General features: G+C 41.3%; 6 protein-coding genes, 2 long non-coding RNA genes, 2 other non-coding genes and 1 pseudogene across 37 annotated transcripts in view; 6 read left to right on the forward strand and 5 right to left on the reverse strand.

Annotated features, from left to right (window-relative positions):
* Positions 1–22288: 22288 nt before the first annotated feature.
* PIK3C2A (phosphatidylinositol-4-phosphate 3-kinase catalytic subunit type 2 alpha) lies at positions 22289–137788 on the forward strand. Of its 5 annotated transcripts, none has more exons than XM_041729966.1 (33): positions 22289–22463; positions 49281–50406; positions 74574–74677; positions 82861–83018; positions 84913–85033; positions 85738–85849; positions 88517–88596; positions 88727–88790; positions 92033–92176; positions 93643–93691; positions 93790–94000; positions 95929–96051; positions 97086–97253; positions 104369–104480; positions 104892–105037; positions 107266–107454; positions 108347–108440; positions 108922–109016; positions 109370–109550; positions 114130–114234; positions 115439–115531; positions 117652–117781; positions 119775–119911; positions 122451–122620; positions 123777–123933; positions 124768–124877; positions 127532–127739; positions 128993–129117; positions 131267–131384; positions 131465–131537; positions 132461–132570; positions 132658–132783; positions 134575–137788. In XM_041729966.1, exons 2-33 carry the CDS (start codon positions 49336–49338, stop codon positions 134755–134757), a joined length of 5067 nt encoding a protein of 1688 aa, XP_041585900.1. In that variant the 5' UTR covers positions 22289–22463; positions 49281–49335; the 3' UTR covers positions 134758–137788. The 5 variants fall into 5 exon arrangements, with proteins under 5 accessions (XP_041585900.1, XP_041585897.1, XP_041585901.1 ...); XM_041729963.1 differs by lacking the exon at positions 22289–22463 and adding an exon at positions 22716–22847; XM_041729964.1 differs by lacking the exon at positions 22289–22463 and adding an exon at positions 22723–22857.
* On the reverse strand, positions 33972–35016 carry LOC121476234 (annotated as a pseudogene).
* On the reverse strand, positions 111857–112792 carry LOC121476235 (peptidyl-prolyl cis-trans isomerase NIMA-interacting 4-like). The gene has a single exon (XM_041729968.1). It carries the CDS (start codon positions 112756–112758, stop codon positions 112420–112422), a length of 339 nt encoding a protein of 112 aa, XP_041585902.1. The 5' UTR covers positions 112759–112792; the 3' UTR covers positions 111857–112419.
* Positions 137789–142383: 4595 nt separating the features above from the next.
* On the forward strand, positions 142384–142519 carry LOC121476701. The gene has a single exon (XR_005983992.1). It is a non-coding gene; the product is annotated as a U4 spliceosomal RNA (small nuclear RNA).
* Positions 142520–143887: 1368 nt separating this feature from the next.
* Positions 143888–147366, forward strand: RPS13 (ribosomal protein S13). Its single transcript, XM_041730704.1, has 6 exons — positions 143888–143995; positions 144149–144197; positions 144364–144442; positions 146025–146194; positions 146599–146699; positions 147293–147366. Exons 1-6 carry the CDS (start codon positions 143973–143975, stop codon positions 147324–147326), a joined length of 456 nt encoding a protein of 151 aa, XP_041586638.1. The 5' UTR covers positions 143888–143972; the 3' UTR covers positions 147327–147366.
* Positions 147367–154034: 6668 nt separating this feature from the next.
* Positions 154035–189546, reverse strand: LOC121476439. Of its 3 annotated transcripts, none has more exons than XR_005983950.1 (5): positions 189335–189546; positions 169304–169522; positions 162920–163075; positions 162646–162708; positions 154035–154086 (listed from the first exon to the last, which is right to left on the reverse strand). It is a non-coding gene; the product is annotated as an uncharacterized LOC121476439 (long non-coding RNA). The 3 variants fall into 3 exon arrangements; XR_005983949.1 differs by having other exon boundaries at positions 154038–154086; positions 162635–162708; XR_005983951.1 differs by lacking the exons at positions 154035–154086; positions 162646–162708; positions 162920–163075 and adding an exon at positions 165244–165742.
* LOC121476722 lies at positions 174220–174323 on the reverse strand. Its single transcript, XR_005984011.1, has one exon. It is a non-coding gene; the product is annotated as a U6 spliceosomal RNA (small nuclear RNA).
* On the forward strand, positions 189073–412342 carry PLEKHA7 (pleckstrin homology domain containing A7). 13 transcript variants are annotated; one of them, XM_041730449.1, is made up of 30 exons: positions 189074–189386; positions 189478–189554; positions 189642–189699; positions 316400–316483; positions 329708–329819; positions 330566–330670; positions 332497–332569; positions 333986–334086; positions 342059–342234; positions 356219–356689; positions 364600–365122; positions 365628–365714; positions 366294–366413; positions 368568–368621; positions 375543–375623; positions 379442–379510; positions 379710–379790; positions 380648–380797; positions 381416–381517; positions 387776–387884; positions 388051–388277; positions 391725–391913; positions 392009–392126; positions 394164–394267; positions 394975–395175; positions 398037–398195; positions 400403–400536; positions 401259–401401; positions 402914–403024; positions 404973–412342. In XM_041730449.1, the coding sequence occupies exons 1-29, from the start codon at positions 189151–189153 to the stop codon at positions 403012–403014; spliced, it is 4245 nt and encodes a 1414-aa protein (XP_041586383.1). In that variant the 5' UTR covers positions 189074–189150; the 3' UTR covers positions 403015–403024; positions 404973–412342. The 13 variants fall into 13 exon arrangements, with proteins under 13 accessions (XP_041586395.1, XP_041586383.1, XP_041586384.1 ...); XM_041730450.1 differs by having other exon boundaries at positions 394164–394255; XM_041730451.1 differs by lacking the exon at positions 402914–403024 and having other exon boundaries at positions 189075–189386.
* Positions 412343–420638: 8296 nt separating this feature from the next.
* On the reverse strand, positions 420639–436214 carry C15H11orf58 (chromosome 15 C11orf58 homolog). The gene is made up of 5 exons (XM_041730415.1): positions 436001–436214; positions 430713–430796; positions 427118–427178; positions 424783–424892; positions 420639–424075 (listed from the first exon to the last, which is right to left on the reverse strand). Exons 1-5 carry the CDS (start codon positions 436061–436063, stop codon positions 423845–423847), a joined length of 549 nt encoding a protein of 182 aa, XP_041586349.1. The 5' UTR covers positions 436064–436214; the 3' UTR covers positions 420639–423844.
* Positions 436215–436407: 193 nt separating this feature from the next.
* Positions 436408–453274, forward strand: LOC121476457. Its single transcript, XR_005983952.1, has 3 exons — positions 436408–436561; positions 438144–438279; positions 453140–453274. It is a non-coding gene; the product is annotated as an uncharacterized LOC121476457 (long non-coding RNA).
* A 60639-nt stretch (positions 453275–513913) lies between these two features.
* Positions 513914–576716, forward strand: part of SOX6 (SRY-box transcription factor 6) — a 585747-nt gene continuing 522944 nt past the window's right edge. For 2 of the 10 annotated variants that reach the window (XM_041730063.1, XM_041730059.1), the window contains exon 1: positions 519684–520351. The gene's annotated coding sequence lies outside the window, so the exon portion shown is untranslated. Of the gene's footprint in view, positions 513939–518069; positions 518745–519412; positions 519611–519683; positions 520352–521456; positions 521633–521664; positions 522391–576716 lie in introns of those variants that run through there. The other 8 variants (XM_041730061.1, XM_041730067.1, XM_041730048.1 and 5 more) reach the window with 7 other exon arrangements.

Genomic DNA, 576716 nt, shown 5'->3' on the forward strand with positions numbered 1-576716 from the left:
GAGACCAATTTGACAACTTCTGTCAAAATTATAGATTCAGGAGACACCTGGGTGGCTCAGTGGTTGAGCATCTGCCTTTGGCTCAGGATGTGGTCCTAGAGTCCTGGGATCGAGTCCCACATTGAGCTCCCCTCGAGAAGCTTGCTTCTCCCTTTGCCTATGTCTCTGCCTCTCTCTGTGTGTCTCTCATGAATAAATAAGTAAAATCTTAAAAAAAAAAAAAGGAAATTAAAAAAATTATAGATTTGGGTATTAAAAAAACATTTTATTTATTTATTTGACAGCGCATAAGCACACAAGCAGGGTGAGTGGCAGGCAGAGGGAGAGGGAGAAGCATGCTCCAGGAAGCCTAATGTGAGAGATGTGGGGCTCCATCCCAGAACCCTGGGATCATGACCCAAGCCAAAGGCAGATGCTCAACTGACTGAACCACCCAGGCGTCCCTAGGATCAACCATCAAATACATTCTTTGGAATCTATCCTGCAGCTAGGCTCACACCTGTAGGAAATGACATTTATTTTATTAATTGGCCTTCATTTATTGCCGTTCATTGTTTCTAACAGCAAAAGACTGTAAACCACCTAACAGTAAGGGACTGGTTAAGCAAGATATAGTACATCCATACACAGAAATACTGTATAGGCTTTCCAAAGATATTATCACTAGGATTTAAAGATTTATTTACTTGAGAGAGAGAGAGCAACGGGAGGGGCGGAGGGAGGAAGTAGACTCCTCACTGAGCACAGAGCCCCACGTGGGACTTGAAGGGGGTTCAGTCCTGACTCCGAGACCATGATCTCAGCGTAAAATCAAGAGTCAGACGCTTAACCCGCTGAACGACCCGGGCGCCTCTATCATTAGGTTTTAAATGCAAATGCAGAACAGCTTGTGTGATAGGACAGGGGAAATAACATTTTTTTGTGCAGAGAAGGGCATAATGATAGCAAATAGCAAATGGGCATAATGATAGCACAGTGACTTCAGAAAGCTGCTCTTGAGAATTAAAGGAGAGAATGCAGATCCATTATTTAAATCAGGTGCACACTCTGAAGCCTGGCTGCCAGGGCTCCAAGGCTGGCTCCACCCCTCTCAAGTTGTGTGACCTTGGACAAGTTGTTCAACCTCATTTTCCCTCAGGTTATTCATTTGGAAATGATGATAATAAACAGATTGTGTGAGGATTAAATGAGTTAATACTTGTAAAGTGCTTACAACTGCATTTGGAACAGCAAGTAAGTGTGGAATATTAGATACCTATTTAACATGAATATTAGTTATTACTAATATTAGCTATTATTACTATTATTGGCTTTTATCCAACATTGTTGAAATAAACCCCACTTAGATTACTTTTCCAGAATTATCTTACCTACCCTTAACCATGCTCCTCCTTTACTATCTATAATTCTACAAATATGCTGCATCTGTTATTTGCTGATATTGCTCCCAGAGTCTAGAGTGCCAATCCAACCATGACGGGCTAAGGAATGCTGACTGTGCTCTAAGATCCAATTCAAAGATCTCTTCCTCCCTGAAGGTAGCTGCTCTCTCCTACTTGCTGCCATCACCAGTCACTAGTCTGACCCTTTCCTGCTCTGGCTGTCTCCTCTCCTGCTCCAGACCAGCAGGCAGAGTAAGCAATACTACCTAAATTGAAAAGAACTCAAAAAAGTGAAAGTTTTCTTTTGTGACATGTTTAAACTTTATTTTTATGTCCTAAGTTCTCAAAGAGGAAAGAAAGAACTGTTTAGGGACACTAAAGGAAGGTGGAAATAGAATACTTTGGAAATTAGAAGGTATTTTCTAAGGAAATGGGGGGGGGGGGGTGTTTTTAATCAACAAGGATCTGGCTCCCCCTGCTGGATCTAAAGTAAAATGCTGCTTAAAAATCATTTCCTTTATGTAATCAAAAACAGTGATACTGGCACAAAAATAGATCCATCAATGGAACAGAGTAGAGGGTCCAGAAATAAAGCCACACTTATATGGTCAATTAATCTAAGACAAAAGATACATGAATACTTACAATGGAAAAAAGACAGTATCTTCATATGCTGGGAAAACTAGACAGTTATATGCAAATAATTGAAACTGGACCATTTTCACCAGACACATAATAAATACAATCTAAAAAAATTTTTAAATATATATATATATATATTAAAATGGGCAGAGGACCTGAGTAGACATTTTTCTAAAGAAGACATACAGATGGTCAACAGATACATGAAAAGATGCTCAACATCACTCACCATCAAGGACATGAAATTAAAACCACAGTGACATATTTCTTTACACAATGGCTAAAATCAAAACATAAAAAATAATAAGGGTTGGTGAAGATGTGGAGAAAAAGGAACCTTGATCCACTACTGGTGGGAACACAAGCTGGTGCAGCCACTGTGAAAAACAGTGGAAGTTTCCTCAAAAAATTAAAAATAGAACTGCCATATGATCCAGCAATCCCCCTAGGGGGTATTTACCCAAAGTAAATGAAAACACAAATTCAAAAAGATATATGCAGCCCTATGTATACTGAAGCATTATTTATAATACCCAAGATATGGAAGCAACCCAAGCATTCATCGACAGATAAATGGATAAAGAATACGTGGTATGTATATATAGATGCAGTATATATATCATAAAATATTGCTCAGGTATAAAAAATAATGAAATCTCCCATTTGCAACAACATAGATAGACCTATAGGTTATAATGCTAAGTGAAATAAATCAGTCAGAGAAAGACAAATACCATATGATTTCACTCATATGTGAAATTTATGAGACAAAACAAATGAACAAAGGAAAAAAAGAAACAAACAAAAAAATAAGATCTTAAATGCAGGAACAAACTGGTGGTTACCAGAGGGGAGGTGAAGGGAGGGGATGAGTAAAATAGATCAAGGGGATTAAAAGTACACTTACTTATCTTGATGAGCACTGAGTGATATATAGAATTGTTTAATCATTATATTGTACACCCGAAACTAATATAACACTGTACATTAATTATCCTTCAATAGGGACGCCTGGGTGGCTCAGTGGGTGAGCCTCTGCCTTTGGCTCAGGGCGTGATCCCAGGGTCCCTGGGAGTCCCACATCGGGCTCCCAGCATGGAACCTGCTTCTCCCTCTCCCTGTGTCTCTGCCTCCCTCTCTCTCTCTCTCTCTGTCTCTCTGTATCTCATGAATAAATAAATAAAATATTTAAAAAGATTATCCTTCAATAAAAAATGATAGAAATAATAGAAAACACTTGTGGAAAAAGGCTTTGAATATGATTGAAAGCAAACTTTAGTAAAAAAGTAAATAAATAAAAATAAAGCAAACTTTATTAGGGGTACCTATTCTATCCCAGGCAAAGTATCCTATTGTATTTATTCACTATTCCTTTGACTTAAAATCAAATGTAGAAGATTTGAAAACACTGATATCCTACTATGTAAAAATAGCCACTATCAATCATAGGATATTTTCCTTCCAGTTTATCCTCCTTATGCAATGTGTGTGTGTCCACTGAGTCATTGGTGTCCATACGAGCATGAGCCATCTAACAAGTGGAAATTCATGACAGAGAACGGGCGTGAACACGGACACCCTCTTACCCAACTGTGCAGATTTGCAACAAAGGGATGGACACCATGTTAACATCTGGTTTTACTTTGAATTCCTCTTTACCACTGTTCCTTGGATGTATGCCTACAGGAGTTGAGCTTTTCTAAGGCTTATGGTAGTATTATCAAATGCAATAAAATATCTCCTTGTTTCTTAAAAAAATTAATTTATGTAAAGGTAGGGGAAACAAAACTTGTGGCATATTTAAAATAGTGTCTAGAGTTTCTATCAAGGTTCTTATTACAGGTGGCATAGTTGTAGCTGTAACATTTTAGCATCCCTATAATGACTGGCTATGTAGCAATTACAGTTACCTCACATATTTGGAAGAAGAGGTATCACTTTGAAATCTAAGCCAAGGACTAGAGGTTAAGAAGCCCCAAGTATAAATCCAGCTTTGATGACAACTGTAAAAAGTGGCCTCTGGCAAATAATTTAGCTTGTTTTCTTGTGTTATTCTTTTTTTTTTTTTAAGATTTTATTTTTAAATAATCTCTACAGCCAACATGGGGCTCAAATTTATAATTCCAAGATCAAGAGTCACACGCTCTATTGACTGAGCCAGCCAGGGGCCCCATTTTTTGTATTATTCTTAATTTTTATTTTACCATCTGTGTAATGAGCACAAGAATGCTACTAGCATCTCATTACCACCGAAGAACTTGGATGATATAATAATCAATTGAGTACCAAATGTCTCCTATGTGCACAGCAACACTTGGTGCCCCAGGGAACCCAAGAGCACTACAGTGTTCCTCCCCTCAAGTATCTACAGGTCTTAAGGGACCATGGAGGCTGTGTATGGTGCTTTGAATGGTGCCTGACAAACAGTAAGCCCTCAACAAATGTTCACTCATTTCTGGGGAGCCTGGTGGTTCTGTTGGTTAAGTGTCTGCCTACAGCTCAGGTCATGATTCCAGGGACCTGGGATCAAGCCCTGCATGGGGCTCCCTGCTTCTGCCTCTCTCTGCTATTCCCCCTGCTTGTGCTGTCTCTGTCAAATAAATCAATTAAATCTTTTTTTAAAAAAATGTTCACTCATTTCCTTCTCATACCTCCTGAATCTAGCTTCTGCCCAGGGCTAGAATCCCTGATTCCAGGCCTGATAGAACATTTTCTGAAATAGATTCCTCCCAGCCTCCACTAGACTGTCAATACTGTGAGAACAGGGTCCAGGTCTTATTCACACTACATCTCTAGTGCCCAAGACTATGCCTACCATGTGAAATGTGCTCAATACATTTTGTTAAGTGAATCACTCTTCCAAGGAAACTAATTTTTTTTTTCCTTTTTTAAAAGATTTATTTGAGAGAGAGTGAGAAAGAGAAAGCCCATGAGCAATGAGGAAGGGCAGAGGGAGACAGAGAAGCAGGCTCCCCAAAGAGCAGGGAGCCTGATTCCAGGACCCTGGGATTATGACCTCAGCCAGAGGCAGCCCCTTGACCAACTGAGCCACCCAGGTGCCCCAAGGAAACTCATTCTATTTTTGACTTACCCTTATTGTTAAAGAAGTGAGCTGAAATCTGCCTTGCAACCACTTACATTCACTGGTTGTCTTGCCTAATTTAAGCAGTTCTTAATCAATGTAAGCTCCCTTTCTACCTCCCCTTCTTGCCTTTCTGACACCATTGACCTCAGGAATATCATAAGAGACTATTTAAATCCTTGACTGAAATCCATTTACTACTGGCTATATCTTCAGTGTTCCTCTAATCCATTAGTCAAATTATTAAAAACTCACAATGTAATTGAGAAAATCCATACTGAAACAGAAAACAAAGAGGAATCAAAGCCTTGAAATGTGATGAGTAATTGCGGTCAGACAGGAGTAAATTCAGTAGTTCAGAAAAAGGAACTATCTTTAGGGTATAGAAGAGTCAGCAGAGAGTTTCTGCAGTTCTTGGGCTGGATCATTTATTCATTCATTCATCTTTTTTTTTTTTTTTAATCTACAATAGTCACACAGAGAGAGAGAGAGGCAGAGACACAGGCAGAAGGAGAAGCAGGCCCCATGCACTGGGAGCCTGACGTGGGATTCCATCCCGGGTCTCCAGGATCCCGGGTCTCCAGGATCGCGCCCTGGGCCAAAGGCAGGCGCCAAACCGCTGCGCCACCCAGGGATCCCCTCGTTCATTCATCTTAAGACCTAGATGAAGCAAACAACAATACTTTCCCTCATGAGTTCACAATCTAGTGGAGGAGACATAACTAGGAAGTGAATTAATAAAATGAAGACAGTGTGATGCTATGAAGGAAAACACAAACACAAGGTACTATGAAGGAGAGCAATGATGTGGGATAGGTAGGGGACAAACCAGCTTTAGAGAGAAGGGGGTTAGGAAGCCTCTCTGAGGAGACATGATGAAGGAGCCCATAACAGAAGAACATTCCAGAGGCACCTGGATGGCTCAGCAGCTGAGCGTCTGCCTTTAACTCAAGTCACGATCCTAGGGTCCTAGGATGGAGTCCCACATCAGGCTTCTTGCAGGGAGCCTGCTTCTCTCTCTGCCTATGTCTCTGCCTCTCTCTGTGTGTCTCTCATGAATAAATAAATAAATAATAAAATCTTAAAAAACAAAAACAGAAGAACATTCCAGACTGAGAGAGCAGCAAGTTCTGAGGCCTCCGAGGAAGATTTGGCAAGGAGGAGCAGAAGAGGTAGGGAAGAGCTTAAGGAAAAAGCAAGGGTGGGAGGGGTTTGTGGCATGGTTTGGGGGACAAATGTTAGAAACAGTAGAGTGGGGGATCCCTGAGTGGCTCAGCGGTTTAGCGCCTGCCTTTGGCCCAGGGCGTGATCCTGGAGTCCCAGGATCGAGTCCCAGGATCGAGTCCCAGGATTGAGTCCCAGGATGGAGTCCCAGGATCGAGTCCTGCATAGGGCTCCCGGCATGGAGCCTGCTTCTCCCTCCGCCCGTGTCTCTGCCTCTCTCTCTCTCTCTCTCTCTATGTCTATAAATAAATAAATAAATAAATAAATAAATAAATAAATAAATCTTAAAAAAAAAAAAAAAGGTAGAGTGTCGAGAAAGGAACAAAAATCCTAATCCAGGGCAGCCCCGGTGGCTTAGAGGTTTGGCGCTGCCTTCGGCCCAGGGTGTGATCCTGGAGACCCTGGATGGAGTCCCACGTCGAGCTGCCTGCATGGAGCCTGCCTCTCCCTCTGCCTGTGTCTTTACCTCTCTGTGTGTGTGTGTCTCTCATGAATAAATAAAATCTTTTTTAAAAAAAAATCCTAATCCAAAACTTGTTTTTATGAAAACTATTCAATAATAGTATTTAAGCAGACATCTAGCTCAACATCTTTTGTGTGCTATTACAAATACTTGAGCATTACTTTATAGACATACACATGTAAATACACTCTCGAATATGTAAATATTTTGTATGTTCCTGAGAGGATTCAAAGCAACTTACAGAAATACAACAGGAAATAAATGAGTTCAATAACTGGAGTGGAGGTGAGGAGTTAAAGGCAAACAGGAGAAGGAAAATATACTAAAGTCAACCTTTACGGTTTGACATACAAAAGTGCACGTTATACAGTTCTAAACAATAGCTAGATCTGGGCTTAATCTTTGATTCTGAGCTTCCAGGAACAAAGCAATAAGAAAACGTGAACTAGTAAGAAATTCAGTATCCCTATGATAGAAAATGAAGTAGTTCTTTTAGGAAAATATGTAGGTGTAGCTTCCTTGTATTAAGCTCTGAGAAAAATGTTCTTTCATTATGAATCACTCTATGACATAATGGTCAAAGTCCTCAGCAATATCCCCACAATAAATACCACAGCAAGATTTCTAGGGTCATTGCTTATAACCAACTTTTGAGTGTGTAAAGCCAAAGTGAAACTCTGTGAAAAGCAATTCTATAAGGGACCAGAGGCAGTTTAGCTATAAACTATTTTGGCAGCTATAAATCAGGGATAACATTTAGAATGTCTGGAGAAATGGATGGATTACTTATCCTTCAATCCTGAATGAATATTATTACTTCTTTCACTTGAGTCTTTGATGAATAATGAATAATGTACAGTAGAGTTTAAAGTTAGATCTCTAACTAGAATGGAAATGGTCTTTGCAGTTAATTAATAATTGTTTCAACAATTAATAAAGCTGAAGGTAGGACTGACATTCTTCCAGAGAAGTAAGAAGTCTAACAGTATGATAGAGTGAAAGGGAAACTATCCTACTGCCATTTGGAAGTAAGACTGTTCTCAAAAGATAGATCTGGACCCACTTAAACACACAGACAGATAATGACTCAGGCCCTAAAGTTCTTTCACACATGTGTGGTCAAGATCATTCTAGCCTCTACTAGTTAAGAGAATACCTTAGTTAATAAGTTAAGAAGTTAACTTCCAGATAACTGCATAGTTTATGTTTTGTACAATTTTTTTGGCAATAAATCAGTTAAATGTTGGAAGATAGCTACCGAAAACAATATTTGAACGTAAGAGGAGCTGATCTCAAGCCTAATTATACAGAAAGATTCAGAGCCTGCTGAGCGGTAATAACACCATGTCGTCAGTATAGAGGCAGATAATTACCTTTCCCTTAAGAAAAAAACATGCACATATCTCATTTTTAAAAAAGATTTTATTTATTTCTTCATGAGAGACACGCACACAGAGAGAAGCAGAGACATAGGCAGAGGGAGAAGCAGGCTTCCTGCAAGGAGCCCAATGCAGGACTCGATCCCGGATCTCAGGATTAGGACCTGACCTGAAGGCAGATGCTCAACCACTGGGCCATCCAGGCGTCCCACAAATCTCATTTAAAGTGGTTTTAGTTCATTAATGAGCACATTTTGAAAAATAAAAGGGGAACTTTCTGCTTGAACCAAGAGAGTTATCTGGTTTGTTGGCATGACGGAGACCATATAGCTGGTTACTAAATCGGTTTCCCAATGTATCTCTAGACCCACAGTTCAACTACATTTCCTAGCCTCCCTTGCAGTTAAGTGTGGGTAAGTGAATTCTAGCCCGTGGGATTGGATATACTTCACTTTAATGTAGTGCAAGAAACCTTGGGTGTGATGTATTGAAGATGGTAGATGTTTCCATCAGTCTAGGTTCCTCAACACCCCACTCAAATTGACCTATGCAGGGGAAAAATAACTGTCTATTGTGTTAAGCCACCCATATTTCAAAGTTTATTGTTAGAGCAGCTAGTGTATAGTTAATATGGCATTTAATTAGACTCAAGAATATACTTCTACCTCTCTGTATCTCCATCTCCTCAACTTTATTTTCTTTTTATTTATTTTTTCTTTTTATTTTTTTCTCTCCTCAACTTTAAATGAAGATAATCAGCCCAAGGCACTCATTTATACCAAAGCTATAGATCCGCAAGATCCCAAAGAAAAGACTCCTATTTGTATTTGATTTTTTCCCCCAAATTTGCTTTAGTTTAAAAAATTCAGATAATAATTAACTATATCTCAGGAAATGTTAGAAACGTAATTAAGGAATTATTCTCAGATATCACAGAACAAGTTTCAATTCATTTAATTTTGCATTGTCAATCAACAGGCTTATAGGAAGCAGTGATTAGTCTACATTGCTAAATCCAGAAATTCCTGGTCAGTTGCCCGCTTTCTTCTTTACCCACTTCTTGTCCATACACTGGATTACCACAGCTCCTAATTTTGGCTGACAGTGATTCCTAACCTGAGATCCAGAGACCTCCTCTCCCTTAAGTAACCCCCAAGAAATCCATGGACAGAACTTGGAAAGTCTGTGATCTTGGATGGGGTAAAAATCCAAATCCATCCTGGAGCATCTAGTGAAGACCCTCCTGTGCCTAGCCCATCAGGGCTCACAGACAGCATAGGGTGGTAGCGGCCTAGGTGGTGCCCTTGCACCCACGGAAGCCCAGACCTCATGGAGGCTACCATTCCAGTCCCCTGCCCCACATGGCACTTGGCAGCAGCGCCCACCCACTCACCATTGGCCCTCTGACTCCACCTTTGGCTCTGAAGAGCACTGAGTGTTCATACACTGGACCATCCTAGGAAACCTGCCTATGGGCTAGGAAGGGCTGGTTCATGTGCATTTTGTTTAATTACCACACCTCCTGCCTTGTCTTTCTACCACATCTAGTCCCTACCAGCAGCCCCAGTGAGCCCTTAAGAGTCCAAACCTTGGGACCAATCCAAGGGAACCTGCCTGTGGTTTTAGACTTAACAGGAAGAGACTCACCTTGCACATGAATATTACTACTTTACTACCCCAGCAGAAGGAAGAAAACAGCCCAGCAGAACAACCCAGCCAATGAGAGATGGTCACACCCCAGACAATGAAAAGCCACTATACTTAAAACTCCCACTTTACACCAGCAGACCTATTGTTTATGACAGCCCTCCCTACTCCCCCCTTTCCTCTATGAAACATTTTTTTTAAATTTTTTAAACTTATTTATGATAGTCACACAGAGAGAGAGGCAGAGACACAGGCAGAGGAGAAGCAGGCTCCATGCACCAGGAGCCCGACGTGGGATTCGATCCCGGGTCTCCAGGATCGCGCCCTGGGCCAAAGGCAGGCGCCAAACCGCTGCACCACCCAGGGATCCTTCCCTTTCCTCTATGAAAGAGCAGTCCTCTCTTTGCCTTTCCAGTCATGCCAATGGTTTTGCTGTAGCTTATCTAGATTTCAAATCTCTATTCCTGAAAAAAAAAATTTACTTATAACACTGTTTTATTTTTAAGCTTGATATGACATGGTGATCAGAAGGGATTCAGAGAAGACCCCCAACAACCCTGAAGCTAGTGAGCAAATAGGTGCCAGTACCCACAAAGCAATTGGGCTCACTGCTCTCTCACCAACCTTAGAGTTTGAGGGTAACTCTTCTGGCTTTCAAGATCCACTCTTTTTGTGCTTTTTTTTTTTCTTTTTGTATTTGAGCTCTCCAGGTTTTATTTGGGATCTGTTTTAAGGCCTTTCTTTCTTTCTTTCTCTTTCTTTCTTCTTTCTTTCTTTCTTTCTTTCTTTCTTTCTTTCTTTCTTTCTTTCTTTCTTTTTCTTTCTTTCTCTTTCTTTTCTTCTTTCTTTCTTCTTTTTTTCCTGAGAGTACTCATTTGGCATTTATTCTGACTCCTTTACCCAATCTGGCTGTTGCTGTTGGAACTGTGCTGGCTTTCTTCACTTCTTATTTGGAGCCAGACCCTTTCTATTTAAACTATGCTACCCTTTGGTCTGATTCTTTCATAGATGGGCTGTTCCTACTGAAACTGTGCTGGCCTTTGGTCTGGTTCCTTCTGGATCCAGACTGTTTTTGTTGAAACTGTGCTCTTCTGGAATTTTTCTCTTTGCTCTAGAGAAAAACTTCTAGGAATTGGAGTGTTAGCTATCAAAATGCTTTGAGGGTAGCATCTACTTACCAACTGGGACTCTGGCCAGTTTTATCTTTAAAAACTATGATCCCTGGGGCATCTGGGTGGCTCAGTTGGCTGAGCGTCCAACTCTTGTTTTCAGCTCAGGTCATGATCTCAGGGTCCTAGGATTGAGTCCCTCATTGGGCTCTTAGCTGGGTGTCTCCTGGAGATTCTCCCTCTCTCTCCCTACTCATGCACTCTGTCTCTAAAATAAATAAGGGACGCCTGGGTGGCTCAGCGGTTGAGCGTCTGCCTTGGGCTCAGGGTGTGATTCTGGGGTCCTGGGATCAAGTCCCACATTGGGCTCCCTGCAGGGAGCCTGCCTCTCTCTCTGTGTCTCTCATGAGTAAATAAATGAAATCTTTAAAAATAAATAAATAAAATAAGTAGATCTTAAAAAAAATTAAAAATATGATCCCTTAGCATAATACTGGCTAGATTCATCCATGTCATTACAAATGGCAAGATTCCATTCCTTTTTTGGCTGAGTAATATTCCTATATATATATATATATATATATATATATATATACATATGTATTTGGACTAATGTTTTTACATGCAAAGCTAAAGTACTTGGGAACCAAGTACTGGGAGAGGCAGGTTTATATATATATATATATATATATATATATATATATATATATATGCCACATCTTCTTTATCTATTTGTCAGTTGATGGACATTTGGGCTGTTTCCATAGTTTTACTATTGTAGATAATGCTAGTATAAACATTGGAGCTAGAGAGTATTATGCTAAGCAAAATAAGTTAGTCAGAGAAAGACATACACCATATAATTTCACTAATATGTGAACTTTAAGAAACAAAACAAATGAGCAAATGGAAAAACAAGAGGGAGATAAACCAAGAAACAGACTCTTAAATATAGAGAACAAACTGATGGTTCCAGGGGTGGGAGTATGCAGGAGGAGGTAGGGAGGATGGGTTAAATAGGTGACTGAGATTAAGGAGTGTGCTTGTTGTGATGAGCCTCCCCCCCCCCCAGGGTTGTATGAAAACATGGAATGGAATCACTATATTATACACCTGAAACTAATGTTATACTGTATGTTAACTAACTAGAATTTAAATGAAAACTTAAGAAAAAATAACATCTTTATTTTTATAAATCTTTAACAGAAATTTATCAATTCCTTCCATTACTAATGTAGGCAACAAGTCACAGTAGTTAATAGTATCTGTGACTTTGTCACCAATAGATATCCCAAGAAATATTTCTATGTCACACTATAGCAGTTAAAAGTATCTTGAAATATCATTTATTCTCATACTATGAAATTATGGTAGTCACTAGACCTGGTATTAGATCTTACTTAGTACGTTAATAAGGAAGCATGTATATTATTATAGCTGACTATATATGCTGACTTAATATTTTGAGAACTATATTTCAAAGTACTTGGTTCCCAATTGTACTTTAGCTTTGCAAGTAAAAACATTAGTCCAAAAAAGAGTCTATAGACTTCATCTGACTGCCAAAGGATCCATGGTTCAAAAAAGAAAAGCCTATGGATTATTTGGTTTGACACTTCCCTCCATACTCTCATGTATTTTTCCTTGCCATCCTCCATAATCTTTTTTTTTTTCATCCTCCATAATCTTAAAGAGGATGACAGTGGTGACAGACATTCATGTACATTGAAATGCCATCCCTTAGAAGAGCATGGTAGATGATTAAGAGCTTGGGCACTGGGGTCAGCTTGCCCTGCTCTACCACTTACAGTATGACCCAGGCAAGTTACTTAACTTCTCTGTGCCTCAAATCTGTAAAATGGAATTTTTCCCTCTTCATAGGGTTGTTGTGAAGAATAAATGAGTTAATCCACTAATCCATTAGACTTTTAGAGTCTACCACCCAGTGAGCTCTCAGAAAATGTTAGCTGCTCTCTCAAGTGCCTGTCATAGCTGTTTCTTTATGATATTTATAGGGAGAAGAGAGGAGGAGAGAAAAGAGTAGGTTGTCTATTCCTCTTGTGAGTCATTGCCTACACATATAACTTTTATGATGCACAAAATTGATATCCTTTTTGAAGCACATGAAGGAAACAGTTGATAGTTCTTCCTTGAAAAGTTTCCAACTTAATTTTATGTTTTATATAGTAACTCTCAACTGAATCTTTTTTAAAGCTTCAGTGGCAGTATAAATGCTCTCCTCCCTTGGTTTATAAAGTAAGACTTTCATTTAAATGATATTTTCTTTCATAATTCACATTCACTTCTAGGTCCTTTAAGACGTTGGTCTTAACTGTCATTTTAACTGGGAGGGGGGAGATATTAAACATAAATAGAAGTAGATTCATTCATCCATTCAATAATTATTAAATTCCTACTCTGTGCCAGGCACTACTCTAAATGTATTGGAATTTGTGGTGAACAAATCAGTCTCCACTGTCACGGAGCTTACCTTCTAGTGTAGAAGACAAACAATGAACTAAAATAAAATTTTTAAAAGTATCAGGAAGTGGGCAGCCCTGGTGGCTCAGCAGTTTAGTGCCGCCTTCAGCCCGGGCATGATCCTGGAGACCCAGGATCCAGTCCCACGTCGGGCTCCCTGCATGGAGCCTGCTCCTCCCTCAGCCTGTGTCTCTGCCTCTCTCTCTCTCTCTCATGAATAAATAAATAATATCTTTTAAAAAACGGAATTTCTAAAAAAAAAAAAAGAAAAGTATCAGGAAGTGATTGATGCTTCACAGAGCATTAAAATAAAGTGATGTTATGTACCTGAGGACCAGGTGACTATTTTAGATTGGACAGTCAGGGAAGTTATCTCTAAGCAGGTGACTTTTTAAAAAAAGATTTTTAAAAATTTATTTATAAGAGACATACAAAGAGAGACAGAGACATAGGCAGAGGCAGAAGCATGCTCCCTGTGGGGAAGGGGATGCAGGACTTGGTCCCAGGACCCTGGGATCACGACCTGATCCAAAGGCAGACACTAAACCACTGAGCCCCTTTTTAAAATATTTTATTTACTTATCTTAGAGGGAGAGTGTGTGCAGAAGAAGGGGGAGCGGCTGAGGGAGAGAGAGAGAATCTCAAACAGATTCCACCCTGGGCACAGGGCCCTATGCAGGGCTGACCCTGAGATCGTGACCTGTGCTGAATGCTTAACCAATTGAACCAGCACGCTGCCCTTAAGCAGGTAACATTTAAGCAGAGATCTGAATGACACAAAGGAGCCAGTCAAACCCAAAGGACAGCATTCCAGGCAAAGGGAATAGCTAGTGTAAAGTCATTAGAGCAGGACTGAACTTACCTGTGCTTATCTATGTAGGAATAGAAAGGCCAGTATTGCTGAAACATAGTGAGCAAGGTGCAGAGCCACTCAGGAGAGGTAAACAGGGATCAGATAGTGCAAGGCTTCGTAAGTCAAGGCAAGGTTCATTCTCAGTAAGCTTCTCAATGAGAAGCTACTACAGCTTTAGTCAGGAGTAAGGTGATCTGATTTACTTTTTTTTTTTTTTTAAATAAATACATCTTTTTGTTTGTTTTTAAAGAATGAGAGACACACACAGAGAGGCAGAAACACAGGCGGAGGGAGAAGCAGGCTCCATGCAGGGAGTCTGATGTGGGACTCGATCCTGGCATTCCAGGATCACACCCTGGGCCGAACGCAGGCGCCAAACCACTGAGCCACCCGGGCTGCCCTGATTTACCATTTAAAATCACTCCAATTACTGCCTGGAGAACAAACTTAACAGAGCAAGACTGGATAAGAGAAGGCCCACTAAGACTAGTAGCTTGCAACAAATTGCAGCAGTGAGACAGCAAGGAGGGTCAGTTTAGGCAGTAGGGTATATTTTGGAGGTAGAGCAAGTAGAACTCATTGACTGAAATGTGAGGAAATGAGAGGCATCAAGGATAACTCTTAACTTTTTGGCCTACGTACCTGGGCTGATGGTGCCAATTATGGAGATGGATGAGAGGATGGGGAAGTGGGGAACAGATGTGGAGTAATAATTGAGAGTTCTTAATCTGTGCTTATCTTAATTTTGAATTGTCCATCCAACATCCAAATGGAGATATCGTGTAGATGGCTACACAAATCTACTTCAGGGGAGAAGTCAGGGACTGGATATATTAATTTAAGAATCATTGGCCTAGGGATGCTGGGGTGGCTCAGCGGTTTAGCGTCTGCCCTCAGCCCAGGAACGTGATCCTGAGGTCCCGGGATCGAGTCCTGCATCGGGCTCCTTGAGATCACCTCGTTAGTATAAGTGAAGAAAAAAAAAAGACTTGTAGACTAAGTCCTGGTGCACTGCTACCTTTGGAAATCTGATGAAAAAGAAGGAGCTGATAAGAGACTGAGAAGCAGGCAGGAAGTTTGAAGGAAAACAAAGAGGACCTGGCATCATGAAAGTCTAAAGCACAAAGTGCTTCTAGGAAGGAGTGATCACTAGGATCAAAAACTTTTGCTGAGTGGTCCAGAAGGATGAGAGTTGACCTGAATTTGGCAAGGAGCAGGAAAACAGTGATTTGATCAGAGACATTTCAGTATATGGAGGGGATTAAAGCCCCGTGTGGTGAGAAAGCCAGCAAGTATAGACAGTTCTGAGTTTTGTTATAGTGGGAAGCAAAGCCATAATTAAAAATCAGGACCCATCATATGGGACAATGGGTTAAAAAAAATCTGTTAATATATCCATGTGAAAAATTTATAAAGCTCTACAGATTTAAAAAATCTTTCAAAAAAATAAATAAATAAAAAATAAAAATAAAAATCTTTCAGCCACTGACTTGAACAGTTGCCTTTATTGGAAATATTTAAATTCCATGTAGTCCCAAATACCCTGAGCCATTTTGAGGTCTCTGTACCAGTGCTCATGCTTCTCCCTCAGCCCCAAGAATCATTTAATACCCTTACCTAATGATGCCTACTCATTCTTCGGAGCACTTCCTCTTCTCTGGTGGGGCTGGATGCTCCGCCTTTGGCACCAGTGTGCAATTTTACCATAATTTTTACCACAGTGTACTGACAGTTTCTTTTTTTCTTTTTTCTTTTTTTAAAGATTTACTCATTTATTTATGATAGACACATATATAGAGAGAGGCAGAGACACAGGAGGAGGGAGAAGCAGGCTCCATGCTGGGAGCCCGACGCGGGACTCGATTCCGGGACTCCAGGATCGCGCCCTGGGCCAAAGGCAGGCGCTAAACCGCTGAGCCACCCAGGGATCCCCATGTATTGACAGTTTCTTTCTTTCTTTCTTTCTTTTTTTTTTTTGTATTGACAGTTTCTATTTGTGTACCTTTTGTGTGTTTTTTCTTTTCTGCTTTTGGGCCTACTAGACAGTAGGCTTTCCAAGGGCAGGGTCATATTGTATTCATCAATGTTTCCCTTGTATACTGCTTGGCTTCCAGCTGATCTCAGTTAACATTTATTGAACCCAACTGAACCAATATTAGGAGTATGCTAGAAAATCCTGGACTAGAAAAATCCTTGAAGGACTGATAACTTAAAACACCCCCCCACAACCTTAAAACAAGTTTATAACATAAGAACTTAAACCGCTGAGACACCCAGGCATCCCTAGTCCATCTTTTTAATTGCTGCATAGTATTCCACTTTCCATTTCATGACATACCATAGCCTATTTAACCCATTCCCTATTGTTGGAAATTTAGGTTGCTTTTACTCTTTTCCTGATATGTAATTATCATGGGTTGAATTGTGTTATCTTCTCCAAAATTCGTATGTTGAAATCCGAACCCTTAATATCTCCTAATACAACCTTATTTAGAGATTGGTTCCTTATGATCAAGTTCAAATGAAGTCCTTTAGGTTGGGACTTTTTTTTTTTTTAAGATTTTATTTATTCAAGAGAGACACACAGAGAGAGAGAGAGAGGGCAGAGACACAGGCAGAGGGAGAAGTAGGCTCCATGCAGGGAGCCTGATGTGGGACTCAATCCCGGGACTCCAGGATCATGCCCTGGGCTGCAAGCAGGCGCTAAGCTGCTAAGACACCTAGGGATCCCATAGGGTGGGACTTAATACAATCTGACTGGCATCCTTGTGAGAAGAGTAAAATTGGACAGGATATTTTTAAGAGGAAAGATAAGAAGACACAGGGAGAAAACAGCCACCTATAAGCTGAGGAGAGGGCCTAGAACAGATACTTCCCTTATGCCTACATGTTGATCTCAGACTTCCAGCCTCCAGTACTGTGAGACAATAAATTTATTGTTTAAGCTGCTCAGTTTGTGGTACTTTGTTACGGCAGCCCTAGCAAACTAATATGATAACACTTCAATGAATATCCCTATATATCTTTTTTTCCACAAAGATGCAAGCATATTGGTAGCAATCATAGAAGTAAATTTATAGAAAGATACCGCAGTATATTTCACATACCCTTTTTTTAATGTCCTTTCTCCTGAGATGCCCCCTGGGAAACTCCAATATAACCACTTCAAGTGTTACCTCTTCTGGGAGACCTGCTGTAGTAGTCAGCTCCTAGGATGGCTCCCAGTAACCCCCCACCTCCTAGTATTCAAGTCTTTGTATATGCCTCACTTTTGCATATTCCCCGCTTCATGAAGACTTATTGACTCTTTTCTAATGAATAGAGAATGGCAGAAGTGATGGGACCTCACTTTGAAGATTAGGTTAGAGACCATGGCTTCTGTTCAGGATGTTTTCTCTCACACAATCTTGTACGCTCTTGCTCTTTCTTGGTTATTCATGTTGGAGAAGCCAGCTGCCATGTTGTGAGGTAGCCCTGTGAAAAGACCTATGTTTCAAGAGATTAAGACCTTCTAATAACTACGTAAGTAAAAATGGAAGTGGATCTCTCTTCATTCAAGCCTTTAAATGAGACTGGCAGCTGATAGCTTGACTGTAACTTGATCAGAAACTTTGAGGAAGAATCACCTAAGCCATACCTGGATTCCTGACCAAAGAAACTGTGAGTTAATTTTTGTTGCTTTAAGCTACTGAGTTTTGGGGTAACTTGATATGCAGCAATAGATAACTAGTTACTTTCCATCCTCCCCTCTTCTTTCCCGAGCTTTCAAACTTCCAAAATTACTTACATATATCTCTAATAATGCTCACTACATCATTCTTGCTTCTAAATCTCTCTCCTCTACTTGACTGTCTCCAAGGACAAAAGCCCTGGCTCAGCTTTATATTTACTGTCTTACGCAAAGTTCAAGCCACCATCATCACTTCCCTAGATTGTTGCAATAACCTTCAAACTGGGCTGTCTAAATCCTCTGTAGCCTTGCTCAGATATATGCTCTATCCAACCCTAAGAAATCTTTTTAAGATGTAACTTGGATCATTTGAGAACTGAAACCCCTTCTCCTCATTTTTAAGATAAAGACGTAAATTTTTAATATAGTCTCCTAGACATGGCATGATCTGCTTGCCTCACTACCAAATCTAAAGCCACTTCCCTCTTATTCCCAGTACAACAGCAACACTGGCCTCTCAGTTCCTTAGCTGAACTATGCTCCTTCCTCCTTCAGTGTCTTTGCACACACTGTCCCTCTGCCTTGGATGCTTTCTACTGCATCCTCACTCATTTCTATTCATCCTTTAGGTCTCAGCTCAATGCCACTTCCCAGGGAAGGTCTTTCTGCCTTCCATTATAAAGCAAAGAAGCCTGTGATTTTCCTTCACACCACTTACCACAATTTAGATAAATAATTAATTAGGGGTTTAATGTTTGTCTCCCCTGTTGGATTTGGACTCTAAGCTCTGTGAGGGCAGGGACACCTCATCTTGTTCTCTACTATATCCTAGCACAGAGAATAGTGCCTGATATATTGAAAACAGGGACTCAATACTTTTTTTTTTTTTTAATTTTTTATTTTTTTATTTTTATTTTTTTATTTATGATAGTCATACAGAAAGAGAGAGAGAGAGGGGCAGAGACACAGGCAGAGGGAGAAGCAGGCTCCATGCACCGGGAGCCTGATGTGGGATTCGATCCTGGGTCTCCAGGATCGCGCCCTGGGCCAAAGGCAGGCGCCAAACCGCTGCGCCACCCAGGGATCCCTCAATACTTTTTTTTTTTTTGGCTGAATCACAAGGCAAACATTTCCTATTCCTTCTACAAACTTCACATCCTTTCATTATCTACCCATTTGTTTTTTTAAAAAATTTAAATTCTAGTTAAACACAGTTCAATATTGGTTTCAGATGAAGAGTTCAGTGGTTCCTCATTTACATGTAACACCCAGTGCTCATCATCACAAGTGCCCTTCTTAATACCCATCCCCCATCTAGTCCATCCCCCACCTACCTCCTTCCATCAACCCTCAGTTGTTAGGCGTCTCATGATTTGTTTTCCTCTCTTTTCCCCCACCCCCCCATCCTGTATATTCATCTTTTTTTTTAATTTAAATTCAATTTGCCAACATATATTGTTTTTTAAATTCCACATGTGAGTAAAGTCATATGGTATTTGTCTTTTTCTCTGACTTATTTCACTTAGCATTATACACTCTAGCTCTATCCATGTCCTTGCAAATGGCAAGATTTCAGTTGTTTTGTTGGCTGAGTAGTATTCCATTATCTATCTATCAACCACATCTTTGTCCATTCATCAATTGATGGACATTTAGACTCTTTATACAGTTTGGCTATTAAACATTTAATGTTTTTTTTTAAACATTTAATGTTCTTAATGTCATTTATGACAGTGTTATCTGCCTTAGATAGTCATCTCTAAGAAGTAGAAACTATAGGTTTTACATTGTGTGGTATAGGACCCAGCAGAGTTGGGGATTCAGCATTGGAAAAGGAAAGTGAAGACTAGGTTTACTGATAAATGGCCTTTAGTCGCTATTTTATTGCTGTTAAACTCTGCATGGGCTTTTGGGGAGCAGTGTGAAGGTAATAAAGGATGGGTTAGTTAGACCTGAGTTTGGATCCCAGTTATACCATTTAGTATCTGTGCGACTATGGGCAAATTCGTTATCCTCTCTGTTCTTCAATTTCTTAGCTACAGAATGAGGATAGAATAATGGCACTTCTGTTTGAGGTTGTTAGAGGAACTCAATGACTTGTAAAACACTAAGAGGGCCTGACCTTAGCAAATGCTCTAAATATCATTCTCTCTTTTTTAACCTGTGGTAAAACAAGGTTGCCCAATTCTCATTGGGTACTAGAAGTTTGGGAATATTTGTGGTGCTGTTCTCTGTGGGAGGTTAGGATTGGAACACTTAAAAATATAATGCCTCCTCCTCAATTCTTTTCTCTACCTTCAAATCTTAATATTGAAGCTAGTAGGAGAGTGAGAAATGGCTGCCAGCTATGTTCTCTTTTGGTTCCAAATGAGAGCAGCACCAGTTTGTCCTGGAAATTTGTGTTTCTATTGCTGACACATCCATCTTCATACACCCGTTGCCAGAGAGATGAGCTGCTAAGGGAGGGGTACTCTGATTCTTGACACCAGGCAATTTGTGAATGCTGGTTTTTTAGTATCTGGAAAACTATCAAACTCCCTTTCTTTCTCTTCTTATTGGAACCCTTCTGGTCAATCAGAGCCTACTAAATATAGGCCATTTAGAGGCATAATAAAATAATGAAGTTAGAATTACAACAAGAAATTCACCCAAGCAAGGGCTCTCTGCTGCTGGGACGGAGAAAGAATATTTCTCATAAGAAAAAATACAAAAAAGATTGAAAAAAAGTCAAATAGTTAATCTTCCCTCAAGACACAGTGTTCTGTCAAGGCCTCTTCCTTCTTTCTGAAGGCACACTCAGTTCTGGAGCAGAAGCAAGGAAACCAGCTGAGATAAATCGTTTTCCCCTCCCCCTTTAATCTTGGGTAAGAGCTGCCAATTCTACAAATTCCTCCTTTGATGAGAAGATAAAGCAGAACAATGCTGTGGAACTAAACAGATTCCTAAGGGACATTCTTCTAGGGTGTGTAAAGTTGGCCTGGAAGTGGGGGTGGGGAGGGGAGGAAGGGATGGAAAGCTTGGAGTAGGAAAGGTGGGTGGACAAGAGTCAGTAGCCACCTCAAGGAGTGCAGTTGCTTCCTTGAGCAGTTCCTTCCATAGACTCAGAACTCCCAGTCTCATCTCCGGGGAGTTGTAGGCATGTTTATTAGAGTAATTAGAGGGGCTTCATCCACTTCACATCCACTCTACCAAAAAAAAAAAAAAAAAAAGGGGGCGGGGGGGGGAATGGGGAAGAGAGAAGAGAGAAAAAAGATTTCTTTCCCATTATTTGTTGAAAGGAAGTTTCTACTTAGTCTTCTCACAACTTAAAAAAAAAAAGTTGTCGTTGTTGTTGTGGTTGTTGTTTTACTGAGAACTGCAGCCCAAGTCAGTCTACCACATTAGATTGTAAGCCTTTGGAAGGAGTGTGTCCCCTTCTCTCACTGTTTAAGGGACATATTAATGTGATTTTTTTCCTTGTTTGCTTTGGTCTGCGTCCAACATGGAAAGCTTCCAAGAGTTCCCTAACAAGTCCTAAATATGTAAATCGTCATTGTTTGGGGGGGAAGAAACCTGTTTTTGTTAGCTTACAATATTATGAAATGTCACTCCAGAAAAATCTGTTGGGCTTCTGTTGCTTTGTTTTCTTCTTTTCTCCTTGTGTTAAGTTGATTTTTCTTCTTTTACTTGAAAAATTAAAAAAAAGTGTTTTACTTGAAAAAAAAAAGTTTTATTTCGAATCTGGTCCATATTTACAATCGAGTTCAGAGCCAAGCCTTAAATTGTACAGAATTTCCACTGTAATTAAACTATTCAGTGTTCAGGCTTCAAAAAGATATATTCTCCATTACACTGTCAACTGCATCACACAGAGCAGGGTAAATGTATGTTTCTGCATAGCGAAATAAAAATGGTAAATGCAAAACAAATAAAAATAAAAATACAAAAAACTGGAGAATGCTACAGATTGTGGAGTCAGAATTGGAGTTTGAATCCTGCTCCCGGCGTCACCATCTGTGAAATGGGGAGAATTTTCCTATCTGCTCGACATGGTTATGTAATTCTTAAATCGGATATTTAAGGGCTAACCTTTACCAGCGTAATCTCAGTCACTTGTCGGGAGGCAGGTATTCTGGAGATTGCCTTGTGAAGACCCTCTGTGGCGCAGACAGGAGCCGTCTCCGCCTAGCCGGGGGCTGTCATCGGGCCATCTTCCTTACCTGACCGCTGAGCACTACGTGAGACACCCGAGTGAAGGAGCTTCACGCAGTCCACGTGACGGGCTGCTAATTAGACGCTCCGCAGCACCTGATCCACCGTGAGCCGCCGCTAAGTGCAGCTCGGCGTGCAGGACTCCGTATCTTGCCTGTGCCTTTCAAGTTTTCCAGCCGCAAACTAACCTCACCGCGGCCTGGGGCCCAAACCAGGAATCCGGGAACCACGGCCAGGCTGGAGCAGACTTGCTGAGGTCCCTGGAGAGGGCACGGGAACAAGAGTACTTCGCTGGTTGGCGGACGCCCGGCCGGACAGTGGCCGGCTGGGGTCCCAGGAGGTACATCCCCCGCCCCCCGTCCCTTCCTCACCATCCCCCATCCCCGCCGCGGGCTGGTGCTGCCGGGAGAGACGTCCCGAGCCGACTCGGCATTTCCCAGGGGAAGCCGCAGCCCGGCCCCCACCGCCCGAGCTCCAGCCTCGCGGGACGCGCCCGGGCCCCGCCCACCACCTCAGGTAGGCCGTCGGGGCCAGCCAATCCCGCCGAAGCCTGGGCGCGGAAGGCGGGGCTTCCCTGGCCGGAAGTGACGTGCTGTGCTTGGCTGGCCGCGGAGTCCGCCGAGGCTCTTGGCGGCGGCTGAGGCGGCCGGGAGGGAAATGGCTCGGACCGCGGCTGCTGCGGCGGCTCGGGTTGTGGTGGAGGCAGAGGCTCGGGCGCCGTGAGGTGAGGAGCGGTAGGTGCAACGAGGGCCGGTGCCTGGGGACCCGCTGTGCAGGGGCCGCGAGGGGCCCGGGGGCGCCCAGGATGGGAGGGTCCCCTGCCGCGGCCCCCAGTCCCGGGCGCCCGCCTCTGACCCTCTCTCTGGTACTCTTGGCGTCGCCTCAGCCCGACTCACCTCCCCCGGGCCTTGCTTCCACCCAGGCGGTGTCCGGCCGCCCCGCCTGAGGGGCGAGGGGCCCGCGCCCCCCTTAGGCCCCTCTTGGCGGGGCCCCTGGGAGTTAGTTTCGCCCGCAGGCGGAGGGCAGAGCCCCCCCTTGTCCTTCGGTACCGGGTCGGAGTCCCTGAGGCCGGTCCTGCCCTCTTGTTGAATCGTTCGCTTCTGGCGAAGTGTGTGGCACGTCTGGGTCGTCTCCCCGCACCCCCTCCACCTCCTTGTCCCATCTCCAGCTTTGGGGATAATGTCTTTTTGTTTTTTTGTTTTGTTTTCTGTTTGTTTTTCTTCTTCACACTTCTTCCCATTTGCTGCCTTTTTTTTTTCTCCTTTTTTTTTTTTTTTTTTTTTTTTTTTTGCCGCGAATCCACTTGCTTCGGGAGAACAGTATTATTTAAGTGTGTGTTTAGTGCATCATCTTTCCGGGAGTGCGGTCAGATGAAAAATATTTGCTTCACTCTTCCTGAGTGACGGAGGAACAATACAGAATCGAAGAAGGGGAGAAAAAAAAAAAGCACATACTTCTTTTTCCTCACTAAATGGTTTGGCTTTAAAAAGGAGATTCTCTAGTTGTGGAAATTTCTTCGGGGGGGTGGGGCGGGGAGCAGGGCTTCACGAGGGAAATGAGGAAGAAAACTAAGGGAGGAAGAAAGTGTGGGGATAAAGCATGTGGAAGAGTAAGTAGTTCCTTCCCTTCTGTTAATCTGGACAGTGGGTGCCGTAGGGAAGGAGGTCTTCATCTTTGAACAACATTACTTATTATTATTTTTTTAAAAGATTTTATTTATTCATGAGAGACACACAGAGAGGGAGAGGCAGGCTCCATGCAGGGAGCCCGACGTGGGACTCGATTCGGGGTCTCCAGGGTCAGGCCCTGGGCTGAAGGCGGCGCTAAACCGCTGAGCCGCCCGGGCTGCCCAACAACATTACCTATTAAAGAAGTACCCTGAAATTGTTCCAGGTGGGTGTCGGACCACCCTAAAGCTCTGCTGGGAAAATTGTTTAATATGTTGTGTCAAAGCCACAGATTATAAGAGAGGCAGAAAAAAGAAAGGTATCAGAAGAGCCGCAGACATTAGTATAGACGGGGGAAGCCTGTTTGGAGGTCCAGAACACTGATTCCAGAAGAGACTTTGTACCTTTGCCTCCTTGGCTTGTGATTAAGTCTCCACAGGAGACTCCTTTGAGCGTTGTGCCACACTCGGTGTTAGTACCTACTCTTATTCACCACGGCAAATTAGACTGAAGTGCTCTAACTGAGGTCTATGCAGTTGAAGATAGTTGCTTGTTTCATATTAAGACCATTTTTTGAATACCGAAAAGCATTATGACTGAGAATAGAGAGATTTTGTTATTTAGCTCAAATTAATTCAAAAGTAGATATGTAGATATCAAGCATATATATATGTATAACTACTTCTACAAGTAATTTTGCCTGAATTTATTTTTTTTACTTATTTTTTATTGGTGTTCAATTTGCCAACATATAGAATAACACCCAGTGCTCATCCCATCAAGTGCCCCCCTCAGTGCCCGTCACCCAGTCACTCCCACCCCACCCCCGCCCAATTTTGCCTGAATTTAAAGATTCTGAAGCATTTTTTTTTCTTACAAAAATCTGTTTTGTATGCATGTTGCTTGCATTGTTTCTTGGCAAGCAATGTATTTTAATGTTTTCATCCATAGGTTTCACAACCTTTCCTGTTTCATGGAACATAAAAGTTTTCGCGACTGCACTTACAGGAGTTAGTAACTAGAAGTTTAGATAATTAGCTGTGTATTAAGCATTTGATTCTGTTTCTCCCTTCTGCCATGAACGGTTCTAAAATTTTCAGTTGAAGATTGTTACATCAGTTCCATGTCCAGGAATCTTTCTTTAATCTAGCACAATGTTTTTGCACTTGTAAGCACATTGAATAAGTGAACTTACACCTAACAAGGGTGTTGAATTTCTCAAGAGTTCAGAGTTCTTATCAGAGCATCAGACCAAACTATTCAGAGCAGCAGTGCAAAGGACTTTTTTTCTTTTTTTTTTTTTCAATGCTTTGTAACTTGTTACTTACTTTGATAATGTAAATTATCCATTTTATTATATTTGCCATGTTAATGCAGGTAAATGATAAAGGTGAATGTTTCAGTACATTTGATTTGTTGTAGGAGGGCTAAGCATTAACCTTCTGAAAGATTTTGTTTTCAGAGGGCCTGCAAGGATGCCTGGCACTACAGTGGTTTGAGGGATAGAAAAAAATGAGACACACAGATTATGACAGTATGGTTATAAGGGCAGCAGTAGTTCCAAAGTATTGAAAAGAATGTGATCACATGGGCTGGAGAAGGGGAATGAGTGGATCTGAGGAAGGGTGATGCTCAAGTTGAGTCTTAAAGGATTAATTTCTTCCTTAATGAGAGTGGAATAAAGGTGATCAAGTTCTGGGGCACCTGGGTGGCAGTCAGTTCTGCATCAGTCAGTTCTGCATCTGCCTTTGGCTTAAGGCAGGATCCTGGGGTAGAACCCTGTGTTGGGCTCCCCACGTAGGGGGGAATCTGTTTCCCCCTGTACCCCTCCCCTTCACTGGTACTCCCTCTCACTTTCTCTCAAATGAATAAATAGAATCTTAAAAAAAAAAAAAAAAAGATGACAGAGGTTCCAGACCTTGTTGTGATACTACCAAGCAGTGAGACACTAAGCAAGAGGCTTACTCTGGTATCCATTTTTTTTATTTGAGAGTTTATATCTAAATGCTGTCCAGTAGAAATACTAAATGAGAACCACATATGTTAAGATATTTTACTTTTTTTTTTTTTTGATAAGTCTTTGAAATCTGATGTCCATCTTACACTTAAAACATCACACTTTGGACTAGCCACATTTCAAGCACTCAGTAGCTGCTTGTGGTTAGTAGCTAACATATGGAACAATGCAGATAGGCCGTATAAAAGCTCTGCTTTCCTATGGTGGATTCCTGCTTAAAAAGGAAAAGCAACTCCTGTAAGAAATATATTACCAGTAATTTGTAATTTCTCATCATTTTGATAATAGTCATACTGAATCTTTTATTGGAATTATGGTCATACTTGGGAATGATATTGTTATGGGATATCTTTCAGGTTGTTCACAGGGTTAAGTTTGAGACTAGAAGAAAATTTGTTTTTCCTGTTCTCTGCTGGAGTCACAGTTTTGGTAACTCGGTGCATTTATATATGTGTTGTAGCCTTTTTGTCTACAATCTGTTATTTATAACTGATGGAGCATGCACATTGATAATTTAGGCAGTTAGCAAGGAGGTTTATACAATTTTAAACTGCATTTTGGGGTTCTTAAAATTTTTAATTTAGCTATTTGGGTACAAAAGCGAGTGGGATTTTTTTTTCCTTCTTCTTCTTTTTTTTTTTTTTTTTATTATTTATTTATGATAGTCACAGAGAGAGAGAGAGGGCAGAGACATAGGCAGAGGGAGAAGCAGGCTCCATGCACCGGGAGCCCGATGTGGGATTCGATCCCGGGTCTCCAGGATCGCGCCCTGGGCCAAAGGCAGGCGCCGAACTGCTGCGCCACCCAGGGATCCCCTTTCCTTCTTCTTTTAAATAGGTTTATGGTCCTCACTTTCCAGATGAAGAATTCTAGTCTCAGGAAGACTAAGTAGCTGGATCATGACTACAGTTAGTGAATGGCAGAACCAGGTTTTGAGCCCTGATATGGTGGGGTTCAAGCCTCTTGTTTTGCTTCCCTGTTCCATCCACACTGGCTGACTGCATATGGGATTTTTAAACACTCTTGATTTTAATAGATTCGAAAGCAATTATTATTGGCTTAACAATATTTATCTTTTTTTTTTTTTTTCAATTCTTTACATCCAACGTAAGATAACCAAGAGTTGCATGCTTTTCCCCACTGTGCCAGCCGGGTGCCCCCTCAGTAAAGAGTTTAGATCTTAAGCTGTTAATGTAGGAAGAAGGGGATGAGGTTTCAGGGACAGTTATTTCAATGCATATGGAACAACTTGGGGGAAAAACTTAGAGAAAATAAGATAGAGGTTTATGGAAGGATTTGCAGGTTTGTTTGAAAAGATAAGGACAGACTGAGGTGAAGTAAGAGATGAGAATAAGTTGACCTCTGCAATAAAGAACTTACAGGCCAGTGGACAGAACTTTTATATTATTTGAGTAATTTAGGAAATCTTAGCACAGACTATGAACTTGTTGCTTATGTAGTGTGATTAAATTGGCTAATTTGAATTTCTCCACATCCTTATCAACACTTATTTTCCATTTTAAAAATTTTAGCCATTCTAGTAGGGCATCTCATTGTGGTTTTGGTTTGCATTTCCTTAATGCGTAATGGTATTGAACATCTTTTCATGTGATTATTGGTGATAAGCTGCCTTTTTAAGAAAAAGATTTATTTAGAAAGTAAGTGAGCGTAAGTGGGAGAGTAAAGAGGACTGAAGGAGAAGTTCATGACTGTAAACGAGCAGCAGAGTAATGCTAGTGAAATGAGTATAGATTTGATAAGGAGTTTGAGTATGAGAAAGGAATAGACAATGATAAGAAAATTGGTTAAAAAATTTGCAGTATGGGAAACTTAGTTGAAACAAACTATTTAAAAAATTTTTCCTATAAAAACAGAAATTGGCAACTTATCTTTTGAAAATATGTCAGTGGAGCCAGGAAGGCATTAAGTATTAAGGTTCTGTTATGGGGGCATAAGACGACAGAGTGTATGACTCTTGATTTTGGGGTTGTGAGTTCCATCCCCATGTTGGATGTGGAACCTACTTTAAAAAAAAAACACTAATAAAGTTCTGTGGCTGTGGAGAGAGAGGGGAAAAGCAAAGACAATAGCCTCTTTCAAGATAAAAGGGTAGGGACAATGAGAGAAGACAATGGAGGGAAATGAGTGCAGATACTTTGCCTTCTGGTGAGGTGGGAAAAGAATGTGGATGTTGAAGTGATAGACACAGAAAAAATACCTTTCTAATTAGGAAACAGGAAAACATTTTTTCAAATGTTTTATTTGTAGTTAGGGAATTATGGGAAGCATGTATTTTCCCCCAAGATAAGCTCTGAAGGAGACCTAACTATTATCTATAAACAAAACCATAGTGCTGTGAGTATCCATAACCAGGTTGATTTATGAAGTCACTGTATATGTGTTCATAACATAATTTATAACTGTTCTAACCTTTCTTTTTAGTTTAGGCTAAATACGTTAGACTACAGTGCTGAGTTGGGAAAAGGTGGTCTTTGGCTTCCAGAATGTAGCCTGGATCTCATGACATTTATCAGATAGGAATTCTACTTGTATTGAAATATATAACATGACCCTGTAACTATTTAGAGATTTAAAAAAAATCAGATTTATTGAGGTATAATTTACTTATAGTAAAATTCATTTGTTTTAGGTAGCAACCTTCGAAATTAAGAGAGAGTGACAGCATTTAACTGCCACCACCACAATTAAGAAACAGAATATTTCTATTGCTCCAAAAAGTATCCTTATTCTCCTTTGTAATCAGTCCCTTTCACTTACCCTCTAGACAACTGATATTTTTTTTTAACTTTTTAAAAAAGATTTTATTTATTTATTCATGAGAAACACACAGAGAGAGAGAGAGAGAAGAGAGGGGCAGAGACACAGGCAAAGGGAGAAGCAGGCTCCATGTGGGGAGCCAGACGTGGGATTTGATCCCAGGACTCCAGGATCATGCCCTGGGCTGAAGTCGGCGCTAAACCCCTGAGCCACCCAGGCTGCCCAACAACTGATATTTTTTATTCCTATTTATTTTTTGCTTTTCCTGAATGTCCTGTATATATTCAGCCTTTTAAAAAATGGTCATCTGCAACTCAGAGGAAGTCATCCCTCCCCCAAAATTTGTTTTTAGTTTCTTTATTTAGTAATCTACACTCAACGTGGGGCTTGAACTCACGACCCCAAGATCAAGAGTCACACACTCTTCTGACTGAACCAGCCAGGCACCCCAGCCTTTTGAGTCTGACTTTTACTTGGCATAATGCTTTTCAGTGAAACACCACATTTTGTGTATCCATTTTTGATAGACAGTTGCATTGTTGCTAACTTAGCTATTGTGAATACTGCTATGAGCATTAGTGTACACGCTAATAGACACTTTTGGATGTATTTATCTAGGAGTGGAATTGCTGGATCATATGGAAATTCTATGTTTAATTTATTGGGGAAACACTAAAGTGTTTCCAAAGTGGCGGCACCAATTTACATTCCCATCAACAAAGTATTAGGGTTTCAAGTTCTCTGCATCCTTAACAACACTTATTTTCCATTTTTAAAATTTTAGCCATTCTGGTAGATAATGAAGTGGTATCTCATTTGTGGTTTTGGCGTGTATTTCCTTAATGAGTGAACATCTTTTCATGTGATTATTGGTGACAAGCTGCCACATTTTTTTTCTTTTTAAGATTTATTTATTTTAGAGAGAGAGTGAGCATAAGCAGGAGGGGCACAGGGAGAGGGAGAGAGAATTTTAAGCAGACTCCATGCTCAACATAGGGCTCAATCTTAGGACCCTGAGATCACAGCGTGAGCTGAAACCAGGAATCAGACATTCAACTGCCTGTGCCACTCAAGTGCCCCAGTAAGCTGTCTTTTTTTTTTTTTTTTTTAAAGATTTTATTTGTTTATTCATGAGAGACACAGAGAGAGAGAGGCAGGGACACAGGCAGAGGGAGAAGCAGGCTCCACGCAGGGAGCCGGATGCAGGACTCGACCCCAGGTCTCCAGGATCACGCCCTGGACTGAAGGCGGCGCTAAACCACTGAGCCACTGGGGCTGCCCATTAGCTGCCTTTTTTTTAATGGTATGAGTATACTGATTTCCAATACTTGGAAAGATGTAATACATATGTGTATTATTAGCTGCCTGTTATAAACTAGGCATAAATATATTATTTGGTTTATTATTTTTTAAAGATTTATTTATTTATTTATTTATTTATTTATGAGAGAGGGGGGGGGGCAGAGACACAGGCAGAGGGAGAAGCAGGCTCCATACCTGGAGTCTGATGTGGGACTTGATCCCGGGGCTCCAGGATCTCACCCTGGGCCAAAGGCAGGCGCCAAACCGCTGAGCCACCCAGGGATCCCCCTATTATTTGGTTTAATCCTGACAACACAAATACGATCTTTTAAGATAAGAAAACTAAGACAAAAAAAAAAAAAAAAAACCAAAAACCTAAGGCAAAGGGAGATTAAGTAGTTTGCCTAAGATTACACAGTTAAAGAGTTCTGATATTTGAGCCTCAAGTCTTGTTGCTGCATCATTTTCTTTTCCTTATTATCACTGTTCTGTAAAACTACCAGTTTAATGCAGTTAGTATCATTTGAAAACAAGATTTTCTTAGCCATAGAAATTATGGAATTTTGGAGGGAAATTCTAGAATAATGTCAGTTTTTCATTATTATTCCCTGTTTGGGGGTTCTCTGTTGTAATTCAGTTTTATGTTTTCCTGTCTTAAGCTATGTTGGAAATGGAGGCATATATCATAACATTTAGCACAAAAGCTTACTGTTATTTGTCATGTTGGAATTGGGGTAATGTCAGAGTATATTTAATGATTCATGTTAAATGAATGGACAATAAAGTAGTTCAAAGTTCAGTAATTATCTTGACAAAGCAGTACTACTGTTGGGATTTTGAGTTAAATTGAAAACTGCTTTGTCAGTAAACTATCTTTTAACAGGAATCTCCTGCTGTAACTGTATTTCCCATCCCATGCCCCCTCCCAAACAATGATACAGATATGCAGATATAGAATGCATTCTTGATGAATGCCCTGTTGAGAATCTTTTATGTGAAGATTCTATTTGTAGAATATTCCTCCTAAGAGCTGAGGGTAATATAATGACTGTCAGGGAGAATCAAGCCCTTTATTAATTGCTTGTAGTACTTGGGCAAAGCATAATTATAAAGTGTGTTATGGAGGTTAAAGAATGTGGGAGCTGGCTAGGCTTATCCATCTTTAAATTTGGGAAGCTTAAGAAGGCTCTTGGCTTTTCCCATGACTCACCCCTTATGTACAGGTTATCATTCCAATTTCATCTTTTCCTTGACTACACCATTAAAAATAGTATCCCCTCCCCCCAATTAAATCATTCTTTATGACATCACTGTTATTTCCCTCATTTCTTTTACTGTCTAAGCTTAACGTCTTTGCTTGTTTAAAGGAAACCATTCTTCATATCTCCGTTGCTGCCAACCTCGTTCAAGTCATTTCTAGTTGTTTTCTAGATTATTTCAGTTATTTATTAATTGGTCTCCTGGTTTCTGTTTGGGTTTTCCTTATGTCTTTTTTCTGCAAAGCAAATGGAGATCTTTGAATGTTGTAAAGCTCACATGAATGTCTCTTACACACCTTTTTTTTTTTTCCTATCACACCTAATAATTGAGTGTACAGTGTTTTTCCTTCTTGGAAATACAGTGCTTAATTATAGAAAGTTCATATCAATAAATGTAGATTTTAGAATATTTTTTGAGAGAATATTTTTGATTTTTGCTAATTGAGTTTGGTGATTTAGCTTATTTTTATCAGAAAACATTCCAACTGAAAAGAAAAAAGTTTCACTAAAAATCCAGAGTAAAATTAGGTTTAAATAAAAAAGCTTGATTGTGTCATACCCTAAACTAGAAATACAGGTGTATATCTAACATATCTAAATTTGGAGTAAAGATTTAAATTCTACTAGTCATTATAGAAACTTACCTGTTTTTTTTTTTTTTTAAGAAAAAAAAAAGACACCTGTATTTTTCTGTATATTAGATTGATTTGACCCTAACTCCACAATTACCAGTAAGAATTGAAGCCACTTCTTTCCAAGTAGTCGCTTAATCTACATTACTCTGTGATCATTCACTAATATATTTTTATCCTTCTTGGGCTTCACTAAACTTCTTAGATTTGTTTGGTTGATGTCTTTCTTCACTTGCAGAAAGTTCTTCAAATATTTTTTCTGTTTCATTCTTTTTTTTTCTCTCCTGGGACTCCAGTTATGTTAGACCATTTGAAATTGTCCCACAGACATGCTGTTTTCTCTCCCCTCTTTTTTTCCTCATAGTTTGGATGTTTCCTCTTGATTCGTCTTCGGGTTTGCCAATCTTTTCTAATGCTGTTCAGTCTAATTCTTCATTTCTGATTTATTTTTCTAGTATTTCTATTTGATTCTTTTTTGTTGTTGTTATTTGTGTCATTCTGCTGAAACTGCCACCCCCTCCCTTCGTGCATCTTCATTTTTTGTACTACATTTAGTATTTTCATCCTAATTATTTTAAAGTTCCTCTTTGATAATTCCAACATTTGGGCCATCTCTGTATCTGCTTATTTTTACTGTTTCTTTGACCATGGATCACATTTTCTTAGTCTCATAATCTTTGATTATATATTAGCACAACCTAAGTTTCTTTTATTCTGGCAGGCCACTAAGTTGAGAAAGTCTGATTTGCAAGTAAGATGGGTCTGTACTTTGTTGTGACTTTAATTTGATTCAGTTTACCACTGGGTTGAAGTACTTTGGATGACACTGATGACTTTCTCTTCAGGAGTATTTGGGATCTGAACACTGATTTGATTCTAGAGATTTGTTTTACAGCCTAGCTGCTAGTTTTTTGTTTGTTTGTTTTTAGGTTGCTGGAAAGTCTCTTTGTTCTCTATTTTGTTCTTGGTTTTCTGTGTCTCAGAGATCTCTACCTTGCTGCCCTTAGCCCAGCCTCTGGAGGGCATCTATCTTTCATAAAGGGCTAGAATACTTTGGAGCGCTTTTTTCTCAGCTCTCCTGCCCCATCTCCAGCTATTGGTAGCCAAAAGTTTGGACTGCCTCTGGTGGATCTTTCCCTCCTTACCTGCCAGTCCTCCTCTGGAGGGTGACTGCCTTATTCTTCAGGTAGGCTCACATGCTTCAGGGGGAGCTCTTTCAGCTCTTTTGCCCTGTCTCCATCTTTCAGGGAGGTGCCTGAAAGTTATTGTCATGACTTCAGGTCTTTAGTTTTACATAGGTAACGCCTCAAGATTCATCTTCAGTGAAATTGCTCTGTCGAGCCCAGGGCCCATATTTCTAAGCAATAAGCAGACATGAATTATATTGTCCAAAAGTACTTCAAAATAGTAATGTGTTTTGGTCTGACGGAGAGGACCATGTGGCTCTGAAAAGCAATTCTTAGAGTAATACATAATTTTATTCCCTCAAAGAAAGAAGTTAATGGTTTATAATTTGGCACATTTAAGATGACTTCCAAATACTTTAAATGAAAATGATGCAGTAAGAGTAGCTTAGAGGGCAGCCCAGGTGGCTCAGCGGTTTAGCCCAGCCTTCGGCCCCGGGGCGTGATCCTGGAGACCCGGGATCAAGTCCTGAGTTGGGCTCCTTGCATGGAGCCTGCTTCTCCCTCTGCCTGGTCTCTGTGCCTTTCTCTCTCTCTCTCTCTCTCTCTCTCTCTCTCTCTCTCTCTCATGAATAAATAAATAAATAATCTTTTCTTTTTTTTCTTTTCTTTTTTAAAAAGAGTAGCTTAAAAATCTATGGTATTTCTTTTTTTTTTTTTTTTTTTTTTTAAAAAGACACATTTATTCAGCGTCATGATCAGACTATTACATTTAGCAATCAACAGCATGGGTGCAAAAAAAAAAATCTACATTAAAACCCTTTGTTGGAATGCTTTACACTTTCCACAGAACAGAAACTAAAATAACCTGTTATACAATTAGTCACAAATACAGTCCTCGAGTTTTTTTGCCCATACACATGAGTATTGTCTAAAACATGTCTTCTTTGTAGCAGCTAGGCCCTGCCACCACTGTGCTTGGCTGAGTTCACAAATCTGTTGTAACCTGTAGCTTCCCTGTCACTTCTCTGGCTCTCCTCTCCTGCTAAGCTTTGTTTCCTGGCAGTAATTAAAACCTTCTGCCACTGCCATAGCTGCTGCTGCTGCTGGAACCGCCATAGCCACCTTGGTTTCGTGGTTTGGCAAAGTATTGGCCTCCACCACCATAGGGGCCAGAGCTTCTGCCTCCAAAATTTCCTCCTTTCATGGGTCCAAAATTTGAGGATTGATTGTTGTAATTGCCAAAATCGTTATAGCTTCCGCCACCTCCAAAGTTGCTTCCGTCGTTACCAAATCCGTTATAGCCATCCCCACTGCCACCGTATCTACCACCACCTCGACTGCCACCGAAGCCACCTCGACCACTGAAGTTCCCTCCACGACCAAAGTTGTCATTCCCACCAAAACCACCTCCACGACCACCACCAAAGTTTCCAGAACCACTTCGGCCTCTTTGGCTGGATGAAGCACTAGCCATCTCTTGCTTTGATAGGGCTTTCCTTACTTCACAGTTGTGGCCATTCACAGTATGGTATTTTTGAATGACAATCTTGTCTACAGAGTCGTGGTCGTCAAAGGTCACAAAAGCAAAACCTCTCTTTTTGCCACTGCCTCGGACAGTCATGATCTCAATCACTTCAATTTTCCCATACTGTTCAAAATAATCTCTTAGATGATGTTCTTCAGTGTCTTCTTTAATGCCACCGACAAAAATCTTTTTCACAGTTCAGTGGGCACCGGGTCTTTGAGAATCCTCTCGGGAGACAGCCCTCTTTGGTTCCACGACTCTTCCGTCCACCTTGTGCGGCCGGGCGTTCATGGCCGCGTCCACCTCCTCCACGGTGGCGTACGTGACGAACCCAAAGCCTCTGGAGCGCTTGGTGTTGGGGTCTCTCATTACCACACAGTCTGTAAGCGTCCCCCATTGCTCAAAATGGCTCCTCAGACTCTCATCGGTCGTTTCGAAGCTCAAACCTCCGATGAAGAGCTTCCGCAGCTGCTCGGGCTCTTTGGGAGACTCTGACTTAGACATGACGGCGGTGGGAGGGGAGACTTTAACGATGCTTACTCGGCGGCGTCCAGGGGCAGCAAAAATCTATGGTATTTCTTAGTTTAGAAATACTCATTTTTGGTAAGATATTTTTATGTACTTTTAAGTATCTTACAGAATACTTGAGGCACTCTACAATAAAGAATTGCTTCCTAATCTGGTGCATATTAGATTAAATTTCATTTATTTGTTTAACAAACATTTGAGGGTTTCCCTGGGTGGCGCAGCGGTTTGGCGCCTGCCTTTGGCCCAGGGCGCGATCCTGGAGACCCGGGATCGAATCCCACATCAGGCTCCCGGTGCATGGAGCCTGCTTCTCCCTCCGCCTGTGTCTCTGCCTCTCTCTCTCTCTCTGTGACTATCATAAATAAATAAAAAAAATTAAAAAAAAAATTTTAAAAATAACAAACATTTGAATGAAAGCTTGCTTGTTCTAGGGTTGTTCTAGGTGCTGGGAGGATATAGGATGAGCCTAACAGATAAATCCTACCTTCATAAAATTTATAGCCTAGAGGGGGAAAGCTAGACAATAAAATATATCTGTAAAATCTATAGTACATATAGCCTAGAGGGGGAAAGCTAGACAATAAAATATATATGTAAAATCTATAGTACATTGGATTGTAGTAAATGCTAAGGAGATGGTGAGTAAAGTGCATAGGCAGTGGAGTTAGGAAAAGTTGCAGTTTTAACTTGATTATCAAGGAGGACTTTACTCCAAAGTCACCTTCTCAATGAAGATGTGAAGGTGAGAGCACGCCATTCAGCTATCCAGGGAAGAAGAGCAGTCCAGAGGGAACAGAAGAGCAAAGGCTCTGAGTGAGAAGTATGTACTTGAGGGAACAAGGAGGCTAGTAGTTGGACAGTAGCAGAGAAGAGAGTTATAGGAGAGAAGTAATAGGGGACCAGGTATTAGAGTGCCTGGTGGACTGTTGTAAAGATTTTGCCTTTCCTTTGAGTAAGATAGGGAACTGTTGAAAGTTCTGAGAGGAGGGGTAAGAAGATCTAAGGTTTTCAATATCACTCTGGCTGCAGTGTTAAGAGTGGTCTGAGGATGGAGGGTGGAAGTTTGGCAGAAACAGATTGGACAGCTATTCAGTAATCCAAGCAACAGATAATGGCTGGTCTAGGATGGTAGCAGGAATATAAAGAAAAAATGCTCAGATTCAAGAAATATTTGAAGGTGGAGCCTATAAAATTTTATGTACATATCAATAACTATTTGATAGTTACCATCAAACTTTGGCTGCCTTCCTGACAAGCTATAATTGGATTAAGATTTTCTAATCCAATTCAAATAAAATAAATTTGCTGGATATACCATACATTGGTGATAGTGTGCAGTCATCTCTTGCCGATAGAACTATGTATTTTTAAATGTTGTATTTTATTTTTTTAAAGATTTGTTTATTCATGAGAGACACAGAGAGGCAGAGACATAGGCAGAGAGAGAGGCAGGGTACCTGCAGAAGTTCGATGTGGGGCTCAATCTTGGGACTCCGGGATCACGCCCCCAGCTGAAGGCAGATGCTCAATGGCTGAGCCACCCAGGTGACCCTTAAATGTTGTATTTTAAAATGCAATGATTTTTTTTTTTTTTACATAAGTCATGTTATGTACAATGCCCATTAGGTGATTCACAGATCGTGAAAATCTGAGAAATCATAATTTTTGTTGTTTTATTTTGCAGTCTTACCCTTTCTCTATATCCATTAATGAGTAAGAGCAGTGTCCTTAATTTAGCTGATATATTGGCAAATGAAAAGGGACAATATTGCTCTTATTTATATTTTTATGACATTATTTAAAAGTTGAGCTTTTTATGTTCATATAATTTGCCACATGTGAATTTAAAAAAAACCCCACAGATCTATTAATTGTAGGTGTTGTTAATTTTCACATCCCATGTATAATATAGTTATGAAAATATGTAAAATATTTAAATTTAAAACATAGGGAGTGGATTCTTTTTTTATTGTGAAATAACCCACAGAAAAGTGCATAAAGCATATATGATTATTTAACAAGTAATTGTAAAACAAAGACTTGTGTAGGGATGCCTGGATGGCTCAGCAGTTGAACATCTGCCTTCGGCCCAGGGTGTGATCCTGGAGTCCCAGGATGAAGTCCCACATCAGGCTCCCTGCATGGAGCCTGCTTCTCCCTCTGCCTGTGTCTGTGTCTCCCTCTCTCTCTCTCTGCCTCTCATGAATAAATAAATAAAATCTTTTTTAAAAAATAGACTTGTAAACAATCAATAAGTTATGAATCAGAACATTGTATTTCATAAGTCCCAATGTACTTATCCTTGATCAGGAATCTCTCTATCCCTCCATGAATAACCACCATGCTAACTTTTGAGAATCCTTTCCTTTTCTTCACAGTTTTACCATTATGTAAATATTCTTTTTTTCTTTTTTTAAGATTTTATTTATTTATTCATGAGAGACACAGAAAGAGAGGCAGACACACCGGCAGAGGGAGAAGCAGGCTCCATGCGGGGAGCCTGACGTGGGACTGGATCCCTGGTCTCCAGGATCACACCCTGGGCGGAAGGCAGGCGCTCAACCGCTGAGCCATACAGGCGTCCCTGCTGTTTTTTTCTTAGAGTTCTAGTTTGTTCATTGGTATTACTATATAGAATTCCACTGAATGAACTGTGATGTAAGAAAAAACAAATATTTGGTCTTTGTGCCTGGTTCCTGTCATGCAACTCCTAAAGCCCTTGGAATTTCCAGTTTCTTTTGTATGCTAATGAAATTAATAGTGTTTGGGATCCCTAGATAGCAGGATGTAGCTAGTCGCCAGAAAGACTGAGGCATGTTTAGAGAATTGGAACTTTCAGTTTCATCCTCTGACCTCTGGAGATGAGAGAGGAAGTGGAGCTTGAGCTAATGACCACTTCCAGGTTAGTTCCTATATGGGACTGTTGTGAGCAATGTTATTTGAAGGTTCTTATGATTATCTTTCTTTTTAATTTGTAAAAATTATTTATCTAGGATTTGAGTCCTTTTGGTTATGTGTTAAATATATCTTTCTGTGGCTTGTTTTATCTTTGGTGTCTTTTGATAAATAAAAGTTCTGGATTATAGTCAAATTTACTTTTCTCTTATGGTTAGTGCTTTCCATCTTGTTTTAGAAATTTTTCCCTTTTCTGATTCTGGGTTTTCTTTTCACAGTTAGACGTTTGGTTTGCCTTGAGTTGATTTTTGCTTATGGGGAGAAGTAGGAATCCATTTTCTTTTCCCTCCATTTGTTCTAGCTTCATTTATTGAAAAGGCAGTTCTTTCTCTGTGTTCTGATATGCCACTTGTCTTAAATCAGGTGTCTCTGTATGTGTGTTTCTGTTTTTGACCTCAGCCTGTTACTAGATTTCTCTTCCTGCATAAATATCATATTATCTTAAATAAAATTAGTTTTATAAGTCTTTATTGGGTAGAGCAAATCTTCCTTTGTTCTTTTTTTTTTTTTTTTTAAGATTTTATTTATTTACTCATGAGAGACAGAGAGGCAGAGGCAGAGGGAGAAGCAGGCTCCATGCAAGAAGCCCCATGTGGGACCTGATCCCAGGACCACGGTGTCACGCTCTGAGCTGAAGGCAAATGCTCAACTGCTGAGCCACCCAGGCATCCCTACCTTGTTCTTTTTCAAGAGGGTTTAGTTATTTTGGCCCTTTTGGTTACTGAATACACTTTAGAATCACCTTGTCAATTTCTATTTCAAAAGCCATTGAATTTTGCTTGGGATTTCATTGAGCCTATAGATTTCAGGAGAGGTGACATCTGTATAAAATTAAGTTTTCAAGTTTGTAAACATGGAAAAATATCACTTACATTCAGATACTCCTAGTATTTGTCAGTAAAGTTTTATAATTTCCCCCACAACTTCTTGTTACATGTATTGCTAGTTAGGGGGTTTTATGTGTATTACTGTAAAGACTATATTTTTGAACATTGCCTTTTTAAACCATTTGTTGTAGGTTTATAGAAATACAATTGATTTTTGTATATTGGCATCATTTCCAATAATTTGCTAAAATCTAGCATTGCTATTATCTATATATTCTTTTGAGTTTTTATCTGCACACAATACTTTATTTCGTCCTATTTAACCCTAAATTTTCTTTTTCTTTTCTGTGCTGTCTAGGAGTCTATAAAAGTGTTGAATAGAAGTGGTGGTGGGCATCCTGGTTTTTGTTCATGGTTAAACAGGGAAGTTTTCAGGATTTTATTATTAGATAAGATTTTTTTGTTGCTATTCATGGTCAAATAAGGAACTTCTGTTCATAATTGGCTAAGACTATGTATTGAGATCACCATATGCTTTTTCTATTTTGATTCTTTATGTGGTAATTTGCATTTTTTAAAAAGATTTTATTTATTCATGAGAGATGCAGAGAGAGAGGCAGAGACAGGCAGAGGGAGAAGCAGCCTTTTTTTTTTTTTTTTTTTTTGAGAAGCAGCCTTTTAACTAAGGTCTGTCCTACCATTCTTGGTACATTTTTAAAGTATATCATTTCTAATTGTTCTACAATTGGAAAACAATATTTCATAGATAAATGTGTTTATAATCGGCCAAATAGGATTACAAAATTACAAAAAGATTAACTATTTAAGTGTAAAAAAAAAATAGAATCATAAAGCCAAAATAACCCATGGAATTTCTAGTTAACCTCAGCATAAAGGCTATGATTCGAAGCCATGAAAGAATATTTAAATACATATTCATTAAAAAAAACCTTTTTGGTAAACAAGCACCACATAATTCCTTCATTTCTTCAATAAATATTTATTATTGGGTGTATACTAGATGCTGAAAAACAAAATAAAAATAACCATTAGGGGTGCCTAGCTGGCTAAGTCAGAGGAGCATATATCTCTTGATCTCATGGTCCTGAGCTTGAACAACAGACTGGGTGTAGAGATTACTTAAATAAACAAACTTAAAAAAAAAAATTAACCACTAAAAATGCCGGTGGAGGCACAGTTGGGTTAAGGATATGCCTTCAGCTCAGGTCATGACTCCCAGGATTGAGTCCACCATCAGGCTCCCCACTCAGCGAAGAGTCAGCTTCTCCCTCTGACCTTCCCCCTCTTGTGCATTCTCTCAAATAAATAAATAAATAAATAAATAAATAAATAAAATCTTTTTAAAATATGAATGAAAAAACAATAAACCTACAGGCACATGGGTGGCTCAGTTAAGTGTCTAGCTCTTGATCTCAGCTCAGGTCTTGACCTCAGGGTTGTGAGTTTAAGCCCTGAGTTGAGCTCCATGCTGAGAATGGAGCCTATTAAAGGAAAACAATAAATCCAGAAAAAAATGTTTGCTGTGCATTTAACAGATAATTTTACTAATACATAACGATTCATAAAGAAAAATCCTATGAGAAAATGGACAGAGCCCCAGTGGCTCAGCGGTTTAGCACCACCTTTAGCCTGGGGCCTGATCCTGGGGACCCGGGATCCAGTCCCGCATCAGGCTCCCCGCCTCAGTCTCCCCGCATGGAGCCTGCTTCTCCCTCTGCCTGTGTCTCTGCCTCTCTCTGTGTGTGTCTCATGAATAAATAAATAAAATCTTAAAAAAAAGGAAAGCTGTATGTTACCTATGGGACTTAAATTTTTTCTTCCCCATGAGACTCCTGGGTGGCTCAGTGGTTGAGCGGCTGCCTTTGGCATAGGGTGTGATCCTCGGGTCTGGCATTGAATCCCACTTTGGGCTCCCTCCAAGGAGCCAGCTTTTCCCTCTACCTATGTCTCTGCCTCTCTCTGTGTGTGTCTCTTACGAATAAACAAAAAAAATCTTAAAGAATTTTTTTTCTTCCCCTAAAAATTAACTAATAGACATTGGAAATATTTTATTTTATTGACTTGAGGGAAAGGATGATATTCTGGAAGATACATTTTTCCTTATCATCCAGAAATTAATGATGCTTGTTCACCATGCTTTTTGTTCCTTTCCTTATTAATTCTAGCTGTAAGTTGTCCAATAGCCACCTTTGGCTTTTGAACACTTGAAATATGGCTACTCAAAGTTGAAATGTTTAAGTGTGAAATATATACCATGTTTTGAAGACTTAATATAAAAAAAGAAGGTAGTGTCCCATTCATATATTTATATTGGTTACCTAGGCAGCCCGGGTGGGGCTCAGCGGTTTAGCGCCACCTTCAGCCCAGGGTGTGATCCTGGAGACCCAGGATCAAGTCCTACATTGGGCTCCCTGCATGGAGCCTGCTTCTCCCTCTGCCTGTGTCTCTGCCTCTCACTCTCTCTCTCTCTCGCTCTCGCTCTCGCTCTCACTCTCACTCTGTGTGTGTGTGTGTGTCTTTCATGAATAAGTAAATAAAATCTTTAAAATATATGTGTATATATACATATATATATAAATATATATATAGGGATCCCTGGGTGGCGCAGCGGTTTGGCACCTGCCTTTGGCCCAGGGCATGATCCTGGAGACCCGGGATCGAATCCCACATCAGACTCCCGGTGCATGGAGCCTGCTTCTCCCTCTGCCTATGTCTCTGCCTCTCTCTCTCTTTGACTATCATAAAAAATAAATAAATAAATAAATAAATAAATAAATAAATAAATAAATAAATAAAATAAAAAAAAATATAGGTTACCTATTGAAGCAACAGTCTTTTGAATATATTGGATTAAAGTATATTGAAGTACATCATTAATAATTTCATCTGTTTCTTTTAATATAGTTGTAAAAGATTTTAAATTTGGTATGTGACTTACATTCTGTTCCTATTTAATAGTGTTACTTTAACCTATCGTCACTCAACAAACACCTGAACATTCTTCCATTTTTTTCTTTTTGACACAGTTATATAGTGCTTAATACCAAAGTACTTGGTTACTTTTGGCAGATGAATTCTTTCCTTCCATGAATCAGAGATAGGAGAATGTTGTCTACTGGAGTTTTTCCTTTATTTATTTATTTTTTAAAATTTTTATTTATTTATGATAGGCACACAGTGAGAGAGAGAGAGAGGCAGAGACACAGGCAGAGGGAGAAGCAGGCTCCATGCACCGGGAGCCCGACGTGGGATTCGATCCCGGGTCTCCAGGATCGCGCCCCGGGCCAAAGGCAGGCACCAAACCGCTGCGCCACCCAGGGATCCCTGGAGTTTTTCCTTTTAGAACAGATGAAACTACTCTCTCCTATTTTTATTTAAGATTTTTACTTTTTATTTATTTATTTATTTTTAATCCTTTTTTTTAAGATTTTATTTATTTATTCATGAGAGACTCAGAGAGACACAGGCAGAGGGAGAAGCAGGCTCCATGCAGGGAATCCCACGTGGGACTCGATCCCAGGACTCCAGGATCACACCCTGGGCCAAAGGCAGGTGCCAAACCACTGAGCCACCCAGGCGTCCCAGATTTTTACTTTTTAAAATACTCTACACCCAGTGTGAGGCTCAAACTCACAATCCTGAGATAAAGAGTTGCAAGCTCCACTGGTTGAGCCAGCCAGGCATCCCACCTCTCCTGTTTTTAGTTTTCTTTTGCCATCTCCCTCCTAGTTTCCAAGATAATTTTTTCTGCAGCCACTTGTTTATTCTAAACACAACCACACTGACACCTGGCTGGCTCAGTGGTTGAGCATCTGCCTTCGGCTCAGGGTGTGATCCCAGGGTCCTTGGATCGAGTCCCACATTGGGGTCACTGTGAGGAGCCTGCTCCTCCCCCTGCCTATGTCTCTGCCACTCTCTCTGTCTCTCTCATGAATAAATAAATAAAATCTTTAAAAACATAAATAAACTCAAACGTGATTTTTCTGTTTTAGTTGACTTATTAATAAATAAGCTCCTTTTTTTTTTTTTTTAAGATTTTATTAATGTATTCCTGAGAGACACAGAGAGAGGCAGAGACACAGGCAGAGGGAGAAGCAGGCTTCATGCAGGGAGCCCATAGCGAGACTCGATCCCGGGACAACAGGATCACACCCTGGGCCGAAGGCAGGGGACAAACCATTGAGCCACCCAGGGATCCCCTAAATAAGCTCTCTTAGTGTGTTTTTTTGTGTTGCAGAATTTGAACTTCTCTTTGGTTTAAAAAAAAAAAAAATGATGTTTTAGGTTCCCTAATTGTTGAGGCATTCAACAACTATAGTAGAAGTTAGAGAGTAGAAGATAAATAAGAATTCATGCCCTTGGGCAGCCCCCATGGCTCAGCGGTTTAGCGCCGCCTTCAGTCCAGGGTGTAATCCTGGAGACTCTGGGACTGGGATGAGTCCCACATTGGGCTCCCTGCGTGGAGCCTGCTTCTCCCTCTGCCTGTGTCTCTGACTCTCTCTCTCTCTGTATCTCTCATGAATAAATAAATAAAATCTTAAAAAAAAAAAAAAAGAATTCATGCCCTTGATGAAACAAATTTGCTAGTCATGTGGTGATAATAAATCAATAAGTTGGCACATGTTATAACCAAATAGTATTAATTGCTTGGATTTAAGTTCTGATCTTACCACTTGCTAGCTACTGTGAACTTGGGCATATTATATAATTGTATGAAGTCTTTTTATTTGTATACTAGAGATAATAGTAGCTACTTCATATAAGTTATAAGGATTAAATTAATACATTGCTTTAAGTTGTGTCTGGCATTTAGTGTCTATATATCTCTACATAAAGTTTATATAGGTGAATGCCTATACGTGTATGTACAAATAGATATATAGGTTCTTGCCATAGTTTTACGAGTATTTTCCATGGTTACTACATTGTTAATTTTTTTCTTTTTAAAAATTTTATTTATTTAATCATGAGAAACAGAGAAAGAGAGGTAGAGACACAGGCAGAGGGTGAAGCAGGCTCCATGCAGGGAGCCCAGTGTGAGACTTGATACTGGGTCTCCAAGATCATGCCCTGGGCCGAAGGCGGCACTAAACTGCTGAGCCACCCCAACTCCCCCTGTTAATTTATTTTTAATGGTGGCATAGTATTTAGTTCCATGGGGTGCCATTATTTATTTTTCTGAGTTTCATTTTCATTTTAGAGGAGAAATATTTGCATTGTTGAACTCAAGTCATTATTTCTCTATTTTTTTATTTTTAATTTTAATATATGAAAGTATTTAGATGGGTGGCAGGACTGGCTTGGTTTTTTTCTTTTTTCCCTGAGATTTAAATTTAAATTATAAATGAATGTCTACCACAGAAGGAGCCAAGAGCTTTTAAATTAATTCTTTTGGGTCTGCAAATGGTATCCCAAAGTTCAACTGAATAGTTTAATTGCCCTCTTTTGAAGAATTTAAAGTAGCTACAGCCTTGTGATCATCACTGGGTAGCTCTATGTTGGGAAATTTTGGCAGATGGTATACAGTCATCATTCAAAAACTAGTTATATTGTCTTTTCCAGCTGAATTAGGAGAACATTAGCACTGAAGTTTTGCATTTTGAATGAGCATGTGTGAAATTGTTTCCTGCTAAATGTTTGTCATCAAATGATGTTTTATTTTAAAAAAATTAATGGAGCATGTCAGTCAGTGTAGCAGTCTCAGAAAAATAGTTTAAGCACTGGGTTACTTTTGGACAGCCTTTTAAGTCCTTTATTACCATTTGAGTACGCATAATACTCTTTTCGGAAAGCTAAAATATGGTAATTCAACTGTTAACCAAGAGCTCACTTTTTACTATTTAGAGTTGAATTTTCTTACTTTAGCATATACTGCTTTGGGTTGCTACTAGGGATAGAGCAAACAAACGAATTGATGATGTGAAAAAATGCCACATTCACTGTTAAAATATTTTTCAAACTATTTTATACTTTTGTCAGTGAATAAGAGGTAACATTAATTTGAAATATTTGGCGGGGCACCTGGGTGACTCAGTTGGGTCAGCATCTGCCTTTGGTTTGGGTCATGATGCAAATCCCCTGCATCAGGCTTCTTGCTCAGTGAGGAGTCTACCTCTCATGCTCTTTCTCATTCTCTTTCTCTCTCAAATAAATAAATAAAATCTTTTTTTTTAAAATTCGGAATGTGTTCTCTATTGAATAAACTATCTCAAACTCTCTTTAAAAAATTCAGACTTGCCTCTTTTTTTTTTTTTTAAAGATATTTATTTATTCATGAGAGGCAGAGAGAGAGAGAGAGAGAGAGAGAGAGAGAGAATCACAGGCAGAAGGAGAAGCAGGCTCCATATAGGGAGCCCGACATGGGATTCAATACCGGGTCTCCAGAATCACTCCCTGGGCTGAAGGCAGGCACTAAACCACTGAGCTACCCAGGCATCCCCAGATTCCCCTGTTTCAAAACAATGTCGTATCATTACCAAATATGGTAGCCAGGAAAATAAATAAATTGGCATTATGCTTACGGAAGATGAATTGCAGTTCAGTATCTTCTCTTTGCAAAATGTTTTGTTCTAATCCTTCTGATTTTCTGAAAAATAGACTGTGTTGTGTTCGTTAACAGGCTGTTAAACTTAATTTCTCCCATCATATATTCCAGTCATGTGCCATGTGAAATCTCTTCTTCAGAACTGTCCAATAGCTCTTATTCCCTTTTTGAAAACACATTTTCATTAAATTAAGCTCCATATATATTAAGCAGAGTGCTTTTAAATGTTGTAGGGAAGAAAGAAAGTAGGTGTCTGTACCTAAGAAGTTTATTCTAGTCTGTTGGGTAGACATACAGGTTACAGATTTTGTGTTCAGAGGTTTTTAGTTATTATAGGAGAAAGTAACTTTAAACCAGCTTAAAGAGAGGAGTTTTTTGGCTTACATAAATGAAAAGACTGTCCTTGGACATGGGTTGGATCCAGACACTTAATGTAATACCCAGAATTGATTTCATTTTATCATAGCTCTGCTCTCTTCTGGCTTGGATCCATTCTCAGCATTTCCTTCAGTAGTGGCAAAGATGGTTACAGCAATGCCAGGCTTATATCCCGTCAGTTTTATCACCTTAAGTGATAGGCTTCCTTTCCAAATCGTTTCAGAAGTCTTGGGATTAACTCTTAATTGGCCAGACTTGGATCCTTTGGTGTGGTTGAGGGTGTGAGGATAGAGAGTAAGGATGTTCCAGCCCTATTTGAACTAGATGGAACAAAAGGGAGATGACTGGGATCCAAAAAGGAAGTTACAGATTCTACTACCAGAAAAAAGGATATTGATGAGGCAAAAACAGCATAAAGTCTATGAAAGTTAAAAGTTTTATTTGAGCTAAAAAGGTAGTTTCTAATAGGAGTTGTTTAAGAAAAGCTTCAGACAGGTGGCTATTTTTGAATTGGGCCCTGAAGGACAATTATAATTTTTCCAAGGCGGAGTGAGTAAAGAAAGGACTTTCTAGGTCACTCATTTGAGAAGTTTGGCAGTGAACGGAGAATATTAAAATGGAAGCTACTGGAGTCTGAAGAGGAATGCTACGATTTTTTTTTTCCACCTCAGTATGGAGAAAATTTGAGCATTTTTATGATAGAGGAACAGAAGCAAGTAAGAGAAAATAATGCAGAGGAGGCAGTCACTAAGAAAGAAGTAAGGGAATTCAATGGGATTAAGGATGTAAGTGGAAGGGGGCAGAATAAGGAAGGAAAAGGGAACTGTTTATTCTTTGAGGACACTTGAAGGAACGTGGTAGTGGTGGCTATGGAAGTTAAAACAGAAATTTGCTGTTAAATTGGTAAGAGGCTTCAGTTTTGCTTTCTAAAAGTAAGAAGAAAAGATTGATCAGTTATCTACTACTGTGTAACTATTCCTAAATGATTTTGTTGGTTAGCAATTTGGTTTGTACTCGGGCTAAGTGGTTTCTTCTGCTGGCCTTTCTTTGGGTCACTAATGTAGGTGTGGTCATTTGGACTATGGATGAATGAATGGTTTAAGGTGGTGACTTCGCTTGTATTTGGTGGTTGGTGATGACTCTTGGCTGGTGGGCCTTTTTCTTCTTGTGTTCTTTCTTCCTTCTATGAGAATTCACATGGCAGTGGCTCTACTCAAAAGAGGAAAAGCTAAAGCAGTCAGGCTCTTAAGAACTTAGAACTCCCCACAGTGTCACTTCTTCCATATTGTATTGGTCAGTGCAAGTCACAAAGCCAGCTCAGATCAAGTGGAGAAATAGACCCCACCTCTTTATGGGAGAAGAAATAAAGTAACTATAAAGAGGAAGTGTGTACTGGAATAGGAGGAATTTGTACCTCTTCTTCCTCATTCAACATTTTATGAAAATATTCAGTCATGCAGCCAAATTGAAAGGATTTCTTTCCTCTTTCTTTCTTTCTTTCTTTCTTTCTTTCTTTCTTTCTTTCTTTCTAGATTTATTTATTCATAATGAATATATATATATATATATATAGAGAGAGAGAGAGAGAGAGAGAGAGGCAGAGACATAGGAGGAGGGAGAAGCAGGCTCCATGCCGGGAGCCTGATGCAGGACTCGATCCCGGGACTCCAGGATCGCGCCCTGGGCCAAAGGCAGGCGCCAAACCGCTGAGCCACCCAGGGATCCCCTGAAAGGATTTATTTCAAAGTGAAAACCACATACCTACCAATTAGATTAGATTGTTTTATTAATATTTTCTTGTACTTTATCATGTTTTATCCATCTATCCCTCTATCAAATAATCAACTTATATTATTTTTTTTATGCATTTCAGAGTAAATTGTAGACATCAGTACTTTCCTCTAGGTACTTGGTATATATTTAGTAATAGTCAATATTTGCTTATAGTTTTTTTCTTGAGATGAAATGTTTACATATAATGAAGTATACATATTTTAAGTGTACATTGTGTCTGGTTTTGCAGTCTACCACAGAAAGGAAAAATTTGGAAAAGCTTTTCTTTGAAATGCCTCAGGAGTTCAGCTGTAGTTGTATAAAAGATTTGCAAAGGATGTCTTCCTTGAATATCTCTTCATGTCCTCATCACTAATATTTTTTTTCATTTAGTATTACCTCAACACTTAGGATTTTCTTTTTTTTTTTTTTTTTTTTTTTTTTAGGATTTTCATTTGTATTATATTTGAATTCACATTGGGGTTTCCCTACCTCCTGTCATTAAATTTTTTATTTCACATATACTGTAGAAGCTCTCTTGATTTCTAGGTGTTCAAAATAGGTGAATCTCCAATCAATTTAGGTTAATAATAGATGTCATTTATTTAATGCTTATGCTCAAGGCCAATGTAAGCACTTTTTAGTTGCATTGTTCCACCTAATCCTTGTAATTTAGGAGATAGAGACTTTTTCACTTTAAAAGTTAGAAAACTAAGTCACGTGGAAAAGTTTTCACTTGCCCAAGCTCTTACAGCTTCATAAATCAAGCTGATGTGACTCCAGAACCCAAAATTAATCCCTGTGTCATATTGATTAGAAGCAAGAAATGTGCCTTGTTACACAGTAGCTAACTAATCCTTTAATTGGTCATCTCGCTTCATAGGGTAATTTTGATCTGAATTGTGTTTATCTTAAATAAGATTATAAATTTTTATCAACTGATCAATGAGAAAGTTTAATAAACTATTTCTTCTAGTTTACAAATATTTTAGCAATTTAAAAAAGGAGAAATTTTAGTATTAGTTCTATTTTCTTAAACTCTGTGCCTAATATGAGCTTCGAACTCATAACCCCAAGATCAAGAGTCAGCTCCACCAACTGAGCCAGTCAGGTACCCCTGACTGGGGGTAGTTAACTAATGATTTAAGTACAAATAATCCAATAGAAGCATGATCAAAACTATATGACAAATTAAGCTGTAGTTTAACTTTTAAGTGGAGTATTGCAGCTTCTTATAGCTTTAACATTCTTATTATTCTAATCTGTTACATTGTACATAAATAGTTGTAGACTATAATAAACCCTTAATCAGTTTTTCATATGATGTTTTGTTAATAGTTTCTTGGTTTTATTAATTAGATATTGAGTACTTTTATTGCTAAATTGTCTTAGGAGTAAATTAACAAATAGCAAAAGACTGAAACCATTTTGACTTGCATTTACATAATGGTAAACCCTGTTCAAACTTTTGAAAATATGTGACTAGCCCTTAAGTTGTTCTGTGCCAGGAATCCTGCCAAAAGTGCCATTGGTTAACAGCAGTCATTGTTATATCTATGATGAAAGGTTCTTGAGTTCATTTACAGTGCTAGCTTTCCTCTTAGGGAGTGAAGTAAAGTCATGTATGTCTAAACATATCTCTTAACCCAGCAGTGTGTAAGATTTTTAAAAATAAGCTTCACCCAGATTTCCCCCAACTGTTTATTTGGTTGTTTATTTGTAAGTGGCTTTAAATCCTAAATCATATTAGGTGTGTTACAAACAAAATAAATGTATTTGAGTTTTAAAAATCTAATTGAGTGTTATGTTTATTTTTATGTGTAGGTCTTGCTATTTTGGAAGCTACAAGAATAGGGAAGGTTTGGTCTTGTAAGTGGACATGGCTCAGATATCCAGCAATAATGGATTTAAGCAATGTTCATCACATCTGGAACCAACAAGAACAAAAGAAGTAGACAAAGAAGAAGCATTACAGATGGAAGCAGAGGCTTTAGCAAAACTACAAAAGGATAGACGAGTGACTGATAATCAGAGAGGCTTTGAGTTGTCAAGCAACACCAGACAAAAAGCACAGGTTTATAACAAACAGGATTATGATCTCATGGTGTTTCCTGAATCTGATACCCAAAAAAGAACAGTAGATATTGATGTAGAAAAGCTCACCCAAGCTGAACTTGAGAAACTATTGCTGGATGACAGTTTCGAGACTAGGAAAACACCTGTCTTGCCAGTTACTCCTGTTCTGAGCCCTTCATTTTCAGCACAGGTCTATCTTAGACCTACTATTCAGAGAGGACAGTGGCCACCTGGATTACCTGGGCCTTCCACTTATACTTTACCTTCTATTTATCAGTCAACTTACAGCAGTAAACAGACTGCATTCCAAAATGGCTTCAATCCAAGAATGCCTGCTTTTCCATCCACAGAACCTATATATTTAAGTTTTCCAGGACAGTCTCCATATTTTTCATATCCTTTGACACCTGCCACACCCTTTCTTCCACAAGGAAGCTTACCTATCTATCGTCCAGTAGTCAGTCCTGACATGGCAAAGCTGTTTGACAAAATAGCTAGTACATCAGAATTTTTAAAAAATGGAAAAGCGAGGACTGATTTGGAGATCACAAATTCAAAAGCAACAGTCAGCAATGTACAGGTATCTCCAAAGTCTGAAGATATAAGTAAATTTGACTGGTTAGACTTGGATCCCCTAAGTAAACCTAAAGTGGACAATGTGGAGGTATTAAACCACGAAGAAGAGAAAAATATTCCAGGTTTACTAGCAGAAGATCCTTGGGATGCCGTTCTTCTTGAAGAACGATCACCAGCAAGTTGTCATCTTGAAAGAAAGGTGAATGGAAAATCTCCTTCTGGGGCAACGGTAACAAGAAGCCAGTCTTTAAATATTCGAACAACGCAGTTTACAAAAGCCCAGGGCCAAATATCTCAGGTATAGTCTTTTCTTAACCAAATTCTTAATGCTATAATGAAGAATATATGTTTGAATACATAATTTATTAGGTAAAACAACTAGTTTTCATTTTGAATCTTGTTTTCTTTATTCTTAAATGTGCTGTGAATCTTAGATTGTGTGGTAGGGCATTAAATGTTTAGGTTAAATGAACAATTAGCTGCTGTTAATATTTTTTTTCTAGGATTATAAATTTGAAAAACTTCTAAGCAAGGATATGCCTGGAGCTGATAGGCATTTAAATAATTTTTTAAGATAATTTTTATGTGTTTCTCCATGTCTTCTTATTGTATATGGTCCTACTTTCTCTTCATTAGCTCTTTAATTTTTCAGAGTAAACAAGGAATTTTTTTTTTTAATTAACCCCATTATGGAAATTTTCCCATATATTGTTTTCTTGTTTTTAACCATGAATGAATGGAAGAAAGGGAAACCCCATAAAAAGCCATTAAAGGACTCTCTTTTTAAGACTGGCTGGGAGAGGATGTCTTTCCTTAGAAGAGAGGCAATAGGATTTAGACTTTTCCTTTCCAACTACAGTATATCAATGCAGATTTCCATTTTGCTCTTGTAATAACTGTGGATCTTGGGAATGTTTAAGCCTCATTCTCCCCTAAATGTGAATTATAGCATTCAGCACTTAGCCACTCTTTAGGCACTGGGAATCAACTAGCCTTTAGGGAAAAGAAGGGAATTTTGCCTGATTTTGGATGGGTGTGTCTTGAATTGTGACTTTGAAAAGCCATTTTGGAGAAGGAAGCAGGTAGTAAGAAGGTTTAGAAAAAAAAATGAGGATTTTTTTGCATGACATCAGAAAAGTGGAAAATCTTAATAGTGTCTTATGTGCATTTTGACTATAGCTTACACTAAGAATGTGTTATTTTAAACTTTTCAATATTTAAAAATTTAGTCACATAATCTCTTAATACTTTCAATTTAAAAGTCACAAGTTAAGTATACATTTTAAATTGGAATCCTAAATGTCAAATTATTTTCTCTTAATATCTCTGTCAAAAAAAAATCTCTGTCATCTTGTTGTGGTTTTTGTTTTTTTACAAAATAACAATCCTTTCCTAAAGTATTTAAAAGGAGAAGGGGAAACTTTAAGCCATGAGTCCTCAAAATATCCCCCAAAAACAAAAAATAAAACCAGGGGTGAGGGAATATACCTAGAAGAGGAATTGCTGGTAATTCTATGGTTAGCTTTTTGAGGCACTACCAAACTGCTTTCCATAGTGGCTGCACCATTTTACATCCCACCAGCAATGTATAAGAGTCCCAGCTTTTCTACATCCTTGTCTGTGCTTGTTACTTACTTTCCATTTTTTTATAGCCATCCTGATGGGTATGAAGCAGTATTATTGTGGTTTTGATTTACATTTCCTGATGACTAATGATGTTGAGTATCTTTTCATGTGCTTAATTGGCCATTTGTGTGTCTTTTTTGGAGAAATGTCTATTTAAGTCATTTGCTCATTCTAAAAATTGGATTGTACATAGCAATTTTATTCATAATAGACCCAAAGTGGAAACAATCCAATGCATATAGTGGAATATTACCTACAAAAATTAGTGAAGTCCTGATACATGTTATAACATGGATAAACCTTAAAAACATAAATGAAAGAAGCCAGATACAAAAGACCATGTGTTGTATGAGTCATTTTATATCATATGTCCAGAAAAGGCAAATCCATAGACAAAGAAAGCAGATCAGTATTTTCCAGGGGTGGGAGAAGGTGGGAATAAGGATGATTGCTTAACGGATACAGGTTTTTTTGGGGGGCGGGTGTAATGAAAATGTTCTAGAATTAGACCATTTCAGTGTTCTTACCATAGTGGTGATGACCACACAACATTGCAAATATACTGAAATCCAGTGAATTATAAAATTTTTAGATGGTTAAAACAGGGATGGATGCCTGGGTGGCTCAGTGGTTGAGCTCTTTAAAAAAAAAAAAAAAGTTAAAACAGCAAGTTTTATGTTCTGTGAATTGTACCTCAATTTAAAAAAAATTAAAAGCACTAGTCCACCTAATCCTCCCATCCAGTGCAGGTCAGGTCACTGCTGGATTCATATTTGGGTCAGTGTTCCAGTGGAGCAATCCTTCCCCAACTGTGGGTCTCCTCTTTATGGGTGAAGCGTGACAGCATAAAGGCATGGTGCCTGACACCATGTAGTCTGGTTTAGGAATATCAGCTATTTTCAGGAGTTGTTTGGGAAGAGTAGCTGCCTAAAATTTGGAGATTTCAATAACTTTGGAAAGTTGCAGTCTCTGCAATCAGAGAAAAGGAAGTCCTGGTCCTGTAGGGAGCTAAGTGTAGGCTCAGTCCTCCCATTGCCCTGGTTGTTCATGCAACTCAGAATGAGCATCCGGGTCACTTTCAAATAATCCTGTTCCTTGCATCACCTCTTTGTATGTATGTATTCACATCTCTACAATATATGCATTGTGACTACAATACATAGATTATCTTGAATTTAATAAAATATTTATAAATGACTGGTTATTTCATTATCTGTGTCTCAAATTCTAACTTTCTCAGGATTGGAAAGTCATTTATCTATTCAGGGAGACATTCCAGGTAAGCTGAGTTTACCATTCTAGGTGAATTGTGGTTATCATCTTAAATTAAGGTTTCTGGATCACAGGAATTCTTTACTGTCCAGTGATCCAAGATCAGAACTCAGAATCCAAGAGCTACATTCTTTCTGTGTAGATGTTCACGCTACACTTTTTAAATTTTTATTTATTATTTATTTATAATATAAGGATTTTATTTTTTTTAAAGATTTATTTATTTATTTATTCATGAGAGATACACACAGAGAGAGAGAGAGAGAATGAGGCAGAGACCTAGGCAGAGGGAGAAGCACGCTCTACACAGGGAGCCTGATGGTGGGACTTGATCCTGGGACTCCGGGATCACGCCCTGAGCCAAAGGCAGACACTAAACCACTGAGCCACCCAGGTGTCCCTACACTTTTTTTTGTTTGTTTGTTAATAGCTGCAGAGACATAGAGAGTTCCTAAGAATCCTATGGGGACAGAGAGCAATTTTTAAAAACCTGTTTTACAATTGAAGAAATGTAAAGACATTGAGGAATTACTAATTCTTTCATGAAATAATGGTATTGTAGTCAAATGAGCTCTTATATTTTAGAGCTGTATATTGAATAATTTGCAAATGAAATGTAATAAATTCCTTTATAGTTTTAATAGAATAAGAAATTAGGAATAGGGTGCTTATAGATGCAACAGGATTGGCTATATGTAGATAATTATTGAAGCTGGTGATGGATATGTGAGTGTTTATTCTCTCTTTTGTATGTCTAAAAATTTCTATAATACATTAGAGATTAAGAAGAAGGCCATAGAACTATTTGTAAGAAGAAAGAAAAGCTGCTTTTCTGACCCATGTAACTCTAAAATCACATCCCCACCCTTTATTTATTTATTTTTTTCCCCACCCTTTATTGATAGAACATGCTATTTTGGAATTAATAAGTTCCCTGTTACAGGAGATAGTCAAACATGAGTGAGTTAGTCAGCTTCCTAAATTTGTATGTCACAGTGCCCTGCAGAGGGGTTTAGGCTTACTTATTCCTGATTTTGTGTTAGTGGGTGAGAGGAGGAGGTGAGATTTTGGAATTTGAGGGGGAAGATAATGATTTTTTCAAAAAGTTCCTTCCCTAAGTGATTCTGTTGCAGCTAACCTATTCCTCTGGACTGGCATTTGGAGCCTGTTGATTAGGTAACTTTAGTTTCTTCATGCCTCAGGAGCCTATGAAATTGGGAAGATGACAAATAGCAAAACATAAAAAAAAAAAACCCTGGAAATGGTTTCTTTGCAACTTAAATTTTTAATGCTTTTGCTACAAAATCTTGCTTCCTTTCCCCTTTTCCCTCTTCAGTCTAGACTGTTCTCTTATAATTCAACTCCTGTTTTCTTTACCCTTTCCTTTGGTGGGGACAGGGCTATGATACCCATGTACCTTTCATTGTCTCCCTGGATACATCTTTTCCTCCTTATTTTTAATATTTGTCATAGTACCATCTTGATATTTTCCACATTTGGGAATATTTGCTTTCAGAAAATATCTTGCAGGAATAATGAGGATAGGTGGTTTCCTAAAGATAGAAGTTTCCCTCATAAGATCTGGGAAATCTGATCACATGCAAGTTGCAGTGAAGTGCTAGTTGCTCAGAATTCTAGGAATTGACTAGGCTTCTAGGCATCAGTTTTAGATGTTAGATTTTGCTTTTTAAGTATGGTGGGGGTGGGGAGCACCTGGGCGGCTCAGTCAGTTGAGCGTCTTACCCTTGATCTAAGCTTAGGTCTTGATCTCAGGGCTGTGAGTTTGAGCCCTGCATTGAGTTCCATGCTGGGTTTGGAGCTAAAAGAAAAAGGGGCAGCCCGGTTAGCTCAGCAATTTAGCGCCACCTTCAGCCCAGGGCGTGATCCTGGAGACCTGGGATCAAGTTCCACATCGGGCTCCCTGCATGGAGCCTGCTTCTCCCTCTGCCTGTGTCTCTGCACCCCCCCCCCCATCTCTCATGAATAAATAAGTAAAATCTTAAAAAAAAAGTTTAAATATGGGGGGGACAAGGATTAAAGAGTAAGCAAATTGTTTATGAGAAACATGAGTATGCAAAGCTAGGTAAGCAAGAATAACATGACTGGGTCAGCTGATTGGACAGATTGGAGCTTGATTACATCAACAGCTGTACTAAATGGCACAATTTCTGAATTGAGGTGGCTTAGGCTACCTGCCCAGTCTTAAAAGAGTCCAACTGCAGCCTGGCTGAGGAATGCAGTGGTTAATCATTCCATTATACTCTGCTCTATTAAAATCCCATCTAATAATTTTGTCTGAGCACCACATTTTTTTTAAAGGTTTTATTTATTCTTTTGAGGCAGAGATACAGAGAGAGCAAGCCCGGGAACATGAGCAGGAGGAGAGGCAGAGGGATAGGGAGAAGCAGACTCTTTGCTGAGCTGGGAGCGAACATGGGGGTTCGATCCCAGGACCCAGAGATCATGACCTTAGCTGAGGGCAGACACTTAACTATCTGAGCCACCCAGGTGCGTCTGAGCACCACATTATAAGAGGGGTCACTGGCAAACTAGTGTGTGTCTTGATGAGATGACTACATAGTTTTCAGGATCTAGAAGCTATGTCATTTAAGAAACTGTTGAAAAGATTAGAAATGTTTTGCCTGAAGAGAATTTTTTTTAAGAGTCTCTTCTTTAAGAGACTATTATTGGAAATAAGTCCCTCCCTGGATCTGAGTTTCTTTATGAAACAAAGATGGTTATGTTGTGGGATCATTGAGTTTAACAGTCAAGAAAGAATTCCTGATGTTTCATAGTGCAACTTTAATTTATTAACTTTATTTAATTAGCACGGGGACAGGACCCACAGACAAAAAGAGCTTAACTTCTTGTTAATGAAACTGCTGGTTATATGCTTAATGTTCAAGGGGGAGGAGATGTGCAGGGGTATTAGATCATGAATGCCTTTAAATTTCTCATAAAACTACTTTGCAAGATTTCTCTGGTGCTTATCATTCAGTTTGATATTAATTATAGGTGAGATTTATAGGCAGTCATGAGACTTTTAAGAATGTAGCAATTAGCACATATTTGATCCTTATCGAATTTATGCAGATTCCTAGCCTTCTGGGCTAAAGGTGAACATTTTTTGCTTTTATTCATCGTCATTTTGTCTTTACCAATGTTTGGTCTTTAAATCTTTAAGGTTGTTGAAGGGCAAAGGGCATATTTTCTGTAACTTCTTCACATGGACAGGGGGCATAGAGATATCTTTACCTGTGGACTGAAACTGGTAACTATGTGTTGGTACCAGTAACTGTTATGGAAGGCCATTGCTGAACATTGAGGTGAATTTGTTTCCAGTAGTAAGGACCATCTGTCTACTTGGTGAAGGAGTCAGGAACTGCTTGTGTGTGTCTTGAAGATAGGAGAGAACAAAGCAAGAGACAACACATTAGGATTATTAGAATAAAAATAAGAGCAATGAGAAGACCCTTTAGGGACACCTGGGTGGCTCAATTGGTTAAGTGTCTGACTCTTGATTTCAGCTCAGGTCATGTTTTTGGGGGTCCTGAGAGAGAACTCCACATTGAACTCTGCAATCAACACAGAGACTACTTGTCCCTCACCCTCCTACCTGCTCTCACTCTCTCTCAAATAAGGAAAATTAAAAAAAAAAAAAAAAAAAAAAGGAGACAACGACACTTTAGCACAGACCACAGTCCACCTCCTGACCAGGAATGTAACCAATCATTAAGTGAAGTATAGAGTCTTTAAGAGCACAATTTGATTATTCATATCAGTAAGTAATCCTGTTATATTTTTGTTATGATTTGGAGTGTAGACACAGCATTTTGCCTTAACAATGGTGCATGTTCCTTCTTGTGCTGCTGAGACAACTGATGCTGTTTTGTTTTGTAGGGCTGCTTTAACATTCTTGTCATTTCAGTGTTTAATGATGTAATATTTTGAGAGTCACTTAAGGCCTTAATTGTGTATTTATCAAGGGCCTCCATGTGCCATATAACATTTTTTTGCCCTACTGATGGAAGAAAAATCGAGTCAGATGGTAATATCCATGGAACATGGATCTTGTCCATGGTTGTTTTAAATATGGAAGACTAGCTGGATTTGTGATAGTTTTAGCGCTACAGCTGTGCATCTAGGCATAATCTATAGTACATCTTTCTCTCCAGCCTGGTGGAAGCCATGACCATAAATTGGGTCCACCTAACCATTGTGTTCCATTAGGTGCTAGCCATCTGATATCAGGTCACCTTGTCTAGTCAAAATCAAACCAATTGATTGCCTATAACATAATGGTATGGTCACAGGCTTCTAGGGGTAACCATTCTTTTAAGTTTTATTTATTTAAGTAATCTCTACACTCAGTGTGGGGCTTGAATTCACAACTCTGAGATCAAGAGTTGCCTGCTCTTCCAACTGAGCCAGCCAGGTGCCCTGAAACATTTTTTTTAGTAATAGAAATATCCCTATATGTGCTGGTATTGGGGTGATGTTATCATATCAGCTATGTATTGATGTAAATAATGCCAATCTGTACCTTGTAATGGAGAAAACCAGCAAGGGAGGCCTGAAGTGCTTGATGTCGGTAGTAAGCCACAAAGCCAGCAGAAAGATTGGTTTTGTAGCTCAGTGTAATGTACTCATAAAAAAAAAAAAATGATATCAAAGGTGCCTTGGGTGACTTAGTTAAGTGTCTGCCTTTGGCTCAGGCCATGACATCAGGGTCCTGGGATCAAGCCCAGCGTTGGGCTCCCTGCAGGAAGCCCCAGCCTTGACCCCCTCTAGCTTGTGCTCTCTCTCTTAAATAAATAAGATCTTTAAAAATATAATAAAAAATATAAAGTTACCATTTAGGTATGGTGGGTAGATGGCAAGTAAAAGTGAAAAAAAAAAGCGCCTTCATTTTTTCCTATCTCATTGTTTGAAGAGAAATTTGAGATCTTCTGTTGGTTCATTGGAATATGAGGGCATGTTGTACAGTTGTCATCCTGTGTTAAAGGGGGTGTAGGTTTAATTCTCGAAATGAGTCTATGTTGAGTGGCCTTCTAATTTTTACCACATTGGGAGTGCTTAATATAACCCTGTAAGGTCCTTTCTATTTAGGAATTAGTTCTCCAAAGTTGTTTGCTTTCCAGTCTTCTAAATAGACTAGTTTTCCAGGGTTTACTTGCAAAGAATTTTGAGTTTCATTAGGATCTTGTTTTGGCAGTGGAGTTATGGATTAATCCATAAAACTCATCGAGAGTTTTATGGATTAATCCAGCTTCTGATGAAATGTGTAATACTTTGGGGTACCTGGGTGGTTCAGTGGTTGAGCGTCTGTCTCTCTTTGGCTCGGGTCATGATTCCTGGGTCCGGGGATCAAGTCCCACATCAGGCTCCCTGTGGGAAGCCTGCTTCTTCCTCCTCCTGTGTCTCTACCTCTCTCTCTGTGCCTCATGAATAAATAAAATCTTTAAATAAAAGAAAAGGAAGGGAAAGAAAAGAAAGAAAAGTAGAACACTTTATTATAACACTTTATGATAATCTGGGTCCAAGGATAAGTCCATGGTAAGGAAAAGTCTATCATATATTAATGCAAAAGAGCTTAACCCCAATTTTCCCATGGGATGGTTCTTATTCTTAAAAGACCTGTTGGTAAAAGAGTTAATCCAGTTTTCTTGCCATTCTATGCTCATCTTAATGAAGTGTCTTTTTAAATTATAGTTAGCCTTTTCAATTTTGCCTGATGATTAAAGAAAGATGCTAGGCGGTATGTAAAATATATTTAATTTTAAGGGCTTGGGCTGATTTCTCTTAAAAACAGTCTTTGTTACTTCAGTAGCCCTTCTGCCTTACATGGGAAGGCTTCCGATCATCCAGTAACAGCATCTATATAGACTAATAACTTTATATCCCTTACAAGGTGGCACTTGTGTGAAATCAGTTTGCCAACCTTCCCTGGGATATATATGCTCCATGTCTTTGGACAGGTGTTAAAGGGTAGTGATGGCTATAGTGCACCTCTAGGTTAACTTGGGCACATACTGCACAAGATTTGTATGCCTTTTGTAAGATGTCTCTTAATCCTATTCCCATCAAGCAAGGGTTAGGTGAAATTCCATAGAGCTTCTTTTCCCTTATGAATAGCCTGGTGCAGGCCTGTTGCCAATTTCCATTGTCCTTGATGAAGATTTTTCCTTTATCATTCTTTTTTTTTTTTTTTTTTAAGATTTTATTTATTTATTCATGAGAGACACACAGAGAGAGGGAGGCAGAGATACAGGAAGAGGGAGGAGAAACAGGCTCCCTGTGGGACTTGATCTCAGGACCCCAGGATCACGACCCGAGTCAAGGGCAGATGCTCAACCACTGAGCCACCCAGGCACCCCTCCTTTATCATTCTTATCCCATCCCTCGGCAGTTTTAGTTTATCCTTCTTCAAATGCTCCATTCTCTTCTATAGTATAAGTGGTTGTAACAACAGTGCTTAAGGGATTAGAGACTAATATAGGACTCATAACTAGTTTAGTTTGAACTGCCAGTTTGTCTGATTGGCTAAATTATTTCCTTTAGATTCTAAATTTTTTTCCCTTTTGCTGTCCTCTAAATTGTACTACAGCAACTTCTTTAGGATGAACTGCCTTTTATGGAGTTACAATTTTGAGTCCATATTTCATAGGGCAATTATGACTAGTTAATAATCCCCTCTCCTTCCAGCATAGCGTATTTTGAATCTGTATATATATTGACTCTTAGGCCTTTAGCTACCTGAAGAACTCCAGTGAGAGCTATCAATTCTGCCTTTTGAGCTAAGTTTTTTTTTTTTTTTTTAAGATTTTATTTATTTATTGAGAGAGAGTGCATGAGACAGAGCACGAGCAAGGGGGAGGGGAGGGGTAGAGGGAGAAGCAGACTCCCTGCTGAGCAGAGAGCTCAATGTGGGACTTGATCCCAGGATCCTGGGGTTATGACCTGAGCTGAAGGTAGAGGCTTAACCGACTAAGCCACCCAGGAGTCTTTGAGCTGAAGTGTTGATTGGTAATAGCCTCAATAGTTTGTGTTAAACTAACAATTCCGTTTCCAGCCTTTTTTTCTTTGTTCTATAAAACTACTGTATGTAAACCAACTATCACGAGCATTACTACAGCTTGTTGTTTTAGATCTGGATGCCTGGAATAGATTTGTTCTATTTATTACTGTCATTCAGACATAATAGTAGTATGGTCTGGTCCATGCATGAGGGATCCTGGATTTAGAGTTTGACACATTTTGAGAACAATATCAGGAGAGTCTAAAAGTCTAAAAGCTTGGGGATCCCTGGGTGGCTCAGCGGTTTGGCACCTGTCTTCACCCCAGGGCGTGATCCTGGAGTCCTGGGATTGTCGGACCCCCTGCATGGAGCCTGCTTCTCCCTCTGCCTGTGTCTCTGCCCCCCCCCCCTTTCTGTGTCTCTCATGAATAAATAAATAAAATCTTTTAAAAAATCAAAGTATAGCTTGATATTTACTTAGTCATCCCCCTGTCTTCCATTGATGTCCTTTAGTTTCCAAAACTGCTTGAACCTGATGAGCATCACAGTCAATGGCTTTCCCATTGAAAGTTTAAATGCTTCTTCTGCTAGTAGTGCACTAGCTGCTACTGCTCATAGAGGCATGCTGGCCATCCTTGGGCTACATTGTCAATGGCTTGGAAAAATATCTTACAGGTTTCAATTAATGCTCTAGTTTTTCTGTTAGTACTCCTAAGGCTTGGGCCTGTTTTTCAGCAAGGAACAGTTTTCTTCTAAGTTTCATAGAGCTAGAGCCAGGCAGAAGACAGTTTGTTTTAGTTGTTGAAAGGCCCCCTGTTTTCTTTATCTTATTTTGAAGTCTTTTTATCTGTCCTTCCAGTGGCCTCATATAGAGGTTTGGCTAAGATTCCAAACCCTGGAATCCATAGGTGTCAAAATCTAGCCACTCCTTAAAAGATTCAGAGTTCATTTTTTTTGTGGCAGGAGGTCCCAATTCTATTAAAGTTCTTTTTCTCTTGTCAGGGAATGATGTCTAATCGTTAATTCATATCCTAGTATTGCACCTTCTGTTTAGAAAGTTGAGCCTTTTTGTTTGTGGGACTTGTAGCCCAATGCTGGGCTTGAACTCACAATGCTGAGATCAAGAGTCAGACACTCAACTGATTGAAGTACCCAGGTGCCCTGAATTTGAGCCTTTTTAGATGATCTTTGTTATCTTCTCTCTCCAAGAAAGTGTAGTACAACAGTAGAATTATACTCTGAGGCCTCTTTTGTGGGACTACCAATCACATATTGTACTATTGCTCCCTGAGGCAACGTAAGGTCTCTAAGTTCTACCCAGTATATTGCCAAACAAATGGGAACTATCTCAATCCCTGTGGTAGGACTGTCCACGTAAACTGGCATGATAGGACTGTTCACATAAGCTGGCGTACTTGATGTTCTCCTCATGAAGTCCATTCAAAGGTAAGTAGAACCTAGGCCTCTTCACCTACGGGAATACAAAAGAAGGCACCCTTTAAACCAAGCACTGTAAACCGTTCTGTATTGCCTAGAATTTGAGTTGGTACAGTATAAGGATCTGGCACTATAGGGTAAATGGGGACAATAGCTTCATTTATTAGTCTAAGATCTTGTACCATTCTGTACTCTCCATTAGGCTTCTTCTTCTTTTTTTAAGATTTTATTTTTAAGTAATCTCTTTACCCAACATGGGGCTCATACTTTAAAACTCAAAGACCAAGAGTCTCACACTCCACTGTCTGAACCAGCCAGATACTCTTCTCCATTAGGCTTGTTAACAGGCAAAATGGGAGTGCTATAAGGGGATGGGCAAGGTTATTTATTTATTCATTTATTTATTTATTTATTTAAGACACACACACATACACACACACGGGCGGTGGGGGGCAGAGACACAGGCAGAGGGAGAAGCACGCTCCCTGCAGGGAGCCTGACGTGGGACTCGATCCCAGGTCTCCAGGATCACGCCCTGAGCTAAAGGCAGACGCTTAACAAATTGAGCCACCCAGGCACCCCAAGAGGATATTGGTTTTTGTGTGAAATAATAACAAGATCCCTTAGAGCTATTTTGATGGGATAGGCTCATATTACCTTCTCTGGGATAGAAGAGTTCCAAACTTGTGGTTCTACTTATTATACCCAAATGTTTGGGGATAGATTTCTAGTTTTTCTCAACCCTTAGAGAGGAAACCATCCTCTTGTCTGGCTTCCCAACTTAAACATGAGGTCCCTTTCCAGTAGGGGAGTGGAACAGAAAGGGAGAACCAGAAAACAATGGGTAATTAGTTGGTCTCTATATTTACAGGGAAAAGGAAAAGATAATTTAGGATCTCCTTCTGTTCCAATAATTTTATGTTTAGGAAGACAGGTTGGACAGGAGTGCTAAACAAAGGCAGAGTTCATGGTTGTTGTGCTAATAAGAAAATAAATGAACTTTACTCCCACATCTAGGGTAACTTAGGCTTGGCCGTCTTGACATTCAGAAGAGCTGGACCAGCCTGAGGGTCTGTCATGCAACAACTACCGTCTCTTCAAGTTGTTGCTCCACTGGGTTGAAGTTTGAGTGCCTAGGGCCATTTTTGCCAGCATGAGGTGAATGTCTGGTGCTGGCTGCCCCATAAAATTGTTTTTTAAGGTAGCCATCCCTCCGATGTGGTTGGGTCTAAATTGTATATTTATAAGTTGTTTCTATTAAACACCCATGAAGTAAGGCTGGGTTTTTCTCATTTGCCTGAGTTACTTCCTTAATTTTTCCAAAATTGACAGATTTTGAAAATCTTCTTTTCATTGCCTCCAATAAACACATGACCATATGGTCTCATCTTTCTTTGTCAGGTCTGTCCTATTGGTGGTTCCAGTGAGGCGTGGCATTAAGAACAGCGTCTCCTCCTACTGAATAATGATTTCTATCCCTAGTTGCCAACTCATCTGCAAATTCTTGTGCCCTAGCCCAAATTTGAGCCTTTTCTTCTGGAGTACAACAGTATATTAAAATAATACAGGTATCTTGCCCAGTTAAATCACACATTAGAGACACCTGGTGAAATCCATCTACAAACTTGGATGGATCCTCTGAGTATCATCCTAGTTGCTTTATTTGAGCCAGATCTGACATGGAAAATGGGACAGGGACTTTAATTGTGCCCATTTCCCCATTTGCTACTTCCTGAAGTGGATATAAACCCGCTCTAGTCTAAATGTTTGGTATGATAGGTATGATGTTCCATTTTTAGTATGTCCTTCGAGATCAAGAGCAGAAGGCTCCAAAAGTTCATACGGATAGGGTGTTACTAAGGGACCTGGGCTCCCTTGTGCGCTTATTTTGATGTTTTTCTTCTGCTGATTGATTTGTCTGACTCAGCTGGTTTCTTCTATTGGAGTTGTCTATTTAAACAATCATAGGTTGTTTAAACACCTATGGGTTGGCGGGCGGGGTGGGGTTGGGGGGTGGGTGGGTAGTGTGCCTGGAATCTTACCAGACATATGCTACAGGTTTCTCTTAGATTAATATCCTGACTCAGTGCCATAAAGAACTGGATGTAGGGCTCTTTGGTCCATTTTCCATGATGCCTGCAAAAAAGGTCTAATTGATAAATAGTATTGAAGATTAAGGGCCTGTTTATGGGCGATTTTTCATCATCCTCCAGAGAATATTGAGGCCAGGTATTATTTCAGAAGAGGATGAGGTGGTGCTTTAAATCCTTTTGTCCATATTGACTCCAGTGTGCTAGGAGACAGCCCAAAGGGGAATCCTTTGGGATTAAAGAAGTTGATCCCATAGTTAATTCCTATGAAATGAAGAAAATACATTAACTAACTAGGAGTGCATTACCAAAATCTCCCTTGGCTTCCGAATTGCATCCCATCAGGAATATTGCCAAAGGTTCCTTAGGGTTCAGAGTGGCAGGAAGTGTCCCTCATTCTCAACCACTCTTGACACCTTTGTGTCACTTGAGAAGGGTTGTCGGACCTCCCTTCTCTTCCCTGCTGCATCCTAGGGTACAGTAGGTGATGCTGAATGGACTGAAGTGCTACAGAGATTGGGGCTGCCTCTTTCCATTTTGAGGGAATTGATGTATTTGGCAACCAGTAATAATACCCTTTGTTAGCCTCTAGGTCTAGTATCAACAGATAGGATAGGGGTCCTGGCCTTTGTTAAGAAGGAGCAGCTATTTTATATCGCAGTATGTGTCCTATTTCTAACCTAGAAGCTTTCAATCTGAAGGCAGGACCAAGAACACCAAACAGCCCACGAGGAAGGACAAATGTGTGATGTGAGAAAATGAAAGTATGAAACTCCTATTTAATCCAGGAAACTTTCTTGTGAACTTTATCCATGCTCCATTCCCAAGGGAGTGGTCGCCATTGGATGGGTAACCAAACTGGGTAAAACCTCTGACTGATCCCTTTCTAGAAGAACAGTCAGACCTATCTTGGATTTTATGCTTATTGGGAGATTACAGCAAGTTATTTATGAGGATTCTTTACATGGCAGTCTTGAGATGAGCAGCTGTTTTAATGGTATGACTGTCCCATACCTAAGAAGAATATAAGTATTAAAAGAACAGATAAAACAGAGCCTGATTTTTGAGCCCAATGGCAGCCAATATACTGGTGTCTAGCTGGGTGGCAGGAGTTTGTCCTTTCCCATTAGTGTAGCCACAGGCAAGAGATTCTCCCCTGAACACTTCGGCAAGACACGTTCTGAAGGCTCATACTCTTTAGGACATTTCTGAAAAAGAACAGGTAAGAAATAAAGACTGGAGGTGAAGACTTCCCAGGTCACACTCATGCTCTTGGATTTACTCTGTTGTCCTTGTACAGGCCACCAAAATGTTGGAAGATCCTTGTACATAGCAAAGAATTCATGAGATGTTTCATGATGTAACTTAGTTTATTTAATTGGCGTGAGGACAGGACACATGGGTAGGAAACGCTGCACTTTTTGTTGTGTGAACCTGATGATTATATGCTTAGTGCTCAAGGGGAAGGGGATGTGCAGGGAGAATTAGAATCAGATGTGTGAATTTCTACTCATAAAACTACTTTGACAAGATTTCTCAAGTGCTTATCATTTGGTTTGATATTAGTTATGGGTGAGATTTATGGGCAGTCATGAGACCCTTTAAGAATGTAGCAACGAGTACATATTTGATCCTTATCGAAACTGTGCAGGCTATATAGGTCAGCTTTCTGGGCTAAAGGTGAACATTTTTCTGCTTCCATCCCTTATCAGACTGGATAATTTCTGGGATCCCTTTCAGGAGTAATATTTAAAGTTTGGCAAGTTTCCATGTAAGAAGAAGTGAACTTTTTTTTGTTTTAAAGTTTCAAATTTTGGGGATCCCTGGGTGGCGCAGCGGTTTGGCGCCTGCCTTTGGCCCAGGGCGCGATCCTGGAGACCTGGGATCGAATCCCACGTCAGGCTCCCGGTGCATGGAGCCTGCTTCTCCCTCTGCCTGTGTCTCTGCCTCTCTCTCTCTCTCTCTCTCTGTATGACTCTCATAAATAAATAATTAAAAAAAAATTTAAAGTTTCAAATTTTGGACATAGTTTCTCAAATCAATTCAGGGAGTAGAAAACTGAAAATCATGGTATTCTTGTAAAAAATAAAATAGTGATGTGTTGAATTTCACAACATACTAAGTATGTTACCTTTGTGCTACAGTAAGTACCATTTTGTGCTGGATTATAAGAGACAAGTGGTAGAAGGTGCTGATAGTTTTAAAGAAAGGTTTTATAGAGGGACACCGGGGTGGCTTAGTGGTTGAGCGCCTGCCTTCAGCTCAGGGCATTATCCTGGAGTACCAGTACTGCATTGGGCTCCCCACAGGGAGCCTCTCTATCTCTGCATCTCTCTATCTCTATCCGCCTCTCTATCTCTGCATCTCTCATGAATAAAATCTTTAAAAAAAAAATAAAAGGAAAAAGAAAGAGAGGTTTTATAGAAAGGTTAAAATTAGGCAAAACCTGTTTATATATATATTTTAAGATTTTATTTATTTATTATTGAGAGAGAGAGAGAGGCAGAGACACAGGCAGAGGGAGGAGCAGGCTCCCTGCATGGAGCCTGACATGGGACTGGATCCCGGGTCTCCAGGATCAGGCCCTGGGCTGAAGGCAGGTGCTAAACCGCTGAGCCACCCAGGCTGCCCCCTGTTTATATTTTTCAGTGTGAATTGAGAAATTCAATTTAGTAACTTAATTTAAAAATATGTTCCAGAAAGTAGAACAGGAACCAAAGAGGAAGAAAATTCAAGGAGGCAGATATTATAGATTTAACTTGTCAATATTTAAATTGACAGTGGAACTTACAAATAGTTGTTTAATAATGATGATTCCTGTCAGGTTCTCAATTTAGTGCACTATTATTTGAAGTCTTCGATCAGAGGTTTGGTGTGCACTTGTTACGAGTAAGGATTTTTTGTTCAAAAGAAAGTTCTAAGCCTATTTATTAATACTAAGATTTCATCATTTTGTTTGTGTACATGAAGATAAAATTTGATTTGATTTAGGCCAAAAAGGGGCAGATAAACACAGCACTACTAATAGGCTTACTTTGGTACAAAATGGTCTGTAGTACAAATAGGCATGGAGCTTTTAATTTTTCACACACCATTCATCTTTATTTAAAAACTTTCCCTGAGAGTCATATTTTTTGTTGGGAAATAAGATTGCAGTGCCTATTTATAATTACATGCTTAAGTATTCATTTCCTGTAGGAATTTTATGCTTTGTGGTAAAATCTCAAAAGAGTGTTTTTCTTCTCACTCAGCAAACTTACTTCCTGTTTCCTAGTGTCTTTTGTTAATAATAATCTAAAAGCTTTAGTTCAAATTTTTGGAACCAATACCAGGAAAAGGCAGCATAGAACTTAAAACTCTCTTAATGGCAACTTAAGTTTATTTTATTTTATTTTATTTTTTTATGATAGTCACAGAGAGAGAGAGAGAGAGAGAGAGAGAGAGAGGCAGAGACACAGGCAGAGAGAGAAGCAGGCTCCATGCACCGGGAGCCCGATGTGGGATTCGATCCCAGGTCTCCAGGATCGCGCCCTGGGCCAAAGGCAGGCGCCAAACCGCTGCGCCACCCAGGGATCCCGGCAACTTAAGTTTAAATCAGACTTTTAGTTAATAGCTATAAGTTGAGTTACTTTGAGCAGGTTGCATAGATTTTAGTAATGAATCAAATTATATTCATAGAGTTGGTTTTACAAAGTTCTGTGGGTAATCGTTCTTTCTAAAAGTTAGCTGTATTAACATTATATCCCTATTGTCAGAATGTCTATCATTAATTTTAAATGAGGGAATTGGGTGGCTTTTTTTTTTTTTTTAAGATTTTATTTATTGAGGGGGGAGGGGCAGAAGAAGAGGAAAATCCCCAAAAGACCCCATGCTGAGCTTGGAGCATGTCTCTGGGCTTGAGATCATGACCTAATCCAAAATCAAGAATCAGATGCTCAACTGACTGAGCCATCCAGGCACCCCTAAACAAGAGGGAATCTTAAACAAAATGATTTTCATTGTCTAGCTAAACATAATATACTATTTGGGTTTTTTTTGGGTTTTTTTGTTTTTTTTTATTATTTATTTATGATGGTCATACAGAGAGAGAGTGGCAGAGACAAGGCAGAGACATAGGCAGAGGGAGAAGCAGGCTCCAGGCACCGGGAGCCTGATGTGGGATTCGATCCCGGGTCTCCAGGATTGCGCCCTGGGCCAAAGGCAGGCACCAAACCGCTGCGCCACCCAGGGATCCCCTATATACTATTTGAATAGCTTACTGAAGTCTCTTTGTAAAACTGTTTAAAAAATCAAATAAGGAAGTGATTAACTTTGCTCCAAGTAGTAACTGATATATACGTGTGTGTGTGTCCGTGTGTATATATATATCTTAACACTTAAAGTACATTTATTGAAAACTTGGTGTTGTGTTCAGTCTAATTTCTGGGACAATATGGCATGAATCTTGCATTTGTGTAGGTGTAAAGCTGTCCCATATTCTTAAAGCTGCTTTACAACATATGTACTGATAGAGTTTTGTGCATTATTTCACACTTTCATCACTTTCCTTAATCCACCCTTTCCACCTCCTCTGATAGATGACTTTCCCACCTTTTTTTAATACTGAGATTAAGACCACTTTTTGTATGCACTTGTCCACCTCAGATTTGCTTCTTTCGGGTTTTGATGGAAGAGCTATTCCTTCCTTTTTCTGAAACTTAACTCTGTCACCTCTTTTCTTGTTGCTATCTCCCCAGAGTATTTTCTACCATTATTTTTTTTAAAGATTTTATTTATTTATTTATTTGACAGAGAGAGAGAAAGAGAGCACAAGCAGTGGGAGGGAGCCAATAAAGGGAGAGGGAGAAGCAGACTCCCCACTGGGCGGGGAGCCCAATATCAGGCTCAATCCCATGGTCCTGGGACCATGATCTGAGCAAAGGCAGATGTTTAAGCGACTGAGCCCAGGTGCCCCCTACCATTACTCTTTAAAGAAGAATTTATAGTTAACTACCTTTCCCAGTCTCTCATCATCCTCTCTTGTTTTCATCGTGTTGCAGAAACTCATTTCTGGTAATATGAATATTAATTGCCAATCTAATGACCATATTCACTGTCCAGCACTTTTGCTTCATTTGCAACAGATGACTACATCCTTTCCTTGAAATTTTTCTTCTCTTGCCCTTGTTAAGTCTACTTCCTAGTTTTCCTCCTATAATCTTTGACTCCTTTTCCTTTGTCTAGCTTATAAACATAGGTAGTTCTCCAAGGTTTTGCTCTAGTTGTCTTTAATATCTCTTACCTATACTCTCTTGGTCGGTGCTTAATTTTATGGCTCCAAGATAGTTTGAAAGCTACTGATCTGTGCTCTTGGATTGTTGAGACTCCTTGATTCTCTGTGGTTGAGATGCTGTGATGGTTAATTTTATGTGTCCATTTGATTGGGCCATGGGGTGGCCAGACATTTGGTCAAACATTGATCTATGTTTGTCTATAAGAGTGTTTCTGGATGAGATTAATATTTGAATCAATAGACTGAGTAAAGGCAGATTGCCCACCCTAATGAGGGTGGACCTCATCCAACCAGTTAAAGGCCTGAATAGAACAAAGCAGCTGACCCTACTGCTAATGAGGTGAAATTCCTCCAGCCTGACTGTGTTTGAGCTGGAACATAGGTTTTTTCCTGCCTTTGGACTCCAACTGAAACATCAGCTCTTCCTGGGTCTTGAGCCTGCTGGACTAAGATGGGAACTATACCATTGTCTATGGGGTCTCCAGCTTGCCAACTGTAGATCTTGAGACCTGTCAGCCTCTGTAATCACAGAAACCAGTGTCTTTTTTTTTTTTTTTAAGATTTTTATTAATTTATTCATGAGAGACAGAGAGACAGAGAGAGAGGCAGAGATGTAGGCAGAGGGAGAGACAGGCTCCCTGCAGGGAGCCTCATGTGGGACTTGATCCCCAGGACTCCAGGGATCACTCCTTGAGCCAAAGGCAGATTCTCAACCACTGAGCCACCCAGGCATCCCTACAGTAACCAATGTTTTATAGTAAATTGCTTTACATATGTATATATGGATATTGTTCTCTCATTGATCTGGATGGATGCCTACAGCCGTTAGCAGAGAGATTTCCCAGTAGAAAATTGCAGGAATTAAATGATCCTCTAATTTATGCCTTTAGCTCTGGAATAGAATACTTCTAGATGGTAACCAAACAACTATACGAATTTACAAACCTAACATATTTTACTAGAGAACTCCTTATCTTCCCACACACAGACCTTTTCTTTGTTCTATGTATTAGATAATAGCACTAGCAATGTTTTCTTATATTTGAGAATGCAGTGTTTGGGTTACAGACTTATCATTCACAGACCTAATCCTTAAAGAACTTGGTTTAGAAAGGAGAGACAATGTGTGTGAATATAACTGCAGTACAGAATAAAAAGCCTTGAATGCTAGCTACATAAAAGTTTGTGTGAGACCCATGGCGAAAAGAGATGATTTGATGGCTAGGTTGTTTGAATGGAGTTTAGGGGGAGGGATTAGGGACAAGAGTTGAGGGAATAGGTGTAAAATGTAAAAATAATTTTTGTTCCAGAAAGAATGGAGAAAAACAAAAAAAAATCTGATGTTGATGTAAGAGATAACAGGCTGGCAACTCAACCTTTTTTTACTTTGTAATAGACAAAGTAAAAACAGAACATTTTGAATTAACTTTTCAGGTGTTGTTTTTATCTTGATATATGACTAGAGAGTTAATTATAGTCTATTTCTGTCACTGTCAGTTGAAATTTGTAACCTTCTTGAAAGACCTAATTCAAAAAAAAAAAAAAGAAAGAAAGAAAGCAAGCAAGAAAGAAAGAAAGACCTAATTCATGAAAGGCACTCTAAATAATACAGTTTTTTTTTTTTTTTGGTTAAAAAAATTATAAATGCCACTAAGGAGATTTAAAATATGTTAATAAGGGATCCCTGGGTGGCGCAGCGGTTTGGCGCCTGCCTTTGGCCCAGGGCGCGATCCTGGAGGCCCGGGATCGAATCCCACGTCGGGCTCCTGGTGCATGGAGCCTGCTTCTCCCTCTGCCTGTGTCTCTGCCTCTCTCTCTCTCTCTCTCTGTATGACTATCATAAATAAATAATTTTAAAAAATTAAAAAAAATATGTTAATAAGTAAAACATGAAAAAGAATTAAAGGAGGAAAGATGATTATTGGGTCAAGCAAAATACAGATTTTCTATAGCATTGCTCCTGCAAAAGGTCATAATGTTCCTTTTTTTAATTGTGTTTCTTAAGGGTTTTTTAGGGAGAATTTTTTGAGAGGGAGAATGACAGAGTGATTAAGCATGTGATTCTGAAGCTAGGCTGCCTGGTTTGAAATCATAACTCTGATTATATTAGCTGTATGACCTTGTATTAGTTAATTAACTTTTTTGTGCCTCATTTTTAAATCTGTAAAATGGGGATTATAGTATTGCCCACCTACTAGAGCTTTGTGAGAAATAAATAAAACATACATACTTGTAAATTTTTTTATAGAAAGACTTGACATGTAATAAATGCTCAGTAATTGCTAGATTTTTTTTGTGGTAAAATACACATAACCAAATTTATCATCTTAACCATTTTTAAGTGTACAGTTCAGTGGTATTAAATACACTCACATTCTTGTACAACCATCCATCTCCAAAACTCTTTTCATCCTATAAATCTGAAACTAATTAAACAATAACTCTATTCTCCCTTTCCCAAATTGAACCAATGGTTCAGTGCCTTCTGAACTGGATATAAAGTCCTACAAGGTTATAGCATTCAATAAATTTAGATTTTTATCTTTAAAGTGCTTTCACATTATGGCAAATATAAAATAGGATGTGATGATATGGTGTTTGGTTCAGACTAAGTACTTAGAAGTGGTAGGAAGGGAGAATTGTTTCATGTTGAGTAATCATAAAGAGCACTGTAGATGAAGTAGCATTTTGTTGGGCCTTAAAAAGATAATAGATTTTGACTTGGATTGTGAGGGCAGGTTAGGAGGAAGGCATTGAAGACTAAAACAGAAAGATTGAGAGGCAGGATAGTTCAGTTTGTGTTTTATAGGAACAGGATATGATTCAAGCTAATTGGAACATAGAAATCATTTGGGAAGTTCTGGGAAATACGATTGAATTAGATTATGGCAAACTTGATCTATCAGACCAGAAGATTTATGGAAATTTCAAATCCCATTTTCAGGGTTGTATAGGTTTATTTGCTACAATGCTTACTTGTCTCATACTAACTTATTGGTAAATATCGGTTTGATGTTAGTAAAGTGGGGAGGTGGCTTTAGTTCAAACCCAATCTTCCAGCATGTTAACATTTGAAAACATAAGAACAAACTTTCTCATGATTAAGAGAAAGCTTTAGTAATATGAGAAAATATGAAGGGAAACATTGAAACTCCTGTAGAAGTGTTGGCTTCTGAATGGTTCTGTATTCCACCATACTTGGTGAAGCAGTAAGTACAGAAAAAGAAGCTATGAAGACCTTTCTCTTTGCATAAGAACTGCAAAGGATGTCTACATCCTAAATTTTATTTTTAACTTCACTGAAATTGGTCTTGACTGAAGCAATGCCCTCAAGAATCCATATCACAAACGAGAAAGCAGGAGTTCAGGGCTTTAAAGGATCAAAGACCATAATGCTAGGTGCAAATTCAAGTGGAGATTTAACTGCACACATTTTTATAAGGACTTGTTATTTTAGTTAAGGCTTTGATTACAAAGTTAAACTGATTTTGAATAGTTTGCCTTCATTCTGTTTTTCCCACAAGCTGTTATTTTTAGTTGTGATTTTCTAGAACTCAGGGCTTATTTTGTTTGTTTGTTTTTCCCGTTAAATGTGCATACCACATTCTAGGAGAAAGGGCTCTTACACATTTTAAAAGAAAGAAGTTCATTGGGCAGCCTGGGTGGCTCAGCGGTTTAGCGCTGCCTTCTGCCCAGGGTATGATCCTGGAGACCCAGGATCCAGTCCCACGTCGGGCTCCCTGCATGGAGCCTGCTCCTCCCTCAGCCTGTGTCTCTGCCTCTCTCTCTGTGTCTCTCGTGAATAAATAAATAAAATATTTTTTTTAAAAAGAAGTTCATAAAGGAGTTGGTTGCCCTGAATTTTCAGTAATTTTTCTGACAAGGTCTTTTTGTATGCCATGGTCATTGAACTCCATGACAATTCATGAAATGTGTGTACAGTATTCTCATTCACTTAATTTTGGATTGAGGATATTCCAATTTTAACTAATTTCAATTAAATTTTTAAAAAAGATTTTATTTATTCATTCATGAGAGATGGGAGGGGGAGGGAGGGAGGGAGAGGGGCAGAGACACAGGCAGAGGGAGAAGCAGGCTCCATGCAGAGAGCCCCACATGGGACTCCATCCCCGGTCTCCAGGATCACACCCTGGGCTGAAGGTGGCGCTAGTTTACACTGAGCCATCCTGGCTGCCCAATTTCAATTAATTTAAATTTTTTAAAGATTTTTAAAATATATATATATATATTTTTAATTTTTATTTATTTATGATAGTCACAGGGAGAGAGGCAGAGACACAGGCAGAGGGAGAAGCAGGCTCCCTGCGGGGAGCTTGACCTGGGATTCAGTCCCAGGACCCCAGGATCATGCCCTGAGCCAAAGGCGCACGCTTAACCACTGAGCCACCCAGGTCTCCCCCAAATTAAATATTTTTATGTAGTAAGTCAAAACACCTCCAAATGGTGCCTACATGGCTCAGTCCATTAAGCATTTATTTGACTCTTGGTTTTACCTTGAGTCACGGTCTTGGGGTCATGAAACTGAGCCCTGGTTGGACTCTGCTCAGCATGGAGTCTGTTTAACATTCTTTTCCCTCCCTCTCCTCTGCTCCTCCCTCCCATGCATACTCTCTCTCAAATAAATAAATAAATAAATAACATCTTAAACACACACACTTCTAAATGGATTCGATTGTTTGGCTGTGCTTGGGTAGTGAATTTATCTCATTAAAATATTGTACACAAAGTTTGTTCACACATAAACTTAACTTTTGAAGGTCTGTCAGGATGTTTGCATAAGTTTGTCAACATAGGGACGCCTAGGTGGCTCAGCATTTTGAGCATCTGCCTTCAGGTCAGGGCATGATCCTGGAGTCCTGGGATCGAGTCCCACGTCAGGCTCCCTGCATGGAGCCTGCTTCTCCCTCTGCTTGTGTCTCTGCCTCTCTGTGTGTGCCTCTCTAAATAAAATCTTTTTAAAAAAGTTTATTAACATGGAAAATACCTGCTAACTCCTAACACTCATTCTCTTACATGAAGACCCAGCTGCTTCCTTGGAATTTGGGGTCAAAGTTGAAAACGTAATATTCCTGGTTACTAGAGGAGTCCCAAATGGGCTTGATCTCTTCACTTTTTTATTTTTTATTTATTTATTTATTTATTTATTTATTTATTTATTTATTTATTAAGATTTTATTTATTTATTCCTGAGAGACACAGAGAGGGAGGCAGAGACACAGGCAGAGGGAGAAGCAGGCTCCATGCAGGGAACCTGACATGGGACTCAATCCCAGGTCTCCAGGATCACACCCTGGGCTGAAGGTGGCGCTAAACCACTGCCACCATGGCTGCCCTCTTCTTCACTTTTTTAAAACAGAGAGTAGTCCTTTAATTTTATTTGGCTGTTAACTTTCCAAAGTTTTTGTGATTTCTTTTTTCTTCTTTTCCAGAGTTTTTGTGATTTCCAAAATCAGAAAGATTTTGAATGGAAATATTTTTAGCATTCTCTTCTTATTGATTGATACAAAGTACAGCCTATTTTTGAGCAAGTAAAACTAATGAACTTCAAGCCTTAGCTTGTATTACTTTCACAAAGATAGAAATCTATAATTTAGAACTTTGTTACTGATATGATTTATTTTCCTTCCATATCTTTGTACATACTTTTGTAAAAATATGTTTGTACTATGCAGCTATTTAACATTTGGAGATCTTTTACTTTTAAAATAAAAACATTTTTTTGATTACAGAAAGACCCAAATGGGACCAGTAGTTTGTCAACTGGAAGTTCTCTTCTACAAGAAATTGAAGTACAGAATGAGGAGGTGGCAGCTTTTTGTCAGTCCATTACAAAGTAAGGAATTTTTCTTTATAAATTAAAGATTATTTTTTATTAAATACTTGCTTTTAAAAAGTTAACTTGAAAACAAGCTTAGTACTAATAATTCTAAAAATTTTTAAATTTTAGTGATTTTTCTCCCTGTGGCTAATATTTTGAGACTTAACTAGTGCATTAACGCCATCTGCAGTTGAACTTGTATTCCTGTTTAGTTTGTGAGTATTTAGAAGAAAAAATTGAAGTCAGACAGTTAATTTCCCTGTTAACCATTAAAAATATGGCTTAAACATATATAAGTTTTGGTTTACTTAGAAAATACCTGTTTTTGTTTTAGGGAGACTTAATTTGTTGTAAACTTTCTGGCATTCAAAATACTGTCTTGGTTATTTAAGAGATGCTATTAAAGCAGGCAAGATTACAGGGCCAATATATTTTTAGAAATATTAGAAATATTCTTTTAGAATATTTGAAATAAAAATATTTTTTATCTTAAATGTGTCTAATACTTTTTTTTTTTTTAAGATTTTATTTATTTATTCATGAGAGAGGCAGAGACATCGGCAGAAAAGCAGAGGAGCCCAGTGTGGGACCCCAGGATCATGACCTGAGCCAAAGGCAGACGCCCAACCGCTGAGCCACCCAAGTGCCCTAATATTTCTTATAGATGACTGAATCGAGGGGATGCCTGAGTGGCTCAGTGGTTGAGCGTCTGCCTTCAGCTCAGGGTGTGATCCCGGGGTCCTGGGATGGAGTTCCACATTGGGCTCCCCAGTGAGCCTGCTTCTTCCTCTACCTATGTGACTCTCTCTCTGTCTCTCATGAATAAGTAAATAAAATCTTTAGTTAGGGGGGAACCGAGAGAAGTTATCTACTAAAATTTACTTAGCCAACAGCAGAGCCAGGTCTCCTTTGCTTCTGATTCAGTGTGTTTTCTCTTCATTATATCACTGTATTCATTCAGGACTTCTGTTGTAAGTGCTAGAAACCCATCTTAAACTAGCTGAAATTAAGAATAGTTATGTTTTGACTCTCAAACCTCTATAGCCAAAGGAGGAAGGATGGAGCAGAACTCAGTGACAGGAAGATCTAGGAATTCACATATTTTAGTTGACCTCTCCTCCCTTTAGACTTCCCTTTCCCATTTTCATCCTTTCCTTCTTCCTGCCCTTTCTCCATGCATGTTGGCTTCATTTTTTATTACTGCAGATGGGGTTTCGAAGGCAGAGAATATAGCCACTGATAGCTTAGACTTCATATTCTAATGGTCTAGGTCAGTTTCCCTACTCTAGTGGTTATCACATTCGCCTCACATATTTTAATCGTCTTGCTATCAGAGAGGAAAGGGAGTCCTCTTGGCCAGCACCAGATAGGAAAATACCATGGAAAGAAAGAGTAGAACAACCATTGTGGCCAAGAGATTGAAGTCTGTTCTCAAAAGAAAGTATATCACCACTGAGGGATTTATTCTGAATTCAGTATTTTCTTTCCCCAGTGTTGTCTGCTTTAATCAAAGCAGAGTTTGGAGTTCTTAGATCATTTTTAAAGTATATATGTCATTTTTATATATAAGGGGCTTATTAACTAGGTTTTCTAGACTATTGGTAATATTTCATTAAAATTCTTTGTTACCTTTTTTAAAAAAAATATTTTATTTATTTATTCATGAGAGACACACAGAGAGAGGCACAGACAGAGGGAGAGGGAGAGGCAGGCCCCATGCAAGGAGCCTGATGTGGGACTCCATCCCGGGCCTCCAGGATCAGGCCCTGGACTGAAGGTGGCGCTAAACCGCTGAGCCACCTGGGCTGCCCTGTTACCTTTTTTTTTTTTTTTTAAGATTTTATTTATTTATTCATGACACACACACACACACACACACACACACACACACACACACACAGCAGAGACACAGGCAGAGGCAGAGGGAGAAGCAAGCTCCATGCAGAGAGCCTCACGTGGAACTCCATCCCGGGTCTCCAGGATCACACCCTGAGCTGAAGGCGGCGCTAAACCGCTGAGCCACCCGGGCTGCCCTCTTTGTTACCTTTTAGCCAGCATTTCTTTTCTTCAGAATGCCTTAGGGGAGAAAAAGGAGAAAAATGTCAGTAGATCACTTTTCTTTCCTGCAAAGGTTACTCTTAATTGTTTTTTTTTTTTAAGATTTTATTTATTTATTTATTTGTACATGACAGATACAAAGGGGGGGAGGGGGCAGAGACACAGGCAGAGGGAGAAGCAGACTCCATGCAGGGAGCCCGACGTGGGACTCGATCCTAAGTCTCCAGGATCACTTCCTGGGCTGAAGGTGGGCCAAACCGCTGAGCCACCCGGGCTGCCCTTAACTGGATTTTTAAGATCTGTATTTCAGTAGTCATTTAAGATAGAAGAGACATTTAGATGTTTTAGTATGCAAATTACATGTATTAGAAATTACTGATGCCTTTATGTCATTATACCATATGTGTGTGTGGGAAATAATTTGCCATGTGTTTATCTAGTTCCTTCAGTTTTCTCTCTAAACAAGCCCTGTATGCTTTCTCTTAGACTGTGTTGAGTGACTATTGCATTTAAGCTTTGCAAGTTGAGAAATTAAGCTAAGATCTACCTTTTCTCCCCCATTTGAGTCGTAGAGTTATTTATACGGATTCTGCCACTAAGCTAAAATGATTATTTTTAGTTATGTACATTTGTGCATGCACACATACACACAAAATAGTTTATGTAATCTGAAACCCCAGATGAACTAAAGAGAGAAATGACTTTTTATAATTTTATTTCCGTTAGTAGAGGGTGACTGCAACAAATATTTCAGAGAAGTAAAAAGCAGAGCTGTTTTTGAAGCTATATATATATTTTTTTTTTTTTTTGAAGCCATATTTTAGACTCCTCTCCTTTCTCTGTGACTTTGGAGATTGGGGTCAGGAGATGTCCCTTGAAGAAATTAATGGCTCTGTTTTTTCCAGTATGTTCATTTCTGCACTGGAATTTTTTTTTTTTAAGATTTTATTTATTTATTCATGAGAGACACAGAGACAGAAGCACGCTTCCCGGGGGAGCCCAATGCGGGACTCGATCCCAGGACCCTGGGATCATGCCATGCGCTGAAGGCAGATGCTCAACCACTGAGCCACCCAGGCATCCCTCTGCACTGGAATTTTTAAACAAGTATTTATACTCTTAGATAGCCAACTCTTTACTTTTTGAAATCTCCTGAGGTGATTCATTTAATCATTTTAACTCAGCTTTGAAAGATTTGCCAGGATATTTGTTTACAATTAAAATTACTTGTATAACAGACTGATATATTGCTGATTCTAAGCCTTTTTTGTTTGTGAAATTAGGGAGTTGGACTAGGGATATCAAGAGTCTCTTTTAGTTTAAAGGACTATAATGCTGTGATTCAGGACATTTCATTATGACTGCATTTTTCAGGTTTTTAATTCTTATTTTCTTTCCTTTCCCACTTACCATAATTGACAAAGCTTGCTCTATCTGCTAGTTAATATAGTTCCAGAGAAAGTTCTTAGAAGAATATTAGTTGCCAACATTTTTGCTGGTTTCTTAGGAGGATAGGATGACAAACTATACTTTACCCTAGCTGTTCTAAATAGCCTTCTAGTTTCTTTTTTTCCTATATAGTTCAGTTCTACTGTTTATATGCTACAATAGTGTCATTTTTTTAAAGATTTTATTTTTTTATTCATGAGAGACACAGAGAGAGAGGCAAAGACATAGGTAGAGGGAGAAGCAGGCTCCATGTAGGAAGCCTGATGTGGGACTGGATCCCTGAGCCAAAGGGAGTCAACTGCTGAGCCACCCAGGCGTCCCTACAGTAGTGTCTTGATCCCTAGGACTCTATGTAAGTTTTCAAGGATTTCACCTCTGCATTTAGTTAATTTTGTTCTAAACAATACTGATTTTACTTCTCTAATTTTTATTTTTACCTTTTAAAACTCTCATTTTTGTCTCTTTTCCTGTCCTTCTGACTCTATCTGTACCTTACTTTAACTATATTGAACACACAGGAGGAAAACCAACTGTGAAGGATTTAAATTTCCTGAACTGTAGAGTCACATTAAACAAGCAAACAAAGGGACGTCTGATTGGGTCAGGCATTGACTCTTGATTTGGCATTAGGTAATGATCTGATGGGTTTTGGGATTGAGCCCTGCCTAAGGCTATGTGCTCAGCTGGGAGTCTGCTTGGGATTCTCTCTTCTGCCCCTCCCTTACTCATGTAGTTCTCTAAATAAATAAATAAATAAATAAATAAATAAATCTGAAAAAGAAAAAAAAACAAGCAAACAAAGGCTTTTTTTGTGATGACAGGAAAGTGGAAATTTTAGAGAAAATGAATTAGAGTTCAAAAAAAATCTTTATAGGTAATTACTTAAGAACATCAAGCTCCGGGATCCCTGGGTGTTGCAGCGGTTTAGCGCCTGCCTTTGGCCCAGGGCGCGATCCTGGAGACCCAGGATCGAATCCCACATTGGGCTCCCAGTGCATGGAGCCTGCTTCTCCCTCTGCCTCTGTCTCTGCCTCTCTCTCTCTCTCTCTCTCTGTGTGTGACTATCATAAATAAAAAAAAAAAAAAAAACAAAAAAAACATCAAGCTCCATTGTATAACTTGGAGTGTCCATAAAAATACCTCATATGGTCTGTTATATTTAAAATAAATAATTTAGCAGTTTTCAATTTAGTAACTTAATTTACTTTTATATGTTTAAAAGTTTAGTTATGAACAAAACAAAAAAAACCTTTAAAGAATCTATTACTATCTTAGTTTTTCCCCAATTTTGATAAAGTAAACAAAACCATAAGAATAAAGAGATGTCAGTTTTATAGAAACAAATTACTGGATGTTTTTTTCCTGGATTATCATCTGTTCTGTCAAGCAGAGATAGAACTCATTTAAAAAAATTTTTTTTGATAAAACATACAAAATGTGAAATTTACTATTTTAACCAGTTTTACATATACAATCTGTGATACTAAGTACATTCACATTGCTGTATAAAAAAAAGGGACTCATTTTCTTAAAGTTTTAATTTAAATTCCAGTTAGTTAACCTACAGTATAATATTAGTTGCAGGTGTAGAATATAGTGATTCAGTACTTCCATAAATACCTAGTAAGAAGACTCACTTTAAGGAAAGGAAATGAAGGATTCCCCACCTCCCCCAAGTCAAGTTCATTGAATACAACTTTTATCACTGGCAATGTTGTCTAATAAATTCCTGTTTTCTGAGCTATTAGGAATTTGATTGTCCTTTCATCATTCTTTTTTTGTTTTGTTTTAAAGATTTTATCTATCTTAGAGAGAGACAAAGAGCATGAGCAGGGAGGAAGGGGAGAAGCAGAGGGAGAAGCAGACTCCACAGTAACCCCAGGATTATAACCTGAGCTGAAGGCAGATGCTTAACTGACTGAACCACCCAGGCGTGCCTCCTTTCATCATGCTTAAGGATTTCTGAAACTCGAAGCCTTGCTTGGTTATAGACAAAATTCTGTACTATTTCATGTATTAGTTAATACATGATTTTCTGTGAGCATCTATTTTAGAATACCTAGTAAATAAGTGAGAAGCAAGAATCTTAGGCAAAGTCTTATGAAGGTCTTGGCATTATATTGTGGAGGGGTAAGCTTGACAACAGTCAAATATCTGAAGATATAATGGTGCATTTCTAATATCGATAGAAGTTTAATAATTGTACTAGTTTTTAAAAATTACCTTTTTTTTTTTTTTTAAGATTTTATTTATTTATTTGAGAGAGGGACAGGGGAAGAGAGGCAGAGACATAGGCAGAGGGAGAAGCAGGCTCCATGCAGGGAACCCGATGCAGATCTCAATCCCAGGACTCCAGGATCTTGCCCTGAGCCAAAGGCAGAGGCCCAACCGCTGAGCCACCCAGGTGTCCCTTTCATTTCTTCTTTTTAATATTGGATCTTTTGTGGTACTTAAGACCACAGTACAGAACTCAGGTTTTTTAATTCATTTATTCATTTATTTGACAAGATGCTTATAACACCTCTGTTACTAGGCACTTACTCTGAAGGCTTTGTAGAGTTAGTTCACATAATTCTTACAACAACCCTATGAAGTTAGTAGTGGTAGTATCCTCAATTTATAGAAGAGGAAGCTGGAAGCAACAAGGAGATTCAATAACTTGCCTATAGTCACAAGGCTAGTAAGTAGTAAAATTAGGATTTAAACTTAGGTTATCTCTTTGTGCACAGTTATATTTGCTGCCTCTCCTGAACAACAACCTCCCCCCCTTTCTTTCTTTCGTTCTTTCTTTCTCTCTTTCTCTTTCTTTTCTTTCTTTCTTTCTTTCTTTCTTTCTTTCTTTCTTTCTTTCTTTCTTTTTTTCTTTCTTTCTTTCTTTTTCTTTCTCTCTTTCTCTCTTTCTTTCAATATTTTGTTTATTTTAGAAAGAGAGCACAAGCAAGCAGGGAGAAGGGTAGAAGGGGAGGCAGAGGAAGAGGGGCAGAATCTCAAGCAGACTCCATGCTGAATGTGGAGTCAGTCAGTTAGGGGGCTCAGTCTTAGGACCCTGAGATCAGGACCTGAGCCAAAACCAAGAATCAGACACTTAAGCAACTGAGCCCCCCAGGGAGCCCTTCTCCCGAATCTTTTCTTTTTGTCAATTCAAACTATTTTATTGTATTCCTATGACTTGATGATTTTAATCTCTATAGAAGCAAATACACAGTACTTAAAGTGTTCATTCCATTCATATTCCATTCATATTCCTATGAAAATCAGACAGGTGGATTGCGTCTTGTTTTCTAACCTCCAGAAAAACTCAGTTAAAGGAAGGCTACAAGTTGAAGGCATCAGATTTTCCTTTGTCGTCGTCTTTTTTTTTTTTTTTTAAGATTTTATTTATTTATTCATGAGAGAGAAAGAGGGAGGCAGAAACATGGGTAGAGCAAGAAGCAGGCTCCATGCAGGGAGCCCGATGCAGGACTCTATCTCAGGACCCCAGGATCACGACCTGAGCCAAAGGCAGATGCTCAACCACTGAGCCACCCAGGCGCCCTCCCTTTGTCTTCTGGTAACAAAAGTGCTGTCTGAAGAAGAGCCATATATACTGTACTCATGTATTTCAGTTTAAACTATGTTATTCAGACTGCCCGGTGGCTTAATAGGTTGAGCATCTACCTTCAGCTTGGGTCATGATCCTGGAGTCCTGTGTCAGGCTCCCTGCTCAGTGGGGAGCCTACTTCTCCATCTCTCTGCCCCTCCCCCTACTAAAGTTTGCTCTTTCGCTCGCACTGTCTCTCTCTCTCTCTCTCAAATACATAAATTTAAAAATAAATAAACTATGTTGTTCTGGGGATCCCTGGGTAGCTCAGCGGTTTTAGTGCCCGTCTTCGGCCCAGGGCATGATCCTGGAGACCCAGGATTGAGTCCCACGTCGGGCTCCCTGCATGGAGCCTGCTTCTCCCTCTGCCTATATCTCTGCCCCCTGCCCCCCTCCTCTCTCTCTGTCTCTCATGAATGAATAAATAAAATCTTAAAAAAAAAAAAAAAAAACTATGTTGTTCCTGTGAGTACCTTCACAAGGAATTCTTGTCATTCCCTAAGCTTTAGAATCACTGAGAGAATAAAGGCCATAGCACTGTAAAAATTGATAATGGTTCTTTTAAATTGTTGTCTAACAACCCTCCCCCCTAAATATAGGAAAAAGGCTCTAAGAAAAAGATTTTTATTTTTTAATTTTTTATATTTATTTGAAATCAATTTGCCAACATGTAGCATAATACTCAGGAGAAAAAGGTCTTTAAAAGACAACAAACTTTTTAGCCCTCTGGCAATTGCGGGTTACTTTCCCTGTATTCTCAGTGGATTTATTAAAAGTGTACATTTTGTATAATTATGTTGTATAGCAAAAAAAATCTGATGCAGAAAACCTCATTTAATGCCATGTATTCAGTGTGTGCCTGGCTAATGTTGATAATGTTACCAAAGATATCCTGGCAATACTTAATCTCTTTTCTTGGATTCCTTTTATCTAAGAGGCAAATGCTGGTGTTTGGAGTTTAACTGGGCTCCATTCATTATGGTTCTCATGAGCTGCTCTAGAATTGAACAAAGACACAGAATTGAATGGCTGTAAGCATGCAAAGCTTTGTTTAGGGCTCTCAGATGCAGCTTTTAAAACAAAAATTTGATTTCTTCTTTCTTGTGAACAGATTGAAGACCAAGTTTCCATATACCAATCACTGCACAAATCCAGGCTATTTGTTAAGTCCAGTTACAGTACAAAGAAACATATGTGGAGAACATGCTAGCGTGAAGGTCTCCATTGAAATTGAAGGATTTCAACTACCAGTTACTTTTACATGTGATGGTAGGTTTATAGTCCCCCAACCATCTTGTTTTGCTCTGATTAGGGAGAAATGCTTCATATGTTAATTTTAATCCTTCTTGACCCTGTTATCATTAGATATCCTTTAAAAAATTTTTTCTCTGTGTGTAGTAAAATACTTAACATTCATTAGTTATCCTTTTCAAAAAATCGGCATTCATTTGGATAAATTTCTGGTTAGGACTAGTGCGAAAACAGTTTACATTTATTACTACATATTTCTTTGAAAATGCTGAGTAATTTTGGTTAATTGGTGGCTCTTGGCCAAGGTCCCAAAGCATGAGATTGAAAGGCTAATTATAATCCAATTCTATTTTTTTTATTCTTCTTTTCATTTTATGGCAAGAAGAATGCTTATTTATAAAGAGCTGTCAGTGAAATTGAAATTGAAGGTATCTTGCTAATAAGCTCCTCTAAAGAGAAGATAATTCTCCGTTGGTTCTAACTCTGTCTTCCAAATTTGATGCGGATATCCTTTCTAGAAATGTATCTTAATGTCTACAGGAAATTTTTTGTCATAGTTCATTGATTCTCTTAATGTATATTGTTTTAATAGGATTCCAAAAGTAGAATAAGAGCCTATATTTCTATAATAGTTTGACCTAAAAATGATGCCCTTTTTTTTCCATAATGGTTTTAACTAGGAATATGTCTAGTATTTGGATACTTTTCTTTGTTTGCACTTTTCAGTGCTCTTTGAAAAAATATAAATCTGAAACAAAACTGTTAGCCAACTATAACAATCATTCTTTTAGTTTCTAAAGGAAGAATTGTTCTTTATTCTTATGAAACATACTTTAAATGTTTATCTGGGGAATTATTTAAAACCCACACACTTTAAGAATTAATATTAAAACTGAAGGACAGAAAGGTCAGTAGGCTCCTTGATAAAAATAGTAAGCATCGATATGTGGCAAATGTTTTAATTTGTATCAAATTTTGACTTAATATATCAAGATATGATTACTTTTTGAGAAAATACCTCAAATGCTTATCCTTTGGTTCTTCATAAATGTGCACATTTATAATATACATCTCTGTTAAGAAACTTAACCATTTTATGGTAGATATGTGTCCAAATGATGAATGTTACCATATATTTGACTATTCAGAAATTTACCCATTGCATTAGATATTTTATTGCCTTTTCTACCAAGCTGTTGATTTTTGTGAAGTCTGAACTGAATAATTGTCTTCTGAATTGAACATTGGAGCTCTTAGAAGTAGATTACTTTAAAAGTTTATTTTAATTTTTAATCTGTTATAATCTTAGTATCTAGCTGTTTTCAAGAACAGTAATTGAACAATACTTCTTACTTGTTATATTTTTATTCATCATTGGAAAATATTTACCGGGAACATGTCAAACATTTAAAATGATGATACATATTTTTTTCCTTATGATTTAAGTCATTGTTAGACACTGCTACATATCATCCTTTTTGGAGAAGTCTGTAATAGGGAAGTGACTTTCTTGGGTTACATCTGCCCTATCTAAGATAGTAACCCTTAGCCCCATGTGGCTATTGAATACTTGAAGTGTGGCTAATATAGAATGAGATGTGCTATAGGTGTAAAATACATTGTGGATTTCAAAGACCCAATTTGAAAAGAAATAAGATGTCTCATTTGTAATTTTAAAATGCTGGTTATATGTTACAATGATATTCTGGATTTGTTAGGATAAATAAAACATGTTGAAATTAGCTTCACCTGTTTCTTTTTACTTTTTTCAATCTGACTAGTAGAAAATCATAAATTTTGTATATGACCTACATTATATTTCTATTGTATAGTGCTTTCTTAGATGATAAGAATTACATTTTCAACTATATAGAGTGAAATGAGCAAAATTAAAATGATGTCTCTTTTACAGTGAGTTCTACTGTAGAAATCATTATAATGCAAGCCCTTTGCTGGGTACATGATGACTTGAATCAAGTAGATGTTGGCAGCTATGTACTGAAAGTTTGTGGACAAGAGGAAGTGCTGCAAAAGTAAGTATTCATTTAGCTATTGGGCAATATCTTTGGAAATTTCATTTTTAAGGGGTTAAATTGGAAAAATCTCAAGTTAAGTTTGTAATCCTAAGAATACCTTCCTACTTAATTGATTCATTGGATCAATAAGCTTATATTGAGATATACTCTGTCTTAAGACATGTCTAAGACAGTGGAGGTTTTCAGAGTTAAGCTTGCCCGTAAGCGTATAGTCTTAAATGGGAAAATGGTGGGTAATTGGTTGATAAGTGAATTTAATGGATTTTTCTTTCTGCTAAGAGTCAATAGTCACATCATTATAGACTCCATTTTCCTTTTGTAGCGTGCAGTATTTTCACACAGTGGTCAGCTGTGACTTCCTTTTAATTGTCTGAAATAATCATTATAATGAATTTTTTTCTGAACCAGGTAATTTTTGTCTAGCTTTTAGTCTAGTTATTTTATAGATTTTTGTTACTTTAGGCTACTTTAAATGCCCTGTCCTTCTTTTTCTTTTTCTTTTTTCATCTTCATCTTCTTTGCTGTGACTCTTCTCACATAGAATATATTCTTTTATTTAAATGCCCCACTTGGTTAAAAAACCATCTCTACATTTTACCATTCTCTTCATTTTTGAAGCAGATACAAGTTACATTTTACTCTTACCTCTATAATTTCTTGTTTGAGAATAACACTGATTGATAATTAATATATTTTAATAGTAATCATTGCCTTGGAAGTCATGAACATATTCAAAACTGCCGAAAATGGGACACGGAGATTAAACTACAACTTTTGACCTTCAGTGCAATGTGCCAAAATTTGGCCCGAACAGTAAGTATGTACCTTATAACTGAATTGCATCTAGTTGAATCTGAGTAATTCTGCTAATTAGCCAATTTGCATTTGGTACATTCTCCAAGATTTCTGGGTTGGACTGGTGAATGGATTAATGATTAGAATGAACTAATGCTATTCACAAGGGTTTTCAGCAGATGGGAGGAGCTTTTCAATCATGGAATCTTAGGTAGCATACTCCTCAGAGCTGGAAGCATATTTGAAAATCAAAGTGGAGGAAATAAAAATTTGATTTGTAATGGTTTTGCACAAGAATGAAAATATTACAGTCAGTCAAAGAGAAATGAAGGAGGAAAGACCTTGAATAATAAGTATGGTTTGGGGGGAAAAAAGATCCATACTGACTTTTTACATCAAACTGAGAAAAATACATTATTCTGCACCAAATGTATTTTTTTATTCATTAGAAGCACAGAGAGAGAGAGAGAGAGGCAGAGACACACAGGCAGAGGGAGAAAAGCAGGCTCCATGCAGGGAGCCCATTGTGGGACTCGATCTCAGGACTCCAGGATCACACCCTGGGCCAAAGGCAGGCGCTCAACCACTGGGCCACCCAGGCATCCCAAATTTTAATCTTTAAAGAAAATTATTCTTTATTTGATAGAACTTTGGATGGAAAAGTCATTTCTTTCTCTTTATTTTTTTAGGTTTTGCTCTTAGGTTTCATAGAATTTATTTCACTTGGGTGAAAACTATTTCACAAAATTCAGTACATTTTAGCAATCAGTAGTAACTTCTCTTTTCAGTTTCTTAGGAAATGATGTTTTCGAGTATATTTGCATAGTAAAGACTTACAGTAGAAGAGACCGGTACCTTGTTTTTTGAGGGTAAGGTTGGGGGAAATTTGATTATCATTAGAAAAATAATGCAGGGATCCCTGGGTGGCGCAGCGGTTTGGCGCCTGCCTTTGGCCCAGGGCGCGATCCTGGAGACCCGGGATCGAATCCCACATCGGGCTCCAGGCTCCTGGTGCATGGAGCCTGTTTCTCCCTCTGCCTATGTCTCTGCCTCTCTCTCTCTCTCTGTGACTATCATAAATAAATTTAAAAAAATTAAAAAAAAAAAGAAAAATAATGCAGACATTGAGATGATCTCTTTGCTATCTGATCCAATCCCACCTTCATTTTTTTTAAAGATTTTTTATTTATATATTTGAGAGTGAGGGGGAGGGAGAACACAAGTGGGCAGAGTGGCAGAGAGAGAGGGAGAAGCAGGTTCCCTGCTGAGTAAGGAGCCCAATGTGGGGCTCAATCCTGGGACCCTGGGATCATGATCTGAGCTGAAGGCAGATGCCACCCAGGTGCCTCCCACCTTCATTTTCATATGGTTATCAGCCATCTTTAAAAGTGTTTTGTGGGCAGCCCAGGTGGCTCAGCGGTTTAGCGCCACCTTCAGCCCTGGGTGTGATCCTCCCTGCATGGAGCCTGCTTCTCCCTCTGCCTCTGTCTCTGCTCCCCCCCTCTCTCCATGTTTCTCATGAATAAATAAATAAAGTCTTTAAAAAAAATAGTGTTTTGTTTTGGGGTGCCTGATGTCTCAGTCAAGCATCTGTGTCTGGCTTAGTCATGATCTTGGGAGTCCTGGGATCGAGCCCTGAGTTGTCTCCCTGCTTAGCAGGGAGTCTGCTTCTCCCTCTCCCTCTGCCTCTCTCCTCGTTTGTGCTTGCTCTCTCTCTCTCTTTCTTGCTCATTCTCTCTCAAATAAATAAACAAAATCTTAAAATATAAAAAGTTGTTTTGTATTTTAAAGTTCTCTATTCTTTCCTTATAGAACAGAAATAACTACACTTAAAAACATTTATGTTTTGGGGAGCCTGGGTGGCTCAGTTGGTTAAGTGTCTGCCTTTGGCTCAGATCATGATCCCAAAATCCTGGGATCAAGCTCTATGTCAGGTTCCCTGCTCAGTGGGGAGCCTGCTTCTCCCTCTCCCTTTTACCCTCTCCCTGCTCAGTCTCTCTCTCTGACTCACTTTCTCTCTCAAATAAAAAAATAAAATATCTTAAAAAGGGAAAAAAAGCATTATTTTTTTATTTATAAAACAAAATTTTCAGAATACTGATTTACTTTTTTCTTGACTCAGTTATAAATAGTATTTAATTCCAATAATATATTAGCCTCTATTATGAAAATCACTTTAGTTTCAAGAATTTATCATACAGTTAACTTGTATGAAAGACCAAAAAGTGGGGGCACCTGGGTGGCTCAGTTGGTCATCTGCCTTCAGCTCAGGTCATGATCCTAGGGTCCTGGGATCAAGCCCCGAGTCAGGCTTTCTGCTTGGCAGGGAGCTTGCTTCTCCCTCTCCCTCTGCCTGCCGCTCCCATCTGCTTTGCTCACTCCCTCTCTCATTCTCTGTCAAATAAACACATTTTTTAAGATTTTAAAAAATTTATTCATGAGAGACCCAGAGGGAGAGAGATATAGGCAGAGGGAGAAGGAGACTCCCTGTGGGGAGCTTGACGAGGGACTTTATCCCAGGACCCCAGGATCGTGACCTGAGCCAAAGGCAGATGCTCAACCACTGAGCCACCCAGGTACCCCAATAAATGAAATCTTAAAAAAAAAAAAAAAAAAAAAGACTGACCAAAGAATGGATTTTTTTTGGTAAACGTGTGTATATATATATATATATATATTTTTTAGGCAGAAGATGATAAAACACCTGTGGATTTAAACAAACACCTGCATCAAATGGAAAAACCTTATAAAGAAGTCATAACAAGGTGTGGCATCTAAAGTATTAATTCCAGGTTTTCAAACTTTGCTTTTGGATGTGAATACCTTTATTTTGGTGAACAAAACAGTCATTTTTGTGTAGTATCCTTCAGTCACAGTAACTGCTCTTTATTTCAGATACCCTGTTGAAGAACTTTTAGATTCTTATCACAACCAAGTGGAACTGGCTCTTCAAATTGAAGTAAGTCTTAATTCACATTTTTGCATGATGACTTAAGGCTTCTTGTCTTGTTCTATCTTAAATATTAGTGTGGTGTTGGATGAAATATTTTAGGACAATTTAAACTATATTCTTTTTTTTTAACTATATTCTTGATGTTGATGTTTGATGACTTGTTTTCTGACCCATCTTGTTAACAGAAATTCTCAATATTCCATGAATCAGCGCTTCACCTCACTTCTGCTTTATTAGTAAGAGGAGCCTTCAGTTCAGTTAAAAAAGCATTAATTGAATGTTAATGATATGCTAGATGCTGGAGTTATGAAATGAATGACCTAGTGCCCACCTACAAGAAACTAAAAACTAGTGCTGGATTTAAACAAAATTTCGATATAATGTATAGTAAATGTAGTCTAGTGGTATGCATTGAGTTCTTTGGGAGATCAAAGAAGAGCACCTCTTCCAACTTTGGAGTTCATGGAAACCTCTAAGAAGGGAGGTTGCCTGAGCAAAGTCAACAGTATGGGTTAGCTAAAAGATAGTTGGGAAGGGTATGTGGGGAAAAGTACACAGGTGTGATACATATATGGAAATATATGTACTACTGTAATAGAGTACAGAGTATGATCGGAAGGTTGAAAAAGGTCACTAGAGATACCCGGACATAAGTTACCACCTTTTCTTTCTTTTTTTTTTTTTTTTTTTAAAGATTTTATTTATTTATTCATAGAGACAGAGAGAGAGGCAGAGACACAGGCAGAGGGAGAACAGGCATCATACAGAGAGCCTGACGCGGGACTCTATCCAGGGTCTCCAGGATCACGCCCTGAGCCGCAGGCAGCGCTAAATCACTGCGCCACCAGGGCTGCTCAAGTTACCACCTTTTAATCCGTGTTAAATTTTACCCTGTCCTCCAGATTAGAGGACCAACCAAGAATGAGTAAAAGTAAAGTTAGCATGCAGATTTCTGCTGAAACTGGGGAATGTTGAATCTGTATAGTTTTGAGATTTTCTTTAAAGGTATTTAGCTACCTGGTAGAAGAGAGAACAGAAGTCTGTGAGCTCAAAAATTTAATTTTAGTCAGAATGAATGTGTGAGAGTAAAGGAGATTGTGACCACAGTATGATATTGTAGTTAAGATTCTGATAGGTTATAGTTTTGCAGTTGAAGATGCTTCGAACTTTCCACATGAACATTTATATAACTGAGGCTTATTATAAGATATAGGGTAGAAAGTCAAGTGAATATCCAGAATAAAAATATGGCATACAGTGGGGGAAATGACCACATGTCAATTGCAAGGCAGATCGGGCCATCAGAGGCCAAGTTAGAAGACAGAAAATATAGTAGTTATTTGGAGAGGGAAATTTAAAGAATCATTAATTAGTAAAAGGTAGTTAATTATTATAAAGTATAAAAGAGGATTCTAAAACAAGGTTTGACATTATGGCTTGTGTGCTAAATCTTAAATCTGGCCTATTGCCTAATAGTTTTATTGGAACACTGCCAAACTCATTTATTCATCTGTTTTCTGTATCTGTTTTCACACCATAATAGTGGAGCTAAATTGTGACAGAGACTGTATGGTCCACAAAGCCTAACACATGTACTTTCTGGCCTTTAAAAAGTTTGCCAGTCATGCTCTAAGGGATCCAGAGGTAATAAGTGTAAAAAAGCAGCTGTCAACTCTAGGTTGAGGAATAATATATAGAAAGAATTCTAAGGACTTAAGATAGAACCTCCTGTCCAACCTTAGGCTGAAATCCAGCCTCTTCTAAGAGGGTTTGGCTATCACAGGAACACATAGGTAGCTTACAGCGAAGAAACTTGGTAGAAATGTCAGATTGGGAGACCATGCCCTGGGGATATAAGTCAACTGCTCAACTGCTTTTTGAGGACCACTGGGATGCCTTGCTGAAGTAAAAAATGGAGGACTAGAACGCTGCGGAAGGGTCTTCATTCTGCTGTTGTGTGAGTGTCCCTTTAGTGCCCTCTGTTGACAAAACTTAACATTGTATTGGCTGGCAAAGAAGAAATGTTTATAGGTCCATCTTCAGTATCACAGAGTAGGGCAAAGAAGTGTAGTTTTGGAGCTGATAGACAAGAAATTGATAACTAGCACATAAATGATGGGGAATAGTATAGGAGAATGACTCGAGCCTCAAAATTGGAAAATTTTTTGCATGAAGGTGTAGGAGTAAAAGCAGAGATAGGAGTTATGTAAGCAGAAATGGGGAGCTGGAAAACAGACTCTCAGGCCCTGAAGACTGGAGGGTCCTGGGGTGTTTGAGAAGATGAGATGGTTTCATTTAAGCATGAAGGTAGAAAGACCATTTAGTTTATGGTTGCCAGGCCTCAAGGGTGGAAAATTTTAAATTTTTAAGGGATGGTACAGTACTAAGTTTCAGCCCATTCTAACGGTAGTTGGCATGTAAGTCTGGCGTAAATGTTTGATGAGTTAATTCATTATGTAAGAATGTTTCTTAATGAGATATGTACTTTAAAATGATGTTGGAGAGGGAGTTTTAAATAATTCTATCAGGTAAATGATTTTATAATCATTTGTGCATGTATACTTGTGAATCATGATGGAATCAACTGTGGTTGAATACTATGGAGGGATTGTCCTCAAGGAAGTTTTTTCATCAGACAAAACTTAAAAAGTGATGGTCATACAGATGTAAATGATGCTTAAAAGTTGACTCAGATCTCATAACTATTGCCCAATGGTGTTAATATGTGGCCAACCTCTGAAGAACTTGGTTTTGGATACCAGATTTTTGGCAGGCAGGATTGGTATTTTTAATGTGGAGCTTAATCCCAAATAAGAATAAAAAATAACTCCAGTTTTTTAAATGACTTAGTAATTTGTTAATAGTTTATTAGTTATTTTAATATGAAATTAATGGCATTTGTATATGAATAATTTTGTCTCAAGCAAAGTGAAAATCAGACCCAATTTTTCCTATTCAAAATAAACTAGAGCAAAGGATATCTGTTCTTTTATTTATTAATTTTTTTAAAGGTTTTATTTATTTATTCATGAGAGACACAGAGAGAGAGAAAGAGAGACAGAGACACAGGCAGAGAGTGGGATCATACCCTGAGCCGAAGGCAGGCGCTAAACTGCTGAGTCACCCGGGGATCCCCAAGGATATCTGTTCTTAAGCAAATCTAAAATGTCTAAGTTTCTGACTTCATCTCTGAAACAGATCCTTTAGATTCTTCATACCTATGTTTGTTTTACTTTTTATTTTTAAAGAACCAGCACCGAGCAGTTGATCAAGTGATTAAAGCTGTAAGAAAAATCTGTAGCGCTTTAGATGGCGTAGAGACTCTTGCCATTACAGAATCCATAAAGAAGCTAAAGAGAGCAGTTAATCTGCCGAGGAGTAACAGTGCTGATGTGAGTATTTTTTTAGTAGTTAGCATCTTATTAAATATAAATATGTATTTAGGTGAGTATCTTATCACTTAAGCTGGGAGATTTTTGCTTCTTCTCAACAGTGTTATAATTTTAACCTTGGCTATCACTTTTGAGTTGATTTGATAACTTACTTGGTAAGGTTGGGAATTTTTTTTTTTTAAGATTTTATTTATTTATTCATGAGAGACTCAGAGAGAAGCAGAGACATAGGCAGAGGGAGAAGTAGGCTCCTCACAGGAAGCCTGATGTGGGACTCAGTCCCCAGACCGGGATCACACCCTGAGCCAAAGGCAGAAGCTCAACCACTAAGCCACCCAGCATCCCTAAAGTTGGGAATTCTTAAGAGGGGCTGCCTTGGAAAAGCTTCATGAGAGTTGATATTGAAAACATGGATGTCAAACTTTTATGTGTGGAAGAGGAATTGTGGCATAAACAAGTTGGTTGGAGGGTTCAGGGTGGATACCGAGCTTCAGAACCTGGGTGGTAGTAGTTACCATTTGTCCTTCTGATGGACATCTCCATGATTGCCCAGAGGGGAAGCTCTACTTTGGTGATACCTCTTCCTATTGAAAATAATTCAGAAGCCTCATCATAGTGACTTATTACCTCAGGAACAATCAAGTGACTTATTACCTCAGAAACAATCAAGTTGGGAGTCCTTTCTTGATCTCATACTGTTGCTTTTAGTGAAAGCTCTCCCTGTATTTCCATGGGGATTTTTGTTTTTGTTTGTTTGTTTTAAAGATTTTATTCATGAGAGACACAGAAAGAGAGAGAGAGGCACAGACACAGGCAGAGGGAGAAGCAGACTCCATGCAGGGAGCCCGATGTGGGACTCGATCCCGGGACTCCAGGATCACGCCTGGGCCAAAGGCAGACGCCAAACTGCCGAGCCACCCAGGGATCCCTCTTTCTTTCCTTTACTTACTTTACTTACTTATAGGCAGAGGAGGGACAGAGGCAGACAGGATTCCAGCAGACTGCACTGAGTGCAGAGCCCAACTTGGGGTTTGGTCTCACGACCCTAAGATCACAACATGAGCCAAAACCAAGAGTTGGATACTCAACCAGCTGTACCCCCCAGGCACTCCACATTAAGGATATTCTTTATTATACCAATAATAAAGCAACTAAATGGAATATAAAGTATCATAATAGTGTATTTTCAAATCTTAATTACTAGATTGATTTAATGAGGCAGATTTTGTTGAGTTTCTGTATTTTGCACTAATTTTCAGTTATTCTGATTTTCTTGATACTAAAAATCATGTGTTTATTTGGTTTGGGGTTTTCACTTTTTGCATTTTGTTTTTTGTTTTTTTTTTTTTGGATATATTCTGCAGAAACTTTCGGGAGGTTTCCTGATACAGCATTTAATTTAGTTTTTACCTTTAATTTCTATACATCATGGGGTTTTTCCGACTAATTTGTATGTATGTATGCAGGTGACTTCACTGTCTGGAGAAGAAGACATGAGTAAGAGTTCATCTAGGGGTAGGTCTTTAAGTTCTATAAGTTTTTAGCAATAAATGTTGGTTTTTCAGAGTTATATTAACAATTTCTTTAAAAAAAAACAATTTCTTTAAATCTAGGATCACTGAATTTGGAAAATACTGTTCAAGTAAGCCTGGACCAATTAACTGCAGCAATTTATGATCTTCTCAGACTCCATGCAAATTCTGGTAGGAGTTTTGCAAACTGTGCCCAAAGTAATAGGAACATCAAGGAAGCGTGGACGACAACAGAACAGCTCCAGTTTACAATTTTTGCTGCACATGGAATTTCAAGTAATTGGGTATCAAAGTAAGTAACTCTTTAAAACAAAACATACAACTTTACCCAGAAGTTGTTATAATCCTCTAAGATGCCAGCCAGCCACTGTTCTTTTAATATTTAAATGGGTAATACAAGAATCACCAGATACCTGTGGTTTTCATAAAAATTAGAGATACCTGAAGTTCCAATAAAAAATATCATTCCCACTATATGCAAAAAAAGGCAGGAAAATATATGTTTAAACCTAAAAAGGCAAATACTAATTAATAAATTAGTCAATTTATGACTACTGTTTTTTTAGCCTTTCCTTTAGAACCAGAGTAATTTGAAACAGTGTGATGGGAATAGGCTTTAAGCACATTTTTTTTCTTCAATAGCAGTTTATAGTTTAGTGATTGCTAGGCTTTGAAGTCTATAAAAATGTATTTCTTCTATTGAATTTTTAATATGGGGTTTTCCTTTTTGATTTTTTTTTTGCAAATGTCATAAGTTGCCAACTTACATTTACAAAATGACTAATGTAAACTGAAAAGTCTGAATTGAATATTTTTAATGAAACAGTTTCATAGTGAAGAGATACCAAACATAAATCCTGCTTAAATTGAGCAATTGAGCTTCATATATATATATATTTTTTTTTTTTTTTAAGATTTTATTTATTTATTCATGAGAGACCGAGAGAGGGGCAGAGACACAGGCAGAGGGAGAAGCAGGCTCTATGCAGGCACCCTGATGTGGGACTCAATCCCGGGACTTCAGGATCATGCCCTGAGGCGAAGGCGGACGCTTACCCACTGAGCCACCCAGGCATCCCGTTAAATTGAGCTTTAGATTAATGTAATATAATACATAATTACTTAAAAGTGTTATATTAACTCATTCAATAAATAATTACTAAGAACCATCTTTGGGCAATGTTCTTCATACTAGGGATTCAGCAGTAAACAAGGCAACAAAAAAATGTCTGCCCTCTTGGAACTTACCTTTAAAGGGGTACTACTGCTATGTGAAGGTATTTGATTCTTTTAAATGTCACAGGGTAATGCCTTCCATATCCTCCAAACAGATTCATACATACAAATTTGGAGATACTAATGAGGAGAACAAATACTCAGTAGAAGACACAGAAAACTGCAGTGATAATAAGGATGGAAAGAAAGTAAAATGCTGAAGAGGAACAAATAGACTGAGTTTGAGAAAAGTAGTCAAGAGTAGTCAAGTTGTTAGATAGAAGTGTTTTGTTAACACATGAGATTAGATTTGAAGTATATTTTGAATGATTAATAGATTGTATATATGAACAGAGTGTTTAATGTATAAGCCTAGCAGTAAGTGAGAATCTAGGAGAGTACAGTTTTATTGAGCCTAAGGTTCCTAGTCTGTAAGATTGCTTGATAGTATCTAAGCAGCTCTATACTTGCAGCTATTAGGGGCTAAATCATTGCTCTCTAATGAGACAACAACAGTGTGTATTCCGTGGATGGATGGAAGCCTTCTAATAGGTTAGAAAGACTGGTGCAGTGCAAGTCAGGCCCATGTACCATTAATATGCTTAACTGATTCTAGTTCAGTTACTTAGCAAAGCAAAATAGCACCTAGGGAAGGTAATGTTTGTACTTTTTCTTCTAAGAATTTGCCTAGAAATAAATAAATATTCAATGCCATTCAACTAAAATCTAAAGCTAGTAACTAACTGAGTATGAAACTGTGGTAGAGTGGTCCCTTAGACTGGCACCTAGGGATATACGTTTCCTTTTGTACTCCCTTTGCTATACTTTTTATTTATTTTTGTAGAATTTGCAATAGTTTGGTTTCAGATGTTTTCCAAAAATTCAAATGAATAGTGACCAAAAAATTTCAGATAATAGTCCCTTTTAGAGAACAGTGGCTAATGATATGTATTTGTATTAGTTAACAAATTCGTATTATCAAATTAAAAATCTTTCTTTTCTCAGTTACGAAAAATACTACTTGATATGTTCCCTGTCTCACAATGGAAAGGATCTTTTTAAACCTATTCAATCAAAGAAGGTTGGCACTTATAAGAATTTCTTCTATCTTATTAAATGGGATGAACTGTAAGTGAAAGTTTTGGCTTTTTATTTTTTCAGTTTGCCCTCTTTACTTTTTTCCATGTATGCATCCTAATTTTCATTTTTACCACAATTTCCATTTAAATCCATTAAATTCTTACATCTTAAGGTCTCTTCTAGATATTATTCTATAGAAGAGACAAATTCTCATTTAAAAATCTGAAATACTGTTCTGAAAAATTCTGTTGAATTACAGAAGTATTCCATTAATTGTTCTTAGACTTTTGTCAAGTTAAAACTAAATTTACATATAATTATACATATAAACCATAAAAATGTTTTCATAGTATTCCTTAGTTTAGTATTTATTCTGTAATACTATATATATGAAGCCTACTTGTTGGTTAACATTAAAAAATTAATTTAAATCCACGTACAAGATATTTTGCACTGTTAATGTTTTTAAAATTCTTAAGCAAGTAGGCAGTTGCAGAACTTTTCATTCTGCATTTATTAATGGCTTCTTATTTTTCTTTTATTTTTTTAAATTATAAAAATAACACATCTTTGAAAACCTTAAACAAAAATATGTATTAGTAAAAAGCATCATTTTATTTCTAACACCATCTTATGGCTCCTCAGAGTGACCATTTTTTACCTAATGTAGTCTTTCAGACTTAAAAAAATAAATGTAAAAAGGTTAACATATGTCTGCTTGTGTGTATATATGTACACATATATCTGAATCAGAAATACTCATGAATATTCATCTAGTTTTTCCTAAAGGAAATAAAAATGACTACTATTATTTTGCCTAGAAATTGACATCAGCAAGTCTTGAGTAAAGGCACTAAGAAATTTTTAAAGAAATGTTACATATTTGAAATTTTAATGAAATCTATTTAAGATTTTTTTATAGTACATATTGACCAAGCTTGTACTTAAGTAAAAGTTACGCAGGGTTAAAAATTTTTCGATAAGTCAAATAAAATACCTAAAATTGTCATTCTCATTAAATGGTTAAATTTCATATTTGATCTAATTTGTTTTTTCTGTTAATACATTTTTCCCCCCCTTAGAATTATTTTTCCCATCCAGATATCACAATTGCCATTAGAATCACTTCTTCACCTTACTCTTTTTGGAATTTTAAATCAGAGCAGTGGAAGTTCCCCTGATTCTAATAAGCAGAGAAAAGGGCCAGAAGCTTTGGGCAAAGTCTCTTTACCTCTTTTTGACTTTAAACGGTAAGTGTTACTGAGTTATGATGATGAGTTACTGTGGACACATCTGCAGCATCAGAATTGGCTAGAGAGAATAGGTTGGGGGAACAATGGTATATATGAGATAATGAGCTACCTCAGTTTTTCCAGTGTGATAAAAGGAGGTTATTTTAGAGACAGAGATCAGAAGAAACCATAAAGTTTTTCTGCTATAGTTTGAATGTATCTATCTGGGTATTTAGAAGTTTTCTGCCATTCACTATTCCAGGAGAAAAGCAAGCAGTCATTTCATACTCTCGTCATTTATGCAAAGCATCGTGTTATTTGATAAAATAGCCATGGTCTTAGACATTTCCTTGATACTGATAAAACAGCTTCCATTTTTCCTCTTCCATACTTTTCCCATTCTCCAGTTTCAGAGAGTCTACAACTGCACATTATTCCCATCTCTTTACCTGACTGATCTGCCCTTACTGCTGTGAGCCCCTGGCCTTTAAAAAGACCAAAAGTCTCACATATGTCCAAAAACTTATAGGTCCTTAGGGGTAAGGAATTCCTTTTGATCCTTGTGTCTATCTAATAGCCACTGAGGTAGTGTAATCTATCTGGCCCCCCCCCCTTTTTTTTTTTAAGATTCTATTTATTTATTTGACAGAGAGAGCACAAGCAGAGGGAGCAGCAGGCAGAGGGTGCAGGAGAAGGGAGGACCCTGGGATCATGACCTGAGCCGAAGGCAGATGCACAACCAACTGAGCCACCCAGGGGCCCCTCTATCTGGCCTTTCAACTATTTTAATTATGTTTTAAGTAGTAGTATGAGACTATCAAGTGTCTATCTAAATGGGAAGAAAAAAATTAATTGAATAAGATCCAGATATGTTTCATATAGTACATGGTAACATTTTGGCAAGTGATAGCACATTAGCATATTAAAATATCTAAAGTTCTGCCTATTGTGTTTATTTTTATTTTTAAAAGATGTTATTTATTTATTCATGAGAGACACAGGAAGAGGGAGAAGCCAGCTCCTGGCAAGGAGCCTGATGTGGGTCTCAATCTCAGATCCTGGGATCACACCCTGAGCTGAAGGCAGATGCTTAAATCGCTGAGCCACCCAGGCATCCCTGCCTATTGTGTTTAATAACAGTATTACTGTAATTACAAACATTTATCATTTACTATGATAGGTATTAGTATGAGTGCTGTATGTATATCCTTAGATTACACCAGCCCTATGAAGGGAGGTGTTACTATTCTTTTTTGCAGAAGGGGGAATCAAAGTACAGTGAGCTTAAGTGACTTGCCCTAGGGCATTTAGCTAAATGGTAGAATTGGGATTTGAATCTAGGCAGCCTGGCCTCTGGGTCTGTGTGCTTAACTATTATCCTTAAATTGCCATTCTCAAATTTATTTGATTATCAATTATCAATTATCATGGTAATTTTTTTTGTTCTGGAATATATGTTTTGAAACCGTGTATTCTGTGGGACAGTTAGAGAAGTGATTTAATAACTGACCTATTTATTCTACAGTAAAAAAAAAAAAAATTAAGAATGAAAAAAATTCTACTCTGTTCTACTTTTTTCTTTTTTTTTTTTTTTTTTAAGATTTTATTTATTTATGATGAGAGACACAGAGAGAGAGAGGCAGAGACACAGGCAGATGGGGAAGCAGGCTCCAAGCAGGGAGCCCAATGTGTGACTTGATTCTAGGACCCCAAGATTACGACCTGAGCCAAAAGCAGATGCTTTAACTGCTGAGCCACCCAGGCATCTCTCTGTTTAACTGCTGAGCCACCAGGCATCTCTCTACTTTTTCCCTCTTAAATGGCAAATACACTTTGGTTTCCTAGTAATCATTTATTAAAATCATATTATATTTAAAACACTGGCTTCACAAATTTTGTTTTTTTTTTTTTTCCACAAATTTTTTGGTTTTTTTTTAATTTTTATTTATTTATGATAGTCACAGAGAGAGAGAGAGAGAGAGGCAGAGACACAGGCAGAGGGAGAAGCAGGCTCCATGCACTGGGAGCCCGACGTGGGATTCGATCCCGGGTCTCCAGGATCGCGCCCTGGGCCAAAGGCAGGCGCCAAACCGCTGCGCCACCCAGGGATCCCCCCTTTTTCCACAAATTTTGTTCTTGAAATGTTTTTTTCTTATGTATTTAAACATAGCATTTATTCCTTTATTTTTCTCTTTTACTTTCCTCACATTAGATGAGGCACTATAAGATTTTTTAATTTTCTACCTTTTGATAGGCTCATTTTATTCGATATCTGAATTAATTCTGAACCACCAAAGGCTAGAGAAAAGCAGTTGAACTTATTGTTATTAAGGATGAGTATTTAGAACCATTTTTGCTAAACATAATCCATAATTACTCTAAAACAGAATATTGGCCACATGAAGGAAGAAAATTCTGTTCTCAATTGTAATAAGTTAGTGTCCAGGAACAGTTACAAATTAAATGTAATTGCATCATTATCATTATTTTTTATAAATCAGTTCATGAGCACCTGGGTGGCTCAGTTAATTGTCTATCTTCAGGGACGCCTGGGTGCCTCAGTGGTTTAGCACCTGTTTTCAGCTCAGGGCATGATCCTGGAGACCCCAGATTGACTCCCATATCGGACTCCCTGTGTGGAGCCTGCTCTTTCTCCCTGTGTCTCTGCCTCTCTATGTGTGTTTCTCATGAATAAATAAATAGAATCTTTTAAACAAACAAAAAGTCTACCTTCAGCTCAGGTCATGATCCCAGAGTCCTGGGATCAAACCTCACGTCTGGCTCCCTGCTCAACAGGGAGTCTACTGCTCCCTCTCCCTCTGCTCCTCTCCCTGTTCTTTCTCTCTCTCTTGCTCACTCTCTCTCAAATAAATAATTAAAATATCTCAAAAAATAAGTCAGTCCTGAAAACCTTGCTCTTGAGAGCACCAGGGATTTTTGCTTCATTAGGAAAGTACCATCACTTTCTGCTGCTTTTATTGAATAGTAATAAGTGATTTGTTTTTTTCTTTAGACGAATGCTATAACATTCTTTAAAAATTCAAGACAAAAAAAAAAAAAATTCAAGACAGTAAGGTGAAGAGCAGTTGACTTTTGTTAGACAATTAAATAATTTGTATCCAACCCTCTGCTGTTAAAACAGTGAGCAGAAGGCATTGAGCTTGAGACTTAGCCAAACAGTGCAGTTGATCCAGGTAGGTAATATTAGGTCTTAGCATTCAAGAAATACTCAAAGAGAAGATGATATATACATTAATACAAAGCATTAATGAATTTAATTTCAGTTAACTTACTGTGCTATAGTGATCAGAAATCCTAGTCTTGAAATTCTTTTGAAAAATAATTAATGTTTAAGGTACAGCCTACATACAACCTGATGAAGTCAGGGAAGCCAAAAAACAGAAACATTTCATTCAGCCTCAATAACAAATGAGTTCTTAACTTATTTTTAAATAAACAGAATCAAGCATTTAATCTGCCTTTCCTTTACAGTTGTATTTCAGGGCTATCAAATAATTAATGTGAGAAAGTTAATAGAAAAATTCCAGCTAATAGATGCTCAAGAAATGATAGAATATCATGATTTTGTAATCCCTACTGAAATAATAGACTTAGGCTAGGGTTTCTCAGTCTTAGCACTATTGATATTCTGGGCCAGATCATTTTTTGCTGTGGGAGATTGTCCTGTGCACCGTACGTTTGGCAGCATCCCTGTCTTCTGCCCACTGTTTGTCAATAATACACCCTAGTTACCAACCAAAAATGTCTCCAGACCTTGCCACGTGTCCACTGGGGGCAAAATCACTCTCACTCTTGTTGGAAACCATTGAGTTAAGTAAGCCATGATTACCAATGCTTGCTAAACCATTAAGTTATTAACTTTTCTGGAACTTTATAATAGGTAGTTTAGACTAACTGGGCCCAAACAAACTGATTAGCTTAAGTTCACAGAAACAGAGAGAGAGAGAGAGAGAGAGAGAAACCCAACAGTGCATCTCTTTATTTGATATAATAGGAAGTAGTATTCAATTCTACCCTTATTAAGTATTCCTGCCAGATAACTAGACCTGAATCAGATCAAGCTTCTACATCTAAGTACTACTTTATGAAAATATAGGAGATAAAGGGACATCCTAAATGACACCAGAGGAATGCAATCAGTAAAATCCAGAATATAGAAAATTCTCAGAACAAAAGACCTGGTTTCTTCATCAAATGGTGGGGGATAGAAAAAGAGAAAAAATGTATAAATAAAAGGAGTCAGCAAACTTTTACTCTAAAGAGGACCAGATAGAAGTAGTTTAGGCTTTGCAAGTCATAATACAGTTGGTGCTTGAACAATGTGGGGGTTAGCAGTGCCTTCCCTTTGCCCCCATGTGGTCAAAAGCCTGCATAAAAACTTTGACTCCCCAAAAAGTCAACTAGTAGCCTGCTGTTGACCAGAAGCCTTACTGATAACAAATAGTTGACTAACATTTTTATATAGTAATATGTATTACGAGTATTTTCTTATAATAAAGTGAGATAGAGAAAAGAAAATGAAAATACATTTATAGTACTATATATATTGGAAAAATCCTTGTATAAGTGGACCTGCCTAGTTCAAGGGTGTTATTCAAGAGTTAACTGTAATCTCTGTTACAAAATTCAAAAGCAAAGGCAGAAAGCAATAGTTCGTATGTAAATAAATGAATGTGGGTTTGTTCTGATAAAAGTTTATAAAACCAGGTGACAGGCTGGAATTAGACTTAAATTAAAATATACTTACAAAGACATCAACCAAATGCAATGTTGGACCTTGCTTGGATCCTTATTTGAACAACAAACTGTAAAAACTTGTGAGACAATCAGGGAAATTTGAATACTGACTAGATAGCTGACGATTTTAAGTAAGTGTCGTTCATTCTTTTAGGAGTGATAATGGTGTACTTTTTTTTTTTTTAAGATTTTATTCATTTATTCATGAGAGACACAGAGAGAAAGAGGCAGGGACACAGGCAGAAGGAGAAGCAGGCTCCATGCAGGGAGCCTGATGTGGGAGTCGATCCCGGGACCCCAGGATTATGCCCTGGGCCGAAGGCAGGCGCTAAAGTGCTGAGCCACCTAGGGATCCCTGTATTGTACTTATTTTAAAATAAAACAGTGTTTATTGTTTGAAGAGACATAAAAGTATTTACAGGTGAAATAATATGATCAGCATTTGCCTTAATATAATCTAGTTGGGGATGAAGGTGGATCTAAAAAAGAATGTAATGTGTTAAGGATTTATTTATTTATTTATTTTTAATTTATTTATGATAGTCACAGAGAGAGAGAGAGAGGTAGAGACACAGGCAGAGGGAGAAGCAGGCTCCATGCACCGGGAGCCCGATGTGGGATTCGATCCCGGGTCTCCAGGATCGCGCCCTGGGCCAAAGGCAGGCGCCAAACCGCTGCGCCACCCAGGGATCCCTGTGTTAAGGATTTAAAAGCTAACATGCAAGAGAAAATGTTAAGACTAGAGTCTAGTTTTGGAAAGGATATTTGTTTTTTGAATAAAATGAATAAAGTTTGATGAAATTTATAGTTTCCTACTTTTATATATCTCATGTTATTTTTCAGAAATTTATTCTGTGTAAAGACATATCAATGTCTTATTGATAAATGTTTTTAATTTAAATAGGCCATAAATTGGTAGTCTAGGGTAAGGGTCAGCATATTCCAGTGCACTGCCTGGTTTTTATTTTAAAAATAGAACACAGAACACATCTATTTATATATCATTCATAGCTACTTTTTGTAGTATAACAGCAGAGTTCATGGGACGCCCAGGTGGTGCAGTCTGCTAAATGTCTGGCTCTTGTTTCGGCTCAGGTCGTGATCTCAGGCTCATGGGATCAAGCCTCCCATCCAGCTCTGTACTCAGTGTGGAGTCTGCTTTAGATTCTGTCTCCCTCTACCCCTCCCACTCGTGTTCTCTCTCAAATAAATAGATAAATCTAAAAAACTAAAAACCAGCAGAGTTAAATTTGCAATAGAGATTATATGACCCAAAAAGCCCAAAATATTTGCCATCTGACCCTTTACAGAAAGGTTTTCTGACTCCTGGTCTAAAGCATAGATCATCTGAAATTATTATTGTTTTTGCTACAAAGTAGATATTGGTTCTCTTGGCATGTGGTTTTTTTTTTTTTTTTTTTTCATGTGGTTTGTTTTTAAGGTGAAAGTGAACAGTTGTGTAATCCAAACTATTACCTTGAGATATATTCCATTATTATTATTTTTTTAAGATTTTATGTATTTATTCATGAGAGACACAGGCAGAGGGAGAAGCAGGCTTCCTGCAGGGAGCCCGATGCGGGACTCAATCCCAGGACTCTGCGATCATGCCCTGGGCCGAAGGCAGGCGCTAAACTGCTGAGCCACCCAGGCATCTCAAAAGATATATTCCATTATAGATGATCTTCAAAGACTGTTCTCCTTTCTGTTTACTAAACGTTGCTTTGAGGGGAGTGCCTGGCTGGCTCAGTCAGAAGAGCATTCTTGATCTTGGGGTTGTGAGTTCAAGCCCCATGTTGAGTGTAGAGATTTCTTAAATACATTTTTTTAAAAGTTGCTTTGGAGGGACGCCTGGGTGGCTCAGTAGTTGAGTGAGCACTCCAGGGCGTGATCCTGGAGTCCTGGGATCGAGTTCCACCTTGGGCTCCCTGCATGGTGCCTGCTTCTCCCTCTGCCTGTGTCTCTGCCTCTCTCTCTCTCTGTGTCTCATAAGTAAATAAAATCTTTAAAAACAAAAAAAAAGGTGCTTTGGGGACAAATGACTGGGTCTTTACCCTTTTGTGTTCTATCCTCAACCCCTTTCCTCCCAAGATACATTGTTTTATTCTCCTCTCCTTTTGTTCCAATCTCCCACTCTTCAACACATTTACCTAAAGTATTCATACGCTATGAAGAGTGACTCTGGTATGTTCTTAAGGATGATATTCTTTTTATCTAATGGATGCTTAAATAATGTTTGGATGCTAACATTTCAAATTCATTACCATGTGATGTGAGTTTTTTGTTGTGTGTATGTGATGTGAGTATTGAAGCAGTTTTTAAAATGAAAACTACAAAAATAAAGCTACAGTATTCTTCTGTCTCCATTCATAAAGGTTTTTAACATGTGGAACTAAGCTTCTCTATCTTTGGACTTCCTCACATACAAATCCTGTTCCTGGAACAGTACCCAGAAAAGGGTATGTGATGGAAAGAATAGTGTTACAGGTAATGTTACTTCTTGATACATGGAAAGGTTGAAATTTCTTATTAAGATGTATATGCATCCCATGATTTGGATTGTTAACTAATTAACTAAAGAAGCCTAATTGAACTTGTTTGATCATAGGACCTGTCTTCAATTTAAATGTTAATAAACCATGTCCTATGTCTGAGAAACACTGAAAAAAAAAAAAAAAACACACACACACACACACTTTTCCCCATTCCAAGCAGTGTGTACTTTTGAGAATTACCAATGATGATGATCACTTTTAGCAAAAGGGTAAGAAGCATTAATTCAGTATTCAGTCTAATAATAACCCTGATGGCTAAGAACCAGTTTTCTCAGACAAGTTAATGTGACAGATATGTGGACTATTTAGCTGCAATCTGATCAACTTCTGTTACATTTTTAAGGTTGATTTTCCTTCTTCTACATTTGATGTCGTTTATACTACTCCTCAAGTTGACAGAAGCATTATACAGCAACACAATTTAGAAACATTGGAGAATGATACAAAAGGAAAACTTCTTGGTATTCTTCATAGAGACTCATCACTGGGGTAAGCTCCTTTGATTTATGTTTTTCCTGGGTATTTCTTAGATTTGTAAATCTCAAGTTAATGGTTTATTAAATGCTGTGATTTAGTTCCTGATTCAATAACCTTGGTATAGGAAGTTTTCTATTTGTTTTTAATTCTATAGAAAAACGATGTGAAAAAAAAAAAAAAAAGAAAAACGATGTGACTACATAAAGCTTTAGAAATTTGTACAAGTCAAACTTTTACATGATCAGAAGGCAAACAACATTGAAAACTAAATTTACAATTAATATCAATAGATTAATTTTTTAAGAATGCCTCAGTCGGTTAAGCATCTGCCTTCGGCTCAGTTATGATCCTGGGGTCCTGCACCGCATCAGGTTCCCTGCTCGGCAGGGAGTCTGCATCTCCCCCTGTCCCTCCCCGTGCTTGTGTGTGCACGCATGCATGCTCTCTCTCTCTCTCTTTCAAATAATACAGTTGTTTAAAAAATAGACTAATTTTTGGGATGCCTGGGTGGCTCAGCGGTTAAGTGCCTGCCTTTGGCTCAGGGCGTGATCCTGGAGTCCCAGGATCGAGTCCCACATCGGGCTCTCTGCATGGAGCCTGCTTCTCCCTCTGCCTATGTCTCTGCCTCTCTCTCTCTCTCTCTCTGTGTCTCTCATCAATAAATAAATAAAATCTTTAAAAAAAAATAGACTAATTCTTAGAAATACACAAAGAATCTTGTTATATCAATAGAAAAACCAACAACTTAGTAAACAGATAAAGAATATGACTAGAAAAAAAATATGACTAGATAATTTTTTGGAAAAGAAATACAATGACTTTTAAATATTTGAAAAGATATTTGACCCCTCAGTAATCAAGAAAAGGAAAATTAATACAAGATAACACTGTACATACATGACTTAGTTGAAAATTAAAATGTCTCATCATATAAAGTGTTGATGAGGATATAAAAAATGGGAATTATACTGTTTTTTTGGGAATTATACTGTTAAAGAGATTTTTGGAGAGCAATTTGGCAAAATATATCAAGGTCACAATGTACATAGTCTATAATCTAGTAATATTTCTAGTTAACTATCTTAGAGAAAACTTTATATTTGCTTATGGAGTCAAGAATATTCATTGCAGTATTTGTATTATAAAAGTGACAGGGAATGTCCATCAATAAAGGTTAAATTATGGTACATTTATCCGATGGAGTATTATATAATGATTATGAATGAACTTATAGCTATTATTTACTAATATGTAAGATGTCAAATGAAGAAGGCAAGTAGTGTATATGGTGTGCTACTATTTATATAAAGAAAAAAAAGAATCTGCTTATATCCACGTCTCTGCTTCTATACAAATACGCTATCTCTGAAAGGATATGCCAGCTTACTAGGCAATTGTCACTGAAAGGGGAACTGGAAGGAGTGACTTCATTGTGCACCTTTTTGCAATATTTGAATTTTTTTCAGTACTTCACGTAACACAAATACATTAGTGCACATATATACACAAAAATGGTTGGGTAGTAAAATAGTGAATATTTCATTCGCATAAACATTTGTTATTAAGACTAAATTAGAATCTCTAAAACAAATACTTGTTATTTTGAATGTTCCTCATTTGAGCTATATCTTCTAAAATCATCTTCTAGGGATCCCTGGGTGGCGCAGCGGTTTAGCGCCTGCCTTTGGCCCAGGGCGCGATCCTGGAGACCCCGGATCGAATCCCACATCGGGCTCCCGGTGCATGGAGCCTGCTTCTCCCTCTGCCTATGTCTCTGCCTCTCTCTCTCTCACTGTGTGCCTATCATTAAAAAATAATAATAATAAAATCATCTTCTAAAATGTAATAGCATTTTTTTTTTCATGACATTTGATTTTGCTTGTATAAAATGGAGGAAATCCTGGCTATCTCATAGGGTGGGTTCTTGCTTATTCAACTCTGATTTCTAGTGCTTGGCATCTGGTTAGAGCTCAATAATTTTTTATTATACTGAATTATCCTTCATTTTCATAACTAAGACTCTTTTATCAAGGCAAAATGATTTCTTTCTATCCCTCAAATTAGAGTGAATTAGTAGTGTTTTCTGTACATTGCATTTTTCTATTCCAAATTAGTATTAATGATTGTACCAAGAAGTGGCTGTCCTAAAATGAATAAATTTCTTCTTTGTATTTTTAATCATTGAGATTATAGCTATCATTATATCATTGAGAAGTAATTTAATTCTGTTATATATGCAGACTTTCTAAAGAAGATAAAACCTTTTTGTGGGAAAAACGTTATTATTGCCTCAAATACCCAAATTGTCTTCCTAAAGTACTAGCAAGTGCCCCAAACTGGAAATGGGTTAATCTTGCCAAAACTTACTCACTGCTTCAGCAGTGGCCTCCATTGCACCCACTGACTGCGCTGGAACTACTTGATTCAAAGTAAGTTAGCCATGACTGAGTATACTTGCTCTATTTTATTGTTTTTGGGTTTTTTTCCTCTATTTTATTGTTGTCAGTTTTTCCAGTCAGGTGTATTATGTTGCAGGAGAACTTCCCTTTGTTTTAACATGAAAGCAATTTAGTGCAATAGAAATGTATAAACATATATTTTTGCAAACATGCTTTTTGTGCTAAGTTTATTAAAAAGAGATGTCATGGGGCAAACATACTTTTTGTCCTAAGTTTATTAAAAAGAGATGTCTATGGCTGAGTCCATAGAACATGGGACTCTTGATCTTGGGGAGGTCATGAGTTTAAGCCCCACGTTGGGTGTAGAGTTTACTTTTAAAAACAAATTAGAGGGATCCCTGGGTGGCTCAGCGGTTTGGCGCCAGCCTTTGGCCCAGGGCGCGATCCTGGAGTCCCGGGATCGAGTTCCATGTCGGGCTCCTAGCATGGGGCCTGCTTCTCCCTCTGCCTGTGTCTCTGCCTCTCTCTCTCTCCCTGTCTATCATGAATAAATAAATAAGTAAATCTTAAAAAATAAATAAGTAAATAAAAACAAATTAGAAAAAGAATAGAGATGTCATACCATCTAAAACTAACCAGAAGAGAGAATTAAATTCTAAATTTTGAACGATTTGTTATTTTATGATGTGGGTCAAAATTTTCATAAGCTCAAGGTTTCTGAACAGTCCTGAAGTTGAATTTGTATAGTACAGCAAGATTTTCTTCCTGAAAAAAAAAAAAAAGAAGAAGAAACACATTGCTTTTGAATAAAGAGCTATTTAAATATTCTTTGTCAGGTAAAATTAAGATTGTGTTTTCAGGAAATATAACATCGCTAGCAAGAAATCACCATCAAATCTTGATTTTTGTGGTACTTCTCTAGATTTGCTGATCAAGAAGTGAGGTCCATAGCTGTGACCTGGATTGAGGCTATAAGTGATGATGAGCTAACTGATCTTCTTCCGCAGTTTGTACAGGTGAGTTTTTTACTAAGTTACCCCTTCATCTTACTCTGTACCTATTTCTTATGAGTAGGGAACTTACTAAAGAAAGGATCCTCCGTTTGTTTTGATTAAAAGTATTTTTATGGAAATGTTGAGGGTACATTATATTTGGATATAGTATAAATTTTTTGCCACTATTGTTAGCTGCTCCACTTGAATATCATATATGTGTACCTGGATTTTTAATTCTCATATTTTTAGATTCTCAGAACAAACCGGACTTGAGCTTTTCTTTGATTTTTCTTTGTTAGCTACATAAACATAACTAATGAATATTATTCCAAAATCTACGCTTTTCTGCTTGATTTCATTAATTTAGCCTAAATTAACTCTTCTGTTTCATTTTTATCAGTATTAGCTTACATTTTGCTTTATATAGTGTCTTTTGATAATTTTATCATAATAATGAAGTATGGGTTTGACCACTATAATTCTTATTTTCTTTTGTGTGAAGGCTTTGAAATATGAAATTTACTTGAACAGTTCATTAGTGCACTTCCTTCTGTCCAGAGCATTGGGAAATATACACATTGCACACAACTTATATTGGTAAGATTTAAAATTTTTAATTTATTTCCATTCCTAGTATTTATAGAGACGATATGCTCTGAAAGTCTAAATAGTATGCTTAGGCTACTTATTGTCAATACCAGATGTTTTATTAAGGGCATTATTATAAAGAGGCTAGATTTTTATGTCCTTAGAAATAAAACCAAAAATAACAAAACTCTTTATTACAAAGATATTTGGCATGTTAGAGCGCCATAATAATGAATGAGTTTTCACTTGCTTTATATAGCTTCATTAAATTCCTGGATACCAAAAAATGAACCTAAGTTGAAATTCAGGAGGCATTCATCCAGTTCTCAGAAGTGGCTGACATAAATATTTTACTGTATTAGGCTCCTCAAGGATGCTCTGCATGATGCACAGTTTGGTGCTCGATATGAACATGTTTTGGGTGCTCTCCTCTCAGTAGGAGGAAAAGGACTCAGAGAAGAACTTTTGAAGCAGACAAAACTTGTACAGCTTTTAGGAGGAGTAGCAGAAAAAGTAAGGCAGGCTAGTGGATCAGCCAGACAGGTATGTATCCAAAAGAAAAAACATAAATATTTTGATGTTAAAGGATCTCTATAGTTCTGATGAGTTATTCTTTATCAGTAGACATCCAATATAACTATACATACTATGCTGTTTTGAGCAGATGAATTCAAAGGTTGTTTCAAACCATAGGAAAAGATTTTACAACCTAACTCTTAAAGGTATTTTTTTTTTCTTAAAGGTATTTTAATTCCAGTGCTTATGAATTCCTTTCTGGCCACAATTGTTTTCTTGAGTTTCTTTTTTATTATTTTGTTTTTTAACTTTTTTTGTAACTTTAAAAGTAATGCAAGGGATCCCTGGGTGGCGCAGCGGTTTGACGCCTGCCTTTGGCCCAGGGCGCGATCCTGCAGACCCGGGATCGAATCTCACGTCGGGCTCCCGGTGCATGGAGCCTGCTTCTCCCTCTGCCTGTGTCTCTGCCTCTCTCTCTGTGACTATCATAAATAAATAAATTAATTTAAAAAAATAAAATAATAAAATAAAAGTAATGCAAGTATGAATTGATACTAACGTTTAAAAAAAGGGATCCTGGGTGGCTCAGTGGTTTAACGCCTGCCTTCGGCTCAGTGTGATCCTGGAGACCTGGGATCAAGTCCCACATCACGCTCCCTGCATGGAGCCTGCTTCTCCCTCTGCCTGTGTCTCTGCCTTTCTGTCTCTCAGTGTCTCTCATGAATAAATACAATCTTTTAAAAAAAATCTAAATAATAAGGAAATTTATAGAAAAAAATTTTAATTACACTTTTAAAGATTTATTTATTCATGAGAGATACAGAGAAAGAGGCAGAAACATAGGCAGAAGGAGGAGCAGGTTCCCTGTGAGGAGCCTGATGTGGGACTCAATCCCAGGATCCCCACTGGGGCACCTGGGTGCCTCAGTGCTGAGGGTCTGCCTTTGGCACAGGTCTTGATCCCAGGGTCCTGGGATCGAGCCCTGAGTCAGGCTCCCTGCTCAGAGGGGAGCCTGCTTCTCCCTTTCCCTCTACTGCTCCCCCTGCTTGTACTCGCTCTCTCTGTCAAATAATAAAATCTTGGGGCAGCCCGGGTGGCTCAGCGGTTTACCACCGCCTTCAACCCAGGGCCTGATCCTGGAGACCCAGGATTGAGACCTGCGTAGGGCTCCCTGCATGAAGCCTGCTTCTCCCTCTGCCTGTGTCTCTGCGCCTCTCTCATGAATAAAGAAATAAAATCTTAAATAAATAAATAATCTCTTTAAAAAATAAAAATTTTAGATTAATTTAAAAATTAAAAATTTTCCAGTTTTCATTTTCTCCCTGTTATGTATCTATTATTCATGGTTTGCTTTATGTCTTTTCTGGTCTTTTATATGACTTTATACATATTTACACTTAAGTATATATACAAATGTTTGGAATTTTTAAAAAAATATGTAGAAATGCAGATAGACACACACATACATATATATTGTTGTTGAGATAAAATTCCCCTATTTAATTCATTGTCTTTTAGTATATTCACAATATTATGCAGCCACCACTAATTCCAGAACATTTTCATCACACCAAAAAGAAAGCCTGTACCCACTAACTTTTCCTTATTCCCTCCTTCTCTTAGGCCCTGGTAAGCATTAATTTGCTTTCTATTCTGTGGATGTATCTCTTCTAGACATTTAAATGGAATTATGCAATATGTGGCCTCCCTGTCTGGTTTCTTTCACTTTACCTAATAATTTCAAAGTTCATCCATATTCTAACATGTATGAGTACTTCACTCCTTTTTATGGCTGAATAATGCTCCATTGTGTGGATAATACCACAGTTTGTTTATCCATTCATCAGTTGATGGACCTTTGGCTTGTTTCCACTATTTGGCTATTATGAATGATGCTGCTATAAACATTTGTGTGTAAATTTTTGTTTGAACATCTCTTTTCACTTTACCTAGGAGTGGAATTACTAGGTCATAAAGCAAGCCTATGTTTAACTTTTTGAGGAACCACCAAATTATTATCTAAAGCAGCTTCATCATTTTATATTCCTACTAGAAATGTATGAGGATTCCAACTTCTCCACATCCTCACATTTGTTTTTTTCTACCTTAAAAAAAAAATTGTAGTCATCTTAGTGGGTATGAAGTAGTATCTCCTTGTGGTTTTGACTTGCATTTCCCTAATGAGTAATGATTTTTTAAAAAGATTTTATTTATTCATCAGAGGCACAGAGAGGGAGAACAGGCCCCACACAGGGAGCCTCATGTGGGACTCAATCCCAGGACCCCAGGATCAGTCCCTGAGCCAAAGGCAGACACTCAACCACTGAGCCACCCAGGTGTTGCTGATTAATGATTTTGAACTCATTTTTATGTTTTTGTTACTGCCTTTTGTATATTTTCTTTGGAGAAGTTTCTCTTCTAAGTTTTTTGGGGTTTTTTGTTTGTTTTGTTTTGTTTTTTTGGTTGGTTTTTTATTGTTGTTGAATTGTTCTTTATATATTTGGAATATTAGACCCTTATCAAAGATACTATTTGTAAGTATTTTCTCCCATTCTTTGAATTATCTTTTTATTTCCTCAAGTGTCCTTTGATGCACAAATTACTAATTTTTTGAAGTTTATTTTTCCTTTTGTTGCTTGTGCATTTGATGTCTAAGAATTTATTGTCAAATCCAAGGTCACAAAGATAAACACCTATGTTTTCTTCTAGGAGTTTTATAGTTTTGCTCTTATATAAGTCTTTGATCCATTTTGAGTATTTTTTTTTATATGCTTTGAGGTAAGGATTCAGCTTCATTCTTTTACATATGATTATTAAGTTGTCTTAGCACCATTTGTTTTGCCAGTTTTTCGTACAATTTCCTCCCTTCATTTTGATAAAGTAGCCAAAATTTGTCTTAACTGGAGGATCTGTAAACACAAGGCTTATCTAGCCCACTTACAGGCAAGGCAAATGCTGCTTCATGAAATGGTCCCACTGTGGAACCTCTGGTCATCCAACCCAAGTCACCCCCTTGCCTGGCTTTATCTTCACTATAATGTGCAGCCACTGTATTTAATCTCATTCTATACTTTAACTTCTCCATAGCTTCCATGATTTTCCCATATTTTTCATACAGAATGTATCGGCCACCACTTTTGGAACCCTGAGACTTCTTGTCAGAACTGTCACTCCCAGAGGCAACTCCACACTTTCCCCCTCCTTTACCGGAACTGCTTTTTCCTTTGAGCAGCATCTTCAAAACATCTCAGCACTATTTTTTGAAGAGACTATTCTTTCCCATGAATGATCTTGGCACCTTTGATGAAAATCAGTTGATCATAGACATGTAGGTTTATTTTTGGACTCTGAATTCTCTTCCATTGATTTATAAGATTATGTAAGCCATATTGTTTTCATTATTGTAGTTTTGTAGTAAGTTTTGAAATCAAAGTATGAGTCCTCCAACTTTGTTCTTTTTCAAGAGGTTTTTTTTGGGCTATTCAAAAGTCCTTTGCAATTTCGTGTGAGTTTTAGGACCATCTTACACATTTCTGCAAAAAGGAAGTTGGAACTTTGATAAGAATTATGTTTAAAAAAAAAAAAAAAGAATTATGTTGAGTCTGTGGGGTGCCTGAGTGGGATGGCTCAGGTCAGGGATGACTCAGGTACTAGGATCAAGCCCCGAGTTGGGCTCCCTGCTCAGTGGGGATCCTGCTTCTCTCTCTCCCTCTGCCGCTCCCCCTGCTTGTGCTCTCTCACTCTCTCTCTCTCTGTCAAACAAACAAATAAATAAATAAATAAGGTCTTAAAAAAAAAAAATGCATTGAACCTGTAGATAAATTTGGAAAATACTGCAATCTTAATAATATTAAGTCTTCTAATTCATGGACACGGTGTCTTTTCACCTAGATCTTTAATTTCTTTCAGCAATTTTATTTATATTTTTATATATATAAAATTTTTACTTCATCTTAGAGAATTTGTATCAAGACATACAATTACACTCCATATTTCTTAATGGGTACATAATATTACCAGGTATTGTAGAATAAATTGTGAACCATTACCTCCGTGTAGGTTGTTTAGACATTTTTTTTTTTCCAGTCCTACAGTGAACTATAGTGTATAAGTATGGCCCCTTTGCTAGTATTTCCTCATAGGATATTCCTATAGGTGAAATAGCTGAGTCAAGAACTGTATGTATTTTTAATTATATCTTTTTCTTTACCAATAGGTTATGAAAGTATTTTTTCCTGCCCTGTTGCTAGGACTGGGTGTTACCTTTAATTTTTAATCTGTTAGATGAAAAATTGCATCTCATTTCTGTTTAATTTCTATTTATTTGACTATTAGAGAGTTTTATTTTTTTATTTGAGTATTAGAGAGTTTTCATTAATATGTTAAGTAGGCCATATGTACTCACCCTCCCATGTGTGTAAGCCTTTGCCCATTCTAATTCTATTTTTATAGTAAAAATTAACTGTTTAGCAACAACTTGTTTTTATTTTTATTTTAAAAATTTGTTACATTTTAAAAATTGGGTTGGTCCACATCATAATTTTTTTGTCTTAAAAACAGGTCTTCATTTTCATTATGTACCTACAGTATCACTCTCTTTTCCTAGGTCGTCCTCCAAAGAAGTATGGAACGAGTACAGTCGTTTTTTCTGAGAAATAAATGCCGTCTTCCTCTCAATCCAAGTCTTGTTGCAAAAGAATTAAATATTAAGGTGACATATAAAATACTAATAAATTCATATTATATTTCAAAATGATTTATAGGAAAAATTTGTAGGAAGAAAGGAGATGGGCTGATACACCTACAGCAGATGAGGATAACATCTGCATAGGTTGGTTATAAGTATTTATGGATGTCTATGTAAGATCCATATTTACCTCAGTATATTTTTACTTAATCATAGTTTCTGAAAGAGAAAGCAATATAAAGTTATTTGGTGTCTCAAAATAAATTATTTTTTACTATTGTTAAAATAGCTACCTTGGTGGCTTATGTTGTGATTCCAGGCACAGATAGCATTTTCTTTTCCTCCTATGCAAACAGTTGGAGAGATTCTTTATAGGTTTATAACACTTTCTAGAGCATCAAAAAAGAGTTGAATAATCATCAGCACTGAGTAATTATACTTCAAACTGGGGCCAGTAGTTATATACATAGTGGATTTTCTCTTAATGAATTCAGAAAAAGCAACCAATTAATTCATGCATTAGTGTTCGTGGTTTTGAAAGGGTAGGATACAAGTATCCATAAAGTTATGAGTCTCAGGTTTGATTTCTTTTGAAGTTGACATATGGCTACTCTTCACTGAAATTTAATAGTGGGTACCTGAGTTATGGGTCATTGGTGGGGGCTGGGGCCGTCACATTTTCTCCTTGGATTTGTTTGTTGTTTCCCTTTATTGGTCTGTCTGAAATTAGTTTTTTGAACTAGTTTCATTTTAAAATAAGATTTGATCTTTGCTAATGAAATTTTAAAATTTAGCGTCACTATGTTATTGCATGGCTAATTATTAATTATAAGAGTATCATAAAGTACTCTTATAAGTAGAGATCTCATCCTAGATCATACTCCTTTAGAGGAAAAGTAAGATTATACAAAGTTTTGTGCTGTGACGAGGAATTATAGTAACACTTTTAAAGCTCAAACTTTTAAAATTTTTGTCTCAAGTTTTTAAGGATTTGCTTCTGTCTAGAGAGTAATAGATGATATTTTACTCATGCTATGTTTAAGTTTCAAAAAGTATTTTTAAATATCTCTTATCTGCTAGATGATCTAAAAAGCAGTTTCACACATGTTATTTCATTTGCCATAATTCAGATGAACAAGTGATAGAAGAAATACTTAGGACAGAAAAGTCTTAAAGCCATTTTTATTCCAGTATTATCTTTCTAATGCATAACATGTTGTATTTGTAGTCCTGTTCCTTCTTCAGTTCTAATGCTGTGCCCCTAAAAGTAACAATGGTGAATGCTGATCCAATGGGGGAAGAAATTAATGTCATGTTTAAGGTGAGCAAAATAAGGTTACTTTCTTTTTATTTATTTTTTAAGATTTTATTTATTTGAGGAAGAGAAGGTATGGAGAGAGCATGAGTGGGATGTGGAGGTAGAGGGAGAGACAGAGGATGAGGGACAAGTGGACTCTGCTGAGCAGGGAGCCCAATGTGGGGCTCGATTCCAGGGATTATGACCTGAGCTGAAGGCAGACACTTCACTGACTGAGCCACCCAGTCATCCCAAGATTACTTTGCTTTTAAAGGGTAATTCAAAAATTCTTTCTTTGGGGACACCTGGGTGTCTCAGGGCGTGATCCTAGGATCCAGGATTGAGTCCCACATCAGGCTCCTTGCAGGGAGCCTGCTTCTCCCACTTCCTATGTCTCTGCCCCTCTCTGTGTGTCTCTCATGAATAAATAAATAAAATCTTTTTAAAAAAATTCTTTTCTCAAATTGCAAATATAATTTTATATAATATTTAATTAAATTCAATAATTATGTGGAAAATTATTGCTGACATAAACTATTGCCAAACAGATATTGGAACAAATGCATTTCTGGGCTAGGGCTACTACATATGGCCATGCTGATTACGCATATCATAACTGCAGGCAGTGTGCCTTTCATATAGATTATGATGTGAATGGTACCCCCCTAGAGTTGTGCAGTGTGACATAGCAAAACCATCGGCAATGGCACTGGTTTTTGGAAACATAGAACTTACCTGTGGGAAGCAGCAGGCATGGAGTACTACAGAGTAATCTATTACCAAAGTTCTGTATGTGGTGTCATGATTTGTGTATTTTGAAGAAAGAATGGAGAGTTTTAGTTAATTCAATGAGTTCAATTAGTGGAGGTTCACATATATATGTATATAAAAGATGGCTCAAGAGAAGCTATCTTTATGAACATATATATGTGTGTGTGTGTGTGTGTGTGTATATATATATATATATATATATATATAAAGTTCTCATAATTCACATCTGGTTTAGGACTTTATTTTACTAATGTATTTGCCTTTTCCTGTAGCAGTACCATCTGCTTGAATACAGAAATTTTATTTTATTTATTTTTTTAAAGGATTTATTCATGAGAGACACAGAAAAAAGGCAGAGGCATAGGAAGTGGGAGAAGCAGGCTCCTCGCAGGGAGCCCGATATGAGACTCAATCCCAGAACCCCGGCATCACGCCCTGAGCTGAAGGCAGACGCTGAACTGCTTAGCTACCAAGGCATCCCGAATACAGAAATTTTATATATGTCAAGTTTTAATATTTGTTAAGGCTAATCTCCCCTAATTCTTTGGGTAATTTTCTTGACTAATCTCAAAAAATGTACTCATCATTATGAGTTTTAAAGTTATTTTATCCAATTTAAAAAAAAATAAAATGAAAACTACATATGATTCCAGTTAGAATTAATTTATTTTGGGAGGACTAACTTTTTAATTTTTATTTTTTGGGATCCCTGGGTGGCTCAGCGGTTTAGCGCCTGTCTTTGGCCCAGGGTGTGATCCCGGAGTCCCAGGATCAAGTCCCGCATCAGGCTCCTTGCATGGATCCTGCTTCTCCCTCTGCCTTTGTCTGTGCTTCTGTGTGTGTGTGTGTGTGTGTGTGTGTGTGTGTGTGTCTCATGAATAAATAAATAAAATCTTTTAAAAAAAATTTTTTTTTAATTTTTAAGTAAACTTTTAGTTTGATATAATTGTAGATTCATAGTCTGTTGCAAGAAATTAAACAGAGATCCTGGGTATCCTTTACCCAGTTTCCCTCAATGTAACATCTTGCAAAATTAGCAAACAACATCATAATCAGTGTATTGGCATCAATATAGTCAAGGTATGGAATATTTTGATCATGACAAAGATCCTCCATTTTGCCCCTTTGAAAAATAGAATATGATTCACAAACCATTAAATCTAACCTTTTAAAAAGCATATAGTTCAAGAAACTGAGACATGAATAAGTTAAATAATTTCCTCTGGAATGCTACAGAAAAATAAAAGGCACTTGTGTTTCATCTTACTCTTCACTCTTTTCCACCATTTCTCCCGCCCCCTGCCTTTTACAATATGTAATGTAGTAAATATTTTGGAAAGGTACAGGTTCCATTTTGTTTCCTTAATTTCAAGGTTGGTGAAGATCTTCGGCAAGATATGTTAGCTTTACAGATGATAAAGATTATGGACAAGATCTGGCTTAAAGAAGGACTAGATCTGAGGATGGTAATTTTCAAATGCCTCTCTACTGGCAGAGATCGAGGTAAGTCTGTCAGTTCTGTCTTGGTGTCTTATTATTTCTTTTCTGTGAACTTAGCTCAGAATATACCTCTCCTGAGCGAGTCCTAATGCTGGTACACTGTGATCACAGTTGTTTCTTACCTTTAGTGTGACTTTATTGATTTATTCACAATTAAATAACTCATTGAGTAGCCCTAATAAATGCTTTGCAGTAACCAGAGGTGCCCATTAATTGACTGAATGAGGACTTTATGGTCTTTAGCTTTTGATTTAAAATTAAGGCCATGTCTAAGTTAAACCAACTTTGCTTTTATTTCTGCAATATAAAATAATGGTTTAAAATTTTTTTTCTACTTTAGCACAGGCTTCATCTTACTATTTTATCAAATTTTCTTCCTTACCACATATGTTTAGTGTGAATAATAAAAGCAGTACATCCAGAAATATTGTGATAATTAGAGGTAATGAATGTAAAATATCCCAGTATATGATATGTATTAGGTGCTCAATAAATTGTAACCTTTATCATTACTTTTATTCAACAAATGTTTGTAGTTGATCTGCCATCTACAAAATGTTAATAACACTAGTGTTTATATTTAGAGGGAAGCAATTAAAGACATATGAAGTAATTTGAAAATGCTTTAATAAGCTAAAAGCTCTAAGAGAATTAAGAAGGCAGTGCTGTTTGGTTTTAAAGGAGGGAAACCTCATTTATAGTTGGTAGAAATGAGAAATGCTTTTCAGATTCTAATTGTAGATACTAGAAAGTCATCTGAAAAATTACCTAATCAGGGCAGCCCCGGTGGCGCAGCAATTTGGCGCTGCCTGCAGCCCGGGGCGTGATCCTGGAGACCCGGGATCGAGTCCCATGTCAGGCTACCTGCATAGAGCCTGCTTCTCCCTCTGCCTGTGTCTCTGCCTCTCTCTGTCTCTCTCTCTGTGTTGCTCATGAATAAATAAAATATTTTAAAAATGTTTTTTAAAAAAATTACCTAATCATCCTTCCAATATTTGGCATTCACTTCATGCCTCAATGCCTGTGCTAAAGGAAAGGTAGTCTGTCCTATCTTACATAGCTCTGATGGTTGTAGAGTTTTTTTCTTGTATTCTGGTGAATGGGAACTGACTCCTAGTGTCTTCTACCCATCGGTTCCAGTTCAGTTTATAGACTATCATATAATTAAGTCAAATCTTTCTTTGTGATGATGAATATTGTGGCTTCAGATCCTGATTTCCAAATTCTTCAGCCATCTGTCATATATGATTTTTAGATTACCTTATTATCTGATTGTCCTATTGTAAAGGGCTCAGGTGATCCAGTCTCTGAGAATGGCACCTGGATTTTGTAGAATGCAAAGTAGGCAAAGTTGGGACGCCTGGTGGCTCAGCGGTTGAGCATCTGCCTTTGACTCAGGGTGTGATCCTGGAGTCCCGGGATTGAGTCCCACATCGGGCTTTCTGCATGGAGCCTGCTTCTCCCTCTGCTTCTCTCTCTGCCTCCCTCTCTCTCTGTGTGTCTCTCATGAATAAATTAATAAAATCTTTAAAAAAAAAAAAGTAGGGAAAATAAAAAATTATTTGCACAGCCAGGCATTTACAAAACACATACTTTAGATATACACATATTACAAGGACAGTCTTAATTTGTTCTTCCGTTTGAAAGAGCTTAGTGTACTTTGAAACACTCCGTAATTGCCCAAATACATGATCAGAGTAAGTTTGTTGACTAAGCATCATCTAGTTTGTAATTAAAATTGTTATTCTTTGGGGGTGTATAGCACATGGTTGTACAGACTATGGAACCTCAAAGTCAAATTCAGCAGTTATATTTTGGGTACTTCTGAAAATAAATAATTTTGATTGCTCAAATTTTCTAGCATGGGCTGCCAGACTTGATTTTTTAAAATAATTCCTAAATGATGTCTTATGTCAAAGGTTGAAAAGTATAAATTTTTTAAGGGCTTAACTTCTAGGAAGATATTTTCACATAGCTTAATGTTTTGTTGTTAAAGGTATGGTGGAGCTAGTTCCTGCTTCGGATACCCTCAGGAAAATCCAAGTGGAATATGGTGTGACTGGATCCTTTAAAGATAAACCACTTGCAGAGTGGTTGAGGAAATACAATCCTTCTGAAGAAGAATATGAAAAGGTGATTAGCAAGTCTCCTTATTCTAGATAACTTTGTCAAAAATGTATTACCTAAGTCATAAGTGCTTTCATTTTCCAACTCTGGTGACTAGCCATGTAACCTAAGTTGTGAAAACTGTCTTTCTCTAACTAAAGTAAATAAATAAAATAAAATAAAAATTCTGTCTATCTATCTATCTATCTATCTATCTATCTATCTATCTATCTATCTATCTATCTAAACAGTGCATTTAATGACAGGAATCTGAGTGAAACCAATGCTAAACTACCCCTCAAATATTCCAGACATGAATTTAGAGGCCAGCAAAACAGGTATTTTTATGACCCAGAATATTTCACAAAGATCTTGGAAGAAGTTATGGAAATGGGTGAGAGTGGTGCATTGTGTGGAGTTGAGAAGATTATGGGCCAGACAGAGCATGAACTTAGGTTCCAGGTCAGCAGCTGTTGAGCTTTGGGCAAATTATTAACCTCTTTTGTGCCTCAGTGACCTATGATATAAAATAGTATACATTATGGTATTGTAGTACATAATATGGCTGTAAAACATAATAGTACCATAAGGTTATCGTGAGAATTAGAGGAGTTTATATAGAAAACCCGACACAGAGTAAATTCTGTAGTTAGTAGCTGTTACTATTAGAGGTGTCAATTTTTTTGTTTTGACATACTTTTGAATTCTGTGATAGGAAAGGGAAATTTTGGGGTACCTGGGTGGCTCAGTTGGTCATGTGTGACTCTTTTTATTTTTTTAAGATTTACTTATTTTAGAGAGAGAGTGCATGTGAGGGAAGGGACAGAGAGAGAAGGAGAGAGAGAATCTTCAAGCATACTCCCCACTGAGCATGAAGCTCAGTGCAGGGCTCCATCCCACCCACCACCCATGAGATCATGACCTAAGACAAAACCAAGAGTTAGATGCTTAACCAACTGAGCCAGTCAGGTGCCCCATGACTTTGGGGTTGTGAATTTGAGCCCCACATGAGGGGGAGGAGAGTAGAGCTTACTTAAGGAAAAGAAAATAGGAAGAAAAAGGAAAAGAGAAATCTCTTATGCTATATGTTGGCAAATCGAACTCTAATAAAAAAAAATATACAAAAAAAAAGAGAAATCTCTTAGGATGTAAGGCCTCTAATGATCCGAAAGTGGCCTAAGAAATACTTAAGAACAGTTTTTTTTTTTCAAGAACACTTTTAAAATGGCACTGTAAAGAGATCTCAGTTTTAATATCATTTTCCTGTTCATTTTATGTCAAGTCATTAATGTATCACATTTATAGATACATACAAATGCTATCTGTTGACCTAAAAAGGTAGAAGAATTTTGTCCTTTATTGATCTTTTAAACTATTTAAGATCACTCCCTTTTCTTCCTTGTGGTGTGGGGGTAAAGCAAGAAGCCAATACTTGTTTAAGGTCATGTTGGCTCTTTTGTGGTTCTGGGAAAGTGGTTTGACACAAAATAATTGTTGAATAACATAGATTGAGTGCCTTTTGTGCTTTTGACTCTTAATGTCCTTCACTAAGAAAGAGAATAACATAGAGGAGTCCCATTGCTTGGGGGTGACTCTTGGGTCTGCCACTTAACAATTGTGTGATCCTGGGCAAAGAACTTCTATGTTTCAGTTTCCCTCAAACATAAAATGATAATCATAATAATATCTATGTCATAAAGTGTGTGTGTGTGTATGTGTGTGTGTGTGTGTGTGTGTGTGTGTGTGTGTGTAGAAAGAGTAATGTAGTGCCTGGTTTGTGTTAAGTGCTGTGTAAACCTATGCTCTAATCATTAGTGATGATTTCTGGGGAGTTATGAAATAACCACATGGACATGCAGAGCCATATGACTGCTCCATTCAGAAATATAGTATCTTGAAAATAAACTAAATGCACATGCTTTAGATAAAAATATTCATTATATAAGTCTTGCTGTTTCCGTCTATATGATACTATGTTAGTAATTTAATCCCCAGGGCAGGCAAGACCAAAGTGAAAGAAGATCTCTAGCTTTGAGAAACTTGCAAATAACACATAAAGAGTCAACAAAACACATTAATTATTGTATGTTTAAAGATACAAGCTGACTTTCTTCATACATGCCCTCCCTATAAGTCAAAAAAAATCTTTGTCACCATGGGACCACTTGTACTAAAGAGCAGAGTCTGTGAGGAGCAGATTCCACAGATTAATCTTTGTCACCATGGGACCACTTGTACTAAAGAGCAGAGTCTGTGAGGAGTAGAGTTCCACCAAGATGATTCTTAAAAGATGTTGAAAAGCAGCAGGTACCCTAAGTAGGGAACAGCAGGATCTCTGCCTGTTAGAAGACAAAAGCTAGCGAGATGGGGCAGTAACCACCCTTAGAAAGATGTTTTTGTTTTTTAAATACAAAAGACTGGCTTTTGTTACAATAGCCTAGTTTATAAGCCTTTGAAAACTGGATTACAATAGTGTCTTCAAAGGGTGATGAATTACTTTAATCTTTATAACCTGCCTCCTTTGAAACGAATTTTTTCCTAAAATAATTTTATATCTTTATTATAGGCGTCTGAAAATTTTATTTATTCTTGTGCTGGATGCTGTGTAGCCACGTATGTTCTAGGCATCTGTGATCGACACAATGATAATATAATGCTTCGAAGCACAGGACACATGTTTCACATTGACTTTGGAAAGTTTTTGGGCCATGCACAGATGTTTGGTAGCTTCAAAAGGTACTAATATTGTTACTGTTGTTGCTAGAGAGGAGAGCACTTTTTTTTTTTTTTAAACTGAAGTACCCCGGGGGCACCTGGCTAGCTCAATCAGTAGGGCATGCAACTCTTGATCTCAGGATTGTGAGTTCAAGCCCCATTTTGCCATGGAGCTTACTTTTAAAACACAAAAACAAGTACTTCAAGTAATTCTGAAGCAGATTTCCATACGGAATCACTTTCCAAAAGGTATTAATAAGATTATCTGTATCTATTCATCTATCATGTGTGTGTATATCTGGAAGAGTTTCCACAATAATTTTTACTTGAAAAAGAAATTGACCTCCTTTACCACATAATGGTTAAGTTTTTGACGGTTTTAATGTCAGCTCTTTACAAGCTTAGCATCCCTCCTCTGTCCATTTTTTTCTTCCCAAGAAAGCTGAAACTCTGGTTTGCTTAATTCAGATTATTTCAAGAGGTCATTGATTTTGAGTTCAGTCATTTCAAACATGCTAAAAAATGTCTTTATTTTGATAGGATCAGAATGTTATGTGTATATTGATGAACCTTTCTTTGACAGATTTAGGCATAACATTGATTTTAATTAGTGGACACAATTTATTTTAAAAGAAAGCCTTTTTTTAACAAATTAATGTCCCAGATCTTGTCTCTTTTCCTCTTGTTCATTGCCTTATAGCTCCCATTAAGCATGACTAGGGGTAAAAAAAGACCCTAAGAGATGACTACCATTTGGTAGATAAGAACAGGTAATGTGTGTGGGTAGTAACCTTTGTTGAAATGAATTAAGGTATATTTTATCCAGCTAATGGTACCTATTAGAAATTTTCCCGTTGGTATAATGGCAATGAGTACAAAATTTTTCTCTGCATAACTACTGTTTGATCTCTACTTGAGTGTATAGATGTATAAATACCATCTTGGAAAAAAACTTGTAAATATATTTTATCTAAATAGTGAGATTGATTAAATGATGGCTTTCCTGAAAATGCAAATTTATAAGTTTTAATGCAGATTCAAGCCTGCCCGATACTAAATTTCCCAGTTGGAAATTGCTGTGGCTTAGACAGCTTAGTTCAGTAACCATGTGATAACAGCACTGTTTGAATATCTTCTGTAAATAATACTTTGTGTTGTGTACTTTTTTTTTAAATAGGGATCGGGCTCCTTTTGTGCTGACCTCGGATATGGCATATGTCATTAATGGGGGTGAAAAGCCTACCATTCGTTTCCAGTTGTTTGTGGACCTCTGCTGTCAGGCCTACAACTTAATAAGAAAGCAAACAAACCTCTTTCTTAACCTCCTTTCACTGGTAACTCTGTGCTTTTACAAGCTTTTAATTAATTTACATTAATGCTCTGTGTTTCAATATCTAAAGATGGATATTTTGGAATAAAATTTACTGTAGTTTCAAATGTCAGAAATATTATTACCAAAATATTCAAAAATAGCTGCTATGTAAAATATGCCAGACACCATTTATCTAAAATACAAAAAATAAGTCACATCTGCCTTGGGGGTGAGAAGTAAAAGTAACTGAAAAGGACCCTGAGAGAGTGATCTGGGATGCTAGAACATATTTTGTTAATATATACACATCCACATAATTTGGATGTGTTCAGGGACGCCTAGATGGCTCAGCAGTTGAGAGTCTGCCTTCAGCTCAGGGCGTGATCCTGGGGTCTAGGGTTCATGTTCTGCCCGCATCGAGTTCCCTGCAGGGAGCCAGCTTCTCCCTCTGCCTGTGTCTCATGAATAAATAAATAAAACCTTTAAAAAATAATTATAATAATTTGATTGTGTTCAGGTTTCTACTTTTCTGGATGTGGAATAAGTTAAAAGTAAACCTCCACTATGATTATTGTGACTGAACTTGACATAAAAACAGGACTAGACAAAAGGTCTGGATTTCACAGCTTTTATTCAATAAACTGGCTTTGAGACTTCTAACAATTGACTTCCTTGACCTCAGTTTTTCTCATTTATAACTGAATCACTTAGGTCCCTAGAACACAAATACAAACTCCTCAAAACTGTGATTATTTTGTTTGCTTTAGTTGTAATTACTTGGCCAGCTTTTAAGGGACAGGTAGGGAACAGACTTTTTAAAAAGTTTAACTCCCAAACTCTTTTTCCCTTTCTATAGATGATTCCTTCAGGGTTACCAGAACTTACAAGTATTCAAGACTTGAAATATGTTAGAGATGCTCTTCAACCCCAAACTACAGATGCAGAAGCTACAATTTTCTTTACTAGGTAAGGTATATTTAAGTATTTTAGAGAAGGCGCTGAGCTTTGGCTTGTTTTCCTTAGTTTAAACTAATGGTATATATCAAAAATCTGATTTTCAGGAAATAATTGACAGTATTAGCAAATAGTAGCTTTATCAAAAGTATATTTTATGTCAGAGTTTATATGTACTGAATAAATGTAAAGGATTTGCAACAACACTTTTAAAAATAAATTTATTTCTCTTGAAATACCTCAAGTTGTTTTCAGTATATAACTTCAATTATAAACATCTTTATGAACTATTTCTGCAAAACACATGTTCTATAGTGCCAAGTATAAGGTGGTGTTTTGTTTTGTTTTTTTCTAAAATAATATCTGTGCTAATAACTATCTGTACTTTTTCAGGATTTTGCCATAACAATTTTCATTGATACCATAAATATCTAAAACCTTGAACTCTGGGACACTGCTATAGTAAATTGTTACTATATGAACATAGTACTTAAAACACATATACTAATTATTAGCATTTGAACTTGTCATACTTGCTTTATAAGCAGATCTTCCTGGCAAATATGTTCTAAAAGTTTAGTGACCAGGTTGATCACTATCTAGAGGTACCACCTCATTATCATGCCACAACAAGGAGGGACCCATGAGCTCATGTTCTTTTCTCTCTTTTTTCTCTTGCCTTCTTCCTCTTAGTGGGAAAGAGATAGAAAACCGTACTGGACTCCCCTAGTCTCAAGAGTCTGGGCTGAATTGAATTGAAGGAAGCTGACTTTTGTGTAGCCTTCTAAACTAATCCTGATAATTTAGGTATTGATGGATTTTGTATTGTTTTTCAAAAGAGATTCATTGGCTCCTCCGGGCAAAACTATAAAGCAGGCATGTATTAGTCTGCTTGAGCTGCCATAACAAAATACCATAGATGACATGGCCTAAACAATAGACACTTTTAGTTCTAGAGGCGGGGAAGTCCAAGATCAAGGTGCCAGCTGATTCACTTCCTGGTGAGGACTCTAGCTTACAGACATTTGCCTTCTTGTTTCCTCATATGAAGGAAGGAGATAAAGAGCAAGAAAGCTTAGGCTTTCTTCTTCTCATAAGAACACTGATCCTATTGGATCAGAGTTTTATCCGTATGACCTCATCTAATCTTGATTACTGACTCCATAAAGATCCTATGGGGTTCGGGCTCAACGTATGAATTTTGGAGGATACAAATATTCAGTCCATAGCAAGGCAAGAACCTTTGTGTAAGGTTCACAAAGAGCACAAAGGTTCTTGCCTTTTCTTTTGAATCTCTTTCCTCTTTCTGGATTTCTTTATCCTGTTTCTGAGACTTCTTGTTCCCTGTGCATGCCTAAAATGTTTTATCCAAGCCTGCTTTCCAGATTTATCCTCACCAAACCCCCTATCCTTCCAAAACCTCTTTTTTCAACTGAAGGAAATTATGATTATCTGAAGAAGGAATCTGATACCAGAATCTACTATTTGATAGAAGAGATTTTAATTGGACTGCTTTCGATACTTCTTTTTATACCTGTTTAGCGTCACCATCCCTGTTTATTAAAAGGAATTAAATAACGATCATCTTTTTTGACACTTTTGGCATTATACCAATCATCCTCTATCCCTAATAGTTTTTTGGTTAGTGTTGGATCCCACAGAGCTCAAGAAATACACCATCATTTCTTGGAGACAGAGGAATGGGATGAAATGGAGACTTTCTTGTGGTAAAATGTTTTGTTCTGATGGAATATCTTTTTTTTTTTTTTCCTGAAGAATAAAAGAAATCCTTGGCAAAGTGAGAATCTGCTTAATACTTAAAAGGAATCAAAATTGGGGAGGATCCCTGGGTGGCTCAGCGGTTGAGCACCTGTCTTCAGCCCAGGGCATGATCCTGGAGTCCCGGGATCAAGTCCCACATCAGGCTCCCTCCATGGAGCCTGCTTCTCCCTCTGCCTGTGTCTCCACCTCCCCCCCCGCCCCCCCATCTCTCATAAATAAGTAAATAAACAAACAAACAAACAAATAAATAAATAAATAAAATCAATCTTAAAAAAAATTAGGGCACCTGACTGGCCCAGTTAGTAGAGCATGTGACTCTTGATCTTTGGGTTATGAGTTCAAGCTCCATGTTGAGCTCCAAGCCTAGAGCTTTATGTATGTATGTATATATGGATGGATGGATGGATGGATGGATGGATGAGGCAGACGGAGAAGGAGAGAGAGAGAATCTTAAGCAGGCTCCGTGCCCGGCTCGGAGCTCAACATGGGGCTTGATCTCACAACCCTGAGATCATAACCTGAATGGAAATCAGGAGTCTTACACTTAACCAACTGAGCCATCCAGGAGCCCCAAGGGCCTAGAGCTTACTTTAAAAGAAGGTGTATATATTTTGATAGATAGATAGATAGATAGATAGATAGATAGATAGATAGATAGATAAAAAGAAAAGGGGTGCCTGGCTGGCTCAGTTGATGGAGCATGCAACTCTTGATTTCAGGGTTTAAGTTTGAACCCCACGTTGGGTGTAGAAATTAAAAATAAAATCTTAAAATATTTTAACAAAAAGAATGAAAATATTTTTCATCCTTTATTATATTCAAAGAACTGAACATGTTTTCTCATGAACATTTACTATTAACATATTTTTCTGATTATTTTGTAGGCTTATTGAATCAAGTTTGGGAAGCATTGCCACAAAGTTTAACTTCTTCATTCACAATCTTGCTCAGTTGCGTTTTTCTGGTCTTCCTTCCAATGATGAGCCCATTCTTTCATTTTCACCCAAAACATACTCGTTTAGACAAGATGGTCGAATCAAGGAAGTCTCTGTTTTCACTTACCATAAGAAATACAATCCAGATAAACATTATGTAAGTTTGGTTTTAGTATTTGTAGAGACTAATGAATGCATGCATTACTGTTGTCTTTTCCTGGTTCCCTCACTGACTATGCTAAATTTCCAAACATTTGTTGTTTTCAGACTTCTTTCCTCCATGGATGGTCCAAAAATAAATAAATATTTGAGGAATCCCTAATTGTTTTTTGGTATTTACTTCTTGGTAAATTTGCTCCCAAACCATGGGAGACAAATGATAATCTTCCTTTCAGAGACAAGACTTAAAGGGTAGTGCTATTTTGCTTTTTCTCTTTCCTTCAATTTGTTCTTAAAGGTAAAGCTTGCTTATTGTAACATTCAGCCTATGTAAAAGTGCATAAAGTCTTCAGTTCTCATTCCACTTTCTAGGAATGAAATATTATTAAACACACATACATATATAAAGTTCATCTTTGAACAAAAACAAGATGTTTAGTATTTCACACCACCCCTCATAAGGTAGCATTATGTTTTTCATACTTGTGCTAATATTTTTTGGGGGAAAATACTTTGCAGCACAGTCTTTAAATTTTAGACAAATTGATATTTTAGAAAGCAACTTTATTATTTTAATTTTCACCTATTGTTAGTAAATTTTTGTAAGTTTATTTAGTATTTTATTGAGTATTCCATTCTTTCCCCCAATGATTTATAATAGTATGTAACATTATAATATAGGTATTATAATGCTGGTATATTTTAAATGTACTAAATTTATATATATCTTTGAATTTATTTTTGGTCTTATGAAGATAAATATGACTTTTTTCTACAACAGTAATTTACTCTGTAAAGTACTGTGACTTTATAATAATTTAAATATGCAGTAAGACAAGTTTTCCCTCATCCTCCTGCTACCATAAATTTTTCCTTTCTCACTTACTCTCTTAAGTGAACTTAGTAATATGTTCATCGGAAATGTACTAAATTTGTACATTTATAAATTTATACATTTCAGGATACATTTATTATATTTAAACCTGGAAATAGAAGACTTTCACTTTTTAGTTTTGTATCTATATATAAAGTTTTTATATCTTTACAGTGATTAATATCCTTTTAGATATAGTTAGATGTGCCATAAATACAATTACTTATGTTTGCTGTTTCCTCTTAGTGACATATATATTATGAAGTTAAAAGCACTTGGACTACACATAGAATGGTCAAGCTATAAATTTTCTGTTAGGAAAGGTGATTTTTTTTTGTTTTTAAATCTAATGTGTTTGGGATGTGGTTTCTTTTCAGATTTATGTAGTCCGAATTTTGAGGGAAGGACAGCTTGAGCCATCATTTGTGTTCCGGACTTTTGATGAATTCCAGGAACTTCACAATAAGCTCAGTATTATTTTTCCACTTTGGAAGTTACCAGGGTATGTTCCCATTTTTTCCCAGGAGATAATTTCTTACCAAGTATAGGTCATAAGCTTTGTGTAAACATTTATTAAGTTACAATGGGCCATGTGTGACTGATTTTCCTTTGTATCACAAGGGCCTGATACCTAGACAAGGAAGAAGGCTTTGTTGGATGAGTAAACAGTGAATAAATTATCAAGATCCTAAACTTAATTAAAATAGGGGATTTTCAGGTAGCCACAGTGGCGCAGCGGTTTAGCGCTGCCTGCAGCCCAGGGTGTCATCCTGGAGACCCGGGATTGAGTCCCACGTCAGGCTCTCTGCATGGAGTTGGCTTCTCCCTCTGCCTGTGTCTCTGCCTTTCTCTCTCTGTCTCTCATGAATAAATAAATAAAATCTTTTAAAAATTAAATAAATAGGGATCCCTGGGTGGTGCAGCGGTTTAGTGCCTGCCTTTGGCCCAGGGCGCAGTCCTGGAGACCCGGGATCGAATCCCACGTCGGGCTCCCGGTGCATGGAGCCTGCTTCTCCCTCTGCCTCTCTCTCTCTCTCTCTCTCTCTGTGTGACTATCATTAAAAAAAAAAAAGACTTCAGGGATCCTGGGTGGCGCAGCGGTTTAGCGCCTGCCTTTGGCCCAGGGCGCGATCCTGGAGACCCGGGATCGAATCCCACGTCGGGCTCCCGGTGCATGGAGCCTGCTTCTCCCTCTGCCTGTGTCTCTGCGCCTCTCTCTCTCTCTCTCTCTCTCTCTCTGACTATCATAAATAAATAAAAATTAAAAAAAAAAAAAGAAAGAAAAAAAAAAGACTTCAGAATAAAAATAAATAAATAATAAATAAATAAGTAAATAAATAAATAAAATGAATAAATAAAAAAATAGAATAGGGGATTTTCTGGCTTTCTATTTCAGTTAAGCTTTTTTTTTTTTTTAATCATATCAGGTTAGTCAAATCATTACTTCAACTACCTTTACAATGAGATCAAGAAACTTAGCTGAAGCTTTTAATTTCTTGTCTCTATCATAGTAAGTAACACGAGATAATGGGGATCCCTGGGTGGCTCAGTGGTTTAGCGCCTGCCTTTGGCCCAGGGCGTGATCCTGGAGTCCCGGGATCGAGTCCCGCATCAGGCTGCCGGCATGGAGCCTGCTTCTCCCTCCTCCTGTGTCTCTGCCTGTCTCTCTCTATGTCTATCATAAATAAATAAATAAATCTTAAAAAAAAAACACACATAAATAATTTGGGATCTCGGTTTTAGAAAAGTCATATTTTAGGGATCCCTGGGTGGCACAGCGGTTTAGCGCCTGCCTTTGGCCCAGGGCGTGATCCTGGAGACCCGGGATCGAATCCCACGTCAGGCTCCCGGTGCATGGAGCCTGCTTCTCCATCTGCCTATGTCTCTGCCTCTCTCTCTCTCTCTCTATCATAAATAAATAAATAAAAAATTTTTAAAAAAATAAATAAAAAGAAAAGTCATATTTTAAATCACTGCAGAAATAATTATGGCCACTCCTCTAAAAAATAATAAGCTGAGGCATTGAGACTGTTGGTCACAATCTTAGGACTTAGTTTTGTATCTGTTACCCTTTCAAAACCCCCCAGTTTTAATGTAGTTAATGACCAATAGATTTCCTATGTCAAGTTGCTCGTATATTCAGACTAGATCTCAGGAGTAGAGTCAACAAAGTGGGCATCAGAGTTTATTTGCACATCAGTCTCATTTTTCATTGCCAGCAAAATAAGCAGGTTAAGTTTACCTTGCTTGATTTGGGCCCTATGTCATTTGTGGACAGAGTATCGACATGGTATGGGACTAATAACAGTAGAGTAATGATTATTTTGGAAGATACACTACATATAAAATATTTGTGAATGGAGTAATCTTTAGAAAAAATAGTAGAAAATAAGTAATAAGTAGCAAAATAGCAAAACAGTATCTCTTTTGTACCAAGATTTATAAAAGGCTAACAGGTACTTGAACTGTTTTATCTCCAGTACTTTGAGAAGAAATTACAAACATTTACTTTCTGGATTAAAATTCTACTTTGAATTTAAGCACATATTTTTTTAAACATAATGTATTTCTAAATAAATATTGTGCTTAATTCTGTAAATACTTTCCGGTGAAATAATTTAAATCCCATTTGTTTGTGTTTTCTTTTGTAGCTTTCCTAATAGGATGGTTCTCGGCAGAACACACATAAAAGATGTAGCAGCCAAAAGGAAAATTGAGTTAAACAGTTATTTACAGAATTTGATGAGTGCTTCAACGGATGTAGCAGAGGTAACTGTCCTAATTGAAAAAAGAACATACTATTTTTTGTGATACATATTTTAATTATTTTTTTTTCTCTTCTATCTTAGTGTGATCTTGTTTGTACTTTTTTCCACCCTTTACTTCGTGATGAAAAAGCTGAAGGACTCGCTAGGTCAGCAGGTATGATTATCTTTTTTTTTTTTTAATTAATAATTCATGGCTTCCCTATGACTTGCAAGTTTATAATTTCTCATTGAATGTGATAGACTGACAGTGGAGTTACTGGCTATATTCCAGTGAGAATGAGAGGAGGGTATTCCTTTTAAGCCCCTTAATTTCTGGATAAATATAATTTTCCTAATAGAATGTGATTTTTAAAGAACCATAAATCAGGGATGCCTGGGTGGCTCAGCGGTTTAGCACCTGCCTTCGGCCAGGGTGTGGATCCTGGAGTCCCGAGATCAAGTCCCATGTGGGGCTCCTTGCATGGAGCATGCTTCTCCCTCTGCCTGTGTCTCTGCCTCTCTCTCTCTCTCTCTCTCTCTCTCTCTCTCTCTCTATGTCTCTCATGAATAAATAAATAAAATATTTTTTTAAAAAAACAATAAATCAGTGGCCTACTAGGTTATTTACCTTGTTCTTTCCCCACATATGATCTTGGAATTCAAGCAAAATTTTTTAGAGGGGGTACTTGAATGGCTCAGTTGGTTAATTGTCTGCCTTCAGCTCAGGTCATCATCTCAGGGTCCTGGGATTGAGCCCCACATCAGGCTCCCTGCTCACTGGGGAGTCTGCTTCTCCTTCTTCCTCTGCCCCTCCCCCTGCTTGTGTCTCACACTCTCAAATAATATTTTTTTTATTTTTTAAAGATTTTATTTATTTATTCATGAGAGACACACAGAGACAGAGAGACAAAGGGAGAGGCAGGCTCCGTGCAAGGAGCCCAATGTGGGACTCGATCCCGGGACTCCAGGATCACGCCCTGGGCCAAAGGCAGTTGCTAAACCGCTGAGCCACCAGGGATCCCCTTAAATATTTAAAAAGAAAATTTAATGCCATAGTTTGTACCACTGTAAGCAAGATAAACATATTTATATTTTCAGATGCAGGTCCATTCAGTCCTACTCCAGGCCAAATTGGAGGAGCAGTGAAGTTATCTGTCTCTTACCGAAATGGTACTCTTTTTATCATGGTGATGCACATCAAAGATCTTGTGAGTGATTATAAATAATGATGATTGTAGAGAAAACCTATACCTTGGTAGGAAGCATTACTGTTAAGGAAATGCTTTTCTTTATAGGTTACTGAGGATGGAGCTGACCCAAATCCATATGTCAAAACATACCTACTTCCAGATACCCATAAAACATCCAAACGTAAAACCAAAATTTCACGAAAAACTAGGAATCCAACATTCAATGAGATGGTAAGTTAAAATTATTTCTAGAAATGTCCTAGGTTTGTTCTTTTGAGCTTTTAAGTTTTAAACACTTTAACATTTATAGGTACCAGTTGCAGAACTATTTTTTGTAGTAATAGAGCTGATCAATAGCAGTATAGTGGTATTTAACAAAATGTTGTGGAATTAAGCCCACCATCTTTGAACCTCCCCCCTAACAATATTTTCAAAAAGTGGATGTCCAGTCTGTGCTGAAATACTTCTAGGCCATCCACTTTGTTTTGGGCAGTTCCACTCTTAGGTTGTTTTTTATACTGGGCTATAATCTTCACTCCCTGTAGTTTGCACCTGTAGGTCTGAGTTGTACTGCTTGGAACCACACGGAACTTGCTCTTTCTCCTATGTGGCAGCCCTTCAGATGACTGAAATTCTCAAATGCCCTTCCTATTTATCCTTTTAACATCTTCACTACCTTTCCTTTTGTTTGATAAGATGTAGTTTCAAAATCATCCTGCTTCTGATTCTTTTTAACCTTTCAGTAACCCATGTCAGAGTATTCTAAACTGAAAGCAGTAAGCTAAGCATCAACTGAACAGGATAAAGCAAAACTGTTGACTTTGCTGCGCTACTCATGGTCAACTTACAGACTTACTCCTCTGTTAAAACCTGCTAACACACACACACACACACAAAAAAAAAACCTGCTAACACCTAGCTACTTTTTTTAAGATAAACATTATTTGAGTATATCAACATTACATCCACACAAAAAATGTCGGGATAGAGATTTGGAAGAAAATAAATGTGGATTTTCATCAGGGTTAGTTTGTTAAAACCAGAGTAGCCTTTCAGCTCTTTAAAAGCATATACAGGGATCCCTGGGTGGCGCAGCACTTTAGCGCCTGCCTTTGGCCCAGGGCGCGATCCTGGAGACCTGGGATTGAGTCCCATGTCAGGCTCCCAGTGCATGGAGCCTGCTTCTCCCTCTGCCTGTGTCTCTGCCTCTCTCTCTCTCTCTCTCTCTCTCTCTCTCTCTGTGTGTGTGACTATAATAAATAAATAAAAATTAAAAAAAATAAATAAAAATAAAAGCATATACACTGGTGAAGACCAGTTGGTGTTATTCTCAAAAAGTAGTGTTGGCTTTTTTCCTAGTTACTAGTGTTGTACTTTCAAGAAATAAAACGTAGTTGGTTTTTTAATTTTTATTAGTCAAACAGAAGGACTAGATTAGAGAGATTTTTCTCAGAAGTATGATAAGGCTTTGTTAAAAAAAAATCTAAGTGTCGAATGTGGTGTTTCAAAGAGCTTTTTAGAATTCCAGATTTGTTGTAAACTGTATCTGTAGTTGGTAAATTTGCATTAGAGTGTGGATAATCATTTCATGGTATATAAAATCTAACAAAAAAAGACAACAACAAAAAAACTCTAATCCTTCATTATTTGTAAAATGATAGTTATCCCCACTTGCTTCCTTCCATTCTCCTACCCAGGTCCAAGATCATCTGAAGGCATGCCGCCTCCTAATTGCTTTTCCCTTCCCCATACTTCCATCTCAGAAAATCCATGTTTTTAGTTTTTAGCCAATAATAATTTTCTAGTTTGTGCATTTCTATGTCAGACACTCAGAGGAATGATAAACCAAGACAAAATGCACATCTAAAGTAGGAAACAAATTCCATCAGATGTGTTTGTAATCAATGTCATTAATTGTAGACTTGACTACTGATCTCCCTTCTCTTTTTACTTGAAATAATCCAAGAAGCCAACCAAACAAAAAATTTGTAACTTACTGTTTTCTTTTTGCCTTTGCTGTAGCTTGTGTACAGTGGATATAGCAAGGAAACCTTAAGACAGAGACAGCTTCAACTGAGTGTTCTTAGTGCAGAATCTCTGCGGGAGAATTTTTTCCTGGGTGGAGTGACCCTGCCTTTGAAGGATTTCAACTTGAGCAAAGAGACGGTTAAGTGGTATCAGCTGACAGCAGCAACCTATTTGTAAGCTAGTGAATTTCTGAGCTTTGGAAGCAAGAACGGTTATAAATGTGTATACACACATACATACTTGGGGATTTTGTATAGTATTTTTATACTTGGACAGAAATAATAAAGGTAAATGTACTTACTGCATTTCAATACATCTGTTGGACCAGTCACATAATTAACTTTTTTGAACATGTTGAAGCCATTGATGTTTTAGAGTCATTATACAGAATGCTATAAACCCTGAACTTAATATATAATAAGTCCCGACAAAGACTTTGAGTTGGTAAAGGATTTAATCCTCTCTTGATTAATTCAGAGTAATAGCTTTAGTTTGGTCTGATAGTACTATGTCAGTTCAGCCATCTATTTTGCATTGTTTCTTACACAGACACAGCACATTTGTTTTCCTGTTTTGCACCTTTTACAGCCTTTACCACTGTGTGTGTTCACAAACACCAAAGGAAAGGAAAGGTGCGGGATATTACCAGAAAATGCAGCTGCTATTCACAGGGCCGAAAGCAAAGCACAAATAATAGATAGTTATGTTCAGAACTACTATGTAGTTTATAGAAGTAGGGGAAAATAATACTGCTTTTTTTTTATCACCCATGTCTTTAAAACCTTTTTCAGAATAAGTGCCAATCACTGAAGTTGTAAATAGTGGTGCCTTAACTTCATATGCTTCCCTGGCACTTCATTCTGATCTTTTCCTGACTTGATAATGAGTAAGTAGTTTTCACTCATTTTCAATTTCAAGTAACTAAAGAATTATGTACATTTACTAATGTTTTTCCCATAGAAAGATCATTTTTTCTACTTCTCATGTTTTTGTTGCCCCATAACTGAATGAGAGTCATCGATGTAACTGTATGCTAAATGCCATCATTCCATTATAATCCTCCATTTACTTCCAGGAGTGTGACTTGAACTTTGGTAATCCACCTCCATGTATCTGTACTTCACTTTCTCATTAAGCAAGTGAAAATTGTTCACTCATGTACCCATTCCTATTTGGTAGAAGAACTCCATGAATAGGGCAGACTCTTCACAGGAGGCCCAGGACAAGAATTCTAGGGTCCAGACTGAATTTTATTGTAGACTTTCATAGCAAAGTTTGTCTTGTAAGCTGTCTTACTTATATTTGTAAACATTATACATTGACATGAATTAATTTCCTTAATATAATGGAATTTAGAATCATAAGAGACATGATTGAAATTATTCTACAGTAACCATTAAGGATAAGATTCATTTTTATTATTCGTTCAACTGCACACATACATAATTTTGTGTTTAGTTTGAATAAATGTTTATATATTCTCTTGCCTAGAATATAATTTAAGACACTTTTGTAAATGGTAATAGAGATTGTAGTAATCTAGTTGCTATGAGGTAACTGACACAATATGCAATGAAGAATACCAACAGAGAAAGGACAATCTCTAATTCAGTTGACCATAACATAATTTTTATGAACTGTGCAGATATTTAATGTAAATGGTAAAACCTACAGAGCAGAAATAGAATAGTTGAGGATGTATCAGTGGGATAGGTTTAAAACACACACACACACACACACACACACACACACACACTCTTGAAATTTTTTTGGTGCCTAACACTAATGGTCCATTTGTAGGAAACCCCGTTAGTATGATATATGAATGTCTTTTTTTTTTTAACGTTAAAATGTGTTGTCTATTTAATAATTTAATTAAAATGCAAATCAAGCACCACTGTTTATTTACTTTTTCCACACCCAGTTAACATTTCCTTAAAGTGTATAAGTACTTTTCAGATATAAATAAGTGCTAGATATTTCCACGTAAGCTTTTGAGATCTAATTCCATTCCATGAGTTGTCATTTAGCCATTGGGGGAAATAAAAAAGAAAAAAGTAAAAAAGGCAAAAAAAACCCTTGTCTTGGTAAAAGGTTATTGTTATTTGGTCACAGTGTGTACTGCCTATTTGCAGTCTGTTAACAGCAGTGTCTTTTAGCACATATAATAGAGCTAGAAAATGTGATGTTACTTTTTCAATTATAAGAAATCTGGATTTCTTACCTAAAAATGTATATTATGACTAATACTGTACAGTTAATCAGTCAGGACAAGTGGTAATGTTTTTCTTAATTTAACTCATTTTGTGCCTTCTTTGGTCATTAAAAAAATACACACATATTTTACATATATTTTAATATAAGTTATTTCTTTGTAAAACGCTAATATTCTGCCCTTACCAAAAAAAAAGAAAAGAAAAAGGGACAGAGGCGCCTCTTTGCACTACTACTTTAAGTAGACTTTAAATCAGTTTTTTTTTAAACATTTTTTTTTAAAGCTTGCATTAAAGTAAATCTGAAGCAAAAGTTTGAACAAACTGGCCAAGACACTAATTTTTATGTATAATCACAATGTTTTATACCTGTCTTTACTGAGGAAAAATAATTATGCTACATACAAGTCCTGCCCTAGAATTCTTTCCTCTTGCAGTGTTTTGGGATTTGAAAATAATGGTTTATTCCAAGAACCTATTATTTTCTCTACTGAGGAACCCAATGTAGAACTTGCACTGACATTTTATTACTGCCTTTATAAAAATCTATAGGTAGTTAACTGTTAAGGCATGTATGATCTTTGATAAAGTATTCTTTTATCTTTTCAGATTAAAGTTGTATAAAAGTTTCAATATCTTGCCTTAAATTGGTTAACTATTCTTTCTAGGATTCAAGTATTGTGGCATTTTAAAAAATATATCCAATTTTGATACTTAGACTTCAGGTCAAAATGGACTAAAAGCCCCACTACCATAATCCATGGATTTACTTACATACTGTTTAATTAGCAGTGCAAATAGGAATGAATACGGCAAGTAGTCTCATCTATAAGAACCAAATACTTTAATTATATTAAGGTAGTGAGTAAAGATGTATAATATTTTTATTAATACCTTGAATATATTCAGTGGATTGAATGTGACTTCATAACTGTACTACGATTGTATTAAACTATTTCTGGAATAAAGGAATTCTGCTGTCATTTCTTTCTTCATCAACGTATTAACATTTTTATTTCTAAACTTTGATATGAGCTCAGGGAGCCTGCTGGCTCAGTAGAGCATGCAACTCTTGATCTTAGGGTCGTACATTCGAGCCCCTCATTGGGCATAGAGTTTACTTAAATTTTAAAAATTTAAAAAATAAACGTTGATGTGAACTCACTGCATATCTCACCCAGGAGTTATTAGGTTCAAAAATCCTGAATTTCAAAACTGGCCTATCAGTTGCTCCTAACAATGATAAATCTGACTTCTATCCTGTGATTCTTTGAAACCAAGCCATAGTTCTGGATTGCCACTTTGCCCCATCACCATTTCATATGGTTGGAATGACAAAATATGCAATATTTCCAGACTTCTGTATGTATGGTCCCTCGCCCTGGTGGTTTATTTTAATATTAAATAGTATATAGTAAGAGCATGTTCTATATCTATCTACAGAACAGAGAATTGTAGATTCTTCTGATATCTTACCTCCATCCTGGAGTGATACCAGCATGGGGCTATGGTTCTCAGACCCTAAAGAAAAAAACCCTTTATTTCATCCTTTTTTGAAATACTTTATCATGCAAATTTTAGACATATACAAAATTAGACAACAGTGTAATGAACTCCATGAATGAATCCATCACATACCTTCAATAGTTATTACCTTAGGGCTAATCTTATTGTATCCATATTAGCTAGGATGGGCCTAGGTATAAAATAAAAATCATTATTTGTTTTTGGATTCTTTATTCTTGAATCTTCAGTTCTGAATAATTTATTATGACTTTCTCTTCAGTTAACTCTCGCTTCAACTGTTTACCTCATCCACTCAGTTTTTAATTTTGGTTGTTGTATTTTTTTTTTTTCTAGAACAACTATTTGGTTATTTTTGTTTGCATCATGATCCAGGAAAGAAACAAGACTGCCACCATCAATGGGGGGAGAGATTTTTGTCAACAAATGCTGCTGGGATAATTCATTACATGCAAAAGAATGAAGTGTAGGACTATCAACACTATATACAAAGATTTAAAATACATCAAAGAACTATACATAGCTAAAATTATTAAACTCTTAAAGCATAGGTGTACACCTTTGTAGCCTTGGATTATACGAGTATTTCTTAAGGATGAGACAAAAAGCCCAACTAACAAAAGGAAAATAGATAAATTGGTTCATCAAGATTAAAAACTTTTGTGCCTCGGGATGTCTGGGTGGCTCAGCGGTTGAGCATCTGCCTTCAGTTGAGGGGGTGATCCTGGAATCCTGGGATCGAGGCCCGTGTCGGGCTCCCTGCATGGAGACTGCGTCTCCCTCTGCCTAGGTCTCTGCCTCTCTCTCTGTTTCTCTCATGAATAAATAAATAAAATCTTTAAAAAATTTTTTTGTGTGTGCCTCAAAGGACACTATCAAGGTAAAAAGCTCGCCAAATGAGAATACTTGCAGATTATATGTCTGATAAGACTGGTATCCAGAGTATTAAAATAACTCTGAAACTCAGTAATAGAAAGCTAGCCCAATTTAAAAATGGGCAAAGAACTTTAAATAGATATTTCTTCAAAATGACCAAAAATCACATGAGAAGATGCTCCACATTATTAATCATTAGGGAAATGCAAATCAAGATGAAGTGATACCAGGACACCTGGGCGCCTCAGCGGTTGAGCGTCTGCCTTAGGCTCAGGGCATGATCCTGGAGTCTCAGGATCGAGTCCCACATCGAGCTCTGCGTGGAGCCTGCTGCTCTCTCTGCCTATGTCTCTGCCTCTCTCTCTCTCGTGAATAAGTGAATAAAATCTTAAAAACTATAAGATACCAATTTATACACACTAGGACAGCTAGAATTTTTAAAAAGTGGAGTGTTCGCTTTGGCAGCACATACACTAAAAAGTGTGGAGAATCTCAAGCCCTCCTCCCTACATTCCTTTTTTTTTTCTCCCTACATTTCTGATGGGAATGTAAAGTGCAGCTTATATACAAAACATCTGGCAGTTGTCAGAAAAGTTACCCTATGACCTGGCAATTCATTATATATATATATATATATTGCAAGAGAACTAAAAACAGATACTCTGATACTTGTACCCAAGTGTTCATAGCATTATTCATAATGGCCAAATAGTCAAAATGGGCCAAATGTCCATCAACTGATGAATGAGTAATTAAAGTGTGGTATAGCCATACAGTGGAATACTATTTGGCCATATAAAGTTCTGAAGCACTGGGGCACTTGGCTGGCTCAGTCATTGGAGCATGTGACTCTTGATCTCAAGGTTGTGTTCAAGCCCCACACTGGGCATGGAGCCTACTTTAAAAACAAAAAACGGGCAGCCCCGGTGATGCAGCGGTTTAGCGCTGCCTGCAGCCCAGGGCGTGATCCTGGGTCAGATCCTGGATCGAGTCCCACATCAGGCTCCCTGCATGGTGCCTGCTTCTCCCTCTGCCTGTGTCTCTGCCTCTCTCTCTCTCTCTCTAGCTGTGTCTCTATGAATAAATAAATAAAGTCTTTAAAAAAAAAGAAAAATAAAACACTGATAGATGGGCAGCCCTGGTGGCCCAGAGGTTTAGCACCGCCTTTGGCCCAGGGTGTGATCCAGGATGGAGTCCCACATCAGGCTCCCTGTATGGAGCCTGCTTCTTCCTGCCTGTGTCTCTGCCTCTCTCTGTGTCTGTCATGAATAAATAAATAATTTTTTTTAAGATTTATTTATTTATTCATGAGAGACAGGCAGAGGGAGAAGCAGGCTCCATGCAGGGAGCCCAATATGGGACTTGATCCCAGGACTCCAGGATCATGCCCTGGGTGGAAGGCAGGCGCTAAACCAGAGCCACCCAGGGATCCCCAATAAATAAAATCTTAAAAAAAAAAAAAAACATTGATAAATGCTACAATATGGATGAACCTTGAAAAATACTATGATAGGAAACCACACACAAAAGGCCATATATTGTATGATTCAATTTATATGGAATCTCCAGGACAGGCAAACCCATAGAGACAATACAAAATAGTCCTTGTCAAGGCCTGTGGGGAGACTGGAGAGTAATTGCTTAGAGAGTACAAGGCTTTTGGGGGTGATGAAGACTGGAATTAGTGGTGATGGTTGCAGCATACTGTGAAAATACTAAGGCACTGAATTGTACACTTTAAAATGGTTAAAATAACAAACTTTAGGGCATGTGAATTTTACCTCAAAGAAAGATGTCTTAGAATCCTGGGGCAGGGACACATTGGATGGCTCAGCGGTTGAGCGGCAGCCTTTGGCTCAGCTTGTGATCCTGGAGACCAGGGATCAAGTCCCACATCGGGCTCCCTACAAGGAGCCTGCTTCTCCCTCTGCCTGTATCTCTGCCTCTCTGTGTCTCTCATGAATAAATAAAGAAAATCTTTAAAAAAAAAAAAAAAAAAAAAGAATCCTGGGGCACCTGGGTAGCTTAGTTAAGCATCTGCATTTGCCTCAAGTCATGATTCCAGGGGCCTGGTATGAGCTCCACATTGGACTCCCTGCTTCTCAGGGAGCCTGCTTCTTTCCCTGCTGTTCCTCTTGCATGTGCTCTCTCTCAAATGAAATCTTTTTCTTTTTTAAAGATGTATTTTTTTATTTATTTATGATAGACAGAGAAAGAGGCAGAGACACAGGCAGAGGGAGAAGCAGGCTCCATGCCGGGAGCCCCACGCGGGACTCCATCCCGGGACTCCAGGATCGCGCCCTGGGCCAAAGGCAGGTGCGAAACCACTGAGCCACCCAGGGATCCCTAAAATCTTAAAAATAAATAAAGTTCAAACCTGCAGGAGGAGTGCTAGGAAAATGTCACAGATTTGTATATTGTGAAGATAATAGGATGTTATGTCGGAAAGGAGGATAACTTTAGATGGTCTTCAGGGAAGGCTCTTTCTTTTCTTTCATAAGAAAAAGAAGTGGGTGCCTGAGTGGCTCAGCGGTGGAACATCTGTCTTTGGCTCGGGTCGTGATCCCCGAGTCCGGGGGTCCAGTCCGGCATTGGGCTTCCTGCATGGAGCCTGTTTCTTCCTCTGCTTATGTCTCTGCCTTTTTCTGTATCTCTCATGAATAAATTTAAAAATCTTAAAAAAAATAAAAAAGTGCAACCAGGGGGAGAGGGAGAAGCAGGCTCCTCACTGAGCAAGGAGTCCAATGTGGGCCTCAATCCCAGGACCCTGGGGATGCCTGGGTGGCTCAGGATTGAGTGTCCGCCTTTGGTTCAGGGTGTGATCCTGGAGTCCCAGGATTGAGTCCTGCATGGGGCTCCCTGCTTGGAGCCTGCTTCTCCCTCTGCCTGTGTCTCTGCCTGTCTTTCATGAATAAATAAATAAAATCTTAAAAAAATAAAATTTTTAAAAAGGTCACTCTGCTAGGGGAACCTGGGTGGCTCAGTTACATTAAGTGTCTACCTTTGGCTCAGATCATGATCTTGGGGTCCTGGGATGCAGCTCTGCCTCAGGTTCCCTGCTCAGTGGGGAATCTGCTTCTCCCTCTCCCTCCGCCCCACCCCCAGCTCATGCTAGCTCTTGCTATCAAATATAAATTTAAAAAAAAATTTTCTGTAAAGATTTTATTTATTCATGAGAGACACAGAAAAAAGCTTTGGGCAGTGGCAGTATCGTAGCCAATGAGGTTTATCCGGGGCGCGATTATTGCTAATTGAGAGACACAGAAAAAAGGCAGAGACATAGGCAGAGAGAAAATGTGTTCGTGATATATTTTTGTGGTAAAGCTGAGAACAAGACAGAAAGGAAAAAGATGAGATTCTAAGGATTGTGGTTTGAGCAAACGGGTAGTGTTTAACTGAAATTAAGGGGTTTGGAGTAGGTGGCTAGGGATGGGGCTTAGGAATTGGAGCCTTGTTAATTCCGAGATACCTATTCCATATCTGCACTAAAGATGTACTTTGGCTAATGGTAAGAACGCATCCTTGCTAGGAGAAAATAGATTACGCAATTTGAATGGAATTCCCTTTTTTTTTTTTTTTAAAGGTTTAATTTATTTATTCATGAGAGACACGGAGACACAGGCCGAGGGAGAAGGAGGCTCCCTGCGGGGAGCCCGATGCGGGGCTCGATCCCAGGACCCGGGGCCTAGCGGGCGCCCCTTGAATTCCTGATGCTTTAGAAGAAAATCGCGCATCAGTGATTGGCTGAAGGAGTAACAGCAGAGGTGGCTGTTCTGGTCCGTGGGAGTTTTCTAAGTCTCCGCGGTTATTTTGAACCCTGATACCCTGATTTCCCTGCGTCCCCCTCCCCGGGGCCCAGCTGCGCTTTGAGCAAAGCCCTTCACTGCCGCGTCTTCCAGCTCCTCGTACGCGCCGGCGCCGAGTCCGCGTCGTAGGGAGTTTCAGCGGCAGTTCCGCCGGGCCGGGCCGGACGCACGTGCTGCTGCCGCCTCCTCCCCCACAGCCCTCCCTCCGCACAGCCGGCCGGGCCCTCGCTGCCGGGCTCGGCGAGCTCCGCGCTGGGGCCCGCGGCTCCCGGAGGGGCCGCCCCACACAGCTCCCGGCGCCGCCCAGCGCCTCCCCGCCCGCTGCCGGGGAAAGGTGAAAGCTTCCCAGGTGGAGGGGGAGGTCCTCCAGGGCCTGGTTCAAAATCCCGGGTTCTTCTCTGGGGTCAGAGCTTAAGTCAGGAGCGGAACTAAGAGGTGGTCGCGGTGGCCGGCGGTAAGGACCACGATTCCAGTGCAGCGCCTGTCGCCGCGGTATTGCACCTGTGCATCCACGACCTGCAGGCGCGGCCTCTGCGGTGGCCAGTGCCACGCACCACCAGACCTGGCGCTGCTGCACGAAAGAACACCTGTGCGTGGCTGAGCTTCAGGCGCTCAAATTCGCTGAGCGGCGACGGCTCACGCTCCCTCCCAGGTCGGGACTCGAACCTGCACGAATATAAGCGCAGGCAGCTCCTCCCGAAAGTGCGCGGGCAGCGGCCTTAACCTCGCGCGCCGGCCCGAGGCCCCTCGATGCCCTGAAGCATGCCGGGATGTGTAGTCCTGGGCCCCGAGGGATCTTGCAGGACGACGCCGAAATGCATCTCGGGATGTGCAGCCCCCGTTCGCCCGGGGGGCCGCGCGGCGTAGCTCCGCCCCCTGCGCGCGAGGAGCGCGGACGTGTGTGAGGTCACTTCCTGCGTGGCGGGTGGCTTCCGGCGGCGTCCCGACCCTCGCTCTCTTTTCCGCCGCCATCATGGGTCGCATGCACGCTCCCGGGTGAGCTCGGGGTTCTGAGCGGGTTGCAGGGCTGGGCCGCGGGGCGCGGGGTGTGGGGGGAAGGAGGGCGTGTGGGCGGCGAGCGGAGAGGAGGCTTTCTTGGCCGTGGTGGCACTGAGCAGCGCCTCATCCCGAGACCGTTTCCCTTCCCAGGAAGGGCCTGTCCCAGTCGGCTCTGCCCTACCGCCGCAGCGTCCCCACCGTAAGTAGCGTGCGGGGCCCGGGAGGCGGCGGGGCGGGGAGGGGGCTGCCCTGCGGCCGTCGGGAGGACGGGTGCCGGGCCCCTCACGTGTGCCTGGGGAGCGCCGCTGGGCGCCGCGGCCGTCCGCGCTGTCCCGGCCTAAGGCCAGGTTCTCTTGCGTCCACAGTGGCTGAAGCTGACGTCCGACGACGTGAAGGAGCAGATCTACAAACTGGCCAAGAAGGGTCTGACTCCCTCGCAGATCGGTGGGTGTGTGCGCGCGTCACGCGGCCCCTCGCGCCTGCCCTCGTGTAACCTGCGGGGGAAGCCGCTGGCGGTGAAGGTGCCGCGGACGTGCTGAGAGAGCCTTTCGGTCGTGTCCCTGGCTTTCCCGCTGCTGGCCCAGGCCTGCTGTTCATTTGTGGGACTCTGGAGTTCCTTATTTGGCATTGGGGAAAATTACTAAAAAATGGTCGCAAAAAAATGTTTTTTTAATTATCTTCTTTATTCATGAGAAACACAGAGAAAGGGAAGCAGAGAGAGTCAGGCTCCATGCGGGGACCCCTATGTGGGACTCGATCCAGGGTCTCCAGGATCACGCCCTGAGCCAAAGGCAGACGCTGAATCGCTGAGCCACCCAGGCGTCCCTGGTCGCCAAAATTAAAGGAGTATTTGCTGTGGGCTAGGCGCTCTCCCTGCCGAATGGTCCTACCCATTTTACCCATACTACTGCCCTCCTTTAGTTCGGACAGCTGCACGTCCAAGTAACCGTGAAGTTCTGTCCATCTTACAGTTGGGGAGGTTGAGGCATGGTGCAGCTCTACACAACTAGACCCAGAGCACGCAGCTGTTGGGTGGAGGAGTTGGGATTGGCGACTCCGTGCTTGTCACGCCCTCACGGTGCGATCTGAACCTCAGTTGTGGGTAGTTTTGTGCACGTGGTTTCATTCAGCAGACGTTTGCCTGCTGTGTGGTTCTGGACCTGAGAATACCCTGGTCAGGAGAAGGGCAAAACGTGTGGCCTCTTTGAGCTTATGTAATCTAGCGGAGGCATCACTCGCTGTAGGAAATCCTAGACTGTCAAGTATTCAGAAGGTGCTGTTTCGAGGTTAAAATACCGCATGTAAAGTTTTTACAAGAACGTCTGATAGAATTACTTATTCATTCATGCATGCATGCATTCATTCATTCATTCATTCATTCATGGGAGACAGGCAGAGGGAGAAGCAGGCTCCCCGCAGGGAGCCCCATGTGGAACTTGATTCTGGACCCCAGGATCACACCTTGAGCCAAAGGCAGATGCTCAACCGCTGAGCCACCCAGGCGTCTCCTGATGGAATTTCTAAATGTTACAGTTGTAATTATTGAGCAAATACATATAGCAGGAATCGCATTGATTTCTTTGGTGGCCTATCATCCAGCAAGTTCGCTATGATGATGTTCTTCCAACATTTGAGGTTTTCTTCGTAAGGGTTTTTCTTTCTTTCTTTTTTTTAAGATTTTATTTATTTATTCATGAGAGACCCAGGGGGCGGGGTGGGGGCAGAGACACAGGCAGAGGGAGAAGCAGGCTCCCTGCAGGGAGCCCAGGATCACGCCCTGGGCTGAAGGCAGATGTTTAACCGCCAAGCCACCCAGGCATCCCAAGGGTTTTTCTTAGTATTCAGTAAACCAGCCTTGGGTATCTGAGTGAACCTTGCACCCATTTTCATGTTTGTTTCTGTGACATATAAGTAATCCCATTATACAGAGGAAAACTTGGAGAATGACCTGGTCTCAGAACCTTGACATTGCATGTTTCAGTTGTGTGTTTGGTAGAGGTGTGTTCAGTTGTGTTTGGTTTTTCAGGTGTGATCCTGAGAGACTCCCATGGTGTTGCACAAGTACGTTTTGTGACAGGCAATAAGATCTTGAGAATTCTTAAGTCCAAGGGACTTGCACCTGATCTCCCTGAGGATCTGTACCATTTGATTAAGAAAGCTGTTGCTGTTCGAAAGCATCTTGAGAGGAACAGAAAGGTAAGAGACTAGAACCGCTTATGTGAACTTAGTAAGGTGTAATGCATCTAATGAGAACTACTTAAAGAGGCTTAAAGCACAAACTTGTTACACTTAGGTTGCTTTGAAATTAAAATTATAACAGAAGAAATTGGGGTTGGGGCCAGCTTTTGCTATGCTATGTGCTGTATATTCAGTTGGTTGAAAGTGTGTTTGTTTGCAGAATTTGTACCTCATTCATGTTAGGGTTTCTGGAAGCCTTAAATTCCCTTAAGGACTCGTTCTAGCCTCATGAACCGTAATCTGTGATTCTATTACAGGGCATTCGGTATTTTCATTAGAGTGCATGGTATTTGCATTCTTTTGTTAAAATAATACTTGGTAATGTTGTAAGTAGTTTTAATTCCATCAACTTTTATTTTTAGGATAAGGATGCCAAATTCCGACTGATTCTGATTGAGAGCCGTATTCACCGATTGGCTCGATATTATAAGACCAAACGAGTCCTCCCCCCCAATTGGAAATAGTAAGTATTAACCTTTTTGGTTAAGAAGAACAGATGTTAGCCATATAGTAAATACAGTAGCAACTGTAGTAAAAGGCCTGTTGGTAAATGTTTTAGCCCCTGCTCTTCAGTTAGCTACTCTCTTAACTCTGCCATTGAAGGAGGAACACATCCATAAACAATGCATAAACAGGCATGGCTGTGGTCCATTGAAACTTTATTTACAAAGACAAGCAAAAGGTCCTATTTTGCAGAGCCCTGATTTAAAACATGAATAAGCCCTTTGAATCATTCTAGACAGTAAAGTTTCAGTTCATACCTCTGCTCCCTATGTTATGTTGTCTTCAGTTTTGCATAGATTGCTTGCTATAATGATTAATTTCCAAACATTAATTTTTCACCAGTTTTTCCTTAATATTTGGTCAGTTCTTCCTTAGCTGAGTGAGGATCTTCATATCTTAAGCTTCAGCACAATAAGCTAATTCAGGAACTTAGTGCATTTTACGTATTTGTGGTTTATTTTAGCTGTTTGGAAATAGCTCCATAGGTGTGAGAGTCTCAGTGAATATGGAGGACCTATTTTAATCCAGCTCTTCCCCTTTTTTCCTTTTCAGCGAGTCATCCACAGCCTCTGCCCTGGTCGCATAAATTTGGCTATGTACTCAAGCAATAAAATCGTTGTCTTCTACTAGAAGCATATGTTGTATTTCTTTCCCTAGAAAAACATGCCAATTCATGTATGTTGATCTTTTTTGATGTGGAAGTGTTTTAGCACAATAAGTGTGTGATTCTACAGAAAGCAGTATCTTTTTTAAGATTTTATTTATTTATTTGGAGAGCATAGCATGAGCAGACAGGGAGAAGCAAGGCTCCTCAGTGAGTGGGGAGCCCAACATTGGGCTCGACCCCATAACCTTGAGATCATGACCTGAACTGAAGGCAGACCCCTAACCAGCTGAGCCACTCGGCTACTCCATTTCTAAGAATTCAAGAAAGCTCCTCTGCAGGAGGAGCATCTTTAGTATGGAGGGACCTCAGGAAGAACTGATATTTGACCCCACTCTTGCTGGTGATGCTAAAGATGAAGAAGGAATTTAGGTAACAGCAAGCACAGTTCCATCTGGAGCAGAGGAAAGCAGAAGAACTGTCAGATGAACTCAGGTCGCTGAGCCTCACAACACAACTCTTGGATGGGTTAAAACAAAATGGATTCACGTGAATTCTTAAAGAATACTTAATTCTTAAAACAACCTAATGAGGTATGTAGGTATCCCTGTTTAAAAGAGGAAGGTGTTGAGACACCTGGGTGGCTCAGCCGTTGAGCGTCTGCCTTTGACTTGGTGTGATCCCAAGGTCTGGGATCAAGTCCCACATCAGGCGCCTGCGTGGATGGAACCTGTTTCTCCCTCTGCCTGTGTCTTTGCCTCTCTCTCTCTCTCTCTCTCTCTCTCGGTCTATCTCATGAATAAATAAACAAAATCTTTAAAAAAGCAGGGGGGAGGTCTTGAACAATAAGTTGGTGAAGAGTATGAGACAATAAGCTGGAAGGCTAGCTGGTTTATAGAGCCACACATTCCTTCAGACTTGAGTAAAAAAAACAGGCTATTTTTATGTACTGCCTGTTTTCTAAGTGTATCAGTTGAATAAACACATTTAATAAGCTTTTTACTTAAGCTTTACCCTAAGCAGTAATCAAAGTTGTGTTTGAAATCACCATGAGGCAAAGTCCCTTGTTTTAAGAGAACAGGATTAACTAGCACTGATGGCCTTTTGAGTGCTTTTCTCTTGGTGTACAGACACCAAGTGACAACCTTATTCCTTAGGGCACTTCATATCTTCACCTGCCCAGCACTGTGGGTATACAAGCTGACTCAGTCCCCTTCCTAATGAGCTCACAAACAGTGGGAAACCATGTTTCCATATTCTACTCAATCCTTACCTGGGGTTAGATTTTTTTAATCCCTGTGTTTTTGTCTTTAAAGGTTTCATTTATTTATTCATGAGAGACATAGGCAGAGGGAGAAGCAGGCCCCATGCAGGATCCCAGCGTGGGACCGATTGCAGCACCCCAGGATCATGCCCTGAGCCAAAGACCGATGCATTTAACCACTGAGCCACCCAGGCATCCTTGTATTCATGTTTTAAAAGTGGCTATCATAAACCAAGAAACTGATAATAGGACAAACATCTCTAAGGGTAATGGACAAGTAAAACAAGCTAACTCAGCATGGTTTTTTGCAATCACTAGGTAGCTAGGCAGATGTTCAGTATTGATGGTTCTGGACCAAAAACTAGTCAATAGTTCGTGGGGGGCAGCCCCGGTGGCGCAGCGGTTTAGCACCACCTGCAGCCCGGGGTGTGATCCTGGAGACCTGGGATCGAGTCCCACATCAGGCTTCCTGCATGGAGCCTGCTTCTCCCTCTGCCTGTGTCTCTGCCTCTCGCTCTCTGAATGAATAAATAAATAAATCTTAAAAAAAAAAAAAAAAAAGTTTGTGGGGCATTTGCTGTTTCAAAGCGTTATCTAGGGTTTTTTTTTTTTTTTTTAAGATTTTTATTTGAGAGCAGGAGGACGGGCAGAGGGAGAAGCAGACTTCCTGGCTGAGCAGGGAGCCCAAAGTGTGGGAGGGGGGAACCCAATGTGGGGCTCAGTAGCAGGACCTTGAGATCATGACCTGTGCTGAAAGCAGCTGCTTAAACTGATCCAGCCCCTCAGGTTTGATCTCAGGGGTGTGAGTTCAAGCCCCAACATGGGGCTTGCATATTTGTGGTCCTTGCCATCAAGGAAACTTGCTGTGAATATTAAATATGACCACATGTAGGAGGTTTTTAATACCTTAAAAAACTAGTATGCTTGATAGTAAATAAAATTTAAAAACATTTCCAGGGATCCCTGGGTGGCGCAGCAGTTTGGCCCCTGCCTTTGGCCCAGGGCGCGATCCTGGAGACCTGGGATCGAATCCCACGTCGGGCTCCCGGTGCATGGAGCCTGCTTCTCCCTCTGCCTGTGTCTCTGGCTCTGTCTCTCCTTCTATCTCTCAAGAATGAATAAATAAATAAAATCTTTAAAAAAATAAATAAATAAAAAATAAAAACATTTCCAATCCTTAAGTAGTGGGGAGAGAGGGGTCAACTTGGTTTTCAGCAACAGCTCTGTCACTTAAAGGCTGTGGGGGTAAAATCTCAAGAATCTAAGTTATTGTGAGGATTACATGAGGTACTTAATACATGGTGGTAGTTAAATCATTTCAGCAAGCAACTTTGGTGAACCTCCCTCCAGGTAACTACCCGTTGGGATATTCACAAACATTTTTTGTACGTGGGCATCATACTACATATATCATTCCGTTATTCTTTACTGGTTCTGTCCAGGTTTTGGTATTACAGGTGTCACCAACTGTACTTTGCCTTGTAGTTGTCTGGAGATAAACTCACAGGAGTGGGAACTTTGGCACATGGATTTTATATTTTTGTATATATACAGTATATATATATTTTGTATATATACTGTGAAAAATGGCATTTCAACAGTGTAAAGTTAGCAAGAAGTACATGAGAATGTCATTTCTTCACATCCTTTCAAAATTGGTTTTAAGAGAATGATACTGTTTTTATTGTTTTACTTATTTGAGTAAAGAGTGTCTTATGTTTCCCTTTTGTGAGCTGCCTGTTCATGGCTTATACCAGTTTTTCTCAGAACATTGTTATTCTTAACCCTTTATCATGTTACAAATATTTTTCCCATTTTTTTCTGTCTTTTCATCTTATTTAGAAGTTTTAAGAATTTTATTGATGCTGTCCCTAATGATTTTTCTTATGTTTTTAAAAAAATGGATCAGTCCAATTGTTTTTTTTCTGCTTCCCCTTCTGTTTAATATGGTCTTCATCTGTCTTTTACACTTAGACATTTATTCTTTCTTCATAAACAAAAGTTTCCATATGCTTTTTCTTTGTAACATTTTTTCTGACACAGTTGGAATCAGCATATGCATGTTATTTGTCCAAATCTACCCATATGTGAACAGCTAGGGTTTGAAGGTTTCCTTCAACAACTGTTCTCTTCATTTAAAACTCATCTTTGTGATGCTTGGCTGGCTCAGTCGGCAAAGCATGCAACCCTTGATCTCAGGGTTCTCAGGTTGAGCCCCATAGAGTTTGCTTAAAAAGGAAGGTGAACACCTGTCGCTTGAAGGGAAAAGGACTTTTAAGGTTTTTTTTAAACGTCCTCCCCCCTAACTATTCTTTAATCAAATTTATGCATATATGTGGTTTTAGAAGTATCATTTTACAAGACAGCTAAAAATAGTCTCTCCCCTTTCACAGTCTGAAGTCTAGGGCAGACTGTAAAGATTTTATTTATTTGTGAGAGAGGCAGAGACACAAGGCAGAGGGAGAAGCAGGCTCCCTATGGGGAGCCCAATGCCTCACTTGATTCCAGGACCCCGGGGTCACGCTGTGAGCCAAAGGCAGCAGCTCAACCACTGAGCCACCCAGGTGCTACTAGGGCAACCACTTTAAACTCCTAGCTGTTTTTCTGACCTACATTATGCCTTCTTGTTTAACACTCCTTTTTTTGTTTAAATTGAGGTGAAATTCATAATGTAAAATTCATCATTTTAAAGTGAAAAGTTCAGTGGCAATACATTTTTTAAAATATTGTACAACCACCACCTCGTCTAGTTCCAAAATGTTTTTATCACCCCAAAATAAAACCATACTCAAGGCAGTTACTGGGGAGCCTGGGTGGCTCAGTTGCTTAAGCATCAGCCTTTAGCTCAGGTCATGATCCCTGGGTCCTGGGATTGAGCCCCACATCGGGCTCCCTGCTCTGGGGGGAGCCTGTTTCTCCCTCCGCCTACCTCTGCCCCTACTTGCTTGCTCAGTCTGTCAAATAAGTAAAATCTTTAAAAAAAAAAAAAAAAAAAAAAGCAGTTCCTTATTCTCTCCTCCTCACCTTGCCCCTGGCAACCACTAGTCTGCTTTCTGTTCCCATGGATTTACCTATTCTGGATATTTCATATAAATGGAATCATGTAAATTAGCTAAATAATATCCCACTGCATATAAGCATAATTTATGCATTTACTTTATTGGATTTCTACCTTTTGGTTATTTCAAATGGTGCTGCAATAAACATTTATGGACATTCACTTGTTTGAATTCCTGTTTTCAGTTCTTTGGGATACACACTTAAAAAGTGGAGTTGTGGGGCAGCCCTGGTGGCGCAGCAGTTTAGCGAGCACTGCCTGTGGCCCAGGGTGTGATCCTGGGGCCCCGGGATCGAGTCCCACGTCGGACTCCCTGCATGGAGCCTGCTTCTCCCTCTGCCTGTGTCTCTGCCTCTCTCTCTTTCTCTGTGTCTCTCATGAATAAATAAATAAAATCTTTAAAAAGTGGAGTTGGTTTAAATAACATTCTTACACAAGGATTTCTTGCATTTTTATTTTATACTGTTTCTCCTGGAACCTTTGTAATTATATAATTGTTTTTTATTAAATCCGTATTTTAGGTTTACATTTCTGTGGCTTTTGCATAACAAAAGCTTATATATAATATGTATAATTCTATATTTAACATTTCATGTAAATATATTTACATAAAACGTTAATAGTTATCTTGTTTTCCATCTCTTTAGTGTTCTGTATTCCTATCTGTAATTCAGCCCCCCAATTTTTTTTTTATCATTGATTTATTTATTCATGAGAGACACAGAAAGAGAGAGGCAGAGGGAGAAGCAGGCTCTTCGCAGGAGCCAATGCAGGACTTGATCTCGGATCCTGGGATCACAACCAGATCCAAAGGCAGCCGCGCAGCCGCCCAGCCGCTGAGCCACCCAGTCATCCCTCAGCCCCAAACTTTGAACCATGGTTTAAATTTCAGTATGTTCAATCCAGTTTACTTCCTTTGTTTTTTTTTTTTTTTCTTGGACATAATCCCAGGACCTGTATCATTAGCTCCAATTTAGATTACTTTTAAAAAAAAAAAAAAAAAAAGATTTTATTTATTCATTCATAGAGACACAGAGAGACAGAGACACAGGCAGAGGGAGAAGCAGGCCCCATGCAGGGAGCCCGATGTGGGACTTGATCCCAGGCCTCCAGGATCACACCCTGGGCTGCAGGCAGCACTAAACCGCTGTGCCACTGGGGCTGCCCCTAGACAGATTACTCTTGAGACTTACAGTTCAGGGATCTAGTGTCAGATTTCTATTTCTACATAATGTCTTCCTCTCTCTTTGTTCCTCCTTCCTTTTGGTGAAACATTGTCTGGTAGCTCCCAAAGAAAAGGCTCAATCCTTGGCTTTCTTTGTTTATACCAACTCCTAGGTAATTTCATCTAGTCTGTGGCTTTAAATGCTACCTTAGGGGTTACTACTTTAAAACTCATACCTCCAGTGCAGACCTTCCCTGAACTGCAGCCTTACATTTGCATCTGCCTATTAAATATCCCCACCTAGATCTCTAATAAATACCTAGGCTTAAAAAAAATTTTTTTTTAAATTTTTTAAAATTCCAAACAGAACTCTTGATTTTGGCAATCCAAACCTGCTCTCTCCCCAGACATCTCCATCTCAGTAAATAGCAACTCATCCTTGGACCAAAATCCTAAGTCCTTGACTTTTTTTTTTTTTTTTTTCTCTAAATGCCGCATACGTACTTGATCACCAAAACCCCTTAGCTCTACCTTTACAGCATATGCCCACATTTAAGCACTTATGACCTTTACTACAACCACCCTAGCTGAAGTCGCTTTCTACCCTTACTACTGTAAAAGCTGCATAACTGTTCTCTTTCCACCTGTGAGCCCCACTGAAATCTTTTCTATATCCAGCATTGAAGAGTGATTTTTAAAATGTGAATCGTTGGGGTGCCTGGGTGGCTCAGTCAGTTAAGGGTCTCACTCTTGATTTCCACTCCAGTCATGATCTCGAGGTTGTGAGATTGGAGCCCTACATTGGGCTTCACACGGAGCATGGAGTCTGCTTAAGATTCTTCCGTCTTCCCCACCCCCTTTACAGGTATATGCGTGTTCCCTCTCTCCAAAAAGAAAAAAGAAATTGTAAGTCACATGATGTCCCACAGGTTCAAAAACCTCCAGTGGTTTCCCATCTCACTCAGAATAAAATCTAAAATCCTTCTCTTGCCCTCTAAGGCAGTGATAGGATCTTGGTGGAAAACAGATGGATGTCATACTCACACTGAGGAATTTGGAGAGAATGTTCTAAAGGAATGTTTTATTTTATTATTTTTTTAAGATTTTATTTATGAGAGACAGAGAGAGAGAGAGAGGCAGAGACACAGGCAGAGGGAGAAGCAGGCTCCAGGCAGGGAGCCTGATGCAGGACTCGATGCTGGACTCCAGGATCGTGCCCTGGGCTGAAGGCAACTGCTGAGTCACCCAGGCGTCCCTAAAGGAACGTTTAATAAAGATGTGAGTGGGGTTTAGGGAACCCACAGGGCATACTGCCTATGATTCCCTGGAGCTAGCAACTGTGGGGAGACATTAGGCATTTCCACCCCTAGTCTGAAGAGTGCAAGGGAACTCAGAGCTGGGGAGGGTCATCTGATGGAAGCTGTGACCCTCTGTAAAGATTCCAGCCTTCTGATTTATTGCAAGTGCCTTCCATTGGCCAAACCTCACAGGAAGCCAGAGGTCAAGAGAGCCTGTTGATATGGTCCCTGAACATCAGGTTCCCAGGCAGCAGAGAAGGGTGGAGAGTGGGACTGGAGGGACAAGCGGAAAGCATCCAGTACAAAGGGCCCTGTGATCTGGCCTTGTCCAGCTACCTGTGTTCATCTCCTACCACCCTTTCCAGTCCTGGTGGCCTGGTTCCACAGACACTCTTCCCGGAGTCATTGCCCCTCTAATTCCTCTACCTGGAAGGCTCTCAGCCCAGCTATCCACGTGGCTTGTGCCTTCCTTCCTGAAAGGCCCTACCTAAAAGAGGGCCCCCTCCCACCCAGCACTCCTTCCCTTCCCCCTGCTGTTCTTCAGAGGACGGATCACTACCTGACACGCTGTGTTGATATTTTCAGATTATAAGATACAAACAAGAACCTTGTTTGTTTGCTGCTGTATCCCTAGCATTTAGAATAATGTCTGGTACATGGTAGGTTCTCAATACTAATGTATATAAATGTTAAAGGAATGCACATAAGAGTAGAAAAAATGTTTTGGAGATCTTGGAAAGTCTTTTTTAAACCATCACTGGTGACTGATAAAGAATTTGACTTGGGGGACGCCTGGGTGGCTCAGCGGTTTAGCACCTGCCTTTGGCTCAGGGCGTGATCCCGGGGTCCTCAGATCGAGTCCCGCATCGGGCTCCCTGCATGGAGCCTGCTTCTCCCTCTGCCTGTACCTCTTGTGAATAAATAAATAAAATCTTTAAAAAACAAAAAACTGTGGTTGTAAAGTCAGGTGTCATTCTGACTCCCATTCCTTTGTTAGTAACCTATGTTTTGTTTTCCTTTTTTTTTTCTTTTTTTATTTGCTTTTAGGATCATCTCTTTATTGGTTAGTTTTCTCAGTTTTGTGATAATACCTTGGGTTTTCCTTTTTTTTTTTTTTTTTCCATTTGTTCCATGAGATAGTAAGCGATTTTAGTCTCAAAATTGCCTTGCAGTTTGGGGAGATTTTCTTGAGTTATTTATTCCTTTAATGTCTCACACTATTTTCTATGTTCTTTTTCTGGAACTCATTATTTGCTCACACTTTCTGGACTGATGCTTTAATTTTTTTCACCTTTTACTAACTATTGTCCATCTCTTTTCCTGCTTTCTGGGAGGTTTCAACTTTATCTTCCAATTTTACTTAGAGTTTCATTTCTACCTCCATATTTTAAATTTCCCAGAGCTGGTGATATGTTGGTAACTGTTCTTTTTTTTTTTTTTTTTTAATTTTTTTTTAAATTTTATTTATTTATGATAGTCATACAGAGAGAAAGAGAGAGGCAGAGACACAGGCAGAGGGAGAAGCAGGCTCCATGCGCCGGGAGCCTGATGTGGGATTCGATCCCCGGTCTCCAGGATCGCGCCCTGGGCCAAAGGCAGGCGCCAAACCACTGCGCCACCCAGGGATCCCGTTGGTAACTGTTCTATGTATATTGTTGGATGTGTATTTACATGTGTGTATATACATGTATGTTGTGGGTACACATGTGTATGTTATACACATGCATGTGTGTTGTGTGTTGGCATGTTGGTGAATGTTTAACTCTTGTGAGGGAAATGACAACACTGATTTGTAGTGTTTACCTATTTCTGTGGTGTAAAAATTCCCACTATGGCCTATTTCAAACTACCAGCAAGATGTCACGATGTGGTGTTGGGAAGAGATGCTCAGTAGTAGCCATTATGTAAGATTTCCCCTATACAGAAACAATTAACATAAGTGATTTCAAAACCATGAATAGGGCAGCCCCAGTGGCTCAGGGGTTGAGCGCTACCTTCAGCCCAGGGCATGAACCTGGAGACCTGGGATCGAGTCCCATGGTGGGCTCCCTGCATGGAGCCTGCTTCTCCCTCTGCCTGTGTCTCTGCTTCTCTCTCTCTCTCTCTCTCTCTCTCTGTGCCTCTCATGAATAAATAAATTTAATAAAAAAAACCACGAATAATAGTAAAACTATAAAACAATCAGGAAATGGTGAGTTTTGAGTATTTATTACAATTGTTTTGAATACAGTTTATTTACCTTTGAGTTCATTTATTTTATTTTTAAATAATGCCTGTGTTTAACTGGCTTGCAGAATTCCTGAAAATTTAACAGTCAGCTCTTGTGAGCCCTTATGAACCAGATCCAGTTCGCCACTGCTCAGAGCTCATTTTTGTGCCTTTAATTTTTTTAAAGGTTTTTTTATTTATTTGAAGGGGACAGCACATGAGAGAGCGCAAGAGCAGGAGGAGGGGCAAAGAGAGAGGGAACCAGTGGCTCCCACGAAGCAGGGAGGATGCGGGGTTCCATCCCAGGACCTGAGATCATGACCTGAGCTGAGAGTAGATGCTTAACCGACTGAACCACCCAGGCGCTTCTAATTTTTTTTTTTTTTTTAAGATTTGATTTATTTATTCATGAGAGACAAAGAAAGGGGGTTGGGCAGAGACACAGGCAGACGGAGAAGCAGGCTCCATGCAGGGAGCCCGATGTAGGACTCGATCCCGGGTCTCCAGGATCACACCCTGGGCCGAAGGCAGGCACTAAACCGCTGAGCCACCCAGGCAGGGATCCCCTAATTTTTTTTAAAATAGAAAACTGTTGTTTCATAGCTGTCTTCTCAGCTTAGCTCTTTCTGCCTCTACATTCTCTGGTTTTGCTGAGCTCCTTTGAGGCTTGTTTGTCATTTATGTTAGGAGACTTTGCTCAAATACCCAGTCGTCCTTGCAAGAATTTGAATTGTGATGCCCGCCGTACTGTATAGTGAATTGTATCCCGATGCAGTTACTCTTCTTCGCTACTAGGTGGCGTATATTGTGCTGTTGCTGGTGTAAATGCTACCATATAACCAGCAGCTTTGTGTAATTTAAATGTACTTTGACATTTATTATTTCTTTGATTTTCACAACTTCCCAAAAGTTAACTCCAGATATCCTTGGAAGGAGACTTGGAATGAATTCAAACATATATGTCCTATTTTAAAGATGGGGAGGGGCGCCTAGGTGGCTCAGTCTGTTGGTAGCCTGACACTTGGTCTCAGCTCAGGTCTTGATCTCAGAGTTGTGGGTGCAAGCCGCACGGTGGGCTTTGCACTGGGTGTGGAGCTTCTTAAAAAAAGAAAATGATGCAGAAATTGAGGTTCAGAAAAGGTAACTCAAACCAAGATCATTAGGATGTCTAGTGTTCCATCACTATATCTTGGCGATAGACTTTTACAATACTTTTTTTCAAGTTTTTGTTTTTGTTTTTTTTTAATGAGGAGTGCAAATAATAAAGACCCATGTTCAAGGCACCTGGCTGGCTCAGTCAGTAGAGCATGCAGCTCTTCATATGGGGGTCATGAGTTCAAGCCCCACGTTGGACATAGAGATACTTAAATAAACTAACATATATGTAGGTTTAAAAAAAGGACCCGTGGGGCAGCCCTGGTGGCTCAGCGGTTTAGCACCGCCTTCAGCCCAGGGCATGATCCTGGAGACCCAGGATCGAGTCCCATGTCGGGCTCCCTGCATGGAGCCTGCTTCTCCCTCTGCCTGTGTCTCTGCCTCTCTCTCTCTCTCTCTCTCCCATGAGTAAATAAATAAAATCTTTTCTTTTTTTTAAAAAAAGGACCCATGTTCTTCTAGGCAAATCAACTTAAAAATTATAACTAACATTTTAGCTAATTCCTAATGTATGGCAATATATCTGTTAGAGAAATCCAATGTTGTTTTTAAAATTTATTTTTAAGATTTTATTTATTTATTCATGAGAGACAGACAGACAGACAGACACACACACACACACACACACACACACACACACAGAGGCAGAGATGCCTCTGGATGCCCCAAGGAATCAAATTTTAAAATCTCCAGACATCTAAGTGAACTTAGGCACTGCTCTCTTTTATATTGTTTCTCCCTAATTTTGTTAGCTATCAGTAAAAACTCAAATTCTCCCAAGCTAAGGATAGGAGTTGCCTTTCAGCTGCAAGCGAGTGCTGTTGCCAGCATCCCAGCCTCACCTGCAGTCATAGTGCTGCTTACACTCCTACGTGTTGTGTGGCTACAAACACAATGATGTATGTACTAGTAGCTGGGGAATGACAGTCCCCATATCAGGGTAGCGGCACCCCTCTAGTGGGAGGAATTGAGCAGGATTGGGCAGGGCCACACAGACATCTTCACCTGTGTCTGTAATGCTTTCTTTTTCAACCTAGGTTTAGGTTCAAGGGGCTTTTGTTATAGTTTCTGTGTCTTTTTGTATGTCCAGCATAAAAAGTCTCTGTGAGGTCTACGATTGTAGAAGCAGTTTGCTCACTCAGCAGATATTTACTGAGCACTTCTGGGACAAATCCTCTTCTATACAGTAGTGAACAGCAGTCTAGGCTCTGGATTCATTGCTAATTCATTCAACACACATTCACTGAGCTCCTGCTCTGGGTACCGTGCTATGCCAGATGCTCATAAGATGAGGCACTCGTACCTAGTCCTTCACTCTGACAGGCTTGCCCACTAGTGTGGGGTGGGGCACATTATCCATGAAGTGTGCAGCCCTTGCAAGACAGGACTTAGCTTCAGAAGAGAGATAAAGTGTTAAGGAAAAATCATAGAATTCGGAGGGCTTCACAGAGGAGATGACAGTTAAGCTGGATCAGGAAGGACAAGCAGGGAGGGGGAGCACTGCAGGCAAAGAGGCTCCTAAGAAGAGGGAACAGCATGAGCAGGGTGTGGAGGTGGAGAGTGTGCAGTGTGAAGGTCCAGCGAGCATTTTAGTTTGATTGGTGAACTTAGTAAAGTCCGGGAAAGGAGGTAGGTCAACTGGGGAGGGCCCAGGTCCAGGTAGGTCTCCTACCTAGAGCCACGGGATGTTAGGGCCAAGAGGGCCGGGGAATGGCAGCTGGGTGGGCAGAGACAGGACCTGCCCAGACAGGGGCGGGGGGAGATGGATCTGAGTAGAATCCACAGGACCTGGCAGCTGTTTGAGCTTGGGTTGGGGGTGCTTTTCACAGGAGGTTACTCAGTGTCTCCTTGAACTCCTCCAGGGAGGGGAAGGTCACCATGTAAAAGGTTTGGGCTTTTCCTGCTGGATGGTAGTTCCTCATTCGTGTACTGGATCTCACATGGAACTCCCCTGCACAGGAGTGCACTGAGGGGGAAGGACGTGGAAGAGGAGGAGCTTGGAAGCATGCAATTTCTGCAAGAGTCTGTGCGCTGGGGTCCTGGTAGTCAGGGCGCCTGAGGGCAAGCCCAGCTGGAGGTTATCAAAGGGGAGAGGCTGCCGTGGGGCTGCTGACCAGCAGGCTGAAGGCTGGGGCTCCTGGATTGCCTCCGTGGTGCTCGTGTGGAGATGTGCTGAGACTGGTATGCCCTCCCTACCGGGGGAACTTGGGATTCAGACACCATCTAGGGCCGGAGGTGTGGGGGCAGTCGGTGTCATCCAGGAGGTCCTGCTCTGCTGGCATTTCCTCTTCCAGTTTCAACTGACTCTCAGCATGAGCCATCACATTGGCCCTCACACTCCACCAGCATGGCTTTAGGTTCAAAGATGGGGTCAAGACTGGTCTAAGGAAGACTGATAGGTACACTTCGAAGGTCACTAGAACAGAACCCCTCCCCGTTGCCCTAGGTCTCTCCAGCTAACCTGTTGCAGTGCCTGAAATCCATCGCTGGAGAAGCACATACATTTCCTGGAGGGCCCGGCACATTATTCGAGAGCTTACTATAATACAGTTATTAACAAGTTCACCAAGATTTCAAAGGGTATGGTTTTTGTAAATTGTCAAACCCTACTCTTTTTTTTTTTTTTTAAGATTTTATTTATTTATTCATGAGAGACGTACAGAGAGGCAGAGACACCGGCAGAGGGAGAAGCAGGCTCCTCACAGGGAGCCCGCCTGATGCAGGACTCAATCCCTGGACCCAGGATCACACCCTGAGCCGAAGGCAAACGCTCAACTGCTGAGCCATCCAGGCGTCCGAACCCTACTCTTAAGTAAAGTGTCATCATTTATGCAAATCATCCCTGAGCACTAACCACTTTGAACTCAGGATCAGGGAATTATGGTTTAGAAACCCTTTGCCTCCATAATCTCACTGGAGCTTTACAGCAACCTCGTGCTGCAAAAATTATTCAAATTCTCTTTGCCTTAGTGTCCTCCTGTAAACTGGATGTAAAATCCCTTGCCCAAGGTCACATGACCCATATGAGGCCACAGAGACTGGGTATTGATTTAGAAACGGGGCTTATTTCTTCCTACTTTCTCAAAGCAGTCTGGGGTGTGACAATCTACATGGTGGAAGGGCAGTTCTCTGACCTTTGCAAGCGGGGTGAAGAACGGGTGGGGGCTAGAGAGGGAGTCATAGTCCCCATGGGTGGGTGTGTGAAGGCATCCAGAATCTGTGGCAGGAGGTCACTGAGGAAGTCGAACTGGGATTTTGGGTTGTGGTCTATTAGCCATTCAGGTGGTGAGACATAGGTCCTAGTACCTCGGGGTGAAGAGCCTGGGATGGAGAATCTGAGTAACTCCCTCAGGAAGGACCCCCCCTCCCCCACCCGTCAGTGCCTAAGCCCTGTTTCTCCAACCCTGCACTGCCTCCCAGTGGTGGCCAAGTCTCACTGCCTGGTTGAGTCTTACCTGGAAAAGAAGGAGGTTGACCAGGTAGGCATGCTAAGTTCTGGAAGCAGCTAAAACTATTCCAGTCTCCAACACCTCCAAAAGCTAGGCCCTGGGGCAGGGAGGATGAGTGTTTCCAGTCCTAACGGAATCACTTTTTCCTACATCCTAGCAGATTTATTTCTGCCCTCGTGCCTCCTTTCCAAGATTGGAAAATCAGGTGTATTGGGAGTCATCTTCTGGGCTCTGCCCAACCTGCCCATTTCTTCATTCAGCAACGTTCTCTAAATGCCTACGATGGTCCTGGCCCGCTCCTCCCCTCTCTTATCCGTCTGTCCATCCATCCATCCATCTATCCATCTATCCATTCATCCATCCAGTCAACAAATATATATTGAACTATGTGTCAGGTGCTGTTTTAGGGCTTGTGATACAAGAATGAGCAAAACCAGACATGGTCCCTACCCTCATGGATCCCGCGGGGTTTGGGAAGAGAGAGATATTCAAATAATCACTATACAAATGTAGATGGCATCTGTAACAAGTACTACAAAGGAGACTGCCTGGTGCTACAGGAGCCTCCAAGGTTGGGTGGGTGAATGGCACTGGGTAGGCCATGAAGGCTTCTCTGAGGAGGTGACACTTGAGCCGTTATCTGCAGGAAGGAGGAGTGAAGGAGGAGGGGGTGTGGGCATTGCTGGCGCAGGAATATTAAGGCCTTCTGGCAGAAGGGAGCACAGTGAGCGTTGGGGACGGGGAGGCCGAGTGGGGCCGATAGGAGGGAGGGAGGCAGGCCCTTGTAGGCATTTTGAAAGATCTGCCTTTGCTTCAAAGCAACAGGGATAGAGGGTTTTTTTTTTTTTAAGATTTTATTTATTTATTCATGAGAGACACAGAGAGAGAGAGAGGGAGGCAGAGACACAGGCAGAGGGAGAAGCAGGCTCCATGCAGGGAGCTTGACGTGGGACTCGATCCCGGGTCTCCAGGATCACACCCTGGGCTGAAGGCAGTGCTAAACCGCTGAGCCACCTGGGCTGCCCGGGATAGAGGGTTTTCATCGGAGGGAGTGACGTGATCAGCTTTGCATTTTGAAAATACTCTGTCAGCTTGCTGTGTGAAGGATGGAAGTGGGTGGATAGAAGGGCCTAGTGAATTTGTAAGACCAGATCAGTAAGGAGGCCAGAGTCCAAAGGAGGTGTGGAGTAAGCTGGGACTAGGGGTTAGGGTAGAGATGGAGAAGAGTTGAAAAGTAAGAGAAACATCTAGAAAGTAAATTTGTCAAGACTTGGGATTGGTTATGGAGAAGGAGAGAGAGAGAGAGAGAGAGAGATAGAGATAGGAAAGGTGACTGCCAGGTCTCGGACATGGGCAAGAGGAGGGATGGCGGTCCATTCCTGCAGGTGGGGGACACTGAGGAAGGGGCAGGCAGGGGCAGCACGTTATGAGTTCAGTGTTGGAGATGCTGGGTTTGAACCGTCTTTAAGATATCCGCACAGAAGGGTGCCTGCGTGGCTCAGTCAGTGTGGCTTGGGTCATGATCCTGGAGTCCCAGGATCGAGCCCTGTGAGTCTGCTTCCCTTCTCCCTCTGCTCCTCCCCGTGCTTGTGCTCTCTTGCTTGCTCACTCTCTCAAGTAAATAAATAAAATCTTAAAAAAAAAAAAAAAAAAGATATCCACACAGAGATGCCAAATAATAACCACCACTTACCGGGCACTTACATGTGTTAGGCACGAGGTGGAGAGTATCAGCGCCACCGCTGTCGACAAGGACACGCTAAGGCTCTGGAAGGTAAAGTAGGTGGGGGGGTGACATACGGATCGGAAGCTCGGAAGCAAGCTCTGCGCCTGAGAGTAGGGTCCTCAGGGAGGAGTAGAAATGAAGCCATGGTGAGCCCCCGGAGAGGAGTCCAGCTTCTTCCCCCTCTTACCCCCACCCCACCGCCAGCTGGGCCCCCCTCACATGCTGGGCAGCAAATGGGCTGCCTGGACCTACCCCGCGTGTGGCCAACGGTGTCAAAGACGGCCGCAGTGAAACCTCCTGCCCACTTGTCTCCTCGGAACTTACTTTCTCCAATCAGGGCATCCCCATCAATCTGGCAGGCCTGTGGCCTGGTAACTAATAGGGTTCCGAGCAGTGAGGCGTCAGCACCTGTGCGGTGGGCGCGGGGAGGGCCTTGTTGCTGGACACTCCTGCGTGGGCCTGAGCCCGCTGCTGCCTCCCTGGAGCGCTGTGCAGGGGTGAACCAGGCATCGGGCAGTACTAGGCCTGGGGCACCCGGGGGGCTTCCTCCGGTGACTGCCCCCGGCCCCCAGTCACCCCAGCCACTGATCTCCCCAGCCGAGGCCCAGACATTTACACTGGGGCCATTCCTGCCATGCCCTCTGACTTCGTGACCCACAGAATCCCGAGCAAAATAAAATAGTTGTTTTGAGGCACAGAACATTGGGATCCCGTGTTTCACGGCAAAAAGAACCGGACAGCTTACTGAGAGGGGCACGGGCTGAGCGTCCCCAGCTTCCTGGCTGCGGGGGACAGGGCAGTGGCTTCTCTCCACCTGCCGTGACTTCCCGTTCTCGCCTCATCTCACCGACGGGAATTACACGTGGATGTGTCTGTCTGTCCTGTCCACTGGTGGGGAGCCCCTGTGGGGAGAGGAGGGCACGGCTGTCCCCGTCGCCACATAGCCCAGGCTCAGAGCCCGGCAAGAGGAGAACCAGAAAATGCTTGCTGGTCCATGCATGCTGCACGCCTGCACGCTGCCTGATGCTTATTTCCCTGGGGGGCACCCCCACTTCTTCCGGGCTCACAGGGGCGCTGGGCGGGAGCTCTTGCTGCTGCCTCACAAAGATGTATGATTGGCCTGAAAGCACTTTTTCTGAAAGCATTCTCGTAATACAACAGTTTGACTGAAACACTGGTTTGATTGAAAATAAATATTCCCATTTGCTCAGGTTATTTTTTTTTCCCTATAGTGTCAGCTATTTTCATGCTTCATAGGGCAATTTTTAGCCAAGAGTTTTTTAAGCATTTTTGTCCATTTTCAGAACTTTTCAGAGTTTTCTCCCCTAACTATTCATAATTTGCTTTAGCCTACTTTTCTGCTTTTCAATATTTGTAGTGATTGAAAGTTGGAACAGCTTAAGAGACTAATGGATGTGGGGTCCTGCTTGGGACCACTGACTTAGAGTCTCAGAGGAGGAAAACCAGATGGGGCACTTCATTGGGGTGTTTATTTTTGTGTGTGTGATACATTGAGGCTTCAAGAAGGAAGGGGCTTGCCAGGGTCACGCAGTGAGGGGACAGTGAGGACCAGCATCCAGTGTCCTGGCTCCTGGCCTAGTACCCCTTCCTGCTCCAGGTAGGAGCAGAAATGGTCTCAAGGTGAAATTCAATCTTTCTTATGTCTCTATTTTCTGATGTTTCTGAAGGAATATAAAATTGCCTTTGGCCAACAAAGAAAAAAGAGTAAAAGAAAGAATAAAAAAATTCTATTACAGGGGATCCCTGGGTGGCTCAGCGGTTTGGCACCTGCCTTCGGCCCAGGGTGTGATCTGGAGTCCGGGATCGGGTCCACATTGGGCTCCCTGCATGGAGCCTGCTTCTCCCTCTGCCTGTGTCTCTGCCTCTCCCTCGTGTGTGTCTTCTCATGAATGCATGGATAAAATCTTTAAAAAAAAAAAAAACTAGATAGTGGGATGTTGAAGCTGTCATTCCACGTGGCCCCTCGAGCCGAAGTCTGTATGACTAAGCAAAGGCCGACGGGCCTGTACTAGTCCCTGATAGTGTGGCAGGCAGAGGGGTGGAGATGTAAGGTTCAGCTGCAACCGATGTCTTGCTCCGCGAAGAGAGCGGAATCAACGTCTGGAGTGTGGCTCATTTGGATGTGTGTTAGATAGCTCATGTTCTGTGTAAAACACGAAGGCGCAGCACCCGCAGCAACCAAAACACACCCCACCGCTGCTATCCCATACCGCGATCGCCGCAAGCTCGGATCCAGCATAAGCCTCAGCCGCCCCCCTGAGCGTAGGCGTCTCAGGGTAGGGAGTAGAATGAAGCCATGGTGAGCCCCCGGAGAGGAGTCCAGCTTCTTCCCCCTCTTACCCCCACCCCACCGCCAGCTGGGCCCCCCTCACATGCTGGGCAGCAAATGGGCTGCCTGGACCTACCCCGGTGTGGCCAACGGTGTCAAAGACGGCCAGTGAAAACTATGCCCACTATGTCTCCTCGGAACGTACTTTCTCCAATCAGGGCATCCCCATCAATCTGGCAGGCCTGTGGCCTGGTAAAACTAATAGGGTTCCGAGCAGTGAGGCGTCAGCACCTGTGCGGTGGGCGCGGGGAGGGCCTTGTTGCTGGACACTCCTGCGTGGGCCTGAGCCCGCTGCTGCCTCCCTGGAGCGCTGTGCAGGGGTGAACCAGGCATCGGGCAGTACTAGGCCTGGGGCACCCGGGGGGCTTCCTCCGGTGACTGCCCCCGGCCCCCAGTCACCCCAGCCACTGATCTCCCCAGCCGAGGCCCAGACATTTACACTGGGGCCATTCCTGCCATGCCCTCTGACTTCGTGACCCACAGAATCCCGAGCAAAATAAAATAGTTGTTTTGAGGCACAGAACATTGGGATCCCGTGTTTCACGGCAAAAAGAACCGGACAGCTTACTGAGAGGGGCACGGGCTGAGCGTCCCCAGCTTCCTGGCTGCGGGGGACAGGGCAGTGGCTTCTCTCCACCTGCCGTGACTTCCCGTTCTCGCCTCATCTCACCGACGGGAATTACACGTGGATGTGTCTGTCTGTCCTGTCCACTGGTGGGGAGCCCCTGTGGGGAGAGGAGGGCACGGCTGTCCCCGTCGCCACATAGCCCAGGCTCAGAGCCCGGCAAGAGGAGAACCAGAAAATGCTTGCTGGTCCATGCATGCTGCACGCCTGCACGCTGCCTGATGCTTATTTCCCTGGGGGGCACCCCCACTTCTTCCGGGCTCACAGGGGCGCTGGGCGGGAGCTCTTGCTGCTGCCTCACAAAGATGTATGATTGGCCTGAAAGCACTTTTTCTGAAAGCATTCTCGTAATACAACAGTTTGACTGAAACACTGGTTTGATTGAAAATAAATATTCCCATTTGCTCAGGTTATTTTTTTTTCCCTATAGTGTCAGCTATTTTCATGCTTCATAGGGCAATTTTTAGCCAAGAGTTTTTTAAGCATTTTTGTCCATTTTCAGAACTTTTCAGAGTTTTCTCCCCTAACTATTCATAATTTGCTTTAGCCTACTTTTCTGCTTTTCAATATTTGTAGTGATTGAAAGTTGGAACAGCTTAAGAGACTAATGGATGTGGGGTCCTGCTTGGGACCACTGACTTAGAGTCTCAGAGGAGGAAAACCAGATGGGGCACTTCATTGGGGTGTTTATTTTTGTGTGTGTGATACATTGAGGCTTCAAGAAGGAAGGGGCTTGCCAGGGTCACGCAGTGAGGGGACAGTGAGGACCAGCATCCAGTGTCCTGGCTCCTGGCCTAGTACCCCTTCCTGCTCCAGGTAGGAGCAGAAATGGTCTCAAGGTGAAATTCAATCTTTCTTATGTCTCTATTTTCTGATGTTTCTGAAGGAATATAAATTGCCTTTGGCCAAAAAGAAAAAAGAGTAAAAGAAAGAATAAAAAAATTCTATTACAGGGGATCCCTGGGTGGCTCAGCGGTTTGGCACCTGCCTTCGGCCCAGGGTGTGATCCTGGAGTCCCGGGATCGGGTCCCACATTGGGCTCCCTGCATGGAGCCTGCTTCTCCCTCTGCCTGTGTCTCTGCCTCTCCCTCGTGTGTGTCTCTCATGAATGAATGGATAAAATCTTTAAAAAAAATTCTATTACAGACATTTCGACCTGAGTACCCTCACCCCCTCCACTGCACCACGTACAGACAGGGTAGGAAGGCTGCCCGCCCACGCAGCTTTGCCTCTTTTAAGACAGTGGCCTTTAGGGACATTCTGGCTCAGACTTATGATCACACAGGTCCCGGCTTTGAGCCACAGGGTCCAGGAAAAGCCAGTATATTCTGGGGGCAGATATCCCTGGGACCTACCCACCCAGGATGGAGGAGATGCCAAGTGGGGGTCGGTAGGCCCTGCAGGCCACGAGCCCCAGGAAGTGCCACCAGAGGGCAGCAGGAAGCTGGCCCGAAGCTCTTAGGAGTGTGGGGCCCCCCACCCCTGCTAAGAGTATCCCTGGGGGGCCGCAGGCTCCTGGGAGGAGCATTTTGGTCAGGTTCAGAGGGAAGGGAGTGGAAAAGCTAGGTTTGTGTTTGGGGATGGCCCGTGTAAGCTTGGGGAGACAGGAATTAAGAAGTCAAAATTGCCAGAGGTGAGGATGGGAACTAAAAGCTCTGGGCGGGCTGGGAGGGGCTGTGTGTGTTTTCTGGAAGCCAGCTATATTCCTTTTTTTTTTTTTTTTTTTTAAGATTTTATTTATTTATTCATGAGAGACACAGAGAGAAAGGCAGAGACACAGGCAGAGAGAGAAGCAGGCTCCATGCAGGGAGCCCGATGTGGGACTCGATCCCAGGACCCCAGGATCATGCCCTGGGCCAAAGGCAGACACTCAACCACTGAGTCACCCAGGTGTCCCTGGAAGCAGCTATATTCTTAGAACAGTGCCTGGTATACAATATATATTAAATTAGTGTTTGGTAATTGAATGCACAAATGGAGATACTGCTGGGCAGGGCAAGGGGGGGAAGAGAGGGATGGCGGGTGTTTGAGTGGAAGACAAAACACAAAGGAATTTTACCTGTTTGTTGGGCAACATGCCAATAATCTCTTTAAATTCATGATCCCTCTTTTCTTTCTTTTTTTTTAATATTTTATTTATTTGTTCATGAGAGACACAGAGAGAGAGAGAGAGAGAGAGAGAGAGAGAGAGGCAGAGACACAGGCAGAGGGAGAAGCAGGCTCCATGCAGGGAGCCCGATGTGGGACTTGATCCCAGATCCTATGATCACGTCCTGGGCCGAAGGCAAGCACTCAGCCACTGAGCCACCCGGGCGTCCCATGGTCCCTTTTTTCACGTTAGTTTTTAAATGGAAAAATAGTACATTCTTATGATTAAAAAATATGAAACAGGGACGCATTGGGTGGCTCACTTGGTTAGGCGTCTGCTTTTGGCTCAGGTCATGATCCTGGTTGGGGGTGTGTCTTGAGATTGAGCCCCATGTGGGGTGCCCTGCTCAGTGGGGAGTCTGCTTATCCCTCTGCCTCCCCTCACCCTGCCCCCCTCACGTGCTTTCTCTCCCTCTTAGATAAATAAATAAATAAATAAATAAATCTTTTTTTTTTTTTTTTAGATTTTATTTATTTATTCATGAGAGACACACACAGAGAGAGAGAGGCAGAGAGAGAGGCAGAGACACAGGCAGAGGGAGAAGCAGGCTCCATGCAGGGAGCCCAATGTGGGACTCGATCCAGGGTCTCCAGGATCACACCCTGGGCTGAAGGCAGTGCTAAACCGCTGAGCCACCCGGACTGCCCAATAAATAAAATCTTTAAATAAATAAAATAAAAAATAGGAAACAAAATTTTTTTTTTTTTTTTTTTTTTTTTTTTTTTTTTTTTTTTTTTTTAGGAAACAAAAATTTAAAAATAAATCTCCCGGGACACCTGGGTGGCTCAGTGGCTGAGCATCTGCCTTTGTTTCAGGGCATGATTCCCAGATCCAGGATCAAGTCGCACATCGGGCTCCTTACAAGGAGCCTGCTTCTCCCTCTGCCTGTGTCTCTGACTCTCTGTGTCTCTCATGAATAAATAAATAAAATCTCTAAATCAATCAATCAATCAATCAATCCTCCCTCTCAAGCCAGCCCCTCAGGCTTTCTCAGAGGCTGACAATGTTTATTGCATATCTTTGTAGAAATTTTATATGCATGTCCTTTGTGGGTCACCTGCTCCCTGCCTCATCTCTCTGAACCTCCAGGCTGAGATCAGAGTGGCATTTCTCCAAGTGCAGCCTGGGACCACCTACAACAGAATCACCTGGTGGAGATATCACATATTAAAATGCAGATTTTGAGGCTTCCCATGGATCACCATAATCAGGGTCAGGAATCCCTGATTTTAACAAACTACTCTGGGCATTCTTTTTTTTTCTTTCTTTTTTCTCAGTTATATATATATATATAATTTTAGTAATCTCTACACCCAACATGGGGCTCAAACTCAAAACCCGAGATCGAGATCATGAACTGGATGCTCTTCCGACTGAGCCCGCCAGACATCCCCTTGGGCATTTCCGAAACCCGCTAACCTTTGAGAAGCACTGACCTGACTCACACCATCACTACATGGGGGGAGGGTCCAAAGAGTTCTGGGGCAAATCTAGGTTCCACTATGCCCTCACCTTGTGACCTTGATCTTGGAAACAGACCTTGGAAGCAGGCCTGTCTCAGGCTGCCGTGACAAAGTACCTCAAGCTGGGCAGCTTAAATAATAGAAATGTATTCCCTCGCAGTCTGGAGGCTAGAAGCCCAAGATCCAGGTGCCAGCAGGGTGAGGCCTCTCCTCCTGGTTTGCAGATGTCTGTGTTCTCCAAGAGTCTTCACACATCTTTCCTCTGTGCCTGTGAAAAGGTAGAGAGAGGGAGATGATGGGGGAGGAATGGGGAGGGGGTCAGTGCTCTGGTCTCTCTTCTTCTTCTTTTTTTTTTTTTTTAATTTTATTTACTTATTTGAGAGAGAAAGAGAGCAGGGGTGGGGGGTGACAGAGGAAGAAGGAGACTACTGAGATGCAGGGCTCCATATGGGGCTGGATTTGGGGCTCTATCCCAGGGGTCCTGGATCATGACCTCAGCCAAAGGCAGACACTTAATAGACTGAGCCACCTCTCTTCCTTTTCTTATAAGGACATCAGTCCTAATAGATTAGGGATCCACCCTTATGACCTCATATGATCTTAATTACTTTTTTAAAGGCCCTATTTCTAAATAATCAATTAGGGATTATGGTTTCAATGTATGAATTTTGTGGGTACATAATTCCATAATATCTTTTTCATGTCCTCCCCCCAATTTAGTGTCTTCTGCCTCAAGGCATGTCTCTTCCACTTATTCAGGTTTTATAGACTTTGTAGTAACCACTATTTTAATAACCACAACATTTAAATAATAAAATCACCATTTTAATAATATATTTAATTATATGCATATAATTATATATTGAACTTTCACACATTGAATTTTTACATTTCTCATAAACTTATTGCTAAATAATTTAATATTTAATGTTTTTTTGCTTTTCTACCCCCACATTTTTATTTGTTAAACGTTCTAATCTATAAAACAGTTGTAAGATATGCAATGAATATCCATAGTCCTAGATTCACCAGTTGTTAACCTTTTGCCATATTTCCTTTATCTTTCTCTGTGTATCTCTATTTTTTTTGTCCTGAACCATTCTCTCTCTTCAAGCTCCTGTGATGCTCCCCCAGCTGCTCCAGAGCACCTCTGGTCTTTTGGCATTTAAAGGACCCACTTCTTGCATATACTGAGAATGCTTCAGAGGAGGGACCATGGTGTGTATTCCACTGAAGCTCTAGGATTTTGTAGTATCTATTGCCAATGGATGTTCAATAAATAAGAGAAGTGGGGCACCCAAGGTCACACAGCTTAGTGAGGGCCCACACCTGGATTTACATGCAGGTTCAACAGGCCCCAAAGTCCATCCTCTTCCATCATGCCATACTGTCTCCTTGATAGTAAAGCAGACTTTTCACAGGAGAATAATGCATTATTGGTTACCTGGAAGCTGAAAATGTGGGGGCACATGTTTGATCGACTGAATCGCATTTTGATCTATCCTCTTTTTTTTTTTAAGATTTTATTTATTTATTTGACAGAGAGAGAGCACAAGCAGAGGGAGCGACACACAGAGGGAGAGGGAGATGCAGACTCCCCGCTGAGCAGGGAGCCTGACATGGGGCTTGATCCCAGGACCCTCGGATCATGACCTGAGCCAAAGGCAGATGCTTAACCACGTGAGCCACTCAGGCGCCCCTGATTCATCTTTGAGCATAAACTACTTTGCATTTAAGTTGCTGGCTCAGTGCCATGCACATCAGCAGGAATAGCTACCATGAACTGAAGTCCTTCACTATGGCTGATCAAGGGAAAGCGCCTCTGGATGAAGCTCCTTCTATCATAGGTGGTAGTGATTTGTCCTGAGACAAATTGGTTGGAAAGGGAGGGCCTTGGACACGTGTGGAAACGTATGTTCTGGTCTAGGCTGTGTTATGTAACTAGTCACACAATCTTTGGCAGCCCACTTGCCCTCTGTGGCCTTCAGTGTCTTCATCTAAAAAATGAAGATAAAAACTTGCCTTGCCCATCTCCTAGAATTGCTGTGATCAGAGAAGGGAGAAAGCATATAAACCTTCGTGGGTTTTGTTTTGTTAAGATTTTATTTATTTATTCATGAGAGACACACAGAGAGATGCAGGTTCCCTGCGGTGAACCTGAGGCGGGACTCGATCCAAGGACCCTGGGATCACACCCTGAGCAGAAGCCCAACCACTGAGCCACCCAGGTGTCCCAAACTTTTGTGCTTTAAATCCATTATATAGGGACACCTGGGTGGTTCAGTGGCTGAGGGTCGGCCTTCGGCTCCGGGCATGATCCTGGTGCCTGAATCGAGTTCCACATTGGGCTCCCTGCGAGGAGCCTGCTTCTCCCTCTGCCTGTCTCTGCCTCTCTCTGTGTCTCTCAGGAATAAATAAATACAATCTTAAAAAAAAAAAAAAAAAAAGAATCCATCATATACTCCATCCAATCAGAATCAGCTCAAATATTAGCAATTGTGCTCGGAGAATCATGTAAAACTTAAAAAGAAAAGGAATCAATTATTCTGTTTCTATTAACTGAAAATTTTGCTAGGATCAGGCCATAGGCTGGGAAAAATTCACGTCTTGTTTTCATCAATCACAGGAGGTATCTACCCAGAATGGAACTGGTACCACATCTGAGCTCTCAGATTCAAATGCTACTTCTTACCTTGTTGAGTACTTTTCCTTAATTGTACAAAATGATATATGTGAAAAAGAATTCTTTAATGCTTGATAGCTTGAGGTCAATAATGGTAGTTATTAACCTCAGGAGCACATTAGAATTACCGAGGGAGATTTAAGATCACACCAATGCATTTCTTGGGGTAGGGCCCAGGCTTTTTTCTTTTCCTTTATTTTCTAGATTGATTGATTGATTGATGAGAGAGAAAGAGAGAAACCATGAGCGGGAGGGGCAGAGGGAGAGGGGATCTCAAGCAGACTGCACTGAGCACAGAGCCTGACATGGGGCTCCATCCCAGGACCCTGAGATCATGACCTGAGCTGAAACCAAGAGTCTGATGCTTAACCAACTGTGCCACCCAGATGCCCTTGGGCTTTTTTCTTTTTAAAGCAACTTGGTAATTTTAATGGGCATAAGGTCTGTACATGAAAGTGTGAAATAAAAAAGCTGTAACAGTGCTGTCTAATTGATATATAATGTGAATCACAAAGGTGAGCAAATATATGTAACAAAATTTTGTAGTAACCACTATTTTGATAATATACTTGACAAAACTCAATAGCTCAGCAGTTGAGCATCTGCCTTCAGCTCAGGGCATGATCCCGGAATCTGGGATGGAGTCCTACATCGGGCTCCCTGTGAGAAGCCTGCTTCTCCTGCCTCTCTCTCTGTCTCTCTCAAGAATAAATAAAATCTTAAAAAAACCCCAATACATCCAAAATATTATTTCAACATATAATTAGTACAATTATGAATGAGATATTTTACATGTTTTATAGTAAATCTTCAAAATCTGTTGTATATTTTATACTTAGAACATATATCAATTCAGACAATGCAGTCTAGCCATAGTTCATGGGGCCAATGGCCAATGTTTAGGGTAATGCAGAGCTGGAATATATAACATAAATATTTTTGCTTATAATTCATTGGATGATGCAGTTGCAAGAATTTCTAAATCTTACCAAGACCCTTAGATGCATGCATTGCTTTCCTTGTTTTTTTTTCATTTACAGGCTCAAATTTGAAATAAAGTTGTTATAACATTTGCTACCTCTCAGTAAAGCTGTTCAGTTTTTATTATAGGTTTTATACATACCCATTTTGCATATATTGTTTCATTAAGATTATTCCTTACTTGTTTGTATATTTGCTACTATTATAAGGGAGAGGAGTTCAGTAACTGATTATTGAGCTATTGATTTGTGATATTATCTTGGTCCCAGACTCCCTTATTAATTTTAAGCATTTGGGGTTGTTTTCCACATTTAAAGTATCATGCCATATTATCTGCAAATAAATTAAAATGTTTTATGTCTTTCCCAATACTTAAATGTCTTATTTCTGTTTCAAGTCTTAGCGTATTGGCAAAAATGTCTAAAACAGCATTAAATAATAGAATTGCTATAGGTATGCTTCTTTTCCTTTTAATGTTTTCTTATTTTAATGAAAATGTCTTTAAATGTTTCATCGTTAAAGAATGTTTCTTTTTCTTTTTTTCTTAAAGATTTTATTTATTTACTTGAGAAAGAGAATCTGGGAGCACAAGCAGCGGGGAGGGGGAGAGGAGGAGAAGCAAATTCCTCACTGAGGGAGGAGCTCCTGAGATCATGACCTGAGCTGCAGGCAGATGCTTAACAGACTGAGCCACCCAGGGGCGCCCCTGTTGAAGAATGTTTCTATCTGTCTGAGAGAGATACTCTCAAAAGAAACATTTGGTTACCTGTAATTTTCTACTACTTTTTAAAAGCTTTTTATTTTGAGATAAATATAGATTCACAGAATTTTGTAAAGACAGTAGAGAGGTGTCTGCTTACTCTCTACCCAATTCCCCAATGGTTATATCTTATATAATTGCAGGACAATAGCAAAAACAGAAAATTGATGTTAGTACAATGTATACTTCTATAGTCATTTTATCCATTTGTGTAGCCAACTCTGCAATCAAGATACAGAACTGTTTGATCACTACAAAGACCTCCCGCATGCCATTCCTTTATGGTCACATCTTTTCTCGCCCCACCACCATCCTTAACCCCTGGCAACCACTAATCAGTTCATCATCCCTATAATTTTTCTTTTAAATTTTGAGAATGTATGGTATCCAAATAATATGTAAATATTTCAAATTGGCTTTTTGAGCATAATGCTTAGAGGTCTATTTAAGTTGTTATAGCAATAGTTTGTTCCTTTTTATTACCCAGAAGTATTCCATGGTACAGATGTACCACAGTTTTATGGGTTTTTTTGTTTTGTTTTTTAATACAGAACACTTTAGGAATTTGCATGTCATCCTTGTGCAGGGATCATGCTCATCTCTGTATTGTTGCAATTTTAGTATATGTGCTGTTAAAACAAGCACTGTACCACGGTTTTTTAAACCATTCACCTATTATAGGACATTTTGCTTATTTCCATTTTTTTTTTTCTATTACAAAAAGCTACTGTGACCAATCATGCGAAAGTATTTATGTGAGCATAGGTTTCATTTCTCTGAGATAAATGTCCAGGAGTAGGATTGCTTGGTCATATGGTAAGTGAATATTTATTTTTTAAATAAACTGCCACAACTATTTCCCAGGATGGCTATAAGACTTCACATCCCCACTAGCAAAGTATGAGAGACATAGTTTCCCTGCATATTCACCAGCATTTGATATTGTCACGATTTTTAATTTTAGATTCATTTTTTAAAAGATTTTATTTATTTATTCATGAGAGAGAGAGAGAGAGAGAGAGGCAGAGACACAGGCAGAGGGAGAAGCAGGCTCCACGCAGGGAGCCTGATGTGGGACTCGATCCCGGGGCTCCAAGATCAGGCCCTGGGCTGAAGGCCACACTAAACCACTGGGCCACTGGGCTGCCCTTAACTTTGGATTCTAACATAATTTTAAAAATTAGGATGGTTTCATCAGATACATCTTTGGCATTTATTGAGATAATTTCATGGTATCCCTTACTGGCTCTCTTGATGAATTGCATTAATTAATTAATTAAAAAAAGATTTTATTTATTTATTTCAGAGACAGAGCACAAGCATGAGCAGGGGAAGGGCAGAAGCAGAAGGAGAAGCTGAGCAGGGAGCCCAGTGTGGGGCTGGATCCCAGCACCCCAGGATCACAACCTGATCCAAGGGCTGACGCTTAATGAACTGAGCCATTCAGGGGCCCCTATGAATTGCATTATTTTATCCTTAAGTATACATATATTTCGGGATGCCTGGGTGGCTTAGTGATTGAGCATCTGCCTTTGGCTGAGGGAGTGATCCTGGAGTCCCGGAATCAAGTCCCACATCAGGTTCCCCACACGGAGCCTGCTTCTCCCTCTGCCTATGTCTCTGTCGTTCTCTCTGTGTCTTTCATGAATAAATAAATAAAACCTTTTAAAAAAGTACACATATATATTTTTTTCTTCAATGTTACATTTTACTTTTTTGGGGGAGAGAACAGGAGGAGGAAGGAGAGGGGGGAAATAGTCTCACAGGAATCTCCCAGGTGTATGAGATTGGTAATAGAATGATGGGAGGAGATGGCCAGGCAGATTGGATGGAAGGCCTCCAAGATTCTTTCTTCTGATTTCTATACTCTAATGAAAAATGATATGATATATATGTAAGTGTCTAAAACATGGTATTCAGTAAATGTCTGTTGCCTTTCCTAGCAGGGTTCTCCACAGGTTGTACCTAGGCATCATCGTCCTTCTCCTTTTCAAGAATGAAGCTCACCTGGAAAACTAGAGCATTAAAAGTACAGTAGTTTGGATGATGCATTTGGCGAGCTGGCTCAGTGCAGGGTCCCCCTGTCTCCCTGTCCTCCCCACTCCACCCCGCCAGGAATCGGCTGGAGAAGTTGCCCAAAGCTCCCTAGCCAGCATTCCCTGGCAGATTCCAAGTGTAGGGCTGTGGGCTGCAATTCTCCAGGGCACAATCCTCTCCTTTTGGTGCTGATACTTGTTCAGAGAGACGCAGACATGTGTGCTGATATTGCAGGCTGCCTTCAGGATCTCAACAGCCCTGCTGTGTTCAATCTCTTGGAAACCCACATCATTCACACCTAGGGTTTGGTCTCTATCCTGGAGTCCTGTTCAATGTGAGTCGGAGTTGGGAATCACCTTGGAAATGAAGATACCTTGCTGTTAAATCCCAGCTAAGGTCCACGGGGCTACTTTAGTGTGATGACTGGGGGCAGAAACTGGGTTGACTCATTGGTGTAGTCTTCGTGGCACACCCTCTCCTGAGGAGCATCCGTGCCTGGGGATTCTCACAGGCTGGTAGGAAAACTGCCAGGTAGTCATCATAAAGAATCTGGCTGTCCATCTCCAAGGCCATGCAGCAGGCCTCAGACACCTCAGGCTCTGCTCACTGCCAATTCTACATATATGTTTTATTTTTTTATTATTTTTTTAAAAGATTGTATTTACTTATTCATTAAATTCACACAGAGGGCAGTCCAGTGGCTCAGCAGTTTAGCACTGCCTTCAGCCCAGGGTGTGGTCCTGGAGTCCCCGGATCAAGTCCCCTATCAGGCTCCCTGCATGAAGCCTGCTTCTCCCTCCACCTGTGTCTCTGCCTCTCTCTTTCTCTCTCTGTGTGTCTCTCATGAATAAATAAATAAGTAAATAAATCTAAAAAAAAAAAAAAAAGACAGAGAGAGAGAGGCAGAGACATAGGCAGAGGGAGAAGCAGGCCCCATGTAGGGAGCCTGATGTAGGACTCTATCCTGGGACTCTGGGATCATGACCTGAGCCAAAGGCAGACGCTCAACCACTGAGCCCCCCAGGTGTCCCAAATTCTACATATATGTTTTAAATAGTAAAAATGTCAAACAGTACAAAAAGGAACACAAGGAAAAGTAAATCACTTCCTATCATTATCATGAAACAATCACTTTACCTGTCTCTTGTGTTTTCATCAAGGGACTATATATATTTATGTTTTTATTTATTTATATATTAGTTTCATTGAGATAAAATCGACATATAATATTGCATGAGTTTAACAAGCACAGTGTGTTGATTCGATACTTAAATATTGTGAAGTGATTACCACAGTAGCATTAGCTAACACCTTCATCACCTCACATAATTACTTTTGTGTGTGTGTGTGTGTGTGTGTGGTGAGAACATTTAAGATCTAGTCTCTTAGCAATTTTCAAGTATATAATACAGTTTTGTTACCTGTAATCACCATGCTGTATATTAGATCCCCAGAACTTAAAACCAGATGTTTGTACACTTTGACAACATCTCCCCATATCTGCTACCCTCTGGCATCCACCGTTCTATTCTCTGTTTCTAGGAGTTTAGCTATGAGTTTAGATTCTGCATATAAGTGACATCACACAGTATTTATTTTCCTCTGACTTATTTCAGCATAATGCTCTCAAGGTCTATCCACGTTGTCACAAGTGGCAGGATTTCCTTCTTCAGCATAGCTGAATAATATTCCTCTATATATACATTAGAATATAGATATATATGTATATTCTATATATTGTATTTATTCTATCTATCTCTCTATCATCTATCTATCTAATCTGTCTTCTCATATACAAATGCCTATATCTATATATATATCTCACGACTTTTTTACCCAGTCATCTGTTGACAAATACTTAGATTGTTTCCATATCTACGGTAAATAATGCTGCAGTGAACGTGGGAGTGCAGATAGCTCTTTCCTTTGTTATAATTTCCTTTGGACATATACCCAGAAGTGGGATTGCTGGATAATATGGCAGTTCTATTTTTAATTTTTAAAAAAGTTATTTGAGAGAGAGAGAGAGAGAGAGTACAAATGGTGGGGGAGGATGGGCAGAGAGAGAGGAAGAGAGAGTCCCAAACAGATTCCCCACTGAGCACAGAGCCCACTGACCGTTCAATCTCACGGTCCCAAGATCAGGACTTGAGTGGAAACCAGGAGTTGGATGCCTAACCGAATGCAGGCATCTAGGTGCCCCTATTTTTAATTTTTTGTGGAAACACTCTACTACTTTCCATAGAAAAGCTGTAGAAATTTACATTTCCCCCACAGTGTACAGGGTTTCCCTTTTCTCCATATCCTTGCTAATACTGATTAGTTCTTGTCTTTTTGATGACAGTCATTCTGTGTGTGAGGTGATATTTCATGGTGGGTTTGATTTGCGTTTTCCTCATGATTAGTGATGTTGAGCATCTTTTTATGTACCTGTTGGCTATTTGTAGAAAAATATCTATTCAGGTCTTTATATATGCACACACATATATATAATATTCAGGTCTGCTCATTTTTTATTGGATTGTTTTTGGCTATTGACTTGTATGAGTTCCTTATATAGTTTGGATATTAACTGTTTATCAGATATATGATTTAAAAATATTTTCCTTCCATTCTGTAGATTGCCTTTTCATTTTGTTGATTGCTTCTTTTGCTGTGTAGAAGCTTTTAGTTGGATGTAGTCCCACATACTTATTTTTGCTTCTGATGCTTATCCATTTGGTAGCCTATCTGAAATATCATTGTCAAGACCAATGTCAAGGAGCTTTTTCTCTATGTTCTTTTATCAGAGTTTAGTGGTTTGGGGATTTAAGTCTTTAATCAATTTTAAGTTAATTTTTGTGAGTGGCGTAAAATAGGCATCCAATTTCCTTTTTTCTGGATGTGATTATCCAGTTTCCCAACATCATTCATTGAATAAACTATCCTTTCCCAATTGAATATTCTTGGCTTGGGACCACTGGGTGGCTCAATGGTTGAGCGTCTACCTTTGGTTCAGGATGTGATCCCGGGGTCTTGGGATCGAGTCCCCCATCAGGCTCCCTGTGGGGACTCTGCTTTTCCCTCTGCCTATGTCTCTGCCTCTGTGTGTCTCTCATGAATAAATAAAATCTTTTTTTTTAAAGATTTATGTATTTATTTATTCATGATAGAGAGAGAGAGAGAGAGAGAGAGAGAGAGGCAGAGACACAGACAGAGGGAGAAGCAGGCTCCATGCAGGGAGCCCGACGTGGGACTCGATCCCGGGACTCCAGGATCGCGCCCTGGGCCAAAGGCAGGCGCTAAACCACTGAGCCACCCAGGGATCCCCTTTAAAAAACATTCTTGGCTTATTTTGTCAAATATTAGTTGGCCACATATGTGAGGTTGATTTCTGGGCACTCTATTCTGTTGCATTGGTCTATTTTTATGCAAATACCCTAATGTTTTGATGAATATAGCTTTGTAGTATAGCTTGCAGTCTGGGACTTTGGCAGCTTTGTTCTTTTTTCTCAAGATTGCTTTGGCTATTCAGAGCCTTTTGTGGTCTTATATGAATTTTAGGATTGTTTTTACAGTTTCTGTGAAAAATGCCATTGGAACTTCAGTAGGGATTGTACTGGATCTCTAGATGGCCTAGGGTTGTATGGACATTTTAATGACATTAATTCTGATCCATAAACATGGGATATCTTTCCATTTATTTGTGTCTTCTTCAACTTATTTAATTGAAGCCTTATAATTTCAATGCACAGATCTTTCATCTCCTTGGTATTTCATTGCTTTTGATGCTACTGCAAATGGAGTTGTTTTATTTGTTTCTTTAGCAGATATTTTGTTGTTATTTTATAGAAATGCAACTGATTTTGTATCCTGTAACTGTACTGATTTTATTGATTAGTTCTAATAGGTTTTCTTTGTGGAATCTTTAGGATTTTCTTTTTTAAAGATTTTATTTATTTATTCATGAGACACACACACACACACACACACACACACACACACACACAGAGACACAGGCAGAGGGAGAAGCAGGCTCCATGCAGGGAGTCCAACGTGGGACTCGATCCCGGGTCTCCAGGATCACGCCCTGGGCTGAAGGCGGCACTAGACCACTGAGCCATCAGGGCTGCCCTCTTTAGGATTTTCTATGTATAAGACATGTCATCTGCAAAAAAAGAAAATTTTACTTCTTCTTTCCCAATTTGGATGTCTTTTATTTCTTTTTCTTGCCTAGTTGCTCTGGCTAGGAGTTCCAGTATTTTACTGAATAGGAGTGGTGAGAGTGCCTACCACTTGTGGGAACCCTTGTCTTGTTTCTGATCTTAGAGGAAAAGCTTTCGACCTTTCACAGTAAAGTATGGTTGTAGCCATAAGTTTGTTGTATATGGGCTTTATTTTTTTTTTAAGATTTTATTTATTCACAAGAGACACAATGAGAGAGAAGCAGAGACATAGGCAGAGGGAGGAGAAGCAGGCTCTATGCAGAGAGCCCCACACAGGACTCGATCCCAGGACTCCAGGATCACACCCTGAGTCAAAGGCAGACGCTCAACCACTGAGCCACCCAGGCATCCCATATATGGTCTTTATAACGTGGAGGTATATTCCTGCCGTTCCCAGTTGTTGAGAGTCTTTAATCATGAAAGATGTACTTTGTCAAATGATTTTTATCTTTTGAGATATGGTGTTTATTGTTTTTTCCGTGTCCATTTTATAATTGAGGGAAAAATAAAAGTATGCACACACCACATACACACAGAAAATAAGAATTTTCATGCTACGCAAAGATAAATGCTTTGTCAAGATTTTGGTATAGGACTTTCAGTCTTTCCCCCAATATTTCCAGACCTCACCTAGGATCCAACAACTAAGGTATCCAGAACCTTTCGCTCAGACTATGGGTGACATTCCTTCTGTTTCTTTACTACCTATGTCTTTTTATTTTTTAAAAAGATTTTATTTAAGCCATCTCTACACCCAACATGAGGCTTGGACTCAAAATCCCAAGATCATGAGTCACATGTTCCACTGACTGAGCCAGCCAGGTGACCCTTTTAATTTAAAAACATTTAAAAAAAAATTGGAGTGTAGTTGACACACAAACTTACATTGGTTTCAAACATATAAAATAGTGATTCAATAAGTGTATACATTACGCTATGCTCACCATAAGTGCTATGCTCACCACAAGTGTAGCTATCATTTGTCACCATACAATGCTATTAAAATATCTTTGGGTCACCTTAAATATCTTTAGGTGCCACCTAAAATATCTTTGGGTGGCACAGTTGGTTAAGTGTCTGACTTTTGGTTTTGGCTCAGGCGGTGATCTCAGGGTTGTGGGATCAAGCCCCATGTCAGGCTCTGCAGAGTCTGCCTGAGACTCTCTTTCCCTTTCCCCTTGTCCCTTCCACTCTGCTCTCTCTTAAACAAACAAACAATCTTTGACTATATTCCCTATGCTGTGACTTTTATTCCCATAACTGGAAGCTGGATCTCCCACTCCCCCTAACCCATTTTGCACATCCTCCCATCACTCTCCCCTCTGCCAACCATCAGTTTGTTTGCTGTATTTATAGTTCTGATTCTTTTTGTTTATTCATTTGTTTTGCTTTTTAGATTCCACAAATGAGTGAAATTATATGGTATTTGTCTTTCTCAGCCTGATTTATTTCACTTACAATACCCTCCAGGTCCATCCATGTTGTTGCAAATGGCGTGACCTCATCCCTTTTATGGCTGTGTAATATTCCATGCTATGTGTGTCTGTAATCTCTTCAATGTTTATCTTTTATTCTTTTTATTTATATATACATATAAATACATATAACATATATATTTATCTTTCATTCTATTAATGTGGCATATCACATTTATTGATTTGCATATATTGAGCCACCCTTGCATCCCATAGATAAATCCCACTCAATCATGATACATGATCCTGAATTAGGTTTGCTAATATTTTGCTGAGAAATTTTGCATTTATATTCACTGGGCTATTGGCCTGTGGCTTTCTTATAATGTTCTTATCTGGCTTTGGTACCAGGGTAATGCTGGCATCTTAAAATGAATTTGGGAGTATTCTCTTCTATTCAATCTTTTTTTTTTTTTTTGAAGAGTTTGAGAAGGACTGGTGTTAACTCTTCTTTAAAAGTTTAGTAGAGGGGGGAATCCCTGCGTGGTGCAGCGGTTTGGCGCCTGCCTTTGGCCCAGGGTGCGATCCTGGAGACCCGGGATCGAATCCAACGTTGGGCTCCTGGTGCATGGAGTCTGCTTCTCCCTCTGCCTGTGTCTCTGCCTCTCTCTCTCTCTCTGTGACTATCATAAATAAATAAAAATTTATAAAAAAAATAAAAATAAAAATAAAAGTTTAGTAGAGGGATGCCTGGGTGGCTCAGTGGTTGAGCATCTGCCTTCAGCCCAGGGAGTGATCCTGGAGTCCTTGGATACAGTCCCACATCAGGGTCTCTGCATGGAGCCTGCTTCTCCCTCTGCCTCTCTCTCACTCTTTCTCTCTGTCTCTCATGAATGAATAAATAAAAATAAAAATAAATAAAATTTTAGTAGAGGGGCAGCCCAGGTGGTTCAGCGGTTTAGTGCCGCCTTCAGCCCAGGGCATGATCCTGGAGATCCGGGATCAAGTCCCATGTCAGGCTCCCTGCATGGAGTCTGCTTCTCCCTCTGCCTGTGTCTGTGCTTCTGTCTCTGTCTCTGTGTCTCTCATGAATAAATAGATAAAATCTTTAAAAGTTTAGTAGAATTCACCATGGAAACCTTCTGGTCCTAGGCCTTTCATAGTTGGGAGATTTTTGATTACTGATACAATCTTCTTACTTGCTATTAGTCTATTCAGATTTTCTATTTCTTCATGCTTAAGTCTTGGTAGATTGTATGTTTCTAGGAATTTATCATTTCTTCTGGATTATACAATTTGTTGGCATATAACTGTTCATAGTAGTCTCTTAAGATTTATTATATTTGTAAAGTTGTAGTGTCTTCTTTTTTATTTCTAAATTTGAGCCTTTTTTACCTTAGTCTAGGTAAAGATTTGTCAATTTTGTTTATCTTTTCAAAAAAGTAGCTCTTAGTTTCAATGATCTTTTTTTATTGTTTTTTGGCCTTTATTTCATTTATTTCTGCTTTGATCTTTGTTATTTCCTTCCTTCTCCTAAATTTGAGCTTAGTTTGCTATTTTGATTTGTTTTTTGACCCATATTTGTTCAGGAGTATATTATCTATTTATTAAAAAATTTTTTTTAATTGAATAAAGTCTATCCCCAGCATGGGACTCAGACTCATGACCTGGAGATCAAGAGCTACACACTCTACTAACAGCCAGCCTGGTGCTCCAGGAGTTTTTGTTTTGTTTTAAGATTTATTTATTTGAGAGAGAGAGAGAGAGATAGAGAAGGGAAGGGCAGATGGGGAGGGAAAGAGAGAATCTCAAGCAGACTCCCCACTGGTGTGGGGCTCAATCTCATGACCTTGAGATCATGACCATAGCTGAAATCGACCTTTAACTGACTGAGCCACCTAGGCACATCAGGAGTATTTTATTTAATTTCCATATATTTACTAATTTTTCAGCTTTTCTCCTCTTACTGATTTCTAGTTTCACATCATTGGGGTCAGAAAAGATACTTGATATGATTTGAATCTTCTTAAATTTGCTACGACCTGTTTTGTGACTTACCACATGATCTCTTCTGGAGAAGGATCTGTGTGCACTTGACATGAATGTGTGTTCTGCTGCTGTTAGATGGAATGTTCTATAAATATTAGGTCCATTTGGTCTAAAGTATCATTCAAGCTCATTGTTTCATTATTGATTTCCTGTCTGGGTGATCTATCCATTGTTCAGAGTGTGGTATTGAAGTTCCCTGCTATTATTATATTGTCTATTTCTCCCTTCGGATCTGTATTTGCTTAATATACTTAGGTGGTCTAATGTTGGGTGCATATATATTTATAATTATTTTCTTGATAAATTGCCCCTTTATCATAAATGATCTTCTTTGTCTCTTGTTGCTGTTTTGGGTTTAAGATCTATTCTACCCCTGCTCTCTTTCAGTTTCCACCTACACGGAATTATCTTTCTCCAATCCTTCACTGTGAGCCTATGTGTCTCTTTACAGCTGAAATAAGTTTCTTGTAGGCACTGTATAGTTGGGTCTTGTTTTTTTATTTTAATTTTTAAAATTAAAAAAAACTGTAATTTATTTTTAAAATATTTTATTTATTTATTCATGAGACACACACACACACAGAGGAAGAGACACAGGCAGAGTGAGAAGCAGGCTCCATGCAGGGAGCCCAACGTGGGACTCAATCCTGGGGCTCCAGGATCATGCCCTGAGCCAAAGGCAGATGCTCAACCACTGATCCACCCAGGCATCCCAAGTTTTTTGAAAAGTTTTTATTTATTCATGAGATATACATAGAAAAAGGCAGAGACATAGGCAGAGGGAGAATCAGGTTCCCTGCGGGGAACCTGAACTTGATCCTGGGTCCCTGGGATCATGCTCTGAGTTGAAGGCAGATGCTCAACCACTGAGCCACCCAGGCGCCCCTATTTAATTTATTTTTTAAAAAGATTTAATTCTCAAAAAAATAAAATAAAAAATAAAAAATAAGATTATTTATTTTAGAGAGAGTGAGGGGAGGAGCAGAGGGAGAGAATCTTTAGGCAGACTTCCTGCTGAGCATGGAGCTGGACTTGGGGCTTGATCTCACAACCCATGAAATCACGACCTGAGCCAAAACCAAGAGTCAGATGCTCAACTACTGAGTCATTCAGGCACCCAGGGATCACACCCTGAGCCGAAGGCAGATGCTCAACCATTGAGCCACCCAGGTGTCCCCCATTATTTCTTTAAATAAGCTTTCTCCCCCCTTCTCTCTCTGGAACTGCATAATTCATAAATTATTTCTTTTGATGTTATGCCATAATTTCATGTAGGTTGTCTTCACTCCTTTTTTTTGTTCTCCTCTGACTGGATAATTTCAAAGTTCCTATCTTTTTGTTTTCTTTAAAGATTTCATTTATTTATTCATGAGAGACACTGAGAGAGGGAGGCAGAGACACAGGCCGAGGAAGAAGCCGACTCCTCGTGGGGAGCCCAATGCTTGGGCATACATACTTGATCCCGGGACCAGGGGATCACACCTTGAGCCAAACACAAACGCTCAACTGCTGAGTCACCCAGGTATCCCTCAAAGTTCCTATCTTCTAACTCACAGATTCTTTCTTCTTGATCCATCCTGATGTTGATATATTTTTTTAAAGATTTATTTATTTGAGAGAGAGGTGGGGGAGGGTAGAGGGAGAGGGAGAGAGAGAGTCCCAAGCAGACTGTGCTGAGCAGAGAGCTCAACACTTGACCCAGAAATTATGACCTGGGTGGAAACTAAGAGTCCGTGGCTTAATTGTGCCACTCAGGCACCCCCTGTGGATGGTTTCTTTTCTCTCTCTCTCTTTTTTAAAGATTTTATTAATTTATTCATGAGAGACAGAGAAAGAGAAAGAGACATAGGCAGAGGGAGAAGCAGGCTTCCCACAGGGAGCCTGATGCTGGACTCGATCCCAGGACCCCGGGATCACACCCGGGGCCGAAGGCAGACGCTCAACTGCTGAGCCACCCAGACACCCATGTTGATGGTTTCTATTTCATTCATTGTATCTTCAGCTCCAGAATCTTTTTTTTATGATTTCTACCTGTTAAACTCATTTTATTCATGTATTGTTTTCCTGATTTCATTGAATTATCTGTGTTTTCCTTTAGCTCATTGAGTTTCCTTAAAACAGGTATTTCAAATTATCTATTGAGTAAATTGTAGGTCTCCATATTGAGATTGATTACTGAAAGATTATTGTGATCTCAAGTTTTGTATTGCTGTTTCTGTGTTTGAAATGGCAGTGACCTCCTCTAGTCTTTAGTAACTGCCATCTTTTTTTTTTTTAAAGATTTTATTATTTATTCATGAGAGACAGAGAGAGAGAGAGAGAGGCAGAGACACAGGCAGAGGGAGAAGCAGGCTCAATGCAGGGAGCCCGATGTGGGACTCGATCCCAGATCCCAGGATCATGCCCTGAGCCAAAGGCAGGCACTCAAATGCTGAGCCACCCAGGTGTCCCAGTAACTGCCTTCTTCAATGCACCTAAATTTGTGTTTTTCCTCCAGCTCCATGCTAGAACTTCTTCATTTGAAACCGGGACTTCTGCAAAGACTCTCTCATCGGTAAGTGATTATCCAAGACAGTGCTTTCCAGGGGCTCCTGGACCATGGCTGAGAGGGGTTGGGGTTGGTTCATGGGCCACTGCAGGGTCCACAGTAGGACCAAGGTATGTATGCCTATTGCCCAATGCAACATGTGGGTGAGACTCTGCCTAGGTCCCTTGACATATGGTGCTGGATCCCACGTCCTCCAGAAAAGTACTTTTGTCCATAGATGGATGCCAAATTATTGTTGTTGGAGGGGGGGGGACACAAACAAGGGGTATCTTATTCAGCCATGATGCTCCCTATACATTTTTTTAAAAAAGATTTCATTTATTTATTCATGAGGCAGAGACATAGAGAGAGAAGTAGGCTCCATGCAGGGAGCCTGATGTGGGACTTGATCCCGGGACTCCAGGATCATGTTCTGGGCCGAAGGCAGACACTCAACTGCTGAGCCACCCAGGCATCCCTGCTCCCTATGCATTAATAGTAGTATACCAGGGCAGCCTGGGTGGCTCAGTGGTTTATCACTGCCTTCAGCCCAGGGCCTGATCCTGGAGATCCAGGATGGAGTTCCCTGTCAGGCTCCCTGCACAGAGTCTGCTTCTCCCTCTGCCTCTCTCTCTCTCTCTCTCTCTCTCTGTGTGTGTCTCATGAATAAATAAAATCTTAAAAAAAAGAATTAAAAAATAGCGGTATACCATATACCCAGTTCTGCATCTTGCATTCTATTTAATATCTTGGAGACCACTCCACATCAGTATATAGACATCTAGCTCATTCTTTCTTTCTTTTTTCTTTTTTTAAAGATTTTATTTATGACAGAGAGAGAGAGAGAGAGAGAGACAGAGAGACAGAGAGGCAGAGACACAGGCAGAGGGAGAAGCAGGCTCCATGCAGGGAGCCCGACGTGGGACTCGATCCTGGGACTCTAGAATCACACCCCCGGCTGAAGGCGGCACTAAACCACTGAGCCACCAGGGCTGCCCAGCTCATTGTTTCTAACAGTAGCATAGCCTCCCATTGTAGGAGTATGACATAATATAATTAACCTTTTCTTTTCTATTTAATTGAAGCATAATTGACACATGACATTATATTAGTTTCAGGCGTACAACATAATGACATATATCATGTCAATTTGTGTTTTTCCTCCATATAATGACATATCATTATATGATAATGACAATATATTAATTTTAGGTGTACATCAATATATACAAATAATATTGCAAAATATCACAATAAGTCTAGTTAACATCCATCACCATACAAACCTATTCTTTTTTGATAGACATTTAGGTTGTGTGGAATCCTTTATTAACTATCAGCTGTGCTGCAGCGAATACACTGGTACACAGGTCTTTGTGTCTCTGTGTGAGCACCAATGTAAGATAAATTTCTAGTAGTGGAATGGGTAGGTCAAAAAGTATATGCATTTAAGTTGTAATAGCTGTTGCCAAATTACCTTCAAAGAGGCAACCATTTTATAATCCCACCAACAAAGAAGGTCTTTCTCTACAATGCACATTTTTTTTTTTTTTTGCCAATATGATATCTAAAAACTAGTATCTCTCACCTTAACTTTAATCTGCATTTCTCCTATTAGGAGGTGGTTGAGTATCCTTTCATTTGTTTAGAATCCACTTGTATTACTTTTATTTTAAATTAATATTTAAGAATAAAAACACAACTTTCTCGTTGTCATTTGCTGAAGAACCTCCTCAAAGGCAGGAGGCCCCCTCAGACAAGTATTCAGTGGTCAAGTGTTCAGTGGTCTCCACAATCACACCAACTCCCTTTTTTTTTTTTTTAAACTCATAACAGTCTCCTTCCCCAACACCACTGTCTTCTCAAGGAAGGGCACCTTTATGATCTCTTCAACATCCCATACCCTTCCCAAGAGCCTGTGTTTGCTCTCCCATCCTTTCCCTCTGGGGTGCTCTCTTCTCATTCAAACCTGAGCATTCTTTCTGGGCACAACTGGTTTCCACCTGCCTGGGGTGCTTTTCCGAATAACAGTGCCGAGGCTACCTAGAGTCTCCTGGGAGCCTCTCCCCACCCACTGCAGCCTGTACCTCTGGAAGGTTGGGCTTGACATCTCCCAGAGTCTAGCTTCCCCTCTGTCCACGCTCAGCATACAGGGGTGCCAGCGTGGAGTGTGTCTTAGGCACTTTTCCAGCATTTATTGAATGTGTACAAGAGTCAGGCACTGCTCTAAGCACCGGGAATGTGGCAGTATATGAGACAGAACTAGGTCCCTCCTCTCCTCCCTCTGACATTTTAGCGTGTTGCTGGTAGCTCAGTCTACAACATAGGCAATAAGCACACACACGCACAAGAAGGCCAACTAAGTATATACACGTAATGGAATAGACAGTGGAGGGAGGAGGGAAGAGGTCCCCTTTGGAGCAAAGGGGTCAGGGGAGGGATCCCCCAGGAGCTGAGATTCCAGCATAGGCTTGACTGTGAGAAGGCTCCAGCCATGTAAAGAACTTTCCAGAGGCCCCACGAGAGGCCCAGTCTGGCGCGTCTGCTCTTCTAAAGATAGAGGAGATGCAGCCGGTCCACGGCGTCTGTCACTTGACAGGAACTAAAGGCAGACAGAAGCCTGGGATCCAAGCAACTTCGGGGCTGTGTGTGTGTGTGTGGGGGGGGGGGGGGGGCGGGGACACTGCACCCTCCTTCTTCATCTCCCAGCTGCAAACCTGGGGAAACAAAATCACGCTTGGCCTGGCCCGGTCCTAATGGGCCACCTGCGGGGGGCCAGGGGCCAGCGAAGCACTTTCCAGCGTTGTGACTTCATATGCTCTACACGACAATCCCTCGTGATACTTACTATAAACTTTATTTTACAGCGGAAGGAAAAAAAAAAAAAAAAAAGAAACAAAAACCAACCACCGAGGCTGCCCAATATGGATGCAACCTGTTTCGGTCTGCGCGGGTCGGAAAGCGGAGCGCGGTTTCCTGGAGGCAGGAGGTCCGCGGTGGGGGCCGGGGCGCACCTGCTCTCCGGAGTTTGCCCGCCGCGCCCCGGCAGCGGCCCCGGGCCCCTCCCGGGTCTCGGCGGGGCCGCGGGGCAAAGGGGCGCGCGGCGGGCGGCGGGCGGCGGGCTGGGGGCGGGGACCGGGACCGGGACGGGGACGGCGCGGGGACAAAGGCCGCGGCCGCCGCGCTCGGGTCGGGCCGTGCGGGCGCTCGGGGCTCCCGGGACCTCGCCGCGCGCCGCGATGGAGCGCCCCGGGGCGCCGCGGGGGCCCGCGCAGGCCGAGCCCGCCGCCCCGCCCCCTCCGCCCCCGCCCCCGCCCCCTCCTCCCCCGCCCCCTCCCCCTCTCCCGGCGGCGGCGGCGGCGGCGGCGGCGGCTCCGCGCTCGGCGAACATGGCGGCGGCGGCGGTCGGGCGGGACACTTTACCTGAGCACTGGTCCTACGGCGTGTGCCGGGACGGCCGCGTCTTCTTCATCGAGTGCGGCGCGGGGGCGCGGGCGGGGGCGCGGGGCGCGGGGCGGGCGCCCCCGGCGCGGCGGCGGCGCTAACAGGTGCACCTCTCTCCGCAGCGACGAGCTCCGCCGCACCACCTGGCTGCACCCGCGCACCGGGGAGCCCGTCAACTCGGGCCACATGATCCGCTCAGGTGGGGGCCGGCCGGCGGGGGGCGGGGCGCGGGGCGCTGGGGGGGCGCCCGGGGCTCCAGTTTGACCCCCTCTCTTGCTTCCCGCAGACCTGCCCCGCGGCTGGGAGGAGGGCTTCACGGAGGAGGGCGCCAGCTACTTCATCGAGTGAGTGGCCCGCGCGCCGCGCCGCGCCCGCACCTGTGCGCGGGGTCCCCGCCGTCCCCGCCGTCCCCGCCGTCCCCGCCCCGCGCGGCCCGGGCGGCTTGGCGCGCTCTGAGCCGCGGCCGCGCCCCGCGGGGGTCCTGGGCGCGGGGCCCGGGCGGGGCCGCAGGCTGCCCCTCCCCCCGGCACCCCGGGTCCTGCACCCGGGCGGGGTTCGGGCGCGGGGTTAGGGCCCCGGGCGGCGGCGAGCGGCCGCGGTGGAGCTAGGACTTGCGCCCGGGGTCCCGGACGGAGGGCGGCGGGGGAGGCGCGGGGAACCTCCCCTGGAGAGGACTCGGGCGTCCACCTGGTTCCTGGGGCGACGGTGCAGCGTCGGGACCGCGCCCCCTCCCGGTCTGGAGCGCGGGGTGCGGGGTGCGGGGTGCGGTGGGGGCGGGGAGGGACCCCTCGGCCCGTGGTGCTCCTCGGACACCCCGCGGCGCCCGGCGGGACGGTCACTCCTGCCCCCTGGAGCCGAGCGGGACTCGTTCAGGAAAAGCCCGCGAGCGTCGCGCGCCGCCGGTGGCCGCGGACCCGGGCGTGCGGAGCTGGGGCCGTGGGGCGCTAAGTTAGGGCCCCGCCCCGCCGCCCCGGCGCTGCGGCCCGAACTTTCCCGCGCGCGGCGGGTACCTGTTGTTTCTCTGCAACACGCCGGCGCGCTCGCCAGTCGATCCCCTGCGGTCGGAAGCTGCGCTTGGTCCTCCGCCCGGGGCCTGGCACAGAGTAGGCCCTCGGGAAATCCTTGTGTGCGGATTGAACGAACTAGCCGAGGGCTGGACGGTGGTCTGACAAGTAGCGTTACTTGGGGGGGAAAGGGGGGCTGCGAGTCAGAGTTACTTTCTCCACCAGCTCGAAGCACTGCTAGTCCGCAGTAGAGCAGCGTAGTCGGAGCTTGATGGTCTCGGAAGATCCTGGATCCTCCCTCCCTACTTTGGGCTCTTGCAGGATGTTTGAAATACTGGTGGGTGAGATTTATACACCTGAACACTAGGGCTCTGGCTGGGGTCCTGCCTCATGTCTGTGTTTGAGAGAGAAGTTGGGGAGCTGGTGAAGACCTCAGAGCCCCTCAGTCATGGGCCTGGCTGGTCATAACTGCATTTATTGGTGTTTATTAGATTTCTCCTCGTGTGCCACACATTATTCTAAGCATTGGAACCACAGAAGTAAGGCAGACAAGGTCTGGATGCTCAGGGGGCTTGCAGCCTAGTGGGGAGAGGGAGCAGAAAATAAGTTAAAGACCAATAGGGCAGCCCCGTGGCTCAGCGGTTTAGCGCCGCCTACAGCTCAGGGTGTGATCCTGGAGACCCAGGGTCGAGTTCCACCTCCAGCTCCCTGCATGGAGCCTGCTTCTCCCTTTGCCTGTGTCTGTGCCCCTCTCTCTCTCTCTGTGTCTCTCGTAAATAAATAAATAAATAAAATCTTAAAAAAAAGAAAAAGAATAATGTCCATGGTGACTACTGTGCAGAAAATTAAAATAACATAGTGTGATATCAAGTGACTGAGTAGTGGTGTTGGATTGAGAGGTCAGTACTGGTGTTTCTGAATAGGTGACATTTACGGTAAAATTTGAATGATAGGGAAGAGCCATCTTTGTGTTGATGAGACGGCAAAGCATTTCTGAAGGAGACCAGCCAGGGCAAGGGCTTTAAGGCAGAAAGAGCTTCAAGTTCAAAGACCCGAGAGGCCAGTGTGGCTGGAATGTGGTGAGCAAGGGAGAAAGTAGCAAGAGAAGAGGTTACAGATAGGAGAGAGCAAATGGTGTAGGACTTTATGAGCCAGGGCAGGGAGTTTTTAAACTTTATTCTAAGCCCAGTGGGAAATCACTGGGGGGAGGGGGTTAAGCAGAGGAGCAATGTGATTTGATATGCATTTTTAGAAAGATCATGCTACCTGCTGTATAGTGGACTCTGTGGAGGTGGGTAACTGTAGCGGGCAGGATAGTAGTAGCGGGTTGTTGCTGTAGTCCAGGCAAGAGTACATGATGACTTGACTGAGGGTGTGGCCCCGCAGATGAAGGGAAGTGGTCATATTCAGGCTTGTTGATTTGGATGCAGTCTGTGAGAGGAAGAGAAAAGACGACTCCCAGAGGCTTGAGCACCTGAGTGGATGGTACTCATATCACTCAGATGGGAGGGCTGGGGGGAGGAGCAGCTTTGGAGTGAGGGAGCGCATAAGATCTTGTCTTGACATTTGAGATATGAGTATGTCAGGTAGTCGGATGGATGTATCTGAAGCTCAGAAGAGAGAGAGAGAGGACTGCAGAGGTGTATTTGAGTATTATAAGTGGTATTCAAGGCCACAGGATTAGTTGAACTCACCTTGGAAGAGAGTGTAGACAGGAAAGATGACCTAAGCCTTGGGACATAGCAGTGTTTAGAGGTTGGGAAAAGAGGTGGATCTAGCAAAGGAGATTGAGAAGTTAGGAGAAACCCCAGTAGAATGAGGGGTTCATAGAAGCTTAAAGGACAGAACCTGACTGGAGTAGGTGGATGGGAAAATGTGGGGTGCAGAGTTGGGGTGATAAGTACAGGTGAACCTTACGGGTAATTTTCTTATGAAGAGGGTTTGAGACATTCACTGAGGATTGGGGAGGTTGTGGGTTTGAGGTGGGGGAGGTGTCCTGTTTATTTAGTGGGGAGATGGGAGAGCATGTTTTGTTCCTTGGGAATGATCCAGTAGAGAGAGAGAAATGGATGATGCAGGAAGGAGATAGGGCAGTTCCTGGAGCAGTGTCTGACAAGATGAGAGGGGGGATCCAGGGCTTAGGTTTCAGTGGTCCCAGCTGGGAACAGGGCCTTTTTTTTTTTTTTAAGATTTTATTTATTTATTCATGAAAGACACACAGAGAGAGGAGGAGACACAGGCAGAGGGAGAAGCAGGCTCCTTGGAGGCAGCTTGATGTGGGATCCCAGGACCCTGGGATCACACCCTGAGCTGAAGGCAGATGCCCAACCACTGAGCCACCCGGGCATCCTGGGAACAGGGCCTTTCATCTGCATGACAGGAGGGAGGGATGCCCATGCCAGAGCCCATGCTAGGAGGTTGGCAGGCTTGGTGAGGGGAGATGTGGGTATTTCTGTCTGATGGTATCTGTCTTTTCCATGAAGTTCTAGGCTGGGGGAGTACTAAGTCTTGAGCTGGGGGCCTTGAGGGCTGGGTAGAACTCTGTCAGCCATTGCCACAGCCCCCTGACCTTCTCTCTTTTGCTGACTCTTCTGTGGTGACTCCGTGAAGTTCCTAGTGATTATCCTATAGCAAGCCCTGGCTCCCCACTCCCCAGGGTCATCCCAGGCCTAGGGGAAAGCAGCGTGTGACAGGTCTCCGACCTTCAAAGGCCAGCCATACAGGGGGGCTGGGACATTGTGGCAGCCAACTGTGTTTCTGGCTCCTTCTGAGACAACTTTTTTTTTTTTTTTAAGATTTTATTTATTTATTCATGAGACACACACACAGAGAAGCAGAGACATAGGCAGAGGGAGAAGCAGGGTCCTTATAGGGAGCCTGATGTGGGACTCTATCCTGGGACCCCAGGATCAAGACCTGAGCCGAAGGTGCCCCCTGAGACAACTTCTTGAGAGACTGAGGGCTTGGGAGTAATTGTTCTCCTTTTCCTTACATAAAAAATCAGTCAGTCAGCTTTCTTAGATTTGCTGTGATAATTTCGGGGGGTCTGTCTATTTTTTGGGGGGGTCTTCTAATGTGGCTCAGTTAGAGGGACAAAGCATTGGGACAGCTGGTTTTATTTTCCCCAGTGAGTCCTTGGTCTGGAAAGTTGTGTAAGGTTTTCAGGATGTATCACTTGCTCCTGATATTTAGTGGATGTTTGGTACTCTTCAGTGTACATTTCTTTCTTTCTTTCTTTTTTACAGTTTCTTTTAATACAAGGTTCTTTAACTCTGCTGTACTTAAGAAAATCCAGTCTCATGACCCTGAGCTCAAGAGCCTCATGCTTTACCAACTGAGCCAGCCTCCCCGGAGTACATTTTTAAGCAGAAAAACTTGAGCTAAGGCAGGTGCATTTTAATTTTGATTTCTGCACTTGAGTTCAATTTTGGATTAGGGGCAAAACATAAAAGGAGTTTACTGCTGGTTCCCCTAATTCTAGACTTGGTGATGCTGATATCCTCTTTAAGAAGACTTATACTCTAGGAGCACCTGGGTGACTCAGTTGGTTAAGCCTCTGCCTTTGGCTCAGGCCATGATTCTGGGGTCTTGGGATTGATCCCCACATGAGGCTCACTGCTCAGTGGGGAGTCTGCTTCTCCCCCTGCCCCTCTCTCTTTCTTGCTTTCTCTCTCTCTCTCTCAAATAAATAAATAAAATCTTTTAAAAAATATTTATTTATTCATGAGAGAGAGAGAGAAAGAGAGAGAGGCAGAGACACAGGCGGAGGGAGAAGCAGGCTCCATGCAGGGAGCCTGATGTGGGACTCGATTCCGGGTCTCCAGGACCACACCCTGGGCCGAAGGTGGTGCTAAACCGCTGAGCCACCTGGGCTGCCCAAGACATTAATTATTAATTAGTAAAAGAAATTCGGCAGAGGAGCCTTTTCAAATATGAGATCCATGAGGGTAAAGTTCTAGAACAGGACTTGTGAGGAAGAGTGTTAGCACTGGGCTGGTTTTCGGGGGTTTTGTGGCACTCTGTGGGTTGGGTTCTCCTTACAGCAGGCTTTGTATAGGTCCCTGAGTCAATAAAGAGGATGAATGGAGAGAAGAGGGGGTGTTGGCCACCCTGTCTGGACCAAGGTTGTCACTTGAAGACTGGTACCCTGTTCTACATCTCTGAGACTTGGTGCTGGGCTCTGAATAGGGTCTTGGTATTTATTGAAGCAGTAGTGTTTTAAGGGACTCAGTGAGTTTAGTAGTTATTCCAGGTTTTAGAAAACTTGCTGGGGAGGAGATCAGGGGTTAGGAGAGGCTGGGTAAGGTGACAGAAGCAAAGCAACTAGGAACCATGCCTGTCAAGGCTGGTTCTTGGATCCCAGCCCTCCTGGAGATAGTTGCTTGCTGCCAAGAACAGCACTTGAAGGAAGAACCTGGCCTCCTGTGGCTCCTTCACCTCATAACCTCATGCTCTGCATCTGGGGAATGGGACATCTGTTGGCATTCCCTCCCTAATTCTCTCCCTCCCTGGTTGCCAGGCCCTGGAGTCCTCTGTGAGTTGGCTCCAGGGTCTGGGCAGAAAGCAGCTGATTACACAAGGTCTCCTCTAACTTTAAGTCCCTTGGTTTTAGCTTTAGAGATTTGCAGGGGCATCCTATGTAGGTGTCATTCTCCTTGTGGGTGTCCAGCCCCAAGTGAGGCCAGTGAGGCTCTTGGGAAAGACATTTCTGAGGCTTAGACCAAGACTGACTTTTCCCTCTCTAGTTCTTTGGACCACAGCAGGTCCTGTGTGGCTACATGATTTGCAGGACTCAGTGAAAAAAGAAAGTGCAAGGCTACTTGTTCTAAAAACCTGGAAAAAGGTGCCACTAAAGATATTAAAGTGTAAACCTTTTCCCTTTCTTCTGTAGTTTCCCCCCCCCAGTTTTTCATGGTGTTTTTAAATTTTGCTATTCAAAGTCATTCTAAGTAAAAAAAATCAAATTATTAGCATGACTCTCAGGTTCATCTCTGTTTTGTGGAATATTTTGAATGCAAACATCTGGGTGATGACCTTGTGTGCTGAGCCACCACCAGCACCACCATGCTTACTGCAAGATAGCACAAGGTAAGAGTACTGGTTCTCAGTCTCTCCTGGACAGGCATGAGGAGCAGGGAGGCTGTGTGGGGCTTGGGGTTCTAGGTACCTGGGAATAGGTAGTTAAGACCTTGTCCCATAGAGGCAGGGAGTTGGGACCACTCTTGAGCCAAGGCTTTAAGCCTCCTTCAGAAGAGTTACTTTTCTAGAGATAATGCTAAGTATGTACAGTGTGTTTTTGTATTCAGCAAACCCATTTTCTCTGAAATTAAAAGGAAAGACGAATTGGGGAATGAAGACTAAACCAGGGAAGACAGAAGGTCCAGAGGGGTACCCCAATGGGGCGTAGGCACCAAGTACAGAAGGCCCTTTGGAAAAGTCTGTAAATACTGGAAGGCCCAGGAAGGTCCCCTCTTGAGATTTAATTATGCCATCATCCAAGGGACAGTCTTCCAGGCCCCCCCTTTATTTCCTGTCTGCCACATTTTTCTCCCCAGAGAAATGTTAAACTTCATGTTAGTGGAATTCGTCTTGTAGAGTGCCAAACTGTTGGTTCATTTATTTGCCCTCTTTCTCATTTGTCATCTTTCTCATTGCCGGGCACAGCAGTTCCAGAAACTTGATTTCAAACCAGAAAGCAACAATTCTGCAAAGAATTTCTGGGAAATGGCAGCTCACATCTATTTGAAATGGAAATGCTGAAACCTCTTGTTGAAGGTTAAGAAAAGCTTCCCCCAGCTTGGCCAGTTTTGGCATAATCCCACACTTTACGTTTCATTTCCTGGTTGTTTTATCAAGAGTGAAAACTGGCTCAGGGATTGAAGTGTTAGGTCCTGTACAAAAGGAACAACAGCGGTGTTGTGCAGAAAGCAGAAGGAAGGATTAGGAGCCGTGATTTGTACCACGCTCTCAAAACCATCCCAGGAAAGATCTGGGAAAACCTCTTTAAGAGAAAGGGTTGCAAGTTGCTCTTAAGGCTGTTTACCCCTGAGTGGGGTGTGCTTCAGAGAAAGGACAGGGGACAGTGGTGAGGAGAGGTGATATGCCCAATTTCCAGTGCTGTGTGTATGAAGAGGGTGTGTGGAGGTTTCACGTGCATTGGTGGAACTCTATTCTCATGATATTTATGGGAGGAAACTTTGGGCTTCTTAAACTAGGGCTTTGGGGGGATCCCTGGGTGGTGCAGCGGTTTAGCGCCTGCCTTTGGCCCAGGGCACGATCCTGGAGACCCGGGATCGAATCCCACATCGGGCTCCCAGTTGCATGGAGCCTGCTTCTCCCTCTGCCTATGTCTCTGCCTCTCTCTCTCTCTCTCTGTGTGTGATTATCATAAATAAATAAAAATAAAAAAAAAATAAAATAAACTAGGGCTTCAGGAAAATGGAGTCTACTTGAGAAAGCACATCAGAATGTGGACTGTTTGGTGATTTAATGAGGTGCTTGCTCCAGTTTTCCCATCTCTTCGGAAGACAGCATGGGTTAGAATCTCTGCTCAGTAAACTGGCATGGTGTCTTAGGTAAATATTGGCAGAGGGAGAAACACGGAGGAATATGGTTTTATTTGCCTGTTGCTTTTAAATGGCTGTCAAAACATTTGTTCCCAATTTTCTGAAATGACAAGTGTTTGGGGTTAATGTTTTATTGTTTACAGAGTGCTTCACGAACATTATCTGGTTGGAGGCTCACAGTTATTGCATTTTTTAGTGCAGAAAAGTGGGCTCAGAGCGATTAAGTGACTTCGTAAAGCCTCACGCTGTGTTAGTTCAGCCTCTTCAGAGTGCGGAGAAGAGGTGGACATGTGTTGTCTCAGGCCCGGGATTCTCAGACTTTGCAACCACAGCTGAGTGTCAGAAGAGGATGAAGGCGAACTTGCCTGGGAGATTGGATGGTAGGAAACGTCATCAAAATGTGGGTACTACCCAAAAATTCATGTAGACTTTACCCTCAGTTTAACTTATTATAAAATCTCTTTCCATATCTTCCATTAAGATCAGTGCTTTGGCAGGATGTATCATGTTCATTGTATGGCTTTGTGTTTTCCTGAACAGAAACATGTATTCCCAGGACACCAATTCCCCTTTTCATTTTTTTTTTTTTAAGGATTTTATTTATTCATGAGAGACACACAGAGAGAGAGAGAGAGAGAAAGGCAGAGACACAGGCAGAGGGAGAAGCAGGCTCCACTCAGGGAGCCTGATGTGGGATTCGATCCTGGGACTCCAGAATCATGCCCTGGACTGAGGGCAGGCACTAAACCGCTGAGCCACCCAGGGATCCCTCCCCTGTTCATTTTAAGGGACAGGGGAGTGTGGGGACTGCTCATTGGCCTTCTAGCCTCTCTGGGCCATGCATCTCCAAAGGGGGATGTATAGGCCCTGAGGAAGACATTAGCAGCTATTGTGACTTTGGGTCATTTTTTGCCTGGACTGAGTTGTGTCAGACTTCCTCTCTGTCTCCCATCCAGCCTACTCTGGGTCACTTGGATGCTGGCTGGGTTTTTCTGGAAGCCAGAGCATAGCCAGGCAACTTTATCATGCAGAAAAATGTATAGGTACTGTGTATGTGGTGGTAGTGTGTGTGTGTGGAGGTGGTGTAGGAGCATTGGCTCTGGATTTCCAGCTTCTGACTCCAGTTCCACCAGTTATAGCTCCTTGTCCTTGGTAGGTTACCTACTCCCTTTAAGCCTTGCATCCTCACCAATGAAATGGGGATCAATGGGATTACATGAATTATTTAATGGAAAATGTGCCAAGAAAGTGCTAGTACCAATGCCCAGTAAATGTGAGTTTCTTTTGTACAACCACACAACTACGAGATGGGGTGGAAATGTGAATTCTGAATCCCAATTGCGTTCAACTGCTGCTGGAGAAATCTGGTACCCTCGAACTGGGGGTGCCTGGGTCAGGAGCATGCAAACTGTAGGACTCAACTCAGGATTTGGACCAATAAAAACTATAACCATTATGGTTATTAGAAGGATGTCCTCATTCTTGGGAGATACTGAAGTATCAGCTCTCAAAAGGTTGAGAGAAAACTCTGTGTGTGTGTGTGTGTGTGTGTGTGTGTGTGTGTGTGTGTGTTTTCAAGGGAGCAGATGATAGAGCAGATGGAGCAACGTGTTAACCATGGGTGAGGCTGGGTGAGGGGTGCTGTTCTTGCACTTTTTCACTAAGTTTAAAATGATTTCCAAATTAAAAATTAAAAAAACAACACTAACCTTGACCATCAGGGCTATGCTGTCCCAAGGCCACAGTACCTTGTCCAGGCTGCAGGGACCTAGGGACCAAGAGCCCAGGGTAATGAGGTGTGAAAACACTCCTGAGTTGGCTGTTTCCTGGGCATTTAGAAGGCTGCACAGATGTCTGCTCTTTAATCTGGGTAGCCACCTGGTTATCGGCTCTGACTGCTGAAGGACAGACTTATGGTCTGGTACTGCCTGGGCCACAGATGTCAATAGTAATAATCTTCATGGTACTCTATAGTTGAAAAACACATACATTCCTTTTAGAGGCAGGTATTCTTATTATCTTATTAGCTTCATTTTACAGATCAAGCAGTGGAGGCTGGGGGGAGGGACAGGGGTTAAAAGATCTAACTGATGCCAGAGCATCAGTAGGGGAGCTGGAACTTAGAACCTGAGTCATCTTGGCTCCACATTTGTGCACTGTTTCTACCATGGTGTCTTCTGACTCCCATCGCCACTCCCTCTATACTGAATCCTCCCCCCAAATTGGTCTTCTGTACTTTCCCTGACGACCCTTTGGGCCTCCTTCAGAAAGTCTCCTGCAGGGTAGATGAGTGATGGGTGGATTGGATGGTCCCTAGGCAGGACAGGGGGCAGGTCCCTGGTGCTCTGGGAGAGTGCCCCCCCCTCCCCGTACCATGTCAGCTGACCACAGCTTAGGGGCTGATGAGCCTCTTAAGCCTGCTTAGAGCCAGGCCGTCTCTTTCAGCTTCTGCCAGAAGAGTGTTTCCAGCGTCACGGCCAGTGTTCTCAGGGTTTCTTAGGGGCTTTTTCTGCCAAGGTTGAGCCCTCACCCTCTCGAGGTCTGACAGTTTGGAGTTAGCATGCAGTCTCTTTTAGAGGCTGCTGGCTGCCTGGAACAGTCAGCAGTGCAGGTGGGGTGCAGTGCGCTCAGGGGTGGAGGAGGCAAAGGGCCCATTCAAGCCCTCTACCCAGGCCCCTGGCTGCACAACCTCCAGTGTTCTCTCCCCCTGGTAAAGTGGGAGGTGAGACAGTCTCCTTCCCAGGAGGAGTAGAGCCAGAGCAACGTTGTAGGTTAGTGCAGTCACCTTTGCAATGATCATATCCTCTTTACTTACAAACTGTGTTGTCTGTGGATGTCCACAGATGGAACCAGTGGGCCACCTTGAAGAGTGGTGAACACCTTATTGGAGGGGCAGTTAAATGAGAGGCTTTTGTTCCAGGATTCATCTGTTGGGTCACCAGACTCTGATGAAGCATATGCTATATGCCAGTTTCCACACTGGGTGCTGTGAAGAGAAATAGCTAACATCATCTCTGCCCTTCAGCCGTGCCCAGTCCAGGAGGAGAGAGGGACACTAGACAATTTCAGTATAGGTGACTGGGGGCCCTGAGGACAGGCCCTAGGGAGCTTCAGAGGTTGAATGGGAGAAAGGCCAGGCAGCCATGGGGCAGAGCAATGGGCAGCCCAAGGCAAGAGAGGCCATTGGAGGAAATTAGGAACTAGGGGCTGTGGGCAAAGGTAAAGTATGTATATGCTTGTCTGTGTCTTGAAGAGCCCGGTGCTGAGTTGAGGCATAGGGATTGGTTCTGGATAATACTCTTCACTAGTAGCTGGGCTTCAGGAGAGTGGTGTAATTGGGGATATTGTCCTATGGGTTCCCCGACTCCCGTGTCTGAGGGGTGATGCTGCTTGGGGGTTATAAAACATGAATTCTGGAGTCTGAGTACCAGGGTTGAGGTCTTGGCTCTGCAGCCAGCTTAGACAGGTCACTTAAGCCTCTGTCTTCAGAGGTTTCTTCATCTGTAGAATGGGGACAATGACTGTACTTTTGACTTAAGGATAGTGCCTGGCAAATCGCACTTGCTGTGTAAGAATTAACTATTATTATTACTACTCCTAGAAAGGAAGCCTGTTTCTGTGGTGAAGTGTGGCACAGTCAGCAGAGAGCTGTGGTTCATTGTTTTTGGGGAAATCTCCTAAGATAAGGCTAGCAGGAGAGAGAAGTGTGTTTTCTTGTTGAGACTTGTCTTCAAAAAGAAGCTGAGCACTAAATCGTTGGTGCCTAAATATGAAAGAAATGATTCTTCATCTTTGAAGCCCTGTGTGGATGTGTCCAACTAGCGAGAAAATGAATAGGTGCCTTGGGCTTATGATCAACACATTTTCCAAATGGGCAGTTTTGATCTATTCCTCTTTCATCCTCCAGCCCCACCTCCTGGTGAGACGGTTCCGTGGTGTTAGTATTAGTGTTTGCATTGCCTGGCAAGGCATCTAGCTTTTTCTTTGGAGGTAATGAACCCTGGTACCTATGCCAGAGCACTTGACGAAGGAGTAGTGAGGCAGACACGAAGTAGTGACTGTTCTGAAATGCTGAGTCAAAACTTTCAGGGCTTGGGACAGGGAATCAGCATTATTACAAGTTCCACGAGTGATTCTATGGACACGGGAAGTGAAAACATCTCAGAGCTTCAGCTTCCCCACAATAATGGTATTGTGCGGTAATAATAATGCTACTTTCCTTCCTGGTGTTGTTGAGAATTTATTGAGAATCTGATATGGTGGCCTGTCTGCAGCTCCTTTCGGCACATGGTAGGTGCTCAGGCATTTGCGAGCCTTTTCATTTACAGGAGGCCCTCTGTTGGAACTGATTGGATGAAGCAGTGGGAAGGGCCTTGAGAAAGTGTCAGTAGGCACTGCTGTCCGTTAATGCCCACCCTGTTAGCCAGAGTAGACCCCGGGCCCCTGGTGGGCCTCTGGTTTCCTCCATGGAGGTTGGGAATGTGATGATGTTCCCTCTGCCTGGATGATGCTGGCAGTCCTAGAGGTAGGTAGTAAGGCTGGTCTTGTGGGTGACCACTTTGTAGGGACTATCATCTGCTTAGGTCTCAGAACCCCATGACCACTTAGAGATCCTTCTGAGGGCAGAGGAAGGCCTGGAATAAGGGGTGTGTTGTTCTGAGTGATTGACATTGAAAGCCAGAGCCGGCAAGGAGGCTGCAATTAAATTGAGAAATTGGAATGTTACCCTGCGTGGGAGAATAGATGCTCCAGCAGACAGTGGTGATGATGAGGAAGTCGTACAGGTGTCTGGTGTTGCAGTCTTCCCTGAGCTGGTCCTGGGGGAGATGGAGCAGGGACAGGATGGTGACTCAGTGCCAGGAATAGCTCGCCAGCATCCTGGGAACAGTGTCAGGCACAGAGCCAATCCTCAGCCAAATTGGTGTGGGTTAGTTTATCTGACATTTGGCATAACCTTTTTGACACTGGCCGACGTACAAAGAGAGAGTTGATTGGCGCTGAGAGCAAATTGAGGTTGTAAGTTGACCGCAAAGTCTGTGGTCAGGGTTCCTACCAGGGGAAAAGGTTTTCTTCCTTGCTCATGAAATTGTTGGGAGAGATTTTTTTTTTTTCTCAACACATTCTGACCTGGGCATTTAAAGAAATAGATGAATGCTGTGAGGCTAAATATCTATAATCACTGCACCCATTAATGCATTTCTAAATGGAATTGGTGGTACCTGAAATTACATCCATTTACCAAGGCTTGAATAATTACATTTTTTTAGCCCCGGTGTGTGGGTGGGAGCTGGAGAGTGCTCAGTTGGCTTCTCTCAGCCCTCCTCACCTGAAAATGCATAGATGTGTTTGTGTGTTTGGTACCAGATGGTTTATAAAACTCAGTGGGGGTATTAATTCTTTGGGGGAGAGGAAAGTAATTGGCTTCCTATTCTGTGAATAGATAGATATTTAAATTAGAACCCAAAGAACACACTTTTTATTTCAAAAGCTCCATGTGTCTGAGGAGCCCAGTGATTTAAGATGTAATAACTGTGTTGTGTGATGATCTTGCTGGGCCTTTTTAGGCTGCTCCTTGAGGCTGGGAGGACTGGTTGGTGCTGATTGTCTTCTTGAGTCCCTGGAAAGGTTTGAGAATTTGCTTTTTTCTTTAAGGTCTGTATTGGATTTGGCTTGGTTTTGGGGTTCAGTAAGGTGAGCGCTAGGGCAGAGGGACTGTCACACTGAGAAGCCAGTTGCTTTTGTTGCGTCTATATTTGCTTGTTTTACAAATGTTTATCTAGTGCTCACCATATGCATTGTTTTAAGGGCTTAACAGACAGGGGTTCATTTAATACTACTTGAGGTAGGTACTTATCTGATTCTTATTTTTACATATGAGGAAGATGAGGCACAGGCAAATTAGGGAGCTTGCAGTACAGGTGTAAGGTGGCAGGGCAGGGATCATCCCCAGCTGTCCTTAATTGGGGGGTCCTCCCATGGTCCCTTTAAGCCCTGCTTGGCCTGTTTCACCATGCTCCATGGTAGATAGGGAAACTATAGGGTTGTGATTGAGCACACAGGTTTGGCAGCCCAACTTTGTGGCTGTGGAACTCAGGCGAGTCATTTAACCTCTGAACAAAATGGGGCAAATGCTGGTATCTGCCCCATGGGTCTTTTGTAGTGGTTAAATGAGAGTAATACAGACATTCCCTGACTTACAGTAGTTCAACTTAATGATTTTTTGACATTCCCATTATGGGAAAGAGATTTGCATATCATAGATAGACACCATACTTTGAATTTTGAGTTTTGCTCTTTTCCCAGGCTAGCAATAGGTGTTGCGACACTGGCAATGCTGGGCAGCAGCAGTGAACAGAGCTCTCAGTCAGCCATGAGATCATGAGGGTAAACAACTGATAGACTTACAACCATTCTGTACTCATACTATTATTGTGGGTTTTTTTTTCCTTTTGGTACAGTATCCAATATGTTACATGAGATTTCCAACATTTTATTATAGGCTTTGTGTCAGATGATTTTGCCCAATTGTAGGCTCACCTAAGTACATGTAAGGTAGGCTCCCTAAGTTATGGCATTGGATAGGTGAGGTATATTTTTGTTTTTTGAAGAATTTGTTTATTTATTCATAAGAGACACATACAGAGAGGCAGAGACATAGGTGGAGGGAGAAGTGGGCTACATGCAGGGAGCCCAATGTGGGACTTGATCCCAGGATCCAGGAATCACGCCCTGAGCTAGAGGCAGACTCTCAGCCACTGAGCCACCCAGGCATCTCTGACTTCAATATTTTCAATTTACAATGAGTTTGTCAGGATATAAACCACATTGTAGATTGAGGAAGTATGGACATGTAAAATACTCAGTCCCCAGGGCATAGTATATTTAGTAAATTTTAGCAAATATTTCCATGAATGTTTTTTTCCGTAATAGCTGATTGGTCCAAGCATATTTGGGTAATTCCTTGACTTATATCCCACAGTGACTCTTATCTTCTGATATATACAGAGGGTACTTGTGTATACTGTCCAGCTCAGATTCTCAGTTACGGGCATTTTGTGATACAGGGCATTGAACATCCTGATGCATTTTGTGGAGTGTTAAAAATGTCAAACTGTACTTGCTGTTTTTAACCACAGCTGTACCCTAATTATGACCTTGGCTGTTACAGCTGAAAGGGTTAGGCAATTTGAATATAGTAAACATATCTGACACAAGCTCTGGCTTGCGTTCCCTGGGTGAGGGGAGAAATAGCTCTGGTGATAATGGAAAAGTGAAGAGGGGAGGCCAGATTCAGTTTAGCATTTGTGTATCCATTTTTGCCATGTACTGGCACCATATTTGTTGCACTCTGTGGGATGTCAGGGAGCCCAGGGATCTGGTGAAGCAAGATGTCTGCACAGCTGCAGGTGACAGGATGGTCAAATAGTGTGTGACCAAGTGGTAGGTAAGTAGTATAGGTGCAGCACGGAGAGGAATGTCCAGGAGGAAACAATTCAGGGGTTGGAGGAGTCAGGGAAGACTTGGGGGCTTTATGAATTGGGATTGAGTGGGGACAAGACATGGAGCAGATGTTTCAGAGGGACTAGCATTCATCATTCAGGGGTCTCTTCATTTAGCAGACTTTACCTGAACACCCTGTGTGTACCAAGCATTGTCCTGGGCACTGGATAGCAAAATGAGTAGGGCAGAGTGGAGAACATAATACCGAGAGGCAGAATGACCCAGTGTCGGGAGCATGGTGTGGCACTGGATTGCCTGGGTTTGAATCCCTGCCCTGCCACTTACTAGCTTGTGAATTCTGAGCAGGTTAGATAATCTGGAGCATCGGTTTCCTCATCTGTAAGATGGAGGTAATAATAATTGTGCCGGAGATGAAATGAGTTCATATAAAGTATCAGAATAGCCTTGAATACATCCTATGTGTTGGTCATTATTATCTCTAGAAGGTGACCTCCATGAGGGCAGGATTTTCTCTCTCTTTTGTGTTCCCTGCTAGGTTGCTGGCTCCCAGAAGGTATCTGGTACATAGTAAGCACTCAGTTAGTGAATCAGAGTGCCATGGCTGTCCTTCAGGAACCTGGGAGCCTGATCTCCGGTGGGGACACAGACAAGGAACAGCTAGATGATACTGTGCGAATGATTTGATAAGGAGAGCTTGGGGATTGGAAGAATAGAGAGGAGAGCTGGCCAGGGATGGCTTTCTGGTGGGCGAGGGGAGGCTGAAAAGCAGGGATTTGTCGGATGACAAGAGGAAATTTGACTTTTCAAGGGAGGGGTAGCAGCCTGGGCAGAGCTGTAAGAACACAACACTTTCAAGATGTTGTGAGAAGAGGAAGGAGGTGCAGAAAAGCGCTGCTCAGAGGAGCTGGGGCTCGGTCCTGGGGGCAGTGCAGATCCAGGGCATGAGGAGGGGTGTGGCCAGGGCCCCACCAGGGTTGTGGGGGAGGAGGAGAGGATATACTGAGGTGCTAGGCATCTGCAGGGCTGGAGCCTGATGAGGGATCCCACCCAGCAGGTGAGGGGTTGGCCTCTAAAGGAGGAGAAGCTGGGTAACCCATACCGCTGCTTGGCAGCACTCCTGCCTTAAAATAGAAAGAGATGGAGATAAAGAGTGGGTGGTGTGAGTGTCCAAGGGGTGACCTAGTTAAAACCTGACCCCCTGGAAGGGCAAGAGCCGTCCTCACTGTCGCCCTGCTTACCTGGGCTCTCCTCGGCTCTGGGCGATGCATACAAGTCCTGTGGCAGGTGACCTTGGCCCTACCCCGCTTACAGGAAGTCTGGTTTCCAGGCTGTGTACTCAGTGCCTCTAGGGGAAAGGGGGTACGTGAATAAGGGAGAGGCGGGGGGGTGGGGTGGGAGAAGTCAAGTTAATGGAACCTATGTATTTAGCAATTCCAATTGAAGGAGATTTTGAGGAAAAACTCTTTATATTTAGGTATCAGTTCCCCACGGAGTATCCTAATTCCTTAAGGACTTAATTATCGACAGATAATAACACCCTTCCCCTCCCTTGTTACCCCACCCTGGCTTCTGACTTCCTTAAATACCCCCAGAGATAGGGAAGAGTAAAAGTGGAGGCTTTCACTTTCTCAGGCCCTCTCCCTCATTTTTCTTTGGACTGATTTCTCTGAGGCCTTCAGGAATTATTTCTATAGCTGGTCATTTCCATGCAGGATCTGCCAAAGGTCCTCATGCAGGACTTTATAAACTTTACCTGGGGTTGTGAGTCTGACACACCGTGAAGATGGCATGTACAGGCGTGTGAAGTGGAGTCCTCTGACCATTGTGCCTGGGGATGTTTTTCTGGCTTGCAATCTAGTGTTGGCGGGGGTGCCTTGTGCTTGTTTCTGTAATCTCTATCCACCACGTATTCAGCACCTACTGTGTGCTTGCTAGGCCTTCACGATGGCTCTGTGAATCTGGTGTCACCAGCAGGGAGAGCCCCTGGGAATGAGAGAGCAGAAGCTGCCACAGAGGACCCAATGGTGATGATTGTTTCTAGTGAGCTTGAGCCATGTTTAAGAGGGCCAGGAAGTTTTGCTTGTCTGTGGGAATGGGCTCCTGGTACTGGGCCTGACAGGAGGGAAGAGTGTGAGCTGAGTGTAATGCCTTGGCTTCCTCTCATAGTGGGCAGGTGGGAAGGGTGGACAGAGTTGGTGATGGCATAGAAGAGATTCAATAGGATCAGCTCAAATAGGGCCCCCTGGGTGGCTCAGTGGTTGAGTATCTGCCTTTGGCTCAGGTCGTGATCCTGGGGTCAAGGTCTGCATCAGGCTCCCCACAAGGAGCCTGCTTCTCCCTCTTCTTGTGTCTCTGTCTGTCTCTCATGAATAAATAAATAAAGTATTTAAAAAAAAAATCAGGGATCCCTGGGTGGCTCAGTAGTTTGGCGCCTGTGTTCAGCCCAGGGCGTGATCCTGGAGTCCCAGGATCGAGTCCCACATCAGGCTCCCTGCATGGAGCCTGCTTCTCCCTCTGCCTGTGTCTCTGCCTCTCCTCTCTCTCTCTCTCTGTCTCTCATGAATAAATAAATAAAATTTTTTTAAAAAATAAAAGAATACCAGATCAAACATCACCACACTTTTCACACATCATTTGCTTTAACCTTCATGGTATACCTAAAAGGTGTTCTTCCTCCCATTTTATAGATGAGGATGCAGAGGCCCAGGGAAATTATACATCCAAAGTCACACACCTAGGAGTGGTTGGTGTATTCTGATTCACTTGTAGGCCACCTCAGGTAGTATGTTAAGATTTTCATTTGCACATGTGGCTCTGAGACCCAGGCTCAAATGACTTACCCAGAGTCACACAGTGGAAGGTAGTGGCACTGGGCCTGGGACTCAGATCACCGAGCTCCCTCACTGGCTTCCTTGTAAAGGAGCTCTTCCACCTTTCAAAGGCAGGAGCAGTTTGCCCATGAGCCACCCAACCCTTCAGAGGTGGGGGGAGAAGGATGGTGAGTCCTGCAGGGAGAGGCCCCTCCTGGCTTCTGCTTTCTCTTCACACCCAAACCCAGAGTCACATGCCTTCCTGCCTGCAGCTCTGCAGTGATGCACTTTCCATACTTGTATGTCTGGCTGGGGCTCTGGAGACCTAATTCAGCTTGTCTTTTGGTTTACTCAGTACAAGCAGCCAGTAATGCCCAGGACTACTTGGCATCAGGCACATTTCCAGGGAACTTTTATTTTTTTTATTTTTTATTTTTTTAATTTTAATTTTAATTTTTTAATTAATTTTTATTGGTGTTCAATTTACCAACATACAGAAAAACACCCAGTGCTCATCCCGTCAAGTGTCCGCCTCAGTGCCCGTCACCCATTCCCCTCCAACACCCGCCCTCCTCCCCTTCCACCACCCCTAGTTTGTTTCCCCGAGTTAGGAGTCTTTATGTTCTGTCTCCCTTTCCAGGGAACTTTTAAAACCCTGCCATCTCTCCTTTGAAATATATCTGGAATCAGATTGTACCTCTGACCTGCGACCACCTTAGCCCACGCTATTGTCATCTGTTGCCCGGACTGTTGCAATACCCTCCTAACTAGTCCCTGAGCTTCTCTTCCCCTCCCCCAGGACAACAGCTAGAGATTGTTCTACAGTGGAATTTGGATTATGTCACCTCTCTTAAACCACCTAAGGGCTCCCATCTCACACACAGCAGAATCCTAGGTCCTCATAGCAGCCCTTGAGGCTCTGTGTCATCTGTTCCCACCCCCTTTACCCCTCCGACCTCATTTCTTCTCTCTCTGCCTGCCGCTCTGCTCTAGCCATGTTGGCCTCCTTGCCGTTCTTCCAACACGTGAACACAACAAGCCTTTGGGCCTTTGCACTCACTGTGCTCTTTATCTGGAATGGTCCACTGCTTCCTCACTTCCTTCAGGTCACATGTCACCTTTTTAGGGTGGCCTTTCCGGACTCCTCTCCCCTGGCACTTTATCTTCCTTTAACTTTCCTCTCTTTTTCTTTAGAGTTCTCAGCCAATCCAGATACAGTAGGCTTTATTTTTATTTTTATTTTTATTTATTTTATATTATTTTTTTAAAGATTTTATTTATTCATGAGAGACACACAGAGAGAGGTAGAGGAGACATAGGCAGAAAGAGAAGCAGACTCCACACAGGGAGCCTGATGTGGGACTCGATCCGGGAGCCAAAGGCAGATGCTCAAGTGCTGAGCCACCCAGGCGTCCCCAGATACATTATATTTTAATTTGTTTGTCTCTCCCACTAGAATTTAATGTCTGTGAAGACACAGAGAGTGCCTGTTGCTCAAGACGGTACCTCTAGTGTCTAAAATAGTGGTTGCAACAAGTAGCTGTTTAGAAAATAATTTTTTAGCTTTATTGAGCTATGATTCACAAAGGTTCTTGAATATATTTAAGATGTACCACCTGATGTTTTGAGATATATATATATATATATAATCACAATTGAGATAGTTAACACATGCGTAACTTCTTGTGGTTACTTTTTCGGTGTATGGTGAGAGAAGATAATTGTTGAATGAATTTATTAAATGGTTCGGTGAACGCTGTGCTATTCTGTCTTGGGACTCTGGCCGAGAAGCTTTTTAGCCACTGAGCGGTGCCTCTATACCCAAGGGAACTGTAGCCCGAGAGGTAGAGGGATGGGCCTTGGGTACCCTGGCTTCGGTGTCCCCAAAGACTACTCTCTAGTTTGGGAAATCATATGGTATTCTTATTTATCTCCATACTGGCCTCCAGTCACTCCCTCTGGGGAATTTTTTTTTTAGATTTTATTTATTTATTCATAGAGATAGGGACAAAGAGAGAGAGAGAAAGAGGCAGAGACACAGGCAGAGGGAGAAGCAGGTTCCATGCAGGGAGACGGATGTGGGACTTGATCCTGGGTCTCCAGGATCACACCCCGGGCTGCAGGCAGCGCTAAACCGCTGTGCCACCGGGGCTGCCCGAATTTTTGAAAATCAATATATTCTATCATGCTTATCTACAGTGACCACAGCAAATTAAAACGTGTTGGCTTACCGGCTAACCCTCAGAAGCATTTAAATGCCAACTGAGTTCTCAAAGCCATACAGATCCTCTTGGTGGCCAGAGGAGATACCATCCCATACCTCAAGGTTCTCCCTGTAGAGTTGGATTTGAGCCGTGCCCAGGACAACAGTGTGATTCAGAGCTGAGGGTGTAATAAACTGGAAGGAAAGAAATCAAGGTTGAGTGGACACCTATTGTGCGCCATACACAGGCATGATAGTTATGTAGTTATCTCACTGAACCTTGAGGTTCACAATTCCATGCTCATTTGATGGGATGAGGAAATTAAGGCTCAGAAGTGATGCGACCAAGACTCTCACTGACTTCAGAGCCTTAGGAGTAATTGGGAAAAGCTCTAAAGGGAAAATCACAACCAGACTGTGAAGGACCATTAGTATTTGGGTCATGGGGACAGTGTGGCATCAGCAGTGGCACAGATGATGAGACAAGAGTGCTCTATCAGGTGTGGCTTGGATGGTTTTGAGGCAGCCTGCTGAATATGAATATGTGTCTTTCTTTTTCTTATTATTAATTACCTGGGAACTGGGAGAGAATATTTTTAATGAAGCCCCCAGAGAGGTGGGGCTAGGGAAACCTGGCATCAGCCCTTCCCCACATACGACCTATGCATCTTGGGGTTCCCAGGGACCATCCCAGACAATGCTCACCTGACTACGTGCAGCTCAGCCTGGCTCCCAAAGGAGATTGGAGCAAACCTTACCAGTGCTGGAGGTCTTGTGGTTGGGGAAGGTAGGACACTGCCATGTCCTGGGTGGGGACTCCCCCCAAAAAAGAACTAGGGACTGTGACACGAGCTTCCCTGTCTGGGTGTGGGGGGTAGTGCTGATTCAGAATAGTAAGCCCTTATGAAGTAAATGCTTCTTGCCACCCAGCTTGTACTGGTGGGGTTGGAACTGCTAAGAGGGCAAAAGAGGTGCCTGTCTTGATATCAGTTTAATTAACTTGTTCATACAGTTGTTTGCTTATCAGCATTTATTAGCTCCTATTCTGTACCAGATGGCACCATACCAGATTCTGAGGCTACAAAGACAAGGATGTCTTCAAGGAATTCATAGTCTAGCATAGGGAGAAACAGGCCAAAGATAATGTTCAGTGGGTAAGGTCTGTGGGACAAGAAAACAGCCTGGGGCTGTTGCATGGTGCCTGAGGCCACAAGGCTTTGGGTTGGCCAACTTGGGTTTGACTCTTAACCACTTACCATCTACTACCAACAGACCTTGGCCTGTTCTTGGTCTGGGCTGGGTGCTTACATACTTTGTCTCATTTATTCCTCAACTCAGCCTAGTGAGAAAAAATTTTTCCCCATTTTGTATTTGAGGAAACTAAAACTTGGAGAGAACGAATACTTTGTTAGAGTCGCTCGGTAAATAAATAGCAGGACTAAGATTCCAACCCAAGTCTGACTCCAAAGTTCCTGTACTTTCTGCTCTAACCGGCTGAGGAGAATGAGTTTTGTTCATGCTCCTGCATGGCTGGTGCCCTCTAGGAGATGCAGCTCTGGGAAAAAGTTGTTTACTGACCATAAACTCCGTAGTTGTTGACAGAATGATGTGACCATCCAGAATGCTAGTTTTGTTGTAGGCCACTTTAATGAAAAGTATAGTGCTCACAACATGGTAGGTGATGGTGCTGCTCTGCCCTTGGAGATCACAGGTAGAGTATGGGGGTCCATTCTAGGATCACCTTTTTAAGAGGGATATGACTCCTTGAAGTCCTTCTGAGGGAATGACTGTAATGGGCACTGGAAACGTCATCTCCTGAGGAACAGCCAAGGAAACTGTGGGGATTTCATGCGGGGAAGAGGAGACACACAAGGAGATGAGGGCTGGTCTCAAATATCTGAAGGGCTGTCACATAGAAGAATCTTATTATCTGGGAGAGCAATAGGGAGAAAGTTTTTAATTTTTTTTGTAAAGATTTTATTTATTCATTCATGAGAGAGAGAGAAAGAGGGGGGCAGAGACACAGGCAGAGGGAGAAGCAGGCTCCATGCAGGGCGCCTGATGCGGAACTCGATCCCAGGACCCTGGGATCACACCCTGAGCGAAAGGCAGACGCTCAACCGCTGAGCCACCCAGGTGTTCCAGGAGAAAGGTTTTTGGCTCTGGGTTTACAATAGAACCTTCTAAAATATTTCAGTATATAGTGAGTGAACTGTCACCAAGGAGCTTGGCCTTCCAAATAATGTCTAGGAAACTTCACCCAGTGGTATTGAGGACTTCTTAGGTGCAGATGCATTAGAGAGTTGACTCCAGGTTTGTGCAGAGCCCTTTGAAATATTTGTGATAAAATAAGCTCCCCATTGCTAGCAATGAGTGGGAGTCCACTACCCATGAGACCTATTGAGTGGAGGAGGCAGGAGAGAATGGAACAGGTGGTAAGAAGGGAGGGATCCAGGAGGCCTTCATGGAATGGTGACATTGGAGTAGGGCCTAGATAATACTTCATTATGTGGGGAGAGGGTCAAAGGCCTAGAGGAGGCACATATAAGTGAGTACAAATGACGTGGAGGGAGAGAGCCAGATGCTCTGGTGGGGTATTTCCTGCCAGCTGGAAGACTCTTCCCTTCCTGACAGTAGAGCTTGAAGCTCTCTGGTAGTTGAAGGATATCCAGATTTACTGCAGTTTGCTGGTAACACTTGGGTCATGAAGAGGCAGGGAGAGATGTTCCTGTGAGGCTTTTTCTATTTCTCAGAGGAAGGCAATGCCTGAGACGAGAGAGGGTTTCCTGGCCAGCAGAGGGTGAGCTGAGGCTAGAACCCACTGCCCAATCCCAATACCTCATCTGGGGGCTGTTTTCAGTGTGCCCCATGGATGACACTGTCCAGACTCCGTTTTTCCTGGTTCCGCCTCCTGGCAGGCTGTTATCCTTAAGAGAGAAAAGGAGGAGAGAACAAAGTTGTATTTACCAAAGGGGCTGGTTGGGCAGGTCTTCTTGCTGAAGCTGGAGTCTAGGCCAAGGTCAACTGGGCTGGCTCCTAGTGGGTGGAGGTGGGTGGGGTCAGGCCCTGGAGGGCCATAAACTGAGGGCTTTTGGTTGGGGGTGATGGTAGGAATGGAGGTTTGTCCAGGGTATTGCCCCTGAGCACAATGGGCTGGAAAGATTACAGCTCATACATTCTTTCTCAGATTAGGGCCATGGGAGATTATGGGATACACAGGAGGCTGTAGGAGGCCTGTAAATTTCCCATTTGGGGCAATTAATTTGATGGATTGTAAAACAGCTCACCACTTCCTCTCCCCCTGCCTGGGCTGGGCAGTCAGACTGGCCGGAGAATGTCCCAGAATGCTTTCCCCAGAGTCCTGCACTGCCTTCCAGGGTCCCTTGTTAAAACGTTCACTGGGGGCAGGGGCTGAGCATGTCCTTTTGCTGCCACCCCTCTGGTACAAGGAAGAGCACATAGTAGGTGCTTTAGAGAACCATGCAGAGCTGGTACCTATCTGATTGGAACTCTTCCAGAATGCTGTTAGGGGTGGGACGGAGTGGGGCTCGTGGTGGCAGCTCTGGTTTGTAGATGGGGAAGTTGAGCCCCAGAGTGGCGGTGGATGAGGTAACCTGCCCAAGGTCACTCAGATCGTTGGTGCTAGCTGGGACGCTAGCCAGATCTCTTCTCTCCTGGGCCAGGGTGTGTTCTTCCCAGTTGTGGTATGCTCAAAGTGAAAGTGAAATAAATAGCACTTCTTCTGGTTCTTTCCCCTGACTTCCTCCTTGCCTTCAGCCAGTTACTGCTTTGGTGATTGTGTACAAGGCGTGACAGGGTTCTCCTCTCATCTCCTCCAAGCAGTTTTGCAGCATGTACTTCTCCTGCGTGCTCACTAGTGTACCGTGGCTCATCTCGGTGTCTCTCTTCTCGGTGGGGTCTGGCACCTGTGATTGGTAAAGGGTTCCTGCACATCGCCTTTCTCTGGTGCCTCCTGAAGGCCCTGTCCTCACCAGCACACACTGAGGCTGGTGCAGTTGGTCCTGACAGTTGTCAAGCTTTGGTCCTGTCTTCCTTCCAGGGACCCAGAGTCCACATCCTAATGTGCCTCCTGATGAGGGCCTTCCCAGATGTTCCTAACTTGGGGCTTCTCTTTGTGCGGTCTGCATCCCATCAGATCACGCTGTTCACCTTGGCCTGAACACAGCTCAGCAACATCCTATTATTTCTACACTCTCCTGCTTCTATGTAGTTTCCATTCCACCCAGGAATGTCCCTATGCATCCTTAAGGTTCAGACATTACCTCAGGAAGTCTTCCCTGACCACTCTCCACCAAGGCTTTGTGATATCCCTTCATTGGTGCTTTTGTTCATTTATTCAGCAACGATGTAATGAGAAACTGTTCTGCACCCACAGTGTTATAAGTGCACGTGAATGAAACACTGAGGCACCTGTGCTCATGGAGCTTACAGCCTAGCTCCTCTCTTGCCACGTATCTCCTTAGTTTATACTAATGTTTCCGTCTCTCCCACATTAACCTATGAATTCTCCCCATGTTTTATGCACTCCTCTCTCGATCTCTAGCACTCAGCACAGTGTCTGGCAAAGAAAACCTTAAAAGTTGGGCCCTGGGTGGCTCAGTGGTTGAATGATTGCCTTGGGCTCAGGGCGTGATCCTGGGGTCCTGGAATCAAGTCCCGCATCAGGCTCCCTGTGGGGAGCCTGCTTCTCCCTCTGCCTATGTCTCTGCCTCTCTCTCTATGTGTCTCTCATGAATAAATAAATAAAGTCTTAAAAAAAAATAGAAAGCCTTAAAAGTTAGCATTGGATGAACGAATGAACAGGTTTCCCACCTTCTTGTCTCCTCTAATCCACCTGTAGAGTGTACATGTCTCGCTGCTTGTATGCAGCACCCCTGCCTTCCCCATGCACTGCTGGCACCGTCCTGCTCACATGCCTGTCTTGCTTCACATTACACCTTTTTTGTGTCTAAAATCTTTTCTTTCTCTCTCACCTGGTTGTACATGTCTTCAAGGTGGGGTCCGTTTCTAGTTCCATTTTGTGTGCTTGGAGTTTCTGCCCCTCTTCATCTTCAGTAAAACAAAGGGCAATATGTGAAGTGCTGCAGAAAGAAGTAAAAATGTAAGGAGAGATTGAGTGCCTTAGAGGTATGATGATTTACTCAGAAATCTGGTGGACACCTGCTGTGTACCAGCCCTGAGCCAGGTGCTGGGCATTTTTGATGAAGGAAGCAGAAACATCTGTCTTTGAGCAGCCCAGATGGAGGAACGTGAGGACAGGTGGGTGTAGGATGCCACACCTTTCCCTTTGGTGGCACCATCAAGAGGGGTGTCACACAGGCCTGGAGTTCAATCCCATCTCTGTCCCTTGGTATCTGGCTGACCTTGGACAAATGAGTCAACTTTTCTTGAGCTTCGGTTTTCTCATTCACAATAAGGGCCTGGGACGAACATCCCCTTTGTGGAGCTGTTCATTCATTCATTGAGTTCCTGCTCTGTGCCAGGCATCGTTCTAGATGCCGGTGAGGGAATTGTGAACAAAGTCATTAAAAGTCTCTGCCCTCATGCAGTATGCATCTCAATAGGAGAAAGACTGGAAACAAAATGGTTTAAATACATAGAATCAGGGGATGATAAGCAATGTGGAGGGAAAGAAGCCAGGAAAGGAGGGAGGAACACCGGAAGAGCAGGCTTGGCGGGGAAGCAGATGGTTAGAGGAAGCCTCTGCAGAGAGGGCATTGGCGGAGAGATGTGAGCCTGCAGCAGACATCTGGGGGCAAGACATTCCGTGAAGGGTAGCAGCAAACGCAGAAGTCCTGAGGCCGGAGTATGCTTGGCTTGTTGAGAGAAGAGCAAGGAGGCTACTGTGGCCAAGACTAAAGGAGTAAGAGCTGAGGTGAGAGAGAGAGAGAGAGAGAGAGAGAGAGAGAGAGAGAATAGAGTTGTTTGCAGACCTTAGAAGGGACTTTGGCTTTAACTGGAGTTAGATGATAGTCCTCACTTGGAGGGCTTTGAACAAAGCAGTGGCATGATGTGCCTTTTGATTTAGAAAAAGGATAATTCTGGTTGTTGTGCGGAGAAGAGACAGAGACAATGTAAGTAGTGTGCTTAGCACAGGGTCTGGCACGGACGCCTTCATGAAGTGGTAATGTTCATCTTGATGATAATGTTATTAAAGATTGACCTGGATGCCTGCTGGTCCTGGCCTGGGCCCTCATCCTGTCTACCCTCTGCCCTCATAGGAGCTGTAGCATCCAGGTTGCCTTCACCTTGAGAAAAGCAATGAGTCCTGGGCACGGGAATGAGGAGAGAGAAGGTGTCTGAGTCTTTGGCTGTTTTTTTTTTTTTTTTTCCCTTGATCTTCTGTTTAGTAGTCATGGGAAGAAGGTGGTGGCAGTGGTGATGGTGGCAATGGTGCCAAAGAGGGGGCAGGAGAAAAGTCCTGGCCTCTGTAAACCTAGACTGGAGAGCTCGACCTGGCCTTCAGGAGCTGCCAGTCAGTCGCATGGCCCACTCCAGATAATGCCAAGCCAGCTGGTCCTAGAATGTCTGTCCTCTTCCTCTTTGCTCCTTCCTTCTGCTGGTGGTCTAGGATTCTCAGGAGGGGCTGGAGCTCTGCACACAGAGCTGCTCCCCTCCTCCTAGGACTTCACCATGAGCATCTCTTCATTGCCTTCACCCCTAGAATCTTGATTCTTGTCCTTGATGTCTCCGATGTGGTTTACCTGTTTGCCCCGTATCGAAATGCCTCCAGCAGCACTGCTGATCAGGCTCTGTCCGCTGGATTACTTTGGATAGCAGGAGGGGTGCACAAGGCAGCCCCTCCTGGAGTCCTCATATCCCCATTGTTAGGAGGCTCCATTTTGAAGTTGAAACCTCTTCTGCTCTGACTTTCTTCTTTGCTTTTAGTTCTGAAAATACAGGGAGTGAGTTCTGGTTCCTCTTATCCCTGCTTCTGTCCTGTACCCACCCTCTATTAGGTAGAAGGTTGTTAGTTTCCCAAGAGACTCCTTGCAGTTCTGGCTCTGTTACTCGGGGATCGACTGGTTGAGGAGTCAAGGAAAGCTTTGTAGAGTAGGGTACATGGTGCTTGAGTGGGGTCCTCTAGCAGGTTAGCTAGATCAGGAAAGGAAGAAAAGCCTTTGAGGCAGAAGGTAGGATGGTGTCTTTAAATAGTATGTAGAGTTAAGGACTTCTAGATTCTAGGTAGTTCAGTATCACTGGAATAGTAGGGGATGGGGGAAAGAGAGAGAAAGGGAAAGAAGAGGGAGGGAGGGAAGAGCAGGGAGGGAGGGAGAGAGAGAAAGAGAGAGAGAGTGTGTGTATGTGTGTAGAATACTGGGTACTGTGAAGAAGGTGAAGCTGAGAGGTCAGGTCAGAGAGCATGAAGGGCCACCTGGGACCTACCAGGGATTGTGGACCTGACGTCAGAGGACCGCCTAGGAGAATGGGTTTCTGGGGACCCATGGGTTTCACGTTCTCCTCAAACTGATAAATAGGTTTTTGAGCACCTCTGACTCTTCTTTCTGCTGGGGTCTGGGTTCACCAATTAAATCTGTCCTTCGGACTTTTGCAGAGTGGATTTGGGTACAAGTCAGCACCCTGAAGTGCCCGTCACCTTAGACATCCTGTTTCTGAGTTTAGTGTACCGGGCGTGCCTGGTTCTGGGCTCCTGCCTCTTGATGACCTGTTTCATGGGTTGAGGTGGAGGAGGGTGCTATCCCATGGCCGGTCAGCCTCAGTTTGTCTCTGCCCCATAGTTGGCTGGACACACAGGCCTGCATTTGCCCTGTAGGGTGTCTCATTTATGCGGGCATGAACAGTGTCTGGATTCCAAGCCCTTGGCCAAACATTCCAGATTCTTTGGCCATAAACATTTTCTAAAGGGGCCTGGGACCCTTCCAGGGCTTGGCAGTTTTTGTTTATGCCCCACACAGATAGCTATTTGTATCTGATTTTTGTATATTCCCAAAAGTACGTTTCCAGCATCCTGGGGGAGGCCTGTCTCTCCCAGCCTGGCCGGCTCTTTGGGAATCTTCTGGCAGTCTCACCTCACACCGCTGGCATATGGAGCGTCCTCCCACCACTGTCTGTCCTTCCCTGGTGTCTTGGATGCTGAAGGGCTGATGGTGGAGTGGGGCTTTTTGTTTTGTTTTTAAATAGGGGCAACGTGGGTAAACAGAGCGGCGTTTCTGGTGCTGTCGGGAGGGCCAGGACCCTACATTCCGGTTCCATGACGACAGCCTGTTTCGTTGCTGCTTGCCGGGCTGTGGGCAGCAGCAGTTTAGACGGAGACAATGGTGGCTCTGTTGAAATGCTGCTGAACTCCAGCAGAATGCATTTTAATTGAACACTTTCTACCCTGAAGTCTGCGGGGATCTGGTGGCCCACTCCTCCTCGTTCGCTCCTTTTCTCTTTGCAGCTCAAGAGCCAGGTTGTTACTGCAGCGCCTTTTTCCCCTCTGATATTAGCAGCCTCTTGGGGGTGTGTGTGTGGGGGGATGGTTTCCAGCCTGGGGGTGGGGCTAGCCCTGGGCTGACTTGGCTTGGTAATGGGAAGAGAGAGGAGGGCTGGCGGTGGCTGGGAGACATACCTGTAACCCGGTCTGGGTGTCAGCACAGGGCAGGGATCAGTGGGTGCCTTGGGAAGCTCTCCTTCCCGGGACCAGGAACCTGCAGGTGCTTGGGAGCCCTGGGCCTAATGTCAGGCTGCCTGGGTTGCAACCCCAGGGTCTCACTTCCCAGCGTAACCTCTCTGGACCTCAGATCCCTCACCTGCAAAATGGGGGGATAGGAATAGTGTCTGCTTCTTAGGACAATTGTGAGAATTAAATGAATTCAATCATATCCAGTGTTATGGGTACCTGGCACCTAATAAATACTCAGTAAGTACATTTATCATTATATTATATCATTTTAATATTATGTCCTGATCATCATTAATATTACATTTTACCCTGCAAGGCTTCCATCTGAGACTGCAAGAGGGACAGAGCAATATTCTCTCTAAAATGCAAATTTGCTCTCGTCACTCCTTGGCTGAGAAAGCCTCAGTGAGTCCCCATTAACTTCTCTGCATAAAGAGGAAGGAATTTCTGCTTATTGAAGGCCTACTCTGTGCTAAGTAACGAGCCCCTGATGACTGCTGCTCGTTTAGCCTGGTGGGTAAGACCTTTATCCGTTGGCCCTATTTTTATTTTAGTAATTTATTTATTTATTGAAGAATAATTGACAGGTAATATCGTGTTAGTTTCAGGTTATGACATAGTGATTTTCTACTATATACATTATGAAATAGTCACCACAATAAATCTAGTTACCATCTGTTGCCATACAAAATATCACAGTATTATTAACTATATTCCCTATGCTGTATGTTACATCCCTGTGTGATATTTATTTTATAACTGGGAGATTGTTCCTTTTATTGGCCCTTATCTTGCTTATCTTTTCTCCCCTACTCTGCCAAGCAAACAAACAAACAAAAAAACCCCAAACCCACAACTCTACCTCAAAGGATGGCTTGTTCTTCTCTGATGTCTCATTGGCCTTTTCTCCTCAGTGCCTTTGTACTTGTTCTGCCTTCTGCCAAGGATGCCCTGTGGGTGGTGGCTGTGGATCTGGAGAAGTAGATGGGACCGGGGAGAGTTTGGGGATTCCCATAGGGGGTGGTGGACACAGCCTGCATGAGAGCCCACTGGCCAGTCTGACTACAGGGGGCTGACTGGTGGAATTCTGCTCCACCACTAGCTGTGTGGTCCTAGATATGCTCTACTAATAGCCACCCCATAGGTTTGTTGTGTGGAGTTAATGTCTGACCTACTGTGAGTGTCAACAGATGTTAGCTGTTCTTGCTTTTGCAGTCTTTCCAAAGATCTGATATAATTTTTCCTGTTTGGAGTTCTCTTACCAGACTCAACACTGGACTGGCTTTCTTTGCAGGGAAAGAGGAATTGGAGAAGTTCAATGCATCAGGGAGGTCCAAGCAGGGGTTCCTTGTCCTGCCTAGCAATTCCTGCGGCCTCTGGCCAGTACTGTGGGCCAAGGACGGTTTCCCTCTCTCTTGTCTGTCCATGGCAGGGACCCTGTCCTTCTCAGTTAGTGACTATGCTCCTTGATGTGGCTATTCCTTGTGGTGACAGCGAGGTAACAGACACAGGGTAGACTCACGAGACATGGAGATTATCTGTACACAGACCTGCTTGCTTATGGATGGATTTACCTGTCGCTGCATGGGCCACTTGGTAACCAAATGAGAAGTCTTTTTTTTTTTTTTTTAAAGATTTTATTTATTTATTCATGAGAGAGAGAGAGAGAGAGAGATGCATAGACACAGGCAGAGGGAGAAGCAGGCTCCATGCTGGGAGCCTGACATGGGACTCGATCCCAGATCTCCAGGATCAGGCCCTGGGTGGAAGGCGGTGCTAAACTGCTGAGCCACCTGGGCTCCCCTCAAATGAGAAGTCTTTATGGACCAAAGTGAATTGCTGATTTGACATTAGTGAGTAACCCATTTCTGCTCAAGAAAGGTGGCATATGTGTTTTTTCATCTTGCTGGCTTCACAGGGCCAGGTTCTCAGAGACTGATAGGTTGCAGGTACCTCTCCCCGGAACAGTGAAACTGATGAAGTGCCTTAGAAAGAGCAAGGGTAACAAAGAATGGGGGATTTAATTCAGGAAGCTATGCTGATGTGCAGTTCATGTCCCCTTGGCTCTCTGATTACTGGGCTCAACATTCAGGAGAGCTGGGGCTTTATCCTGGTTCTGTAGCTCACTATGTGACCTTGAGCCATTGGGCCTCAGATTCCATATCTGTAAAGTGGGAATAACCATCTAACTCTGCCTGCCTCCCAGAGTTATTTTCAAGGTCTTGTGTTTCTGTGTATTCATATTTGTTCACTCATTCAATTACCTTTTCTAGACCTACTGTGTCCCAGAGCCAGGCATCTAAGGATGAACAGGATATGATCTCCTCCCTTCTGGAGCCCAGAGAGGGAGGTGAAGGTAGGGAAAATGTGTGAGTGGATAGCCAACATGAACATGACTGTCTGGCAAGAGCTTTGCTAGAAGCACGAAGAAGTTATGTTGGTTCTTAACTCTGAGAGGTCAGGGGTGACTTTCCAGAAGAGGTAACACGTGAGGGGGGTAGAGATAAGAACGAAGGGGGCATGAGGTGGAGGCAAACATGGCCTGGCATTGTGGAAATGTGCCTAGGGTTGAAGATGGGGTTGTGGGCATGTGGGGAAGAGGCCACCTGCAGATCAGGCTGGAGATGGGCTAAGGGTTGAGTCTTTGTCAGGGGTGGGGGCAGAATGACTTCAGGCACTGGAGTGCAGGATCAGGTTGGTATTTTGCAAATCTCATTCTGGTGGTCCTCGTGCAGGGAGACATGCTGGCTGCCTTGACCATAATCTCCTATGACCATTTAAGTGAGAGATGATCCAGGCCTGAACTGAGGCAGGGCTGTGGGCATGGAGGAGGACACAAGGCACATTTGTGTATGTATGTGTGTATGCGTATTTATATGTGTGTATTCTGGGAAAGGGCAGTTTCATAGCTTATTGAGATCATCAGAAGTACAGACACCTAGCATTTTCAGTGCTATGGCTCCATCCTTCCAGGGGATATGGAGACAAATTACAGAGGTTTATGTACAGGGATGGTCATTTGCAGTCTTGTGTATATTACTAAGAAATTGAAAACAGCCTTGTCCATCGGTTAGGAGTCAGATAACTAAATTATGGAGACCATAAAATGCAACCATTAAATGTTGTTTGCCGGCCTATTTTTCTGAACACAGCAAGATAAACATACATGTATAGCACTTAGCCTGCTACCCCTTTGTTATTTTCTGTGATTCAGAAAACCTACTGAGGTCAGGTTTGCTCCTTTCCCCTATGTATGACTTTCTATCTTATGTTACTTGATAACTATTTCATGTCCGGGTCTCTATGAACAAGGACCATTCCTCATTCTTGCTGCCTTGCTTCCCTCAAGCAACAGGAGTAGGTGGCCGCTAATTATTGCAGAATTTAACTGAGGGATGTGAACAAAAGGCCTTGTTATCACCATTAAGTGATATTAAGCTGTAGGCTGATTCTTCCTCTTATAAAAAGAAACAGTGTGTCTGGCTCATAAAGAAGCTTTTAAACTAAAGTTGTGTTAACAAAGACCTCTTCCAGAGACCTCCCTGCTTGGGGGGAACCAGAGTACATTCAGGCTTTGTTTCCTCTGTCTTAGGGAGCCAGCTGGAGGTGAGGGGAGATGAGGTGTGCTTGCTGTCCAACCGGTTTTCACGCACAACATCTGAGCTGATGTGTTTTTGTTGGGGTGGCAAAGGGGCGGGGGAAGCTTTGCCTTACATCTACTGGGTGTTAGCACCTATGTTACCTTGTTTCATCCTCACTGCAGCCTGAAGATGAAGGAAAGACTCTGCCTTTTTTTGTAGACAAGGATACCAAGGCTCAGAGGTTGAGTATCTTGCTTAGGTTGCCCAGCTAGGATTTGGTAGAGCCAGGATTTGATCCCAGGTCTGTCTCAAACTTTGCTTTTTGTTAGCTGCTAATGATTCTCGAGTTGGGGCTGGCACCGGGCAGGTAGGCATTATTGCTGTGTGGTTTGGCTTTGGTGATGGGTAAGGGGTGGGAACGTCTGAGTTGGGACAGGATGAGAGTTAACCAGTCAGTACTTATTTCGTATCTGCTGTGTATGCAACACGATGCTCGGTACTAAGGGACACAGAGAAGAGGCCAGGATGACGCTCTCCTTGTCTAGTTAGCCATCTAGCTGAAGTCACTCGTTCTTATCTGGGGAGATAAAGTTGGAGGTGGTGAGGGATAAATAGGAATGGCGGAAAACAAGAGGTGGAGGGAATCTGAAGAGGAACCGCCAGTGGAATAGAGGTGGCCTGCAAGAGGGTGGTGGGGTGTGAGCAATGGTGTAGGGATGGCGGGTCTGGGCTGAAGTGGTGGTTCTTGGAGATGAGGAGTGGAATCTTGGTTGGGAGGCCTTGGACACTGGGCTGAGGAGTTTTGCTTGATTCTTTAAGTGACCGGGAGCTAGTAAAGGCTTTTTTTTTCTTTTAAATTGAGACATAACTGACTTACAATATTTTATTAGTTTCAGGTGTACAACGTAACAACTCTATTTGTATACATTGTGAAATGATCACGTGTCTAGTTAGCATCCATCACCACACATACTTAATAGATTTTTTTCTTTGATGAGAACTTTTAAGATCTATTCCTTTAGCAACTTTCAAATATGTAATACAGTGTTATTAAATATAGTTGCCATGCTGTACATTATATCCCTAGGACTTATTTAATTTATAACTGGAAGTTTGTAGCTTTTGACTTTGTTCACCTGTTTTATCTACCCTCCCCCTCCACCCCCCCCCCCCCACCTCTGGCAACCGCCTTTCTGTTCTCTGTACTTATGAGCTGGTTGTTATTGTTATTTTTATATTCCACATATAGGTGAGATCATAAAGTGTTTGTCTTTCTCTTTTTGACTTATTTCAGTTAGCATAATGCCCTCAGGGACATTATGAGAATGTTGCGAATGGGAAAATTTCTTTCTTTCTTTTTTTTTCATGGCTGAATGATATTCCTGTGTGTGTGTGTGTGTGTGTGTGTGTATACACATACCACAATTTATTCATTTATCTGTCACTGAACACTTAGGTTGTTTATAGATTTTGGCTAGTGTAAATGATGCTGCAGTGAACATGGAAGGGCAGCTGAGTTAGTGTTTTTGCTTTCTTTGGATAAATACTCAGAAGTGAAATTGCTGGATCATCTGGTAGTTCTTTTTTTTTTTTTTTTTTTTAAGATTTTATTTATTTCATGAGAGACACAGAGAGAGGCAGAGAGAGGCAGAGGGAGAAACAGCTTCCCTGTGGGGAGCCCAATGCAGTACTTGATCCCAGGACCCTGAGATAATGACCTGAGCCAAAGGTAGGCACTCAACCACTGTGCCCCTGGTAGTTCTATTTTTAATTTCTTGAGGAATATTCGTACTGTTTGCCAGAATAGTTGTACCAATTTATAATTTCTACCAAGTATACAATGGCTCCCTTTTCTCCACATCCTTGCCAACACTTGTTATTTCTTGTCTTTTTTATATTAACCATTCCAACAGGTGTGAGATTACCTCATTGTGGTTTTGATTTCCACTTTCCTGGTGATGACCGATGTTGAGCATCTTTTCATGTGTCTGTTGGCTTTCTGTATATTACTGAAGGCTTTTGAATAGATTGTTGATATGGTGGGAACAGTTCTAGGGCAGTTCATCCAGCCATGGTATAAAATGTGGAGTGATGGAGGGAGAGGAGAGCTGCCTCACCTCTCTAGAATGTTTTACTCATCTGCGAGAATAATGGTAGGAGGGGTAGGGATGTCCTGGCTGAGGTAGACTGGGTATGTTAGATCTACTTTGACTTGGGTATGTGATGGTTCTGACAGTAAACAAAACAGGTAGCTGTGTGTGCTAGTCCGGGGTGTATGTGTGACCACACTTAGAGAAGGATTAGATTAAAGAAAAGTTGGCGTGCATGTGTGCAGGCATGCATTTATTGAAGTTATTCACTGAGTGTCTACCATTGCACTTAAGCTAGGTGTATGGTAGTGAGCAAAACAGCCATGATTCCCTCCTCAGGTCTGGCTTTGAAAGTAAATGTCAGGTGAGAAAAAAAAAAAGGGACAGAAAAAACATCTGAGGTGCTTTAAGAAAACAATTTACTCTATAGCCCGGTTGTTCCACTAGAGTGAAAACATTGCTTCTCACTACAGATAAGATCTTATAGAGGAAACTCCGGGACAGAGCTTTACTGGAGGGGTGGGGTTTTAGACAGCATCTAGTCCAACCTCCTTAACTTAGAGGTGAGTTAAACAATGGGCCCATCTGGAGGTTGGGGGAATTCCTATGAGCTCTACAGCACATTCCAGTAAATCTCTGTGCTTCTCAGCACTCCTGCCCTGTACCATGCTGGCTCTTCTTCCTGGATGAGCCCATCTTTCCAGCCTGGTTTTTGCCCTTGGGTGGGAAAAAGGGCTGGAAGAGAAAAAGGGGGATAGAGTGGACATTAAAAATGGAACAGTGAGGGGCGCCTGGGTGGCTCAGTTGGTTAAGCATCTGACTCTTGATTTTGGCTCAAGTCGTGATCTCAGGGTGGTGAGGTCAGGCTCCATGCTGGGTGTGGAGCCTGCTTGTGATTCTCTCTTTCGCCCTGTCCCTCCCCACTTTTGTTCTCTCTCTCTCAAAAAAATAAAAAGTACAGAAAAGAAATGAAACATGGAAAATGTTTCAAACAGGGCAACCCACAGAGTAGCAGCCTCCCTTCCTCTGTGGGTCAGTGAGGCCTCAGTTTAGAAGTTTATTATTTATTTATTTATTTTTAAAAAGATTTTATTTATTTATTCATGTGAGAGAGAGAGAGAGAGAGAGAGAGAGAGAGAGAGGCAGAGACACAGGCGGAGGGAGAAGCAGGCTCCATGCAGGGAGCCCGATGTGGGACTCCATCCCGGGTCCCCAAGATCATGTCCTGGGCTGAAGGTGGCGCTAAACCGCTGAGCCACCCGGGCTGCCCAGTTTAGAAGTTTAAAGAGGCTTTGGCTGGACTCATGTTCTTGTCAGTTGCCCAAGGTTTGATAGATAGCTCATTCCCAGGGCTTGTTTCTGAAGGGCTAGATGGTATGGACCAAGATGTCAGTCACTTCAGAAGACCACATACTCTAAGAAAGTCCAGCGGCTTTCCTTTGCGTCTTGGGGCTCTGGCCAAACAGCTCCTGGTATGGCTACAGCTTAGGTCTCTCAAGTACCCCTGTCTCAGAGGTGCGGGACCTCTGGCTCAGCAAGGGTAAGTAACTTCTTGGAGTCTCACAGTAAGGGGTGCAGCCAGTGCTGGAACTCATTCTGTATGCTTCACTCTGTGTGCTTGTGGGCCAGCTGGAGGCTGCACTGCCTGCCTTCCTGGGTCTGGGTGGCCCAACCCTTGTGGAAGTCCTTTCCCAGATGACCAAAGCCTGGCTTGTTTGATACTCACAGTGGTTGGGGAGGAAGACCCTGGTTGAGTAACTAGAGGGGAGAGCACCACCATGAGAGGGCTTGGACTTTGGAGGCATAGAATGTGGGGTGTAGCCCCATCTGCACCCTTTACTGGCTGTGAGATTCCCATGAAGTCACTTACCCTTACTGAACCTCAAGTCCTGTACCTGTAAGGTGGAGTGAGGGAATATTAACACCACAGGATCATCGGAAGGTGGAAATGTGAGTGTGCTCAATGCATAAGGCACAGAGCCTGACATAAGAGGCAGGTGCTCAGTCTAAGTTCCAGGATGAATGTGCCCGTTAGTCCAGCATGCAGGCTATATGTGAGAACCTTCTGGTATGCTTCCAATCAGAGGGGAACCCCTCTTTTTTCACTACTAGTACACTTTTTCCCCACAAACCCATCTAGGTCCACGGATTTGCTAGAGGCCTTGGGGTCCATGCTTCTTTGGGGAATCATGTTTTACTCATCTGCGAGAATAATGGTAGGAGGGGTTGGGATGTCCTGGCTGAGGTAGACTGGGTATGTTAGATCTACTTTGGTTTATTATAAATAAACTTTATTATAAATAAACTTTGGTTTATTATAAATAAACTTTGGTTTATTATAGCAGGCCATATGGTTACTGACCAGAAGGTTTCAGATTTTTCAGGCATTTACGAAAATTAGCTGCTCGGTGACACCACATGTGTCTTGGTATGTTGATGTCTATTCATCATAATGTGTGGAGGCATTTAGAAAACAAGGAGGCCAGGGGCACCTGGGTGAGTTGGTTGAGCATCCAACTCTTGGTTTCAGCTCAGGTCATGATCTCGGGGTTGTAAGATCAAGCCCCACATTGGGCTCTGTGCTGAACATGGAGCCTGCTTGGGATTCTCTCCCCCCCTGCTTGTGTTCTCTCTCTCTCTAAATAAATTAATAAAATCTTAAAAACAAAAGGCAAAGAGGCCAGATTCTAAAATATCCACATATCTGCATTTTTCCTGACTTTCAGAGAAACATTTTCAAAAGCCTAAAATATTCGATTGAACTTGGATAGCTCACTAGAACCTGAGGAGTAATAGTAATAGTGGCTAATACGGCAGTAATAATAGCTTACATTTATTGAGTATGTTCTGTACTTGGAACATCTAAGCTCAAAGAGTTGCTGAGAAGATTAACTATTTCCATATCAGAGATCAAACCAAGCAAAAAACTCCTATCACTCACTGGTGATAATAGTCATACAGTGGATTACTATGCATCCATTTAAAGTGGTGCTGTAAAATATTAACTAATGATATGGAAAATGTTCCCTGTACCTTAGTAGATAAAAGAAAATTATGAAACAGGCTGGCATTTAGAAGTTCTCAGTGAATGTTTAAACCTATACTCACACAAAGCAATGCTGTCACCTTCCTCATTTTATTGGTAAGGAAATTGACTTGCCTAAAGGTCACATAGGATTTTGTTTTGGAGTCTTTCGTAAGAATCCAGCATTGTCCTCATTGTCTTCATTTGTTACTATTTTAAAAAATTAGACATTCTATAATCAAGAATTGCTGAATTCAAAGCAAAAAAGACAAATGAGACAGGGATATCTATTTAAGAACCACATTGTTTTGTTTCCATAGTTCTTACAGTTGGCAAGATACTTTATAGCATTTATAGTATATACATTCTATTCCTGGTTTAAAAAAATACATGTTTATTGTATAATTAGGAAAATAGAGACCCGTCTAAAGAAGGAAAAAATATAATCTCTCAAGGATAATCATTGTTAACATTTTTTCTTCCTTTTTCTTTGCAAATGTATTGTAAATTTTATAAACTTGGGATTGTGTTGTACATATGGTTTTGGTTCTTGTTTGTTTCACTAATCTATTGTAGACATTTCTCCCCATCATTAATTGTTCTTCTAGTCTCTAGGTTTTGTTTTTTTTTTAAGATTTTATTTATTTAGTTGACAGAGAGAGAGAGAGAATGTACAAGTACGGGGAGCAGTAGAGGGAGAAGCAGGCTTCCCACTGAGCAGGGAGCCCTGTGCGGGACTCGATCCAGGACCCTGGGATCATGCCCTGAGCCAAAGGCAGATACTTAACCAACTGAGCCACCCAGTTGCTCCTACAGTGTCTATTTTTTATGAGTAAACCTCAAATTTTGGACATTAGGTTATTTCCACTTTTTTTCATTATTATGAATGATGCTGTTATAAACACTCTTGCCTTTATGAACGTTTCTGGTCACTTCCTTAGGATAAGATCTTGGAAGAATCATTATTGGGTCATAGGACATCAGCCTCTGATAATTCACTCTTTGTTTACATTTTCTCTTTTGTAAAGAGAAAATAACCTTTGAAGCTGGTTTGGGAGGGATTATTATCTCCATTGTACAGATTGGAAGCTGAAGTTTATAGAAGTTGCAGTTTCTCAAGATAAACTACTTTGCAATGATAAAAGGAATCGCTTTAATCTGATGAGTTAGAATAGTGTAGGAGGTGGGTTCAGATTTATCAGTTTTGTCATACTATTCAGACTTTCCAGAAATTCCACTTTCTGTAACTTCTACCCATGTCATGGATCTGCCCCCTGGCCCCACAAAGAACCAGTTTCTTCCTTAAGGATTCACAGAGGCTCCCATGTGGCCATAAGCATGCCATTTTCTGAGTTAAATCTTCCTTGTTTTCTCATGAAGCATGGCTTTTTATTTATTTATTTACTGTCTTGGGTACTAGTCTGGGCATATTGTACAGTAATCTTCTTAAAGTGTGTATTAATCAGCACCTCAGTTTGGAAGTGACAGAAACCCAACTCAAACTAGCTTAAACAGAAAAGCCAAGTGTTATCAGTTCCAGTACCAGGGAATGCCAGGGGTAGATCTGACCTGGCCTTGGTGCTCACTCTCCTAGGATCTGTGTATCACATCTTAGAGAAGATTTCGGTTGGCCCTGCTTGGATCCTGGGCTTACCCCTTGGATGAGTACCCCTTGAGTAGCCAACGGTTGCAACCTGACAGCGTGGGGAGGTGGTCTTCACTGAAGAAGAGGGTGTGAGCAATGCATGTCTATTATATTGTGATATGCGGGGTTGAGCACTGTGCGCCCGGTGGTGTCTGACCAGCTCAGAATAGAATGGAGTCATCATCTATCTTTTTCTCAGCATTTTACTTCTATTAAGATAACCTAAAATCAAAAGAGGTTCCCTACTAATGTGTAGTCATATTACATCAGGTGCTAATGCTCAACCTCTCTCTCCCCTCTTGTACTATTTTGTACTATTTTTGCCGGGACTCAAATTTAGGTTTTTAAGCTTATCCCTGTTAGGTTTCATATGGCTATTGGGTCCAGAGAATCAGTCTGTTGAGACCCTTTAGCCCTAATTCTGTCATGTGGCTTACTGGTCTCCCTCTAGCTCAGTGCACTCTGTAGTCAGGTGATAGATGTGATTGACATTTAGTGGGGGAAGGGGGGGAGGGGAGATGAGGGAATGAAGTAGCTCCAGGCAATCAGCTGCATTAAAAGGGCCAGAATCTTCTCCTACCTCTCCCTACTCCCCAAACCTGTACAGTTTGTGTGTGTGTGTGTGTGTGTGTGTGTGTGTTGTTTTATTTTTTTTGTGGCCCATGAGGTCAGCTTTCTGGTTCATAGTATGTCAGAACTTGCCAGGAAGGACATCAGGCAATCTGATTTCCTACTGAGGCCCAGGATGGACTTAAGTTGAAGTAGGAAGGATCCAGGTTAGATATTAAGAACTTGTTGGTGTGGATGGGCTGGGAGGTATGCTGGAGGAAGCGTAGGTCCATTTCCAGAGGCTGCAGGCACTTGCAAGTACCTGAGAATTTTTCAGTGGTATAGGGTGGCAAGCAGTGGATTGGAAGTGCCCGTGAGCTCATTGAGGGTTTAGGTTGATTGTGTCAAGGCTCCTGCATGCAGGCAGTCTTGGTGGTGAGGGGTAGCACTGGTGTTGCTCTGCTGAAGACTCCAAACTGTGTTGTTCAGCTGCAAAAACAGTTTTCTTCCTTTGCAAGCAAGAAACACAAAGCAGCCCTTCAGAGAGGACAGCTGGACGTGCAGCAGTCCTGGCAGGATGTTGTGCTATCTGATGCAGCATAGGGTGAACCACCCCGGATGGCTTGGCAGAAGCAGCGTTGGGCAGCAGCCTCCGGAGGGCCGCCTGGAGATCAGGGGGCCGTGGGGGGAGCCTTGCCCTAGAAGGGCCTGAGTCCACGGAGAGGGACAGGCAGGAGGCCTCATCTAGGCACCGGCTTGCCTGTGAGTGGAGCAAGAATGACACCAGAGAATGGCCTTTTCTGTGTGGCCCAGTGGGTCCAGTGGAGCCTTGCATGCCGAGTGTGTGTTTTTGTGTCTAGAGTTGAGCCTGCAAGCAGTTCCCTTTTGGTGGTCTGGGAGGAGAGGGAGGCAGTTCCCTCTGAATGTGGCCTCAGGGGCACCTGGGTCTCTCACCTCGAGTGGGCCTGCCAAACCACTCAATGCTTTGGCAGTGTGTCCTGCTGCCATCTAGGTGACTTCCTGTGACTTCCTAGTAACTCTCTGTCCCCCTGTCCACATCAGATCCCAGTTAGATTTTGGGTTTTGGCTTGGGCTGAATGTGGTTTTATCTGCTCATTCTCGCTCTTGTATTCTGTCTCCCTTCCTCTCTCTCCTTCATTGTTTGTGTCACTTCTTTCCCCTTAGCTACATGCTCTGAGCACCCCATTCCACCCCAAGGAAGGTCGGCGGCGGTTGGTTAGACCAGGACCAACTTCCTCATATTTAGATGAGCTCCTCTTTCAGGGCAGTAGGGTAAATGAATTGGGTCTAGAGTCCAAGGCTGAGTTTGGCTGCAGAGGAGGAGGTTGAGGCAGCCAGCTGCCAAGTCTGTGTGTCTAATGGGGGTGTCTAAATCACTCTGGTACCTGGAGGACACAGGACAAGTGCTTAGTGCTTGTCTGGGGCTCGTTTTGGGCTCCTGGGCTGTCAAAGAGGAAACTGGTTTTCAGGGCACTTTTGCATTGGAGAAGGGGAGCAAGACAGCTGTGGGCTGTTCTTTTCTAGATCCCGGGTCCAGTGGGACCCTGGGCTCCCTGGCAGGAGGTGACTTGTGGGCAGACCTCAGGAATGGAGGAGGGTCTTGTGGCATCAAGCAGAGCTGTTTTCTCCCTTCCCTTTCCTCAGCCTGGTGGAGAGCTATACACCGGGTGTCTCTTTAGCATTTGTCTTTAATCGGCACTGCCCAGACCTCACATACCCAGCTGGGGGGCTATTTGAATTTTGCTTATCTCTGCTTCAGGAGAAAAGAAGCCAGTTTGGGAAAATGTGAGTGGGGGGAGGGGGAGTTGCTAGTTGAGGTTTGCCCTGGTGAAATGCTCTCTGGGCTGTTCCTGGAGTTGCTGGAGAAATTATGTTAATGGGAATGTTCTTTTCTAAACGTTAACTAGCAAACCGAAAAAGTGTTTGCCTGTTAATAATGTACCTGGTAAGCTGTTGAGCTGAACTTTCACAGCCAATTTAAAAAACAAGGTAGGGAATTTTTAAAAAAATAGGACATCCAAAGCGCGCGTGTCCTGGAATGATTTCCATGCTTCTGTTGAATAAGTGGTTTTGTCAGCACAAAAAGACTTGGAGGCTTTCAGTGGCCCTGTTCTTGTTGGTGGCCTTTCCAGGAGGTGCTGATGGTTGGCTCCCTGCCCCTGAAAAGTAATTTAATGTGTAGCCCATTCGTAGATGAACCAGGAAGCCATTTCACCACTTTGTGAAGCCATAAAGTTGGGGCAGCTTTTCCCATGGTGGGAAAGGCCCGTCAAAGTGGCTGAGGCAGAGCAGGGAGCTCCCCAAACCCTGTGCAGCAGACGCTGCAGGCGTGAGAGAGCCATAAAACCCTTCTGGCCCAGGGGGGTGGGGCTGGCTGAAGGAATAAAGCAGGGAGTGGAGTTTCTGCTCTGGTATCTGAGATGACAAAGTCCTTCTGCAGAGTTTGCTTTGGAAAAGAGAAGAAGTTAAAACAAAACAACCCAAATCTCTGAATGGAAAATTTAGGGAAATTGAAACAAAGACTCCTCTTGGATTCTGAGTGGTGTGTGTTACTGCAGGAGATTGGTGCCTTTTGTTAGAATCCCTGGATCTCAGTCAGGCCCCCTCTAAGCTTAAGCTCCTAACTTCACTTTCAGTCTGGCTACTGACTCCAGATGTCCTTGTACCTTGCTGGCTCTGCTGGTGCCTGGTGGGCTTGTGGTTCAGAGCGTGGCACCTGGAAATAAGCTCAGAGAGTGGACTTTGCCTGGCTTGTGCCTACGTCCCTCAAAGCGCCTGACACTAGGGGTTGCTTAGAGAATGTTTGGGAAATGCATGGGGTGGTTACTTACAACTCTGTGCAGCACGTACACACACACTCTCTCTCTCTCTCTCTCTCTCTCTCTCTCTCTCGATCTCTCCATGCCTCTGGTCCTGCCCCTGAGCCTGTCCTGTCTTCCCAGCCTCATCCAGAGTTCTCCTCTTGCCTCTTGTGTGTCCTCACCCCTACCTGTGTCATTAGAAGACCTAGTCCACGCTGAGCAGACATTTGCACTAGTGTTTTATGTCCACTGCCTCATTTACTCCCCACAGCCACCCTGGGAAGTAGGTGCTAGTGTTATTATGTGGTCATCTTACAGATGAAAAAATCAAAGTGAAGAGGGATTAACTAATTTGCTCCAGAAGTTAATGGTGATACCATGGCTTACCCACAAATATCTCTGATTCAAAAGCTGAGTTCTAAATTTCTAGGCTGCAAACCTCCCTTTTTCCAGGCTTTCAGCTGGAATAGAGTAGGTACCTGGGGGAGAAAAAAAAATGCTTCCGTTCTCCCCTCCCTACTATTCCACTGTTTACAGGCAGCTGTTTCTCACTTCCCGCTGGCATAGGAGCCCCCTAAAGATGAGTTGACAGTAGAGAAGTGTCAGGCTCTGAAGGGTTTGCGGTGGTGGGTTTTGAGTTTCTTTCTCCCCGTTATAATCATGGCTGTCGGTATAGTATATAAAAATCAGAAGAAAAAATCAGAAGGAGAAAATGGCAACAAAGGAGGGGTCGGTCTAAGATAGGAGTCTTCAAACTTTTTTGATCATGTGTATCCCATTAATAAATTAGCATGTACCCTAATATATGTAGACTCATTTATAAATTTTATACACAAACTGCTGTGCTAATGTACCTATAAGACACCCACACACACACTTAAAAGGATGATATAAAAATAAACGTGAATAGGTGTTCTAATATTTTCTTTCTGAACTGCAGTAGGCCATCTTGAGTACCTCAAGGTTGAGATGCCCCACTTTGGAGTCCCCTGTGCCCCCCTGCCACACCCCCCCATTATCTGATCAATGCTCTGTGACTATAGAGCCCTGTGAGAGAGGGCACCTGTGGCTGGACCTTCCATTTTTAGGTGCTCTGATTCTCAGAAGCATGTAAGTCCTGGCCTAGCAGCCTCATGACTTTTGCTTAGAGTTTTACCAAATGGACTGGAACCAAGGGGGAAGCTCTCCTAGCCACTGGTCTGGGTGCAGTCCTTTGCTGAGCCCTTCTGTCGGTCCCAGTAGTTTGTGAGTCATCCTAGGGATGACAAGGGAAAGGCTGTTTCCTGGGGCTTGGGTAGAGCCCAAGGATTGGCCAGGATGTGGAGAAATTGGGACCCTTGGGCTTTGTGGACGGGAATATAAATGGTGCAGCCACTATGGAAAACAGTTTGGTGGTTTCTCAACCATCTAGATAGAATTAACTGCATGATCTAGCAATTCAACTTCCAGGTATATACTCAAAGGAATTGAAAGCAGAGATTTTACAATAGCCAAAAGGTGGAAATAACCCAACTATCCATCAACAGATGAATAGATAAACAAGATATAGTATACACATGAAATGGAATAGTGTTTGGCCATAAAAAGGAAGGAAATTCTATAACATGGATGAACCTCAAAGACATGCTAAGTGAAAGAAGCCAGACAGAGAAGGACAAATGTTGTATGATTCCACTCATAGGAGGTGCATAGTCAAATACACAAAAAACCAGAAAGATTAGGAGTTACCAGGGGCTTCGGGGGGGTGGGGGGGGGGGGGGAGGGGGAGGGAGGAATCAGTGTTTTTGCTACTAATGGTTATAGTGTTTATGTTTGGGGCAATGAAAAAGTTTTAGGGGCACCTGGGTGGCTCAGTGGTTGAACATCTGCCTTTGGCTCAGGTTGTGATCCCAGGGTCCTGGGATTGAGTCCTGCATCAGGCCCCCCACAGGGAGCCTGCTTCTTCCACTGCCTATGTCTCTGCCTTTCTCATGAATAAATAAATCTTTTTTTAAAAAATAAAATCTTTAAAAGAAAAATAAAAAAGTTTTAGAAATAGTGAGGAGGGTTGCACAACATTGTGAATATAATAAAATAAGAAAAAGCGTTTATTTAAGATTTTCTTTATTTATTCATGAGATACACAGAGAGAGGGGCAGAGACTTAGGAAGAGGGAGAAGCAGGCTCCCTGTGGGAAGCCTGATGCGGGACTCGATCCCAGGATCCCGGGATCATGACCCGAGCTGAAGGCAGATGCTCAACCACTGAGCTACCCAGGTGCCCAAGAAAAAACTTTTAAAAACGGAGAAGGAAGTGAGGACAAGAGGCTGGGGGTTGGGGTAGAAGGACAGGTGGTTGGTTACTTCTTTTGTCTGAATGTGGTGCAACTGTGGATCAGATGCCAGGCTGTCCCCATCCCTGTGGGTACCTGGTGCCAGGCATTAGGGCTGCTAGAATGGGACACCTGTGGCCACACCCTGGCCATTCTGACTGGATATACAGATAGCTGTCCAGGGCCCCAGGGGATTGGTCATCAAGATTTAGGCCATGAAGTAGGTCTATTTGTCCCCCTTCTTGTCCCCACTCCCCAGTCAGCTGATGACAGCTCTGGTCCTGCAGCCCAGCACCCTGTAATCGAGGACACACCTCTCCGGCTGCTCCATTGTCAGAGCTCTCTGATTTTCAGAAGCGGGTAATGGTTTTCCTCGGAGGGTTAGGATCATGAAGTAGGGCAGACAGGCTTCTTTGGAGTTAAATTTAGGGCTTAGAATCCAGGGGTGGCTGAGAGAAGCTGTATTTAACTGCTACCCTACCACCAAAAAAAAAAAAAAAAAAAAATTGTCCTAAATTAAGCTTGGTACATGGAACCTGAAGATACCTCAACCAAATTGGAACACATGCCTCTAAAAATAAAAGATGCTGAAATCTGGAAAACACCACGTATGGCTTTTTGGTCAGGTGCTTGCTTCTCTGCTTTTCTATTTTTGCCACCCCCTGGTCCCAGTACTGGAGTGGCACAGGGACAGCGTCACCCTCCTCCCGAAGAGTAAGGCCTTGTCTTCCATGATCCATGGTCCCTGGGATGGGGAGTAGAGGCTTCCTGTTCTATAGATGAGGAGGCTGAAGCCAAGAAGTGCCATGACGACTGTCCCATGGGTCACAGTGGCCACTCCTGCTTCTCATTCCTCACTTTCCCAAAATTGGTTAGCCCTTGGTTCTCTTGGGGATGGGTACCTACCTTCACTCAGAAGCCCCCTTAGTACCACCTACTTCTCAAGGCTCCAGTAGCCAAGCCCCATATGTTTGTTGGGCACTGTGATTTTTCCTGTTGCTCCTGGGTGCTGGCTAGACCAGAGTGCAGAGGAGATTCTCAGAAACACAGGTACGAGGGCCACATCCAGGTGCTGGTGTGCACAGTCAGAAACTGAGCTCTCCGGAGAGAAGACTGGGGGTGGTTTTAGGAAGTGAGTGTTGCATGGAGAAGACAGGAACCATAGTGAAAGAGGGGCACTTACTGCATATTGGGCCTGTCTCTGAGGGTCTTCATAGAGACGGCCTCATGACAACCCTGAGAGGTGCATATTTTGATCATGCCCAGTTAGAGTGAGAAAATTGAGTATCCTGCCCAGGGCCATCCAGTAGGCAAGGGATAAAGATGGGATCCAACCGCAGGCAGCCTGTCTCCAGGGCCTGTGCACCTAGCTGTGTGTAAGCCAGTCATTTCTGCCAAAGCTACAGGGCTGCCTCCAGGTCTGAGGCACAGAGTTGGGACTCAGGGCCCTGGTGCTCCTCCTGTGACCTCCTGATTTGGGAAAAAGGTTATAATAAAGGTTGCCCTGCTCTCTTCCCCCACTTATTCCTCTTCTGGAGTGGTGGTTGTGTCAGCCTGACTTTGGCATGCAGGCTCCTGCTTTCCATCGGGGGCATTTTGGTGGGGCCCACCATGACTACCTACTGTGTGCAGACCCTTTGATAGGCGCTCACTCATATTGTCTCACAACAGCCAAGGAGGTAGGTATTACTGCTCCCAATTTACAGGTGAGAAAACCGAGGCTCAGAGAGGTGAACGTCTGGGCCACGTTAAATAGCTAATTAATGGCAGAACCTTAATATGATCTCAAGACTGTCTGGCTCAAAGTCTGTGGCCTTTCACCCTCTTCCCCACGCAGTGCAGTGGGGCTGCCGTGACCTCCCTCACCCTTGGCTCTGCCAAAATCCTATCTCTGGCTTTGATGATGACAGGGTAGGTCTGAGGGCTAAGGTGAAAACAACATTGCCCTTTCCAGGGAAGATGCTGGGGGCAGAAACGGGGGAGGAGGGTCCCCATGACCTCCCCCCATGTGTCCTGATGCTCCTGTCCTGGAAAAGTAACTGCTAGAGTCCCCCCCACCCCTTTGGGTGTGGCTGGGGGTGTGTGTGCAAGGCGGAGGGCCTCTTTTCTGGGCCACTTCTCCGGTTGCCTGTGGCCCGTAACTGTAAACTCTCCGGAGTTCTCGGCCAAGGGAAGCAGAGGGAGGATCAGCGCCCTTGAGGGGCCGAGGCAGGTGTGAGAAGCAAGTGCTCTTCCCTCTGTGAGACTTGTCCTCTGATGAGGCGCATGGAAGCTGGTATCAGGATCACCTGGGGCTGGGAGCCCTTCTGCAGCCCTTCCTGGCTGAGTTGCTGAGACACTGTCCTTTCTTTAGGAGCTTTGGTCTTCCTGGTGAGTGGCAGAGAAATAAGCTTGGGGCGGGGGTGGTTTGGGAGACTCACTGAGGAAACTGCTGGATGCCCTGATTTTTCTAAAACTTGAGGGCTTTGTGTTTTGGGAGAAAGCTGTAGCCAGAAAACAAGGAGGGATATGTCTCAGAGGATCAGGCTTTTCAGCCAGAGACCCCCATGGGCTCGGTCGGCAGTGGGCGTCCTGAAAGGGTGCAAGGGGGAGTTGCTGGCTGGGTCTGTTTTTGGGGAACACAGACTGGAGATGTGGAGGGTGGGGACAGAGGTGATGAGAGGAAGCCCAAAGTTTGAGGGCAAGTTTGGGTTCAAGGAGCTGGCCCATAACTAGAGTGAGAGCTTCTTGCCCACCCTGGGCTGGCTCCCTGTGTGCCTCTGTGCCCCCATCTGTACGTTGGGGGTGAAATTCTCTCCTGGCAGGTTTTCTGCTCTGTGGCTTTAGAGGTCTCAGCTGCCGGGTGTAGCTGTTACTGTTTGTTGTTGTCATTATTTATTATTTAAGCACCTCTCTTGTGGCCGAGCAGGGGCCTATGGGTAGAGTATCACCCTAGATCGTGGGTTCCCTTTCTCCACTGGACTCTACAATCACCTGTTTGTAGGTAGCATCTCCTACTTGCTGCCGGGGTCTGCACCAGGTGTTCCCTGTGGGCTAGTCAGGGAAGCCAACGAGCCTTTTTGGAAGTGGGCCCCCACAGCGCTTGTGTCTGTCGATGCGGTGTGCATACCCTTCTCCCCCCCCTCACTCTCATAGTGTCTGGCACAGAGCTCTCGGCAACCAGGTAGTCAATCCAGCGGGGCGTGTGGAATCTAGATCTTCTGTGGCTTCTCATCTCACTCTTGTTTCCTGGCCCAGCTCAGGCCCTGGGTGCTGTATCTCCTGCTCAGGGTGCCAGATGCTTGGGGGGCTGTACTGGCCTCTCCTGGGGCGGGGGCATTTGGAGCTGCCCAACAAGAGGCTGCCAGTGCTTGGGCATTCAGGACAAAAAAAGAATAGGAGTCGTCATCCGGGAGATAAGAGGTCGTGGGAACTGAAAGGACACATGGCCCAAGGTGGACAGAAAGGCCAGTTCGCAGCAAGGAGTATGGTTGGTAGAGCCATGGGAGGATGTGAAGGTGTGTGTGTGCATGCATCTGATCTTAGTGGCAGTGTGGAGGGCTGGGTGTGGTGTGCACAGGAGTCGGGGCCAGTACTCATCCTTGGGTCTTCCGTGGGTCCCTTGGGGTCCGTTGGTTTCAGCTCTGAAAATCCATGGGTGTTATCTGGGCTCTTTCCCCTGGGTTTGACCCGGGGTAAGCCATTTGGAGGCGCTGACCTTTGAGGGAACCCTCAGCCCCTTCCAACTTGGAGCCACATTTTATGGGCAAGCTCAAACCAGGAACAGCACACCGATAAAGAAGTGTTTTCATTCTCAGGGACGTTAATTACTACAGATTAGATTTCTACTGAGTGGGCCTTTTGTTGCAAGACCCTTTCTAACCAAGGTGGTTTCAATACTACTGTGGATTCAGTGAGCCCATTCAGGTTCATTACTTAGGTCTGTTACCACCTGGAGGATTCAGCCCTGGATGTCATTACTTATGGCCCCACTGGGTCTGTTTTTTTTTTTTTTTTTAAGATTTTATTTATTTATTCATGAGTGATACATAGAGAGAAACAAAGACACAGGCAGAGGGAGAAGGAGAAGCAGGCTCCATGCAGGGAGCCCGATGTGGGACCCGATCCCGGGTCCCCAGGGTCACGCCCTGGGCCGAAGGCAGGCGCTAAACCGCCGAGCCACCCTGGGATCCCCTGGGTCTGGTTTTTCAAACTTGGTTTAACTCCTGGCCTGGCATCTTCCTGAGACATCACTCTCGTGGGGTGCTGAGCCTGGAAAAAGATAACCCAAGCATGTAGACAACGTTTTCTCGGCTCTGAATTTTATTAAACATTTACAAATGTGTTTTCTTCAGTTTCCGGAGGTAATCTGGCACAAACAAGATGGGCTTTGAGTGTTTTTTCTAGTTGTCATGTGTATTTATAATTCCATCAGTTCCCAGTCTATGGAAGAGACTGGAAATGAATCAGGCAGTGGTGGTAGGGAATCCAGGCAGAAAGTGGGCAGTTAGTGGCCTGTCCCCAAATGGGAAGACACGTAGTTTCTGGCTTGGGTGGGGTCTGGACTCTCACCCACCCGCAGCCTTGACACTTCCACTCTTGCAATGGGCACTGCTTGTGCTTCACACTTTTCCTTTTTGATATTCTTTCTCTGGTTGCAGCTGCTGTGTCACTAGGGAATTAGCAAAGAAGAAAATAAGTCACCCATAATCCTACCACCCCAAGATAATAGATAATGAAAGTCAAGATCTTGCCATATTTCCTTATAGATTTTTTGGGGCATTTAAAAATAATATTGAAGTGTTACACTCTCTCTATATGTCTATATCTTGCATTTGCAGAACAGTTATTTCTTATTGCAGAAACAGTGCACATTTGATTGTAGAAAACTTGGAGAATACAGAGAGAAAGCACAGAATGAAAAGTAAAAATTACACTGATTATTCCTCCATCTAGAGCCAAGCATTTTTTTGGACTGTTTGTTTGCATACATTGCCAGTCTTTTTTTCTCAAGGATATACAGCACATTATCTCTCACCACAAATTGGGATCATGCATATACAGACATCCTTTTTTCCCCCTTTTTACTTAAAAATATCCAATAAATGTGTGTCACGGCATGCAGTTTTCTGAGACATGGTTTTTGAAAAATAAGTTAGGTGAAATTTATGTAATGTGAAGTTAACCATTTAATACATTCACAGTGTTGTGCAACTACCACCTCCATCTTCTTCCAAAACATTTTCTTCACTGGAGAGTAAAACTCCTTACCCATTAAGCAGTTTCTCGCCATTTCCCTCAGCCTCTCGCAACCAACCAATCTTTGTAGATTTATCTATCCTGGATATTTCATGTAAATGGAATCCTACATAAGACGTATGTGTGTGTATGTTTGAGACATGGTTTTTGATGGCTGCATGGTATGCATTTTATCTTTTTGAATAGGCCCCAGGTCTTCAGTGTGGGGTCTCACCATCCAGGAGCTGGGTTACCATAATTTATCTAATCCCTTGCTTTTGGACACTGAGGTGGTTTGCAGGTTTTTAATACCTACAAGGTAATAATGTGTTGAACATCTTTGTGCATAAATTTCTTTTTGTATTTCAGATTAGCAAGGACATGTATTCTTTAGTATATCTATGCAGTTTAATTTGAAGTCATTATGAAGTAAAATCTTTTTTTTTTCCCCTTGGGATCATCTGGGCCTCCCCCCCCCCCCCCCAATCTTTCTGTTCTCCAAGGGCAGCATAACTTTTGCAGAGACTGGTTAAACCGCTTTAGATGGAATTGGCAGGGCTGGCCAGTGCTTGCGGAACATGTAACCACCAGAGACCTCAGGTAAAAGTGATGGTGCTGCTTCTCATTTCTCATCCAGGTGCAGGAAGTACCAGAGTAAAGCTGGCTGTGAGATGTCCCCTGTAGACATTGTGGTGAGGGCACAGCCAGGAACAAGCTTCCTGGAGAGGCTTCAGACCTCCTGCAAAATTTAAGGTTGGCACGATTTCCTTTATCCTTGTCAAAGACCTGGATCGGGGATTATTAAAAATAGGAGCTACCTTTGACTACTACTGTGGCCAGGTGAGCCTAGGATCATTGAAGGACGGTTAGCTGGTTCTGTGGATTGGGAGAGAGCCGTAAAACCAGCTGATGGAAGGAACACTGAAGTGAAGTCTTTTTTTTTTTTAATTTTTATTTTTTTAATTTATTTATGATAGTCACAGAGAGAGAGAGGGAGAGGCAGAGACACAGGCAGAGGGAGAAGCAGGCTCCATGCACCGGGAGCCCGACGTGGGATTCGATCCCAGGTCTCCAGGATTGCGCCCTGGGCCAAAGGCAGGCGCCAAACCGCTGTGCCACCCAGGGCACCCCTGAAGTGAAGTCTTATCTTTGCTGTGCCATTAATTTATCTATGCGATTTTGGGCAAGGCACTGCTCCTCTCTAGGAATCAGGTTGTCTGTACTTCAGTGAGTGTTGACTGGCCCTGGGCACTCATGCCCCCTTCAGAATTGCACTTGCTGGGCCATCAATGATGACTGTTTGCTCCAAGCCTAGCACAATGCCTGGTACAGAGTGAACATTCAACATGCATCTGTGTGGGCATGCATGCACACACGTACACACTCCTCTGAGCTGCTCTATTTTGACAATAGGATGTACCTGTTGCCCGGTCCCTCTTTTTGTGTATACAAAAAGAACATGTTCCTACAAACTGGATCACTGGGTGTGGTTTCACTCACAATTATTTCTAAATTGCTGTGTATGGTCTCTAAAATCTCCCTTTTTCTAGGTGGCTGGGTCTCTAACCATGTCTCCAGTCATTATAATCTCTTGTTTGGGTTCACTAAGCCTGTCTTCATTTTAGATAACCAGAAATAGTCCTTAAAATTCCATCTTTTCCCCCACCCCCTGCCATTGTAGAATTTCTTGGGGATAAGAGTCTTTACTATTCTTTATGGATATTATGAATTGCTGGCTCCTGTTTGACATGGCCTAGAGAAAACAAAACAAAACCCTTTAGAATTCTATCCAGATCAGTAATTTTCTTTAAGCTTCATTGATTCTGAGGTTAAGTGTGTGTGTGTGTGTGTGTGTGTATATATATATATATATATATATATATATATATATATATATATATACTATCTTCTCTATTAGTCTGTAACCAAACTGACTTATTCAATTAATTCAGTTAATGCTAGGGAATCAAAATCATGGCCCATCAAGATGCCATAGTCCAGTAGGGACAAATAGATACACAAACAACTGTAATGTAACAAGTGTCCTCAGGAGGATTGTATAGAATGCAACAGGAACGCAGTGGGGGATATGGGGCATGGATCCATCCCATGGGATAGGCTCAGTAGGAAGCAACTATGAACCAGGCTTTGAAGGATGGATGGGTAGGAAGTTGTCTTATTGATGGGTATGAGAAGAGTATTCTGGGAAAAACCTTTCATTCCATTCATTCATCATTCATTCATCCAGCAAGTCCTGTGTTTACCTGCTGCAGCCTAGGCTCTTGGTTTGTTAGGAGTTTAGGTTTTCTTAGTATTCCCTAGGGGTGCTTCGCATAGTGCATATACCAATTATTTGGGAAATATTTGAATAAATAAAAAGTTTCACCTAATAAGTAAGGAAAAGTAAAAATTATTCTGATATTTGTAGAAACTGACTTTCAAATGAAATAATGTATATGAAAATAAAGCATTAAGCAACTCTAAGGTATGCAATTAATATTTAACTTTTTTTTTCAAATAAATTTATTTGGAGGATTTTTGTGGTCTTTCAAATAACTTCAGCATCCTACATTATTATTTTATTCTTACAAGCTTCAATAGTGCTGGATAAGAGAATATTTATGATGATGTTTTGATTTTATTTCATGATTTTATTTCATGATTTGTTATTAATATATAGGGGCATAAATCCTACAAATCTTTTTTTAATAAATTTATTTTTTATTGGTGTTAAATTTGTCAACGTACAGAATAACACCCAGTGCTCATCCGTCAAGTGCCCACCTCAGTGCCCGCCACCCAGTCACCCCCACCCCCCGCCCACCTCCCCTTCCACCACCCCTAGTTCGTTTCCCAGAGTTAGGAGTCTCTCATGTTCTGTCTCCCTTTCTGATATTTCCCACTCATTTTTTCTCCCTTCCCCCTCATTCCCTTTCACTATTTTTTATATTCCCCAAATGAATGAAACCGTACAATGTTTGTCCTTCTCCGATTGACTTATTTCCCATAGCATAATACCCTCCAGTTCCATCCACGTCGAAGCAAATGGTGGGTGTTTGTCATTTCTAATGGCTGAGGAATATCCCATTGTATACATAGACCACATCTTCTGTATCCATTCATCTTTCGATGGACACCGAGGCACCTTCCACAGTTTGGCTATTGTGGACATTGCTGCTATAAACATCGGGGTGAAGGTGTCCCGGCGTTTCATTGCATCTGTATCTTAGGGGTAAATCCCCAGCAGTGCAATTGCTGGGTCGTAGGGCAGGTCTATTTTTAACTCTTTGAGGAACCTCCACACAGTTTTCCAGAGTGGCTGCACCAGTTCACATTCCCACCAACAGTGCAGGAGGGTTCCCTTTTCTCCGCATCCTCTCCAACATTTGTTTTTTCCTGCCTTGTTAATTTTCCCCATTCTCACTGGTGTGAGGTAGTATCTCATTGTGGTTTGGATTTGTATTTCCCTGATGGTAAGTGATGTGGAGCATTTTCTCATGTGCTTGTTGGCCATGTCTGTGTCTTCCTCTGTGAGATTTCTGTTCATGTCTTTTGCCCATTTCATGATTGGATTGTTTGTTTCTTTGCTGTTGAGTTTAATAAGTTCTTTATAGATCTTGGAAACTAGCCCTTTATCTGATATGTCATTTGCAAATATCTTCTCCCATTCTGTAGGTTGTCTTTTAGTTTTGTTGACTGTATCCTTTGCTGTGCAAAAGCTTCTTATCTTGATGAAGTCCCAATAGTTCATTTTTGCTTTTGTTTCTCTTGCCTTCGTGGATGTATCTTGCAAGAAGTTACTGTGGCTGAGTTCAAAAAGGGTGTTGCCTGTGTTCTCCTCTAGGATTTTGATGGACTCTTGTCTCACATTTAGATCTTTCATCCATTTTGAGTTTATCTTTGTGTATGGTGCAAGAGAGTGGTCTAGATTCATTCTTCTGCATGTGGATGTCCAATTTTCCCAGCACCATTTATTGAAGAGACTGTCTTCCAGTGGATAAGCTTTCCTCCTTTGTTGAATATTAGTTGACCATAAAGTTGAGGGTCCACATCTGGATTCTCTATTCTGTTCCATTGATCTATGTGTCTGTTTTTGTGCCAGTACCACACTGTCTTGATGACCACAGATTTGTAGTACAACCCGAAATCTGGTATTGTGATGCCCCCAGCTATGGTTTTCTTTTTTAAAATTCCCCTGGCTATTCGGGGTCTTTTCTGATTCCACACAAATCTTAAAATAATTTGTTCTAACTCTCTGAAGAAAGTCCATGGTATTTTGATAGGGATTACATTAAACATGTAAATTGCCCTGGGTGACATTGACATTTTCACAATATTAATTCTTCCAATCCATGAGCATGGAATATTTTTCCATCTCTTTGTGTCCTCCTCAATTTCTTTCAGAAGTGTTCTATAGTTTTTAGGGTATAGATCCTTTACCTCTTTGGTTAGGTTTATTCCTAGGTATCTTATGCTTTGGGGTGCAATTGTAAATGGGATTGACTCCTTAATTTCTCTTTCCTCAGTCTCATTGTTAGTGTATAGAAATGCCACTGACTTCTGGGCATTGATTTTGTATCCTGCCACACTGCCAAATTGCTGTATGAGTTATAGCAATCTTGGGGTGGAGTCTTTGGGTTTTCTATGTAGAGTATCATGTCATCGGCAAGAGGGAGAGTTTGACTTCTTCTTTGCCAATTTGAATGCCTTTTTTTTTTTCTTTTTGTTGTCTGATTGCTGAGGCTAGGACTTCTAGTACTATGTTGCATAGCAGTGGTGAGAGTGGACATCCCTGTCTTGTTCCTGATCTTAGGGGAAAGGGCTCCCAGTGCTTCCCCATTGAGAATGCAAATCTTTCTTAACTTGTGGAGTTTCCTTTGTGTTAAGTCTGCTTCTTACCCAGTGAAGTCCTGAACTTCCATTCTGACTCCATGATCAGTTTAGCTTCCCTTGGGCCTGAAGGTCAGTTTCTGAACTTTCTATAAGTTCCTGTTTAGTGAGTCAACTTTCTAATCATGATAAAGAGCAAATTATTCTTTTAGAAACCTGGTGCAGGGACACCTGGGTAGTTCAGCTGTTAAGTGTCTGCCTTTGGTTCAGGGCATGGTCCTGGGGTCTGGGGATTGATTCCCACATCAGGGTCCCCATGAGGAGCCTGCTTCTCCCTCTGCCTATGTCTCTGCCTCTCTCTCTCTGTCTCTTATGAATAAATAAATCTCAACCCCCCCCCCCCCACAAAACCTGGTGCAACTTGGCACGTTCCTGTCTTACTAGTTTCTTGAGGGGGAAGGGAAGGAAAAAACATAAGCACCCTATAAATCTGCTTTGCATTTTCCTGCAGAGTAAATAGTAGACTTTTATTTATTTGAACAACAAAAATAAATGCAAACTAGAAAAACATTGTCCAACTAGGTCAATTTTCCTTTAGCAGGTAGCTTAAAATGTGCCTCTAAATGCAGTACTATTTATTCAAACATTCGAAGTTAATTAGTAGGGACACCTGGGTGGCTCAGCTGGTTAAGCATCCAACTCTTAATTTCAGCTCAGATTATGATCTCAGGGTCATGAGATCAAGCCCTGCCTTGACTCCACGCTAGGCATGGAGCCTGCTTAAGATTCTTTCTTGTCCTTTCCCTCTGCCCCTCCCTGGCTTCTCTCTCTAAAAAGCAAACAAACAAAAGAAAAGCTAATTAGTAAAGAGCTCTGATGTAAACTTTGTTAGTCAAAGTTTTTTTTTTTTTTAAGATTTTATTTATTCATGAGAGAGACACAGAGAGAGGCAGAGACACAGGCAGAGGGAGAAGCAAGCTCCATGCAGAGAGCCTGACGTGGGACTCGATCCTGGGTCTCCAGGATCACGCCCCAGGCTGAAGGCGGCGCTAAACTGCTGAGCCACCCCAGCTGCCCATAGTTTTTCAATTTCAGTATAAAAATGCATAGAGCATAAAATGAAGTCTTATATTTCAAACCTGTGATCAAGGGTTTTAATGTATTACCGTTTTGAAAAGCCCTGGTGCTCAACCATTTTGTCTAGCTTATTTTAAAAGTCGGGATCATGTACATAATTGTTCTTAGTTTTTTGTTTTTTGCACAGAATCTTAGAACTTTAAGACTTCTTATAGATTATAGTCACATTAGCACTCACAAAAGAACTTTCTTAACTTTTTCTAGTTTCTTGACTTTTTCATCTAGTCAATAAAATAATGTAAGGTGATTAGCTGATTACTGTGAAGAGCAAAGTTTAAGACTTGTCTATGAGAATATATAATCCAGTGGAATCTAGGTGTGTCATCTCCATGCCTTTATATGCACCTTCAGTGCTCTTTCTTTGTCCCTCTTCTACATCTGGCACCCTAATCCTTAGCCTTCAAGGCATAGCTAAAGCCTTCAATAAAGCTTTCCCTCACCTCCCTGTGCCTTTTAGGGTAGTGGTTCTCCAACCTTGGGCACTCAGTGAATGTTCTTTAAAATGGTAATGAAAGGGGGGCCTGGGGTGGCTCAGTGGTTGAGCATCTGCCTTTGGCTTAGGTCATGATCCCAGGGTCCTGGGATTGAGTCCCACATAAGGCTTCCTGCAGGGAGCCTCCTGTTCCCTCTGCCTATGTCTCTACCTCTCTCTGTGTATGTCTCATGAATAAATAAATCTTTAAAAAAATAAAATAGTAATGGAAGGATGCTGAGGAATGTAGGTAAGAATGATTCCCTGTCCCTAGGTTGCTCACAGATGATTAATACCCAGTGTAATGAGTCCCAGAATGGAAGGATTCTCTGAATGTTGTGGAAACTCAGGGGAGGGAGGAGTTGGGGAAATGTGAACAGGGAGGTGGGGTAAGGGGTATATAGGAGACATTTGACATGAGGTTTAAAAACCTGGGAGTTAGGCAGGGGTACCTGAATCAGGTAAAGATGTTTGGAAGAAGGTGTTCCATGCAGAGCAGCCCTGTGTGCATTGCTCTGGAGGTGTGAAAGGCTCAGGCTGAGGGGAGGGTTAGATGATGTGTGGGGCCAAGGTGGACGAGGCTAAGCCACTTGTGGGGACACAGTGGCAGGTCAGGCCAAGTAGGTACTTGCACCTTGAAATACAGTCACTTGGACCTTGCAGACCATGCTTAAGAGTTGGGACTTTGTTCTGTATTCAGTAGAGGTTTTTTTTTTTAAATGAAAAATCGATCTGATCTTCCCAAGGATCAGGAAAGTAGAGAAATCGCTCCTTTCTGGATATGCACAGCCTGTTTGACCCCCTGATGGCCGGAATGAGTTGCTCTTTACATCCTTTCCTGTCCAGCTCCCTGGAACATCAGGGAAGGCATTGTGCCAGGGAACAGTGGATCCCTGGAAGCTTCTCCGCAGGGGGCATCTCTTCCCATCACTGGTGTGGGAGCTCTTCTTCTATTCCTTTGAGGGCTCCTCTGCCTTTACCTGAGACTTCACCTGTAGTGGTAGTTATAGTCATGCCCATCACTTCTCACCTCACAGAATCTAGAGCATGGTCTATAGTGAGGAGGGAACCGTTCTCAGCTCTCTGCTGGCCCTCCAGCTCTGACTTCTCCCTTCTCTGTGGTCCTCCTCTGTCTCCACACACTCACTCTCTCTTCAACCATCCTCACTGTTTAGTTTGCACCCCCTCCTCCACCCTGAGATTTGCCTGGCTTCCTGCTCACCAATCCCAAAGTCTGCTGTCAGGCCTGGTTCCTCTCATTCTTTGACTTTATTGACAAGTTTCTTTTTCTTTTTTTAAAAAATATTTATTTATTCATGAGAGAGACAGAGACCGAGAGGCAGAGACACAGGCAGAGGGAGAAGCAGGCTCCATGCTTAAAAACAAAAACAAAAACAAAACAAAAAACCCCACAGGTTTCAGGGCCCTATCCATTTGAGAGAGAGAAAGAGAAAGGGAGAAAGTCAGTAGGGAGGGGCAGAGGGAGAGGGAGAAAGAATCTGGAGCAGACTCTGCACTGAGTGCAGAGCCCATCCTGGGACTCAATCCTGCAACCTCAATCAAGACCATGACCTGAGCTGAAACTAAGAGTCTGGATGCTTAACTCAGCCACACAGATGCCCCTGGAGTCTGCATTTTAAACAAGCACCTTCCCCCTCAAGTGATCATATTCTCATTGAAATCTGAATGTCTAGTTTAAAGGTCAAGCTTATAAATGCATTTTATCTGCTGAGCATCAGGTGTCTTCTAGATGAGGCCTGGAAGGTGAGCTGGATTGCTGTCCATCCCTTCTCACCTGCAGGGCGGATGGGACATGGATGGAGGTCATGGCTTTTGTGACATGATTGCGAGGGGAGCATAGAGGAGATGGGGCCGGTCACAGTGAAATGGGTGGACAGATAGATAAAGCTTGCTAAGTAGAGATGGGCAGAGCATTAAGAGAGGGACATTGGGAGGCTTTCAGGGAGGGGGAGCCAATGTGAGCAAGGCACGGAGGTGAGAAATCCAGAGTGGGGAATGACAAGGAGTCGGGGTTGCTGGATGGAAATACATGAGGGGAAGCAGAAGATAACAGACTCTGGTCATGAGGGTTTGAATGCCATGCCAAGGAATGCTGACTTCCTGCCTTAAAGATGCTTCTGAGGAGACTGGAATGTGGGCCTCTGTGTGCACCTGTCACCTGCAGGGCTTGCTGTTCCCTCTCTGTGTTGAGGATGTCCCTCAGGAGTGGAGGGGATGGGAAGGGCTTCCTGGGGAGGGCTCTGGGAACCCTGGTGCTCAGGATCAAGTTCTAAAACCCTTCCGCCCATGTTTGATGTGGGAGGGTATCTTCTTGTTTCAAAGTTCTGTGCTTTTTAAAAATTTTTTTTAAAGATTTTATTTATTTATCCACGAGACACACACACACACACACACACACACACACACACACACACACACACACAGAGGTAAAGACACAGGCAGAGGGAGAAGCAGGCTCCATGCAGGGAGCCCGATGTGGGACTTGATCCCAGGTCTCCAGGATCACGCCCTGGGCTGAAGGTGGCGCTAAACCGCTGAGCCACCCGGGCTGCCCCAAAGTTCTGTGCTTTTAAAAATATTTTCATGCTCCCGTGAGTTTGCTGGAGAACCTGGGATGGTGTGTGTATGTGTCCCCCCCTTCATCTTGCCTCACAGTTTCCCCAGTTGTGTGTGTGTGTGTGTGTGTACACCTCGGTAATTGTGCAGATACTGTTGTACGTATCCTTTCTTCCCCATTGCTACCACTGCTGTCACCTTCCTAGTGTGAGGGAAATGGAGGGGGAGGTAACGCAGGACATTCGGATACATTTGGATGTGCTTTTACAACCCACTAGTTGAGAAAACAGTAGCCTGCTTAATAACCCTGCACCTCCCCAGGTTGGGTGGGGCCTCGGCACCTGTATTCTCCACATGCTCCCAGGGGCACTTGCTGATCTTGATGTGGCTATTAATTTGGAACCATCTGCCCAGATAACCCAATCACTTTGTTCTTTCACCCAGGGATTAGGGGCCCATGAATTCCTCAGCAGGAGTGGGAGTTTTCGAACTTGAGAATGACGACTCCTTCCTCCACTTTGATCAGTAGAGAGGAGACTACCGTACAGAGAAGAGAGTTGGCGGAGGGATGTTCCCCTAGGTCTGCAGTGTGTGGTGGGTGTGCGTTGCCAGAGCCTGAGTCTAACAGAATGCTCATTAAGACCCACAGCAAGTTAGGGCCTGTCAGTAGTGAGTACTCTTTGCTGTTTTCTACAGAAAATTCACTTTAAAACCTGATTTGCCTTCAAATACCCTGATTTGCCATTCTAATTAGGCCCTGGAGTCGGGTTTTGTGGGCAGGCTGGTGGCACCCTCTGTGCATCCCGATTCCGTGAACCTCTAGGGAGACACTTGAAGTGAAATTCTTTGAACACATCAAAAGAAAGCCAACACAAACAAACAAAAATCCCAGTGATTCCCAAACCCAAAAAATTTGGCGTGTCCAATTTCAGAGTTCCTACCCCCAATTCACTTTAAGGTTGGTATAATCCTGCCTTGTGATATGAAGTGAGGAAAGAGGATTTCACACTTTAAGAGGGGAGGGTATCAGGGTTGGGGGCTCTGGCAGGTGAGGGTGTCCAGCCCTCTTCAGAGCTGGTAATTCAGAGACCAGACTGTTTGGGAGAAGGCACTGGGTGGAAGCCTGGAAGCCTCAGCCCCAGGCTGACTGGACTCCGGCTCTCCTGGGTGCTGGCGTCTCTGATCAACGTTGCCCACCTTTCCTGTCTGGCAGCCAGAGGGCTGTGGGAGACAATAGTAGCCGTGTCCTGTGTGGAGAGTGAGGGTGGCACCGCCGAGGGTTCCTGCTGCCCCCATGAGGAGGACGGGGGAAAGGGAGGAACTTCCCCACAGTGGAGGTCTAGCTCCCCCTAAATGAGTATAGGGAACCTGGCTGGCTCCTGTCTGCGGCTTGCTCAGTGAGCAGACTGGGATTGCCAGTCAGGGAATGCTTTTTTTCCTTAAAAATAAAACCAAAAGTACCAGTGACCTAAATGAGAGAGCAAGGCAGTGATGTCCTTTGAGGCCAGAGAGTGAAAGTAGGAGATTTTGTAGGACTTTTGTTCCCAGTCAGGTCCTTACTGGGCCGATGGTCCAGCCTTTTCCTACACCTAGATCCCCGATTCCTTTGAAATTGCCTCTTAGTAATAGCCTTTTTATTCTGGCAGTATGTCTTCTTCCCTTCAGATCTGTTATCTGATGGGCCCCCAGCCCCTTTCCCTCTGTCCCCTCGCAGCCCTTCACCTCCAGAGAGTGCCAGATACTCCTGACCAAAGATTTTATTCTGTTCCCTGCTTAGTAACCTTATGGAGATTCCATTTATTTAGCTGATAAAGTCCAATGACCTATCAGGCTTGTAGCCATCCATCTAACACTTACCCTGTACTACAGGACTCTGTGAAGTTCCTGGGTACAGAAATAAAGTGACAGAAAGAGGTACAAATCTTAAAGAACCCCCAGGTTGCTGGAGAAAGCAGGTGACAGTCAAGTACAGGAGCAAGTATGGTGGGCTGTGGGATAAGAGGGGAGGGGCATCTGGGCTGGATCTGTTAATGGTCATTCATAGTGTAAGATGAGAACACATTAGGTGCTGGAATAAAACCTACTGATTTTGAGTAGGTGGAGGGATAATGATAGTGATGCTTTTAAAATAGACCTACTTCAAATTAAGCTTGTTTAAAAGTATTAACTCTTATTTTAGTACCTGGGTGGCACAGTCAGTTAAGTGTCTGACTCTTGATTTTATTTTATTTTATTTATTTCTTAAAAAAAATTTATTTATTTATGAGAGACAGATAGAGGCAGAGACACAGGCAGACAGAGAAGCAGGTTCCATGCAGGGAGCCCAATGTGGGACTCGATCCCGGATCCCAGGATCATACCCTGGGTGGAAGGCAGGTGCCCAACCACTGAGCCACCAGGTGTCCCCATGACTCTTGGTTTTAGCTCAGGTCATGATCACAGGGTTGGGAGATCCAGTTCCCCCCATGTTGGGCTCTACACTTAACGCAGAGTCAGCTTGAGATTCTCTCTCCCCCTGTCCCTCTGCCCCTTCCTCCCATGTGCTCACTTGCTCTCTCTAAAATAAATCTAAAAAAAAAAATTATTAACTCTTCTGAGTCTCAGCTTCCTCATCTGTAAATTGGATAAGGCATAATAATAGCACCAGCCTCATAGGATCATTGTTAAGGATTAGATGAGATAACGAATATTTGTGGAACATAGTAACTGTTCAATAAATATTGGCTACTGTAATTATTATCAAAGTCAGAGAAAAAACTTTCTCCGGGATCCCTGGAGCGGAAGTCACTGAAAATACAGAGAAAAACATCTCCAACAATTTGCTCAGCATGAATTCTCCAGGTTTTATAAGCCTGTCTGTTGCAACATGCTTCAGCATCAGTGAAAGGAATAACACCAGGAGTGCAATTTGGTGAAAGATGTCTGCTGGATGAAGAGTAACACAGTTTGTCAAGTGTGGGTTTTGCATGTTGGATTTTTTTTTTTTTTAAAGAAGAGACATTTTAATACTTGCAAGATAGGTTGGTACAGCCATTCCCTAAGTGAGACAATATCAGAATTGCCTGGGAAATGTCTTAAAAATACAGATCCTGGGGTCCTGCTTTTCTCCCTTCCCCTAAACTCATCCAGTATATCTGGACAGGGCCTGGAAGTCTGTATTTTAAATAAGTGCCTTCAGACAATTCTGTTTTGCAGCTCAGTTAGGGAACCTAGGACAAGGCTGTGAGGCCAAGTACTGGGCTTAGCTTCTCCAGGTACTGTCTATGTCTGCCTAAGTGACCTGCTGGTTACTAGGCCCTCTGAGCCCCAGGCTTGTCAGATGTGCATATCTGACGAGATGAAGAGTGAGAGCACTTGTATGTGGGCTCTGTAAATGTAAAAGATTATCATTTCTACTAATTCATTACGACAGTCTCTTCCTCTCAATCCCACTTCTTCCCCCTAACAATTTAATCAGAGTTACCACTGCACACATTTATCTGTTAAGCCTATGGTTGCTTTTCTCATAGGATTTAATGTTGTAAAATAAGGAGCAAGAGCCTGTGCTTTGACCCAACAGCAAATTTTTTTTTTCCTGTTAACGGCCTCTGATTCTGAGCTCGGGTCTGTCTGCAAATATTCTTCAATCAAGTGGTTGGAGAGACTATGCCAGGCGTTTATGATTAAGGATTTGAAAGCTTGAGGTCTCTGATGTGCTGAAAGGTAGCTGCTAGCTACATGTGGCTATTGAGCACTTGAAGTTCGGCTAGTCTGGCTTGAGATGTGCTTCCAATTTGACGACTCAGATCCGAAAGACTTAATGAAAAGAATGTAAAATATATCAATGATTTTTATACTGGTTCATTTTGAGAATGATAATATTTTGGAAATATTGAGTTAAAGTATATTATCTCTAAAAACAATTTCACTAGTTTTTTACCTTTGTTATTTTATTAATTTTTTTTAAATTTATTAGTGAACATGAAAAGGGGGGAGGGGGGAGGGAGAGAGAGAGAGAGAGACAGAGAGGGAGAGAGAGACTCCCCACTGAGCAGGAAGCCCAGCTAAAGCAGGGCTTGATCCTGGAACTGAGCAGAAGGCAGGCAGTTAACTGACTGAGCCACCCAGGTGACCCCGTTTTTACCTTTTTTAATGTGGCTACTAGAAAGTTTTAAATTGTGTATGCGGCTTGTGTTGTATTTCACCAGGCAGTACTGCTTTCCAGTTTAAGTCAATTTTGGGGACCAGTTCAAAAAGTTTGCAGTGTTTCCTCTGTTTGCAAATTCAAAACGTGAGTTTTGGGGGATCCCTGGGTGGCGCAGCGGTTTGGCGCCTGCCTTTGGCCCAGGGCGCGATCCTGGAGACCCGAGATCGAATCCCACGTCGGGCTCCTGGTACATGGAGCCTGCTTCTCCCTCTGCCTGTGTCTCTGCCTCTCTCTCTCTCTCTCTCTCTGTATGACTATCATAAATAAATAAAAATTAAAAAAAAACAAAACGTGAGTTTTACATTCGAAATGGACATACAGAGCAGTTATTCCAAATCATTTAACTTGACCTTGAATGTTTTGAAGTGTTGTTTTTGCTTTTTTTTTTGAATTGGATATTTCATGAAATTGGGTCCAAAGGGCATTTGTGGCTCATCTATTCTATTTTAAGAGTCTTCCAACATCTCTAGGAGGGGCAAGAAGAAAGCCTAAGTAGAGAAATGGCTTTGCTCAGATTGTATTTTTATTGTGGAACTGCAAAGCCCAGAAGACAGCAGTGTATAGTGGACACTGCCGTTCGTTTTTTAACTGTGGGCTTGGAAACTGCTGTGATACAGCCACGAAAGCACTGCTTACCCTTTTTCTAATCATTTTTGGCCTCCCCCTGGCCCTCTGCTTTCTCTCTCTCTTCCCCTGATGTGGTTTTGTGATTACAGTGTGTGAGACTCAGCCAGGCACTCAGTGGTGAGGTTGAGAAAAACACATTTAGTAACAGCCAAATTGGCATGGGCACTGGTCACTGACTTCTCTCTCTAAATGGCAGCATTCCTGGGAATTCAGAGCATTTTCTTCTTCTCTGAAGTGGCAATGCTAAAAGCTCTTTTGTCTACCTCATGGTGGAATTATGAGAAATAAAAAGGCAAAATAAAAAGTCAGGACATCAGGTGCAGAAATAGTTGATAGTAAAAGTCCAGTTTCTCTGCCATTAACTGTTTCTTTGACAAACAGTCTCTCTTCTGTAAGTCTCAGATCTTTCTCCTGCTATAAACTAAGGAAATAGAATGGCTCAATATAGTTAAAAGGGTACAAATCTGACCCCAGACTGATTTCTAGTTCTGCTGTCTATGAGCTGTGTGACCTTGGGAAACATACTTGACCTCACAGTGCTTCATTTTCCTCATCTGTAAAATGGGTAATAGAACCTCTTGTGAGGTTAATCGAGCTAATAGAACCTGTAAGATTCTTAGAAAAGCACCTAGAAGATAGTAAACACTCAGTGAACATTGGATTCATTCAGTCCGCAATATATTCTGAGTGTCTTTTATGTGCTAGGTGCTGTTCTAAGCACTGGGCACAGCAGTAAAAAAAAAAAAAGCACTTAAACTCCCTGTGAGAGAGGTACTTTTAGAGGAGGAATTCCAAGTGTATTTATTAATTATAATTACCAGAGTAAACCACTGTCTTAGGAGCCTTCACAGACTGTGCTGCTTCATTTTATTCACTGGATTTTGACACTAAGATTTTTTTTTTTAAGAGTTCTATTGGTGAAACAAAACAAAGCAAATGCAAAACCTTGGGTTTTATTCCTAGCTTACCTGTTATACCATGTGACCTTGGGCAAGTTATATTAACTTCTGAGGCTTCATTTTCTCACATAGAAAAAAAGTTAACAAGTATTATCTTACTCAAAGGAGAGTGTGAGCTTTCAATGTATTTTTTTTTGAGCTTTCAATGTATTAAGTGAGATAATACCTGTAAAGCTTTTAGCATATGCTTGACTCCTAGTAAGTGTTCTATAAAGGTTAAATATTATTGCCATTGCTTCCAGTTGTAGAGATTCTGGATATCAGTGGTTCTAAATGAAAATATCCCCAGGCTGGTGGAAAGGTAAATTGACTCTTGTTCTCCTGTGGTGCCCACTGTATAAGTGAGGTTGTTCAGGATGCCTTGGAAACTGTATTCTTTTTCAGAGAAAAACAACAGATCCAGAATTTCAGTAGAGCTGCCCAAAGATGCAGTGAAACGTCTTTGAGAGGTAGTGAGTCACTCATTGGTGATGTCTAAGCTGGGCCACCAGTAGGCAGGGATGGGCCTTGTCGTCATGAGCTCTGAGGTTTGGAGGGTTGGTTTCGTTGTCAACATATGATCCAACTGTGTAAGAAAGCCCTAGGGAGGGTCACCTGATTATCCCAACACCTTGCAGTACTCATTTCTAAAGGGCAACTGGTGAGCTCGGAGGCATTCTGACCCACCCAGCCAGGTGGGGCATTTGCTGGGACAGACTTCGCTCTAGTACTTTCCTTCTCCTGAGTATAGTTATTTCTTGGAGGCAGGTGCTAGGGTTGAGTTGGAGAGAGGTGGGTCACGCTACTGTTTATCCAGAGAGTAGAGGGCACCTGGTCTTGGTGCCACAACTGTCCTTCAACTCCCTTCTCTGGGGATGGAGTGGACGGAGATGACTTCAGAGCCAGGGGCCAGTGGAGGGGCATGCCTGTGTCTGGACCACTCAGCCAGCCCTGGGGAACCGCAACCAGCTTTTAATTTTGGTCTCAATCACTCCTCCACCCTAAACTTACCTACAGGGAGTGAAAAAACAAGCTGGAGGCCGCCCTGTTTGCTGGATTCACTTACTCTTCTCTTAAAAAAAAAAAAAAAAAAGAAAAAGGATAATTATTAAAAAAAAAACAGGACAAAACACTTGTTATATCAGGCAGTTTATTTGGTGTGGTTTTTTAAAATTTGGTTTTATTTTATTTTATTTTATAAATTTTTTATTGGTGTTCAATTTGCCAACATATAGAATAACACCCAGTGCTCATCCCGTCAAGTGCCCACCTCAGTGCCCATCACCCAGTCACCCCCACCCCCCACCCACCTCCCCTTCCACCACTTCTAATTCGTTTCCCAGGGTTAGGAGTCTTTCATGTTCTGTCTCCCTTTCTGACACGTCCCACTCACTTTTTCTCCTTTCCCCTTTATTCCCTTTCACTATTTTTTATATTCCCCAAATGAATGAAACCGTACAATGTTTGTCCTTCTCTGATTGACTTATTTCCCTCAGCATAATACCCTCCAGTTCCATCCACGTCGAAGCAAATGGTGGGTGTTTGTCGTTTCTAATGGCTGAATAATATTCCATTGTATACGTAGACCACATCTTCTTTATCCATTCATCTTTCGATGGACACCGAGGCTCCTTCCACAGTTTGGCTATTGTGGACATTGCTGCTATAAACATTGGGGTGCAGGTGTCCCGGCATTTCATTGCATCTGTATCTTAGGGGTAAATCCCCAGCAGTGCAATTGGTGGGTCGTTGGGCAGGTCTATTTTTAACTCTTTGAGGAACCTCCACACAGTTTTCCAGAGTGGCTGCACCAGTTCACATTCCCACCAACAGTGCAGGAGGGTTCCCCTTTCTCCACATCCTCTCCAACATTTGTGGTTTCCTACTTTGTTAATTTTCCCCATTCTCACTGGTGTGAGGTGGTATCTCATTGTGGTTTTGATTTGTATTTCCCTGATGGCCAGTGATGCGGAGCATTTTGTCGTGCTTGATGGCCATGTCTGTGTCTTCCTCTGTGAGATTTCTCTTCATGTCTTTTTCCCATTTCATGATTGGATTGTTTCTTTGATGTTGAGTTTAATAAGTTCAACTAATATTCGACAAAGGAGGAAAGACTATCCACTGGAAAAAAGTCTCTTCAATAAATGGTGCTGGGAAAATTGGACATCACATGCAGAAGAATGAAACTAGAACGTTCTCCTACACCATACACAAAGATAAACTCAAAATGGATGAAAGATCTTAATGTGAGACAAGATTCCATCAAAATCCTAGAGGAGAACACAGGCAACACCCTTTTTGAACTCGGCCACAGTAACTTCTTGCAAGATTCATCCATGAAGGCAAGAGAAACAAAAGCAAAAATGAACTATTGGGACTTCATCAAGATAAGAAGCTTTTGCACAGCAAAAGATACCGTCAACAAAACTCAAATACAACCTACAGAATGGGAGAAGATATTTGCAAATGACGTATCAGATAAAGGGCTAGTTTCCAAGATCTATAAAGAACTTATTAAACTCAACGGTTTATTTGGTTTTAAAAGATCTGTTTCCTGAACATCTGCTGGTACAAAGCACCTGCTAGCCACCAGAGGGCGGAAGAGAAAAGATGTGCTTTTCCGTGCATCTTTCCCAAAAGTAGCCCGGTTCTTCCAGTTTGCTGTATGCCAGGTACTGTGCTAGGACCCAGAGATACAAAGCTCAGAAGACACAGTGGTCCTTCTCTTCGAAGCTCTAGCACAGCAGGGGAGACAAGCAGTGAGTCAATAATTTTAAGGTTCTGGTTGTTCGTGGAGGGTGAGGGGTGGTGACAGACCCAGTCAGTCCAAATGGTGGCTCTTCCCTAGCTTTCTTGTTCCAGGTCCCGGTGGCCCTGGCTTGGGTTTGGCCAACCTGAGACCACTGTCTGCTCTCCTGGGTTGCTGACTCGCTCCCTGTGGCGATGTCTGGGTTTCACTATATCCTAGGTGTCAGTGAAATGTAACTTTTTTGTCACTCCCCCCTGGTCAGATACCTATGTCCAGGCAACTCAGGGAAATCCCCTGGGCCCCACACACCTTGGCTATGCCGGCGCAGCCTTTCCTCCTTCGTAATCTTTGCTGCAAACCAGGAATCCTCTGGCTCGTAATAGAAGAAAGGCCTGGAGGGATAAGAGGGACATGGGGATGTGTGTTGCCAAGCTAGCTGTTCTGGAGAAATATGAGAAGAGAAAAAAAGGGGGGGGAGTGGCTTTGAATGAACTGCTTTATGAGAGGGACTTAAAAAAGTAGACTTTACTTTTTTGAGCAGTTTTGGGTTGTCAGCAAAATTGAGCAGAATTCACCCTTCCATACATACCCTGTTTCCCCCGTATATCCACAGCCTCCCCCAATATCAGCACCCCCTACCAGAGTGGCACATTTGTTACAATTGATGAGCCTACACTGACACGTCATTACGACCCCAAGTCCATGGTTTACATTAGGATTTACTCTTGGTGTGAGTTCTGTGGGGTTGGACACATGTATAGTGACTTTTAAATTGCATCTGTAGACCTAGATTTTGTTTAGCGTTTAGTGTTCCCTGAACTTCAGGCATTGTCAGCTTTAGGCATTCTTGTCCACTTCTGCATTTTTGCAATAGCCATGTTGTATTTTTCTTTAAATGGACACACTTAAAACCACTAAAGTGAATTTAAAGAAATAATTTCATATTCATTTTTTGTTAACCTTCATAACTCTTTTTTTTTTTTTTTTTATTTTAATTTTATTTATTTATGATAGTCATACAGAGAGAAAGAGAGAGGCAGAGACACAGGCGGAGGGAGAAGCAGGCTCCATGCGCCGGGAGCCTGATGTGGGATTCGATCCCGGGTCTCCAGGATCGCGCCCTGGGCCAAAGGCAGGCGCCAAACCGCTGCGCCACCCAGGGATCCCTACCTTCATAACTCTTATTGATGTCATGTATGACTATTATTTATAGTATTTATGTATTTTTTCTTTTTTTTAATGTATTTTTTCAAATGTTCTTGCCACATGCTGCCTTGGGCACCCTTGGGTATCTGCTCCATTCTTAGGGAGAGTACCCAAGAAGTTAATGAGTGGACTTTCAGGAGTCCTTGAGTCTCCTCAAACTGCCCAAAATTGTATTTATGTATTTCTGTTCTGAGTGAGATAGTTCAAAGATTTCATCGTATAAAAGGACCCAATAAGAACAACAGCGTCTCAATCGGCAGTTCTTGGAATTATGTCTAATTATCCACAAAGATTTTATCTTCCCAGGAAGAGGAATGGAGTTTTCTATGAGAAACAGGCCTTTTACTCACAAAACATCCTACTTTTCTAATGGTGCAGATAAATGGCACATTGAGAATCAGTAACAGCTCATCTCACCTCTCCTCATCTCTGTTCTGTTTTCAACCTTCAGCATGTGAACATCAGTTCATTGCAAGAGGAGAATGACTATTTTCTGATCCAAAAATCATGAAGGATGGCCTGATGGGGGATTTGTATGTGTATACCATGCCTTTCAGAGGTATTAGGGGAATACTCCAGTTATATATTTAATGAGCTGTCTTTATTAAACAGAGAAAATTGTTTAAAAAAAAGGGGAGGGGGTAGGGAGAGAAGGGAGCTCCTATGCTGAAATATCCAGAATATAGGTTCACTGTAAATATAGGTCAGTGAATGTTTCAGGGAAAAAAATGAGCTAAGGGAAAGCTGCTTGTTAGGACAGAAATATAACATGATAAAGTGGGTCTGGGAAAAAGCACCACTGTGCTAGATCACACTATCACAAGGAACGCACTACTTGTACAAAAGTGCACCAAGCCACATGTCTTCTTCTGCCGCTGGGGTAACATACCAGGCAGGGATACAGAGGGCACTCTGTTAGTTCTTTCCAGCTCAATCCCTTAGCCTTAGAAAGAGTATTAATAAGTCTCTGTTTGTGTCCTGCTTCTACCCAAGATCCATGAACACTAGATGCAATGATAAAATAGAAATAGGAATTTGAAATCAGGATCAGGGAAAATGTAAGAGGAAGAAGACAAACTGAGGGGGTTGGGGAGAATATAAATATTCATGCAATAAGGGTTTGGATTAGTGTTGAGCTTCACATTTGACCTAGAGCTTCCCGGCAGCCAAAACAAGAAGGGAACAGTAGGTTTTCTGGATTTCACTGTTGGGAAAAACATCCTACTCACTAAGAGGAAGCCAAGAGCATCCTAGTTTGTACCTTTACGTTAAATATCTTATGTAGAGCCCACCGTGGGTGTGGAGAACAAGATCCTCTTCAGCTTTCCTCTTTGTCTTTACTAAGCCCTCATTATCTTGCAGCTCCTCAGACTGGGCCAATTTCCTCATTTTAGGCGGCCGTCTTACAGATGGCCATGCACCTCTCCTGTATGTACTCATCACAGATGTACATTTACATCCACTCATGTGTTTAATAAGACAAGCTTTCAAAATAGACTCTAAGCCTCATGAGGCCAGGGCCATATTATCCTCATTCTTGGCATAATCTTGGCACACTGTAAGATCTCAGTAAATGCTTTTTGAACAAATGAATAAGGCAAAAGCAGTCAGGGATTTTATTTTAATTAATTTATTAATTTATTTATTTTAAGATTTTATTTATTCATGAGAGACAGAGAGAGAGAGAGGTGCAGAGACACAGGCAGAGGGAGAAGTAGGTTCATGCAGGGAGTCTGATGGACTCAATCCCGGGTCTTCAGGATCAGGCCCTGGGCTGAAGGAGGCCCTAAACCGCTGAGCCACCTGAGCTGCCTGCAGTCAGGGATTTTATGTGGCTGATTCTTGTACCTCTCACAGAAAATTGAGGCCCTTTCAAGGTTGCAAACTATCTTTTGTCCAGAGAGCTTAATCACCATGGTGCCCCAGACGTCCTCAAGTTCATTTTACTCCACTGTGCCCTTCAGGGATTATTAATAATACAACTCCAGTATATTGTGCACCTGCTGTAAGTCCAGTCTTAACACTAGGCACCTGATACATGTTGCTTCCAGTCCTACCAAGTGAGGGAAACCGAGGTTTGGGGAAGGAATCAAACTAGCCCAAGGTCAGAGAGCTGGTAAAAGTCAGGATGTTGGTCTGACTTCAGAGGCACGCTCTTTCCTTTCTGTCTGCTGCATCTGAGCCTGAGCCACAAGTGTCTGTGTGAGTTACGGGTTCTTATCTCTTGGCAATTAGAGCTGCACAGCCAGGGTATTTCTGGCATAGGCCATTGCTGCTTTCTGACAGCTGTTACATTCCAGTCTCTCTTGAGTTTGGGGAAGGAAGGCCCACACCTGGGGTTGGCAAAGGCAGCCTCAGATCTCATTTTCCCTGGTTTTTGCACACAGAGAATATGTTTATTGCTCTTGTCACATAGTCTCCTGAAGTACAGGTGAATTAAGGTTGAATATTATTTTCATAAAAGTCATTAGGGAGAAGGGGAGAGGAGATGCACAGTTCTGTTGTCTCAAGAAATAATTGGATTTGCCCAATGATTGGTAGAGTGCAGGTGGGAAATGACAACATGCCAGGAAGTACATTTGACAGTGCATTTGATTCCAGATTTGTCAGGCATGTATTTTTAAAGACTTTGTGCCTGTTGTCATTATTTTAATAGAGACCTAATTTTTAGAATGGAGTTCATTATTACATTAAACTTTCTCTATTCACCAGGGTTGGCAAATTGAATAGTCTCATGGCTCAGTGTTGCCACCTACCGTGTTCTGCATGGAGTGTCAATCTTCAAAAACCAGGAAGGCAATAAAACACATTTCAAACTACAACAAGGCATAATTTGATCTGTCTGTTCTTCTACAAGGTTGCAAGTCCTCAGGGTGAACATTATAAGCATCTGTCATCACTGCATGCTCTCGAGTGCCAAGACACTGGTTCCAGTGACTTCTGGTGATAAAAAATGTTAGTCAAAAATACCACTTTTCCTTTGCTCCCTTGAGAATGAGCCCCCTCAAAAACATTTGCTGCCTGCACATGGGGATCTGAATAATTGCTACATTCAGGTTTATGTTAGAGGGAGTGTTCCCAAAGAAGGCACTTAAGGGGATGTTTGTAATGCGATGAGGCTTTTGGTTCTATCTTTGGCCCACTAGTCTCAGTAAGGATTTTGGCTCATGTCAGTGATTTGGAAAACCTAATAATTTTTATGTCTCCAAAGTTGTGTTCCCAGGCTGCTGGCTATTTCATATTCTTAAGCTTGTTCCTGCATTTTAGGAGGACACCAGAGAATAGCAGTAGGCACTGTTCATGCCTTTACCTCCCCCATGTCAAGAAAGCATTGAGATTCCAGCTTTGTAGATAGATTTAGATTGAGTCTTATACCGATTTCCTTCAGTGGCTTTGACAGTTTCTTGTTTGGAAGATAAAGCATCACAGTATTGAACTGGCATCCTGTTGTTCCCAGTTTTAATGGTAAGAGCCACAAAATCATCTGTACCTATATACAGGATATAAGATTTCACCCCCTTTCACCCATATATTATTGTTTAGACAATTAGGGACAGAAAAATATGAAAAATGCAGGTGTTAATTTTTACTAGACTATTTTTTAGCATAAGGAGATCAGATTTTTAAGTGTTTTACTTATTAATTCAGATATTTTTCCCCCTAACCTCCAATTGATATCCACAATAAACAGACTTTATGAAATTTGTAGATCTGTAAGTTTAATATCCAAGAATGTCAAGACTGTGCACTGTTTGCCTGTTTATCTATTGCTTTATCCGGTTCCACAGTGGATTCGAGGCTGCTTATGGCAAAGGGATAAAATACAAATAAAAATATAAAATAATCAGCACAAGCCAGAGTTGAGTATAAATTATGTTAGGAGATTTAAGCCTAAGGAGAATGAGAACACCCTGGGTCTATTTCTGTTAAACTAAAAAGCCATTTCATTGGACAAGTTGATGTAGCCATTTTTTTTTTAAAGCTACTTGGAAGTGGGTCTCAGTTTGGAAAGCTCTGTGTAAACATGGGCTGCCTTATGTTTCTGACATTTCAGCTGAACTTTAAAAGTTGCCATTTTTTTCTTTCTTCCAACCTCTACTTGACCTCTAATGCACACACCCATTTCCTCTGAGCCAAGGAGGTGTGAATACCAAAAGTATTTTATCAAACGAGGTTGCTGTTTTTCTGGAAATGCTGTAGCCAGGACGCCAGCCAGCCAGCCGGGAATTTGGGAAGCCTGAATGTGGGAGGCTTATTTTGGAAACTCTTTCATTATCATCACACTCAGGCCCTTGTGAGCAGTTGCAGGGACTCACTCACACCCGGATGGGCTTCAGTGATAGGAGGGCTGGAAAAAAATGTTGCAGTGGAAGGGAGGGGGTCAGGAGTCCCCTTCTCACAAGCCAGCAGGATGCCCCATAACCTTCCCTCCACAGCTCCTATTTCCAGCCTGTCCCCCTGGACCTCCAGGCTCTGTGTGTTACCTGGAGGAGTCTGGCTCCCAGGGAGCTGGTTCAGAGAATAGGGCTGGGATGCAGACTTTCCTGGATCACAGAAGGGCTAGGCAGGCTGCTTTCTGCCTCAGAGCAAGTTGTAAGCTTGTGTTGAGATACCAGCTGTGCTCTTGCTTGTTACAACCAACCAGAAAGGTCTGTAGCTGGGAGAGCCCTCTTCCCCCACCCATACAAACACACAGGCCCTAAGGAGTCATGTGGTGATGGGATTCCCAAGTGGAGACTGCCACACCTCACTGCCTTTGGGATTTCTCCCTTGGATGTCTAATAGACTCGTTGGACCTAAGGTGTCCAAAATAGAGTTCTCGATCCGTTTTCATGTCTCCTCTCCCTTTGGATTTGATCCGCCCCCACCCCCACCCCCAGGCTTAATCATCTCAGGAAATTGCACTGGCATCCACTCTAGCTCATACCAAAAACTTGGGAGTCTTCTTTGCTTTTCTCTTTCCTTCACCTCTGTCATAAATCCTGTCACTGGTGGAATTGGCTATTGCCACCAAGACATTTTGCACAGCTGATTCCCCCTCAGCATTTACACCATTGTTGTCTTGTCAGCTACCACCCTCTCTTGCTTGTAAGGCTGAAAGACTCCTGCAGTGGTCTTTTTACCTAGCCTTTCTGGTTTTCCTCACTTCTTTTCAAGGCATACGAGTGGCATTGGAATCAGATCATCTGGGTTTGTATATTGGATCCTCCACTTACTGGGATGGGCAAGTCAGTCTCCTGTACCTGTCATCTGTAAAATTGGGATAATAATGATACGAGTTTTCATGAGGGTTAAAGATCATACATATAAAGTTCTTTGGGTAGTTCAGAGCACATTGTTTAAACACTAAGGAAATGTTAGGTTTTTATTTATTATTCTCAATCCCCAGGCCATTCTCTTTATAAATGCTACAGAAGTCTTTTTGGAAAGCAAATTAGATCATACCTCTTCCATGGTCCAGTCTTTTAACCCCTTCCATGGCTTTCTGTTGCTTTTGGAAGAGAATCCAATTCCTAGCAGGTATTACATAGCCCTCCTTCATCTTTGCTATCTGATTCCTCAGTTTCTTCTCTTATTGTCCTTCCCATTGGTCACTGATGTCCAGCCTCACTATTCACCTTCTGTCCCAGGAATAAACTTTGTTCCCGCCTATTCTTATGCCTAAAATGCTCTTCCCCTAGATCTTAGGCATTTTACTGATACATACCCTGAACCCCTATATCATTCCATCATATCACTGTTTCATTTATTTAAAAGACATTTATTTATTTATTTATTTATTTATTTATTTATTTATTTATTTATTGTGCACACATGAGCAGGGGAAGCAGAGAGGGAGAGAATCTCAGGCAGACTCTGCACTGAGTGTGGAGCCAATGTGGGGCTTGATTTCACCACCCTGAAATCATGACCTGAGCTGAAATCAAGAGTTGGTCACTTAAGTGACTGAGCCACCCAGGCACTCCTGTTTCCTTTTCTTAATAATATGCATCCATCCCTGAAATTATCTATTTAATATCTATATTTTTGTCCTTCTGTCTCTTTCATCACTACTGTGTCTTCTGTGCCTACAATGCCTTATTGTAAAAGGCCCTAATAAATGTTTAGCCATTGAATGAGTGATGGCCACTATTTATTTAGTATATACTGTATCCCATTCATTTACACAATTATTATAATTATTTCATCCTCATAACAATTGTATGGGGATGGGGATTTTTAATCCCATTTTAGGGCTGAAGAAATAGTGGCTCAGGGAAGAAAATAGTTGGTAAGTGGGTGAGCCGACATTTTAACTGGGGTCTGGCTGAGTTCATGGTGTTTTTAGGTGATAACACTAGTGAATTCAGAGAGTTCATACCTGGCTTATGAGTACAAAGTGAGACTTGACAGGTATCAAGAGTACACTATACTCATCCTTTTAAAAGATAACAGTTTTAGAGTGTTTCCTATGTGCTAAGTGCTTCTGTGTATTTTCCTTGTTGTGGCATTCTTTTTTTAAAAAAATATTTATTTATTCATGAGAGACACAGAAGGAGAGAGAGAGGCAGAGACGTAGGCAGAGGGAGAAGCAGGTTCCATGCAGGAAGCCCAATGTGGGACTCCATCCCAGGACCCTGGGATCACGCCCTGAGCCAAAGGCTTAGCTCAACTGCTGAGCTACCCAGGCGTCCCATTGTTGTGGCATTCTTTATCATGCCCTAATTTTGTTGTAATTTTGTTGAGGTTTCACAAGAGGTATTAATTGGATTCATTTAGATTAAATTTTGAATTGATGCACGTCTGCTTGGGTGATGGCTGCTGGAAGTTGAGGGGAGACAGGTATTAGGCCCTCCTAGCTTTTTAGCATCAAGTATCTCAAAGTGTGGCCTCCAGAATACACATAGCCAGATCACCTGGGGTGCTTGCTAAATGAGGATTCTAGGGCTCATTCTAGACTTTTGTCATGAGATTCTCTTTTGTCATGAGATTCTCCTGGAATCTGCTGTTTTTAAACAATCACCTAGAGGTTTTTCTGATTAAAATGGATATATGAAGAAGATCTCTGGTTATAGAGATGAGTTCTAGCTAATTAGATGTTTTGTAATTTGGTTTTCCTGATTTAACAAAATCTATAAAGCTGTACATTTATTCATTTTATCAAACTCCTTTGGGTGGCTTAGGTCTCTGACCAAGGAGCAAGTAGTGTTTCCCCCCCACCCCCCCAACTTTCCCCTGCATCTTAATGGTCCTTAGGCTCCCAAGTCTCAAGTCCAAGTTGGCTTCCTTGGTCAGGATTTTCAAAATGTCCTGCTTAGGTGAAATAGAGTGCCTTATTTCTGTCCCTGAGATTTTGTCTGGCTGTGAGGGGCTGGTCTGTTCTCGAGGGGACTGAGTAGTTGTACAATGGTGAACTTTCTGATGTATCTGTCTTTGTTAAAAGTTATTTTTTAAAATTGGGTTTGTTTTTATTGCTTCCCAGAAACAATTCTGGAATGATCAAAATTCCTAGTCCTTAATGTCTGATCTTTCCTCCCCTCCACTCTCTAAACAAAGGCCTTGTGTTTAATAGACACCATAACAGTAAAATTAGCATTATTAGACTCTAGGTGGACTTAAAATGTAACCTAATGGCAGCTCTCTCTGACTTGTCATGTATTTTATTTTGAGCAGACACCACGGGTAGTGGCCCTGCCTGGTAGGCGATTAAATGATTATTGCTCATTGAAGTGGCTAAATAACATAGGCATCCCTCATCTTTAGATCCTGCCCTGGTGGCTTTTGCCCATTGTGTTTGGAGAAACCTGGCCCCCACCTTGGAGTTTTTATCTCAGCTGCCTTCTGTCTTTGACTTCAGAGCTCCCTGTGCCCCTGGAGAAGTCAGCATCTTTGTCTTTCCCACCTCCACTCCCACATCTGATGTGTGTGTGTGTGCGCGCGCGCGCGTCCCAGCTTCTTGGAAAGCTTGAAAGGTGAGGCAGGTTGCAGTTTACCAGCCTTGTGTCACAGGACCCACAACTAGCCAGCTCCCTCCTTCCCTGAAAAGTCCCAGAATATATTTCATTAAGTAATAACACCCTACACTGACAGTGCTGTTCACTTTGTCTCTTTATTAGGCTATTTCGTAGAGGTGAGTCTGAGGCACAGATCACCCAACTAGTTACTGGCTGAAAGCAGTCTGACTTATGGCCTGTTCTTTTTCTACTGGTCCTTACCGGTGTTCTTGGTGGCACCACCAGGTCTTTGAAAAGCAGACTCAACAGTTTTTAGTCCTGAGGACCAAGGGTATGTGCTTTACATGTTCTCAGCTTATTTATTTGATAGAATTTCCTGGGTAGGGGACAGCTCCATTAGCGGTCATGGCTGCTTCACTTCAGACCCTTTAGTCTAAGCTTCTAAGCATCATTATAAGCGCAGCCTAGGAGGTAAATGTAAAAATAATCTTCTTGCCAGGTTTTCTTGCATGGTATCCTAGCGACGATGTACTGTCTGTCCTTGCGTGTTGGGGCACCGACTGGGGCAGAATCAGCGCTTGCAGAGGGGAGAGATGTAAAGGGCACGGTCAGTCACCCTCTTAAAGTCAAAGCCTAGGTTCTTGTTATCTTTTGGAGAGTTTTTAACTCACTTATTTTTAGGCAACATTTTATTTTCTGATTAAAAATATGTTTCTTGTCAGACAACTTAGAAAACAGAAAATCCTAAGGAAGGAAATAAAAATCAACTGTAATTCTAATGTTGTTAATATTTTGGTAAAATCCTCCCAGTCATCGTTTTTGCTTTCATACAGTGATTAGGTTCTAAATTCAGAATGTAAGGGGAAAAAAATCTCATAAAGTCAGAATTACTCTAAACCACCCTGGACAGTAATTTTTATGCTCTCTGAAGTTTGGAAACCACTGAACTAGATTCAAGGACAACTGAAAAATCTATATGAAATGAAAAATCTGGGAGAAAAAAACCCATCTACCTTTATAAGTTTATTATCAAATCCTTAATGGTGAGTAGATGGTAGTGGAGAACTGAATTGTGTTCCTGCCTGCCTGTAAGGTTTATTTCATTCTGTTTTAATATTAAGCTTTTGTAAGTTATGGGTTAATAGATTTACTTGTGAGGAGATATGCTATAGTGGCATCACATCTTGCTCCAGGGGTTAGGTTCTGAGTCAATCAGTGAAGAAAACATAGTGCAGCTCCACCATAGGTACTTAACCACCCTGCTCCCAAACTCACACACATGTGCGCGTGTGCACACACACACACACACACACAATTGGGATCGTTTGTTTTATAACATTTGTTTAATTCAACAGTAAATATTCCATATAGCATTTTAAAGTTGCATGTGTATATGCAATTGTAAAGATGCTTATTAAAAAAAAATAATAAAGATGCTTATTAACCAATCTCTTGTACAGTTTATTTCCAATTATTCTAAAAATGGTGAAGTGAACATCCTTGTGGATAAATCTTTGTGTTCATCCATAATTATGTCTTGAGGATAAATTCTTAGCTATGGAATTGATGGTTCAAAGGATATGAACATTTTTAAGTCTTTTAATTCATCGCTCAGTTGTCCCCAGGAACATTGTATGCTTCCATCAAAGTGTCTGTTTCCCAATATCACTGGAGATTATCATTCAGAAGAGTTTTCTACAGCATGCCTTTTTTTTTTCTTTTTTGGATGATCCAGGGCTTCTCTTCATTGCGTGGTCAATTTATCCTGGAAAGAATAAACAAAATGAGGCTACAGATGATAAGTGCTGGTGGGCAGGTTCATGCGAGGGAGGGAAAGGGACAGATAACTGGGAAAGGGTGAGCTTGGAGACCATTTCTTTACTCTTGCCTCCAAGTCTTCAGTAGATATCTAAGGAGAGAATTTTAATATTTAAAGGGCATATATAGTTTAAAAAATTTTTAATTAACATATAGTGTATTATTAGTTTCAGAGGTAGTTCAGTGATTCATCAGTTGCATAGAACGCCCAGTGCTCATTAAATCACGTGTCCTCCTTAATGCCCATCACCCAGTTACCCCATCCTCCTACATCCCCTCCCCTCCCTCAGCCCTTTGTGAGCTATGATTAAGGATCTCTTATCGTTTGTCTCCCTGTCTGATTTCAACTTCTTTTTCCCTACCTTCCCCTATGATCCTTTTATTTCTTAAATCCGACATGAGTGAAATTATATAATTGGCTTCCTCTGATTGACTTATTTAGCTTAGCATAATCCCCCCTAGTTCCATCCATGTTGTTGCAAATGGTAAGATTTCATTTTTTGATGGCTGAGTAATATTCCATTGTGTGTGTGTGTGTGTGTGTGTGTGTGTATACCCCATCTTCTTTATCCATTCATCTGTCAATGGACATCTGTACTCTTTCCATATTTTGGCTATTGTGGAAGGGCATATGTAGTTTTAAAGCCATATTTAATATCTTAATTTTTGATTTGGAAAATGATTTGATGTCTTGTCATTATAGATGCTACAGGACAGTAATGATATTTGTAAATTTATCCAAAAGGGAATATGGTTTTTAAAAGATAAATGGAGGGACGCCTGGTGGCTCAGCGGTTGAGCGTCTGTCTTCTATGATCCTGGTGTCTGGATCAAGTCCTCATCGGGCTCCCCACAGGGAGCCTGCTTCTCCCTCTGCTTACGTCTCTGCCTTTTTCTCTGAGTCTCTAGTGAATTCGTAAATAAAATCTTAAAAAAAAAATGGAGAAACACTGTCTTAATCTAGCACCTCACCTTACAGAAACTGAAACCAGAGAGTAAAAAGGATTTCTGTAGAGCTGCACAGCAAATTGATGATAGAGTTGAAGCTAGATGTAAAGGCTCCCGACTGTGTATTAAGAGTTTTTTTTTGTTGTTGTTGTTGAGTTTGGTCATCATGGTTTAGGAGACAAAAAGCAGTTATAGGGTCCTCTTTGGATAGGCGGCCAGGCTTTCTTCCAGAGCCTATGAGCTGCCCCATACCCCTCCTGGGTGAAGATCCAGGTGTTTCCAGCATGGCAGTTCACTTCTGCTTGAACATCTCCATCTGTGACTAGAGTGAACTTGCACTTTGATAACCAAGGTTTTTGCCTGAACTTTCCTTCTTTCCTTCTTCCCCTTCCATAACTTCTAACTTCTCTTCATGCCTCAGTGTCTCAAATGCCACTTCCTCAGAGAAGTCTTTCTTGACTGCCAAGATAGTTTAGGGTCCCTGTGTGCATTCCCATAGCACCTCTTACCTTTAATACCCTTGTCACAATTATAATTTGCGCTGTACTTAATATCTCTCTCCCTGACTGGGCTATATGTTCTGTGACTGTTGAATGTTGTTTATCTTCTGTTGCTCCTGGCCCAAGCATTAATAAATGCTTGAATGTTTGATTATTTGGATGGATGCTAATGTGTGAAGTGGAAGTGTGTGTGGTTGCTGGGCGGTGCTGCTTCTGATTGCCTGCAGAATCAGAACTGTCCCTTATTGCCAAGGGCATTGAGACTTGAAGAGAAAAAGGAGACTCCTTGTTAGGCTGCTAGTATAGAGACGCCAGAGGGTATGGATTGCTTTGCTGGGTTCCCTATAGAAGCCTCCCGGATGATGGGGTCAGTAACCTAATCTAACCGAGCATTCATTCCTGGCTTGTCAGAATCAGTCCCAGCAATTTAGGTAGAGGTGGTTGGAGAGAAGCCTCCTTGAGTCATTCTGGGGAAGATACTTCAAGGTCAGGGCTCTCCTTGGCGGGGAGGAAACAGCAACCCGGGTCACCTGCAGCCTGGTCTTCACAGTCGATGGGCACTTGCAGCAGCGGCTGTGAGGTCTGCTGGGGGCTGGCTGGGCGCCAGAGCAGCGCCGCTGTTAGGCGGCAGGTCCTGCCCCTCCGCCGCTTTCCCTCCCCCGCCTCCGTCTCCCTCCCGGCTCGCGCTTGCAGCATCCTCTGCAAGGAGGGGATGTGCTGCGCTCGGACGCGCCGTCCTGGCGGCGCGGCGGCACTCGGGGCGCGCTCGGGACCGCCGGGGTCCGCCGTCTGGCGCTGCGCCACGTGCCTGGATCCGCGCTGATGTCAAGTGGGTGTGGGCGCTCGGGGAAGGCCCAGGCGAGGACGAGGAGGGCGCGCGATGCGCTGCTGACCGGTGGCGGGCCCCGGCTGGAGGAGCGGGCGCATGGAGCGGGGGCGCTGCCCGCCCGGGGACGCACCCCCCGCCGCCCTGGGGGGCTGGCGGGGACCAACGCGGGGGGCTTGCAGGTGTGTCTGCGCGCCACAACTTTCGGGGGGCTGCGGGCTGTGGGGCCGGCAGGGCGCGGGGGGTGCATGGGGGCTGCGTGGGGGCTGCATGGGAGTGCATGGGGGCTGCAGGGGGGTGCGTAGGGGGGTGCATGGGGGCTGCATGGGGAGGTGCATGGGGGCTGCATGGGGAGGTGCATGGGGGGCTGCATGGGGGGTGCTTTCCTGCCTGGGCGCTGCTGGCGTGATGGGAGCGGGTTCGTCCCGGCCGGCCCTCCGCGTGGGAGCTGCAGCTCGCCGCGGGAGTTTCGGGGAGAGAATTTCTGGGGCGGGCGCCCGGCTGGGGGTTACTCATGGGGAAGGGCATCGAGGGAGCTGCCTTGTTTTGAGAATTGGGTCTCCAAGTGCAGCCTGCGTTCATGGTAACAGGATGATTAGCTCTCAGCAGAGAGCTCGGCTTTCTGGCTTCCAGAAATCGGCGGTGGTTGGGGGCACCCATCGGTCGGGGGTGCGGGGGGGGGAGTGGGCAGAGGCGATTTTTCCTCCTCCTTTCTAACCGCCCCCCCCAACTCCCGTTGCTGGGAGCCAGCTAAGGGGGAGGCAAGGGGTCAGCTTCTCAGCGTTTGACAGGTCTGGTTTCAGACACACCTTCCCAGAGGAATGCGGAGGCTTTGTTCCAGGCGCCCGTCCCAGCCCCGAGCCCAGAAGCTTGCAGGCTTGGGGCCGGGGCTCCGGTGCCATTACTCATCTTTTATGGCAACGCCGGCAAGCTCCCGGGTAGGCAAGTTAATTATTAATGTGTCTATGCTGGAAATGAGATTTGGTGGGTTGCAGGTTTTTCTTTCCCTTTTTTTGGCATTGGCACTGAGGTTTAAGCCCAAGGAATTGCAGCCAGTTTGCAGAGGATGCTGGTATTTCCCCAGTGATCTACACTTGGGAGGAAGGGATCCCCTTCCCTGCCAGTGGGACAGCACCATCACCCCTCCTAGAGCAGAGAGGGAGCAGCTGTTGTTTTTTTTTTTTTTTTTTTTTTTTCCCTTCCTACTTTGGAACCAGCCTCTACCTTTCCTCCTTTGCTTTCTGAAACCAACCACACGCCCACCCCTTGTCCCAGGGCAGCTTCCTGATGAAGCTTCCAGGCCAGGTGTGTGAGACATGGGTCCTCTGCTGACCACCTGAAGTTTTCTGGAAAGGCCTGCCTTACCCCAGCCCTAGTACCTGAAAATCTGCACTTGCTCAACAAGTGCCTCTGGGTGTCTTTTCAGGCCCCTGATCTGTAGGACTGTGGATGGAGGCAAGAGGGTCCACCCCGTGGTCACCTGACCTGTCTCTCCCAGTACCCTCCGTGCCTACTGGAAGGAGGAGGTCAAGGTGGGGAAGAGCTGAGGGCGGAGTGCGGCTCCTCTCTCAGAGGGTTTCAGTTTCTCTCCTCCTTGGCTAGGAAAAGGTGGATTCTAAGACTGGTTAGTCTCGCAAGGTATTTCGGGTGGGCCCCTATTGAGTGGGAATGGAAGAGCCCAGGCTTAAATCAAGGGCTGTGGATGGGGCTTGGCCTTGTGGGAGGTAGGTTGGAGGGGGCTGGTTGGAGGCAAGCCTGAAGAGATTTTGCCCCATCTGGGGCCTATGGAGAGTTGCCAAACTCAGCCCTCCTGGCAACATTGTGCTTTAAAGACCTGGGAAACCGTTTTTTTCTTGTCAGCTGAGGCTAGAGTACTTAGCCTTATAAACTGAGGGGTTGATGGATCTGTAGTTAGTGTGATGAGAAGATAAGCGTATCTTGGCAGTTGATGCTCTTAGGAGTATAAGAGGGGCTGGGCTTTCTGGGGCTAGGTGTAGGGAGGGGGATGGGCTTAGGGGGTTGAAAAATGTGTAAAGGGAGTGGGTTTATTGGGGGTATGGAGTGCAGGGAAGGAGATCTTAGCTCTGACTGTAGGCTGTGCATTGTGTCAGAGGTTCTCTGAGACAGGCTGCTGGAGGAGTACCCCACATTCCTCTCCTCAATTTTCTGTTCCCTACTTCAGTGACTTGGCTTGCTGGATTCACCATCCTCGTGTTTCTGATCTCCAGGGCTGGGCTCTTCTTCTTCTTCTTCCTTCCTTCCTTCTTCCCTTTTTTTTTTTAGATTTTACTTATTTGTCATGAGAGACACACAGAGAGAGGCAGAGACACAGGCAGAGGGAGAAGCAGGCTCCCTGCAGGGAGCCTGATGTGGGACTCGATCCCAGGACTCCAGGATCACGACCTGAGCCAAAGGCAGACGGTCAACCACTGAGCCACCCAGGTGCCCCCAGGGCTGGACTGTTCTGATGGCTGCCCAGGGACACATAGTTCCCATCTCACTTCAGCCTTCCAGGGAGGAAATGAGTGACAGGGCTTGGCTTTAGGGAGGCAGCTGACCCTGGTACCCGGGTTAATGGGGAGTCCATGCCACCTGTCCTCCCACCTAGGTGTGTGGTTATGTATACCCAGTGGCAGGCTTTCAGACTTCCACCTTCTCCAGCAGGGCCCTGTTGCTGATCTGCTGGCACTCTGCAAGTTGAGGATTTGGAGATAGCCCTGATTAGGAGCAAGTTTTTTCTATTATGGGAAGTGTGCCCATGGCTGCCTTCTAATGTCTGCTCACCTCCTGGCCTGCTGGTCATGACTGAATATTCATTGATAATGGCCTGGCCACTCCCTGGGGAAACTACTCAAGGTGAGGCTATAAAGAGTAGGTGGGTAGTAGGGTCCCTGGGAGTGTTGTGAGGCAAGTAGGAGGTCAAGGGGTTGTGAGGAAAGTGAGGCAATTATCAGAAAGGCTCTGGGATTGTGGGGTTAGCAGACAGGATCAGAGGACTGAGCAGGGTTGGTTTGGACTCCCCCCGCCACACATACATGTGTCCTATTCCTGCTGTCTGTGCTGGACACAGGCTGAGGTGAGTCCAGCAGCAGCAGAGGCCTCTGTCCTGGGATCTGACTGCCCCTGCGACCTGGGAAAAGGACCAGTCTGTTTATATATGCCAGCTCCTAGGTTTGTCATCTTCTTTCCCTCTTAAGGGAGGCACTAGGGTTGATGGTGGCTGTGACTGTGTTCCTCAACACCAGTTGTAGCAAGGAGCCTTTTCCTGGGATGGACAGCAGGATAGAGTACCCAGGCTAAGAGAGAGGTGCCCTGAAGGTTTGTTCTGAATCTGATAATATCAAGACAAAAGACACAATAAAGACCCTGGCAGCCTTTGTGGTCTTGGTTTGCAAAAGCACAAAATTCCTCCCTAGGTTTTTTACTGTCTCTGAAGAGAAAAGAGGCCAGTATTTTAGGCCTAGGCCCTGTGGGTATCCAGGAGCAAGGGGAAAGAAAATGAGGGTTAATTGAGGCAGATGGTGTTTGGTTTCCTTGCCTGTTAAAGAGGGGTTAGGATACCTCTGTTCAATACTCCTTGCCCCCCAAGGATAATTGTGAGGATTATGAGATGTTTGTAAAAGGTTTAATATAGTGCTTGTTAATTGGTAGCTATTATTTTTTATTAATTAAAGATAACTGGAGGATCCTTGGAGCAACAGCTGGGAGAGTTTTTTTATAGAAAATGTGAATGTCAGAAATGCCTTTTTTTTTTTTTTTTTTTTTGCTAACTCCAGAGACCATACCTGGGCTCCTACCTAGTGTCAGATGTGAGAACTGCCCTCGAAGAGTTTCTTCTGACCTTCACATCAAACCTCTTTTCTGGCTTCAGATCATTCAAGGAGGCTTTGGAGACCTGTGAATTCCTGACTATAGGCACATAGCACAGTTGAACTAGAAAGGCATGCTGAAACTCTTGCTATACCATCTCTGGTCTAGCCATGATTAATGGAATGTTAGTCCAAAGAGCAACCAGATACCTGGCACTTTTTAGCTGTGTAACTCTAGACACATTATCTCTTTGAGCCAATGTCCTATGAGAATAATAAAACCTGCCTCTCATAGTTCTTATGATCAAATGGGATTATGTATGTTAAACTGTGATGTGGCGTGCAAATGGTAATTTACTGTGTATCAGACACTGTTCTAAGTGCTTTCATGTGTTATTTAATTTTTGCAATAATATATGATGCAGTTTTCAATTAGGAATTTAAAAAAATATATTTTATTTATTTATTCATGAGAGACACAGGCAGGGGGAAAGCAGGCTCCTTGCAGGGAGCCCAACACAGGACTGGATCCTGGCAGTGCTAAATCCTTGAGCCACCTGGGCTGCCTGTCAATTAGGAAGTTGATGAAGAAGTTGAGCTGTTAGGAATTGTAATTATCATTGGCTAACCCACCCCCCTCTGGAAGTCATACATCTGAAGACTTATCTTCCACAGTAAGGAATAACCAAAGTTTCAGCAAATGTTTGCACATTGCCTTTTCCCCATTGATCTATTCTAACATCCTAGGCTAATTCTTGATGTGTTTGCAAAATGAGTATAAAAGAGGTCCTTTTTGGTCAGTTTGTTTTTTTGGTGTCCTTTCTTCTCTGCTCCTCATCCATAGGCTATATGGGGCTTAGAGACACAGCGCTTTCTTGGCTGTGACTTTTAAATGTCATTGTGTGGGATGATAACCCTCTTGTGCTCACTCACCTAATGGTCCCTTTTAAGAATGAGGTTGCTAGGGCAGCCCTGGTGGCTCAGCGGTTTAGCGCCACCTTCAGCCCAGGGCCTGATCCTGGGGACCTGGGATCGAGTTCCGCATTGGGCTCACTGCATGGAGCCTGCTTCTCCCTCTGCCTGTGTCTCTGCCTCTCTCTCATTCTCAGGAATAAATAAAATATTAAAAAAGAAAAAAAGAATGAGGTTGCTAGTGGACCAGTGTTGACATTAGTGTGGTAATGCAAGGTGTATTAAGGGGATTGTACATTAGCATGCCTCAATGCTGGCTGACACTTAGATGCTCACAGTGTTCTAGTTTTATCTCCTGATTTGAGTGTAATAAAAACAAACTGAATGTGGAAAAAGAAGGAAAGGGATTGTTGGGTTTTTTAAATTTTTATTTAATTTTAATTTTTTGTTTTTTTGTTTTTTAAAGATTGTATTTATTTATTAGAGAGAGAGTGAGAACAAGAGAGATCACAAAGGGAGAGGAAGAGGCAGAAGCAGACTTGCCGCTGAGCAGGGAGCCTGATGTGGGGCTTGATCCCAGGACCCTGAGATCATGACCTGAATCGAAGGCAGAGGCTTAACTAACTGAGCCACCCAGGTACCCCAAGGGATTGCTAGTTTGCTTTGACTTTAGGCAAGGGAAATGTTTGGTTTAGAGCCAAGTATTAGGCTCCAAGTTTCCAAGGTCCCATCCTTTCTGTTGGTTCTAGTTAGCTGTTTTGCCTCCTTCCCTCTGCTCCAAACTGTATCTGCCAGTGAGTAAAGTCTCAAGTTTTAAATGTGTTAGGAAAAAAAAAAAAAGAAAGGAAGAAAGAAACACCCTCTGAAAATAGGGGCTGGTGGTGTTCCCAGCACGGGTGGTACTCATTAACAGAGACTTATGATCACAGCCTCAAGATTCATCCTCATTACTTTTGTAGCACATTTATAGGATAAGGAAAAGGCTCCAGTTTTGTGGGTTATTCTCTTTTTATGACAAGAATAACATTTATGAGGGTATGACACAAATAAAGGAATAAAGATCTGGTGAGGAGTGGAAAGTGAAAAACCAACTGATAAGGGTTCCAGGCATGCTCAGGAGGTTTTAGAGCTCCGGTTAGCAGAGGTAGGGTTTTCGTGGCATGGACCTGACCTGGGTGTCTTGGTTCCCACAGCAGCATGGTGATGTTGTCAGAGGAGGTATTGTTATTGTCATTTTAGGAAAGTAGAGTGACTTGCCTGAGGTCAGATAGCTAGATATGTAGATATGTAATGTCGGATACTGGACCCCCCCCCCCCCCCCGCCCCCGTCTCTGACTCCAAGGGACACAGTCTCATTTATCCTTGTAAGAATTTAAAGTTTTTTCCTATTATGTATATATTTTGGAATATTTAGAATATTACCAAGGAAGATTGAAGAAGGAGGTGGGAATGATGATTCAAGCACTGAAGACAGCACTGTTTACATTTCAGTGGATTTCTCAATTTCTTCTTCTTCTTCTTTTTTTTTTTTTTTTTTTTTTGAAGAGGGAACATTTGTTTTTATCAGGGAAGTTTTGCTTGTTATCTGTACAGCTCTGGGAATATTCAGTTTCCTGTCTTGGAGCAGGAACTCTTTCTGTAAGAGTGGGTTCCTTACATATTCAAGTCAGGTTCTTTTATTTTGTGTGAAATGCTGCTGGGCACTGTGGGGGAGAGGAAGATGAACAGGGTGTTCCTGCCTTCAGAGGGCTTATAATTCAGTAGAGAGGCAGATGTACACCAAACCAGGTAGTCCAGGCCTAATAGTAATAGCAAACGGTGATATCCCCAGCTCTGTTCCAGGTACTCAGACGTTACTCACACTTAATCCCCAAACAGCCTCGTGGAGGAGGTATTACCCATTTTACAACCGTAGAAACTACAAGGTGAAATGGCTTGCCTAAGGTGATAAAACTAATAACCACCCAAGCTGAGATTACAAAATCAAGCGCCCTCTCTCATGAAGAACTGATGTAAAAAGTCCCATGAAGGAGATGCACAGTCTTTCATCCTTTTCTTCTCTCAGATTTTAAGACAGATAATTCTAATTATATTGGATGGTATTCATTACCTTTTCAAAAAGATCCCTGCCCAGATTCTTTTGCTTATTCAGACCATTTGATAATAACTCTCAGAATCTTGGAACTGGAAGGAAATGGAAAGGTAGTCTAGTCCATTCTCTTTAGTTTCTTGTTTTGGAGAAACTGAGTCTCAGAAGGGAAATCACCTGAGCACATATAATAGTGTTTAGTTGATAAACACTCTTAGTATCAATAGTGTAATAATGTTTAGTTTTTCCATCAGTTTCCCAAACTGTGAAAGCATATTGGATAATATAGGGGTGAAAATTTTTTTAAAAGATTTTATTTACTTATTGAAGAGACAGAGTGTGAGCATGGGGAGGGGGAGAGGTGGAGGGAGAAGCAGACCCCCTGCTGAGAGGGAGCCTGCTACAAAGCTTGATCCCAGAATTGTGACCTGAGGCGAAAGCAGACACTTAACTGACTGAATCACCCAGGTGCCCCCAAGGGGGTGAGTGTTTTTAATTTTAATACCTTTATACATGGGTATATAATTTCTCGTGTGTATTTGAAGAGAAGTATAGCTAGAGCATCAAACTCCTTATTTGGCAGCTATTGTCTATGTAGTCTATTTAAAGGAAAAAAAGTGCAAGTACAGGTTGGACAGGGAAGTGGTAGGAATCATGGAGGTGGTGTGTGGGTGATGTGTGGAGAACATTAAGGAAACCGTGCATATACACCAATTTGCACTCTCCTGGAGGGTTATCTTGCCCTGCTAGCTTTCTTAGTTAAGGGGTAGGAAAAGGGAAGACCATCCCCTCATGGAAATATACTACCTGTAAGCATTTTACTTGGGCTCAGTGTGCGGATGTTGAGAAAGCTCAGAGAGGTTGATTAACAAGCCCAGGTAACACAGGATAGATCAAAGAGTTAGGATTCAGATCCCAGCTTGGTATTCTTCCATTGCCAGCTCCTAGCACCTGTCATATTTTGTAAGGTGAGTGAACCCTGGGCCTGGCCTGCTCCTCTTCTCAGGGATTCCAACATCATCTTGTTCAGGTACCAGGCTCAAGTAGAAATGCATGTGGTTGGGTTGCTAGGTTGCTTACTGTTAGTCTGCTAATTTAAAGCATGATTTTGATAGAATTTCAAAGAGTGTGCCGTATTTATAATATGTGGTATTTATCGAATCTGATTCATGCTGTTAAGTGATAGAACTCTTATCTATCTGCCTTTTGGCTTCTGTTCACATTGTGATGCTGCCATGTGGGTTGTGAGCTCCAGGAAGATATAGACTGTGCCTGTCAGTCTATGCGAAGGGTAATTACCAAATGCTTTTTCTAGCCATCTAGCCATACATTCAGCCATACATTCAGAGTTCAGAGCATTAACTAGTGGATTTTTACCTAGAGTGGAGGTATGGAGATGTAAGTGTGGCCTGTTTCCAAGTTAGCTGAAGAAATCTGGAGTTGCGGGTTATGGAGAGAGGGCCCCTTTAGGATATTTTCACTACCATGGGTGGGGGAAATGTTTAGGCTTTGGGACTTTCCTCAACCAGCTGAGAGGATTCTACTTCTCACATGGAACATGGCCTCTTGCATGAAGTAGGCAGTTACTGCCCATTTGCTGTGTACTACATGCTGTGATAGTGGGGTGGGCTGAATGATTCCCCCCACCCCCCCCAATTAAGATGTCCATGTTCTAATTCCCAGAACCTGGGAATATGTTACCTTATATGGTAAAAGGGACTTTGTATAATTAAGTGAAGGATCTTGCAATAAGATGATTCTGGTTTCTCTGGGTTGGCCCAGTGTAATCAGAGGGGTCCTTATAAGAGAGTCAGAGTATGGGCAGCCTGGGTGGCTCAGTGGTTTAGTGCTGCCTTCAGCCCAAGGCCTGATCCTGGAGACCCGGGATCAAGTCCCGTGTCGGGCTCCCAGCATGGAGCCTGCTTCTCCCTCTGCCTGTGTCTCAGCCTCTCTCTCTCTCTCTCTCTGTGTCTCTCATGAGTAAATAAATAAAATCTTTTTTTTTTTTTTTTAAAGAGGGTCAGAGTGAAAGAAGGAAATATGAATTTAACAGGTTGGAGTGATACAGGGCCATGAAACAAGTAATGTGGGTAGCCTTTGGGAACTGAAAAAGGCAATGGATGGATTCTCCCTTGGTAGCCTGCTGACACTGGTTTTTGCCCAATGGAGCTGATTTTGGACTTCTGACCTCCAGAAGTGTAAGACCATAAATTTCTTAAGTTATTAAGTTTAAGCCACTAAATTTGCTGTCATTTATTAGAGTTGCAATAGGAAACCCGTACAGATAGGTACTGAACATTGAAGAACGAATGTAGTCATAGTCTCTGCCTTCAAGTGGGGCTCAGTCTAGTGGAGGGGGCAGCCAAGTACACAGATGATTTGGCTAATAGTGGTGAACCTCTGATAGGGCTGTAAATCCAGGAATCTATAGGACCTAAGCCAATATGGGCAGATAAGGGAAGACTTATCTGGATAAGCTGAACTCAGGTGCCAGTGATGGAGGGTTGGAATTAGGTCATGAAGTGGGGCAGAGAAGGGCCTTTTTGGAGAGAGAAAAGCATGTTCAAAGTTATTTCAGTAAGATCTGAAAACTTGGTGCAGGCTATTGGCCAGGCCTTGTAAAGCAGAAAGCTGGTTCCATCTAAGCTGGTGTGGGCTCTGATAACCCTGTTTCTGGGCCTTGCGTAAGATGGAAGTGCTATACCTTCAGGGTCTGTGAACACCCATTAGCTCTTTTTACATGTATTATCCCATTTAATCCTCATAGTAACTGTGCAAAGAGGAGACTGTAATTTCTTCATGTTGCAATGGAGCGAAATGAGACTTAGGTTTGGGGGGGAGGGGCAGAGGGAGAGGAAGAGAGAGAATTTTTTTTTTTTTTTTAAAGAGAGAGAATTCGGGGATCCCTGGGTGGCGCAGTGGTTTGGCGCCTGCCTTTGGCCCAGGGCACGATCCTGGAGACCCGGGATCGAATCCCATGTTGGGCTCCCTGTGCATGGAGCCTGCTTCTCCCTCTGCCTGTGTCTCTGCCTCTCTCTCTCTCTCTCTGTGACTATCATAAATAAATAAAGAAAAAAATATTTAAAAAAAAATAGAGAGAATTCTAAGCAGGCTCCATGTCAGTGGAGACTCTGAGATGGTGACGTGAGCTGAAATTAAGAATTGGATGCTTAACAACTGAGCCACCCAGGTGCCCCAGAGACTTAGGATTTAAGTAATGGGCCCAGGGTGACACAGTTTGTAGGTAGCAGGGCTGAGATTCGAATCTTAGGCCTTCAGGCTTCAGAGCCCAAATTCTTAGTATCCTCCTCTGTGATAGAAAGATCACTGTGCCAGAAATCAGAGGACTAGAGTTCTAGTGCTACCTCTGCTGCTTATTAGACTTAGGGCAGGTCAGCCTGTTCCCATCTGCAGAAGGGGACAATAGGCCTGCCTTCTTCAGAGATGTGAGTGTGTAGGAGATTGTCCTTTATGAATATAGGAATATTCACAAATATTCTCATCAGAGTTTCAGACACCCCTGGAGAGGGTCATGTCAGTGAGCGTCATCTTGCAGTACTGGGTCATTCTTAAGGGTCATGCGACAGGTTAGGGAATTTGACCAGAGTAGGTGGTCACTGAGGTGTTCACGTGAGGTTAGAATGTTTGTATCCATGAGCAGTGGTGGAGACAGAAAGTGGGCAAAAAATGGTGGGTGGCCTGTCTCAGGTGCCAAGGGTGAGAGAATAAGTCTAGAAGGAAGCAGTGTGCTCTGCATCTTGTTTCCTGCAAATATGCTGATGTTGGAGGTGACTGGGGAAGAAACCTTTCCTGACTTGGAGTTGGGCGGTTAGCTTTTAGTCCCAGCCCTGCCGCGTACTGTTGCTGAGCAGGGAGCCCAATGCGGGGCTCATCCCTGGCTCCTGGGATCGTGGCCTGAGCCAAAGGTAGATGCTTAACTGACCAAGCCACCAGGTGCCACCAAGGGCTAATGATTCGTACTTGGCAGAGTATGTGAAAGCTACATTGAGTAAATAGTGACCATCTCTGAATCTGGCAGTTCAAGACTTCTCAGGGTTAATCCAATAAATCCCTGTTCTTTGCAGGATTCCACCTTTTCCCTTTGCCTTTCAGACTCACTTAGGCATGTTGTAATTGGATGCGAAGGGAGACTCTGGCCACAGAAGGAGAGCCCAATGAATCTTTGAGAGGGGAAGACCCTTTGAGGGGGGAAGACCTTTCCAGTGGGAAATGGTGACGAGTGGTTTTCAGGTGGCTGCAGTGGGTACGCCGAGCCATTTTGGAAATGAGAATATGTTTGTCTTGCCAAGTATAAGATTGAATGTCACCGTTTTTGCTTTCTGGGAATAATGGCCGTGCAGATGAAGTGGATTTATGGCGCTGAGGCATGTCAGAGAACAGACTTTTTTTTTTTAAATGTCTACATTTTCTGATTATTGAGGTAATGTGCTGATTTTATAATATCTGGAGAATACCGGTAGGGAAAATAAAAACGTTTAGTTCCACACTCAGATACGATTACTGTTAACATTCTGGTGTATTTCCCACCATTCATTTTCAAAATGCACATAACCTTTTTTTGTGTGTGTGTAAAATGCACAGTTTAATGGTTTATTCACTTAACATTAAATCATGTCACGTGCATTTCGCAGATTATTACCTATTCCTTAAAAACATTTTTATTTGCTACATAATAGTCTGTACTATTATGTACATATTCCATAATTTACTTAATCATTCCCCATTCAATAGTTGGGCATTTAGATTGTGTCCATCACAATACATAAATGCATATTTCCCCTAAAATACATAAAAATATTTGAGGGTTTTTTTTTTAATCCACTTTCTTAGATTCTCAGAACTGGAATTCCCAGAATGAAGAATAAGTACATTTCAAAGTGCATTTTGGTGAGGATTATCAGACTGTTCTATTTATCTCATACTAAAAAGCAGGAAAGTCATGGCATGTTAGATGGCTGTGGTCAACCCAGTGAGGTCCCTACTCTTGATCATTGTGCAAAGAAGGCTGCCTCCCCGCACTCACTTGCTTCCTGGCAGACAGTACAATCAGCCTCTTGTGGCTCCCAGTGAAACTTAAGTAATGGGTCAGCCTTTCCAGTGCTTCCCTTTCTGTCAGGAAGTTCATCTGTGAATCTAACCTAAATCTCAACCGCTGCATTTTAAATCGTCACCCTCTGCTGGCTCCCCTCAGTGGAGCGGAGCAGAGCGGAGCTGTGCACGATCCGCAGGCTGCCCACTCGTGTCTCCCCCACCGCCTGACCGCCGCGGCTCTGCCCACCAGCCTTATGTTACCCTGGAGGAAACTCGAGGGTCTCTGGCTACTGCTGTCTCGACTGGGAGGGCGGCCCTTGCATCGAGTTGCTGCCGATAACGCCAGGTAGGGTTTCCAAACCTGAGCGTGCCCACGCTGTGAGGGCCAGCCTCCTGGCCTCTCCCGTGCCCTCTGCAGAACTTGTGGGGGCAATTAGCATTCAGAGCAGTGCTCCCTTATTGACACTGCAGGTCTATCAGATTCATTCTCTGGGAAAAAAGAAATGTGGCTAGAGCGGGGATTAATTATGTTTCAGTCCCAGGCGCATTGGCCAAGTGGTAACTGCAGTGAGGCCGGACAGCCAGGCAGGGAGGGGCATCTGAGTGCATTCTGGTGATGGGAAAGCCAACTGTCAGTGGAGGGGTAGGGTCTTACCCTGGGCCTCCCACCCTTGGCATCAAGTAGCTGCTGCGCCCTCTGCCCAAACAGCCTTGGCCACCTTTCTTAGCCAGCATCCTTTGTTGGGAGCTGACAGCTTTATTACAGGGCAGTAGGATGTTAATTTGGAGGGAAATGAATATAGCTGCAACTTCACGGGCAGTAAGAGGCCCCTTGTGTCCCTTGCTTAGACATTTTAGAGCTGGCTGGCAATAGGCCAGCAGGGTGGACCAGATCATACAGGAAACAGACTGGGAATTGAGTCCTGCAGCACCTGTGGGAGTATCTGAGCATGGCTGGAAGCCCAGAGGAGGCTGGAGCCCGAAGCCCAAAGCATCCCTGGGGCCAAGCCCAGGCTGGCTAAGCTTCTCCGGCTCCTTGCCCTCCCCTGCAAGTCAGCACCAGGGGATCCTGCCTTAACATGAACTGCTTCATGCTTCTAGTTTTCCCTCCTCAGGAGGTCTATGCTCACAAACAAGATGCCTGGTTTCATACTTTGCTGTTTCTTCTTTCAGTGCCTGGTACAGGTCTAGCACTTGATTGAAGTAAACATTTAGGAGGCAAAACCCAGTGGTTTTATGCACTTGGTAAGGAAGCTGCTTCTCTGCTCTTCAGTCCCCATTTAAAATCATTTAAAATTTCCGTGTCCGATCGTTTTTTTTTTTTTTTTTTTCCTTCGAAGAGGGTAAGCTTTTTCTTCTGGCCCCTGTTATTGTTATCCCAAATCTACTTTGGGGCTAAACGTCACTGGTACTTTTGGTTGGCAAATTGGAGCCCAGTGTCCCCACTGTGAGACCTTAGCCTTGTGGATGCCATCCCTGGCTGCACTTTAGAATTCCCTTTGGAGCTTTTAAGAAATATTGATGTCTGGGACTCAGTGCCAGAGATTCTGATGTATTTGGTCTGAGTTGAGGCTTTGGCATCATTTTAAAAACATTCCACAGGTGATTCTATGTTATTTATTAATGTCCAGTGACTTTCCTAGAATAAGGAGTAAGATATGCCTGCCATGTCCTATCAGCAATTTCCCTTTTTGAGAAGACATGTGTGAGAAGCCTTGTGATATCTACCATAGTGGGTCGCTCCAAATCCTTTATGGAAGCAGAAACGGTGAAATGACAAATGAAAGGATTGTGTTAGTCTTTTCCTGTGTGGTACTGGCTTGCTGAGAAGTCCCCGTGGATGCACCTAGCATCTCTATTACCAGGGTGTGCTCTGGCTGTGCTGCTCTGCCTGGTAATTAAGTAGGGGACCTGGACAGGATGAGGATGCTTTAGCGAAGGTTAAAGATAAAAAAAGGTACAAACAGGGCATGAATCTGTTTATATTTGGTTCATTAGCCAGGGCCTGGATTCACTTTTCTCAAACTTGTGGAGCATGGGCACAGGAAAGAAGGATGGGGGAAAAGGGCTGTGAGTGTCTGGCTTTCATTTCAGGTCTAGAGGACAAACAGGGCAAAGTAGCAGGTGCTTGCAGTGACCATTCAACCTTTTGTAGGCTGGGATCCCTAAGGCCTCACTTCTGGCAATGTCCTCTTGAATGTTGTAGAGGTGTCTTCCCAGAAGGGTTCATAAGGGACTGAATTATTGCTGTGAGTGAATGAGCCCTTTCTCTAACTGCATTTGGATTTGCCTGTGGGTTCCTCTACGTGATTTGAGAATGGTTATGCTCCTAGTTTGCTAATGTATTTGTCTGGCTGCCCTAAGTCCTATTACCTTCCCTACTCTCTCTGGAGTGTGTGAGGCTGGGGCTTGCTCCATGAACAGCTTCTCAGATTGAGGGGCTGTTCTTGTAGTTTCTGCTGCTCCTTAGCTTGTCTTATGGTGAGGAGGGCTTCTCCCAGGCTCTGGGCCTTAGAGAAGCTGGAGCTCCAGAGAGAGAGAGCCCCCATACTTGTCCTACAGGTAAGGAGGCCTCTAGATTAACCCCTGGGATGCTGGTGGCCTCATTTCTCAGACTCACAAATCCTGCTTAGAAAAAGCTACGAGCATTTTATTTCATTTTTAAAAATAGTTCTCATGCTATTCAAACTGTACTTGACTAACTATAAGAGATTCCCCTGGGATGCTTGTTAAAAACGAAGACTCTCTGGGAATGAAATCTAGGAATTTTGCCTATTAGCTGGAATCCCAGGCCATTATCCGGTATAGAAATGTTTGAGAATAATTTTGTTAAAAAATATTCCTCTCCCACCTCCTGCCTTGTTTTACAAGGGAAATATGACACAGATTGGTCAAGTGACTTGCCTGGGATCACACAGTGAATTAGGTCTGGAGCTAAGTTTGGAAGAACCTGAAGCCAAGTCCAGAATGTTAATACCTCCTAATAGGTGTGAAGAGCTTTATTCTTTGAAAGTGTAGTTTATCTTTCTGTTCCTCTCGTTTGCTAAGATGGAGAGTGTCATCCATCCATCTGTTGAACTAGATTATTCTTTGTTGTGGGGCTATCCTATACATTATAGAATGTTCAGCAACATCTTGCTTCTACAACCCTTGGATGCCGGTAACATCCCCCAGTTATGATCATCAAAAACGTCTCTAGACATTGCCACATGTCCCTTGGGGGCAAAATCACCCCAGTTGAGACCACTGCTTTAGCTGTAGAAGCTGTGTGTCAGGGACGTTCCCAAATAGCATCCTACGACATTTATGTTTGGGGACTTCACTTTTAAAATATGCATTGTTGGCTTCTCCCCAACTTGGCTACTGTACTGGGCTACACACATAAATGAAAATCACGCTGGATATAAGCTGTCTCCTCCTCTCCATTTTGGCTTGCAGAAGGAAAGCATAAATAAACCTGGAAAGACCACTGAATTTGGACACCAGGCCATGGTTTGCCAGCCAGCCCTGAACTTCGTGGCTGTGGGATCTTGGGCAAGTCTCTTAAACTTATTATAAGCCCCTTCCCTCATCTGATTATGATAGAAAGAAATGTTTGTTGTGAGTGAGAATTAAGTGACACCTTGAATGTGTTAGTGTTTTTAAAACAGTACTCCTATATTAAGTGGCGATGATAAGATTCAAGGCTAATTACCAACACTTGAAGGTTTTCTCAAATTCAGAAGTGCAGAACTCAGCACAGCAAATTGAGACTTGTATTTCGCCAAGTATATATGACCCTTGTCATCTTTCTGTCCATCATGTTAATTTTTCCCTGTTTTCACTTTAAATTTCAACTTCTCTTTCTTGGTGGCCATTGTGATACCTCTTTTGGGTCATTGTCTCTGCAAGATTTGTTAGTTTATTATCTGTGCTCAGTGAGATAGTTTCTTTTTCTGGTGAGATTTCTGAAGGGCTGACAGATATTTTATGAAAATCAAAACCAGCACCATCTTCTTTTCTTTCCTCACCAGCACCCAGAGAAGTGCATGGTGATGGGTACATGAGCCTTGAATTTGGGCTACAAAGCCTGCACCCCTCTGCAGAGATGCATGCAGATGAGCTTGGAGATTAAAGGTCTCTGGGTTCTTGGGCACAACAAAGCTCAGCTAGTCCAGCACTTATTTGCAGTCAAGGAAACTAAGCCCAGAGGGGGAATGTGTGGGGGTGTCAAGGTGGCGGAGTTTGATTGCTGTGCGGTACTCACGCATGCTCCCCGCTGCCGCCTGGGCTGGTGTGGGGGGAGAGCAGGCCCCACTCCATATCCACGGGGCTATGGCTGCCTTCTCTTTGACTTTAGATGTTGCCTTGTAGGTCTTGTGAAATCATCTCTTTCTGCTCAGTAATTTATGGATGGAAATTCATCAGAATTCTCACAGTACATGACATGATTTTCACTGATTCTTTATAGCAGGACATCTTGAGAGGAAAAGGCACCGAACATGAAGGCGCTTCAGTGTCTTTGTGAAGAGGAAAAAGATTGAGAAACCGAAGGTCCTTTTGTTTCTTCAGTAACCTTGAACGCTGTCTCTTGGCTATACATTTTCTCCCGCTGTGATGTGCTCTAATACCATCATCACTGCTGATATTAATTGTTAGTATTATACTTGCTGCTGTCTGGTGAGTGCATGTGAAGTGTTTGCCACTATGAACATACCACAGTTGATCTGCCTAAAATCTCTACAAAGAGGGCGCTATAACCATCTCTATTTTGTAAACAAGGAAAGTAGTTAAGTAACTTATTCGGGGTCATGGAGTAGGAGACGGAGCTGAGATCTAAACCCCTCCCGTGTGTAAATTCTGATTAGGCTTGTTCCTGGTCTGTAGTTCCTGACTCCGGTGCTGGTGGTTATTGTGAACCGCAGCAGCTGATCCTCCTCTCCAGCCGAAGTCGATGCCTTTAAGGACCTGCTGTTTGTCACATGACCTGTTTGGCCCTCTAGGGCTATCCCCCCCCACTGGGTGGCATCCAGCCCGCTAAGCCAACACCTACCCCGGACATGTCCTCTCAAGCTGTGCCAAAAGCCTGGATGAGAAGAACTGTCCCTGACTTTGGAACCTAGAGATCTGCTGTCAAGGGAGGTATAGCCTTTAGAGATGAAAACCTGAGTTCCACCGCCTGGAGCCCTTCACCTTCCAGAGCCTCATCTTCCTCAACTAAAAAGTGGAGGGATTCCTGTCTCACAATTTTTTTTTTTTTTGGGTGGGGGGGAGAGTGTGAAATGAAGTGTTTATAAACTCTAGGTTTAGGTGGGGTTGTGAGACTAATGACAGTAGATTCCAATTTTTTTTGGGGGGGGAGAGTATTAAATGAAACACTTCATTTTGAAATGAAGTGTTTATAAACTCTAGGTTTAGGTGGGGTTGTAAGACTAATGACAGTAGATTCCAGTAGGAGCCTGGGGAAGACTGGGGAAGAATGTTCAAGGGGACGAAATACAGGGACAGCTAGGAGGAAAAGAAACAAAGGAATCTCCCTTGCCAGTCATTTCAAAGGCCTTCTTGCCCAGCCTTAACTGAGGTACCATCACGTATGGATGTATTTCTACTTCCCTGACCTCCTCTGGAGGAAGTGCTCACAGGCTTGGAGTGGGGCTGGGGGTTCCTGCAAGGCCCTCCCTGCAGATATTCACCTGAAGGCTCCGTCCTGCTGTTCTCTGGGGCTCTGCAGCAAAGAAGGCTGCCTGGAGGGGACTTGACTGTTTTAAAGGAAAGTTGCTAATAGATACTTTAGATTATGGTGACTGAGGAAAACACAGAATTTTTAAAATTATTTTTTTTGCCATCAAGGTAGTGTAACTACTTCCAAAATTGGATGATAGAGGAGGAAAAAAGCATTCATTTCACCTTACTGTATTTTTTTTCTAGATGTTTGGAGGAGGTGGGAGAAAATTTCATTTGTTTTAATTATGGTATACATAATACGGCACAAATTCGACAGTTTCACAAAGCAGTGAAAAGTCTTTACAGAACATGCTTTTAGTCATTTTGTACATATGATTTTGACTCTTCCAGTTAACTTATTCGTATGTCTGAGCATTTCTTCCTCCTTCCCATTTTAAAGATTTAAAAAATTTTTGCAAGCAGCATATGTAAACTGTATTTGTGAATTTTTAGTCTGACAGAAAAATACCAAATTGGTAACAGTGGTGACATGTTACAGATGACTTATTTTTATTTTTTGTGCTTTTATTTTCTAAATTTTCTACAGTGAGCAAGAGTATTCAGAGAAGTATACTGAGAAGATATTGTTCATAATCTTGGAATTAACATTTTGGCCTATTTTTATTCTTACTTATCCTTTGCATTTCTTTTTTTTTTTTTCCTTTGCATTTCTTAAACATAGTTGAGGTTATATTTCGTATCAGTGTGTGGGTCCTGCTTGGTTTTTATTTAACATAAACAGTTACTAAGCTTAGATTCTTCATAAATGCTGCTTTTAATGGCCGGGCAGTATTCTATCAAGTAGAAACACCATATTTTGTTTAGCCATTCCCTTATGGTACTATAGTTGGGTGATTACCAGTTTTTGTTTGTTTGTTTTATAATGTTAAAATAATACCATAATGAACAACTTAGGAAACAAAGCATTTAGAAGTGTTGACCCTGAAACAATCAGTCTGGTGTTTGGAGCAGCTGTAGGCCTGATGGATGAGTATACAGCAGGCATTCAACAGTTGTTTGTGCTTAGTGAATCAGGAGACATGAGTGAAGGAATGTTCTGCAGATGACTTGAATAGTGATAATGTGGAGGAGTAAAGAATGTTCTATGGCAGTGCAGGCCTGTAAAGAGGGCCCCCCAAAATGGACCGCAAAATCCAAACCTGTCATGCTCAGATAGCTTCCAGGTCTTTGAGAGGGTTCTGCAGTTTGGGCCATGAAAGATATTGGGGGAAGATAGTGACTTGCAAAACCGTACAGCAGGAATGTGGGGCTTTCTCTGTCTTTGCGCCATGTTGGAGAACCCAGTGCCAGTGGTCCTTCTCCCGTCTGAAAGAGGGCAGCATGGCCGGGACAGAAGCCTAAGGGGCGGATTGTTGTCTGAATGTGTGCTGCCCCAAACAGCTGCTGAAACCAAATCAATTTGTGGAAGGCTGTGAGGGTTTTCTTGGCTTGGCTCTCTCTTTTGGAATTGAATAGGAAAATAGAATTTCTCTGAAAAATGTCTCTCTGTGTTTGTGCCTGGAGCGCTCTGTAATTTGGACCTTGTCAGAACAGCCTGTCTTTATTTTGAATTTGGAACCACTGACTCCCCTTTTCTTTACACTGTGAGCTATTTATATGCCCAAAAAGCATAAATGGAGGCCTTTTCACCTTCTCCCTCATGACTTCAAGAAATAAAGGAAAGCAGCATTTTCTAGAATCTGTAATCCCTGAGTGCTGGTGGTAAAGAGCTGAAAAATATTCCAGTGTAGACATCTGTGCTGTGTGGTGGGCTGTCGATGGGCAGTGAGGAGCTTGGCTGCTGTCTGAGGTGCTGCTTCTCAGCCTTTTCTAGAAACTTTTGGGGGAAGGGAGTCCTCAGTCACCTAGCTGAGCATATATCCCAAACACATTCTCTGCCCATTTATTCATGTACTCCTCCTGTTTGATTCACTTTGGTTATCGATCACCTAATGTACTGTCCTGCAGTGTGCAAGGCCATAGAGAGATGCAGCCATGACTAAGCCTGCCTTCCTGTATTCAGTCAGGACTCGATGGCAGTAACGGGAAACTTGCTATTCTAAACAGAAATGGCTTTTGTACCATGCATTAGGTGTTATATCATTATTGGAAGGGTGGGAAAACAGGATCGAAGCGGGCCTTTGGTAGTGACTCCTAAAACAGGAATCTGAAAGTGGTCCACTGGTAATGGTTTTCTTTTCCCTCTTTACTCCCTCTTTTGAACCCCTCTTGCCTCCTGTTTCTAGGCTCTCTGTCCTAGATGTTAGTCTCTCACATTATGAGAAAAACTGCTTCCAAGAGTTAATGGAATGTGAAGTGTTAATGATCACGTCTGTTGTTCATAATACTTGATGTCACTTGCTGATCCTTTACTAAGTGCCCAGCTGTGTGCTAAGTCCTTTATGCGCATCATCTCAGTTCTCACAACTTCTGTTAGGTACTGAGTAGTAATACAGGTAAGGAACCTGAAGCTGGTAAAAGTGACTTACTTACCATTGCTCAGCTAATAAGTAACACTTGAATTCAAGCAGTATCCCTCTCTGTAGGTGATTGCAGCTTGAAAGAAAAGCTGGGCCAAAGAAGATACTCAAACAAATGGCCAATAAACATGTGAAAAGGGGATCCCTGGGTGGTGCAGTGGTTTAGCACCTGCCTTTGGTCCAGGGCTCCGGTCCTGGAGACCCGGGATCGAATCCCACGTCGGGCTCCCCGGTGCATGGAGCCTGCTTCTTCCTCTGCCTATGTCTCTGCCCCCCCCCTCTCTGTGTGTGACTATCATAAATAAATAAAAATTGAAAAAAAAGATGGATTTAAAAAAAAACATGTGAAAAGATGCTCAACATCAAGGAAGTGCAAATCAAAATCATTGTGAGGTACAGCTTCTCTCTCTCTCTCTCTCTCTCTCTCTCTCATACACACAAACACTTAAAAAGATAATTAAAAAGTGCTGGTAAGAGGCGTCCTGGTGGCTCAGTTGGTTGAGCATCTATCTGACTATTGGTTTTGGCTCAGGTCATGATATCAGGGGTGTGGGATGGAGCCTTAGCGGGGCATCCACTTCAGATTCTTTTCCTCTCTCTCCCTCTGCCCCTCCCCCTGCTCTCTTTCTTTCTGTCTTTAAAACAAACAAACAAATAAATAATCTTTTAAAAAAGGGTGCTGGTAAGACTGTGGAAGAATTGGAACACTAATACACAGCTGTTTTATGCAGTCATGTTGGAAAGCAGTCTGGAGGTCCTCAAAAGGCTAAACATAGAGTTACCATATGATTCACAAATTTCATTCCTAGGTACATATCTAAGAGAAATGAAAACCACGTCACATGAAAACTCCTACATGAATGTTCAAAGCAGCATTATTCATAATATCTACTAAGTGGAAATAACCCAAATGTCCACCAGCTGATAGTGGATAAATGAAATGTGGTACATCCATATGATGGAATATTTATTATTTGGCAATGAAAAAGTGAGGTACATGCCATAAGGATGAACTTTGCAAACATGATGCTAGAGGAAACAAGCCAGTTAAAATAAAAAAGATGACGTGTATGATTCCATTTCTATGAACAGAATAGAGAAACCTATAGAGATAGAAAATAGAGCTGGAAGGGGAATGACAGCTAAAGGGTATGAAGTTTCTTTTTAGGGTGAGGAAAATTTTCTGAAATTGATTGGGGTTATGGTTGCACAACTCTGCTATATAAAAGCCATTGCATTATACACTTTAAATGGATGAATTGTTGTTTTTTTTTTAAGATTTTATTTATTCAAGAAACAGGTAGAGACAGAGGCAGAGACACAGGCAGAGGGACAAGCAGTTTCCATGCAGGAAGCCTGATGTGGGACTCGATCCAGAGTCTCCAGGATCATGTCCCGGGCCAAAGGCAGCGCTAAACTGCTGAGCCACCGGGGCTGCCCTGGATGAATTTTTTGACATGTGAATTATATTTCAAGTTGTTATCAAACCAAAAAAGAAGAAAAGCTAGAAAGGACAACACTTATCCAAATAAATTGCTAATGGTGGAATTTAAGGAATAGTATATAAATCCCATCTAATTCTCTGAAACTTTTGGGTTATATTAATTTGTCCTCACTATAATCTGGTCAGTGGATTTAGAGGTGATTTCTTTTCCTTAGTTGTCTTTTTTTTTTTTTTTTAGTTTTTTTTGAGTTTTCTCTATGCAAAAGGAACATCATGACTTCTACATGTTGTATCACTTGAACTAGTTTGAGAATTTTTGTCCTAGAATAGAGATTTTTTTGGGGGGGGGGCGGTGGCGGTGAAGGTAGGGAGGTATCACAGGTGTTCTTCCCTGCATCGAGCAGGTGTCAGAATCTAATCACTTCTGCCTGGAAAGCTGCCTGCCTTTTACCCTCTTGTTTCTTACTTACCTTCTGTCTCTCCAGAGACCACCAAGTTGTGTATAATTTTGTGCAAAACTTTTTTTTTTTTTTTTTAACAAGGAAAAGCACATAGGAGGATGGTGGCGGTGGTGAATGGGTAGTCATCTCAAATTGAATACTGGTAAAAGGAAGAAATGTAGTGGGGTGTCTGTGCCCTTAAGTAGTTTGTTCCATTTAATTTATCCAAGTATAATTGCTGATGCCAGCATTTCAGAGTCTACTTGTAACTCAGTAAAATACCTCATAAAAGTTATAAGGCCTGCACAGAAGGGGAATTCACTGTCCTCACCGCCTCAGCTAAGGGCCAGCTGGACCATACATATGCTTGGTTTTTTTTTGTTGTTGTTATTTATTTATTTTTTTAACAGGAGTTATGGATCAGTGAAGTGTAATTTATTGAGATCCAACTGTATGTTTGAGGACAGAATATTCTTCTATTGGGCAGTCAGAGTATAGCTTGGGATTTACAGCCCGTGAGGGGCTTAAAATTTGGAGAGTTCTTTACCCATTACACAGTAAGTTGGCACCTTGGAGCATGACCTGGATTTCTCCGGCTCTGAGGCCGTCTCGTTTATTGTGTGACATGTGTTTTTCTGTAAGTAAGGCCCAGGTGCCTTCCAGGTAAAAGGGGAAGTGAGAATTGGAGTATGTCTACTAAATGCCTCTCCCCTCACGTTGCCCCATGAGTCTGCGAGCACTTTCCTGTGCTATTCTGGCACCTGGGCTCTCTATGTCCCTACTGATACCTGGGATTGCTAAGAACAGGCCTGGAACAGCTCACAAGTGTGGTAGAAAGAGAACTCCCAGAGAGCTAGGTTTGGGTCCTCACCCTACCACTCACAAGAGGTCTTTGCCTTTGGGCACATCACTTACTTTTCTTAAGGTTTTCCTAATCTTCAGTAGAAATAATGCTATCTACCTTACATGCTCATGATGAATATGAAATGGAAATCATAGGGAAAACACAAAGCATGGTGCTGGAAACCCATTAGGCCTTTGATAAAGATCATTACCTCTTTCTCAATCTGCTTTTCTTCTTCGCCTCCCCTTTTCCTGGCTTGATTCCTACACGGGGTTGGCAGAGAAAGCTACCCAGTTTTCTCCACCTCCAGTCAGAGGCCACCTGTCAGTGCTTTTATTAACATATTTTCTCTCTGCCTCCCTGTTTTTGTGCTAAATTTATCTATATCAAATACATTTCTCCAAAATAAACCCCATTGAAAAAAAATTGTTTACTCTAGAATAACGGTGCCCAGTAGAACTTTCTACGGTGATGAAATGTTCTTGGTGATTCTTCTCCTTTTGCTCTTTAACTTAGATTTAAGATGGGTTGGTGAAGATTCATAAAAACCCCCTGAGACCTTGATTGGTGTCACACTGAATTTATAGATTGATTTAGGGAACAGTCAAATATTTTTACAACATTGGGATTTCCTAGTTCTCCATTTAGGCCTTTAAAAATATTTTTCAGTAAAGCTATATTTTTCTCCATGAAAGTTCTGTCAGAGGTCCATCCAGAGCCAAGTAACTAGCACAGTTCTGGATTTTTGAATATTGGCTAGGTGGCCATAAGTACAGTGGACTAGAGAGAGCAGTGTCTGGAAGCAGAGAGGCCACTGAGGATGCTGTTGCAGTAGTCCCAGGGAGAGAAGATGAACATCTGGATTTAGGCCTCTGAGGAGGGAGAGGAGCCACATATACTAGAGACGTTTCCTAGAGGAAAAGGAACAGGACCTTTTTAATTCTTCCAGGGCAAAATAAGGCAGAGTCATGATGATACTTGCTGCCATTTACCGATAGCCCACTGTGTACTGGGCCACGTGCCGGTATATTATGGTCGCCATTGCTTTCCTTGATGCTCTCAGGTAGCCAGTGTTATTTCTGTCCTCCAGACCAGGAAAAGTAATGAACCCAAAGAAACCCAGGGGAACAAAGTAAATGCTTGAATCTAGATCTAACTCCTGCCCAAAGGCCACTGAACACTTGTCTAATCTTGGGTCCTCTCAGAGTTTATTGGAAGTACTTTATGGCAATATGCCAGACCTTTCAAATTTTATGACTGAAATAAAAATGACTAAAATCCTGTCCTCAATCATAGTCAGAAAATTAAATTGGAGTGTTTACCTAGTTTTATAATGTTTGATAAAAGATCTAGACATGTCTGGATTTATGAGATCTATAAAATTTGAGTTGTTGAAGGGGCAGGAGGGAGGGCTTTGGAGATATAGATCATGTGACTCAGTGGAAAGCCTCAGAAGTATTTTTGAATTCTGACAGTGTTCCTGGTCATGTATTTCTGGGTAACATTTTGTTGATGTTTTTCTTCCATTGGTCAGACAAAAAAAATGAATAGCCTTAATTAAAATTTCTATTGTCTTTGCCACAGAGGAAGGAAGCCTTTCAGTGGTTGTCATGGTGATGTCTGAATGACACCGTTGAAGTGGGTAGTGATTGCCATCCAGAGCCCTGAAATGAGCATTTATCATTTTCCTTGCCCCCTGAGAGGCTTGCAGAACCAAACTGCACATTTCCTTAATCGTCTTTTAAATTCACATTTGAGCCAAGTGTGTGTGTGTGTGTGTGTGTGTGTGTGCGCGCGCGCGCGCGCGTGTGCGTGCACGCGTACACTAGGGAATATACTGTGCTGCAGCCATGGTTAGAATCAAGTCTGAAATCCCATTCTGTTTGCTTTGTGTTCCTGAAGCAAAATGCCATGTGTGCGGTGCTCATGAAAAGTCTGAGAAAGTAATTAGGAACTAGCAGCCTTTTGCGTGGCACAACGGGATAGCTCAGGAAGGAGGCCTCCTCCCTGTCCCAGCTCTCTTGCCCCACTCCCAGGCACTCAACAGCCTTGCCTGACACACCTCTGTACGCAGCCCGTTTAGAGGGGCTTGCACTTAATACCTGGCAACTTTAAACTGCCACTTAACCACCCATCCTCCGCTGTCCTTCCCTGCACCTAGCAGGCTCACTGGAGCCGTCATGTTGCATGCAGGCACAGTGCAGCTGTTTCTGACACTAAAACTAGGCCCTTTGCTGGCTTTGAGATTTCTGCATGGTGTGATTGGGGTGAGGGAAAGGGAATGGGAAAGAGTGATGTTGTACAGCTGGAGAACCTGGATGGGTTTTCTGATTCTGTCTGCATGTGAGGCTACCCCCCACCCAGGCCTGTGAGGACAGGACAATGACACCTCTCCTTCCCAGTGGTGCTGTGCAGCTGCATAATGTAGATGGATTTTTCCAGAGCTCTGTCTGCAGGTGAAATTACTCGCAGGTCTAAAGAAGACAGGCTATGACACCTCCCACTCCCAACTGGATTTCACATGACAAAAAGCAAAGAATTTGCCTTCAAGTCTTGGCTCCACTTCCTAGCTAGCCATGTGAACCTGGACAAGAACTCAACCTCTCAGAGCCTTAGTTTCCTCTGTAAAATGTAAAATGGTAATAATGACAGTAACTGTCTCTCCAGGTCATTCATTGTATCTCATTAGATGATGCTTTGTCAGCTATAAGTGTCAGATGTAAGCTGTAAATTCTAATTCATAAAGCTGATATTGTATCCTAGGCTGAGTGCTGGAGAATCAGAGCCAACTGAGAGGCAGGACAAGAAAATAACCATCAGAATAAGATGGTAAATGTGTGATTCCGGTGTATACCAACAGGCACTTAACTCTGCCTCGTGTCAGGGAGGGCTTCTAGAAGAAGGTGGTGATCCTTGCACTGACCCTTGAAGAATAGATAGAAGTTAGCCAGAAAGACAGGGAGACAGCCTTCAAGAAGAGGGAATGGTATGTGTAAAGGCACTGAGGCACCACCACCGAAACATAGGCATCCTCATAGGAATGGGAAACCTTGAGTCAGGGAACAGGTGAAGGGTGGGATTTGCCTTTATCCAGAAGGTCAGGGGAAGCGCTGGATGATTTGAGGGCAAGGAGTGACATAGTAGGTTTAGAGATATTACAGGTGGCTATGTGGAAGACTGTTAAACGTTAATCAGGAACAGGTGGGCGAGTGCAGAGATAGAATGATGACCTTAGAGGCTACTCAGTCATCCCAGTGAGAATGCTGTGGGGATGGAGAAGATGGACTGGTTGGTGATATGGAAGTAGAGTTGACTAGTCTCTGATAGGGAATGAGGGAAAGGGGTAGAATAATTTCCAGCATTTCTATATGGTATTCCCGTTGGCCTTGGAGAGGGACAAATTTTCATTGTGCAGGACAGTGTTATTTAGCAATCTGGGCCCCCTGCCCACACAATGTCACTTAATTGCTGTGACAACAAAAATGTCACTGCCGTTTTTCCAAATGCCCCTGCTTGAAAACCACAAAATAGTGGTTTACCATCATGGGGAATGAAAGATGAGAAATATGGTGGGAAGGACTCCATTTTGAAATATGTTGATTTAATGGTGCCCAGGAGACACCTTGGTAGAAGTGTCCTGTAAGTGTTTGGATCTAGGGATTGAGAGAATGGACAGCCCTGGATATAGAGCTTCAGGAATCCTACCCATGGCAGTGACTGAGCTTTCCCAGGAAGAGATAGCATGAGGAGGGGGAGGTGGATAACAGAACCTTGGGGACTGTCATGTGTCTTGTTTGCTCTTGCAAGCTGAGGAGGAGTGATCGTATTCCAGGACCCATAGGGAAGAAGAAACTGAAGCTCAGGGAGAGCAGATGACTTTTCCTAGTTTCTCTTTTATTCAGTTTTGGCCGGGTCACTGTCCAGATGAGACTGAGGAGAGATGGATTTTACCCCTTCAGTGAAGGTTCTTTTAACGTCTACTTTGTAGCCAATTGGCCCAAGTGTCTCGATGACCGAGCTGTTCCTATCTCTTCCTCACCTTGGGTTTAGAAGTCTCTGTGCGTTAGTAAGGAGGCTTCTCAAGGTTTGCTTTTTTTCCCTGGCAATGGCGGATTTTTCCTTGGTGCCCTCTGTGTTCTTGGTTCACTGATTCATAGACACTTGAGGAATTGCAGGGAAGCGTTTAACATGCAGCAGATACCATCACTAGCAGAGAAAGTGATTCACAGGAGCTCTCTCCACCTTCTGCATTCCTCCCCACCGACAGAGTTTGACGTTGGGGAATTGAGTCTGGACCTGGAAGAGCACAGTGAAATTGTGTGATTTAGCGATGGCAGTGTACAGCTGCGGCCAAAGTAGGGGGTGCTCAGGAGCAGGGGATGGTGAGGAGGCTTTCACTCCCATGTCCTTCACAGCACCCTCTTCTTTTTTTTTTTTTTTTTTTCCAGTGTACAGCACCCTCTCCAAAGTTAGCAGTTGTTCTGGGTTGAAGAGCACCAACAAGTTATACCAACAAGTTCTGGGCTCTGACCTTCAGGTTTTCTACCAGTTTCCATATATATATATATTTCTTTTTTTAAAGATTTATTTATTTATTTATTTATGATGGGGGTGTGGGCTCAGAGACACAGGATGAGGGAGAAGCAGGCTCTGTGCCGGGAGCCCGATGTGGGACTCGATCCCGGGACTCCAGGATCGTCCCCTGTGCCAAAGGCAGGTGCTGAACCGCTGAGCCACCCAGGGATCCCCCCAGTTTCCATATTTTCAGCCAGAGTGTTGGGACTTTCCGACAGGGACAGGAAACTCTGGAGGTTTATTTCCAAAGTGTGGTTAGTCTAATAAGCATGGCTTCCTTTACTAAGCCCTTATCCAGTAGCAAAGTTTTCTTCTTGCCATGAGAAAGTGAGAGCTGGTTTTGCTGTGTTTGTCTTCATGGGAAATGGTCCAGCCTTTGACTCCAGCTCTGGAGTTAAAGGCTTAGGTTTGAATTCAGGCTCTGTCCCTACTTAGTTGTGTAATCTTGCATAAACCCCTTACGTTTTCTAATCTGTAGAATAGAGATAATAGTACCCACCTTCTAGGATTATACTCAAGAATGATATAATGACTGCAGAGTGCCTAGAATATGATATGATACACTTATGGAAATTACAGTTTGGAATATCTCTTTTATTTGGTTCTTTATCCACTATTCTGCCTTCCTCACACAATTTGGCTCTCTGTAGAAATCTGTCACTTCAGTGTGTAGCCGGCCCACTATTTAGGGATGTGGAGAGCTAGTAGGTTTTCTTTAGGGAGAGAGATCTTGATAAGACCAGCTACCCTTGTTGTTTGTCTACTTAATTCTAGGCACCATTTAGAAGGTCTTTCACAAAGCCTACACTCGCAGTGTGGGGTTGCAACTGGAACCCAGTTCTCGCTCCAAACCCACACTCTCTTGCTATCTCCCCTGCTCTGTCTTCTTTCCGTCCTGCTTTGCCCCCTGCCCTAAAAAAAAAAAAAAAAAAAACAAAAAACAAAACAAAAAAAAACCCAGAATTAAGCCAAAGAAGTCTGTCAGAATATTCTCTCTGGGCTCATTGGTTTGCTCACTGGAAAGTCTGGGTACTCTGAGTCCTCTGGGTCAGGTACCTTCTTCCTGCTGTGTTTCTTGACATGAGGCTCCCTTCCTGAATGGGCATCACTAGGAAATTAAGAAGGAAACTGGTTTGGGTGGGGGGTTTCCGAAATCATCCCCATTTTGCCCATTTCTAGAAGTGAGATAGGCCAAAAGAGCCCCTCCCTAACCAGATGTCTGGAGTCATTTTTTCCTTCCTCTACCCACCCTGAACTGAAGGTGGAATGGTCCCTTTTCCCCGAGTCATGGAGAGATGCTGCGTGATTGGGCTTCTGGCGTCCCTTTGCTCTGACACCACTGTGAGAGACTCTTAAACAGGTGGGCTGAAGATGTCTTGAGCAAGCAGAGCAGCACGTGAGAAAGCAGCCCTGGAGGCTGGAAGGGAGCCCTTACCGGGACAGCTACAAGAGGCTCCTCCCACTGGAATGTGGCTGGACTACTTTACCTCTCACAACCTACTGACAGCTTTATCTTTTCTAAACAAAGACCCTGTGCTTTAATTCCTCATGAACATCCCTTGGGCTCTGGGCACAGCTAGCCTTCAGATCTGTGTGCTGATACTTTACAGCGCAACCCCAGTTTATGGAGTAAAGTGCTAAATGTCAAGATTTATGTGGGTCATTCTACACTGCACACCTGCGAGTGAGCTCATATGGCCAACTTTGTGCCTGTTCTTGGTCTCCTCCTTCCATTACTGCCCTGACCTCAAGGTAGAATGGGAAAAGTTTCTAGGTGTGTCCCCCTTGTGTTGAGTATCAGAGAATTACCACTTCCCCTGTCACCACTTGCTCAGCCCTGCCAATGTGGAGGTGACAAGGAGAAAAGGAATTTGAAAGAGCAGCACCATGTTAATCAACTCCAGCCCTTTCCCATTTTATAGATAAGGGAACTGTGGACCAGACAGAGAAAGTCATCTGTTTCCTTCCCAAATGGCTGGTAGGTAACGTTATTTACCTTTAACAAATTAAATGCCCAAAGTAGAGTGCAAAGGACACGTCATGATGCAGGGAAAGAGTTTGGCTTCTGGACTTGGATTCCGATGGGAATCCTAAATCCTTCTGAAATGTATGGCCTTGGACAAATGACAACCCCTCTTAACCTCAGTTCCCTAGAATGGTAATGCCATGTAGTGTTGAAGTGACCGGTAGAGGTAACATATGCAAGCATCTTAAGCAATTACTCACAATGATAGGTTTTCAGAAAACAGTGACTGTTGCTTTTAATATAGTCTCGGTGGCCTGTTAATGGGTACTGGCCACATTGGACTCTTAAAGCTGTGTATCTAAAAGAAAAATCTTGACATAGGTACTGCCAATCTCAGAGTAAGTTTCCCATGAGAAGGGGCGTAAGGAACCCAGCTTCTACTATTAGGCTATGACCACCTGCTCCTGTAACCAGTTTCCTGGAAGTAGGCATAGGTTCTCAGCCACAGATCCTTGTATCTTTGTTTACCCGCCAAAATATCTCCTAATGCACAAGATCTCTTCATCCTACCCATATACTTCAGATTTCACATCATTCCTAAATGGTATGTTTCATGGGTTAACAGATTCATAGAGCTGGAAAGGAGTATATGAGCATTGTGACAGATACAGACCTAGGGTTTGTGTTTTTTCTATAGCAACATCTTGCCAAATGGTTTTTGACGTGGGCTTGAAAACTTCCACCAACAGGAGGCAGCCAGCCAGATGTTCAGAAGCCACTCTGCTTTGACATAGGTAGACACACAATTCCTTGAAAAATATGCTTCCCAGGGACTCCACCTATTGATCTAGTTCTACCATGTTGGCCTTCAGGGAACAAATCAAATTACTCTTCTTTATGATAGCCCTGCAGAGATGATGAGAGTGGTCCTGTGCCCTGAATCTTCCCAGACCATAAAACTCCTGTTCCTTTAGCGATGTGTTTTTGACCCATTGGTTGCCCTTCCCAGTCCTGGCTTATCTCTCTTCCAGCTTTTCACTCTCTGATTAGTTTTTTCTTCCCTTATTTTTTCTTTTATTTTTTAAAAGATTTTTAAGGCAGAGACACAGGGAGAGGAAGAAGCAGGCTCCATGCAGGGATCCCGACGTGGGACTCGATCCCAGGTCTCCAGGATCATGCCCCGGGCCGAAGGCAGGCGCCAAATGGCTAAGCCACCCAGGGATCCCCCTCTTCCCTTATTTTGGACTAGTAAGTGAGTTCCAAGGCCCTACTAGCTTTGCGACAGCTTTTCCATACTGTTGACTAGTTGGTTTTGTATTTAATCAAAGCCATTAAACAAATACAGATTCTGCATTATTTCCTAGAGCGGCCATAACAAGTTATACAGACTTGATGGCTTAAAACATCAGAAGCTTATCCTTATAGCTCTGGAGGCCAGAAGCCTGAAATCAAAGCATCAGCAGTATTGGTTCCTTCTGAAGGCTCTGAGGGAGAATCTGTTCCATACTTCTCTCTCTGCTTTTGGCGGCTGCTGACAATTCTTGACATTCCTTGGCTTGTAGATGTTTCACTTTAGTCTTTGCCTCTGTCTGCACATGGCCTTCTCTCCTGTGCATACTTTATATACCACTTGAATCCAGACAATGGCTCTGGACTTCTGTGCAAGGTCTTTTGACAAGATACAAGGATTCCCAGCTCTAAAATGTAGCTTTCAGGGTGCCTGGGTGGCTCAGTCAGTTGGGTGTTGGCCTTTGGCTCAGGTCATGAGCCCAGGGTTCTGGGATGGAGCCCTGCATCAGGCTCCCTGCTCAGAGGGGAGTCTGCTTTTCCCTCTCCTCTGCTGCTCCCCCTGCTTGTGCTCTTTCTCTCTGTCAAATAAATAAAATGTTTTTTAAAAATCTATTTTTCATATTTGTTAGTGGATATTAGTCACTGAAAGATGATTTTGTTTAAGGCGGGAAATTTTTAGAACAGGGTATGATGTTTTTTCATAATTCTTGTTTTCAGGAAGCTAGTGTTAATTTACAGTAAGTAATTATGATGACCTTGAGCAATTCTCTAGCCTTCTCAGACCTCCATTTCCTCGTTTGTAAAACAGATTGGATGAGGCAAGCTCTGTGTCATTTTTAGCTCTAAAGCTCTTAATACTGTGATTTCTGGAAAGCATCACCCTTTGTGATAAAATGTTTCAAGCTGGCTTAATAAACTAACTGAAAATGAATAACTCTTGACTAAGAAGACAGATTATGATTCATGAATCTGAAAATCTGAAAAACTCTACCCTTTTGTTCACCTTTGACAGGATGTAGAGACTAAGCTGCTTGTTACACATTCCTACCTTCTTCTTGGTTACTCATGTAGTATAATATACTATGGGATTTGCATCTATTTGGTTCCCAAATATTTGTTACATGAATGAATGAATATACTTATGTTACATACCATTATTGGGAGCAAGTAATGCAGTATCATTCTAGTCTTATCATCTAGTAAGTTTGGGCTTTTTAAGATTCCTCCTGAAAATAATAATAATTATAATATTAAAGGCTCCACGCCCTCCATGAGGCTTGAACTCACAGCCCTGAGAGCAAGAGTCGCATGTTCCGCTAAGCCAGGCAACCCCGCCCTCGAATATTATTTTTAGAAGATGGTGGCAATGTTTCAATGTTGGTTTCTGTAGCAGTTTCCTTATCTGTGATGTGGGTGACTGTTGAGGACTGGACTCCAGGCCCTGTGCTCTAAACACCACAGCAAAATGTGTATTTTTTTTTTTTTCAGATTGGGGGAGGTCTGTGGCCTTGTCCCAGGCAGCACTTGATAAGATGCTTTTCTGTTGCGGGAGCCCTACCTGCTGTTAGTGGCCTTGTGGGTGTCCATAATGGGCTGCAGCCACTGGCACCTCTCTTCCTTTGGATTCTCTAGGGACCTTTGTTGGCAATGCCTCTCTGGGCTTTTCACTTTGTGGAAGAAATAGTCGGCTGGCTGTCCTGGATCTTACCTTTTTAGGAGTCCCTTCAGGGAAGGCTAAGGATGAGTCCATTTGCCATTATTATTAGGAAGATTCTTCTCAGTTTTGTTGTTGTTGTTGTTGTTTGTGTAGAGAGAGAGAGAGAAACATTTTGTGGCCTATTTTTGCCATTTTCTTTTAGTTATATTTTAGAATATATTTTACTTAAACTCAATTTGCCAACATATAGTATAACACCCAGTGAGTTCTTACTCTTCTACAAGAAATCCTTATTCTTTAAAACCAAGCTCCTCACTGGGTGTTATACTATATGTAGGCAAATTGAACTTCAGTAAAAAACAAGGAAAAAAAACAGGGCTTCTTCTTTAAAGGAAGATCTTAAAAAAATAAATAAATAAAATAAATAAAGGAAGATCTTCTCCACAATCAGTGGTGGTGATACAAAATTGGTTGCAAACTCAGTGTTTATAGAGGCTTAATGGATAACAAAAAAAGCAGACTGTGTTTATGCTCTCCAATTTGTTTTTGGAATACTTGGCCTACTCTGTTTATCTTTGATTTCTCCCATTCTGGTTGAACTACGGTTATAAAGAAGTTGCTTTCCTGTAGGAAAATTAGAAATATAGGTGTGATGATAAATAGCACTAAGTGTACATTCTCAACATTGGGAAGCACTAGGGAGTGATGGGGACTGCAGTGAACTAGAAGGACTATTCCACCTCTTGTGGGGGCCCAGTGCTGCCCCCACTTTGGTTTTTCCAAAGCAAGCTAGATTTTTATATGAAATGTTTCTGTTTTCAAACTTTGGTTCAATTTAAAAACTCTGTGTGGCTCAAATAAAACTCATTTTGGGAACAGATTGGTTTGCATGTCATCAATTTTAAACCTCTCATATGTGTTTGGGCAGATTGACCAGGCTCCCACATCATCTCTGTCTATAGATTGGTCTGATTTAGGGGTTCTAAGGAAGCTGTGATGTGGAGACATTGCTATGCCCATCCTTGCATATGGATATGTGGGAATCCAAGATATGTAAAGTCAAAAGAAAGTTATAGGATAATATGTACAGGCCAGCCCAGGTGGCTCAGCAGTTTAGTGCTGCCTTCAGCCCAGGGCGTGACCCTGGAGATCCAGGATCGAGTCCCACATCAGGTTCCCTGTGAGGAGCCTGCTTCTCCCTCTGCCTGGGTCTCTGCCTCTCTTTCTCTCTGTATCTCCCATGAATAAATAAATAAAATCTTAAAAAAAGAATAATATGCACAGTTTTATTCTAGTTATGTATTTTTTCTAAAAAAAAAAAGATGTGTATATAAAATTTAAAATACATAAAAGCTTCATAAAGGCAAAAAAAAAAAAAAAAAGGATACTTGGGTGGCTAAGTGGTTGAAGGACTTCCTTTGGCTCAAGTCATGATCCCAGGACGGGTTCTGGGATCGAGTCCCATATCAGGTTCCCCACAGGGAACCTGCTGTGTCTCTTCCTTTCTCTCTCTGTCATGAATAAATAAATAAAATCTTAAAAAAAAAAAAAACAACTGGTAAAGGTATTGCTTCTGAGATTGACACTGAATTGGTGGCAAGAAAGGGAACTTCTGCATTTTTACTCTCTGTAATACAGAGTAATTTTTGAAAGGTAAAATGAAAAGAGTCGTTGGGATGTATAATTGCTGCATAAAGAATGTGAGCCTTCAGTGCTGACAGTGTTGAGGACGGATGGAAGCAGTGTGGCCCAGAGTGATCAGAAAGGGATGTTGGAAAGAGAAGGGGCCTTGATGGTTGGGTGGAATCTATTAGGGAAGAGGACAGCAGCAGCTGAAGCTTCCTACCACTCAGGAATAGGAAAGCATGTGTCTTGGGGACTGGGGGGAACAGGTACATTTGCAGGAGCTGTGGGTAGGGAGAAGTGCTGAGAAGGATGCTTTAGCAGTGAAGGAGGGTGGTGTATGGCAGGAAGCAATGGAATGTTTGCTGTGCTCCAGCATGATCCATCTGGCAACAAGGACAAGGGAGCTTGTAGGCAGAGCCAGAGGGTAGGAGCCTTTCATGTGGCCTCTTCTGGCTTCCTTGGTAGCTGCCACGGGTCCCTGCTAGGGTGTTGCCTGGTGAATGGGGTTTATATCTATATACCTGATGAATAAGCTCATGGCACTTTCTATTCCTTCACTCCCAAGAATGTGGGCTTTGGAAGCTTGCCCACCTCTGCTGCTGCTTGTTATGGTTCCTATACCTCTGAAGTCAGCATGTCCCTCCCGACATTTTGGAGGTTCTGTAGAACGACTGGCCATTGACTAAAGTGTAGCCGCTAAGAACAGTTCCATACTTTGGAATCAGGTAGTAGTTCAGGGCTTGAATTCTGACCTTGCCACTTACTGGTTATGTGGTCATGGGATGGCACTTGACCCCTTTGGGCTTCGACACTCTCTGTGCAAAATGGAGATGGTACAATTTACCTTCTAGGATTGTTGTATCTGGCAGATTGATACCTAACACATAGATGTGCCTGCCTTTACTTTTATATTATGGTCCCCACTCTGGCTTGTAGTTATGTATCTATATTATTTATGTTTAACATATGAAATATATACTTATCTGTAACTGTTTATGAGTATATCAGTCTACGTTGTTGGATTGTAAGCTCCTATGCAGTGGGGATAATATGTTCTAATCGTTGTTTTACTTCAAAGCACTCAGAGTGCTAAGGACATAGTAGGGCTAAATAAATTTTGGATGAGTGGAGTCTGTGTTCTTTAACCTACTCCAATCTTTACAGCAATCGACTTGTGATTGATTAGGATGTGTCTATAAGTGTGGGCATATCTCCTATGCAATAGTTAAAACAAGTTTTGTCAAGCTGAATGCCTTTATTAGGATGATTATCAGGATGGCTCATGAGTCACTTATTATTTAATTCCACTGTGGTACATCTATAGTTTGTGGGCCTTGATGTTCCTACAATTTAGGAGGTCTTTAAAATCATATAAGATTGTGGAAGGCATGTATACACAGTACTAGGGCCTTAGAAGGTGCATTTGGAAGTGAGAGGTACTAATGCTTGAGCTTCATTAGTTTCAAGTAAACCATCTCTGTGTTTAAAGATTTGCAGAACACTCACTATAGGCAGTAGTAGGAGTTATGAAGAATAAGATTTTTTAAAAAAGTGTTATATGTTTATTTGAGAGATAGCAAGTGAACACAATCTGGGACAAGCAGACTCCTCACTGAGCAGGGAGCCTGATTCGAGGTTCAACCCCAGGACCGTGAGATCATGACCTGAGCTGAAGGCAGACACTTAACTGACTGAGCCACTCAGGTGCCCCGGATAAGATTTCTAAAGTGGAAAAGATGGTGGTAATCAATACAGGTTTTAGTAAAACCATCATTCCAAGAAGACTCAGAAGAAAATCCTCTGTATGTTTTTTTTTTCGTTACACAAATATATATTGAGCACCTACTGTGTGCCAGGCACTATGTACACATTGGAACATAGCTTTGAAAACCAAAGTCCTTGTCCCGTGGAGCTTATATTTCAAGTGGCCGCCTGTGTCATGACTTATAGACCTACTTAGATTGCAGTAAAGAGCCACAGTGCTGATCTGAGGCTGTGGCAGTAAAGGCACGTTGATGCCTTAGTTTCCCTTTCTGACTCCTCTTCCTTCTCCTCTCCAGGTCTGTTCTTTTTTTTTTCTTTTTAAAGATTTTATGTATTCATGAGAGACGCAGAGGGAGAAGTAGGCTCCCTGTGGGGAGCTTGATGGGGGACTCAATCCCAGGACCTCAGGATCACCCCCTGAGCCAAAGGCAGATGCTCAACCACTGAGCCACCCAGGTGCTCCTCCAGGCCTGTTCTGAGAGGGAGAGCCACATGGTTAAATCTATGCTAAGAGGACCTGAGCCATCCCAAGCAGTGATGAAAGAATCATAGCTGGGTTCCCTGAGGGTGTGGGGATGGTGGCTTGGGACTGCTCAGGCACTTCCCTGCCCTTGCCCATGGGACAAGAGTGATAAAGAAGCTATCACTTTCCCACTGAAGGCTCTGTTTTAGGGTCAATTTCGGCCATGAAGGTAGCACAGCAAAACTGAGGGAGCAATTCATTCAGACTCCAGAGCCAGTAAATGGAGGTGTTTCCTATGTCCTGCTTCCAGAGGAGTAGCCAGGCTCACAGTCTCCCAAGAAGAACAGCAGGATCAGGAGACGTGAAGCGCCTGCCTCACTGTTTACCACCAGCCAGTGCTCTGCTTGGCCGCAGCAGCAGGGCAATGACTCAGAGCTGGAGCCCTGTTCCTTGTGTTGTTGCCAGATTTTGCAGAGGGGGGGGGTGTGTTGGGGGAAGAGGGAGAATGAATGAGTAGGAGCAAGTGGCTGCTGGATTCGTAACACCTTCAGAAGCAGCTGCTGGAGAACCGAAATTGAGAGTAGGCGGGCTGTGAGCCTCCGCCTCACCTCTGCAGGCAGCTGGGGCCTCCTTCCCTGTCTGACCGGAACCCGAGCTTTCATAAGGGCTGGGTCTGGGGAAGAAGACACAGTCCTTCTGAACATGGAGCTCACAGAGAGAGTGAACGTGTCTGCCGCCTTTCCCGGTGAGATTGGGAGAGCAGGTTAGTCCTGTACGGGTTTCACCGGGACTCCGTTCACTGCGATGGATTTTGATTCATGAAAGTCAGGTAATGACCAGAGGGAGTTTTTGATGGCTTGGTTGGGAGTGCCTGCAGTTAAAAAATAAAACCAAAAAAACCCCAACACCAGATGATCCAATTTAATTGAGAATAAATAGGACAAAAGTATCATTAACTTCACCTCCCCGATGTCATTACAAAGGATTTTCTGTTGGCTAGCGAGATTGGGGAGGACAGCATTCTGTCCCGTTCCTTTGTGTTTCAGTTATGTGTAGTGTTGTTCTGGTTCAGTCTGCGGCTCGGGCAGTAGTCAGAGATGAACCTCAGCGTCTCGGGATGTTGTGGTTGGAGGATCCCTACAATATCACCTGATCTGCACGTCTCATCTTACACTTGAACCCAACTTACTGAAGAGTATTAAACAGAAGTACAGAACCAGGTACTCTCTGAGGTCGACAATGTTTCCTGGGAAGTTTTAAAACTTACATAGAGTGCGCATCCCCGACTCAGCGCAGCTTGCTAGGGAGGCTGTTTTTCTTGGGCTGTGCTTTCTGAACACTGGGTCTTGATCTGGTGAGGGACCGAAGTGGGGCTGAAGGCAGGTGCCTACTGATCTGAAGTACTTTGCCTGGCAGGCAAGTTCTTTAAATAGAAGTTTAAACTGGAGGCTGAGTGTAGTGCCTCAATTCAAACAGAAAAAACTGTTCTTGAGCCGCTGTCCTACAGCGTTTGCAACATGGAGAAAGGCAAAGCAACTGGATTAGTGTGGAGTTTTAGAGCTAGCAAAAGAAAAACTATAACAGGCGCTAAACGTGGAGTGCCGCGTGCTAGGCCCGTTATCAGTACTTTCAAAAACAATCTGGCAGGATTGGAATTGTATTCTCTTTTTTCAGATAAAGACACCATTCAAGGGTCAGTAACTCCTTCAAGGTTGTGCACCACCAAGTGTGCAGCAGAGCTGGGGTTTGGGCTGTGATCTGTAATGTCTCTGTATAACAGCTTGGGGTTCATGCTTGGCAGGCTTCATGTGGCCAATGCACTGGACAGATGAGGAAACCAAGACCCAGAGAGGCTGAGTGTTTGCCTGGGGGGTGTGGAATTGGCAGTAACAATGCTGGTACGTTGGCTCCTAGTACATTGCTTCTCAGCCAACTTTCTTAAAAAAAAAAAAAAAAGCAGGAGGCTATTAGTTTTGGTTCCCTTATTCTATCAGGGGTTTGGCTTTAATCTTTTCGTGGTTCTTGACGTCCTGTGAAGTCAAAATTAAAACTCCCTATTAACCATGTAGGAATCCTAAGTGCTGGGACCCCACGTGGGAGCTCAGGAAGAAGGCAATTCTTTCCTATGGGTTACTGGGTCAGAAGAAGTAATTTATGAAATGAGTTGGCCACTGAGTAGGTCTGAAAACATCTGGAACGCCTAATGAAATATAGAGCTTTTCAAATCATGCTGGAAGACTTTAGTCCATTAAATCCAGAGTTTGGACCTTGAGTACTTGTTTGGAAGTTCTAGCAGGGGAGCGCAGCTACTCATATACCCTTGACTGAAGAATGGTCCTCCTCCAACGGGGGTGGTCATCCTCTTTGAGTGCGCAGCTTTGGGACGCACATGAAACGGTGAGGGAGGAAGGGGACACCCGCCTAGCCAGCCAGATCAGCTGAATCAACCCTGGCGATCAGTGGGGTGACAGATGTCACAGCCAGATCCCCCTCACATCCAAATCCAGAGTTTGGAAAGAACAGTTCTCTTTGTAAGATATGCAAGCTTTGAGTTTGCTTGGTTAATTTTGTGACTCCTTTATGCCCAGCTCTGTCTCTGCCAGGCTCTGCCCCTTTAGCACCTTTGGATGAGGATAACAACAGGTACTGACTGACCCTTCAAGTGGTAGGTCTGGGGTTTGGCTGGATTTCAGTGTGTCTGCTTAGTTGGGTGTGTGAGTGAAAGCCAGGGGTGGACAGTGTGGGCATGGGGAAAGCCATTCCTTGGTCTGTGCCATGCTCCTCAGGGCTGTTAAGTCTCCAGCCTGCATGGAGGAACCTTTAGTAGGCCTACAGACCCCTCTCTCCCCCACATTCTCTGGGGGAGGCATGGCAGGTTGGGTTGCTGTGATCAGAAAATGAGGTGGGTTCTGCATAGCCTGTCTCTGAAAGTGATGTGTTTGTGAACTCAGGCTATTGAGATAAAGGAGTTCAGGTGCCTGCTCTTCTGCTCTGTGTAGCAGGAGATACATGAGAAATAAGTGAATCACGGCTCCCAGCCCTCCAGGAACTTAGGCTCTCACTGGAGGGGGAGAGAGAGAGGGGGAGGAGAACAAACACACATGAAATAAATAGAGAGCAATATAACAGCATATAATCAGTCACCAAATTGTAGGTTTCATACCAAATATTTTCCCAGTTCACAAAAGGGAGATACAGGTGATGTTTGTATTATCCTCCTGTGTGTTTTTAATCACTCAGTAATTTCCTCTTGGGTGTTTGCATTCCATTCTTTGATTCTCTCTGTTGAGTGTATTAACCTCCTTTGCGGGGGTGGGGGGGTTTGCAGGGAGGGCTAATTTCTCCAAATTATATTGTAACACAGTTGGGAGAGAGCCAATGATGAAGTGTTCTTGGCAGGTTGGTGTCTCATCCTTCTTTCCTTTGTCACTAAGAGCAGAAGCCACTGCCCCCTGATGGCTTATGACCCTTTAGATGATCTCTTTGTTACTTTTGCCCAGACTTCTGTAGGGTTAGCTAGCCTATTTGGAGGCGTGGCCTCACTTTAAGGTAGGACTTGCCATAGTCATTTCTCGTTCATTCATTCAGCAAATGTAATAGTGCCAGACACTGGTATAGGCCAATGAGGGCAGCGAAAAGACAGACACGGTCCTGGCTCTCCTGCAATACACATATTAGGGAGACTGACAGTAGTCAAAACACATAAGTAAGAGAAATGATAGTAATAAATAAAATAGGGTGTCATGATATCAAGTGACTGAAGCCTATCTCAGTGGGTGATTGGGAAGGGCTCTGAGATGGTCATAATTGTGCCAAGGTCTGATTGATAAGGAGCCAGTTATGAGAGTATGAGGAAAAGAGCTTCCAGGCAGAAAGGCTAGCTAGTACAAAGGTTGTTAAATGGGGAAGACCTTGGTGTTCAAAGGAGTAGGAAGGAGGCCATGTGGCTGGGATGAGAAAGGAGGAGAGAAGACATCCATTGTACGAGAAGGTGATGCAGCTGGTCAGGGGTTAAGTTACCTAGGGTCAAGCCAAAGTAAAGAGCTTGCATTTTACTCTGTGATGTGGAAGTGTTGTTGGGTTTAAAGGAAGAACGTGACATGATTTAACATCCATTTGAAGAGACCCATCAGGGTTCCAGTGAGGCAAGTGGGTGGTACAAAGGCCAGGGTAGAAGCAGAAAGAGCAGTTAGGCTGTTGCAGTATCTTATCTAGAGATGATAGGGTGCTGGCTGTAGAACTGGAGAGAAGTGAGCACATTCAGAGATGTCTTGTAGATAGAGGCACCAGGACTTGTTAACATAGTGTGTGTGTAGGTTAAGGTAGAGCAGGGAATGGAGAGCGACTCCCAGGTTGCTGGATAGTGATGCTGTTAATGAATAGGAAAGACTGGAGAAGGAATATTGGGTGTGTGGGAGTGGGGGGAAGAGGCTTATCCTATTTTTTGCTCTGTCAAAATGTGGATTCCTGTTAGTCATTGCCGTGCTCAAGGCATGTGTTCAGGTTCAGCAAATGTCACCTGAGTACCTTCAGTATGCCAGGCGTTGTGCGAGGTTCTTTTATGCGTGTCTCTCATTTATCCTCACAGCAACTTGTTGGAAGGTTATTATTACTCTTCCCTGTTTACAAATGGGAGAACTGAGACTCTGAGGGGTGAGGTGGCTTGCTCTGGTTTGAACACAGGTCTTCTGACCATGGGGCTCATGGGCAGGCATTGAAGGAGGCTGGTTAGTGCAGTGTTGATGGCTTTCACTTGGAGAGAGGATGGGGACCCTATGTTGGCTCATCAAGGCCCAATTCCCATGATTTCTGAAGAAGGGCCTATCAGAGTAATGCCCACGTGCAATGAGCTGTTGAAAATCTTGAAATTTTCAAAATAGTGCAAGCTCTAAAGACCATTTCAGTAAGATTCTCAGTCCCTTTAGGAAATGCCACATGAAAAACAGTGGCGCTTTGTACTAAACGAGCAATTTTATAAAAGTTTTGAATAAAATAAAGGGACCTTGGAAATGTTGAAAGAAGGTAACGATGCTGCTTCCACCTTTGGTTGTCACTTCTTTACTCTGTGGCCCAAGTAGGAACTGAAGAAGAGAGGGAAGCAATTTCCTGTGTTCTTGGAGTTTCAGTTACCAATTTGGGGACCTAAGTAGGAACATTATTAGGTTACCCACAGTCCTTGGTTTTCTTGAGACACTGGGATTTAAAACAAAGACAATAAGTGCCTTAACAAGCCTGGAGGCAGTACTGAATGTTCATCAGGCCTGCAAGGTGACACTCTTACGGTATTCGAGGAGCCACACTGAGGAGCCAGAGGGGCCAGGGTGGCAGCTGCTGCTGAGCATACCAATCAGAAGAACCTTGATAGAGTCCCTCCTTAGGCTTTCAGGCTGGATACTTTTCTTACATTTTAAGTGGTTTCTTCCCTTTATAGCTGGGCCAGATAAGAACTCACGCTGACTGCGCGGATTTGTCTAACGCTCCGCATACCAATACCACCACTGTCAGAAAAACCAGATTTATCAGGGTGCTGTGACCTCCACTCTTGAGCACCATTCACATAACTGCAGAACTTCTTGCTATACCAAAAGAAATTGCCATGTTAAGTAATTGGAACCTTTATGTTTAACCAACCAGAGTCTCACTGCTCACATTATGGTCAAAATCTATAGGAATGGAAGATTAATCTTGCAAAAATGCTGCAAGAAACTGTAGGACCTGTTTACATTTTGACCAGTCTTGTCAGTGGTTGTAGGTGGGCTCTTCCTTCTATTGAGGTCAAATCGATTTCCACTTCTCCCTGGTACTCACTCTGTCCTCCTGTCACATCTCTCGTGTTTGTTGTTGGATGTCTTTAGGGCCTAACCCAAGTCCTCCCAGGCTCAGGGCTTGTGAAGACGTGCTTATTTATGTGAATGGTTACCTATGGCCCGCCTTCCTTGGGTGATCCTTCCCTGTAACCTTCTGCACGTCCTTCTCCTCTCCCAGGTGAGACTGGCTGCCATTCAACTTAGAGGGGCTGCTCTTAGGAAGAAGAGCAGGATCTGAGAATAAAGCCTTGCTTGTGTTTTACCTCATTTACCAAGTTACTTTCTCAGTAGCCTGGAGAGAGACAGAAGCCCTAGTATAGAGGAAAGAGAGTTTCTGTGCTCCCTTGGAACCGGCCACCTGGCTCCCAGCCGGGCCATCTCCATCACTACCAAGGAGCAAGGTGGCAATTCAGGTTTAAGAACAGGTATTTCAGGGGATTTGTCTGTGCCTGCTAAATGTGCCTTGAGACAGGGTGATAGGACATGAGATTCTTCATGGATTTTAGAAAATCAGGAAATGGAGCAGGGTGGGGGCTTTGGGACTGAGGTCAGGGACAGCAGGTAAAGTCAGAGGACTTTGCAATCTCCAGATGGGTGTGGGGATCCAGCATTTACTATGCAGCCTTTGTTTGGTGTGAGGGTGAGCTTAGCATAATGGTAGGAGACCAGAAGGGTGGTGGTGTGCAGGAATGCAGGACCTGACTGTCCTTGTAGGCAAGTCATCTACCCTTCTTGGATCTCACTTTCCTCACCTGTGGTCTGGTATGATGAAACACAGGCTGCCATACTGGGTATTTGGCAAGACTGAATTTATTAACCCAAGTACCTAACATTTCTTTTGCTCAAAAAGTGCTGAACCAGAAACTCTGCAAGTTGGGCAAGTTTGATCAGAAATGATCATATTTTAAGACCTCAGTGTTCAAGAGGTACATTCTGGTTTCTATCTTTTCTCAATGTAGGAGTCCTTTTTTCCCCCCTTTAATTTAGTGTTCCAGTAACATCATATAACCCAGATCATCAGTTTTCTTATGTGTAACACGGGAATAAAAATATCAGCTCTCCCTACCTCAGAGGATACTTGGGAGGTTAAGATATGATGATGAATGTGACCATACTTAAAGCTTCATGGAAATTCAGGAAATGGTAGTGGTAATACTGTGGTTGATAACTTTTTTTGGCAAGGAGGACAGCATCTATATTAGGGAAGAAAGGTTAGGGATATGCCTCTAGATCTGATCGAATGACAGCTATATTTTTGTCCACTTAAAAAAAATCTGTTTTTTAATGTTAGAATGTAAACCTCATCTTACTGTCTAAACCTTTCAGGTTAGGATTAATTTACCCAAAATTCTGGACTTATTTAAGCTGATACATGTTGGGTATGGGGAGCCCAGGAGTACCTCTCAAGGTCATGCAATGTATATGAAGTGGTTGCTGGATGCTGGATGCTACCGCTCCAGGCATATAGAAGATTCGCTTTTTGTACATATCAGAGATTCTCCTGGCTGACCTTGGATTAGGATCAAAGGCTTTTTGGGGGTGCTGCTGAGTGCTACACAGGTGTTGTCATTCAGAGCTTTGGTTCTGGGCACAACTGAAGGAGGGAGGTGTAGAGGGAGAGAGGGAGTAGCAGTGGATGATGGTGCTGTTTTTTTGATGCTTTGTCTTTAGGGATTTCGGGTCATAGCCAGGAACCTGTCAGCCCTGTAGACTCTGTAGGAGTCTGAGGGAAGGGGACAGCAGGTTATCATGCAAAGAGCATCTAATCTAGAAATAGAAGACCAGAATTTATGCCCCAGTCTTATCATTTATTGATGAATTTATCTTAAGTCACTTAACCTCTCTGAGCCATTTCCTCATTGATAAAATGGGGGTCGATGGTGGTTAATAGCTAAGACGTATAAGGAAAGGTTATAGAGTCCTTGAGAGGTAACAGTGGATGGTGGTATCGTTGCTTTGTTGTTATTCTCATTATGAGCAGGGCATTTTTTTTCCCTCCAGGTGGAAATGAGGCAGGCTTAGAATTTGTGTTTTCAAGATTCCCTGGTGAATGGAGGTGACTCTCTAAAAGGAACTGAGTATTAGAGAAAAGAGAAAGAAAGAAAAAAAGAAGCTGGGTATAATTAAAGCCAACCCTTTGGACATGGTGCAGAGATTTCTGGACCAGATGTTGCCAGGCCCTGCTTTTTATCCTTATCTAGATGCCCATGCCTTAACTGCTTTCTTGTGAAGACCAGGCTGCTGTCTGCCAGATGGAGTCCTGGGATTCCAAGGGCTTGCTTCAAACCTGGAGCTGGGGATTTGGAAGCTAGAGTGGTTGGGAGGGGTGAAAGGGTGATGGGGGTGGTGCACATCACAGAGCCATCAGCAACCTGGTCTGATGGCTCTGACGGCTTCACATGTGGCTTATTAGCAGTCAGGCTGCTCCAAACTCAATGCCAGCTCATCCCAGACACCAGAACACAGGACACTCTGGCCAGGCCCCAGGGCAAGTAAGATAAATTTAGTAGATATAGAGAGTTTTTTCTTTTTTAACCTTTGTTACTATGCTCATTAAACATACTAATCTCTGGGAGTGGCCCCATGCTCAGTTTGGAGATGGGATAATACTTTAGCAAAATGAGGTGATATATTGACTCTGACAGTGAAAGCATGTTAACCATCTGTAGTAGGAGCCTTAAAAATGAGTGTGCCCTTTGATTAAGTAATTTTACCTTTGGGACCTTAACCCAAGGAAATAATTTGAATTGCGGGAGCAGTCTGTACTAATAGATGTATAGTGCACCCAAAAATGTCCAGCATTAGAAGAATGTAAATCTTTCTAGAATGTAAGCAAGGGGAAAGAACTTTTTGTTCATTCTGTATCTCTAGCATCTAAAGTAGGACCTGGCACACTGAATGGCCAATGAATGTTTTTTAAATAGTTGCAGTTTTATCCATAGGATAAAACGATTACAAGTTTCATTGGCTATCTGGAAGTAGAGCATTCCAGTGAAACTTGTAAGACAGAATGATGTAAGGAAACAGCGATGGCCATAATTTATATGGAAAAAATTTGGAGCATGCCAAGAACCCCCAAAATAACCTCTTAGGCTTTTCTGATTAATCTTAGGACATGTTTTGTTAATAGATGCACAAAATAAATCGAGATGAAACACAGTTGCTCACAGACCCAGTTCAAAGCTAAGACAGCTTGATGCTGAGATGCTGGTGTAGTTCCCAGGTAGGGAGCTTGGCGGTGCCACTCGCTGCTCTGGAGTGCACTGCCTCTATGAGGACTCCCTAGGATGCAAATGCTTTTCAACCTTTTTTTGTAAAAGTGAAAATTCTCTTCACATTTTTTTCAGTTAGTGAAAACAGGTGCTAGTGTAGGTCTTTCCTAAAAATGTAGCGGCATAACTTGAACTTCCAAAAGGTGGGAGACACCTGGATTCAGCTATTGCAAATGAAGAAGTCTTAGAGACAGGAAATTTTCCATATGAATAGGATGTGAAAAAGGCAGGAGACAGATTTATAAATGCAGGAAAATCATAATTTTTTAGTAGAAGGAAATAATAATTAGGGAAGGAGAAGATACTCAGGTATAGGTGGTGAGATCATGGGTGACGTTTTTTTCTTCTTATATTTTCAAAAATTTCTAAAAGGACTAATTTTTGAATGGGGAAAACACTTTAATATAAATCATACTCTTGGGGGGAAAAAGGACATTAGGTTTGTTTATTCCTCAAGCAAACCAGCAGCCTCCAGAGCCTTCTCCTCCTTCCTTTCAAAGAACCCAGGCAGGCAGCCTTTGTGAATACACAAAACACCTACACACTTTGGTTGTGTCTGTCAGCTTGGCCTGGAAGCTGATCCCTCCTAACTTCAAAAGGATGATAGAAACTCCACGGTGTTGAAATTGTGCAGGTCATGTTGCAGAGACATGCCCATACATTTACATCCCATCATTGAAGTGAAGGCATATTGTAGTAGGGAGAAGAATTTTAAGAAGATAGATTTTTCTGGGTGGGTGGTTAATTCTTGGAATTCTTTCCCTGGTTCATGGTTTTGGGAAGCTGTTGAAAGTGCCTTCTGCTTTCCTTCATTCTTGTTTTAGCTCGTGCCATCTTAAAGTGACTTGTTACTGAGCCATTGGGTTTGTTGGAGTAAGTACTTCATGGAATGTCTCTCTCAGATGCAGTGGTCTCTTGCAGCCATTCTTTCCTAGAATTAAAATCCTTTCATCTTAGGTTGGCTGTGGCACCTGAGCTGAAAGTTCTTGTTTTTTTAAATGCAGCTGGGGCTTGACAGATTAAATGTGTCTCCGAAGAAAGGCCCACTCTCTCACTCTGGGAGGAATCTGTGATGATCAGGGGTCCTCAGACATTACTGACCTGTTGTTGTGTCTGCAAGCCTTTCCATTCACATGACTTCTCATTCATTATCTCTCTTTCTTTCTCTTTAGCCATAACCAACAGACCACAGCATTCAGGCATCCTGTGAGTGGGCAGTTTTCTCCGGAAAATAGTGAATTTATTCTTCAAGAAGAGTAAGTACTTCTGTATATTCTCCTTTTCCAAGCAGAGTTTTGGAGCTTAAAGGCATTTGGTCACAACAAAGCTTGTTAGACTGTTTTCTCTCCCAGATAGAGGGACTTGGAGTGGGTTGGTTGATCCAAAGTGGAATGCAAGAATTTTGTTTTTCAATCTCTGGACTTCTCTCAGTGGGAAGATGTGGAAATGTGGAGATGATACAGGTTTGTGCTGTGATTGATACTGTCAGAGCCTCTTACAAACTCCTTTTCCCCTGAATGAAACTCGCCCTCCCTGGCCCCCAGTATCATCTAACATTAGCTGTGCTCTAAGAGGACCCACTCATTTGGAGTGAAAGTGCCTTAAATACAGTCTCACACCAAGCTGAACCAGTCTTCCTCAAGTTAAGAGTCCAAGCCCAGGGCTTTGAAGGGAGGAGGGCTGTGGCACCCATTGTCCCTGAACATCTGGAGTTCTTTCTACTTGTTTTTACCAATGTGGGGACTTTCTTGCTCCTCATTCCTATTTCAGCAGAGCCCCTGGGCTGCTAAGACTAAGTTATACCACCTAGGGCTTGTCTACTTAAAAATGCAGGTACAGCCCAAGCAGGGTGTGGTGTTCTGCAGGAATGAAGGCAGAGAAGTGTATGCAAGTGGCTCTGTTTCTTTCTGCTCATCTGAGACAGTTCTGTTTAAGAAAATAATTCTGTTTGAGACATTAATAGAGACGTTGGCTTTTTCTCCCCCTTCATATCATCCTTAGACCATCTAGACCAAATATCTGAAAATAATCAATATTTATATTTTCACAGCATTTCCCTCCCTCAGTATATGTACTTTAAATTTTCTATTATGGAAAATTTCAAACCTGTACAAAAAGGAGAAAGATAAGGCAATAAGTCTAACGTATTCATCTCCCATCTTCAACAATTTCTAAAACATGGATGATTTTATTTCACCTATAGCTTCCCTCTCACCATATAGATTATTTTGAAGCAAATTCCAAACGTCATTTCGTTCCTACAGTATTTTCACTGTAGAATCGTGTTTATCTTACAAAACTTTTAAAACTGGAAACCTATAATTATGACACTAACATTCCTTACATGTTTTTTTTCTGTGCTGGGGGTTTTTACATGCATATCTCATTTAACACGACAATCCCAAGAAGTAGACCATCACCATTTTAGAGATTAAGATACTAAGACTCAAAGAAGTAAGGTCACTTGCTCCAAGTTGCATGGCTAGAAGTAGAAAAAGCCAAGATATCCCCCTGCTTGATCTCTTCAGGCAGGGGTAACCCTTGCCCCTAGTCAGAGGCTACTTGCTAAATTATTTTTGATGTGGTGGTCCCATGGGTCATGATGCCAGACTAGGGTTGGGGTCTGACTTTGAAAGCATTAGTACTGGGCAGCCCCAGTGGCGCAGCGGTTTAGCGCCACCTGCAGCCTAGGGCATGATCCTGGAGACCCGGGATCGAGTCCCATGTCGGGCTTCCTGCATGGAGTCTGTGTCTCTGTCCCCCTCTCTCTCTCTGAATAAATAAATAAATCTTAAAAAAGAAAAAAAAAAAAAGAAAAAAAAATGAAAGCATTAGTACTATTAGAAAGTGGATGGAAGGTAAAGATTGTTTTGTCTTCTACATAGAGACAGAACTGCTATGTAAAGAGATCCAGAATGTGGATTCTCTACATTCCAACTTGAAATGAGCTTGTTTATAGAATCCTGAAGGTCAGAAGCTCTTGGGAGGTCAGCGAGTTCAGCCGCCTTCCTTACACATCCTAAAGACATGGCTGCCTGTCATTTATAATAAAGGTCTGGGTAGAGAATCCATTAGAACACCTATCTTGGGAAGTTACCAACTTTAATAAAAGCTTCTAGAGAAATGCAGACTTCCCATCACTAAACACCATTGTCTTTACACACTTCCTTTCTCTCACTGTTAAGACTTTGTTCCTGGCCACTTCTGAGAAGACAGCCTCTTTTATCCTCCCAAAATATCTTTGTAGGTAATCTCAATACCATCCAGTGTCCAAGAAAAAGATATTCCTTTATTTTTTCAAGGGTCACTTTTCCCCCTCTACATTTTCTGGATGTCATAAGGACTGCTTGCTTGTCTCCGGTGGTGGGTGCAATGTCTGGGTGACCAGACATTCCTTGAAGCAGGCGGAATGTGCTTTAGGCATTGAGAGGAAGGGAAGATTCCTATGAGCTGATGTGGTGATCCCTGCATTCACTCATTAAGTATTAAGTGCCTATATTGTGTCAGGGGCTGTGTTGCACCCTGCAGTGACAGCAGCAAGCAAGACGAATGTAGTCCTGTCTGTGAAAAGCTTATAGTTGAGTAGAGAAGATAAATAAACAAGAGCTCACAAATGGGATAAATGTTCTTGGTTAAAAAAAAAACCAACAACATAGGGTTCAATGGGAGTTGATAAAAGAGAGTTCTAACCTGGCTTAGGGAATCAAGGGAGGCTTCTCCGTCCTGGGAAAGGATGTTGTTTAAATTGAGATCTGTCCAGTCAAAGTGTCTCAACCTGGGCAAAGGTCTAGAGGGGGAAGAGGGTAGAGCATGGGGGATCTATACCAGTTGAGTCAGAATGAAAAATGAGGCACACCAGATGGACTCTGGAGATATTTGGGAGGTAGAATTGACAGGACTAGGTGATTGATTGGCTGTGATGGGGATGAAAGAGAGGGAAGACTTTCTTGAAGTGTCTGGCTCTAAATTGGAGGAAGGGGGGATTTAGATAAGTGAAGATAAGTGCACGTGTGTGCGTGGGTTGTAGCTGAGAGAAGTGTGACCAGCCTTGGTGGGGTCAGAGAGCAAGAGGGACTGACTTACGGAGGAGGTTTGTGAAGGGGAGTAAGGAGATAAGGTTGGAGAGGGAGATACAGCCAGTTATCTAAATTGCTTCCTCCTGAAATACACCCAGATTTACCCCCAGATTTACCCCTGGCTCTGGATGGTGAGTGAGGCATGATTTCACCTCATAGAAACCCAGTTTTAAAAAATGTGCCAACAAGTACTTGGTTTGTTCCTTTAGAGGAGCTTAATTTTTTTTGTGTAGTGTGTTACATGGTGAGGAAAGAAGACTGAGATGACCATTCCTGTGTCCTTTACACATCAGTTCTCAGGTTAATGTGGTGAGTGAGAAACTCGCTCTTTTCTTTTTCTTCTCTAAGGAGTATCTTTTAAGGCCACATGGACTTCTCTTGCTAGAGCCTCCACTCTAGGTTCTTTAAGTGAATAGTTCCATAGCAGTGGTCTTCAGGATGGTCTCTGAACCAGCATCACCTGGGAGTCTGTTAGAGATGCAATTCTTTTTTAAAAAAATTATTTTAAAAAGATTTTATTTATTTATTCATGAGAGAGACAGAGGCGGGGCGGGGGGGGTAGAGACATAGGCGAGGGAGAAGCAGGTTCCATTCAGGAAGCCTGATGTGAGACTCGATCCCGGAACTCTGGGATCAGGCCCTGAGCCAAAGGCAGACGCTCAACCACTGAGCCACCCGGGCATCCCCCTAGAGATGCAATTCTTGAGCCCCACCCCAGACTTACTAAATCAGCCACTCTGGAGGTATAACCTGTATTTTAAGAAGCCTTCAGGTGGTTCTAATTCAGGTAAAATAACAACCACTGATTTAGACAACTTGCTGTTTTCATCCCTCTTAAATTACTCCAAGATTCTTCCTTTCATCCTTAAATCTTCTATAGATACCCAACATTCTCTGGGCTGTGGTGACAATCTTAGATGGATTTTAGTGGAATAATCTTGGGCTCCTTCTTGTGTGGGAAAAAACCCAAACCAGTCTCCATGGTGACTTCCTTTAGAGCATTGCTGTGTGAACAGATAATACATCTACCCCACTGTTGCCAGGTGGGGCTTACCTGAGCTCCTTGGTAGAACAGGTGCATGCCTACCAAAAGACTTCCCACCTTACAGATTGGAAGCATGGGGAAGAGAAATAATGTGAAAGCTATGATCAGTAGGTCCAGAGGACACGAGCTCTGAGTATTCTAGTTTCTGTGTCAGTAATACAGAATCAGCCAGGATCGGCTAGGGTCTGCCGTGGTAACAACAACAAATGAAATCTCAGTGAAATAAAAAAATTAAGTTTGTTTCTCACTTAAAAAGATTTATTTACTTGTTTTTTTAAAATTTACTTATTTGAAAGACAGAGTGCACAGAGAAGGACAGGGTAAGGGAGAGAAGCAGACTCTGCTAAGCACGGAGCCTAATTTGGGGCTGGACCCTAAGATCATGACTTGAACCGAAATCAAGAGTTAGATGCTTGATCAACTGAGCCACCCAGGTGCCTCTATTTCTCCCTTTTGCTCCATGACCATCACAGGTCACCTCAGGGATTCTGCTTTGTCATTTTTATTGAGGGATGGTCCATCTCTGTGCTTCCATGATTGCCATAGCTAAGACCAAGGGAACTTGGTGAATAAACCAAGTCACATGACTTTCCCTAACTTCATGGGGCCAGGGAAGCGCATTTCTACTATGCACCTGGGAAGACCATCCAAAATATTTATTGGCCGGTACTAATCACTATACTTAATAATCCACAGTCCCGATTTATTAAGGGAAGTAGGACCTTTTTTTTATTTTTAAAGATTTTATTTATTCATGAAAGACAGAGACCTAGGCAGAGGGATAAGCAGGCTCCCTGTGGAGACCTGGGGGATTTGATCCCAGGACCTTGGGATCATGGCCTGAGCCAAAGGCAGATATCTGCTCAACCACTGAGCCACTAAGGTGCCCTGGGAAGTAGGATCTTTTGAGTCTATCACTGACAAGCATCTTCTGCATGATTAGAGGGTTTGATTTCTCATTTCACCTTTTCTGTTACATGATCTAGTTCTTTGATGAAATTATCAATACAGGTGGATATCAGTCAACATGTTCTACAGTCTTGTTTCCCAGGGGACACTTCTGTATACCCAAGCCAACAGGCCTATGGGACTCCCACTTGGAAGAGTTAATATAAGTTCAGGCTGCATTAGTAAAAATACAACATATGGAGAAAGGAGGACGATAGTTCTGGTATATCATGGTGTGTGTGGACTACTTCATTCATTCCAAGTTTATGGAGCATCAAGGACATGCTAAGCTCCAAACACTTTGATGTGGGTACTAAGTTTGAAGAGGGATATTGAGCAATTGAGATTGCTCATTGGCTTGTGATCTTTCATGTTTAGTCTGCAGGAGAGATGATGAAGGAGGATGTGCTATAAGTCTTTGAGAAGGATTGGCAGGTGGGAGTGGGAGTGGGGTATATTTATTGTATGGCTGCCAAGGCAAGCAGTGAGGAAGAGTTCTAGGCAGGCAAATTTTAGCTCAGTTCATAATTTTCTGGGAAAACAATTTCCCAACATCCCTTGTTTCAGGATCTAGAATTTCAACTTTAACATTAAATGAAGTAATCTATCTCCTAGAATAAGAGTTGGCTTTTTCCATTAATAATGTTATTATCTTTATAGTGAACACTTAGAGCCCCTACTATGTATTACTGGGTATTTTTTTAAGTGGTTTACACTTATTAATTTAATTTCTACAACCATCTTATGAGGAAGATGCCATTATAGTCATGGATACTGAGGCCCAGAGAGGTTAAGAGTCTTGCCAAAAGCCACACAGCTTGTAAGTGGCAATTAGGATTTGAATCGAGATAGTCAGGCCCCAGATGCTGTACCTCCAACCACTCCAGTACTGTCTCACGTTAGAGTGGTCTTAAGGAGACAATCTTCTTCCTTGGCTGTCCTTAAATGTTAATGTGCCAACTAAGTAGGCTAGAGATGTTGATTCTATCTGCAGTAATGAAATTCGATCTAATAACTTCATCCTTGCATGAAAGATGCCAAGTCTCCTTAGTAGTCTTTTCTCCAGAAGATATTCTCAGGCTTTTCTACAGAGCTTCATTTCCAGTGACTGATATTTGAGTTCCTCCTCTTCAGCCTCTTCCTGATTCCCCATGATGTTCTTGAACTGGGAGCTTGTAGTTTCCTTTGTGGCTTAACAGGCCACACATAGGGGGCCCTCCTGAAGAGATGACCTGGCACAAGGGACTTCCAGGCTGTGGTTCTGGTGGGAGGGGGGGGGGGGCTATGCACAGGAGCACTTTCTCCTCTGAGCCGGGCTGTCCAGGAAGCCGCTGACAGCCGCCTCCGCAGCTCTCTTGGAAGAGGAGAGAAGCATTCCGGAGCTGTGACGCCGGCAGCTGATTGACAGCAGGCTGTGTACACCGATCCCCAGGCTCTGTCAAGCATTTGATGTTGAGGTGGGGCCTACTTGAGAGAGAGTATGTGCTCTGGAAGTTCAGAAGTCTGCTGCTGTGCTCAGAAGCCAGCTGTAAGGCACCACAAATCTCCTAGATTCCTAAACCTGGAGGAGACCCTTGCCTGGCTTGCCTCTCCTAGCATCCTCTTGAGGTTAGCTTGGTTCCTTCCACTGGAGTGGAAGGAAAGTGGCCCCCTTTTTTCTCATTGGATTGTTTGGAAAAGAACTGTAAATTGGAATTGCCTGGAATGTTATGAATGGTGTTTGGAGGATACCCCTTAAAAAGATATCTTGCTGAAGGTAAGAATTACCTTCCTGACCTTTGATTTCAGGGGTTCATTTTGCAGTAGCAGAGCAGGACTCTCCAAGGCATATGCAGATTATAGGCCTTGGGGGTGGGCTATCTCCTGCTGCTAGGAGAGAGGGAGGCTGACTCCTGTTTCTCCTGCAGTTACAAGTTGGTAAAAATTTGCAGTGAGAGATGAAGAGCACAGGGTGGGGGTGGGGGCGGGCGGGGATACACTGCAACTCTGTGCCTGGAGGAGTCTGTCCTGTAGTTCATCTACTGCGCCCTGGACTGTGTGGCTGGTATAACCAGCACCTTGTCTCTCCAGCCTGGCAGTCTGGGGCTAGCTTTGCCTGTTGCATTGGTTGCCATGGCAGCAGGAAAATGAGGAAAAATGGAAACATCTGGCAAGCAGATGCAGAAACTTGACTGTTCAGTTTTCCTTCCTGGTCTAGGAGACAGCATTTGTGACAGTCACAGGTAGGGAAGAGGTGGTGCTGTTGTCTGCAGTTCATTCAAACCCCTGGGTGTTGACTTGGCATTGGCGTTGATGTCTCCAAGGGCACTGGCATTGGAGATGCGACCGTTGCCACACGGCAGTCTGTGTGGGGTGAAGATGCTGCGGTAGTGGCTCTGCTGTGTGTGGAAGGGAAGCTGCTGCTTGCAAACAGTCATTTTATTTTTTTCCTGTGACTTCTCCCTCTCCTCCTCCTCCTCTTCTACCTCCCTGGTCTGGGAAGCACTGAGCTCTCCATTAGAAAGTGAGGGGAGTGGCTACCTGGTAAGCCTGGGAGAGCTGAGAGGCTAGAGGAGGGCTTGCAGATGGCTCCAGTTAGCATTGTAGCATCTCTGAAATAGCAAAGCAGAGGTGGAAGGAACAGGAGAGGTCAAGGTTTGGTTCTTCCCCAGCACAGACTGAGGCATGGGGCGTGGATAGGGGACAGTGGAAGAGACCGGTCCAAGGTCATATGACTGAGAACATAGGAGCATCTGAGTTCAGAGCAATGCTGAGATTGGGGGCAGGGAGCCCATGGGGCTCACTGGACTATTTTCATGCCAGGTGAGGGGTGCTCTTTGGGTGCTCTTTGGGCTGCTTTCCAGCTCCTGAGGGATGGGGTGGGGTGGGGCACTGGAGCCTTTATTCTAGAGAGGAATTGGGGTGGGGGAGGAGCAGGAACACAGAAAGCCATAGTTGAGTAACAAGGCCACACTCATTGAATGAAAACCCCTGTCAGACAGCCTCCTCCCGGGTGTTGGGAGTATACAGTGAGCATCGGCCGTCTGTCTGTCTCTGAGAGGAGGGGATGTGTGTCTGCCTGCTTGGGACAAGAACTTTCTTTTATTCCTGCTTTTCATTGTGCATTGCTTTTCCCAAACTCCTTAGGTGGTGAGTGTGAGCACTTTAAAAAATCTGCTGGTTGTTATCGAGTGTGCCTCTTCTCATATACTCTCCTCCTATGATATTAATTCTGGATGAGCTCTCTGTGTAGAATCCTTGAGGAGAGAGCATGAATTTGGGGGCCTGTGTTTTCCAAGAATTGATAGGACACAATGATGTCTTCTCAATAAGGGATTCCCAAGTCCCCATAGCTTTCTGTCCTCCTGTGGAAAGAATCTGAGTCTGGTCCCCCAGCCACAGGTTTATTACATTTCGAAGGAGCCCCACCAGACATGGTGCTTATAGGGGCATTTCTAGGAAATGATTGTTTATATGTTAGTTGTTTGGCATCTTGAACTTTCTGGAGAGAAGTGCCTTGGAAATAAAAATAGAGTGTACCTGAGATTTAAATTCTGGGGTCTCCACTTGTAATAGTTGTAACAATGGTTTTCATTTAGTGCAGTGCCATGGTTTTCAAAATGTCGTTTGAATCCACACAACCATCTTGTGAGGTGAGAGTAGTTTTCACCCATTTTGCAAAAATGTTGACTGAGGCCCAGAGAAATGTGATTTGTGAAGAAGTGGCTAAACTGCAGAGTTTTGTTGAGACCCAGTTATCCCAGGCTCCTGGTCTTTCCACCACCCTAGGATCCTCTTGGTTTGGGGCTAGGTCTTGGGGCTGAGAAGAGCAGGAAAAGTCTGCTTCTGTCACACCCTGGGACTTGCCATGAGATGGTGTCTCTGTGGAAAAACCCAGGTTTTGGAGTCCAGCTTCTGTCTCCGGCAAGTTATTAATCTCAGTCTCAGTTTTCTCATTTACAAAATGGATACGGTAAAACTGGCGTTTTAGGGGTGAGTGAAACAATGAATGCTAAGTGCCTGGCACGCAGTAGGTGTTGGACAAGTCCTGCCCAGTCCCTCTGGTTGCTTGACCTTGTGTACTGACCCTAAGGGTTACTAATTCTTGGCTTGGTGACCTACCTATTAAGACAATGATAGGGTAGGGTCTTGCTGTGATCCCGCTTCAGCTTGCTTCTGTTCCTGATGTTGACCAAGAGGCAGCTGAGCATCCCATTAGCCAAACTCCTCTACATTCAGACCCAACTGAAAAAATGACTTCTGAATTTATAACCTCCCTCTTATTACCTCTGTCAATGTTATATGCATTTGCTCCTGGGTATGTAGGTAGCAGAAGCAGTTCCTTCTATAGAGGGGGAAATTGAGGGACAGAGAAAGTGATTTCCTGTCCAGGCTCACTTGACACATCCTTCAGGAGGTTTAGAGTAGGATGAAGTCACTTTCCTACTAGGCTTCTCCAGACTGATTTTTGTCTAGTCCTAACTTCTTTTGTTCATTTCAGCTGGGAGGCAGTTGAGTTAAAACTCTAGCTCACTGTTTTGAACTTCAGCCCACACCCCTCCAGCAAAATAATCAGCATTCATGTAGCCCAAGCCAAGGAAAGAGACGTCTTTGTTCAAATCATCCCACTGTACTTTGGGAATCCAGAAACCTGGCAAACAGGCTTTTAAGTTAATAGATTTTATTTAATGACACCAAGAGTCTGCCTTCTCATAGCGTGTGCAGGTGTTTTGGTGTCTCTCCTGGGAGTCTGTGACTCATGTGCCTCAGGGCATGCTGTTGACTGAACCACCTTTCACAGCGGCTCAGCTCAGGGGCACAGGCTCTTCTCTGGGGGAGAGGATGGATCATGAGTGAAACCTGTCAGGAGTATACTTCAGTCTGAGGAGTGGAGGCTAAGTCAGTGTCCACCCCACCAGGCCCTTAAGGAGGGAACATGTCTGTTAGATGATTCTTTCAGTATCGTCTGTCTTCAGGAAGCTATACCCATAACACTGGTGATAGTCCCATTGTTCAGAACAGTGTGGTAAACGACCTCCAGAACTTTCCAGAGCCAGCTTTTTAGCCAAGTGAGAAAATTGGTTTCGAAACTTTGTTTTGTTTTATTTGGGTTTCTTTTTTAGGGGGGCGGGGTGGGTAGGTAGGTAGAGGGGCAGATGGAGAGAGAGAGAGACAGACAGACAGAGATTCTTAAGCAGGCTCTATGCGCAGTGCAGAGCATGATGTGGGGCTTGATCTCAGGACCCTGAGATGGTGACCTGAGCCAAAATCAAGACACTTGATTGGACACTTAACTAACTGAGCCACCCAGGTACCCTGAGACTTTTTTTAAATTCTTATTTTTGGGTACCAAAATGGTGTCCCAAGCATGACCACCACTTTTTTTTTTTTTTAAACTAGTTGTAATTCCAGATAACTAGTTATTTCCCAAAGTCATATTTACCCTTGGGAGACCTAGGAGATCATTACTCATTGAGGAGATTCAGAGGAACATCCTCTGAAGACCGATCTTGTTATGTGGCTGAGTGGGCACCTTGTTCTTTCAAAGAGCCAGGTCAGGGACTACCAGGTAGAGGTTGAGACTGTTGCTTGAGTTGGGAGCTGTCCTTGCCCAGGGGGGACCTCCGATGAAGATATATTCACTGTTTATAGGGACAACATGGTCCCCTCTCTGGGGCAGATATAGTTTGAGCTTTAGTCATATCTCCTGATAAGCCAGCTGTCTCTGGGTGTGGCTGAGCAGAGGTCTCTGCAGAATGAAGAATGGAATTATCTTGATGTTTTTCTTTCTTTTCTTGTACTCACCTGCCAACCCCTGTGTTCCACTGTCCATCCCTGTTGTTCAGTATTAGGACCACAATCAGTCCTCCTCCAGCTAAAATCTTTTCATAATTGGCTTCCTCAGTGGTGATTGTACCTTCTTTGTTCAACCTCCAAGGCTGTAGGACAATACTGTTGTCTGGAGGAGCTCCTTGGCCAGCCAGCATCCCTGAATGGGATGGTGACATAACTAGGAAGCGGGAGGTGATGAAAGTCAGAGCTCAAGGATGTAAAGATACAGAAATGGTGCAAGTGGCCATCTATCCTGGGTCTTCTCCCAGTCACACCTCCAAATAATTTTTTCTTTGTCCCATAGAGGAGGAACAGTATCTAGTTGATGGAATGTGATGTCATTTAAAATGATGTGGATGTGGATGCTGGCTGGCTCAGTCGGTAGAGAATGTGACTTTTGATCTCAGGGTTGTGAGTTCAAGCCCCATATTGGACATAGAGCTTACTTAAAAAGAAAAAATAAAATAAATAAATAAATAAAAATTTAAAAAAAGAAAAAATAAAGAAACAAAATGACATGGATGTGTTTAAAATAATGGAGAAAATGTTTGACTTATAATAGGTTTTGAAAAAATCAAAATGCAAAAATCATAAACATGGTATGATCACAATTATGTAAAAACAAAAAAGTGCTCTTCCCCCCTCCTGCACAAACCAGACCTATAAAAAGAATGGGAATATATAGGACTATGATGATTTTTTTTCCTTTCCTTTTAGCTTTTTAAAAAATATTTCCCAAATATTCTATAATAATCCTCTGTGTCTTAAATGGGAGCAAATTAAACTGGATAAAATCCCAAACAAATCTATTGTCAGACTTTGTGTCTTGAGTTTTGGCTTAGAGCTTCAGCTGCCATAACTGAGAACTCCTCTTTGTCTCAACCTCTGGAAATCTGAACGTCAGGCAAGACTAGGTTCCAGGCAGATGTTTTGGGCATAGTTCTGCCTGGAGGCAGGGGCTGGACAAGGCAGCCTCTGAGGGCCCTTCCTCTGAGAGCCCTTTTCACCCCCGGCTGGTGATTATCTCTCTGCAGCACGCAGCCTCTGGCAGCAGTGAGTGGGGCTGAGCTTGGTGACATTCTCTGAGTGGGGAGCAGTAACAAAAGTCTGGCTGGGATGGAGGCCGGGGGCGGGAAATCTGGAGTGAGTGCCTGAGCTGATAAGGAGCCAGTGATCTTTCTGCTTGGTGGGACTTGCACCTCCAGCTGCCAAGCATCCAGTAGAGCTCAGCCCCTTGGAAAGCTGGTGCCACTGCAGTGGTCCTGCTGTTGGCGCAGCTCAGAAAGCACAGTGTTAACGGCTACTTCTGCGAAGAAGTAATGGTGCAGGGTGCCAGGACCCTGTCTTTCGGGGCAGGAAGGATCACTTATCCTTTGAGGAGCAGTGGTTTTGAAGGAAGCAGCCTATCTCCAAGGTGGAAACTAGGATTTTCCCTCATAGCACCTCTGTAAAAGTTAGTCTGGCGAACGGACATCTGGAATGCTGCTTCTTTGCTGTGTCTTGTTTGGATCCTCCATCTCTTCAGGCACCTGGCCCAAGCCTCCAAATCAGATTTCCTCCACTCCTCAGGCAGAGAGCCTCAGTTTACTGCACGCAGCTGCCTGGATCGTGTTGCCTGTCAGAGAACCCAGCCACAGAACAATGAGACTTACACTTTGAGGAAGGCTGACTGATCTTGGAGTTAGTAGAGTCTGGGAAGCAGGCATCAAGCTCTTCCAGGACAGGCACTGAATTTGTTGGAGGCATTTGCCACGACCTGGGCCTTGAAAGACTGGCGAATGCTGGGGCTGTGTGGAGGCAGGTGAGAAGGGTTCTCTGTAGTATCTCTTGAGTGTCAGACTGAGATGTTCCCAGAGTTCTGGCTATCCCAAGGCAAGCAGAGCTGTTTGACGGGAAGCGTGATGACACTGTTGGGGACACATGGAGGGAGATCTTCATTGGGGGCCCAGGCGGGTTTCATTGCTTCTTGGCAATGAAAGGCACAAGCGTGCCGTGCCAGGCGTGGCACAAGGGGTTAATATCTCTGATGGTTCTATTTTGGGGCAAAGGAGTGTTCCTAGAATAGGGCTCTTTGTTGAGTAATCTATTTTGGGAGGCAAGCCCCACTGGCGTTTATGTAAGTGATTCTCTATGTGTATCTGGGGGTGTGGATGTGTGCGCTAGTGATTTTTTATTACTAATTATAAACAGCTTTTTTTGGGAGCCAGGGAAATGGAGGTGTGTGTGAGTGTGTGTGTGTGTGTGTGTGTAAGGAGTATGTGTTGCTCTTGTGTGAGGAGTGGTACAATTGTTTGTGCCTATCTGATTGGGCAGTTGCCACAGACACCCCAGTAAGAGAGTAAATATGGGGACCTTAGGACAGCAGGTAGGAATGATGGCCTTGGCTCCTTTGTGGGGTGTCAGGCTAGGAAGATGTGCCCATCTGTTCTTTTGATTCCCTGAAGCACATGGCCATTGTGGCTCTTGCTATATACTCTGGAGTCAGGTGGTCTCCAACAGATTGATCATGGCGCATCAACCAGTTCTAGTCTGGAATAAACCTCAGATTCCACTTGCGCTGCAGCCTGGTACTTACTGGACTCTGCTATGTCTTTCCACAGGCCACATCCACATATGTCGAAGCAAGAGAAAAACCAAAGACCGTCCAGCATGGTCAGTGAAACATCCACAGCTGGTACCACGTCCACCGTGGAGGCCAAGCCTGGCCCCAAGGTGAGCTCCTGACCACTCACTTCTTTCTTCCATTCTTTAATATTTGCAGATGCTCATCAACCCCCACCATAGCTTTGTGAGGGAAGCATGTAAGAAGTATCTTCCCCAAATAACAGATCAGGAAATTAAGACCACTTGGGGTTTTGTCACTTGTCTAAGAAAGCAGGTGATTGCTGGCAGATCCAGAACCGACATCTAGGTCCTTAGATGCCTTCTTCATTTTCCCAGCTTGTCTTGGGAGGGTCACACCACTGTTCACAGGTGTATTATGAGACTGCCCGTTGAGCTTTGTGACAGGTGGGCCTGAGGAAAAGTGAGATGTGGGATCAGTGACTGAGGAGCAGGGGCAAGAACCAGCATTTCAGATAAGGGGTGAGGGCTAAGGACCGAACACAGATAGGAGGGGTAAATATCTGGACATTGGCAAAATCTGTGACTGAAAAGTAGTTTTGCTCCAGAAAGATTAGGACATATTAGGACCACCAGCTGTTGGTGAAAGTTGATTGAAAAATCCCTTTAAGGTTGTTTTTTTTTTCTTTTCCTCTGTGACCCAGATGGGAAGCTTCCTAGGTCTTGGATTTGCCTTTTCATTAAAATGCTGTGGCCAGGTGCCCACCTGTTCTGGTCTCCTTGCTGTTCATTTGATCAAAGGGCATGGCCACTTAGAGTAAGGCAGAGGAGGCTCCTGCTTTTTGTGACTCCCCAAATCCCCCCTGCTGTTAGAATTCGAGTCTGCTTTTTCCTAGATGATCAAGTCCAGCAATAAAGTCCACAGCTTTGGGAAGAGGGACCAGTCCATTCGGAGGAACCCCAATGTTCCGGTGGTGGTGAGGGGGTGGCTGCACAAGCAGGTGAGAAGACTAGGATGCGAGAGTGGGGGAGGGGGATGTGTCTTGCTGATCTCATTCCTTAACCTGGAAATGGGGACAGACTCAGAATAAGCTCTCTGTTCCTGAGTTTGTCTGAATTTGTTCCTGAGTTTGTCTACGCTGTCCATTTTTGAGTGGACCATCTGCTCAATGGTTGCAGCTTCCCTCCCCAAGCCCACTTGACCAATTGGGCCCCCAGAGCTATTGGCTGCCCTGGGACCAGGCACTAGTGCAGGTAGGTTAGCATGAATCCAGCCTTACCACCAACCCCTGTCAGCACTCTCCTCTTGATGTGAAAGAGCCTTTGTTATCATTTGGCTGACAAATCCCATCTTTTCCTCTCCCGTGGTCTAGCACACGTATCTAGCTCCCGTAGCCACCTCAGATTCCAAATCAGCCAAACTCAGCTCATTGCCTCCTCACCCTTTACCTCTCTTTTTTCCCCCAACCTACTTTTTCTGGACCTTGGTGATTATACCAACATTCTCCTAGATACCCTGGTTAGAACCAGCTTTTTCTTCTCCTTCACTCCCCTTCACTCACAATCTCTCAATGATTCCCTCTTCCCTCACAGCTGTGTCTCTTTCCTTGCCTCTCTGCCCATCTCTTTTCCCAGAGTAACCTTCTGACTTTTCCTTTTGCATCCCTGTCTCCATTAAGCAAAAGTATGCTCCTTTGATATGTGGAGAGAGAGTAAAGAAGGTATAAGTAATTCTTCTCCCCAGCACCACTGCCTAGCCTGGACCCCATGGCTCTGCTGTAAGAGGCCTGCGAGTGTTGTGGACACACAGCACAGAGAGTGTAGCTGTGCTTGCAGTCTTGAAAGGCTTCCCAGAGGAAGTGACATTTGCACTAGGGTGGAAGGATGGAGAGGAGTTTTCCAAACAAAGTAATATGCCAAGATCTTAGAGATCATCTGGTCAGTGCAGAAGATAAAACCAAGAAATAACATTAACTCAACAAATTAAATTTGTTTTTAGCACTTTAGTAAGGGGAGAATGAACAAACTTCATATTGTGCTTAGGTTTAGAAACTGACGTAACTGTTATTATTTTAAATTTAAACTTGTAGAAAACTTGCAGAAGGAAAACAGTTTTAACAGCTAAGAGCAGCTCTGGAGTTTTCCTAGGTTTAGGGGGTTAAAATGACTCTATAGCACTACTATTTCCCTACCCTGGCCATGTTTTTTTAGAATTTTCACAATCACCTAAAATGTTTTTAATAAATGTGTTGATTTACGTTTTGGATGTGTAAAGACAAATTCATCTTATGAGGCAGTTTGATAGCAAGATAACCAAGTCCCTTTCATTGAGTGGAAGGAAAATCCATGGCAAAATTAGCCCCTTATGATAGAGAATGGAACTTGGTCAAATGAGAACTTTGCTTCATTGATTAATTAACTAACTTAAATTTCTTGTTCCATATTATGTAAATCAGTTTTCTCATCAACATAAGTGAAGGTATTTACAGAATAGCACCTAAATAAATAGCTTCCTTTTTGTTGAAAGCTGATTTCTTTCTTAATGGAAGAACTGTATTTTTTAAATTCACATTTTCCTTTCTAAAAGAAAGATACTTATATTAATCTGTTTCCAGAACACACACAAAAATTCCTTGGGATAAACCATCATTGAATCTAAATTTCAATGTCCTTTTCAGAAATGGCCTTGCAATAAAAATTTATTAATTTATTGTAAGAAAGAGTGGATATGGGCAAGTCTTGTTTCTAGCATCACATCATGCATGATTGGAAAGGGGAGGGAAGAGTATACTCAGATATGGTCTGATTAGTTTTCTTTGCTTTGCAGGACAGTTCTGGGATGAGACTGTGGAAAAGGAGGTGGTTTGTGCTTGCTGATTATTGCTTATTTTACTATAAAGGTGAGCTGAGGCTCAGGCCACCAAGGGATCTTTATGTTGGAATGGGTGGTAAGGTGATACAGGTGATTATATTTTCAAATCCAGTGAGTGGACCAGTGGCCTGAGATAATATATAACCTATTTATTTGCCAGAGTGTTCACGTTTACATATGTGGTGGGTTGGTGACTTTTTAGCAATCCCTGCACTCGAAGTGCCATTTGTTGAGTTAAAGTAAGGAGAATCCAGTTAATCTGCTTACGTTCTCCAAGTCTGTTGTTGTCTGTGATTCTACCCCATTTGGAACACAGGCATACTTTCAACACAATCTGGAGAAGTGGGAACTATGGATAAATCATTATTTCATCATATGTTGTAACTTGTTGTCTGGATCTATCCCCTATTATATTGGATGGATAACTGGTGAGTTGAGTTGGCTGCATGTACGTTTATGGAGCCCCACTCCATAGAGTTAGGGGCTGTGCAATAGTGAGGAAGAAGTTAAGACTCAAAATATGAAGGAAGAGAGAGTTTACTTGTAAGACAAGACTAGGCTGTGTTAGGTGCTTTATAAGGCATTCAGTGTGCTTAAGCAATTCACGGAGTGTTGGAAGTTAATTCCTTGGAGAATTCCAAATTGGAGAATTTGGGGGGACTTTTAGAATAAATGGGATTTGAGTTGGGCTTGTAAAGATGGGTAGAGCTTTGCCTGTGTATGGGGGCAGATGGACATTTCAAGCAGAGGAAACCACTTGAATAAAGTTCCAGAAGCAGAAGAAAGTGGAATGACAGACCTGTGAGGCCTGAGTGGGTCTTGCATGTAGAACATACTTGGAAGAAGGCTCAGGAGGTGGGCTAGGGCCAAAACGCAAGAGGGCTATGACCCCAGGTAGAGTAAGTTGGGCTTCGTTTTGCATCCAGTAGGCCATCAGCAAGTGCCTTTGAGTAAGGGAGTGACAGGACCAACTCTGTCATTAGGAAGTTAGCTCGGTAATGAAGATGGTTTAGAGGAGGAAGAGAATAGATGTAGAAGGTAGGATATTTCACACATGCTCTAACTTTGCCTATGGGGTTTGCTCTTCCCAGAATGCCCTTCTCCAATCCTTTAAAACACATTAGATATCACCTTCTGAAGCCTTCTCCATTTCTCCAGACTGTGCCACTTCTGCCTCTGTGCTCCCACAGCACTTGGTATACAGCTGAGTTTCAGAAATTCACAGGTTGCACTGAGCATGTTTTCATGCCTGTCTCTGCCCCCATCTGATTAACCTGTGTCATTCCTGTGTTAGTACAAAGTTCCCCAGGGAGCCCCTGAAGGGATGATCAGTGATTGCAGTAGTCCTAGGGAGCTGTAAGGAGCCCTGAACTGGGGCAATGGGATGGACCAACTCAGGGAAGCTGCCACAGAGGTTATTCTGATGTGTTTTTTCCATTCAAAGACAGCCGAGAAGAAGCGGTCCTTGGGAGCATCCCTCTGCCCAGCTACGTGATCTCGCCTGTGGCCCCTGAGGACCGCATAAGTCGCAAGTATTCCTTTAAGGTACTGCCCTTTCCCCCTCAGGGCAGCTATTCTACCCTAAGAAACCTTGGGTTCCCAAAAATGGCTTCGTAAAAGCAGTTGTTTGTTGTGGGGAATGGGGAAGAAGTTAAGAAGTTCAGATGCATGATAACAAGATTATAAATTCTTTATTTTCTCAAATAAATTATTTAAATGAGAATAATACCACATCAAAAGTCATTTCATTTGTATCTGAGCTTCTGAATCCACCAGCTTTGCTCAAGTATTCAGACCTCTCTTTCCTATTGCCACCAGTCCTGTGTTTACTAGTCCCCCTCATGGAGGCGCTTGGATGGCTTAGTCAGTTAAGCATCTACCTTCAGCTCAGGCCCTAATCCCAGGGTCCTGGGATTGAGCTCCGCATCAGGCTCTCTGCTCACCAACAGACAGCTTCCCCCTCTCTCACTCATTCATCCTCTCTCTCTGACATAAATAAATAAAATATTTTAAAAAACCAAACAACTAGTCCCCCTCATGCCTTCCCTTCACTGCAGTCAGGTAGTCTAACTAGTGTCCAGCCACTCAGTATAAGTGATGGTCCCTCAGAGTGGATTTCTGTCAATTATATTATGAAAACATATACTGAGGGTTAGAATCTCACCATCAAGAGATTTTCAGGTTTGTCCACTTTGTTCATCTTGCTGAAAAGCAAATAGAATCAAATATGTTTTTTTGTTTTTTTTTTTCCTGGATCACTGAAGATTCATAGGGAAATCCCTTCAACAGTAAAACCTCCTTTCTTCTTTCTACTCTTCTACTTGGTCATATGTCATATGGAGTGAGCGTGGCCATGATAATTGACGGCAGGCCTTTGATGCCCTCTGGCATCTTCAGGGCCAGATGTGGAGGGTCCAGGAAGGTGGTGGTCAGGCCCAAACTTGGGGAATCCTGAGACCATCTCCTTTGGTGACCTCCACACATTTCCTGCACTGCTGCTATTTCTTGGGCCTCCTAGGGTTGGTAAAGATAGGGTAGGTTGAAGATCTACTTTGCTGGCAGTTGAGTAGAAGTCCCAGCACTGAAACAAGTGGCCAGTAGCCATGGGGAAACACCCTCTCACACTGCTCAGGGTACAAGGCAACCCACTACTCATGCAGCTTAGCTATTCCCATGTATAAGGTGTAAGATGGGTACTGGAATTAGGTACTAAAGCAGAGGATGAACAGAAGTCAAGTTTGCCAACCATAGGATAGTTAAAGGATCATGGAAAAGCACAAGACACACACCATTCTCTGTAAGGGTTAAGGAGAGCATTGGTATGTGTTATCCACGGTGTCACTGGAAAGTGATAGTCTGCATCAGCATCTTGATCTGGAGTCTGTTGTGGGGGCGGTGGTTGGAAAGTCAGTCTCATCTTCTACCTTTCCTTCCTGGGCTGATGCTTTAGCTTTGTTTATTGCCAGATTGGAGCTGTCCCTCTCTCCCCTGACTGTCACTGTTCCCGATGACTGCAGAGTTGCTATGGGTTAAAGATTCTGGGATCCTTCCCTATTTCTTGTTGCATGACATACTATTGCTTTATATTTGTAAAACCTTTTATGACTAGAGACATACTTCTCTCCACATAAGCTCATTTAAGGTTGTGGAGAACCAATATTGTGCAGTCAGTATTTATATCTTAATCTTTATAGATTAAGAACACAAGGATTAGAGTACTTCAAAGTCGCAAAGCTGATGGTGACAGAACTTGAACATGAACTCTATCCTCTTACAATTACATTCTAGGGAGGAAGGATGGTTTCTTTCTCTTCTCATTTTGGTCATCTCCTGCATGCACGTTGTAGGAGATGGGAAGTGATTTGAATTAATGTTTATTATTATCATTTTAGGAAGACTCTTGTATTTAATCGTTCAGAAGTCTCTCCTGCTGATTGCTAGCTCTGAGAACATTGTGTTCAGCGGGTTTCACCCTGGTCTTTTGCAGCCTAAAGGTCTTCCTCAGAAAACCTTCCTTTCTGGGGTTCAGCGTTGTTACTGGGCAAACAGTTGGGATACTGTTCTATGTAATTCTTGGGGACAGCATTTGAAATATGGTCAAAGTAACTGATTGTAACTATATATATTGCATCTTAACACTTCACTGGGAGGTGTGAAAACAGATTTAGAAAAACATCTTTTATGTGTCATAGATTCTTTTCTTTTTGAAAAAAATTTTTCTTAGAAGGACTTTACTAAGAGTGTTCCTTAGCTAAATCTTTTGTCTGAGAGACAAGGCGTACTTGTGTTTGGGGGATCCCTGTGGGGGATCCTCAGGGTCTGAGAATAGAGAAAAACTGCTGCAAGCAGGTCTAGTGGTGTTCAGCTGGTTTTCCACAGAGGGTTGTGGTTTCCTTTGTGATAGAGTTTTCTTTCCCTTTGATTGCAGCATTGTTTTTTTAGGGGCCAGAAAGTGGGACCTTTGGGCAGTTCAGGATCCATGTTCTTGGGGACACTGAGGAAGGCACAGTGTTTAGTATCCTGGCCCTTATTCCTGCTTCAGATGTCAGCTCTTCATTATTTCCAGAGCTGAAATTCTCTGACTGTTGCTAGGGTACCTTGCGTGAGATTGTCAAGAGTATCTGTGGTTGTAGATAGGCACAACCTGAAAGGTTATATGGTCCTTTCCTTGTCTCCCTCCCTCCCTCCCTCCCTCTTTCTTCCCTCCCTCCCTCCCTCTTTCTTCCCTCCCTTCCTCCCTCCTTCCCTCCCTCCCTCCCTCCCTCGTTCTTTCCTTCCTTCCTACCTACCTACCTACCTACCAGAGCTCAAGCATGAGCAGAGGGAGAAGGAGAAGCAGACTCCCTGCTGAGCAAGGAGCCCATGACATGGGGCTTGATCCCAGGACCCTGGGATCATGCCCTGAGCTGAAGGCAGCTGCTTAACTGACTGAGCTACCCAGGTGCCCTTTCCTTGTCTTTCTTTTTCAACAGTACCTGAATCTTGGCAGCCCCTATGTATTACCAGGGACTCTGGTGCTGGATAGACCCTGAGACACAGGCAGCTCTATAGGAGGGCCAAGCAGGGCTCTTGGTGGCATCTAGGAGACATTCTGTAATGCCCTGACCTTTTGTGCTCTGGTGGCTCATCTGGGTGCCTCCCCAAAGAACTCCTATTGGATGCACAGCCAACCTTGGCTTGCTCACCTTGGCTTGGTCACCTCAGAATAAGTTTGCCCCTCAGGTCCAGGATCTGGAGCAAAAAAACATTTCCATGCAGCAAAGGATCCAAGGATCCTCAATGGGGGAAAAGCCTCTACAGATCCCCAAGTATCAGTGGATAAATCACATCTTTACTTTTTTTAACCTATAATGTTTCCTTTGATTAAGAAAGCAGGCAACAGCAGTTATCTATACACCTCTGCCTTGATCACCAATAGAAACCAGAAAGCTCTTTTTTTTTTTTTTAAGATTTTTAATGTATTTATTCATGAAAGAGAGGCAGAGACACAGGCAGAGGGAGAAGCAGGCTCCATGCACCGGGAGCCCGACGTGGGATTCGATCCCGGGTCTCCAGGATCGCGCCCTGGGCCTAAGGCAGGCGCCAAACCACTGCGCCACCCAGGGATCCCACAGAAAGCTCTTTATATCCCATCATGACTATTGTAAATATCTTGAAATAGCATTATGCTCATCGCCACTTTGAAATTATAATAATTGTTACATTTCTTAATAATGAATTATTAAAGAAGTACCTCTATCATTATACCACATTTAAGAAAATTTTAGTAACTGTATTTCAGTATAACAAACTTCCTTTCTTTTTTATTTTTATTTTTTTTACTTCCTTTCTTTTATTTGCATACTTAGAAACCTTCTGAGAAGAGTGCTTAGGATTTATGAAACTATCCAAAGGATTCATGCTGCCCAAAAGGTTAAGACCTCTGCTTTAGATTCTGGCTAACGGCCAGCCGAAATGTGATTTTTCAGTTATTTATATTCAGCAAACTTTGTGCTCCATTGTTCTACTTGGTAGGATGTGGATGCTGGGAATACAACAATGAGAAAGATAAGGTCCTTGCCTTCAGGGGGTTCTGTTCTAGAGTCCCCATCACCGTGGAGGGTTATTAGGGGTTAAGAGAACAGGGAAGAGCTGCCCTTTCCCTCTCCCATTTCCGTTTTGCCCTCCATCTACTTTTTTCCACTGTCCTGTCACTATTCTGTCTTGACCATTGTTCTTCCTATTGGTAACTAACTTTCTGCTGAGCACATAGTGAGTGCTCCATAGATATTGGTTTTACCACAGCTTCTGCCCTCAGACTCTGCAGCCTCCAGTCCATCTTGCACACTTTCTGAACGGCACATCTGTTCAGGCTGTGCTCTCACCACAAACCCTCCCATGGTTCCCCATTGCCTGCAGCGTAAAGCCCAGTCTTGGTTTACCAGCCCCAGCTTCTCTCTCCAGCCCCATCTTTGGCCACTCCCATCTTAGATTTTCCCTCCAGCCATGTACAGTTGCCTGGGGCCCCAGGACATTTCTTGCCCACAGGCCTTTGCCTGAGCTTCCGCCATAGCTCAGAATGCCCTTTCCCCAACTCTTAATAAGTCCTTCAGGTCTCTGCCTGGGGGCCACCTCCTTCAGGAAGCCTTCCTTGAGTTCCCCGGACAGGTTAAGTGCCCTTCTTCTGTACATCTACAACTCTTGCCACTGCACTGCAAGTGGTTGGTTTAGTAATCCAGAGCTTTCACCTGGAAAACTAGCCCATCAGCTGGGTAGATGGGCTAGTCCCAATCTTCAGACAGAGACCACACAAAGCAGTCATTTTAAGAAGGAGCTGTGGTCAGTGACACTGCTTATATGTCCCGAGTTCAGGCTTTCTTGTAATTCATGTTTAGTCCTTTGTACATTAGCAATGGGGAGGGACAGAAGAGAGTCTTTCAAAGTTTCTAGAAAGTTCAGTCAGCTTAGATTACTCAAGTGACTGGTCCTATAATAACATCAACTAACATATCTTTTGAGCCTTGAATAACAGCCTTAAAAATGCTTTCAGTTCCATATGTACATTATCTCATTTAGTGCTCACGTAGCCTTAAATGGTAAATACCACCATCACCCACAGTCCCATTTTGAAGATGGGGAATCAGAGGCCTGGGGAGGTTGAGCAGCTTGTCCAGGTTGCCCTGAGGTAAGAGGCAGGGTCACCATATATGTCAGGCTGACTCCAGGGCCTTGAGTTCTTAGGTGGTTTACTGTGCTGCTTGGAGTCAGCCTGAAGGTTGGGCACAAGGAGCTCCTTCTTAATGTCAACACATGGGCAGTCTTTGTAAGTCATAAACCTGACAGTTTTATCCTTGAAAATTACCATTCTCAGCTCTCATGCCCAATCTATCCCCAGGTCCTGCTAACATTACCTCCTTGTTTTGTGCAGACTCAAGGCGATCCTCTTCTTTTCAGCCCCTTCCACCATCTCTCACCTATAGAGGTGCTTCTATAGAGATCTCCTGCTCCCACTCCCTCATCTGCCCCAGCCCTACTCTAACCTCTTCACATTGAAGCCAGCGTCGTTTTTCCAGACAAAAATCTGATCTCACCACTCCCCAGCTCAAACCCTTTACTAGCTTCTCCTTGTTCTTGTAAATGCGACAAAACCCTAACATGACCACAAGGCCCTGGTGACCTGGCCCTGCCAACTCCAGTAGCCTCATTTCATCCTGCTCTTTCCTTTTCTCTATGCCAGGCATGCTGGCTTCTTCCTTGAACATATCATATTCTCATCCATCTTGGGGTTCCACACATCCCTCTATGCTACTCCTACTAAAATATCTGCTTACTATGTAGAAGGCAGCTTAAATGTCACTTCTGTAGGTGAGTCCTTCTCCAGGGCAGGCCAGGTTCCCCTGCTGTCCTCCCTTATAGCATCCTGAAGTTCTTCATGATACTTCTTACAAGTGTAGTTTTTTGTCCATGGTCTTTCTCTTCTATGTGACTGTAAACTGTCTTGGCCTTGATTAAGGCTGTCCCCTCAATTTCTGGTATAGCGCTTTCCCATAAACAAAACAATTATTGTTGAATGAATGAGTTAGAGAATGAGTCAGTTGGGATGGGCCCTGACCTAGGCTTCTATGTTCTAAAGACTGATGCTGAGGGCATGAGGTGTGAGCATTCCAGCTTCTTTCCCTAGTACTGGACCTAGATCAGAGTCTTAAGGGCCAGGAGAGCAATCATATCCTAGGGCCATTAAGTTTTTGAGGTAAAATCTTCCTTGCTTGCTTGCATCCTCATTTCCTTTAGGCATAACCTAAAGTTTTCTCTTCATTTGTGCAAATTTGCCTAGTGTTAGGCAAAATTGGCGGTGTTAATTGGAAAGCGAAGAGCAGAGGATAGGCAGCATCTTTGAGATGAGATGAGGGAAGGGGTGAGAAGACTTCTGATTATCTTGGCTCTGGCATCTTCCTAGGGCTCAGGGCACTTTGAATTTGGGTCACGTGGCCAACTGTACTTCTCACTTTCACAGTTAATACATCTTTTATGTCCAAGCACAGACAGAGTGTAGTTAGGAACCTGTTCTTCAGAACCAAGGGCAGCTGGACACAGCACATATTGGCAATTTGATTAGTGACTGAGGTTGTTTGTGATCATGAGTAGCTCCTCTTTTTTGATGGATCGAACTCCCAAGGCCCATTTGCAGACATGCCAACTCTCCATGTTTGAAGTGTCCCTGGACAAGGCTTGCTGCACAAATGTTAGTATAGTAGGAAACTTCTCTATCACACCCTTGAGGGTGCCCTATTCTTGTGGGTGGCCTTGTGTCTGGTGGGGCAAGTGCCTGTCCCAGAACTCTGTAACTGTGCAGAAGGTCTGGGAGGAGGTATCAGAGATGTTATGGGGTCACTGTCCAGGGGAACTTCTCTATTTTATTCACTACAGTATACCCAGGAATAATGCCTGGCACACAGTCAGTGCTCAATAAATGTTTGTTGAATAAATGAAGAGTTTATTAATGAATAAATGAAGTCCCTGCTCTCATGGAGTTTGTATTTTGGAGGGAAGAGACAGATGATAAGCAAACTTGTGTGTAAAATAAATAATACCAGATAATGTTAAATGCTGTGAAGAATCCATTACTGGGCATAGAGATCAGGAAAAGTTAATGTCTTAGACCTTCATTTGCCACATTTGTAAAATAGAGACTCTGTCCCTACCTCTTAGAGCTGCTGGAATTAAAATGAGGTTAAAGTCATGGAAGTACCCAGGGGTCACATACTATGCATTGATCAGATTTGTTGATCTTCCTCGTACCATCTTCCTATGTAGACTTGGTGGGGTTTTTCATCACAAATTTAAGACAGGCCCCTGCCTATTAGAACACAGAGTGGAACTGGGGTTGCCTCTTGTTTGCACCCATCCTGGTTGCTTTTCAACAGTCATTTCCAATACCTCTTCATGAGCTTTTTGCAAAGATACATGTGAAAACACCTTGAGGCTTCCTGACACATAGTAGGTGTGCAAGAATTTTCAAATGTCAACCTTTTTAGTGCCTCTTTGGAGAGACAGAAGAGCAGCAGCTTTGATGGGCACATGTCACATTTCATGCCCAAGCTCTGAGGCACAGTGAATCCCTGCACCAAGCCACGTGTTCTGACTGTTGATTTTTGGCTTAATTCCAACAGCCGCATGCTGTGGAAGCACCACAACAGAGATTCCAGAGAGTTTGCTTCTACAGAATGAGCGTTTTGAAAAACTCTCACATAAGCCTTGCCTGGGTGCCCCTCCCTAAGCAGGAGTAAGATGAATAGGAACAGGTACAGCTGCAGGGCTTTTACCATGGAGACCAGACACAGCTGTCACTGGGACTGACTGCACCAGGAATGGGGAAATCCAGCCATGATGGTTTCCAGGTGTGGGAACAAGTTGGCTGGTGCTCAGGCTTTTAATCTGGAAGAGGGGACAACATGGCCGCAACATTGTCTGCTTGTTACTTCCGGAAGTAAAATGTGTGCTGACCTCCCTGACCTGGGTTTCCGCCTCGTGTTTACAGGCTGTGCACACGGGGATGCGAGCACTCATCTCTAATAGCTCCATGGGGGGCTCTCAGGCTGAGCAGTCAGGCATGAGGACCTACTACTTCAGTGCCGACACCCAGGAGGACATGAACGCGTGGGTCCGGGCCATGAACCAGGCTGCACAGGTGCTGTCTCGATCATCGCTGAAGAGGTGAGTCCCGGTGGAGAGTCTCTGTCAGAGCACTTCCCACACTAGGATGGGGACCCAGGTAAGAACACTTGGGTGCCCCGAATTCCACTGTTCATTCAATTGTATTAAGCACTGCCCTTTCTTTGAAAGTCCTATTTAATGATGAATTCTTCTGGGAGGAGAATGCATGCACAGTAAGATCCCCCAGAAATTACTTGATCCTCTTTTCATTGGCCAGAGAAATGCAAAGACCTGGAAGGGTGAAGTAACTGCCTGAGGTACAGAGCCTTGGAACCTGGTGTGTGTGTGTTTCTCATTTGTCCTCCTCTGATGTGTGGTGGGAGAGACAACCTGGGGCACCAGATGGGGGAAGAAGAAGAGACAGGCAAGAAAGATCTTGCAAAGTGAAAAACGTGCCTCAGACTGCCCACCACATTGCTGGGGCTAGCCAGGGAGCTGCCCCTTCCCTCAAATGGGCAAACCAAGGGTACAGTCAGCAGGGATGTTGAAATTCCTGAGTCTGTTGGCTGTGGCTGATTCCCTGAGAGAAAGCGCAGGAGGACGATGAGTGGAGTCAGAGGCTCTGAGAAGGTAGGGGAGCCCTAGAAAAATCAGGGTGTGCCTTGGACCAGTCCTTCTCTGACATGGGCCTGTTTTTCACTCTCTGGACACCTTGCTCAGCTGAGAGGCCTCTTTGTGGTCTTTTAGTGAGGCCTCAAAATAAAAGGTTCTTCTCTAGTAACCTAAAGGCAGGATTTTTCGGTGACTACAAATGGATTTCACATGGTATGTTTTAGCTTATCAGCCTTTTCCAATATATGTGTATTCTGGGATTAGTGGTACTACCTAGTTTCATGCTATCTTTCTTGAAACAGACCTTTGGTATAGAGTGACATCCTTCAAGGGGCCTGGTTGGGGTCTAGTCCTCCCCTTGGAGTTTCCGTAATACCTCAGTCAAGCATTTTCCATGCTGTTTTTTCTTTCACCTTCTGTCTGCTTTTCAGTATCCTAGACTTCAGGGAGGGATTGTCTTTGTATCTTCTGCACACCTGCCACAGAGTAAGCTGTCAAATGTCTGGTGAGTGAGTGAGTGAGCGAGCTACTGGATGCATGAATATGTTAGGACAAGACTAATGATTGTCCTGGAAGTTCCCACGTGGACTCTGAATCAGTAACTGCAGGTGTTCAGTCAAATCTGACTCTGCCTCCTAGCATTGTCATCCAGCCTGCATTTTTCTTTTTCTTTCTTTCTTTTTTTTTTTTTTTTTTAAGATTTTATTTATTCATGGCGGGGGGGTGGGGTGGGCAAAGACACAGGCAGAGGGAGAAGCAGGCCCCATGCAGGGAGCCTGATGCGAGACTTGATCCCAGGACCCCAGGATCACACCCTGGGCCAAAAGCAGGCACCAAACCACTGAGCCACCCAGGGATCCCCCAGTTTGCATTTTTCTATTGTGTCCACAGTGATGATGGGAAAGCCTCTGCCATTAGCCCTGTGGGCACTTTGTTCATAGCGACATTGCTGTTTCCTTCATCATCCCAGGAGAAGGAAACTTGGGTACATTTGGCATGTCTTGCTTCTAATGCACATGCTGGTCCCTAATGCCCACTCTTTCCTAGTCTTTGCTTTTCATCCTTCAAAAAATAAAATGCAAAAAGGCAAAAATATTCTTAATCACCTTTCTGGGGTAATCTTCATTTATATACATATATACACTTATAGAAATATGTAAGTTTCTTTTGTGTGTTTTCAAAGCATGAATGCTAACATCTTAATCCTTTACTTTTTTATTTTTAAAAATATTTATTCATGCGAGAGATAGAGAGAAAGAGAGAGAGAGAGAAGGGCCAAAACACAGGCAGAGGAAAAAGCAGGCTCCATGCAGGGGGCCCGATGCAGGACTCGATTCCAGGTCTCCAGGATCAGGCCCTGGGCCGAAGGTGGCCCTAAACCGCTGAGGCACCCGGGCTGCCCTTAATCCTTTTTTTTTTTTTTTTTTTTTTTTTTAAAGACTTTATGTGAGAGAGAAAGCACAAGCAGGGAGAGGAGCAAATGGAGACAGAGAAGCAGACTCCCCACTGAGCAGGGAGCCTGCCTGACTTGGGGCTCAATCCCAGGACCCCGAGATCGTGACCGAGCCAGAGGCAAACTTAACTGACTGAGCCACCCAGGGCCCCCCCCAAAATCCTTCTTTATCAGTGTATGTGGATCAACTTTATTTTGGACTGTTGTATTGGTATTGTATAAGGACCATAATGCTCCAAACCTTGGATGGTTTATCTTTCGTCATCTTTTACTATTATGAATAGTCCTGTAATGAAAAACCTCTACAAGCCTCTGCATATGTCTTTCAAATTGCTGTATCAAAATACAATGCATTTTAAATTTGAATCAGTATGCCAAATTGCCCTTTAAAGAAAGCTGTGGAATCTACTAGTGAGAGTCCTCATCTCCCACATCTTTGCCAAAAGTTGATATTATCAAGCTTTAAAATTTTTTGTTGAGCTGCTGTGTGGATGAATAGTATCTGGTTATTTCAGTGTGTATGTCCATGATGATAGAGATCTTTTCTGTTTGTTGGCTACTTGTTTCCTCCCCAGTGAACTGCCTGTATGTGTCCTCTGCCCGTTTTTTTTTTTTTTTTTTCCTGAGTTGTTTGCCTTTTCTTGGTGCTTTCTTTCCTGTGTGCTATGAAATCTGCCCAGTGTAGGATGCAGCTTAGCGTCTTGGTTGATGGAAGTCCGTCCAGCCTTGTGGCTAATGGAATCTGATGTTCCCTTCTTTTGAAATTCAGGATGCTATTTGCCAGTCTCTAATATTCTGGCCTTTTTCCTTTTCTCTTTGATTCCTCAGAGATCACCTGAGGGGTTTCTTGAACCCATTCCCGAGTTCCTTTATGGCCCTGGGGAGTTAACTCCTGGGCCTTTCCCATCTTCCTCCTTGTCCTGGACTATCTCTCATCTTTCTTCTTGATTAAGGTATGGAACTAATCCCAGAAGTTAAAGAATTCAGTTTTATTTATGTGAATCATCTTCCCCAAGCAGAGATACCTACATCTCATTCTTTTATAGCCGTCCCCTCCTTCATTTTAATTTTTAGAAAAATAGAAAGTTTGTTTTTTGCTTTGCTTTGCTTCAAAAAAAAAAACCAAGCTTAGCTCCTTCTAGACTCTTCCCTTTCTGCCACATTCCTGTGGGGCCCATTCCACTGTACATCTGTGCTTGATTTTGTGTCCTACCTTCCATTTCTTGTGCGTGTCCTTTTATAACTTGAGCTCTGAGAGCTGCCTGTGTTATTAAACTGGCTTCTTTGGACCAGCAGTGGCAAATGGGTTCTTGTGTCCCATTTCTACTCAGTTCATCATAATGACCAGGATACTGGGTCAAAGGTAGCCTGAGAATGAAATCAGGATTATGGGGAAGAAGTATTGTGATTGGCAAGTGATGCCTGCCTTGAATTGTTCAGCATTAATTTGCCTAGCTGAGATTTGGCTATTTTTGTAACTTTTTTCTACTTGAAGATTTTTAAATTAACCATCAGATTCTTTTGTGGAGGGGCTCCATCCCTTATCTGTTGGGCTGCTTTCCTTCCCTTTTAGGGTCTCAGGCTATTGTCCCTAGATTTTCTCTGAACTTTTAACATTTGTTCTTATGCCCTTAATAAATTCTTAAAATCCCATAATCATGTTTGCCCTAGGTTTCTTCCTTATAAAACAAAACAAAAACCCAACTTGTTTTACCATTTGAGTCAGAATAAAGGCAGGATAGCATTTCCCTTTAACTTTCTGAGAAATGGAATAGTCAGCTAAGCAAATCCAGACTTATTAAATGTTCTATTTCCCCAGAATAAGATGTTCAGACATTTGGTTAGTTAGAATTATTCATCAGGCAGTACTAAATCTTCCCTCTCCTCCAGTTTGGTGATCTGCATTGGAAAACCATCTGTGTTAAGTGGAGGGCCCCAGTGGTCGCATATCCGTGTGTCCCCAACTCAGTTCTTACCAGATGCTTCTATTCTTAATTCACATGGGCAGATGCTTTGTGTATGTGGTATATATAGTATGACTCCTGATTGCAGGTAGCAGAAAATGCAGGCAAATTTTTCTTAAGAAGGGAGGAATTCATTGGTTCCCTTGACTGAAAAGTTCAGGATAGGTTTAGCTTTAGAAACAGGTGGGTTTGGGCAGCCCGGGTGGCTCAGCAGTTTAGCGCTGCCTTCAGCCCAGGGCCTGATCCTGGAGACCTGGGATTGAGTCCCACGTCGGGCTCCCTGCAGGGAGCCTGTCTCTCTCTCTGCCTGCGTCTCTGCCTCTCTCTCTCTCTCTCTGCTCTCATGAATAAATAAATAAAATCTTAAAAAAAAAAAAAAAAGAAACAGGTGGGTTCAAGGCTCAGACAATATTAGAAGTCATTGTCTCAGACTGTGGACTCCAGCTACCTCTGGTTTGGATTCATTCTTCAACTCCATGTAGAGGTCCCTGGCCAATCTAAGATCTGGTGGTAAGGTAGCTGCGGTAGCCCTAGACTCTTCTGATGAAAGTCTAGCAGGAAAAGAGCCAGTCTTGCTCAGAAGCTCTTGTCCAGAGCCATTCTGATTGGACAGGCTTAGATCACATTTAAACCCTAAACTGTGTACTGTTGCCAGGGAATGCACTGACTGGCACAAGCCCAGGATACATGTTTCACTTCTGAGAACTGAGGGTGAGGTAGGGGTGAATGCCCAAGTAAATGTTGGGGCTGTGGGCAGAGGAAGGAGAAATGACTCATTGGCATGGGATAAAGGAAGCACAAATGACAAATGTCCAGGCCAGCTGATTCACCCCTCACTTCCTATTGTCTTGGTTTCTTTTACCTTAAACTTCTCTTCCTAGAACTTAGTGTCAGAAGTCAGATGGATGTGGGTTCAAATCTCAGCTCTACTACTTTCTAGGTGAGTCACTTGTACAGATTCGGTATACTTTTCTTAGTCCATAGGGCTATTACAAGACAAGTGTTAAGTTAAATAAGTGAATGTATCAAGTGCTTACTTAATAGGATGCCTAAGATACTTTATATCAGATATGCTACCTCCAGTAACAATGTCATTGGCTTTTTTTTTTCTTTACAACCTTCCAGTTTCATCATTCATCCTCTGGATCACATTGATGATGAGTCTTCTATGAACAAATTGCACTCTCTCCCTTATCAGGATGTGTTCATCCCCTAGCAGTGAGAATTGTGGTTCTGTTCTACCCAGGCTCCTGCAGCACCACCCCTCCTTCTGCCCTTCACTTCCTTCTTCTTCCAGCCTCTTCCCACATCATTCCTCTGACTTAGGAGCAGAGCTGAGCTTCCTTGCTACAACTCCCAACTTTATCCCCTCATTTCTTATACAGGCTTAGGAGTCTCTTGATGGAAATGCATTTATGTATTCTTGAGATCCCACCCCATACAGTGTAAAGGGGCACTGAGCAGTGGTGCCAAAGCCTGCTCTCTAGCTCCATCTGTTCATAATTTCTTCCCCCCATTTCCATGTTCTTCCACTTGCCAGATTTTGGACTGTCTTGAAATCTGTCTTCCCAACTCCCTCACATTGGACTTCTTTTTATCTTTTGTCTAAGGATATCTTCTCTAACAAGTTAAAGCACTAAGCAAGGAGGTCAGCTTGCCTTTACAGCTCACAAAACTGACAAGCAGCTCAGGAGGGCCTATCAGAAGATAACTTATCTTTTTTTTTTTTTTTAAGATTTTATTTATTTATTCATAGAGACAGAGAGCAAGAGAGAGAGAGAGAGAGAGAGAGAAGCAGAGATACAGACAGAGGGTGAAGCAAGCTCCATGCAGGGAGCCTGACATGGGACTCGATCCCAGGTCTCCAGGATAACTCCCTGGGCTGAAGGCAGGCACTAAGCCGCTGAGCCACCCAGGGATCCCCAACAACTTACCTTTTTTTCTAAGCCTCTCTGGTCTCTCTGTAATTGAAGTCCTATCTTTGGACTGAAGGAACTTACAGTCTAATCACCTTTGGAGTAAAAACCAATTTCCTCAGGGATTTTGAGCACTGCATGGGTCTGGTCCCTATGACACTTTTCATGTCTTGCCATTCCCTATTCTCTGTGTCCTAACCATACTGTACTTCTTGAATTGAGTGCATTTGTACATGCATTAATCTGTTTAGTCTTTTATTCTACAAATATTTATTGAGGGTATATTGTGCATCAGACACTGTTAAAGATGCTGAGAAATACAGCAGTGTTCAAACAAAGAGGCAAAGTCTCATGCATTGTTGGGTAGGGATGGTGGAGACAGACCATAAATAGGTAAACAACAAGATGATATTCTATCATAATCCATGCATGAAGGCAGTAAAATTGGGTGATGGGATGGGAGGGACAAGGGGGCAGGGAAGATATGGAGGTGAGGCCTGATTGATATATGAATGTTACAGATGCAAAACTGAGGCAGAGTGCTTTAAGCCAAAGGAACGGCATTTACAAACACCCTGAGACATGAATGAGCTTGGTTTATTCAAGAAACAGAAAGCGGAGGAGTGTGGCTGCATCTAAGAGAACAAGGAGGAGAATAGAGTATGATGGGATCTGGGTAAGAGATGGAGGTCCATCTCATTAGGCACCAGGATCCATCGGGGCCTTGCTCATCTGCTCCCCCAGCCTTCACCCTTATCAGGAAAATGTTAGCGCATCCTTTAGGCCTCACCCTCGATGTTATTCCCTCTTTCCCTGACACTTCAGTGTGTTAGATTGCCCCAGCAAGTCATTCCTTTTGCACAGGACTTTCACATTCTGTTGGCCTGCTTTCTCACTGTCACCCCTACTAGTCTGTAAACTCCTTGAAAATGGAACAGTGTTTGACACATAGTAAGCAGTCAGTTAATGGATGTGTGGATGGATGATTGGCTGGCTGGCCGGGTTAGTGGATGGAGGATGAACAAAACAGCTATAAAACTTCTACCTATAAGAAGTTCAAATAAGGATTTGGGGGGCATCTGTGTGGCTTAGTGGTTGAGCATCTGCCTTTGGTCCTGGGATTGAGTTCCGTGTCAGGCTCCCCATGGGGAGCTTCTCCCTCTTCCTATGTCTGTGCCTCTCTCTGTCTCTCACGAATAAATAAATAAAATATTTTTTAAAAATAATGATTTGGGACATCTCAGAACAAGCTAATCAGTGTTGTGGGATCAGCACATGGGGAATCATCCTGCTCAGAAATGGCCCATACATTGCTGGCTATCTGCACTGTCTTCAGAGAACTAAATGTTTGGTCTTCCAAACCCAGATCATTTTGAGTAAAGTGTAGCAGGAACACCTGAGGTTGGACAAGCCCCTTGGGCCCTGAGCAGAAATAATTTATGGAGATGTTTTCAACCAGGTGCAGGGCTTTGGAGTCTGATCAGATGGAGTTCGAATTCTGCTTATGTCACTGGTTGCAGGATTCAGGCAAGTTGGTTAACCTCTTGGAGCTTCACTTTTATTGCCTGTAATTAAGGATTAATAATATCACTAGCCTTGGAGGATTGTATATGATAAGAGGAGATAATAGGGACGCCTGGGTGGCTCAGCGGTTTGGCGCCTGCCTTCGGTCCAGGGCGTGGTCCCAGGGTTCTGGGATCGAGTCCCACATCAGGCTCCCAGCACAGAGCACTGCTTCTCCCTCTGCCTGTGTCTCTCTCTCTGTCTCTCTCTCTGTCTCTCATGAATAAATAAATAAAATCTTAAAAAAAAAAAGAGAGATAATGTATTTTACTTGCTTATTAGCTCAGGGTTTTGCATTTAGTGAGTGCTCAGTGATGACTGTTGCTTCCACAGTTTCTAGTCTTCAGTAGAGACAATTTATTGTAGGTAATCTGGTACTTACCAGTACCCTCAGCCTCTTTGGGCTTAACACTACTGATCTTGAAGGATTGTTATAGGGATTAGAGAGGATCTGTGTCAAGTTCCTGGCACATAGTAGGATCCAGCATATGGTAATAACAACCAAGCATTGGCCACAAAAAAAATGAGTGACCCAGAACTGTGACTGCCATACAGAGATGGGAAGTAAGCACACTTGGCCAGAATTCCAGACTGGGTTGGGATGAACTGTGACACTTGAGCTTGACTTACCTGATAGAAAGAAGAGGGAAGGATTCTCTAGGCAGGTAATGAACAAGACCTGGAGTGACCAGACCTCCTTTATTTGGTTTGTCAGTCCTTAAAACTTCACGAGGGACTTTGCCAGTAGCTACTTCTCTGAGGCAAGAGGGACCTCAGCCTGGCCATCTGGTGTTTCGTTTATTCTTCAGCCTCACTCTTCTTTGGAGGAGGACAGCCTGGAGAACTGGAGAGTGTGTTGTCAGAGCAGTCAGCCCCTCTATTGTTAATTTAGAGCAGAGCATGAAAGGGAGCCAGATATCTGCCCCACTCCCAGGAGGACTGCCCTATTTAACTCTGGGGGAAAGAAGAAACAAACTCCTGTCTCCATTTCTCTCCAACCATTTCCTTCCTCAAATGCTAGGAACTAATTCAAGTGAGCAAGTGTGCCATAGGCTCCCAAGATACTTCAGGGCTCTTTCTTTTCAACCTTTTGTACAAGTCTACGGACTATGCTAGGGTCAATTCTGACTTTGGAGGCCACTGTCCTCCTGAGCCTGGGGTCAGTGCTCAGGACTCAGTGTCTATCAACATAGGCTGAGCTGGTTACCTGATCTGCTTCAGACTACACTCTCTAAGTATCTCGGTGGGCTGGCCCTTGTTCCTGGGTTCCTAGTTTGGTTGTTTAGGTGTGGAGAGTAGGGAGGGATCCTCTAGTAGGATTGTGATAGGAGGGCCGTATCTACTGCTGGACCAAAGTCCAACCAAGGCCCTACAAGAATTATTCCTCTCCCCGCCCAAGTCTTTGAATGAGATTTAATGGTGTGTTCATGTGTTTAGCATTAAGACAGAGGGAAATAGTGGTTCTTATTTCCTGGTGAGATCAAGGATTTAGACACAGAATAAAAACATAATCAGTGCTTGGTATGATCTGTTAACTTCCAAGTTCTTGTGAGGAAAAGGAAGAAGAGAGAAATATCTCCGGTGTGAGGTGAGTGCTTTTCCCACTTGCAGGAGGAAGCCAGACTTTGCTCTAAGCAGATGCAGAGCATTGCTGTGATGTGCTAAAACTGGAGGAACCCAATCCCTGCTAATAATGCTTAGCCCCTTGTAACAGGGATTGTGTTTGGTTGCTAGTAAAAGAACAGTGCAACTTAGGGTTGCATCAGCAAATTGAGTTTTAGTTTTCTCACAGAAGAGGAATCCAGGAATCCATAGTTAGTCCAGTCTGGTATAGCAGCTCCATCAGGGATCTGGGTTCTTGCTCATTTTCTACCCAATTTTAAGCAGGTGGCTTTAATCCTTATTTTTGTTACCTTACAATCTGGAGTGAAATCTAAATTCCAGGCAGGAATAAAAGAAGGGTTAGCTAAGCCAGCTAAGTGTGACTTCTTCTTCTTTTTTTTTTTTTCTTTTTAAGATTTTATTTATTTATTCATGAGAGACACACAGAGACAGAGGCAGAGGGTGAAGCAGGCTCCATGCAGGGAGCCCGATGTGGGACTCGATCCCGGCACCCAGGGATCACGCCCTGAGCCAAAGGCAGATGCTCCACTGCTGAGCCACTCCGTCGTCCCAGTGTGACTTCTTTTAAAGACTTCCCTGGAAGACCCACCTAGCAATTTCTGTGTACATCTTAACATTTTATTGGCCAAATCTAAGTCACATGGTCACCTTTAGCTCCAAGGGAGATTGGGAAATGTGACTTTTTGCTGGATACATTGTTACTTAGAAAAAATTGGGTCAAGGGAGAGGGAGAGAATAGATATTAGGTAGTCAATGCATCTGTGTTTGAGGGCACATGTGTGCCGGGTACTGTGCTGTGCTTTTTCTGTGCACTGTCTCCTTTAGTCCTCACAACAGCCTAATAAAGCGAGGGGTGCTGTCCCCATTTTGCAGATAAGAAACCTGAAACCAGAGAAGTCAGAGACATGCTCAAGGTCACCCAGCTTGTATTGGGCGGAACTATCCCTTGAATCCAGGTCTGACTGGCTTTAAACCCTATGCCCACTGGGTTTGACACGTTTGGCCAAAATGGTCACCAAATGCCAGGAATGCCCTGTGATTTTTTTTTTTTTTTAAGATGTACTTATTTATTCCTGAGAGACAGAGAGAGGCAGAGACATAGGTAGAGGGAGAAACAGGCTCCCTGTGGGGAGCCTGATGCTGGGCTCAATACCAGGACCCTGAGATCACTACCTGAGCCAAAGGCAGATGCTCAACCACTGAGCCACCCAGGTGCCCCCATTCCCTGTGATTTTGAACAGTCACTAAGTCCAGCTCCTCACAATGATAGTAGTGACTTGCACTGGAAAGACTAGTGTCATCTTAACTAAACATGTGTGCCTTGCATGGCCAACTTCTCTGAATGACAAAGTCATTGAGAGCTGAAGTGTGCTTTATTCTTTCCCACCATTGTGCTAAATCGAGCATTGCAAATCCATTTTGTGACAGGTTCCTGATTTGGGAAGTTGTGTGTTAAGTTGTAAGGAATGCAGGGAGATGGGGAAGACCAGAAAACATTGTTGCCTTAAATCCTGTATCTTAGTAAGTTAACTGTTTATGTCAATTAAGGTGGGTGAGTAGAGGACATCATCTTTCTCTTTCTTACCTACAGCCATAGCCTGAGTATTTTGGGCACAAAGGCATCTTATAGAAGTCCCAGCAGTCAGAGACCAAGAGCTGTTTATAAACTCAAGTTTGAGGGCCTAGAAGGCTGCCAGCTGGCAAACAGACTGCCATTCTTTTAGCCACCTCTTAAGGTTTATTTTGCAGTAAATGGTGGTGGTAATCTGAGAAAAGGATTGGTCATTTTCTATCAACTTTATTGTCATGATGTACTGGCATATGTGAAGGTGTGTACATCCTATGTACACACATAGTAAACACTAAGATTTATAGTTATAAGCTCCATGGTTAGAAAAGCCTGGAATCCTCCACTTTTTTGGGGGTCAGTTAATGAGAACAGTATTAAATGTGGTAACTGTGATTACATCGGGCTTTAGGGTTACCTGGCTTTGAAGGCAGAGACTGTTTTCTCTGCTACTTTCTTATACCTCCAAATATCTGCCCCAGTGGGGATAGATGGTTGTTCACTAAATACATGGAGGTTGATTGGTAAAGAAAGGAAAATCCCCATTACAGTTGGTTGGGCTGAGGCATCTTATGAACACACACTCCTTGGTTTCTGGAGTTGAGGAAACTCCCTTTTCCTTTTAGTTCTAATGTCATATATGTAGGTGGCATGTTTGTTTCATAACCTGGTTTTGTGACCAAGTGCTGTTTATCTTTGGGGTGGGAATAAAAAAGGAAGTACAGTCACTTAGGTCTCACAATTGGAGTATAAACCAGGTTATCAAGCTTTGGTGACTTGGCTGGGGTGTGACCCAGAGGACAGCCAGAGCTCTAGACCTGTAGGTAGCAGCCTTAGCACAGCCCCCTTGGGTGGTTTCCTGAGTTTGAGAAACATTAAGGAAGATATAGGCCAAGTCAGAGAACCTGAAGGCTACCAGTTGAGGTTATACTGATACAGTTATGGAGGATTAAAGGAAGAAAGGACAAAGTTAAAACCTATAATGTACTCTATGGAAAAAGAGTTGTCCCTTAATGAACATATAGTAAAAATTGGTTTTTGTTAAAGTGTAGCCCCTGAATATTTCCCATATATTCCCACTACTGGAGCTTACAGACCAACTGAACATTAGGAATGAAAGGGCTCTCAGAAATAATAATCTAAATATGTCATTATAAAATGATATAATAGGACTCCTTCCACAAAGACTTAGACCAAACTCAAACTAGCTTAAGTGAGAAAGAAAGTTTATTGGTTCACAACCAAAAAGTCCAGGGATATATTTGGTTTAGATATGGCTAAATCTCAGAGCTCAGGCCAAGTGTTAAGGATTCTGTGTTTCTCCAACTGCTTTTCTTGGTGTTGACTTTTTTTGTTTTTTTAAGATTTCATTTATTTATTTGAGAGAAAGAGAGCAGGAGGGAAGGGCAGAGGGAGAAGCAACTCCCCATTGAGCAGAGAGCCCAATTGGGGCTCAATCCCAGGACCCCAGGATCATGACCCGAGCTGAAGGCAGATGCTTAACTAGCTGAGCCACCCAGGTGCCTCGGTTGTTGGTTTCATTCTCAGATAGCTGATTCCCATATAGTTACAGCAGTTCAAGACCAGCTCTAACCAAAGCCTGGTTGGTCTAGCCAGCTCTAACCAACTGACTTACTTGGAATAGGTGATGTGTCAGCTCTCAAAGTAATCACTGAAACTTGGAGCCTCAGATGGACAGGGACTAGGGTCCAAACAGCAGCATCCAAACCATATGGATTGGGAGTAGGGAGAGGTGGTCCCTAATGAAAATTGAAATGCTAAAATTGATTTTTTTTTTTTTTAAATAAAGCTTTGGGTCTTCAGGGAAAAGTCAGGAGAGTACATTGACAGTGAGATGCGAGATTGGTTTTCTTAGTTACAGGTTAGATTGCTTTTCTTAGTTACCGGTTAGATTGCTACTTTACATTGACATTTTAACTATCTCTCAGACTGGATTGATCCTGCCTGCCCTAAGTCTGTACTGACTGTTGGTAGCTGAGGTTTTTAGGTTGTCGCAAAGGCTGCTTGGGGTCTGGGGTCTGGCCACCAAGATGTAAAATGCAGCAGCATTTCCATTATATGCTTTTATGTTGAAATGGAGAGCCCTCTGGCTTGGCCATTTGAGGAATGATGGATCTCAAGGCCAGGACCTTTTACCAAGGAGACTGGCTGCTCCAGCCAAGCATCCTTAGTAATTTTCTGGTCTTTCTGGACTGGGCTACAGTGTGTTCTTTTCCTCCCCAATCTATTTTTGCAAAGCCTGTGGAGCTGCTGCTTTGTCTCTGGTACCAAGTACTGGGGATATAGACATAACTAGATCCTGCCCCATGGAAGAGGGGTAGAAGGGCAACTTACGATAGGAGACAGGCCATGAAAGAGGAGTCCTTCTTGATGCTCCCAGAAGTTCATCCTCTAGCCTCTGTTCACATCCTGACCTATGGTCCCCATCCCATTCTTCTTCACAGTTTCTAGGTCTGCATGTGTGGAAGCCATGGGCACACATATGGAGAGGCAGTGGGGAGCACATGGGAGTGCTGGCTGGTATTAGCCCTGGCTCTGCTCTTTCCTAGCACTATGGTCTTGGGCAAATCATTTATCTTCTCTGTGCCTTAGTTTCTTTATCTCTATAATCCGACTAGTGATACCTCAGAGGATTGTTGTTAGGCCATTGTTCTTGTGGGTTCCTGTTTGAGCACTAGGTAAGAGGTCATATGAAGAGGTTACTGTGCCTGTTCTCTACTCATCATCTTCAGAGAATGTTAATTATGCGCCAGTTGTCCTTTGGGCTGTGTTTGATGCCAGTGGGAGAGACCCTGGGTTTGGGAGCCTTCTATCTAGGCTGGGTTGTCTCAGACAGACAGATGGACAAAGAGCAAAAGAGAAAAACATGAGATTGTCACATGTATCATTTATTCATTCAGTAGTATTTATAAAGCACCTACTCTACACCAGTCATTGTACGGAAGTTATTTAATAGGCCTATTGTAATTGGCCAGATGGGTCTCTGGCCTGAGGGAACTCATAGTCTACTTGTGTGTCAGATGAATAAACATACAATTATGGTCCAGTGTGGTTAGTGTGACAGTGGAGTCAGCTAAGGTCCCAGTCTAGGCTGGGAATAGGTGACTGGAATGGCTTCCTAGAGGAGGTGACATGTAGGCCAGGTCCTCAATGAGTAGAAGTCAGGCAGGAAAAAAGAGGGACTAGCTATGAAAGATATTCCAGGCAGAGGGAGCAGCCCTTACAAAGGTCTGGAGGAAGTCTGAGCATACAGTATGTTCTTTGGGGAGTCTTGGCTGCCAGCGGTGCTGTCTGGAATGGGCTGAATATACCTCTGTTGTTGCAGAGACGTGGAGAAGGTGGAGCGGCAGGCTGTCCCTCAGGCCAATCATGCAGAATCCTGTCGAGAGTGTGGCCGCGTGGGACCTGGACATACGAGGGATTGTTCTCATCGCAGTCACGAGGATTCCTTTGGCTTTGAGAGGCGAGAGCAAGAGGAAGAACGGTACAGGTCCCAGAGGGAACCACTGGAGGGCAAGCGGGAGAGGAGCAAGTCCAGGTCCCCGTACTCGCCAACTGAGGAGGATGCCTTGTTCGTGGATTTACCTGGTGGCCTGAGAGGCCAACAAGCACAGCCCCAGCGGGCAGAGAAGAATGGGGTGCTGCCCACCACATATGGCCCAGTAGAGCAGAACGGGACCGGCGGGTATCAACGGGCCTTTCCTCCCAGGAACAACCTTGAAAAGCACAGCCAGAGGAAGAGCAGCCTGGCCCAGGTGGAGCACTGGGCAAAAACCCAGAAGGGGGACGGCAGGAGGTCAGTAATAGACTCGGGATGGCTGCTACTAATGAGCATAGTAATGTAATAATAGTCACTATCATTTCCCCAGCACGGGCTGGGGAAATGCTGGCTTTATACTCTCCACCTCCATTAGCCCTGTAAATTCCTGTAACAACCCTGCAAGGAGGGGGTGATATCTCCAATTTAGAAACAAAGAGACAGGGGTGTGGAGACGTGAAGGAACCTGGCCAGGGCACACAGTCGTGGTGAAGCCAGAGTGTGGACCCGGGACTGTGAACCCGCCAAGCCTGTAGGAGATTACATCAGGGGGTTCCTGGGTCCCCAGTGAGTGCACCTTGGGACAGTCAGTATATAGAGAGTAACTGATCTTCTCTTCTTACTCTGCTACTTCCCTGCATCCAGGAAATATTTGTGGAAACTAGAGTAAATACAGATCCATTTTCAATTCCAGGCACACAGAGAAGTGCTTAGGTGCTGTTGACAGTAAGCCTTATCATACCTATTCCTTCAAGAAGCCGTTTTTAATTATTTTAGAGGGCATGCAGTTTTGGCTATTTCCAAAGCACTGTTTGTATTTTATTGTAATTTTAGATTAATAAAGGCGCTTTTCTGAATGTGAAAAATTCAGGGTCACCAGCTTCCCCATTTTCTCCAGAAGCCGCTGTGTTTTGTCCTCCTTATGAAGACAGTATATCGTTTCATCATCCTCAGGCTTCTAAAACAAACCCCACTGACTGGAGAAGCAATAGCAAAGGCCCTGGTGCTTTCAGAAAGCTCCCTTGGGACTTGAGGGGCTGCTGTGGTTGTGCCAGAGCTCAGGCCAAGTCTGCCACAGACTTACTTGCCTGATCAACATGTTCTAAAGAGCCACATATCTTCTCCCTGTTGGTGGGACCCAGACTTTCTCCCTGTGGGCTGTGGAGGCAGCAGTGCTCCTAAGGGAATAGCCTCAGCCTCTTTCTAGGTGTGTGGTTATGCTGTGCATGTGTAGGTTGTGTAACCTCTTTAATCTGGTCTTGGTTGGGCACTTGTGATGCTAGATGGTGGAGAAATTACAATGGAAATCCTCCAAGGAATTGGTAGACATTGTTATGGGACAGACTGGGCAAAGGAAAGCCTTTGGTGTCATAGCTAAGATAACTTCCCATTCCCACCTAGGACTGACCAGGTGTCAATTCCATTTGTTCAAATTTTGTGTCTTACTAAAAACAGAAAGCTACCTCCCAGGGACACAGAGGAGGGAAGTTTCTATTCTTGGTGCTGGGCTAGGTAGATCCCCCTGGGAGGTGATTCTAAGTGCCTTCAGTGCTGAATGAGGTTGGAAAGCTGGCAGGCATTAAATCATGCAGGTCTCCTACTCCAAGGTAAAACAATTTAGATATTATTTGAAAAAGCAACAGGGGAAACCACTGGAAGGTTTTAAGCAAGTAGGGAAGGTTATCTGGTTAATAATTGAGGAAGAAGAGCCCAGAGAAGATACTGCTACAATAGTCCAAGATGTAACAGTGGAAATAGAAAGATTTGAGGTACATTTTGGGGGTGGAAACAGCAAAGCTTGTCAATGAGTTGGATGCTCTGGATGAGAGAAAGGGAGGAACAGGGATGATCCCTAAGAGTTTTGACTTGAACAACCAGGTAGTTGCTGAGACAGGGAACACCTAGGGGCAAGAAGGGACAGGGGCATCTGGGGAGGGGGTGGTGCAGGGTGGGGGTGGAATCAGTGTTCCCGTTTTGGACAGTAAGTTTGAGAAGCTTATTAGTTATCCAAGGGGAGATGTCAGGTAGACAGTTGGATATAGGTTATGGTGTAGAGGTTTGAGGTCTGGTTGGGAGCAGTCAGCACATAAATGGTACCTCAACACTTAGAAGATAGTCTAGTCGAAGAGGGATCCCGCAGAGGAGACAGCGTGGTCAGAGAGAAACTACTCATGGGAAGTTACCTATTTTCTCTTACATGCCACAGCTCTTAGGAACTGAAGTCAATATGGGCAGGCTAGGGGAGGTAAAAGCAGGAAAAAGCAGAAATAGGGGAGGCTAGGAAAGCTAAGGGTTTAGCCCAGATGAGCCTGTATTTCTTGCTAAAAGAGTTTGGATTTAATCTTGGAGGCCTGTGAAAGCCATCAATGGTTTGGAGGGTATTGGCAGGAAAGAGGCATCAGGACCACCTGGGGAGATTTTGTATAGCCTGGATAGTCCCTACTACATCCCTATTCCAATACAGCAGGTCCATGTGTGTGTGAAGAAGTCTGTCAGGCGCTTCTGATGTGCCCTGCCCAAAAATGAGAATGGTAGTTTTAGTAAACCCCTTATTTTTAAAGGTGTTTTTTTTAAAAATTAATATATGCACATAGTTTAAGGATTTAAGTATGATTCCCATCCATCCCTAGTCCTGGTTTCTGTCTCTTTGAGGCAGCTACTTTCAATTCTTTCAGTGGTTTTCCCAATTTATTTCTGTATTTCCAAATAAGATACTTACACCGCTCTTGACTTTTAGCTATCTATAGGCATTCTACTGTGGAAAATAAGGATTGAAGTCTCTTGTTCCCCACTGTGCCTTTCCAATAGACATACACTTACCCTTACCCTAGCTTCACAGGATAGCATAATTTTTGTATAGATCACTAGTCAGTTTTTATATTACTATGACAATATAAATAGTCATAGCTGGGCCATATGGTATGCTAAATTTAAATTTCAGTTCAACAATTTTTTGTTTTCTGGTGTTGATAATTTTCACACTTGTGGCTTGGTTTTCTTTGTAGCAATTAATTTCATCACCAAATTCATAGCTACATGTGTAAATCTGCTTTTGCTCAGTACCCTCAAATAATCATTAATCCACTCACAAAGTAAAAAAAAGATCCAAATACCAAAGGATAAATATTGAAAAATAAGTGTCCTTCTACTTTATTTTGGAAACCTACTTTCACTCCCTAAAGACCAACCACCATGTTAAGAAAAATAAACCCTACCCTTCACTTTACTTTTTTCATTTAATGTTTCTGTGTATATGCAAGTCTATATGTAGATATTTGAATGTATCTTGATGAATGAATCTATCTTTCCATATCAGCACATATAGACTCATATCATTAAATTGAAATAAGCAGAGTACCCCATTTGTGTGGATCTACAGTGGTATTTATACCATTCCCTATTGATGGACAGTGAGGTCAGTTACAAACATTTGCTATTACAAATTATGCTGGAACGAACATCCCTGCCTCATTATCTCTACGTGCAAGTACTTGTATATTTAAAGAATAGATTGCTTGAAGTGGAGTGACTAGGTCAGAGGATCTATGCCATTTTAATTATGATAGTTATTACAGAATTGCCCTCCAAAAATACTGTTTCAGTTTATACACCACCCAAAGTGTCCTTGTTTGTCAACCCATATCAGCACTGAGAACTACTGTTTCAGTTTCTTGCTCCAGTGACAATATGGAAGATGGTTTAGATGGAGGAGAGCCTGGAAAGAGAAAATGATCAAGTATAAGGTGGTCATAGCTTGGATAGGAGACCCAAACCAAAGCAGTGAAGATGGTGAGGATTTTGAGGAGGGTGGGTAAGATTCACAGATGTTGAGGTTGGGTAGGTATAAAACTTGGTAAACTGCTTCATCAAGGCTGGGAATGTGTGGAGGGACACAGGTGGTACTGACATTCACAGGTTTGGCTTGGTTAATAGGTAGATGTGGTACAGTCTGGATGTTAGGAGTTTTAACAACACTCCCCTCCCTGCCCCCCATGTGATTCTAATGTGCAGCCAGGCTTGAGAATCCCTAGCTTAGAGTGAGCCATAGCAGAGGGCCAAAGGCAGGATGTTGAGGACCTCCAACCCAAGGGGTGGACAAAAGCCGTCTCTGTGAAAATGAGCAGGATATGGGGCTGGCAGGATGGGGGGAGGAAAAGTGGAGTACAAAAGAAGGGGTTTCATTTAGAAGGAGTCCAGTTTGTACTTGGAATGAGGACTTCTTCTTGGAGCTGGTGCCCTCTGAGGAAGTTGGGAGCCACTGAGATTTTCTGGAACTTGCTGGGACTTTTGGTTCCACTGAGGCTTTTTTTTTTTTTTTTTAATTTATTTGACAGAGCAAGCACACACAAGCAGGGGGGTGGCAGGCAGAGGGAGAGGGAGAAGCAGCTTCCCACTGAGCAAGGAACCCAATGCAGGACTCTATCCCAGGACCCTGAGATCATGACCTGAGCTGGAGACAGAGGCTTAACCAACACTGAGCCACCCGGATGCCCCTCCACTGAGCTTCTTGATGGGCTTACATGGGCAGACCTGACCCTCCGTTCTTAGTAGAGCTAGGATTTTCAAGTAGTTAGGTCAGGGAGGCACACAGAGTACTAGGAGAGGAAGACAGGAAGAAACCAGAAAAGGTTGCATGGCCAGTGAGAAACTCTTTGTGGCAGGGGCACAGAAAGGAGTTTCAAAAGCTGTGTGACTGCTCTGCGGTTATAAGTTGTTGGTTGAAATGTCTCTACATAACTGCTTCTGGCAGCCCGCAGCCCACAGACCTGGGTCATTCTGCTACGCACAGGGACCTGTTCTTGGGGCCACATAGGGGAGATAAAGGATGATAAGTCAGTTGCAAGAAGATGACAGGGTTGGGGAAAGTGTTGGACTTGCCTTGCATGTGAGCTGGAAGTTTGAGCCTTTCTTATCTAAGGGGCAAGGTGACATGAAGCCTGAAGATGAAAACAGTTCATTGGCCTTGGAGGTCACTGAGCACACAGTGAGAGGAGCTTCAGTCTAGTGATGGAAGCAGATCTCAATGGACTGAAAGGGAAAAGTGGGGAATTGACACCGTTCGAGAAGAAAGCGGTCTGAGTAAGTGAGGCTGACAGTCTGATCGTTCACTTGTATCTGGAAAGGATTGCATCTTGCATTCTCAGAATTGCTGTTTTCCTTAAAGGTATATTTGTAATATCTTATAGTCAAGGAATAAGTAGATCTGGCTGCTTAATGAAGGAGCCTCCAACATTTGAAAATAGAGAAGAGAGATGTATTTCTGTGCTTTGTATGATTAAGACTGTGCTAATCTCATTAGATTGGACACGTTAGAAATTGGAAGGAGGGTTATTTGCTCTGTAGTATGATCTCATATTTGTGGGTCTAGACCACACAAGAAATTATTTCTAATTGTTCTTTTAGTACTTGGAGATACATATTATGTTTCACATCATTAAACTACATTAGAATGATGTTCTGTGAGGACAGGCTGACATATCCTTAGAATTTTACATTCTAAGAGATTGTTTTGAAATTCTAGCCTTCCATCCCCCCACCCGCCCCCGTATTTAAAGCAATTTACATACTTGTAAAATAAAAAGGCAGGAGTGGGGATGGATTCAAGCACTCGGCTATTACAATGAGGAACAGAGTAGACAGTGAAAGTCCTGCGCAATTGATGTGGAGGTTAGGGTGAGGATATCTGCTGCATAAGTAATTGGTTATCAAAATTGATTTTGCATTTTGATATGATCAGTTTGTAGGAGCTGTATCTGAATATCCTGTTTAGTGCCTTTTGGGACAGGGAGGCCCCGTGGCACAGAGCAGGATATGAGGGTGGGAGACCTGGAACTTTCTTTTTGGGTAAGGATGGGTTTGGGGGCCAGCAAATGGATCTGCTTTCAGGGGCAAAGCCACTATGGGTGCTCCTATCTATTTCAGTGGGATCTTTACCTCTTCTTACAAACTTACCCTCCTTGTGTCCCCTCACTCCACCGTTGGTCAGTTATCTTGGTTTGGCCTCTGGAGCTCACCATTGCACTGGGTTTTTTAGGCTTGCCCCCAGATGGCCAGCAGTGCGGGTTTGGAGTATGGCAGATAGTGTTTAAGCAGAGGGCACAAGTGATAGGATGAGCTGAGGGCTTTGGGGCCCCTGTGCTGGGACTCTGACTGTCAAGGTGACACGGGCACTGAGAGCAGGCTGCAGAACCAGACCAGAGGGGTATGGGAGCACAGGTAGGACATACTTTGCATGGTCTGAATTTTGCTGCAGCCAGAGTGAACAATAGTTGGGCGTCCCCAGGGGAGGCCCCCAACCTGGTTTCTGCACTGCCACCTGCCACTGCTACTGCTTGACGATTCAACCACTGCCCCTTCCTCAGAGACACCTGCCCCCGCTGACTTTGGGAAATCAGTAGCTAACCCTGCCACCTAGTGGCAGACGGCTACGCTAGACGGACACACTAGCACACGTCTGGCTGAAGCGATCTTAAAATTATCTCCCGTGATTGCAAAGATAACAATAAAAAGAGAAGAAAGCTACCATTTTGGAATGACAACTGTTTCTAATCCCCACAACAGTCTGTTGGGTTCTTAGTACAGAGGTCATAAGTGAGGAAGTGATTAAATGAGATGAATTTAAGAACAATTAAAACAGCACTTCTCAAACTTTGGCCACCTGGGGGGCTTGTTCTGACTCGGCAGGTCTGGGGTGGGGCCTGATAACCTGCATTTCTAACAAGTTTGCAGGTGGTGCTGATGCTGCCCATCTATAACCATACTTGGGGTGGCACTGACTTAGAACAGTGGCTGGCTGGTTATGCATCAAGACTTTTTCAGACTGTGGACAATACTAGAGAATGTGAGAGAGTTCCTGCCCTTGGAGGATTTACAGCTTGGCTAGGGAAGAGGTGTCTTGCAAGGATGAAAAGGTTACATCAACAAAAGACCTTGGACAAGCTTCCTACAACATAGTAACTAGGTCAGAGCAGAGTGGGAGTCCTGAGGGCTGCAGAAGACTTCTGTGGAAGGGGCCTGAGACGGTGTCATGGAAGATGAGTGAGATTGGGTGAATAGGGCAAGGGGAGCCCTTACAGGTAGGGGAATGAAGAACAATATTATGAGGATAGGAAGAGGTGGAAAGGAAGAACCCATTGAGAAGTAGATGCTGTGGATCAGGCATAGAGCCTGCGTTTTCTTACTTGTCTCATTTACTCTTCAGAACAGCCTGATGAGGGAGATAATCCTGTCGTCCTGTTACAGGGGAGGAAGCTGAAGCTCAGAGCAGTCCAATCAGCTGCCTAGGGTCGCATAGCCAGTGGTGGTAGAGCTAGCATTCAAACCCAAGTCAAGCTGTCTGCGTTTCTCCACTTTGAGAAGTTGCCAAGCTTTGTAGGAGTCTAGGGTGAGGCTCTCATTCTTAGAGTCCAGCAAGGACAGGGGTTGCCTAGTTGCCTAGCTTGCCCCAGCCTAGTCCTTGGCCCTGGTTGGAGAAGCAGGGAGAAAACAGCAGGACTGCAAAGTGGGTTGGGATCAGGTGCTAGAGAGGGGTAAGTACCAGGCTAAAGGGTTTCAATTTTATTTCATAAGCAGTGGGGAGTCACTGAAATTTTTGGAGCAAGGGAGTGATTGGATCCAGGTAGTTGACTGTAGTTGACTGTGTACAGGGTGGACACTGGTTAGGAAGGGCTCAGAGTGGTCTAGGGAGAGATGATTAATCAGTATCTGGACTAGAGTAGTAGAAAAAGAAAAGAGCTGGTGCCAGCCACTTCCTTTAAGAACCTCCAGAATTTGGTATTGAGGCTACCGGCAGAGGGCAAGTCTTGGTGACCTGGGGCATTATGAGGCATTTCCTAGAAATAGGCACACCTTTTTGGAAGAGCTGACTGAAGGAGAGGGAGAGGAGAAGGCAGGTTTCCTCACCTTTCACTTGAAGTGATGGATGTGGGGCAGCCAGCCTGCCTGGTAGGGAGGTTGATACCCCAAAGATTGCTAGAGAACAATGGTTGTGGAGTCCTCTGCATAGGGAAGGGAGTGACCGAGGTCCTGGGCATCTGCTTTGATTGTTCTCTGGGGTTCTTACAGAGCTGTCTCATGTACCTGACATTGTGGATTTACTTAGCTATGTTTCCAAAAACCCGGCAGATCCCATGCTTGTTGTCTTACCCGTCTTTCTCCTTTGTCCTCAGCCTGCCCCTGGACCAGACCCTTCCTCGCCAGGGTCCTAGCCAGTCACTATCATTCCCAGAAAACTACCAGACTCTTCCTAGGAGCACCCGACATCCCTCAGGGGGCTCCTCGCCCCCTCCCCGCAACCTGCCAAGTGACTACAAGTATGCGCAGGACCGAGCCAGTCACCTGAAGATGTCAAGCGAGGAGCGCCGCGCACACCGGGACGGCACGGTGTGGCAACTCTACGAGTGGCAGCAGCGCCAGCAGTTCCGGCACGGCAGCCCCACGGCACCCATCTGTGCTGGCTCCCCAGAGTTCACGGACCAGGGCCGGAGCAGGAGCATGCTAGAGGTGCCCCGCTCCATCTCTGTGCCTCCATCTCCCTCAGACATCCCTCCTCCAGGCCCCCCGAGGGTCTTCCCACCCCGGCGGCCACACACGCCAGCGGAGAGGGTCACCGTGAAGCCACCGGACCAGCGGAGGAGCGTGGACATCTCCCTGGGGAGTTCTCCCAGGAAGGCACGGGGCCATGCCACCAAGGTAAGACCCTGGAGGGCTGCCAGGCAGCTGGGGTTCAGCATTCGGGCACCAGGACCTTCACATGGTTTGAATACAAATTTAAGCAGTTTGGAAATAATGATAGGTGACACCTACGCGGTACTCTTAGGTGCCAGGCGCTATGCTAAAGGCTTTTCTTTAATGCTTACAACAGCCCTATGAAGTAGGTGCTATTATCATGCCCATTTCACAGATGAGGACTGAGGTATTAAGAGATGAAGGATCATACAACTGGAAGTCTGCTTCCTCGCAGACTGGAAGGCAGGAAAAAGTATCTGTGGTCAATCGTTTCAATAACTTATAATAACCCAACCTCAGCTTTCCCTCTCCAATGGGCTTTGCCAGTTGACCGTTGTTATAACCTGGTAAGAAAGACCTGGAGCCCCATTTCCCAGATGAAGAGGGGTAGTGCCTTGTGGCAGGCGGCCCCGGCAGAGAGGGGCAGAGGTCCCGGCTGCAGGGTGACTTCCTGTCTCCCCACTTACAGAACTCCTCTCATGTGGACCGACGCTCCATGCCCTCCATGGGCTACATGACCCACACGGTCAGCGCCCCCAGTCTACACGGAAAATCGGTAAGCCGCCCCTCCTCCGCCCCCCCATGAATGCGGCACCTCCTGCAAAGTGCCGTCTTAGCTGGTTTCCCCCCAGCCCCAGCCAGCCCCGTGCAATCTGAAGGGCAGCTGTCAACCCCCACTTTAGACATGCGGAAGCTAAGCCTCAGAGAAGCCCAGGGACTTGCTCTGTGTCCTCCAACTGACATGGGGTCCCCCCCAGATCAGAGGGGGATCTTGGAGGAGGTGAAGGAGAATGCAGGCTTTTCTTCTCAGGCAACATTTTGCCCAAAACCTTTCCCCAGCCACCGGCCTTTCTGCTGCTCGCTCTTCTCCTCTTGTCCTTGCGTTGGTTAGTTCACTTCGTCTTCAGAGCTCAAGTCGGGGTGAGGCTGCACTGGTGGTTGCTGTTTCCTGAAACAAAGTGTTTCCTGCAGCCCCTTTTCTGCCAGCGCCTTTATTTGTTCTGATGACACAATTAATGCAATAATTACTTAATGGTGTCACGTCAGTGCTGTCCCGGCCCCGGGGTGAAGAGTAATTATAGCGTCGCGCTCCTGTGGTGGCTAATTTCCTCGTGATGTGTCTACACACCTGCAGCTGGAGGAGCTCTCACTGCTTCTCGCCCGGTTACGGCGGCACCAGGCCAGGTTGGCCAGTGTGCGAAATCTCGCCGTCGGCCAGTTACTGCAGCACCAGCTGACCTTTCCCGCCTGCCAGGTCAGCGCTGGTGGGCTCGCTCAGGGCCGGGGCCACCCTGGGGGCAATGGAGTGACGTGCTGGCCCGTGTTTTCCTGTGCCCACGCTCTAGTCCGTATTTGCTGTCTGGCTCGCTCCCTGCCTGTTTGCTTCTGGTTGCTGTCGCCAGACACTGCGCAGTGGTGGTGGGGCCCCCGCCTCTGCTCCTGGGGAGGAGACTGCATGTGGTGTGAGGGACCTGAACTGTGGCTTCTCCAGTTGTGAGTCGTGACTGCCAGGCTGGCATGTGGTCATGTCTGAAGGGCTGTGCTGGCTGTCATCCTTGTTGCCACCGTGGCTACTCCTTGGGATGCTGAAAGGTGTGTTTCATTGGTGTCAACCTGGAGGAAAAAGTCAGGGTGCCCTCTGTCATCTGGAGGGTGCCCTGGGATTGACAAAGCATCCTCACATCCCTTATCCTAGTGAACCTCACTGTACCTGGGAGAGGTTAGGCAGGACAGAAGTTACTACCACACCCAAGGCACTGGATCCAGAAGGGGAAGTGACTTACCTGGGATCCCTCAGCCAGTGGCATGCAGGCTGGAGCCAAAATTCAGGTCCTTTCTGGCATAGTTTATAAACCTAATGAATGGGACATGGAGGTTTGCAGGCAAAACCTTCAAAGGTCAGCAGAGGACAGAAGAAGGAGGATGACAGGAGTGTCACCTCCCTTGATAGTCCTGTTCTAATGAGACCTGAGAGACTCAGGAAATGTACTTGGAAAAATGAATGTAAGTGAACACAGCAGAACCCCTAAGCTGTGAATTTGGGTGATTTTTTTTTTAAGATTTTATTCATTCATGAAAAACACACACACACACACACACACACACACACACACACACACACACACAGAAGAGAGAGAGACAGAGACAGAGACAGAGACAGAGATACAGGCAGGAGAAGCAGGCTCCATGCAGGGAGCCCGATGTGGGACTCGATCCCTGGTCTTCAGGATCACGCCCTGGGCTGAAGGTGGCACTAAACCGCTGAGCCCGCTGGGCTGCCCTGGGTGATTTTTAATAATATTCCTCTGCTTAGTCCTCCTTACTGCCATTGAAAATATATAGGGACCGGGCTGATTAGGGAAATAGCAATGGATAAGGGGACACTTTAGGGATAGAAATAGCATCTTGGAAGTCACCAGTGTCCCTGTCAGTGGTCCTTCAGGTCTTCTCATGCTTAAAAGCCCAGGCAGAACATCTCACATTGTTTAGTTGTTTTACATCAGATATGTAAACAGGGCCCTCTCCCCAGCTCGGGCTTGCCTTGGTTTGCTGGGAGACCTCTTAGCTTGTTGGGAAAGTGGTCCCTGGGGCATTTTTCTTAAGCTTTTACCACCCTCTGCCTAATAGTTAGCTTATGTGGACTGTTACATGGGAAACACAGGTCCTAGAAAATAAAAGAGTCATTTGCTTATTCTCAACTGTTTCTGGTAATTACACTGAAGGACTCAGTGGACTGTCAGAGACTGTGCAGGCAGACAGGTCCGACATTGAAACGACCTCAGCCAGCTCCTGACATGGCTCCATGCTGAGTGAAGGGAGCTGAAACTTCCAGTAACTGCTGGTGCTGAGCATCCTAGAACCAAAGGTTGTGTCAGGACCTACCTGGGTCCCCATGTCATCTCCCTGCCCCTTCAAGGCATTTAGCCACACTAATCAGAGGGTCATTTTGCTTCATGCATATGAAGTGGGCCAGTGCAAAGTTTTGACAACAAGGATCGGAGCATTGGTGATTGACAGATGCCTAGCTCAGGTGTTGTGTGCCCTCTTCCAGCCAGACCCCTCTAGTTCTGTCTCAGGAGCTCACCACTGGCCTCAGCTCAGCTGCGCTGCTGCCCTAGCTCTGTGGTGGTATGTGTGCTGTCTCCCTCCTCCCCACCAAACTGTCCCTGCAGCCAACTGGGGACTAGCTGGCTTTCCCCACAGTGACCTGCAAGATCCGCCATGCAGAAAGAAGGCTCTAAGCTACACTGACACATTGGCGCTTCCTCTGTGGCCCCAGATGTGTTAGCCTGCTGTGGTTCCTTGAACCCAAAGCTGTGCAGTGTCGATGATTCACACACGGAGCCCCAAATTTTGGAAACCCTTGGTGTTCATAACTGGCTTTTTTCTCTCTGTGCTTCATTTGAAGGCTGACGATACCTACCTCCAGCTGAAGAAAGACCTGGAGTACCTGGACCTAAAGGTGAGGGATGTCAGGGGTCTTGCCTCCCTTGGACACACATCTTTCTGAACATGTCGGCCTCATTGGAGCCAAGCCCAAAGCCAAAGGCTGCACAGGTCTTAACAAATCTGGATCCCAAATGAAGACATGTCCTGTCTATATCAGAAGAGTTTTGTCTCTTACTGCCTCTAACTCAGGGCTCAGTTCCTTGTGAGTTCTGCTGTAAGATTTCTGGCTTATGGAATGGAGGCATGGGATCCTCATCTCTTCCTGTTTTTGGTTGGGACCCAAAGGCCCTTCCAAATAGTAACTAGTTCCTTCCTCAGAGCTGACGGTGGGGTTAGGTTTGGCTCATAGGGTGCTACTGATGTGCGTTTCCAGCTACGAGTATTTTGGTGGATTTTTGGTTTTGTTGCTGGGGGAGCAGGTTCCAACTGGAGTTCTGTAGGCCCACCATGGTCTCCCATATGGGAGTCTGCCATATGGATTGTCTCCCATCTGCATTTAGGAGGTGAGCATTGGGCTCCTCTCTGTAGGTGATAAAGCTTCAGGCTTGAAATCAGCCTTCAGAGCACAGAGAGTTGAGAAAGCTGGTGGAGAAGTGTGAGAGGCATTCTGTGTGAAAGAACTGCTATTGTTTCCTTACCACAGCTCTCTGAAAGCTCCCACTGTGAAAAACACTTCTGATGCTTAAACCATGAAATAGACTGAAGGAATGTGACCTTTAATTAACTGTGGATGTGGAAGAGTGGGAGGGCCTGTGGGAGGACACCCAGGCGATTGCCACGGGACGTGCCTCCCTCAGTACCCCTGCGTACCTGGCTTGAGGTATTTTTAACATGAGGATTGTCATCCAGCCTTGTAGAAGCAAGAGGGTTAACATTAGGCCCTGCAGCAGCAGATGGGGGCCCTCCACACACTGAGACAAGATCAGAGCCTTTGATTAGGAGCCAACTAGTTAACTTCCGTATCTGATGAGCACTTGCTGTGTAACCAACTCTGGAGAAGCCTAAGGGACATGGAAGAGAAAATTGAGATTCTCTGGCCCTGAGAAACTCCCAAATATCCTTTATTAGAAAAAGAAAATCTCCCAAGATAACATAGACTTGTTTACAATGAGCTTACAAAGATCTGTGTGGCTTAGTGCTCAGAGTGGAGATAGTGAAGATCACCATGGGCTGTAATGCTGAGAAGCCTTCTGGAGAAAGTGGCATGTATGTGGAGCCTTGAAGAGACAGAGGGTCTGAGTTGGTTGAAATTAAAAGAAAGAGAACAGTGAGAGCCAAGGAGAGCCAGGGTGAGGTTGGTGTGGCTAGGGCTGGAGGAGGTGGACCCCACAGAAACTTCTTTAGGAAGGAGGAGTACAGTGAACAAAAGTCAGACTTGACTTTTTGACATGAGCAAAACAAGGATGGTTCTCTTAAAACCAGGACATTTCCTAGCTTATGTGGCAATCAGATCACACAGAACATGAATGAGTATTGTAAGTATGGTAGCACTGCCTCAGGATGCAAAATGTGCAGCCCAGCCTATCCCGCTGTGCCCTGATCCTGGGCAGGGTCCTTCCACCATGCCCACCCCTCAACTGACGTAGAGAGAGATCCACCCACCTTCACCTGCCCTATGTTACCACATCATCTCCATCCCCTGGCCTCCCCAGTAGCCAGTCACCATGCCACCTCTTTATTCTTCTCACCCCCCTTCAGGGCCATGCAGTCAACCAGAAGTATTTATGGAATATTCACAATGTACCTAGGCTGGTAAGAGAGGTTTGTTTGGCTCCCCATCAGCATGGGTGTACCTTGAAACAGTCCTCAGAGCGCTTGGTGCATGATACAAGAGAGACCCTAAAGAGCCCGAGCTGGAGTACTAGGAAACCTCTGTCTTCTGATTCTTGTTTTTGTAGGATAGCAGACACTCACAGCTGGTCCTGGAGGGAAGATTCTGTTCAGGTCCGTTTTATTTCAGGATCATAGAAATTGTGTTAAAAGGGATTTGAAGAGAGAAACTGAGGCATAGGATAGCAGAGCCAGGAGTCCTTGGATGTCCTGACTTCCGATAGGAACTTAATAGCAATGGAGGGTATAATGTGTGATGGTTACTGTGTTTTGCTAAATTATGTAACTTTCACAGTAGCCCTGAAAGGAAAGTGCTGGTATCTTTTTTTTTTTTTTTTCACTGACTAAGGTTCAGAGAAGTAAAAGGCTTTCCCAAGGCCACGTATGTGGTTACTGGGGAATTAATATTTAGGTATATCTCTGACTCTGAAACGTGTTCTTGAGTCACCTTGCCTCCCAGCCATTCTTAAAATGGTGTTTCTGCTACTGTAGACCCAAAGGCATTTCAGTTTTTGGTGGAGCTGAACTGGAGACATTATCCCAGGAAGTGTGTTTAATGTGATAGAGGCAAGGTGCATCCTTGGGGTGTTTCACTAGCTAGGAGCTGTCTGCACCCAGAACATTCACTGGTGACTTTCTGGAAGTTGTCACTCATATAGAAAACAGATGTGGTGATACCAGAGTTTCCCCAGTCTTTGTTATTCCAGTTGCTAAGCTCCCCTCAGAGAACTTTTCCCCCAAATGAACTACACTAGTAGCAGGGAGATGCTGGGGTTTGTGCTGTGTGTGAGTTGTCTGTCTGGTGTGGCTGACAGAAAGATTGGCACCACCTTGGCCTCTCTTCAAGGTACAGGGTGCCCACATCAGGGAGGCAGTGAACCTGCTCTGCTCTGCTCAAGCCCAGCTGGGGTATAGGGTTCCCAGATGGTGTCTCACTTTAGGACCCAGATGAGGAAAGGCCTGGAAGCAAAGCAGAGGTGTTGAGGGCCTATAGAACCATTCTGAGGATGTATTAGGCAGGATGCTTTTGTTTGCAGGTATCTGAAACTCAAATCAACCTGTTAATAAGCCAAAGAGGGAATATACTGCTTCTTTTAGCTAAGGGCTACATCTCAGGGGCTCAGGCCATTTCATCACTGTTCTAGTTTCCCTGGTGTGTGGACTGCCTCCACATGGCAGAGAAGGCGGCCACCTGCACACCCAGGTTCCCTTCCAGCCCAGCCTAGCATCCCCATGGATGGCCACTTGCAAACCCAGACTCCCTGTGGAGTGAGGGAGGGGGGTTCCCTGATGGGAAAGCATGCTGGGCAGAAACAAGAAAACTCAGCAGCAGTTAGCACAGCTGCACTGCAGAGTGGTGGAGAGAGCTCTGGGTAATTCAAGAGACATATAGACAGTCTGCAAAGCTCTGAAATGTTGCCATGTATCTTCTGTGGCTGCAAGGGGGAATGAAGACAAATGCATAGCATGCATCAGCTATACTGCAATGTAAAAAAATGGGTAGCAGCTACAAGTAGAGGGGTTTCTAAAAGGACTTGCTCAGGTTGTGGGGTACCCCCCATCTCAGGGTGCAAGTGAAGCTAGATGACACTGTGGGGCAAGGGGGGTGTGTGTGTGACTATATCAGGAAAACCCTGAGGCCCATTGGCTCTTGAGATTGCAACATGCTCAACAAAATGAGCTGATGCTGAGCTCAGCTGGGGTCCCTGAGATGAGGGCCTCTGTGGATACAGTTGAATGGGCCTTGAAGCCCAGCCTGGGTGTGGAGTAGCAGTGACATAGCCTCACCATGACCAGCTGCTCATGAAAAGTTCCTCTGGGTTCTTGGGGGCGAGGTGGGGCACAGGTGGAGAGGAAAGAGGGAAGATTTTTCTGGGGGAAAATAGCTTCCCTATCCCCACTTGGTTGGCCTAGGCTCCCCCATGTCCCTGCTTCAAAGGCCACAGATTTAAGGATCCAACCGCCCCCCTCCCCCCACCACCAATCAGCTGATGCTCAGCTTCCAGAATCAGTTGGTGGTGTTTGCCTCCCCACGTGTTGTAAAGCTTTTTCTCCCCAAAAATGAGTATTTGTGTTGTGCCGCCAAGTGCTCAAACAAAGGCGTATTCCACTCTTTTAGAAGACACTCTATATTAATGCTCTTTTTGGAAAATATTTACTTGGTGGTGCCAGGGTAGAAAGGACTCCACCTTGATTAAGCATCTGTTCCTGCCTGGCAATGTTTGGGCACATGTTGTTCATTATTGCACTTGATCTTCTCAGCAGCTTCAAGCAATAGGAGTTACTATCCCTACCATCCTAAGAATCCAAATATCAAGAGAGGTCACTTCCACTGTAATAGGTCTGGAATTTAAACCCAGTGTCTAGGGCATCTCGGGTGGCTCAGTGGTTTAGTGCCGCTTTCAGCCCGGGTTGTGATCCTGGAGACCCGGGATCGAGTCCCACGTCGGGCTCCCTGCATGGAGCCTGCCTCTCCCTCTGCCTCTCTCTCTCTCTCTCTCTCTCTCTCTCTGTCTCTCATGAATAAATAAATAAAATCTTTAAAAAATACATAAATCTAGTGTCTAACTTTACACCTGCCTTCTTTCTTCCATATACCATGTACTTTGCCCACCCTAAAGTTGTATTCACTGAATTGTTTCTGGTGTCATAGTTCTGCTCTTCAGAACGATATACTCTGGCTAGGTCTGAAGAAGCGGGTGTTGGGGTCACTGTTGTTAACAGCCTAGATTGCTTTTATGCATCTGTGAAGCACAGCTGGGAAGGGGAGGTGGAGGAGAGGGTGTCTGTTGCTGCTCAGGTGGTGCCTTTAGGGGTAGAAGAGGTTGCAGTTAACCCCACAGAGGCTGTTGTTCCTGACTGAGGGATGTGTCATCAGTGACTCTGGTTGCTTGGCCTCTAGCCTCTTCCTGACTGAACCTGAGATCAGGGCTACTCTGTTCAGGGTCTGTTTCCAAACTTAGCCTTTAGAACAAAGTTTCTTAGGTTGTGGTCTGGGACACCACCTATTTCAAGATCACTTGGGAACTGATTTTTTTTTTTTTTTGAAGTACAGAACCCGGGGGTTCTGTTGAATTAGAACCTCTGGGAATGTTGCCCAGAATTCTGCAGGGGTTTTTTGTTTGTTTTATTTTTAAATCAAGCTCTGGGATGATTCTTGTGCACAAAGAAGTTTGAGATCTGTTGTTCTGGAGCAGGGAGTATTATTGTTTTTTAAATATTTTATTTATTTATTCATGAGAGACACACAGAAAGGCAGAGGCAGAGGGAGAAGCAGGCTCCCTGCAAGGAGCCCGATGTGGGGACTCGATCCCAGGACCCCAGGATCACGCTTTGAGCCAAAGGCAGTTGCTCAACCACTGAGCCACCCAGGTGCCCCTGGAGCAGAGATTATTAACCCTGGTCATGAACTAGGACAACCAGGGGAGCTTTTAAAATGAGTATCAGTGCTTTGATCCTACCCCTTAGAGACTCTGATCTAATTGGTAATAGTCAGGTATTATTCTTTAAAAACAAATAGGGACATCTGAGTGGATCAGTCAGTTGAACATCTGGCTCTTGATTTTGCTTAGGTCATGATCTCATGGGTTGTGGGATCAATCCCTACATTGGCTTGCATGCTCAGCACGGAGTCTGCTTGAGAGTCTTTCCCTCTCCGTCTATCCCTTATCCCCACTTGTGTGTGTATTCTTTCTCTCTCTCTCTCAAATAAATCTTAAAAAAAAAAAAAAAAAAAAGGAAAACTCTCTAGGTGTTTCTAATGTATGGCCAGAGTTGAGAATCATTGTTTCAAAGCAGTGGTTCTCAAAATATCCCAGACCAACAGCATCAGCAATATTTGGGAATTTGTTAGAAATGCAATGCCTTGGGTCCCACCCCAGATCTGCCCAGCAAATCTGTATACGGTTGACCCTTGACCAGTGTATGGGTTAGAGGCACGAACTTCTTGCATTGTTGTAAATCCAGAAATAACTTGACTCCCCAGAACTTGACTATTAGTAGCCTCTTGTTGACAGGAAGCTTTACTGATAACTAAATCAATCAACACATAGTATAGATGTTATATGTATTACATACTATATTCTTATAATAAAGTAAGCTAGAGAAAAGAAAATATAAGAAAATCATAGACAAGAGAAAATTTATAAGACCTACTGCATTTATTGTAAAAAATCTGCATATAAATGAGCCCTCACAATTTAAACTCACATTTTCAAGCTATATTAACTAGCTGTATTAACAAGTCCTCCAGGTGATTCTGAAGCATGCTGAAGTTTGAGAACCGCTTCTTGATAGTAGTAGCGGTTCCCAGTCTTGGCTGCACATCAGTATCATCCAGGGGTGCTTTTAAGGATCTGGATGCTCAGGCTCTACCCCAAACTGGTTATATCCAAGTCTCTTAGAGTAGGACTCAGGCATCATCTATCTATCTATCATCTATCTTTCTTTCCTTCCTTCCTTCTTTCTTTCCCTTTCCTTTCCTTTCCCTTTCCTTTCCCTTCCTTCCCTTCCCCTTTCCCTTCCCCTTCCCCACCTAAGTGAGTCCATTGTTCAGCCAGGATTGAGATCCACTGTTTTAGTGGGTAGGGACAGTGTTCCCTCAAAGGAGCTGTAAGCATTTGGGATCACTGGTAAGATATCATTATTTAGATGAACATAGTTGTGAAGGCAAGGGTCTAGGGGACTGAAGGTGGAAAACATGGGGCAGGGATGAGACTGATGCATGGCACCATCCTAGTGATTCAGAGTCTTACATTGTAAGGTAAAAGAGGACAAAGAAAGAAGCAAAGTCCCCTCTTGCCTTCTGCAGGAGAAACCAGAAGGCAGCAGGCACTGATAATGGCCCTCTCACATAAACTGAACTGCACAAAGATCCTTCAGGCAGAGCTTCTTGTCCTCTACTTTATAGGTGAGGGAATGGAAGTCTGGACAGGCCAGCAGCCGGGAAGCAGCACAACCAGACTGAGAGGTGACCTTTTGATTGCCTAGCGCACATCCTCCTTAAGGTTTCCCCTGGCCAGTTCCCCCAAATTCTGGCTCCTTCAAGTGTCTTTTGATGTCTCACCTGTTACGTTTTGTTATATTTGCTTTTTGTTTGGAACAGATAAAAAATAATGAACCTTTGATCAACGTGCTTTACAAAGTGCTGAAGAAGTCAGCACGGGGCTGTCGGCCCAGGAGAAGCGTAAGATGATCTGATCTGTGTCTCCGAGCGGGGCCATTCCATTGCTTCTGGCTCAGTGCCGACCTCATCACTTGCTTACCCAGGGGCTCTCCTGACCGCCCCCAGGCTTCCTGCAAGTCATTTTGGTTTATTTTTTTTCTCCCGTTGAAACTCCCCTCCTCATTTTGGCCGGTGCACCAGGCTGAACCTTTCATCTGCGGTGTTCTGTGCCTCCATCTTTTGTGCTGCCACGGGGGTGGGGAGAGCGTGCCTGGCTTGCCACCAGCTTGTGTTGTGTTCCCATTCTCTCTCATCTGCCTCCATGGTGAGGACTGACGTCGACCGTGACCAGTGTGGTCTGTGTAGTCAAGCGTGAGTTCCCTGGGAAGGGACGCAGTTCCTGGTCACCTTGGAACAGCTGGAGTACCCTGAGATTTCACCATGGCCCTGGGATCAGGGTGGCTTTTCTCTGGGGTGGAGCATTGATATTTGAAAACAGTCAAGGGTGGGACTAGAACAAAATGGACTCTCCCAGATACCCCCTTTGACTGATGCTGAAGTAGCCCCTGAAATGTGGCCAGCTTTTATAGCTTTCCGAGAGGCTGCAGGATAGGAAGCAAGTGCTATGTCCAGTCATCCTGAGTCCTGAGAGAAGGTGTGTTGGGATGTGGTGGAGGGGAGGTGAAATACGTGCGTGACCTTCAGTTCCTTTCTGGGGCACATACTCTTTCAAATGGGAGGATGCCCAATGACTTTCATTTTTTTGTTTTGTTTTGATGACAGAGATGCCTGAGACCCATAGTGACATTTTAAATGGATCTAAACATTGCTATCACAAAGCAAAGTTTTAAAAGGAAAATTAGATGTAATAAACTACTTGTGGATACTCTGTAGTAGCCTTGACTCTCTGGAGCAAAGGTAAATTCAGAAGTTTAAGGGGCCTCTGAGCTGGGTAAACACTTTCATGAAGCCCATGCTCTGAAGCCTGTGTCTGTTATGTATAGGAGTAGGCCCAACTCACTCTATTTTGTTACATTCACAGGTTCACTAAACAAACATTTCCCAAATATCCTCAGTATGCTGGGCCCTGACTTTAAGGATACAGAGAAAATATGTCACAGTCCCCACAGTCACCCCTAATCAGAGTTACTGATGACTGAGGAGGAGACAGCGTATCATCTGATGTGTACTGGGAGACACAAGGTGTGGGAGGATCTTCCCTGAAGGGCAGGGGACCCAGTTGGAGGGAGGGAGTTAGGGAAAAGCAGCAGGTGTCACCTCTGTGGAGTCTCTAGTCCTAACAGACTCAGCCATCTGAATTCCTAACTCACAGCACCTTAAATGCAGCCATTAAAAGGGGACAAGAGAGAGGGCCCTTGGGTGGCTCAGTTAGTTGAGCAACTGCCTTCGGATCAGGTCATGATCCCAGGGTCCTGGGATTGAGCCCCACATTGGGCTCCCTGATCAGTGGGGAGCCTGATTCTCCCTCTAATGTTCCCTCTGCTTGTGTACTCACTGTCTCCCTCTTTCTGTGTCAAATAAGTAAAGTGAGACAAGGGAGAGTTACTTCTTAGAAAAAGAGGGTGTACTAATATTCTGAGGGAGAAACATTATGTGTCAAAATGAAAGCACAGAGACTTAGGAGCATTTAATCAAAGGGCAAGTAGTCCTAAAACACTAACTTCTAAGAAATTCCATATTACTGATATGGAATATCAGTTTATAATGACTCTGATTCATCCCTGAAAGGTTGAACTTATTTGCAGTTCTATGAAAGCAGCGTAGGACTGACTTTTAGAAACCTTCCCGTCAAACAGTTTCAAAGGTTCGGCTTTCTCAAAATGCCCTTTTTGTGTGGAATACGTCATTCCTTTCCTGATGGTGCTGGATAAATGAGGCATTGCTCAATTAGATTCTCTGCCTTGCTATTTCAGTATCAAAAAGATAGCGTCTATTAAAAGCTCCAGTGAAATAAGGGGAAGAGTTTTGCTAGGAGGAAAAATTCCCACAGCATATCTCAATTTGAAAATGATTTCTTCTTAGGAAGTGAGCCAAGGGTCAGCCCCTTGGAGAGCAGACAAGCTCCGTGTCCTCTGCTCTGATGAAGGACTGTGACACAGAGTGACCTTCTTACCTTTACCTGCTGGGTTCCCCTGAGTTTAAAGGCCCAAGTCCTGCCTGCGAGGTCCAGCTGTTGGTGGTTCACCAGGATTAATTCCACCCCTCCCACCTTTCCACTCCTCTGTCCTTGCAGGAGCCAACAGTTTGTCTGTGGATTGTGGCAGTAGTCCATGTGTTCTGTGACTCTGTGTATGTGTATGTACACATAATTTGCCAGTCTGAAGAGCAGAATTTGGCTGGAGTTCTACTTTTTCCAGGAATTCTACAGCATTGACCCACACGTGCTTCCCCTTTGACCTACCTACAGTGCAATAAGCATTTGCTAAGTGCCTTCCAGTGTGCCAGGCTTTATGTTCAGGGCTGGCTTTACCAAGATAAAGAAGACGGTGGTCCCTGCCCTCTACTGTGGAGCTTGGGAATGGGTGGGGGTGTGTGTCTGCAGCTAGACTCCATCCTCAGCCCAAGGCATGGAGAGGGCATCGTTCCTTGACCTTGACCTTCACATTTGCTGCTGATGATAGGGAAGGAGGAAAGCAGGATAGTTGCGCACATGAGTAGCTTGAGTTCTGAGAGGAATGTTTGCCAATATATTTCTGCTGCTTATTCAAACAAACTTACTGGAGCTTTCAGATGGAATAGGGAGAAAGTGAGGGCTATCTTTCCAGCAGCTGTCTGTCCATCCACACTGGGACCCTCTGCATGGTATATCTCGGTCATGATGGGTTCCACCCTCTGTTTCCCTGGTCACATCTGTAAAATGGAACTTAGCAAGATGGCCTTCCCTGCATGGGACACGCTCGACCTGGCCCTCTCCAACCATGGCTTGGCTGTGGGGGGGTGCATCTCTGGAACAGTCCCTCCACCTCTGCCCCACACAGCTTTTGGCAAGAAGGAGATTAGGAGAAGTGAAAACATGGGCTAAAGGATTGGGTTTAGCTTTGTAGGGGTCAGTAGGAGATGCCAGCCTCGTGCCCACATGTGATCAAGGGAAGGATGGACAATGTTGTGAATGCCTGCTGACCCATAAGTTTGGGTGATTTTTGTCTACTGCTTTTTGGCTTCCTTCCCTGAGAGATTTCCTTCCCTGAGAGGATTGAGTAACTTGTGACTTATACAAATATGACCTAGCCTCAGTTATTCAGAGATCAATGGAAAACCACAACCAGGATTTATCCAGGTTCCTTCATCCCTTGACCTGATTCTCTTCCCAAATGGTGTAGGGTAGAAAGGCTCAGAGGCTTGTGGGGAGGTAAGAGCCTCAGAGGCTTCCTTTAACTGAGGCTTGGTGATGCCCCAGGGACTTGCTGGTTCCTCCTCCTCCACCTGCCTGCCCTGGGTCGGGTGTTACAGACTTCTGTAACTTGGATATGACCCCAGGTTCAGTAGCAAAACTATGTCTTTTAAATCTTCCAGGGTTCATACTGAACTTGTTTGGGGAAAATTTAAGCTTCCATAGTTAATGACACTATAATTTGAACGTCTACTTTTTCTTTAAATTTGAGAAATTTACAAGTGCTTCTTGGATCACCAAAAGGTCTTGGTTTTTCCGTAAAATGAAGTAGGCATAAAAATCAGGTTTTGCCTGAGTTTTTGCTCCTTTCATGCCATGACCCTACCCACCAAGACCTTCACACTCTTCCATTGTGGGGCTAACTCTCCTTCTCAAGATCTAATCCTGAACCTCATGGTTAATCTCATTTAAATTGTTCGCCTCCCAGATGACCGGCCGGGACCTTGTCAAGGATCGAAGTCTGAAACCAGTGAAGATTGCGGAGAGTGACATTGATGTGAGTGAGCAGGGCAACAGGCTGACCACCCCCCCTGCCCCGCCCCACCACCCCCGGCTGCCTGCTTCCCCCCAGATTGGAGGCGGGCAGCTTCAGGCAGGGCTCGGTGGTTCTGTAGCCAAAGACTTTCTGATCAGTCTTCAAGATCATGCCCTTTTCTCATCATCCCAGGCTCTTTCCAACCTGTTCTTGCTCACAGGTCAAACTGAGCATCTTCTGTGAACAAGACCGGATCCTCCAGGACTTGGAAGACAAGATCCGAGCCCTCAAGGAGAACAAAGTATGCACCGGTTTTGCATAATCTTGGGCTGGGTGTAGGGGGGTTTTGTCATGCTGTCTTTCCTCAGATATAGATTGAATTCTCATGTCACAGGTATTCATTTATCCAGAACAGGTGTTAGTTTATTCAGAACAATGTGTTCGCTTCCAGGGGCATTTGTATCTAAACCTGGAGGAAATCTTATGGGGAGACTTCAGCTCTGCTTATTCCAAGTGCCACCTACCCCTCCTCCACTTGAATTATGCTCTGGCTTATCTCTCCTGGGGGCCCCGTGAAGTCAGCCCGGGAGAGGAGGACTCTGCTGGCTGAAACGTGGTGACCCCAAGCCCCTGAGAACTGCATGGAGGAGTGCTGCCTTGGAGAATGTAGCCATGTTGCTAACAGGACAGAGGCTGTCATTTCCTAAAGCTCATTTCCTCCCAGGATCTGGGCTATGGAGGAAGCAAGCCTGGATGGGAGGGGAGGAATAGGCCAGGAGCTGCCAATGTTTGGTTTCTTGGATCCTTAGTGTGATTTTTTTTTTTCTTTTTTGAACTTCAGTAAAGCACTATATTTGTGATGGTAAAGATTCATAACATGCCCTTTTCACCAAGAAAACTTAAGAGAATTTTCCATCTACTCTTTGATGTATCCTCAGTTTATCCCATAAAGAGTGGGTGACCTTATGCCCACTTCACAAATGAAGAAACTGAGGCACAGAGCTGTTAGGTGTCTTGTCCCAGGAGGCCACTCAGTGGGCAGTGGGCCCTTCAGCCTCAGTTAGATCCAGCAGGTTTGTTTGTATCCTGGCATGGGATGGGGAGGCCTCCGGGGGCTGTCCTGCTATCCTCTTGTTCTTTGACCCTTGCTCCGTGTAGGACCAGCTGGAGTCTGTGCTGGAGGTATTGCACAGACAGATGGAGCAGTACCGAGACCAGCCCCAACACCTGGAGAAGATTGCTCACCAGCAGAGGTTGCTGCAGGAGGACCTTGTCCACATCCGGGCAGAGATCTCCAGAGAGTCCACTGTGTGTAGAGGGTGTGGAGGGTGGAAGACACTCCCCTCCCCTCCCCCCTCCCCCAAGATGGGCTGGGCAGGGGGCTGCTTCTCCTGTTTCACAAGCTGCAGTTGAGTTGGTGACCCTGGGACATGAGTCTTGGAGTAGCAGAACTTCTCTAGGCTGCCTCCTGAGAGTAGTTCACCTTGTTTGGGAGACACGTCTGTCTCTGCTGGTACCTCAGGATGTTTTCCATCAGTGACTCCTGTATGGCTACAGGGGCACCCAAGGGACTAGATTTCTCAGAACAGGCTCTTCTCCTGATCTGTGTGCAGTTAATTCCCAGATGTCAGAATTTCTACTTTTTAAATTTATCCATCTGATGTGGTGCAGGCCCTTTCTTCCAGGGCTGGGAACCAAAGCATCTCCAACGGTGGGAGAGGGGACAGACAGTTTAGGTGGCCAGGGTCAGAGCAGGAATGAGAAGACAAGCCCTGTCTCTCTCCTGCCATGCCTGGCTGAGACCTGCTGGGCTCCCCTTCCCTCCTGCCCTGGCTGGGTTAGCAATGGTCAGGCGAAGAGGTGCTCAAGGGGCTATCTGGGGGACAGGGGATAACTAAGACTCAGGAGCATTTCCTTGGCCAACAGGAGATGGAAAATGCCTGGAACGAATACCTGAAGCTGGAGAGTGATGTGGAGCAGCTGAAGCAGACTCTGCAGGAGCAACATAGAAGAGCCTTTTTTTTCCAGGTGACCCATGGGCTCTTCATCCCTTCTGATCTCTGTTCCTTCTGAGAGCCTTCACCTGTGGGGCTGTGAGCCCTGTGAAGTGGCCTTTTTTTCTTCCACTGGGATTCAGCCTGCTTGCCCCCCAAGCTCTCCCTCGGGGATCCCTTCCCCCTGGCAGGCTGTGATGAGAAAACTCACCTTAGCACCCCCTACCTCTCTCCTCTGGAAGACAAGTTCTTGGTGTTTTTGTGACAGTTTTACTATGAATCATTTGGAGCAAACAGCCCTGAGAGGAAAGAAATACCAACCTGAGAACCTTACAGAGACTTGAGAATGAGCTATGTTTCTGTAATTCTCTGCGCCATCTTGGCGCTACTCACTTAGCAGCAGGAAGCCCTGCCTCCGTTCTGCCTGCCTGCCTTTGGTTCCTGAAGTTAGTTAGATGTTATTAGTCCTTCACGGAGGAGGTAGTGTGAATCTAGGTGCATCTCAATACCTCTGGGCTCTGGGCGGTCATTGCATTTCTTTCTTTCTTTCTTTTTTTTTTTTTTTTAATTTTTTTTTTTGGCCGCTGCCCAGTGATAGCTTTTGTTCTCCCCAGTTGGGTCTTCCAATTGTCCAGTGTTTCCCCATTGTGGTGCCTGATTAGGTTTCTGCCCCACCCTCAAATATTTTAAACATGGAAAATAACCTTTTTATGAACCCAGCTTCAGCACTACCATAGCTCCTCTGTCAGAGTCCTGACATGAATTCAATTTATGTGAAATCAGTAAGCATTAATTGAGAGACTTCTTGTACATGAGGCATCATGCTAGGCTAATTTTGGTACTAAGCTTGCTAATCTATGAACTAGTTCTAGCCAAGGCTCTTCCTTCAAGTGATTTCATGAATATAGTGATCTGAATGTCAGCCTGCCCAGAGAGCAAAGGAATTCAGGGGAGGGATTAGGTATTTGACCTGGGAAAAAATCCTGCTGTCTCACCATTGGGAGCTGATTCCCAGAAAGCCTGGTCCAAAGCCATGTGGAAAAGACTCTTGCTTGCCTGTGGCTCAGGGCTGACCTGCTGGTTCCCCCAGAAGTTGTCTGTCTTCTGCTGCTATTGTTTTTTTTTTCCCCCTATAATTTTCATGTATCCAAGCTAACATTTTCTTATTTTTGTTTTTTGGTACCCCAGCACTTGGCATAGTGCCTTGAAAATATCAGGTGAATTTTGTTGACAGTGTCCTTCAAATCATTATTTCTAATTACTAGTTTCTTAAACTGTTCTATCCCATTATTACTCATCTTCTTGGATCTTCTTTAATTTTAGCAGTGATTTTTTTCTTTTTTTTTTAAGCTTTTTATTTATTGTTTTTCTATAACTATAAAAATAACACATGAATGCATCTCTCTGAAAAGGCCAAGCAGTAAGAAGGAAAAGCAAAAAATGAAATAAAAACTCCTCTGCCTCTCTTCCTTCTCTGCCCTAGTCCTGTCACCTGCCCCATATGTAATCAGTGTGTGATTTTGCCTTCTACACCATTTTTGTGTGTTTTTAATCATATACCCATCCATAGAATCATATAATTTATTTGGGGGCAGGAGTTGGGTTTACTTAAAGAGGAATCATACTTACACATTGTTTGGTAACTTGCTTTTTTGTGACAACTTTATGTTGCGGAAATCTTTCTGGAAAAGATCCCTCCAAGTTTATGTTGCCTGATACAGTGGCTATTCAAATGTAAACATAAATTAATTGAAATTAACTAAAATTAAAAATATATTCCTCAGTCACACGAGGATCATTTCAATTGCTCAGTAGCCACGTGTGGCTGCTGATTGGACAGTACAGATTATAGAAGATTTCCATCATCTCAGAAAGCTGTGTAAAGTAAAAGAAATTAGTTCTTAGCTGCTGAATAGTATTTCATGCACAGTATTTCATAGTACTTTAGCCAGTCTTTTCTGATGGGCATTTAAGTTATTTGTAGTGTTTTGCTTTTATAAATGGTACCACAATGAGCATTTATGTAACTGCCTTTTCAAGCTCGTTTATAAGCACTTGGCTAAGATAGACTCCTAGGGTGGACTTGCTAGACTGAAATGAGTGTAAATCTTCAATGTTGCTGGAGGCTGCTCAGTCACCCTTGAAAAGGCTGCACACATTTGCCCTCCCACCCTCAGTGAATGAGGGTGTTGAACTTGTTTATCCACATCCTCTTCAGTATTTGATATTGTCAGTCTTTTTGGTTTTTGCCAATCTGCTGGCTGAAAAAGGGCATCTTGTTTCACTTTGCATTTATTTAATTACAAGTAGGTTAAACATCTTTTTATATGATCATTGCCATTGTGTTTCTATTATGCCTTATTTCATGGTGATTTAACATACAGCAGTCCCAGAATCCCTTTTTCTGCTCCAGAAAACAAATGGGTACAATGTACAAGTCTCATCAAAGACTCCCTGAAGAACTTAACCATTTAAGTTATGAGGAGCAAGGCTAGTTTGAAGCCTAGCCCCTGCAACGTGATTTCCACCTCACCTGGTGTGAGCATGGCATTGCTCATGCTTTCCCTGACTCCCTGATCTGGAAAGTGCACCTGGCCCTTCTTTGAATAGGCTTTGTGCTAACTTCTTTGGTGTAATTCTAGGCCAGGCAAGCTGTTGGAGTCCTGAATAAATCATTAACAGTGGAGATATGCGTGCAGCCCCATATATAAATTCTCAGGAACAGGGCTTGGAAACGTGCCTCCCTTTACCCAGGTCTGGCTGTGAGAAAATTCACAGGCTTTTCTTTATAAAGATCCTTATGACTACCTGCACAGGGAAGCAAAAGGATAAAAGGACATTGAGGTAACTGTGGGAGGCAGTGACAGATGAGGCTGCCTGTATGTGGCCCTGCTGTATGTGGTGCCTGACAGTAAGTTTAGGCGTTTGCTGAATGCAGTACATAGGAGCCTCTCTGCCCAGCATGGTGTGAGGATCCAGCACCTCCTGCTCCCCAAAAGCTTCCTTCACCTTGTCATTAAGTTCTGAAATTCCATTGTCCTTGGAGAACCTTAGATGTTCACTGGCTTTTGCTTGTCCTTGCTCTTCTCTTCTCTTACATATGGGCGTGACAGAAAGGCAAAATGGGGGCAGGACAGTGAACTGGCAGGTAACAGTACCAGGTAGATTGCTGGAGGAGAGGGGAGAGAGTTGATTTTAATCCAATGCTCCTTCTTTACCTGTTCCCAGCACTCTGCTCAGGGGCCTCCCCTCCTGAGATAATCCTGTTAGCTCGCATGCTCTCTCTCTCTCCCCCTCGCTCTCTCTTTCTCTGGGTTCAGTGCCGTGTCTGTTTTGGAACACTCGTGCTTTGGTGTGAAGCTGAGCATCAAGCCTGTTCCTTGGGTATTGGCTCTGATGATGTGTTTTGCTGTTGGAAGGGTGGAGAGAGTACGAGAATGTGAGCTCCCTTAGGAGGGAGGCTTCGGACATCTGTTATCACAGCTGTTGGACAGCATTTGATCAGGGAATTTTATGTTATTGGTCCTTTTTGCACTCACCATACATGTACTGAGAACCTGCTGGGTACCCAGGCCTGTGGGCATATACCGAGGGTATATTATGTAGTCTACTTGCAGGATCAGGCAAGTCCGTAGGTATCACACATACAAGAATTCTTCTACTCGAGAATACTTGGGTGCCTTGAGAGGAGATAGGGTGTGAAGCCTTTGTGTTTAAGTCCATTGGGAGTGATCAAAGCTGAGTTCTCCCATGACAATTTAAAAAATAAAAGAATATTTGATGTTTAAACAACTCTATTAAAAGGTGCCCATAGATATGTTCTCATTCATTTGGGGAATATAAATAATAGTGAAAGGGAATATAAGGGAAGGGAGAAGAAATGTGTGGGGAATATCAGAAAGGGAGACAGAACATAAAGACTCCTAACTCTGGGAAATGAACTAGGGGTGGTGGAAGAGGAGGACGGGGGTGGGGGTGAATGGGTGACGGGCACTGAGGGGGGCACTTGACAGGATGAGCACTGGGTGTTATTCTGTATGTTGGTAAATTGAACACCAATAAAAAATTTATTATAAAAAAAAAATTTATTATAAAAAAATAAAGTAAAAGGTGCCCATAGGTTAATATCCAAAATAGGACTTACACAAGTCAACACCAAAACAAAATAAACAAACCCCCCCTCTCCCCAGGGAACAAAAGACATTTAAAAATGGGCAGAGGATCTTAATAGATATTTTTCCAAAGAAGATATACAGATGGCAACAGACACATGAAAAAATGGTCAACATCACTAACCGTCAGGGCAATGCAAATTAAAACCACAATGAGATCACCTCATACCTGTCAGAATGGCTAAAATAAAAAGGACAAGAAATAAATGTTAATTAGGATGTGGAGAAAAAGGAACCCTCATGTACTGTGGGTGAGAATGTAAATTGATGCAGCCACTCTGGAAAACAGCATGGAGGTTCCTCAAAAAATAAGTAATACCATATGACTATTCCAACAATTCCTGTACTGTGTATTTAGGCAAAGGAAATAAAAACACTAATTTGGAAAGATATATGCACCCTATGTTTATTGCAACATTATTTATAATAGCCAAGATATGGAAGCAATCTTAATGTCCATGGATAGACAACTTTCTCAAGAAGGTGTATTATACACCACAATGGAATGTTACACAGTTCTAAAAAAGATCAGCTCATGCCATTTGCAACAACATGGATGGACCTAGAGGGTATTATGGTAAGTGAAATAAGTCAGACTAAGACAAATACCACATAATTGCAGTCATGTGGAATCTAAAAAACAAAAGACTAATAAAAAGCAGAATCAGACCCATAACACAGAGAACAAACTGATAGTTGCCAGAAGGAAGGGAGTTGGGGGCGATGCACAAACAGGTGAAGGAGAGGGGGAGGTATAGGCTTCCAGTTATGGAATGAATGAATTGTGGGAATAAAAGGCACAGCATAAGGAATGTAGTCAATAATATTGTAAATGCGTCGTATCGTGACAGGTGGTGAGCATGGTGTAAGGTTTAGAGAAGTCAAATCAATAGGTTGTACACCTGAAACTAATGGAACATTGTGTGTCAACTATACACAGTAAAATGCCCACAGTCCCTTAAACATGATAAAACCTGCTCACCTCTTTCTAGGACCTCTCCCCATCTGATTTCGTTTGTGACTTGTCGGAGTGTGCATATGCTCATGTAGCCTGGTTCTTTTCCCATTGTACTTTTTTTTTTTTTTTAAATAAGTTTTATCACATAATTCAGATACCATAAAATTCACCTTTTTAAGGTTTACAATTCAGTGGTTTTTAGAATAGAGCTGTGCAGCTATCACCACAATCAATTTTATAACATTTCGTCCTGAAAAGAAAACCCTCTGTCTGTTTAACAGTCACTTCCCATCCACATCCCCAGCTCCCCAGCCCTGCTCCAGCCAACTGCTATTCTGCTTTGTGTCTCTATGGATTTACCTATTCTGGACATTTTGTGTAAGTGAAATCATATAAAATGTGGCCTTTGTGTAGCTTTATTCATGTGGCATAAACATTTTCAAGATCGATCTGCATTGTAACACATATCAATACTTTATTTCTTTTTATTGCCAAACGTTCACTGCCCATTATGCTCTCAAATGAACCTCAAGTCCCAGGATTCAGCTTTGTCTTTTAAAAGATGTTCTTTATATTCTGGAGATAGCGTAACCTCTAGTCTTTGCCTTCTCTTCCCTTTTGCCCTGATTGCCTAAAAAAGTATTTTTAAAAAAATTATGATAAAATATGCATAACGTAAAGTTTATGACCTTAGCCATTTTTAGCTTATAGTTGAGTAAAGTACATTCACATTGTGCAGCCAATTTGCAGAACTCTCTTCATCTTGCAAAACTGTGACTCTACGCATTAAACAACAGTCCTCATTCCCCTCTCCATCCTGGCCTCTGGTAACTACTCCTCTGTCTCTGACTTTGATTGCTCTAGATACTTTATAAGTGGAAGCATATAGCATTTAAGGCAGTCTATTTTTAAATTAGGGGGAGCTAGCCAAGGCGACTCGGAAAACTCCTCTGAATTTTTCCCCCTGGATCTTGAGGATCTTGTATATGTGTGCTTCCCTATGAAGCTCCAAGACAGGCTTGGCTCTAGGCCTGGTCGGGTTTCCAATGGGGTTGCTGCCCCCCAGGATGAGGAGCTATGTCTGAAATGACAGCATAAGTCCTAATGAGAAACTTCTGGTAGGTGCTAAGAAGTGAATGAACCACCATCTTATCTTTCTCAGGAGAAATCGCAGATACAGAAGGATCTCTGGAGGATTGAAGATGTCATTGCAGGCCTGAGTGCAAATAAAGAGAACTTTAGAATCCTGGTAGAATCAGTCAAAAATCCAGGTGAGTGGGCCACCTTCCTGGGGGCAGGGAGTTGGAGGCCAGCACCCATGTATATGGGCTGGCCCTTGGGAAGGTCAGGTCTTTATGGTGTAAGTCACTCCCTTTGTCCTCCAGGGAAGAGAGTCTTTGTTCCATCCCATCCTTTGTTTCTGTCCATGACCCTTAGAGAGAAAAACGGTGCCTTTATTTCCTCACCCGCCTGTGCCTTCACTCTCGACTCCTGAGAGCAAGCCACCCCCACAGCCCAGCCCTCCCACCAGTCCTGTGCGGACCCCTCTGGAGGTTCGACTCTTCCCCCAGCTGCAAACCTATGTGCCGTACCGACCTCATCCACCCCAGCTGAGGAAAGTGACATCCCCTCTTCAGTCACCAACCAAGACAAAGCCCAAAGTCGTAAGTATAGATGACCAGGAGCTCAGTGCTGTTGTCTTCTCTCTGGGAGATGATTGTCTCTCTGTGTCCACAGGTCAGCTTCTTTTGGAAGAGAAGCTTTTGGAGAAACCCGGGGAGACAGAACCAGCCAGAGTCCTGAGCTATGAAATGTTAAGTAAGGAGTGGTAGAGCCAACTGTTGTACTTTAGACTCCCAGAACTGGAAGAGCCCCAAGAGAGGGTCTAGCCCAGTCTTCCCATTTTGCAGTTGGAAAAACTGAGGCCCAGCAGGAAGAAGTTACTGTGCTAAGTAGGATGGTTTGTGATCTGCATCATGCAGAGACAGGTGGCTGCCCCATGCAGGACTCCATGCAAACCTGCAGTTACACAAGCCTGTGGGTGATGGAGTCCTCTCAGCAAAAGAGTATCTTTGTCTTCACCGGCAGTTGAGCACTCTGCTGGGTTATAGGATACAGTTGATCTTCACAATGACCTCATGGAGTTTAGACAGGAAGGTCTGTATCCTATCCCACACCTAAGAGAACTGAGGCTCAAAGGTGTTAACATTTGCTTAAGGTCTCCATATTAGTGGGTCCAATCCACACGTCCTGTTCTTTGTGTCATCCACCATCTAATTGGATGTTTTGCCCAGCTCCTCAGATCGAGTCTGTGGCCCATATGCTTGCCTGAGCCAGCACCTTGGCTTGCCTATCAGAGAGAAGGGCCAAGCTTTTGACAGAGTCTGGGAGCACAGGAAACTTTAAAGAGATAGAAAATTTGGACAGGTACTGTGGATGGCTCACGTCTCCAGCACCAGGCCAGCCTTGGCTGGAGAATACGAGGGATCTGGTCCAAGTGACAAGGAAGCCGTAGTGGAGGGGACCTTGGAACGAGGACCTTCAGGTTTTGCCAGCAGAGGCTTAGAGGAGCTTTGTCTGGGGACAGGGTATGCCTAGGACGTCTGACAAGGTTGGTATCCAGTGCTGGCCAAAACATACAAGTTCCCATACCCTGGATCTCGCTGTCCACCTGCTTCCAGCCATAGCCCAGGGCCCATAGCTGGAAGACAGGTGCTGGGACTGAGTCATCGTGAATTTCTTCACATTGAGGTCTCCTTCCCAATTTTATATCTAAGAGGCAGTAGGGTACCAGCCACCAAACAGGAGGTGGGAAATACAGCAGAAATGGCTAGGGCACACAGCCTCTGACTTAAGGCAGGATGCCTGCTAGCAGGGATGAGGAGCAGAGGGAAAAGATGGTAGCTTAGGAGCTGGATGGCCTGGATTCCATTTCTTGTCTCACTGGACCCTTGGTCAAATCTCTTCCTTTCTCTGGGCTTCCTCAGTTTCCCCTCGTGCACAACAAGCAACTTAGAATAGATGGTCACAGAGGCTCTTCACAGTTGAGTCCTCTGTGGCCCACAGGCAGGGCTTTTCAACTTGGCTGAGCATCAGAGTCACCGGGTGGGGGGGCGTCTTCTTTCCCTTTGTTCACCAGGTTTACCATTTGTTATTATTGTTTGTTTTATATTTGTACTTGTGACATAGTGATATCCTGAGATTGATATTAAACATGAATATATAATTTAACAAATAATAAAGAGACCACCCATTTTAAAAAATTTTTTTTTAATTTTTATTTATTTATGATAGTCACAGAGAGAGAGAGAGAGAGAGAGAAAGAGGCAGAGACATAGGCAGAGAGAGAAGCAGGCTCCATGCACCCGAAGCCCGACGTGGGATTCGATCCCGGGTCTCCAGGATCGCGCCCTGGGCCAAAGGCAGGCGCTAAACCGCTGCGCCACCCAGGGATCCCGAGACCACCCATTTATACCAACACCTAAACCAAGAAACAACTTTATCAGCAACTAGACACCTCAGGCCCATGAGTCCTTTTCTGCCTGAAATAACCATTATCACTATCTTGACTTTTTGGATAATTTCTTTGCCTTTTTTTTTTTTTTTTTAATTTTGCCTACCTATGTCTAAACACTTGAGTTGTGCCTGTATGTGGTACTGTATTCTTTAGTATCTTGTATCTTGTCTTCAATGTTATATATGTGAGATTTGTCCACGTTGTTGCGTGTAGCTATAGTTCTTTCATTTTTATTTGGCTTATTCTCTTGAATTTAATGTTACTTTTTAAAAAAGGTTTTTATTTATGTATTTGAGAGAGAGAAACAGTGCCAGTGAGAGAGAGGACAAGTGTGTGTGGGGGGAGGGTAAAGGGAGAAGCAGACTCCCTGCCAGGACTCTGGGATCATGACCTGAGCCAAAGGCAGATGCTTAACAGACTGAGCCACCCAGACACCCCTGTCACTTTTCTATTAGATAATATTCTCAAAGGGTACAAAATCAAAAGATACAGAAAAGTATATAATAAAATGTCTCTTCCCACCCTCCATCTCCAGACATTCTATTCCCTTCAGTCAAAGGCAGTTTTGTGTTTGCGTCAATGTTTTGTGTTTATCTTTCTGGGGAGCTTTTTAGAAATTGGTGATTCCAAGACCTTGTCAGAGTTGGAAACCGCTGATGCTCAGAGAGCCTGTGGGTATCTGGGACAGGAGGCTTAGCTTTCAAACAGTAGTGAATTGTGTCATTTTGCTAGAATGCTGATAAACCTCCATAGAGCAAGCTTCAGCATCCTTTCCTGACCTCTCCAAAATTCTGAAAAACAAAGAGAAACTAAGGAAGGAGGGTGGTTAGGAAGGGGTGCCAATGGTCCCTGGTTCCAGGAGTGGGTGTTCATGGCAGTCAGGGGCCAGGCTGTCGGTCTGTGCAGAAACCACAGCCCTCAGAGAGCATTTATTAGGGGGCGAGGAGTCAGTTTCAAGGAAAATAGTTACATTCATCACCACCCAGGGAGTGGGCTGCCAGGAAGGCAGTGAGTCACCCGCACTGACTGCTTATCCAGTCCCTGAGTCAGGAAGGAGGAAATATTTTGTAACCACGCACATTTCTGATAGAAAGGGCAGGGGATGTAGACTGTCCTTGCTCAGATCCCAACCTGTTGAAGGATCCAGAGACCATGCAGGGACAGTGAGCCAGCTCAGTCTGAGAACTTAGGAGTGGGGTAGATGTTTGTCCTCCAGGTGGTGTGGAGGGCTAGGGGTGCTGCTGTCGTAGAGATAGGACCAAGTAGACTTACCGGCCCGCTCTCCGCCATGGGACACTTCAAGGAGGGGAGTACAACCTTGGACACAGGAGAGTGGAGTTCTGGGTTTCGTATAGGTAACGCAAAACGGAAAGTGAGTGAATTGAAGAGAAGAATAGGATTAGAGCAGAGGCATCCCCCTTCCTCATAGCTCATCCAGGGGAAATGCTGGCATCACTGGGCTGAAGTGGTCGTGCTCTGCAGGCCTGAGGTGGCCTGCTCTGGCCTTTTGGGCCACCCCTGTGGTGGTGCCACTAGGCATCTTCCCTCTAGCTGCCTCTTGCTGGGCACTGATTCTAGTTCTTTTTCTGAGCAGGAAGATGAGGCGCCTCCCAGGCCCCCACTCCCGGAGCTCTACAGTCCAGAGGACCAGCCCCCGGCCGTACCACCTCTCCCGAAAGAGGCCACCATCATCCGGCACACCTCAGTGAGAGGTCTTAAACGGCAGTCAGACGAGAGGAAGCGAGACCGGGAGCAAGGGCAGTGTGTGAATGGGGACTCACGGGTGAGCGGAGAGCGAGCCCGGGCAGCCCTGCTGCGCGAGGGAGGGAAGGTGGCGGGACACTGGGCAGGTACGACAGCCTCAGACTCTGCCCGCAGGTGGAGCTTCGGTCATACGTTAGTGAGCCCGAGCTGGCGACTTTCAGTGGGGACATGGCCCAGCCCTCCCTGGGACTAGTGGGCCCCGACAGCAGGTACCAGACACTGCCAGGCAGAGGTAAGGCAAAGCTGTCCGCGGAGGCTTTCTGGGAACCCCTGCTCCTACCATACCACTGCTCCCCAGTCTCTGACCCAGTCCCTTGCACCCTTCCGCCTGGGGCTTTGGGCCTCAGTGTGGGCAGCAGCTGTCAGGGAGACTCTGGGCTGCAAGGAGGGCCCATCCTTCCGTCCTCTGGCCTACATCCTGATTCTCTTCCTCTTTTATTACATCTGTCCCTGGAAATAATAATAATAGCAATTACTTCAAAGCCCATCACTGTGTTATGCTCTATATTCACCTAGCTAATCTCTATAATAATCCTGTGAAGGAAGTACTATTATTATTCCCATTTTAGAGATAAGAAAACTAAGACTCAGAGAAATTAACTAACTTGCCAAATGGCCAACAGGTGATGGAGTCAGAACACAACCCCAGTGTTTTGTCCCAGAACCACGGCACCCTGCAGTTGGGCTGTTAGGTGACTGCCATCAATTTGGCGGTCTCTGGCTTTCCAGTGGGTTTGTGCTCTCCTGTGTCACTCTGAGACTCCAGGAGTCCTTTCTTTAAATAAACACACCTTTCTCAGTTGGGGTTCCTCCTCACTGCCCTCCCCTATCCCTTCAAGATGGGGGTGAGAACAGACTTAGGCCCTTAGGCTCACCTATACCTCCTTTGTCCCCACAGCCAGACTATCTCTTCAGAAATCCCATTACAGGGAGGTCTCCTGACCTTTTTGCATCTGGGTCTGCTGGAATCCCTGAGCAGGCTGACTATCTCCTTCATTTGTTCCTCACCTGATCCTCCTGTCTGCTCCCCAAAGTGGGTGGTCAAGTGCTCTGCTCATTGGTCAGGTGCAGAAGCAGGAGGAGCCACAGCTATAGTTCTGGCACCTGCAGGGTCATGGGACTCCAGCCCACCACACTGCCTAGGCATGCTATGGCCTGAGCTGGTCCCTGGAGGGTGCAGGCTCTGGATTTTGCTGAAGCACTGCACAGGGATGCTGTTCCCTTAATTCATTATGGCCTAGAGGTGTTTATTAATGGTGGTATTAGTGGCATTTGGAGCAGGACAGTTCTCTGTTTCTCAGGATTCTCTTTGCATTGCAGGGCAGTTATCATTCTTTTCCCTACATGCTAAATGGTAATGGTGTCCTCAGCCAGCGTGATGTCCATTTCTAGATGTCAGGGACTGCCCCTGATAAGAATTGGTGTTAGTGGAGAAAGCACAGGTGGTGGCCCCAGCCAGCCAGGGTGAGATGATTTCTCTAAGCCATCTCACATCTAAGGACCCAGACATGGAATGTACATGGTCGATGATATTCCTACCATGTGACCTTGGGCAAGTTCCTTGACCTCTCTGAGCCTTAGACTATAATTCTCTACAATGGTTGGGTAATGAATGCTTACATGGTAAGGCCAGTGGAACAAAATCTATATAAAACACCTAGCACAGTGCCTTCCCGTTAGATAGTTAAGTGATCAGTAAATACTTGGTGCTGCTTCTTTCCTTTCATTCATTTATTCATTCATTCAGCCAGGCAGGCAGGCAGGCAGGCATCACTGAATTTGCAGGCTAGTTGGACAGGTACATTGGCACTGTGGTCAATGCAGTAACCAGTGCATATATTGAAGGATATGCAGGACAATAGATTCTGCTTGGGCATTTAAGAAGGCTTCACACAGGCAGGGTATCCAGGTTGGGTCATGAAGGACGCGTAGGAGTGCATCAGGATGAAAGGATGAAGGGCATTCCTTCCCCTTCATCCTTTCTAGCTGCCAAGCAGCCCAGGTCTTCTGCATGTGAAGGAAGACTAGGGTGGTCTACACATCTCCAGAGATGCTATTTCCCATTGGGGACAGGGAGCACCTCTGGGCTGGCCCCTCATCCTCTACCTGGGGCCTTGCTTTTCCAGGCTCTGGGGAAGAAGAAGAATGGGTTATTGGCCAGGTCCTCACGGTCCCCTCTCAGGAGTGGGAGGTGATTCAGAGGGGGGGTGGTGCTGGTAGCCTGTCCACCCCATCACAAATACACTTGCACTTCTCTTTCCTCACTAAGGGCTCTCGGGGTCCACGTCAAGGCTTCAGCAGTCGTCCACCATTGCTCCCTACGTCACACTCCGGAGGGGTCTAAATGCCGAGAGCAGCAAGGTGACCTTCCCTGTGAGTGGCCTTGAGAAGTTCTCAAGGAGTGCACTGCTCCCTCACCCACAGAGGGAAGGGCTCAGAGGTGGATGATGACTGGCAATCCTGTGAGCCCCAGGGATGGCCTGTGAAGTGACTTCAGCCCTCCTGAGTGCAGGGTCCCTGTCACCATGTGCTCAGTGGATACCTTTCCCATGGCCCACCTAAAAGGGGCCAAGATATATTATGTTCTGTATTCAGAGGGCTTCTCTGCAGCTGTTAGCACAGACACCAAAGGGGTAGGACCCAGGACACTCATATCCTGAAAAGCTGCAAAACCAGTAACTTTTAAACTTTATAAGCAAATGTCATTTGGGGTAACACCTTTTACAGGCGTCATACAGCTCTCCCCATTTCTTCAGGCTCACATGAGGGTATCCAGAAAGTCTGCACCCTGAGTTCTGGCTGCATCACATGCTGCATGTGTGCCCAGCTGGACAGGCCTGGGCCTCAGTATCTGCATCTGCAGAATGGGATGCTTTCCAGAGAGCCTGTGAGGGTCAAGGGTATTGTGTTCATGAGTGTGCTTAGAGGAGCTAGAGTGAGTGAGTGAGTGAGTGAGTGAGTGAGTGAGTGTGTATGTGAGAGAGAGAGAGGGAGAGAGTCGGAAGATGGGAATGGAGCTGCAGGGTGGCTGCCCTGTGTCCTAGCCCAGTTGCCTTGTCTCTCACTCTCCTGCTCCTCAGAGACCCAAGAGTGCCTTGGAGCGCCTGTACTCAGGGGACCACCAGCGGGGCAAGATGAGTGCGGAGGAGCAGCTGGAGCGCATGAAGCGACACCAGAAGGCCCTGGTCCGGGAGCGCAAGAGGACGCTGAGCCAAGGAGAGAGGACGGGTCTGCCCTCGTCCCGCTACCTCAGCCAGCCTCTCCCTGGAGATCTCGGCTCAGTATGTTAGGAGGGTCCAGGCAGGTGGGGCTGGGATGGGGAGCAGAGCTTCCCTGAGTTCCCCAAACACAAGGACATCACACCCCCGAGAGAGTAGGCCTTCGACCAGGAAGGTTCAGAGAACACCCCATAGGCTGTTTTTGTCCACAACCCAGGCCACATATGTGACCTGGTCAGAGGGTGATCCGGAATTGGAGGAGGAGTGAGGATGTCACGGCAGGAGCCTAGGAGCCAGAGAAAATGTCCCAAGTTTGTTCTCCAAGCTGAACTTGCGAGAGGACTTTGTAGCATTTGGAGTCTCAGCTGGATCAAGGACTTGGGAGTACAGAGTTCAGGAATGGAAGAGGAAGATGGTGATAAGATTGGATGAGGAGGAGCGAAAGCCAGCTAGCCTCCCAAACCTCTAAGCGATGCCCTGTGGAGCAACTGGGCACAGGGTCGTCCGTGCAGCCCTGAGGGCGGGCGGTCTCCCCCAGCTTGTGGTGCCGGCAGGCCTCATGGTGCCCCCGGAGAGTGGGGGGATCTGTGCTCCCCGCCCCCCCGCCCCCGGCGTGCTTCCAGGCACTGCACCCTGCCCACAGTCCCCTTCTGTCCCTTTTGGAAACATTCCATTTGACTTCTCCCTGTTGTTTGAAATCACTGTTTCCCTAGCCCTCTAGCCAGACTGCTCTTTCCCTAATTCATTGCACAAGCTCTTTTGCTTTTAGTGTTACCGCTCATTGCCTCTCTAATCCTGCCTGATTGTGTTTACGGAAGCTTCTAATTTGCATTGAACATTCTTTAACTGGCCTGTGCTCTTTATTACCAGGCTTGTAATAGCAGCTCTTGTCTCCATAGCCTAGCCAGCACTCCCATGTGTGACTCACCTTTCTGCTGCCCCCTTTATGCAGGCCTACTGACTCATAATTCACTTAACCCAAAAGCCTCCCCACAAGGCTGAGCCAACCTGCTGCCTGAGGGCCGTGATCATGGGCAGAGGTCTGGGCATTATGAATTGATCAAAGTCCATGCCTTACACCTGGATGGTAGACACAGACTTCAGAGATTGCACGTTTAAATAAATCCTACCAAGTCTAAAGTGGTTCAGTTTTGATTCCTCCAGTCCTAGCACACAATTTCTTATGGAAAACTTTTTGTGTTTATAGTATTTAATAATTTGAACGGATGCCAAGATATATTATGTTCTGTATTCAGAGGGCCTCTCTGCAGCTGTTAGCACAGACACCAAAGGGGTAAGACCCAGGACACTCATATCCTGAAAAGCTGCAAAACTGGTAACTTTTAAACTTTATAAGCAAATGTCATTTGGGGTAACACTGACCTTTTACAACCTGATGTCTCAAATGTAGAAAGATTATCTAAAATCGTAACTTGAGTATCTTGTAATTTTTCTCTTAAAAAAGACTTGTGTAAGTCTCTGCATCAACGCCAATAAACGTGTTGCTTAATGACAATGGATTGGCGTGGTTCTTCCCCAGGATACATCCCAGAGTCTAATGAACTTTTCCTGTTTGTGCAAACAATCAGGCTGGGTTTAAATGAGGATTTGTCTCTACTTGGGGCACTTGTGAGCGTGTAAGAAAATGTGCATTTTCTTTGTGAATCATTAAATTAATTTTTCATCTTTAAAACTTCAAATGCCTAATCCTTTCATACTGTAATTGGAAATCACCACCTAAGAGCAATTACATTGGCTTGGAGTCAGTATGGAGAGCTTGTGCATGAATGGGTGAAATGTGCTGATATAGCTATGGGTTTGGGGCTTTGGGGGGGACTTAAGGGAGTATCAAAGACAATCATGACCACTGAGGGCTCTGTGAGATGTATGGGGTGGGGTGGAGGAGGTCTGCTGGGATGGAGACGCATCTGCTTGGTTTCTGCTCAAGAAAAGAGAAGCTTTGAGCCTGTTTCCTTCTCTCAACACCCTGCTCAGTTTCAAAAGCCTGTAAGAACATAGGCCATAGAGATTTGAAAGGCGACTGTGGAGTTGCAGAGTTGTGTTTGGATCTTACAATGGCCAGTTTAGTTTTTCCCTCTGTGAAGAGATGCTTGTTTCATAGCTGGTACTAAGGAATAGCCTGGGAAATATTGCATTTGATTTAGCATTTCAATTTTACATGGTTTCATTTTTTTTTTTTTTTCTAACTTCAAGTATCTGCCCTCAAATAGATGCCTGGGTAAACAGCAGCTTAGCTACCTCCCTAGGCCCAACCTATTCCTGCCTAGACCTTCCCTTCCCTCTATGGGTACAATATCCCCCACCCCTAAATGTATCCTCTTGGGAGTACCTAGTAGAGAGGGTCTTGGCTATTGGTATGTGCTTACCAGAGCCTCCAAGGGCTTGTTTTTTTCTCATCATTTCTGAGCTGAGATGTATGGCTCCTGAACCCGGAAGGCTTCCACAAGCTATGAAGCAGCTTTTTCTGGATCTCTGTCCCAGGTTCTGTTTTGAGGTCACCCTCTTCGATTTGGAAACCTCCTGTATCTCTGGGGACCAACATGAGTCTAAAGTCATGGGTCTTAGAACTAGGCCCTAGAGGTACATGTGTGAATCCTCTGGGTGCCCAGATGAGAGAGAAATCAGCAGTCTGGCATCAGACCATGTAAAAGGGGCAGAGGCCTCATTCTCCATTTCTCTTACTTGGCCTTCCAGCACCCACAGGGACCAACCATGTCCCACCACTGCTGTCTTGTTTTAGAGGTGAGGTTGAGATGCTCATGGTCACATAGCTTTTCCCTCATGGGTCACAGGCCCCCTTCCCAAGGACCCCAGTGCCTGCAAGCCCCATCCCAAAGGGGACAAGCATGGTTTTCTGAGCAGTCAGGAAGCGACTACATTTAACCTTCTCGTTCTGTTGCCAGTGGAAGCGTGAGCAGGACTTTGACCTGCAGTTGCTGGAACGGGCGATGCAAGGGGAAAGAAAGGACAAGGAGGACAATGGCTGGTTGAAAGTGCAGGCCATGCCTGTCACTGAGTTGGACCTGGAACCTCAAGACTATGACTTGGACATCAGCAGAGAGGTGAGGGCAGGGGCTTCCTTCATGTCCCCCCGGGAGGAGCAGCCTTTATCCGGCTCAGGCTGGCGACCGACCTGACCAGCCCTCCCAGTGGCACTTGGGGGAGGGGGTGCTGTCCAGAATGGGGACAAGTCTCAGTTTCTGTGTGGCTAGGAGAATGGATGCATAGCAGCTCAAGGCAATAAAAGGAGCCAAGGCATTTTGATGCAGATTTAGATCTATTTCTCTCCATAATTGAGGGCAAGTCATTTAACTTCTCTGAGCCTCAATTTCCTCTACAGTAAAGTGGGTTGTGGTGAGGATTACGTGATTCAGCACGTTGCTTGCAGGATTAGCAGTGGTCAGAAAATCAGGAGCACAGGGCCTGGCACATAGTAGGCATGTGATGAGGTAGTTGTTATTGGCAAATGCTCCCCAGAAAACTAGGTGTTGGCCTTGCAACTGGCCAGTCAGGCCAACTTGGGCAATTAGACTTGGGCAAGGCTGGGAGAAGGCGACCGGGTTTGAAAATCACAGGTGAAATTTCCAGCCCCTGCCGAGACCTGTGCAGTTCTGGTCTGAGTTCTTCTGGTGCCCTCTGGTGGCACCAATGCATCATGGCTGGCCAAGCCCAGAAAAGCAAGTAACCCCTGGGTCTTCTTTCATTCAGGAATATGTCTTACCCACAGGAAGAGCAAGAAATTAGAGGGTGACAGACTCAGGGTCTTCAGGACACGGGGAGGTTTCCTGAGGCCTATATTGTGCCGTTTGTAAGCTCTGTAGAATGGTCTATGGCTGTTTGGTTCACCGTGCACTTAGCACCTGGCACATACTAGGTGCTCTGTAAGTACTTCCTGAGTGACAACTCTGTTGGATGAAGCTCACAGTGGCGCATAGATACCCCACAAATGTTTGTGTAGGACTTGTTGTGCTCTGAAACTATAGGAGAGGAAACGTTCATACCACTGGAAGGATGAGCAAATTCACACCTGGGGAGTTGCTGAGTTCTGGGGTCAGCTGGGCCTCCAGGGGTTAAGGAAGCCTGTCCTCACCCTCAGACCTTTTCCCTTTGGCACCTCTGAAACAGCTAAAGGTCTACATTTTCTCAGATTCACACAAGAAGCTTCTACTTGCTGCCTTGGCAGTGGAAGTGTGCTTCATGGTGTCCTAATTGGCCTCCCAGCCAGGGGAAAAAGTCCTTTCTTATCTCTAACCTAAATCCCTTCTGCTACAATGCAATCTACTTCCTTCCTCTGGATCTGCCCTCATTGGACATAACAGACAAGAGCTTATTTCTTGCCATCTTTCACCAGAATAAAAGGTCTGCATGGGTTTAAATTCAAGTCCAGATTTGCCCTGGGATTGGATTTAGATTGTTTTTAGAAGCTTCAACCAACCTCATTTTAACGTGCTTTTGCAGATCAAGGAAGAAGAAATTCCCTGGGGTGTGCAAAAGTTGCCTTTAGCATTCTTAGCCTGAGCCAGGTTTCAGCAGGCTGGAGTTACTGCTGGGCGCATGTAGTAGGAGACTGGTGGGAGGGAGTTGGGGCATCTTCCTCTGCAGCCAGTAGATACTGCATGGCTGCTTCCTGTCTAGATCAGAAGAGCTTTTGTAGGGTACAGGATGCATTATCACTTCCTTTCATCCACCCACCCAGCCACTATCCCTCTATCTAACCACCTGCACATTCAGCCACCCATCCAAGGAGTATTTGCTGAGTGTCAGGTCCCTGCAGCAAACCGTGGAGAGACAAAACAGGAGGGGATGCCAGGGGGCGGGGTGGGGAGGGGTAGGGAAGACTTCTGAAGTGTGGTCCAGAGCGTCAGAAAGAGTAGTGTGAATGGAAGAACATCCCATGCAGAGGAAAGAGCAGGGGCAGAGGCCACACGGTGGGTCAGTGTGGCTGTGGAGGTTGGCAGGGGTCAGCTCATATCGAAGGCGGCATTAAGGATTATCACTGTATCCTGAAGGCTTCCAGTCTCGAGGTCTTGCCTTTCCTCTTCCTTTCCACTGGCCTGTAGGGGGTTGTCTGGTGTGGTGGAAAGAACACGGGCTTTGGAGTCAGACCCAGGTCCAGATCCTGACTCCACAGTGGACTGCTGTTGATCTTAGCAAGTTACTTAACTCTGTGGGCTCCGTTTGCTTCCTTGTGCTGGGGGACAGGGCGAGAAGCGAGTCCTAAACCCCATATCTGAGCCCCCTTGCTGCCACCGCCCGGTCCTTTCCTCAGCTGTCCAAACCTGAGAAGGTCTCCATCCCTGAGCGTTACGTGGAGCTGGACCCTGAGGAACCGCCCAGCCTTGAGGAGCTGCAGGCGCGGTATCGCAAAGCCGAGAAGATCCGCAACATCCTTGCTCGTTCCAGGTCAGCTCTTACGGTGCTCGAGTCTTGACAGCCTGCTAGGCTGACCCCGGGGGTGTCTCAGCTGCCTGGGCCCTGGGCCAGGCTGACTAGGGTGCATGTTTGCCCAGGTCTCTGACTCAGGTAAGCCGTGTTTATATATAAGGAGCAGGCTGGCTCTCAGAATGGCACCAGCGCATCTGTGAGGAAGCTTGCTAGGTCATCTGCAAGTCCTAAAATATGCAATAGTGGGCCATCCTGGTCCTTTGCCCCCAGATCTGTGTCTTGTGATGCTGGCAGATGTAGGGAGTGGAGTCAAGTGTGACGATGAGGTGGACAGCCCCAAGGCTGGTCCTCCCAGTGTCAGGGCTGTGTTCCCTCACACAGATCCCTAGACCAGAGCCAGGGGCTCAGCCTGGTCCCGGGGTGCCAAAGGCCTTGCCCACTTCCCTGGAGGCCAGGATGGGAGGCTTTCCTATCTTCTCAGCCCCTGGAGCTTCAGAAACATAAGCCCTGATATCTGAGGGCTTCTCTTTCAGAGTTAGGTTAGCTTTTTCATTTCAGGATTTAATAGGAACCCAGAGCTGGAACTCTTTTTTTTAAAGCCTTGATGCCCCAGAGGAGGAACAAAGCTGTGACTGGGTGTTCGAGAGAAAGTGCACTAGGGCAGCCCTCCTCTCTTGAGGCAGATGCGAGGGTGCTGGGGGGTGGAGAGGCCCATCGCCTGCTTTCTGGCCCTCCTGCAGCATGTGCAACCTGCAGCCGACCTCAGGCCAGGACCGGAACAGCGTGGCCGACCTGGACTCGCAGCTGCAGGAGCAGGAGCGCATCATCAACATCTCCTACGCTCTGGCCTCCGAGGCCTCCCAGCGCAGCAAGCAGGTGGCAGGTGAGGCCACGGATGCCAGCCTCCAAGTCTGGCTCCCACTCGCTGCTTGGGCTCAGAGCCCAGCATGGCCTATCAGGGAGTCTGCAGAAAACTAGGTGTCAGCCTTGGTAGTTTGAGGGCCAGCGGTTCGTTCTCCTGTCCCGTGAACACCACAAGGCTTGGGAGGTAAGATGGGGTAGGGCAGGTGGTGGGAGAACTGAAGCCCAGGAGTGTCTGAGGAAAGAGGTCCGGGAGAGGGTATTTCTAGCTCATTCTTAAATCTAGGAGTGGTGCTGCTGTTCAGCTTTCTCCAAGAACGTGGGTTAAGAACAGATTTTTCAGGCCTCTGAAAGAGGCGGCCCAGACTAAGATTTCTGGCTTCACGAGAAAAGGGGCAGGAAAACACTGGTGTTTGGATTTCTTGCTGGGGCAAGGCAAGGGGGGCTCCTCTAGCTCTCCCTGGAACTCCTGCTTTCGTTCCCAGATCAAAACCACTGTCCATTTTAGCAGAGTGGTCTGTCTCAGTAAACAGGTCTTGGGAAGTGGGACTTTGCTGGCCAGTGGGATGGGAAAGTGTATTTTGTGTGTGCGTGTGTGCGTGTGTGTGTGTGTGAAAGGCTTTCTCTCTCAGACAGGAAGGAGACTCGTGACTGCTCCTCCCTCCACATCTCTGCTCCCTGTGCATGTACTCCCAGTCCATCTAGTATTGTTTGTCCCCAGATGCAGAGGCCACTGTGTGTCTGGGTGGTGCCCTTGGCCAGGGGTGTTGTAGGCCTTCCAGAGAGGGAGTGATCACAGAGCCTGAAGTGGTGTCACAGCCCCCCAGCCCTCCAACCCTGGCCAGAGGGTGTAGAAGTGATGCCCGGTGGGGCTTGCTGGGCCCTGAGGTGACTGGCCCTGGGAGTCTGGTCTGGGGAGCAGAGCTTTAACATCACCTCAAGGAGCCAGGGGAGTGACCTTAGGCAAGGGGAAGGCTGTTCGCTGTCCACCCCCACACCCACCCCCGTGCTTTGATCCTGCACAGAAACCCTGAAATCTCTGCTGTCCTCACTCCCTTGAAGACAAGCTACATGGGGTGAGAGGTGGTTGGGGCAGCTGGGGAGACAGTGGAAGACTCACCCTGGCCCCTCCTCCAAATGATCCTGGGCGGTTCCTGTGGCTTATCTTGATTCCTCTCCATGTTGAGGGGTCTAGCAGGGATACTCTGCCACCACCAAAAGGTGCCCTCCTGTCTGGCCTGTCCTTGCTCTACCCTCGTGGGCCTCAGCTCCCTTACTGCAGGCAGTTCGCAAGGCCTCCCTCACCTCCCCACCTTTGCCACCTTTGCCACAGCCTTTCCTTACTCTCGCTCCCTCCCTCCAGCTCGGAGGCATATCTGGGACCCGCAGGCCAGTCCCAACCGGGCCCCCACCAGGCCCCATGGGCATGCTGCCCAGGCCCACGGCACTCCAGCCCTGCCAGGTGGGGGCATCTGGTGCTGCAGGAGCAGATGAGGAGCCTAACGCCCCGCTTAATTCCTGTGTGCCCGTCTAGCGCAGCAGCTGGCCCTCCTCCCGCCTAAAGCCCCCCTGTCCTCCAGGACGGTGCCACCTTACCCCCCCTTAAGCAACGGACTCCACTACACCTTTGTCTAACACCTTCCAAGTAAGAGCCCTGCCTGGCCTGCCCCTCCCCTAGCGCCGAGCATGCCTCCCCACCCCCTCTGCCGTGGAGATGATTGCAGTGCCGCCTGCTGAGCTTCCTTCCTTCACCCGCAAAGCGGCTGCTGGGGAGGCTGCCCTGGACTGGTGGGTGGGTAGGGATGGATGGTTGTTAGGAACCCCATCTCAGTGGCTTCACTACAGTAGGGGCTGGGTGAGCCAAGTCCCTGCCTCCCCGAAGTAGAAGCTAGAACTGTACCCCTTCTACCCAGCTCTCTTTCCTGCAGGGAGCCCTGTGCTCCAAGGGACCAGCGCTGGCAGCCTGGGGTTGGGGGGTTGGAAAGGAAGAGTTAGTGTCGGCTGGCCTCTCAGGCTGTGGCTAGAGAATTTGAAGAACTGGAAGACTAGAAAAATCCAGGAAACTGGGGCCCAGTGAGGAGTGGAAGCTCACAGCAGGCCAAGTGGAATTGGTGTCAGGGCAAGGACTAGGACTGCCCTTTACAGCACTTGAGCCCCTCAGGAGGGGAGAGGAAGGGAAGCTTCAGGGGGAGGCCACCCAGGGCAATGTGAAGTTGGCCCTCAGCCATTCAGAATTTTCTGGCACCACCCCTTGTGGGGCCTCCCCATGAGAGCATTTAGTGATGAGAGCAGAGAGGGGTCAGGGCAGGAGCAGAAGAGGCAGAGCCTGGAGGCCTGGCATCCGGTCCAGTCTTGTGGTGAGTTCGTGGCCTGACAGTTGCCTCACCTGGACAAGGGAGGGTCAGACCAGAAGTCTCAGCAGTCCTCTCCCTGACGTTCCATCTTGCTTTCATCTTGTAGGGTTTCCCTTTCTTTGCTTTGTACATACTTATGGTTAGCATCATTGAGTACCTGCCATGTGCCAGGCATTGTGCTAAGCATCTCCTTCGACCCACACAACCATCCTATGCAGATACTTACCCCCACTTTGTAAATGAGGAAATGAAGCTCAGAGACCTTGAGGGACTTGCCCAAGGAGTTGAAGCTGTAAGCATCAGACCAGGGTTTGAACCCCTACAGTGCAAGCTCAGAGACTTTGTTCTCTGTCACCACCATGGACTCATCTGGGCCACCCCCAGGAGCTCTAGGTGTTTGGAGAAGGGAGGGACAGAGTGTGTGTGCACTGGGGGTGGGATTCGTGATTTTTCATCAGGTGTCCCCCAACCTGGTGCCCTGCCCACCTGAGGGTGGAAGGAAAGGATTGGCCTGCTTAGGCCAGGCTCTTGGAAAGTATGCCTTAGAGACCCCGTGACTGAAGAACCACAGAGAGATGCTCCAGCCACGTCCTTCGTCAAGGCCACAGGGACGTGTTGGGGCCACAGTAGGGGTGTGGATTTCTCCTGGAGATCTGAGTGTGGTAGCACCAGCCCAGGCCACGGAGACGCAGGCCAGAAGCCCCCCACCCCCACCCCGTTCCTCCCAGCTTTGCACACCCCCATAGTTGTGAGATAGGCCTTGAATGCTTTTTTCCGGAGTGCATCCGCATTTCCATTTGTCCTTTTGTTAGGGTAAATCTTCACTAGGAGGTGGGTGTGACCATTCTGTTTTTAAAAAATGAGACTCATGGAGGCTGAGAGCGTTACCGAGTCACTTAGTGAGGGAAAGGCAGGGCCAGAACTGGACCCCAGAGTCCTCTTTGCTCAGGCCGTTTGCCCTGTCAGGGCAGAGACCCAATCTAGGGGCCAGCGTCTATCTGGCAAAACTTTCTAGAAGTGGTGGGGGTGAAGAGAGGGTGGGGCCAAGTGCCCATGGGTCCTAGAAGCTGAGGGCCCCCAGCAGCAGCCGCATTGCCCCAGCCCCCTGCTCTGCTGCTCTGTCTTGTCAGCCTGCCGTCCCCTGTCCCCTGTTGTGTGTGTACAGACATGCCCCCTGCCTGCTCCCCAGATGTGGGCTGAGATCCTGCACTTCTCACTGTGTCCTGTGCTTTTTGCCAGCCCAGGCAGTGACTGACCCGTGACCCAGCGTGCAGAGGAGAAGTCTGGAGCCAGGGGCCCAGTGGAACCACTTCCCTCCCAGAAGATTGATCTTCCTTCCCCACAAGGAAACTCCTTCCAGCTCAGCAGGGGTTCTGGCTGGAGGAAGGAGCAGCCCAGCAACTGTGGGGTGTTCACCATAGGCCTAGGTCCTAACACCCCCACCCCGACTTGTTTTAGTCCAGACTCCTTTTTACATATGACAAAGGCACTTTTGATACACACTGTAAAATACTGACGCTGTATTTTAGAATCAGAATATATTTTATAACGTTCACCTCAAGGGCTGATTGGCTGGAAAGGTGAAGATGCAGGATTTTGGAGCTGCACAATACAAATTCAGGTACTGTTTGGGTGGTAGGTGTGGGTGGGGGAGAAGGGCAGGGCGGGCGGAGGCCAGTCCAACATCCAGTGAACTCAGGTGAAGGTTGGGCTTGATCTGTGCTTCCAGGGGAGCCCGGTGTTGGGTTCATTGGCGGACTATCTGGGGAAAGAGGGGGTCCTTAGCTGCAGAGGTCAGCTGTCCCTGACCCGGCCAAATGACCAGCCTGGAGGGGGAAACTCCACCAGGGTGGCATGGGGAGCCCAGGTCTGTGCCTTGGCCCTTGGGTTTGGTTTAGGGGCAGTAGTGTGTTCAAGAGATTTGGCTCCCAAACTGTTCATGAGGTTCTCTTAACAAAAGGCTCTTCTCGAGAAAAACAGAACAGTTTGCTTTAATTAAACAAACAAACAAACAAACAAAATATATATACATACACACTCTGAAATACAGAAAAGGTGAGAGGAAGCACCTTTTATTGTATCATAAGCAATAAACTTCACACTGGGTGGTGTCCACCTAAAACTCCCTGACTCCACACTAGGCTGTGATCGGGCTTTGCTGCCTGCCCTGGAGAACCTAGGTCAGCTTCCCCAGGACATGGTCTGGTGGCCGGAGGTCAGGCAGCGTGCCCCCAACATCCCTGATGGCCAGCAGCAGGCCTTTGACTCCACTTCCAGGCCCAAGTGAGGAGTGGACTGCCAAGCCAGGCGCAGTGTTTGTGGTCCTTTATTTAAGTCATGAGCTCACAATATTCTGCATACAGAAAATGATGTCTTAGGGGAAAGACACACACACACACACACACACACACACACACACACACACACAAACCTCCATTGGGTGGGGCCACACTTTAAATGAAAATTTGTCTTTGACTATGGTTGGAAAAAAAAAATCTTAACTATATTTAGAAACTGCTGTCTATTTTTAACTAACTCCATATGCTGCCAGTATCAACTTCATGACATTTGCCAAAATAAGATTTTATTTTTGCCTTTATAAGATTTTGTTGGAAAAATGAAATGAATATTTTGCAAGAAAAAGTTAATTTAAATAAAAGTGTAATGGTTTGCAAAAAAAAAAATTGTGATGTACAGATTAAAATATTAACCTGATATGCTTCCTGCTTCTTGCTGGCTGTATTCTCATGAGCTGCCTGTGTTGGTTTTTTTCCAATTCTTTGGAAAATCCCCAGTGTCAGCTCTCGGTCTTGCTTGTGTTCACCTATGAAAAGTTTCTCCTGCTGACAGTTCCTTGACGCTTGATTGACTCTAGAGGTCCAGGGGAAGAAGGCTTTTGGGCCCTTGGCGGGGCTTCAGCGGCTGCTCGCGGTGGCCCCCCACCCACCCCAGCCCGGCTGAGCGGCTGCCAGGCTGCGGACTCCCGCGTGGGGTTGGTTTGGCAGGCAGACTGCAATCCAGGAGAGCGGAAGGGACGCCACGGGACCCCTTCCAACCCACACGCGGCCGGCTTGTTCCAGTGAGGCGGGTTAGTGACGGACCATTGTAAACTGGATTTGTATTTGATTCGTTTTGACTTGTGATGTAGGCTTAAAACAGAAGCCAGGAGGCCAGTTGAGTTTGGGGATGTGTGTATTTCCAACTTTGTTATTATGGCAGTTTTTCTCTATTACCAAGGAGAGCACCCAGGGTTTAGGGTGACTTTCCAACTCTTTAAACTGGGGAGGGTAGATTCCAAAGTATTCTGAACAGGGAACACTGCTGCTTTTTAGCTACTGATCTCTCTTTCAATTTTAAAATAAAAAAACGCTCTGGTTTCAAGCATCACTTGGAGATATCTCCATAACAGATGAAAGAGGTTGGGCGGGGGGCAAAGGGAGAGGGCAGAAATTCCTCAATAACCGAGTGCAAAAGTTAAAGAAAAAAAAAAGATATAGAAACCAATACCCCCTACACACAGGGTGGCCGTCTGTAGACATAGACATTTGTTCAGCGAAAACACGCCCACAGTTTTTTACTGTTGGTCTCAGTTTCTGTTTCACACATACAATCCTGTGTAGGAGGCAACGTGGCAACTCTGTTCTCTCCAGCCCCAGCCAGGAGAAGGGATAGCCTCTTCTATAACAATTGTCACCCAAACTTCAGTCTACAGAGAGCATGACAGGCCTCCATGAAGAGCACGTGTGGTGTGGAAAAGGCATGCTCCAGCCACATCATGTAGAAGCAGGCAGCATGGCCTGCCACCCCCACCCCACTCCCCACAACCCCCACAAGAGGATTCGTGACTTGAGGTAAGACAGGGCCATCTGTGAAAGTACGTGCTCACTGGGGACCCTCCAGGTGGGGACTGCTCCGAAAACCAACCCCACGTGGCTTGACCCTTCCAGCTTTGCTTCTTAACCAGGACCACAGGGCCTGAGCGGAGTTTATTTATTAGCTTACTTATTTTAACTTATTTTGGTTTTTTCTCCGAGCAGAGTTTGGAACAATGGGATCATGGTGGACAAATGGGAGCGTGCTGCTCCTGCATCCGTTTGCAGCATTCCCTCCCGGGTAACTTTAACCTGGGCCCCTGTCGAGCCCAGGATGTCGGTCTCATTTTAGCAGGAACCAATGGGAAAACTGTAGGATCTCGTCTGAAATGGGGGTTGGGAATAATCCCCAATTTAGCTTCTTGAACTGCCCAGATTCGCAACATGTCCAGGGCATTGTTTCAGTGATTAAAGCCGAGGCGTACAGACACTTATGAGTGCTCGTGAAGTGGAGGTACCCAGACTAGTGCAGATGCTGAAAACCTTTTGTTTGCTCCCCATCATTCTTCTGCCTGCCTTCGTGGCTGGCTGTGAGAGTAGAAACTTCCCTTAGCCTGTTTGCCTCCCTCTACCCCCTCTGCTATAGTCTTCAGTTAAACTGGGTTCTCTAGAATTGTCCTGGCTATTACAGGTTGCAGGCCAAGGCCAGGGAAGCCTCTACCTGCCCAAAGTCAATTTGGGGATGGCAGGGGTGGGAGTGGTTGTGAACGTTGGCTCAGCTAGACAGGGGCCCATTTTGGTCTTTAGGATTTTCCTCCACCCGTGGTTACTGTACTCCGTGGCAAGTCCTTTTGTGTTCGCACCAAGGGTGGGAAAGAAGCAGCAAATTATTTGTCTAATCCACAAATCACATTTCTGAGACATGGTAGGCAAGTTCTGGGAGCCCCCTGCTTCTGATTCCGCATCAGACGCCGGGGTGCGCAGGGGACTTGGCTCACGTGGGCTTCGTGTCGTTATGAAAAGAACAAAGGACGAGGCCGGGCCGGGGGTGGCTGGGAGAAATGGCAGCTCTCCGGGCCCGTAAACACGCCGTTGCTTTGCCGCCTCCACTCCAAAGGCTATCACTTTCATTGCTCTCCGAGCAAAGAAACCTTTCTTCAGAGCGAGTGGCGGGGTACAAAGGCAGAGTACAAAATGTGTGCACATCACAGTCCCTGCAATTCTGTTTGAACAAGCATATTGATTGGGTCTGACCCTGTTACATTTTTTCCCTATTATTTGAAAAGGTGCATCTAAGTGTAGTGAATTGAACCCGTGGAGCTGAACTTTCCATGAAAACTTCTCGAGATATTTCTTTAGTTCAAAGCTTTTGAATTTTAAAGGGCATTTTTAATATGAGTCTGTGGAGTATTCTCTGCCACAGCCCAACAAGGGGTGTTAAATGCAGATGAGGCTGGAGCCGGGGTGTGGGTGGGGGTGGACCTGCCTGCACAGTGAGGGGTGCGGGTCGTGCATGGTTGGAGGGTGGACCAGCCCAGGAAGGGCTGTGTTTTGGAGCAGCCCCTAAAAAGGACCTCTCTGAGCTCACTGGGTACAGCTTAGGGGTCAGAGAAGAGGCTTCCCAGCTGAGCTCCTCAAAGGCTTTTTACTTTTTATGTGGAGAGCCAGCCAGCACTTGCTAAGGGCTCCTCCCGATAAACGTGGGTTTTGGCCTGGTGAGTAAGGGGCTCCTGACTGCTCAGCTGCCAGCTTTCTCCCACACGCTGCCTTAGAACCGAGGGGGAATGAGACACAGTCCCTCAGCTGAGGTCACAGAGTCAGACATGAAGCTTCCATTGTCCTCAGCCCTTGGGTTGACATCACTAATCAGTCGCAGATGCTTTCCCAGAGCCCTGAGCCGCATCTCTATCCTTAACTGACTCGACATCTTGGGGCGTTTTGCTAGTTGTGTGGGCTGTAGCAGTGGTTCTCTCACCATCCTGGCCCCGGGCCCTGGAAGCTTCCACAGAGTCTCATTTTCCCCACACATAGCAGGGGCTCTCCTGTCCCCGTGAAGACACGCAGCCCCCTTTGACTGAGTCCCTGGCTCACTGTTGGTCCAAATCCCTGTTTGCTTCTGGAGGCCTCTGGGATCTAGAAAGCATTTCCTTCCTAGGTCTCGAATCCAGGTTCAGAGGCAGAATTGTCCCTGGGAGAAGCTGGAAAATTGGGTCCTATGCCGAGAGAATGTAGTCTCTGGGCATCTCAGCAAAACCCTTCTAGGGTCCTTGCCAAACCCCCAGCCTTAGAAGACTATGGCCCGTGGAAGTCAAAAAAGGGTCAGAATCACATTAATAAGCAGTTCTTTGAGTACCTTCTCTGCCCACAATTGTGGGAAGACCAGCCCTCCTCAGATTCCCCCTGCCTAGTTGTGGGAGCCTGCAAGGGGTTTCACATACACGCCATCATTTTCTGTCACTTTCAGGCCTTCATGCTGTTCCTGTGTTTCCTGGGACCGCGCTAGACAGGTGGGCACACATGAGGTCCCAATGACAGTAGCAGCGCAGCTCTCATGGCCTCTGCCCCCTTCTGCCCACAGTGCGGGTCCTCTGCCCAGGTCTTCTCCGGTCATTTCAGGGAGTCCCCAGGCATATCTCACATGAGTTCACAATAGTCTTGTCAAGTTGGAGCACTTCCACTTGCAGCTTCTTGATGCTTTCTGGCCATGAGGCCACTGCCCCTGTGCTCCAGGAGAGATGCCTAGCTTGCAGCCCCCGCCCCAGGCTGCAGACCCCAGAAGTGCTGGATGAGGGACTGTCTCTGAGGAGCTCACCCTGGCCAACCCCAGACTGCATCTATACATGAATGGGAGATCTTTCGCTCCCTAATTTTGTGTCTCACGGGCCCCAAAACAGGGTTGTGTGTGCTCTGGTTTACTCGGGAGAAGCTGCTTAGAGCTTCTACTCGGGTCCTCCCTATGGGGCTCAGACACATTCTCTAGGTCTCCTCCCCCTGCCTCAGGGGCACACACCCCTCTTTCTGTTGATGTAAACTGACCCCAGACCATATCTTATTTCTCATGATCTGCAGTCTGGACTGGGCTCAGCTGGGCAGATTTTCTCTGTGTAGTGATTACAGACATGGGATGTTCAAGTAGGGGCTCTTCACTCACGTGTCTGGCACCCCAGGTAGGCACCCCAGGCTGGGCGTCTCCATCTTTCCACACGGTCTGTCCAGGTGGCTGCTTGGTCTTTGTTACAGCAGGAAGGTCTCAGAGTGGTTGGACTTTGGATCTGAGCTGGCAGGTCTGGAATTGGCATAGAGTCACTTTCTCCCCATTCTCTTGAACAAGGCAAGGATATTAAAGGAGAGGGAATAGACTCTGCCTCCCAAAGGGTGGAGTGGCATGCACGTACTAGAAGGGAAGGAATGGACAGTGGCCATCTTTGGAGACTGTCTACTGCAAGATCCTCTCCTCGTTCTCCTTCAGCCACACTGAAGCACTTGAGAGCTTGTGTACTCTCTCCAGCTTTCTCTTCCCTGCAGTGGCCATCAGGAGGCACATATTCTAAATAGTGCAGCCATAAGATGCAAGATAACTGTAACTGGACCTAAGTCTCCACTTGGGAGGGACTCCCCAGGAGAGGCCCCAAGGTCTGCAGCGAACTTTGCAGGAGTGAGAAATAAATGTTGGTTTATCCATCCACTGGGATTTTAGGCTTTCTTTGATCCTGTTACATAGTCTAGCCTACCCAGGTGGTAGGTATTCTTATTCCCATATTACACATGAGAAGACTGAGGCACAGTGGCTCTATGACTAGTAAGCAACTGGGTAGAAGTTTGAGTTTGTATCTGACTCCAGAGAGCTTTTAACCATTACGCGGGCTGCTATTACCTTGGAAAGAGGAGGTGCCCTGTGGCCCTGGATTCTGGGTCACTTGAAATAGAATTGCTTCTGGTGAGAGCCGTGAGCTCATGGATAGCCTGCAGAGAGGCCTACGGGAGAGTGCCTAGCGAGTAATGTGTGCTCAGCACATGGAAGCTGCCATTATGGCTATGATTTGACAGTGAGCGTCTCCTGGAGATCCCACGGAGAGGGGTTACCATGGCATGCTTGACATCTGTCCCTGGACTTTGGGGCTTGGAAACCAGATTTGACAGCACCAAGAGTTGGGCTGTTGCTCAGGGCTATACTCACTGGGCTCAGAAGACAGGGAAAATTGGGTGAGAACCCAACTGCCAGGCCACTAGTGTTCACTGACACATACACACCCTTCCCCAGGCCAAGTCTTCATTGGAAGGTTGCCTGGCAGTCTTGAGACCAGGGCAATCTTGGATAGTCCTGGTATCACTGAGCTGCATCAACTGAGGTCCTATTTCCAGTGTAGGGTGCTCCATTCTGAGACCCAGTGCTCATGTTTCTGGACCCAGGGCTTCCTCTCTCGGGATGAACAAGATGCATCACCACTCAGGTGCTCTCTCCTGTGTGACTGTGGCTGGCAGTCTCCTATTACAGGTTGACACCATGGAAAGGAGGCAGCCAGGAGGCAGAGGTAACAAGCACAGGCTTTGGAGCCACATTGCCTGGAATCTAACCTTGGTTGCTCCATTTGGCCAGCCGTGACCTTGGGCAAGTTACTTAACCTCTTCATGCCTCAGTTTTCTCACCTGTAAAAGATTTAGATTAGCAACTACCTTAGTAGAGTTGTTGTGAGGATCGAACGTTATTACACAGAAAAGGCTAAGAACAGATTCCACCCCATGGGAAGCGATAGAAAAAAAAATGTATGTTATTTACCTGCATTAAAGTTATGATCCTTTAATACATATCACATTCTTGTTCTTTGTTTCCTTATTGCCTGTCTCCCTCACAAGAATATATGCTTCATGTGAGCAAGGGTATTGTCTTGTTTAAATTACCCCTAGGGCCCAGAGTGGTGTCTGCCACAAGAAGGGGCTAAGCAATGTGTTGAATGAATGAGAGAAAGTCAAGGCTTATTGGCCAGGGAGCCTCTTCTTTTCTTCAGTTAACTTTGCCCAGCTCTGCTCTGCTCTGTTGGGTGTTTTCTACTCTAGCCCCCAGAGAGCACCCCCAGCGCCCTCTTTATAAGTTCCTCAAGTAGGGACGCCTAGGTGGCTCAGGGGTTGAGCGTCTGCCTTTGGCTCGGGGCGTGATCCTGGAGACCCGGGATCGGGTCCCACATCGGGCTCCCTGCATGGAGCCTGCTTCTCCCTCTGCCTGTGTCTCTGCCTCTCTCTCTGTGTGTCTCTCATGAATAAATAAATAAAATCTTAAAAAAAAGTTCCTCAAGTAGTAGGTAAAAGCAGGGAGTGTGGGATTCAAAGCCACCCTTACTAACTCTGACCTTGGGCAAGTTACTGAACTTTCCTAAGCTTCTGTTTCTTCCTCTGAAAGGTGGGAATAAGTACCTCCCTTACTGGGATCCCTGGGTGGTGCAGCGGTTTGGCGCCTGCCTTTGGCCCAGGGCACAATCCTGGAGACCCGGGATCAAATCCCACGTCGGGCTCCCAGTACATGGAGCCTGCTTCTCCCTCTCCCTCTGCCTGTGTCTCTGCCTCTCTTACTCTCTCTGTGTGACTATCATAAGTAAATAAAAATTAAAAAAAAAAAAAAAGTACCTCCCTTACCAGGTGATCCTGGGGACTGAATGAGATCATCCTCAGACACTGCTGCAGGTGTGGGAGCACCCCTGTGGGAGCACCCCGCCGAAGTTCACCGTGCAGGTTTGCCCTCATGTATAGTCCTTACTGGGAGCAGCAGGGCTCCAGGTGGTTCTCCCACATTTCTACCATCCTCTTTCCCCCATTTCACAGGATAAACAGGTTTGGGGCCATCCGTTATCCCCAGTCTGCTGCCCTCCACTGTCGGCCTGCCGTTCTATTTTTTTTTTTTTTTTAAAAGTATTTATTTGAGAGCGAGTGAGCAGGTGGGGGGGCTGGCAGAGGGGGAGAGGATCCAAGCAGACTCCTGCTGAGCCCGACGTGGGGCTTGACCTTACAACCCATGAGACCAGGACCTGAGCTGAAGGCAAGCGTTGGACGCTCAGCCAGCTGAGCCACCCGGGCGCCCCTGTCTGCCATTTTAGACAGGTGCCTGCGGCAGGTAAAAATGGCCCAGGGCTTTTGAAGTGGGGTTCACAAGGCCGTGCCACTGCCGCTGCCTCCCTGAGCCCTCCAGGGGCCAGGCCCCGCGATCCTCGGAGGCCCCCCTGCAGCCCCGCGGCTGTCCACCTGACATCAGATCAACCTGTGCCTGCCCCTTTGATGTCGACTCCCAAACTGGAGCCTCGTGCCCTGCTCTGAGGACCTGGGCTTTGAAGTTGGCCTATAAACTGCGCTTTCAGGAAGAAAGTTGTCTGTTGGGCCTCAGAGCACAGCTGGGCCCCGTAAAGGCGCCCCGAGTGCCATGAACACCTGATAAATAATTCTTTCTGGGCCCAAGAAAGATTCATTCCATTTAAAGGGGAGGGAAATTCCCTTGACCTTTTCGTTGAAGTTCTGGGGCGGTGAGGGTGGCTGGGTGGGCCGAGGGTGTTTGCGGCTGCTCACTGCAGCCACGTGGGGCAGGCAGGCTGCTGGGAGCTGAGCCCTGTGACTGCTCCCTGTCCCTGACCCCTGACCCGAGGTCCCCTTGGCCGCCGCTCCCCCTCCCGGTCGCTGCCTCCTGCTCCACCCGTCCTCCAGCTTCGTTTTGTCCGTGTTCTGAAGCGCGCACGCCCTGCCGGGCCAAGAATGCAGCCTTTTGTGTCTGGCTCTTTTTTCACTAAACGTCGTGTTTGTGGTGGTCCCCCTATTTCAGTCGTTGGGCTGTTCAGCCTTCATGCTCGGCATCCACGCTGCCGCCCAGGGACCTTGAGCATCCCCCGGGGCGCTGGCACAAGTGCTACTGCCGCACGCGTCTCGTGTGTAGCTCTTGGTGCACACGCGTTCACCGGCCTCTGGGTGTATCCCTGGTGTAGAGGTGCCAGGTGCTAAGCGGGTCTTCAACACCTAGAAAATGCCAATCCGTTTTCCAAAGCAGGAGTGTTAACGCACAGCCCGGGAGTTGTGGCACGTGGTCGCTGTGGCGGCGGCCCCTGGGCTGGCCCCGTGATCTCTGCCTTCTGCTGTGTGCACCCTGCGGGAGCGCCTCCCTCTGCTCGTGGGCTGGAGTCGGCAATTCCCGTCTAATAAAAAGATGACGACAGAACAGGAGGTCCCTTCCAGCACGAGGTTACGAGAAGACTAGCTTCCGTCTGGCATCCCCTCGTGCTTTCTCGCCGCTGCGGGGAGCGAAGCCATGTGGTGAGCTTAGCTCCCAGAGGCCTGAAGGCCCAAAGCCTGGACGACTCCAGCAGCCATGGAAGTGAGCTGGGAAGTGGGTCCCCTCTCCAGGCAGACCTGGGGGTGGTCACATCCGGATGACTTCTGAGAGGCACCAGCTCACCAGAAGCCATGAGATCAATGTTTCTTGTTTCAAGCCATTAAGTTTGGGGGTAACTTCTACGATAACAGATAATCTACACAACAGAACTTTTTTTTTTTACTTTAGCCATTTTGATGTGTATGAAGTAGATTTCTTAGTATCTCTCTGATTGTTAATGATGTTGAGCATCTTTTCTTTTCTTTTTTTTTTCCTCGAGTACCAGTCAACTTTTATTGGATACTAATTGTGAATCAGGCAATGAAAGGATTCAAGGATGCCAGGCAAAAGTCACGGTCAGGAATGCCAAACGTGCTTCCACACTGGGCCCTCTTCAGTGGTACTTGAGTAGCCTTTCACGTTTGAGGTTCTTGTAAGAACGACAATAGCTGAAAAGCACATAAGCAGCCACAGCATCAGAGAAATCCCAGTGATGCTCCCTTTCTTTACATTGATATACTTGTAACACCAGCAGTGACCTCTTTGAAATGTTGAGCATCTTTTCAAATGTTCATTGACCGTTTGTTTTTGTTTTTGTTTTTTTTTGGTAGAGTACCTGTCAGGACTTTTGTCATTCTGTGGGGTTGCATATCTTTCCCTGGTTGGTTTGTAGGGTTTCTGAATATGAAGCCTGTTTTAGCTTGGATTACTCCTAAGAAAGCAGAGCCTAAGGCAAGGGCTTGAAAGAAGATAGTTTACTTGAAAAATGATCCTATGGAGCAGAGTGGAAAAAAAGAGAAGAAACCAATAGAAGAGGGCCTTTTCAACCTGTGACTGCGCTGGGAAAACTTGGGCTCAATCTCACTGGGGCCTTCGAAGAGCCAAGTAAAATACACCTCCAAATTATATGAGGTATGAACGAGAAGACCAGTTTTCTACTAGCCCCCACTGACCAGAGGTTCCCCCCATAGAGTATCCCCCATATTTCCAGATCCCACATATGTGTCTCCCATATGAACCCTGTATTAGGACAGCCAAGAAGCCATAGGGCATCAAACAAGAGGTGAGGTTGAGATCCCAGAGCAGTAATAGCTAGGGTAAAATGGGGGCCTAGAGGATGTGCCCTGGAGCACGGGAAGTATCTGACACAGAGCCTTGTATTGATCATAACGAATTGCTAACAACTTCTCATACTCTGTAGCCTCTGTTTGCACAGTGCCTTTTAATAAATAGATAAATAAATGTTGATACCCAGAAAAGCAAGTGTCTGTCTTATTCTTCACAATTGTCTTGCCTATTTTTGTCTTCTGCATTTCCTTACAAATTTCAGAATCAACTTGGCAAGTTTCACCCCTCACCCTCATATGGATTTTTTTCCTATTGAGACTGTATTACATATAGATTACTTTGGAGAGAATTGTGTCGTTCTCAATACTGAGTGTCCTAATCCATGAACATGACATATTCCTTCATTTATTTAGGCCTTTAACATTTTATTTTCCAAAATATTTTATAGAAAGAATTCTGCTTCTAGAAATGGTGGACAAGGTGGCTTTGAATCAACTTTCCCTCTGAGAACAAATGAAAAAGGAGGCTGAAGTGAAAAAAAAAAATTTTTTTTTTGAAGGTACTGGAGAGTTGTCAAAGCTCTGTAGGGAGCCAAGATTCAGAGAAAAGGTAGGAAGTATGAGGTCAGCATTTGGTACCATTTTCCCCTCGAAATGCATCCCCCGTGGACCGTGGCAGTCAGCCAAGGACCCAGGGGGAGTGCCTTTGTATAGATTTGGGGTTTGACAGCTTCCCCATCTCCAGTACTCTTCGTCAGATCCTAATCTCCTTGACAACCTTGCATGCTGGTCTCTGTTTCTTCTAGTGAATCTGCTGTTTACATGACTTTCCTTTACTTGTGGTTGGAAAATGACCTCAGGGAGAAAGGAGAGCTGAATGTGGAAATCTCTGTGTGCTTCCTTTCTCTTAATGATCAGAAGCCCTGAGTGGTTTGGCCAACACAACTTTATCTTTACTCTTGAAGGATATTTTCACTGGGGATAGGATTCTAAATTGGTGGTTTGTTTTTTTCCCCACTGTTTTGAACATATCATTACATTGTGTTCTGGCTTCTTTTGTTTATGTTGAAAAGTCAACTGTCTTATTTTTACACCCTTAAAGATAATGTGTCTTTTCTTCTCTGCACTTACTTATCTTTGGTTCACAGCACTTTTACAGAATGAGTCTGTATGAGTTTGTCTTTATTCACTTTAGAATTTAGATACCTCAAATCTGTGAGTGGATATCTTTTGTTTGGGGAGATTCTTTTATCCCTTTAAAAAATTGATTTTCCCCATATTCTATTTTATCTCTTTAAGGGATGTGTAATTGTATAAATGCTACTAGCTCCTTTTACTCTTTCTCCTTGCTAGGAAACAATACTACATTATGTAAGAATTACATGTGTTTGAGAAGGATTTGACAAATAAATTAGTTTTTCTCTCACTGACATGCCTTTGCCATTCAAATTCTCCCATACTTTGAAGCAGTGTCTGTCTTTGACATTAGCAGTGGCAAAACACACAAATCATCATGGACTTTGGACATAGTCACTTTTTGTTTCAAGGACAAAGAGCAAAGTGTGTGGAGGATTTTCCTGGTCACAATGTTAAATATTTAAGGTTTTAGAGGCTGTACTATCTCAGCCCTGACTGGCAGGTGCTGAGTGATAAAGGCACCTACATGCTCTTTGATAAATATGTATTTGTGGTATGCAGGGCCCTTTAAGGCACGAGCCCCAAGAGGAGCCCATCTTACCTGATAGCATTTCTCAGTCTCAACACTGACATTTTGAGCCAGATAATTCTTTTTTGTGGGGTCTGACCTGTGCATTATACATTATAGGATGTGTAGCAGAATCCCTAGTCTCTACCCACTAAATACTAGTAGCACTCCCAGTAGCAACAAACAAAAATATCTTCAGACATTGCCAAATGTTCCTTGGGAGACAAAATCCCTTCTGGTTGAGAACCACTGGTCTAATACACACATGGTTAAGTTCCACGTGGAACTTAATACTAGTGGCCTGCTTTGTAAAAGCAAGCACATAACCAGTTTAACTAGAGACCATGCGGTATTATGAGTTGTGTTTTCCTTTGGCTTTGAAAGGAAAAGCTTCCTGTTTGGAAGCTCAAAGCTAAGTTTCAGGTTATATTAACTGTCAGCCTCAGTTTTCAGGACTGATCTTTTATTTCTAATATAACAATCCTTTTAGAAATGGCTTCACATAATGTGAAGAGTGGCAAACAGAATGTCTCCATTTAAATTCAGCCTGAGAGGGCAACATCTCAGTGCTGGTCAAAGGCACTGGAGGCACTGTGCTCAGTAGAGTGAGTTTGGCTCCTTGAAGCAGCTTTTTTTTTTTTTTTTTTTTTTTTTTTTAATTTTTTTTTCCCCTTGAAGCAGCTTTGAGGACAGTGAGCATTTTGGGGAGATGAAGAGAAGACGAAGGCAGTTTGGTGTCTGTGGGGGGCGTACCTTGTAGGGGGCATGCAGGTGTTCTTCTGGTGTTCTTATCCTGTGCATGAAGTAATTGTGGAATGCTTTCTGAGAAGGGGCTGGGGGGCTGAAGTTCAGAAATCAAACCGGTGGGGGTCTAAGCAGTGATAATTTGCGTGATAAGTTAGTGTGTAGTTACTTCCAGTCTGGAGACAGAAGAGTGAAGTTACTTCTCTCTTCTTTTGGAAATCACCTAAATGTGGGTGCCTGGGTGGCTCAGCGGTTGAGCGTCTGCCTTCGGCTCAAGGCGTGATCCTGGAGTCCTGGGATCCAGTCCCACATTGGGCTCCCTGCAGGGACCCTGCTTCTCCCTCTGCCTGTGTCTCTGCCTCTTTCTCTCTCTCATGAATAAATAAAATAAAAAAAAAATCACCCAAAAGCAATAAGGAGAATGAGAAAAGGAACTGCAAACTCCAGCTTCGACAAATCTAGGAGACATCTGAAACTTGTAACTCTCAAACAGGTAAAAGAGTTGAAAAACTAGCGAATATCAAATGAAGAGTACAGAGAATGCTTGCTTCTGCAGGATCTGAGAAGCCTACCTAGTGTCTTCTCCAAGGTGAGGCTATTTGCAGGACCAGTCTGAGTGGCAGGGAAGAGAGGAAGCCCCTGCATGTGAAGAGCCCTCTACTATAGCATATGATCTTCATTGGCAGAGCTAGATGGGTTCACACACATCATTCGATCTGGTTAAAAAAAAGTAATTTGTCCCCTCTTCAATATGAAAATCCTGCAAATACCTGGGGAGAGCTTAAAGATGAGTCATCAGTTTTCCTCATGTAGGTAAATGGAAACTCAGGGTCTCCTGTCTCACATGCTACATCCAGTCCTCTGGTAAAACTGGAGGCTCTACCTTCAGAACATACAGTATCAAGTTCTCATTACTTCCACTGTTATATCCTAATCTACATTCCTGTACTCATCTGGAATATTGTGGTCATCTCACAACTGTGCTCTTCATTTTGACAGGCGACTCTATAGTATTTCTTTCAAACACAGCTGCCTAAGCTGTATTATATCAGGTCCTTCTAATCAAAACTCTCTCCAATATCTCTTTGAACTCATCTCACAACTTTTTTTAAAAAAGATTTTATTTATTCATGAGAGACACAGAGAGAGACATAGGCAGAGGGAGAAGCAGGCTCCTAACAGGGAGCCCCATGTGGGACTCTATCCCCAGACCAGGGATCACAACCTGAACCTTACACTCAACCGCTGAGCCACTCAGGCGTCCCTCATCTCAGAACTCTTTTTGGCATCTAGGCCAAACATATGGTCTTCATCAAAATGTATCCCTAATAAATTAGCTTTAGAGAAAGCTCTACCAATTTTATTCACCACATATAACTAGAAACTGGGGGCGCCTGGGTGGCTCAGTTGGTTAAACGTCTGCCTTTGGCTCAGGTCATGATCCTGGGATCGAGCCCCCATGTCAGGCTCCCTGCTCAGCGGTAAGCCTGCTTCTCCCTCTCCCTCAGCCTGCCACTCTACCTACTTGTGCTCTCTCACTTGTTCACTCTGTCAAATTAAAAAAAAAAAAAAAGACCCCAAAACTGGAGAGAGATTTGCATTCAGGCCTCAGTATCAACATTTTAAATTGTCCCTTTTCGGAAACTTGAAGGACTTTTCCCACTGGGAAGATAAAACCTTGTGAGGTTTAGGATGGTGAAGAGGTATTGCCTTTTTCTTTTACTGATAAAGTCTACCCTGAAAGGAGAGGTAATTTTCAGAGATCAATTTAGGAAGAACATGTGGAAATAAAATGATTCTGTGGAATTCCTTCATGTACCCCAAGAGTGGATATTATCTGAAGACTGCTGGTTAACAATGCCAAGAACTGCTAACAGGTCAAAGAATTAATGTTTTAGGAAAATTAGAATCATTGATTTGATCAAAGTATTTTTCAAAGCAGTTGTGTCAAGGTTGGGTAGAAAACATACTAAAATGAATGAAGGAGGGGATGACCATGATGAAGGCAGTGATAGAAGCACGTTATTAAAATTGGATGTAGAAGGCATAAGGTAGGATTACAACAGCTTAAATATATATTATCTAGGAACAATTATTTTTAAAATGTGAAATAAAAAATAAAACGTGAAATACTGGGGGTACAAGTGTTGACAGAAAAGGGGTCAACAGACCCCTTTTAATCAACAGATTAAGCAAGAGGTTGAAGACTCAAAGGAAGATATCAAAAGCACTAGATTCACAAGAAGATGCAAAGGATTTATTGAGCAATGAAGATCTACCAATATGAAAAGATTTTAACCTGCTTTATCGAATTCTCAGTGACCATACAAGGTAGTTGCTATTGCCATCCTCATTTTGCAGACAAGGAAGAGACCCACGGAGATCTAGTTATGCCCAAGGTCACTCAGCTTCTTCACTATGTTGGTAGAGCTGGGCTGTGACCTAAAGCAGTGGAACTTCTCTATGGTTGTGAATTTGTAAGGCAGAAGCTGAAGGAATTTCTGATAAAATCTATTTATGTAAGCTAGAAGGCAAGGCCATGTTAAGATCAAGGAGTGGGGGGCGCCTGGGTGGCTCAGTGGGTTAAGTGTCTGCCTTCGGCTCAGGTCATTATCTAGGGTCCTGGGATTGAGCCCTGCGTTGAACTTCCCGTGCAGTGGGGAGTCTGCTGCTTCTTCTCCCCCTACCCCTCCTCCCTGCTCATGCTTGCTAATAAAGGAATAAAATCTTAAATAAAAATGGAGGGTTACAAGTCTATAAAGAGGGTTTAGACAATCACTAAGAAGATGGGAGGAGTGGACTAGACAAAACAGTATTGACAACATGCAGTGTTAACATTAATTTTTAGTAATACTGGGTCTTCTCCAGATGTAATCTGTAGAGGACTGGACTGGATACACCTAAGGATGGGATTTTCCAGGAAGGTATGACTGGAGAGGATTATTTAGGATACTTATAACAGTGATACTAGATTGATAGACCAATTAATAATCTAACAGGGATTGTGAAGCAGGTGAAAACTAACAATGACCTAATCTGAACATGTGTAAAAGAACAGAAAGGTCATGGTCAGAAGTAATTTTTAAATTAGTGATTTCAGAGGTAACGTTGTTTTTGGATATTGGAAGTATCCAGGATATGGTTGTCGTGGAAACCAAATCATGAAATCAAAGCCCTTTGAGAAGTGGTCATTAAAACCAGGCAGTTGAAAAATTTTCTTCAAAATTTACTTGATGAATGTGACCTTTCTGATCTCAAACTGCCGTTTAATCAGAAAAACAAACATTTTAAACTTTCTTCTGTAACTTCATTTTCTCCCAGGCTTAAAAAAAATTAGATTTGAGGATTTTTACCTATTACACACAAAGTTGGAAATTGTGGTCCTGTAAAGCTTTTCAATAAAAAGACTGGTAAATCGTTGGCATAGGTAAACACTTGGGAGAAGTGTATTTCAGGTAAGAAACTGTCAATGATAGTCAAAAGTTTTATGACAAATTTGCCCTAAATAGTCTTTCAACTGCACAAAAATAATGTGTATTTTCCCACCTGATTCTTTAATAGGGATATCAAGATGGTAAAGCATCTTCCTGTTTTTTTGTCCTCTAAATCTGATAAGGAAAAAAAAAAACCCCACAACCCTGATGTTCATGCTTAAAAGATAGCCATGATGTTTAATGTGGTGCTGGGACACTAGGCCACCAAATGGACCAACAGACCTAAATTTACTCCAACCCTGAATTACATAAATGGTCCAATAATATATTAGTTGGAATAAGAATGTCTCTATTTGGACATGAAGAAAAAGGTCTTCCAGTTGTTTTAGAAGGATCTTCAATTTACATAGTAAGAACCAAGACTTATAAACAACCCAGCACATTTAAACAATAAACTAATGAAAATACTTTTTAAAACATAATACTGATCTCACCCACTTCCATTCTTAAACATAAATCTGCCTTCATTTACTACTTAAATTTTCATTGTAATAACCGTAGAAATTAGATATCTAAAAATGTGTAGGCAACTGAAATTTGAATAAAGCCAAATATGTTCAAACTGAGTACCTATTAAATGTTATATATCCTGTCTACTACCCGCTGACTTGATAATCTATTATGTAGGGTAGCACCTATTTTAAAACAATCTAAGAAAGATCAAAAGCCAAATATTGGGGGTCTAATCTGTGAATGGATTGCATCAACCAGATATCACCTGTTCTAGTTTCTGTACTCATAACATTTTAAATTTCAAAGTGACTTAGGAATTTCTTTTTTAAATCCAACATATCAAACACATACTTAAGTTTCTAGATATATAAAAATTCAGCAAACATGTTTGACTCACACCTTCGAGTATGTTACTTAGAAACATTTTGGACCCAAATATTTAAGGATCATGGATTAGCACTAGCCCATAATGCAGTTTGTTAATCTGCTGTACAAGTCAACCACTTAACACCAAAGGATTCTAATCTCACTCCCACAGAAGCAGCAATAAAATCAGAAAGCAATACTACTTTCTAGTAATTTGATAATCAAGATAACAAACAGCATTGGGATAAAAGGAAGAAAATTTGTTTCAGCTTCTTCAATAAGCCTATTCCTCATCTTAGATAATGAGGATAAAGGTATCACAGACCAAATATGGGAAACTGCTTTTTCTTTATTTAGGCCTTAGGAAGAAAATTAACTTTGGTCACATATTACCTTAAAAAAAAAAAAATCCAGTTTTACATATTCCTAAATAGATAGGACCAAATGATCAGAGAAATAATTTCTTCTGTAAAAATTGGCCAAATTTTATCAAAAACCTAACATACAATGTAATTCAAATTATATAAAGACTGCTTGGGATCATAACATTCCAAACGTATGACAGTTGCAACTCCATCCTAACAGGTGTGAAAGTATTTGCTCTCATGTTGCTTTGGTCCAAAAGAGTAGAGCTGATCAGTAAGAATAAACTAAGTACCTAATTTTTTGCAAACAATTTAGTTATTGGCAGCAGAAATATCCATGACGAATAGTTCTACTACAGCAAAGTATAATAACTGAATATATTTCATGAACACATCACAGTATCAGATAAACTTATAAGAGAAAAATATGAAGGAACAAAAAAGATGAAACAGCTACCACAAGAGTCTCCTCCATAACTATCTGAAGGGTAAAAAGGTGAGATTAGAATTTGATGATGCTAATATGAAAGGAAATTGAGTATTGTATTTATTATTTTATACAACTCTTACTCTTTACAAAAATGGTTATAGTCATGCCCATAAAAGTGTAATCCATGGCATCTGAAAGCAAACACTCTTTGTAATTATTTAAAAGGGCCTTTTTAAAAATTATAATACAAAGGTCTGTGCTCTATAAGCAGTCCTCCACTGTGCATTATAACAATAAGGCTTACTTTTAATACAAAGACTAAGTGTTTGGGAGTTATGAACCACTGGATTTAACAAACATCATTTTATAGTTGCTTTTTGCATCTTTTTTGTTTTTGGGATCCTCCACTTCATCAGGGTGCTCAGTAGCTTGGAGTTCTTCAGCAGACTCTTCTTTCTCTGACTCTGAATCACTTTCAGAGTCATCTGGACTTTCAGGATCAGGTGAATCATCATCATCATCATCATCTCCAGCCACATCACCTTCTCCATCATGATCTTCTACCTATGAACATCAACCAACAGGCTCTTCTTAAATACAAGTACCCCAGTAAAAAAACTGGGAAAGACGCTAATTTTTGTCACCGTCTCAACGCCCACTCCCTACCATTCAAAGTTTTGAGACGATTATGATCAGAGTCGGCCAAGGGAAGACCTGAGGACTCAGGAATCTCTGTGTATTTTACCCATTAAGATTTAAGTAGAATTTCAAGAAACAGCTCTGAAGACCACTCACCCGAGTCCCTTCCCCCCAGTTCGAAAACTACATCTTCCTGAAAGAAATAGTATTTTTTTAAAAGTAAATAAGGCAAATTAATCACTGACCCTTGGAAATGTGGAAAAGTTATCAATGTTTTACATATTATACTACTTTGTAATTAACCAGCACGTATAGTATGAAAAGAGAGCACTGAGAAAACTGAGAAAGATCCTAAATTAGTACTTACATGAAATATTTCCTGTTTTTATGCTATTAAAGATGGGCCATCATGATCATCTAAGCAGAATTTACGTTAAGCTTTTATCAGAAAACATTTGTAAAACTCAAAAATATCTCATTCTCTACAAAGACCTATTTGGGCACACAGAAAGTTAAAGAACTAAAAAGAAAGCTTTCTACATAGGATTCTTGATTGCTAGAGTAATCTAACAGAAATAAAGATTATCAGTTTAGAAATTATCTTCCCCTTTAGTGAAAATGTTAATTACTACCTCACTGAAGCCAAGTCCACAATGTCGTCGATATCTTCCTGATAATTTACTGTCCATACTTTGCTGATATTGAGACTCCAGTTCTTCATTAATTTTCTTGTCTTCTTCCCCTGCATGTCCAGTGTACTTTGGTTATGTTTCAGTCAAATTAATAAAAACATTTGATTACACAAGAAAACCCATATTACAAATGCTATTATATTTAGGGTTGATTTCTCTAACTTTACAACGAATTTTGTGGATGGGTTACCTAATAGATATAATTTAAGGAGGTATTTATGATTACTTCTTTGGTAGCCAACCCTCTGAACTACAAAAGTATTTATAAAAGATGAAGAACCTATATTTTTCTATGTGATAAGTTAAACTAGACATAAGTCTCAGAACTGCCTAAAGTTCAGATATTATAAATATTAATCACTAAGAACTTTGGGCTTTAAATACTGCTTATTTATAGTCTAATGAATAACTGTTAACCTGAAAGTGAGTTTTCTCCTACATTCAAAAAACCAGCAACAAACAAAAGTTTCTGTTTCTGAGCAAGATATATAATGAAAAGGCAGGCAATTCTGTTCAGAAAATGGTCAAATAAATAATGGCTCTAATTCATGCCTTTCTTACTATCCATTTACTGAAACAACATAACTTATTTAGAACTAGAACATTACTAATACCATCTGAGCTTTCTGAGGGGTTGTCTGGGTGGCTCAATCCAGTGAGTATCCAACTTTTGATTTCAGCTCAGGTCACGATCATGATCATGGTCCCAAGATGGAGCCCCACATTGGGTTCCCCTCTTAGTGGGGAGTCTATTGAAATTCTCTCTCTCCCTCTCCCTGCTTGCAAGTGCTCTCACACTCTCTACATAAAACTTTAAAAAGCTGAATATGCCATTTTATTTTGTAAATATAAAAGAAATTTCATTTTAATCACAAAATAATGCTTGCATTATTTTTATTCATAAAGTCCACAGTTTGAAAGAATAAATGCAGTTAAATATTTTTCCATTCTGCAAAGCTCAGGGATTCCTTTTGCCTTTTCTTTTTCTTTTTTTAAAGATTTTATTGATTTATTCATGAGACCGACAGAGAGGCACAGACATAGACAGAGGGAGAAACAGGCTCCATGCAGGGAGCCTGATGCAGGACTGGATCCCAGGACCCCGGGGATCACACCCTGAGCTAAAGGCAGATGCTCAACCACTGAGCCACCCAGGCATCCCCCTTCTGCCTTTTCTAACAATGCAAATAAATTTGAAATAATTGTCTTGAAAAATAAAAGACCTAGTAATTTCTAAAATGTGCTACATATTCTAGGTTAGTATAAAGTTAATTTAAATAACTTAATTAAAAGATTTGTTCAATACGAACCAGGTCATTATGTCCTGTTTTTATTAAGTCCAAGATTAGAATCAATTTTATATAGAAGAAAATTTCATTTCTCAGTAGCCTGAATTCAAATCCAATCTCTTTCATTTTTAGTTTTTATTTTAAAAATTTTTCCTTTGGGGTCCCTGGGTGGCGCAGGGGTCCCTGGGTGGCGCAGCGGTTTGGCGCCTGCCTTTGGCCCAGGGCGCGATCCTGGAGACCCGGGATCGAATCCCACATCAGGCTCCCGGTGCATGGAGCCTGCTTCTCCCTCCGCCTGTGTCTCTGCCTCTCTCTCTCTCTCTGTGACTATCATAAATAAATAAATAAAAAAAAAAAAAAAAAAAATTTTCCTTTAAGATTAAGTTAATTTTTTCAGGCTTTGTAATAAGTTTGTATTCTTTATTAAAGATTTCAAAAAAAAAACCTTAGTGAATAAATTCAAAACCAATATGCCAAGAATAACACTGTATGTTAATTTATAATGTAAAAAGTACATAAATACATATTACATAACAGTTGGCAAGATAAGGCAGGCATATAGCTCACTACAATTAAATATATGTTCTGAAGACAGAAAAAGGTCAGTTTCTTAGAATATAATTGATATATATATATACTCTCTAATCTTTAAAAATTACAGTACATGCTAATTGTTACATATACATGTTTACATATACATTTCTAGTTCTAGGATTTTCATCATTAGCAACTATACAGAGAGGGATGCCTGGGTGGCTCAGCAGTTGAGCATTTGCCTTTGGCTCATGATGTGATCCTGGAGTCCTGGGATCAAGTCCCACACTCGGCTCCCTGCATGGAGCCTGCTTCTCCCTCTGCCTCTCTCTGTGTCTCTCATGAATAAATAAAATCTTAAAAAATATATACAGAGAATATCCCAAAATATATATAAATATTTCATATTCCAAATCTAACACCATCTCTTAAATTATGTTTTACTTTCTTACCTGTTCGGAAGTGAGATGTTGATTTGTGGTCTCCTATAACAAGACGGCCAGTATGTTCTTTCTATAAGAAAGCAGAAAATGTATTAGAATTTGAGATCACTAATTTAAAATAATTACAGAGTGTCTCCTAATGTGCCCAATATTATTGCAGGCTTCTGGATACAGTGAAGAAAAACAATTAAATTGACATCCTTGTCTTTATGGAACTTACATTCTAGCAAAGGTAGAGATAAGGAGGGGAACTGAAATCAATAAGTAAATTATACTGTGTTAGAAAGTTCTAAGTACCATTAAAACAAATACATAAATAGAGCAGAAAACAGGAGTGGAGAGAATGTAGACATCAGGCTGGAATCTTAAATGGGATAGATAACTAAAAAATTGAGTTGATATAAACATTTTCTTTTCTAAAAGGCAAATGAGTTGCTTTAATTTTCCCACCTCCTCTTTCTGATGTCTCAGGCACATTTCATACAAAGAAAGCAAATGAAAATTATTTAGGTAGATAAAAATGAAGAAATTAATAGGCTTATAATGGACAAAGTGATAGATCTTTAAACAAATAGCCAGCTGTTATCTGACTACAATACCCGATCTTAAACTGTCAAAAAGAACAGAATTTAAAACAATCTAATTCTTCTAAAATAAACAAATAAATCCTGATTCAATGTTACTAATTGATCAAGGTACATAATTACTCTCAATTATCAGTTGTAATCCACTCTTTATGGTTCATACTTAGTTTTATAAGGTAAAGAAATTCTTCACTAAAATAGTGAAGGTGAGATTAAATGTGACTTTGCAAAGTAATCTTAACTAATCACCTGTGAAGATGTGGTACATAACAAATCTTCCTATTGTGAAAGGATGACAGACACATTTTCCACACCCAAAGATACTACTGAAAGGCTTCAAGGCTTCAAGCATTAGTACTTAACTGCCTCACATGCCATTATCAGCAAATCAATGACTCAATATGCCGCTTTAGACTGCAGAATATATTCTACTATTAAAATCTGAAAATGTATAATGCACTAAGTTATCTGAAGATGATGATAGTAGTGCACTGGTCTATTCACTTTCTCTTAGCTGGTTCTCCTGTAACCAATAAAATATTCACAGTAGTTGGCTAGGGCTAGGAATATACTTCACAGCCACAAAACAGAATAAATCTAAACAGCCTACATATAAGATCAAAGCTACAATGCTGGCCTTGCTAAGAAAGAATTTAACGTATATAAACAGCTAACATATAGGTAGTCAATTTTAATTTAAATTGTTTAATCTGGGGATCCCTGGGTGGCGCAGCAGTTTAGCGCCTGCCTTTGGCCCAGGGCACGATCCTGGAGACCCGGAATCGAATCCCACGTCGGGGTCCCGGTGCATGGAGCCTGCTTCTCCATCTGCCTATGTCTCTGCCTCTCTCTCTATCATAAATAAATAAAAATTAAAAAAATAAATAAATAAATTGTTTAATCTGGGGCAGCCCCAGTGGTGCAACGGTTTGGCACCGCCTGCAGCCCAGGGCATGATCCTGGAGACCCAGGATCGAGTCCCACGTTGGGCTCCCTGCATGGAGCCTGCTTTTCTCTCTGCCTATGTCTCTGCCCCTCTCTCTTTCTGTCGCTCATAAATAAATAAGTAAAATCTTTTAAAAATAAATAAATGAATAGGGATCCCTGGGTGGCTCAGCGGTTTGGCGCCTGCCTTTGGCCCAGGGCGCGATCCCGGAGTCCCAGGATTGAGTCCCGTGTCGGGTTCCCGGCATGGAGCCTGCTTCTCCCTCCTCCTGTGTCTCTGCCTGTCTCTCTCTCTATCATAAATGAATAAATGAATCTTTAAAATAAATAAATAAATAAATAAATAAATAAATAAATAAATAAATAAATAAATAAAAAAAATAAAATAAATAGTTTAATCTGTTCTTTCTTCTCCACATTTTTAATGAAATGTATTTGACTACTGGTAACTAAATTTCATACACTTTATTTGTTTAGAGTATTTTTCCTAAGTACTCAAAGAGTATTCATTCTACTAGGTTGAGCATGTCTCCTAAATTATTACTTACTTCATATAGTCTTAGTAAATATTTTATTTGCATGAATCAAGACAAACTTCAGACTTTCTATGATAAATCACAAAATTATTGGGAAATCTGGATTAACAAGATATTATAAAAATGCATTCTTGTACAGGTCTTACTGTAGTTATATGATCTTTCCCAATCCTAAACCCGATTGTTCTAGTCTGGCTAATTCTTTGTTTCACCAATTCTATTTCTGGGACGCTTTCTTGTACCACTAACATCTGCCTATGTTAGTAGCTAACTAACAGAGAACACAGAAGTAGCTACCCCTGTCTGTTGATTCCACAGCAGTAGGTGCACAGTTCTTTCATAGCAATTATAATTCTAAATTATCTGGTTTCCCTACTACACGATGGCTCCAAACATGTATAATGATTTATGTGACCCCTAGGACCTAGCTTGTTTTACCTGGCTTGTTTTAAACACTCAATAATTGTTGGTAAAATGCATGAATGACTCTCATATGAATAACAAAGGGCTGAATTTAATTGTGAGGAGCTTAAAAGAGAGAAAAAAAAAGGTTTTCTTATTTTAGTAAAGTAAGTATCTAGAGATAACTGTATTTGCATGTAAAAATTATTGCTAGGAACAAGAAGGGTTTTTCCCCAATAGGTGATGTTTTCCTGGCACCTGTATTTTGTATATCCTAATATGTTAATCAAACTGAAGGGGATTTCAAAATGTACTGAACATCTTAAAAATTAAGTTTTTTAAAAAAAGATTTTATTTATTTATTCATGAGAGACACAGAGACAGAGGGAGAGAGGCAAAGACACAGGCAGAGGGAGAAGCAGGCTCCATGCAGAGAGCCCGATGTGGGACTCGATTCTAGGTCTCCAGGATCTCCTTTAGCGCTTGGGCTGAAGGTGGCACTAAACCACTGAGCCACCCGGGCTGCCCCTAAAATTAAGTTTTTGATAAAGGCTTGTCTTCTACTTCAAGGGCTAGAGGGAACTATAAAATATGAAAGGCCTACCAACTGGTCTTTCCAGAAATGACTTCTACTAAGTCATTAGGCTAAACAAATAGCAAATCATAAACCTTTCTTCCTAAGGAGTCCCCTCAAACCAAGATTATTTTCTATTCAGTCTCTAAATCTTACTGCCCCAGTAGCACTAAGAATCTTAGAAGTGGTTCAGAAATAGTATACTTTGGGGCACCTGGGTGGCTTAGTGGTTGAGCATCTGCCTTTGGCTCAGGTCACATAGAGCCCCACATCAGGGTCCCTGCAGGAAGCCGGCTTCTCCCTTTGCCTAGGTCTCTGCCTCTCTTTGTTCTCTCATGAATACATAAAATCTCAAAAAAAAAAAAAAAGAAAAGAAAAAAAAGAAAAAAAAAAAAAAAGAATTACTATACATTTTAAGAGTGCTTGGTTAGGTCACCTGTATTTCCCAAGCAGAGCAGGAAGATGGGATCAAAGTACATTCATTCAGTCTGGCTCACTCAACAAACAAAATAAGGATTTTATTTTCACAGGAAAGATTAACGTACATACTATTTGATGCTTACCTTTCCTGCACCCATAAGTCTCAAGAACTTCTGTTTTCTTTCTTCATTACCTAAGTCTGCTGCTTCCCAATTGCTAGATCCAAGCTGCAAAAGAAATTAGCCAATTAGTTTTTTGCATAGTAATATTGAAAGATTTCAAGTCTGTAACTCCCAAGGTCCCCCTCCCCCACCATCATTTTTAACTATAAACAGTGCACACTGATTTTGTTTAGGTAGTTAAGTATATGCATCATACTCAATATATACTCCTTTTCTGTTACTTCAAGGCCAAATCCTTTAGTTCTTTTGCAGCCAGAGCTCTAATTCTCAAGTTTGCACTTAAGAGAATCACCTGCGGGGTGTGTTAAAACCCAAACTGCTAGGCTACACCCCAAGAGTTTCAGATCCAGTGAGTCTTGAATAGGGCTCAAGGATTTCATTTCTAACAAAGGTAGGACGATATTGTTGATGTGGGGACCACATTTTGAGACCTACTCTAGAGCCTTGCAAGGCCCTAGAGTACCTAGGATTTATAACCCAGAGGCTGCCAACCATTGTTATTTAAAGTTACTCTGGCTTTAGTGATATTCTAAAGGACCATGGAACAACAGTCTAATGGACCAAATTTTAGGTTTTCAATTTCTTTTTTATGCAGTTCTAGTTATTTGTAAAGATTAATATGTTAAGATTTTTATTCTTTCTTAAAGGTCTTCCAAAGAACAAACAGAAAACTATTTTCAAAAAGAGTAAAACTTCTTCTACCTTGGTCAGTTACATGGTCAGTTGAGCCCTTTTACAAATCTTAGAAATACTATGGAGTCCTAGTGATATTTTTCCTTACATCTTGAAACAAACATAGGAATTACCTCATTGATTCATTAGTTATTGCCAACTATGCTAAAAATGACTAAAATAAGGAAAAAGAAAAATGGTGGAAGAGTTTTCTCATCCTATTGTCCAAGGTAGTGCATCATCCTTCAAGAAGATTATCACTCCTCCACTGTATGCTTCCAGTTTTCATGGACACAGTTGAGAGTCCAGAATTTTTCTGGACTCTCTACCCATAATGGCGACTGGATAAAAACTGGAAACTGACAGAAGTCATTTCATAATTATTAGATAAATCAGGTGAATGCATAATGATAGGTAGTGTACCCTAAACTAATGGTAATGGCAAAATTAACTGTATATGCAAAAATCAGATTGTGAATTTTTGGATGATGAAACACTACATGATTTTTCTCCAACTCAGGAATCAACAAGAGACAAAGAAGAAAAAAAAAGATAAGAAAAAAAATATGGCACTCTTGTCTAGAGAGTCTTTAACAGGGAGGACTTGATCTCAACTGCACCTTAAGAGCTCGGACTATCCTGTTTTTCTTAAAAAAAAAAAAAATTTAAAAAAGTGTGACTGCTTCATCTTCTATGGTATCTTTACACCAAAATTTACGTGATAGGATCTGAAGCTGGATAAGTGCTAAAGAAAGATGTGTATACAAAGGTGACTGGGAGGAATATAGAAAGAAAACATTCATTGGATTGATCATTCTAATTGAGTTTATATCTAAAAATGAAAACGTTTTGCAGTTATGGAGTAAAGATAATGACCCTCTTTCAACAGAAAATTATGAGCACAAAGGTTTAAATTCTTCAAGTATTATATTTTGATGATGCAAATGCTAGAATTACAAATAATGATAAAGCTAAAATTTATTAGAAATTATTTGAAATCTGAAATTATATGTTCCAGTTTTACACACAACTGACAAGCAGTTAGCTGTATTCAGAGGATGCTAACCATTCTGGGTAAAGGTCATGAAAATCAGGAAAATGTATAATAAAAATTTGGGTTTGCTAGGGTTATATGCATATTAAAATTTTCATTAAAATTGTTTTTCACTATCTTTCTTCTTCCAGAAATTATTTGTAGAAGACTTAGAAAATATAAAAGAAACAGTGGTGACCATTTCTCTTGGGATGAGTGTTAAAGTATTTGTACATGGAATATTAGCCATCAAAAAAATGAAATCTTGCCAATGGCAATGACATGGATGGAACTAGAGGGCATTATGCTAAGTGAAATAAGTCAGAGAAAGATAATTATCATATGATTTCACTTATATGTGGAATTTAAGAAACAGAGGATCATAAGGGAAGAGGGAAAAATAAGATAAAATCAGAGAGACAAACCATGAGACTCTTAACTATAGGAAACAAATGGAGGGTTGCTGTAGGGGAGGGGAGTGAGGGGATGGGGTAATTGGGTGATAGGCATTAAAGAGGACACTTGATGTAATGAGCACTGGTGTTATACACAAGTGATGAATCACTGAACTCTACCTCTGAAACTAATACACTATATCTTAATCAATTGAATTTAAATAAAAGTTAAAAAAATATTTGTACAACACAGACACGCACTTGTGGTTGAACTAAATTCCTTTTGGTGGGGAGCTTATATGCTTTCATGATTTTGTCTACCTAATTTCCAAATCTACTTCTTTCCACCTGAAAACTCGTATTTTTTTATAAGCCAGTTAGTTCTTAACTATTTCTGGCTGAACATAGTTAAGAAAAAAAAAAAGTACTAGTGAAACTTAAGTTCTGATTCTCACTGAATCACTTGTGTTCCGTGAGCCTGGACCTGGCATTTAACTTCGTTTTCATTCCTTATCTACCTAGAATAGCTTCTTTAAAAGACTGTCTTAAGAATAACACCTAAGAATTGCATAGTGTTTTACAACTTACAAATGACTGTTCATTTATGTTCTCAAGAGTCCATTTAATAAATAAGAACAAATAAGAGACAAAGTGACTTAAAAGTTTAAGTGACTTACTCTGACCTTCTTGCCTTAAGTTCTCTGCTCTTTCCACATCATACTATACATGACCAAATGAGAGAATATGTGAAAGTAGTTTCTGAACTAGTTATAAAACTTATGGAATCAAGTTAAAAAAAAATGTCTAAAAGCCAAAGCTTTTCCAAACTATTTCTATTACAAGAGCAAGTATCTTCAATGTCTTTACATAAATAATCCTATCACTTAACATATCTAATCCTAATTTCTTTTTTCCCCCAATCAAGTCCTTCTGGTTCTTCCTTGTCAAAGACCTTAGTGAATAAGAGCAAGCACCCTGTCCAAGTGCTGCATTCTCAAAAGCACATGGGTGCCTGATAGAGGGTCTCTACGGTTACTAAAATTAACCTCTCTCCTACACTCTGAAAAAGAGCTTTCATTTCTTCACTTCAAACAAACCAATGAGGCAATTTATAAGTTATCACTAATACCTTTTACTATAGAATTGTAGTCAATCTACCTACCCCCCAATACATACTTAGTAACTCTTAGAATTTGCTTCTAATATTGTCAGCATTCTCTTAGACTCCGTGTTAATATCTACTTTTAATATCTTTCAAAATGTTTTATCTCCATTTTATATGTGAAGTCAGTAGGCAAAAAAACTGATTATCTTTTACCTGCAGTCAATGTTCATTAGAAATTGATGACCAACTACAACTTCAATTATAATTAGTTGATCTTCTAAAATTTAGATGTATATTTCAAAAATATATTTTTAAGTTTTGCATATAGTATTTAAACATGTCTTTAAAACAAGTAAAGATAACTCCCAATTACTAGTAAAAGTAATATTCACACGAAAGAAAGGGACTTAAAAAAAACACCATCAAAAGACAAGTTATTCTATTTGCACTTTAAATTAGCAACATAGTCATTTTTAGAATGTATTAAAGTTGCAGGACCTAATCTTGATTTGCAACTATAACCTTTCAAAAGAGAATGCTTATAAGACTGGAAAAGGTCTTAAAGGTCATCTTAAACTGATCCCAACAGAAGCTGTAGAGTTAATGACAATCCCTTTAACTTTCTGTTGAATTACCTAACATCAAGAGTTTTCTGCGAAGCTAAAGGATATTTGAGTCCAGCAAAACAGGTGCCTGACGTTCTACAAATCGAGTCACAGTTAAATACTAGGAGGAAAATAATGTAATAGCTTTTAAAATGGCACCCAGGTTACTCAAATGCCTTAGATAAACGCCTGGCAAGTGCTGGATTACCATATTAACAAGAAAAGACCTAAGAGCCGGTAGCAGGGAAGAACACAGGGCACGGATACATCTCACTGTGTAATTATGCATCCCCAGATCCTTACTGATTACTAGTCTTTCTGCAGAGTTAGGTTCAACTTAAGAGCCTTGGCATTGTGGTCCTAAACCCACCACCCGTCCAAAGAAGGGTGGATCTTATCACCTCATTTTGCTACAACTCAGGCACTAGTAGTCTTTAGTGAGCTTTTAACGGTTCACAGAGTAAGGTTATTACGAAAGGCACTGAACCGCACTATAAAAATGACTCTACGTCTCCAGCAATTAATAGTGCTTTAAGCAGCAATTGAAAACGAAATGCCGTTCTTTTATCATCCTTAAAAGATGACCTCTCCATGCCCCCACCTCCTCGTCCCCCAAATTTCTCCATCAACGTTCCCCATGGCGTTTACCCATTGTATGAAGGACCTAGTTTTCCGTTTACTGCAGGTCTCCATGACGCTGCGCTAAGAGCTAGGACAAACACACAGAACAGACCTAGGCTAATAAGCACGCACCGTGCTTGGTTCATCCTTGGATTCCCAACACCTGGCATGGCAGTAAATATTTAAGGGGCTACTCTAAGGAATGAGTGGTTTGCTATTGAAGCAGACAAGCTTAGGGTGGGGAGGAAAAAAAGAGGAAGGGCGCTGAAATCAAAATGGGCTTCTAAGGTCTCAACATCCTAGACCTACCTCACCACCCTGCGTCAGTACGAAATTACCCCCTCTGGGGCAATTTTTTTTTCGGTCCAATACCATCATCGGCTTACTCTTTTAACAGGACACTGCAAAAAACGATTCCGGCCGGAAAATCTGTCCGGACGTGTACCAACATCTTGACATTGTCACGGACGCATTTTAAACCTCGAACGCGAAGGATCCCGCCATCCCTATCTCAAGTAGAAGAGCCCGACAAAGAAGCTTCATCATACGGTGCCAGACCCCCTCAGGACGTCCTTCCTCGACAACCTCCCCTCCCTCCTCCCCCTCCTACGCAGGTCTCTAGCTCTTAGGATATAGATCTCGACCTCTTCAAACCTTCCAACCGTAATCAAGGAAAGGAGACGTTTCCCAGGTTCCTGCCCCTCGGCCCTCCGCCTTAGGGCCACCCCAGACGCTTCCTCCTTCCTAAACCACCCTTCCCGGCCTACCCCAGCCTTTAGTAGGCCTCAACCCTTATCCACTCCGCCATTGTTATTTACATCGTCGTCTGGGGAGGCCGAACGCTTCACCCCGTGCGGATGGGACTCCCTGGCAGCGCTCATCGTTGCTGGGACCCCCGGCGGGAAACGCCGAACCCCCTCGCCGTTCTCTCTTCAGCAGCGGCGCCAGCAGCCTGCAACCTGCCCCCGGCCCGAGCAGCGCCACTCCAGAACGCAGAGCCCCTCCAGGCCTTCTCCGCCACAGTCGTCACCGCCGCGGCTACTCGCCACTCACGGAGCATTCGTGTAGTTGTAGTTTTCGGGCTCACCTCATACCGATCTGCACAAGAGGGATGAGCCGGGGGACGGAAACTACAATTCCCAGGAAGCCCAGCGGCGCAGATCGCGCTGCGTGGCGGGAGTGCCCTCTAAAGCTCCGCCTTCTTCGGCCGCTGGAGGGAGCTTTCCCGCGGATGGTTATGGCGGTGAGCGTTCGTGAGAGAGCTTCGTCGCCACAGAAAGCGGCTTAGAGGCTTCGTCGCCACAGAAACGGGCATTTCTCTGTGAGATGCTGCGCGACTGATAGAGGCGTCTGTCGTAGTTAAGCACCTAGTTTTAAATGTAATGTTTGAAGATTATTGAATCCTCCCTGGTACCTCCCCCCCCCGCCGCGACAAAAACCTTAAAAAAAAAAAAAAATGGCTTCTACTGTTTCCCACCCTCCTGTTTTCTGTTATTCTTCAGGGGTTTTTAGATGACCGGCAATGCGGCTTTCTAGCAGATTAATGAATATTTTGCCGCTTTCTCGTTCTCACCGAAATGAGTTCAATATGGTTCCGGTTAATTGGCTGTTATTAAAACCAGGGTCCACCTGAGGGAAATCTGTAAATTGCTGACACAGCTTTTTGTGAAGTGGGAGTGACCCTAACCGACCTCCCTGCTGGTATATATGGGCAATTGTACTTTTCGGGGCCTCCACCAAAAGGAGTCAGTCTCAGCCAGAAGGCCCCGTATCTTTTAATTTTCCTCAAAAGTTTTTGTTGAATTGAGGTGAAATCCACATAAAGTAAAATGAACGGTATTAAGGTGTATAATTAAGTGGCATCCGGTACACTGACAATGCTGTGCAACCATCACCTCTATTTCCAAGACCTTTTCGTCACCTCAGAGGAAGGTCAGTTACCCATCGAGGAGTCCTTCCCCATTCTCCTCACTCCACCCCCGGCAGCCGCTACTCTACTCAGAAAGGGCTGTGTCTAAAGGTTGTACTCCGATGTTAGAGATTCATTCATGCAATATCAAGATCGGTGATTTTTTAAACCAGGCCTGAACCTGTGTTCCTTCAGCCCTAACGTTCTGTCAGGATCCTTGTCCTTATGTATTCTGAAGTTTCTGACTGACTTTGATCACAAAAAAAAAATTTTTTTTTTTTTTTTTTTTTTTTTTTGCGCAAAAATCAGAAAATGGTAGGACAGGATGGATTTAGTGTACATTTTGGTGAGGAGAGCAGCCTGCCTGTGAAGCTGTTTCACTATCAGCTTCTGAATGTAGCAATTTCTGTAGTTTTGACTGCCTGTGTAGAGAGATACTTTTACTGTGCTAGATTTCAGATGATCTTTGTACCATTTACAGAACTGACTAGTGGAAGACCGGTCTTTATTTAATGTATACGGTCATATATTCAAATTCTCCTTAAGTTTGGAAGCAAAGGAATAACAATGCTGATTACGATCATATGAAAAAAAAAAATCTCAGAGTTGTATTTTATGACCAAACAAGGGCACGTTAATCAATTAGTTCTGTTGGTAGAATAAAATCAAGGAGAAGAATAAATCCATGAGGAGAAGTATTTTGGGGGAATGGTTACTTGCTGATTACTATGAATTAAAATATTTTGCGTATTGATTCTACAAAGATTCTGTAGATGTAATTACAGTGAAGTTACAGTTATGTTACAGAATCTTCTAGGATTGACTGTGGTTCACATCCAAAGGGTTTGACAGACTATAAAAACATACAATTTAGAACTTGGCTTTATTAAGAAATAAGTGAGGTGACTGAATAGATAATTTTGAATTGCTGAAAAAATTCAGGAATAAAAAAGGACTATCAATAAGGTTAGTAGTTACTAAATAGTACTAACTTAAATTAACGAATGTTCAGATGAGTTTAATGAGCTAGCAACCTTTTATTTCTTTACCAGAATTGTTGGCACCTGGATGATTAAATCTTCAAGTTAGCGTAAATCAAGATCACAAGCCAAAAAGTAACATAGGAAATAAAAAAGACTGGATCATTCTATGAAATTTTACTCAGTTTCATTACAGAAGGCTGTATAGGTAAGGGTGAAATTATAATGCAATATAAATTCATAAATGGCACAGAAACTCAGTAATACCCTTCCTCCTTGTTCTGTAAAAACAAGGAGAAGATACTCTGTACACCTGTTCCATTTGGGGATGGTGTGTGTGTGTGGCAGTGGGAGAATCTGAAGCAGGCTCCATGCCCAGTGTGGAGCCCCATGTGGGGGCTTGATCTCACAACCCTGAGATCATGACCTGAGCTGAAATCAAGAGACACTTAACTGCTTAACCAACTGAGCCACCAAGGCACTCCAACAACTGTTCATCTGAATTTTTTGTTTCTGTATCTTCTAGCACAATATGTGCCACAGAGTAGTAACTTTTTTTAGTACTTCAATTAATGAAGTATGAAATTATATAATGTAACAGAGTGGTGCCTCCTATACATCCTAGAAACTTAGCAATGTTCTTTTTATTTTATTTATTTATTTATTTATTTATTTATTTATTTATTTATTTTTTTATAGCAATATTCTTCTTTATTAGATAGTAAAGACAATGAGAGGAGGCTCTGTTTCTCATAGGACTTGGAAATACTTTCCTGACCATGCCTTCTTCATTTTTTATGTACCCAGTACTTTAGCATGTAATAGGCATTCATAAATGTTTGTTTCCCTTCAGCCAAGAGAATCATAACAATGTAGTTAACAAACCTAAAGAAGACATAAAAGCTCTGATAAATATGCTCTGTACAAAAAACTTGCTACTGCTTTATCTGAGGCTGAAAAAAAATTCCTGGAGCCAAAGTTCTAACTACTATTTATTGAATATCCACTATGCATCATGTGTGTTGCTAGGTGCTTCACAACAATTTGCAAGGATTTTTATTTTATACATGATGAAGTTTTAAGAAAAGTTAAATGCTTGCTCATGATCATATAGCTAATGAGTGAATGGCTAATCTGGGATTTAGTCCTTAAATGTGTCTAACACCAAAAACCTGTGCACTTTCCACTGTGCCGGTATAACTCAACACTTATATTGGCAGCTTAGTATGCGTCAGTGTGCTAAATTTGAAGAAAACTAAAAATAAGTATGTATAATCTCTTACCTTGAGGAATTTATAGCTTGGTGGGGGAGGGATGACTAAGTGGCACAAGAAAGTTACAGATGAAATGCTGTGGAAGCAGTTCATGTATTCAGGAATGGTTAGTGTCCTGTGAAACTGAAACCCGACAAGCACAGAAGGATATTCTGAGACTGATCTCAGAATATAGGATATTCTATAGGCTGATCAAAGCCATGAGTTTGAAACTATGTGTGTTCAGGTTCAAATCCTTTCATAGATTTATAGTAACCTTTCCCCATCCCTAATAGTTTTCCACTTAAATCCATTTTATATATCATAGCCAGACTCATTATCTGAAAATGGAATAGAGACTCCTGCTCAAAAACTGCCCAGAGCTCCCATTTTGTACAGAATTAAGTTGATATAATTAGCCTGTAATTAAGGGTCTATATTTTGATTCTCTGTTCTTATTTTCCAGTGCTACCTTTTGTTTATCTTGGTTAGTCTGTCATTGCTAGTTAAATAAAAATATATGTGCTATAATAGAGGTATGAACAAAAATACAAGTCTTACTGGGTATTCTAGACTGTCAAAGAATCTTTTGAGTAGAATCTAAGATTAGCATCATAACTTGTATATAAACCATGACTCAGTAAATTTTTATTGTATTATATGAATGGATATGGTCAGAGAGGAGCAAGTTTACATGGTAAGATAATGATTTTTTTTATTTTAGACATATTATATTTAAGGTATTAGTGGGTCACCAAATAGACCTGTCTAGTAGGCAGTTAGAAATAAGGACTTCAAAGTTAGGAAAGGCCATAAATTTGGAAATCTCCAATCTAGAGATGATGTGAGTGACTGAACTTACTCAGTGATCACATAGAAGAGAGGTCCTTGGGAAAGGAATAAAAAGAAAACAGTTAAAGGTAGGCAGAGCCTGAGATTAAAAGATTGATGTAGAACAAGGTGAGTTGCATATCATTGAAGCCAAAGGAAAATTATTTGAAAAATGTGTTGTTTAATTGGGAGTGAAACTTATCTTAAACCTGATTTTATTTTTTTTGTTTCTTTTTTTTATTTTTATTTTTTAAATTTTTATTTATTTATGATAGTCACAGAGAGAGAGAGAGAGAGAGAGGCAGAGACACAGGCAGAGGGAGAAGCAGGCTCCATGCACCGGGAGCCCGACGTGGGATTCAATCCCGGGTCTCCAGAATCGCGCCCTGGGCCAAAGGCAGACGCCAAACCGCTGCGCCACCCAGGGATCCCTTAAACCTGATTTTAAAGGCATCATATAGGGATGCCTGGGTGGCTCAGTGGTTGAGCTTCTGCCTTTGGCTCAGGTCATGATCTGGGATCCTAGGATTGAGTCCTGCATCAGGCTCCCCATGGGGAGCCTGCCTCTCTCTGTGTGTCTCCCATGAATGAATAAAATCTTAAAAAATAAAGGCATCATATAAAGAGAACTGAAGGGCCTAACATACGATCCTGAAGGCAGGGTATAAAAAATATTTGTGATTGATGATGGTTGATGATGAAGGGATGAATTCCCATTCTGGCCATGGGATGTGCACATTTGCCATGTTGTTACTGTAAATATTTACTGTGATGTAAATATTGACTTGATTACAGATACTTAGAAAATTTAAAGAATGGAGAATAAAAAGGAAAAGGAAAATGTATTTGCTTATAAAATTGCTTCAGTAAAGTTGTTGATATGTTTCTCTAATTTGCAAAAAGCAGCCATATTCCAATAGTTGTCAAAGGGAATTTCTGACTTTAGATGCAAAAAGCAGCCATATTCCAATAGTTGTCAAAGGGAATTTCTGACTTTAAATCATGGTGATACCTTTTTTGGGGGCAGGGGAGAAATTTGAGAACATTTTAGTTAATTCTCCAAAATTACTTTGTTGTTTTTGCCAAATATAAAAATGATCTGTCAGTATGAGACTGGCTAAATAAATTATGGTAAATAGATCACCCTGTAGCCTTTTTTAGGACAGGAAACTCAAAAATTAAAAATAGAACTACTCTATGATCCAGTAATTGCACAACTGAATCCCAAAACTACAACAACAATAATTCAAAGGTATTCACGCATCTTATGTTTATTGCAGGATTACTTACAACAGCCAAACTATGGAAGAAACCCAAGTGTCCATTGATGGATGAATGAATAAAGAAGATATGGGATGTGTGTGTGTATTTATATTTATATTTATATATAATAGTGCCTTTTGCGACAAGATGAATACATCTAGAGAGTATAATGCTAAGCAAAATAAATTAGCCAGAGAAAGACAAGTACTATTTGATGTCACTCATATATGGATTTTAAGAAACAAAATAAAGGAGCAAAGAAAAAAAGATAATCCAAAAAACAGACTCTTTTTAAAATTTAAATTCAAGAGCAACCCCGGTGGCATAGCAGTTCAGCGCTGCCTGCAGCCCAGGGTGTGATCCTGGAGACCCGGGATCGAGTCCCACGTTGGGCTCCCTGCATGGAGCCTGATTCTCCCTCTGCCTGTGTCTCTGCCTCTCTTTCTCTCTGTGTCTCTCATGAATAGATAAATAAAATCTTTAAAAAAAAAAGTTTAAATTCAATTTGCCAACATATAGTATAACACACAGTGCTCATCATATCACATGCCATACTTAATGCCTGTCACCCAGTTACCCTGTCCCCTGACTCATCTCCCCTCCTCCAACCCTTTATTTGTTTTCCAGAGTTAGGAATTTCTCATGGTTTGTCTTCCTCTCTAATTTTTCTTCACTCAGTTCTCCCCCTTCCCTTATGGTCCCTTTTACTATTTTTTATATTCCACATAGGAGTGAAACCATTTGATAATTGTTTTTCTCTGAACTTACTTCACTCAGCATTATACCCTCCAGTTCCATCCACATTGATGTAAATGGTAAGTATTCATCCTTTGTGATGGCTGAGTAATATTCCATTGTGTGTGTGTGTGTATATATATATATGTATATATATAACATCTTCTTTATCCATTCATCTGTCAATAGACACCAAGGCTCCTTCCATAGTTGGGTATTGTGGACATTGTTGCTGTGAACGTTGGGGTGCAGGTGTCCCATTGTTTCATTACATCTATATCTTTGAGGCAGTAGTGCAATTGTTGGATTGTAAGGTAGCTCTATTTTTAACTACTTCAGGAGCTTCCACACTGTTTTCCAGAGTGGCTGCACCAGCTTGCATTCCCACCAGCAATGCAAGAGGGTTCCCCTTTGTCCACATTCTTACCCACATTTGTTGAGAAACAGACTCTAACTATGGAGAACAAACTGATAGTTACCAAAGAAGAAGTTGGTGGTGGTGGGGATGGGTGAAATAGGTGATGGGGATTAAGGAGTATACTTATCATGATGAAAAAAATAAAGTAAAATAAAACAGCAAAAAAAAAAAGGGGAAATTTTTAAAGTACTGATGAGAGACATATATTGTTGAATAAAAAAAGCAAAGTGCAGAACAGTGTATCTATTACACTGTATTTGTATTAAAAAGATGGATAAGAGTCAATATATATGCATAAAATATTTCCACAAATATACCCAAAAAACTGATAATATTTATAGATTCCATGCTTGGAGTGGTGGTGGCTGGGGACCTGAGGTACAACGGTGAGAGGGAGTCTTTTCACCATACTTTATCTTTTGAATTTTAAATTGTTGGACTTACTAGCCTATTAAGAAGTTAACCATAAATGAATGCATAAGTAAATTAAATTGAGTTTGAAAAAATCCAGAGTCACAGGTAAGCAGACTCATACAAAGATAAAATAAACCCATTGTAAAAATGTGGAAAAGCAAGTATAAAGAAGAAATAATAAAAATCATACTGTCCTAGTACTGAGGTGAGCACTGTTAACTTGTAAGTGTAATTCCTTCTAATTTATTTTTTCTAGTGATTTGGAGGATATATATTTTGTTTTGTTTTAATGTTGTTAATGGCCATGTTTTAGTTTTTACCCTAACCAAGAGTAAAACAATATCTCAATGTCTCATGACTCCCTACCTGTGGGAGGAATTTCACTCCTCTCCTTTTGTTCTATTCTTCCCTCCCTCAATTCCGGGATAGTATCATTTATGGTTTAGGTGCAGATTATGGTTATTGCATCAGTTTTTATATCACATATATTTTCCAACAATAATGTTTGGGGGACGCCTAGGTGGTTCAGCTGTTGAGCGTCTGCCTTAGGCTTAGGGCATGATCTCAGAGTCTGGGATCGAGTCCCACATTGGGCTTCCTGCATGGAGCCTGCTTCTCCCTTTGCCTATGTCTTTGCCTCTCTCTCTCTGTGTCTCTCATGAATAAATAAATAAAATCTTGAAAACAAAACAACAATAATGTTTGGGCATATGCCTTCAGCCTTTTAAAATAACAGCTTTATTGAGATATAATTCATGTACTACATAGTTCACCTACTTAAAATACACAAATAAATATGTGTTTTTATTTTTAAGTAGGCTCCATGTCCAATGTGGGGCTTAAAATCACTACCCTGAGATGAAGACTCACATGTTCTACCGACTGAGCCAGCCAGGTGCCCCAAATGTTTTTTTAATATAGTCTCAGAGTTGTGCAGTCATTACTACCATCAATTTTATAGCATTTTTATCACCCCAAAAAGGAACACTGTATCCATAAGCACTCTATTTTCCTCCCATTGACCCCAGCCCTAGACAACCACTAATCTACTTTCTGTCCATATAGATTTGCTTATTCTAGCCATTTCATGTAAATGATATCATACAACACGTGATCTTTTGTGACTGATTTCTTTCACCTATACTATTTTCAAGGTTCGTCCATGTTGTAGCACATATCAGTACTTTATTCTTTTTATGGCTGAATAAGATTCTATTATATGGATATACCACATTTTGTTTATGCATTCATCACTTCATGGATATTTGGGTTGTTTCCACATTTTGTCTATTATGAATAATGCTGCTATGAACATTTGTGTCTAGGTTTTTGTGTGAACATGTTTTAAGTTCTCATGGGTATATGCTGGGTCATATGATTACTCTATGGTTAACTTTTTGAGGAACCATCAGACTGTTCTCCAAAGTGGCTGTATCATTTTACATTCTCACTAGCAATGTATGAAGGGGCCGATTTCTCCATACTCTGGCCAACAGTTGTTACCTATCTTTTTGGTTATTGCCATCCTAGTGGATATAAAGTTGCCTTCAGTTTTGAAACCAAATCTTTTGAGTGGTTTTGTGACAGAAGATGAAGTGTGTAAACTATCAAGGATACTAATGGCTATATATACTAAAGGCTTTATATAAGTCCAGAAAGATCACATATCTGGAATTAGTGGAGCTGATACCTGGTCTGGCTGTAGTATTTGTGCTCTTAATCTCTATGTGTTGGTGCTACACATAAAGTTAACTCACATGGTATAATCTTTAATCTTTATTTAGTGAAAACTTGACAATAATACATTTCTTGCAAATTGGAGATGCTTAGTTCCAAGAAAGAATTATTTTTTTTTTAAGATTTTATTTATTCATGAGAGAAAGGAGAGGGAGGCAGAGACATAGGCAAAGGGAGAAGCAATCTAAAAAAAATCAAGGACTTCCTCAATGTGCTTGTGTCTACTAATTCAGTCATTCATTACTGTGTCCAGTAATTCTCAAAGTACTTTTGTGTTTATGATTCAGTTTTATATAACATAAGGACTACTGTGAACTATAATTTTTATGTTAACAAGTGTTGTTGAATAAGTAATTGTGTGAAGATGGAGAGTCACTGAAGTTCTTTGGACCTCAGTTTCTTCATCAAACTATGCTTCTATGATTTGGATTTAGTTCAATTATAAAATTCAGATGATGACAATCATTTCTTAGTTCTCTGAGAGGGAAATTTAGTTTAGTAGATGGAATTTTCTGTTTTAAGATATTTTTTTCCCTTGAGATTTTCTCAACTTTGGAAGTTACTGATAGAAAAGCTCAGAGTTGATCATGCTTTCTTTTGACAGTTTTTTTAAAATGGACATTTATGGTTGCAATTCTGATTTTATATTCTTTAATTTATATTCCTATAAATTACTCATAATTTCTTGCACAGGTTTTCCTATTTTGTAATAATATTTCATGATTTTTTTTTTATAATTTACTAATGTGCAATCATTTAAGCTGGTCTGAAGTTTTTGTTCTGTTTTATTTTGTTTTAAAGATTTTATTTATTCAGGAGCACCTGGGTGGCTCAGTGGTTGAGCACTTGTCTTTGGCTCAGGTCATGATCCTGGGTTCCCAGGATCAAGTCCCACATCAGGCTCCCTGCAGGGAGCCTCCTTCTCCCTCTGCTTATTTCTTGCCTCTCTGTCTTTGTCTCTCATGAATAAATAAATAAAATCTTCAAAACAAATAAGAATAAGAGATTTTATTTATTCATTTGACACACACAAAGAGAAAGAGAGTGAGCGCATAAGCAGGGGGAGCCGGAGAGGAGGCAAGCTTCCTGATGATCAGGGAGCTCAATGTGGGACTCCATCCCAGGACCCTGGGATTATGACCAAGCTAAGGCAGATGCTTAACCTACTGAGTCACCCAGGTGCCCCTAGTTTGAAGTTTCTAAAGTTTGTACTACCTCAAATACTTTGTGATATACCTTGATTATATATATATTAAGTTTAGAACACTTTACTAAACGTTTCTAGGGCATAAGTAGGAAAGAGACACTGTTTTTCTGCCTTCAAAGAATTTACATTTTAATTGTAACAGTTTTAAATCAGTTTACTAATTCATAAAACATATCTGGAAAATTTATCAGACTTGGGCATGGATGAAAGTGATTAATGGATTTCCTTCAAGGGAATGCTGAATGTCTAGGGACTCTGAAAGGTTTATCTGGTTCTAAATGAGTGTACAGTTTGGATCATCTTTGATTGACAAGGCTATTTTACAACTCTATAGGGATAAAAGTTAAATTGTAGAAAACTGAGAACATTGCAAACGTTTTTTAACCTATAACACTGCAAATGATTCCTATTCTCAGCAATACAAATGGATTTTGTCCAGGAGAAAATATAAATCTTTATACGTCAAATTCTATTATGAATTGGTTTTCACTTCTTTCTGATTTCCTAATTAATTAATAAGGAAATCAAATCTGACACTTAACATTTTGATTCATGTTCTTTTTATATTTACATAAGAATCATGATTTTATCATTTTGGAAATTATGCTTTAGAATTTTTATCTACTTATATAACTCAGAGTTAAATATAAATACATACAAATTTTTAAGAAGTTCCCATATATATACTGAAAAGTAATAAAACAGCACTTATTTTTTTAGACTAAGAATAATATTTTCACAAACAATGAATGTACATATAAGATGAATTAAAATATATTCCTAAGGGGATGCCTGGGTGGCTCAGTGGTTGATTGTCTGCCTTCTGCTCAGGGTGTGATCCTGGGGTCCCAGGACTGAGTCCCACATTGGGCTCCCTGCAGGGTGCCTGCTTCTCCCTCTGACTATGTCTCTGCCTCTCTCTTTGTGTCTCTCCTGAATAAATAAAATCTTTAAAATAATAAAAAAATAATAAAATATATTCATAAGCAAGAAGAAAAATTATAAATAAAAGCATTTTATGGTCCCACCATCCAGAAATAATCACCGTTAAGACCTTGGAATACAGTGTTTCAGACTTATTTTTTGTATGTATGTAAGTTTTTTTCTAAAATAGGCTAATAGTATATATTGATTTAAGCCTTTTTGGTTTTAACTTAAAAGTATATAAGTGAGCACCTTTTTGACATTTCGTTTTTATAGATTGTATTTCAGCATTTCTAAGGGGAGGGGATTCTTGTTAGCTATCAACTGCAATTAGTAGGTGACATGTCATTATTTTTAACATGACAACATGTTAAATAGATATACAAAATTACCAAGTGTAGAAGAAATTGAAGCAAAAATGTGAATACTTTATAAAAGGTAGCCACTCTGGAATCTTGGAAGTCTGCCTATATACACTTCATGGTGAAATCTCTTTTTGTTTGTTTTTAAAAAAGAAGCTGATAGGGGCACCTGGGTGGTTCAGTGGATTAGGCATCTGACTCAGTCTCAGCTCAGGTCTTGATCTCAGGGTTGTGAGTTCAAGCCCTGTGTTGGGCTCCACATCCAGCGTGGAGCCTACTTTAAAAAAGAAGAAGCTGGCATGTAGGTTATTGGGGAATTGAGGGTGGGGGGAAGAATCCAAGACTACAAAGGAAAGGGAGCCTGGAATATCGGTATAGGAAAGCAGTCCTATCCTAGCTGTTAACATTTAAAAAGCCTTTTCAAGGACTGAAGAAATAAAGGCTACAAATGTCTGGAGCTTGAAATGGCTTTATACTTTTGAACCTGTTATGAAAGCTTTTCTTAGATCTCTCTTTCCTCCCCTCCTCCAAAACAAAATAGTTTTTAAAAAAGAAATTAAACAGGAAAAGACCAGATAAAAAGGATATTGCTGTATAGTCTATTTTAAATTTCTGCACCAGAAGAATATAGCTTCTTAAAAAAAAATTAAAGAGAAGAATTGCCATGTTTGAAAGTCTGAGGAAACAAAGAGAATAAGTTGTTACATTCTTCAATCTTGTGAATTGCTAGCAACTGAATTGCTAGCAACTCAAATGTAGCTGCACTTCCAGCAGGGATCAACACCTCTTGATTTTGTTGCTCTTACAATTATTTACAAACATGTTAGAAAAAAGAAAAGAGAAAGAAGCAATATACACCACTATTCTGTTTTTAATACAGTATTTGGTTGAACACAAATGTTTTATATCTGTCTTCATAAATAGTAAGTTTTTTAAAAATGTTCAAAGGACATGGATTGCCAATTCTTATAAAATTCTTCACCAAAACGGTAGCTATGACTTTCCTCTCATTTTATGATTTATTATTATAAATGAAATGGAAAAATAAATGACTGACATTCAGTGACTTGTAGATTTTGTCCTTTTAGCATTGTAGACCATAGAGATTGTAGAGGGATTCCAAATCTCTCTACTGGAGTCTAACCCTACTGAAAAAATTTAAAAGTCCTGCAATGTAATACAGAAGTTCTGAAATTTAGTCCCATCACTTCTATTAATTTAGTCATGGCATAATCACTCAACCTCTCTCAGAGCCAAAATAGTTTATTCTGTTTCTTCCATCTCTAAAGCTCTGTAATTCTGTGAATTTAAAAAATGTGAAAGTAATGTTAAAGATAAAATTTTCTTTAAAAAGTAACCTCAACAAATATTTTAAAATTCCAAATGATGTCTTTATTTAATTAGTAATGTAAAATAAAGTTTTAGGATACTACAGAATTCTTTTTTGACCACAGAATTTTTTCTTGAGCCTAATTTCTTTGTTTTTTAATATTATAGCATCTGCTGCTTCTACATTTGACATTTTTTTTTCATTTTAGTTTTAGGTGTACAATATAGTGATTCAACAATTCCCTATATATTATAAAATGCTCACCACAGTTATTACAATATTATTGACTATATTCCCTATTAGGTACATTTCAGCCCTGTGACTTATTTATAACTGGAAGTTTGTACCGATTAACCCCCTTCATCGACTTTTTAATTGAAATATAATGGGCATTTAGAAAAGTCCACAAAGCATAATTGTATAGTTCATTGTCACAAAATGAGTATATCTATATAACCACTGCCCAGGTAAAGAAATGAAATATATTTAGTTCCCTTAATATATTCTTTCCCTCCCAGTGACTACATTCTCTTTTTCCCCAAACATAGCTATCTTAATTTCTTTTTTTTTTTTTTAAGATTTTATTTATTTATTCATGAGAGACGCACAGAGAGAGGCAGAGACACAGGCAAAGGGAGAAGCAGGCTCCATGCAGGGAGCCCGACATAGGACTCCATCCCGGGTCTCCAGGATCAGGCCCTGGGCCAAAGGCAGCGCTAAACCGCTGAGCCACCTGGGCTACCCCACTATCTTAATTTCTAAGAACATGCATTGATTTTCCCTATTTTGTTAAAATATAAATTAAGGCATTAAAAATGGTAAGACTTTGAGTAAAAGTCGATTTGAATCAGGCAACATCCAATCTAGCGTATACAATGGAGCTTCAAGAAGCTGTACAAAATGAAAGACTTCTTCTATAGGCTGAAGGGAACAGGAACAAGGATGTTTTATCAGCAAAAGCTGGATTGCTTGTGGCAGGGTCACTTTCTTTTAGGCTATGGCAGAGGTCTAACAGATTACCTTACTAGTGCTGACCAGGTGATTCTTGATTAGCTGGTGTAAGATTCCATTTCTGAGAGAAGTCAAAACTATAATTAACTCAGGGCACCTAGGTGGCTCAGTTGGTTAAGCATCTGACTTCAGCTCAGGTCATGATCTCCGGGTCCTGGGATCAAGCCCTGCGTCAGGCTCCCCACTTAACAGGGAGTCTGTTTGTTCTTCTGCCCCTCCCCCCACAGTACTCTGTCTCTCATATAAATAAGATCTTTTGTAAAACATTTATCAAAAATATTTATTCATTTTAAAGAGAGAAAGGAGTGGGGTGGGGATGGGCAGACAAGAGAATATCAAGCAGACTCCCCACTGAGCCTGACAATCCCATAATCCAGGAGATCATGACCTGAGCTGAAACCAGGGGTCAGTTGCTCAACTGATTGGGCCACCCAGGCGCCCCAGTAAAATCTTTATAAAACCCTGTAATTAAGTCTTGGTTTAGTGATGTGGGGGGTTAGCATCAGTGACTCCATTTGGGTTTGTTGTCTTGTTTTTAACATGAGCTTTATTTAAATAGAACCAGACAGTATGTATTCTTTTACATCTAGTTTTTTTTTTTACACAAAAAAAATTATTATTATTATATTTGTGAGAATCGTCACTGTCATTATGTAATAGCTTGGTTCATTTTATTTCTGTATAGTATTTCACTGTATGAATTCACCTGTTGTTGAGCCTGTGGGTTTCCAGTTTGGGGCTACTATGAATAATGGTGCTTTAAGATTTTGTGTGAGTCTTTTGAAAAAAATGTGCATATATTACTGTTAGGTATATGCTTAGGAGTAGAAAATAATATGAAAAGCTTTTCCAAGGTATGTATACAAATGTATATTTCCATTTGCTCAGACCATAGAATTTTTTTTTTAATTAACTTTTATTGGTGTTCAGTTTACCAACATACAGAAAAACACCCAGTGCTCATCCCGTCAAGTGTCCACCTCAGTGCCCATCACCCATTCCCCTCCAACACCCGCCCTCCTCCCCTTCCACCACCCCTAGTTCATTTCCCCGAGTTAGGAGTCTTTATGTTCTGTCTCCCTTCCTGATATTTCCCAACATTTCTTTTCCCTTCCTTTATATTCCCTTTCACTATTATTCATATTCCCCAAATGAATGAGAACATACACTGTCCTTCTCCGATTGACTTATTTCACTCAGCATAATACCCTCCAGTTCCATCCACGTTGAAGCAAATGGTGGGTATTTGTCGTTTCTAATTGCTGAGTAATATTCCATTGTATACATAAACCACATCTTCTTTATCCATTCATCTTTCGATGGACACCGAGGCTCCTTCCACAGTTTGGCTATTGTGGCCATTGCTGATAGAAACATCGGGGTGCAGGTGTCCCGACGTTTCATTGCATCTGAATCTTTGGGGTAAATCCCCAACAGTGCAATTGCTGGGTCGTAGGGCAGGTCTATTTTTAACTCTTTGAGGAACCTCCACACAGTTTTCCAGAGTGGCTGCACCAGTTCACATTCCCACCAACAGTGTAAGAGGGTTCCCTTTTCTCCACATCCTCTCCAACATTTGTTGTTTCCTGCCTTGTTAATTTTCCCCATTCTCACTGGTGTGAGGTGGTATCTCATTGTGGTTTTGATTTGTATTTCCCTGATGGCAAGTGATGCAGAGCATTTTCTCATGTGCATGTTGGCCATGTCCATGTCTTCCTCTGTGAGATTTCTCTTCATGTCTTTTGCCCATTTCATGATTGGATTGTTTGTTTCTTTGGTGTTGAGTTTAATAAGTTCTTTATAGATTTTGGAAACTAGCCCTTTATCTGATATGTCATTTGCAAATATCTTCTCCCATTCTGTAGGTTGTCTTTTAGTTTTGTTGACTGTATCCTTTGCTGTGCAAAAGCTTCTTATCTTGATGAAGTCCCAATAGTTCATTTTTGCTTTTGTTTCTTTTGCCTTTGTGGATGTATCTTGCAAGAAGTTACTGTGGCCGAGTTCAAAAAGGGTGTTGCCTGTGTTCTCCTCTAGGATTTTGATGGAATCTTGTCTCACATTTAGATCTCTCATCCATTTTGAGTTTATCTTTGTGTATGGTGAAAGAGAGTAGACCATAGAATTTAATAGTTCCTTTATGATTATCAGAATGAATTGATCTCTAATATGGAGAATTTGAATTTTCCCAGGAGAAAATTGGTATGTAAACACTGATTAGGCTTATTCATGCTTATTTTGAAAATATCATAGCCCTACTCTTTGGTGACTAGGACTCTGGAATTTCTCACTACTCATTATTTGATATAGGAAAAAGCAATTGAGTTTTTGCTAATTTTTGTTTCTTCAGAGAACTGAGAGTGGTGGGAAAAAGTAAAACTTCAAAATCATCGAGCTGTTGTTTTCATTTTCTTTTTTTACTTGCTTGGCTAAACTAAGCAGTGTTCTAATAATAAACTCCTTTAGCTGTCATAACATTCTTGAATAATATAGTACTTTCTGCTTTGAGCAGAGAGATTAGTATTTATTATCTATTCCTATGATGTTTCTCCTCCCCCCCCCTTTTTTTTTTGCTAATTTTCATTGAAAACATACATTTTCACTTAAGGACCTTGCTGTGGGCTATCCACCCACCACAACACATTAATCAAAAGCTATTTCTTTTGGGAAAGACAAACACCAAAAACTAAGTTCACTGTAGAAACCTAGATGTCCTCAAAGGCTTTACCTTCTAGTATCATGATATTTTTGTTCTATTTTTAATTCAATTCTGGAAAATAGATTTTCCCTAATCAAAATATCACAAAAATTCAGTGATTCTAGATTGATGATGGTTTGAGTTGATGTAGAGAGAGATACTAAATCAAAGTAGATCAAGAGGATCAAACGAGGTCATATATTTGAGAGTACTTGGTAAAATTTAAGGTGTTGACATCATCATCGTTATCGTCATGAGAAGAATTTAGTCCTTTGTAAGAGGAGGAGAAATAAATAGTCTAGATATAATAGAACTCTAATAATTGCAATGGGATCAGTGCTATCCTATAGAAATATACTGTGAGCTACAAATCTGAGTCATGTATGTAACTTAAGATTTTTTAATAGTCATGCTAAAAAAGAAAGAAAAAAGAAACAGATGAAATTAATGTTAATAATGTATTTTTAAAAAAAAATAATGTATTTTTACAGTATATCAAAATAGTATCATTTCAATATGTAACCAAGATAAAAAATATTGAGATATTTTACTTTATTTTTACCAAGTGTACAAAAATCCAGTGTTTATATTCTAGCACATCTCACTTGGGGGTGATCACATTTCCAGTGCCCAATAAACCACAGATTGCTATTGGCTACCATACTGGACAACACAGATTTGGGGCTTTCCATGATAGAATGGGCGGGTGCTCCATGCTGTACCAAGTGGATATGATTCACTCATGCTTTTAGCGGTATTTCACTGTAATGCATACTAATAGTGAGTTGTTAGTCTATGTTTGAGATATAGTAGGATTTCAAGTTTCTAAAGGAAGAAAGAGCCCTGAACTCTGTTACTGAAATTCATTTTCTGAAATTTTTCCAACAGGACTATTTTGCTAGATTCTAAATGATAAAACATAGAGCCTTGAAGCCCATAGAAGTCCAGTATATTCTGAGGTAAATTGCCTATTAATGAACAGCAGCAAGAGATATAACTGATGGATGAAAATTAAATGATACAACATTCGGAACAACTGGTAGGTGAATAAAAAAGGAAATATGTTAACTGTAAATTTTTTATGAGGGAAACACAATGAGCATGATTGATTATATGAAAAGGACTTTGCTATAGACTGAATGTTTATGTCCCTGAAATTCATATGTTGAAACTTAATCTCTAACATGATAGTATTTGGAAGTGGGGACTTTGTGAAATGATTAATTGTGCTTTTAAAAGAGAACAGAAGAGTTCCCTTTCCCCTTTCCACCATTGAAGATACAGCAAAAAGACAGCCATCTATGAAGTAGGAAATGAGTGGTTCTCACTAGACACTGAATCTACCAGGGCCTTGATCTTGGATTTCTTAGTCTCCAGAACTGAAAAATTATGTTTTTGAAACATTATTATTTTGAAAAATAATGTTGTTTAAACCACCCAGTCTATGGTATTTTTGTTAGAGCAGTCTGAACGAACTAAGACAAACTTTGAAAGTTTAGCAGAGGGATCCCTGGGTGGGTCAGCGGTTTAGTGCCTGCCTTTGGCTCAGTGTGTGATCCTGGAATCCCAGGATCAAGTCCTGCATTGGGCTCTCTGCATGGAGCCTGCTTCTCCCCCTGCCTGTGTCTCTGCCTCTTTCTCTCTGTGTCTCTCATGAATAAATACATCTTTTTTTTTTTTTAAATGAAAAGTTTAGCAGAGTAACTTTAGGGAAGTTGGAAGTCAAGCAAAAAGTTCCAAGGAAGTAGACTCTTTTTTTTTCAATAGAACAATGCTGTATAATGTCTCATTCACTAGGAGAGTCCATATAAACCTATTTGAACTACAATATACCTGAAATATTTGTCCTTTGCAGTAATTACTATTCTAAAACTGAAAGTAAAAAAAGAAAATTAAAATATTTTATTATTCCTAATACTTTTGAAAAATTAGGTAGAATTTTTTAGATGATGAGATGGATGGAAACACAGCTATTTTTAAGGACTAAATGGTTAATGACAGAGCTTTTTTTCCCTAACCTTTTATTATGAAAATTAAAAACATATACACAAGTAGATGGAATAGTGAGTGTGGATACCTTGTGCTTAATAGAGAAGTAAAAAGTTGGTAAAGAAAAGTTGGATCAAAGTTTCCTCTATCAGTCACCAGGTGTTGACAAGAGCAGCTTGAGATGGTTTTGTAGTTTATCAGATTTGAGTTCTGAAGGAACAAAAGGAGCTGGAGAATGCACTGATTCATGACTGAGTAAATAGATACATGGCAAGTTCTTTGCTGACCAGTGATTAGATTCTGGAAGTAGGCAGCCTAGGATTCCTGGGTTTGATTGTTTCTTCTTTCATCAGTGGTAATTATTAATTATGGATATTTTGCTTGTTTCAAAATTATGAATTTCATATTTTATGTGAATCTTAGAGAATTATTGGCTATTGAGAAAGCAGTGAATTTTTAGGAACAAAGTTGATTTCCCTAAGAAAGTTTATTCTAAATGTGTTATCCATATTAAATAATTTTTTTGTTTATATTGTAAATGGTTTATGTAATGTCAAACAGAAAACAATTTATCTATATTTTCAAATATTTTATTTATAAATAGTAATAATTATGTAAAAGATTTCGACAACCAAAGGCTTTGTTTTGTATATGGTTGCAAAAGTTTGTACTGGTATTTTGGTCACTTTGTGGGAAAGTTGTTAGGTGAATTTTTGATTAAGGCTATCAGCATAAGACAATGTAATATGTAAGAAAAAGCCTGAATCACAAATCAGAAAACCTGGAGACATTGTGGGTGTGTCACTTATTGTTGTGTGTCCTTGGGCAAATCACTTCTCTTTCTGTATCTCAGTTTTGATATTTGTCAAATGAGAGGTTTGGAATTAGACACACCTGGTTTTTGTTCATGTAGCAAATATTTATTGAGAGCTATTTTGTGCCAGGCACTGAAAATATTAATTAACAACATAAATAAGTTAATTGGTCTCAACCTTTATGGAACTTATGTTCTATTTTGGTAGATGACAACAAAAGATAGAATGCATAAAACAATTACAAAATATAATAAGTGCCATAAGGAAACAAGGGACTCTTGACAGTGTAGCTTGGGATTATCTCTTTGAGTTAGTGACTCAAGGATGAGAAATTGCTGGCTAGGTAACTAATGGGAACGTGTTTCAGGTAAAGGGAACAGCATATGAAAAGGGCTTGAAGCTGGAAAAACCTTGGTGTGTTCTGGATGCTGAAGGGAGACCAGTGTGAATTAGATTGTAGTGAAAGAGAAGAGAGTAGCATAAGATGAGATTGGAAAGATAGGCAGAGTTTTATAGATCATGGTAATGGACTTTTGATTTTATCTGAAATGCAATGGTGATTGATTTAATGTTTTAAGAAGCCCCCTTTTATTACAGTCTGGGGAAGTGATTAGAGGAGGTTTAAGATTAGAAGTAAACCTGTTGCATAGTCTAGGTGAGAAATAATGAAGACTTAGGTTAAAGTGGTAGTGATGGAGATGGAGAGATGTGGAGTAATTTAAGATATATTTTATGAGAGGAAACAACTGGATTTGCTGATGGATTGGATATTGAGGATGATGGAAAGGAAGGAATAAAAGATGGCTCTTAGGTTTCTGGCTTGAACAACTTTGGACAGAATTTCTATTTACTTGGTGGGGAAAGATGGACAGATTTGGGTGGGTAGGTATCATGATTTCTTTTTTGGATTCTTCTTTGGACACATTAAGTTTATAATGTCTTTGACTTGTTCAGGTGGTGATTTAAAGAAATTAGACAATTAGGTATTTAAACCTGAAATTCATGTATGTCAGGGATAGAGGTACATGCTTGGGAGTCATGAACATAAGGATAGTATTTAAATTCAAGGGAATGAATGAAATGATCCAAGAAAAGAGACAAATTTCAAAGGTCTGGCTTGAGTTCTGAGGAAATCTAGAACTTACAAGTCGGGTAGAAGTAGATTAAAGAGTGGAGGCTAAAAGGTAGTAGTAGTAGTGAGAATTGAATAAACCAGGAGAGTATAGTTTTTGGAAGCTAAGAGAGATCAGTGTTTCAAGGAGAGAGTTGTTGATTTTGTTCAGTGCTTATGAGAAATGAAATTAAGATGAACACAAAGAAATGACCATTGGGTTTTGTAACATTTGATTTTAATTCTGACTCTGCTACTTACTAGTGTGAATTTTGAACACTTCATTTTACATTCTCAGTTTTCCTCATCTTCAGAAAAGAGAATAACAATACTTGTATCATATGGTTATTGAAAGGATTGATGAACTAACTAACGTATGTTTACCAGGAACAGTACCTGATAAATTTGGGATGCTCAGTTGATATTAATTAATTCCTTTCTTCTCTAGGTCTGTGATACCTTTTGAAACTTTGAATAAAGTACACCTATCCCATGCCTAAAGATGTTAATTTGTTTCTGAAAATTCTGTTGCTTAGTGAAAATCTATAAAATAAAAAATATTGTCATTAATTTAGTGGTAAAAATTATGTATATTTCATCTTAATGCAAAATACCCAAATATTTTCCCAGATAGAAAAATGTATCATTTAAGGAACAATGAAAAAAATTTATATAAATAATAGATGACATTTAGAAGTAAATAGATTATACATAATTTATTAAGTAATAAAGGTTTACTGTGCTGGCCAAAGGAAGAAAAGAAGAATTGACAATGGTTGGTGGAGGAGGAGTATAAGGTATTCATTTCTTGGAAAATATGTTATTCTTTCTGCACCACTTTCCCCATCAATGTTTTTAGCCTTTTAGGGGTTCCTGATTATCTTGCCTTCACATTAACTTAATATGAAATTACAGCACATTTTAAAAGTCGTACAAGGGTGGCTCAGCAGTTTAGCGCCTGCCTTTGGCCCAGGGCGCGATCCTGTAGTCCCAGGATCGAGTCCCATGTCGGGCTCCCTGCATGGGGCCTGCTTCTCCCTCTGCCTGTGTCTCTGCCTCTCTCTCTCTCTCTATGTCTATCACGAATAAATAAATAAATAAATATAAAAAAAAAAAAGTCGTACAAGATGCTACCTTTTCATTCTTTACTAGCAATGCAGAACTTTTGAGTCATCTAAACATGGTATACAATGCAAATTTTCCCACATGATATTCTCTGACAAGGAGTTGTTATGTTGTTGCATAAACTGATGACTATTTTTGCCTGGAAGTGTAACATCAAGATATCATATAGTGTATTTATTTAGTGTGTTTTTGGGTAAAAAAAATATTTTGGAAAAAAAGATGTCATCTGAAAGTGATAAAACTTTTCATAGCCATTTTAAACTAATAACTTGCTATCTAAGGTAAGTTTTTATTTACTGATCATCTACTCCATGCATGACTATGTTAGGCTCTTTGGAAATAGGTAATACATTTACAATTTAATGAGTAGCTTTTAGCAAGCAGAATTTTAGGTGATTTTTAATTTTAAAGGAAAAAATATTGAAAAGGCAAAAGCCATTTATTAATTGCATCTTTAATAATGTGAAATACTCTCTCAATTGAGTAAAATATGAAAACCTAATTTATGTTAACTGGAAATAAGAAAATATGATTATAAAAATGTAGTTACACTTTTAAACTATGTATTTTAAAAAATATATTTTTCAAATTGGCACCTATACCCCCAAACTGGCAAACCATCTTGTGGGGAATCATAAAGCCCCTCTGGCAGATGGGTAGGAGTATGGATGCACCAGAGAACCACTGTCCAGGCAGGTTGGATTTCCATTTCATGCCGAGCTTATACATCTAGGGCACATGTATTTCTTGGCAAAAATCTGAATTTCCTGCTGAAAGTCTTGGCATAGATAAACATAAGATCAGTGAGTTCCAAGATAGGGTTTTTGCCCTAAGTATCCCTGTGTATCTTCTATTGGCATGATGCTTTTAAAGGAAATATAATTGGTAAGTCACTCATTTCCCCCACTAAAGTTGCTATATGGTAGTTTTAATAATATACTGTACAACTGTTGTTACTAGTTGGTGTTGTATATATCTTGGTCCCAGAGCAATAGCATGTGCAGATTGAAAATCAACCCGAAAGATTTCCTTGAGTGATTATTGCAAACTGAAACTTAATTTTATTTCTCTCTGATCATCTTCCTTTTGTACTGATATTAGATTCAGTATCCACTCTAGTAGCCCATCCAATGATGAGGTTTGTAGGCATCCCTCAACCTGAAAAAATGGCTGAGATGAACTCAGGGGCATTCTTTATTTTTCTGAAAGTAATTCTGTATGGCTTATTTCAATTTATTTACTTTTTTCTCCAGAATTACTGTAAAGGTTTTCTATTTCACTCATTACAGCACAGTGTTTTTCACATTTGAATAGACTGCATCAACATGAATTCTTTATAAGGACCTTAAAAACAAACTTTGCCAAGTCCCCGAATACAGAAGTGAATTCACATCCCAATACTCAGCTGCCTCATGAATAAAGGAGAGCCTGTGCCTGACACTTTGAAGCTGTAGCTGTTAAACCATACAGAATATTTACCTCAATAAATCATTATAAGAAACTAAGGTACAATTATACCCACAGAGAAAAAGAATTCAAAACACTGATTTATGTGTTTCAGTGCCTATTCCCTCTCCCACTATGTTTTGAATTTTATGCATGTTTGTCATCTTTGGCTGCTCCTATGTATCTTTAAACTAATGGGTTCTGATTTTTTTGTAACATTCCTCATTAAGTTTGTTATTTTTCTTAGACACACAGACATGATTTGCATAGTACAAAGTTTTACATTTAAAATGAACTATATCTCATTTCTTAGGGCTGAAGCAAAAAAATGGAAAAAGTGACTTATTTTAAATGAAACACTGACTTTGCTTAATTTGTGGGTATTTAAGCATAAGTTCCGTATAAAGGATTTCATTCGGCATTTATTTTGGAGTATTGGGAAACAGTAAAGACCTGGGATATAAACAGGAAGTAGACTACTGACCTAAAGAACTACCTTCTATTAAACTATTTTGCTTATTTAAAGTGATAATAGTATTATGGAAAGAAATGTTTGTTCACCAGTGTGTGTTTTGTCCTTCTGAAAGTAAAAAAGCCCAAAAGCAAAAGTATACCAGTAACATGGAGAAAGGAATGGCAATGAACTTAACAAAGGGTCAATGTACAGATAGGAATATTTTTGCCTCGAATAATTTACAATGTCACGTAGATGTGATAGGAAAAAAAGTCTTTCTAATGATATGTTATAAATTGACATAAAAAGTATTTTAAAACAGCAAAATAACTTATCAACAAGGATAAAAATGTTATATCTTACTGGTTTAATTTAAAATGATTTAATTTTTATAATTTTAGAAAATCAAAGTACATACAATTCCTGAACTTTATCATAGAAATCAGGGACTGAAATTTAATTTAATTAGTTATGTGATTGGTTTGGCTCATAGGGTTGTACTTTTAAACAATGTAATGTTATCTAGATGTTATCCCCTTTTTCAATCAGTGTGAAATTGTGGATATTAGTTGGGTTAAAGTCAGACCTTTAATGAATTCCTTATTACTCAAGCAATAAGACTTCTCTTATTGTTTCTTATACTTTTCTAATGGGAGGAATATAAGGATATATATATATATATAGATTGTAAGTTATTTGGGATTCTGAGATCTTCCCTTCCCCTACTTCTCTAATATTACAACCTGTTTATTTCCTTCCAATTACTAATTACTGTCTATAATTATTTTATTGTGTACTTTGCTTATTGTTATCTTCCCAGTAAAAGCTCCATGTAGCAAGATCTTGTTTATGTTATTAATAATATATTCCCACTGCCCAGATAGATGTTCCTGGTGCACAGCATGTGCCTAATAAGTATTTATAGAATGAATAAATGAAGGGAGCCAGTGTAGTGGACACTCTTGTTTACTTTCATTCTTTTTACTATGAGTACAGGATGGCTAAGGTAAGTGGAGTTCGATCTTGAGGGGAATGAGAAAGTCAAAGAAAACCAGGATAAGACAAGAGAGAATCCAAATGGAGAAAAGAAAATTAAACCCAGTTATTGAAGAGCAAATATTCAAAATTCATTGACTTTTCATGTAGAAAGTGACTCACAATAAGAAGTCATTTGAGAAGAGTAAGATCAACAAGTCAGAAAGGAAAAACTAAAAGAGAAGCTACAGTGAAAAAATAACCCCATCTATTCATTTATTTTGATTACATTTTTATCAGGCACCTACTCTGTGTAAGGAACAGCATTAGGCACTGAGGGTATTCCCAGCATACTTTGCCTTCAGAGAGCTTAAGTCTAGGAGAAGGATAAAAACATACATTAGTAATAAGGAAGAAAAAATAAGAGGCAAAAGAAAAATATAAGCAAAATTCTTGAGAGTTCAAGCTAGTCACAAAAGACTACATATTGTATAATTCCATTTATATGAATGTCCAGAATAGGCGAATCTGTAGAGACTGAAATTAGATCAGTGGTTGCTTAGAGCATGGGGCAAGTAGGAGCAAATGGGGAGTGATTGCTAATAGGTATGGGTTTTTTTTAAGGGGTGATAAATCTGTTTTAAAACTGATTCTGGGGATGGCTGTATATCTCTGAATATACTAAACACTGACTTTAGCATTTTAAATGGGTGAATTGTGTGATGTGTGAATTATATCTGTAAAACTGTTACATGAATGTTTTCAAAGAATTCAATGAGAGTTCTGGAAAGCTATGGGCAGAAGGAGTGAAGAAGGGGGGATTAGAGGAGATTTTGAGATGAGGGAAGATGTAAATGAAGAAACCATGGGTTATGAGGTGGCAGGTAAGTGGGACAATTTAGGGGTGCTTAAGCAGTATTTTCCTTTCTTACTTTTGAATAGGAAATTTCTGAGAATGGGAGAGATAAATTATTAGGACTGGCAATAAGAAGACATCAAGTGCTTAAAGGAAGAGTGAAAAATGTATAGAGAAATTTCACTTTGGAGATAGTCCTCTGTGTGGGTGAATGAAAGAGAAAGGGGGTGTGAGAGCTAAAAACTAGAGCACAAATAGAAAAATGCATGTGTCATAGTACAGGAGGTGAGGGAAAAAGAAAAATAAGTGTAAGAGAATTTAGCTAGAAGAGAACGACAGGAATGGAAGAGGTAAGTGGGAAGAGAAAGTGATGTTAACGACCTATTCATTTGTTTTCAGTTGTTCAGGCACTCATGATGGTCTCTTTTCTGGTTCTTTTTCTTCTATCAGCAACCCTATCCTTTCAGATACCCAGTCCTTTCCTATTGGTTATTCTGAAATCTGATCAACTCACTTACTCTTAAGAGGTAAGGATGTCAGGCTATTCCTACTTTCAAGATCTTTTATTTTTTAAAGAGGATTATAAGGAGAAGGCAGTGTTTAACACAAAGATATTAATGATGGAATTTAGACATCTGATTAGAAAGCTTGACTTTTTCCTCAAAGACGTAGAAGGGAATGTTTTTATCATACAATATAAACAAATGCCTATTTACGAATATGAGCAGAAGTGATGGAAATCTGGATGATCTCTAGTGTCTTTCATAATGCTTCATGTCAAAGAGATTTTTTTTTTGCTATTAAGTAATGTTTCAATGTTTTTAAAAGTTGCTAAGAGCGAGTTCCCTGGGTGGCTTAGCAGTTGAGCGCCTGCCTTCAGCCCAGGGTGTGATCCTGGGGACCTGGGATGGAGTCCCTCGTTGGGCTCCCTGCATGGAGCCTGCTTCTCCCTCTGCCTGTGTCTCTGCCTCTCTCTCTCTCTCTCTTTCTGTGTGTGTCTATCATGAATAAATAAATAAAATCTAATAAATAAATAAATAAATAAATAAATAAATAAATAAATAAATAAATAAATAAAAGTTGCCAAGAGAGTATTTGAATATTCTCACCGGAAAATTCTTTAAATCTTTACCTTCCAAAAAATTCCCTATGATTTTGCACCCTAGTTTAATTATCCAGAAGAATTGAGTCCTGAACTATGTTATATAAAGTCCACTTTTAAATTTGGGAGAACCCAACCTAGATTAATGGGAAGTGAGAATTCGGGTATTTTGTAGGAAACTCAAGGTAAATGTTCTACCCAATTCTTAGCTGTGTAGCTAAGGAACTTCACTAGACTTTTATTCATTCAACAAATTATTTATTGAATACCTACTGTATGCCTTGTCCTGTGCTAAGAGTCTCAGTTTCTTCACTTTAATACAAGCCTAATAATACCTGTTTTGCAGGATTATTGTGGTGGTTATGTAAAATCTACCAAAGTGCTTGATACAATGATGTTTAATAAATGGTTACTTTTTTTTTTCAAGGTTGCTATTGCTTGCTTAGCTTATCACTCTACTACGCATTTGGTCTTTTATATTTATTTGCCTTACAATTAACAAAGAAATATAAATGGGAGAGTAGGGACCATGTCTTATTTATTATAGTACTTTGCAAATAGTAGATTTCCACATACTTCCAGAAAGAAAACCCATTATAATTCCTGAAGCAAAGTAAATTATTTTCAACTAAAGAGGTAGAGAAGATAATTTTAACCAAATTGACTACAACATTTGGGTTCAGGCTTCTTGGCAATCCAGAATAAATGAAAATCATAGTACTGTTAGCCAATAAAAAGGAAGTATACTTATTTCTTAAATAATACAAACTTTTATCTCACGTTCAATTCCGAGAGGAATTTGATGTTTATGTAACTGATTCTGAGTGCATTTGCAACTGACAGTGCCTTCAATAGCAGATTAGATTTGATAGTTTGACAATAGGAACTGTTCAAAGGTGAGAGATCAAGTTGGAGATTGTATAATTGGTAAGAAAAGTTAGGTCATTTCATTGAGCTTTATTCATTTATTTGACAAGTATTTATTGAATACTTGCTGGTAAGAGAAAAATAGAAGAAATATACGTGTATTAAAGCGATCTGCAAGGTGTATTTACAGTGATACTGTTGAGAGAAATAAAAATTTTCTGTGTTGTAACTCACAAGTGATGTTCCGTGGGTAAACTTTTAAAACATAAGGTATCAGTTTAAGCATGTTGTAAAACAGATGAAATAAATAAACACAAAATAAATTTTTTAAGTTAGTTTGTTTTTGATGGGGAGGGAAATAAAAGCCAAAGATAAATCATTTGTTTTATAGCACTCAAGCTTTCCATTAGCATTCCCCTCTACTTTCCAGATTATATTTCTAGTTTATATTATTATGAAACACTTTGAGAAACTCAAAAGTGACAAAGGTCTTTGTAATTTAAATAAGTCTTTGTAATTAAAAATTCCTCTGGACTAGAACTTGGCACTGAGGTCTCTTTTTATCTTGAATAGTCTTTTTCATAAAAAATATTCACCAGCCATTTTTTAATCAAATGAAAATTTAAAAGAATGCTTCTGGCAGTCATGAGACATTATACATTCATAAAAATAATAAAATGTTTTCATTACCAGGTGTTCTGAGAATTTTACATTAACCAATTTACAAGTGTAATTTGATCATTTACCATTAGCATATGAAATATTTTGTGATACCCTCATGGTCATTAATCCATATTTGTGAACTGTATATTTTCCATGTATTGTATCACACTGATTAGTGTGATTTTATCATGTAGTAAAACCCATTCAATGCACATATTATGTAACTTATTAAAGTTCAAACATATAATGTACATTTTTAATGCTGCAGGAAAGTGGATTCAAATCTGATGCCACTTATGACCTTATAATAATTGTTTTATTTATTATTTGCTAAATGTTCAAGGGAAAACTATCCCTTAAAGAGGTGCATGGAGAAGAATTTTATATATATGTTTATTGCATAGGTAGTTTCTTTGACATGGACTATTTCAGTTGAGATGTAAAATACAATATTCAGGATTTTTTTCCTTGTTCATAAAATATTACAGTACAACACAGGCTTTCTGAAGGTGTCTGGGACATCAAACACCTTTAGAAGATTGGGACTCAGGAAAACAAGAAGGCTGGCCAGTGGGTTTGGAATAGGGAACCTTCCAAATTCTCCATGCCCAGGGGGAATAAAGGATACTAATGGAAAAAAAAGTGACTGAACTTCAGAGCTAGCCAGTGTCCTTGGATGGGAAAAAGGTCTGTAAGAGGAAGGTTCTGATGTTTGTAAAAGTGCCTTCCAGTGGTCTGACTCAGGAAATCATATGTAGTAAACTAATTTAACAATTTATGTAGTCATTGCGTTTTCCCCAAGCAGTGTCTTTATTACTTGCGGGCACACAGACACATGCTTTTATTTCATAGAAGGGTTAAAACAATTCAGAGAAGTTACCTCTTCTAATAAAGACCAGAGTAGCATTTAAAAAAATACACAGAGACTTTCCTATAGACTATAAAGTCTTAGATGAGAAGGGTTCAGGAGTTTGAGTATATACAGCGGCTAGCAAAATTGCATGAATATTAGTGTATATAATTGATATGGTGTATATAATTAATAGTGTGTATAAATGAGATAATCCACCAGTTTAGGCTTTTGTTAGTTTGTAAATCATTTTTGAATTATCTCAAATTATTAATAAAAATTATTTTCAAAATACTTTAAAGTTTCAAAAATACTTTAAAGCAATTAAATAACGTTATTTAAATATTTACATTTAGACTAACTCCAGAAACCAGATAATGAATTGTGTTTAGAAAGCTTTCCACTGAGACACCTGAGTGGCTCAGCGGTTAAGCGTCTACCTTCGGCCTGCAGCGTGATTCTAGGGTCCACGGATGGAGTCCCAGGTTGGGCTCCACAAGCAGGGAGCCTGCTTCTCCCTCTGCCTGTGTCTCTGCCTCTCTCTCTCTCTGTGTCTGTCATGAATGAATAAATACAAATCTTAAAAAAAAAAAACTTTCAACCAATATCTTTCTTTTCCCACACAGTATTTGATCTTAGGTTAGGTAGAATGTCATGCTCATGTTATTGAATGTTAATGCGTTACTTTGTTTTCCTGAGCCAGATTTCTGAGGTTTTCAGAAGCCATAAAATCCTTGTTAAAATCAGAGTAAAAGTCAATAATAGGGGAAACAAGTGCATATCACATTTGAAAAGGTTATTCTCTGTTTATAATGGAAGTGATACAGAGTGTGACATAGTTTAAAGTACACTGGAATTAATAATAGGAGACCTAGGTTTTAGTCCTTGATCTGCATTAGGGGAAGCAACTCACCAGGTCTCCGTGTTAGTTGGTTTTTTTTTTTTTTTTGATTAATCATTAACAATGATTAATGTTTTTAAAGTGAACTTGCTTTGTTTTATCGTTTTAAAAGCTATGTTTTTAAAGTAAACTTCAACACTAAAGCCTATAGCATATTAAGTATATAATTGAAAGTAAATCATAGTATGCAGAATTAGAAAGCTCACAAGCAAGTTTATCAAATAATCAAAGTATATTTCAAGGAAAGTGAAACATCTAGGTATGTGCTACCTGATATGCTTGCCACTGAACACATGTGACTATTTAAATTTAGATTTAAATTAGTAAACATTAAACAAAAATCAACATTTAGTTTTTTAGTTTTACTTAGCCATGTTTTAAATTTTCAAAAGCTAGTGACCTGACCAAGAACATTTCCATCAAGGCAGAAAGTTCTATTGTATAGCACTGACCTAGGTGCTCAGTCAAATGATCTTGATTTCTGTAGTAGTCACAGGAGCATTATAGGTATAACCTATATTTCAGATACTTACCAGGTACCATGCTATCATAGGCACATAGGTTGATACCTACTTGGGCCAGATGGATTGGTTTTGGACTTGGGGCTAATGCTGCTTGTCTAGAGAACCTCCAATATTTATTAGTCTGGGGGAAATCCCTTTCTTTCTCCTAGGCTAAGGAAGGCTGTGGAATAGAACTGAGAAATTCAGATCAAATTAGACTTCCGTTTGAGAAGCAAATATGTAATAAATATATTCATGTATGTATTTTATTATATTTTTAAGTTTATGCATACTTCTACCTTCTAATAATGGTTTAGGACAATTTCTCCTTGGAAAATTTTTCTATTTTCCCCCAAAGTTACTCATTCAGATCTATTCAAAATATATTTATTAAACACCAGTGCCCAGCTAGATAGAAAAACTCTAGGAAATATTCAGATCTTTGAAGAACAATTCCTGCCATTAAGGAGTTTGTAATAGGAAAGGGGAAAAATATTTTTACATGAAAAGTTTAAAAATGCTGGATAAGCTGGGTTAAATGTGTAATAAATGGTATAGCACCATATTTACTATAGAAGGAGAGCTCTGTGAGCTTGAGTGATTGAAGAAGTTAAGAAAGAAAGAGACTTGAATTGAGATTGAGTATGTTAGGAAGAACTTTCAGCAGAAAAGAGCCACAGATCATATGTAAGAATCAGCAAGGTATGTTAGATACTACATTGAGCTTAGATTAGTCTGTGGTAACAAATAGCACACACAGTCATACATTCCTGTGAAGTCTAGAGCGAAAGGGTTCTGCCTCTTTTGCCTCCTTTTCTCTCGACCACCTTTGAATCCTCCCTTTTCCTTACTACCCTTAGCTAATTAATCAGTGTATTCTATAGAATCTTTCTTTCTAGGGGGTTACGAATCATTGCCTTTATTTCTAAAAATTTCTTATGTCTCAAGCACACTTATTTCTCATGTAACAGTCTAAGTCCTGGTTGGTTGGTCGTGGTCAGTGAGTGGCTCTTTTTCATATAGTGATTCAGGAGTGCAGGCTCTTTTGTGGCTCAACAGTCTCTTAAATCAGGCAGGAGAGTGTGTAATTAAAGTCTTATATTTACCACTTCTGCTTACATTCCATTGGCTAGGATTCAGTTACATATTCCAAACAATGAAGGAGACTAGGAAGTGTATTCTAACTGTGCTCAGGAAGGAGAAGATATTTGGTGATCATCTAGCAGCCTTAGCCACACACAGGGAGCCAATAAATCTGGTTTAGCTAATAATACGGAAGGTTAGTATGGGAAAGCAATGAGAAATAAGATTGGAAATTTAGCATAGGGTCATATTGTGGGAAATTTTGACTGATAGTCTAAGCATTATGAACTTTATTTTGTAATCATTTGGGTCTTTTTGTACAAAAGAAAGAGAAGGTGAAAATGGCATTTTATAAGCATTAGTCCAGTATACAGAATGCGTTGGAAGAAGAAAGATTTTTAAGGGAAATCGTAATCCAGGTTTGAGATGACAGGGTCTTGGCCTAAGGCAGTAGGAGTGGAAATGAAAACATTGATTTATAACCCACTAGAAAGAAACTATAAAATATAATGATTAGTTTGGGTCCTATGAAGAGGGAGGAATTATAATGGTGGGGAGAAGGGAGAGAAATTTTCTTTCTGCTCTAAATATTCAAAGGAGTTTATGTGTATGTGGAATTTGCCTTATTATTTCTGATTTACCTTAAAGAATTCATTTTCAGTCTTTTAGAGTGCTTAAGAATCTCCTAGAGCATATGTTAAAGGGGGGAGATTCTGGGCCTTCCAGAGATTCTGATTTAGCGGTGTGTTTTTTTATAAGCAAGCTGAATGATTATGAAGCAGGTGGTCTACAGACTACACTTTGAAAAACATTGCCTTAAAGATATTGGCTCATGGTAAGTGATGCTTTACTTTTTTTATAGTGAATGTTTGGAAATTACTTACTCTTATTTTTTTTTAAGATTTTTTATTTATTCATTCATGAGAAACACACACACACACACACACACACACACACACACACAGAGGCAGAGACACAGGGAGAGGGAGAAGCAGGCTCCATACAGGGAGCCCGATGTGGGACTCGATTATGGGTCTCCAGGACCACACCCTGGGCTGAAGTCGGCGCTAAACAGCTGAGCCACCAGGGCTGCCCTTGCTTACTCTTATAGGCTGATAAAAGATACTTCTTGCGTCTTTAGGTTCTGAGTAGAATGATCGGAACCATTCTTAACAGTGTGTTTTCCTTATTGTCTCAGTACTTTTGGAACATTCAGCTTTGTCTCCACTTCTTTCCGTTCCCTGAAATGCTGGTATCAAGAGTCAGAAGTATTTCCTATCCTGTCCTAAATTAGCCCAAGTGATTCCCTAGCCAGAGAAATAGAAATAACAATCTGCTCACTCTGTTTTCAAAAGTGTACTTTTTTGTGTATGGCATTGATTTTAGGGTGGTATCTGAATTTTGTGGGATTGCTGTGATGCACACACACCTCTGAATATCTCAATCAGAAAGGAGAGGAGTGCTGATTCTTCCCCTTCCCAACATGTGTGATTCCATCTTCATTCTTCAAGTGCAGTGTATATGTGTAGAAAATGTCTGTAAAGATATATAGCCAACTTTTAACAGCAGAACTCAGAGGTAGAATTGGGAGGTGAAAGAAAGAAATGGGGCTTTTCTTTTTATAGTTTATATTTTTCTCTATTATTTTTAAAAATCATGAATATATGTTAAGTTTAAGAATGTGTCTTTTCCTTTTCATCCTAGATTAAATAGATGTAATAGTAATAATAGCTACCACTTATTAAGTGCCTTCTTTCTACCAGCTCTTCACTTTATTTTATTTAATATTCACAAGAATCCTGAAAGGTAAGTATTAACATTCCCATTTTACATAGGAAACAGGGATTTAGAGAGTAAAACATGCCTAAGGGCATATGACTATTAGGTGGCAGAGCAAAGAACTAAATCCAGGTTTCTCTGATTCAAGTTCATGTTTTTTATGACTACATTACATAGACCTTGTTCACCTGAATTCCTTTGGATGGCTGGAACCTGTGTGTATGAATGATAATGGTTTTTTAGTCCTTCAAGAATCTTTTAGTAATTAAGAAGACCAGCTATTAAAAATAATCAGTGGAAATAAGAGGCAAAGAAAATTCCATGGAGTGTCCTGGGACTGGAGTTAAGTTAGTCTGGTCTTTTGGTCACCAGATATTTATTGTAAGTCACTTTGTATGGAACTTTTTACTTGGCCTCTGAACACCTCACTTGTTACATACTGGCAGGAAACCATTCCATTCAGAGGAAAAGGCTTTAAATAAAGGACTACCTTCAAAGATGTGGGCAGAGTTAAGAAAACCAACAAGAAGGAGGAAGCCATTACCACCCTCAGGCCTGAGGGGACAAAAGGATGGGGTTGGCAGCCCTGGAGGAGGGCCTACTGGACAGGAGCCATTGTTCATTATGCAACTGCTACTAGCTCTAAGACCCCAAAAGAGGCTGAGAGTAGAGAAGAAATACTCTTTTCTTTCTTCCTGGCCACTCTTCTGCAGGTGCTTCCCCTTGGCTAAATACAAACTGAAGCCATCTGATAATGAGCCTAGGTGATGTAATCTGAGGTTTAAGCTATTCAGGGCTCTACGTGGAGGAGTCTGGTAGTGGGGCAGGGCAAATGGAGAATAAGCAGTATATCCCTTCATTGCTTTCCTCTTGTTTCAAGATAAAGACAAAATTCTTCACATGGCCTATAATGCCTTAATATTGCTTGACCTCTGGTGACTTCGTTTTTTTGTTTTTTGTTTTTTTAAGATTTTATTTATTCATGAGAGAGAGAGAGAGAGAGGGGCAGAGAGACACAGGCAGAGGGAGAAGCAGGCTCCACACAGGAAGCCCGATGTGGGACTCCATCCCAGGACTCCAGGACCATGCCCTGGGCCGAAGGCAGGTGCCAAACCACTGAGCCACCCAGGGATCCCCATCTCTGGTGACTTCTTAAGCATTTTTTCATTCTATCCACTCTAATTTTCTTTGTATATCAATCCTTTGTTCTTGCCATGTATTCATCTTCTACAAATGCCTGTTCACATGCTGTACCCTTTTCTTAGATACTTCCTTCTCTTTCCTCCCCTTTCACCTAATTAGTGTTTACATATCTCTCAGTTCTTAATTCAAAAGTTACTTCCTTGGGGAAGTCAGACTTCTCTGACCCGATAAAATTTCTTTTTTTGTAAGCTTTTTTAGTGGAGTATAATTTTTCTTTATATTGTGCATTATAGTAGCAATTCACATTTACTACATTTATCTGATTGTGTTTACATTTTTCTGATTTTTTCATTAATGGATTTCTTCATGCTAGATCAAAAGCTCCCTGAAGGAACTGAGTCTGAATTTTGCATACCAGCATAGTTCCAGTGTCCACAATGTTTGGCACTAAGTAGGTACTTAATATTTTCAAGAACAAATATAAATAAAAGATGAATAGAAGCCTCCAAAGGATTCACATTCTATTCGATGAAGATAATACGTGCATAAGTATAACAATATAACAGCAAATACAGAGCAGCAATTATAGCAGTTAAGGCAAGATCTCAAAGATTCCACAAATGTTCTGCCCTGGAGGTATTTGTATGTGTCTTATTATCATGTCCCTTGCTTGTAGTCTAACAAAAATGTCTCATACAAAAATGTACTTAACACAGCACCTAGTATGGTGTTACTTGTACATAGTGGTCATTCATTAACTATTTAATTAGTGAATGTAGACAAATTATGAACCATATAGTAGGCTTGAGAATTAGTGTGCATAAGAATCATCTGAGCAGAATCACTTACTTAAAATATAGACTCCACTCATCTATTGGTGGGCTCTAGGGTTGCCTCTAGATCTTGGCTATTGTAAATAATGCTGTGATAAACAGAGATACATATATCTTTTTAAATTTGTGTTTTTATTTTCTTTGGGTAAATACCCAGTAGTGGAATTACTAGATCTTATGGTAATTATATTTTTAATCTTTTGAGGAACCTCCATACTGTTTTCCACAGTGACTGTACCAATTTGCATTCTATACCTGAAACTAATATAACACTGCATGTTAATTATACTTCAATTTTAAAAAAGGAAAAAATAAAATAATAGACTCCACTCCATAGATACTTGTTTCAGTAGAACTTAAGTAAAGTCTGAATATCTGCATTCTAAATAAGTAACCCAATTAATTATGATGCAGGTGATTCGAGGACTACATTTTGAGAAATACTGGACCATAAGCTCTTTGGTGGCAGCATGATATTCTGGTTAAACATGGGCTTGGGAGTCAGAGACTCCTGGGTTTGAGTCTTGGCTCTTATACTAACTAGCTATTATTTAAATTCTCTAGATCTCAGTTTTTGGCTATAATATAGGCTATGATAGCACCTACTTCCTAAGACTATTATGGAGATCAAAATAAATGAGAAGGTATTTGTAAAAATTTACCACAGTGCCTGTCATATAAGTGTTCAATAAGTGGTAGAATTGGTTTTAATAATCAGCATTTAGCCTGATGCCTAGAACATAATTGATGTTTAGTGAATGTTTGACAAGTGAATGGAGTATAGTTATAAGATTATCACATTTATAGCTAGAAGGTCATTTAAAATCATTTAATCCAATATCCTCATGTTATATATTGGGAAATCCAAAGCTTACACAGTTTAGATGACTCATTCAAGGTTACATATCTAATGATCTAATTAGTGGCAGAACTGAGATCAGAACTAAAGGATGAAAGAAAAGATCTGATCATTACTATTTGTCTAGTATTTATGGTTGGAGTTACATTTAGATTGTAAATAGGTAGACTGACATATGTTTCTGTTCATAATCAATGATGCCTTCCGAATGTTTCTTTTTTTAAAAAAAGTAGGCTCCACGCCCAGCATGGAGCCCAACACGGGGCTCAAACTCATGACCCTGAGATCAAGACCTGAGCTGAGATCAAGAGTTGGCGGAGATCAACCAACTGAGCCATCCTGGGCCCCCCCAAATGTTTCTTAAATATTAAAACAACAAACAGAAAACTAGTAAGTAAAACTAAATTACTGTGTAGCTGTTGTTGGATTCTATTTTCTTTCTAAATATTACCTCAGAGACTACACTGTTTCCCGAATAGAATACAGATATCACTTGTGGGCTTAGAGCAGTAGAGCCATAAGCTACTTGAAGAGCTAAGTTTATCTCTTGCCTTTGGGCAATAATGGTGTCCTAATATTTCCTGTCTCTTTCTGAAGCTCTTATAATAGTTAAATATTAAATTGCTATGAAATATTTGCAACAGATATGATAAATGAAGGGTTAGGATCCTTATTTTGAAAATAATACTAATCTGGGTAAAGATGAATTTGAAGGATTATACACACAACTAATACTATATATGGTAAATGAAAATGAAAAACTGATCATTCTCACCAGCAATTAAATTGCTGCAAAGATAAACAGTAATGAAACACTATTTGTTGAGTCTCTGTTTTTTAGTAGCAGTAATGCTGTCCTGGGTATGGTAAGATGGAGATACTCTTGAACTATTAGTGGGAATCAGAATTGATACCACCTTTATGGAGAGAGATTACTTTATTATTATTATTTATACAATTTGACCTAGTATGATCTCACTTCTAGGAAAGGAACTTAAAATCCTAGCCAGAGGTAACATCAAAGATTTGTGTATAATAATGCTCATAATAGCATTATTATTATAGGAAAAGAGAAAAATATTCTAAATGTCCAATGGTAAGGGATTAGTTACAAGAATGAACCAGAGGAAAATGCTAATATTTCACAATTATTGACATAGAAAAACATTAATTTTATATGATACAATGGTTTATTTTATGTAGTTATATAATAGAGTTTATAAAGACTGTAATAAAGTGGAAAATGTTCACTGTATCAAGTAGACTGTAAAGTAGAATACAAAACTTTGTAAACAGGATAGTGTTAATTTTGTAAAAGAAGAAGGAATGCAAGTATAAGTATGTATATATCTAATAATATGGAGAAAATATTATTTACCAAATGCCTTTTGGGGATTTGTACTTATTTAGAGAGGATACCTTAATAAACTACTTGAAGTAAGGTTTAAGACTCCAAGCTGGATATTCAATTTCAGAAGTTGGTAAATTGTCCTCTATTTTATTGATCTCCATGATAAATTTATGTATGTGAGTTTGAATGTAAATGCTAGAGAAGAGCTCTACAGGGAGGAGAGAGTGGTAACATAGCTAGGAAGGGGGAGCTAACTTAGCAGGTTGGGGCAGGCTGCATTGAGCAGGAGTTTAGGAGAATAAAAATATCTAAGGCAGATTCTAAATTTGTTGGCTGTGGAGACAGCCCACTAAAAAATCTTCAGTGAAGTCTAATTGCTTACTAAAGCCTTTTTTCTTTACTCCTTTCTATCCTCCCCCCCCCCCCCCGCCTTTTTTTATTTTGAGAGAGAGAGAATTTACAGAGAGAAATAAATGGGGGAAATAGTCTCTAGGATTTTGGAGCCAGCTAATAAGGGAGTAGATGTATCTGGCTTACAAATGGCATAAAAAAACTAGAGAGGTGTAATCTAAAACATTAATAATGGTTATCTTGGGTGATGGTATTTTGTTTTGTTTTTTTCTTCTTCTGTTTCATGTTTTGTTTTTAAAGTTTTTATTTAAATTTCAGTTAGTTAGCGTACAATGTAATATTAGTTTCAGGTGTACCATGTAGTGACTTACCACTTCCATATAACACCTCATCATAAGTGCACTCCCTATCACCTATTTATACATGTTTTATTTACTTGTTTTTATTTTTAAAAAGATTTTATTTATTTATTTGACAGCACAAGAGAATACTAGCAGGGGGAGGAGCAGAGGGAGAGGAAGAAGCAGGCTCCCCACTGAGCAGGGAGCCTCCTGTGGGCTTGATCCAGAACCCTGGGATGATGACCTGAGCAGAAGGCAGACACTTAACCAACTAAGATACTCAGGCACCCCTCCTCTGTTTTATTTCTTAAATTTATTACTTTTGTAACTATAAAGTTATATATATATATATAAAGCTCAGATCAAGAATTATAAAGTTATAAAGTTATATATATATATAAGTTATATATATATATATATAAAGCTCAGATCAAGAATAAAGTGGTCTGTTTTCTTCATGTTTTACTTTAGTTGCCTCTATCTTGACTATAAGTGAATTCTCATTAACACAACAGGAAATTTCTCTCTCTAATGTCCCCACTTCCTTTTTTAAAAGTCCTAAGACACACATGACCACACATTTTTAGTTTCTCCCTTGCTTTCTATCTTAACCTCTTTTTCTTTCTTTTTGCTACCTATCTCCCCTGCCCAATGAACTTGACATAGCTTGCAAAACCAGTTCTGTGATGGTATTCTGATGGCTGTTAGGATTGCACCAACTAATTCCAAACAGGAGCATGAAAACAGGAATGACCCTCAGTCTTGAGTTTTAGTTAAAATAAAAACAAGCAAACAAACAAAAAAAACCCTGTTTCCTAAGCCAAAACTGCAAGGACCCATACTTTCCCATATCCTGTAAAAATTTTGACCCTGAAGGATTCAGTTGATCTTCAGGTGTTACGTGATGTACAGCAGCCAAATAAAACAAAATAAAACCTTTTCTCTCTCTCTCTCTCTCTCTCTCTCTCTCTCTCTCTCTATATATATATATATATATATATATATATAATATATATATAAAAACATGTAGAAGTATCATGTATCATATCATGTATCATATATAAATATATATCACAGATAAAAATAATTTGTTTATACATATAGTGTGTATATTTATAAATAATTTATATATTATATAAATTATTTATTTGTTTGTTTGTATTAAGTAAGCCCCATGCCCAGTGTGGAGCCCAATATGGGGCTTGAACTCATGGTTGGGCTGGCTGAGAGGGGCACCCAAAATGGTGGACATCTCAAATTGGGTCAGAATGGCTGATCTTCCCGCTAAGGCAGCCGTGACCGCCACTCATCTCTAGTAAATCGAAACCTAGACAGGAAAACAAAACTTTCCATCCGGGACTTTCCAGCCAGGGACCACCCCCCCTCATCTGTACTACCTCCACCCCCAGCCAATCACTTAGGGACACGGTGTTCCCTTGCCTAATTTGACCAGGGACCCACCCAGATCCAGACTGGAACCAATAAGGCTTAAAAGCCTCTACACTCCCCAACCCAGGGGCGACTTCCCTGACTCGGGCCACCTCTCCAAGTCACGGAACCTCGCCCGGGAGCGCTCCCCATTAAAGCACTCTCGGACCTACTGCCTGGCTCTGCCGTTTTTTTGATTTCTCCGTCGTTCATTTGGGAAAAACCTAACACTCATGACCCTGAGATCAAGACCTGAGCCAAAATCAAGAAGCGTAACCAACTAAGCCCACCCAAGCACCCCAAAACCTTAAGCCTATATTTAAGCCACTTTCATTTAAAGACTTTATTTGACACTGCAAAAATATTTCCTTATTGAAGGCTAACACTTTTTAAGGTGCTATTACATATCCTGTATAATGGCAGGCACTTTGCACATAATAACTCATTTAATCCTCATAGGATTATGAAAATTACTGTTATTCTCATTTTACAAATGAGGTAATGGAGAGTTTTCAGTAACTTTTCCCAGGTAACCAATCTTGGAAGTGGCCAGCAATGACAATACTTTTACACTCCAATGACAGTGTTTCCCTGTATTGCATGAAAAGCCACGGAATTAAGCCATGTAATGAGAAGAAGCAGGAAGAGGAGGAGAAGAGGACCAGGAGGAAGATGGGGGGAAAAGGATGGAGAAGAGGAAGAAAAAGAAGGGAAAGAAGAAGAGGAGAAGAGAGAGGGGAAGGGGAGGAGAAAGAATTATTACCCAAACATGTAATAGGATAGTATTTTGAAATATTATAGAAAACTTCCCTTCTTGGCAGTTCTTTTTTATCTTGCAGCCCTTATGCTATAAAAACTAGACTCCAAGACTGAGTTTTTTTTGCCTCAGTGAAGGGAAGCCAGAAAAGACCCCAGCAAGAATGAAGAGCCAAATTCTTTGCTTTGAATTTCAAAACAAGCGCTATAAAGCTGATAAAAGAGATAAAAACCTGGAGAACAGGATTTCAAGCCCTACCAGGCTAAGAGCCCTGGAGATTCAGAGCTTTGAGTTTATACCATAAGCCACAGACTGAGGAATGGTGCATTTTCTAAGCACAAAAAGATAAAAAACACTTATGGAGACAAGAACAACCCTAAAGGGTTAGAAGGAATAATATCCAGTGATCAAATAGGGATGGGTATAGTTCCAATTTTCCCTAGCCAGCATGAAAAATCTCATAATTCACAGGAAACTCAGAAAATGTTTGCCTCAGTAGCAGAGCAAACTTAGTCTTAGACAATATACTGCTTTAGTTCTACCTTGCAAAGCTTAAAAGCAAGACCAAAAGATCAAACTATTTTCAAATGATTTAACTATTATAACAAAGCTCAGGGATATTTATAGGAATACAGAAATATCCAATAGTTGTCAAGGGAAACTTTACAATATCTGACATTCATTAAAAATTTAACAGGGATGGAAAACAGCAGGAAAATACAACCCAAGAAGAGGAGAAAAATAAATCAATTGAAGTTGACTAAAAAATGACACCAATGAATGAATTAGTAGAAAAGAACATTAAAAAGTTAATATGGTATTCCATATGTTTCAAGAAGTTAGAGGAAAGATTGAACAGAGGCATGGAAAATATTTTGAAAAAGACGCAAATCCAACTAGTAGAGATATAAACCATGATGTCTGAGATTTAAAAAAAAACACACAGGGTGTGATTAACTATGACATCTGAAATTTTAAAAAAATACACAGGGTGTGACTACAGTATAGTAGTCATTGCTGAAGAAAAGATTAATGAACTTGATGACAGTGTTAGAAACATTCCAAAATGAAATAGAGAAAAAAGATGGGGGAAAAAATGGAGAACCATTTAGCTGTGGAACAACTTCAAGTAATCTAGTATATGTATAATTGGAGTCCCTGAAAGAGAAGTGGAGAAGGGAAAGAAAAATATTTAAATGAATAATGGCCAATATTTTTTCAAATTTGTTGAAAACTATATGCCCCAAGCACAAGAAACACTTATAATCAAAATTTATTAAAACCAGTGATAGAGAAAAGAAAGCCAGGGAAAAAAAGACATTCTATATAGAGATACAAAGATTAAAATGAAACCAGACTTCAAATTGGGGATGATGCACATGACAACATGATGGAGCAAAAATTTTAAAGTAGTGTAATAATAATGCTGTCAACCGAAAATTATATTCTCAGCAAAAATATCCTTCAAAAACAAAGCTGTAAGAGACTTTTTCATATACATAGAAGCTGAGGGATCCCTGGGTGGCGCAGCGGTTTGGCGCCTGCCTTTGGCCCAGGGCACGATCCTGGAGACTCGGGATCGAATCCCACGTCAGGCTCCCGGTGCATGGAGCCTGCTTCTCCCTCTGGCTGTGTCTCTGCCTCTCTCTCTCTCTCACTGTGTGCCTATCATAAATAAATAAAATAAAATTAAAAAAAAAATTAAAAAAAAAAAAAGAAGCTGAAAACTCATTACTAGCAGGCATGTACTACAAGAAATGTTGAAGGAATTTTCTTTAGGCAGAAGGAAAATGATAACAGATGGAAATCTGAATATAACGAGAAATAGTTACTGTATGAGTTAGTATAAAATCCTTTATTTTTATTATTGAAATCTCTTTCAAAGGTAAAAGCAAAAATAAGAACAATGCATTGTGAGATTTATAACATGTAGAAGTAAAGTATAACATGAAGGTGGGATGGTACAGGTGAATGGGATAGTACTTGGAAGTAGTCTCATGATAAGTTAAAATGTACACTATAACTTTAAAATAATGAGCAAAAGAATATAATAATTTTTAGTTAATAAGCCAACATTGAAGATAAAATGGATTCATAAAAAATTCTATTCAGAATAAGTGACGAAATAGGAAAGGGGAACAAAGAATAAAGGAGACAAAAATAGCAAAATGGTAAATTTAAACCTGATCATATCAATAATCTCATTACATGTAAATGGCACAAGCATTGCAATTAGAAAGAAGAGATTTTCAGATTGGCTAAAAAAGCAAGACACACTATATATTGCCTACCAGAAACCAAACCCACTTTAATAGGTTAAAAGTAAAAGGTTGGGAAAAATAAACTATGCTCACATGAGTCAAAAGAAAGTTAGAATTGCTATTTTAATATCAGGCAAAGTAGGTTTCAGAGCAAAGAATATTTTAGGAATAAAGACTGTCAATTCATCAAAAAGACTTAACAATTCTGTTTATACATCTGGCAATAGCTTCAAATACATAAATAAAATGAAAGTAGCTATGAAAATCCACAAGTTAGAGTTGGAGATTTCAACAAGTGTTCTCTCAATAATTGATAAAACAAGTATGTAGGAAATCAGGAATGATATAAAAGTTTTAACAATTCTATCAACCAACTTGACCTAATTGACATTTATAGACAACTATACTCAACAACAGCAAGATAAACACATTGTTTTCAAGTGCACAGGGGATATTTACCAAGATAGCCATATTCTTGACCAGAAAAATAATTCTCAAATTTAAAATGATTCAAATAATGCATATATATTCTTTGCTTACTATGGAATTAACTTAGAAACTAGTAACAGAAAAGACATAAAATCTCATATATTTATTTTTTTTTAAGATTTTATTTACTTATTCATAGAGACACACACACAGAGAGAGGCAGAGACACAGGCAGAGGGAGAAGCAGGCTCCATGTAGGGAGCCCAACGTGGGACTCGACCCTGGGTCTCCAGGATCACACCCCGGGCTGCAGGTGGCGCTCAGCCGCTGCGCCACCAGGGCTGCCCAAGATCTCATATATTTAAAAGCTAAGTAACACACTTCTAAAAAACACGAAGGTCAAAAAGAAGGCAGAGGGCGATTTGAATATTTTGTGTGGAATAAAAATTAAAATGCAACATATCAAAATTTGTGGGATGCTGCTCATTTAGTACTTAGGGGGGAATTTATAGGACTAAAAGTTTTTCTAACAAAACAAGAAAGGTCTAAAATAAATGGCTTCAGCTTTCACCTTAAGAGATAGAAAAAAAAAAAGAGTAAAATGAATCAAAAGTAAGCATAAAAAAGGAAATAATAAAGATCAGAGCAAAAAATCAAGGAAGTAGAAACCAGAAGAAACAATAAGGAAAAATAATGAAACCAACGTTGGTACTTTGAGAAGATTAATAAAATTGATATTTACTTAAAGTGATAAGGAATAAAAGAAAAAAAACCCAAATGACATCAACAAATATTCTGAATATATTACAAGGATAATATAGGAATTTCATAAACAATTTTATGCCTATAGATTTGACAGTTTAGAAAAAGTGGGAAACATTTTTAAAAAAAATTCAAACTATAAAAGTTCAATTAAGAAATGAATGACCTGGGGGATCCCTGGGTGGCGCAGTGGTTTGGCGCCTGCCTTTGGCCCAGGGCGCGATCCTGGAGACCCGGGATGGAGTCCCACATCGGGCTCCCAGTGCATGGAGCCTGCTTCTCCCTCTGCCTATGACTCTGCCTCTCTCTCTCTCTGTGTGACTATCATAAATAAATAAAAAATTAAAAAAAAAAAGAAAGAAATGACCTTAGTGTTTGTGTATCAAAGTTAGTAAAGAATTTTAGAATTCTTTGTTCTAGTCTATGAAAAATACTATTTAATTGATAGATATTGCATTGAATCTGTAGATTGCTTTGGGTGGTATGGACATTTTAACAATATTAATTATTCCAATCCATGAGCATGGAATATCTTTTCATTCATTTATTTAATCTTCAATTTCTTTTATCAATATCTTATAGTTTTCAGAGTATAGGTCTTTCGCCTCCTTGGTTAAATGTATTTTTAGGTATTTTATTCTTTTTTGATGCAATTGCAAATGGGATCATTTCATTAATTTCTTTTTCTACTAGTCCATTATTAGTGTATAGTGTATATTTTGTATCCTGTTAGTTTACTGAATTCATTTATTTTAATGGTTTTTTGGTAGAGTCCTTAGGGCTTTCTATATAAAGTATTAGAAATACTAAATAATAAAGAATATTATTTCTATAATAATATTTCTATATAAAGTATTTGCATTCTGCAAATAGTGGCAGTTTTACTTCTTCCTTACCAATTTAGATATTTTTATTTCATTTAATTGTCTGATTGTTGCGCCTAGGACTTCCAATACTATGTTGAATAAAAGTGGTGAGAGTGGGCATCCTTGATCTTAGAGAAAAAGCTTTCAGCTTTTCACCACTGAGTATGTTAGTTGTGGGTCTGTCATATATGGCTTTTAGTATGTTAATGTATGTTTCCTGTAAACCCATTTTGTTGAGAGTTTTTTTGTCATTAATGGATGTTGAATTTTGTCGCATGATTTTTCTATATCTATTGAGATAAGCGTATGATTTTTTTCTTTATTTTGTTAATGTGGTATCATATTGATTAATTTGTGGATACTAAACTGCATATTCTTATATCCCTGAAATAAATCCCTCTTGTTCATGGTGAATGATTTTTTAATATATTGTTGGATTTAGTTGGCTAATATTTTGTTGAGGATTTTTGCATCTATATTCATCGGGGATATTAGTCTTTTTTTTGTTGTGTCTTTGGTTTTGGTAGGGTAATGCTCACCTTTAAAATGAATTTGGAAGCATTCCTTCCTGTTATATTTTTTGGAATAGTTTGAGAAGGATATGTATTAGCTTTTTAAATATTTGGTAGAATTCACCAGTGAAGCCATCTGGTCCTGGACTTTTGTTTGTAGAGAATTTTTTGATTACTGATTCAATTTTATTACTACTAATTGTTATGTTCAGATTTTCTTTTTCTTCTTGATTCAGTTTTGGGAGATTGCACGTATAGGAGTGCTGACAATACTGTACTCCGTCTTTGGCCTCCATCTTTCCATCTTGTTCATGCCTGAACAATGACCTGAGGCTATGTGTTCTAGGCCCCTTAGAGGTTAATGTATGCCCTAACCAGAATGCAGGAAGGTTTGTTCTTATCTTCCTTAATGTGGCAATTTTAGGTAATTAGTAGAGATGACTGGCTCACAGAAGACCCCTTTTTAATAACTAGTAGAGATGACAGGTGCATAGAAAGCCCCGCTTTTGCTAACTGGTAGGGATCCTCAGGTATATGTACAATTGGTGCCACTTTAGAAACTACCCTTTGACCTCACCACAATGCCCCTCAGTCTATAACAACTGTAGGTAGAGGTCTGGACATGGCAGAGAATAGAGTGGGGATACCTTTGTAGCTGCCTGGATCATTGCCTGCCTGATCCCTCCTGTCAGTAATTTACACTGAATAAAACTCTGTGTATATGTTATGGAGTGGCTTGGGTTGTTTTTCAGTTTCAAAGCACCTTCTCACTTTGGAGGATACTTTACTCTCCCTCTTCTACCTTCTAACAGTATGTTTCTAGGAATTTATTGATTTCTTTTAGGTTGTCCAATTGTTGGCATATAATTTTTTTTTTATAACTGACTCTTATAATCCTTTGTATTTCTGTGGTCTTGGTTGTAGTTTCTCCTCTTTCATTTCTATTTTATTTATTTGAGTCTTCTCTCTTCTTTCCTTAGTAAGTATGGCTAAAGATTTATCAATTTTGTTTATCTTTTCAAAGAACAAGCTTTTAGTTTTATTAATCTTTTCTATTTTTTGGTAGCCTTTATTTCATTTATTTCCACTTCGTTCTTTATTACTTCTTTCCTTCTACTAACTTTGGGCTTTGTTTGTTCTTTTTCTTTCATTTACTGTAAGTTTAGGTTATCTATTGGAGATTTTTCTTGTTACTTGAGTTTGACCTATATTGCCAAAAACTTCCCTCTTTTGCTGCATCCCAAGGATTTTGAACCCTTGTGTTTCAATTTTCATATGTCTCATGGTATGTTTTTATTTCCTGTTTGACTTCTTTATTGACTCGTTTGTTGTTTAGTAGCATGTTGATTAGCCTCCATGTGTTTGCATTTTTTCCAGTTTTTTCCCCTTGTAATTGATTTCTAGTTTCAAACCGTTGTAGTTGGAAAAGATGCTTGATATGATTTCAATCTTTGCAATTTATTGAGATTTGCCTTGTGGCTTACCATGTGATCTCTCCTGGAGAATGTTCTATGTATGTTTTGTTTTCTTGCTGGTGAGTTTGAGTTTTTTTGTATATTTTGGATAACAGTCTTTTGTCAGATGTGTCTTTTACAATTATTTTCTTTGATTTTTGGCTTGTCTTCTCATTTCTTGACATTGTCTATCACAAAGCAGAAGTTTTCAATTTTAATGAATCCAGCTTATCAACTATTTCTTTTATGGACCACAACCTTGGAATTGTCCGTAAAAACTGAATGTCATCTAAACTAAACTAAAAAGTCATCACCATGATAAGCTCATCTAGGTTTTCTGCTAAATTATCTCAAGATTTTTATAGTTTTGCATTTAGGTATGTAATCCATTTGGAGTTAATCTTTTGTGAAGGTGAAATATCTGTGCCTAGATTCAGTTTTTTTGCATGCAAATGTCCGGGTATTTCAACATCATATGTTGATAAGACTATTTTGTTCCATTGTATTGACTTTTGTCTTTTGTCAAGGTCAACTGACTATATTTATGTGTTTTATTTCTGGGCGCTCTAGTCTGTTCCCTTGATCTATTGTCTTTTTTTTTCCCCCTCAATAATGCACTGTCTTGATTACTATAGCTTTATAGTAAATCTTGAAGTTGAGTAGTGTCAATTCTCTAAATTTATTCTTCTCCTTCAATATTGTGTTAGCTCCTCTGGGTCTTTTGCCTTTCCCTATAAACCTTAAAATCAGTTCATTTGATTTATATTTTTTTGATATTTTGTTTAACTTATAACTAAGTATTTCATTTTTGGCATGCTAATGTAAGTGGTATTATATTTTAAATTCTACTTGTTCATTGCTAATAAATAGGGAAGTGATTGATTTTCATATATCCCAAAACCTTGCTATAATTGCTTATTAGTTCCAGGAGGTTTTTTTTCCCCATTTTTTTTTTTTCCAGATTTCCTTTCACGATCAGGTCATCTGAGAAGACAGTTTTATTTCTTCCTTTTCAGTCTGTATTTTTTCTTCTTTCTTGTTTTATTGCATTACCTACGACTTCCAATATGATGCTGAAAAGAGGTGATTAAAAGACATATCCTTTCCATGTTCTTGATCTTACTGGGAAAACTTCTAGTTTATCACCATGCAGTATGATGTTATCTGTTTTTTAAAAAAAATTTTGGCAGATATTCCTTATCAAGTTGAGGAAATTCCCTTGTATTTCTAGTTTACTGAGAATTCTTTGTAAGTCATGAATAGGTGTTGGATTTTGTTAAATGCTCTTTTCTATTTATGTGATCACGTAGTTTTTCTTTTTCCTGTTGATGTGATGGATTACATTAATTGATTTCTGAGTGTTCAAACATCTTTACATGCCTGGGATAAATCCTACCTGGTCATGGTGTATAATTCCTTACATATGGTTGGATTCATTGTGCTAATATTTGTTGAGGATTTTTGTATCTATGTTCATGAGATATCCTGGTCAGTAGTCTTCTTGTATTTATTTGGTTTTGATATTAAGATAATGGTGGCTTTATAAAATTAGTTAGGAGTTAGTCCCTCTACTTCTATCCTCAAGATATTATAGAGAGCTGGTATAATTTCTTCCTGAATTTTTTGGTAGAGTTCACCAGTGAACCTGTCTGGGGCTGGTGCTTTCTGTTTTGGAAGGTTATTGATTAATCATTGATTCGTTTTCCTTCTTTCTTTCTTTCTTTCTTTCTTTCTTTCTTTCTTTCTTTCTTTCTTTCTTTCTTTCTTTCTTTCTTTCTTTCTAAGATTTTGTTTATTTATTCATGAGACACAGAGAGAGGGAAGCAGAATTACAGGCAGAGGGAGAATCAGGCAGGGGGAGAAGCAGGCTCCATGCAGGGAGCCCGACATGGGACTTGACCCCAGGTCTCCAGGATCACGACCTGGGCTGAAGATGGTGCTAATCTGCTGAGCCACTTGGGCTTCCCGATTCAATTTCTTAAGTAGGTATGGTTGTATTCAGATGGTCTTTTGCATTTTATATGAATTTTGGCACATTATTTCTCTCAAGGACTTGATCCATTTCCTCTAGGTTATCAAATATGTGGGCATAATGTTGTTCATAGTATCCTTTTATTATCCATTTAATTTCCAAGGGTTCTGTAGTGGTGTCTTCCTTTCATTTATGATATTAGTAATTTATATCCTCTCTCTGTATTTCTTAGGTAGCCTGACATCAGGTTTTTCAATATTAGTGGTCTTTTAAAAGAAACAGCTTTGGGAATTAATGATTTTCTCTATTTCTTGTTCTCAATTTCTTTGATTTCAACTCTAATTTTTATTATTTATTTTATTTCTCTTAGTTTTGACTTTATTTACTCTTGTTTTCCTTATTTCCTGAGATGGAAAATTATTGATTTTAGGTTTTTCTTCTTCTAATACATATAACTAATGCTACAAAATTTTCTCCAAGTTTTCATTCCATCCCATACATTTTGATAAGATGTATTTCCATCTTCATTTAGTTTAAAATATTTTATTTTTTTTCTTGAGATTCCTTCTTTGACTTATGTGTTATTTGGAAGTATGTTGTTTAGCCTCAGCAATCACACAACAAAAAGAAATAAAAGGCATCCAAATCAGCAAAGAAGTAGTCAAACTTTCACTCTTCACAGATGACATGACACTCTGTGTAGAAAATCCAAAAGACTTTTTTTTTTTTTTTTTAAATCCAAAAGACTTTACCAAAAAATTGCTAGAACCAATACAGGAATTCAGAAAAGTTGCATGATACAAAATCAACACACATAAGTCTGTTGCATTTGTGTACGCTAACAATGAAGCAGCAGGAAGAGAAATCAGGAGTCAATCCCATTTACATTGGACTAAAAACCATGAGATACCTAGGAATAAATCTAACTAAAGGGGTAAAATATCTATACTCTGAAAACTATAGAACACTCATGAAAGAAATTAAGGAAAACACAAAGAAATGGAAAAAATCCCATGCTCATGGATTGGAAGAACAAACAGTGTTAAAATGTCTATGCTACCAAAAGCAAGCTACACATTGAATGCAATCCTTATCAGAATATCATCAGCATTTTTCACAGAGCTGGAACAAACAATCCTAAAATTTGTATGGAACCAGAAAAGACCCTGCAAAGCCAAGTAACAGTGAAGAAGAAAACCAAAGCTCGAGGCCTCACAATTCTGGACTTTAAGCTCTATTACAAGGCTGTAATCATCGAGACAGTATGGTACTGGCACAAAAACAGACACAGGGATCCATGGAACAGAATAGAGAACCAAAAAATGGACACTTAACTCTATGGCTAACCAATCTTTGACAAAGCAGGAAAGAATATCCAATGGATAAAAGACAGTCTTTTCAATAATGGTGCTGGGAAAATTTGACAGCTACAAACAGAAAAATGAAACTGATCATTTTCTTACACCATACACAAAAATAAACTCAAAATAAGTGGAAGACCTAAATGTGGGAAGGAATCCATCAAAATCCTAGAGGAGAACACAGGCAGCAACCTCTTTCACCTTGGCTGCAGCAACTTCTTGCTAGATACATCTCCAAAGGCAAGGTAGACAAAAGCAAAAATGAACCATTGAGACTTCATCAGGATAAAAAGCTTTTGCACAGCAAGGGAAACCATCAACAAAACTAAAAGGCAACCTATGGAATATGAGAAGACATTCACACATGACATATCAGATAAAGGGCTAGTATCTAAAATCTATAAAGAACATTAAGGAGGGACATGCTGAGGTGAGCACTGGGTGCTATACTTTATGTTGGCAAATGAAATTTAAATAAAATAGGGGATCCCTGGGTGGCGCAGCGATTTGGCACCTGCCTTTGGCCCAGGGCGCGATCCTGGAGACCCAGGATCGAATCCCACGTCGGGCTCCCGGTGTATGGAGCCTGCTTCTGCCTCTGCCTATGTCTCTGCCTCTCTCTCTCTCTCTCTCTCTCTCTGTGACTATCATAAATAAATAAAAATTTAAAAAAAAATAAAAAAAGAAATTTAAATAAAATAATAAAAACTGATCAAAATGAACACCTCAAAAACAAATAATCCAGTCAAGAAATGGGTAGAAGATATGAACAGACATTTCCCCAAAGAAGACATACAAATGCCTAACAGATGCATGAAAAAAATGATCAACATCACTTGACATTAGGGAAATACAAATAAAAAACACCATGAGATGCCACCTTACACCAATCAGAAGGGCTAAACTTAAAAACTCAGGAAACAAAGATATTGGCAAGGATGTAGAGAAAGAGGAACCCTCTTCTACTGTTGGTGGGAATGCAAACTGATGTAGCCACTCTGGAAAACAGTATGGAGATTCCTCCAAAAGTTAACAGAACTGCCTTATGACCCAGCAATTGCACCAGTCAGTATTTATCCAAAGGATACAAAAATTTGAAGGTGTACATTCACCCCAAAGTTCATAGCAGTAATGTCCACAGTAGACAAAATATGGGAAGAGCCTAGATGTCTGTCAACAGATGAATGAAGAAGAGGTTATCTATATCTGTCTCTGTATCTGTATCTATATCTATTATTAAGCCATCAGAAAGAATGAAATCTTGCCATTTGCAACAACATGGATGGAACTAAGCGAAGTAAGTCAGAGAAAGACAACCATATGATTTCACTCATATCTGGAATTTAAGAAACAATACAGATGAACATAAGGGATGGGAAGGAAAAATAAAATAAGATAAAAACTGAGAGGGAAGCAAACCATAAAAGACTTTTAACTATCAGAAACAAACTGAAGGTTGTTGGAGCGGAGGTGGGTGGGAGATAGGATTATTGGGTGATGGGCATTAAGGGACTTGATGTAAGGAGCACTGGGTGTTATATGCAACTGATAAATCACATATTCTACCCCTGAAACTAATAATACACTATATGATAACTAAATTGAATTTAAATAAGAAATTTTTAAAAAGTGCTTTGTTTAATCTTCACATATTTTAGGATCCTCCATATCTTTCTGTTACTGATTTCTAGTTTAATTCCTTTTGGTAACTGCAGATATTATATGATTTCTATTCTTTTAAATTTGTTAAGTTATGTTTTATGGCCCAGAATATGGTCTATCTTGGCTGATTGATGGTATTGTTGAGTTCAATTTTGTCCTTACTGATTTTTGCCTGCTGGTTCTGTCAATTTCTGACAAAGGAATGTTGAAGTCTCCAACTATGATAGTGAGCTCATGTATTTCTCCTTGCATTTCTATCAGTTTTTGCTTCACATAGTTTGATGCTGTGTTGTTAGGTGCATATACTGTAAGGATTGTTATGTCATCTTGGAGAATTGACTCCTTTATTATTATATGGTGCTTATTTATCCCTGATAAATTTCTTTAAAGTCTGCACTGTTGGAAATTAATATAGCTACTTCTGCTTTCTTTTATTTGTGTTAGTATAGCATTTTTTTCTCATTACCTTTATTCTACATGTGTCTTTATATATTAAAATGGGTTTCTTGTAGACAACACATAGTTGGGTCTTGTTTTTTGATCCATTCTGACAATTTCCATCTTTTAATTGGTGTATTAAGACTATTAATATTCAAAGTGATTATTGATTTAGTTGTATATCTACATTTGTTACTGTTTTCTATTTGTAGCTCATCCTTGTTCCTATTTTTGCTTTTCACTCTTTTTATAACTTATGGTTTTAACTGAGCATTTTACATGATTCTATTTTCTCTCTTTTTGTAGTATATCAGTTATACTTCCTTTTTGTAAACATTTTTTAGTGGTTGCTCTAGATTTTGCAATATACATCTACAATTAATCCAAGTCCACATTCAAATAACACTATACCACTTCTTAGGCAGTGTGTCTTGTGATAACAAAATAATCATAATTCTTCTCTACCATTCCTTATGTCATTGCTGTCATTTCATTTGTATATGTATATATAGGATGCATATGTAAGCATATATGTGTACAATGTATACATAAGCATGCATAATCAAACAAATATGTTGTTGCTGTTATTTTAAAGGCATTGTTATTTGTTAGATTAAGAAAAAGAAAAATAACATTTTTAATTGTATTTTCCCTTATTCCTTCTTAGATGCTCTTCCTTTCTCTATTTAAATCCAAACTTCTGACCTACCCTATTTTCCTTCTCTTTAAAGAACTTCTTTTTCCATATCTGTCAAGGAGGGTCTACCGGCAATAAATTTCATCAATATTTGTTTGTCTGAGAAAGTCTTTATTTCTCCTTCATTTTAAAGGAAATGTTCTCAAAATACAGAATTCAGGATTGGTTGTTTTTTCTTTCAACACTTCAAAATACTTCATTCCATTCTCTTCTTGCTTACATGGTTTCTGAGGATGTTAGGTGTAGTTCATATCTTTCTTCCTCTATAGGTAAGGTGTTTTTTCCCCCTCTGGCTCCTTTCTGGATTTTTCTTTATCTTTATTTTGTTTTGTATATGCTGTCTACTTTATTCATTAGATCCCTTAGCATATTAAAGATAGATGTGAATTCTATGTCTTATAATTCCCATATTCCTGACATGTCTGGTTCTGATTCTTGCTCTGTATTTTCTAACTATGTGTGTTTTTTTTTCCTTTTAGTATGCTTTCTAATTTTTTCTTGATAGTCAGATATGTTATACTAGGTAAAAAAATTACTACTGTAAATAGGCCTTTGTGATAGTAAGGTATGGGGGAAGGAAACCATTCTATGTTCTATGATTAGGTCTAAGTTTCTTTAGGGGTACTATGCCTCTGGACTGTGAACTTCACAAGTGTCTCTGTTTTTTTTCTTCTCTATTAAGTGGGAAAAGGTGGCTAGAGTGGGCTAGAGTTTGGTATTTCTTTTCTCCCACGTGATAGGATAGAGTTCACTAGAATTAGGTGTTTTATTTCTCTTAGATCAGTTAGGCTCTGATAATACACCAGGAGGTTAGGCTGTGGTTAACTAATTTCCTCTGACTGAAGAACTTTTTAAAAGGAAAAGGCTCCTCTGACATACTGCAAAATATTCCTTTTTTTTCCTCTCCCTGCCTGAAACATTAGAGAATTTTTTTCTGTTATTTACTGTGAACCTGGTCGAACTCCTGGAAGTAAAACAAAAATGTGGGGACCTTCCATGCTGGGTTCCCTTTAAGTTTTTTAATTCTCAAACTTTTCTGCATTAAGCTTTCACCAGAATGTCTGAAGGTTCTAATTTCTCCACATATTTACCAACACAAAATATTGTCTATCCTTGTAGCTATCATGGCATGTATGAAGTGGGTTCCCTTTGTGGTCTTGATTTACATTTCTATAATGACTAATTATGTTGAGCATTTTTTGTGTTTAGTATGAGCAAGATGTAGCAGAAATGATATAAAGATTTCAAATCTGACAATACTTTAGATATTGGATGTTTTAGACATGGAATATAAAATAGGTATATTTTATCTGTTTAACAAAATAAAAGTATATTTAAAAATGAATAAAGATTAAAAGATAGTAAAAGATGATTTAGTGATATGAAAAAGAATAAAAGAGAGATTATGGAAACAAAATTATAATACTTAAAATTTTAAAGTCAATTAGATACAGCAGGATGGTAAAGCTAAAGAAGTTTCCTAGCCTATAGGCCAGAGAGAGAAAGGATTGGAAAACATGAAAGAGAGGTTGAGAGATATAGAGAACAGAATATGAAAATCTAATGTAAATCCAATTATGGATTCAGACGAGAAGGAACTGAGCAGAGACAATATTTGAAGAGGATCTTCCAGAATTAGTGAAAGTTACCAGTATATAGACTCAGAAAATTAATCAAATCCTAATGGAAATGATTAAAAATATATCCACAATTGGACATATTGTAGTGAAAGTTCAGAGGACAGAAGACAAAAAGTTCTTAAGGATGATATAGAGAAAGATTGCCTTTTGAGAACAACTGTTAGGCTAACAGCTGTTTTATCATCAGGAACAGAGGAAGACCAAAGATAGAACATGTTCAACAATGATTATAGATATAAATTTGTGCATCCAATGAAATGCTCTTTAGCAAGGACAAAAAGAAAATATTTTTTCAAACAAATAAAATGAGCAAGTTTATAGCTAGCAGACCCATGCTAAAAGAAATTTTAAGGAATTCACTTCATGCAGAGAAAAAGTGATGCAAAATGAAAGGTCAGCAATGCAAGAAAGAGTAGTAAATAAAACATATTATATATAATATACAGCAATATATTGGTTAAAGTGTGAATCAACGTAATTAAATACTAAGTGTAAACAACAAAAATATTTATAGGAATAAAAAATTATATAGAATTAGAATATGGGACAAATAGCTTAAAGGTATGAAGGAATTATCAGAGTTAAAGTGTTTAATGCCCATGTATTGTTTGGGAAAAGAATAAAATATATTAATTTTTTAGACTTTTATAGTTAATCACATAATGTATAGAATAGAATGTATGACTTTATGGGAAAGGTAAATGTGCATTGTGCCTTAGTTACAGAACCTAAGTTTCATTTAGGTTGTTGGTGTTTACAGTCAGAAGACATTTTTTGGGTTCCCATGTTATGTGATTATGTTCAGATATTTAAGCAGAAGTGTAGTGTGGAATTTCTACAAAGATTCCTCAAAAGTCATTTTTTTTAAGAGAGAGAGAGAGAGAGCGAGCATAGGGGGTCAAGGGCCAGAGGGAGAGGGAGAGAGAGAATCTTAAGCAGGCTCCACAATGGGCAGAGCTTGATCTCCTGACCACGAGATCATTACCTGAGCTGAAATCAAGAGTCAGTCGATTAACTGACTTAACCATCTATGTGCCCCAAGAGGCATTTTCGTAGGTAGGAGATGGGCCTTTGTGTCCTCCTCCTTTTCTCTTCTGCTGAATGCATTATGGATGTGATAGCTGCATCTTCAGCAACCATCTTAGGCAATCTTGGGCCAAGAGGGTGGTTTTAAGCATGGCCTAGGATTATTGTGTAGAAAGATAGAAGGAATGTGGGTTCTTGATGATATTAGAGTATCTATACTATCCCTATCCTAGCTTTGGACATCTCTCAAATAAAAGAGAAATACATTTCTATATTGTTTTAGCCCTGTTATTTGTATTTCTTGTTGCTGTTTTATATTAGAAAGCTTATCAGCAGCTATTTCTGATCCTAGTTGATACAAACTTCCAAAGTGGTAGAAGAGAGAGAATGGGATGAGAAAAAACATACAGTAACTCAATGAATCTAAAATAGGAAAGAAAAGAATGAGAGGGAAAAAAGCAGACAAATAGAAAACAAAAAATAATGATTGTAAATACATTTAAATAAATGTACCTATTAGCAATCACATTAAATATAAATGTATTAAACTCATCACTTAAAAGCAAATATTATTCTACTAGATTAAAAAGAAAATCTCAGCTATTTATGTTGTACTTATGAAAATATTCACAAAACACAAAGACACAAGGGAGGGAAACTTCCAAGTTCATTGTATGAGGACAGTATTACTCTCATACCAAAACCACCATAAAAGACACCACCATAAAAAAAAAATGACACCACCATAAAAAAAGAACTATAATCCAATATCTCTGATGAACATAGATGCAAAAATCCTTGACAAAATACTAGCAAACCAAATCCAGTAATACATTAAAAAAATTTATCATGCTCAAGTGGGATTTATTTCTGGGTTGCAAGGTTGGTTCAATATTCACAAATAATTCAATATGATACATCATAACAACAAGAGAAAAGATAAAAAGCATATGATCATTTCAATAGGTACAAAATAAGCATTTGATAAAGAACAAAATCCATTCATAAAAACCCTCAACAAAGTAGGTTTAGAGGGAACATGCCTCTCTACATGATAAAGTCCATTTATGAAAAACCCATAGCTAACATCATCCTTTTTTTAAAAGATTTTATTTATTTATTCATGAGAGACACACAGAGAGAGCCAGAGACATAGAGGAGAAGCAGGCTCCATGCAAGGACCCCAATGTGGGACTTGATCCCAGGACCCCAGGATCACACCCCAAGCCAAAGGCAGACGCTCAACCACTGAGCCACCCAGGCATCCCTAATATCATCCTTAATGGTGAAAAACTGAGAGCTTTTCTCCTAAGGTCAGGAACAAGACAAGGATGTCCACTCTCACCACTTTTATGTAATATAGTACTGGAAGTCCTAGTCACAACAATCCAACAACAAAAAGAAATAAAAGGCATTCAAATCAGTAAGAAGTAAAACTGTCACTATTTAAAGATTACATTATACTATGTATAGAAAATCCTAAAGACTCCTAAAAAAACTACTAGAACTGATAAATAAATTCAGTAGTCATAGGATACAAAATCAACATACTGAAATCTGTTGCATTTCTATACACCAACAATGAAGCAGTAGAAGGAGAAATTAAAAAAGCAATCCCGTTTACAACTGTACCAAAAATAATAAGATACCTAGGAATAAATCTAACCAAAAGAGGTGAAAGACCTCTATTCTGAAAACTTTGAACACCAATGAAAGAAATTGAAGATGACAGAAAGAAATGGAAATTCCATGCTCATGGATTGGAAGAACAAATATTATTAAAAAGTCTATACTACCCGAAGTAACCTATAGATTTAATGCAATCCCTATCAAAATACCAACAACCACTTTCACAGAACAAGAATAAACAGTTCTAAAGTTTTTGTGGAACCAGAAAAGACCTTGAATAGCCAAACCAAATCTTGAAAAAGAAAAACAAAACTGGAGCTAGCATAATTCTAGATTTCAAGTTATATTACGAAGCAGTAATAAAGCAGTATAGTACTGGCTTAAAAATAGACGCATATATCAATAGAATAGGACAAGAAAACCTGGAAATAAACCTACAACTATATAGTCAATTAATCTTCAACAAGGCAGGAAAAATATGCAATGGGAAAAAGTCTCTTCAGCAAATGGTATTGCAAAAACTGGACAGCTATGTGCAAAAGAGTGAAACAGGACCACTTTCTGACACCATATGCAAAAATAAACTAAAAAAATATTAAGGACCTAAATGTGAGACCTGAAACCATAAAAATCCTAAAAGAGGGCACAGGAAGTAATTTATCTGACACCGGCCATAGCAACTTTTTTTCTAGATATGTCTTCTGAGGCAGGGGAAATAAAAGCAAGAATAAACTATTGGGACTGCATCAAAATAAAAAGCTTCTGCACAGCAAAGGAAACAATCAACAAAACTAAAGGCAACCTACTTAATGGGAGAAGATATTTGCATATGACATATCTAATAAAGATTTACTATCCAAGATATATAAAGAAGTATACAACTCAACATCCAAAAAATAATCCAATTAAAAACAAGTAGAAGACATGAACTGATATTTTTCCAAAAAAGATATACAGACAGCCAACAGATACATGACAAGATGTTCAATATCACTCATCATCAGGGAAATGCAAATCAGAACTACACTCACACCTGTCAGAATGGCTAAAATCAGCATGAGAAACAACAGTTATTGGCGAGGATGTGGAGAAAAAGGAACAGTTGTGCACTCTTTCTTAGTGGGAATGCAAACTGTTGCAAACAATGTGGAAGACACTATGGATAAATTAAAAATGAACTGTCCTAAGATCCAGTAATCATACTACTGGGTATTTATCCAGATAATTACAAAACACTAATTCAGAGGGATGCATGCATATCTGTGTTTATTGAAGCATTATTTACAATAGCCAAATTATGGAAGCAGCCCAAGTGCCCATCAATTGATGAATGGATAAATAAGAGGTGATATATATATGTGTATATATATATATATATATATATATACACACATTGCTGTATATACATATATATGTATATATACACATACATACACACACACCATGGAATATTATTCAGCCATAAAAAGCATAAAATCTTGCCATTTGCAAAGACATGGATGGAGTTAGAGAGTATAATACTAAGTGAAATAAATCAGCCAGGAAAAGACAAATAACGTATGATTTCACTCATATGTGGAATTCAAGAAACAAAATGAATGAACAACGGGGAAAAAAGGCAAAACACACCAAGAAATATGCATTTCATATAGTCTCAACTATAGAGAACAAAATGATGATTACTGGAAGGGAGAAGGGGGGATGGGTGAAATAAGTGATGAGGTTTAACGAGTACATGTACCATGATGAGCACTGAGTAATGTATAGAATAGTGAATCACTATATTGTGCAATTGAAACTAATCAAACACCATATATTAACTATATTGGAATTAAAAAAACACGTAATAATAAAATGAAATAAAAAAACCCACAAGGACACAGGTTGAAGAAAATAGAGAATTTAAAAAATATGCCAGATAAATACTATCAGAAGAAACTAATAGAAATGTATTAATAGTTGAAGCAATAAAAGTGATTAGAGATAAAGAGAGAAACTGTGTAATAAAACACAGAATAAAAATCTTAACCTCTACCCATCTAGTAGCATGGCTTCAATATATATCAATGCAAAATACACAGCATTTAAACAAGAAATTTACAAAAGATTTAAAAACACTTCAAAGATAGAGAAAAAAATTTGAGGAACACAATAAGTACAATCCAATGAATCCTTGTTATACCCAATAATCAGATAATATTTATTCTTTTCAAGTGCAAATGGAATATATTTCAAAATTGAGCATTTGTTGGGCTGGAAAACAATTTTAACGAATTTCAAAGTAATATTTCATTTTCTGCCAATGTAATTAAGTTAGAAAACAATAAGAATATAAATAGAAAAAATCATACATTTGGAAATTTATAAACTAGAAAAAATACATTTGGAAATTATAAATATAACTAGAAATAAACTAGAATATAACTAGAAAATATAACTAGAAAAAAATAATACATTTGGAAATTTATAAACATCTAAATAATGCATGAGTGTCTAATAATGAAATCTCTTAGAGGAACTATGAAGAGTCTGGTATTTAACTCTGTTTATAAGTGAACAAACTAGCCTATCAGTTTTATGGATACTGGCAGGATATATGAAACACCTAGATCAGAGAAAAGGAGAGTTAATTACTCTCAGCAAGAGCAGAGGCTGAATTGTCACCATTTTTGTGTGTTGGCATCCCAAGCCCAAATTCCAACAGGATGATATGATGCAGGACAGGGTGATGAGGAATCTTGAGCTTAAGGGACTTGAATTTTTTAAATCAAGAGAATCTTGGGCAGCCCTGGTGGTGCAGCGGTTTGGTGCCGCCTGTGGCCTGGGGTGTCATCCTGGAGACTCTGGATCAAGTCCCACATTGGGCTCCCTGCATGGAGCCTGCTTCTCCCTCTGCCTGTGTCTTTGCCTCTCTCTCTCTCTGTGTCTATGAATAAATAAATAAAATCTTAAAAAAAAAAAAAAGAGAATCTCACTTTTTTGGCCTAGTTAAACAATAAAGTGCCTTGCTAAAACTGAAGGTTGTCCTATTACCTAAAGGAAAAAGGGAAGAATGGATACAGGATGACAATTAGCAGTTTGTAGTCCAATATTTCAATACAAAAAAAAATGATTGGAGAAGCAAGATCTCATGAGCATCTCAATAAAAGACAAAAACTGCATGATAAAATTCTAAATCTATGTATGATACAAAGAACTCTTAGCAAATTTGGACTAGAGAGGATTTCCCTAATACAAGAATAGGATACTATGAAAACCTCACTTTATAGATCACATTTAATTTTGCAACAGTAAAAGCTTTCATTTTATAATCACAAATAAGATATGGCTGTTGTCTATTTCCTTTTTCATACTACATTGTAATTGTAGCCTACTCTACATTGTAGAGTCTAGTTTGTGTGGTATAGACAGGCAAAGAACTAAAGTGTAAAAGGATCATTGTGGATTATGCGATTGTCTTCTTTGAAAAGCAAAATTAATCTAATAAAATTAATAAAATTAATATTATTGGAATTAATAAGAGAATTTATTAGTATTTCTGGATATAATTAGAAAATAATTGTATATTTATAGCATTAGAAGCAAAGTATTAGAAAATGCAATAAAAGGGGATTCCTGGATAGCTCAGCGGTTGGGCACCTGCCTTCGGCCCAGGGCGTGATCCTGGAGTCCCAGGATCGAGTCCCACATTGGGCTCCCTGCATGGAGCCTACTTCTCCCTCTGTCTGTGTCTCTGCCTCTCTTTCTTTCTCTCTCTCTCTGTGTCTCTCATGAATAAATAAATAAAATCTTTGAAAAATAAAAAAAAAAAGAAAATGCAATAAAAGACCAACTATAGTAGTAAAAAAATAAGTACCTAAGAATACATCTAACAGAAAATTACAAGAATCTTTGAGGATAATATAATAAAACTTTATGGAATAATGTATTAGTTAGAGTCATGCTGGTTTAACAGATAAACTCCACTTGCCAGTCATTTACCACAGTAGATGTTTCTTTCTGAGGGTAATCTAGAACAGGTGTTTTGGATTAGTGGGTGGCTTTCCATTGAGTACAGTTGGTGCTTAGGTTCCTTCCCTTATTTTGGCCCTGCCATATTTAACATGTAGCTTCCAAGGTTGCTATAATAAACAGACATGCAGGATCATGCAGAAGTTGCTAAGGCTAGAGCTAGTAACGCCTATGAGTATGCAATTCCAAACAAAATTCTGCAGTATTTTTTGTAAAAATTGACAAGCTGATTCTAACATTTATATGGAAAGAGAAGATTCTAGAATGGCCAAAATTTTTTGAAAAGAGGAACAATCCTGCATGAAGGATTTACACTAAAGCTATAGTACTCAATACATTATGATATTGGCAGAATAGGTACATACATCAATAGAATAGAATAGTCTGGAAATGGACCTAAACATATATGGTAATTAATTTTCAATAAGGAGTAGAGGCAATTCAATGGAAAAAGTCCTTTAAAAAATTGTGCTGGAGCCGAGGCACCTGGGTGATTGACTCAGTGGGTTAAGGTCTGCCTTCTGCTCAGACCCAATTCAGGCTCCTTGCTCAGCAGGGAACTTGCTTCTCTCTCTCCCTATGCCCCTCCCCCTCTCCCCTGCCCCTCTCTTTTCCCCTCTTCCCCACTGCTCATGTTTTCTCTCTCTCTCAAATAAATAAATAAATAAATAAAATCTTTTTAAAAATGTCACCGGAGCAATTGAATATGCAGGTGTTGGCAGTGGGGGCATGGGGAATAAAAGAGATAAAACAACAAAAAAATAACCTTGAACAATACTTCATATAAAATTTTTTAAAAAGATTTTATTTATTTATTCATGAAAGACACAGAGAGATTTTATTTATTTATTCATGAGAGACACATGAGAGACATTGGCAGAGGGAGAAGCAGGCTCCTTACAGGGATCCTGATGTGGGACTCGATCCCTGAACTGCCATCAGGCCCTGAGCCAAAGGCAAACGCTCAACTGCTGAGCCACCCAGGTGTCCCTTCATATACAAAAATTAACTCCAAATGGATTATGAGACCTAAGTGTAAAATCTAAAACTATTGTATTTCTACAAGAAAATGGGAAAATTTTTATGAGCTTAATCTAGCCAAATATTTTTTAGATATGACACAATTAGGATAGTCTCTAATAAATGGTGCTGGGAAAATTGGATAGCCACATGCAGAAGAATGAAACTAGACCATTCTCTTACACCATACATAGAGATAAACTCAAAATGGATAAAAGATCTAAATGTGAGACAAGAATCCATCAAAATCCTAGAGGAGAACACAGGCAACACCTTTTTGAACTTGGCCACAGCAACTTCTTGCAAGATACATCTATGAAGGCAAGGGAAACAAAGGCAAAAATGAATTACTGGGACTTAATCAAGATAAAAAGCTTCTGCACAGGGATCCCTGGGTGGCGCAGCGGTTTGGCGCCTCCCTTTGGCCCAGGGCGCGATCCTGCAGACACGGGATCGAATCCCACGTCGGGCTCCCGGTGCATGGAGCCTGCTTCTCCCTCTGCCTGTGTCTCTGCCTCAATCTCTCTCTCTCTCTCTCTCTCTCTCTCTCTGTGACTATCATAAATAAATAAAAATTAAAAAAAAAAAGCTTCTGCACAGCAAAAGAAACAGTCAACAAAACTAAAAGACAACCTACAGAATTGGAGAAGATATTTGGAAATGACTTGGCAGATAAAGGGCTAGTATCCAAGATCTATAAAGAACCAATTAAACTCAACATCCAAGAAACAAACAATCCAATCATGAAATGGGCAAAAGACATGAACAGAAATTTCACTAAAGAAGACATAGACATGGCCAACAAGCACATGAGAAAATGCTCCACATCACTTGCCATCAGGGAAATGCAAATCAAAACCACCAAGACACCACCTCACACCAGTGAGAATGGTGAAAATTAACAAGACAGGAAACAACAAATGTTGGAGAGGATGTGGAGAAAGGGGAACCCTCTTGCACTGTTGGTGGGAATGTGAATTGGAAAACTCTGGAAAACTGTGTAGAGGTTCCTCAAAGAGTTAAAAATAGAGCTAGCCTACAACCCAGCAATTGCACTGCTGGGCATTTATCCCAAAGGTACAGATGCATTGAAACTCCGGGACACCTGCACCCCAAGGTTTATAGCAGCAATGCCCACAATAGCCAAACTATGGAAGGAGCCTTGGTGTCCACTGAAAGATGAATGGATAAAGAAGATGTGGTCTATGTATACCATGGAATATTCCTCAGCCACTAGAAATGAGGAATACCCATCATTTGCTTCAACATGGATAGAACTGGAGGGTATTATGCTGAGTGAAGTAAGTCAATAAGAGAAGGACAAACATTATATGGTTTCATTCATTCAGGGAATATAAAAAATAATGAAAGGGATTAAAGGGGAAAGGAGGTAAAATGAGTGGGAAATATCAGTGAGGGTGACAGAACATGAGAGACTCCTAACTCTGGGAAAAAAACAAGGAGTAGTGGAAGGGGAGATGGGCGGGGGAATGGGATGACTGGGTGATGGGCACTGAGGGGAGCACTTGATGGGCTGAACACAATGGTGTTGTGCTATATGTTGGCAAATTGAACTCCAATAAAAAATATACAAAAAATAGATATGACACAATTGCACAGTCCATAAAATAAATTTGACTTCTACCAATTAAAAACTTTAGCTCTTGGGCACCTGGGTGGTTCAGCGGTTGAGCATCTGCCTTTGGCTCAGGGAGTGATCTCGGGGTTCTGGGATCAAGTCCCACATCAGAATCCCCGTAGGGAGCCTGCTTCTCCCTCTGCCTGTGTCTCTTCCTTTCTCCATGTCACTCATGAGGGGACTGGGTGATGAATAAATGAATAAATATTTAAAAGAAGCAAAAAACCCCTAATACTTTAGCTCTTCAAAAGACACTGCTGAGAGAAAGGAAACTCAAGCCATAGTTTGGCTGAAATCCAAAACTATGTGATGTTACAGGACTTGTGTCCAGAATACATAAGGAACCCTCAAAGCTCAATAATAAGGAAACAAATAAATTGGGAAAAGATTATTTTCCACATGTGAAACTGATAAACATTAATATTAAAAATATATAAATAATATGTAAAGAACTCTGAAATTCCACAAGAGCTGATTAGCAGGATGTGTTACTAATGACAAGAGTCTATATAAGTCATAGCTTAATCAAGAAGTAAATCAAGTCTTTCTTCCTTGAAATTGATTTCAGTAGCTGAACTGTGGTATCTCCTCTAGTAACACATCTGGAAAGGACCCCAAGCCACTGTTGCATGGTCTGGATCTGAACTGGGGCCTGAGAGTTTAGATGGATGTAATTATATATACATTAAATGAGAGGGAGAATAGAGAGAGAGCATTACACAAAATTAAAATTTCTATGTAAAATAAAATTACAAACTAAAATCTAAAACACATGAAAAAGCAAGTTAAGGCAGGCATCTGAAATTAACAAAAACTGATAATTGAAATAGAAATGTTACATTAAATTGAGTTTGTAAGAGTCTGATAAAGGCTTTAAAGTGAGAATATATATGATGTCCACAGAGAAAGAAAGCATAGCAAAAAGAGTCAGAAATTATGAAGCTGTAACTGGAGGAAATTTAACAAGCATAATTGATATTAACCTCATTTTCCACTTGTTTGCTCCTGATATATACGCATGCAATAATTTTAAAATGTTAACCTTTGTTTAATTTACTTGTTAGTTCTCATGATTGATAGATTACTTAAGCTTGTAAAAATACATAGTTATAACATCTCTAAAGAGAGTTTTACATTTTATTTTCCAATCTTTATGATTTTTATTATTTTTATTTTTGTCATATTGCAAAGCTAAGACCTTCAGTGCAATGTTGAATAGAAGTGGTGAGTCCGAGCATCACTGCCTTGTTCTCAGTCTTCATTCAGTATTTTACTATTAAGTATGATGTTAATTGTAGCTCTCTCCCACCCATCCTCAACCCCCAGAGATGCTATTTATAAAATTGAAGGAGTTTTCTTCTATTTCTAGTTTTTTTTAAGATTTTATTTATTAATTCATGACAGACACAGAGAGACACAGGCAGAGGGAGAAGCAGGCTCCATACAGGAAGCCCAATGTGGGACTCGATCCCGGGTCTCCAGGTTCAGGCCCTGGGCTGAAGGCGGCTGCTAAACCACTGAACCACCTGGGCTGCCCTATTTCTAGTTTTAAGAATTTTTTAAATAATGAATTTCTCTTGCATTTTGTCCACAGCTTTTTTTACATCTATTAAAATATTTTTCTCTTTTATTCTGTTAATATGGTGAATGTACTTGATATTTGAATCTTACACTAATTTTGACTTACTACTTTGTCATTATTGATTATCCTTTTTATATATTGTTGGATTTGCTTTGTTAATATTTTATTAAGGATTTTTGTGTCTATGTTAGTGAGGGAATTAACTGCAGAAAACCAAAGACAAAGAAGAAATCTTGAAAAATCCAGACCATGTTACCCCTAGAGAAACAATAGGAGTAATGTTGGGCTTCTTTTCAATACCACACACACACACAAAAAAAAAAAAAAACACAAAGGAGACAGTAGAGTGAAATATTTAAAGTGATGAAAGCAAACCTTTCATCAATATAGAATTCTGTATCTAGCAGTTATTTATCAAAAGTGAAGAAGAAACAAAGACTTTCGCATATAAACAAAAATTGAGGGAATTTGTTGTCAGTAGACCTAACCTTGCAAGATATGTTAAAAGTTCTTCAGAAAGAAGGAAAATGACGAGAATATGGTTAGAAACTTTGACTTTCACAAAGAAAGAAAGACTGTTAGAGAAGGAACAAATAAAGTTTAGTATAGAACTTTTAACATTTTTTTTTTTTTACTTTTTAAAGAATTGGTTGATCTTACAGATCACTGGTCATTTAAAATAATAATAGCAACAATATGTTGGGTGATTATAGCCTATGGATGGGTGAAATGAGTGACAGCATTGTTTTAGAGCAGCAGGGAGAAATTCGGAGTACTCTGTTATAAGGTACCTGTACTACCTGTGAAGTGCTCTAATGTTTTTCTCATCAGAAAGGGCTTTCTTAACTACACTGTATAAAATAGTAACCACCCTCATTCTTATCCCTGGCCTTTTCCCCTTTCCCTGCTCTTTTTCTTTATGTAGCTCTTACCATCTCCTGAAATGTTATATATTTATTTGTTGGTCTGTGTAGCTTTCCATTCTAGAGTATAAACTCTATGAAGGCAGGGAGGGAGTTTGCTCATTGTGACATGCAGTAAATGCTCAGTAAATATTTATTGAATGAATAAGTGAATTAAGGAATTAGTGATTTATCTTAAGACTAATGAGTATTCATCCACTGGGGCTGAGAATGTGCATCTAAATCACATGGGTTCTCAGACGCCTGGGTGGCTCAGCAGTTGAGCATCTGCCTTTGGCTCAGGTTGTGATCCTAGACTCTGTGGATCAAGTCCCACAGTGGGCTCCATGCAGGGAGCCTGCTTCTCCCTCTGCCTGTGTCTCTGCCTCTCTCTCTGTATTTCTCATGAATAAATAAATAAAATCCTTGAAAAAAATCACATGGGTTCCAAACATTGAAAAATTTTTTTGTTTATGCAAGGGAGGGGTGGCTGATTAGTAGGCAGTTGATAATGTCTGCCATAGGATACAAATAGTCAATTTATAGAAAAGAAAATATTTTTTTAAAAAAGAAAATAAAAGAAAATATAAATAGCCAATAAGCTTATGAAAAGATAGTCAGGGAAATGAAATTAAATATCAGTAATAATCTATTTGTCATCAGATTGACAGAAGTAGAAAAGAGTGATAATTTCCAGTGCTGAAAAGGGTGAGGGGAAATCTTACATGTTGCCAATGGGAGAGTAAATGGCTACAACTTTTTCAAAGTTAACAGATAGTTTCTATTAAATTAAAATATACACTTTCTTTTAACCTAAAAATTCATTTTTGGAAATCAAATTTAGAGCAACAAATGCAACAATAATGAAGGTTATTATTACAGCATTTTTATGGTGATAAAAATTGCAGATAATTTGTTTGCTCATTAATAGAGATAGTGTTATAAGTAATTGTAGTATATCCATCTGTAATATATACAGCTACTAACAGAATGCATCTGATCTATTTTGAAGGAATGTCCATGCAGTGTTTTGAAAGCAAATTGCAAAGGGATGTAAAAAGCATTATCTCATGTTTCAAACAAATATCATAGAATATATGTGTATATATATTCAATATACATATGTATATGTGTTTGAATAAATGTGAAGAAAGATATAAAAGATATATGGAAACTATTAACTTTGCTTATCTCAGGGAGGTGGTAATGGGAATTTTTGTGTTATTAACTTTTTCCTAATAATCTCAGTATTATTCCACTAGTTATAATGAATATCATAATGCTTTTTAAAAAATTAATAAAATCAACTTGCAAAGGAAAATAATACAGGGATTAAATATGGTAAGCAAAATAAGTGATTTAGTTGTTAAAACAAAGAGGTGTGATTAAGCATAAGTAAGAATATTATATGAACAAATTAGTGACCATATCTTCCCATTGTGACATTTTGTGAAAGTACAGATTAATTTTTTTTGTAGAAATAGTATCCAGTTTGAATCTCTACAACTTTAGAGGGATATGGAAAACTCAGAGAAGAGAGCTGCAAATTAAAAAAAATAAAGCTGCAAGTATTATAAAAATTTTAATTATTAGACATAAAGAATGAGTCTAATAGTATACCTAAATAAGAATATGACATTTAGAATAAGACTAATTGACTACCAACTGAATACTTATTGTAGGTTCATAATAGGAATGTTTTGGGCTTGCAGTGTCTTTTTTCTTTTCTCTTCTTTTCTTTTCTTTTCTTTTCTTTTCTTTTCTTTTCTTTTCTTTTCTTTTCTTTTCTTTTGGCTTGCAGTGTCTTAAGCAATGAAAACATTTATTTCATCTGATAAGAAGTCTAGAGTTTGAAATTTTAGGGCTGTCAGAACAGCGTAGTGATGTTGTTAAAGTCTTAGACTCTTTTTATACTTTTGCCCTACTACTCTCATTATTCATTGAACATTTACTCATTTTACAAATATTTATGGAGTACTTGCTATATGCCAAGAACAGTTCTAGTTATTTTTGAATTTTCAATCATCTTTTCATCTTGATGTGTATTATCTCATGATTGTAAGACAGTTCTTTCCACTCTAGACATGATAGTCATATTAAGAAATAGAAAGCTGAGAGGTGCATTGACAAAAGATCTTTCCTTCAGGAATCTCTGTTCTTTTATCAAGGCAAGAGAACTTTCTCAGAAGCATCCAGAAAATCATATAAAATTAAAGAGATTGAAAGTAAAGAAAAAGTAAGCATTTTAGAAGTTCAGCATTCCAGAAAAGGAAAATAGGAAATGAAATAGGGTAGAAAAAGAAAAAATACAAGAAACTGTCCAGAAATGAAAGACATGAATTTAACTGAAAGAGGATCCAGGTGTCCAGGACAATGAATGAAAAAAGATCCACACCTAAGGCATTATTGTAAACTTTTAAAACAATAGGGATAGAGATTCCAAAAACTTCCAGAGAGACAAACAAAAGTAGGTCATGTCAAATTAGGAAGCAGACATCTCTATGTCAACACTGAAGTTTAGAGTACAATGGAGGAATGCTCATAACTTTTTGAGAGAAAATGATTTCAACCTAGAATTCTATACCTAAATCAAACTATCAACTGAATGTCATGAGAGATAGATAACTTTTCAGATATGTAACAATTGAAACTTACTTCATATATATTCTTTTTGTTGAAGAAGTTACTAGAAAATGTGCTCCAATAAAGTGAGGTGAGTAAACCAAGAAAAGGGAAGATGTGGGGCCAAACACAAGAAATCATAAAGGCAAATACCAGGATGACCATTGTGCTATGGCATGGAAAGCAGTCAGTTTGAATTTGAGCTGAAAGGTGATTTATTTGACAATTTGGAAAATAATACTGATGGGCAAAAACATGTGGAAAAAATGATGATGATAGGCCATGAAAAGTTAAATTATTATAAGTGAGCCTTTCAATAAATAAAAACAAAGAAGTTATAAAAGAAATGACATGTATTTATAGTATACTACTTGGCTCAGGCATGAAAAGAATTTACTTTGTGTGATAATGCAAAGATAATGTAATATTGGGAAGATGATAGAGATGATATACAAGCAACATTTACTTGCTAAAACAAGAAGACAGTAGATAATGACTAGTGAATGTAGAAGTAGTACTTAGGAAGTAGAAATGACTTAGGATATAGGATCATTAACAGATGTGTCAAAGGGCACATCTGAAAAAAACTTGGCAATCTGAAAAAAAATTGCAGTTGAATGTATAAATTATCTTAGAAGCTGAATTATTCAGTTGTGTGCTGGTTTCTTGCTTAGGGTAGTGTCTAAATACATATAGTCAATGAGTACAAAACTGTAATATTAAAACTATCTGGTACCCTACATCATCTTTGTGCAAATACTTTCTGGAAAACTGAGTTATTACTTCCACTACTTCTATGTTGTATTTGCCTTTTGTGACATTTGAATGACCATTGATTTCAGTGTATCTGACACATCTTTAAATGCATCTGTTGGAATGGTTTGTGATGATTGTGAACTACATGTTTATGGAAACCAGTTGCTGTATCTGGTGTATAGTGTATGGCTTTTCTTTTTTTTTTTTTTTTCTTTTTTTAAAAGATTTTATTTATTTATTCATGAGAGACACACAGAGAGAGAGAGAGAGAGAGAGAGAGAGAGAGAGGGGCAGAGACACAGGCAGAGGGAGAAGCAGGCTCCATGCAGGGAGCCCCACAAGGGACTCTATCCCCCGGGTCTCCAGGATCACTCCCTGGGCTGAAAGTGGCGCTAAACCGCTGAGCCACTCAGGCTGCCCGTGTATGGCTTTTCTTAATCTCGCACCCATGCCTTGCACATTTGGATGTACCTTGGATAAACTGTTCTTAGTTCTCTCATTTTAGGATTTTTAGTTTACTCAAGGATACCACAAAATAATTGTAAGTAGTACGTGAGCATTCCTTGTATAACTATAGAGCAGCAGAATATTAGCTGTTGTATTAATCACTTGGCGAAATACTAATTACAAACAGACCAAAACCAAGTTTGTTAATTGTAGAACACATCTTATTTAAGTTTCCAGGATGACATATTGTTCATAAAAAAATTTAGGTTGCAAGCTTTTTTCAAATATAAGCACACAGAAAATGTAGAATGAGAAAGTTAACATTTTATACTATATTGTAAAGTATATTAAATTAGGAGTCTACTGGTGATTTTAACAGTCTTTTAACTAACATAATATCAAGACCAAAGTGTTGCTGGTCCAAGGTAGTTTCTTTGTTCCCTATGTTTAAATGTCGTGCCACTAATATAATTGTAATGCTCATGTAAATAATTAGCTTACATTTAAAAACTTTTTTAATTGAATGAAGTCAAATACATGAATGTATTTCATAACTTATTATAATCTAGGAGATAATTGAAATTTCACAGTAAAATATATTCAATTTCAATACTAATATTCATATAAATAAATGCTTATGGGTTATTGAATATTTAATACAATTTTAAGGACAAGTAATTATCCTGTGTCATTTTTCATATTAAACAAAATTTTAGTTAAAAATGTGTTTTAATATATTCAGGAATTTTTCATAATTAAGTATTTTTGCTCAGTTTGTGCCAATCCAAGTATTGTTATATATTGTATGAATGGCAGTATTGTACCTACCTCCTCTTTTTGTTTTAAAAATATCTTTTCCATTTTGACAGAAGTAAATTTGAAAATGTCAGGAGTAAATTTAGTAAATAACCCATCTGAGCAATAGAAATACCCTATTTTTGTTATTTATTCTCTGCTGAATAAGAACAAGAGGCAACATGGACAATAACCAAAATTAGAATTGATCTATTATCTGTAGTAGATACTGAAAACACTATTACTGTGATATAGGCAAGAGATAAATGCTTCATGAAGAAGATTCATTATTAAGATTTATTTTCAGAAAATAGAAATGTCCAAATACTTAAGAAATTAAACATTTTTAAGGTGACTTGCATGATGCTTGGTTCAAGAAATAATATCAAAAACAACAGTCGTATTTTAAGGGTTTTTTTTTGTGTGTGTGTAATATAGGTCCATGATTTTGACAGCCAACTTTTAAAATATTCATTTGACATTTTACAATGTAAAGCTAGATTGTTACTGCCTTGCAGGGTCACATGATTTTCAATTTTATCATTGTATTTTTTTCATGATGGTGGTATAGTAGTTAATTGGTTGGTCTTCAGTTGTGTAGACAGTGGACACCTGGCTTACTTGGACTAACACTTTTATACCAATAAGTAAAACTTGGTAGGATAGATTATCTAATGCACAGATCTTACGCTGTAGTTATAGTGTTAAGAAGTCCTTGTTATTATGAATGTGCATTATGAGTATATTGTACACAGTCCTGGTATGCAAATGTGTAGCATTCAGAGAAGTGAAATAATTCTGTGTTATTATTATCTTTGTAAATTACATCTTAAGAGTTTTTGAGGACTTTATGATGGCAGTTTTCTATAGTCACAGTCATACAGTATGTGCAGCACAAAGTGTTTTCTTTCACTATTAACAATAACTGAGCCAATGAAAATGCTTTTTAAATATACACTCGGCGAGCAGTTATCTGGCTCTTCCTTCTTACTATCCACAAACCATCTTTTATCGTCTTTTAAGACAGCATATGAAACAGCTTTGTAAACATCTGTTTTTCATTGTTAATTGTCAGGAAAACTGGGGATTTAAATGCTTCTTTGGAATCCTCTTAATCCTATCAAGAAGAATAAGTTATGTATGTTTATCTTTTCTTTAGATTGTTTCTTTACCATTAAAAAAATACACACATAATGTCTTTATTTTTCTAAAAATTACTGTCAGTATTATAATACTTTTATAGATATTTTGAGGATATTGCTTTGTAGTAATTAATTGGAATTATTAACAACATAGGCTACATTGTACCTAAAAAAGATGCATGATAAATATGGGCTTAAATATAATTTGCCTTTTCAAATCATTTTCAGAGTTTTCTTGGGCATAGTCCATTTCAAAATGTGGAATGAGAGAAAATATAAGGAAAAGGTATTTGTCAACCAAAGAACAGATTAATTAAGAGCTCCAAATCATTTGCCATATTTATTCTTTAGGAAATATATGCTCTCTTTTCATAAGCTTTTTATGTTCCAATAATTGAACCATTAATGTCAATGGAATCTTTTTGGCAGTGACATACTAAGAGAGCTTTTGCAATAATACATTGTGTCTTCCTTCTAAGTGAAAAGGATCTGTTGCAATAATTACTTAAAAAATATTAAAATTCTGCACCAGTTGTTTTGAATTTATAATGTAAAAGCAAATGCACCTATCTCTAGAGAACAGAGAGAGCATCCATAATTTAATAATTAAGTAATATGTAATAACCAATAATTTTTGTTATCTAAAAATAAACTTAAAACTAACAAAAGTATAAAATACTAAGAGAAGTAGTTGATTGTTAATGAAAACTTTTTTTCAGAATTATGTTTATTTTAAAACATTTTATGACCTTTATTAAATTGCTATCTTTTCATGCAATTAGAATGCATTGTGCATTTTTCTTTTTAAAAGGCTTGTACTTTATTAGTTTCTAAACTGGTATAAATTAGAAACTCACTATTCACTATTTATATCGCTTTTTCAGTCTTTGCTTTTCAAACTTGTATTGAAGTGATGTAGAACTAGGCCTTATCACTGCATATAAAATTAATTGAAATGACATATTGTTGCAGTTTCTATGGCAACCATATCATGATGCTGATGCTCTTAAAAATTTATAAACTATAATCTGAAATATGCTAATTCTAGTGAACATAGTTAACACTTATTTGCTTAATATTCAGTTTAGTACTAAACTTCATCAACTTGGAAAGTAGGTTGATAACATATTGTATACGATTAAAAGGGGTTTTGGTATTGAGCTCTTGAGTTTAAATATTTTCTCCAGAAACCTACTATTCTAGAACTTTAAATGTGAATAAGTGAAGCTTTTCATTTCTTATTGTCTTAAACAGACATGAATTAGCATGAGGATGATCGTTGTTGCAGATTCTCTATATTGCTGTCTTTCCTCTCCCCCTATTAAAAAGATAAAATATTCAAACCTAATGCAAAACATCCTGATGAAAACTTAAAAATTCAATGAAATCCAATGAGTTATTTAAATAATTGCAAACATTTAGACACTGTGAACACTGACTTATATTTTAGCTTTCATTTGTTTGACTTTAGGTAGATAATATCTTTATCTGATATGTATGATTGTGATACATATTAGAGACATCAAACCAGAAAGTTACAGAGTAATTTTGCACAGCACTTATATTAAAGACTGATTTGAAGGTATGGTTTGAAGTTTCCCTTAGAACAGGTTTGAAAGTAAAATACATAAAATATGTTATTTGGAATTGGATAGTGACTATAGATTGTTTTCAAATAAAGCTTTTTTTTAGATACACACTTTGGTAAGTCAGAAGAACTTTTAGAAATGTCTGTGGTTGGTTAGTAAAAATATCTGAAGTAATTTAAACAGTATATGTCAAGTAAAATGAATTAATATCATATGTAATTATCAAATATACTTCTACAACAGAATACTTCTGCTGGTATATTTGGTAAAAATAATTTTCAGTATATTAAGTAAATTTCAGCATTGTGCAAATTTAATTAATATTTATTAAATCATAAAAGTGCAAAAGATCCTTAAGTAACACACTTTTAATTATTTGCTTTGCACATATATTGCAGTCAATAAATATTTAAATGTGAATAAAAATGTGGAAAACAAGAAAAAGTCTTCAACATAATTGTGATATTTAAAAACACACACAAAAGAAATCCTCTATTTAGAAAATTTGAAAGTAGCAATCTGGGATTTGGAGGAAAGATTTTTAAGTAACAAATAATAAAATTAGAGAATTTAGTTAAATTGAGTTTTTTAAAAAACAATGCTAACACAATAATACAGAAAGCCTACAATTGCTGAGGTAAATTATCAAATCTTTAAAGACTAGTAATATTAGCAAATTATTGTTTTATTGTTTGATATTGTTTTATTGTTTGATATTGTTTGTGTCCCTTGCTTGTCTTTTATTAGACACTGGAATGGAACTGTAGGATTTATCAAATGTTTCTAGTGTGGTTAAGGTGTACACTGAATGAAGTGATAGTCATCTTAGAGGTTGTAAACCTGAGATTTGGGAAGAGGTAAGTGTTAGGAAGGGAGGCACATATGAAGGAATGCATGTGCTTTACCCATAGTACTTAATGATGGAAAGGTTACATGATATCCCAGAAGAATGCTATTTGGACAAGTACTTTGAATTTTAGTGAATAAATGTTATTTCTGTGGTTGAATTATCCTATCAGTCTTTATCATATTTTTGCTTTCTGTGGTTTTTGTGATATTCATGCTTAACGTATGTAATTATTTAGATTACTTTTAGAAAAATAATTCTATGTTTCATTGTAAGACAAACATTTGGATAGAAATTTCACTTTTCATCTGGATCTTTTAGTGGCAGTTTTGGCAGCCCTAAGCTATAAAACAATCAGTACTTTAATAAATAATTTTCTTTCACATAGCATTTTAAAAAACATTAGGTCTGGCATTTAAAAGTATTAGGTCTGATATGTATTTTTGAGGGGGCATTGGTAGAGGTTTATATTTTCTGGTTTCTACCACATTCCTTCTAATGGTGGTTTTATTTCAATATATTTTTGCCATTGATATTCTACTTATAGTACAGTGAGGCATATATGCCAAATAGTGACAAGTTCTTCCATGTTGTTAGAATTTTGATTTAAAGATCATGGAATTGGTGCCTGACTGCCCATGTGCCTTGTGTTGCAGTTTTATAGTCACTGGTCTTTGGTTTTTCTTTAAATGAGGTTTCTACCCAGGCTTAGTTTCTGGCAGTTACATTAGGCTTCCTGTGTATATCCCTTTCACTTAAAAGAAGATGAACTGCCAGGATTATGTATGGTGAAACCAAGGCCCCTCTAAGATAAAGCTCTGGGGGCACTGTACAAGTCTAATGTTCTTCCATGAGGCTGGCCCACCCCAACGTGACTAAGAAATGAGATAATTTGAGGGCTATTACATATTTAAGGTTTTCATAGTGGATTAGAATAGTATTACTTAGCACAGGTGTTTCTATAATTGGGATTCCCTGGGAAAATTCAGTACTGTATTCAACAATACTTAGCTTTCTACATGAGTGGAGGAAGATCTAATGTTAATTTGCTAGGCTGTGGAGAAACCAGGGAATGGGGGTCTGGCTTGGGGGCCTGTTGCCTCTCTCTTTGAAAACATATTTCTTGTCCATTATTAGCACTGGGTTGCTGTGGTTCTCTTTTTAAAATTTAATATATTTCATTAATTATTATTATTACAATGCTGACCAAAATAGTGAAGGCCCCTGTTAGGGCCCATAAGGGGTGATTTATGGCCTCCTATAACACAAGATAGCTCCTGAGTGTCCTTTTTCTTGAGATAAGTAAAATTATTCTTCCTCTCCTTTGATAAAGCATTGCATTTAAAGAATGTCTATGTACTCAAGTGGTAGGGAAGACGGAGGCACCCTGGCTGCACATTTCACTGAGGAGGATGGACTTAGAGTAGTTTTGCAGAGGTCCCCAAGTCTTGAAGGCAGCGTCCAGGCATAACAAAACAACCACAGTTATTTCAGGAGTAGGTAGGAGATTCCTAAGCCTGGTGTCCTTATAACGCAAGGTGTGTGAGTACAGGAAGACAATGTGTGTAAAGGGTTTCAGGGGTGGGAAAGTCGAAAATCGCTGAAATAAGTATCATTTTTACCGAATCCATTGTTAGACAATCAGAAAAACTGATTTTCTGAGAAATGGGCGACTATGGAGCTAAGCGTTCAGCTCTCGCAGCAGGCGACTGGGCTGCCTGAGCGTCCTTCTCGGGCTGGTGCAATTCTCGTCCGGGAGCCCGCCGCTAGTGACCTTGGGTCTATCTGGCAGCTCCCGGAGTCCCTTTGTCTTCTGCCCCAGGGCACAGAGCGAGCGGGAGTGGCGCCCCAGGGAGTGCGGAGTCCAAGTTGATCCGAGGTCACTTAAAAGAGAGAGCTCGGTCCTCGGCCAGGACTGGAACGGATGCTTCACCCCTCCGAAACTGCCTGCACCCCTCGCCACTGGCCTGGCAGTTAGTGCTAGAAGTTTCGAGGCAGCAGCGCCCGCCTTGGAGCTGCAGGGTCCTTGGCCCGGAGCTTTGTACTTTGCAGGGAGAGTGCGCCATCCCGGGCTCTGGGCTGTTGGTTTTAGCTATCGTGCAGTCTCAGCCCTCTTGTCAGCCCAGGTATCTGAGAGCAAGCAGGACTTGCTTTGCTCAGGGGGCCTGCTTGTGGGCCCCCCTTCGCTTCCCTTTCTAGCGGTCCCGGCTGTCGCGCAGGCGGCAAGGGCCAGTGTCCGCGGGGTTGGTCTCCGCCAGCCGAGAGCCGGGCGCAGTCTTCCGCGCGACCTGAAGGTGGCGACTTAGGCACACAAACAGAGCTCGGCCAGCCGGAGAGGTTGGCACCCTCGCGGTTCATCCACGTAGCATCCCAGTTTTCCCGCTGCTCTCCAGCGGGCTGAATTGACGGTGAAAGGGACTTGAGTTTAGACGAGGAGTTCGGGCCGATTGTCAGAACGTGTGTGTATCTCTCTGTGCGTCGGTGTGTGCGCGCGTCCGGGCGCGCAGAGGCGGCGGGAGCTGGTGACCTGATAGAAACCCTGGGCCGCCCCGGTTAGGGACGCCGCGAGTCTCCCCGGCAGCACCTGCGCGGGCGGGGGCGCGGGCGGGGGCCGGGGCCGGGGCTGCGGGAGCGCCCTGCAGCCCGAGATGCCGCGGTCCGTGAGCAACCCGCAGAGGGACGGCGGGTTTGGTCGCTGCAGCCAGCGGTAGAAGATTTGCTAATTTCGTCTCAGTGACACCCACAATCTATGAGTAGAGAGATCTGGAAAATAAAGCCCTTCGTCGTGCTGTGCCCTTCTCCGGGGTGCACGCCCGCTGACCCGAGTGGGAGGGGTCCTTGGGGGTGGGGAAGAGAGGCACAGACAGCGAAAGAATAAACGTGCGACAGTCACACAGTCTTACCTCCGGGACGAAAGGACACGGTTCCTAGAACTGAGATATCCATAGCCAGTCTGCATCCCAGCTGTTTCTCTCCCGTAGCCTCTTTCCTGCCTAACACAGCCTTCTGACTAACTTGGACAAGGCTTAGCTGCCCCCCTCCTTTTTCCCTCTCTCTCTCTCTCTCTCTCTCTTTTTCCTTTCCAGACATTCCCTAAACTCAACCCAGGGCAAATCCAGAAGTCGGTACAGTACAGAGCTTCCATTCAATCGTGGGGGGAAAATCCCGTTTACAGTTTCTCCCAGGCAGATGGAAGAAGTAGATGGTTACGGGACTTTGGAGGGGTGCATGGGGCTGGCATGGGGTGTTGGTGGCAGGGAAGCGCGATTTCTCTTAGGTCTTGGTGCTGCAGGTAAGGTTCCCAGATTCCAGCTGCCCTCGTGCTGAGCTGCGGTGGTGGGTGAGAGTGGAGGGCGATCCTCGTCTGATTAGTGGGGAGCGGAGGAGGGTGGAGTGTATGTGTGGGAGGGGGGAGGAATGGACCCTGGACAGGCTCCACGGACACATTGTCTTGGTTTGTGTCTGTGCCTGGTCTATGCTGCTGCCTCTGGAGCCTTTTGAGTAGGGTAGTATGCCCTAGGCTTTTTCTCCCTCCCCCACCCCTCCTTTTAAAATGTGTTTAAAAAGAAGTGAATATCCTTCTCAAATAAGTTAAAAATCTTTCTTTGACTTTCCATTTGAGATGTCAAAAGGATTAAATAAATGAAACTTTATTTGACCGGGGAGTTTACCCAGAGACTCAACGACATCTCGGGTCTTTGGCCTTATTCTAATTCCATGGTGGTAATTACCCTTCGTTTCTTTAAGTGCAATAGATTTATTGCCTTAGAGACTATGCACAGTTTGATTGAATTATTCATTTTTTTTTCTTTGGTGTAGACTGCATCTGGGGACTCTGATGTGACGTGTAGATTTTTTTTTCAGGAACAAAGGGAATGTGGAAATGAAAGAGAGAGGGAGAGAGAGGCTGGCAGATGTAATGAGACGCGGTGAAGGTGTACGCAGACTGGCACTCCCACTCCTCCCTTCTGCTCTCACTGCAGCCCTGGGTAACTCGCAGGCTAACACAAACAGCTTTTCTCCCGCAGCCTGCCCTCTGTCACTGTAAGTACATCAGCCTTCTCTTATCAGCATGCAGATTCCAGCCACGCACTCCCCTCGCTCGGCTTTGCACCTTAGACAGCAGAAGCACATTTAAAAATTAACTTTCCTAAGCCAGGAAAGACATGTCTGTAAAACTTATTTTTGATTTATCTTTATTTTTCTTTGAAAAAAGTTCATGCATTTTTACCACTTTTCCCCACCTCCTTTGTGGCGGTGCTGCTGCTACTGTCGCCACCGCTGTGGTCTTCCCAACAGGATGATGCGCAGATTCAAATGAAATTTAACGTTATTGTCTAGCCACTTAAAGTCCAGGGACAATGCCTTGTCCTTTTGCAAAATGACGTCTTAAAGAACACAGAGCATCATTCACAGTTTGTTTTTTGCTTTTGTTGTTGAAACACGAGTTCCGACCTCTTTGAGGTAGAGTCCCAAGGGCACTGTTATTTGGGAGTTTGGGTTATTTGGTTACACCAAACTTAAATGAAGTGCAGTGGGCTACTGAAGTGCTGTTATGTTTGTTATCCCTGTTTAAGGAAACCAATTGCTAAAACTTTTCTCCGTGCTGTAATTAAAGTTTTCAACTTCTTCCTTTTTGGCTTTTTATACTCTTTAACTTATTCTTCGTTTCAGTAAAGTTCTCATTCCCCGTGTTTTGGAAGTAAAGACATTTATATTGGTCCTATTTATACAGTAGCTCTAAAGCCCTTCCTGAAATAAGTTAGCGACCTTAAGATGTAGATCTGAATTGTTCACCCGCTGGTTGTAAGGAGACTTTCACAGCGAGAATTTGAGGTTTTAACAGTCGTTATGATTTTTGCGTGGGTGCTTTAAATATTAAATTCTTTAGCAGAATTCATTGCGTTGCCCTTCCCAAGTTCAGGCGGACCTTTCTCCAGGAACTGCGCGCGCCTTTCCTTTGCGGGTTCGCGCCTCTTCTCTGGAGGTGCGAGGCCAAACTTAGCAAAGCCGAGTTGCCTTTGCTGGTTGCTGTGCACAGGGACACCGCGACTGCACCGAGGCAGCGGTAGCTGCGGCAGGTAAGTTAGCCCCCCACGCGTTCGCCCCTCCTTCCCTCCTAGTTCCCCTAGCTCGGCGCCCAGGGTTCTCGAGCACCGCGCGGTACTCCGACCCCCAGGGCAAGTGAGCTCCAGTGCGCCTGGATCTGGCGATAAGGTGCTTGGGTGTCCTACGCTGCCTGTGGAACTTCTCCGAGCCCGCAGGCCAGTGCGGACCAGGTGGGGAGCCCGGCACTTCAACTCGCTAGAGCGCTCTCCGCCTCGCCCCCTGCGTTGTACAGTCGAGCCCGAGGCTGGAAAGGAAACCCTTAGGGCGCACCCCCGCCCCCAGGGCCACGTGTCACCCCATGCACAGCCTGAAGTGCAGCGCCGAGACCCCAAACTTTAGTTTTTTAACTTTAGGGATCAATGTTGTGACCAGCCTCGGGTTCCGCATTATCAATCTACTTTGGGATCAGTTTATTAGATAAATTCTAAAGAGTTCCTGCCGCTTCTAACCGGAAGGTCCACCCGGCGGCCCAGTATTGGGGCCTTGGACTCCAGAGATCTTGATAATGTTGCCTTTCCCCCCTTTTTGCCTCCCGCCAGCGGCCTGCATCTAGTTGGCGGGGTCAGTCTTACCCCCCAGATCCCCAAATGCTGTGTGATTTAAAGAGATGGATGCGCTGGTGCTTGAAAAGCCAGACTTGTCGCAGCAACTCCGAGGAACCCAGTCGCATCCCAGCATTTCCGTCCAGGATGTTTCACCTCCCTCGGTGTAACTCTTCCATGAGGAGTCAGGCTTTGGGATGGAAACTACCCCCTCATCTCTCTGCCCCAACTCCGCACCCACTTAGGACAGGTCATTCGATTTTGACCTCATCAGGCTTTGGGGAGATTTTTTTTTTTTTTTTTTTTTGCCCCACGGGTTGAGTTCCAGGGCAGGTGGCTGGAGAGTGTGAGACTCTGGAACCCAGCGCTGGGCCTGGCTTCTCTTATTTACAAAGCCAAAACCTAGAACAAACCCCAGAAAAGATTTGGCCCACGTCTAGGCTAGAAATGCTGGTCTGGGTTTGTCCCTTGGGCCTTGGAGGTCAAGGGGCATGCCTGGTAGTTCTGGGAATGCTGGAGTGGGAGGAACTGGCTGCAAGGTGCCAGGCTTTCTCTTTAATGGCCTCTAGGCTCTGGCTTCTTGGGGGGGCGGTCATTTTAGTCCTGAAAGTCACTGTGGGCTATGGGGACACAATATTTCTTCTTGGGGACTAGCTGTCTTCTCAGCCCATAGTTATCAAGTCATTTTGAACTTAAAGTCCTTAAACTTCCAATCCTTGAATATCTTATTTCCTATTGGGGTAGAAGCATCTGGCTATTCCTTCTGCCCCACTAATCCGAGATGCTCACTCTCACCCTTGTTTCTTTATCCTCTCTTGTCTGGAGTTCGTATGAAACCAAACATAAAAATCTACTTTAAGAAGCCAACATATGACTGACATCTCAGCTTGCTCCATCTTCTGTGCTTGCTGACTCCATTTTTTTTCTAAGTTAATGTAACAAAGGTGAGGCTTTCTACATTTTATCACTTTTATCAATTAATCTGTGGGCAGTCTTGTTCAAAATCTTGGCAACCTTAGACTGCTGTGAATTTTCTGACTTTCTTGGGTCAAGATTCCTGTCCATATCTTCTTTCACAAAGTCCTTGTTTGTAAAGTGTCCCAAAGTGGCCATCTCGGATCAGTTTCTACTTAGTAAGGATTTTTCCTCCACAAATCTCTGCAGTAGTTACATAGGTATGTCAGAAATTCTCTTCCAGCTTTTAATTTTGATGTAATTTTGACTCTCCACTGATCTTAGAGTTTCTGGAATCTAGTCTATCTTTTTGGGCCTGGGTTAAGGCAGGCCAACCTGACTTGGTGCACACCGCCTCGAGTTAGCTCTGTGTCTGCTGCTGTCAGTGCTTTTTTTTCATCTATTTCTTTTACTCTGCATCTCTAATACCTGACACCAAGATTATCCCCTCCCTACTCGGTCCCTCAGCTTGCGTGCACTAAGACAAAGTTCCCGGTCTCTGCTCCTTTAGACCATTCTGTTCCCTTGCAAATCTTTTATCTACCCTACACATGAATCAAAGAGAATCTTTAATTTATGTGGATTTTTGGGGGTGCCTTTTATTAATATAATTTCCTACACCTGACATGCATTTTTACATACTGTTCAGGGTGACAGAAACTCATTCCCTCTTCTAAAACTTCCAAGCTACCCCTCTTGGAAATTGTACCTCCAAATCCTTTCCTCTACAAAGTTGAGGTAATAACACATAGATCACCCACCCAATTCCACATAGCACAAACTTATCCATATAATAAATATGGAATTATCTTATTTATTGCTGTAAAGGTATTTTTTTCTTCGGTAGTTTGGACATGTCTTGTTATTTCTAATTATTTTAACCCATAAACTCCATAATCACATGGTCTGCAGAACATTGCCACCTACATATATTAAGGATCTCCTATGTCAATTGCTTTTTCTTTTCTTTCAACTCCTCCTCCTCCTTTGAAAATAAATTTCTCTTCCTCCATTTACTGAGATCCTACTAACTGGTGTGTTTTCATGATTTCTGGTTCCAGCATCTCTTTTAAAAACTCTCTTTTGACCAGTTCCTTTTTCATTTTCTTTCATCCTTCTTATTATTCATCCTGATATTCACCCATCTTTCCCTCTCCCTGGTCTGTTTCAGCCCTGGTCCTTCCCTTTCTCTGTATCTCCCGTGACTCACTTTTGTGGTCCACTTCTGTATCTCAGTACTTGTTAACATTCAGCCGGCTCCTCTGCTGTCACTTAACTTTTTTAGAACACAGATTACCACCCCTATATTTTCCTCTCCCGCTTGCCTTCCTCCTCTTCCCCAGTTTGCTTTCTTTCTCTGCAGTTGTCTACCTTTGCCCCAGTGCAGTTCGCCTTCCTCTTGACTCCTCCTCCCAGCAGCCCCAGCCCTAATAGTGTTCCTTAGGTCGTCCTTTACTCCTCACCCAGTCTCTCTCCCACCTAATACTTGCCCCCATTCCCCTCTGACCCCAACTCTCTTCTTTGTCCCTTCCCAGTTCTCTCCCAGTAGTTGCTTCACTCTTTCCTCCCAGGCGCTTGCTCCCAGTTCCAACCTCCGCTCTCGCCGATCTCTGCCCTCTGTCTCCGGTTCTCTCTTGCCTCTGCCTCCCGCTCTTCCCTCCTTCTTCTTCCTCCGGCCCTCCCCCTCCCTCCCAGCTTCCCTGCCTGGCTCGCTGCCTCCCTCGCCTCTTGTCTCATCTTGCCTGTGTTGTCTGGGAGGGGAGCCCTGCCTCCTCTCCCTCGCTCAGATCAATGCCCTGGCCACTCACTTTCTGATGTTGCACGACGGGAAATGCTTTGAATACTTACGACATGGCCGCTCACACTGATTGCCAAGATTGACAGCACTAACCATCGCCTTCACTTGTTTCAAGGGGGGAAGCCCCTAGTCACCCCGCTCTGCGCGCACCTCCGGGCACCCCGGCGGCAAACTTCTGCCGGTCAGCGCTCCCCCCGCCCGGGGCGGGACACCCCCGCAGGCTTGAGTTAACGGGCTGCGCCGGCCGCGGCGCTGGGGGGCTCTGCGCCCTTGCTCCCCGGGCGGCGCTAACTGACCCAGCATCGGCTCCCCTTCCTTAATTTTTTTATTTTATTTTATTTTATTTCATTTTATTTGTGTCTTTCCCTTTTTCTTTAATGCCATTTGCTCCCGCGGCGCAGCGCACAAGGAGCCCTCCCGTGCGGTACCATCCTGGAGCCCGCCCAGGTAACCGGGACGGAGCGAGCGATCTAGAGAGCGAGGGAGGCAGAGCGAGAGCGCGCGGCCCGCTCGTGAGCTACCTGTTGGGGAGTCGGAGGCGGCAGGGGCCGGCGCCCCGGGCTGGGCCGCCGGCCCCGGCGCCTTCCGCCTCTGCCCTTCCGGGCCGCCTCGGGCTTAGCTCCCCTGGGCTGGGACCGAGGGGCTGGGGTCGGGCCGGCGGAGGGACGGGAGCCGAGCGCGCGGAGCCCGGCGAGGGCGCGGGTTGCCGGAGCGGCGGCCGGCCGGCCCGGGCGGGTTTCCGTCCTGGGCTGGGGAGGGGAGAGGGGAGAGGGGAGAGGGGAGAGGGGAGAGGGGAGAGGGGAGGAGGGGCGGGCGCGGGAGGAGGGCGCTCGCGGGGCCGAGGCGGAGGGGAGCGGAGGCTGAGAAAGCGGCCCGAGCGCCTGCCGCTCGCTGGCGGCCGCGCCGGTCCCCAGGATGCGTCCCCCTCGCGGAGAGTTGTGCCTGGTTCCGGAGGCGGTGACAGATCTGCGTGGCGGGCTTCTGCTTTACTTGCCGCCTCCCCACCCCACCCCCCCGCCCCAGCCCCCAAAATCCACTCCGAGAAAACACATGTTGTAGCTGTAGATAACCGTGCGTAGGACACTAAGGCAAAAAGGGCAGGGGAGAGAGACAGACAACGCAACCTTTGACAACAGAAAGCTGTTATCGCCATCCTAAGTATTCGTCCGGAAATCTGTCCGCCCTCTCGGCCCACCTCATTCCTCCTCCTCCGCCTCCCCGTAGAGATACTCTAATCTATGTAGCTGGGAATGATACGAAAAAGAAGTCAGGTGGCTTAGAGAATGCACTTGTAAGTCTCCGTGAAGTTCGAGGTAGGTATTTCATTGAAGTTTGCGCAACTGTGTGATAGAGGAAGCTTGTGTGGCTGCGTGTGTAGTTCTCTCTCCCTCCCTCCTCTCTCGCCCTCGCGCTCTCTCTCTCTTTCTGGGTGAGCAAATGCGTGTGTGCTCCGCGAGGGTTCAGACGGGACCGCCGGGTGGCCATGCCCTCTGTGCCCACAAGGGGGCAGCATCCTTGAGGGCTTTGTGAGCGCCGCGTTTCTCGTGATCGCCGCAGGCTTGGGTTTAGAGAAAGTTACACCGAAACTTTCAAACTGATACCACATCTTATTGCGCGGTATTAAAACAAAGAAAGAAAGAAAGAGAAGCAAGGACAAGAAAGAAAGACATAAAGAAAGAAAGGAGGAAGGGAGGGAGAAAAAAAAGAGAGAGAGAGAGAGAGAAGCGGAGGAAGAAGAGAGGGAGAGAAAGAGAAAAAGCAAAGCCGGCGACCAGCCGACCCGGGAGAGCCCAGTCCCGGCAGGACTAGGGGGAGGGCTGTTTTAATTGTGGGTTTGGCCGCCTGACGACTGGAGTGCCCTCCTCGGCTGTCTTAGTTGTAGCCGGAGGTCATGTAAATCGACCTTAAAAGAATGCATAAGCCATAAATTAAAATAAACCCTCACCCAAGGGCTGATCCATAAAGTAGACAATATCCAACCTGGACAAAACGAGCTTTCCTTTACGAGCCGACTTAAACCGCATCCCCCCAAAAGAATAGAGACTAAATGCAAAGTAAGTTTCCCAGCGAATATTTTGTTTTCTTGAAAAGTGTTGCGTTGATTTCGCGGTGCGCCGGGCTGCGACGCCGCAGGTCCCCGGAGCGCTCCTGCGCCAGCCAGCCTCGGCCCCGGGCGGGGTGCGGGAGGTCGGGGGCACCCGCCGGGTCTGCGGGTCTGCGGGTCTCCGGGTCTCCGGGTCCCGGACCGCTCTCCTCCCCGCACCCCGCACCCCGCCCCCCGCCCCCCGCCCCGTTTCGGTTTGGAAACTTTCGGCTGTTTGTGCGGTGGGTGGACGCTGGCCGTGGGCGGGCGAGAGAGTCCAGGATCTCCGCGCTGTCCTACCCGGGGGGGGGGGGGGGGCGAGTTTAGCGCGCGGAGTTGATCGCGAAAACCCGGGTCGCTAGAAAACCGGGCCGCTGCCTTCCCGCCCCCGCCCGCGCCCGCGCCCGCGCCCCCGCCCGCGCCCGCGCCCCCCGCCCCCCGCCCCCCGCCGCCCGCCGCCCGCCGCCCGCCGCCCGCCGCCCGCCGGGCGCGCTCCGGCCCCAGGGCCCCGCGCCCGCCGCCCCCAGGCCCCCGCCGCTCCCGCCCTTCCGTCCCCTCCCCCAGGTTCGGACGTGACTTTTTACGATCTTTTTAGGAACAAACCAGCCGGACTCCAAGACCACCCGAAACCCAAGGCGGATCCGCGGTCCCCCGTGCTCGGGCCGCCAGGGCGGTGGTGCGGGGCCGCGGGGCGCGTGGAGGGGGCGGCCCGGCGGGGGTCGGCGGGGGTCGGCGGGGGTCGGCGGGGCCCGGGCGCTCCGCCGCGGGCGCGCCCCCTCTGCCCTCGGCCCCCCGGCCCCCCGGCCCCTCGCGCCCCGCCCGCGCCCCCCGCCCCGGCGCCCCGCCCGGGCCCCGCCGCCCGCCGCCCGCCGCGCCCTCCGCGGACACCGGCCGGGGACCCGCCGCCCTGGGGCTCCGCCGGGGCGCGGGGGGCGGTGCTGCCGCCCGCCCCGGGGTCCAGCCCGAGCCCGGTCCCTCCCGGGGGAGCTGCCTGCTTCCGTCTCCCTTAAAGGGCCCGTCGGAGCCGGGAAGGGGCTTGTGCAGAGGCTGCCGGGGCTCGAGCTCCGGCTCCGGGAGGAGCGGCCCGCGCGGCTGCGGACGCCAGATACTAGCCGCTCCGTTTCCCGGGCGCTGCTCGGAGCTCTCAGATAAAAAAGAGAATATTGGTGTGTTGCGAGCAGATAAAAGGTGGTGGTTGCCTGCGTGCGTTGAGTTTTATTTAAGCTCTCCGAGGCTGACCAAGTTTGAAAAGGTTTGTTTGTACGAATTGCCAGATAATTGAACGCTGCCCCTATTTGGGGACTAAAAATAAGTCTTGGACTGTGCTGGCGGGGCCCGGCTGTCAGGGAGATGGGCTGTCCCCGGCTGCTTCTGTGTGTGTGTGTGTGCGTGTGTGTGTGTGTGACCTCCCCCGAGGGCCGAGCTGGAAGTTTGGGTCTCCAGGCGGCCTGACGCGGCGGCCGCGGCTGCGACCCGGGCTGGGCTCCGGACCTCCCGCCGCCCCGCCGCTGGGCGCCGACCCCGGCACGCACTCCCGAGCCCAGGCTTGGGCCCCGGCGGGGTGGCCCAGACCACAGCCCGGTGAGGTCGGCCTGCGACAATGCCCCTCTCCCCCCGCCTCCCCAGGGTCTCCTGTCTTATGCCCTTTATAGTCACATGCCCAGGGTTCCCCCCCCCCCCAAACCCCGGCCCCCGGAGGAGAACACACACAGCCCCGCCCAGTCTATTTCTAGGAGGTGGGTTTGGTGAATAAAAAGGTCAAGTGGTCGGGTCTGCAAGCTGGTCCATGGCGAGGGGGGACAGGACGGACACCTGGCAAGGACCGCCCCGCCTGTCCCCCCCACCCTGGCTGGTCCGCCCGCCCACAGCTGGCCTCCCCAGGCCACATTCTTGCACTAAGTGCGAGAGGCTGTGGGAAAAGCAATCCTGAACCGGCCAAGAGCCGGCGAAGCTGATCCCGCGATGGCATTTTGTTTTGAACAGTTGCTGGGGTTGACGTTTCCTCATAAGGTAAGGTGTCACTGGACGGTCGGCTGCCCAAATGCCACATGTATAATTAGCTTGCCCACTCAGCACCTCATCCCCCCGAGGCCCATAGGCACGGGCTTGGCGAACTTGGTCCACTCAAATCTGTTGGGGGGCTGCAGGATTCCCCCAGGAAAGGCCGGACCTACCAGGACAGCCCTGGGAGGCCCTGGCACCAGGGAACACTGTGACAGTTGTAGTCTTGTCTTTGATTTCTCCCCTCTCTGGTTTTCTCCCTCATCCCTTCCGGTTTCCTCTCTTTATTTTTCGTCTGAGGGGGAACTGCTGGTTTAGAGGAGTAGATGGGACACCAGCAGCAGGCTATAGACTGAACGAGGACAGGAGATTCAGGGTAAAATCTGGCAGTGTAGGTCTTTTCCATACCCTTACCACGGGGGACGTCTGCTAAGTGCGCTCCTCTGTCTGCACTAAATCCAGTAGGACCAGCCCAGGCTTGACATTGTATCTTGGCTTAGGTAGGGCTTCAGGCTTCTAGTTTGGACTGTTCACCTGTCTGTGTTCTCCCTCTTACTCCCATGCTAGAGGTCTGAGAGTTTCTGTGCCCTGATTGCAGCTTCTGTTTTCCCCCTTCAGGCCTAGCCGCTTGGGGCTGCTAGTGTTCACTGTGGGGCAAGCCCGGAAAGATCTGCAGTCTCTTCCTGTACCACTGTTCAGCCTGGGGTTCTTAGGAGCAGTGCCTTGTTTTCTCTGTACCCAGAATGGTGCTTGAACTTCCTACCTGGCTTCCCAGTCCCCAGCCTCAGGTCAGCTTTAGCCTGCACTCTCTGGTGGAGACCAGATTTCTATAGCCATGAACATGACCTTCCCTCTTTCACACTGTGCAGTAACAGTGGTGGAATTCAACACTCAGCATTAGGTACTTTCACTAGTCTCCCTCCTGCCCTTGTTCCTAGGCCACTCAGTTATGTCTGATACCTACTAGAAGATTCTCTTTATTTTAAAACAAACAAGCAAACATCCTAAATCTTCCACAAGTTTAGTGGGGTAGTATTAGCTTTTCTATGGCAGCAAAAGTGCACCTGTCTGGCAGCAGGTGGGGGGCACAGTTTATTTAGTTGCATTTGCCTTTTATTGAACCAGTGAAATGTTTCATTTTCTCTTAGTAGAGGAAAACTTAGGATTGAATTTTTAAAAACTCTACTAGGTCATAAATGAATTATCTGTATACTTCTGAGAATAGCTTCCTGAATACACATGTGTGAGCACATGGATAGTAGGCCAAATGACATGTAGATTTTTTTCTCCTACATTTTTGAAAGCCTCATAAATAAAGAGGGATTATTCCTATTCTAAAACAACAACAAGAACAAGACCAACACCAAACAACCAAAATAAAATAAAATAAAATAAACTCCTTCAGACTCTGTAAGCAAGGAAGTATGAACCCACATATCAGATCTAGTTTATGACCAAAGGCAGTAAGTAACCAGGACCTAGACAAGTGATAGGTCATCAATTCCTTAGGCAAACTGATGTCCCCTGTTGCTTTTCTCAAGTACCACCACCAACTCCTCTTTCCTCTGCTCTCTCACCATGTTCCTTTACTTACGGTGGCAAAACTAGATGGTTTTTAATTCATTGTTTATCTTGTTTACTGTTGTTCTTAGTTATTGTTTTGGAAGTAATGAGAAGGAACTTTCACTTGTGTATACATATTTCTTAAAGAGCAAAAATATTTATAAGTTTATTGTTATGGAACATGATGCAAACTCCTACAATAGTATATTGTGTAGCTACAACACTCAACATTATACTGTAAAGATAAGTGTAAAATATATTAAATGATAAAGCAGTATTGATATCTATTCCTTCAGCTGAGACTATTCTTTAATGAAGTCATTAACTAAATACCTAGAAGAGATGACATTTGGTAGGAATATTATACTGTCTGTTGGACCTTTTTTCTTTAGTAGCAGAAAGCAACAGATTTTTCTTTTTTTTTTTTTTTTGGTAAGGGAAAAACATACATTTAAAATATACTTAACATACTTAGCAAATCTTTCTTTTATAGGGCTTTAAAGTATATTACTTTAAATACATATGTGATAAATTTTGGTGTCATTATTGAGATTTTATGTCTGTGTCTATTTGACTTTTAGGAATTATGGGGTGGTGGTCCTTGATGAAATTGCTACACATCTTATATTGAAGAAATTGTGACGTTTTAAATAATTTGCTTTCAATTACTATAATAGGTACTAGAATAAATGAATTCTCTTTTAACAAGGTTTAATATACATTGACTTTAACCATTTCAATATTTTCTGTACTTTTCAATTTTGTTAGATTACATATTTAAGTTTGAAAAAATTCTCTTGTGAGGCAATTCGTATGCACTTTTTCACTATTTACAAACAGCATTTTATAGTACAGTACAACTAAAACCGATTGATCTAAGAGCTATTTTTTAAAATATAGTTTAGGGGTGCATATATATCAATTGATGTTTTTGAAGTCAAGTGAAACATTCCATCTAGCTAATGTGTCTGAGAGTACCATATCAGGCACAGACAGGTACTAGAAATGATAAAACACAGATAACATACAGCAGGATGATTCGCAGATGGGACGTATTATCTGCTGTCACGAAGTTAGATGGGTCATATTCCTGTTTTTTTTATTTTTTTATAAAATTAATCTAGGTTATTTCAGAATTACTAAGTTATATGGGTATGTGAGAATAGATTTTATTATAGAAGTCTGCTAACAAGTGAACAAATATTCATTGCTTTTTAGAGGAAGAAATGGATTGTCTTTGCATTTGATTGCTTCTTGTTTAAGAAATGTGGCTCTCTCCTATTATTTTTTCTTAAATAAGAAAATAATATATTGAACATTCTATGTTTTCATCCTAACTCTACATTTTCTACTGGTTAGATTATATTCTGAATCTCAGTATACTCAAGTAAAAAAAAAAAAAAAAAAGAAAAAAGCTGGCACTCTGATATAGTCTGTCTGTGAAGAGCAATTTTTATTGGATGTAAGTGCATTTTAAATATATAGCATATCTTTTTTGCCTGATATTCTTCAACTGTGATCTGAGAACTAATTGTTTTGGTGAGAGTTATATCCGAAACTTTCATCATCCTTTCATTACATATCCTTTATCCATTTATAGGAAGAGCGTTTTTATTTTCCTTGTTCTGTGGAAGAGGGTAAAAGCTTTTTAGGTAATTATTTTGTTTAGACCTTTAGCCAAACTGGAAATAATTTTAAATTTGTGTTATGATTTTTTATAGAGCTTTTCAGGTTTTAAGTATGCATTGTCATAATTTGGATAAAAATATCAATTGAAGAATGTGGGTGGAGGTTTTAAGATGGAATATCATTTAAATCTACTAAGGCTCTCTCACCTCCAAAAAAGGGTATGGTCTGTTTTTCCTCAAATCTGTGGTCGTCTCAAAAAAGGGAACATGAAATCCTAAAACCTCAGAGAAGCAGTATCAGTTCAGTTCTTAACTGTAAATCCTTCATATCGTTGCTCAAAATATCCAACTTTACACCAATATTAGCCATTCTTTTTATAGTGACACCATGCTTAGTAAAAAACTTCTAAGCACTGAGGTCAGGTGTTGAGATTGGATTCTAGTTTATTTTTTATGAATCAGATAAAGATTTCTGTGCATGAGACCATATGTGAAGATGAGAGAACAAGAACATTTCCATATCAAAGGCAATATATCTGAGGCTGCATGGTAATTAAAATGCAGTGGTTTGGACTCTGTGCACTAGCACTTAAGCAGAGCATTGCCGGGACCTTGTGCATCATGCAGGCGGTTGCCTCTTGCATACTTCTTGAAATACACTTATAATTTTGTACAAACATTTATGCCAGTCCACACTTTTCTGTAGATAATTTGTATTTCATCCAAACCATTCAAAGTAGAAGTTATTTTTTGAGCTACCCCCTCATTATGGCTTTTGTGCATCAACTATTTTTATTCTAGTTGTTTGTATTTCCTTTTACCAGAATGATGCCTTGTTTATATTCAGAATTTCTTCTTGCTCCTTTAAGACCCCTTATGTATCACTCATATTTTACTATCCACTCAGAAAACTTTCATCTTTAGGAATGATGTGAATGATTTCCTGAGGTTAGTTGTAGGTGCTGTGGTCTATTATAAACTAAGGAAATACATTTTAAAAAAATCAAATGTCCAGTTATTTGTACTTTATAATACTGATAGGTTTAGTAATCCTCCCTAATTGCTCAGCATATAATGTTGGAAAAAAAAAAAACCTTTCAAATTGCTTAAAGGATTCCAAAATATTCTTCTTTACCTTTTAATGGCATAAAAATGTGTAGTGGCATTCCCTTTTGTACTACTACAACTGAAAAACAATCATTTGAAGCTATAGAAATCTTTATATTTATCTAGAGAGAGTTATCTTCTTTGCATTTATAGGGAGTTGTTTGGCTTTATTTATAAAGAAGTGGGTTAGTATCTTAACCTGTAATTATTTGGGGATTGAATAGTGAAATTAGAAAAATCTAACAATTGGTAGTCCAATGTTGTATATATTTCAGAAAATTTTGCATTTTTGGTAACTAGCTTAAATTTGCTGCTCTGTAATTTTGTAGATTTTCTATTTCCTATTTGCTTTTTCTCTATGAACATTCTACTCTGGCACATGTAGCAAGGAATTCACTGGTATATTTTATTTGCTAAGCTACACTGGTTTAGAAAGCTTTTTAAAGCTTTCTTTGGATTGAAGCAGTATGTATTGAAGAAGCCTAATGTGATATTGTGAAATTCTTTAAGAGTTTTTGTATTTTAAACTATTTTGAATAAAAATTACTTAAGTGTATTGATTTGATGCTTTTCAATGATGGCCTGTATAAATAAGCTTAGTAAATACAAGGTAAATTCAAAGCACGTTATGTGATATGCATATTGGCATCTATGCAAATATTCTATATTCTCTCATATCAAGTTATCCCCTTGATCTCTCTTCTCTAAAAATCTCACAAGATAACCCTTTACATGATCTATTATCCCTACTGCCTTCAATAATTTGTTGTTTCTAGTCATCTTAAAGAGATGAATTGAATTGTCTATCTTTAATATATCCATTCAAATGCAAAAAGGGACTTTAGTGCTATTTGTGATTTTGACTTCACTGAGCACAATCTCTTCTCTTTTTTGAAAAGTAGTTCTTTAAAAGTAGACAAAGAAAATTAAAGATGCTTTACTTTCCACGACTACACAAGTACAATATGTGGAAAAAAGAAAATGTAACAGGTTTTTTTTTTTTTTTTCTTTAAATAAGGAGCATAGATTTCAAATGGAACTCATTCAGAGACATGGTTGCAAATATTTCCTTTCATACTTTAGAAACAGATCATTGGGTAACATGATTGAGCACTTACTAAGTCCTAGGCACCCTGAAGGGCATTTTTGAAGTCACAAGTATTTTTTTTTTTTAAGGATTTTCCTTTCTATTGAACATTTTTGATATTTGGTAGGTGGGGAAACTTAGCTGCAGTTGTCATGGTGCTAAGCAGGTCATTGGTAGAACTGGAGAAGAATGCTCCTAACTAGGAGAGAATAATCCATCATTCTTTCTTGGGAAAGAATATAAAAGGGCAGCAATGTTGTTATTTTCTCAGAAATAATCTCCAGCTATCTTCATGGGCATTGAACCTTCTATTTAGAAGTCAGCCGCCCCCTACCCCCAATATATCCTTGATGTAATCCCTAACCCTCCATTTCTTCATCTCTAAAATGGGAGTAATAAAAATATATACGTCATAGGATTATTGTGAGGTTTAAATGAGATAAATGTAAACCACTAAGCTCAGGGCTAGGTATAACATGAATATTTAATACCTGTTGAAGTGGTATTATTATTGAAGTGGTACTGTGCTTATCATTATACAGATCTGGCTTCCCATTTCAGCTTCCCTGTGTACTTACTATGAAATCTTTGGAGAATTACATAGTCTGTTTCTTTTAGTCTTACATGAAATGTGATGATATGTGTTCCTTCCTTTATTTCCTAGAAAAGAGAATTCATTAGTAGTCTGGCAGACTTGGGATAAATGCAAAGATTGGATGTCCGGCTCTCGAATTTGAGAAAATTCCAATTCTAAGGACTGTAAGGGATTTTGAAAGGTCAATTCATCTGTCACCCTGCATCCTCCAGGGGTGTTTCGATCACTCCTTCTCCATTCTAATCAGTTAGGAAACTCTCTATTTTGAAAACCTGCAAAGAATGAGATTTTATGATCTTCTTTATATATATATATATATATATATATATATATATATATATATATATATATCTTGATATACACACACACACACACACACACACACACACACACATATATATATATACACATATATCTTAGCAATTTTATTTATTTACTCATGAGAGACACAGAGAGAGGCAAAGACATAGGGAGAGGGAGAAGCAGGCTCCTCACAGGGAGCTTGGTGTGGGACTGGATCCCAAAATGGGATCACGCCCTGAGCCAAAGGCAGACACTCAACCACTGAGCCACCTAGGCATCCCAGTTTATGTATATTTCAGTGATTAACACCAGAAAGTTCTTTGTATCAAATATACACATCTTAATCTGCTTTCTTTTGGTTTCATTTAATGAAAAAAATGGAAACATGTATTCTTGATTTGAATGATAAACCTGCATGTGAGAAAATAAAAATTAAACTTTGAATTTTTATTTCTTGAATCTTTCCTTTGGAATCTTATTTCCTAAACTAATTTCATGACCTTGGATAAGTTATGCAACCTCTTTAAGACTTGATTTCCTAATTTTTAAAATGGGGATTGTGATAGAATTCATCAGATGATAGGGTTGTTACATTTTGTAGAACTCCATTTTCAAAGTGCTTTCCGATTCATTGCCTCATTCAATAAAAGTTATGCTGAGTAGATAACCTTACCAGTCATACTGTCTAACTTCCTACTTGATATGAATAAATGTTTCAATTGGGTTTTGCTTCAGGGTATTATTCACTACAAACAAAGCTTGTATGTCATGAATCAGGACTGGCTTTTTTGGCCCTCTTTTTTTTTTTTTCCTTCCCCCAGTCTCTTCTATATAATGTCAATGTTCATTTATTTTATCTTCATACTTATTTCCAGAGCCAAACCAGTGCTGCATTTCCCATATACCAATGTATAAATGAATAATATTTTGCTGATCAGAAGCTTTAAATATCAGTTATATATTCCAATTAGTAAAAATGAGAAAATGATTTAGTAGTAATTGTGGCTAGTTTTATAAGGCAACTCTCTCTCAAAATATGGGGTTCATGAGGGAGGATTAATGAAAGGATCCTTGGCTGGGAAGAGATGGGAACCACTTGATTACATGATTTTAAAGATGAAAAATGCAAAAAAAAAAGATGAAAAATGCAATGAAGAGGTATGAATATAGGTAATTCTATGCAGTGTGCTGGTTGTTATAATAGAGATAGGTATAAGAGCAAAACTACCTATGTAAGGAAAGGAAAGCTTCTAGTAGGAGGCAGCCTTTGAGCTGTGAATTAAAAATGTTTAAGGATAGTTTATTTGAGGTAACATCCTGAGGAGCATTGGACATGTGGGAAACACTTGATACTATTACTACTTTTTAGTTCTGACACCGAAAGGTCTCATAATTATATCTTTATAACTCCTAGAAAGGCCATCTCTGATAATGAATGTGATGTAGCCATAGGCCAGCAGCTTAACTGATACACTTCTCTTTCTTAGCTCAGTTTTGTGATCAGGGACATTATGAGTACATTTTTAAGGTATGGGAGAGAATTTTCAGATTACTGCTTTTCTTTAAATACATTAAATAAGTATTAAAATTAAAGTAAGTGACTTATTAATATATGACTGGATGGTCAGTACAGTGAGTTAAAATCTCACATCTTAGCTATAAAAAAAAAAACTTTTTTCAACTGGCAAGCATGATCTTAGAGAAAGGCCAATATCTGGAAATTCTTAGATCTGTGTGTTGTTTCTGAGTTTCCTTTATTTTGTTATAGGTCTTTAGGCCTCACATTTGTCATTAAGTTTTTCTAACTAGAGAGTTGGCATTTTCCTAACTTCTTTTTTATTGAAGGATAATATGAACATAAAATAATCTTCAGAGTGATTCAAAATTTTTGGAGGAAATAGAAATTATTTCACAATGATGATAATGAACAGTAGCAAGAATAACAGCAACTGTCCTTCTCTACTTTTGACTACTCTCAAATAGGGATGCTAAATCCACTTTCTTCAGTTTTGTAATCTGGGATCTTATGTTTTCTTATGACTTTTTGAATACCTTTTCTCTGAGCCCACAAGACTTCTTTGCTGTTTTTGGCTTGGAAGTTTTCTTGTGTTTTATAACTTGTTTCTTCAAATAAAACACACCTATTGAAATTTTTGCAACTTCTAAAAAGGACTTGGTGGTCACATAGGCTGGAGAAGTTATGGCTCTGGTTTCTAATCCCCTAACTCATTATCTTCCTTACTGGGGCTTTGGCATACTGGACACTTGCAGTGTTGACCATGACATGAATAATATGATGAAATCTCTCCATTAGAAAGAAAGGCTCAGAGGCTAAGCAGGTAAAAAAAAAAAAGGATACAAAAATTCTATAAAACAGTTTAAAAACATCTCGTTAGTTATATTAAATTGGTTATGAGTCTTAAAAGAACTTTCCTTTAGAACTTTCAGTTGAGTTCTTTAATAAGAAGCAACACCCCCCCCACCAAAAAAAAAAAAAAAAAAGAAAATGAAAATTGAAATCATACAACAACTGAACAAAGCTTAACTAACTTGGAATGCAGCAAAGTAGTTTAGCTGAATCTCAGGAACATTTATTACTCTAGAGTCTGAAGATCCAAATATACATTGGAGGAAAATTGGACTTTTAAAAAATGTCTTAGCTGTTGTTATTTCCCACTATAAAGATTGAATTGAAAATAGATATACTGAAGTTTAAAGAAGAATTTCAATATTGTAACAACTAAAATTGTAATATTTAATTTTTATTTTTAATATGATATTCTAAGACATTATTAGAAGAAAATTTCAGCTTTTCATGGGTTAGACTCTTTAAACTTTTGTAGACAACAGTTCCAGAGAAGACCTTCACTTGTACTTTTGTATAGGTTTATGTGATTTACAGGTATGCTAAAGTACGGTCATGGTCATGTACACTGAATTTAAATTGTATAGCATTTTGTAAGAGGCTTATTTTCTCTGAGGCAAATATATGTAACAGCCTAAGTTAAGGTGGGACTAGTGAATTTGGGCACTTAATTCCTCTTTATGGCATGGTGGGGAAAGAATGAAAAATAGCTCAACTTTCAGTTAAGACAGCTTGGGACCTTTTTCATAGGTCATCATAATTAGCCATGTCTTAGTTGTGTAGTTTTGTGTTCAATTTCTTCGTTATGTTCACAAAGAAGACTCATTAAAGTTACCAAGAGCTATTTGAATAAAGTATATGGAAAAGTATACCCCTTTATATTGTATGCTAATTTTATCTTCTGAATTTTCTTAGCACCACTCTTACATCGTTGGGTTATTTTATTCTTCCTTTCTGATGTGCATGTACAGTAGTTTCTATTATTAATATGCCAAATAAATAGGACATTTGAATCAATGTCCTTTAAATTTTATTTAGGTTATGATTATATATTCTCTAATTTTGCTTATTTAATACAACTTACATCTGATAGAATTTAAAAACACAAATATAATTTTAGTAAATTTAGTAAGGGGGCATTAAATTATTTGATCATCCTAAATTGTTTCATGGCATCCATTAAATAAGTTTAAATATGTATATTGCTAGTGCATCTTAAAAGTAAATATGTTGGATTATTTATATAATGTTTGTTTGAATATCTTCCCTGATTGATTAGAGTGAATGTAGCATTTTCAGTGGCCAAGGTGAAAGGAGCAAAATTTAGGATGTTTAAAGAGAGAAGGAAATAGAGATCTTAGGTGGTTACCCAAGGGTAACTTGAGAGTATTGTTGGTAGGGGTGAAGCTGGAAGAATTCCTCTGGCAAGATCATTTTAAGGCTTATTTAGGGAGAACTTCTAACTATAAGAGAATTCTGTAACGGGATAGAATTGAAGAGTCTTCAAACTTTTTGGATACAACAGATCATCAGCAAAATGTTTATGAGAGTGCATCCTAGTGCATGTGCATATTTATTTAAAATTATATATGTGTGCTAGTGTGCTAATATATCCTATAAAATAATCATAAATTGATATTATAAAGAAAGATATATAGATAAAATAAATAATATTTTAAAACTAACTGTGGTTTTCCCAAACTCGGTAATTTAACATGCTTTGTTATTTTTTTTTTTAATTTTTATTTATTTATGATAGTCACAGAGAGAGAGGCAGAGACACAGGCAGAGGGAGAAGCAGGCTCCATGCTTGGGAGCCCGATGTGGGATTCGATCCCGGGTCTCCAGGATCGCGCCCTGGGCCAAAGGCAGGCGCCAAACCGCTGCGCCACCCAGGGATCCCATGCTTTGTTATTTTTAAAAGTTAGTTTAACACTTTGTGATGAAATAATTTATAAGCGTGGTTCTAAGTTCAGTTTACTTTGCTACATGGTTTTAATGCTGCCATAGCTGAAAATTATACCTCAAAAAGAAAAATAGATCCAAGTGGAAGAAGTACATCATTATTTGCACTTGCTAAATTGTGTACTAATTTGTTAATCCTATTCACAAAATACGCAAAAATTTGTTAAAATCTTCCCTGATGGCAATCAGTTGTTTCTGGCAATGAAGTTGAAGGTATAGCATTTTAATATTTTTAATAAATAGACTCAAAACCCATTGAAACTCTTTGGAACACCATTAAACAGGTTAGAATATTCTGTTGCCAATTTTAAATTGAAAACAGATGAGAGTTTTTGTAGATGATAGACATAGAATTTTTGGTAACAAAATCACACTATGATGGAATCGTTTCCAAACATATGTTTTCAAAATACTTTTTCATAGCACAAATCTGTTTTGAAAAGCATTTACTTTCTCATTTGATAAAATCTCACCTTTACTTTGAAGAGACAGATTAAATTTTTTTGATGGTTTGTATGTATGTAAGTACCTAGTTAGCTAGCTAGTTAGCTACTTTGTAACACACACAACATCTACTTGCCTCGTGTACACTAGGTTTTTTTCTTTTTGTTGTTCCTAATCCTTAAGTTTGGAAACTGTGCCATCAAATAAGCACACATCTGGGTGGTGCAAGCAACCCACATGGTTACGACTTCCCATCTCATTTCAAAGCATTGTAAAGATTATATGATGTTTTACAGGTCTATTTAAAAAAGTAATTGCATCATCATTACAGTACTTGGCTTCAACATTGTGTCCCCATTGCCTGGCTATGAGCGATGTATTTAGTGAAGTCCGTGGTGCCCTCTCTGTCATCTTGTGTCTGTTTTTTTTCCCCCTTTAGTCCAGCTAGGGTAACCATTCCACCAGTGGTTACACTTAGCCAGTTTCCTCTAAAAATTATTTTTAATTAGAAAAGTAACATTGTTGAGATTATGTCTTCTTTGGTACTTATTATAGTGGCTCACTCAAATGTAGCACTTTGCCTATCAAATATGGCAAACTGAGGCATGTTAAAAATACATACATTCATTTATCTGAAAAAGAGGCATCCTACACGTGTGAGTTTTTTTTTTCAGATCTTCAGCCATGTTTTCTATGCATCTTCCAATACTGTGGCACAATCCCAGAGGATGTAATTCACATATCATTCTATGTAAATTGTTACTCAGAGCTGTGCACTGTGAGAGCTCTAATTTTTTAGCAAGGGAGTTTATTTAAATTTGTTGCCATTTTGTTTTCTGTGTATTATTTTAGCCATTTTACTAGTAGCAGAGGAACATGCGCTTTTCTAATAGTGTAGCTTTTTGTCTTTTCTAATTAAGGAAATTCAGAAGAGGTTTCTAAGCATTTAACATTAAGTTTCATGAAATTTTGTAAGATTGAGAATTGCATGATTTTAAACATTACTGGAAAAATTGTAGGCATTACAAAAATTTATATCTGTATGCTTAGTTTCAAAATGTCTTACTGATTGTAATGGCTTCATATTCTTATTATTTAATATGTCAAAGTTCAACAGGATAAGGTACACTGTTGGTGATACTAGATATCCTGTAATGTGGCCACCAAAGGGTTGCTCCTGCAGTACAAGTACTGGTTTAGCCTTAGTATTAATGTCATGAAGGCCTATATTATTAATATTATCTTCAAACTGTATTCTCTGGGAGGATCATTTTAAACAGCTTGAGCATTTGTTCACGGTTTAGTTAAAAACTAGGTATTATTATTTATCATCTCTTTCCTCTCTTTCCTCTGGTATGGGACATGACACATTAATGTTTGACATATAAACCCAGGTGTTAATTTGTTAAATTTAAGTAAGGATTAATTTTTCTTACTTTTAAAATAAGTATATATACATCAGTGTATTTATAGGATACTCTTGGGATGTGTGAGCTCACTTTGGACAATGGAAATAGAAAAGTAAATGGGAGAGACAGGTATGGGTATGATGAGTCAAAGAGGAAAAACATAGTTTCCAAAGAACACTCTCCTGGGACAGATCCCTGTGAAGAATGTAGCCAACCACTGAAAACCTAAGACAGGGAGCGGGGCTACAGACTTATCAGCATTGAGGTTCAGAAAACAGTAGCGTGGCATTCTCACAGCACTCTAGTATGAGAGAGGGAGCAGACTTTAAACCATCTTTTTAAAAAGTTTATTTAAATTCAATTTAATTAACATACTGTATGATTAGTTTCACAGGTAGAATTTAGTGATCCATCCGTTGCATATAACACTCAGTGCTTATTACTTGAAGTACCCTCCTTCATGCCCATCACCCAGTTACCCCTCCCCTCCAACAACCCCCTCAGTTTGTTTCCTATAGTTAGGAGTCTCTTGTGGTTTGCCTCCCTCTCTGTTTTCATCTTATTTTTCCTTTCCTTATGTTCATCTGTTTGGTTTCTTAAATTCCACATACGAGTGACATCATATGATATTTATCTTTCTCTGACTGACTTATTTCCCTTAGCATAATACCGCCTAGTTCCATCTGCATCACTGCAAATGGTAAGATTTCATTCTTTTTGTTGGCTGAGTAATGGTCCATAGTGTGTGTTTGTGTGTGTGTGTGTGTGTGTGTGTGTGTGTATCTCCCATCTTTTTATCCATTCATCTGTTGATGGACATCTGGGGTCTTTCCATATCTTAATGTAAGCCATTTTTTATTCTTCAAGGCAAAACAGTTTGTTAACATGAAGGGGTCAGCAAGATTCCATAGTTAAGTTGCTGGAGGATCACTATTTCCCTGAATGCTGAGGCCCTCTGTTGCTTCCTTACTCAGCCTTCCTTGGATTTAGATACAATTGGAGCAGAAGATGGGGAAGGTGAGAAAAGCAGGAATAAGATATGGTTACAGGCTAGCATGGTCTTTGACTCTCTCTCATTTTTCTCTTTTTCCTTTCTCCATTGATATACTTGTTGGGCAGCATGATGTAATAGTAACCCAGTTTGGGAGGTTCAGCTCTGCCAATAAACTTTGGGTGACTTTGGCTAAGAGACTTCTTTCTAGGAATTAGTTTCTTTATGGGTAGAATGAGAAGTTTGATGATCCCCAAAGAGGTTTCAGCTCTGACATCCTGTTTATACTGTTCTGGGATAGAACTCTGTGCTGCGTCTCCACAAAGAACTTGCAATGAAATTCTCTGTTCTGTAAGTCAGTCTCAAGGTATCATGTCTACTCTGCCTTCTAAAGTGACAAATGGCTAAGAATTTAACTGAATAAATGAATTTATGCTTGTGGACACATGAGCAAAAATTGTAATATTTTTAGCTTCCCTTCACTTTCCCAGACAATTTGATAGAGTGCATTTCCATAGTGTGATCCTAGACAGTGCCCTTGCTTTCTAACCTAAAATGGCTAATAAGAACTTCAGGCAGGAAGTGTTAGCATCTGAAGGGTTGTGTCTGTGAAGGAGGTTGGGCTGGATGAGATAGGCAGGGCATTGGGACACAGCCATCAATTCATTGCATGTGTTTGGCGAGGCTGGCAGCAGTGGCCAGTGCCAGGTTTTTTGAATATGGTTTCTGTCACCAACGGAGTTGGCTGTCTTTGAAGTCTGTTAGTTAACCTCTTCCAGAATCTTAAGAGTACAACTAGCACTCAAGAGGAGAAGGATAAAGGAAATTCTAGGAATAAGAATACCCTTCCCCTCAATTTTCAGTAAGAATTGAATTATCCTCTTCAAACAGTTTTTTGAAGCATCTAATACATAAACAGATTTCAGATTTTCCCATTTCCTTTTCAGTACCTATTCACTGCCATGGATAGAGGCAATATTGAGTAATGAAAGATGCATATCACCAAACATATATTGGGCAGTTGCCATATGTCAGACATATTTTTGGATGCTTTCATAAAATAGAGATAATAACCTGTATCATAGTTTTTGAGAGGTTTCTTTCTTTCCTTTTTTTTTTTTTTAAAGATTTTATTTATTTATTCGAGAGAGGGGGGGGAGGCAAAGACACAGGCAGAGGGGGAAGCAGGCTCCACTCAGGGAGCCCGATGTGGGACCTGATCCCGGGACTCCAGGATCACGCCGTGGGCTGAAGGCAGGTGCTAAGCCACTGAGCCACCCAGGGATCCCCTGAGAAGTTTAATATATAAAACACACTTGGAAGAGTGCCTGATTTGTTGTAAGCTCTCATTAAATATTAGTGATTATTATTTTATTACTTCATTTGCACAACTCTAGGAGGTAGATGTAACTATCCTTATTTTATACTCAGAGAAAGTAAGTGTTGGACAGAGAAAAGGACTTGCCCAAGGTCACATAGCTATTAAGTGGTAGAAGCATAATCTAAACCCAGATGTCCTGGCTTGAAGTCCCATAGTATTTCTGCTGTAACAGAGCTGCCTATAAGAGGCAAGTAAGTCATGAGATTTCCCACAGATAAGCTACAAACTAGATAATCAGGAGCTTGGATAACCAGGATAATCAGGAGCTGAACATATTATTATGTGATGTTGAATTTCAGTAGGTTCAGTTATTAAAGCCATCCTTGCTTTGCATGGCCGGTGTTAATGAAAACTTCTGTTATATCAGAACTGTATCCTCTCTGCATAGTTCTAATCTCATTCTTACATAGTTCAGATGTCATGGTTTGATCTTAGTTACTATAAAACCTTGCAAAGTGAGGACCTGGCTCCAAAATACGCTAGTTTTGGTTAACACATTTTAGTGCAAAGTGAGGACTTCCTGTATTTCAGTCAGCTTCACATTCACATACAGCAATTCCCAATACTCTTTCCTTTGGACCAGTTAGATGGTTTATTTCCATTTGATGACCTATTATCTTTTGTGTTGTTTGACTTACAAGGTTCTGTTACTGCTAAGGGAGAGAGCACTGTGTGGTATAAGTAAGGTCTATGAAGGTCACTGATGAGTGGCTCTTGGCTTTTAGGAATACCACCTTTATTGTATGAAGCAATAGATCTTTCTTTGGACTTAGAAACACTTGTTTTCTCTACTTTTTATTTTTTATTTTTTTACTTTCCCCACTTTCCATTACATGTTAAGTTTTGTTGTGAGTTGATGTGTTTCTTTCTGTCTGTTCTAGCAATGTAAAGGGACGCCAGTGAGGCCAATTATCTATCAGTTGGTGTTTTATATATTGTAGTAGACAGTGAGCAGCCATCAGGCAAGAACTGGATCTATTTAAATTTTTTAGATACAGATACTTAAATTCTTTTTTAAGCACTTAATGATTTCAGTCTTAAGACAGATGCATGGGTTGCCTAGATGTCAATTTTAGGGCAAAATAATATTGAAAAATACTAGTGCTTTGAATTTCCTGAATTTCCTCCTATCCCCCAAATTTAAAACAATTTCCCTCCTTTGAATTTTTATTGTTGTCCTGCCTTCTCTCCCACATTTAAGATTGTGTTTTAAAATCTGTTCTTAGTTTTCTTTGTCAAGCATTCTGAACAGTAGAAATCCTTTGCTGACTCTAACTTTATTTCTCTTACTTGTACAGGGCTGGAGAATCAGTTTGGGGTGGAATGAGCTTGAAACATTGTGGCTAAGAGCATATTCTACCACTTTCTAGCAGGGTGAACATGGGCCCGTTACTTTAATCTACTTTAATCTGTAAAATAGTACCCACTTCTCAGTGTTGTTTTAGGTATAAGTGAGTAAATATAAGTACTTTGAACAATGCTTGGCACATGGTGGGTGCCGTGTAAGCATTATATATCATTAAAGTGAATGCTTTTAAAAGGAGAATCTGGCCCAAAGTGAACAATATTCAAAATACTTCATTGAAGGGGTAAAAATGAATACTACTAGGATGTGATGTGCAATTTCCCCAACACAGTGACTCTACAGTACTGTTGAGAGGGAATACTGTTTTATAGTAACAGGTACTTTGAGAATCTCTTCAGCTGCAAGTCAACAAATCAGTTGGAATGAACAGTCCTTTATTGTAAGGCCAGTATTTTCATTTTTGAATTTCATAATTTGTGGACATGAGGTAATTTAGGTATAGAATGAGTTTGGGTGTGAGTTGTCTCAGGGCCAAATTTGTGACAATAACCAAAGAAGCAATGGTGAGCTTAAAGAGGTAGCAGGTAACAGATAGGGAGCTTGACCCAGGAGGCATCCTCCAGGGAGGACCCAGGTGCGACTTGGCCTGGTCACTGATTACAGACCTAATATTTAAGTTCTAGAAAGTTACAGGTAGAGACAGCTGGCTGAGATTGGGGTAGAGTTGCCATCAAAGCTTTTTTGGTGCAGGTTTCTGTGTCCCGTGGACCCGGAAGGCATCCTCCAGGAATGGGTCATGGATTGCCCGTTTGACCTCCAGGTCCAGAAAGTTCCTAGTGGAAGCAGCAGATTGGCTATGTTAGAGATAGGATTTGAACCCAGATTTGTCTGATGGTAAAAGCTAAGCTCTTTTACTAATGACTTCATGATGTTTTCGTGATGAGGAGGGCACCAGTGGAGAGAGACAGTGCAGGCATCCATTAGTTCAGTATTTAAAGGGATAGATGACGTGCAGTATCTAAGAGGGCAGCTGTGAAATTAAAAGGGTTGCCTAAAGGCATCAATACCATGGTGATGTTGCTGGAGGAGATGGCAGTGGTATGGTAGTTGTTATAAGCCTTTGGGTAGATTAGAATTTGGGAATGCATTTCTATGTATTCCTATAGTATTTATACCTCAAATCATAGACTCACCATCTTTTCCTTATGGAACCTCAGACTCAAAGGGGTGTTTTTATCATTCTTTTTATGGTGTAAAATCATATGTGATCATTCAGGCCATGCTGGGGAGCAACAATAGAGAAGTTCTTCCTCTCCACCGAAATATAGGCTCCACATGGATAGGAATTTTGTCTCTTTGTTTGTTGTTTAATTTTTAGTGACTAAAGCAATGCCCAGAACCTAATAGCACTCAGTACGTATTGGTGAATGAAAGAATGTCTGGGCAACTTGCTTAAAATTTTGTTTTATATATTGAACAATATTATGTACAATGTTATCTCATTAAAGTCTTAACCTTAACCCTGTGAGGCATGTATTATTTCCAATTTATGGGTGAGGAAACTGAGACTCAGGAATTAAGAAATTTTCTTAAGGTGATTTTTAATAATAATGATGGTTGGGATTTGAATCTGAGTATAACCACTACATTATACTGTAGAATTATTATTCTGTTGTTCTCAATAGTATTATTTTATTAATGGAGCCTAAGTTTTTGTGGAAGCCATATCACACTGTTGACTCAGAAATCTTACTGCCAACTAGAACTCACAAGCTTTTTAGTTACCATGTCTCATCCATCCTATACTTGAGCTGCTGAGGTTTTGTTTTGTTTTGGAGCTAAGTGCAGGAGTTTGCATTTACTCCAGGTAGGTTTACTCTGGTTAGATTCATTTGATCTTTCCTTATTAGGATTTTTTGGTTTAGGATATTTAAACATTTCATCAAGTATTTTTTTGGCATTTATTGACAAAATAATTTTTTTATTTTTAATTCTTGTTAATATTCTGTAAAACATGTTGATAGATTTTCTTGTGCTTAACTATCCTTGTATTCCTGATATGTATATTTTATATTTGCATATAAACATGTATAAAATATGTATAATTACTTTTGGTGCTATCTTTATAGAATTTTGGTAGTATGGGTCATGCCAGCTTCATAAAATGAATTGGAAGCTTTCCATCCTAGTCTATGTTCTGAAAACATAGGAATCGTCTATTGTTTACCGCTATTTTTGTCTGTTGTATAGCACAGGAATTGATAGTTCTCTAAAAGTTTACACTTCCCTCTAAAGTCATTTGATCCTCACATTTTTATTTATTTTTTTAAATTTAAATTTAGTTAAGTAACATATAGTCTATTATTAGTTTCAGAAGTAAAGTTCAGTGATTCATCAGTTTTATATAACACCCACTGCGCATTGTATCACTGCCCTCCTTAATGCCTGTCACCCGATTACCCTATCTAACAACAGCCCCCCAACAACCCTCAGTTTGTTTCCTAGGATTAAGAATCTCTTATGGTTTGTCTCCTTCTCTGATTTCATCTTTTTTTTTTTTTTTAAGTTTTCCCTCCCTTCCCCTATATTCCTCTGTTTTGCCCCTTAACTTCCACATATGAGTGAGATCACAGGATAATTGTCTTTCTCTGATTAACTCTTATCATTTAGCATAATACCCTCTAGTTCCATCCAAACTTCACACCTTTAAAAGAAATAGATATTTAACAGTATTTTATTGGTCTGTTCATATTTTTTGTCCTTTCCTGAGTCAGTTTTGGTAAATTTATATTTTACAGAAAATCATCTATTTTTCTCTAGATTTTAAAAATATATTGGCATAAAGTTGACATGATGTTCTCTTAGTTTTTCCATTACTGTCATTATACTCTCTTCCTTATTCTTTATGCTTTTAATTTTTAAGATCCTTTTAGATCCTGATTCTTTTTTTTTTTTATTTTTTTTATTTTTTTTTTATTATTTTTTTTTTAGATCCTGATTCTTAACATATTAATTATTAAAAACTTCGTTGAGCATGCCAGCAGTTAGCCCACATTTATTTGTATATCCAGAAGGCTTAATTAATTAAATAAAATTAAACAAATTAAGTATTTTCTATATGCCAGATAGATGCTAGAAATTTAAAGGGTGGTTAAAACTGTGTCCTATAGTAACAAACTTACAGTATATATAGCAGGGATACTTGAGACCATTTGTCAAATGGCTTGTTGAAATTCAGATAAATTATTTCTAATGCATTACTCATCAAGTAATAAAGCACTTCAGACAAAGAAGCAAGAGAGGTTAATATGACAGGACCTGTTCTTTGTGAACCCATGTTTGGTCTTAATGATTACCTCTTGTCCTGTAGGTGGCCAGTTATAAGTTCTACAATCTTGTCCTGGTAAAATTAACTTCATAGAAAGGATGTGTTACTGGAATAGATCTTGCTCATTAATAGAGATTCTATTGGAAATTTTTTTTAACAATTCTATAACTTTATACATTTTATCAATTAGAGAAGAAGTGCTTCTTGAATTTTACTAAGCGTACAAGTCACCTGGGGATCTTATTAAAAATCAGATTTGAATGCTGCAGGTTTGGGGTGGGTCATGAGATTCAACAAATTGTGCTGGGACAACTGGATATCCGTATGCAAAAGAATGAAGTTGGAGCCCTGCCTCATACCATACCTCATACCTCAATTAAAAAATGAATTCAAGATGAATCAGAGACTTAAATATGGGATAAGGTTATAGAACTCTTAGAAGAAAAGATAGGAAGGAGTAAATCCAATGACCTTGGATTAGGCAATTATTTCTTAGACATGACATCAAAAGCATTAGTGACAAAAAGGTAAATTAGACTACATCAAAATTAAAAACTTTTGTCTTTCCAAAGAAACCATAAAGAAAGTAAAAAGATAGCTTATAGAATGGGTGAAAATATTTGCAAATATTAAATTGACAAGAGGCTTGTATCCAGAATATATAAAGAACTTTCACAACTCAACAATAAAAAGACAAGTAGCCAAATTTTTAAAAGATTTTATTTATTTGAAAGAGAGAGAGAGAGAGAGAGAGAGTGTGTGTGTGAACACACCAGCAGGGAGAAGGGAGCATAGTGGGAGAAAGTATCTCAGTGTGGAATCTGATGTGAGGCTTGCTCTCACGACACTGAGATCATGACCTGAGCTGAAATCAAGAGTTGGATGCTCAATGACTGAGCAACTCAGGAGCCCCAATGACCAATTTTTTAAAAAAGAGCAAAGGATTTGTACTGCTGTTTTTCAAATAAGATTTATAAAGGCCAATAAGCACATAAAAAGGTATTCAAGATCATTAGTCATTAGAGAAATGTAAATCAAAATCACAATGAGATATTTCTTCCTCATACTAGAATGGCTGTGATTATAAAAATGTGAAACTAACAAATATTGGCAAGGATTTGGAAATATTGGAACCATTATACATTGCTGGTAGAAACATAAAATGGTGCAGTCACTTTAGAAACAGTTTAGTTTCTCAAAAAGTTAAACATGTAATTACTGTATGACCCAGAAATTCTTCTGCTAGCTGAGACATGGTCCTTTTAGAAGATACATAACAAAAAAGACTTTGATAGCAAGAAGGAAAATCAGGAAAGTGTATTGTAATATTGTGAGAAGCCAATACACAAGTTGTTTTTATAAAGAATAATAATGTTAAATATTTTAAAAATTTTCTAGTCATACCATTTTTGCTTGTTAACTTAAGTGAGATAATGTGCATTTGTGTGTATACATTTAAAGGTGGAATATGAGATTCTGTTTTTAAAACTAAGAATTAGTGAAAATAAATTAATTAGCTTCTTCAGTTTCTCCCTCCCCCTCTCTCCTTCCTACTTTCTTTTCTTTGTTTTCATTCATTTTTAAAGATTATTTCCATTAGTTATTCATACTTAAAAAGAATTTCCCTTAGTTTTTTAAAAGATAGCTTTCTGATAAGTAATATCTTGGAAAGGCTATAAAATGGGAATAGACCTTTTGCATAGGAGTTTTGTAGAGACATGAAATAGAGTGTATTTATTCTAAATCTGAAAATCCCAAGTCTTTTTATTGACGTTTCTTCAGCAATCCAATATAGTTTTAGTTCTGCTTAGTACATTTTCTCAAGAGGTGTTTTGATTTCAAGAAAGAATAATGTTTTCATCCAAAGGAATGACTCTCCAAAAATGAATGCTAAACAACATTTTATGATATTTCAGGAGATGCGTCTTACTACTTTGAGGTGACAACATATGCTTTTGAAGTAGGGAATTTTATACCATGTATGTTATTTCTTAGTTTATGAGTGTGTGTGTATGTGGGGGGGGGGCGGGTTTCCAGTTCATAGCTAACTTTAAAAAATGAGTATGTTTGTAGTAGTTTGTGGTTTGTTTCAGAGAGCTTTTCTCATACATTATTTCATTTTTATTCAGAATAATTCTGTGTAAAGTAGATTTGTTCTTTTTTAAAACTGAAATGTAAACCTGTAAATTATATAAAATACTGTTGTGTGTTTCTGTAATGAATAATTATAGAGTGAGTTCCATGTAACCAACATCCAAGTTAAAAAAGAAAAAGAATATTGATATCTCAGAAGCCACTTGTGTCCCTTTCCAGTCTTACCCCCATCCTCTTTCAGAAGTAACCACCATTCTGTATTTAACGTGAGTCACTTCCTTTATAGTTTTACTACCTATGGATGCACCTCTGAACAATATAGTTTGATTTTGCCTGTTTTAATGCATTATATAAACCATGCAGAACCTATTTTTTATGTGTTGCAGTTTTTGCTTAATATGTATCATCATGAAATCCTAGTTCATTAAATTACTTATCATTGTGGGAGTATCAGAGCTTATTTATCTTTTCTGTTGTCATTGAGCATTTGGACTGTTTCCAGTTGAGTTGCTGGTTATTATGAACAATGCCACTGTGAACCTTTTTGTACATATAACCAATCTTGGTGAACATGTGTACATGTTTCTCTAGGTTGTATATACAAGAATAGAATTGTTGGGTCAGAGGGTGTGCCTATCTGCATTTTTACTCGATAATGCTAAACTCTTTTCTAAAGTGATTATACGCCAACCAGTAGTCTGCGAACACTACCATTGCTCGACATCCTTGCCAATAGTTGATGTTGTCAGATTTTAAAGTTTTGCCAATCTGTTGGGTATGCAGGCAATACTATCTCATCATGGTTCTAATTTGCATCCCTGATTACCAATGATATTAAACATTTTAATAAGTTTTTTGATCAGGTAAATTTCTTCTTTTGTTAAGTACCTGTTAAGTCTTTTGCCCGTTTTCTATTAGATTGTTCTACATATTCTGTGTATTTATGCCTTGTCATTTATATGTGTTGCAGATATCTTTCCTCACTCCTGGCTTGTCTTTTTGCTCTCTTTATGGGATTTTTTAATGAACAGATATTCTTAATTTTAATATAGTTGAATATTTATTGATCTTTTCCATTTTAGTTAATGCTTTTCCTATGTTGTTTAAGACATTCTTTCCTATCTGAGGTCATGAAAATAATTTCCAAAGACTTTCATATTGGCCTTTAATTCACTTGCAGTTGTTTTGAGATATTGTTTGAGATATTGTTTTCTTCCTCTTATGGGTATCCAGCTATCAGATGATTTATTAAAATCCATCATTTTTTGATTTCTCTGTAGGGCTACCTTTGTTATATATATATCAAATGCCCAGATAAGCAGGCACCCACTTTGGGGTCCTATATTATGTTCCTTTGATGTCTTTATCTTTTTTGTACCCATATACTCTGACGTAATTATATTTTCTCTATAATAAGTTTCTTATCTTATAGAGTAGGTTCTGCCACTTTGTTCTTATTTTTCAAGAGTGTCCTGGGTCTTCTTGGCTCTTTGTATTTACATATAAATTTAGAACTGACTTGTTAAATTCCATAAAACCTGTTGGGGTTTTTTATTCAGTTTGCATTTAATCAATGAGTCAATTTTTAGGGAAGTGATATCTTTATAACATTGAATCTTCTAACTCATGAATGCATTATATTTCCGCATTTATTTTAGTTCTTTTAAAAGTCTCCCAGTAAAGTTTATAATTTTTTTGTACAGATCTTAACGACATTAATATTAAGAAAATGAACAATTCAAGACAATAGTAACAGAGAGGTCAGGAAGTTAATTTGTTAAGTGAATACTATAGACAATATATTGCTTTAGGGATTCAAAAAAGGAACAGATATGCCTCAATATTTCATAATAGATGACATTAAAAGAGATTTTTTTGGTCAACTAGTAATTAAATAGTTTTATATTGGTTCCTTCATAGATGCTATATACATGTCTGGAAATTAATTGTATTTTCAGTTGGTTAGTAGGTTAAAAAAAATCAAGGTATGAATTCCTTTATTGACTGTGCACAGTTACTATTTTAGTGATTCCTTTTTCTGTTGATGAATCTTTTGGTTTGAAATGGCTAGCCTTAAGCAGACGTTTTGGTATCATGTAATAATATCTTAAGAAAGGTCTTTATAGTCACTTCCAACCCAAGGATATTATAAAAGTTTTTGAAATGTAAATGTTTGATGTGACTTCTGAAATAATAAAATAGTGCATTAGTTGATCCTTAGTAGTAAGTTTAGCTATTTCCATTTGGTCTGTTAATTCTTCGAATACACTGGAGACCTTCCTTTGGGAAAAATTGAGCCACGTGCATTGTTTGACATTAAAATATAGTTTATTTTTTATTCTCAAAATAGAGATTGGCATATTTAAAAGAATAAGTGACATTCTTAGTTTCTAATAAAAATAAATCTCTGTTGGTAGTGAAGCTTGTTGTACAGTTAGGTCCTAACCTTGTCACTTCTGGGGAACAGCAGTGAACTTGTTTGTTCCTGACAGCAGACAGCCCCACTGCAGAGCCCTGGTTTCATGTTACATTAAGTATTAGTGCTGTTCTTTCAGGAGCTATTATGCTGTGACATCAAAGATTTTCTGACAGGGCAGTGGTAGGTTAGCACTGAAGTTGTCTACTGAAATTTTAAAGAATGGAATTAAATATATATGATCAGACTTTAATACAAGAGATAGAGACAGAATTAGAATGGTTAAAAGAGAGTTGCAGAAACGATAAGTCTAGAGGCTGGCCTCTTTGTCTCTGCTTGTTTAAGGCAAATTTTATTTCCTTTTATTTCTACAGCATGTACAAGTAGCCATTATAATGCTGGGAGAGTTGATCATTTTCAGAAAGACATTATGAATAAGGAAAAATAATCTTTGTGAAATAAAACAAACAGGTGGAAAAAATAGTCTTTTGTGAAATGAAACAGGTTTAGGCTGACCTGTAGAGTATTTGATATAAATGAACATGTGGACAGTAATTGCAATGGCCTGACTTCCTTCTTGCTGATCCACTAATTAGCTAAAAGGATCAAACTACATACTCTATTAAAGTTACAGAAGTACAATTTAGATGGCAAGAGATGAAAAGTCTTGCAACTAGAAAGGCTTAATTTTTCATAGCAGTTATATAAATATAGGTAACTTAAAATTAATCAGATTACAATGTCTTTTGAAAAGGCTTTTGTTAAATGCTGAGAAATATTATTAGTCATTTTTGTTTGTATAAGCTTTCCATTTTAATAAAAATAAATTAAGCATTGTGATTTCAGCTATTTGTTAAATAGTTTTTTATGTGGTGAAGTCAAGAGTTGCTATAACATTACTATGATATTTATATGAAACAGTCTTGGTAATGTGAAATACCAATTAATTTTATACGTATAGTTTATTGTTGAACATTTTAGACAATATAACAGTTTTTTGATTAAGTGAATAATAAATCATGTTAAAATGAATGTTTTCAGTACTGTAGTTTTCTTTTTGTTAAAGTAATAGTAAACAAAAATATTTTTTTCAATTATATGCAAGATACACCATAATACATTTATTTTAAATAATAGAACACTAGTACTGTCAGTTGAGAATTAACTGGAACAAAAAAGAAATTTTCCTTATAGGTTCTTATATGTTTTATGATGTTTTAAGGTAATTTCTATCCAGTTCAAAGTAATCTATAATAGAGTCATGAAAACAGTTATTTTAAAACACTGAATTTAAAGGTCTTTGCTTTGGCACATACCTCACAATTTTATTCATACAGATTGAATTATATAGGGAATATTGCAACGTCCTTTAAAAATCACTAAAAGTTAAAAAAAAATAAAAAAATAAAAAAAAAATCACTAAAAGTGATTACTAGAAAAAAAAAAAAAAAGAGGCCTAAGGAGCTCCACTGTTTTCTCATACCATTTGTTGAAAGTGAAATATTTGAACCTGTAGGTCTGAAATGAATTTGTTTATTTTATTTTACTTTAATTTCAGAATAGTTAATATACAGTGTAACATTAGTCTCAGGTGTACATATAGGGATTCAACAATTGCATATATCACTCAGTGTTCGTCACAAGTGCCCTTCTTAATCCCCATCACCTGCTTCATCCATCCCTTCCCCTCTGGTAACCATCAGTTTTTTCTCTAGAGTTGAGTCTGTTTCTTAGTCTGCCTCTCTCTCTTTTCCTTTGCTCAATTGTTTTGTTTCTTAAATTCCACATGTGAGTGAAATCATATGGTATTTGTCTTTCTTTGACTGACTTATTTCACTTGCATTACGCTTGAAAGGAGTTTGATTATATAAAAATACTTTTACCTTTTAAAATTTTTTGTTTTGTTTTTATTTTTTTTGTACAACAAAATGCAATGGTAGCAAATCAAAAGAAGCAATAGGCCAAATATGAAACAAATGTTATAATATCTTCTCTGAGGTCCCTAAAATCTTACACTCCAGAAATGTTGAAGTAGATTAAATATTTTTCTTTTAAAAAAATTATAGTTTTAGGGGCACCTGGGTGGCTCAGTCAGTTAAGCGGCTGCCTTCAGCTCAGGTCATGATCCCAGGATCCTGGGATGGAGCCCCTCATTGGGCTTCTTGCTTCTCCCTCTTCAATGCTTGTGTGCTCTTGTGTTCTCTTTCTCTCTCTCTCTCAAATAAATAAGTAAAATCTTAAAAAAAGTGATAGTTTTAAATTGAAGTATTTGGTAGGAAAAAAAGGGGTAATATTGGGATAGATATTTATTCATCTAGAAGCTTAATCTTACATACATCTTATATAAATATTTATATTATCAGTATTGTTTTAATCCTTTCACTTCTGCAAAGCATAGCATCCTAATTCAAAATGCTTTGAATTGCCATTCTACAATTAGGATGCATATTATTTTAATAATGTTGTCGTTAGTTGGCTAAAAGCAACATAGGTGTATTTGAAAATTTCTAGCATACTTATTAACTGAAGTATTGAAAGGCTATAAAGAATTTTGGTCTTTTTCATATAGTGGTGAAGGAAAATACAAGTACTTAAATTAATACGAACTGTTTTGAAAAACTTAAAGTCTGATTCACCACACTTTCCATAAAAAAATTGATTAGCACTACTAGTGTTCCCAAGAAAGCTGCTTATAGGTACAGTCAGCCCTTCACAAAGGGCTCCTAAAGGAATATTATAAAAGATTATTTGTTTTTGAAAATTTCATGCGTTTGAATTAAAAGTTACTGGGAAATACACTTTGGAGAATTTGTTGTACAATATATTATGAGAGACAGCTGCCTTTTCAAATAAAAGTATTCTTCCATTAAAAAAAAAGCCCTTAGCCATCAGAAATCCCAAATAAATTAATCTGTATTGTTTTAAGTTTCAATATGTGTTACATGCTTTTTCAAATCAGCAAATAATTTATTAGGTTCTGACTATGTGCCAGGACTCATGGGGATAGAAAATAATTAGTGTGCATCTCTGAGTTCAAAGAACTTTATAGTTGTTAGGGCAATACAAGAGAATATATAATCAATTGCTAGAATGGTGGTAAGATTGTATCTTCAGACATGAGAAAGAATAAAATCAGCTACAGGAAATCAGGGTGGGCTTCATAAATAAACTTTTGAATTAAACCTTAGAAGCATTATAAGACTTTTACTGGTATTGCAAAAGGGTAAACATCTCAAGGTAGGTGAGTTTTCCTTTGTCTTTGCAAATTTATATTATTTGTGTGCTTTTTTGAGCTTATAATAATTAGTTTCGTTTAATAAAGAAACTGGATCTGAAAATTTTTCCCCAACAAAATCCAGAAGCTTTATATTCTGCATAGAATATCTTTTAAACTAATACAATGTCTTTGCTTCTCTTTTAATGAATAACAGCAAAAAATGACTTGAAAGTTGCACCAGTAAATAGGTCATGTAATTGAGGTGAATCCTCAAAATCTAGTATTCAATTTTATTTGGTAAGTGAAAGGTAGGGGGAGATCTTCAAAGGCTGAAAGGTGACAGAGAAGAGGGCTTGTTTTTTGATTTTTGTTTTTTTAAGACTCTCTTTGTCTTCCTACTGCAAATGTAACACATTTCATACATTGTATTAAGTCTGTTTCAAATCTGTGCATAAAAATAATCTCATAATTATATTATGTAGCTCTTGGCAAATATTTACAGTTTTTTGGACTCGAGATTGAATATTACTATTCAATACCCTCATTTATGTTTTATAGTATTATAAATATATACCTGGTAAATTCTGAGATATTCAAAAGTTTTAACAGTTTATCTGAAAACATTTTAAAAAATGAAATTACTAAGGTGTGATTTAAGAGCTCAAGATTAACGTCAGTTTTAGTTATTTTTATCTAATTAACCACAATTTATTTTTACCTAAAGTAAAAGAAAATATTCAAACCAAAGACTACTCAGCCGATCATACAATGTAAGAGAAACAAGATCATTTTAAGTAAATAGTCTCATTTATGCCAGATGGTATTTACATTGCTATATCCAAGAAACAGAATTTATATATTTTTATCTGATTTTGATGGGAATATCAGTTAAAGGGATGATCCTGTTAGTTATCACTTTTGATAATTCTCACATGTAAAATAATTTCTCTTAACACATAATTAGATAAACATTTAAAAATAATTTTTTGGTCAGTATTTAAATTCCTTTGCTTTTTAAATGGGCACCAGTATATAAAGTGAATTCTGACCATTTTACTATCCTACCATTTTTTTTTGTTTAATTTTGAGGTATAGTTGAACTTTCAAAAACAGTGTTAAGATGTATTTATTTATTTAAAAATTAAAATGATTGAGATTAATGTTAATTTCATTATATAATAATTTCATTATTAAAATAATTAATAAAATAATTTCATTATTTTTAAAAATAATTTCACAAGAGTTTGATAATTGCAGCCAGCTTGCTATGTTAAAAAATGTCAGCAAACCAATATCTGAGTTTGGGGTTTATTGGTACAACAAATCCCAACTTAAGATGCAGAACATAACTTGATAATGTCCTTCAACCTGTATGATCCTTACATGCAAGTCTACATTGCACCTATTAATTTGTTTCTTCTTTCATTCACTTAACAAGTTTATTGAGCATACACACTGAAGCAGGCACCAAGAATATAAATATAAAAAATAAATGGCTACTGCCCTGGATTAACTTATAACTGGAGGTGGCAGAGGGAGTGTTGAGGATGAAGGAAGGCAGAGAGAAAAGATACATTGGAAGAGTAAAGGTAAACAGTGTAAAAGGCATCAAAAATATTTTTGGATTCTATATTGTGATGACTTTTAATGGAGTAATGAATAGAGGTCTGTGGGAAGATCTAAGAGGGAATATTAATATTGACTTGAGTCAAGGGTCCTCAGCTACTATTTTTTATGAATTTGAATTTTTTGTTACTCAGCTACTATTTTTTATGAATTTGAATTTTTTGTTACTCACTTCACTTCCTTAAGGTCAAGTCACTATGTCCTTATTTTCACATTTTAAAAATTGACATAGAATTTACATAACACAAAGTTATCCATTTTAAAGTGAATAGTTAAGTGACATTGGGTACATTTACAATACTATACCACCACCACATACATCTAGTTCCAAAACTTTTCATCACTCCAAAATGAAATCCCAAGCCTATTGAACAGTTACTCCACATTTCTCTCTCGTCCTAGCATGAGGTCTCTATGGATTTACCTTTTCTTGATATTTCATATGGACGGAACCATACAATATGTAAACTTTTGTGATTGGCTTTTTTTTCACTTACCATAATATTTTCTAAGTTCACCTATTGTGTAACATTATCAGTACTTGATTCCTTTTTTATGACTGAATAATATTTCATTGTGTATATATCACAATTTGTTTATTTATCCATTGAAGAACATTTCTTGTTTCTACCTTTTGACTATTTTGGATACTGCTGCTATAAACATATGTGTGCAGATATTTGAGCACTTGTTTTCAATTCTTTTGGATATACCTAGGAATGGAATTGCTGGGTCATATGGTAATTCCGTTTAATGTTTTTAGAAACTGCCATAAACTGTTTTCCACAGTAGCTGTGTTATTTTATACCCCTACCAACAATGCATGAAGGTTACAAATTCTCTATATCCTTGCCATACTTGTTATATTCCATTTTTTTTTAATTAGGGTCATCCTAGTGGATATGTCAGATACTATCTCGATGTCTATTTCTTGCTGTCAGAACTAAGGATTTCTGAAAACTTTAGGGAAGTGATGCGTTTTTTTGAACTCCCAATTGGTTGGGATACTTGCTTGACTGACTCAATCTATTTCTTCATTCTAGCAGAAATTATCCTAAGCTTCCCAGAGATACTTTTAGGCTGATAAAACTGTAATATGACATAGTATTGTTCATTCCCCAGAATCTGTTATCATCAAGACATCAATCTTTTGATCTTAACTCCTACAAGACATGTGAAGTTAAGTATTTTATAGGCTGGTGAAAATATTTTTGGATTCTCATAGGGCTTACTGTGAAGATGACCTTAAAGAGATGTTGCTCCTATTTCAGAAGACCCTTGAATATTTCTGATGTAGCACTTTAGATAGCTATTAGGAAACTAAAGAGCTGATGCCTTAAATTGGAAGTTCTAAACTTTTTGGTCTCAGGACCTCTTTGCACTTTAAAAAAGAACTTAGGACTCCAAAGCTTTTGTTTATGTGGGCTATTTCTTTTTTTTTTAATATTTTATTTATTTATTCATGAGAGACACGGAGAGACAGAGAGAGGCAGAAACATAGGCAGAGAGAGAAGCAGGCTCCAAGCAGGGAGCCTGATGTGGGACTCAATCCCAGGACTCCAGGACCACACCCTGGGCCGAAGGCAGGCACTAAACTGCTGAGCCACCCAGGGATCCCCTATGTGGGCTATTTCAATTGATTTTTACAACATGGGATTTTTTTTCCTATTGATTATTTTGTTTATTTTAAAATTATTTTTGTCCACCAAGAAGAGAGTAGATTACCATGGACACTTATTTCAGTGGGTTCTTCTTAGATAAGAACTTTTGCATCTATATTTATGAGGGATGTTGGTCTGAAACTTTATTTTGGTACCTTTTTGTTTTGTCTGGGTTTAGTATCAGGTAATATTAGCTTTATAAAATTAATTTGATAGTATCCATTCCTCTTCTGTTTTCTGGAAGAGATTGTGTAGAATTGGTCTTAATTCTTCTATAAACATTTGATAGATATATGAGCCTGGAGATTTCTTTTTGGGAGTACTTGTGAATTCAATTTCCTTAATAGTTATAAGGCTATTCAAAGTATTTATTTCATATTGGATGAAGTGTAGTAGTTTGTGTTTTTCAAGGAAGTCCATTTCATCTAAGTTGTCAAGTTTATGTGTGTAGGGTTCTTAATAGTATTCATTTGTAATTCTTTTTAAGTCTACAGGGTCTGTAGTGATACCTCACTTCATTCTGGATATTGACAATTTGTGTCTTCTCTGTTTCTTTGTCAGTCCTGATAGAGGCTTGTCAATTCCATTTATTATTTCAAAGAGCCAATTCTTTGTTTTATTGATTTTTCTCCTAGTATTCTTATTTTTAATTTCATTGGTTTCAATTTTTTGTTTCCTTTTTTTCCTGGTTGCTTTGGGTTTATTTTGTTCTTTTCTTCTAGGTTCTTGAGTTTAGACAGTTTTTAAAAAAAAATATCTATCTATCTATCTATCTATCTAGTCAGTCACTTAACTAACTGAGCCACCCAGGTGCCCTAGGAGTTTAGATTATTGATTTAATTTTTTTCTTTTTTATACAATTAGCGTTATAAATTTCCCTGTGAGCACTGCATTATCCATGTCACCCAAATTTTGATATATTTTAATTTTTCTTTAGTTTAATGTGTTTTAAAATTCCTGTTGAGATTTCCTTTTTGACCTATGGATTATTTAGAAGTGTGTTGCTTAGTTTCCAAGCATTTGGAGATTGTCCTGTTATTTTTCTGTTGTTGATTTCTAGTTTGATTCCTCTGTGGTGAGAGAACACATTTTGTAGAATTTCAGTTCTTTTAAATTTGTTAAGGTTTCTTATATGGCCTAGTTGATGGTCTATCTTGGTATGTGTTCTGTGGGCACCTGAAAAGAATGTGTCTTCTACCATTGGGTGGAGTGTTCTATAAATGGCAGTTAGATTTTATTGTTCTTGTTGAGTTCCTCCTCTATCTTTAGTGTTTTTCTGTCCAGTTCTATCAATTACTGATTACTAGTGTAGCCATTTTATCAGTTTGAGTCAAATATAGAACCTATCTCCTTTTATTTTCAGTTATCCATCTCAATTTATAATTGTCTCAAATATTTCTTCTGCATACATCAGGCAGTGTGTTTTAGCCATCAAACATAATTTAGAAAACTTGAGATGAAAAGGAAAGCATATTGTATTTATGCATGTTTCCATATTTTGCCTACCTTGTTTTTCTTCCTTCTTGATGTTTCAGTATTCTTTCTTTTGTTGTTTTTCTTCTCTGCTTAGAGAACTTCTTTTAGTTGTTCTTTTGGGGTTGATGGATTCTGCTTTCCTAGTTTTCTTTCATTTGAGAATGTTTAGGTTTCCCCTTCTTGAGAAGGATATTTTTACTCAGAATAGGATTTTGGGTTTAGAATTCCTTTCTTTCAGCACTTGAAAAATATTGTGCCACTTTTCCTTTGGCCTCTATGTTTTTGATGAGAAATCCATTGCTATTTGAGTTGTTTTTCTTCCATAGGTAAGGTGTCATTTTTCTCTGAATGCTTTTACATTTTTTTTGAGTTTCTAGTTTTTGGAAGTTTAATTATGATGTGTATTTATATGGAGTTTTTTGGAGGGGCTTATGCTATTTCAGGTTCACTCAGCTTCTTGAGCCTTTGGGTTTATGATATCTCTTGGTAGGATTTGAATGTTTTCATCCATTATTTCTTTTGAGTACTTTTTAGCCCCACTTTTTTTCTCCTCTCTTGCAAGACTCTGATGACATGAATATTAGATCTTTTGCCATAGTCCCAAAGGTTCTTAACAATCTGTTCATTTATGTAGTCTATTTTCTCTATTAGGTCTGATAATTTGTATTGTTCTATCTTCCAGTTCATTGATTCAGTCCCTTCCAATCTGCAATTAAGTCCCTCTGTTGAGTTTATTTTAGTTATTGTAGTTTTCAGTTCTAAGTTTTCCACTTGGTTCTTTCTTTTTTCCTTTTTTTTAAAAAAATAAATTAAATTAGCCAAAATATAGTACATCATTAGTTTCAGATGTAGTTTTCGGTAATTTATCAGTTGCATATAACACCCAGTGCTCATCACACCCCATACCCCTTAATGCCCATCCCCCTACTCACCTCCCCTCCAGCAACTCTTAGTTTGTTTCCTTTTTTTTTACATTTGTTTTTATTTAAGTTTTATTTGCCAACATATAGTATAACACTCAGTGCTCATCCCACCAAGTGCCCTCCTCAATGCCTATTACCCAGTTACCCCATCCCCTCGCCCACCTTCCCTTCTGCAATCCTTTGTTTTCTATAGTTAGTTAATAGTCTCTCATGGTTTTTCTCCCTCTCTGATGACTTTCCCTTCAGTTTTCCCTCCCTTCCCCTATGATCCTCTGTACTGTTTCTCATATTCCACATATGAGAGAAACCATATGAGAATTCTCTGATTGACTTACTTCACTTAGCATAATACCCTCTGGTTCTATCCATGTCGATGTAAATGGTAGATATTCATCCGTTCTGATGGCTGAGTAGTATATTCCATTATATCTATCTATCTATCTATCTATCTATCTATCTCACATCTTTATCCATTTATCTGTTGCTGGACATCTCAGCTCTTTCCATCATTTGGCTGTTGTGAACATTGCTGCTCTAAACATTGTGGGGCAGGTGCCCCTTCAGATCACTACATTTGTATCTTTGGGGTAAATACTTAGTAGTATAATTACTAGTTTCATAGGGTATTCTAATTTTTAACTTTTTGAGGAATCTCCATACTGTTTTCCAGAGTGGCTATAACAGCTTGCACTCCCACCAGCAGTGTAAGAGGGTTTCCCTTTCTCTGCACCCTTGCCAATATTTGTTGTTTCCTGTCTTGTTAATCTTAGCCATTCTGACTGGTGTGAGGTGGCCTCTCATTGTGGTTTTGATTTGTATTTCCCTGATGCCAAGTGATGTGGAGCATTTTTTCTTGTGTCTGTTAGCCATTTGTATGTCTTCTCTGGAGAAATGTCTGTTCATTCTTCTGTCCATTTCTTGACTGGATTGTTTGTTTTTTGAGTGTTGGTTTTTTTTTTTTTTTTAAGATTCCATCCATTCATTTGAGAGAGAGAGAGAGAGAGAGAGCAAGATCGTATAAGCAGGGTGGAGAAGCAGACTCCGTGCTGTGCAGGGAGCCTGACGTGGGGCCCAATCCCAGGACCCTGAGACCATGACCCGAGCCAAAGGCAGATGCCCAACTGGTTAAGCCACCCAGACACCCCTGTTTTTTGGATGTTGAGTTTGTTAAGTTCTTTATTGATTTTGGATACTAGCACTATATCTGATGTCATTTGCAAATATCTTCTTCTATTCCATAGGTTGCCTTTTTTTCTATTTATTAATAGATAATTTCTATTTTTTCATTGTTTCAAGTGTGTTCACAATTTGCTCATTTTATAAATTTATCATGGCTGCTTTAAAATATTTGTCAGATAATTCTAACATCTTGATGTTAGCATTTATTGATTGGTCTTTTTCATTTAGAATTTTTTTCATTTAATTTGAAATCTTCCTGGCATGGCATGATAGTGATTTTTGGCTTGAACCTGTTTATTTTTTATAGTATTATGATACTCTAATTTTTCTTTTTAAAGATTTTATCTATTTATTTATTTATTTATTTATTTATTTATTTATTTATTTATTTATAGAAAGCACCAGCAAGGGAAAGAGGAGAGCGAGAGGGAGAGAGAGGATCTCAAGCAGACTCTGTGCTGAGTGCAAGCTAGATGCAGGGCTTAGTCCTCTGACACTGAGGTCATGACCTGAGACAAAAATCAAGAGTCAGATGCTTAACTGACTGAGCTACCTAGGTGCCGCATGACAGTCATTTTCTTATGTAAATCTTCTGTTTTAGCTGGTTTTCTCTGACACTCTTCCACTAGGGGGAAGATGGCTGTCACTGCCATGTGGGTATAGAAGTCCAGATTCCCCACTTGTTTTGGGGCTCCTCGTTACTGATGGATGAGGAGTTCTAGCTCTTCATGTAGTCTTCATTGACATCACAGTGGAGGTGGCCTTGTTACTGCTGGGCACTGGTCAATGTTTTGATTCTTTACTAGACTTCCTCTGATATGATCTTAGGGGGAAGAGGAAGAACATTTCTTCCTGCCTGGTGAGAGTAGAAGTTCAAACTCCTTACATGTTTTCACTGACACTACACAAGAGGAGAGAGAGCCTACAGGGGCTTATTACTGGCTGCTGGTGGTGAAAGTTTCAGATCCTTACCTGGCCTTCTTTCAACCTCCTTGAGAGTGAGGGGTGAGTGTTGGGTGCCTAAGTATAGCTGTGAGAGAGTGAAATTCTAGCCTGACCTATTAGTTTGACTAGGTCAGGGTGGAGCCACAGTTTTTCCTGTGGCATTTATCTGAAATTAGAGCAGTTATTATCTGAAAGCTTTCTGTCTTGCTAAAAGCTGCCCTTTTCCTAGTTCTTTGGCTAGAGTGAGCAGGCTCTTCTTGGAGGTGATGATGGTGATGATGATGATGATGATGATGATGATTTTGGTCTTTGTTTATTGGTGTTTCTAGGTTGCTGGCTCCTTTAGCTTTGAGTCTGGGAATATGAGGAAAAATAAGATCCAGAAAATTCATCACATGTAATTCCTCAGCTCCTGAGGATCTAGCAAGTTTGTCTTCTTTTCATCTTTTAAAGTCTTCTAATTGTTTATTTTATATACAATGTCCAGAGTTTTTAGTTGTGCTTAGATGGTGGAATAGAGAAAAATACTTTTATTCCATCTTACCAGAAATGGAAGTCTTCATATTAGAAATTTCAAAACATAGGAATACAGAAGGACATATTCCGTTAGCTTTTGGAGGAGTGACATCATTATACAGTCTTTGGAAAACTCTACTGTACACTTACAAGATAATGTGAAAAGGGCAAATAGCATATTATTGTCCTTATCATGAAAATAATTTTGAACTTACAGACCTCTGGAAGTATTTTGGGGACCCTCAGAGATCTCATGACCATTTTTGAGAACTGCTGCCCTAATTTGTAGTCTATTCAGGGACCTAGAAATATTAATGTTGATGATATCAGTTTTAAAGCAATTGGTATTAAATACCTATTGTTCTAATCAGGCACTGATCTGGGTGCTAGGGATATAGCAGTGTAGGAGATGAACAAAGTCCCTGCCCTCATGAGCTTTGAGCTCTAGTCATTTGATCTGGCAAACTGAATGATATCATGAGTTTTCTATTTGCCTAAGCTAAGTCCTTATGCTTGTATCTCAGGATTTGTCAGGGTGTGTGTGGGGCTGTTTATTTACAGCAGGTGAGGTGGTACAACTGCAGTTGTTGATGAAGTTCAGACTACTGGGCATATTGTGGTGCCCAGAGTGAGTGGTTAGCAAAACTTAGTTGCGACACAAACAACACGATTTTTTATTATGCTATTTTTAAGACATTTGTGTTTCTTCCTTTCCTTCCTTTCTTCCTCCCTGTTTCACTTTCTTCTTCCCTGTCTCTTTCCCTTATTCATCCCCTTATTCCTTTCTACTTTGATTTGTAGATAGACTATTTCCTCAGATCACCTCTGTAATTTTACTACAGTCTCAGCCTGGCAAAGTTATAGTCTCATGCTTCTTTATTATATATTTATATATATTTATTTAAAAATGTATTTATCTTTATGTTAAATTAGATATTTATATTATAAAATATAAATATATATGTAAGTACTTAAAATATATAAGAATTATATATATAATATACATATATACACACATATTTTATGTGTATTTTATATTTATGTATATAAAATATGCATCTGCTGTGTCTCAGGCACTGCTGGGTACTTGCAGTAACACTGGTAATTACATCTGAAGCCCTCTGGTCTTAAAGCAAGAGTTGAAATATTTTAGTGTATTGGCTTAAGAAGATCACCCTAGGGCATATACTGTAGAGCTTGCATGTCCCTAAGTATTTTAGTTCCCAATTTTAACCTGATTTAATGGTTTTTTTGGGTGAATCACCACAATATTTATGAATGAATTGGCTTTGAAAACCTCCCTATCTTGTCTCCCACTCTTAGCATCTAAGTTATAAAAACTAGGCTTGATTTGCATTTTCTTGGGCCATTACTTTATTGGGGAGAGGCATTGCTTTTAAGAGAAGTAGGATATTAGACATCAGAATATTCTAACTATGACTGTAGTGTGAAACATTTTTTTCTTGGAAAGAAAAAGGCAAAATAAAATAAGCCCAAATTTCAAATTTTTACTTCAATCAAAATAAGCTTATTGGAAACGTATTTTATGTTTATTTATTTTATTTTTAGAAATGCATTTTAATGGTGCACTGATAGCCTAGGAAAACTAGGAATTCAAAAGTAAGTATTGCCAGCACTCCTTAGACTTAAGTATTAGTAATAAGTATTGTGAAAATTACAATTTAGAAAAGAAGATTAGTACAATACAATTAGTAAGGCACACAAGGCAGTAGCAAGTAACTGAGAGGCAGGGGTAAAGTGATTTTATTTAATTTAAAGGTAGAAAGCTACATTTTTATGTTTTGCCTTTGTTTTTAAGACATCTGTGTCCACTTGTTATAACAACAATTCCAACTGTGAATAATGGAAATCATTGAATGAGTATAAATGATGTATTGACTGTACCTTTCAGCCTATAACACACCTTCCTTGTTGGCACCAAATAGCAACGAATGAGCATTTTATTAAAACTGAGACTTGTGGTTCTAATCAAAGGTCACTGGTTGGCTCTCACTTTTCAGTTTCAGATTTGTCTATGTTTGATCAGGGGGCAGCAATGAAATTATTATAACAAAGGCTTTGTACTAGACTGTATCTGTCTGTTGAAACTTGAAAGTCTTTGGAACCGTGATGTTGACAGCATGTGAACACTGACGGAATGTGCAAGCTGTTTAACGTCTTAAAGAAACTTTTAAGTATCATCTTCCTTTTGTGTTGTTGGAGAATTTCAGATACTATTAAGGTACTAGTGAAAAGGTGTTTCACTGATTAAAGAAGATTTTTTTTTCTAGCAAATATGCATTAAGACAGTCTTCCTATTACTTTTTTTGCTCAGTCTCTGCTTTATACAGCAAGTTCATTAACATGTAGATATGCGGTGATTGAAGTCAGACTGCTTTTTACAGTGGAGTTGTCTTGATATAATGAGCTCCTCTTTAATGTTCAAAAAATTGTTGTTACTTTCTAAAAGGGGTTGTTTGTGAATTTCATTAAATTTAATCTCCTCTTCAAACAATTTCAGCATTGTTCAGTTTACTACAATTAAAATGCTTTCTGATGCTAAAAAATCACTTTTTACAGATGTATCACAAATGTAAGCACTGTGAGAGGGCCTTTGTTTTTTACTTTGAAAGAAAAGCTGCTATTTAGCTGAGAATTCTCATTTTTTTAAATTGGTGCTCCATATGGAAAATCAGAAAAGGGTACACTTACTGTATTGCTAAACAGTCTAGTTTGCTCATGAGGGTTGGGTTTCACAACTAGTTCATTCAATCTCTGAACTAAAGCATTGGTCTAATCATAGTTGAAAAACAAGGGCCTTAACCTTGCCTTCTCAGTTTACTAGAGTGCAACCCCTTCATCTTTAGAATGTTAGAAGTTTTGAAAAAGAACAGATATAGTGAAGTTAGATTTCTGCTTTGGACAAAAGTTTTCCAAGTGGCATATGAGAAAACTGCCTAAATTCTCAGTTGCAGATCAGCGATTGTAGTTCATACTGAATAGCTTCGTTCTTTGTAAATTATCCTTTCCATTTAGGCAAGCATAATTTCCCCCTAATCTGTAGGACTTGAATGGTATGAGAGCAATCCATGGTATTTCTTGAAGATTGGGCACAGAAAGAGGTACAGTGTCTTTTGGAGAATATTTCGCAGGTGGAAGATTTAAAAAATTCCCAGGTGGTAGCAAGGAAGTTTTCTAGGTGAACCTCAGGAAGGATGGCTTGGGAAGGCAGGAGGTTGGAGAATTGAGAATAAATTATTTGGTATCTTAAAGTTTTGGCCAACCAGCAAAATTCTTAGCGTTATATGAGTCTACTATGATCAGTGCTCAAGAAAATATTCTTCAAGGATGCTTCTTCCTGCTTTAGTTTCTGAGGCCATTTACAGAATGCTAAAGCATCTAGTCAAGTTAGGAATACACTCAAATTCTTGATAGTCGGCATTGTTTAGAAAAAATATTTTAGTTGTTTGGCTAATTTTTGAAATTGTGTTTGGCTTTCTTTTCTTTTCTTTTTCTTTCTTTCTTTTTTTTTTTTTTTGGTGTTTTGACTTATTAATGGCAGAGCCAACATCTGAAAGTTAACGAAGGTCTTTAGTAGACTGAGCTAATCATATCACTAAATGGGCCTTTATAAGTCATTATGATGTAGTTACATAGCAAAAATGCTTAATCACATATCTTTATCACTCAAAATGTAAGATGAAAAAAGCACACGATTCTTGTCCTTATAAGGCATGAAATACTTCCATAGCTATGTAGCAGCTAATGATGATAATAATCTTACTGACATTATATTTATAATTATAAATATATCACATTATCATTTATAGTTATAAATAATAAATATCTATATATAATTATATATTATATAATTAAATAAATATAATTATAAAGGTAATATTTTCAGGTGAGAAATAAGAATATTTGAAATAGATACAGAAGAGACATATATGAGCAAAAGGTAACTGTGAAATACTGAATGAGAGTAATGGAATTTTATGTATAGCTTAACTCTCATATGGAGATTGCCAGCTTTATGTTAGTTAAATCAGAAGAAGCTTCATTAAATAAAGAGAAGTTGGTAAGCTGGAACTAGCTAGGGAGGACATTCCAGGGTAGTGTATAGTCAAGAAGAAATTTGGATGAGAAAATAGATTAACTGGATGTATTTAGTATAGAGTAAATTTTCCATAGGGGAGTCTAGGGTAAAAGGTAAAAAGGTAAAAGGTGCTGAAGGACAAATTGGAGAAGAGTGAAGGCTTAAGAAATTTGTCAAGTGAATTGCAGATGCCATATGGAAAATTTCCTGACCTTACTTTGCCCATCTTAACACTCTACGTAGACATACACGTGCCCACGTGTGCGTGCGCACACACACACACACACACACACACACACACCTTAATTATGCTTCTGAGATTTTTGATAACTTTGATAACATTCTCTAATATTTAAAGGAAGCTAGGATGGAGAGATAAAATTTTGTGAAAAATCCTAGTTATATTTACTGCTTGTGATCAGGGCATTTAATATGACTAACTAGAAACAGTGTATTTTGAGAATATTATCAGAAGTTCTGGGATTTTCTAGCTTGGAGGATATTTAACTGACATTGAAAAAGGGAAATTGGGCAGCCTGGGTGGCTCAGTGGTTTGGCGCTGATCCTGGAGTCCCAGGATCGAGTCCCAGGTCGGGCTCCCTGCATGGGGCCTGCTTCGCCCTCTGCCTGTGTTTCTGCCTCTCTCTCTCTGTGTGTCTCTCATGAATGAATAAATAAAATCTTAAAAAAATAAAAGAAAAAGAGAAATTATGTGTGACAACCATGTTATAGCATATACGAATAGTGAAAAGTTAGAGAATAAAGTCAGAAAATCCTGGAATTAAATTACTTAATTTGATCCCAGAAGCACTCACAGCCCTATGAATTGTGTTGTACAATAAAAACTGTAAGTATTCTACATTTTATGAATTAATTTCTCATGTTTTTTATTATATGCAAAAGGCAATAAAACAAAGTGGAAGAACAATGATACTTAAATATTAGCAACAATTTGAATAAAAGTAAATTTATAATCAGGATAAAATACCATTGCTGAAAACAAAGTTGTATTACATCGTTTGATACCAGATACTGTAATCTGAAATGTTAAAACATTTTAATCAACATAGAAAATGGTAGAGATGCTTGTCCTATTAAATAACTAATGCATTTATGGTTACTTTTGCATGTAATTCTGTGGTTGTATTTGAACGATACCTTTAAAGAGGATACCACAGTTACCTTTTAGTTGTATTTGAATATTTGGGTCTAAAGATTTAGTTGGAGTACTTTTATTTTAGTAGGAGGAAGTATGAAAAGTGTGATGGTCTCTGAGAAGAAAAGGGATTAGGTCAGCATTGCAGGTAGTTTTTAGAACATCTAACTGTTTAGTGTATTTTCAGCCATGGTTCTATTTATTTTAGTTAGATTTAGCTGATGGCTGGAGAGTGTTAATCTGGGGACATGTAATTTCAGTGCTTTTGATTTTTTTCCTCATTTTTAGACTATGACTGTAATGAATCCCTGATAATTATGACTGTAATGTCTTTAGCCATTCTGGCTATTTGAACCTATTACTAAAATATCTGTTTTTAGGGGTGATTATATATTCATTTAAGGACCTTTTGTTTTAGATGCCTGATGTAGAAAATACTAGAGAATATAATTAAGAGCTATGACATTCTTTTGAATAAGTTCTCATTTTGAATCAAATATAATAAAGTTTTGATTTTTTTTACATAAAAGTATACACACACACACACACACACACACACACACACTCAGAGTCTTGGAAAGGAAACATGTATATTAAAAAGCCTATCTGGATATAGAATTACCAAAATACATTATTGAATTATTGGTAAATATAAATTTGTTCATAATATTACTTAACTAGCAAGATACATGAGAGAAGGCACTTCAGTTTATTAACATGTTCATCATATCTCTACTTTTTAAAGTGATTTAACTTTCTGGTGGATGAAATTCTTCTGGTAAAATTTTTTGTTTAAGACTGTATATGTAATAATAATGATAATATATTTTATTTAGGAAAAACATCTAAATGCTTAAATTACCCATCATACCTGAGTAAAAATAATTTTAAAAAGAAATAATTATAGTTATCTTGGTAGATGATCAGCTAATTAGTGGCAATTTAGACTCAATAAATGCACACACTGAAAGATGTAATGAGTTTTCATAGCATTGTCAACTTTTTAATATATAAGTTAAAGAAATTCTTTTTCTTTTCAGATTGTTGAAATTTTAAAATGTTATTGATACCACAGATTCTATTTGTTTGTCTGTTTACATATTTATTTTTGGTTGTGAATTTTGCAAATTGTCCTACTGGCCAGTATGTGATTGAGATTGAGATGTTTTCCATTTTTAGATATTTCCATGTAAAACATTCAAAGAAGTAATCCTGAACATCTTTTAAGAGTCAGCGACCTTATCTTTTGCCAAAATCAAATGACATTCACTACTGATACTATGGAGAGAGGAATCAAAATAGACACCTAATTATAATTACTTTTTTCCCCATCATTATATCACTACGTGCAGAACAACTGATTTTTAAGAGATCGCATAACTGCTGAATTTTGGCAGGTACAAAGGGTTTTTTTATTTTTTATTTTTTTTTCCTTCTCCCTCCCTCTTCCTGCTTTCATCACATGTAGGATTTGTTGGAACAGTTCAGACTGACCTCTTTCTTGATTTACTTTCAATTTTAATAGTTTATAGGAATAGCAGAAGTGCAAAGCAGTGTAAATATGTTTATGATTGCTTCATATTTTTGGAAATCCTAACATTTATGGTACAGTTCAGTTGTTGGGAGAGTAAGAATAGTTTTGGGTAATTTGGGGGAAATGACCCTAAAGGCTTGCATCAAATGCTATACAATCAGCTGCTAGAGTCACTGTTTTTGGAATAAAATCAGTTTTGAGCAGCATATGAAGAAGGCATAGACTATATATTTTTAAAACTATTCTGACCTAATACATAGTACTGTGCCTGGCACATAATAGATATTTAATAGTTGTTGAAAGAGCAAAGGAAGATACGGTGGGAGGAAAGGAGGAAGGAGAAAGAAACCTAAGTTGGTTGGACAAAGCAGTAAGTTCCATGTTACCCTGTTGTGGTTTTTGGCTGATACATTGTTCTCCTAAACCAATAACTAACAGGGGTATGATCTTTACACAGGGCATGAACATTCTGTAACTTTGAGAAACTTGTCTTTGCAGGGATTTTAGCACTTTATTTTGCTGTTCACAATGGTTGAATTATTTTCCCTACTGTTCATTTTTGTTGGATAATATTAGGAAGTAATGAGACTTAGGTTATTCACAACATTTCAAGGAAAGCTCTGATGATGATTACCAATGTATTTATTGTCTCTTCTCTTAAAACTGTAGATTCTGATGACCAGTTCTTCTTTCAAATTGGCTGAGTACTACCTCCAGTAAAGGCTACCACTTCCTATTCAGTCTTGTTGACCATACTAAAATATTTCTTATACTATGTAACTTCTACGTGATACTTAAGAGTAAAATATCCCACTTGTTAGTTCATTGACAGAAAGTGTTTTATTATTCGTCTTTTAGAGAAGGTCACTGATGAAATGGTGTTAGAATTTAGGACTATTTAAGGACCTGAATAATAGAATTCATCATTTTGTTGTTAGGTCATCAATGAAACTCATTGATTCTGTCTTTAGGAATTTGTTGTCATTTTACTTATTGTTAATTTTATCCTGGCTCAGCTTGGAGTTATGGCATCAATTTACATTAGATGGTCCTAGGATGAATACCTTTTAAAAGATATGGTCTCATTTGGAATGTGGCTGCTAGATTGTAGCCATTTACACACTTCTGTTCTAAAATATTGTCTTTATAGGTGTCTTCCTTTTACAGATAGTTTAGTTACTAAAGGGAAAGTTACTAGTTGAATAAAGAAAATATTTTTGAAGATGATAAATTCCTGAAGTCCAGATTTTCAGTCTTTTTTGTTGACACCATTTAATAATTATTATATTATGAAATATAATAAAGTGATCATAAAAATGTTACCTATATTTATATAGTGTTAACTTTTTTGAATAATTTTATATCAGGGATTTTTAAAATTCTCTTCTAGGTAGGTATTATAAATTGCCATATTATTTTTTCTGGTTCTCCAATTGTGTCACAGTTCTGTGATATTTACCAAGTCAACCTAAACTTAGGAATGTCAGCCCAAAGCAGTCTGTAATTTTTTTATGGCATTGAGTATCTCATTCTAGCCTTGTAGACTGCAACTTGTAACTTTTAGGGATTTTATATAAAGCTTTTATTTTATTTTTTAAACCATCTGGTATGCTGAGAGACCTGAACCTCATTCTTCTGTAACTTTTGATTGGGCAATATAAAGTACATATTTCTTTATGAAGTGTCATTGATAGCAACACCTTGTTAATTATTGTTTATAAAAAATACTTTGATTTGCAGAAGGCTCTAATTATTGTTGGGTGCAATAAATATTTGATTCAACCTTATTCATTTGGCCAGACCAATAGACTCTTAAGTGTGAATAGATAAAAAAACAAAACTTCTACACTAACAGAGTGAGATATATTTTGGTTGCATGTGTTTTTTGTGGAAGGGGTAGAAAATTATGCTTATCTTTCTAAATTACATAAATTTTACCTTTAGGCTAGAGAATTCACCATCTAGATTTAAATGTTTTGTTTTGAGAGAGATACTCTTTAATCCCCATTACTTATTTTATCCAACCCTCCACCTACCTCTCCTCTGGTAACCATCAGTTTGTTCTCTATAGTTATGAATCCGTTTTTTGGTCACTCTTTTTCCCTTTGTTCATTTGTTTCTTAAATTCCACATATGAGTGAAATTATATATGTTTATCTCTCTCTGTCTGATTTATTTCCCTTAGCTTAATACTCTCTAACTACATCCATCTTGTTTCAAGTGGTAAGATTTCATTTTTTTGTGACTGAATAATATTCCATTATATCTCTATCCATATAACTTTTCCCATTTTGTAGGTTACCTTTTAGTTTCATCGACTGTTTTTTTTTTTTTCATCGACTGTTTTCTTTGCTGTGCAGAAGCTTCTTATTTGATGTAGTCTTAATAGTTTTATTTTCTCTTTTATTTCCCTTGCCTCAAGAGACATATCTAGAAAAAAGTTGCTATGGCTGATGTCTGAGAAATTACTGCTTGTGCTTTCTTCTAGGGTTTTTATGATTTCAGGTCTCATTTTTAGGTCCTTAATCCATTGTGAGTTTATTGTTGTGTATGGTGTAAGGAAGTGGTCCAGTTTCATTCTTCTGCATGTGGATGTCCAGTTTTCCCAATGTCATTTGTTGAGACTGTCCTTTTCCCATTGCATATTATTTCCTGCTTTGTTGAAGATTAATTGACTATATAATTGTATGTTTATTTCTGGGTTTTCTATTCTGTTCCATTGATCTATGTGTCTATTTTTGTGTCAGTATCTTACTATTTTGATTACTACAGCTTGAATTTTAACTTGAAGTCTGGAATTGTTCTACCTCCAGTTTTGTTTTTCTTTTTCAAGATTGCTTTGGCTATTCAGGGTTTTATTATTCCTTACAAATTTTAGGATTGTTTGTTCTTGTTCTGTGAAAAAAGCTTTTGATATTTTGATAGGAATTGCTTTAAGTCTGTAGGTTATTTTGGATAGTATAGTACTATTTCATTTCATTTTGCATTTCTCTAATGATTGATGTTTTTGAGAATTTTTAAAAATTTTTAAATAAAAAAATTATATGCTTTTATGTGCTTACTTGTCTAGATATCTTTGGAGCAATATCTTTTAAAAATGGTTTGCTTATTTTTTATTATTAAATTGAAAGTTCTTTATATATTTTAGATAAATGTTCTATACATGTCTGATGTGTGTTATACAGATACTGTTCCCAGACTGGGCTTATCTTTTCATTTTCCGAACAGTGTCTTTCAAAAAGCACAAGTTTTAAATTTTGATGGAATCCATTATGTCAGTTTTTTTCATGTATAATGTATGTTTTTAAATGACCTCTACTTATCCCAAAGCCAAAAAGATTTTCTCATAGATTTTCTTCTAGAAATTTTACAATTTTAAGTTCTATATTAAGCCCATATTAGGTCTATTTCAGGTTTATTTTTAATGTATGGCATGATAGTAATGATAGTATGAGGTAAGAGTTAAGGTTCTTTTTTTTTTTTTTTTGGATAATGGAGCTCAAATTGTTCACAAATGTCTTTTGAGGAAATTACAAAAGGACAAACTTTTCTGTTAGAGTTCTGTTAGTATAGTTACCATTTCTGGCATTATTCATTCCTTTGGTAAATCTAGATTTCCATCTAGTGTTATTTTACTACTATGTGAAGAACTATCTTTAACATTTCTTCTAGCACAGATCTGCTGCTGTTGTATTCTCTCTCAACTTTTATTTGTATGGAAAAGTCTATATTACTTCATGTTAGAAAGTTATTTTTCTTAGGATTCTGTGTTTGCAAATCTTTTTGCTCCCCAGTATTTTGAAGGTGCTGCTTTATAGTCTTTGAGCTTATGTAGTTTCCAATGAAGAGTTTGCTAATCATTCTTACCTTTTTCTTTGTATGTATTGTGTCATTTCTCCTGCCTCCCTGCCCCGGCTGTTTTTAAGATTTTTTTTTTATCATTGTGCAGTAATTTGATTATGATGTATTTTGTATCTTTATGTGGTTTCTTTATGTTTCTTATGTGTGGGCTTTGTTGAATTTCTTAAATCTATGGGTTTATAATTTTCTTCAAATAGGAAAGCTTTAGCTACGTTCTTTTTTTTTTTTGAGATTCACTTATGTGTGTAGATTACTTGATGCTCTATTCATTTGTTAAATTTTTCCTTCCCTTGAGTGCTTCAACTTGAATCTTTTGCTTCTGTTGCTGTGTCTTCAAGTTTAACTGTTAATCCAATTCAGTGTGTTTTCAATTTCAGATATTATATTTTCCTTCCTTAGAAGTTATGTGTCTTTTTCACATATTCCATTTCTCTTAACATGTTCATGTTTTTCTGTATATCTTTGAACATGTGGGCAGATTTTAATAGTTATTTTAATATCCTTACCTGCTAATTTTATCATCTCTCTCATTACTGGGTTTCTTTCTGTCGATTGATTTTTCTTCTGGTCATGGGTTATGTTTTCCTGTTTCTTTGCAAGCCTGGAATTTTATAAAGTTTTAAAAAATTATTGTGGTAATCTTCATGTAACAAAAATTAATAATTTCAGAAATTTAGTACATTCATTATGTTGAGCAACCATCACTACTATCTAGTTCCAGAAGATTTTTGTCATCTCAAAAGTAAAACTATACCTTTAAAGTAGTCATTCTTCATTTCTTACCACTATCTCTGGCCCCTGGCAACCACTAATCTTTCTGTGTCCATGGATTTGCCTACTCTAAATATTTCATATTGGCATCATACAATATGGCCTTTTGTGTCTAGTTTCTTTCATTTAGTCTATTTTCTAGATTCATCTATGTTGTAGCATGTATGAATACTTCCTCCATTTTTATGCCTGAATAATATTTCATTGTATAGCTATACCATAATTTATCTATTTATCAGTTGATGGACATTTGGGTTGTTGCTACCTTTTGGTTATTATGAATAGTGTTCCTGTGAACATTTGTGTATAAATTTTTGTTAGAACATCTGTTTTGGATTATTTTTTGGAATGTACCTAGGAGTGGAATTGCTGGGTCATATGGTAGTTTTGTGTTTAATGTAATAGGAACTGCCAAACTGTTTTCCACAGGGGCTGTAATATTTTACAGTCCTACCAACACTGTATGAGAGTTCACTTTCTCTGCATCTTCATCAATGCATGTTATTTTCTGCTGTTGGTGTTTTTAAATTATGTATAATCCTAGTGGGTATTAAGTTATTTGTGAATTCCATTGTGATTGGATTTGCATTTTTCTAATGAACAATGATGTTGACCATATTTTCATGTACTTATTGGCAGTTTGTATATTTTCTTTGGGAAATTATCTGTTTAAGCCTTTGCTCCTTTTAAAACTGGTTTGTCCTAGGAAGCCTGGGTGGCTTGGCTTAGTCGGTTATGTGTCTGCCTTTGGCTAAGTCATGGGATCCTGGGTTCCTGGGATCAAGCAGGGAACCTGCTTCTCCTATTCTGTCTGCCGCTCCCCCTTTGCTCATTTTCTCTGTCTCTCTCTCTCTCTCTCTCTCTCAAATAAATAGAATCTTAAAAAAAATAAAATTGGTTTGTTTTTTTCATTGTTGAGTTGTAAAAGTTCTTTATATATTGTGGGTACTAGGCCCATAATGGATATATGAATTGCAAATATTTTCTCCATTCTGTGGGCTTTCACTGTTTTGATAGTATCCTTTGATGTGCAAAAATTTTTAATTTTGATGAAGTCCAAAGTACTTTTTCTTTTGTTACTTGTACTTTGGTGTCATATCTTAAAAAAAAACTGACAAATTCAAAGCCATGAAGATCTACTCCTATGTTTTCCTGTAAGCATTTTATAATTTTGGTTCTCACAGATAGGTCTTTGATCTATTTTAAGTAAACTTTTTTTGAGGCAAGTACATTTTGCATGTGAATATCTAGTTTTCCTAGCATTTGTTAGAATAACTATTCTTTCCTCATTGAATGGTCTTGGCACTCTTGTTGAAAATCAATTGATCATAGATGCATAGTTTATTTCTAGGCTCTCATTGTCTATTCCATTTATCTATATTCTTTCCTTAGGCCAGTATCACACTGTTTTGATTTCTATAAGTTTGTAGTAAATTTTGAGATTGGAGAGAGTGAGTCTTGCAACTTATTTCTCCTTTTTCAAGATTGTTTTGGATGCTCAGGGTTCCTGGCACTTTCATGTAAATTTTAGGATCAGTTTTTCCATTTCTGCCAAAAAAAAACATTGGGTTCAGTAGGGATTTTATTGAATCTGTAGATCTATTTGGGGAATGCTACTGTCGTAACAATATTAAGTCTTACAATCTATGAACATGGGCTATCTTCCTATTTATTTAGGTCTTCTTTAATCTTTTTCAAGAATGTTTTGTAAGTCCTGCCATTTTTGATTGAATGATAAGCATTGTGAATTTTATGATATTGAAGGCTAGATTTTGTTTTGTTCCTTTAAATAATATTGTGATATCTGATAAAGTTACTTGGAATCACTTAAGTGAGGCTGGCTTTCAAGCTTTTTTTAGTGAGGCAGTATGTACTAGGAATAGTTTAGAACCATTACTTGATGAGACCTTTTGATGATTTTTTAAAAGATTTTATTTATTTATGCATGAGACACACACACACACACACACACACACACACACACACACACAGGCAGAGGGAGAAGCAGGCTCCATGCACGGAGCCTGATGTGGGACTTGATCCCAGACTCCAGGATCATGTCCTGAGCCAAAGGCAGACGCTCCACCACTGAGCCACCCAGGTGTCCCCCTTGATGATTCTTCTTGATGTTCATGTATTATGATGTCTTTTCTATGTGGCTGGTGGGAATATGAACTATTCTCAGCCCCGTGTGGACTTCGTACATTGTTTTCCAGTGGTATTTTTCCAGAGTATTGTAATTTTCTCTAACCTATGTGCGGATCTCTATTCAGCCAAAGACTGAATGGGACCCCTGCTTTCTCTATGCAGCATTCTTCCTTTTTGGTATTCTTCCCCATTAATTCTAGCCTTCTCAGTCTCTCTGCTCTTTAATCTTTATTTGGGATCTCCTTTCTGTTCTGTGGCCTGAAGATTCCAGAAGCAGTTGTAGGTTCACTCATTTGTTTCCCTTTTCTCAGGAATTGTAGTCCTACATGGTTTCATACATTTTGTTTTCTAGTTTAAGGTAAATCCAGTTGTTATTACTTCATCAATGTTAGAGTGATTCACAACTTCCACTCCTATCTAAGAAAAATTACACTGAGCTTTCACTGGTGTAAAATAAAGAGGGGACATCTTAATTCTTGTTTAATACCTGGATTAATTTAGTGCTATTTTTCAAGTAAATACTAGCTTAATGATACAATAAATATCCACATTGTTAAGACTAAAAAAAAGAAATTCAACCTTAAAAGCATAGCATTCTAATGGTGTGGTAGAGGGAAGGGGAGGTACTTCAGTTTTTTTTATGTTTAAAATGAAAATAATATAGGTATTGTGATATGTGTAATGTGATATATGTAATGTGTTTAGGACAGTGTCAGGTATATACTGTGTGGTGAACCATTATTATTATCTTAATCATAATCATTTTTATTGTCATATAAGGAGACAAGGAGGGGATTAGATCATGAGATTTAAAGCTATAAGAATATTGATCTAGTGGAGCTGGGTGGCTCATTTGATTAAACATCCACCTCTTGATTTTGACTGGGGCATGATCTCAGGGTTGTGAGATTAAGCCCCTTGTTGGGCTTCATGCTGGGCATGGAGCCTGCTTGGGAATTCTCTTTCTCCCTATCCTTCTGCCCCTTTCCCTATCCCCCTTATTCCCCCTTGTGCATGCACTTTCTCTCTCCCTGTCTCTCAAAAATATATATTTATCTAATTTAGTGTCAAATTATGCCTGGATATACTAATTTGGATATCATTGACATAAAGAATAGAAGACAAAACCTGAAGTTTGGGCTGGTAATATAGAGCTTAATAAAGACTTTGGTTCTATGAAATTTGTATGATAGCTAGCAGTTTTTCCTCTTGTATCTGTGATATCACTACTGCAACCATCGATATTAAGAAATGAAAGGAACATAAGGTAAGAATTTTCCTGGGTTAGAAATAAAAAGATCTGTATCATAGCCATCACATTTAAAATATTTCATTTATTTATTTTTAGAGAGAGAGAGTACATGCCTGTTGGAGGGGGGGAGGAGTAGAGGGAGAGAACCAGATACCCTACTCAATGGGGAGCCTGATGGGCTGGATCCTGAGATCATAAACTGAGCTGAAATCAAGAGTCTGACTGAGCCACCTAGGTGCCCCAGCCATTACATTTTAAAAAGAGGCTCAGATTATCAATATTATTGAATTATAAAGTTATAGTTAAATAATGATATTATTGTTAAACTTCGGGCAACAATATATGTAATATATATTGCTCTATATAGTAAGTGTTTTTCTAGAAAGCTACATATTCATTTAATTTTGGTTAAATTCACTTTCAAAATGGGTATGGAGAGGGATCCCTGGGTGGCGCAGCGGTTTGGCGCCTGCCTTTGGCCCAGGGCGCGATCCTGGAGACCCAGGATTGAATCCCACATCAGGCTCCCGGTTCATAGAGCCTGCTTCTCCCTCTGCCTATGTCTCTGCCTCTCTCTCTCTCTCTCTCTCTCTGTGACTATCATAAATAAAAAAAAAATGGGTATGGAGGATTATACTACTGCTAGAAAGAACTTGCTTTTGAGGTGAAGAGTTCTTTGTTAACAGACATTGCCTGGCATATTAGTAGGTATTCAATTTATATTTGTACCTAATTAATTTTTTAAGTTTTTTTATGGCAGTGTGTGTGTGTGTGTGTGTGTGTGTGTGTGTAGACTGTTTTTGATTTGGAAATAAAATACTATACCTTTTCAGAAGTAGAGTTAGGAGACTAACTATGAGTAATATAAATATGAGCTGTCATTTACCGATTACTGGTCCCTGGTGCTGAAAAAAAAAGTACTCCACTGAATTGATCATAGTATAGTCTTTAAAATAAAATCTCTTTGTTGAGCAAACTTTTGAATTTTAATGGTACAGAGCATGGAGTTACTTAAGAAATGAGTATTTTTGTTCATAATGTGTTAGGGTTGAATAATATTTCTGTTTTAGCTAAACAGAATTTAAATGGAACTACATAACTGATTCTGAAGTCTTCTTGATTTGCTGTTTCATTAATAACTGGAGTTATTAAAATTCTTAGTCACAATATTGATTAAAATGCTCAAAATTTGTTACCTTGCTAAATTCTGTAGGACAGATTTATTCTGGGAGACTTTTGTGAATTAGGAGTTTAACTTAACAGCTCAAACAATTGCTGTAGAAGTTTGCTTGTGAGGTCATAATTTATACCATTATTTTTATAACTAATGCCACAAAATGACCATGCTACTATAACCAGCAGCAGAATTTGGAAATGGTAGGTTCTAGTGTGTGATGTTATTGCATATGAATGGAGAGAGATGTTATTTCAATGATATGTTTTTATTACTAGCTTCTGTTTTTATTAAGGATAATGAGAACCTTGTGTCTGGGCCTGTGAACAAAACTAATGTGACCTTTGATGTGACCCACCTGTTGTGCTTTCACAATCAATAATAGTCCCCTCATGTGAAGCTGATCTGGAGAACAACATCATGCCAGGATGATGGAAAATAACATTTGCAAATTTAGGTCACAGAAATTGAAACATGCTTGGATCAGGTCCTAGATTAAAGTAATGAAAACAACTTATCTAACCAAATATTTTGAGAAAAGAAGATATTAACAGATGTCTGCTTCACAATGCCTTTTTCAGGGGAGAATTGTTCCTTGGCGATATGCTTGTCTGTCAGGTTCCTCATAAAACGAATGACTTCCTAATTCAATGCTTGGCAAATTTTGCAACTAAAGATAACCAATGCCTGGATGTTAAACATCCACAATGTTGTTGTATTCATGGAAATTAAAATTTTTATTTAGCATTTAAGACCAATTTTTTTAAAGTATCAATCATGCTTTTAAAGAGAAACGAATACACTGTGCTTATATGGTTCTTGGAGCATGGGTATAAGTAATAGCTTTCCCTACTAGACCACGTCTGGCTTGCATTTACCTGGAAAGCAGTCTACCAGTTTATCAGTTTTGCAGATAAACGTAAGGACATCATCATCTGGTAGATATTTTTCACCAGCTTGCAAAATGTCTTTAGCATATTCATTCTTATGAAGATCTTAGTGATGATATATATCCAGTGAGCAAACATCAGCATCTCAAAATTAAAGAACTTAATGTACTTCTGCTCTGCAATGGGCAGGTCAGATTCCATCTTTATGAGGAAATCACTGTGATTATAAAAACATTGACATATCTTGGCTTCTGGATTAGGTTAAAGATAATCCCTAACTAGTCAATACTCATCTTAAATTTGCAGAATTTCTCTTCCCTCTTTGGCAGCTGCACGGACATTAGTGTCATGGCTATAGCTTTGTTGATGAGGGTTCCACTGAAAGGCCCTTTGTAGAAGGAGGAAAAGAGTGTGGTGTTGAAAGTGTGATGGATGATACTTTACTGATGTCTTGTGCTTTGCTCTTGAAATTGCGGCTGCCAACATCAGTAGATCGTTCTTCCTCTTGGGGTGGTGGGGAATGAGGGTCAGGAGACAAGTTTGTCTTGGATTTCCAGAGAGAATTTAATGCATATTTTCTTAGAGAAACTAGAGTGCTATAATCCAACATTCAGATATGCACTAGTGAACTGACATTGGATTCTATTGGTATCATTGTTTCTATGAGAAAGTACATTCCAAGTTCTAAGAAGACGTTTGGAACTAAATCCATTTGTATGATTCTGTGTTTCCTGTAGAAAATATAGGACTTCCTATATTTCCAAAATTATAGAACTGCAATATTTTAGAATTGTAGAGACCTTGGAAGTCATCTATTTCAAATTCATTTTATAGAAAAGACAAAGTTCAATAGAAAACTTAGGTCTGGGGAAAAAAATGATCCTGTGGGATGGAGCCTTTAAAATATTTTAATAAAATCATTTTTATCTATAGGCTTATTTCTTTTAGGTTACAAGGTTTTTTGTTTTAGAAATTTTCATAGTTCTGTGATATACAGGCCTAAGAATTAACTATTTGAAAATTTTCCAGGTTTCTCTGTTGAGGACTTCTGCATCACTAACCATATTGTATGATCTATAGATTATGAAGTGATAAAACTTTGTATATTTTGTTAGACTTCTCTCTTTTGCTATGTTGTTTTACTAGTTGTGTTTCATAGAGTGTTGAAAATATGTTACGATGGACAAATTATTACTTTAAATGGCCAGTATATAATTATTAATTGATTAATTTTAAAATCCCTAAATATGTGTTTATCTGAATCTTTATATGCTTTGGATCTATAGATTGGTGTTATGTTAAGGTGGGCAAGAGAAGAACATGTGCTCAACAAATATAATGTTATTGGTTTTCAAAAACTGATCATAATTCAAAATTATCCTTGTTTGGAACTCTGCGTTTTTATTTTTGTGTGATTTTTTCTTGATATCTTGTATTGATATATTTATCAATAAAGCTGTTTGTAGAAGGAATATGTTTATTTTCATTTTTTAAAAGTTTTTATTTATTTATTAATGAGAGAGAGAGAGAGAGAAAGAGAGAGGCAGAGACACAGGCAGAGGGAGAAGCAGGCTCCATGCAGGGAGCCCGACGTGGGACTCGATTCTGGGTCTTCAGGATCATGCCCTGGGCTGAAGGCAGTGCTAAACTGCTGAGCCACCCAGGGTCCCAGAGGAATATGTTTATTTTTCAAAATGACATTTAAACAAATCTGCCATTACCAAATGACATAATTTTATTTATCCTGGTATATGGGAACTTCCCTTTTACATCTTACTCCTGCTCAAACATGCACCCTAATAAGACAAAACGAAAAGTTAGAGATTAATTAATATTATGCGGAAGACAAAATTTAAAGTTTTCAGTGAAAGTATGCTATCTCTAAAATCTTTTTCACCTTATACATCTTAGGATGAAAATGTAGC

This window comes from Vulpes lagopus, chromosome 15 (genome assembly GCF_018345385.1).
Source record: "Vulpes lagopus strain Blue_001 chromosome 15, ASM1834538v1, whole genome shotgun sequence".
In the NCBI taxonomy this organism is placed as follows: Eukaryota; Metazoa; Chordata; class Mammalia; order Carnivora; family Canidae; genus Vulpes; species Vulpes lagopus.

Bases quoted from the DNA above. Each gene is read 5' to 3' on its own strand.
- PIK3C2A (XM_041729966.1), top strand. From the start codon at position 49,336: ATGGCTCAGATATCCAGCAATAATGGATTTAAGCAATGTTCATCACAT. The intron at 93,692-93,789 runs GTAGGTCTTTAA...CTTTAAATCTAG, and splicing joins GAGTAAGAGTTCATCTAGGG to GATCACTGAATTTGGAAAAT. The intron at 107,455-108,346 runs GTAAGTTAGCCA...GTACTTCTCTAG, and splicing joins CTGGAACTACTTGATTCAAA to ATTTGCTGATCAAGAAGTGA.
- LOC121476235 (XM_041729968.1), bottom strand. From the start codon at position 112,758: ATGCTGCTCAAAGGAAAAAGCAGTTCCGGTAAAGGAGGGGGAAAGTGT.
- RPS13 (XM_041730704.1), top strand. From the start codon at position 143,973: ATGGGTCGCATGCACGCTCCCGG. The intron at 143,996-144,148 runs GTGAGCTCGGGG...TTCCCTTCCCAG, and splicing joins GGTCGCATGCACGCTCCCGG to GAAGGGCCTGTCCCAGTCGG. The intron at 144,198-144,363 runs GTAAGTAGCGTG...TTGCGTCCACAG, and splicing joins ACCGCCGCAGCGTCCCCACC to TGGCTGAAGCTGACGTCCGA.
- PLEKHA7 (XM_041730449.1), top strand. From the start codon at position 189,151: ATGGAGCGCCCCGGGGCGCCGCGGGGGCCCGCGCAGGCCGAGCCCGCC. The intron at 365,123-365,627 runs GTAAGACCCTGG...CCCCACTTACAG, and splicing joins CACGGGGCCATGCCACCAAG to AACTCCTCTCATGTGGACCG. The intron at 379,511-379,709 runs GTGAGTGAGCAG...TCTTGCTCACAG, and splicing joins TTGCGGAGAGTGACATTGAT to GTCAAACTGAGCATCTTCTG.
- C15H11orf58 (XM_041730415.1), bottom strand. From the start codon at position 436,063: ATGAGCGCTGCCAGGGAGTCCCATCCGCACGGGGTGAAGCGTTCGGCC. The intron at 427,179-430,712 runs GTAAGCATCAAA...GCTTTCTTATAG, and splicing joins GACTTATGGGTGCAGGAAAG to AAAGAACATACTGGCCGTCT. The intron at 424,076-424,782 runs GTAGTAATTAAC...TGATGTTCATAG, and splicing joins GTGGACTTGGCTTCAGTGAG to GTAGAAGATCATGATGGAGA.